General features: G+C 43.1%; 1 protein-coding gene across 3 annotated transcripts; it reads left to right on the top strand.

Moving 5' to 3' along the window:
• The first annotated feature begins 187,334 nt into the window (after window positions 1-187,334).
• On the top strand, window positions 187,335-539,183 carry LOC126158474 (uncharacterized). 3 transcript variants are annotated; one of them, XM_049916457.1, is made up of 5 exons: window positions 187,335-187,453; window positions 514,487-514,586; window positions 525,449-525,547; window positions 532,647-532,761; window positions 538,176-539,183. In XM_049916457.1, exons 1-5 carry the CDS (start codon window positions 187,360-187,362, stop codon window positions 538,320-538,322), a joined length of 555 nt encoding a protein of 184 aa, XP_049772414.1. In that variant the 5' UTR covers window positions 187,335-187,359; the 3' UTR covers window positions 538,323-539,183. The 3 variants fall into 3 exon arrangements, with proteins under 3 accessions (XP_049772414.1, XP_049772405.1, XP_049772422.1); XM_049916448.1 differs by lacking the exon at window positions 187,335-187,453 and adding an exon at window positions 338,603-338,786 and having other exon boundaries at window positions 538,176-539,181; XM_049916465.1 differs by lacking the exon at window positions 187,335-187,453 and adding an exon at window positions 479,219-479,264 and having other exon boundaries at window positions 538,176-539,179.
• The last annotated feature ends 37,533 nt before the right edge of the window (window positions 539,184-576,716 follow it).

The raw sequence follows: 576,716 nt of genomic DNA, 5'->3' as shown, positions 1-576,716 counted from the left end.
TCGACGGGATTGGTTCAGGGCATAGATGGACTCCTCGATGGACGCTACCAAAGGATGGCGAGGGTAGCACTGGTCGATGACTTGTAGGCTGCTCAAGGAGTCAGGTCACAGAAGAAACGATTCCCCGGGACGTGAACGGATATACTGAAGTGCACGAGATATGGCCACTAGCTCTGCAGTGAATACACTGCAGCCATCGGGCAAGGAATGCTGTTAAAAATGGCCTCTGTGGACGTTGGCGAAGCCAACATGACCATCAGCCATCGAGCCGTCGGTGTAAACCACTTCAGAGCCCCGAAACAAGTCAAGAATCGAGAGGAAGTGACAGCGAAGAGCGGCAGGAGTAACTGAGGCGTTAGGGTCATGCGAAAGGTCCAGATGAATCTGCGGCCTAGGTGTCCACCATGGAGGTGTATTCGGACAGACCTGGGTGGGAGGTGGTAAAGGGAAGGACTCTAATTTAGACAGAAGGGATCGCACGCGAGCCGCAATCGTTAGCCCTGACCTGGGCCGCCAATGCGGGAGGTGAACTGCCGCATGTGGAGAAAGGAGACGGCAATTCGGATGCTCAGGAGAACTACAAATGTGTGCAATGTAACTGGTGAGCAGTTGCGCACGTCGGACCTGCAATGGAGGGACTCAGCCTACATCAGGACACTGGTCACCCGACTCGTTCTAAAAGCTCGCGTCGCTAGGCGAACTCCACAGTGGTGCACTGAGTCGAGTACACGCAAGGCTGAGGGCGCCGCCAAACCGTAAACCAGACTCCCACAGACAAGGCGGGATTGAACAAGGGCTTTGTAGAGCTGCAGCAGCGTAGAGCGATCTGAAATCCAATTGATGTTGCTCAGGTAGTGGAGGGCATTGAGGTGCTGCCAGCACTTCCGCTTAAGTTGACGAAGGTGAGGTAGCCAAGTCAATCGGGAGTCGGAGTCCTAAGAATCGATATGTTTCCACTACAGTGATTGGATCGTAATTAAGGTAAATTTCTGGTTCCGGGTGAATGGTACGACGCCGACAGAAGTGCATGACACACGACTTGGTGGCCGAAAACTGGAAGCCGTAGGCGAGAGCCCTTGACTGGACCTTGTGGATGGCTCCCTGTAGGTGACGCTCAGCAACACCAATAATGGTTGAGCAGTACGAAATGCAGACGTCGTCTGCATATAGAGAGAGTGAGCCCTACAGCTGCTGCTAGACCGTTAATGGCCACTAAAAATAGCGATACACTCAATACAGAGCCCTGTGGGACCCTATTCTCCTGGATATGGAGGGAACTATGAGAGGCATCAAGTTCGACACGGAAATTATGGAGCGATAGGAAATTCTGGATAAAAAATCGGTAGCAGGCCTCTGAGACCACACCCGCATAATGTGGCAAGGTTATGATGTCACCAGGTCGTGTCATAAGTTTTGCGTGGATAAAAAAAACGGCAGCAAGGTGTTGGCGTCTGGAAAAGGCTGTTTGGATGGCAGACTCGAGGGACACAAGATTATCAGTGGTCGAGCGAACCTGGCGGAAGCCGCCCTGACATGGAGCTAGTAGGCCACGTAATTACAGGACCGAACCGCCGACACACCATACGTTCCAGCAGCGTACAAAGAAAGTTGGTGAGGCTGATGGACCGATAGCTATCCACAACAGGCGGGTTTTTACCGGATTTGAGCACCGGAACGATGGTGCTCTCCCGCCATTGCGATGGAAAGACGCCATCGCACCAGATCTGGTTGAAGATACCAAGAAGATGTCGGTTGTAGTCAGACGAGAGATGTTTAATGATCTGACCGTGGATCCAATCCACCCAGGAGCTGTGTCAGGGAGATGTGCAAGTGCACTGAGGAGCTCCCACTGCGTAAATGGGGCATAATATGGTTCAGTGTGGCGTGTAGTGAACGGGAGGACTTTCCTTTCCATCCACCGGTTGAGGGTACGAAAGGCTGGGGGGGGGGGGGGGGTAATTCGCCGATGCAGAGGCTCGAGCACAGTGCTCAGCAAAGTGCTCGGAAATCGCGTTTGCGTCGGTACATAGCACGCCATTGATGGTAACGCCAGGGACACCTGTTGAGGTTTGCTACCCAAATAGACATCTGATCTTCCTCCAGACTTGGGAAGGTAACGTATGGGACCCAATGGTCGATATGTACCTATCCCAACACTCCTGTTTCCGTCGTTTTATAAACTGGCGTACATGGGCACGGAGCCGATATTCTAGGGAAGAGTGCCACTTATGACGCTGTAGAGCTCGCCGAAGCTCTGTAATTGCCTCAGCGACTTCTGGCGACCACCAAGGGACTGTCTTTCGCCGGGGGCACCCTAAAGAGCGAGGGATAGCATTTTCTGCCGCAGAAACGATTGTGGTTGTCCAGTGCAACCATCACGTCGATTTTACGATGTGGGGGAGAGTCAACGGTGACATCGGGAGTGAAAGTTTCCCAGTCCGCCTTTTTTAAAGCCCATCTGTGCAGGCGTCCGTGGGCCTGACGCCGGGGCAGTGACAGGAAGATGGGGAAATGGTCACTACTACGCAGGTCGTCATGTGCTCTCCAGTGGATTGATGGGAGAAGTCCCGGGCTGTAAATTGATAAATCAATTGCCAAGTAACGACCTTGAGCCACAATGAAATGTGTGGTGGCCCCAGTATTTAAGAGGCAGAGGTCGAAATGTGACAGTAAAGATTCGACATCTCTGCCTCAGCCCACAAGGGATTATGGGCGTTAAAATCTCCCAAAAGTAGGAAAGGTTTAAGGAGTTGATCAGTCAGTGCAGCTAATACATTCAGGGGTACTGCACCATCTATACATTGCAGACAGTTATTTCCTGCATCGTCCGTATTATGACAGCTAACGCTTCAAGATGGGTTTGAAGGGACATAGTTTCACTGCAGACTTATTTTAGGACATAAATGCATACCCCACCAGACACTCGATTACAGTCGCTACGATTCCTGTACTATCCCTTATTGCCGCAGAAGGCAGGGGTCCACATTGCCAAGATGAGATTTCCTGGAGGGCAATGCTGAAAGCTTAACAGTTGCTGTAGCTCAGCCAGTGAAAAAAACCGCCACAATTCCACTGGAGCATGACATCATCGCGAGACGGAGAAGGCATGGAACATTCTGTGAGGCAGTTTACAGATCACGGTCACCTGCTGCCACCAACTTTTTGCCTGAGCAGTCCATATCCATTGTGTCTGAGGATCTGGCGAGATTCAGGTCCTCAGTGGACGCCAGAATCTCAACCCCATCCTCAGATAGCTGTGGTGTGGGTGCCACCGCATGTTCCTTGTTCTTGGGGGTCTTCTTTTTCGATTTCTCGCGCTGTTCCTTGGGTTTCCCTGGCTGGGATGACTTCACTGTATCAGTCTCCGGGACTAAGGATGAGGGTGAAGCCCTACGACCAGCTGTGTCTGGGCTCTTCAGCCACTGGCGGGTGTAATCTTTCCCACTAACAGAAACCTGGGAAGGGAGTGACCCAAGGGACCCCTTATTAGCGAGAGGAGCCGAAGAAAACTTATGCTTCTCTGGCTCAGAAGTGGGGACTGAAATCCCCAATGGTTGGAGGGGGGGGGGGGGGGGTGTTGCTCCCGAAGTAGGTGGTGCGGGAGCAACAGGGAGGAAAGTGTGTGTCCCCCACAATCAAGGGGGCAGGTGTAGTCTCTCGTTTCTGAGAGGCGACAGGAATTCGAGGGACTGATGGGGCGACAACTGTTTAAGTTGCGGCAGTATATGAGGAGGTCATAGCCACAGGATGTAGATGCTCAAATTTCCTCTTAGTCTCAGTGTAGGTCAGTCGGTCCATGATTTTCGTCTCTTTCTGGAAAATCCTGCAGTCTGGCGAGCAAGTTGAACGATGTTCTCCACAGTTGACACAGATGGGGGTGGGGCACATGGAGTATTGGGATGCGATGGACGTCCACAATCTCAACAGGTGTGGCTGGAAGTACAGCAGGAAGACATATGGCCGAACCTCCAGCAACGCGTCAGGGGATGGATATATGGCTTCACATCACAGCAGTAGACCATCACCTTGACCTTCTCGGGTAATGTGTGACTCTCGAAGGCCAAGATGAAGGCACAGGTAGTCTCCTGGTTATCCCTCAGACCCCGACGGAAGAGCTGGATGAAATGAACACCTTGCCGCTCTAAATTGGCTCGCAGCTCGTCGTCAGACTGCAAAAGTAGATCCCTGTGGAATATAATACCCTGGACTATATATAAGCTCTTATGGGGTCTGATGCTAACAGAAACATCCCCCAACTTGCCACAAGCGAGTAATGCCTGTGACTGGGCAGAGGATGCTGTCTTTTTCCGACAAGCCCTCCACCTCCTCGAACTTGTCCTCCAAATGCTCCACAAAAAACTGAGGATTCATGAACATGAAAGATTCCCCATAAACTCTCGTACATACAAGGTACTGGGGTGAATAAGCTTCGCTGTCATCCTTAGCCTGGCGTTCCTCCCATGGTGTGGCGAGGGAGGGGAACGATTTGGGGTCATATTTCTTAACACTGAAGTTAGACTTTGCCCACTTAGAGACTGATGGCAGCGGACCACCATCAAGAGATGACGTACGACGTTTCATGGCGTGTCATCCGCCCTAATGCCACCCATTCCGACCAGGTTCTCTCCCCACGGGCGCCACCTAGCTGCAGCAAAGGCCTCCTGGCAGGATGGCCATTGCCGGGAGTCCCAGTGCCCCAGGGTGACAGGCATCTACTCCTTGCCATACATGGGGAGTTAACGGCGCAGGCATCAGAAGAGTGATCCCTGTTTTGTGAGGGGGCTACAACCAACAGGGTACATGGCGGCCCCACCACAATGGACTGGCTACCGTGCTGGATATAAGGTGCAAAGAAGTCCATGGTCATCGTCGTCACAGAAAGTGGCACTGCGTAGTGCATGGAGGAAAACGCACCCAATAAGGTGGCCTCGCCCAAGAGATGGAGAATGAGTCGGATTGCAATGTGACGACAAGGAAGTGGGCTAAAGATCTCAATGCATGATGGACACGATGCACCATGTAAGGTGCTGTTCTGCAATTGGTTCACTCTTCGGGAAAATTTTTAAAAATGTAGGTCAAACCCTATAGGCGACCCTCACATAAATGCCGAAACATGTGAGACTCCTTTTAGTCGCCTCTTATGACAGGCATATTAGAACCCCTGGACCTGCAAGGGGATGTAGTCTTGGCAATTGTCATACATTGGGTATAGAATATGAGTTATGTGGTAAGGACATATCACTGACACAAGTAAATGTGATGAATAGTGAGAGCAGGCGAGATGCTGCATATATCTCTCACAGAAATGAAAAAAAATAAATAAACTGGTGTGAATTATGTAACAACAAAGGAATTCAAGAGTGAAAACTTCCAAAAAGGAACTCAAGAGTCATAACATGTGGTACTTGTGGAGAGCTAATAGGAGGTACATACGTCTGGAGGTCCCCTCCATTCACCTCATTCAAATGGACACGACATTGACACAAATCTGAATACAGCGAACAGACACGTCAGTGACCAAGCGGACTGTTCATAACTTTGTGAAAAAAAATGCAGGGTACCCAGGAGATTTGAGCACTGATTTCCACCTTTGCAGTCCAACACCGTCGCCATATAACCACGATGCAATAGCTTCTCAGATTCGCTCAACGTTGCGTATCTTAGCTTGGATCATTCACTATTTCTATTTTGCTTCTTTTTTTCATAGTTCAGTGCATCTTCTTACTGTTTTCATGCTTTGAACTGTGTTCAGTTTTTAAGGGGCTATCCACAGGGCCATCTGATCACTAAATCTCAGGAGGGTGTGATGGGGAGTTTCCCTTGTCACGCTAGTATCTGGGTGCAAACGTCTTGATCAACATAAACAACAGTTTGGAGAGGTGTCTCGATATAGCTGTCAGGAATGTGAAGAACTGTGTGTTTACCATCGGCTGTACAACAATGGCGCTACACAGGAAATGTAATAAAATGCTTAGTACACAGTGGTCAGTATCAGAATATTTTCCTGAAAATAAATTACTCACTCCTTGATTAGCAGCATATTTTCTGATTTATAAATTACTACGCCCTGAAAGATAGAAGCTTTCGTGTCATCAAAGCAAAGGAAATCAATATTTAGGTTGGTGCGTAAATTCGTAGAGTTTTTGTTTTGCATGTCCGTAATTCGGTTGATATGGGTTTATTTATCGACTGTCATTTTTAATTTGTAGTTCACTGTTACTATTTGAGTTTACATACTGTGGACGCTAGAAAATGGAGTGCCAAGAGAAAAAAATTAAAGCATTTCCGACATATTGCAAGGGACTTAATGAAAAAGAAACGACTAATATTAATGAATAAATGCAATAATTTTACTAGCTGTGTGACCGGTTACAAAGTCTCGTAACCGGTTGGCCCTGACTAGTATTAGCACGCAATCTGACTGCATAAAATAAAAATAAAGAAAGACAAGGAATTTCCATTAACACAATTGATTAATTAAGTCCCCTGCAACTATAAAAGCTACGAAACAACAAAGCACAAGTGTAACTGTCCTGTGTGTCGTAGTGTGACTCAACGTACATGTATCTGGCTCGGTTCTTTCTCAATACGACAAAATATTTTAAACACCATTTACAATGAACTAATTGAAAAACCAGAAATACTATATTTGCACATAGAAACCAGAATTACAAGTCTAATAAATGAACACGAGCCAGATGCTTTGTTGACTGTACCTGTAAGCAAGAGGGATTGTTATTAAAGAAAACTGTAATACCTTTTTACCTCATTATATATTGACGAAAATATTCCGTTACACCAGCATCATAAATCAAGAGCCCATCTCCTTTCTCAAATATATTCTGACAATTGCATTCCATCTATACATTACACCAACCGAACAGTACAACATTTCAGTCAACACTCAGATCGTCTACTCTCTCGCCCAACAGAACAACGACTGCTCTCGGCATCCTCTGAACTACTACTGCGCCCAGTGGAGGCGGCGGAATAATAATCTTTGGCGCAATCTCTGGCGCTGTAACTCAGTGTAGCCACCTTTCAATATTCTTGCGTTTGAGTTCAGTACAGGGTTGACAGCAGCGGAGGCAGTCAGAAACATTTGCACCGTGTACACTGATAATGCCATTGGACATGGCATGGAAAGTAAATAATTTTCTCGTTTTATGGAGGATCCTTTTGACGTTAGTGACTCTCCGAGTTCAAGAAGACCTTCAGGGATTGATGAAGACGTTTAAACGACTTGGCTCACTAAGATCCACGTCAGTGTACTCGATAACAGGCAAATTTGATGAACTATGATCATTCCATCACCGTGCGACATGTGTGTCAATGGGTACGGTTCACTGAAAACAGCGGGTGGTCATATGTGCATCTCTGCTTTGTCGTCATCAATCGGTTCATAACAGCATCTATCATATCTGTCATGATTCGTTACTGGAGACAATAAATGGTGTCTTTACGCTAACATAAGGAAAATTAATGAATGGTTAAGCCCGAACAAAGTAGCAACTCCCGTAAAAAGATCTGTGGGCATCCACAAAAGATAATGTTATGCGTCTGGTGGAATGGCAACGGTCTGGTATACTACGAATTGCTTCATCGATGTGTAACCAACACTGCTGACATTTACTCTCAACGACTGAGACGTCTTGCAAATGCAATCAAAGAACAACGACCAAGAAGACTGCGTAAAGTGACACTAATCCACAATAACGTCCGTCCGCATTCTCCTAAGACTGACAAAAAAAAACTGTACAGGAGTTGGGATATCATTCCGCTCCTACGTTATTCACGTGATCTTGTGCCCTCAGACTTTCATCTTTTCCGCTTTCTATCGAACAACGTTCAAGGGTCTTCCTTTCCGGATGAAAATGTACCCCGAATATGGCTCGATAAGTTCTTCCCCTCAAAAGCAGTGGAAGTCCTATACAGAAATATTCAGCCACGTTGTGTCTATAGCCATCCATAATTGCGGAAGTGATGCCGAAACAGGAGTTTTGTGTACGAACTGACCTCTCGGTTATGTCCGATAAATATTCGATGGTATTCACGTCGGGCGATCTGGGTGGCTAAATCATTCTCCCGAGTTGTCCACAATGTTCTTCAGACCAATCGCGAGCAAATGTGGTTTGGCGACATGGCGCATTGTCATCCATGAAAATTCCGTCGCTGTTTGGGAATATGAAGTCCATGAATGGCTGCAAATGCTAGCCAAACATAACCATTTGCAGTCAGTGATCGGTTCAATTGGGCCAGACGACCAAGTCCATTCCACGTAAACACAGCCCAGACCATTATGGAGCCACCACCAGCTTGCACAGTCCCTTGTTAACATCTTGAGTCCATGGCTTCGTGGGGCCTCTAATACTACTATCAGCTCTTACCAATTGAAATCAGGATTCATCTGACCAGGATACAGTTTTCCAGTAGTGTGTGGCCCAACCGACATGGTCACGACCGAGGAGAGGCGCTGCAGGCCATGTCGTGCTGTTCCCATGGCCCTTTAACGCCAGATGCCCTGACTGATACTTTTTTCGGTCGTCTCACAATGATTCCTGCGATATTTGACACAGTGTTGCTTGTCTGTTGACATTAATCACTCAACCGAAACGCCGCTGCTGCCGGTTGTTAAGTGATATCCGTCGGATATTGCATTGTCCGTGGTGAGAGGCAATGCCTAACATTTGGTATCTTGACACTGTGAATCACGGAATATTGAATTCTCTAACTATTTCAGAAACGGAATGTCCCATGACTCTAAGTGCAGCTACCATTCCGCGTTCAAGGTTTGTTAATTCCGCCGCGCGGCGTTAATTATGTCGGAAACGTTTTCACATGAATCATCTCACTGCAAACGACAGCCCCGCCAATGTACTGCTCTTTTATGCCTTGTGTGCGCGATACTACTGACATCTGCATGTGGGCAAATCGCTGCCCCATGACATTGACATCTTAGTGTATGTTTACAGATGTCAGACGCGTTGCTTAAACAATGTGGCACGCGGGTTACGAGCACTCGTTAAGTTCTTTGATGCATAAATCCGCAAATACGGGCTGCAGCGTAGAGATAGAGCAAAAGAGTGTAGCTCTCTTTGAATTTTAAGCAGCCTGGACAAGCCATTGAAACACGATCGCAGCAGTTCATCGTTGCGGCCCCACCTAACACAATGTTCATACTGAATGTCGAAGACAAATTTACTTCCATTTTGCTTTTTCACTCCGTTACCTCGAGCGCTTTCAGCCGCATTTCAATTACGGCGGCAAACGAGTGTTGTCAGACCAAACATTGAGGTAATATATCCGCAAAACTTGGGTCACGGCCCCCACCCCCCTACCCTTGGACGTACGATTACGTAATTCGAAAAATAGCTGTAAAATACAACAGCGCTGATTTGATAATAAATAATGGCTCAACTTCATCGGAGCGAACTCCACTTCGATCGATTTTCAAAAATCTGGTCGTTTATTTACAACAAGTTGTTTGTCTTCCTCACGAAATTGTACACAGACGCCAATGATACACAGCAGCAAAATGTCCTACTGTGGTGAGTCACAGTCTGTCGCATAATCCTTTTCTTATTCTGTGTCAGCTGAAACACTGTGTCTGTAACTCTAAGTATTCTTATAACGGAGCACAATTTATTATGCCAAAAATAATCCGCAACAAATCGGCACCGTTTCTGTTTTCAGAACTTTCACGGCTAATTTAAGCCTCTTGTGCGATGAACTGCTATCTGATGATGAAAATCAGACCGGCGCCGTAACTGTAGGCAGCCAAAGCTACTTTAGAACTGTTAGTTCCGCAGCGCAGTGGAACGAAAATGGAAAACAAGCTGAAATTCCCAATCGTAAAAAGAGAATACTGCACGTGACATCTACACAGCGAAAGCTCACTTTTTTGTCAAATTGTGCGAATTAACCAGCCTTACTTGAAGTACGTGTCGTAAGCTCTCGGTCTAGTTTTAAAAATAGATTAGGGATAAAAATAGTTGTAAAATCCGCCCTGAACTGAACTTTCATCTCTTGTACCAAGTTTAGGTCAATGAATTTACACGGTCAAGTTACATTAACGTAAGCACCTGTCCAAAGCCTGAATAACCACCTTTTGCAGCGCGGACGTCTAGGAAGAGGGTCAACTAGGTTCTGGAAGGTACCGAAAGAGGTGTGGAGGCATGCTGACTCCAGTTTCGTGGCCAGCTGCACTAGGTTTCTCTGGTGAGGACCCATGGTGCGAACAGGGCGATGCAGATGGTCTCACAGATTCTCGATTGGGTTTAACTCTGTAGAGTTTGGTGGCCACGTAACTGCCACGCACGTACACTGCATGCTATGTGACACTTTGCATTATCCTACTGGTAGATCACACCCTTTTAAGGAAAAAAAACAAACTGCATGTAGGGGTGGACATGGTCTCGTAGGATGGATGCATACTTGTGTTGATCCACTGAGCCTTCCGAAATGACGAGATCATCCAGGGAAAGCCACGAAGACATTCCCCAGACCATAACGTTCCCTCCTCCGGCCTGAACCCTTAAGATGATTGTTGCAGGGGCATACACGCCAACGACCATCCGTCCAAAGGGGCATACAATGTGATTCATCCCAAAAGGCCACCTGCCGTCAGTCAGTGTATGTCCAGTTGCGATACTGGAGTGCAAATTCCAGCCTTCGTCGCCGACGACCAGCAGTCTGCATGGGTGCATGAGCAAGGCACGTGTTATGGAAGCCCAAACGAAACAACTTTGGTTGAACGGTCTTTGAGGAGACAATTGGTGGCCCCTTGGTTCATATGGGAGGTCAATTGCCCAACGGTTGCACATCTGTTCGCCTGTACACATCCCCGCAGCCGTTGCTCACCCCTGTCATCTACAGCCCGTGGTGCACAAAACTTGTCTCGGTGCTGGTTTGGGTAGTGCCATTTTGCCCTGCACGGCATACTTTAACCACAACAGCACGCGAAGGTTTACATACTTAGCCGTCTAGGAAATTGCTCCACTCTTGGTCCAAAAGTCAGTCATCATGCCCCTCCGGACGTCTGGTAAATCTCTCCGTTTCCACATTACGACAACGACTACACTATTTTCCGCATCCTCCCGGTATGCTTCATATACCCTCCATACGCTCATTCTGAGTGGTTATTGCATATTGACGTCGAAAACAAGCGGTGGTCACGTTAATGTGACTGGACCGTGTAGGTAGTAATGTGATCTGACCAAAATGCTTAGACAATATGACCTAGAACAGGACAGACTTACTTACAACGTATTTATCATGCGCTTGACATGTACTTAATTGATCTGCGTGTACCTAATTCTGATTATTCGTAGCAGTCACCTGCTTTAATAAGAAAAACATGTAAAACACGGTCTTATATCCCTGCTGAGTGGGATCGCCGTGGTGAACTCTGCAATTCTGGCGTAACTCAGCAATGCGTGACGTGTAAGAGGCGGGCCCAAGGCTGTTTAGACTACCCTATGTAAGTTTCGCTAGAACTCCTACACATCCTCCACATAGTCTGGGTACGATCATGGTTTCGTAGACAACAGCATGCCTTTTTCCATGAAGGTATTAATCGCCTTGTCTCACAGTTAGGGTAACTACATTTGCAGTAATGAACACTTTGCTTACTTTTTTCGATTTGTCTCGTCTCCATTTAAGTGCCCCTTATCCTAATAATCATACTTTATCAGAAATGATGGACTGTTCCGTCCCTTATCATCTGCACTGAAAAACAGTACATATATGCATCATGTTCCTTATAGGGCTTACAGAAACAACTGGAGAGAGAAGAAATTATCTTTGCTAATGGCAAGGTCCAATATATGTCGAGTATTAATTGTGCTAACTGTAAGGTGCAATTCCGCAGACATTCGTCTGAATAGGAAAGTAATGACGAGGAAATTCAATTGATTTACAAAATATTGGAAATAGGAGAGCATATCATTACTTCCAAAAGTATTTCTAGCAGTCTGGTACATACAACAATCTCCATAATTCTGTAGTAACTCCCTCTTCGCCAGGTACTATGTTCTCTTTCAGTCATTTGATTGTTTTCGCTGTTTCTTCGTTGACGGTGTAAGCTAATCAGGATCTGGTGCTGGGTTTGCAAATCGGAGTTGATCAGTTGACTCTTCGCGGATGAGGAGTGAGTGTACTGAATTATTTGGCTAGAATTTCACAGTTTTTTTGAGTAATTTCCAGAGGTCCATCAGGAGCTTGGACCCAGCAAAATTCTCTCTGAAGGCCTTGTAAAAACCCCGGTCGTTTTTCTTGGTAAAATCGTCTTCTAATGCATACATGGTGCCCCAGAAATGTTGCGATAAACTTAGAGGAGTTTTAGAGGGTGTTTTGAGGAATATATCGGGGATAGGAACTCGTGTCAGGAAAGGTCATCCAACAACGCTACACAGTTTTGAAATTATGGGCCGGCAACTACTTCTAGGCCACACACCACCGGCAGCAACCATGACTTTCTACGCTGTCGGATAGTAGGTTGAACGTTTCGCAATATTGTTCGTTATTCATTTATCGCGACTGATTGCCACGACCGCCAGTGGAGAAGATGTACTTAGCTGCTGCGTAGTCAGGCGTTCGTAAACCGCGCGGGAGAATTTCATGTTCTCTCACTCGCTGCGCGCAAACTACACTCCTGGAAATTGAAATAAGAACACCGTGAATTCATTGTCCCAGGAAGGGGAAACTTTATTGACACATTCCTGGGGTCAGATACATCACATGATCACACTGACAGAACCACAGGCACATAGACACAGGCAACAGAGCATGCACAATGTCGGCACTAGTACAGTGTATATCCACCTTTCGCAGCAATGCAGGCTGCTATTCTCCCATGGAGACGATCGTAGAGATGCTGGATGTAGTCCTGTGGAACGGCTTGCCATGCCATTTCCACCTGGCGCCTCAGTTGGACCAGCGTTCGTGCTGGACGTGCAGACCGCGTGAGACGACGCTTCATCCAGTCCCAAACATGCTCAATGGGGGACAGATCCGGAGATCTTGCTGGCCAGGGTAGTTGACTTACACCTTCTAGAGCACGTTGGGTGGCACGGGATACATGCGGACGTGCATTGTCCTGTTGGAACAGCAAGTTCCCTTGCCGGTCTATGAATGGTAGAACGATGGGTTCGATGACGGTTTGGATGTACCGTGCACTATTCAGTGTCCCCTCGACGATCACCAGTGGTGTACGGCCAGTGTAGGAGATCGCTCCCCACACCATGATGCCGGGTGTTGGCCCTGTGTGCCACGGTCGTACGCAGTCCTGATTGTGGCGCTCACCTGCACGGCGCCAAACACGCATACGACCATCATTGGCACCAAGGCAGAAGCGACTCTCATCGCTGAAGACGACACGTCTCCATTCGTCCCTCCATTCACGCCTGTCGCGACACCACAGGAGACGGGCTGCACGATGTTGGGGCGTGAGCGGAAGACGGCCTAACGGTGTGCGGGACCGTAGCCCAGCTTCATGGAGACGGTTGCGAATGGTCCTCGCCGATACCCCAGGAGCAACAGTGTCCCTAATTTGCTGGGAAGTGGCGGTGCGGTCCCCTACGGCTCTGTGTAGGATCCTACGGTCTTGGCGTGCATCCGTGCGTCGCTGCGGTCCGGTCCCAGGTCGACGGGCACGTGCACCTTCCGCCGACCACTGGCGACAACATCGATGTACTGTGGAGACCTCACGCCCCACGTGTTGAGCAATTCGGCGGTACGTCCACCCGGCCTCCCGCATGCCCACTATACGCCCTCGCTCAAAGTCCGTCAACTGCACATACGGTTCACGTCCACGCTGTCGCGGCATGCTACCAGTGTTAAAGACTGCGATGGAGCTCCGTATGCCACGGCAAACTGGCTGACACTGACGGCGGCGGTGCACAAATGCTGCGCAGCTAGCGCCATTCGACGGCCAACACCGCGGTTCCTGGTGTGTCCGCTGTGCCGTGCGTGTGATCATTGCTTGTACAGCCCTCTCGCAGTGTCCGGAGCAAGTATGGTGGGTCTGACACAACGGTGTCAATGTGTTCTTTTTTCCATTTCCAGGAGTGTATTAGTCCTACAGAAAAAATTAAGAGGACCTTTTTATAGAAAATTTAATGCAGTTAAATTTTGTACTTGGATGTGTTTTCACTGGACGCCATGGTTTTCGAGTTATTCAAGAAAAACGTACAAAAGTGACCTCCAAACGCACTCCATTCCTCGCCAGTCGGGTTTCCTAGTATGTTGTTCGTGGCACTCCTTCTTACCACCGTATCACTGTACCGACAACACGATCCATTCCCAATACCCGATCTGTTTGTGGTCTCTATCAATTGGGCTATTATGCCACCAGCATAGTCGACTATATCGTTAACATTATTAACTGAGACGTCACCATGAGGCAATGAAAGAGAAACGACTTTTGCAAACGTTTCATTAAAACATATTACGTTGATAATTCGAGCCAAACTTACCCTTAAAAGAACAGTAGTTTGGTAGTGAGAAGGCCTGACAAATACAATGGCGTAGTTGTTTATTTTATGCTGTTACAATTCACATCCATTCCCGATATTCGATCTTGTTTGGTCTTTATTAATTGGGCTATGCCAACAGCATAGTCGGCTATATCGTTAACATTATTAATTAAGAAGTGGCCATGAGGCAATGAAAGAGAATCGACTTTTGTAAACGTTTCACTAAAACTTATTACGTTGATAATTCAAGCCGAACTTAACCCTTAAAAGGACACTAGTTTGGCAGTGAGAAGACCTGACAAATACAATGATGTAACTGTTTATTTTAATGTTGTTACAGTTCATAAAATTGTTCCATAAAATTTACAAAAGAATACCAGTTTTTCAATTTTAAAACTAATCCGTTGGCGTAATACTAATGAAGATCTGATGTGAGAAATAATTCGTGCAGTCGCAAATTTTTGTACAGTTGTAGGAGGGAGTACAATGAACAACACACAAGAAATCCTGAGCTGTGGGGACTGAATGTGGGAATGGGCGGGTGCGTTTGGAGGTCACCTTTGTCGGTTTTTCATGAATAATTCGGAAACTACGGCTTCTAGCGAAAAGGTATCCCAATACAAAATCGAACTACATTCAACTTTCTCAAAATGGTGCTGTTCATTTTTTCTGTAGGAACTAACATTTTGCACTTAGCGAGTGCGAGAATATGAAACTCTCGCACATGGATTCGAAGGCCACAAACAGAATTTCGGGTTGCATAAAACGATATCGATAGTGGCAGCTAAATCACCCTGTATACAGGGTGTTCCATTGATCGTGACCGGGCCAAATATCTCACGAAATAAGCGACAAAAGGCAAAACTACAAAGAACTAAACTTGTCTAGCTTAAAGGGAGAAACCAGATAGCGCTATTGTTGGCTCGCTGGACGGCGCTGCCATAGGTCAAACGGATATCAACTGAGTTTTTTAAAAATAGGAACCCCCATTTTTATTACATGTTCATGTAGTACGTAAAGAAATATGAATGTTTTAGTTGGACCACTTTTTTCGCTTTGTGATAGATGGCGCTGTAACATTTTATTTCGGTTATTCCAATGTGATACATGTACTTTTGTGAACTTATCATTTCTGAGAACGCATGCTGTTACAGCATGATTACCTGTCAATACCACATTAATGCAATAAATGCTCAAAATGATGTCCGTCAAACTTAATGCATTTGGCAATACGTGTAACGACATTCCTCTCAACAGAGAGTAGTTCGCCTTCCGTAATGTTCGCACATGCATTGACAATGCGATAACGCATGTTGTCAGGTGTTGTCGGTGGATCACTATAGCAAATATCCTTCATCTTTCCCCACAGAAAGAAATCCGGGGATGTCAGATCCGATGAAGGTGCGGGCCATGGTATGGTGCTTCGACGACCAATCCACCTGTCATGAAATATGCTATTCAATATCGCTTCAACCGCACGCGAGCTATGTGCCGGACATTCATCGTGTTGGAAGTACATCGCCATTCTGTCAAGCAGTGAAACATCTTGTAGTAACATCGGTAGAACATTCAATAGGAAATCAGCATACATTGCACCATTTAGATCGATAAAATGGGGGTCAATTACCCTTCCTCCCATAATGCCGCACCATACATTAACCCGCCAAGGTCGCTGATGTTCCACTTGTCGCAACCATCGTGGATTTTCCGTTGCCCAATAGTGCATATTATGCCGGTTTACGTTACCGCTGTTGGTGAATGACGCTTCGTCGCTAAATACAACGCGTGCAAAAAATTTGCCATCGTCCCGTAATTTCTCTTGTGCCCAGTGGCAGAACTGTGCCAAATGCATTGAGGTTGACGGACATCATTTTGACCATTTATTGCATTAATGTGGTATTGACAGGTAAACTGAGCATGCGTTCTCAGAAATGATAAGTTCACAAAGGTACGTGTATCACATTGGAACAACCGAAATAAAATGTTCAAACGTACCTAAGTTCTGCATTTTAATTTAAAAAACCTACCTGTTACCAACTGTTCGTCTAAAATTGTGAACCATATTTTTGTGACTATTACAGCGCCATGCCATCTGTCACAAAGCGAAAAAAGTGGTCCAACTAAAACATTCATATTCCTTTACGTACTACACGAATATGTAATAAAAATGGGGGTTCCTATTTAAAAAGACGCAGTTGATATCTGTTTGACCTATGGCTGCGCCATCTAGCGGACCAACCATAGCACCATCTGGTTTCCCCCTTCAAGCTAGACGAGTTTCGTTCTTTGTAGTTTTTTCGTTTGATGCTTATTTCGTGAGATATTTGGCCCGGTCACTGTCAATGGACCACACTGTATATATACAAGCTGCAGTGCACCACATTAAAAAAAATCTGAGAGTCGTCACAAATCGGTACCATGGTAAATTATTCTTCTAAAAATGGGTCACAACCGTCAACATAGTTATTTAACAAGCTGTGATCACAATTCTCTTTTGGTGTCAATCATTCAATGTAATTTCCTCGATAGTAGCTCGGAACCCAAAGACGAACAAGTTTTACATTTTGTATGTCTATAATATTGAATTATGAGTAATAGCCGGTGTAGTAGAGGGTAAGATAGGAGGCATTTGAAACATCTTTGGAAAAAAATTTCCAAAATATTTTCTGAATTTATCAATTACGGACTGAAGATAAATATGAGTTATAACAAAAAAACAGTTTTATCAATGAAAGAATTATAACTCTACGTCTTGAAGTTGATGGAGGATACGTCTCCATATTATCTTTGTATGTGCTGGAAGAAGGAGGAACTCAAATACTAATAAATTTTATAACCAGAAACAGAACGCTATAGCAAAAATAAATAAAAATGATTATATGCTTCAGATGGGAGACAAACGCTCGAATGGGTGAGACCTATTAAGGATACTTTAGGATATGAGGATTAAAATCCACTGAATAGCAATGGAAATAACCTAAAATACTTTCCCCCACATAATTAATTAAGGATAAACAATACCTATTTTAAACATCGTGACATACATAAAACACATGGACAGCTCGAGATACAAATTCAATAATAAACTGTACTTTTGCAAATAAAAAGACATTGGTAAGAATAAAAGACACAAGAAGCTTGGATGTCTTATCAAATCACTAGTAAGAAGAGATATAAGTTTTTTTTTAATATAGAAGAAACAACCACAAACACCCAGACGGATGTAAGGTCTTCTAAGGCGCATCTTCTCCACTGATATACACTCCTGGAAATGGAAAAAAGAACACATTGACACCGGTGTGTCAGACCCACCATACTTGCTCCGGACACTGCGAGAGGGCTGTACAAGCAATGATCACACGCACGGCACAGCGGACACACCAGGAACCGCGGTGTTGGCCGTCGAATGGCGCTAGCTGCGCAGCATTTGTGCACCGCCGCCGTCAGTGTCAGCCAGTTTGCCGTGGCATACGGAGCTCCATCGCAGTCTTTAACACTGGTAGCATGCCGCGACAGCGTGGACGTGAACCGTATGTGCAGTTGACGGATTTTGAGCGAGGGCGTATAGTGGGCATGCGGGAGGCCGGGTGGACGTACCGCCGAATTGCTCAACACGTGGGGCGTGAGGTCTCCACAGTACATCGATGTTGTCGCCAGTGGTCGGCGGAAGATGCACGTGCCCGTCGACCTGGGACCGGACCGCAGCGACGCACGGATGCTCGCCAAGACCGTAGGATCCTACGCAGTGCCGTAGGGGACCGCACCGCCACTTCCCAGCAAATTAGGGACACTGTTGCTCCTGGGGTATCGGCGAGGACCATTCGCAACCGTCTCCATGAAGCTGGGCTACGGTCCCGCACACCGTTAGGCCGTCTTCCGCTCACGCCCCAACATCGTGCAGCCCGCCTCCAGTGGTGTCGCGACAGGCGTGAATGGAGGGACGAATGGAGACGTGTCGTCTTCAGCGATGAGAGTCGCTTCTGCCTTGGTGCCAATGATGGTCGTATGCGTGTTTGGCGCCGTGCAGGTGAGCACCACAATCAGGACTGCATACGACCGAGGCACACAGGGCCAACACCCGGCATCATGGTGTGGGGAGCGATCTCCTACACTGGCCGTACACCACTGGTGATCGTCGAGGGGACACTGAATAGTGCACGGTACATCCAAACCGTCATCGAACCCATCGTTCTACCATTCCTAGACCGGCAAGGGAACTTGCTGTTCCAACAGGACAATGCACGTCCGCATGTATCCCGTGCCACCCAACGTGCTCCAGAAGGTGTAAGTCAACTACCCTGGCCAGCAAGATCTCCGGATCTGTCCCCCATTGAGCATGTTTGGGACTGGATGAAGCGTCGTCTCACGCGGTCTGCACGTCCTGCACGAACGCTGAGGCGCCAGGTGGAAATGGCATGGCAAGCCGTTCCACAGGACTACATCCAGCATCTCTACGATCGTCTCCATGGGAGAATAGCAGCCTGCATTGCTGCGAAAGGTGGATATACACTGTACTAGTGCCGACATTGTGCATGCTCTGTTGCTTGTGTCTATGTGCCTGTGGTTCTGTCAGTGTGATCATGTGATGTATCTGACCCCAGGAATGTGTCAATAAAGTTTCCCCTTCCTGGGACAATGAATTCACGGTGTTCTTATTTCAATTTCCAGGAGTGTACTATCAGATTAATATAACGAACGAGATTACATAAAAAATTTCGAATGAAACCGGTAACAACAAAATATAATATGGAGTACTGTTAAGTAAATAACACGAGAACCGGTGAAACATTAAGAACGAGCAAGAAATATTATTCTACGGGAGCATCAACGAGTTTGAACGACCATATTATTAAACTAATAAAAGACAAAAGGAGTCTTATCTAAAAACTTGGTCGTTACTTAATAATATGAATTACAGAGTGTATAAAAGTAAACCTACTTTAGTAAAGAAAGAAAAAAGGTAAATTAAACTGGAAAGTTGAGATCGAAACGGTAGTGAAACCGAAATTGACATGCATGGAACACAAGGCAAAGCATATTAAATTATTATGCTCTTGAATATGGAAGAAGGGGTTACATTACAACTCCACATAATTTCCAAAAAGAGACATCTAAAGTAATTTAAATGTTTATAGACTGATAATGAAGAAGAACTAGAAATGGACACCAATACTAGTGACTCTGTAGGTCTGATAACAATGGAAGAACTTCAAAAATGATCCAAGGAAACATAGTAGGCACTGATAATACAAACATGCAGCTTATAAAATATGCATCTAGTCAACCAACGCATATACTTTTAAATTTAATGACTGTTTGCTGACTGAGCGGTCATGTGCTAGATGAATGGAGTGAAGCTTTAGTGTATTATTTAGAAGAGCGGCGATAAATCTTAATGTGCATATTACCGAAGAATAAATCTGCTAAATTCCTATTACAAGCTGAATACTAAAAATATATGCAAGAGATTAATACCTATAGTAGAAGCACGTTGACCAATGAGACAAAACATTACGACCACCTACTTAGTACCTCGTTTGTCCGTCTTTGAAACGAAATACATCACTTATTTTGTGTACCTCCACAAACCCACCAGTTTGTTGGTAGGTTTGTGGAGGTATGCTGTATTAGATATTTACGCAAAGGTCATGTAATTCAAGTTAACAACGGGACGATGATGCGAGTATGCGTACGCGGTGAGGGTGTCCGATAGCGACCCAGATGAGTTCCATAGGGTTTGCATCAGACGAATTTGGTCGCCGAGATATCACGTGAGTTCTCTATAAAGCTCCCCAAATCACTGTAGCACTATTCTGGCTCCGAGACACGGACAGTTATACTCCTGAAAAATTACACCGCCATCGGGGCAACTGGTTCGCAGCTGTCAGCGGATCTTCGATTACTACCACAGATCCCAGAAGAATGTCTCTCATACTATAATACTGCTCCCACCAGCATGCGTCCGAGGCGCGCTGCACTTTCGAGCCGCCATTTACTTCGATGGCAGCGTTTGTGGAGACGACCATCGGCGTAGTGTAGCAAAAATGTGATTCACCCGAAAAGCCGACAAGTTTCTATTGATCGACGGTCGAATCCCGATAGTCCCGGGCCCAGTGCAGTGGTAACTGATGGTGTCGTTGGGTCAACAAGTGAGCACGTAAGGGTGGTCTGCTGCGAAGCTCCACGTTCAACAATTTAAGATGAACGGACTGCTCCGAAACACTTGTGTGCACCAGGGTTGTGCTTTTTTCGGCAAACATGCCACAGATCATCTATCCTACTTTACATAGCAGACGACCCTTCGAACCCCACGTTCTGTGAAGAGTCGTGGACATCCAATCATTCAGCGCCTAGTGTTAATTTCACTATCCTTCTACCTTTTTCCGTACATGCTCACGACAGTATCAGGCGAACATCTGACCAACTTCGCCATTTTCGAAGTAGTCGTTCACATGCTCTGCTTAATAATAATCTGCCCTTGGTCAAAGTCGCTTATTTCAATCGATTTCCCCATTTTCAGCCCATATCTACGCTATTGTGATCCCCTGTCGGTGTCTGCTGCGCTTGCATACTTTCGTTACCGCGTCACGTGGCCGAAACACCACCAGGCGGGATCCAACGTTGCGGTGGGCAGTGGTCATAATGTTTTGGCTGATCGGTATATGTTAGAGGTACAACATGGTCATAAAAGATACTCTAACGGCCCTTTCACTTTGGCATAAGTAACAGAAAAAACAAGAGATTTTAGATTACCAAGTTATTATGTTTTTTATAGGCTGCGATCGGAATTACTAAAGGAAATGGAAATTGTAGCAGAACTGATTACGGCGATTCAATAATTACACAAAAAATATAATAAGGCTCCCTACTGTAAGTAATGGATCATAATCTGCCGATATCAATGAAGGAGTTAGACAAAACAGTCCACAGTCTCACACGCTTTTCAATGTTTATATTGACGATACCATTAATGAATGGTTGATTATGTTAAGCGACAAAGAGGTGACAATTCTAATTTCATGATGCTGTTATTTGCTGATTATCAGTTGATAACAGTGGAATTTGAAGAAAATCTTCAAATTGCAATGCGTTAAGTTGAGCGAAATAACTGCATTGTAAGGATTGGAAGCCATACGAGCCAAATTTTTACAGAGGGGAAATAACGGAACAAGTATAAAGAGTTTAAATATCGAAGCTGAAATTTCAAACTTCCTATGTCAGATGCTGTACAGCTAAAACTGGCCAGATTCAGATATTTCTGTGAAATCATACAATGGACACTAAAACATAATGTACGGAAATAATTCATTAAAATTTACAAAATAACAGCTTCACCTTTGCAACAGGGTGGTAGTGAATATTGGGCCCTAACGTCTACTCAAATGAGTAGCGAAGTTGCTTTGTTTCGAAGCGGAAAATTCATTACTGAACCATCGATATTAGACAAGAACTGAATGTTGAACCCATTAAAGCTGTAATTGAAAAATACTGGCCGAACTGGAAATACACTGAAGTAACAAAGCCATGGGTTAACAAAATGCACGTATACAGTGAAACATACCCTTTGAAAATTAAGAATGACAGTGCTAGAAATGCTCTTACCTTATTTGATACTGAAACAGCCGAGTAAAACTGAACGTACTGAGACTGTTTTCTCTTTACTTATTGTGATCGTTTCTGAACTGACATACAATATTTTAGCGCAACGCAATCTGACTTTCAATAATCCCTACAAAAGAATAGCCCTGACTAACAGTAACTTATACCTTCCATGAATCACTTACCCCACAAAAATCTTTGTCACTGGAACTACTGCAATACAGCGAGCGCCAATACTGCCAGATAAATAAAATATTCTAACTATTGAAGGCATTAACTACTGGTAGACATAGCTAGCAAACGAAAGATTTTGATAGAGAACAAACAATGCATTTACCTTAATAGTGTTCAGAATTCATAATATATATTTACTTTTGTGACATCCAGTTAAACAAATTTCCTTTTTCTGACGGACACACGTCCAGATCGTCCGCTCATAGTAACCTCTCAAGACTCTGGCATCTCCCTCCTCACATCCACCACTGCTGGCGGCTCAACTCCAACTGCCCAACGCTACGCGCTGTTCACATCCAACTGCCCAACACTACACTAGTGAACATTCCAACAATGAGTCCAACCAGCCACAGACTGCACGCAGCGGTTTTCATACAGAGCACTACGTGGCGTAACCAACATAAAAACCTAAACTGCCCACTTACAACAGATGCCGGTGGTATCTCTCACACGAGGTGTAAAAGGTCAGTGCGTTGGCGGTGGTGTCATTTGCACTCAAGTGATTCATGCGAAAACGTTACCGACGTGACCACGGCCGCACGATGGGAATTAACAGACTTTCAACGCGGAATGGTAGTTGGAGCTAGCCGCACGGAACATGCGATTTCGGAAAACGTTAGAGAATTAAATATTCCGAGATCCACAGTGTAAGATCATGCCGAGAATATCACATAACAGACATTACCTCTCGCCATGGACAACGCAGTGGCCGACGGTGTTCATTTTACGACCGAGAGCAGCAGCGTTTGCGTAGAGCTGTCAGCACTAACACACCAGTAACACTGCATGAAATAACCGCAAAAATCAATGTGGGACATACGACGAACATATCCGTTAGGACAGTGGTGCGAAATTTGGCTATGACAGCAGACGATCGACGCGAGTGCCTCTACTAACAGTTCGACATCGCCTGTAGCGCGTTTCCTGGGTTGGTGACCATATCGGTTGGACTCTATACGACTGGAAAAACATCATCCCGTCAGATGAGTCTCGATTTCAGTTAGTAAGAGCTGATGGTAGGGTTCTGTGGCGCAGACCCCACCAAGCCGTGGACCCAATTTGCCAAAAAAGCACTGTGCATGTTGGTACTGGCTCCATAACGGTACGAGTAGTGTTTACATAAAATGGACTGGATCCAACTGAAGCGATCAGTAAGTGGAAATGGTTATGATTGGCTACTTGGATACTACTTTCAGCCATCCGTGGACTTCATGTTCCCAAACAATAATCGAATTCAGTGGATGACAATGCGCCACATCGTCGGGCCACAATTATTTGGTTTGAAGAACATTTCGAGCGAATGATTCGGTCACCCAGGCAGCCCCACGTGAATCCCACAGAACATTCACGAGTCTTAATTGCGATATCTGACTGTCCACAAAATCCTGAATCGGCAACACTTCCACAATTATGGACAACGATACAACGATAGAGGCTGCATGACTCAAAATTTTTGCAGGGGACTTCTAACGACTTAGATCCACGCGACGTCGCGTTGGTGCACTACACGGGACAACACGAGGTCGGAAACAATAGTAGCAGTGGTCTCCTTCCCCCCACCCCCCCCCAAAAAAAAAATAGTAGCAGATATGCCGTGAGTTTTGTCACCTCAGGGCGTTTCTACTAAGATAATTAAATCTGATATACTGTATAACCTAATAGGTGCCCGCATCTCGTGGTCGTGCGGTAGCGTTCTCGCTTCCCACGCCCGGGTTCCCGGGTTCGATTCCCGGCGAGGTCAGGGATTTTCTCTGCCTCGTGATGGCTGGGTGTTGTGTCTGTCCTTAGGTTAGTTAGGTTTAAGTAGTTCTAAGTTCTAGGGGACTTATGACCACAGCAGTTGAGTCCCATAGTGCTCAGAGCCATTTGAACCTAATAGGAGGTAGAAACGTTGGACGTCCCATAAAGCAATGACATGAGCAATATGAGGCGTAACAGGCCATAGGACGTAATCTTTGAAGGCTATGATATTGACGTTTAAGACACTTACCAGACGAAGGAGCGTGTACTATGAATGGGCATTCTTAACGTAATTCTGGAACACCATTGAAACGTTATGTATTCCGATCGTTGTGTAAACGATTTTTTTTAATGAGGTATGGTATCACAAGAGTTAAAAAGGAAAAAAAATATTCATCTCTCACACGCATGTTAGGTGTAACTCATCTAGAGTTTGCTTGACTCTGGTGGGGAGGGTAATTTTGCATAACGCAGTCTCACCTGTATTGCTCGTTTCTCAGCCCTGTTCTTTTATCATTTATTTATTAATACTTTAAAGTCGTTGAATTGTAATAACAAACTTAAAACTCCTAGAAAAGTACGTTTGGTTAAGTAACTAGCATATATTGTTGGTGTCTTTTCATTTTTCATATTTTCATCTTTCCAATGTATGCGAAGAACCAGACATGAAAAGTGTCTTTAAATTGTACCAGCTTTCGAAAACGTGTGGCAGCTTGTGATACTTTCGTTTATGCTAGAGTTATCGTACCTAGAGCGGCGCATGTAAATTGCGTCTCCTGAAACAGAAATGAACACAAAATAACTAATAACGTGTTGGAACAATAAACTTTCACCCAGGTACATCCATTATTGAGAAGCTGTAGCACATATGCACGGTGCTGCTCACGTTACTAGGCAAGTCTGTGTGCTTGTGCACCTGACGGTAAACTGAAAAACAAAATTCAATATCTTTGCGAGAGTGAAAACTCGTAAACTGCATCTAGAAATTCGGGCAATGGAATCATAAAACAGTGCAGTAAGATAACATTAATAACCTCTAACATGCAAAACCAGGTTCCTCATGTGGAACGCAGACACTGCACAGTTTAAAGAAGAATTATCTTTCATTTTTACGGTTCCACACCTCAGTAGGTAAATACGGAATCCTTATAAGATCACTTTGTTCTCCGTCCGTCTGTCTGTCGGTCCCACTTTTAAAAATTCTTTTTCTCAGGAAAGGGTAGACGTATAAAGTTGAAATTTCTATCACGTGCTAAGGCCTACCGTCCCTTGGCGGAGTAAAAAATTTAAGCGTCTAAGTCAATGTAAATCAACAGATACGGCCATTCATGTCACACGTTTTGATACTCGCAAACTCATTCATCAGCACCTGTATGGCGCTCATGGAGTTTGGTAAGAAGCAATATTTCACAGTAGAAGCAAAGGAAAATACACGAAAATTCTTAATATTTAATTACATCATACGAATAATATTTCTTTTATCATTTGTTATTATAGATAATAATGTCAGATATCAGGCAAGGCGTAACTTCCTTGCTCATATGAAGCGTTTCGAAATTTATCCATCATCAGATATCCAGGAGCGATTCGTGCACATAGAAATGGCGTTTCAAGTTGTATGTGAAACAAACTGTCGCAGACTAGTATGCGAATGTTTGTTTCACATACAACTTGAAACGCCACATCTACGTGCAGCATCATAGTTTATCCGTCAGATACCCAGAAGCAATTGCTGGACATAGCAATGAACAATATAGGCATTCCTTGCCTGATGTTTGACTTTTGCCTTTGCGACCCCGGAGCTACTGATTGTTATACCTGCTGCATGATTATGTCACATTTATATTATTGAAATTAAAAAATTCTCGAAAATCTTGGAAGCCCAGAGACCGTTATCATGCCAGTAACAATATCGATAACAGGCAAAAATTTTCGAGATTCTTCACTCCTGAAATGGATGAGCTGTCTATATATATAATTATATTTGTACGGAATGCTCAGCACGCGACCTCTGCTCGCACCTCTCCAATTTTCAGAATAGTGGTGACTAGTATAGGCAACTAACTAAATATTAAGATTTTGTGTAACGGCTTTGATATTAGCTAATGTTTTAAACAGCTGCTTCGTCAAATGTGCTAAGTAATCAAAGGTCCAGAGACAGCACTGGAAGTGCCATCGGTCGTCGGTTACTGAATGCTATGAATTTGTTTCCATGCATTTCCTGTAGATATGGACTGCTGTGGCTCCCTGTTTCAATCGATGGTGATTTAACTCATATTAGTAGACCTTCGTCATCGGCTGATTGACAACCGGAGAACCAGGGTTCGATTCCCGAAATTGCCGGTATTTTTCCTTGATGGGAGGCCGGGACGGTGTCCACTCAGCCTCGTGAGACCTATCGAGAGCTGCTTGACCGAGTAGTAGCAGCTCTAGGTCTGCCATCTCGACACAGATCGAGATTACGGTGTGCTGATCCCCTTCCTTCACTATCGCATGCACATGACGCCGTTGGCTGACGGATGATACGGCGGTCGTTCGGGCACGATCGTACTTTCTGTGCCAAGAACTGCATTTCTAATACAGAGAGATCCAGAACTCCACCGGCACAGCCTGTTCAGGGACACATTAGGAATATTTTGGTATAAGGGACCGACATTCTCCGACTATTTCGTTGACTATTAATTTAAACTTCACCCGGAAGGAGAAACAAAGAAAAAACTTGTAAATGTTACACAAAAATTAAATACATTTACAATTTTAAGTAAACGTAACCTTTACGAGCACAACAGTTTCATGGTAAGGAGGTAAGAGATACAAAATTATTTTATTCTCAATTTTATCGTGTTGAAGTTCACAAAATTGTGAAGTAAAATTTACACAAACGTCAATTTTACAATTTGTAAGTGTAAGACCAAGCCGGTGGCATAATTAGCCCAATCAGTAAAGAACAAAAAAATGTCGAATAAGGGCTGGCTTGTGTGGCCGAATGGTTCTAGGCGCTACAGTCTGGAACCGCGCGACCGCTACGGTCCCAGGTTCGAATCCCGCCTCGGGCATGGATGTGTGTGATGTTCTTAGGTTAGTTAGGTTTAAGTAGTTCTAAGTTCTATGGGACTGATGACCTCAGATGTCAAGTCCCATAGTGCTCAGAGCCATTTGAACCATTTTTGGAGAATAAGGGAAATAATTTGTGCAGTCGTAAATTTTTGTGCAGTGATAACACGGAATGCCATTAACAGCTACAAATGCTGACTGGTGTGGTTGAGTGTGGAGTGTGGATGCGTTTAGAAGCCACTTTTGTACGTATTTCTTGGATTAGTCTAAAACTGCAGCCTTCACGGGAAACTTATGCCACTGCAAAATTGAGCTACACTAAATTTCCTGCATAAAAAGTCGTATTCATTTTTCTCTAGGACTAATAGTTCGCGTGAAGTGAGCAAGAGAATACTGAAAACCTCGCGCGAAACGAATGACATTTAGTTTAGGTGGATTTTGTAGACCAGTTTGGCGTAGATGCCTGGCATGATATGCTAGACCAGGGCCGGCCACGGCATGCAAAACTGCACACGAGCCGGACGTGTGGGCCACTCGTGGGTCTAGGTTCGGCCTGTGTCGACTTTGCTCGGTCCTTCCCAGAAATACTCGGTACAATGCGACATTTCATTTAGTACTATTTAAAATTGGATGTCTATGATTCTGCTGTGTGCACACACAAACACTGAGATATTATTAACGCTAGTAAAGCCTGGTCCACACGCAACGATCCGTCTGCGCAGACATTGGCGCAGATGTCTGTACATGCAAAAGATCGCTGCAAATGTGGTGTGTTCACACGACACAAACCCCAATCTACTACTCGCCCGCCATCTGTCGGTGTAGAAAAGAAATATCAGTGGCAAGCGACTACGCTCCCCGTAAACGTCAAAAACTTAATTCAGTTATTTTGAAATATAGAAATGGAGGAAGTTCTGTTGTGGTCTGTGTTCGCAGCTTGTGTTGCAAAAAACATTCAGACCAACCGCAGGAAACAGAGAAGGCGGTCAAAATGGTGAAGACAGTGGCTGCTAAAGCGAAAGCAGTTTTCTCACGTACATTTACTGCGAGAGTTGCAGGACGAACCTGTTTTGTTTTACATTACCTCGTGTTCCATTTCCTCGCACATTGACACTCCAATTTCATCTTCAGTTGTACTCCTGCTTGGTCTTGGCGTTTCTTGATCACTAAGAAAGTCAACCAGATCAAAATACCATAAACGTTGGCTGGTATACTTGATCTACTCTTACACCAGATCTAGATTTCTGAACTTTGGATAACTCTTTTCGGTAAACAGTTCGCTGACAGACTTAATTTACTTGACTTGCCTTCATGAACTCATCCTTCAGGACAGCGTAAATAGCTTCACATGTGTTGGGTATTATTTTACTCAACGCTTGTTTCGATATTGAAGTTGAAAATTCCAAATCCTTGTAGCTCCTTCCTGTTGCTAGGAATCTAGATGTTACGCCAGCCGTTTATGAGGAGAAATTGCCCTTCTCATACAAGTATTTTTTTCTCATAATATGAGGGGTTACAAGCTTTAAGAGATAATTATAAGTTTCGACATCCATCTGCAAATAAATTCGCCAGTTCGCAACGAATTTTTTTTAATTACCGTTTCTCTGTTTGCCGAGGCGTCAACTGCTCGCAATTTTTCAATTAGAGCATTGTATGCTGCTGTCTTTTTGTCTTGGGCACTATATTCTTTACTTTTAATCTTCCACAAACGTCCGCAGCTCGTGGTCGTGCGGTAGCGTTCTCGCTTCCCACGCCCGGGTTCCCGGGTTCGATTCCCGGCGGGGTCAGGGATTTTCTCTGCCTCGTGATGACTGGGTGTTGTGTGCTGTCCTTAGGTTAGTTAGGTTTAAGTAGTTCTAAGTTCTAGGGGACTGATGACCATGGATGTTAAGTCCCATAGTGCTCACAGCCATTTGAGCAATTTTTTTTCTTCCACAAACATGGGTAGTTTCTATATATTTCAATGAATTCACTTACAAACTCTTTAGAACACTGACGAGTATCAGTTATTTTAGTGCCCTATGCGCACAAATACAAACACTAGACTGAGCAAACAGCTGTTTCGTGCCAGATTTGCGGCGATCTCCTGTCCACACTCTCCAACTTGTCTGCGCAGATGTGGTTTGAACCCACAGATTTGAGAGGTTTCGCTCAAACCTCCAACTCCAACTTCCAAGTCTGCACACACCTCAGGTTGGTGCAAATCTTCTGTCCACACGCAACGAACTGTCTGCGCAGATGTGATGTGCGCAGACATTTGCGCAGACAGATCGTTGCGTGTGGACGAGCCTTAATAGCGAGGGAGCAGTTGTCGAGGGGAGTCGGAAGTTGTCGGATGCTGAGTGCAGTGGAGAGAAGCCGCGCGACATGAGAGGTCGCAGCCTGCTGTGATCGCGCCAGTAGCGCCGCAGGACACTTTGGTATTATTTGAGGATTTTTTGGTAATTTGCGTTTTTGTTGCACGAAGTTGTTGGTTGCTTGTGCCCTGGAGGGAGTTCGTCAGATTTGTGTATTCATACATTGAGAGTAATATTCGTATTTGTTGTGGCCGAAAACGTGTTTATTGAGTATAAAAAAATGGTTCAAATCGCTCTGAGCACTATGGGACTTAACTGCTGAGGTCATCAGTCCGCTAGTACTTAGAACTACTTAAACCTAACTAACCTAAGGACATCACACACATCCATGCCCGAGGCAGGATTCGAACCTGCGACCGTAGCGGTCGCGAGGTTCCAGACTGTAGCGCCTCGAACCGCTCGGCCACCCCGGCCGGCTTATTGAATATAGACATTCTGGTGTAATTAAAAGCCTGTTTAAAGTTTGTCAGTGTTTAAATAATATTTTGCAAATAGACCATAGACTTCATTGGTTCCTTTTATTTTTCTTTGCGCCGGTTAAGGTTAGTTGACCAAACCTCTCCTGACCATTCAGTATCTATGTGTAAAAATATGGCAGTAATTGTTCCAATTAGTCCATGCATTGCACTCTGCCTGTGTCGCAGTATTGCTTTTGAAATATTTTAGCATGTTGCTGATCACACAGTTACAGCGGCAAGAGGAGATAAATTGTCTGTTACGCAGAGGAGCTTTGCCGAACAGTTGTTACAAGCCGTTAGGGATTATTTTAAATTCACAGTCAGATAGTTAAGAATTTATTTCTTTATAATTCATAAGAGGCGTCATTAATTTTCTGTTACTACTTCTGCTTCTTTTTGTTCTCGATTAGAATTGATTTATTGTCAGAGACGAACCGTCTCTCACAAATGCGTACGTCTTTTGAAATAATACCGAAACAGTTTCATTATGGTGTGGCACTTTTCGCTTGGCACAACGCTCTTCAGGTAAATAGAATCTTAGTGGCCGCTTTGTTTAACCTTCGCTTTTTATCTGTGGTATCGCGGACGTTGACAGAGCCAGTGGCTCTTTGCACAAAAAGTAACACTCCAGCGATCTATCGTCACAAGCCTTTAAAACTGAATGGGACTGAAAGAAGAGATGCATAAGAATTCTGAATGTCGATTATACAGCTGCATAATCAATGGTTACTGAAGATTTACTGTAAACGAGTTTGAAGACTTAGATGACAATGAAAGAGCAAAATATTGCAACGACCGACAGGCGGGATTAATTTTTTTGTCTATCATGAACCACTTTGTGCTAAACATGTAGGCACGGAGCAAATCAAGAAATTGATGGTCTGAATAACAAAATATCTGATATCGCACCGTCAGTTGCAACAATTTCCGAAGGGAATGAACGAAGAGTATGAAGACCTTCTACGTATATCACTGCAAAGGATGTTGATTAACTAAGGGGTATTCCTGGACCGATTTCTCAATTTAAAATCCGCTCTTATTGAATTTATGAAGAAAAATGGAGTCCCGCAAGGAAAATTAGAACATCCCAAACGCATTGAAAACCTCGCATATTAAGTAGACTTGATTGCTCAGTTCCCAACAGTAAGGCTTGCAAGGTGAGCAACAACTTTCTTCTGATTTGATGGGCATATACACTCCTGGAAATTGAAATAAGAACACCGTGAATTCATTGTCCCAGGAAGGGGAAACTTTATTGACACATTCCTGGGGTCAGATACATCACATGATCACACTGACAGAACCACAGGCACATAGACACAGGCAACAGAGCATGCACAATGTCGGCACTAGTACAGTGTATATCCACCTTTCGCAGCAATGCAGGCTGCTATTCTCCCATGGAGACGATCGTAGAGATGCTGGATGTAGTCCTGTGGAACGGCTTGCCATGCCATTTCCACCTGGCGCCTCAGTTGGACCAGCGTTCGTGCTGGACGTGCAGACCGCGTGAGACGACGCTTCATCCAGTCCCAAACATGCTCAATGGGGGACAGATCCGGAGATCTTGCTGGCCAGGGTAGTTGACTTACACCTTCTAGAGCACGTTGGGTGGCACGGGATACATGCGGACGTGCATTGTCCTGTTGGAACAGCAAGTTCCCTTGCCGGTCTAGGAATGGTAGAACGATGGGTTCGATGACGGTTTGGATGTACCGTGCACTATTCAGTGTCCCCTCGACGATCACCAGTGGTGTACGGCCAGTGTAGGAGATCGCTCCCCACACCATGATGCCGGGTGTTGGCCCTGTGTGCCTCGGTCGTATGCAGTCCTGATTGTGGCGCTCACCTGCACGGCGCCAAACACGCATACGACCATCACTGGCACCAAGGCAGAAGCGACTCTCATCGCTGAAGACGACACGTCTCCATTCATCCCTCCATTCACGCCTGTCGCGACACCATTGGAGGCGGGCTGCACGATGTTGGGGCGTGAGCGGAAGACGGCCTAACGGTGTGCGGGACCGTAGCCCAGCTTCATGGAGACGGTTGCGAATGGTCCTCGCCGATACCCCAGGAGCAACAGTGTCCCTAATTTGCTGGGAAGTGGCGGTGCGGTCCCCTACGGCACTGCGTAGGATCCTACGGTCTTGGCGTGCATCCGTGCGTCGCTGCGGTCCGGTCCCAGGTCGACGGGCACGTGCACCTTCCGCCGACCACTGGCGACAACATCGATGTACTGTGGAGACCTCACGCCCCACGTGTTGAGCAATTCGGCGGTACGTCCACCCGGCCTCCCGCATGCCCACTATACGCCCTCGCTCAAAGTCCGTCAACTGCACATACGGTTCACGTCCACGCTGTCGCGGCATGCTACCAGTGTTAAAGACTGCGATGGAGCTCCGTATGCCACGGCAAACTGGCTGACACTGACGGCGGCGGTGCACAAATGCTGCGCAGCTAGCGCCATTCGACGGCCAACACCGCGGTTCCTGGTGTGTCCGCTGTGCCGTGCGTGTGATCATTGCTTGTACAGCCCTCTCGCAGTGTCCGGAGCAAGTATGGTGGGTCTGACACACCGGTGTCAATGTGTTCTTTTTTCCATTTCCAGGAGTGTATTTAAAAGAAAATCGCACTGTGGAAAGGATAAACTCTGACAAATCCGGTCCAGTTACCTGAGCTCATTGACGTTAAGGAAAGCTCGACGTTTGAAGAATTCTTTGTGGTCTTGAAAGAATTACACGGATATTTTTTCCAAAAAATTTGAGGACACTGCCAATCTTACTTCTGTTTTAGAGCTGTTTTCGAGATTTTTTTCCGTTTCACTTAAAATCGCCCCTGTGCAGGTGCACATGTAATTGACTGATCTGCAAAATAATTACCCGTGTTAAAGACGAATCCTTTTACGTTAAAACTGTCCATAAACTCTAGATTCTTTTCTTCAGGTAGAGTTTCCTCATCTCCATAATGAGGTAGTGAAAGTGTTAAATATTTCGATCAACATCTGTATGTGAAAGACCTTCTTTCGATTATGAAACTGAATAAGTCACTACTACCTGGCAGCATAAGAGCAAAAATCGTCTGTTTCTGTTAGCAACCCGACAGTTTGTACCAGATAAAAATTACATTGTCTTCAGCATGCCAAAAATAATTACATAATACAAAAAATTTGTTTAGTTTGTGATCTATCTTGTTGAGAAATGTGAATTATGAAACAAAGTTGTATGTCGTGTGGCTGCACTGCCATCTAAATACGGCACATTCACAGTTTCATCCTCTTCCCCTCCTATTGCTCAGAAGCGTGGCGTGGTGGTGGGGGAAACGTAAAGCCAAGCTGAGTGCTGCGGCGTGTAAACCCGGGACATGGCTCAGGATACGAATTCTTGGCCGCCCTGGTCTCGACTTCCTCTGCACCACTGTGGTAATTTGTAAGCAGTAGACCATCGATCACCGATATAGTTCTATGAAGGCGACATGAATCTGTTCGTCACACACCTGTGCTCATCCTATGCGGCGATTTAAGTGTGTGCAAACATCCTCTCTGCTACACTGAACATCCACCCTAGACACTGACAATCTCGGAAAACCACTGTATTATGTACCACATGTATGAATATGGAGCTCAGATGGACACGTTCTAAGCAACGAAAGTAGAAAGGTGGAAGGAGTATATAGAGAGTCTATACAAGGGCAACGTACTTGAGGACAATATTATGGAAATGGAAGAGGACGTAGATGAAGATGAAATGAGAGATATGATACTGCGTGAAGAGTTTGACAGAGCACTGGAGGATCTAAGTCGAAACAAGGACCCGGGAGTAGACAACATTGCATTAGAAATACTGATAGCCTTGGGAGAGCCGTCCCCGACAAAACTCTACCATCTGGTGAGCAAGATGTATCAGACAGGCGAAACACCCTCAGACTTCAAGAAGAATATAATAATTCCAATCCCAAAGAAAGCAGGTGTTGACAGATGTGAAAATTACCGAATTAATAAGTCACGGCTGCAAAATACTAACACGAAAACTTTACAGACGAATGGAAAAACTGGTAGAAGCCGACCTCGGGAAATATCAGTTTGGAATCAGTAGAAATGTTGGAACACGTGTGGCAATACTGATCCTACGACAAACCTCAGCAGTTTGGTTCCATAAGACTTTACTACAAATTTCCAAATTTAGAACATAGATTAAGGAAAGGCAAACCTACGTTTTTAGCATTTGTAGATTTAGAGGAAGCTTTTGATAATGTTGACTGGAATTGTCTCTTTCAAATTCTGAAGGTGGCAAGGGTCAAATACAGGGAGCGAAAAGCTATTTACAATTTGTACAGAAACCACATGGCAGTTATAAGAGTTAAGGTGCATCAAAGGGTAGCAGTGGTTGGGAAGGGAGTGAGACAGGGTTGTAGCTTATCCTCGATGTTATTCAATCTGTATATTAAGCAAGCAGTAAAGGAAACAAAGGAATAATTTGGAGTAGGAATTAAAATCCATGGAGAAGAAATAAAAACTCTGAGGTTCGCCGATGACGCAATTCCGTCAGAGACAGCAAAGGATCTGGAAGAACAGTTGAACGTAATGGACAGTGTCTTGAACGGAGGATATAAGATGAACATCAACAAAAGCAAAACGAGGATAATGGAATGTAGTCGATTTAAGTCAGGTGATGCTGAGGGAACTAGATTAGGAAATGAGACACTTAAAGTAGTAAAGGAGTTTTGCTATTTGGGGAACAAAATAGCTTATGATGGTCGAAGTAGAGAGGATATAATATGTAGACTGGCCATGACAAGGAGAGCGTTTCTGCAGAAGAGAAATTTGTTAACATCGAGTATAGATTTAAGTGTCAGGAAGTCGTTTCTGAAAGTATTTGTATAGAGTGTAGCCATGTATGGAAGTGAAACATGGACGATAAATAGTTTGGATAAGAAGACAATAGAAGCTTTTGCAATGTGGTGCTACAGAAGAATGCTGAAGATTAGATGGGTAGATCACATAACTATTGAGGAGATATTGAATAGAATTGGGGAGAAGAGAAGTTTGTGGCACAACTTGACTAGAAGAAGGGATCGGTTGGTAGGACATGTTCTAAGGCATCAAGGGATCATCAATTTAGTATTGGAGGGCAGCGTGGAGGATAAAAATCGTAGAGGGAGACCAAGAGATGAATACACTAAGCAGACTGAAAAGGATGTAGGTTGCAGTAGGTACTGGGAGATGAAGAAGGTTGCACAGGATACAGTAGCATGGAGAGCTGCATCAAACCAGCTTCTGAAGATCACAGCAACAACAATATATACTATCCAATATACTATGACCCACGTACCTTGCAGCGCTTATCATCCCACGTTCAAAGCTGGTTAACTAGCAAAATTCTGGCGTGTTCACTACACTTGTGGGTAATAGACTGTTTAGGTACTGTGTCTATACTAGCGTCTAGTCTCAGCATTTGGTCATCGAACACGGCATATCTTCAGGTAGAACAAACCTTCCTGCGATCTTTCTCCACTTGACATAATATCTTATATTCCCGCACCTCACTATGATTCTATGTAAGTAGATCACTTATACAAATAGATCACTTATACAAACTGCTTTAGCCCACACGGGATTTTGCTGAAGCTGCAATACGCGCAGCCAGTTCCAGAAAAGATGGTACTTTCTGCCTCACCAGTTTGAACGTCATTAACAGAGCACGATCGTATTGCGCATTTCTTGCAGTGTGCGAAGACCGGAAAATTTGTGCACGTCTGCTGCTGTAATGTCTTGCAGAGGCACTCACAATTTTCATGTGTCGCATCCGTGCTACTACTGCTGTCGTGTTCTGGGACGTCAAACAATAGAATTAAAAGCAGAGCTGCAACACTCGTGTATGCTGTTCTCGGTGTACTACTCGCGTTAGTGTCGCTGAAGATCAGAGTGTTGGAAAATAGCCGTCATCATCTTCTTAGTCAGGAAAGCAACTGATTCTCGAAGAAGTAACAGAATCACACGGACGTAAGCATAGAGAAGGAATGTCTGTGACGTGAAATAGTGTACTGCACGTGCCGCGAACATAAATCTGGGATTGTCACGTCACTTCCATACGACTCCGTTTGTTCACCTTTTGTGCTAATTCCGATTCTGTTGTGCGACACATACTTGAGCTGTTTTTATACCCTTTTTTATTAGTAATAACAGTAGTGAATAATTGTATGTGCTAGAAACGCAAATCAAAATACCTCAAAACAAGAAAAGTAGTAAATACCAAATAGGTGTAATTACAGATATCACACTGTTAAGATACGTTCTACGTATCGACAAAAATCGAAAAATGTTGTAGGGTTAATTCTTGTGAGTATATGGCCACATGTCTACGGGACAAGAGCTAGATGAATTCGGTAGTGTGGAAATGTGCTTCCTGCCAATCTGTTGAGTATATACATATTTCTAGCAATATTCAGTTGTAAATAAGATATATATGACAGTCTGTATCATTTCCTACGGATTACAGAAAACTAAAAGTCATTTGATTACTTTAAAGTAGCCACAAAAAAAGAAAGTGTATTAATAGTAACTGCGGTGGGGCTGCTAGAAGTCACAACCTTTAAAAGGAAAAGTTGGTCTCTTGTGTCTAACGACAGAACACCTTCACACAACAACGCCTGTTCCTCCTGTCTGGAGGTTGACTGATGGATTTCGAGCCAGTCACCCGCAAAAAATCCATAAAATGCAGTACAGAAAATAAAAAATAGCGGTCGCTGTCCCCAAAAAGGCTTAGCGACATTTAATTGAGTGTGATTAATCGCAAATTTGCTGCACGTAGTAGCTCCAATTCGAAGTTTTTTGGGGCAGTTTCACTTTACCGAATTAGGAAGTCTCCTTCAACGCCATTGTAGAGTAACTTATAAAAATTGAAACTCATGAATATGATAACGTGCAAAATATACGAGTATATGCGGTTTTTTTAAGGCGGTAGTCGACTCCCGCTTCTCAGCTTCAAAAATGGTTCAAACGGCTCTCAGCACTATTCGACTTAACATCTCAGGTCATCAGTCCCCCAGAACTTAGAACCACTTAAACCTAACTAACCTAAGGACATCACACACATCCATGCCCGAGGCAGGATTCGAGCCTGCGACCGGAGCGGTCGCTCGGTTCCAGACTGCAGCGCCTAGAACCGCACGGCCACTCCGGCCGGCTTCTCAGCTTCCAGAGACTCTTCTTTTCAGTCTTTTCCCTGAAGGCCCCTTGAATTCATCGTTCATCAACATCACGCATTCATCTTCTAGGTGGTCTCCAACATTTTCTTCGGTCAGCTGGTGTACATTCATAGATTTATTTGTGCCCTCGGTTATCATTCATTCGATGGAGGTAGCCATACCAAGTTAATATTTGCCTGGTGCTGCGGTGGAACTCGCAGAAATCACAACCTCTAAAAGGGAATTTTGGTCTATTGTGTCTAACGGAAGAACACCTCCACAAAATACTATCTGGTCCTCCTGTCTGGAGGTTGAGGTGATGGATTTGGAGTCCGTCACCCGCAAAAAATCCGCAAAATGCAGTACAGAACATAAAAAACAGTGGTGACTATCTCCAAAACAAAGAAATACCGACATCTAAACCTTGTCATTTGTTGCAAAACAAACCTCATCCCCCTACTTTTACCTCTTCAAAGATTTAAACCAAGATCATCCCACATATCGCTCGCGAATTGATGGCGTGTCTATGAATCGCTAGTACAAGGTAAATGATATTTTTGGAACAAGATCTGTCTTACTAGTAATGTAATGACATTCAAAACCTGCAACGCGCTTACGAGCAGACCTTACGCAATATCGGAGGTAATGTGTATTGGCGACAAAAAAGTTTTTTTGAGGGTTTAAATGCTCAGTCCATAGATATTCCTGCTCTATGGATGTAAGAGATGTAGAAGTGCCTAGGTGCCCACTATGTTCAGAGTTTACATTGGCGCCAACGATGAAAGGTTACCTACGGCGTCTCGGTTCCCATACCATTCTTACTAGAGTACTTGCCAGCTGAAAGCTGCAGGAACACTTATTCCTTTTTTAAATGTGTTACTCCCATACAGCGTGTGAAAGTGTGTGTAAAAAAATTTTATTTCGCTGGTTTAAGCAGTACTAGATGCTGTTCACTTTAATTTTTAAGCCTTTATCTTACCGACATGATAAGCAATCGTCAAGTCACTTGAGCCGTGTGTGGCTCGTGTTCCCGCCACCACCCTGTTTTTAACGTACTTCCACCTCACTAGGTTAATTTAAATTACTACTATCACTGAGTTGCTGCTTTCCTTGATCGTGAGCGGCGCTAGCAGCGCGTATCGATACATCCCCTCTCGTAGTATCTTTGCTCGATTGCTATTGCTTCCCGGTCGTTGTCTGTCGTAGGCAGTTCCCGTCGGGAGTCTGGGTCTGCCACTCAGTTTGAACGTGTCTGGAACGCAGTCCGCACCTGCCAGTTGGGGAGTTGCAAAGCGGCACTAGTGCAGTCGGGTTGGAGCAGCAGGGAGGTCTGCGTCGACATGGCTCGCCACGCCACACATCACTTGAGCCGGGCCACGGTCTTGGTGGATCGTCGGTCGGTCGTACTACCGGACGACGCGTTTTGGCTCGCCGATCGTTCATGAGTCGGCTGTGTGTGTGTGCGTCGACGCCCGATCTGTCTTCGTGCGTGCTTAGTGACTGTTGGGTATCGTCCAGGTCTGCGTGCAAGTGTTTGTCAGGTTGTGTGTGAAGTTGGCGTTACTTCCACTGACGACTATTTTAGTTGTTGTCGGCATTCTAAGAGGAGTCGGTCGGTTGTTGCGGACGAGGGAAGTTATCTCCGCGACGTGCAGTCGGATGGGTTCACTGGCAGCCCCTGCGCAGTGTCGGAGCATGTGTGGATCTGTCCGATCGCTACGAGCTCCGTGGTTCACCGACCCATGACTTCAAAGTTGAGTAGTGGTTTCAACTACCCAAGCCACGTCTATTAATGTTGTGGTGTTTTGTTTCGGTGGTTTGCTGTTGGGGAGGTTTTCCTGTGAGCAACACCATGTGTTTCTACTGCTGAAATTTAGCAGCCATGCGGTGCAATTAACTACAATGGTTGACTACAATTCGAGTGCAGCAGTGGAATTTTCTGCCTTGTGGTCGTTAGTGTTCTGATTACCTGCCCCGGCCACTAACGTAGTTTCAGGCAGCGTCCTTTCCTCACCTGTTGACGCTGTCCAACATGGTGTGTAATATCGACAGCTAATACATACCCCATTGTGGATTATCACGTTTGTAACCATTTTGTGTTTGAATTCTCATGTACCGATTGGTGGCAAGCAAGTCGTTTGTCGGTCAGTGCGTGGCTGTCCCCTGGTTGGGTTCCGACGGATCAAGTGTAGTTGGGTTCACCACCTGTCTAAGTGAACGAGGGCAGACCGACCTCCCTGGAGGCTTGTGAGTGCCGCCAGTGTTTAATTATCTGTTTTCAGCTACCTAAAAATTAAGGTTTATGGTTATTTTTCTTTTTTCTTAAAAATTTTGCAAAATTTATTCTTAAACTTATCTTTCAAGCTTAAACATTGCGGCCTTCTTCCTTTAAAAGATTATGGTAATGTATTTTAAAATTTTGAAACTTAGTTGTGGCCTTCAACCATTGGTATTGTACCTTGCATATGTTGTTCTATCTGCTTTGCCTTGAGGCTTTCCACTCAGCCGTGATATGTTTTTTTATTTATTTTATTTGCCTTATAATTGCATTTTTATCTTGTTGATTTTTAAGATTTCTTGTTTTTAAACACTGTGGCCTTCTGCCTTTGAAAGTCTATGGTAATATATTTTTAAAATTTTAAAACTTAATTGTGGCCTTCAGCCTTTGGTATTGCTCCTTGCATATGTTTGTTCTATCTACTTTGCTGTGATGTTTTTCTTTTTTTAATTATTTTATTGCTATCTTAATTGGATTTTTATCTTGTTGATTTGTTAAGCTTTCTTGTTTGGAGGCCTTCAGCCGTGAAAGAGTTGGATTCGGTAAAGATCCGGCTATGTGCTGCTTTGGTTGTAAAAGTGTTATTAAATTACAATTAGAAAATGAAACTGACCCCAACCAACTTGGCCCTTTCCACAATCCTAATTACCTGTTCTGCCCAGAGGGTTTAGCGGGCGTATCATCACTATCTCTCACAGCTGACTTTTACTAGTTCTAGCCGCGTAGCATGGGTAGGCCGCTGTTTACAAAAGTAAACAGTTGAATGTCGACCCATGTTTGTGTCTGTTCCCAACAAGAAAAGTGTGAAGCTGGAGATGTTGCTATGCAGTAACATGTCAAGCCTGTCAGATCGCGGCGGCGAGTGCCGCTTGGATTCGATTCCAGGTCGATCGAAGGCGTTTCTGCTGGTAATCCTCGATAATTTTTCCCAGTAGTTTCCACCACTCATCTAGGCACTGGTGGGCTGCACAAAGGTTTCTGTGCTTTACACGAGCATGAAGAAAAATAAGATACACGTCTACGTTAGACCACTAAAACAAAGATAACATTTAACACCAGTGAGCTTATTCGTTTATTAATCCGAGCGGAAACGCATCTGTAAATGAAATTCGCGAAAGCAGAAAGAAATTTTCGGGATTCTACATCTTTATGTATTACGTTTCTCAGCGCTGTCGTAAGGAATTAGCCCCTCCTAATACACTCCTGGAAATTGAAATAAGAACACTGTGAATTCATTGTCCCAGGAAGGGGAAACTTTATTGACACATTCCTGGGGTCAAATACATCACATGATCACACTGACAGAACCACAGGCAGATAGACACAGGCAACAGAGCATGCACAATGTCGGCACTAGTACAGTGTATATCCACCTTTCGCAGCAATGCAGGCTGCTATTCTCCCATGGAGACGATCGTAGAGATGCTGGATGTAGTCCTGTGGAACGGCTTGCCATGCCATTTCCACCTGGCGCCTCAGTTGGACCAGCGTTCGTGCTGGACGTGCAGACCGCGTGAGACGACGCTTCATCCAGTCCCAAACATGCTCAATGGGGGACAGATCCGGAGATCTTGCTGGCCAGGGTAGTTGACTTACACCTTCTAGAGCACGTTGGGTGGCACGGGATACATGCGGACGTGCATTGTCCTGTTGGAACAGCAAGTTCCCTTGCCGGTCTAGGAATGGTAGAACGATGGGTTCGATGACGGTTTGGATGTACCGTGCACTATTCAATGTCCCCTCGACGATCACCAGTGGTGTACGGCCAGTGTATGAGATCGCTCCCCACACCATGATGCCGGGTGTTGGCCCTGTGTGCCTCGGTCGTATGCAGTCCTGATTGTGGCGCTCACCTGCACGGCGCCAAACACGCATACGACCATCATTGGCACCAAGGCAGAAGCGACTCTCATCGCTGAAGACGACACGTCTCCATTCGTCCCTCCATTCACGCCTGTCGCGACACCACTGGAGGCGGGCTGCACGATGTTGGGGCGTGAGCGGAAGACGGCCTAACGGTGTGCGGGACCGTAGCCCAGCTTCATGGAGACGGTTGCGAATGGTCCTCGCCGATACCCCAGGAGCAACAGTGTCCCTAATTTGCTGGGAAGTGGCGGTGCGGTCCCCTACGGCACTGCGTAGGATCCTACGGTCTTGGCGTGCATCCGTGCGTCACTGCGGTCCGGTCCCAGGTCGACGGGCACGTGTACCTTCCGCCGACCACTGGCGACAACATCGATGTACTGTGGAGACCTCACGCCCCACGTGTTGAGCAATTCGGCGGTACGTCCACCCGGCCTCCCGCATGCCCACTATACGCCCTCGCTCAAAGTCCGTCAACTGCACATACTGTTCACGTCCACGCTGTCGCGGCATGCTACCAGTGTTAAAGACTGCGATGGAGCTCCGTATGCCACGGCAAACTGGCTGACACTGACGGCGGCGGTGCACAAATGCTGCGCAGCTAGCGCCATTCGGCGGCCAACACCGCGGTTCCTGGTGTGTCCGCTGTGCCGTGCGTGTGATCATTGCTTGTACAGCCCTCTCGCAGTGTCCGGAGCAAGTATGGTGGGTCTGACACACCGGTGTCAATGTGTTCTTTTTTCCATTTCCAGGAGTGTATAACTAGGCTGAGCGCCTGCAACGCCGGCCATCCGCGGAAAACACGAGTAAAGCGGGCCCCGGACCATGTAGGGGTATGCTTGCCTGTCCTTCTGTACACGCACACCTCATTGGCGGCCATCAGAAAGCCTCATTTACGCCTGAAAAGGTCGCGGTGTAGAGGAACCTAATTTCTCCCACGCAATACGTGACTTCTATGTTAGACTACTAAAACAAAGATAAAATTTAACACCAGGGAGCTTAATCGTTTATTCATCCGCGCAGAAATGCTGCTGTAAGTGCAATTCGCGAAAGCAGAAAAAAAATTTTCGGGATTCTACATCTTACGTTTCTCAGTGCTGTCGTTAGGAATTAGCTTCTCCTAACATAACTACATCTTACGTTTCTCAGCGCTGTCGTAAGGAATTAGCCCCTCCTAATATAACTAGGCCGAGCGCCTGCGACGCCGGCCATCCGCAGAAAAGACGTGTAAAGCGGGCCCCGGACCATGTAGGCGTCAGATTGCCGGTCTTTCTGTACATGCACACTTCATGGGTAGTCACCAGGAGGCCTCATTTGCGCCTGAAGAGGTCACGGTGTACACGAACCTAATTTCTTCCACGCAACATGTGACTGAAAATAGTCCGATGTATCGTGGAGCGGGCATCCTTTAATCCTTTCAGATCTGAATTTTTTTTAGAGGAAGACAAGTTTTTCTTTGTTCTCTAATCCTCTTACGCGACTTTTTAAAAATGTTTTTTGAGGCAATATTTATACACATGCACTGATCAGCCAGAACATTATGACCACCTTCCTAAAAGCCGACATGTCCATCTTTGGCACGAATAACATCGGCAATGGAAGCAATGAGGTATTGGTAAGTCGCTGGTGGGAGTTGGCACCATATCCGCACGCATATGTCACCCAATTCTCGTATGTTCCGAGGAAGAGGCTGAGGAGCTCTGACGCCACGTTCAGTCGCATCTTAGATGTGTGACGACGCGCGCATGTGCCAATGTTAACATCACGACATAGGCAACTACAACTGAAATGGGCACCTGATCATCGGCGTTGGACGTTGGAGCAGTGGCAGAGCTATGCATGGTCTGATTCCGATACCCTCTTCATCATGCCAATGGGAGAGCTCGAATCCGTCGTCTTCCAGGGGAACAGATGTGTTCTATCGGGTTCAGATCTGGCGAGTTTGTGGGTCGCACATCAATTGGAACCCACCACTGAGTTCTTCGAACCACTCCATCATGTTCAAATGGGTCAAATGGCTCTGAGCACTATGGGACTTATCATCTGTGGTCATCAGTCCTCCAGAATTTAGAACTACTTAAACCTAACTAACCTAAGGACATCACACACATCCATGCCCGAGGCAGGATTCGAACCCGCGACCGGAGCGGTCACGCGGTTCCAGACTGAACCGCCTAGACCGCACGGCCACACCGGCCGGCCTCCATCATGTTCCTTGCCTTGCTACATAGCTCATCATCTTGTCGAAAAATGTCATTGCCGTCGGGAAACATGATCGTGATGGAGGATCGTATGTGGTCTGCAACCAGTGTACTACTTTCACTGGCCGCCACGGTGCCTTGCATTAGCTCCACTGGACCCGTCGATGCCTACATGAATGTTCCCCAGAGTATAATGGAGCCGCCAACTTGTATCCGTCCCACATTACAGGTATCAAAGATCTGTAGATCTGTTCCCCTGGAAGACGACGGATTCGAGCTCTCCCATTGGCATGATGAAGAGGGTATCGGAATCAGACCATGCATAGCTCTGCCACTGCTCCAACGTCCAACGCCGATGATCAGGTTCCCATTTCAGTTGTAGTTGCCTATGTCGTGATGTTAACATTGGCACATGCGCGCGTCGTCGGCTGCAGAGGCCTTTTGTTAGGAATTTTTCGGCGCACCTTGTGTTCACACACTTGTACTCCGCCCAGTATTAAAGTCTTTGGTTAGTCCTGTTTTACCAGTCTGCCCAGCCTACGGCTTCCGAGTTCTGTCATGAGAGGTAGCCGCTCAACGCTACGACGTCTGGACGTAGTTTCCACCTTGGTTTCGTCACGTGTCGAAGACACTCACCACAGCACTCCTCGAACAGCCGACAAGTCGCAAAATTACCAAAATGCACGTGCCGAGTCTCCGGACCATCTCAATCTGCTCTCGGTCAAATTAAGACAGATAGCGCGCTTTCTCCATTCTGCACACGGATAGCACGCTCACTTATATTACGTGCACAGTGCGTGTGCCTGACTAGCAGTTAATTTATTAATTTTGAAATATTCTTTGTTGTAATAAATAAACTGATAATTCATTAATTTCCATGCAAAATAACAATAATAACATTCAGTTATGCAGCGGATTGTAACTAACCAACCACTTCCACGTATTCTGCTGGCCACAAGCTGCTACGTACTGCTACATTCACTTGTTGATATTTTTATACTTATGCCCAACAGATGGCACCACTTGTGCATGGTGAAAAGGTTGAACATTCACAAATGTCCTTGAGGAAAAATAATTCTGTTGCAATTAATACACAGTAGACGTTAATGTAAACAATCGCCGAGGCTCGGAAGGCGTTCGCACCGAGTGAGCCACCTGGGCCAGGAGGCGAGCGATTCCGCTTACCCTCTTCATCAGTCAGATGCCCATTCCGGTGCCATCGTAGCAGCCCTGGCGCTGTCCACCATCAACGTACCTCTGAGACTTCGACCGACCCAGGAACTCTTCAAGTCCTCGGCCATCCATTAGGGTCACGTGATCCCCGACGCCGCTCATCAATAAGCACCAGAGTAACTGTTTTGTTGTTTAACTCTTCCGGCATCGCTCAACTTCCGTCTGTGTCTGGAGTTACTATTTTCTTGTACCATTAGAACACTAGTCATGTTTTTTCCTTCTTGTCGACCTCAGAATCAGGCAGTAGATCGTTTTATGCCAGAAGAGACATTGTGTTGGCAATGCAGACTTAATAAAATCCTTAGAAGTGATTGGGACTTTTTCTGTCTCTAGTCCGCGGACATAGCACCTCCCGCATGCTACGAGTAGTACGTATTCTGCCACCGATCCACTTAATCCAGTCCCAAAACTGAAGGTCAAAATTTAAAGCCTCTTTGCGGGACAAGCCTCCTCTTCGAGGGAACAGCCTTTTCTTTCCTCTTTTCCTAATTCAATTCAGCCTGCACTTTTTCCTTTCATTTTTGCTGTGAATAAAATATTGTGTATGAAAGTCTCCTGCTTTTGCAGTTCACTCTCTTTCCCTCATTATAGTTGTTAGTTTATCCCAAACCACTACATAAAATGTCATTCCCTGATTTTTAAACACGTGAATAAACCTTTTCCTTTCTCTGTAAAGCTCTCACCTAAGTTTTACAAGTCCTATTCCATATCTTGCGGCTGTAATCACACGAAGACCAAACAGGTCCTCAGCCAAATCCTCTCCATTACCTTTTACAGACTTTCATTCCCGAAACCTTAACATACGCTTGGCTTCATGTAAATTTAAGATAATTGTCCTGGTTGATGGCGTCTCTTTATTCTCTGTTTCTTTGGTTCTGGAATCATTACCAGCGTCAAAACTTCTCTGGCCATTGTACACTGCCGTATGTTATGCTGGATGGTCTCGATATTAATGATGAAATCTTGTGGGTGGTTAGGCTGCGTCATAACAGCCATCAACCAGTAGAATTCTGAAGAAGATTTCAGGAAAGAGATCGAAACATCAAGTACTGAAGAGGTCTGAAGAGGAATATGACGCAGCCTAATGACTCAGAAGACGTTATCATTAATGCAAATGGCCACGACTGCTTCCTCGTATTTCATTGCAACTATTGTGTTCTTTACTTCTGTCATTATGGTTGTTGATCCTTTTTCTCAAAACCTGAAGACAGTGCAACAAAAAGGTGACGTCCTTCTCTGTTTCATTAAAAAGGCTCACCAGCACAATGGCCTCTTTGACGGAGTGTAACCGTCGCATTAAGATAATTCGGATCAGTTATCAGATGGCATCGTTCTGTTGTGTAGATGTGTCTATGTGTGTATGTGTGTGTGTGTGTGTGTGTGTGTGTGTGTGTGTGTGTTTTGGAGTGGAAAGGGGAGAAGGGTTGGGTCGCCCGCTCTCCGTCAATGGTTGGTTCCACAGGCACTTGAGTCGTTTACCGGGACGCAGCCAACAGCCCCGTCGGGAGCTCTCTGCAGAAGTTCCCGCCAGCCAGACAGTTCAGTGAGCATAGCCCCAGCACAGACGCACCACCCACGACGCTAACAACTGAAACGGACTCTCCTAAGACGTCTCAATGCCGCACTTTAGCCACTATGTTACTGTGATCAAAGATCGAGGGTCATAACTGACCTAAAGAGCTCAGTGTTCTATATGGCCCGCTGGACGCCAGAGGTAAAAGGAAGACAAAAAGAAATATGGTGCACGTGATGAAGCAGTACCTAAAGGACTACTGTGGGTCCACGGAGGTGTGACGAAGAAACATTCTAGATAACGTCTTCAACGAGCAATACTGTATTATAAAACATACGAAATACCTGTAAGCAGGTACCTAGTTCTCTGTAAGCATGCTACGCGAACCTTTTTGGAAAACAATGCCTCCGAATTCTTTATTCTGTTCTCAGATTCGGTTGAGGTATTACGTGCCATACACAGAGGGGTACAGAAAAATGTAGACAGCCTTTTATAGTCAATATTAGTGGAATAAAATGACATGCCGCTACAACTGTTGCACGGAAGAAAGGATATTTTATGTGTTCAAAATGACCACCACGAGCAGCCAAACAACGTCAATGCCGTTGAACTGTTGAGCAAACTACGGCTGTCAGTGTTGCCGGTGTGATAACCGTACATGACGCCTGATGGTTTCTCGTAGCTTGTTCCGTGTAGCTGACGTCTGTTGATCAACTTCATTTTTCAAGGTCACCCCATAGTTAAAAGGTGTCAAGTCGGGAGACCGTGGTGTGTACTCAACAGCTCCTCTTCGATCTATCGATCGTCGAGATAGATTTTCATCCAAGTACGCATCTCTGTGGTGGTGAGGCGGAGCGCCATCTTGTTGTAGGTAAAATCTTTTACTTCCAAACGTCTCTTGTACGGCAGGTAAAATCGATGTTTTGCAGCATATAAAGATACACCTCACCAGTTACGGTACCTCCAAAGAAGGATTAGCCAATCAAACCCTGCGATGAATGACCACTCCACACATTAACAACCGGTAGATTAACATGTTTATCCACGTGAACGTGAGGATTTTCAGGAACCCAGTACACGCAGTTGTGGTGGTTTACGTCACCGTTCAGTTCGAATTGCGCGTCGTCAGACCAGGTGACCATCCCTGCAAACCGTTCATCCTCGCGAAGCATGCCTTCAAACCCCTCGCAGTACTCGATCCTTTGACCTAGATCATCCTCGTTCACAGCGTGCAACGATCTTGGAATGTATGCTTTCCACTTTGCAGCTTTCGAAATTCACCGTACACTTGATCCGCTTACCCCTCATTCACGTGCACCCTGCTTCAAGATACTTGAGGAGACCGAGTAAAATGTTGCAACACAGCAGCGCTAGTAGCTGGACTTGTTGATATTTTTGGTCGGCAGACCTTACCTTATCCACATCCTGAACAGTACCGGCAGCTTCAGTTTTATCCCGAATACGATAAATTATTGTACGTGTTCCTGGCTGATTTTTTTCCACATTCCGTCTTTGCCGTTGTACCTCCATCATGTTTTTGCACTTCCAGTACCACTTCAACACAGCCTTGCGTTGCTCAAACGACAATCTTACTTCATTCATTGCTACACTGTCATCTGCTGGAAACACGTGCCAAGACCTGATGAGAAAGCAGTGGACTACGCTGCCGCGCAAAATTGCAATGATATGTCATTTTGTTCCAGAGAGTGTCTACGTTTTTCTGAACACCTCTCTACATTATTCGATCGACTTTCTCGCTTCACTTACAAAAGTTACAATGCTCTGCTACTAGAGGGCTCCGAATTGTAGCGTGTAGCATAGTGATGTGTAACGCAACTATATCAGTGCGTGAGAAACAACGTGCTGTAATCGAGTTTCCAACTTGAACAGCCTTCGTCTACCGTGGAGCAGCCTTCTATGTTTGATGAAATATATATATATATATATATATATATATATATATATATATATATATATATATATTATGTAAAAAATATTAAAATTGTTAATGGATTTAAATACACTCCTGGAAATTGAAATAAGAACACCGTGAATTCATTGTCCCAGGAAGGGGAAACTTTATTGACACATTCCTGGGGTCAGATACATCACATGATCACACTGACAGAACCACAGGCACATAGACACAGGCAACAGAGCATGCACAATGTCGGCACTAGTACAGTATATATCCACCTTTCGCAGCAATGCAGGCTGCTATTCTCCCATGGAGACGATCGTAGAGATGCTGGATGTAGTCCTGTGGAACGGCTTGCCATGCCATTTCCACCTGGCGCCCCAGTTGGACCAGCGTTCGTGCTGGACGTGCAGACCGCGTGAGACGACGCTTCATCCAGTCCCGCCCTGTGTGCCTCGGTCGTATGCAGTCCTGATTGTGGCGCTCACCTGCACGGCGCCAAACACGCATACGACCATCATTGGCACCAAGGCAGAAGCGACTCTCATCGCTGAAGACGACACGTCTCCATTCGTCCCTCCATTCACGCCTGTCGCGACACCACTGGAGGCGGGCTGCACGATGTTGGGGCGTGAGCGGAAGACGGCCTAACGGTGTGCGGGACCGTAGCCCAGCTTCATGGAGACGGTTGCGAATGGTCCTCGCCGATACCCCAGGAGCAACAGTGTCCCTAATTTGCTGGGAAGTGGCGGTGCGGTCCCCTACGGCACTTCGTAGGATCCTACGGTCTTGGCGTGCATCCGTGCGTCGCTGCGGTCCGGTCCCAGGTCGACGGGCACGTGCACCTTCCGCCGACCACTGGCGACAACATCGATGTACTGTGGAGACCTCACGCCCCACGTGTTGAGCAATTCGGCGGTACGTCCACCCGGCCTCCCGCATGCCCACTATACGCCCTCGCTCAAAGTCCGTCAACTGCACATACGGTTCACGTCCACGCTGTCGCGGCATGCTACCAGTGTTAAAGACTGCGATGGAGCTCCGTATGCCACGGCAAACTGGCTGACACTGACGGCGGCGGTGCACAAATGCTGCGCAGCTAGCGCCATTCGACGGCCAACACCGCGGTTCCTGGTGTGTCCGCTGTGCCGTGCGTGTGATCATTGCTTGTACAGCCCTCTCGCAGTGTCCGGAGCAAGTATGGTGGGTCTGACACACCGGTGTCAATGTGTTCCTTTTTCCATTTCCAGGAGTGTATTTTTGTTATTTACTCTTTCAGTACGAGTACGAACTTTGTTGTAGAACCCCTTATTTACGTGTGGTAATAAAAATTCATTTAGACAGATTCAAGCACATTTAAAATTAAGTGAACCTTAGCAACCCTCTCATGCTGATAAATTCATACTTACTGATTAAGAACATTTAGTTGAAAATTGTATAACTTAAATTTTTTTACGTATTTCGGCCTTGGCACACATTTTCTAAATGCAGTGTTTTTTTTTTAAATATTTACTGAATTCTTTCCCGGCGTTAGCTATGGAACACAAGACTGTCTCTGTTAGCATAAAATGGTTCAATATTTCCAAGCCGACCTGAACGTTTAATTATCATTGACAAAACACACTTCACTATACGTTTAAGTTATTTGCTTTAGAAATTGAAAGAACCAACAGATTAACAACTTCAACGTTAATTATCCGCCTATGAATGCACAAATGTAAAACCAGTAATAAATTCCGTCAGCCTCAGGATCGCTGTAAAAGAAAAATATTTCATAATTCACTGCTAATTTTATCTGCTCCCGATTTACGGGTTTGGTTAATTTTTTAGCGGAACAATTTTTTTAAATGTGCCGCCGCTGCAAATCATTCGGTCGCGGCACAGCCCAGCAACACCAACGATAATCGTTAAAAATGCTGAAAATTCTTTAAAGAAATATTGTAGATGACATGGGCAAGCTAATTTACATTAGTAATACACAATTTTGATAAATTATAATGTATTTAGACGATAACAATAATTAAACTTACATTATTTTGTAATTCCTCCTCTAATGGCGGCTAAAGATAGATATAGACAAAAGAAGTCTACTGATTCATAAAATGCTACGTCACAGGTTCCTCTCTCTCTCAGCTCTCGAGGAAGACGACGAAGAATACACACTACGTGGTGCTTTTTATACTACTGCTGACCATTAACATCTCTTTGTAATCCTACAACATTATTCTCCTCTGTGGCTATATTTTACATTTTTTTTTCATCGCAGATATTAACATATTTCGTAATTACATTATGAGTATAAAAATATTACAATCATAAATACATGGAGAATATTATTACAGAAAATATTACAATAATAACGAATGTCCTTTATACAAAATTAAATAATATTTTTTTTGTTAAACAATTACAGTACATACGAATTGCTTCATAGCGGCGTACATAGTACAATTAAATGTCATTTCATTTTATTAATAGTGTGTGTGCTGCCAGGGAACGTTACACATGACAATGACAGACAGCATATAAGGGCTGGTACATCTGCAACTATCGGACGTCCTGGGTTCACTGTAGTCGTTCATTCTCCGTAGAGCCCCGACTTGGCCCCACCCGATTTTCGTCTGTTTTCAGAACTTAAATACACCTTTGAGGACTTCACTTTAATAGTCAGAAACGGTGTCAGCAGAGGTGAGGTTGTGGCTCCGTCAACAAAGTCAAACATAGTACATTGACGATATCAAGTGACGTTATCAACAAACTAGTCTCTCCATAGAAGAAATGAGTTCGTCGCCAATTTGGCTATGTTGAAAAGTACACTGAGCTGACAACAATCGTTGGATACCTCCTAATATCGTGTCGGAGTTCGTTCTGCCAGGCGTGGTGCAACTACTCGACATGGCATGGACTTAACAAGTCGTTGGCAGTCCCCTGCAGAAATACTGAGCCACGCCGCTTCTATACCCATCCATAATTGCGATCGTCTTGCCGGTGCGGGATTTTGTTCGCGATCTGGCCTCTCGATTATGTCCCATAAATGTTCGATAGATGGCCAGATCATTCGCTCGAATTGTCCAGAATGTTCTTCAAACCATTCGCGAACAGTTGTCGCATTGTGATGCATAAGAGTTCGGTAGTTCTTTGGGAACACGAAGTCCACGAGTGGCTGAAAATGGTCTCTAAGAATCCGAAAGTAACCGTTTCCAGTCAATGATCGGTTCAGCTGAACCAGAGGACCCAGTCCATTCCTTGAAAACACAGCACACACCATTACAGAGCCACCACCACGACCTTGTACAGTGCCTTGTTGACAATTTGGGTTCATGGCTTCGTGGGATCTGCGCCAAACTCGAACCTTACCATCAGCTCTTACCAACTGAAATCGGGACTCATCTGACCAGGCCACAGTTTTCCAGTCGTCTAGGGTCCAACCGATATTGTCACGAGCTCAAGAGAGGCGCAGCAGGCGATGTAGCGTTGTTAGCAAAGACACTCGCATCAGTCCTCTGCTGCCACAGCCCATTAACGCCAAATTTAGCCGCACTGTCCTAACGGATACTTTCGTCGTACTTCCCACATCAATTTGCGCGGTTATTTAACGCACTGCTACTTGTCTGTTAGCATTGAAAAAGTTACAAAAGTTGACCGGGTCACCATTTCAGACACTGTTTTTCGACGTTAGGTGAGCAATTGGCTTTTGCAGTCTGTGAGTTATGCAGAGTTTGATAACGAAATACTCTTTTTTATGGTGGAGCATTGCTGCAGTTCTTGGAGGATGTGTACGAGAACGTGAACAATCGACGATGTTCTTTTGAAACTCAAAGAGCCTCTGTATGTTGTGAGAGCATGAGTGTGATTTGCAACTAGTGCAACACGAAATATTAAACCCATCTTTCTCTACCATAGCAATTTAATATCCACAAAGAGATGCTGAAATAAATTTTCATTTCAATTATTTTCAGGTGGTGGTGCCCCATTGCTCTTATATATTGGAAAAATGATATATCAGCGCCTTGAGCTGCTGGTGGAACACTTAATTTCCACAACCAGTTGCAGTCGTCTGTCCGTCATCACGCTCCCATATACCAAATAAAATGCAATGTCACGTACTCATGTAAAAGTATTCACAGCATCATACTAAACGAAATGTGAAATCGTTATCGTCAGGTGGTGTTATCTTACTTTATACACTGAATATAAAAGTATGCCATAAGATAGTGATGTGACTCATTACGAAAGCCCACATGGTTCACATCTGCACAGGGTTACCTGTTATCATATCGTAACATAAATTACATCTTCGGTCTATGGAAACTGTGGTAGGTAGTGTACTCATTCATGTTAACTCTGTAATCGGCGTTAACACTGTGAACAGATTCATACCACGTAGAGGCGTCTGAAGATCTGACCACTGTTTATTGATAGAGCCATAGATGGTCTAGAGGTCTATTACATCCGTCAATATCACTTAGCGGGCCGGTATCCGATGGAATCGAAGCCCAAAGAGAATTGCTGGTTAGAGACGAATGAAGAATGATTCACGATAATTTCTTGCACGCAATAGGCGCAAGACGCATTAAAATGATCGTCAAATAATCTCAGAACTGTGACATTCTGTGAGGAGTAATAAATTAATAACTGAACGCAATACGCGTTCCGCCGATATTCTATGAAGAGTAATTAATTAATAATTGAACGCAATACGCGTTCCGCCGTTACATCACTACAAAATGATCTGCTGACTTCCCTATTTCAGCCAACACGATCTGAAACACTGTGTAATTTGTAAACACTAGGAGAACTTACAATTATAAAAATGATAATACTTTTATTTTCACAAGTCCATCTTGATCACATAGATTTCTTTGCACTTTATCACCGGTTTCAGCTTATCGCCATCTTCAGATCGTTAAAATATTCTGATATAAAGTATCGTCAAGTCAAACATATGCTTATCGTCATCTTCAGATCGTTAAAATATTCTGATATAAATCATCGTCAACATATGTTTAACTTGACGATGATTTATATCAGAATATTTTAACGATCTGAAGATGGCGATAAACCGAAACCGGTCATAAAGTGCAAAGAAATATATGGGTTCAAGGCGGACTTGTGAAAATAAAAGTGCTAAAAATAAAATGATCGCTTACTCATATACAGACGTTATGTCTTCAATTGATAAAATGATAATCAATTATGTTTTAGATTTGTTTCATATTTAATTCTAAGAACAAGACCAGCAAACATCTAAACATTTATAATAAGCACCTACTCAATAAGGCAGGCTGAGGAAGAAGACATACGAAAAATATGCAGAGCTACGCTCTTACCACCAATAGAAGAGAAAAACCAATTCTTTACTTCTCTTAGAAGAGAAAAACAAACCTTTCAGCCACAGGCTGATTTTATGTCGGTGGTTTTCTCTTTTGATTAGTTTTATATTAAATGGTTCTTGATAACAAAGATTTACGTCAACCTTTCATGTGTTCAAAGAAAATAAACCGCACAGAAGCTCGGGAAACAGGTTCCTATTGAATATTAAATAAAAGTAAAGCGTTTGCATGTTGTACCTAGAAGGCGAAATAAGCTTACAATTTTTGACGAATTTCTAATTGATCAAATAATAAATATTTTAAGATGGATTATTTGTTCCTCATTCATTCCTCAATACACCTTTAAACCTGTTGTTTGCTATTGATACTCCTTTCTCCTCATTCCTAAAAGAAATGAGTGTTCACAAGCTGCTGGCTACTCACTAACATCTTCTTGGCTGTTCTCCCTGCAGTACAAAACAGCAGAACCTCTGGTAAGAGGGAGCAGCGCCTGACGCAGTGATACCGTGCAGTAATCTGACGATAATTGGTACAGAAAGGCCGGCAGACTGCCTAGTCTCCTTTTTTGGAGAATGGCGGCGCGGCTGCCGCCTCATTAGCAGAAAAGCTCGTCCGTGCAGCAGGCACCACGTGGGCGGCAGCGGGCGCGCTGTCGGCCAGATGCGACGCCTCGCCCGTCCAGGTCGCGTAACCACGCCGGCAGACGCCGGCAAAGTGATTTAGGGGCGGCAATCAGCGCAATGGGCCACCGGCTCCCTCTCCCCGCCCGCCAACTGTCGCTGCGGCGCCTCGTACATTCAGCTGGAGGCAGCGCTAATCGTAAATGGCCTTCGGAACGAATGTTCGTAAAGTGTACCGTACAGACGCCGTGAAAGTCAACTTTTATTGGTGCGGAAAACTTTGAAATGTATAACGGCAACAGTGCTCTCTCATGTGAGATTAGCACATACGAACATACCACCCCTTCCACAGAATTTTCTCTCACAGTACGGTTTTTCGTGCTTGCAAAAAGGTCTGTTGTTCTCGTGACAAAATTGTGTTGTCAGAATGGACTAAGGCTATTTTCAGGATTTCGTGCCTCAATCTGTAAACATGAAATCCTTGTAGGATCACTATGTCGTCCGTCAGTCAGTCAGTCAGTCTGTCTGCCTGTCTGACTATTTGGACCCCTTGCTATCCGGAAGGTTAAACGTATTAAGTTCAAATTTATGTCACATATTAAGGTCTACGGACTCTTGAATACGCAAAAATTTTAAGCTTTCAACTCGTCTGAAATTAAACCGTGGTTGAGGAGTAGCGTCTTTGATTAATAAACAAAACGTCCTCGGTCCCGGCTTCCAAACACGTCACCGCTTATATTTTGATTAATTTGGGTTCGGTTGTTTGAGGGAAGAGAACAAACAGCGAGGTCATCGGTCTCATCGGATTAGGGAAGGACGGGGAAGGAAGTCGACCGTGCCCTTTCAGAGGAACCATCCCGGCATTTGCCTGGAGCGCTTTAGAAAAATCACGGAAAACCTAAATCAGGATGGCCGGACGCGGGATTGAACCGTCATCATTGACGGCCGAAGATTTTCGGCATAAGAAGTGATCCTCATTCCACCAATAGCATTTCCAAAGAGGGCGAAGGAGGAGACAGAGGTTCAGGACACTCTCTTGTCCTTCGGGTGGGTACCTGCCCCAAAACGCGGAAGAATTAGTAACGACCAACAGAATGAGAATGCAATGGAAACCACTGCATAATATTAAGTACGCACATACAGTGTATCCACAGGACAAGTGGCCTGTAATTGCAAAAGTGTCATGACGATCTCTCCATTGGCGAAAGATTCCGGAATAGGCGCCCATTCGGATCACCGGGGGGGGGGGGGGGGGGCCATCAGTCGCCTAGAACTTAGAATTAATTAAACCTAACAAACCTAAGGACATCACACACATCCATGCCCGAGGCAGGATTCGAACCTGCGACCGTAGCGGCGCTCGGTTCCAGACTGCAGCGCCTAGGACCGTATTGTTAACAGTTGAGTGTTGGGGTAGTTCTTATCAGAATCGACAGCATACCAACACCGACAACGAAAGTTCAAGTATACATCCCGACGTCGCAAGCTGAGGATGAAGAGATAAAGTATATGAGGATATGCAATGGGTAATAGAGTACGTAAATAGGGATGAAAATCCAATAGTCATGGGGGACTGGAATGCAGTTATACGGGCAGATGTGGAAGATAGGAAAATATGGGCTTCGGACAAGGAATGAGAGAGCAGAAAGAATAATTGACTTTTGTAATAAATTTCAGCTAGTATTAGCGGATACTCAGTTCAAGAATCACAAGAGGAGGAGGTATACTTAGAAAAGGCCGGATGATACAGGAAGCTTTCAGTTGGATTACATCGTGGTCAGGCAGATTCCGAAATCAGATACTGGATTGTGAGGAGTACTCAGATCGCAATATAGTAGTGATGAACAGTAGGCTGAAGTTTGAGATTAGTAGGAACAGTCATGCGCAAAGAAGTGGGATACGGATGTACTAAGGAATGACGAGACATGCTTGAAGTTCTCTAAGACTGTAGATACACGAATGAAGAATAGACCAGTAGGCAGTGGAGACTTGAAAAGGAACGGACATCTCTAAAAAGAGATATCACAGAAGCTGGTAAAAAACATAGATACAAAGAAGGTAACTACGAATAAGCCATTGTTAACAGAAGAAATACTTCAGTTGATCTATGAAAGAAGAAAATACAAAAATGTTCAGGGAAATTCAGAGATATAGAAATACACGTCGCTGAGGAATGAAATAAATAGAAAGTGCAGAGATGCTAAGATGGGATGGCTGCATGAAAAATCTAAAGAAATCGATAAAGAAATGGTTGTCGGTAGGACTGACTCAGCATATAGGAAAGTCAAAACATCCTTCAGTTAAATTAAAAACGAGGGTGGTAACATTAAGAGTGCAACGGGAATTAAACTGTTAAATGCAGAAGAGAGAGCCGATAGGTGGAAAGAGCACACTGAAAGCCTCTATGAGGGGGAATATTTGTCTGATGTGATAGAAGAAGGAACAGGAGTCGATATTGATGAGGTAGGGGATCCAGTATCACAATCAGCTTTTGAGAGAGCTTTGGAGGACTTCAGATCAAATAAGCCAGAAGGGATAGATAACATTATCAGAATGTCTAAAATCATTGGAGGAAATGGCAACAAGATGACTATTTACGTTGGCATGAAGAATATATGAGACTGGCGACACACCACGTGACTTTCGGAAAAATATCACCACACAATTCCGAAGGCTGCAAGAGCCGACAAGTGCGAGAATTATTGCATAATCAGCTTCTAAGTTGCTTACAAGAAAAATGTACAGAAGAATGGAAAAGAAATTGGAAGATGTGTTAAATGATGCTCAGTTTGGCTTTAGGGAAGGTAAAGGCACCAGAGAAGCAATTCTGACGTTGCGGTTGATAATACACACATCAAGAAAAGTTTTGCATCACCTCGGTTCCCAGAACTCCTGAAGATAGACGTTGACTGTGGATATTGTGTCACAGACACCTTCCCTTTGACTGTTCAGAGATGTCACCGAACCCGCCCAAAGATGTAAACAACGATGCATGAGCAGTGCCTATTAGACGGAAGGGGTCCGACAGCCGATCAGTTCTAGTCATTCCACCAGGAAGGAGGTACACAGTTCGTGTTGACTGTAGTTCAACCATGGCTAGACGGTCAATAACGCACTGCTACTTTGTGCCAGGAAGGGCTCTCAACAAGGAAGTGTCCAGGCGACTCGGAGTGAACTAAAGCGATGTTGTTCGAACATGAAGGAGATACAGAGAGACAGGAACTGTCGATGACATTCTCGCTGAGGCTGCCCAAGGGCTACTACTGCAGTGGATGACCGCTACCTACGAATTATCGTTCGGAGGAACCCTGACAGCAACGCCACCGTGTTGAATAATGCATTTCGTGCAGCCACAGGACATCGTGTTACGACTCAAACTGTGCGCAACAGGCTGCATGATGCGCAACTTCACTCCCGACGTCCATAACGAGATCCATCTTTGCAACCACGACACCATGTAGTGCGGTACACAAAGGCCCAACAACATGCCGAATAGACCGCTCAGAATTAGCATCACGTTCTCTTCACCGATGAGTGTCGCTTATGCCTTCAACCAGACAATCGTCGGAGACGTGTTTAGAGGCAACCCGGCCAGGCTGAACGCCTTAGACACACTGACCAGCGAGTGCAGAAAGGAGGAAGTTCCCTGCTGTTTTCGGGTGGCATTATGTGGGGCCGACGTACGCCGTTGGTGGCCATGGAAGGCACCGTAACGGCTGTATGATACGTGAATGCCGTCCTCCGACCGATAGTGCAACCATATCGGCAGCATATTGCGGAAGGCATTCGTCTTCATGGACGACAATTCGCGCCCACATCGTTCACATCTTGTGAATGACTTCCTTCAGGATAACGATGTCGCTCGAATAGTGTGGCCAGTATGTTCTCCAGACATGAACCCTATCGACATGTCTGGGAAAGATTGAAAAGGGCTGATTATGGACGACGTGACCCATCAACCACTCTGAGGGATCCACGCCAAATCGCCGTTGAGGAGTGGAGCAATCTAGACCAACAGTGCCTTAATAAACTTGTGGATAGTATGCCACGACGAATACAGGCATGCATCACTGCAAGAGGACATGCTACTAGGTATTAGAAGTACCGTTGTGTACAGCAATCTGTACCACCACCTCTGAAAGTCTCGCTGTATAGTGGTACAACATGCAATGTGTAGTTTTCATAAGCAATAAAATGGCCGGAAGTAACGTTTATGTTGATCTCTATTCCAATTTTCTGTACAGGTTCCGGAACTCTCAGAACCAAGGTGATACAAAACTTTTTTTGATTTGAGTAGAAAACAGACGAAAGAAAAATCAAGACACATTCATAGGATTTGACGACCTGGAGAAAGCGTTCGACAATATAAAATGGTGCAAGATATTCGACATTCTGAGAAGTATAGGGGTAAGCTATAGGGAGAGACGGGTAATATACAATACGTTCAAGAGCCAAGAGCGAATAATAAGAGTGGACGACCAAGAACGAAGTTCTCGGATTAAAAAGGATGTAAGACAGGGGTATAGTCTTTCGTTCCTACTGTTCAGTCTGTACACCGAAGAAGCAATGATACAAATATAAGAAAGGTTCAGGAGTGGAATTACGATTCAAGGTGAAAGGATATCATTGATACGATTCGCCGATGACATTGCTATCCTGAGTCATAATGAAGAAGAAATACGTGATCTTCTGAATGGAATGAACAGTCTAATAAGAGCATAATGTGGACTGAGAGTAAATCGAAGAAAGACGAGGGTAATGACAAGTAGCAAAAATGAGAACAACGAGAAACTTAACATCAGGATTGATGGTCACGCGGTAGATGATGTTAAAGAATCCTACTTTCTAGGCAGAAAAATAACTAGTAACGGACTGTGCAAGGACGACATCAAAAGCATACTAGCAATGGCAGAGAGAGCATTCCTGGCCAAGAGAAGTCTACTAGCACCAAAAATAGGCCTGAAATTGAAGAAGAAATTCCTGAGAATATAAATTGTGTGGTAGTGAAACATGGGCTGTTGAAAACCGGAAGAGAAGAGAATCTAAGCATTAGATATGTGGTGCTATAAGCGGTTGTTGAAAAGTAGGTGGATTGAAAAGGCGAGGAATGAGGAGGTTCTGCGCAGAATCGGAGAGGAAAGAAATATGCGGAAAACACTGACGTGAAGAAGGGACAGGATATAGCACATCTGCTGAGACATCAGGGAATGACTTCCATGGTACTAGAGGGAGCTGTAGATGGTAAAAACTGTAGAAGAAGGCAGAGATTGGAATACATACTGTAAATAAATGAGGACGTGGGTTGCAAGTGCTATTCTGAGATGTAGAGGTTGGCATAGGAAAGGAGTCAATAAAGTTATCAAGATGCAAGATTTCAAAATAGAAGTAAAGGGAAAAAAATCCGAAAATTGTTAATTTTTAATTATACAATACGAAAAAATGAATTTTTTATCCATCTGTCTGTTTGTCTGTCCGTCTATTAAGATATTTTTTCTCTGGAACAGTTTGGTGTACGGAGTTCAAATTACTAGGGTACATGGTCCCACGGCGCCGTAAAAATTGTAAGCTTCTAATTTTATGCAGTCAAAAGAAAGGGCCATTTGTGTCACATATTTTGTTACTCGTAAACACACTCGTCAAAACCTAAAGGGTGCTTCTCGTTGACTTACAATCATTATGTTTTGCAGGAAGCAAGGTTTCGCAGTACAAGTAAAAAGTCTGTAACTAGTTAAACTGTATTTATATCACACAAAAATATCTTCTGCCTTTTGAATATACATTGCATTCGTAATCCGTCAGAAGAACAGTAGACGAATATTACTGCATGGAAACGTAAAATTTAAGTTTTGGTCATGTTTTAGAAAATAAAAATAATGTTTTAATAAATCTTCTCTCGCTAGACGTATAAGCTAAAGTCCCTTGGTCCCTTCTTTTTGTATGCCCAGACTAGTCTGAGGAACTACTGCAGATGTTTTGATACGGTCTTGGAATTCCCGGGATCAATATCTTGCCACAATCGATATTGATTTGGGGGGGGGGGGGAAAGGGGGGGCATCCGTCTTCTGACTGGTTTGATGCGGCACGACACAAATTCCTCTCCTCATCTTCATCTCAGAGTAGCACTTGCAACCTACTTCCTCAATTGTTTGTTGGATGTATTCCGATCGCTGTCTTCCTTTACAGTTTTTGCAGTTTTTGCTCTCTACAGCTTCCTCTAGTACCATGGAAGTCATTCCCTCAGTTCTTAACAAATGTCCTATCATCCTGTCCCTTCTCCTTAACACTGTTTTCCACATGTACCTTTCCTCTCCGATTCTGCTCAGAACCTTCTCATTCCTTACCTTATCAATCCACCTAATTTTCAACATTCTTCTGTAGCACAACATCTCAAATGCTTCTATTCTCGTCAGTTCCGGTTTTCCCACAGTCCATGTTTCACTACCAAACATACATTCTCAGAAATTTGTTCCTCAAATTAAGGCCGATATTTGATATTAATAGGCTTGTCTGGGGCAGGAATGCCCTTTTTGCCATTGCTAGTTTGCTTTTGATGTCCTTTTCGGTCCGTCCGTCATTGGTTATTTTACTGCCTAGGTAGCAGAATTCCTTAACTTCGTGGCCATCAACCGTGATATTAAGTTTCTCGCTGTTCTCATTTCTGCTACTGCTCATTACTTTCGTCTTTCTTCGATTTATTCTCAATCCATATTCTGTACTCTTTACATTGTTTATTCCATTCAGCTGATCATGTAATTCTTCTTCCCTTTCACTCAGGATACCCATGTCATCAGCAAATCGTATCAATGATATTCGTTCACCTTGAATTTTAATTCCACTCCTGAAATTTTCTTTTATTTCCATCACTGCTTCCTCAGTGTAAAGATTTAACAGTAGGGGCAAAAGGCTACTTCCTTGTCTTACGCCCTTTTTAATACGAGCACTTCGTTCTTGGTCGTCCACTCTTGTTATTCCCTCTTGGCTGTTATACATATTGTACATTACCCGTCTCTCCCTACAGCTTACCCCTACTTTTCTCAGAATTTCGAGCATCTTGCAACATTTTAGATTGTCGAAGGCCTTTTCCAGGCCGACAGATCCTATGAACGTGTCTTGCTTCCATTATCAACCGCAACGTCAGAATTGCCTCTCTCGTGCCTTACCTTTTCTAAAGCCAAACTGATCGTCATCTAGCACATCCTGAATTTTCTTATCCATTCGTCTGTATAATATTGTTGTCATCAACTTGGATGCATGAGCTGTTAAGCTGATTGTTCGATAATTCTCGGACTCGACAGCTCTCGCAGTCTTCGTATTGTGTGAATGATATTTTTCCGAAATATCGATATCGATAGCAGGCAGAAATCGCTGATATTGTCGATTTCCTGGATGGTTGAACTACCTATGAACATAACTAAGTTTCTGCAGAACGCTCAGTGCGTGAGTCCTACTCTCGCTTAGCAAGTTTTTATTTTTCCATTCTTTCCACTAGTTTGATGCTGACGTCCATCTTTCCCTGTATTCTGCTAATATGTTACTACGACACCCAACATTCTGTAGAACTTGTTTTATACAGCGTGTTTTACGATGCCTGTTACCAATATCGAGGGGCTCTGGAGAATAATTTTAAATAAGGAACTTACGTTCGGAAATGTATAGTTTTGATGTAAAGTAAGTCTAAAGATCGAATCACTTTCAAATATCCCACTTTACGGTATGCACACAGTGGAGAGAATGCGTTCTGACCTGTCTTCTCTACAGGAGCCCAATGACATAGGCAATGTTTGAAGTACTTGTTCTCGGGTTCTCTTCTACGTGACGAAGAGCGTCCTCTTCAAAGTTTAGAGGACGGAGCGTCCATGGAGCGCTACCCGTGAACCCTCCAAGTTACTAATGAATGAGGTTCTTGCAGCCTTTGTTGCAGTCAGACGAAAATTGTATACGATGTCATAGCTCTAAGAGAGACTGACAACGGTATCCTCTTCCCAGTTTGTGTGCTTAGTGTGGAAGATTTGAAACTGAGCTGATCTTTAAACTTATTTTATCTCCAAACGGCATATTTCCGTATATGGCTTCCTTAACAAAACTTTCTGTCAACACGGTTTTTTTTTTCCGCGAGAACAGCAGACTTTTTTGCGAGCATGAATAACCGTACAGTGACAGAAGAAACGGTGGGTAGGGGCAGAAGGTTCATGTGTGCTAAATTCTCAAGTTAGATTATATTTGCTGTTATAAATCCATTTCAGAGTCTTCCAAACCAATAAATGTAGCCTTGCATGATATCTGTACGGCACACGTTACGGACACTCGTTCCGAAAGGTCATTTCCTACAGTATTAGTTCCATCAACAATAGCCAGAAGCTATTAATAGGATTTGTGAAACACGCTGTATATTCTGGACTTTGCTTCTAGCATTTTCTCTGACTACTGCTCCTTCCACGACCAAGCAAACTATTATACTGACCCACAATAAGAGCTATACCATAACCTATCTTTGCATCTTCTGCAGACGTCGATCATTATCTTTTTTCGGTACGTCTCCATTTCATAATTCTTAACATTATTCTGTAGCACACATTTCAAATGGTTCAAGTTTTCTTTTTCTAGAATTCCAATGGTTTCACTTCACTTCCATAAAGTACTGTGCTCCATGAGCACAAAATTATCACAGGCGTTGTCATCAGAAAAACTGCTGATATTCTTCAGCTGTAAAGATGCTTTGGTAAGCTTATTTCTGATTCCTGCCGCAACTGAGTCAGATGTTTCACTATCACTGCTATAAAATGAGAGAAATTTTATACATACACCTTGTTCACGAGCAAAATAACTCACTACCAGTGGAGACGTTTTTATGTGCCCTTCTTTGGATGCATCCGAAGAAACAGAATAATAAACAGAGTTGTCCAAGTACTCAACTGTTCACTCATCTGAATACGGACGCAGTACTACCGAAATCATCTTCGTTGTTTTTGTGCGTCCCCATGAATATTTCTCAAAATTTTTTTTCAAACAACTGTTGGAACAAACTGCTGTAGCAGTCCACAGAAACATAAGTGCGGCAAGATTTAAATGAATGAAATACAAAGGATGCTTCCGTGGCTATTACTTTCTCTTGTTCTGCACTTCCTTGAGAGGAAAAAAAAAAAAGAACTTACTTTCATCTGCGTTTTCGCGGACTATTTCCGAAAAGAAGTTTTTTTGTGTTGCAGTGTTTAGGTGTCTTTTGACGCTTTTCCACCTCCATGAGAAACACTCAAATATAAGAGGCATACCGTACAGTGAGTATTGTGATCGTCTTTATCTTTTCGAAGTCACGAGTAAACCTTACACCACTCACTCTTGAACTTATTTTTCAACTTTTTTTTTCTTTTTCGGTGCTGACACTTCTTTGGCTTCTCTGACGACGAATTCATATTTCTAAAAATGTTTCACGGAGGAAACTGTTCAGCACTACTTAGTTGTCTTGGAAGAGAAAGACTAAGCGCTGTTATGGTCGACTCCAAACTCGAAAACAACGGCTCTTGAGTCAGGTTTCCCAACTTCGTTCTCTGAGTAAAACTAAAAGTAAAATTTTAAATTTCAGTAAATTTTGCAAGATTTCTCCTCAGTTTTAAACCCAAAATGTACAATTTAAATTGGAGACCATAACAGTATATGAAATATTATTCATTTTTGTGTGATCAGGATTTTCACTTACGCCAAAAAGGTTCAATCGGGAATCGGGATTTCAACTGGAAGTTAGAAATATCAGTTAACAACGCTTTCAGGGATTCCACTACGTTCTTCCTTAATTCCATATCGATATAAAATACAGGTGTGGCTCTACTGAAGAAAATTTTATTTGCCTCTGCCATTTTACTCCAAACATCCTTCTCGCTTCAGCTATCCTGTGTATTCGTGCCTCATAGGTTGGAGAATTTTTATGTATTCACATATACAGAGGGCGATAGTACTGCGTACACAAGGTATAAAGAGGCAGTGATTTGTACTCAGGTGATTCGCGTGGAACGTTTCCGACGTGATCATGGCCGCACGATGGGAATTAATAGTCTCTGGAAGCGGAATGCTAGTTGAAACTAGACGGATCGGACAATCCATTTCAGAAATCGATAGAGAATTCAATATTCTGAAATCAGCAGTGTCAGGAGTGTGGCGAGAATACCAAATTTGGGCATTACGTCTCACCACCGACAACACGGTGGCCGATGGCCTTCGTGTAACGACCGAGAGCAACTGCGTTTGCGCAGAGTTGTCATCGCTAACAGGTAAACAACACTGCGTGAAATAAGCACATAAATCCGTGTGGAACGAACGACGAACGTATCCGCTACGACAGTGCGGCAAAATATGGCGTTAATGGATTATGGCAGCAGACGACCGACTCAAGAGTCTTTGTGACAACACAACTTCGCCTGCACCGCGTCTGCTCTGCTAGTGACCATATCAGTTGGACCCTAGGCGATTGGAAACCCGTGGCCTTCTCAGATGATCCCGATTTCAGTTGGTGAGAACTGGTAGTAGGGTTCGAGTGTGGAGCAGACCCCACGAAGCCTTGGATGGAGGCGTAAGGAGGTTACTGGTGCGGCCTGAGTGTTACCAATTTTTTTTAACATGGCAGACCCTGCCGGCTGCTGTGGCCGCGCGGTTCTAGGCGCTTCCGTCCGGAACCACGCGGCTGCTACGGTCGCAGGTTCGAATCCTGCCTCGGGCATGGATGTGTGTGATGTCCTTACGTTAGTTAGTTTTAAGTAGTTCTAAGTCTAGCGGACTGATGACCTCCGATGTTAAGTCCCATAGTGCTTAGAGCCATTTGAACCATTTGGCAGACCCTTCCCAGCTTCTCCTACCAGCCCCCATGGTGTAGATGTGACAACTTCTCCACTTACCCTCTCCGCCTTCCACCCCTCCCCAATCCCCCCCTCCATGCTTGGGAGTAGCCTCCTGCCAATCCACAAGTGAATAGGTGCTGGGAGGGACGTAAGGATGGATAATAATATTAGGACAACAACCTACCGTAACAGTGCTTTCTTTATTGTTGTTTCATCCTCCTTATGTCTTATAGATGTGTCAGAGGTACAATTCACCTCTCTTCAGTCAAGCGAATTAATTAAATTTATAGTGAGAAATATAAACAAAATTTGGGGCTGTTTTCTATTTTACTCCTCAAGTGGGCGCTCCTTTGTATAAAGTGCACCAACCGTAAATAGCATTGTCTTCTATCATTCAATTGTTGGTTTACAATCACGAGACCTTATCTATCCCACCATTATTGCTTTTGCTAATCCAGTGCTGAGTTGTACTGTCATTCATTCAAATGAGCAGCAGTGATATGCCGGCCGGGGTGGCCAAGCGGTTAAAGGCGCTACAGTCTGGAACCGCGCGACCGCTGCGGTTGCAGGTTCGAATCCTGCCTCGGGCATGGATGTGTGTGATGTCCTTTTGTTAGTTAGGTCTAAGTAGTTCTAAGTTCTAGTGGACTGATGACCATAGAAGTTAAGTCCCATAGTGCTCAGAGCCATTTGAGCCATTTTTGAGCAGTGATATAAAATGAACAGCGAGCTAAATGAAAAAAAATTACGATCTGTGCAATAATATGACCCAGATTCTAAGCTAGTAGCATAATAGCACAATGAGGCAGTTATGTACGAGATAATTAGTAACTGAATGTGGTTGGCTCTGACCTGATGCAGCTACGCTGTTTACTGCTTCAGGTTTGTCGTTACTGTGGAGAAACACGTGTATGTGGCATTAGGGCGATATAATAAAAGTTCATTTTATTACTGTTTAATTAAACACTGATTTAGCTCATATAATGAAAGTTTATATTAGTGTTGTTTAATTAAACTAACATTAAACAGTGGTATTGCTCATACTTGTTTATCTTAAAAACGTAAAGACAGGTATTCTTCAAGGGTGTGCAAAGTGCACCATGTGCCTGCTGATGCTAAAAATAAACAGCAAGCCCGCTCGAGGGTTGAATTAAAAATCAAAGGTAGACACTTAACAATGGAAATACATACATTTTAAAAACACATCATAAGAAGGTGAAATTCTCCGGTAAAAACACTGAAACGCTGCGCTTTCACTTAAAATTTGAAGGACCTGCACTAGGACGAGAAGTAGTGGTAGACGAGAGAATATGTTCCATAGGTTTGAGGGATGCGGATAGAAAGATAGGGGTCTGTTAGACAGGAAAACTATGGAGATGAGAGGCAAGAGTCGAAGTGGATAGTTGGAAATACAGTCGATGAGAAAGACAGAGAGTGAGGAGTAGAGTGTCATGTTGGAAGGACAGTAGCTGCTAGAGGAAAGTGGTGGAAATGGATAAAGAGTCCTGATGAATGAGATATGAGGGGAAGAGTTGGGATGGATCTCAGTATGTGGAATAGGGAGTTGGTTGAAGTTGCATTGGGATAGGATATGGAGTGTGTGTACGTGTAGAGACAGAGGGATGTGTTTGTGAATGCACACCAGCATACCAGGATTGGTGATCAGAGGGGAGACAAAGGGGTGATTAGAAACTGGTTTGTGGACAGTATAGGAGATGCAGAACTGATCGATGTAGCTCAGGAGGGCTGGGAATTTGACGAGATGGTAGAGGATCCTGGTTGGGGAAGGTAAATAGATGCATAAAGCGAGATGGGACACATGGCGTTCGATGATTTGAAGGGACTTAGAGAATTTTGGTGGGGTGGAGATCCTTACAGTATTTGCACTGCAGAGAATGGGTTGGATTAGAGTTTCGAAGATGTGGGGAATAGTGGGGGATGGGGTGGGTGGAATTCCCAAATTTGGCCTGTTAGTAGTATCAGTCGTTTTGGGCCTTCTGTAGATTGTTTAGTAGGTGAGGTATCCAAGTTAGTTGCCAGTCAAAGGTTAGTCCAAGATACTTTAGTGTCAATGGAATGTTGAAAATAATGGAATACTTTAGTGAGCGAGTTCGCTGGATGGGATGGTTGTAAATGATAGGGTAGAAATCATGGAGGCATAAGGTGCGGGTGGTCCATCTTACAATTGCTTTTGGAGGAGTTGATTCTGAGCCATTGGTTATACCAGTAGGTAAACTAACTGAGGTGGATTTGGAGGAATCGTTTAATTTATTGAGTGTAGGATAGAGGACGAGGAAAGCAGGGTCATCAGCATAGTGAATGAGGTGGTCTTGTGTGTGTGTTTGGCGGGGAGGGGAGAGAGGATTTCAGCATATCAGCAGTGTAGAGGAGATAAAGGAAGGAAGAGAGGACAGAGCCTGGGGTCATGTCTACACTGTTATAGAAGACATGGGAATTGGTATTGTTAATGACAAAGGATGTATGATTAGATAGGAAGGATGCAACAAGGCAGTTATAGTTATTTGGAAGTGCGTATGTCTACAGCTTGTAGAGGAGACCAGAATGCCATTCATAGTCATAGGGACAAAAACAGTGGAATTACAGGAGTTGGGTTGGTGGTATAAAAGATGAGACAATGTCATCTCCGATTATCATTCATGATCTCAAGGTAGACTTTTGTCTTCACTGTGGTGAGGGTGGAAGGATGGCAGGGAGGATGAGGTTGCTTGCTGAGGTTGCTGCACTACGCCGCGCATAAAGAGGCCCGACATGATATTTGCAGGTATCCCGTGACACTTGTCACCTCAGTGTATGCTCCACTAACAGGTCATACACTGTTTGCAATTATCTCCGGGAGCGCGGGGTAGCCGCGTGGTCTGGGGCGCCTTGTAACGGTCCTCGCGGCCTAAGACACTTTGTCAAGGTCCGCGCGGCTCCCCCCGTCGGAGGTTCGAGTCCTCCCTCGGGCATAGGTGTGTGTGTTGTCCTTGGCGTAAGTTACTTTCAGTTAGATTAAGTAGTGCGTAAGCTTAGGGACCGATGACCTCAGCAGATTGGTCCCATAAGACCTTACCACAAAATTCCATTTTTTTCCAGTTGTCTCCCAGCCACATCAGTTATTAATCTCTACAAGAGAACAAAAATACAGCTGAAATATAATGGAGAAAAGTCACACAAAAACACTTCACTCAGTTTTCCACGGGTACAAGTATGATTTATCAGTTAACTATGTTTAAAATCAGTCTTTAAAAAAAAAAAAACTAGTGTTGACACGTCTTAATGTTTATGGTGTCGTATCTCCTGAACTATATCTGATGCAGTGATGTAATTTTGCAGGCCCACTCAGTTATACATGTGGTTGCGAATAGAATCAGAGCTAAAAAAGTTTTAAATTAAAACATCATGCCTGATGCTGAAGTTTTACTGCATGAACAGCGAAAATGTACTATACGATAAGCTATCTCCTTGCGTTATTTTGCAGTTTCTAAAAGGTTAAAAATTATGTGTAAAGTTCGTTGTAGGTCGCTAAGCACTCTGATACTCAAATATTGGATGAATATGTTCTTGGTCATTTGCATGCTGTGAATTATGGAGTTTCAAGAGGTATATACTTTTTCTAACTTTGCTACTTAATTTATTGTGTTAATCCTTTAACGTGAGAGAGTATATGAGTACATTAAGGCAACATTTTAAATTTTTAAATTCGGTCACTAATAACAGGAAATTCCGGATATCAGTTTGTTGTAGGCTCCTTGAAGCCGTTAGGTAGACAACCTGAAACTGGTCTCTGATGGCCATTTTGGCCATTTAGTAATATAGATTGGGTTTAATTTATCCTGCTCAGGTCTGTCTGCTTTGTTCCACAACCTAATCTGCGTTTTCTACGTACATCAGCACTCGCATTAGAAGCCGGAAATGATGTCAACCAGAAATTCACTCCCACGCACGGGGAAGCACTTTCGGATTCTCTCGGATTTCCTTATTGTAACAAATAAATTGGTTGATCATGAAACATCAGGTGCTACCGGCTTCAGATATACGCTATGAACAAAACAGTTATGCTTCTTAGGGCACTCTAGGAGGGTTGCTGTCCGACTTCCCGACTTCGTGAAATCCAAACTGCTCCACGAAATTATTCAATTTAAGAACCTTCAACATCACAGCGCGTCAGCAATCGTTGGTTAATATATTAAAAAACTAGAAACCCGCCTCGATTGCGAAAAAGCACCTAGTGTTAACCCAGGCTTCGGCGTAGATAACTACACCTTCCTCAGAACAATAAAACCCACAAGTGCCTAAGAAGACCTTTGTCAATGATTAAAAGAACACCATAGCTATACATTTATAAACAAAAAAAGGGGAAACACAAACAGTACCTATGTACAAAGTCTAAACCGTTACTTAACTTAATGGTGTAACCTCCACCTCACACCGGCCTATGTTCGATGGGCCATGACCCGCCATAAACTGCAGCCACAAATGATTCCAACTTTCACTTTTTTTTTAATTTTCTTATTTTCTCCGTTTCTGCGATGGCCGTGTGATTTATATACAATACTCTACTCCAAAAACTTCATGTTACTCGAGTGGCAAACAACAAAATATGATGGTGAACTGCAAATTAATGCCTTGAACCTTTTATTCTCTTCTCAGTGTCGGGTGAGGTATTACATGCCACGCACATTACTCGATCGACTTTCCTATTTCGCTTTGCAACCCTCGTTCACTAGAGGGCTCCGAACTGTTGCTCGTAACAAGGCTTGTAACTACGAGTATGTCGGTGCGTGAGAAACGATTTGCAGTTTCTAAAGCCAGAAAACGTGCCTTCAACTGAAATCCGTACAAGAATGAAATATGTGTATGGTGATGACTGTACCGACATGAGAAACGTGCGACATTTGCAATAATCCGACACTTAGGATTCACTGTCATCGATCATCCTCCATGTAATCCCGACTTGGCCCCATCCGATTTTTATGTGCTTCCGAAACTTAAGAGAACAGTTTTGAGGACTTCACTCCGATAGTGATGAAGCAATGCAAGCAGAGATGAGGTTGTGGCTCCGTTAACAAATTCCAACATTCCAAAGTGACAAGCTGGTCTCTCGTTGGGAGAAATGTGTTCGTCGCCAGGGTGACTATGTTGAGAAATACAAATGTAGACATGAAGAATAAAGACCTACAGTTTTCACATCAAAAATTTGTGAGTCATTAACTTTCAGCATTCCCTCGTATTTACGTTGCTAAAGAAGGATATTTTTTATCCTTCTGGGTCTTTAAGCTACATTTTTTCATCATTATCTGATATTTTTAAAAAGTTGTTATGTATTTTGGTTTATTTTTCCCTGTTTCCAGCCAGAAGAATTGTTATTTTCTTTTGTTACAGAAATACTTTTGGTGAGAGCTTTATTCTGTTTTAAATTCTTCTCTCCCTACAGTTCGTTCATACAGATGATAAACTGTGTCGTATTTTCATATTATTTACTTAGTACTTACTTTCCTTGGCCTTATCCATTTTCTCGTCTGACATATGTAAATCTTACTCGTGTAAGAAGACTTACGACTGCCTCTATGGCCTTTTGTATGTTTAGGAACGTATTTCGTCACTTCTGCGATGTAATCCTATACAGCACGAATATTGAAAACCTTCGAGAAAATTAACCACAAATATTACAAGGTAACCTCACGATACCAAATCTCATAAATGTTTTTCAGTTATAGCCACGAGTCTGTAAAAAGTGATGTAGGTGATATACAGTATAACTGGTCATGTGACTGCTCTAGCTAAGACAACTGTTTCCTGGATTATCTTAATGAATCTGGTCATAGGATTTACACCTACCACTTTTCAGCAAATCTCTCGATGTTGTCCATCGAAACTTTTCTTGTTGGGCATTAGATTCTTCAGATGATGCAGTGATTATAAGTGGAGGTGCGGGTAGCTAACTGACTCTAAGTAAGTCTCGCGATGCCATTATGACATTTATTATTGAACACTGTAAACAGTTATAATTAAGTAGTCAGAAACGAATCATCTCAAAAAACTAACAAACTTCGAAAGCACGGTTAAACCGACTATCACATCAGATCAGGCTCAGGGTACAGAGAAATTGGTGCTAACATGAAGTCTCAAACTTCTTAGCCATTCGTAGTACATTGTTGTTGTTGTTGTGGTCTTCAGTCCTGAGACTGGTTTGATGCAGCTCTCCATGCTACTCTATCCTGTGCAAGCTTCTTCATCTCCCAGTACCTACTGCAACCTACATCCTTCTGAATCTGCTTAGTGTATTCATCTCTTGGGCCCCCCCAACGATTTTTGCCCTCCACGCTGCCCTCCAATACTAAATTGGTGATCCCTTGATGCCTCAGAACCTGTCCTACCAACCGATCCCTTCTTCTAGTCAAGTTGTGCCACAAACTTCTCTTCTCCCCAATACTATTCAATACTTCCCTATTAGTTATGTGATCTACCCATCCAATCTTCAGCATTCTTCTGTAGCACCACATTTCGAAAGCTTCTATTCTCTTCTTGTCCAAACTATTTATCGTCCATGTTTCACTTCCATACATGGCTACACTCCATACAAATACTTTCAGAAATGACTTCCTGACACTTAAATCTATACTCGATGTTAACAAATTTCTCTTCTTCAGAAACGCTTTCCTTGCCATTGCCAGTCTACATTTTATATCCTCTCTACTTCGACCATCATCAGTTATTTTGCTCCCCAAATAGCAAAACTCCTTTACTACTTTAAGTGTCTCATTTCCTAATCTAGTATCCTCAACATCACCCGACTTAATTCGACTACATTCCATTAACCTCGTTTTGCTTTTGTTGATGTTCATCTTATATCCCCCCTTCAAGACACCATCCATTCCATTCAACTGCTCTTCCAAGTCCTTTGCTGTCTCTGACAGAATTACAATGTCATCAGCGAACCTCAAAGTTTTTATTTCTTCTCCATGGATTTTAATACCTACTCCGAATTTTTCTTTTTTTTCCTTTACTGCTTGCTCAATATACAGATTGAATAACATTGGGGAGAGGCTACAACCCTGTCTTACTCCCTTCCCAACCACTGCTTCCCTTTCATGTCCCTCGACTCTTATAACTGCCATCTGGTTTCTGTACAAATTGTAAATAGCCTTTCGCTCCCTGTATTTTACCCCTGCCACCTTTAGAATTTGGAAGAGAGTATTCCAGTCAACATTGTCATAAGCTTTCTCTAAGTCTACAAATGCTAGAAACGTAGGTTTGCCTTTCCTTAATCTTTCTTCTAAGATAAGTCGTAAGGTCAGTATTGCCTCACGTGTTCCAGTATTTCTACGGAATCCAAACTGACCTTCCCCGAGGTCGGCTTCTACTAGTTTTTCCATTCGTCTGCAAAGAATTCGTGTTAGTATTTTGCAGCTGTGGCTTATTAAACTGATTGTTAGGTAATTTTCACATCTGTCAACACCTGCTTTCTTTGAGATTGGAATTATTATATTCTTCTTGAAGTCTGAGGGTATTTCGCCTGTTTCATACATCTTGCTCACCAGATGGTAGAGTTTTGTCAGGACTGGCTCTCCCAAGGCCGTCAGTAGTTCCAATGGAATGTTGTCTACTCCGGGGGCCTTGTTTCGACTCAGGTCTTTCAGTGCTCTGTCAAACTCTTCACGCAGTATCGTATCTCCCGTAGTACATTAACTAAACTCATTTGTCTACTGCGTTAACTGGTTACTGCCTACTGGTAGAGTTGTATTAAAGCTCTGATAGCCGATGGGTCCTCCTCGTATTTGCTATGCCAAAACTCGACTTTGTCAACTAATGTTTAGCAAATAAAATTCTGAATTTCGGGCCATATGTCCTGCGGTTCTCTTAAGAATCGATCGCCAAGCTAGAATCGTTGTCCGGGCTGTCGTACTTCTCCCTAGTCCAATGATTCACTACCGCACCATGTGGTCGATTCATCACCACTATCTCCGTGGGAACCAGTTTCTTCCTCGGTGATAACGTATTCTGCTGCGCTTATTAAAGCACAGAATTCCTTCTACCATCTGCAGAGTCCTAATAACATGTAAAATGTACAAAATAAAATGCAGACCAAAACAGGAGGAACCTCACCATATTTGTGTGCGTCGCATTTGCGACATCCGTTCTTCGTTTGACCAGATAGACTAGGTGTGGTGCGACCACCACGTCTATTTTATCGGCTCTTCAGTGCGCATGCACCCACTGGATTGCATAGGAGATCTAGTACCTCTCACTTATGCTGTGTCCTAGCTGTACCCATTCGTAAAACAAAAACGTTCACTAGTTCCTTCACTGTTACTGTTCACTTTTGAAGCATTCCATCCTGCCTCTGCGCAAAATTCAGTGAGCACCCTGTGGCATTTAAGGAAAAGCTGAAGCACTTTCATTTGGTCAACATGATTACTTTTCCGTGAAGAAGTAACATACATGCACAAAACTCCATCAAACGTTCAAACAACTGCTTCCATCTTCGCCCAATTACGTTTCTGTTTCTTTTAGTTACTCCATCACATAACCTTCTTTGCCCCTCTCTTCATTACTTGCGATCTATCGCGTCGCTCTTCTCTTCCTTCTCTCATGTCCATTACCGCCAGAGTCCTCATTTTAAGTGTATAGGCATGTCAATTATTAGAAATGGATGCGATGTACGCCATGCATCATTATAGTCAAGAAGCTGCGATTCAAACGCAGACTGGATTTCTGCTTATCAGTAACTGAGCTGAAGGTGCAAATTCTTGAGAATAAGTTCGTATTATTAACAATAAATGACATCAAGGAAACCATATATTAAAAGGCCGTTGTCATAACTCACAGACTACTCAACAGAGCTCGACAAAAAAATGGCTCTGAGCACTACGGGACTTAACATCTGAGATCATCGGTCCCCTAGAACTTAGAAATACTTAAACCTAACTAACCTAAGGAGATCACACACATCCATGCCCGAGGCAGCATTCGAACCTGCGACCGTAGCTGTCGCGCGGTTCCAGACTGAAGCGCCTAGAACCGCTCGGCCACCCAGGCCGGCAGAGGTCGACAAGACGTACGAGAACTTACAGCACATATTACTCGAACTGTCCGTCCTGAGCCAAGAACACCCTTTGTGAATGGGTAGAGTTATCCCAGATTATAACGTCGTATGTCATAAGCATGCAGCTTTACTGTAAGGTTAAATGATGATGGCATCCTCTTGGGTAAAATATTCCGGAGGTAAAATAGTCCCCCATTCGGATCTCCGAGCGGGGACTACTCAAGAGGATGTCGTTATCAGGAGAAAGAAAACTGGCGTTCTACGGATCGGAGCGTGGAATGTCAGATCCCTTAATCGGGCAGGTAGGTTAGAAAATTTAAAAAGGGAAATGGATAGATTAAAGTTAGATATAGTGGGAATTAGTGAAGTTCGGTGGAAGGAGGAGCAAGACTTCTGGTCAGGTGACTACAGGGTTATAAACACAAAATCAAATAGGGGTAATGCAGGAGTAGGTTTAATAATGAATAAAAAATAGGCATGCGGGTAAGCTACTACAAACAGCATAGTGAACGCATTATTGCGGCCAAGATAGACACGAAGCCCACGCCTACTACAGTAGTGCAAGTTTATATGCCAACTAGCTCTGCATATGATGAAGAAATTGATGAAATGTATGATGAGATAAAAGAAATTATTCAGATAGTGAAGGGAGACGAAAATTTAATAGTCGTGGGTGACTGGAATTCGAGTGTAGGAAAAGGGAGAGAAGGAAACATAGTAGGTGATTATGGATTGGGGCTAAGAAATGAAAGAGGAAGCCGTCTGGTAGAATTTTGCACAGAGCGTAACTTAATCAGAGCTAACACTTGGTTCAAGAATCATATAAGAAAGTTGTATACATGGAAGAATCCCGGAGATACTAAAAGGTATCAGATAGATTATATAATGGTATGACATAGATTTAGGAACCAGGTTTTGAATTGTAAGACATTTCCAGGGGCAGATGCGGACTCTGACCACAATCTATTGGTTATGAACTGCAGATTAAAATTGAAGAAACTGCAAAAAGGTGGGAATTTAAGAAGATGGGACCTGGATAAACTGACTAAACAAGAGGTTGTACAGAGTTTCAGGGAGAGCATAAGGAAACAATTAGCAGCAGTGGGGGAAAGAAGTACAGTAGAAGAAGAATGGTTAGCTCTGAGGGATGAAGTAGTGAAGGCAGCAGAGGATCAAGTAGGTAAAAAGACAAGGGCTAATAGAAATCCTTGGGTAACAGAAGAAATATTGAATTTAATTGATGAAAGGAAAGAATATAAAAATGCAGTAAATGAAGCAGGCAAAAAGGAATACAAACGTCTCAAAGATGAGATCGACAGGAAGTGCAAAATGGCTAAGCAGGAATGGGTAGAGGACAAATGTAAGGATGTAGAGGCTTATCTCACTAGGGGTAAGATAGATACTGCCTACAGGAAAATTAAAGAGACCTTTGGAGAAAAGAGAACCACTTGTATGAATATCAAGAGCTCAGATGGAAACCCAGTTCTAACCAAAGAAGGGAAAGCAGAAAGATGGAAGGAGTATATAGAGGGTCTATACAAGGGCGATGTACTTGAGGACAATATTATAGAAATGGAAGAGAATGTAGATGAAGATGAAATGGGAGATACGATACTGCGTGAAGAGTTTGACAGAGCGCTGAAAGACCTGAGCCGAAACAAGGCCCCGGGAGTAGACAACATTCCATTAGAACTACTGACGGCCTTGGGAGAGCCAGTCCTGACAAAACTCTACCATCTGGTGAGCAAGATGTATGAGACAGGCAAAGTACCCTCAGACTTCAAGAAGAATATAATAATTCCAATCCCAAAGAAAGCAGGTGTTGACAGATGTGAAAATTACCTAACTATCAGTTTAATAAGTCAAGGCTGCAAAATACTAACACGAATTCTTTACAGACGAATGGAGAAACTGGTAGAAGCCGACATCGGGGAAGATCAGTCTGGATTCCGTAGAAATATTGGAACACGTGAGGCAATACTGACCTTTCGACTTATCATAGAAGAAAGATTAAGGAAAGGTAAACCTACGTTTCTAGCATCTGTAGACTTAGAGAAAGCTTTTGACAATGTTGACTGGAATACTCTCTTCCAAATTCTAAAGGTGGCAGGGGTAAAATACAGGGAGCGAAAGGCTATTTACAATTTGTACAGAAACCAGATGGCAGTTATAGGAGTCGCGGGACATGAAAGGGAAGCAGTGGTTGGGAAGGGAGTGAGACAGGGTTGTAGCCTCTCCCCAATGTTATTCAATCTGCATATTGAGCAAGCAGTAAAGGAAACAAAAGAAGAATTCGGAGTAGGTATTAAAATCCAGGGAGAAGAAATAAAAACTTTGAGGTTCGCCGATGACATTCTAATTCTGTCACAGACAGCAAAGGACTTGGAAGAGCAGTTGAACGGAATAGACATTGTCTTGAAAGGAGAATATAAGATGAACATCAACAAAAGCAAAACGAGGATAGTGGAATGTAGTCGAGTTAAGTCGGGTGATGTTGAGGGAATTAGATTAGGAAGTGAGACACTTAAAGTAGTAAAGGAGTTTTGCTATTTGGGGAGCAAAATAACTGATGATGGTCCGAGTAGAGAAGATATAAAATGTAGACTGGCAATGGGAAGGAAGAAGAGAAATTAGTATAGACTTAAGTGTCAGAAAGTCGTTTCTGAAAGTATTTGTGTGGAGTGTAGCCATGTATGGAAGTGAAACATGGACGATAAATAGTTTGACAATAAGAGAATAGAAGCTTTCGAAATTTGGTGCTACAGAAGAATGCTGTAGATTATATGGGTAGACCACATAACTAATGAAGAGGTATTGAATAGAATTGGGGAGAAGAGGAGTTTGTGGCACAACTTGACTAGAAGAAGGGACCGGTTAGTAGGACATGTTCTGAGGCATCAAGGGATCACAAATTTAGCACTGGAGTGCAGCGTGGAGGGTAAAAATCGTAGAAGAAGACCAAGAGATGAATACACTAAGCAGATTCAGAAGGATGTAGGTTGCAGTAAGTACTGGGAGATGAAGAAACTTGCACAGGATAGGGTAGCATGTAGAGCTGCATCAAACCAGTCTCAGGACTGAAGACCACAACAACAAAAACAACATGTCGTAAGCGAATGAAAATAAGAACAATGGATTAATTTTTGTGTTGGACTGTCACTTGTTTCAGATACTGTTCTAATGGTAAATGTAGCACATAGGAATTTGGATTCTTCAGACTGTGCAATCATATGCCTGTTCTGTGTGACCTAAATGTCAGTTTTACCAGAACTGATTATTTAAAACTCTTAAAAACTGAGTCTTATTGTGATATTACATCCATTTATTTGCTACAAGCCATCAACTTAAGTCTTGAACCGCACTATTTCATACATTGCCAGTTTTGCACTTAACATCCTTCATTACTACGCTAGTGTACCAACAAATAGAAATATTTTTGATTCATTTGTCATATTAGATATATATCATTTATACTGAAAGTGAGACAGTTCACTTTCATCTTTCTTATAATATTTTGCCTTGTAAACGTGTCACTGTGCTGCATAGGTGGTTTTCTGTGTGGTGTAATTCGCTGCGATGAGTATACGCGTGGTGCGACAATACTTATTTTGTGTAGTAACCAAAACCCTCTCCTCATCCACTCAGTATCTTAGAACAATTTCTGCAGGTATTCATCAATGGGTGTGGGTGTTAAAATCTGCCAGTGAGGGGAAGAGAGATTCTCTTGTGCTGTCTATTAGTGTAGGGCCAGCGTTACTAATCTCTAGAAGATCTAGCAAAGCGCTTACTTGCCAGCGTTCCCACCTGTTTCTCTCCGAACTGTCAATAACGAGATCCACTCCCGTCATCTTTAAAACAAATACTTCTGTTCGCGGCAACTGCCATTGGCAGGTCTGTTCGAAATTTGCTTCTTGCCAAATCAGAGAAATTGCTACTTTTCATTCGCCCCAAACCATTGGCTAACAACACTCAGCCCCTTAAAAAAAATGTCCTGGCACATCGACATCCACTGGCCGACCTTTTACACTTCACTCCTGGTTATCAGTGCGGTAAACATGGAAGTTCCTCGGAATATGCCTTAATATATTTTGTGTTTAGCCGGCCAGAGTGACCGTGCGGTTCTAGGCGCTACAGTCTGGAGCCGAGCGACTGCTACGGTCGCAGGTTCGAATCCTGCCTCGGGCATGGATGTGTGTGAAGTCCTTAGGTTAGTTAGGTTTAATTAGTTCTAAGTTCTAGGCGACTGATGACCTCAGACGTTAAGTCGCATAGTGCTCAGAGCCATTTGAACCATTAGAGCCATATTTTGTGTTTCGGTTAGCGAGAGTCAGATACTTGTCTTCTCTTAGGAAGCTGACTCATTAATTTCGTTTCATGTTGGGAGTTATTATCAATTAGAATCGTGGAGTGTTTTAATTAATTCTCACTACTGAAGTTGAAATTGAATTTTCCCTTTTTCATTATAATGTAGACCACATCCATAAGCACCGCTATTTGCTTACTTGAGAACCACTTGGGCTTTACAGTGATGAGCTGGCCCTTGGGACGCGTCGTGGCATGGAAGCCATGAGGCCTTGGTAGGTCTCTGGAGGAAGTTGATACATCTACACACACAAGTCACCAAATATCCGTAAATACCGGGGATGGTGCGATGAGCTCTGACTCCACGTTCAATCACATCCAAAATGTGTTCGATATGGTTCAGATCTGGGGAGTTGGGGGGCGAGCACATCAATTGGAACTCGCCATGTTCTTCTAACCATACCATCACAGTCCATCCCAGTGTCGTTGGGAAACATGATCGTCATCAAGGGGTGAACGTGGAATGCAGCCAGTGTACAAAACTCCTTGGCCATCATGGTGCCTTGCACGTTCTCCACAGGACCCATGGGTACCCACGTGAATGTTCCCGAGAACGTAATGGAGCCGCCGCCAGCTCGCCTCCACCCCACACTAGAGGGGTCTAGGAGATGTTCCCCTCGAAGACGACAGATTCGCGCCCTCCCATCGGCATGATGCAGAAGGTACAAGGATTCATCATTCCATGCAACGCTCTGCCACTGTATCAACGTCCAGTGCCGATGGCTACGTGCCCATTTCAGTCGTAGTTGCCGATGTCGTGGTGTTAGCGTTGGCACATGCGTGGCTCGTCGTCTGTGGAAGCCCATCGTTAGGAGTGTTCGTTGCACAGTGTGTTCAGACACACTTGTACTCTCTCCGGCACTAAAACCTTATGTTACTTCACCACAATTCGCTACCTGTCCTGTTTTACCAGCTTGCCCAGTCTGCGATGGCCAACGTCTGTAATGAAAGATGGACTCCCAATCCCGCGATGTGTGGACATGATTTAACTTTGGCTTCGTCACGTGTTGAAGACGGTTACCACAGCACTCCTCGAACACCCAACAAGACGTGCAGTTTCCGAAATGCTCTTGCTGAGCCTCTAGGCCATAACAACATGCCCCTTCCCTATTCTACACTCCTGGAAATTGAAATAAGAACACCGTGAATTCATTGTCCCAGGAAGGGGAAACTTTATTGACACATTCCTGGGGTCAGATACATCACATGATCACACTGACAGAACCACAGGCACATAGACACAGGCAACAGAGCATGCACAATGTCGGCACTAGTACAGTGTATATCCACCTTTCGCAGCAATGCAGGCTGCTATTCTCCCATGGAGACGATCGTAGAGATGCTGGATGTAGTCCTGTGGAACGGCTTGCCATGCCATTTCCACCTGGTGCCTCAGTTGGAACAGCGTTCGTGCTGGACGTGAAGACCGCGTGAGACGACGCTTCATCCAGTCCCAAACATGCTCAATGGGGGACAGATCCGGAGATCTTGCTGGCCAGGGTAGTTGACTTACACCTTCTAGAGCACGTTGGGTGGCACGGGATACATGCGGACGTGCATTGTCCTGTTGGAACAGCAAGTTCCCTTGCCGGTCTAGGAATGGTAGAACGATGGGTTCGATGACGGTTTGGATGTACCGTGCACTATTCAGTGTCCCCTCGACGATCACCAGTGGTGTACGGCCAGTGTAGGAGATCGCTCCCCACACCATGATGCCGGGTGTTGGCCCTGTGTGCCTCGGTCGTATGCAGTCCTGATTGTGGCGCTCACCTGCACGGCGCCAAACACGCATACGACCATCACTGGCACCAAGGCAGAAGCGACTCTCATCGCTGAAGACGACACGTCTCCATTCGTCCCTCCATTCACGCCTGTCGCGACACCACTGGAGGCGGGCTGCACGATGTTGGGGCGTGAGCGGAAGACGGCCTAACGGTGTGCGGGACCGTAGCCCAGCTTCATGGAGACGGTTGCGAATGGTCCTCGCCGATACCCCAGGAGCAACAGTGTGCTGGGAAGTGGCGGTGCGGTCCCCTACGGCACTGCGTAGGATCCTACGGTCTTGGCGTGCATCCGTGCGTCACTGCGGTCCGGTCCCAGGTCGACGGGCACGTGCACCTTCCGCCGACCACTGGCGACAACATCGATGTACTGTGGAGACCTCACGCCCCACGTGTTGAGCAATTCGGCGGTACGTCCACCCGGCCTCCCGCATGCCCACTATACGCCCTCGCTCACAGTCCGTCAACTGCACATACGGTTCACGTCCACGCTGTCGCGGCATGCTACAAGTGTTAAAGACTGCGATGGAGCTCCGTATGCCACGGCAAACTGGCTGACACTGACAGCGGCGGTGCACAAATGCTGCGCAGCTAGCGCCATTCGACGGCCAACACCGCGGTTCCTGGTGTGTCCGCTGTGCCGTGCGTGTGATCATTGCTTGTACAGCCCTCTCGCAGTGTCCGGAGCAAGTATGGTGGGTCTGACACACCGGTGTCAATGTGTTCTTTTTTCCATTTCCAGGAGTGCATGTAACGCAGCCAATGAGATTGCTGCTAGCGTAGAACCTTTTCTCCTCGCGGATCACACTCGCGCAGTGATACATGGACGCGCGAGGTATTATGACGAGTGTAGAGACCTCCGATTAGTCAGTCTGCATTTGTCTGTACCAGTCTATAGTCAAGTTTCAGTCTGCGCGTAATAAGATTACCATATTCCTGTACATAGCCATGAAGATAAATGTACAGAAACTTTTGTCAAGTATTAGGGATATATATGTGAGAATAAGATTAACGTACCAATACCAAAGGAACTTCAGATAGTCAATTGTAAATAGCATCCAAAACCAAATTAAGTAATTTTTATGCTTGTTATTATTTTAATAAAGGTGTGTGAAAATTAATCAAGTTCTGTTTAAAGTTGGTCACCGTCAATCTGCTACTCTTAGCGTGCAAGTGGTATTTCTATCGTCTGACCTAATGGCAAAATATAAACACGCCACAATAAGACCACGAGACACATTGTTGACACTCGCTTACTTCGTTAGAGCGACAAGTCAAATAATCTGATGGGGTGTGTACTGAAGGTCTTACAGTAATCACACCACAGTCGCGAACCCAGGAGAGGCAGTGCAGGTGATGTCGTGATGTTAGCAAAGGCATCGATCGCCTGCTGCCGTAGCCCATTAACGTCAAATTTCACTGCACTGACCGAAAGGATACGTTCATCGTACGTCCCACATTGATTTCTGCAGTTATGTCACAAAGTGTTTTTTGTCTATCGCTGAAAACTCAACGCAAACGCCGCTGCCTTCAGTCGTTAAGTGAGGGCCGTCACCCATTGCGTTGTCGGTGGTGGGAGGTAATGCCTGAAATTTGGTATTCTCGTCACACTCTTGACACTGTGTTATATCGGAATATCCGATTCCCCTTATGATTTCCGAAACAGAATGTCCCATGCGTCCAGCTCCAACTACCATTCCGCGTTCAGAGTCTATTAATTACCGTTGTGTGGCCATAATTACATCTGAAAGCTTTTCACATAAATCACCGTAGTGCAAATGACAGCTGCGCCAATGCATTGCCGCTTTATACTCTGTGTACGCTATACTACCACCATCTGTTTTACGTGCATGTCGATATGCATGACTTCTGTGACCTCAGGGTAATACTCGTCATTTACTTGTATGTTGCGAAACTAGTATAACAGTGCCGGTATTACACACTCTGGTCCTTGCATTGCAATAATGGCTTCAGAATCTGTAGTTCATATCCTGATGCTGGGTCTATTTTCTTATGAAACTGAAACTGTAAAACCTACGACGCGGAAAGTTAGTTTGGACAAATCTCGTTTGCGGCAACTTTTATTGATTTCTTGTTACTCGCTGTACGTTAATAACTGCTATTTTACGAGTTGGAAGTTGGAAAGTCCAGTCGAATATATGGAATCCAATTTGTAAACGGCATTGATGCTTTCGTGTAAAAATAGACGTGCTGCGGTCCAGGCGAAGTACTATGATGCCAAGAAAGTTGAGGACGCAGTGGTCCCAAAGGCTCGCAGCTAATGAAACGCTGACCTGCAAACCACCCCACACGTCACATCAACATATTGGGAAGACCGGTCAGGTCTCCTCAATGCTTCACTGCATCCATGGGTAGTGCATGCTTTCTCCGCCAGACACCCTAACACTCAGTCACTGGTGCGTTGTTTCTGTGTGCCAATCATGCTACCAGGAGTGTTCTAGCTGGCAGCCATAACCAGACAGCTGGATACCTCAGGATCTTCTGGACAGTTTTCACCATGTCCACTACTCATGCGCAAGAGTCAGCGAAGGGGCAAGTGAAGAGTTGTGTAACACAGAGCAGCGGACCTGAGTGTCACATCAGACAGCCTTCCCCAGCCACCCGCCAGCCAAGCTTCTCAGGGACCGAAATTCGAGACCGAGACCAGTGGATAGAAACCAATGAAGCTGTGGCTTGGCCACCACTGGTGGTGCCAATTACAGTTGATATGGCCTTCAAGAACGCTGCGCTAGTTTAGCTGTTTATAGCTTTCACTGCCACCCCCACTACTTATCATTGTGTAACACCCTGGTAGGTGACGGGCCCTCCTGGCCTGTCCACTATCGTTAGAAGGACCACCTCCTTTCCCATTCATTTTTTTTTATTTTTTCTCTTAACAACCACATGCAAATAGGTCATAATTTACATATTGTCGTTTTAAGGGATATGAGGCACGAATCGGTGATTGGGCTCACAGTATCTACTTGTCTGGGGAATGAATGAATTTCTTTTCTTAATACTAAGTTTCACCCACTCTAAGCGGCAGCTACATTCGGCCGAGGTAGGGTGGCCAGAGGTCCCGTGAATGTAACGATTGGAACCTTCCCGGAATGAAGCAAGGACAGATCCTGAAAACGGCCAAGGGCCTCACACTAATAGTCCGTCTTTCAAATTGCCGTCGAGTTGCCCAGGTCGGCTCTGGCCAAATCGCTTTACAGCTCGCTCTCTGTGTTACTGGAAGTCTTTCTTTGTAGCCATACGACACAGTACTGTACTACGGTGTCCGCACTGCTTGGTGTGTTGGAACTCGCAGGAATTATCCTCCGGCTTTGAGGGACGCCCGCCGGATAGACATCGCAAATTTACGTTCATATTTTCTCGTTGCGCCTCACGCTCGAGTTGTCACATGCATAGACTTGACGAGGCCTCTGACTGGTAGGCAGATTGTGACGTCTGCCCACGTTCAGAGTCGCCTTATAGTTTTGGCGGGACTGATTGGGACTATCGTATTTTTTTTTTCTTTATTGAATTTCGATTTCCCCCAGAGGGGGGCGGGCTGACAGCAGCTTAATATGCCGCTCTATAGAATACAGAAGAGTTAAAAAACATAATGAAAAGATGACAAACAATACAAAAAAGGTGATAAAACAGCGACCTTTTTAAAAACTGTAAAATTGCAGAAAGTTGTGGAAGTTAGAAAAACACTGGGTAGACAATGCTAATGAAGACACACAGGAAGTAGACAGGCACAATTTAAAAAACACGGCGACAGTATGGTTTCTGTTCGCAAGGGAATGCACAGCGTTGAACACTCACTTGAACACTGCACCATAGATTAGATACGAAGACAGCACACCACAGCCTAAGGCAGGTGGGGGGTAGGATCCGAACAGATGAAGGGAAAAAAGGGGGGAGAAAAAGCAAAAATGAGGGCAGCCGATGGAGGCAGAGGACACAGAAAAGGGGCGCAGAGTGGATGCGAGAAGGAGTGGGGAAGGCAGTGGAGGGGAAAGCAAAAGGACTCGGTAGACAGAAAGCAGTCAAAGAGAGGGTAGGCGGAGAATAAAACAGGATGGAAGGGGGAGGGAGCCCAGGAAATGAACAGAGGAAGGGAGGGGGAGGTGAGGCTCAGTTGATAGGAGGGATAAATGGAGGGGGAGAGGATTTCATCTGGGAGGGGGAGTTGACAGAAGCCACCTTGGGAAAGAAGATGAAGGGTGTAGAGGTGGAAAGTAGGGGAGACACAACGGTGAAGGAGTGGAAGTGGGTGGCGGTTGGAGTGGAGTGCATATCTGCTGATACAGGAGGTAGAGGAGAGGGGAGAGGACAAAGCTCTGGGGCACACCTGAGGAGGGGTTGAAGGTACAGGAATCGGCATTGTGGATGGTAATATAGGAGGGGCGGCAGGAAGGGAAGGAAGCAATCAGACAGACATAGTTGATAGCAACGGTGTATGTCTTGAGATTAAACAGAAGACTGGGATGCCATACGCGGTCTTTTGAAGGTCGAGGGAGACAAAAGCGGCAGAGCGATGGGAGTTAAGCTGGAGGGAGAGAAGATGGGTGAGGCATAGGAGTTGCTCGTCAGCAGAGAAGGAAGTTCAAAAGCCACGTTGGGTGTTGGGGAGGAGGTGGTGTCGGTGGAGGAGTTGATGGATGCGCTGGATAAGGATGGATTCCAAGAGCTTGCTGAACACTGAGGTGAGATATAGGGCGATAGGAAGAAGTATCTGATGGAAGCCTGTTGGGGTTTTGAGGAATATCGGGATATGGGACGTTTTTCCCAGATCGGGATAGAAGCCGGTCGCAAGGATTACGTTGTAGAGGGCGGCAAAGACTACAAGCAAGGAGGGAGGGCAATGTTTGAGATGACAGTAGGTAACATAATCGTGGCAGGAGGGGGGGGGGATGTTGCGTTTAGTGTGAAGGGTGAGGCTGGTCCTATGTAGAGATGGGAGTGTTAAGTTCTGATGGTAGTGTGTGGCCCAAGTACTGGAAGCTAGGAGCAAGCTGATGAGTGGAGGTACCTATAAATTCGATGATGTCGGGGAAGAGAGAATAATCAAAGTGGGGATCATTTTTTTTTTTTGGCCATCAGTCTACTGACTGGCTTGATGCGGCCCGCCACGAATTCCTTTCCTGTGCTAACCTCTTCATCTCAGAGTAGCACTTGCAACCTACGTCCTCAATTATTTGCTTGACGTATTCCAATCTCTGTCATCCTCTACAGTTTTTGCCCTCTACAGCTCCCTCTAGAACCATGGAAGTCATTCCCTCACGTCTTAGCAGATGTCCTATCATCCTGTCCCTTCTCCTTATCAGTGTTTTCCACATATTCCTTTCGTCTCCGATTCTGCATAGAACCTCCTCATTCTTTACCTTATCAGTCCACCTAATTTTCAATATTCGTCTATAGCACCACATCTCAAATGCTTCGATTCTCTTCTGTTCCGGTTTTCCCACAGTCCATGTTTCACTACCATACAATGCTGTACTCCAGACGTACATCCTCAGAAATTTATTCCTCAAATTAAGGCCGGTATTTGATATTAGTAGACTTCTCTTGGCCAGAAATGCCTTTTTTGCCATAGCGAGTCTGCTTTTGATGTCCTCCTTGCTCCGACCGTCATTGGTTATTTTACTCCCTAGGTAGCAGAATGCCTTAACTTCATTGACTTCGTGACCATCAATCCTGGTGTTAAGTTTCTCACTGTTCTCATTTCTATTACTTCTCATTACCTACGTCTTTCTCCGATTTACTCTCAAACCATACTGTGTACTCATTAGACTGTTCATTCCGTTCAGCAGATCATTTAATTCTTCTTCACTTTCACTCAGGATAGCAATGTCACCAGCGAATCGTATCATTGATATCCTTTCACCTTGTATTTTAATTCCACTCCTGAACCTTTCTTTTATTTCCATCATTGCTTCTTCGATGTACAGATTGAAGAGTAGGGGTGAAAGGCTACAGCCTTTTCTTACACCCTTCTTAATACGAGCACTTCGTTCTTGATCGTCCACTCTTATTATTCCCTCTTGGTTGTTGTACATATTATATACGACCCGTCTCTCCCTATAGCTTACCCCTACTTTTTTCAGAATCTCGAACAGCTTGAACCATTTTATATTGTCGAACGCTTTTTCCAGGACGACAAATCCTATGAAAGTGTCTTGATTTTTCTCTAGCCTTGTTTCCAATATTAGCCGTAACGTCAGAATTGCCTATCTCGGCCCTTTACTTTTCCTAAAGCCAAACTGATCGTCACCTAGCGCATTCTCAATTTTCTTTTCCATTCTTCTGTATATTATTCTTGTAAGCAGCTTCGATGCGTGAGCTGTTAAGCTGATTGTGCGATAATTCTCCCACTTGTCAGCTCTTGCCGTCTTCGGAATTGTGTGGATGATGCTTTTTCGAAAGTCAGATGGTATATCACCAGACTCATATATTCTACACACCAACGTGAATAGTCGTTTTGTTGCCACTTCCCCCAATGATTTTAGAAATTCTGATGGAATGTTATCTATCCCTTCTGCCTTATTTGACCGTAAGTCCTCCAAAGCTCTTTCAAATTCCGATTCTAAAACTGGATCCCCTATCTCTTCTAAATCTGTTTCTTCTTCTATCACATCAGACAAATCTTCACCCTCATAGAGGCTTTCAATGTATTCTTTCCACCTATCTGCTCTCTCCTCTGCATTTAACAGTAGAATTCCCGTTGCACTCTTAATGTTACCACCGTTGCTTTTAATGTCACCAAAGGTTGTTTTGACTTTCCTGTATGCTGAGTCTGTCCTTCCGACAATCATATCTTTTTCGATGTCTTCACATTTTTCCTGCAGCCATTTTGTCTTAGCTTCCCTGCACTTCCTATTTATTTCATTCCTCAGCGACTTGTATTTCTGTATTCCTGATTTTCCCGGAACATGTTTGTACTTCCTCCTTTCATCAATCAATTGAAGTATTTCTTCTGTTACCCATGGTTTCTTCGCAGCTATCTTCTTTGTACCTATGTTTTCCTTCCCAACTTCTGTGATGGTCCTTTTTAGAGATGTCCGTTCCTCTTCAACTGTACTGCCTACTGCGCTATTCCTTATTGCTGTATCTATAGCGTTAGAGAACTTCAAACGTATCTCGTCATTCCTTAGTACTTCCGTATCCCACTTCTTTGCGTATTGATTCTTCCTGACTAATGTCTTGAACTTCAGCCTACTCTTCATCACTACTATATTGTGATCTGAGTCTATATCTGCTCCTGGGTACGCCTTACAATCCAGTATCTGATTTCGGAATCTCTGTCTGACCATGATGTAATCTAATTGAAATCTTCCCGTATCTCCCAGCCTTTTCCAAGTATACCTCCTCCTCTTGTGATTCTTGAACAGGGTATTACTAGCTGAAACTTGTTACAGAACTCAATTAGTCTTTCTCCTCTTTCATTCCTTGTCCCAAGCCCATATTCTCCTGTAACCTTTTCTTCTACTCCTTTCCCTACAACTGCATTCCAGTCGCCCATGACTATAAGATTTTCGTCCCCCTTTACATACTGCATTACCCTTTCAATATCCTCATACACTTTCTCTATCTGTTCATCTTCAGCTTGCGACGTCGGCATGTATACCTGAACTATCGTTGTCGGTGTTGGTCTGCTGTCGATTCTGATTAGAACAACCCGGTCACTGAACTGTTCACAGTAACACACCCTCTGCCCTACCTTCCTATTCATAACGAATCCTACACCTGTTATACCATTTTCTGCTGCTGTTGATATTACCCGGTACTCGCCTGACCAGAAATCCTTGCCTTCCTTCCACTTCACTTCACTGACCCCTACTATATCTAGATTGAGCCTTTGCATTTCCCTTTTCAGATTTTCTAGTTTCCCTACCACGTTCAAGCTTCTGACATTCCACGCACCGACTCATAGAATGTTATCCTTTCGTAGATTATTCAATCTTTTTCTCATGGTAACCTCCCCCTTGGCAGTCCCCTCCCGGAGATCCGAATGGGGGATTATTCCGGAATCTTTTGCCAATGTGAGATCATCATGACACTTCTTCAATTACAGGCCACATGTCCTGTGGATACACGTTACGTGTCTTTAATGCACTGGTTTCCATTGCCTTCTGCATCCTCATGTCGTTGATCATTGCTAATTCTTCCGCCTTTAGGTGCAATTTCCCACCCCTAGGACTAGAGAGTGCCCTGAACCTCTATCCGCTCCTCCGCCCTCTTTGACAAGGCCGTTGGCAGAATGTGGCTGACTTCTTATGCTGGAAGTCTTCGGCCGCCAATGCTGATTATTTATCAAAATTTAGGCAGTGACGGGGATCGAACCCGGGACCGAAGACGTTTTGATTATGAATCAAAGACGCTACCCCTAGACCACGGGTACCCATCTGGAATGGAAAAGACATTAGACAGGTGGGCGGCAAAGTGGTTGGCCTTACTGACGTTGTCAGGAAAGGGACGGCCATCAAGGAGGAGAGGGTACTGTGGTGTAGGGCAGTTCCCAGTAAGGTGGTGGAAAGCAGACCAATACTTGCAAGAATTTATTGGGAGTGTGGCGTTGAGTTGTGTGCATGTCTGTCGCAAGGCATGACGTTTCTTCGCAGTAAGCGTGTTATGGATGTGTTGTCATAATTGCTGGTTGCGGATGAGTGTGTCCCAATCACGAGTGCAGAGGAAGGATTGGTAGAGGTGATGAGATTCACAAAGGAAAAGGATAGCCTGTGGGGACAGGGCTGGATGGTGAGGGTGGATGGCTTTGGTAGAGATATGGGTGGCTATGGCGTCAGACGAGGTCTAGTGGAGGAAGGCACTGGTTCAGGAGATGTCATTGGGAGAGTGGAGGGTAGGGTCGTGGCGTTCGACCTGGGTGTGTATGGAGACCCAGTAGGCATCCCAGTTGGTTCAGGAGTAATTATGGACACGTTTAGGAGGAATGTGAGGGCAAGGAATGGGGTGGGGATGGCTGTCATCAGAGATAGTGAGGAGGACAGGGGCATGGTGACTGCCAATTAGGTCAATGACTTCTGCAGTGATGTTCCCAAGGAGGCAGGGAGAGGCTGGGATCATATTGGGAGTGGTGTTGGATTCAGGTCAGGTGTGTTGGGGGGAGCAACCAGGTCTCCCTGGAGGGTGGTGATAAACTGATACCGCCATTAGAGTTTGGCAGGAGCACAGCTGTAGACATTGAGGTCTGCGGCAACCATGTAGGTGGAGATGTTGCGGTCAATGTGGGCCAGGAAAACGTATGGGATGGGGGTAAGAGACTGGATGTAGATGGTGGCACATGTGACATTAAGGGTGGGGAAGAAGAGGCTGAGAGTGATATTCTTGGTGGGATTGTTGAGGAGAGGTTGGTGCCAAACAGGGAAGTGCTTGAGGTGGCCAATAGCAACCCCACCACATACTATGGAGTATGGGTTATTGGTACAGTGGAGAACCTAAGGGGCTGTGCAGACAGAGATACGGTGTTGGAGGAAGATTTCATTTGGATGAGGGCATCCATGTGGTGTTAATTGAGGGTGTGGAGGAAGAGGAGTTTGTGGGTCTGCAGGGAGTGGATATTATGCTAAAGGATACTGTAATGTTGTCATGCCATGGGAGGGAAAATTTAGATGAGGGTGGTGAGGGGGGTGAATGTGAAGTGGGCCTGATTTTGGGATAGATGGCATAGGTGGTGAGGTGGAAGACAGAACAGGCAGTGAGGGTGATTTGGGAAAGGGTGTGCAGCCATTGGAAGGGGTAGATGTTTTGGAGGACAATGGTGACAAAGCAGATGATGTCCTTGATAGTAGGAGGAGGACAGAGCAAGTTGTTGGGGTGCATGGAGTCATCAACGGGGTGGACAGGGATGGTGAGCTCTGGAGTGATTAAAGGGGGTTTTGCTTTACATTTAGAGGAGTAAGTAGTATGGGGTTCATTACAGGTATTACAGGAGGTGGGAGAGGCAAGGTTGGGGCAGTTTTCAGGAAGTGGGACAGGTAGGTGGGAACTTGCAGGTGGCAGTGACATGGTCGTTGTACTTGGCGTTGATAGTGGTAGGATTGGAGGGGGGGACAGAAGAGGTCAACTTTGTGATGTCTATGGTAGATGAGGACTCCCCCTATAAGGAGGCGGTCTATGGAGGAGGAGGATTCTGTGAATAGGTGCATAAGGTAAGTCAGCCCACCATCAATAAAGATGCAATGGGCCAAGCGGATTTCATTGTTGGGATGGGAATTTAGATCCGCCAACACCTCAGCCTCCATGATCACGGGGCCAAGCTTTGTGATCATGGCAGTGAAGTTTGGTAGACATCTGAGAGGATGAGGCTGTCAGGGAGAGGATGGGGTGTGGTAGGGGGTAAGGAGGAGGAGGAGGATATTAGTGTTTAACGTCCTGTCGACAACGAGGTCATTAGAGATGGTAGGGGGTAAGGATGGCTTGTGGGCCAAGTTGGATAAGTGGGATTTTGGAAAGGAGATTGGAGTGGATGGAAGCATTGGGGGATTTAACCAGTACAGAGTCCTTTTGAGGAATGAGAAGCGAGGTGAGGGCATTGGGGAAATATTTATGGATGGCCAGGTTGAGGGTGCGGGTATCAAGGAATTGAGGGTTAGGCTTGGAGAGTGGAAATGTGGTTGGAAGGGGTTGTAGCAGTGGGGGTCAGGGACCAGTCCATGGGGGTGGGTGGGTTGCAGGGATCAGGGGTTTTCTTTGTGAAAAGGCTGGGGCAGAGTTAACATTAGAACATTTAGTAGGTTTCTTGAACAGGACAGGGTGGGAAGGATGCTGGGGGATGGGTTGCAGGGGGAGGTGGTAGGGGCAGGTCCTCCTTGAGGGGCAAGTGATGCAGGGGGTGGGGGCATTGGTATCACAGAGACTGTGGCAAGACAGGTGGAAATCCATGCTGGATGGGAGCCTGTAATAGGTGGTACAGTTGAAAGGGTACAGTACCGCCCGACATTGAAAATAGGTACAACATACTTCATTATTTTTGTCAGAACAACACATTTTTTTGTAAAACAACTCAATTTCAATTAATACAGCGAAGCCGGATACCAGTGTGGGAAAGAATGACAATTTATTTATTTAATTGATCACATGTGCACGCCCACAAAATAAATCCCTACATCCAATTTGGTGAGATCTGTGAAATGAATGAATGTATGGACGTCTGCTAACCGCAGATAGTGAATGTGAATATATGATCATCTTTGAGACGATCCTTTGGCCACCTTTGGTGGTACCAAAGAGATGAAATTTACCTGAACTTTCAAATGGCTCTGAGCACTATGGGACTTAACATCTGTGGTCATCAGTCCCCTAGAACTTAGAACTACTTAAACCTAACTAACCTAAGGACATCACACACATCCATGCCCGAGGCAGGATTCGAACCTGCAACCATAGCAGTCGCACGGTTCCGGACTGACCGCCTAGAACCGCGAGACCACCACAGCCGGCTACACCTGAGCTTTGAGCGCCTGAAATGTGGCTGACCAATATGGTAGCAAGGTGCTCCCCCACTTCGGCAGAGGTGCGAGAGGACCTGAAGAACGACCATGTTTCAGCACTCTGCCGCCGGATCTTGTGCTGTTAAGACGTGTCTTAGTTGTGCTCCGTAATGACTAAAGAGTGGAGACATGGTATGCATGTGGAATATTTAAGAGTAGTTTGAAATAATAATTTCTCTATTTCAGCAACTTTTGTGGGGAGAATTAAATGTCAGGCAGGTAATATTAATGGGATTGTAGTAATCTTCGGAAGTGACCAACGGTCACAATGAAACCACGTGTAGCAATAAGTTGAAATACTTCCGTGTGCTTAAGTTAAGCTGAATTACTAGCGTGTGTACTATAAGTTGAAATATTTAAGAAATAGCGTGTGCAGGACTTGAAATTAGAGGCGAGTACTTCCACGTGGTGAGTACTGTGTGAGTCTCAATCTGTGTATGAGACAAAGGATAAAGAGAAGTACTCGTCCATTGTATCAGTTGAGGACTCGTGTGTGTGATGAATGTGTTCTTAATATTACTTTGCTAGATATGTTTCCGTGTGACGCTTGATTCGAACTACAACACTCTGAGAGAAAAACAAGGTGAGTCAGCCTTCTATCCAGCAGCGCCACATGGCTTGCATTGCACAGGAAGACGTGCATATATCTCCAGAAACTGGGATAAATATTAATTGAAGTGGGAAAGCTGAAAGTGATAATGTTGTGACTATTCCCTGTGTAGTATTTCATGTTGTAGTGTGGTGTATGTCATGTAATTTAAGTATGTGTGGTTTGCATGGGAGAGTAGCAAGGTAGTTTCAGAGGTAGTGGGTTATGCGTGTTCCTTTCGTACTGCTCGGTCTGGAGGGAAGTTTCATGATTATGATTGTGAGAGTCGAAGTGTGAGAAATAATAAAAGATCCACCATCCTATCCAGAAAGTGCACTGTAGCGTTGAATAATTACGAGACCATAAGATAGAGAATCACCAATGTAAAGCCATGCCCACTGGGCGGAATTTCTCATGTGTTATTGTTGTAGTATATAGAATTTGTGTGTTTAGGTTGTAGAATTTATCGGAATAAATAAGATAGTGAAAAGAAAAAGATTGGAAGAAAAAGATTGGTGGCCTTTTCCTTCGAATTGTATGTTTTCATGATATCCAGAATTTATAATGTGTGCGCCACTCATATTCAGTGCGATGGCCACATGCTGATAAAAGCCGTTAAATAAAAAAAGAAAATGTTGTATTGCCAGTGCGTAGTGAACAGTCAGAGTTCTGTAAATTGCTGATAGTCAGATGAGCGTTTCCGTTGCGCATTATTCATACAGGAGGATAATTTGTATCTTTATTGTGAGTACTAGAGTTCATGTTACTTGATAAATAAAAAATGAATCCACTCGCTTGGCAGACCACTCATCTTGCAGGCCTGAGTGCTTGATGCCACAGTATGAGCAAGGCATGTGGGTGCCTCTCACAGTGAGTGGTGGGAAATCTGAAGATGGCAATGGGGTGACAGCTAAGGGTGAGGGAGAGTTGGGTGAAGTGACAGCTGAAAATAGCGCAGGAGTGGGGCAGACAGGGAGGGGATGCAGGTGGGGATGGGGTCTGCAGATGAGCTTCATGTGATGGCGGTTGGAGCAGCTGACGGTGAGGTGAAAATGATGGAGATGGTGGGGTGGGACATGGTGGTGATGTGCAAGTTGGGGGTGATTGGCGACGGCGACGGCGGCAGGGACGAGCAACGGCGGCAGCAGCGAGGACAGTGGCTATGACGGCAGCAGCAGCGGCGTTGGCGACGAGGGAGCCCTCAGCGAGAGGGGGCCAGCGGCGACTCGACCAGCCCCTCCGGCAGTCAGTGAAGGTGATTCGGCGAATCACTCCAGGCAGCAGCTGGACGACGACAGCAAAAGGGGATGGCCCAGTATCCTCGGCTGGCGGCGGCGGCTGACGGACGAGCTGACGGGCCGACGGACGGAAGGACGGCTGGACGGATGGCTGGTGGCGGTGGCGGGCACACGGCGACAGCAGCATGGGCAGGGGTCTCTTCCAAATGCGTTGATTCCCCCCTGATTGTAGTGCAGGCAGTGTAGTCTTCTCACTTGGAATCGAGGGGCTCCAACCTTCGAGGATGTGGGACTAGCATAGTACGAACAGAGAGAGCCTGTTTTGGGTTGTGTTGACTTGAAGGAAAAGACCAAACAGCGAGGTCATTGGTCTCACCGGATTAGGTAAGGACGGGGAAGGAAGTCGGCGTTGTCCTTTAAAAGGAATCATCCCGGCATTTGCCTAAAGTGATTTAGAGAAATCACGGGAAACCTAGATCAGGGTGGCCGGACGCCGGATTGAACCGTCGTACTCCCGAATGCAACTCCAGTGTGCTAACCACTGCACCACCTCGCTCGGTCCTGTTTTGGGCACATGATTGGCGCTGGTATTGTTGCTGTGCCATAATTGGCAATTTTCGAGAGCAACAGGATGGACGTCCACGTTTAATGCGAAAGACAGGAAATCGGGAACTCGCTTCTGGACAGTCCTACAGTAAATCATTTTTCTCTTCCGTATCAATGGAACGATTCGTGCAGAGTTGTGCTCGTCTGGGCACCCGACCGAAAAATAAAATTTTTCACAGAGTGGCGAATTAATCGTGCTCCGATCCAGAATATGGCAGATGGGACGCTGGGCAGCTGACGACTCTTGTAGCTTCGACATTGTCGCCATACACCGGTCGGCTACACTTAATACGTCTTAGTCTTGATAATGTGTTAAGTATCGGCAGACAGGGAATTCTGAGTGTCGATTGGTGACTCCATGGAGTGCTGTGTGCACAACGACCATATCACTATGTGATTGAAGATCGATTTTGCTATCAATAAATCATCAATATTACGGCCTACGCTGACCTTCCTTTTAATTTTAATTCTGAGTGTCATTACCGTCACTTGCTACCTTGTTGTTATTGCAATAGCCGCAGCCAGCACCCCTCCATTTGCATGCTAACCCACGTCTTTTCTATGTGTGATCAGTCACCGTTTTGAGTTACACATATTCTACGTTAGTATTGACGGCCCTCCACTCACAGTAGAGTCAACAGCACATTTGCCGTAGTAAAACTAGGAATACAGGCGTGTATTTCTGGCAAACCAGGAGCAGCTCCTGCTCATGTTCGTGGTGTTTGTACGACCTGCCACTCTAATATTCTATGCCAAGATCCAATTTTTAATTTTTTGCTTGCGCAAATAAATACATTTGTTATAGCTTAGCTCATTGTCTTCTTGGTTCGTTGTCAGAACGTCCTTTCCCAGCTCACATATTTTGCAGGGATCGTCACATAATTTCTGCAGCAACTGTGTTTAAGAGAATTTAGCCACCTTATTAGTATATGTATGAGGGCCAAAGTAAATCGCTGTTCGGTAATCCATAGTATGAACGTGCATCCTTTTGAGAATGGTGGACATTAAAATACTTCGCTTTTTGATACTGACGAATGTAAATCAGTCAGCCCTTAACAGGACCCCACTATAGGCTAATTGTCAGCCTCGTCCTCCGTAAGTGACCCGACGGGAATGTGAATCGTTGTGAGGACTGCGCGAATATTCGAGCAATCCAATGTGAAGCTGTTAAATATATGTGCTCTGTCCTACACGTGCTGCGCTGCTTTATTGTCAGTGAAGTACTTGACTGAACATGCCAGACGCAATCAAACACTTATCTAATTTCAAGAAAACTATTCAGTGAAAAGTTAGAGCCTTTCACGTGTGATAGTCTAACATCTAGACTCTATGAAGAAATTCATTTTTTTTTTCGTTATTTGTCACAGTTACTGTGCAGCATCAAATTCAGCAAATCACTACACGAAATTTTAAGACTTGCTGAGGTAAAAGCACACTGCATAGAACTTGCATATGGTTCACTTTGGTCGTACATTGCTGCTTATTAGACATATCTAACATATCAAAACTACATTTAATGTTGAGAGCAGAACAGTGCTGATCTCTTTCTTCTTGAGATATAGGTTCGTACGTGAACCCACTTCTGTCCATGCACAGCGTGAATCATGTGGTCGTAAAACCTGTCATATTTCTTAAACGGTTCAAGATACCGCAACGAAATTTTCTGCAGGTGGTAACACGCAAATCCGTGTATTTCGCCTTATTATTTTTTCTTCTATCGACGTATGGATATAAGTATAGTGATTTTCGATAAAACAACGTACTTTTTTTAAAAAAAATTAATAACACCTCAAGACCTCTACTTTGGCATTTCGCATGTTAATGTTTACGGTATTCTATCTGGACTACTTAGCTTTAATCATAATCTGATGTTATGTCGCAAGGAGCACTCGCTTTGTAACTACATGTTTTAATTATTTCGGTTTGCATCAAGACCTTTTGTTTATTTACAGCTTTTAGGATACTTTACAGCTGTTGTGTCCTGCGGTCAGCAGTAAAAGGAATTAGCATTCAATCTGAACACACTTTATTACAATTAAAGAAAAAACGCCTTCTTAGCATACACTAAGTTTTAAACGTAAGAACAACAAAAACCCACAACTCTTGTGATGACAAACCTAATAAGGAAACAAGGCGATGGAAGACAAATCTTGACCCAAGTCTACTCTACTCAATACAAAATACGTCGTGCTACTACAATGCTACATCGAGTGAATACAATGCTGGGGCCGGTGTAAGTACTGAGGGTAAGTACTGGGCGGAGCTGTTCCTAGCGGTTGGTAAACACTGCCGGTCTGACGGTCTAGGCGTGCCAGGTCGGCGGAGTGCTACATGAGTCATATGAGTTCTGATCGGTGGAACACTGTCACATGTTGTCTGGCGAAGTAGTTCCGCGTTTATTTAGAAAGTCTGTTATTGTTTCTGTCCGCTGGCGATGTTTCTATCCGCGCTCCTGAAAAGGGATCGGCAACCCCTCTTGCGTGTCGGTTGTGCGGGCCATCTAACACCAAGGGGCCGCTACGACAACAGCTATACGTAATGGTATCGGCTTGCAAGTAGTCTCTCTAGCAGTGCTGCTGAAATGATCCTTATATGCAGGCGCTTGATCCATTACTTCAGTTTCTTTTACCCTGTGATGCCAAGTACTAGATATCACCTCTTCAGAATTCACGTGACCTGTAGAACAATAGAGCATTACTGTAGGCCATCCCTACGATTAAAGATTGATTAGTGTTTACGTAGGGCTGCAAATAGCTTTAATAGCTTTAATGTATTCGCTTGAACACTAATGATAACCACGCTAGATTCAACGCTTGACTGCCAAAATACCAAATAAGCTTGTGATTTGAAACTTCCTGGCAGATTAAAACTGTGTGCCGGACCGAGACTCGCGAAAGCCAAAGGTCACGAGTTCGAGTCTCGGTCCAGCACACAGTTTTAATCTGCCAGGAAGTTTCATATGAGCGCACACTCCGCTGCAGAGTGAAAATCTCATTCTGGAAGCTTGTGATTTACTTTCATGCCCAACACAGATAATAAGTAAAGATAGTTTCATACGAAATTAGTGTCGCCTTAGTTCGGCCTATATATTATAGTGTAATATTCGGAATCTGCAGAAAAAGCTCCTCTGCACAGAATACGAGAGTGGAATGGCGAAAACCCCTAATAACAAGTTCAATGTGACATACACTGATGGGCCAAAACACTATGACATTATGCTTCATAGGTTGTCTGTCTGTCTTTGAAACGAAATATATCACTGATTCTGCGTATCAGGGATCCAACAGTATATTGGTAGGTTTGTGGAGATATGTGGCATTAGCTGTCTACGCACAGGTCCTGTAATCCGCGTAAATAACGGGTCGCTGATTTGCATACGCGGTAATGGCGCCAGATAGCGACCCAGATAGGTTCCATAGGATTTACATCAGGTGAATTTGGTCGTCGAGACACCAACGCGAGTTCACTGTAAAGCTCCTCAAACCATAGTAGCACGGTTCTGGCTTCGAGACATAGACAATTATACTGCTAAAAGAGGACATCGCCACCGGGGAAAACATCAAGCATGAAGAGATGCAGGTGGTTCGCAGCTGTCAGTGTGTCTTCGATTACTACCGCAGCTCCCAAGCAAACGCAGGATAATGTCTCCCACAGCATAATACTGCTTCCAGGAGCCTGCGTCATGGCGTGCTGCATGTTTCGAGTCACCGTTCACTTCGATGACGGCGTTTGTGCACAAGACCAACGACCTACTGCAGAAAAATGTGATTCACCCGAATAGGCAACAAGTTTCCATTGATGGAGGGTCGAATATCTTTGGTCCCGTGCCCACTGCAAATCCCGTAGGGGTGATCTGCTGCGGAGATCCAACAACGTACGATGTACGACGAACGGTGTGCTCTGAACCATTTGTTCGTGCACGCTTATTGTGCTCTTTGGACATAGATGCCACAGATCTCCATATATCCTATTTTAAGGAGCCGCCGAACCCCAATTTCTGTGAAGAATCGTGGACGTCCAACAAATCATCGTCTAGTTGTAGTTTCACTGTCTTTCTACCACTTCGAGTAGATGCTCAGGACAGTAGCACGCGAACATTGTACCAGCTTCGCCGTTTTGGAGATACCTGTTCACAAGCTCTGCGTAGTAATAATCTGCCCTTTGTCAAAGTCGCTTCTCTCAATGAATTTCCACATTTGCAGCCCATATATTAGCTAGGGTGATCCCCCGTCCGTGTCTGCTACGCTTACATACTTTTGTTACCGCGTCACGTGACCGCCTCGCCACCACGTGGCATCCAACATCGCTGTGGGTAGTGGTCATAATGTTTTGGCTGATGAGTGTACTCGCATACTAACATATGGTTGCATGATATTTAGAGTTCAACAAAAAATGCTTCTCTGCGCGAAATACGTGAATGGAACGGGAAAAAGCACTACTAATTGGTTCCACATGACATGTGCTGTGTTCAAATGTTACCAATTACCTCAAACAAAACGATTTATTGACTGACAGCCAACACGTGTTTATAAAAACTGCTGTCGTGGAGCGCAACTAGCTCTTTATTCTCACGAAGTAATGAGTGCTATCGACAGCGGATGTCAAATTGATTCCATATTTTTAAATTTCCAAAAAACTTTCGTCCCTGACAAGCGACTTATCATGAAATTGATTGCTTACGAAGTATCACCGAAGTTGCACGATTGGATTCGTGATTTCCTGTCAGAAAGGTTCAAGTTCATAGTAACTGAATGAAAGTCTTCGAGTAAAACAGAAGTAACGGCTGGCGTTCCCCAAGAAAGTGTTATAGCCCCTCTGGTGTTCCTAACCAACATATTTAAACGATTTAGGACACAATCCGAACAGCTTTCTTAGATTGTTTGCAGATGATGCTGTTGTTTATATTCTTGTGAAGGCATCAAGTGATCAAAACCAATTGCAAATGATTTAGACAAGATATCTGCATGGTGCGAAAAGTGGCAATTGACTCTGAATAATGAAAAGTGTGAAGTTATCCACTACAAGGACTCTACTAAATTTCGGTTACACAAATAATCACACAAATCTAAAGTCTGTGAATTCAACTAAATACTTAGGGATTACAATTACAAATAACTTAAACTGGAACAATCACATAGGTAATAGTGTGGGGAAGACGAACCAGGACTGATATTTATTGGGAGAACACTTAGAAAATGCAACAGATGTACAGTGTAAACTGCCTACACTACGCACGTCCATCACCATCTGGAGTGTTTGCTAAGCGATATGGGATCCGCATCAAATAGGATTGACGGAGGACTTCGAAAAAGTTCAAAGTAGGACAGCTTGTTTTGTATTATTGCTAAAAAAGGAATGATAGTGCCACAGATATGATAAGCGAATTGCGGAGGCAGTCATTAAAAGAAACTCGCTTTTTGCTGCGGTAGGGTCTTCGAAGGAAATTTTAATCACCAACTTTCTCCTCCAGACGCTAAAGTGTTTTAGATTTCCAGCAATGTATGGCATAGAAAAACTTGGCTTTGGTATATTATGTACAGCCTTAACATGATTTGCATGCTATGACGGAATATACATTGTCTGCTTCTGTGATTTGGAAACAGGTTCAGGTAACACGAAATCATCAATTAAATAAAAAAACTGAATCTTGCGACTTAGGCTGTTCTGTATATCAAACTAGAAAATATTTCGTTGGCGCCTACCTACATAGGAAAAAATGATCATCACAATAAAAAAAGAGAAATCTGAGCTCGTACGGAGAGATGTAAGTGCTCGTTTTCAACGCGCGCTGTTGGAGATTGGAACGGTTGAGAAATTCAATGAACCCTCCTCCAGGCACGCAATTGTGAACTGCAGAGTAATGATGTAGATGTAGATGTAGATGCAGATGCGTATACATGCTACTAGGGCAGCTCAGTGACGGCTATACGGTAGTATAACAGAAATGTTCTGGGGACTTCGGTGGAAATTTTTGGAATAAGTGAGACAGTGCTTTCACGAAACGTTGCCGGGTAAATTTAGTCAACAGGTATCTGAGGAAGAAAGTTCAACATTTCTACTGCCTCCACTACCATGAATCTCCCTTAGATTTCGTCTGAGAATTAATATAAGGACAGTTAGGGCACAGAGCGTGAAATCAGGGCATCCCCATGCACGAAAGGGATAGGGCAGTAAATCGTTAATGCTGGCGAAAAGTACCCTGTGCCATGGACAGTATATTTGAAGATATAAAATTCGACTCGACTGCAGCGAATTCAGCATGCGCTAAAGAATACAGAGTTATTTGGAAATGAGTGTTGTATTTTTGACTTCAGAAATTGTTAAAACGTAGGAGAAATTTTCTAGATTCGACAGTTCATAAAACTTAATGTTTAAACATCATCTTTCCTTTCGACAGTACAAAAGACGCAACGGGATAAAGGATGATGCAGGAATGTGCGGGGGCTGGTTTTTCCTGAGCGTCTGAAATGCGGCAATCTATCTTGCTGTTTAATTTTCACTTGTATATAAGATCAGAAGAGAAGGGTTAGAAAAATGAAACAGTTTATGAGACAAAGATGGAAGTGAGTATTGTCCCAGGGTTTCAGCATTTTAAAAATAACAGCTTAATAAAACCCAATCCAGTTATGTTTAACAAATTGTTAGTAATTATTTCCTCGGCTCAAGGAGGTTTGCTACGTGAAAGAAGCCCAACAGCCATTTTTTTCTTTCATCGCATCTCCAGCTCCATAACTCTTCTCATGAACGTGTTATATGGAACGAGATTTTCAGAAACCTCTCGCTGCCTTACGCAATCAACGTTAGCTTTAATAATTCAAGCTTTCCCGTGAAGGTAATGAAAGAAAATAAAGGCTTTTCTAAACGTTACGCAAGAACTATTTCATTTGATCTAAACTTAACCGTTACAAGGGCGTTCTCTTCGTAGTAAGAAGGCAAAACAAAACGATTTAATTGTTAATTTAATGCTGTTAAAATTCACAATATTTTGAAATAAACTTTACACGAACATCAATTTTACATTCTGCAAGTGCAAATATCCAAGGACGATTTTATCCAAAATCTAGCCCTACCGCATTTTGGAACACTCGCCATAAGAGACTAAAATATTTTGGACTTCATTGTCAACTGTAAATCACATTCTGAAAGATTCTCCACACTCACTTCCTAATTTTTTAATAGAATATACATACATGTGAATACATGCATATGGATGCACATGATCCCGTAAATTAACACAATAATAAGAACAGAGAAAAGGAGGTTGTGCAAAAAATTCAAAAACACATAACGCAATACTTACCTGGGACTTCAATGCTCAGTCTGAGAACGATAAGAAATACAAAAACGCTTTCAACTAAAAGGTATCCAGTAGATAACAGAACTAACCAAAATGACATCAGACTGATAGAACTATGCGAAGCACACAACATGATCCTGTAATCCACAGCGTTTAAAAAGCAGTCTAGAAATCATAAATCATTAATATCCCCTAACCCATACCTATGTGAGTTCCAGCTCAATCACCTGGTATCGAGTGGGAGTTTCATAAAGGAATACAAAATGTCAAAGTTCTCAGAGGAGCCAAATTACCTTCTGATCACTAGTTTTCTAAAATAAAACTCAAAATGGTCCCCAAAAGGAAAAACCCCACCAACAACCACAGACCCAGAAGTTATGATCCAGAATGAATAAATTCATATGGGATTCCTCTGGCTACTGAAAACATGCAGAACGGAAACTGGGATTTCCCTCTAGTACCAAGGAATTTGTTTACTGAAGTCTTAACAGATATCCTATCATCCTGTTCCTTCTCTCTGTCAGTGTTTTCCAGATATTCCTCTCCTCGCCGATTCTGCGGGGGACCTCTTCATTCCTTAACTTATCAGTCCACGTAATTTTCAATATTCTTCTGTAGCACCACCTCTCGAAAACTTCCATTCTTTTTTGTTCCGATTTCTCTACAGTCCACGGTTCACTACCATATAATGCTGTGCTCCAAGAGTACATCTCAAAGATTTCTTCCTCAAAGTAAGATAGATGTTTAATTTTAGTAGATTCACTTGGCCAGGAATGCCGTTTTTGCCACTCCTAGTCTGCTTTTTGTGTCTTCCTTGCTACGTTAATTTTGTTGCGTCGGTAGCAAATTTCCTTAACATCGTCTGGTTCCTGATCCTCATTTCTGATGTGAAGATTCTCGCTGCTCTCATTTCTTCTACTTCTCATTACTTTCGTCTTCCTTAGATTTACTCTCACTCCATATTGTGAACTCATTAGACTGTTCATTCCGTTCAACAGATTCCGTCACTGAAGACAGCAATGTCATCAGCGAATCTTATCACCGATAAGACTGAATAGTACGTGCGAAAGACTATATCCCCGTCTTACACACTTTTTAATTTGAGCAATAGGTTCTTGTTCTTCCAGCCTTATTGTTGCATAACCGAAAACAAAAGAAAAAGCCTGGCAGATGACAATCCTCGAGTCCTCGAACTAAGAAGAAAAACGTGGCAACAGCGGGAATCACCGATAAACGAACATAACAGATAAGACTTCTTAAGTGTAAAAAAAATTAGTGAGCAAAAATCTCAAAAGAGTAAAAAAAGACCAAGAACGCCGTCTATTCTCTCAGATCAACGAACACTTCGTCAAAAACAACTCAAGGAACATCAAAAAACTTTCAATAATAAAATAACCAAATATAGCGCACCAAACCTTCAACTCAAACACAAAAATGAAAATATTGCAAAAAAAGCGATAATTGTGAAATATTGGAAGGATATTACAGAAGCTTCCTCAACTGTGAAAAAAAATCATGGAAAACAATTTACTTTAGCACCTCAACAGCAACCAATTGTTATTCGAAATCTCCCGACATTGAGCAACTACAAACAATCGCATTGAAAATCAATAACTATAAGGCCTCAGAAGAAAACCATGTCACAGTTGACTTTGAAAAAATTGCAACAGGAGCGCCATAGAGTATATCTTTGAAGAAATTTTGATAAACGATAAAATCCCAGATGCATGGAAAATGGCTGTCAGGAGCTTACAGAAAGGTAGACCCTTGACCAGAACAAATCCTAAATCTCAAAAATCTCATGACCTACTAAAAATCATGAGCAGTTATATTATCATTTACATTGTCTTTCAAAGATTATACGGCTCAATAGACAGGGAATCCCTCATCTCTATACTAAAAGAATTAAATCTAGACAACAAAACCACTAACCTAATCAAAGAAACCCTTACCAACACTCACCCCAAGTTAAATTCATGGGAGAACGACAAGGAGATGGGCTCTTCCCACTGCTATTAAAATGTGCCCTAGGAAAAGAAATCAGAGTGAAACACGAAGATCCATAGCGGAATCCGACTAGGAACGAAAAAGAAAGGCATCAAGGTCAATGGTCAATCGCCCAAGCCTCTGCAAATGATATCGTGTTATTAGGCGAGACTTGGGAAGAAGCCAAAGAAAAGACAGAATTACAAAAAACAGGAGTAAAAAATTGGTCTCATAATCTCCTTCGGAAAGACCAGAATGATTATAAACATTCAAACACACTGAATCATCTTAAAGTGGAAGAACAAAAAACTAGATATCGTTAAAGAATTCAAATATCTTGGAGAATGAAACACATGGAAAGCCCTCGAGAAAAAAGACTATTTAATCTCGGAGAAATAAACTTGAACTTGCCTTACAGCTCACCAAAAACACGTATAACAAAAAGTCTCTCATAGAATGCGAAAATAAGACACTGTAATACGTTAACCAAGCCGGAAGAACCACGCGCAGCCGGAACTCTGTCCATCATCAGCCATGGCTCATTTGAAAGGCTGGACATGAATGAAAGAAAGATATTTAGAAACATTCTAGTACCCAAATCATCATCATCATCATCATTTAAGACTGATTATGCCTTTCAGCGTTCAGTCTGGAGCATAGCCCCCCCTTATACAGTTCCTCCATGATCCCCTATTCAGTGCTAACATTGGTGCCTCTTCTGATGTTAAACCTATTACTTCAAAATCATTCTTAACCGAATCCAGGTACCTTCTCCTCGGTCTGCCCCGACTCCTCCTACCCTCTACTGCTGCATCCATGAGTCTCTTGGGTAACCTTGCTTCTCCCATGCGTGTAACATGACCCCACCATCTAAGCCTGTTCGCCCTGACTGCTACATCTATAGAGTTCATTCCCAGTTTTTCTTTGATTTCCTCATTGTGGACACCCTCCTGCCATTGTTCCCATCTACTAGTACCTGCAATCATCCTAGCCACTTTCATATCCGTAACCTCAACCTTGTTGATAAGGTGACCTGAATCCACCCAGCTTTCGCTCCCATACAACAAAGTTGGTCGAAAGATTGAACGGTGCACAGATAACTTAGTCTTGGTACTGACTTCCTTCTTGCAGAAGAGAGTAGATCGTAGCTGAGCGCTCACTACATTAGCTTTGCTACACCTCGCTTCCAGTTCTTTCACTATGTTGCCATCCTGTGAGAATATGCATCCTAAGTACTTGAAACCGTCCACCTGTTCTAACTTTGTTCCTCCTATTTGGCACTCAATCCGTTCATATTTCTTTCCCACTGACATTACTTTCGTTTTGGAGATGCTAATCTTCATACCATAGTCCTTACATTTCTGATCTAGCTCTGAAATATTACTTTGCAAACTTTCAATCGAATCTGCCATCACAACTAAGTCATCCGCATATGCAAGACTGCTTATTTTGTGTTCACATATCTTAATCTCTCCCAGCCAGTCTATTGTTTTCAACATATGATCCATAAATAATATGAACAACAGTGGAGACAGGTTGCAGCCTTTTCTTACCCCTGAAACTACAAATTTCATAATGAAAAATCCACGTCAGAAACGAAACCCTTCGCCAAGCGAAAAGTGTAATAGAGGTAAATGATGTTTTAAAAATAGTCTGGAAGCTGGTACTAAGAGGAGAGAACAGCAGTTCATTTCTTTTAATGTTAAATCTATCCTTAAAAGAGTAGAAGTATCAGAAGCAGCGGAAAGGAGTTTTAGAGAAGAAGTTAACAAGTTTTATGACACTTGTGTAGAATATCTCAGCGAATGGCGCGCCTCATATTTACCCTCATCGCCGGTGCTTGATTGGATGTTACTGAAGAGAGTGCCAAAATGGGAAAGTGTTGAAGAGACAGTTTCTTATTTGAAGAGCAAAGAGATTGAAATCGATGATTCCATTCTCTTTGATCAGTTCGGCATACTGACAAATTTTGTTGAAGAAAGTCTTCGATGGGTAATGATGGAAAAAAAAAAACACAATTGGAATGTCATGAGAAGTGGGTGAGTTTTTTTTTTTAAAGTTGTGACTGTCTTCAGCATTACTGTGAGTTGGTAATAACTGCAAGGTATTTATTTGCAGTCTCAGCCCATAATGCCAATGTGGAAAGAATATTTTCGTTCATGAATATCCAGTGGACTGATGAAAGAAACAGAATGGAGGTGGACTCTCTTGAAGCAATCCTGCAATTCCTGTACAACTACAAAATGGATTGTGCCGAGTTTTATCACTGTGTCTCAAAGAACAAAGACATGATCAAGAAGGCTGGAGGCAGTGAAAAATACCCTTTTCTCCAAGGACAGTCAAATCCATCTGCAAGTGTTCAGTAATATTAAAGCTTATGATAATATTAATTGATTAAAGGTTGAATGGCTGTAAAATTTTGTAAAATCGTAATACATTTCTTTATTACTGTATACGTTTATTAAATATCATTAATTACACAGATAATCTAGATTATATCAATCTATTGTATCCTCTTATTAGTTATAATAATCGGGTTAACAAAATGTATCAACAAAACATTAATATTTAAAATTAAGAAACCTGGATACATGTGGAATGAGGTGTCCATTGGCACCTGGGTGAATGTATCCCGGTTTTCACCGAAAATAATTTGGTCACCCTACCCTTAGCTAAAGTTCGCGTCATGTAGGAAGGGGGCCCAATTTTCAGCCGTTCTGAGCATTCCCCTCCACTAGGTACTGCCAGCCAATAATATTCATTCTCTTTCCGAGCGGACAGCAGAAAGATACAGCGAGAATCTCGCTCCTACATGCTGCCCTTGTTGCACTGTTGCCGTACTTCGCGACAACCGAATTATTCATTCAACTGTCAATTTTCTTTTTGTATCCTTTTTTTTCTTGCAGTGCTATAGCTGTGAATGTGTATCTGTAAATGTTTAAGTGTGGTTTAAAGAAAAGTCAGGTGACGGCAATAAATGTGAAGTGCTTCACAAGCAGCCGAGTGGGATTATTTACCGCATTTCAAACCTGAATCTGAAAACAGATCTCCTACTGTTGACATCTGAAAACACAGGAACGGACTCCTGAATGTGGTGTCAGAAAGAGAACTGTAAAGAGAATTGTAAAAGAAAGTGTCAGAGCTGTAGGAATCGTATAAAAAGTTTGTTTCGTGTCGCCTGGAAAGCGTATAAATCGAAAGGAACCTGAAACACAAATGGATGGTTTTAACAACGATGTTTTAAAGTGCTCCATGTGGACGATGATTGCCCAACATTACAAAAACGTGTTACAGCTATTCAGGAGAAAATTAGCTTCAATGGTAAGTGCTTTGTCAATGTAAAGAATTTTAAAAGATGTTGGCTTCTGATACGTTAAGAAGAGAGTTTTTAGTTCAAAAAGAGACACACGTGCAGCACGAACTACATCCCATATAAAGATTCATGATACAAGAGAAGAGGCAGTTTAACAGTGTACTACCTTGATGAATCGCGGGCCAATTAGAACGACTGCAGGAAAATCTGCTGGAAAATAAGTGATGGTGCTGCTGGTTTTGAAGTTCTCATAGGAATTGGTTCTCGGATAATTATTGTACTTGCTGACTCTTCTTCTGGTTTTGTTTGTGAGAGTAAATCTGTATTTACGTGTAAGGAATACAGCAGTGACTACTATTCGGAAATCAACGTTGTCAGTTTCGTGACGTGATTCATAATTCTTGTCATACCTTTCTTCGAAGTCGATCATTGCCAGTTATAATTCAACTGTTACAGAGAAAACACCAAGTACAAACATCAGAGAAGCGTATACTTATCCCTACATTAAAAATATTAATCACAGTATAAATAAGACTCTTGAAGACCTCCTGCAGCTCGTTAATTTATACAAGTCACATGACAGAATGTACAAACTTGATTTCCTTGCACGTGAATAGGGTCACAAAGTTTTGCGTTTACCCACGTGTCACTCTCAGTGTAGCCCCTTGGAATTAATTTGGGAAAAGTGTTAAGGCTATGTAGGATAAAAAATAAAGCATTCAAGATAACATGCAGTGAATCACTTGTGCTACTTGAGGCAATAGACAACATCGCACCTGTAGCGGGGGCAAAATCTGTGCAGCATGCTGAAGTGCTTCAGAAAGAAGAATCTGACAGCGAATTGATGATGGATATAAACCTTGAACCTATCTTCGTAAATTTACAATCAGATTGTTCGGAAATAGACTCAAATAGAATTGATGACATTACGATGTAGACTTTTGAAAAAAAAATTCTTAGTTTTAAAGAGTCGTGGTTTAAAAAATGTGTTTGTCAACATATCAGTTGCATAGGTAATAATGAGAATTTCCTAGCCTTTTTGATTATGACTTCCTATCTTTTTAATTATGCAGACTATAATGTTCAACGTATTGCCCAAGGAAAAGTTAAGCTTCTCCCACCATCATCATGTTTTATGCTCTAATAACACTCGTGAATGCAGCGGGATAAATTCGCCAGAAGTCCGCTATTTCCAAATGTAAACCTCTGTCATTTTCAAAGCACAAACTGGATGAGTCCCTGAAATGACAGTGACAGTGACTGTTACTTATTCGCAGATGATGGCTAATTGTTTGCTTGTTCAGTGGATTATAAGTGCGGTTTCTCACTGTAATGTCGAATGAGTTACTGACCATTTTTATGATAGTCTTTTACATCAGTCTTCTACCACAAATTCTTTTTTACACGCAGTGATTACACTCAAGTGTAGTCAAACACATCCGCACACACACTTTACACCTTTTTAAAAAATCTGTTGAGTAGAAGCAGGTGCGAAGCAATTACAATTATTTCTTTTTGTGCTTGAAGTAGGGGAGAGCGGGGCAATGCCGTACAGCGGGGTAATACCGTGCACCGCTTTATCCAGTTTCCCAGAGAGCGCAAAGAGCGCTGCATGGTGCTGCCACATAGCGGAAGTAACTATAATCAGATACAGAGGGTCAGGGGTCTATATCGTTCAACGGCACAGACGTCTTCGACAATCGGTTTCAACTGATTTCGACTGTTTTCTTATAAAATCTGAAGATAATAAGTCTAGAGGTGAGCGAAATATGTTAATAGCAACAATATTTAAAGTAGCTCTATTTCATTACACATTTCTTGATCTTCTTTTGAACATAAAATGTTAGACGTTTAATTTCGTGATTGTTGGGTTAGAATTTACAATGGCAAGTCATGTTGTCTCGGGGCAATACCGTGCCCGATGCATGGTATTTCCCCGTGGTGAACGGTATTGCTCCATCTGGTAATTTCTTTTGGTATTTTCGTGAACTATATATTTGGAAGTGTGTGAGTATGTGTGTCATCTTACAAGTTTTCTTTCTTTTTTTTATAGTGAGAAACAGAGCCAGAGTGTAGTACATGTGACACAGCTGAAAACTATATTTGCGAACACTGCCATTAAAACTGGGGATAAATGTGTTCAGAGACAAGTTGACACCATATTTTCTGTCTTTAGAAACTTTAATAAGTTGTAAAATTTATGTTTTTCAATTCTCAATAAAATCTGAATTTCGAATTTCTTAATTTGATTTATTTTTACAGAGTTTTTATCATTTTATGTGCTATGCTGGATCATAAGATATATTGCGCGATATTACCCCACCCCTTGGGGTAATACCGTGGAATCTAACACTTTTGTAAAACAGCTGTAGAAACGTAAATCGATTTAATATACCAAATATGAAGCCATAAACGTGTGTGGCATTGATTTCTTGCCGAAAAAAAGGTGTTCAGTGTTTCAATTGAGTTCAAAAAATACGAAATATTTGAAAAATGGCTTACGTGCACGGTATTTCCCCGCTCTCTCCTAAATTTTGTTGTGTATTAAATTTTTACTTATAACGCAGTTCAAATCGCAATAAATAATAATTATTTCAATGACCCTATCGTTAGTCAATTGTCATTTCGAGAAAAATTGTTCTTCAAGTCTTTGCGAAACTGTGTCAGCTGTTCTCGCCTCCGCCGGCCTAGGTGGCCGAGCTGTTCTAGGCGCTACAGTCTGGAACCGCGCGACAGCTATGGTCGCAGGTTCGAATCCTGCCTCGGGCATGGATGTGTGTGGTGTCCTTTGGTTAGTTATGTTTAAGTAGTTCTAAGTTCTAGGGGACTGATGACCTCAGCAGTTAAGTCCCATTGTGCTCAGAGCCATTTTTTTGTTCTCTCCTGCCGATGTCATGCAGAGTAAATCTGTGAAGCAGTGGACGCAAAGTCGTCAAGACATGAATTAATATTTCTTTCAAGACGATTGATAGAAATTGGTTTTAATATTTATTATTCCCCTCACAGATTTGAATACAATATACCAAAGCCAAACGAGCCTCACTGTCGTCCGCAGCAACGCAGTTCGGCAACGTGAACTTTGTTTGCCCGCTCTCTGCTGCCGCGCATGCGCAGTTCTCATGACACCCCCCCCCCCCCCCCACACACACACACACACGCTTCCTACCTCCTTCACCTCTACAGGTGGAAGCGCCATCCTAAGTGATGTGGGCTATCGTTTTCACTTTGTTTAATTTTTCTTTGTCTGTGGGGTTATGGTTATGCTTAAATTTGCAGTGTAGCTCTCTGTGTGCCTTCTTAGCTGCAGTCTAATTTGGCTGCCAAACCACCGCAGGTCTTTTCCGTCCCTCACAATTTGGCTCGGCACATACCTGTCTAAAGCGAAATTCAGACTGCTCTTGAACTTTGTCCATTGCTGCCTAGCTTTGTTAGTTCTGGAGGTGAAGTTTTCGTGCTGTCCGCTCAGGTAGAATCTGAAGTCTGTTCTCGCGCTCTTGCTAAACAGAAATATCTCCCTGCCTTTCTTCGTATTCCTATTTACAGCTATATTCAGTGACGCTGTAACTGCTGTATGATCCCTGATTCCCTTTTATATGCTGAGTCGAAAATTTCTGGTCTGTTTTTCACCAGCAGACCTAACACTCTTGAGTCGGTTCTCTGGTTCAAATGGCTCTGAGCACTATGCGACTTAACTTCTGAGGTCATCAGTCTCCTAGAACTTAGAACTAATTAAACTGAACTAACCTAAGAACATCACACACATCCATGCCCGAGGCAGGATTCGAACCTGCGACCGTAGCGGTGGCTCGGTTCCAGACTGTACCGCCTAGAACAGCACGGCCACTCCAGCCGGCTCGGTTCTCTGATTAACTGCTCAAGATAATTAATATTTCAAATGATTTCCTGTTGCTACTATCCTCCCTAATCACATAAGTCTCCCAGTCTACAGCTGGAAAGTTGAAGTATCTAACTAATATGGCAGCATGACCAGGAAATTTGGCGGAATGTTTTGCAAGTTTTCCCTCGAACGTTCAGCCACAGTTGCTTCTGAGGCAGGAATTCTATAAAAGTATCCAACGAGCACGTCTGTTCCACTTTATCGCTTGTCTTCACCCAAATTATTTCGCTTTCGGAATCTGTACCAATCTCAGTAGACACTATTGTTTTTTTATGGCTTTAAACACGCCACCAGCAACGTTCAACCTATCTTTGCGATATGTATTCCTTTCAGATTGTTATTGACAAGCCGAGCGGTCTAAGGCGCTGCAGTCATGGACTGTGCGGCTGGTCCCGACGGAGGTTCGAGTCCTCCCTTGGGCATAGGTGTGTGTGTTTGTCCTTAGGATAATTTAGGTTAAGTAGTGTGTAAGCTTAGGGACTGATGACCTTAGCAGTTAAGTCCCATAAGATTTCACACACATTTGACATTTTGTTATTAACATATGTTTTCAGTCAGGTTTCAAATCCTCTGAGCACTATGGGACATCTGTGGTCATCAGTCATCAGTTCCCTAGATTCAGAACTACTTAAATCTAACTAACCTAAGGATATCACACACATCCATGCCTGAGGCAGGATTCGAACCTGCGACCGTAGCAGCAGCGCGGTTCCAAACTGAAGATGCCTAGAACCGCTCGGCCAGAGCGGCCGGCTTGCTGTTAAGAAATACTATATTAACATTCTCTTTTTCCGAACTGCTATGACGAATTCTATCCTTTCTAAAGTCAAAACACGTCTTTTCGGGCCCGGGGGGGTATTTCCCTAACCTAACTGCCTACACGTGCACGCTATATGTACTCCACTATCCCCAGTGGCCGCTTTCTGAGTAGTGCGCACCTGACGTACTAAGGAGAAGCCTGCAATTCTGCCCACCCGCTGGCGGAGGTCGAAACGTTTGCATTCGATACCATCACATAATCATCTGAGCATCTCCTCCACACCAGAGGACCACCATCGATTCTGGGAACGATGCTGCGAAATGATAGTTCTGCTTCCAACCCCCGGACATAGCTAGCTGTCTTCACCAAATCGTCCAACCGCTTGATCCCCCCCCCCCCCCCGCCTCCTCCTGGCAGGGAAATCACTCGACTACCAGGGGAGCTCCCAGCGACAAGCAGTACCGCCCTCTGTGCTTGTCCGGATCTCACAAGAAGGTTGGCCACAGTCGCAATGGGCGAGTCCCGTGCTCTGTCACATGCACTTTCAGCAACAGGTAGTGCCACCAACTCGCATTTAATAACCAATGGGACAACTGTGCAACTGATACCCACTTTCGGTTTCCGCCCAGAGATTCGCGACCCCCTCCCCCCTCTTCCCAAGCCCCTGTTCGCCAATCATCGTCAGTATATTGAAAGACGCAGCGGCTCTAGGGAGATCAGGGGTCACTAGAGGCTCCAGAGGTGCGAAACCATCCGTCTCAGATGCCCCAATGCTACCATTGTCGGTGCCGAAAACAGCTTCCTGCTGCTTACACACAATGACCAATTACTCCTTACGCAACTGGCGCAGTCTCTGTCCATCTTCTTTAACTAATCATTCACTACACCAGCAAAGTAATACTGATGCAAGATACTAATCAAATGAAATTACATAGTTCGGGAGACTTTTTCAGGTCCAAAATAACTGTAATGTATATATGCAACCTGAAGCGACGAATGAAAACTTGTACCAAGGCCAGGATCCGAACCTCCCGCTTTATAGGCAGATGCGCTAACTATTACTCCACCCTGTAACATGGGCTTTACACAACTGCATGGGCTGTCCTAGCACACCTACCTCCTCAGTCCTGATTCCTGTTCACGCTTCAGCCCACTTGGTATTGCGAACAGTACTGCAGAGACTCCGCGCTGGAATAGCACCTCAGCATCGAACGAATGGGGGATTCACCTGAAACTCAGGCATAGGTACTTTAATCAAATGAAACTATTGTTCCAAAGGCCTTTTCAGGTCTCAGACATGTGTGAAGTATACAGGACATTCATTTTAGCTTAAGACTCTGAAATATCTCGAAAACTGTACATCGCATCAAAAACAAGATGCTATACTCAGTGATAAAACAAAGCAGTAGACTTTTACCAGAAATATTGAACCTCAGACAATGTGTCTAATAGTGTATTTTAAATACGACAGTATGCCATCTTAGGCACTGTATAACATTAAAACACTTGATAATGGCACTTTAAAGCCGAAATATAACACTGCAAATAAAAAAGAGTCTAATGGCGGTACTGACTTTAAAGAAATATATTATGACTGTGGCCCCACATTATGAAAAAAATTATTAATTGTAATTCCAATTTGTATTTCTCGGTGGGCGACATACAATGATACCACACTCGACCTGCCACCCGACCCTGTGCATGGGTTTCGGGTAGCAACTTTGAAATCTGCAATGGGAACCCCGTTTTTTATTGCAGATTACTATTTTGCGCCAAAACCTACATACGTCTTGTCTGAAGTATTTCCTTCGTTTCGCCACAGACGGCGCTGTAATGGGAGGAATAGAAATGGGTACATGATCGTAATGTAAGACGTACTACTCAGTGGCCCTTGAATATCCAGTGGCACCTGGGACCCCACCTCCATTCTGCGAGTATAGGGCAGGCCAGCATTTCTTAACTGAAAATACGAAACCCCATTTGCAACGTTGCTTTCCTCCGAGATATCGAACAGAGGACTACTCGACGCGCCACTGTGGCGGTTAGAGAAAGTATTCAAACATAGTACCGCCAGCTACACTACACTTAGTAATCCCTTTTTAAAATGACCACATACAGGACAGAAACATATCTGCGCAAATGTCAGCACAGGCGTTACTGATGCGTTCAACCATGTCTTCATCGCCTTTTGGCACTAGGCGGTACACGTTATCTTTTAAATATCCCCACAGAAAGAAATCCAGCGACCTAGCGGGCCAATTAATAAGGTCCCTTCCGCTGGTACACCAACCAGTATAAACGCGGTCTAATACTGCCTGTGCTTCGATTGCGTAATGCGCTGGGCAAGTGTCATGCGGAAACAACATACGTTGTCGAACGTCCAGGGCCATACCCGGTAGAAGCACCGGTAATTCCTGAACCGTGGCGGCGTGCGCTCGCGATCCTACTGGCGCCACTTGTGCACGTTGCATTGATTCTGCCCTCACCGTATCATCTTTGCTTGGTTGTGTGTTCCCTCTGGGGTTCTGTGGTAGTCATTGGTGCGTGGGACACGGAGCTGGACGGGTGTGCAGGAGTACTCGGAGTCCAGCGATTGCGGCGAGTTGAAACCGTTGACCGTTGAGCTACTGGGGTCCGCGTTTCCCTGCAGCGTTGACCGTTGCTACCGGGGAATTTAGCGGGTAAGGAGCGGCTCTTGTCGTGTGCAACATGGTTGCGAAGTGCATCAGTCAACTGCACCGTGCTAAATACACCGAGATGTACTGAACAACTTGTTAGCAGCTATGAGTAGGAGGGTATTATTATCCCGTGTCTACTTCGGGTCGTGAAGCTATTGATCTCCTTGGGATTTATTTGAGATTTGTATGAAGACTGTTCAGCAAGCGCTGTACTTAAACACTGTTAATTCTGCCCTGGTGTGAGCTGACCAGGAATCCGATTCCTTTATGCCTTTCAGTGATCCCTTTTGGGGCTGCGTTTGTCAATATGCAAGGTTCTGTAAGCGCCAAGCTAGTATTTGGCAATGTTAATCTGATATTTGGGATCGTTGTTTGTTATGGTTGAGTATTTAATACTACTGATTGTAATTTCTGTTTGTTCTAGACCTCATGGCCCTTCCTGGGACTAGTTACTGGATTTGGCCTGTAACTAAAGTTGTGTGCGCTCAGCCTAAAGATAAGCACGTATGAGTCACATGTGTATGCTTGCTTGTCTTTGCACACTCTCTTACTCCGTGTTGAGGAGCCATTCGGTTTCAGGTGTAGTTTTGAAGCGACCATTTGCAGTTTGGTCCTTATCCAAATTACAATGTCTGTTAGTCCCTAAGAGGCTCAAGTAAAGATATATCTTGACTTATTTATATGATTATTCATTTAAATAACTTTGTACCTTGTTTCTGGTTATTGCAAAGAAGGTTAAATTGCAACGCTTATGAGCGGGCCTCTTCCTTAAGATTTAATAGTTGGTTTCCTTGAAAATTAATTTTAATTGCCCGTTTAAGTATTGCTATGTATGTTAATTTCTGTCAAACTTGTTTGCTGTTTGAAACTTCTGGCAGATTAAAACTGTGTGCCGGACCGAGACTCGAACTCGGGAACTTTGCCTTTCGCAGGCAAGTGCTCTACCACCTGAGCTACCCAAGCACGACCCACGCCCCGTCCTCATAGCTTCATTTCTGCCCGTACCTCGTCTCCTACCTTCCAAACTTTGCAGAAGCTCTCCTGCGAACCTTGCAGAAAGGCAAAGGTCCCGAGTTCGAGTCTCGGTCCGGCACACAGTTTTAATATGCCAGTAAGTTTCATATCAGCACACACTCCGCTGCAGAGCAAAACTCTCACTCTTGTTTGCTTGGCCGGCCGATGTGGCCGAGCGGTTCTAGGCGCTTCAGTCTGTAACCGCGCGACCGCTACGGTAGCAGGTTGGAATCCTGCCTCGGGCATGGATGTGTGTGATGTCCTTAGGTTAGTTAGGTTTAAGAAGTTCTAAGTTCTAGGGGACTGATGACCTCAGATGTTAAGTCCCATAGTGCTCAGAGCCATTTGAACCATTTTTTATTGTTTGCTGTTTCTTGACAGCCTTGTATCGGCAGTGGATGATGCGTTGCTGTTCTGCTGGTCCGGGGCAGGGACGTGTTTTCCTTCTGCTTCGGCGACTTTCCCGTCACCGCACGAGGCCTAGGTGTTGACGGGTCACACACGCTTCTGCGGATCTCCTGTTACAGCCTCAAGTTGCGTAGTTTCTTGTCATTATTTTGGTATCGTGCCATGTCGGGGTTGTCGCCGGATCAGGAATTGGCTTTAGTTATTTTGCGGAAGTAATTTACTCAGTGCTTTTATTATTGTAACGTCGTTTTAGGCGTAAGTCAAAAGCCTTTGAGCAAACTGACATTGAGTTTCTTAGTTTTTTTTAAAAAAGCGGGTTTAATTGTCATTATCATTTTAATAGTGTTTTAGGGGCCCAGTAGTTAATTTAAGTACATAACCTGCTTTATGTGTAACAGCCATGTGGCTAATCAGTGAAGTATTATTGTTTGCTTCGGTTCTTACACGTGGGCAGCGTTTTGCCAGCTTGTCCGTATCTTGTCTATGTGGGAGCAGAATAACATTTTTTTCTGACACCAGAGTCTCGTCATTACCCTTTACGCTCCCTAGTGTTAGTAAAAGCTAAATTTTGCGTGACTGTCTACCTCCTGGTGTTGAGGTGGCTAATGGACTTTGGATACCAAAATACAGTTTTTGACTTCTACAGCCCCCACTAGCACCATGGAAGTCATTCCCTCACGTCTTAACAGATGTCCTACCATCCCTGTCCCTTCTCCTTATCAGTGTTTTCCATATGTTCCTTTCCTCTCCGATTTTGTGCAGAGCCTCCTCATTGCTTGTCTTATCAGTCCACCTAATTTTCAACAATCATCTATAGCACCTCAAATGCTTAGATTCTCCTCTGTTCCGGTTTTCCCACAGTCCATGTTTCACGACCATACAATGCTGCACTCCAAAAGTACGTTCTCAGAAATTTATTTCTCAAATTAAGGGGGATATTTGATATTAGTAGACTTCCCTTGGCCAGGAATGCCCTTTTTGCCATTGCTAGTCTCCTGTCCTCCTTGCACCGCCCGTCATTGGTTATTTTACTGCCTAGGTTGCAGAATCCCTTATCTTCATCTACCTTGTACCTACCGAGCGAGGTGGCGCAGTGGTTAGCACACTGGACTCGCATTCGGGAGGACGACGGTTCAATCCCGTCTCCGGCCATCCTGATTTAGGTTTTCTGTGATTTCCCTAAATCGCTACAGGCAAATGCCGGGATGGTTCCTTTGAAAGAGCACGGCCGATTTCCTTCCCCATCCTTCTCTCATCCGAGCTTGCGCTCCGTCTCTAATGGCCTCGTTGTCGACTGGACGTTAAACACTAATCTCCTCCTCTTCTATCTTGTACCCAACTATCCTGATGTTAAGTTTCTCGCTGTTCTCATTTCTGCTACTTCTCATTACCTTTGTGTTTCTTCGATTTAGTCTCAGTCCATACTCTGTACTCATTACGTTGTTCATTCCATTCAGTTGATCATGTAATTCTTCTTCACTTTCACTCAGGATAGCAATGTCATCAGCGAATAGTATCATTGATAACCTTTCACCTTGAGTTTTAATACCGCTCCTGAACCTTTCTTTTATTTCCATCATTGTTTCCTCGATGTACAAGTTGAACAGTAGGGGCGAAAGGCTACATCCTTGTCTTACACCCTTCTTAATACGAGCACTTCGTTCTTGGTCGTCCACTCTTATTATTCCGTCTTGGCTGTTGTACATGTTATATATGACCCGTCTCTCCCTATAGCTTATCCGTAATTTTTTCAGAATTTAGAACATCTTGCACCATTTTACACTGTCGAACGCTTTTTCCAGGTCGACAAATTCTATGAACGTGTCTTGATTTTTCTTTAGTCTTGCTTCCATTATTAATCGCAACGTCACAATTGCCTCTCTCGTGCCTTTTACCTTTCCTAAAGCCAAACTGTTCGTCATCTAGCGCATCCTCAATTTTCTTTTCCATTCTTCTGTATATTATTCTTGTAAGAAACTTGGATGCATGAGCTGTTAAGCTGATTGTGCGATAATTCTCGCACTTGTCAGCGCTTGGTGTTTTCGGAATTGTGTAACAGCCACGAATTAAGAGCCCGATGTACAAGCCACTAAGAGAGAGGCAGTCCAAAATAGCTAGTTTTCTTTCTTGTCTAAGGTGCAAGGATGATTCGAAAAGCTACTGGTCGTTTCGATCGTGTTAGGCAATCCCTATTTACAGACATCACGGTTATGCAGAGTCAGTTTCTGCTTTCGTAAAACACTATGTAACGCATCACAAGATACACTAATGGAAATTGAAAAAAGAACACATTGACACCGGTGTGTCAGACCCACCATACTTGCTCCGGACACTGCGAGAGGGCTGTACAAGCAATGATCACACGCACGGCACAGCGGACACACCAGGAACCGCGGTGTTGGCCATCGAATGGCGCTAGCTGCGCAGCATTTGTACACCGCCGCCGTCAGTGTCAGCCAGTTTGCCGTGGCATACGGAGCTCCATCGCAGTCTTTAACACTGGTACCATGCCGCGACAGCGTGGACGTGAACCGTATGTGCAGTTGACGGACTTTGAGCGAGGGCGTATAGTGGGCATGCGAGAGGCCGGGTGGACGTACCGCCGAATTGCTCAACACGTGGGGCGTGGGGTCTCCACAGTACATCGATGTTGTCGCCAGTGGTCGGCGGAAGGTGCACGTGCCCGTCGACCTGGGACCGGACCGCAGCGACGCACGGATGCACGCCAAGACCGTAGGATCCTACGCAGTGCCGTAGGGGACCGCACCGCCACTTCCCAGCAAATTAGGGACACTGTTGCTCCTGGGGTATCGGCGAGGACCATTCGCAACCGTCTCCATGAAGCTGGGCTACGGTCCCGCACACCGTTAGGCCGTCTTCCGCTCACGCCCCAACATCGTGCAGCCCGCCTCCAGTGGTGTCGCGACAGGCGTGAATGGAGGGACGAATGGAGACGTGTCGTCTTCAGCGATGAGAGTCGCTTCTGACTTGGTGCCAATGATGGTCGTATGCGTGTTTGGCGCCGTGCAGGTGAGCGCCACAATCAGGACTGCATACGACCGAGGCACACAGGGCCAACACCCGGCATCATGGTGTGGGGAGCGATCTCCTACACTGGCCGTACACCACTGGTGATCGTCGAGGGGACACTGAATAGTGCACGGTACATCCAAACCGTCATCGAACCCATCGTTCTACCATTCCTAGACCGGCAAGGGAACGTGCTGTTCCAACAGGACAATGCACGTCCGCATGTATCCCGTGCCACCCAACGTGCTCTAGAAGGTGTAAGTCAACTACCCTGGCCAGCAAGATCTCCGGATCTGTCCCCCATTGAGCATGTTTGGGACTGGATGAAGCGTCGTCTCACGCGGTCTGCACGTCCAGCACGAACGCTGGTCCAACTGAGGCGCTAGGTGGAAATGGCATGGCAAGCCGTTCCACAGGACTACATCTAGCATCTCTACGATCGTCTCCATGGGAGAATAGCAGCCTGCATTGCTGCGAAAGGTGGATATACACTGTACTAGTGCCGACATTGTGCATGCTCTGTTGCCTGTGTCTATGTGCCTGTGGTTCTGTCAGTGTGATCATGTGATGTATCTGACCCCAGGAATGTGTCAATAAAGTTTCCCCTTCCTGGGACAATGAATTCACGGTGTTCTTATTTCAATTTCCAGGAGTGTAGTTTGAACATATTCTAAGACGATTACTTACCAAGCCTTAGTATGGTACCCGTCTTATATTAGGGCTTGTGCTTGTAAATTAATTTGACACCTCGTACATCTTCGACAGTAACAATATCATTAATTTTATACAGACAGCGAATTTGTTATTAACTTCATAAATATTCCTGCTTCCATGCTCTCTTCGTCTCTGCATATCAGAGAATTTTTACATGTCTTTTTGTCTTTCTTTCAGTTTGCAGAAGCTGGCAAGCTATATTTTTTGGAGATGTTTTCCCCCAAGTGTTCTGTGGTGTTGGTTTATTACGTAGCCGACAATTTCGATGCTTTAGCAGGTTAATTGCTGTAGTGTACGTTTCGCTCGCTCCTCTTTATTTGCAGCTGTGTATGGTAATGACCGAAAGAATAATGGGTTCCGGTTCCGCTCCCACATTAGTAATAAACCAATAATGCGTTGCTACACAGTTGGTAATTTTCTCACAGATTCGCCGTTGTTTGCGGATAACGGGACACAATAGAATACAAAAAGGGTGAGTGCTTCAGGTTTCGTTTTTATTGGCTACTTAGAGCGTAATGACTGTTACATGGCGTGATATGGGAAAATTTAGGCACAGGAAGAATCTCTAATCAATTTCGCACAAGCTCACTGCGTCTTCAATTAGAAAGCCACGTGACAGGAAAGAAAACATAGTTCGTTCGGGATGACCTGTAGTGCTGTTACCAGAAGGTGTTCAAGGCGTAAATGTTGAACATTTTCGCATTAATTACAATGTGACATTAGTGATTACAAGATCTTGCATGATGTCTTTCCCAGCAGTGATAGCATCTAACAACAGGATAACTGTCAGCAGTGGTGGCCGATTGTCACGTGCTAATGTTCTACAGCATGCTGTCAATATCACACTAAAATTGTGGCATTTCTCTTCGAATGCGGGCCAGAAATCACACTAAAATTACACCATTTTTGAACGTGTGCTGGAATGCAAATACGCAATGGTAGCATTCTCTCTGTGATAATTAGAAGCCAATGTCGAATGCTGAAATCATGCTCAGACATGCTACATGCTAACTCAGAGAATGGACGTAGCTGTCTTTTTTCGACTGCACATGCTCAGATGTGTTATCATCGCTTCCGGCGCTATGAGTGCTACGTTTCTCACAGCACCACGTCAGTCTCCCCTTCCTTTGAAGGTGCATGTAATGTATTGTTCAAGTACAGGCTATGAGGAATCATTGAGAAGCACTTGGTGTGACGGCGCCGTGACTGAGTGAGCGTCAGTCTGCCCTCGGCAGTGGTGAGGCAGGGATGCCTTGTGTGTACCTCGGCTGTTGTGCTGCTTGCGAGCGAGCGCGCGTTTGTTTACTTCCGTGGGGCGGCTTGTCTCCACGAGCATCATGGCGTTTCCTGTTGCCAAGCCACCATTACATTAACTCTTCCATTAAATCATGAACGAACAAAAGCTCATGAAGTGAAGCAGCTCATATGAGACGAAATTCGTCTCCTGGCACAAGATGTTCTCCAAATTCATTTTCCGATCCTTAGTACCAATGTATACATAAAGCTCCCGAATGAAGAGTTGTGCGCCGACGTTGTGCGCTGCCGTGATACCGATCTTAAGTTCTGGTACTCTGCCGACCATTTAGGAGCTGTCGCAGTTTTGGTCTCCAAACATTGTGGGTTTCCTAACTCACGTTTGAGGTACCACAGGATGCTGTGGTGGCCACTTTTAAACCTTACAGCAACGTCGTCAGTCATGTTGCTGAAATGTAGAAGACATTGGAAACCTACCGTGTCCTGAATGGTGTCTGTCAGATAAAAACTGAAATTAGGATATACATGCCTTCTTACTTGGTTACTGCCAGCTCTGTCTTACACGTCCACAGAGGGTGCTGCCTGCTGCGCCCCCCTGAATCAGACGGCACTGGCGTCAGCGCCTCTGGATGATGTTTTTCCACAGGAAGTACCAATGGATGATGGCCGTTAGCAGACACAAGCCATCTGTCCCAACCCCATGGTTGTTGATAAGAGAGCTGTAGCGACCTCCAATTTCCTGCTGCCTGGCAGAAATAAGAAACAGCCATCTGCCATCCGACACAGAACAACACGTTATGAAGTAATGGTCGCTGAAGAAATGGAAGAGACAGCGAAATACATTCTGAAGATTGCCTGCATCAGATGTGTGCACAAGACGATGAACCTCCTTCCTACTGATAATACACTGTCCTCTGATGCCCTGGCACTGGACGAAGTGACGTCTCTCCCTTCAACTGTGGACACTGACCTCCCTCCACATGCAAATGATGCACTCGCCCCCTTTCTGCATCTGGGCACACCTCTGATAGTGTTCCACAGAAACAACCCAGTGAGACGTCTGCCTCCTGGGCGGACGACCTCGATTCCGAGGATGGACATTCTGTAGGCGTACAGAGTGATGAACCTCTGTGGTGAGGTCGGCTCGCTCCCAGTCGCAGTGATGAGCCCTTCCACAGGGACCTGATGGTGGGATTCCTGCGCTTCCTACGTGTTTGCATCACCTGCCCTCATGGCAATGGCAGATTTTCAAACTTACTGCATAGCAACGGTGAATGAATACCATTCATGCATGCCATAAACTGTCATTACTCCATGAAACGCTGCATGCTGCAGATGTCGATGTTGCCCTCCTTCATGAGTGCATGTTACAAGCTTTTGTGCTCACCATGGCGTTAGGCAACACGTCTTCTATACTTCCCCTTGTGGTTAAGGGGTGACGATCCTCTTACATGGTATCCTCACTGATATGGTTGTCTGTCTCCCTGATGCCCTCACGATGAGTGATATCAGGATCATAAATGTCTAGGCGCCTTCTGGTTTAGGTCAGTGCCGTGAACATTCTATGTTCTTCTCTGAGGCCGTCTTGCCTCCCTTCATAGATCAGCGGGATATCTGGGGCATGGGAAGCGACTTCAACTCCACCCAGGCAACCAGAGACCAACTGCTGCAACACTCTATCTGCACAGCACTAGTGGCAGTTGCCCAGCACCTCAGCTTTGTGGACAATTGGGAGCATGTTCATGGTGATCGTCATGGGATACACATTTCACTAGCCACTCTTCCAGGAGTTTCGATGGCGTTTGTGTATATTGGTGAAACCTGATCCGCTGCATTCTCTGATCATGACGCATGTATCTGTGCCGTCAATCCCTTCCGCCGAAGGCTACGGCACATCTGGGGACCATGGAAACTATACATGATCCATCATAATTCACCCAACTGCCGGCAGCTCACCGAGACCACGTGCACAGTTTGTCGTCGACGCCGGAATCCACATCAGTCTGCCCTGTCATGATGGGTTCTCCCTTCCATCCACAATGCGTCGATTAGTTACAGAAGGGAGGTCGCAGCATGCTGGCGACAAACCAAGGAGCTCTACTTCATTCTTTGCGATTCTGCTATGATGGCCGGCCGGTGTGACCGTGCGGTCTAGGCGCTTCAGTCTGGAACCGCGTGACCACTCCGGTCGCAGGTTCGAATCCTGCCTCGGGCATGGATGTGTGTGATGTCCTTAGGTTAGTTAGGTTTAAGTATTTCTAAGTTCTAGGGGACTGATGACCACAGATGTTAAGTCCCATAGTGCTCAGAGCCATTTGAACATTTTTGCTATGATGCCGTATTCGCCAGAGCATCAGGTGATAGTGAATCATGCCCAAGCACTACTCCCTACCCTCTCTCGACGTCATCTTGAATGAGCTATGGTCAGGGAATGCACACACATTTGGTTAGTGCAAGAATGTCCATCTATGTATCACGTGATAACAGTATGGCACTACTATTGCAGGACTTTAATTAATGTTCTTACGATTCGTGACATAGGCACAATGTGATAAAGGGTCTGCCCTACATGCACGTTATGTTATGCTATACCCTGTACAACATCACCACCACCCCAGCAATATGACTCTCCTTTGGCTCAGCGTCTGGGGAGGCAATGATGGAACTGCTTTCCAGAGTCACGGAGGACTAAGTCCATAATCCTATACAGGTGGGATCTATGAACAAGTCGCTCCACTCTGACGGTTTCCCGCTAGAATTACTACTGGCGCTCGTGTGGGTGATAACTGGTTTAAGGGACGCTCAACAGCGCGGTCACCAGCTTCCATACAAAGTCCCAATTTTTACACAGTCCAGTGGTTTTACACAGTACAGTCTAGCCACTTTCACGAATGATGATGATGAAATGATAACAGAAACACCCAGTCTCCAGACAGAGAAAATCTCCAACCCAAACGGGAATCGACCCCAGGACGCCGTGATCAATTATAGCAACGTTAGCCACCAGACCACGAGCTGCAGACGCTGGTGTGGATGGAAATTCGTCGGGTCCTTATGTCGCCTGTTGTTCTGATCCCAGACAGTTTCCTCGATGGTTTCGTCACTCTAATCCATAACCCTCAGGGTACATCACAGATATGCAGTTACAGGCCCTTGACAAAGCTCAACAGCAACACGAAGCTCTTTACCTGGCTGCTGGCTGTGCGACTTAAATGGACTCCCCAATATTTGGTTTCCGCTGATCAAATCTCTTTGCGAAATGCCAATAACATTTGCAGTGGCCTCTGTCGCTGTCGAGACATAATCGCTCTTGCTAACACTCATCATGTGCCTGGTCTTTTGGTCGCTCTTAACTTCAGCCAGGTGTTCGATCGGGCTGATCACGACTATCTGGAAGGGGTGCCCCGCAATATGGAATACCCTGACCCTACCATCGACATCATAAAGTGTCACCTTCATGGAGCTACATCCCATTTCTTCTCATTCCTCCCACTTTCATCTGTCATTTAGTGTGTCCCGGCCATCTGCTTCCTTCATTGTTGTAAGCTTTCAGGATGGTACTGTTGCTTTGTGGCCTCCATCAACGCCTGTCTGGAATGTTTCTCGGTTGCCACATATTCAGCTGCACCGCTTATGCAGATGATCTCATCCTCGTTCTTCATAGCACAGCTGAGATCAGGGAATCATTGGCATGGGTTACCACCTATTGTGAAGCTTCTGCCAACTGCCTTAATGTCCCGAATTCAAGCGCTGTTCCTATTTATGTGGGGCTTCCAATGCAGTTCCGCTGCTAAGCAAGTGGTATGTGCTGCACGATTGCCTTCAACCGCTGGCGCCTACTGTCCTAACTACAAGCTGGGCTCCTAGATCATCGTTTATGAGCCCTCAATCTTCTGTAGCAGGCACAATAGATAAATGAATATTTGGCATCACGTATCCCCCACATGGCACAGACCCTCCCTTTCCACAGTCCACGGCCCACTACATGCTAGCAGCAATGTGTTCATATGTTTGCTGTTCAAGGAGGAGGAGGAGATTGTTTGACGTCGCATCAACAACAAGAACATTAGAGATGGAGCACAAGCTCGGATTAAAGAAGGTTGAGGAAGGAAATCGACTGTGACCTTTCAAAGGAACCATCCTGGCATTTGCACGTAGCGATTGAAGTAAATCGCAGAAAACCTAAATCTGGATGGCTGGAAACGGGTTTGAACAGTCATCCTCCCGAATGGGAGTCCAGTGTGATAGCCATAGCATCAACTCGCTTGGTAGGTTTTTCAAGATATGGTATGAGGCTCTCACCCTCCCATGTTGCAGGGGCGGTTTAGACCTGTATCATGTCTCTGACAGAGCAATAGCATTTTTTGTGAGCTCTCAAATGGTTTTACTTCCACCATTTTTCTTCCATCTGAGCTTCTATGCCCAGGGACTGGGTGTTTGTGTTGTCATCATCACTTCATCATCATCGTCATAATTCGTGATAATGGCTACATTGGATTGTGTAAAGATTGGCGTGCGTAAAATCTGGGACTTTGTACAGGCGCTGATGACCACTCAGTTTAGTGCGCCACAAACCAGACATCATCGTCATCATCCATTTGAGATATGCCTGTACTGCGATACTATCAATGCGCTTGATGTCCATGAAGATTAACTATGGCTTTCTTGAGCAGAAGTCACTGAATGTGCTTGAGGGGAAGCATCCTCAAACCGACTGGCGTGCCACCTAGTGATTGGCGTGTGGTACTGATCTTGCTACTGACGTCCATTCTGCATGGCACCTTACAGTCAATGTGAAGCAAGTATGCTGGTCACATCTTCGTGGGACTCACCTTGTAGACACCCCAATGTGTGTCCCCTGTGATGTTCTGGACACAGACAAGCATTGCCTGGTGTGCGGATCAACGATAGGTGTCTAGTTCTTGGTGCAACAGATGCTGTCTTTAATTAGCTGTACAACTCCTCATAAGATACCTCCTCACCTGTTCCACTTACAGACTCGAGATGATTTCCGCAAACAAAGAAGACCTCAGTGAAGTGGATTTGTGGACACGCAATTCACTACTTGTTTGCTGATGGCGAGAGAAATGTCCTTGGTTATTGGCACCTCCTTAATGAACGACATTGTGCAGTTGTCCGCAGTCCGAAATACAGACTTTTTTTTTCTCCAATTTCCTCCAACTGTCCTTCTTAACCCACCCCAGAGTTGGGGTGTTGCTGCAATGAGAAGTTGATCCACGCGTTTTCCATTCTTTTCACTGGAACGTTCTTCTCCAAAACCCATCCATCGATAGTGCCCCACACTCGATCAGGCTAATAAACTGTAGTTTATTGGAGAAAATAAGAATATATATATCACATCAATAATTTTTAAAATTGTTTTATATTACAAAAAGTAAAATAAATAAAACAATTTTAAAAATTATTGATGTGCTTTGCACCTCTACTCCATGTTCTCTACACTTTCCTTGGTTCCTGTAGACCAGACCTCGGGTTGTGACCATGTGGGCCGCGGGTAAAATTATTTATGATGATTTTATAGTACGCCGTCTTTTTCTCACACAAACCTGGCAAGTAATTTTGAGGTCAGCCAGAGAGCGATGGAGAACATACTGACCTTAGTTTCCAGTGTGCACAGCCACATTTTGGTCCAGCCCACTGAAAGAAATGTTTCTATACTCTTCCTATTTAGCAGGATCAGGACCATGATTATAAATGAACATATAAAGTTTTAGTTCAAACGTATAATGATCAAAGTATCTCACACACAACAATTCGAAAGTCACTATGTTCAATTGACAGTAAATCTTTTTATCTTGAACAGCACCATTATCAGTTCAGAGACAACCAACTTGTCTTTCCCCCTGACTACCAATACTCAAATAAATGTTAAAAACAAATGCTCACAACAAAATTGGAAATAATATTCACCACTTGCCATGCGGATTTGTAATTATCACGGACGGCACACTAACAGTTACTTTAGCGAATTCTAAGCGATCCAGGATGGTGTACAGTCCTCGCGAGTCCACTATCAGTTTATACTACAAATACGCTTTTTGTCACAGTCCGTCTCTGACGTCATCCGAGGCAGAGCGCGATCCGACGTTAAACAGGCGTGGATCTTACAGTGGCTGAGTGCGAAATGAATCTCTTTCCGGTTTTTTTTTCCTTTATTGAGTTTCGACTCCCTCTAAAGGGGAGCGGGCTGGCAGCAGCTTATTACGCCGCTCTTCAGCCTACCGAATTTGTTTTAAAAAGAGGAAGATAATAAAAAAAATAACAGTTGGCGATAAAATCGGTGACTTAAAGGTAAAAATGGCAGAAAATTCTGGAGCGTAAAACATAAAACACAGGGTCGATGAATCTAATAAAACACATAGGAAGCAGAAAAATAATAGAGAGACCATTAAAAAAACACGGCGACAGTCTGGGTTCTGTTCACAAGAGATATAAAAAGCACACCCAGCGACAGCATGATTTCTGTTCGCAACACTGTGGAAGGACGCACAACACTGAACACTCACTTAAACACTGCGCTAAAAGTTGGCACAAATACGACATACCACACCCGAGAGCAGGTGGGGGGAAACTGGTCAGATGACGGGAAAACGGGGGGGGGGGAAGGAGAGGAAAAGTTAAGGGGGAGGGGGGGGGAAAGGAGCCAATGGAAGAGGAGGATCCAAAAGAGGGGTGGGGGGTGCTGAGCAGACGTGCCAGGGATTGGGGAAGGCAGAGGAGGGGAGTACAAAAGGACTCGGGGGGGGGGGGGGGAGAAAGGATCTTTTTCCTGCTTCTCAGGCTGTATTTATATACGTGCCGCAGCGGACGGCCAAGAGAACATCTGTTGTTATCTGCCAATGCACACGGCAGCAGCCTCAGAACGACCACTTTCTCGGACACATAATGTTTAATAACAAAGTTATGAATTAATTTAGAATCTTCTTAATTTTACATGTATTTAGGTAAGTTGTTTGAAAGCACAGAAAACGTTTCAGCTTTGCCTTCTAGAATTTTTATAGTGAAACTAACGGTAGATCGTTACCTCTGAACTATACCGTTACTAGAACTTATATTGGATGTTATTACTATTACGGCTTTAAAATTTGATACAGCTCTATTATTTTGTACGTTTTATCGTGTGCTGTAGCCAAAATTTTCTGTCATTAAAATTACTACAAATGGGTATATTTTAGTTACAAATTTGGTTTTCGTTAACCTACTCAGAACTATAAGAGGTAGCTTAACGTGGTCTCTTAGTTATTATTTTTAGGGTGAACTGGAGCATTAAACACATTTTTACGTTTTTAAGTTCAATTTTTATCGCCTTCCATTTTTATTAAAAACGTGGATTCCGGTTGCAATTTTCATTCTTGTACTTTAAAACCTGCACCATTTATTTCTGACCTCCATAGGCACATTCTGACCAAATTATGGCTTTCTAGCTTTATTATTTAGGACCACTTATGTTTTATTTAAAAATGCATTTTTACGGAAACTATTTGTTTAGTTACGTGAAGACTTGATATTTAATGCGTTATTACAATAAAATATATGTTGATAAAGTCTTAAACGGAAATTTTTACTTTTAATTTTGTACTTAACTACGGTGCAATACTTGTGCGCTACGGTGTCGTGGCGCTACTAGCAGTGAACTGGGGTAAGTCCCGGCACGCTCGCTCGCCTCTGTATCTCACACATGATATAGGGCCTGTTTCGCTTCAACCACTGACAACTTTTTTTTTCATTTCATTCTATCTTATTCCTTCCAATATTAACTGATTAATTATAAAATTTAAACATATTTCAACAACTGAATTTGTATGCATAATATTAGTACATTCAATTTGGTTACGATTATTACCCTTTTAAGGCAGAGGACCGTAGGCCACTACATTGTACTACGTTGGAAGAATTTTGCACACAGAACCACTAAGTGTGTGTCGCGAGACGGCAATCATGCTACAGTGAATTGAAAAGCATTGTACTGAGCTCAAAATGATGTCTTGACCAAATACGCCCGATCTGAAACTGATGGAGCAATCGGGGACGTTGTCCATCAGCAGCTAAGCCCAAATGCCACCAGCACGGAATTTACGGGGCTATCATTACCTGTGCACAAACAATTGATATCATGTACCTGCAGAAACCAACTGAAGACTTTCCGAATTAGTACCATCCAGAATCCCTGCTTTAATGTGTTAACCAACAGTCTACTGGTTCACTATTAAGTTTCAGCTATAATGTTTTGGTTAATCAGTTCGTGTAAGTAGAGCAACAAAGGCAAATTATAGTTAGGTAGACTTGAACTGCAGGCATAGGCCGCAATAGACGTGAGAGAATGGGTGAGGGAAGGGGAGAAAAAGGAATGTGATAGATGGGAGGGGGGGGGGGAAGAAGGGGATAAAGTAGCATTACTTATTGAGAAACGAAGGAAAACTATTTATGGCTGACAGAATATGGGAGCATTCGATTTACTTATTGACAGAGAGGAATATACCACATGCAGTGCGTTAACGTATGTGTACAATAATTGTGATAATTTTTACCCTAACATCTACCTTCTTCGGTTGTTATTTGTTTTTTGACTGTGTCTAACAGTCTTTCCACAAACGTATCACATAATTAACTAACTGATGTTTTCTGTACAACCGTAATTCCGCCGTGAAGTGGACATGCCTCTCACTACAGGCTATCGTTTTGCACCTATGTGCCCACGCTTTAATACCTGAACTGCTGTGCAGGCTAAATAAATATCATTGGCTTACTTGTAAACGTGCTTCGAGGTACTACCCAACCTAGAAATATATTACTCGTAATTATTAGTCTGCAAATGAAGTAAATATTGACCTGCCAGGGTACCCGAGCGCGCTAACGCGCTGCTTCGTGGACTCGGGTAGGCGTGCCGACCCTGGATCGAATCCGCCCGGCGGATTAACGACGTAGGGCCGGTGTGCCGGCCAGCCTGGATGTGGTTTTTAGGTGGTTTTCCACATCCCCCTAGGTGAATACTGGGCTGGTCCCCACGTTCCGCCTCAGTTACACGACTCGCAGACATTTACAACACATTCGCACTCTTCCATGGCTTACATTAGACACAGACAGCTAGGGTACACTACTTCCTTCCCGGCGGGTATGGGGTGGCGGCAGGAAGGGCATTCACCTCCAATTGACCATGGCCGACCCTGCGTAACTGCGGGACAAGGCTCAGACACATTAAGAAAGAAATGAAGTTAATATTGATTCACAGAAATATCTACACTTCCACCACAAACACCCATATGTTGATACAGAAAAGGTTACGATGTTGATGGACCTTCTGGTTTTTTGTTAAATGCAACACAGTACTGAATAATGGTCAGTGCAGCTTGTTCCATAGGCAGTCAAAACCAATAGAATGGCGGATGTTCTTGTTTTATTGATGGGCACATCTATGATAAGATGACAAGTACTTCGTCTCTGATGGGAGGTGCTGGGAAGCCTATGTCGTAAGTACGTTATGGTCGCAGTCTGACTGCAACCATTATTACGGCGAAAAATCTCTCAGTACCATCACCGTTTACCACAAACGTTGCGACAGAAGTTGTGGCAAGATTAAGCATGAGACAGACGAAACACATTTAGTAAATTAATTGCCACCCGCTGAGAGTGCAGTTGTGCAGAAAATAGGCACGAGAATCCTTAATGGCATGTGTCGACTCTGTCCTTTTTTTGCCCACGCGCGCTCGCGAGGTGGCAGGCAGGTATCTCGATGCCTGAGTCGAAATTCAATTACGCTGCCCCCTAGCAGTGTGGGGTGAGTGAATTACTGGGTCACACTGATCACACCGAAGTGAGGACGCCTGGCGCAATTCCGTGCACTTTATTCTATTTTCCCATCATTCCAGAGTTCTAAGGTAATAGCCTATGACTTATTTCCGTCACAGTTAAAACAAGGACTAGAAGTGTTTTGCTCATGAAAACTTCTCCTCACTGTGAAAAAATCAAAATAAATCCTTACAGAATCTGTTCCCACAACTGACTATGAGAGTTTAAGCGCCATATGATGTAAGAAGAAATTAAAGAAATTTTGTCGTCATGGGTTAGGTTAGTGTTGTTTTAACGTCCCGTCGACAACGAGGTCATTAGAGACGGAGCGCAAGCTCGGGTTAGGGAAGGATGGGCAAGGAAATCGGCCGTGCCCTTTCAAAGGAACCATCCCGGCATTTGCCTGAAACGATTTAGGGAAATCACGGAAAACCTAAATCAGGATGGCTGGAGACGGGATTGAACCGTCGTCCTCCCGAATGCTAGTCCAGTGTGCTAACCACTGCGCCACCTCGCTCGGTTTGTCGACATGCGTCCAAATTAGAAGCAAAGTAGATGAAAGTTCTCTACCAGTCTTACAGCCTACATAATCTGCCTCATGTATGGATTATATAAGATAGGAGAGACTGTCTTGTGGTGCGATAACTATTTTACGGGTCAGAGTTGTTTTGCATACCATCTAGTCCACCAAAATATAGCCATCGGAATGATGGCATTCACATCTGTAGATTGTGATTGCTGCTAACAATGACATTACGTACATTGACCAATCACGTTGTTTAAGATCATTAATCTTATGACATTAGTTTATTAGTGACGTGTTGCTAGCCACTAGTGCTCATCATCTTGTATCAAGGCACAGAAATCACTTAAGTATTATTTATACTAAGAGTACTCTTAGCTAAATTATATATATTACAGCTTGTCTTTTGTCAAGAATTACGCCACACGTATTTTCTATTTCTGTATAGGGAGGCATGTGCTCAAGACCTAATGTGGTCTCTGGCAACTCAAAAAATTCGTGATAATCTAGTTAATAGCATCACTAGTGGAAATGAGCTTTATGTGACTTGTGTGCTTCACACCTCATAATGAGCACTAATAGCTAAAAGTGGGTTAATAATAAATTAGTGTTATAAGATCAGTATTCTGAAGCATTTTGAGTGTGTATGGTACATACATACATTGTCTACTGTAACACAACCACAATAATCTAATAACATGGCTAATCATCAACAAAAAATGGTTCAAATGGCTCTGAGCACTATGGGACTCAACATCTTAGTTCATAAGTCCCCTAGAACTTAGAATTACATAAACCTAACTAACCTAAGGACATCACACACACCCATGCCCGAGGCAGGATTCGAACCTGCGACCATAGCAATCATCAACAAAGATTGTGTGCTTTTACAAATACAATCATGATTAGATTCCTTGATACGATTTACTGTTAATGAGAGAAACTATTTTACGGGTTTATTTTGAAGACATTTACATATTTTTGTCAATCGAAGTTTAGTTATCTCAGTTCTGTCTGTGTGAGGGGAACAGTACAAGAGAGAGTTTATTAGTCCTTTCGAAATTGATAAACTTGAGTTCGGCATGCACCTCAGGTCACTTAGGTTGCAAAACTTGAAAAGTTAATTTAAAATGGATTAAAAACAGTCTTGATCACATTAATTTACAATGGTTACCAGTTTCGGTCAAAATGTGACCACCTTCAGATAATTTATACCATGATGGTAGGCAGTGACGGTGAACGGAACAGGTGTTATGACTCCACGAACGTCAGTCTGCTCCGTTTACCGCTATCGCCTGCCATCATGGTATAATGGTCTGAAGATGGTTACTTCTTACCGAAACCGATAACCACTGTAAATAAATATTTTAGTGCTGCCCGTCCATTTTAAAGTATTTTTAGCCAGACCGCTTCTCCACGAGAAATCGTCTCAAAAATTACTTTATAGTTAATGTCATAAGTTTGTGCAACAAACAATGTATGGACAACGTAGGCGTGCACCGTCGAGGATAATTTCAGTTAAATCCTGCGAATCTGAAGCTGTCACCAATAATTAGTGTTGATTAGTGTTACCTCAATTCTTGATACAACGACGTTATTGGCGATATAAAATTTCACCGAAAATTAATCATTGTGAAAATACTAGTGACTTTATTACACGTCTGTCATGCTACCTTAACCCACCACTCAGTGACATGGAAATTAGCAGAAACGAAACGTTAAACTGTAGATCTCCTTTCCCCTGTTGGATAAGTGGGGTATGTTAGGGACACGCATGTTGCCAAAGTGTTATCCGATTGACCCACGTGAGATTATTATTATTATATAATTTCACTGATTGCTGTGGTGTGTGGCGGGGATGTTGATTATTTATTCGCCTGTTTCGATACAACTGCCGCAGTAAACCGTCTGCAGCCGAGGGCTGACCTCTGTAGGTCGCCCCAGTGGCGAAGAGGGATGTTAGAAGGGCCTACGCACAGCATAGAGGGACGACGTTTGCGATTTTCAGGAGTGAGCTGAGTGTGTGCCGAGAAGCTCTGCTGGACTGCTGTAGTGTACTTAGCTAATGAGTGATGGCGGCGTGGAGGCTTTTTCTTTCAGTTTATTGCTTTTCGGGCCGTACCCATACAGTCTTCTCAATAGTAACATCAGTTATGACAATTGGGAAATAAAGACAACAAAACACCCAGTCCTCGTGTAGAGAACACCTCTACCTTACCGGAAATCGAGCCCTGCCCTCTTCGCTTAGCAATCCGCTGTGCTGATAGCACAGCTACCGAGGCGGATCGGCAAGGAGTTGAGGCACGTGTAGTCCCGTTAGTATTCACAGAACGTCTGGCACCTTTAGCTACTTACTGCGGCACTTGTGGAACTGCAACGCTTACGACAAGCTCGCTTTTTGGAAATACGTAGTTATCGAGCCTGTGGGATTCGCTCACCTTCCATTCACTACCAGTGTCGCGGTAGGGAAGACTGCCTAATTTTAAGTGCGTCTGGTAGTGTAGCTGTTAATGTACCTTGTGATTTATGTTGCTTGAGAGTGTGTTGTCAGGTATTGTGAGACAAACGATTTACGTGCAAGCAGTTGGTTGGTTGGTTGGGTTGGGGAAGGAGACCAGACAGCGTGGTCATCGGTCTCATCGGATTAGGGAAGGATTGGGAAGGAAGTCGGCCGTGCCCTTTCAGAGGAACCATCCCGGCATTTGCCTGGAGTGATTTAGGGAAATCACGGAAAACCTAAATCAGGATGGCCGGACGCGGGATTGAACCGTCGTCCTCCCGAATGCGAGTCCAGTGTCTAACGTGCAAGCAGTGTTCATTATCCTAGATGACTGCTGTAGCTCGAGTATAGCACTAGTCATATCCACTATGTAAATTAGTTTCAATTTAATTTTGGCTGTGGCATCATTTCTTGATAATTTTTTGGTGTTAACCGGGATAGGATGTCAAACGAGCCAACTTGGAGCAGGAGAGGCACCACAGGACATTTTAATTTTCACTGTTACACTTTTACAAACAAATTCATAAAACTTTGACAGCATGACCAGGAAGGATTCAGGGGTCACACTAATAGCAGTGGAAGCTTAAAAACATAACAAAATAAATTTTTTTACATGTGAAATTTCATCATTTTTTTCACTTACTACCGGCTGCATTTGTTGCTGTAGGTACACTTCTCTTCATAAGTAAGAGAGATTTTTCGATGAATTTTGCACAGCATACAAACCATACTTACAGGTGTATGAAACTCTAGAATTTATTTAATTTATGAAAAAAATGAGTGAGCTGTTAGATTTTAAACTTCGTATTCAGAAAAAACTCAAATTTTATAGCTAATTATCTCAATTTTTACCACAGTTTTTAATAGATTTGGAAAATTCTTGAGTTTCATACACCTGTAAATATGGTTTGCATGCTGTGCAAAATTCATCGAAGACTCTCTCTTACTTATGAAGAAATGTGTCCCTATAACAACAAATGCAGCCAATAGTAAGCGAAAAAATGATGAAATTTCACATGTAGAAAAAAATTATTTTGTTATTTTTTTGACCTTCTACTGTTATGAGTGTAAATCCTCAATCCTTCTTGGTCATTCTGACAAAGTTTTATGATTTATTTGTAAAAGTGTAGACAGCGGAAATTAAAATCTCCTGTGGTGCCTCTCGTGCTCCAAGTCGATCCGTTTAACGTCCTAGCCCTCTTAATATATTTTGTGACTGTGTCTAGCTGTCCTGATAACTTCCAGGTGACGTTTACATAATTTTCTCTGAAAGCTTACGAGTCACTGATCCACACAATATTTACGTACATGTCTTTTGCGGGAAATCTATTAATGTTCAAACGCAATTGCAGTGACTATAAATTCGCCTAGTACCCTGTCTACTGACGACAATTCTTCGTTGTTAAGATGATTGTATTACGCTCTTTATATTTTCCTTAAGTACGGCAATTTTCTGAGTACTCAATTTTATGTGAGAACGCACATTTGTAAGCCAATGGGAGTCAGTTGAGGCCAGGGTACGGTTGGTCGTTGGCTCAGTTGAAATTTGTGTACCGCCTTCGCAATTCTGCCTTGTATAGCGGCGTGTTGTCTCGTCGCTGGTATTAATAACTATAATTAAGGTGCTTGCGTACAGGCTTGTTGAGCATATGGTCGGTGAGTAATTTAGTTCCTTTTAATAGCATTAGCTTGGGGTTTTAATACTGTATGTTAACGCTAACTAATATCATCTCAGCAGTAGACGTTGTTAGAACCGCAGTTTTAAACTTACGCCTTAATCAAAATCTGTTGTCTTTTATTTGATTACACCCCTAAACTAATTGGTAAGGCTCCAGTGTAGACTGGTGATTATTGCAAAATTGTGACAGACTGCTTTTCTTGGTGCTATTCTTCGTGCGACTTGGAGTCGCGTGTTTCATAACTGACCTTATCTGTTAAAAATTTCTTATTCCATCCTACTGAGATACGGTCAGTGTTACATGATTTTCCACCATCGACACGGATATAAATAGTTTAAGAACCTTTAAGTTTGTAGCACCTCACGTCCAACTTGTGTATAATTTGAGACTGTATTAATTAAACGTGTTTTGTTTTCTAAATCCTGTGGTGACGTATATCTCGTCTCAGCTATATTATTTCTCTGTGTTCTGTTAAGTAAACTTCTATTTTCTGTAAATGACGTACGTCACGCCTAAGCTTTATTATATCTCTTGATTGTGTTTAAGGACAGTTCTGATTTCTTAAAAAGGGCATACGTCACATCTAAGCCATGTCTCTCTGGATTCAGTCTAAGTAAATTCATGTTTAATTAAAGGTGGCGAACGTCACGTTTACCTACACTTCTGGAAATTGAAATAAGAACACCGTGAATTCATTGTCCCAGGAAGGGAAAACTTTATTGACACATTCCTGGGGTCAGATACATCACATGATCACACTGACAGAACCACAGGCACATAGACACAGACAACAGAGCATGCACAATGTCGGCACTAGTACAGTGTATATCCACCTTTCGCAGCAATGCAGGCTGCTATTCTCCCATGGAGACGATCTTAGAGATGCTGCCATGCCATTTCCACCTGGTGCCTCAGTTGGACCAGCGTTCGTGCTGGACGTGCAGACCGCGTGAGACGACGCTTCATCCAGTCCCAAACATGCTCAATGGGGGACAGATCCGGAGATCTTGCTGGCCAGGGTAGTTGACTTACACCTTCTAGAGCACGTTGGGTGGCACGGGATACATGCGGACGTGCATTGTCCTGTTGGAACAGCAAGTTCCCTTGCCGGTCTAGGAATGGTAGAACGATGGGTTCGATGACGGTTTGGATGTACCGCGCACTATTCAGTGTCTCCTCGACGATCACCAGTGGTGTACGGCCAGTGTAGGAGATCGCTCCCCACACCATGATGCCGGGTGTTGGCCCTGTGTGCCTCGGTCGTATGCAGTCCTGATTGTGGCGCTCACCTGCACGGCGCCAAACACGCATACGACCATCATTGGCACCAAGGCAGAAGCGACTCTCATCGCTGAAGACGACACGTCTCCATTCGTCTCTCCATTCACGCCTGTCGCGACACCACTGGAGGCGGGCTGCACGATGTTGGGGCGTGAGCGGAAGACGGCCTAACGGTGTGCGGGACCGTAGCCCAGCTTCATGGAGACGGTTGCGAATGGTCCTCGCCGATACCCCAGGAGCAACAGTGTCCCTAATTTGCTGGGAAGTGGCGGTGCGGTCCCCTACGGCACTGCGTAGGATCCTACGGTCTTGGCGTGCATCCGTGCGTCGCTGCGGTCCGGTTCCAGGTCGACGGGCACGTGCACCTTCCGCCGACCACTGGCGACAACATCGATGTACTGTGGAGACCTCACGCCCCACGTGTTGAGCAATTCTGCGGTACGTCCACCCGGCATCCCGCATGCCCACTATACGCCCTCGCTCAAAGTCCGTCAACTACACATACGGCTCACGTCCACGCTGTCGCGGCATGCTACCAGTGTTAAAGACTGCGATGGAGCTCCGTATGCCACGGCAAACTGGCTGACACTGACGGCGGCGGTGCACAAATGCTGCGCAGTTACGGCCAACACCGCGGTTCCTGGTGTGTCCGCTGTGCCGTGCGTGTGATCATTGCTTGTACAGCCCTCTCGCAGTGTCCGGAGCAAGTATGGTGGGTCTGACACACCGGTGTCAATGTGTTCTTTTTTCCATTTCCGGGAGTGTATATTACACCTTTTATTCAGTCTAAGTAAAGTCCTGTCTTTCTCCAAGGCGGCATACCTCACACACGCGGACCACGTGAATTCTGGCACACCGTCGCCGACCCTGCTGTAGTCGTTCCCGTTGGCCATCGTCAAAGAGTTACAACCGTGCTGAGGCCCGGTACAGCACCTCACGACGAGAGTGGTCGCCCCGTCCTCCAAATACACGGGTCCAGTATCTCAGGTTGCCAGCAGCAACCTGTCCAGACGCCACCAATCGTCTCCCAGCTGCCTTAGGCAGCCACGCCAGGGCACAGACAAGATCGGCTGGTGAGCCAATCGTGGCCCGATGCAACATTCGAGCTCTTGTCCCGGTGCTGCCCACGGTACCCGCTCTGAAGTGATACTTCTTTCCTGTTACGCCAGAAGCTTCTATCCGGTCACTACATGCTGCTCCTAACTTCGGTGCGGTGCTGCATTCGGCAGTTCTTCAGTCACCAGAGTGCTCTCTCATAATGAGAACCAGAGGTGGCACCAAGCGCCAGTTTCAGCAGGAATTTACTAGTGCCATGAATCACTAATCCATTATTAGCAGAGTTTGCAGTGAGTTGTGTTTTTAAATGTATCTTCATTTATACCTAGAGTGGTAGCTGTGTACACGGAAACAGTTTACAGGTGAACACATTCACCCAGAATACAGTGAACGGCATTAGGCCATCTCAATTTTATGTATTCTCTGCAACTAATTCTGGACTGGTGTGATAAAGATGAAACTGTTAATGTAGCTGTATTTGCTGAATCTTAATTTCTGCTGTACCACATGTTCACATCAGTATTGATTTTGTATATGACGGTGCAAGAAAAAGGATGTTGGTAGATCTCCTGAATTCATATATCAGATACAGACACTGTTTTTTTTCAACTAGGATGCAGGAGAACAGTAGCACAGCCATAGAAAATATTTTTATTCATTCTTCATTACTAGATGGGCATTCTGTTAGTAAAAGCGTGAATGGCCTTCCAGACCATGATGCACAAATTTTAGCACTAAAAGGCTTTTGTGTTCAAACAAATGTTACATAAACTACAAACGAAGTAGGAAAGTTAATTCAACAGCAACAGAGAGTTTTTTAAACCTCGTCAAGGAACAAGAGTGGCAGGATGTTTATGGTGCCGATAACATAGATGACAAATGCATTTCTCATGCTCTTTAGGAGTTGCTTTCCATTACAACGTTCTAAACGGGTTACTAGCAGTAAAAGGCAGCCTGGGTGGTTGACTAGTGGCATAAGGATGTCATGTAGAACAAAGTGGGAATTATATCAAAATGTCAGAAGTAGTCATAATCAAGCTACAGTAGTCCATTACAAACAGTACTGTGAGGTGCTTAAAAATGTTATTGCGAAGGCAAAGACTATATGGTAAGCAAATAGAATAGCTAATTCACAGGATAAAGTTAAAACCATATAGTCAGTTGTGAAGGAAGTGTCTGGTCAGCAGCACAAGGTTGACGATATAAAGTCAATTCTTAGTCAAAACATTTCTGTTCCTGATCAATCAGATATATGTACAGTATTTAACAGTCATTTTCTTAGCATTGCTGTTGAATTAAATAAAAATTAGTTTCTACAGGGAATCATATACCTCTCCTGGCAAATGCCTTTCCGAGATTGATGTCTGAAATACTTCTCTGTGACACATACAAGGGGGAAATTGAGTCAATAATTAAATCACTGAAGTCTAAGGACTCTCGTGGATATGATGGAGTGCCTAGCCGAATATTAAGGTATTGTGCTGCACATATTAGCCCTGTATTTAGCCATATTTGTACTTTTTCCTTTAGAAATGATCAGTTTCCTGAACGATTAAAATACTCAGTAGTAAAGCCGCTGTATAAAAAGGGAGAAAGCGATAATGTAGACAATTTTAGACCTATTTCTGTGCAATCAGTGCTTGCTAAAGTTATTGAAAAGGTCGTGTATCTAAGGATAACTTATCATTTTATATCACACGATTTGCTATCAAATGTACAATTCGCCTTTAGAAGTCGTTTGGCAACTGAAAATGCTATATTCTCTTTTCTCTGTGAGATGCTGGATGGGTTAAAAAAACGTTTCTAACGCTAGGCATATTTTTTTTATTTAACCAAAGCGTTTGATTGTGTTGATCACAAAATATTGCTCCAGAAGTTGAACCATTACGGAACACGGGAATAGCTCACGATTAGTTCACTTCTTATTTCAACAACAGACAGCAAAAGGTCATTATTCGTAGTGTTGAGAATGGCTACGATGTGGGGTCTGAGTGTGGTACGGTCAAATGGAGGGGGGGGGGGGTGACGGCGTGGTGCCTCAGGGATCAGTGTTGGGGCCACTCCTGTTCCTTATTTATATAAATGATATGCCCTCTAGTATTATAGGTAACTCTAAAATATTTCTGTTTGCTGATGACACTAGCTTAGTAGTGAAGGATGTTATTTGCAACATCGGTTCTGTTTCAAATAGTGCAGTTCATGACATAAATTCATGGCTTGTAGAAAATAAACTAACGCTAAATCATAGTAAGACTCAGTTTTTACGATTTCTAACACACAATTCAACAAAACTCCATGTTCCAATTTCACAGAATGGGCATGTAATTAATGTAACTGAACAGTTCAGATTTCTTGGTGTTCAGATAGATAGTAAACTGTCGCGGAAAGCCCGCGTTCAGGACCTTGTTCAAAGACTTAAAGCTGTTTTACTATTCGAACGGTTTCAGAAGTGAGTGATCGTTCGACACGAAAATTAGTCTACTTTGCTTATTTTCATTCGCTTATGTCGTGTGGTATTATATTTGTGGGTAACTCTTCCCATTCTAAAAGGATATTTTTGGCTCAGAAAGGGCGGGTCAGGAAATAAGTGGTGTAAGTCCACGATTCTCTTGTCGACCTCTGTTCACTAGTCTGGGTATTTTGACATTGGCCTCTCAATGTATATATTCCTTACTGTTATTTCTTGTTAAAGATATTAGCTTATTCCCAAGAACAAGCAGTTTTCACTCAGTTAATACTGGGCAGAAATCGAACCTGTATTTGGATCGGACTTCCTTAACTCTTGTGTAAAGATGTGTGCACTATACTGCTGCATCCACTTTCAATAAGCTACGGCTCGAATTCAAAAATCTTAGTAGTAATCCACGTGCTTTCAAATCTAAACTGAAAAATTAAGCTGATTCTTGTTTTATCGTTGATTGTGTTTACTTAAACTTATGGCTTGATTTTTTTCGGGTTAATAAACAATTTTTTATGTGTTATTACTTTTACGTTCTAATTTCATGTTCTGACACGTTCTACGACCTTGGAGATTTGGCCCTACGGAACATGACGTGTAAATAAATAAGTTAAAATCCCATTACTTTCTCTAATAATAAGAATCCAGTCGTGATATATCCTCGGCACCAAGTATCAAAGCGAAAACTTAAGATGTGTCAGGTACGAGTTCATTTTCACTGCGACTGAGATTGCTGTTTTCACTGCCTGTTGCTCCCAAATTACAAGTTGTTCATTATACTGTAGGCAAAAGCTTAACTGGTATTTGCTCGAATGGAAGATATAACTTTCGCTACTTGAGATAGCCCCCAGAAAAACTAATGCTCATAGAGCAATAATACATTATGGAAAGATTAAGAACATGCGGAAGAGAAATAACAAATAAACCATTGAATGAAACATATTTTAATTTCCATGTAAGGGTAAAATTTCGTTATTTCGTACCATATTTACGTTCCATGTTACGAACGTTGTTCAGTGCGACGATCATCTGCATTCACAATAACCTGGAACCACACTAGAGATTGCTCTTCTGCTGCCCGAAACACATCAGGTAGGATATTGGCTACTTTCCTCGTTATACTCATCTTCAACCACCTGTATGTGTTCTTGTGCCACTGATAATCCCTGTCCTTCTGGTAACTCCACTGGCAGAAATCACACAGGTTCAAATATGGTGATTTGGTGGGCCAAGCAGTCTGGAGCAATCGGTCAATGATTCAGTTTTCTCCAAAGGTGTTACGGAGTAAACGAGTGGTCTCATGAGCAACGTGAGGTGGTTTTCCATCACGCACCAAAACAGTTGAGTGCAAAGCACCTCTCCCGTAGAGCAGGGATCGCATTCTGGCGAAGCAGGTCACAGTGACGTATACTGTTCATACCGCGTGCCCTTGATCCTTGGGTTGTGGAAGAAAAATTAACTGTGCTTTGAAGTCACACCACATCATGACACGTTCACTACGCAGTGAAACTTCATGAGCGATTGTCGGCCGTGACAGTTTCCAAATGCGACAGTTGTGAGTGCTCGCTGGCCCCTGTCTTCATCACTTCACAAAATGTACCAACTTCAACTCTTGCAAAACACGTAAGAGCAAAGTCTACTCGAATGTCTGCTTCCTGTGGCAAAAGTTGATGGGTGATGTGAAGTTTATATGGATACCATTTCACAGTTGCTCGACCTTTTCAAATGGTGTACAATGGAATGTTCAGTTGTCGTACACAGCTCGTGCACTGCTTGGACATCACACTTTGCATCCAACATTACCAGCCATGACAGCAGCAACTTCATCAATAATTTGTGGAGCAACTGGCCGTCAGCGTCTCCCGAGAGCAATTCCCAAATCTCCAATTAATTCCAGCTTGCGAATTATGTTCTTCAAACCCGGCGCGGAAAGAGGACCTTTCCATATTCCTTTAATGCATCAATATCAGGAAAGAGCAGACTTGCTGTTGTTTTGATAAAACAGTTTTACGAGTAAAGCCCTGCTCACCTTGTCCAGACCCATGCTGACTGTCTGCAACTGTAATGCACGCTGTTGCTTGTGTTTCCATCTTACATCGCCATACCAGCACCGGTGCCTAAAGCAAGTCGTAACACTAACATTACTACATAAATCCTGCAGTGCAAAGTCTGAACATCATTCCTATAAAGTTGAGTACCCATACGGCAAATAGTTTTGCATCTGCACTGGCTCAAGTAGCGAAAGTTTAATTATAATCATGCTCTATGTTTCCATAATTACAGTACTCGATGAACTGACAGGGTTATTCATAAGTACCATCAAGGTTCCAGAAAAGACATAGAAAAAATAGACACATTATCTAAGATTTTAACTTACGTTGCAGCTGCTCAATATGGTACCGTTTGTGACGTGGCAAAAGTCAATACGATAGCCAAACTCTTTCCATACACGTCACAATAAGCCTTGATGGATACCAGTGACCACATTAATTATACTTCCGTGCAACTCTTCCAAATTATGTGACACTGGAGGCAAGAACACAAGGTCTTTGACTTGAATCCATAAAAAGAAATCAACTGGAGTTAATCCAGATCACAACTGGGGCCACTGTTGTTGTTGTTGTGGTCTTCAGTCCTGAGATTGGTTTCATGCAGCTCTCCATGCTACTCTATCCTGTGCAAGCTTCTTCATCTCCCAGTACCTACTGCAGCCTACATCCTTCTGAATCTGCGTAGTGTACTCTTCTCTTGGTCTCCCTCTACGATTTTTGCCCTCCACGCTGCCCTCCAGTACTAAATTGGTGATCCCTTGGTGCCTCAGAACATATCCTACCAACCGATCCCTTCTTCTAGTCAAGTTGTGCCACAAACTCCTCTTCTCCCCAATTCTATTCAATACCTCCTCATTAGTTATGTGATCTACCCATCTAATCTTCGGCATTCTTCTGTAGCACCACATTTCGGAAGCTTCTATTCTCTTCTTGTCCAAACTATTTATCGTCCACGTTTCACTTCCATACATGGCTACACTCCATACAAATACTTTCAGAAACGACTTCCTAACACTTAAATCAATGCTCGATGTTAACAAATTTCTCTTCTTCAGAAACGCTTTCCTTGCCATTGCCAGTCTACATTTTATATCCTCTCTACTTCTACCATCATCAGTTATTTTGCTCCCCAAATAGCTTCTACTAGTTTTTCCATTCGTCTGTAAAGAATTCGCGTTAGTATTTTGCAGCTGTGACTTAATAAAGTGATAGTTCGGTGATTTTCACATATGTCAACACCTGCTTTCTTTGGGATTGGATTTATTACATTTTTTTTTAAGTCTGAGGGTATTTCGCCTGTCTCATACATCTTGCTCACCAGATGGTAGAGTTTTGTCAGGATTGGTTCTCCCAAGGCTGTCAGTAGTTCTAATGGAATGTTGTCTACTCCCGGGGCCTTGTTTCGACTCAGGTCTTCCAGTGCTCTGTCAAACTCTTCACGAAGTATCATATCTCCCATTTCATCTTCATCTACATCCTCTTCCATTTCCATAATATTGTCCTCAAGCACATCGCCCTCTATATACTCCTTTCTGCTTTCCCTTCTTTGCCACTAACAGTCTTGAAAAATGAAGTCTCCAATGGCTGTAATTTCACCGTAAGTCACTGCTGCGGTATGTCCTGGTACACGAAACCAGTCGCAGATTTCTCTACGAAGAGAAATAAGCTGTAAAGTTTTGAAGAGGACATGGCACAAAAGATATTAACTTTAGGTGAATCATGAATGTGTTCCACAGTCTCATGTGGATCTTCTGTGCTCCAGACACGCATGTCACAATGATTCATCTTTCCAGACGTATGAAGTGTGGCAGTATTGCTGAAAACCAGTGAAAAACCATCTTCCTCCGGTAGCCGCTGCAAGTCATTTCAAGGGTCAGAACGAAGCTCATCGACCCATGTAGTCGGCGCATGTAACAACCGCTGTTTTTATACGCTGATGTTTGTGTAGAATGCACCAGACAGTTGACTGTGGTATGTGCACCTCTGTGCTAGCACGTGTCGTCGATTTCTTCACGTGCCTGTCAAATGATTCTCGCACACACTCTACCTTCTCTGCTGACGGTCACACTGTTCTCTCCGCACAACATAAGCAGCCAGTTTCGCAGAATGCGCTGCACCACTCGTAGACTGATTTGTCTGTTGGAGCTTTTACTACTTATTTGATACCAAACCATCCCTGAAAATGTCACAACTGACCCACTTTTAGCGAACTCAAGTACACAAAACGCACTCATCGCTCCATTATGTCACATCCTGTCACACCTGCCATCTAGTTTTGCGTTCTGCAACTTCGACGAGTATCGAGACTTGGAGACATGCGCTATCCACTGATATGTATCATTTTTCTGTATGTCTTGTAGTTTTCATGCATTCCTGGAGGTACTTATGAATAAGTGGAGGTACTTATGAATAAGTGTTCCACACTGAATCACACAATGAGCCAAACAGTCTCAGTGTTTCACAGTGTTTCCAAATAGTGTCTGGACCCCATGAACCAACTCCGTGTGACGTAGGTTTTCCATTTTAAGGTACGTAATCAACATCAGCTGAATTTGAAATACCTGCTTTGTTGGAGACATAACAGTACTGTCCCCTTGACTAATGGCCGGCCGGAGTGGCCGTGCGCTTCTAGGCGCTACAGTCTGGAACCGAGCGACCGCTACGGTCGCAGGTTCGAATCCTGGATGTGTGTGATGTCCTTAGGTTAGTTAGGTTTAATTAGTTCTAAATTCTAGGTGACTGATGACCTCAGAAGTTAAGCCGCATAGTGCTCAGAGCCATTTGAACCAAGCCTTGACTAATAAGACGTTTCGGCGCATCACGTAACTGACATATCATCAGAATTTATGCTGGTTAAGGCGGGACTATAGATGGAAGAACGGGAAAGTCAAGAGATATCTGCGCTTTTGCTCGTGGACAGACAGTCGTTTTTTGCTATTGACGACATTACGTCACGAAGGTCGTGCAGGGCCTTTGAACGTGCCACATTGTCAAGAGCATACCATCAGCACCCGAGTTCACGGAAAAACCTCGCCGTTTCAGTCGAATTCCATGGCAACAAGCAGGACAACATGTCGCTTTCCGCTGCCGTAGATTGTACGGCATGCAGCTACCGTAAAAACCATACAAGCCGATCCATCCCTTTTGGTACCACACTATGAGGCAGATGACAGACGTAATCGCGTGAAACAACACTTATATAGAATGAGATGGGCTACTGAGAAGTAGTTTTGTTTCTTTACTAGTTCAGCACCTGCTGTCGTACTGGTATGTACTAGTTTTTATTCCAATCTACTATTAGTACAGTCCTCTTTCCCTCTCTCTCTGTCCATCTCCTCCCCTCTGTCTCTGTCCATCTCCTCTCCCCCCCTCTCTCTCTCTCTGTCCACCTATTCCTTTTCCTCTGGCTATCTCCTCCCTCCTCGAAGTTAATTTTCTCCTCCCCCTCTCTCTACCCTCTCTATCTGCCCCTCTCTTTGTCCATCTCCTCCTCTCTCTTTGTTCATCTCCTCCTCCCCCTTCTCCTCCTCCTGTCTTCACCCAATTCCTCCTCTTTCCTTTCTCTGTCCACCTGCTCCTCCTCTGGAATCGCTTCCCAGATATGTGAGTGACTCAAAGACTTCTTAAGTAATAGGACGCAGTACGTTGTCCTCGACGGCGAACTTTCATCACAGTTTTCATCAGAGATAAGAGAACCGTCAGGAGTGCCTCAGGGCAGTGTGATAGGACTGCTCTTGTTCTCTACGAACAAAAATGATCTGACAGACAGAAGATCGGCAATCTGCAACTATTTGCTTGTGGCGTGGCAAAGTGTCTGAGTGGCTGCAGAAGGATACAGGATGACTTACACAGAATCTCTGCCGGCCGCTGTGACCGAGCTGTTCTAGGTACTTCAGTCCGGAATCGCCCTGCTGATACTGTCGCAGGTCCGTATTCTGCCTCGGGCATGGATGTGTGTGATGTTCTCAGGTTAGTTAGGTTTAAGTAGTTCTTATTCTAGGGGACTGATGACCTCAGTTGTTAAGTCCCATAGTGCCTAGAGCCATTTTTGAACAGAACCTCTCATTGATGTGGTGAATATCGCAATTGCCTTGACGCATTGGTGACACCGCTTTCCGTCAGATCAGCGAAGTGAAGCGCTGTCGGGACTGTCTGGCACTTGGATTGGAGAGCGTCCGGGTCTACAAAGCTCTGCCCTTGTGACGCCAATTGAGGAGCTACTTGACACAGTTAGCGGTTCCGGTCACGAAAACTGACAACGGCGAGGAGAGCGATGTGTTGACCACATGCCCCTCCATATTCACATCCAGTGATGCCTGTCGGCTGAGGATGACACGGGGGACGGTCGGTACCGTTGGGTCTTCAGAGGTCTGTTCGGACGGAGTTTAGTTTATTTTAGTAGAAATATGTTAGTTAATGCGAATGAGTAAGAAAAACAACCCTGTCATGTTGGAATACAGTACTGCTAATGTGTTGCTTGACATAGTCACGTCTATGTTAAAAAATATATCAGCTCAACCACTTGTTTATAGTGTAAACACTAAGACTGACGCGTTTCGGAAGTCAAGCTTCCATCATCAGAATAATAAAAAGTAAAAGAACCTGTTAAAACTCGCTAAAATGGAGCATGCACCAGGCACAATACAATTGATAATCAAATTAAAACATCGTGACTACTTCCCTTGTTGCAGCCGTATCTTCCAAGGTGCATCTCCACATAGTCGTCAAAATATAAAAAACTCTAAAATGGTGTCTCCTATGGTGTTAATTTTATTATCAATTTTATTGTGCCTGGTGCATGCTCCATTTTAGCGAGTTTTAACAGGTTCTTTTACTTTTTATTATTCTGATGATGGAAGCTTGACTTCGAAACGCGTCAATCTTAGTGTTTTACACTATAAACAAGTGGTTGAGCTGATATATTTTTTAACATTGACATTCACAACCACTTCCTCTCATCCAGTATGGATAAAATCACAGTCGCGTCTATTAAATATGTAGGTGTAATTGGGCAAAGCACTGTAGAATGGAATTAGCAGGTGACGTCGCCAATAGGGAAGGCGAATGGTTGATTTCAGTTTGCTGGGAGAATTCTGAAAAACTGTAGCTTTTCTATAATAGAGGCCTCATATAGAATACTAGTGTGACCCCGGAGTGGCCGAGCGGTTCTAGGCGCTACGGTCTGGAACCGCGCGACTGATATGGTCGCAGGTTCGAATCCTGCCTCGGGCATGGATGTGTGTGATGTACTTAGGTTAATTAGGTTTAAGTAGTTCTAAGTTCTAGGGGACTGATGACCTCAGAAGTTAAGTCCCATAGTGCTCAGAGCCATTTGAGCCACCACATGGTGCAAGGTGGATGCTACCTTCTGCTATTAAAAGTCGCTCCCTTTCCTGTTCCATTCGCAAATGGAGCAAGGGAAAACGACTGTCTACTCACCACCGTACGAGCCATAATTTTCCTTGTCTTGTCTCAGCTGTCCTTACACGAAATGTACGTTTAGTATAGTCATTTGGTGCTCAAGAAGGGGGCTACCTGGTAGATTTCCGAGAGTTTTGAAAATAGATGTTTTTATGGATTTCGACGTCCTCTTTTTGAATTTTCACTTTGCCACCTCGTATCTTTGCCGCTCGTGTCGTCGCATTGGAAAAATTGCACCGTGTGGTGACTTGTGCGGTATGTACGTACGTTGATGTCGATAAAATTGAAAGTTTGTTATCAGAAGAGAGTATATTTTTTAAAAAACATCGGAATAATTTTACGCTTTCCTGTCCGGAGCGACCAGATGCTGTACACGTGTGAGCCGACAGAGGCTCTTGCGGCACAGAACGAGTAAGTCGCTGCTCCCTCGTCCTACAGCAGTGACACGCGACACAGCGTTCCATTAATTAGAAGCTCCGCCCGCCGCTGGCGTAATCACGGATCGGCGTGTCGGCATTACAGTAAGACGGGCGCGACGCCCCGCTTTGCGGCGGTGGGGGGTCAGAGCGGTGCCCGATTGACGTCCGCGTGACAAATGGGCTGTCGCCGGGCGACAAATATTTGACCTGCCACTCGGCGCCGCGGAATTCCGGGCAGATGCTGGTAGCAGCTACTGTGCAAGCACTGCCAGCCGAAGGGCCGGCGCGCTGTCAACACTGGCTGGGGGAGAGCCCGCTGCACGCCCTGACGCGCCCGCGGCCCTGCTGCAATGGCTTTAGTTCTCTCAGGCACGCGTAGCGTGCTAAATAAACGTGTCATAGTCGCCCGCTTCGCCCACTAAACCGGCCTTTCAGCCTGCAGCGAACTTAATACTTGATTAATTAATGCTGGTGTATTCAATGACTCTTGCGGCCATGACGTCAATCACTGTCACATGTTGAGTTGTAAAACTACCGTAGGCTCCCCAGGGGAGCACGTACCCGCGGACTAAGGGGCTGCGGCCCCCATCCCCTAAGGGAAAGGAAGAAATGTACAGTAGTGTAGTCAGGCGTTTTTCTTTCAAGACAATGATTTCAAAGCCGATATTACGCAGGTCGGAAGTGGAACTACTTCATGTCTACGTGCAGGTCACCATTCGACTTCCAAAATACTAAAAATACTCGATACCCCCACCCCTAGCCCCTCCCCCTACAAGACATCGTATTGGCGCCCTCAAGGCTACTGTAGACTATCGTATGTAAGTGTGGATTACAATAGTTTTCCTAGCAGCCTTGGCCAGATCAAATCGTCGTCCGTTTCTGTAGCTGCGCAGTCTGCATTGAAGATGCTAAGAGGCCCAGGCTCGATTCCCGGTCGGGTCAGAGATTTTCTCCTCTCAGGGATTGGGTGTTCTGCTGTCCTTACATCGTCGTAACTGACAGCTGTGTGGGCATATCCCGAAATCCGAACATAAAAAAGTTAAGATTGTAGCCGCGTTATTTGTACGTTAGGTTTGTTACATACCTATCGGGCGTTACCTCATTACGATCGCTTTGTTTGCGGGTGTGATAGCTCTCTTACTAGAAAATTTGTAATAAGTTTCTATGGGACCAAACTGCTGATGTCATCGTTCCCTAGCCTTGTATTGTATTGTATTGTATGTTAACTGGGGACCTAGAAACGACGGAGAGGCTCCGTCCCCGCCGCAGCCGCAGTGATCCACAATCCCACGACTACTACCGCAGTCCACTACACCCCTCCGCCGCCCCACACCGAACCCAGGGTTATTGTGCGGTTCGGCCCCGGTGTACCCCCAGGGAACGTCTCACACCAGATGAGTGTAACCTCTATGTTTGCGTGGTAGAGTAATGGTAATGTACGTGTACGTGCAGAACTTGTTTGAGCAGCAATCGCCGACATAGTGTAACTGAGGCGGAACATGGGGGACCAGCCCGCATTCGCCGAGGCAGATGGTAAACCGCCTAAAAACCATCCACACACTGGCCGGTTCACCGGACCTCGACACAAATCCGCCCTGCGGATTCGTGCCGGGGACCAGGCGCTCCTTCCCAGTCCGGAAAGCCGTGCGTTAGACAGCACGGACAACCGGGCGGGCCTCCCTAGGCTTACACACTACTTAATCTAACTTAAACTAACTTACGCTAAGGGCAACACACACATCCATGCCTGAGGGGGGACTCGAACCTCGGACGGGGGGAGCCGCGTGAATCGTGGCAAGGTGCCCTATAGCGCGCGGAGTCCCTTGCTATCATAGATTTCCCTATTAACTGGAAGCAGTGAAATGCTTAGAAAATGAGTGAAGCTATTTAAACGGCCTTGTAACCTACGGAACATGTTTTTCCTACTTAGTTATCCTCCTGACTGTTACTTAAAGGTAAACAGTATTTATAGTAAAATTGAAATTGTCTATGTTTAATTTAGGTTTTATTCGAAAATTGTTGATTTGTGACGCGAAGAGGAAGGATATTGTAGTGAGAATAAAAACTAATATGTGTCTGTTACTCATAAAGAACCTTGACACTTATCGACATTAAACAGGAATTTCAGCATATCGCGGGTACTACCAACAATTATAGCTTTTTTTATCTGAGAGGTAGATGGGCCGCAATTATGTGGCGAGTTTGAGAATTATGACTGTGAAAGCATGAGACTGTGGTCGTGATAAACTCCGTGTGTGAGGGGAAGAAAAAAAGGACAAAGATAAATTTTGGGAGGATGACGATTGGACTTCGAGGAAAGTAGACATACTAGGAAAGAGATTAAATGTTATAGTGACACTGTTGTGCCGCTAATGGTGAAATCTTGTAGGGGAAGTCCCCATTTTGGGGACGTTCCTCAGTTTTGGGAGGTCACGTATTTCTGCTAAGCAGATGGTACCCTCATGCGATGTACATTGGAACTAGAGGACAGATATGTGACTGACCATAGAAGCCCATGTTTTCAGTAGAGCGCCATTGTATTGTTGCTACAAGCAGGAATGGATAGTCCACGTTCCTGGATGTTTTGTTCGTTATTAGAAATCTGGAAATTTATTATAAAAGGTGAGTACATGATTAAATAATTATATATACATTAACTCTATACCGCTTTAGGATATCAATGATATAAATAGTTTCGTTGTTCACGAACTGCGAAGTGCATAAATGGATCATGTTTAGCTAGCACGTGCAGGTGCCTCTATTTTAGGAAGTTTGGGATCCCCAAACTTGGATCCCAGATTATTCGTTGTAACTTTTAAGTTTGTCTATATGCAAGTTTAATCACATTTGCTTTCTATAAAATTAGTTTCAGATAAGTCGTACTTACGTATCTGTAAACATGTTTTCATTTTGTGCGCTGAATGGCATACCAAAGAAGGTATTTTAGTAGAAACAAGGTCCGTAACAATAGTCTACATTTCTTTTGTAGATGGAATCTAGGAAACGCTAGGACCCCAGACAAGTGAAGGCTGCCATTTTAGCTATGAGCAGTAAAGAAATGGGGAGCTACAAAGCACCTCGCATCTTTGGTGTTCCTCAAACAACATTGGAACGCTATGTTTCAGACAAATCCCAAAATGAATCTATGGCACCAAAATTGGAAGGAAGCCTATTTTTCCTCGAAAACTGAAAGAGGATGAAGAATTACTGCAAACAAATGGAATAGCAATTCTGTAGTCTTTCTAGAAAAGATGTCCTATGAATTGCCTATAGCTTGCTCTAAAAAGTAGCATTGAAAACCAATTTTCGAAAGAAAAACTGCAAGCTGGTAAAATCGGTTACGCAGCTTCCTAAAAAGTAATCCCGAACTCCCTAGTAGGTCTCCCCAAGGATTTTCATTCGCCAGAGGAAAGATTTTCATAGTGAAAGTTGTCAGCAAGTTTTTTGACATTTATGAGCCAGCCTTAGCTTCAGTCAAGAGCAACCCATCTATATTGTTTAACTGTGACGAAACAGATGTTTTATTGATGTCGTCCTTCGAGATGAATTCAAAAAGACATTTTTACTCAATGGTTTCGCCACTTCTTGCTCCATGTGAAACCAACGAAAGATCATCCTACGGTTCACGTCGTGGGTGGACAATTCACCCATGTCAGAAATATTGACGTGATTAATTTGGCCAAACATAACCAGATCTCCATTGTGTCTCTGCGGCCTCATAGCACTCACACTGCAGCCATTGGACGTTTCGTTCATGGGACCATGGACGACATTTTATACTCAGGAAACTGAAGGCTAGATCGAGTGCCATGTTGGTCGTGTTTTAAGTGTGTGTGGCGGTTATCATCATATACAGAAGTTAATGGTAAGGTCTGATCTCCTGCATTAGATCTTAGTTGGGGCAAAATCAATTTATTCCGTTGAAATTCAATGTTGATAGTGCTTACGGTAGTACGGCTGCCTCAGCGTTTAAGTGTTTCTCTGTCTAAGATTTCCTAAAAGGCGTGCAAGTGGTAACTTGTGGGTGTCATGGATGTTTCTAGTAACGGCAACTGTTACTACACATACTACATTAGACTGATTTGGTGCTTAATCCTTTGAACTGGCGGTCGGTTTATTTAATAAACTCATTTGCGTTGTTAAATGGTAAGAGGGAAACGGAGCAGAGCTGGTATCTTAGATTATATTTATTTATTTAAGATGATATTTTATTTATGTTGACACAGTTGTTTTTCTGTTTTAGAGGTCTAAAACCTAATTGTATTCTACACATGGTTGGACAGCCTCTAGCCGGCCGGTGTGACCGAGCGGTTCTAGGCGCTCCAGTCCGGAACCGCACTGCTGCTACGGTCGCAGGTTCGAATCCTGCCTCGGGCGTGGCTATGTGTGATGTCCTTAGGTTAGTTAGGTTTAAGTAGTTTTAAGTCTAGGGGACTGATGATCTCAGATGTTAAGTCCCATAGTGCTTAGAGCCATTTCACAGCCTCTGGCTGCCGATGCCAATTGTAAATATCGACTTTTGATCAAGTTTTCAGGCCGAGACCTTGGCGTTAGTCGGTAAACCCTGCGTTGCAGGTTAAGCTATTTTTCGTTACTGTTGTCTTTAAAATGATTTTGGAAAGTGTCTAACTGGTTTTGGGCGCATATGAATAATTCTTTGATGTTGTCCCTTACTGGTACCTACGAAATATTTTGCATTACTGGTATTTTTAAAGTAATTTGTGGTAAGTGATCAGGGTTGCTTTTGGGAGCATTTAAGTAATTCCTTCATTTGTTCCTTATTGTTGCTTTAGTAATATTCTGATTTTGTGAGCATTACAGTGCAGTAATTAAAGTAATATAAGAGGCTCAGGTTACCAACGTGTACGTTTTATGGTACCTGAGGAAAAAAAGTATTCTGCTTAGTCTGGACATATTAGTTTATCACTCCTAGAGCCACGAATCCTTAATATTTTCATGTATGTAAATATTTCTTCTAAGGGACGGCATTATGAAGGCTGCGTCTGTTTTATTTGCATTTCATATATGTCTCACAACATGAACATAATGGAAATTAGAGGTAGTACGTAGGTTTATCGACAATCACTCTTCAATTTCGATACCGAGGATTTTTTTAAATCTGTGGGATGGTTATAATTAATGTGCATTTGTTTTGACATAGTGATAAATTATGTGGAAATCGACTCATCAGCCAACTTACGGGAGTCGGATATTTGTTCTGTTGTTGAAGGAATTAAGTCAGGATAAGATGATGATGTTTGGAAACTTGTTTATTATTTGCAGTTATGCATTAGCAACTATGCCAGGCAAAAAGCTCCACCTTCACAGAGGTTTATGCTTACTGGTACTGAAAATCGTCATCAAGAAAGAAATATTTGCTGGTGGTAGATATTCTGACAGTATTGCTATGTTGACAGCACTACAACCTTGAGACGATAAATAGACAAATGGTGGAAGGAAGATAGTATTACTCTTTGATTTGTGCATACAGTGTTCAACACAGAGAAGTGACAAATACAAATACTAAGACTAACAGATGCAGAACTGAAAACCAGCACTTTCTTATCCATAACCGAGAAGAAAATAAACGTTTTCTAATGAAACCATTTACCAATGAAAGGACGTAAAGGATTTCATGATTCTCATTGTATGATAGAAAAACACATAGGGAGATTAAATTTCAAGAAGTTTAAGGACAGGATGGAGACTGTATTGCACAGGTATGAAAAACGCACACACAAAATCAAAGAAACGTTTCAATTATAAACGAAATGTTAAGAACATGTAAAAATCTAGGTAAAGGCTTTCTCTCAATGACAATAATTCTGAGAATGCAAAGATCTGCTACACATCTCTAAACATGAAGATATTAATGTTGGTTGGTTGGATTGGGGGATGTGACGAAATAGCGAGGTCATCGATCCCATCGGATTAGGGAAAGAAGTCGGCCGTGCGCTTTCAAAGGAACCATCCCGACATTTGTCTGAAGCGTTTTAGGGAAATAACGGAAAACCTAAATCAGGATGGCCGGGTTTGAACCGTCGTCCTCCCGAATGCGAGTCCAGGTGCTAGCCACTGCGTCACCTGGCTCGGTGATGTTAACGGATATGGGTGTCAAAGCATTTCCGCCTCCATACTCGCTGAGCGTACTAAAGTAAAGACTGCTTGGGAGTGCCACGGTATAAAAAATGGGTTACAGACTGGTGACTGGAATGATATCTCGCTCCTTATAAACGCAATGTTGTACTATTATTCCATCACGTTATCAGCTCAGGTTATGACTTCTAAAATTGGAGCACATATTGACAATACTGGCAAAATTGTATCACGTGATTGGTAGGTTCCCCATGATATTTTCGATGTGTGTTGGGGGCCCACGTCCTACTGTTCTAACACTGCAAACAGACAGCAGTGTACTGGAAATATATTACAGTTTCACTGAGCTACGCTAATGCCAGCATGCTGTCGTAAGAATATCTACGGTTACCCGTCGTGATCGATCTAATCTGTGGTTAGACTGATAAGCCAAAACATTATGAAACCTATTTAAAAGCGTTTTGGTCCATCTCAGGAACGCAATTCCGGTGTGATTCTGCGGTTTCGACAAGTACATGTTGGGTTTCCAGAGGTTTGTGGCACCTACGCATTACATTTCCCGTAATTTACAGGCAGCTGGTTTATGGACGCTGAATTGGCGCCCACTAGCGTCCCAGTTGGGTTTCATCGGATTCAAATAAGCCGAATTTGATAGCCAAGACATCAACGTGACTTCACTACCAAGCTTCTCAAACCATTGTACTCGTAGCACGATCCTGACGTTGTGACAAGAACAGTTATCTTGCTTCGAAGGGAGAACATTGTGCTCATGTGGAAGCGATCTAGATGCTTGTAAAACAAATTTGAGGAAGTTTAAGGAGAGAATGGAGACTGCATTGCACAGCTATGAAAAACGCACACACTAAATCAAAGAAACGTTTCTATTACGAACGAAATGTGAAGAACGTGGAAAAATCTAGGTAAAGGCACTCTCTCAATGATTGCGCTTGTATGTGATGGAAACACTTAACATTTATAATGTCATCTCTCTTGGACGCCCATGTGCTACTTATGACAATTTTGTAGGGCCTGCGTGTTATAGGCAGCTATTAATATCACCATTGTTTGCCTTGATGTTGTAACCTGTATGTGTCCTAAGATCCTATGATGGCGGCTTTAGTTTCTCCGAAACCGGTAATCATGGAATAAAAAAGAATTCCTGCGATCTTGTCTACCAGTTTATTGTTTAACAGTTATCCTGCTGCAAGATGCCTTCGTTGTTGAGGAAGACCTCAGCCGTAAGGGGCACAAGTGCTCCCTAACAGCCCACAGCTGTCACGGTGCCTTCGATTACGACCACTGGTTTCATGGAAGCACAGGTGAATGTCCCCCATAACATAATACTACTCCCACTAGCTTGCGTCCGTGGCGCGCTGCATGTTTCGAACAGCGGTTCACATGGATGGCAGGGTATCAGGACACGCCCATACACCTGGTTTAAGAATAAAAAGTATTCATCCGATCAGGGGATACGATTCTATCGATCGCTGTCCACTCTCGATGATCCGTGCCCACCTGTAATCGTAATTGACGATGTTGTTGGGTATATATGGGAACACCATGTTCAACACTGTGCGTTGAACGGTGTGCTCCAAAACACTCCTTGTGTTGCAACTACATTTACTCTGCCGTCAGGGCTGCCACAGATCGCCACGTATCCTGCTTTAGAGTGGGCAAGCCTCCGATCCCTATGTTGAGATATGGAGGTCCAACGTCTCGTCGCCTGCTCGTGGTTTCAGCATTCTTCAACCACTTCCCACAGATGCCCACGACAGTAGCACGCGAACAACCGACCAGCTTTGCCGTTTGCGAGGTGCTCCCTCCCAGGCGCTGGGCCACAACAATCTGGCTCTTGTCAAAGTCGCTTAAGTCGGCGGATTTCCACATTTGCGCCACTCTTCGTTTCAGCTCATCGGTGTATCTATAACTAGCAAAAGACATTTCCGGATATGATTCGCGGTTTCAAGTGCATTTTTGTGGTGTGTTAGGTTAAAGTACATCAGATTACGGTAATTGTTAGCCAGTCTGAGACTTTTACCAGTTTGCACTAGTAGATGTGAGATACATGGCACAACAATCCGAAAATGTATCTCATCTAAGAATTACCCAGCAGAGTTTCACGTGAATTATAAGTCATTGTCACCATGACAGTAAAATACGAGAATGCTGAGAACAACTATACATCTCTGCTAAGAAAGAGAGACTTCCGATGCTCAATGTAAGTGCTCTCAAAATAAGTCGTCGTTGGTTTTTGAATTAAGACAGTTTGGTCATTATTACAAATTACTTGTCTCATACATAACTGCATTTGTTTCAACCCCCTTGCACTACGACATTGGTGATATTCATACGAGTATGGTATAATTTTTATAATGTCAGACGCATCTAACGCATTCTTATATTGACATTGCAAGCTTCCTACTTTCAATTGTAATCAAGACTTTAATAAAAATGGGAAAGGTAAAGTAAATCAAAACACTGAGAGGAGCTGTGATCTAAATATCAATAGATTTATTCATTCTTAACATCATAAGACAAAAAATGGATAAAGAAACATCACACAAACATTTTTATATGACAATCGCTTTCGTTATTATACGGTCTATGGTAGACAAAGTGATCAGCTGGGGATCGACACACGACACTAATCAGAACACTAATCCTTCATCTGACTTCATACATGTCAATCCGTCGTATGGCCCAAAAACTACGCTACTATTCCATTAAGAAAAATATGGTTTCAAAAAACAGGGTGCTGAGAAGCATACATTGGAGCCCTACAAAGTAGCAACGAATACTTTACCCTCCTGATGGTCAGGGCGGCACACCACGATGCGTTCGGTGACTGGAGTCATGGACGGCAACAATCTATTATTAAGGGCGCGCGCCCGCAAAAATTGCAAGTACGCGGCCTCGCGTGCGGCTAATTCGGAACGCAGGTAATTCACTATGAGCCTCTGAAACCCCGGTGGATTCAAGTGAGCAGGTGGATCCATTTGCTGGTCTCCCAAAGCAATTTGACTATGCGTGATGGACTATGTCAAATGTTTAGACGACCAACTCAAAACAAATAAGTACACCCAAGTATCACTAATTGTGTGTGTGATGCTAGATGCAGTAGCTCTGATGGTTCAGATGATGACTGGCACAGGCTCTAAGTGGCACACTAGCAAAGGACACAAGTCTCACTGTTTAGGTAAAGACCTCCAGTTCTTTACCAGCAAAGTGCCAGTGAAAGAGTGTCCTCTCCTCTTCCTCTCAGCTTTCCTCGCCAGCTCAGTAGCAGAGCACATTTACATCTTCGGCCATTCCCATTTTATCACAAGCCAATCACGAGCTGGAGCATGGCATTCGAAGGTGGGAGAGCTCTGCATACACAAATTTGACCAATCAGCGACTTTAAAAATTAATTGGCAGAAAAGGAAAAGAAGATTCAGCTTTGAAGCCTCTTTCCCACGCTTTTACACCATGTCTATGCTAAAGAATGATCTGGATTGAACCACAGCTCTCCATAAAAGGATCGTTATCTCCCCTGTCGCGTCCATTTCGTGCTTTCCAGAGAATGGCCATAAGCTCGCTAAAAGCCTCGTGCCTTCACAAATATGTTTTGTAGCAGAGTCTGGGCGTCTGGGCGCCACTGATCTGTCCCACGGAAATTCGCAGAAACTCACAGTCATCTCACCGGCATATATATATATCAGTTCATGATATGCAATATTACAAATTGGCTCTTTCTGATGGACACACGTCCAGATCGTCCGCTCTCAAATTTCTGCCATTTCTCTCCCCACATCCACCTCTGTTGGCGGCTGACCTCCAACTACGCAACACTACGTGCTGTTCACATCCAACTGCCCAACACTACAATAGCATATTCCAACAATGCAAACCAGCCACAGACTTCACACAGCACAGTCAGTGATTTTCATATAGAGCGCTACGTGGCGTTATCAACATAAAAACCTAAACAGCCCACTTACATAGCCCCATGCTCCCCACAAAAAAATTTTACAAATTGTTTTGGGCAGTGCCCAATAATGATTTGATAAAATTTTTCATATTTACAATAACAAAGGTATCAAATGCACACACTTATTGATACATTGTTGGTCAAAAGCAAAAATTGTTCTCATGAAGACAGTCCTGATCATTCATCACAATAGTAATTACAGTTTTCCTTTTTTTTCTCAAAGTCTAAGCAGTAAAAGAAAATGCACACGGAAGTAATGGATTTCCATGCAGTCGTGAAGAAGTAGAGTTGTCCTTCCAACAGAAAGACAGTGCTGGCTCTTGACATGCAGACAGGTAATGGGCCACAACAGAGCAAACCCATAGCAGAGTCAGTCGAAGGTTTGAAGAATATTGGTAGGTAGGTCATCACAGAGCAGACCCACTGTAGTCCTGGTAGAGATTATGGTATTGGTGGGCCATCAAAGGTGCAGGCCCACTGCAGTCCTGGTAGAGAGTATGGTATTGGTGGGCCATCAAAGGTGTGGACCCACTGTAGTCCTTGTAGAAATAATGGTATTGGTGGGTCATCAAAGGTGTAGACCCACTGTAGTCCTTGTAGAGATGGCCAGGAGCCATCTGCTGCGACTGTGCAGGTACACAATCACCATCGAAGAGTCTTGCAGACAATATAGCAAGTTCATTAACCACCACTTGTGCACTCACAAAGTTTTTGGAATTCTCCTTAGAACCAGCAATGCTGTCAACCAGTCCCTTGCTGAATTATCAACACACGTGCAGACACTAACAGTCCCAACTTCTCACATATTGTGGATATACTATGACCAAGAGAAATGTGTGCACTGAAATGAATGCTTACAAGCTACTTAATTTGATGAACAGGTGTCAATTACAGTTTTATAACATGAGAATACAATTACAAAGGTACAGAAAACATCATTAAAAACATAATAATACAGATAACAGTTGTATAATACAGGCTTTACAAAAGAATAGAAATAAAAATATTCATCAGTGTTACAGGAACTATGACATAAGTAAATAAATGAAATAATGGGAATAGTTTTCGAAACATTAATTTCAAACATGAGCATTGAAACAGAACAGAATTAATAACGTCTAAACATCTTTAAACAGTAAATAACATAGTATTAGAAAAATTCTACAACATAACTCTTATCAGATAAGCATATAAAGGCAGGAAGAACACAAATACACAAGGGTACACAAACACATAGAGAATAACACAAAAGGAAAGGATAGGGTTTTTTTCAGTGAGATGTCTGCTACTGCAATCCAACCCAAAACTTCATTCCATAGATCTTTCCTCTTATTTGAACATTTGCTCCTACAAAAAAAAAAAAAAATCCTATCTAACTCTGTTGTCCCTAACGCCTACTGTTTTGTTCATATCCTCTTTCGAAATAATTATTTCTCATTGTACAGTACTCATTTTGGTCCAAATCTTTTTCATATAACTTCTCCATGCACTCTTTTCCTATTTTTCATAACTTATTCTCTTATATAGCCTATCCCCTCTTAAGTTAACTTAAATCTGCTGAGCTTAGATATATATATAATAAGGGACGATGCAATGCAGCAGCAAAAAAATTAACACAAACAGCAATGACAAAAAAAATGCAAATTGGCAAAGCAAGCTGCAGTATATTTAAATTAGCAAAGCAAATACAGTATTACAATTAATATAAGGCAATGTGCAGCAAAAAAGAAAAATAAATGAGTAGTAAAATTGGCTTAACAGAGTAATACAAAGTGAAATTCAGTAGCACTATGCCTGGCAAACAGCAGCAGCAAATGCAATAACTTATACCTAAATATGACATAGCTCAAGCAGAAAAAATAGTACACTATAGACAACAATGCAGATAAGGGAAATGTCTATTCACATCTTAATGTCTATGTCATTAAAATGGTTCCCCACAACGACTTATTCTACAAAAAAAGTTACCAAGTACTTGAAAAGAAAATTATGTATACAGTTACTGTTATTAGTCCCTTCGTATTGTTCTTTCCTTTCCAAGTGCTCCGTTTTTCGAAGAATGTGAATCATAAAATTACTATTTAATAGATCTGTTGACAGAAAGTGTTCACATTAGCAAATGCATTTAATTTTATTTTATGAAACCATTGCTGCAACACAGCTGGAAACCAGATATCAAATGAAATAAGCAACTATGTACAAAGCAAAGCATGAAAATATCATTCAATAGCCATGTGGCATTTCATAAGTCAGTAGAAATTCTTTCAACTCTCGTAGAAAGACACTTGCCATAATCAGGTGTGCAGATGTAAGAATATTTCCCATCAATTCATAAGCATTTCAGTGAGCAGCACAAAGTACGAGTTCCAAAGTGTAATCATATGTTTCCAAGTAATGAGTGTGTCGTATTTGCGATGCTTTCTACAAAGGAATGCCAATAGCGAGGTTAATGGCCTCTTTTTTCTCCACCTAATGGCTTTTTCTCCAGGCGACTGGTGCAGCTGGGCTCCCAAAATGCATTACCTCAAGGTCACTTAGCTTTCTTTCCGAAATATTTATGACAGCAGTTTGAGCTACAGTGACAGTCTCATATAAAAAAATTTCTCAGGTCGAGAATTTGCGTTACAAATGTGTAGAAACAAAATCCTAGAAATATAACAGTGTCCAAAAAATTTCGCCGCCATTGTGATACATTCACACATGTACACACATTTCATAACTCTTAAAGTACGATTCTTTGTTTCCAACATCCTTTTTCACAAGTCAGAGTCCCTAACCACTACTCATTATTCCTTACTTTATTACAAATATACATATTCGTCGACACTTCTTTAATATTTCATCATAATAATAGAGAAATATGGTACCGGTGTGTAAAGTTGTATAAGCAAATACCATATTAGCTAGGGCTCCTAGTGCTTGCCACATGCTTAGCACACAATGTAGGTGTGTACCCCCTGAGGATCAATGTAATTATACCCTCAGGTGTTAAAGATTACAGCAATGGAATGAAATGTATCACAGAAAATCTTTGTATCTTTGTAATTCAAAAATTTTTAAAAATAAATGTTTTAAGTACAAAATTAATCACTCAGATACATGTACTGTAGCGCTAAACTGCGTGTCTTGTTGTAAGATAATCTCTATCATTACTTAAGGGTAAAAAATGTGCCAAGTGTCGTAATTATCGTCGTCTGTAAGCGAAGTTCTGTAGAAGTCAATGTACTTACCTTGTAATAAACAAAAGTGAAATGCTATGCGTATAGATATCGTTGTTATTATGTACATTACCGAGATGAAGAAAGTACTATACTGTAACGTATTGTTGTGCTACAGAAAAGGCTGTCTCATTGTAGCTATACCACAAAAGTTACTACTAAAAAATGTTTTACTTACCAGAAGAATTCAGAAAAACTGTGCAGATATAAAACAGATACACCGCAAAACCAATAATACAAATTGTGTCGCTCATTAGTAGCATCATGATATAATCATGTAGCGGTCAAATAAACCAAATACTAAGTCATCTTTAATCTCACAGAAAGTCCTTCAAATCCAGAATGTATTTTCAAGTAAACCAAAGTGTTGCATTAAAATCTCATTAGCAGTACCAGTATATGTTCAAAGTATGTAAGCCTTATAGTCGTTACGTAATCGTGCAACTAACAAGCAAGAGTGTACACACACAATAACACTGTGTCGTCTGTTCACTATAACAATGCATTCATAATTGCTGTCTAAATATGTTCCCTAGGTTCTAGACTGGATAGTTAACTTCAAAACATTGTTGCATGTTAACAGTTTCTAAGTGTGAAATAGCGTACCAGTAACATGAAGAGAAAAATTTTATGGCAAAGACTAAGTTAAGAAGCAGATTATCTCTAAATAAACGGTTTTACATGTGAAATGTGGTGCAATCTTTTACCCTTTCTAGTGCACAGGGTTTCAACTGCAAAGCAATTATCATGTTGTATACGTCGGTTGGGAATGCTAAAATTTTTCTCAAGGTTAGCGTCTATGTTATTTTTCTCTGAGCCAGCCAGCGCACGTGACTGCCTGTGGTGCGAGTCATTGTCTGTCTCTTTGTTGGCGCACGTCGTTATTAGGATTAGGAGACCTAACTTCTACAAATTCACCTCATCGAGAGGGCCCTGCCGTGTTTGAATCTCGCCATTTCTGATGAAATTCAGGCCTGTTGTTACAATTATATCGTCTGTCGTCATGTCGGTAGATTCCATAGTTTCTTTCTTGTCAGTCACGTGGTGGAGAATTTCTCCCTGAATAGTAGCTGCGCACTGAACTGTTGCGTCTGAAGTTATTCTGTCTCCCTTGATAATAATTGTTTTGGTTCCCATATTGTCTGTTTCTATGGTTATCTCTGTCATATTCATTACTACGGAAATGCGATCTTTCTCTGTAACTATTATTCTGCTAACGGTTGTCATACGGAATAGCCTTGTCATGTCCAGTTATTATTTCTTTCATCGCAGAATTGTGACGGATGTGATCTGTAGTTGTTGTGCCCCTGATTTCGCGTCCTGCGATTGTCAGTGTCAATTTCCAATACTTGTAACAGTCCCTGAAAAGCTTCAGTGTCGTCTTTGTAACGTCCTGCCAAAATAATATGTCGTAAATGTTCAGGCAATTTGATTAAGCAAATACGGATGAGTTCTGAGGGGCTGTATGGGTTTGACAGATACTGATTCTTATGCAACATGTCTTCAAAATATTTAACGAGATTGGAAAATTCAGATTATTCGAAATGTTTAATCATTATGATGCTACGTTTTACTCAGTCTTGAGTAGCTTGAGACCAATATTCTGAGAGAAAGGCAGGATAAAATTCTCCTTCACTGTGACAATCGTGAATGACCGATCGCATTCTTACAGCTGGTTCATTCTCTAAGTAGCCACACATAAATTCTAATCTGTGCCCAATGACCAGTTGGGAGGAAAACAATGAGAGAATTGATGAAGCCATGCTTGTGGGTGAATGTCGTTGCCAGAATTCTTAAATGTTTTGAATTTACGTGTAGTAATGAACAGCTTATACTCAAAATAATCATGTCGGCGAGTCGCATATCGGTCATTGTTACTTCTTTTCGGCGGTTCCATCTCAAAATTCTGTGTCTTGCCAATTTCTTTAATAATTTCCGAAATGCCTTGTGTTATTATTTTGTGGCTTTTCCGTATTTCTATGTCCCTCTTCCCGTATTGGAGCACGAATGTCCTCTGAAATATGTAATTCTTGTATTATTTGTGCCAACTTATCTTGTACCTCTCGGATTTCTCTTTTGTGTTGCGTATTAATTTGATTTTGATTTTGTTTAAATTTCTTAATTTGTTCATACTCTTCTGTGTCAGTGAAGGCTACGGGTCTTGTGTCATTCAGATCATCATCTACCTTTGTAGATAAGTTAGTGAACTGATCATAAAATTCGGCTACTTTCTCCGATAGTGAACTGATTTCCTCAGTGTGTTTTTCTGAACCAAGTTTCAGAGTGTCGATTTGTATTGAAATTGTATCTACTGTGTCCTTTCAGTCTCTTTCTCTGCTTCGTGATGGCTGGGTGTTGTGTGCTGTCCTTAGGTTAGTTCGGTTTAAGTAGTTCTAAGTTCTAGGGGACTGATGACCATAGATGTTAAGTCCCATAGTGCTCAGAGCCATTTGAACCATTTTTCAGTCTTCCTGAGGTTTTGCAAGTTGCGTAACCGAATCGTTAGATGCAACTGAGTCAATTTTAGCTTGTAAGGTGTCGTGATTTTCATGAACAATAGTTTGCAGTTCTTTTATGGCTGCTTCGTGATTCTGTAATGCATTTTCATGACGCGAAAAAAATAGGTTGAAAATGCTCAAAAATTTGTGTTTTTACGTCATTACAGACTTTTTGACATTTATATTCGATTTTAAGGAACTCTGCAGTTAAATCTACACGTTTTTGTTCAAGCGTTTGTTCCACTGGGTCTAACTTTTGAAGCTGTGCTTTGTCTGTCTCTGATTTTGTTCCATTGTGTCTAACTGTTGCTGTGTTTGTCTCTGATTTTGTTTCATTTGTTGCATTAACTGCAATAATAATGTATTAGTGTCTGGAATCTGTTCCTCTATGCTTTTCGGCAATGCGTTTTCACCGGTAACATTCACATTTTGACAAGCAGAAAATGAGTCTTGACTTATTTGAGAAAACGGTGAGGACCCAAAACCTGAATCTACAGTATTTGCAAGATTGTGTCCTGTCATTTCGGACTCCTGAGGCGAGCTGTTGCCGACCGATCGATCGATAATGCTTCCCTGTTCACTAACTGTTTAACTGTCTACACCGTTATTTGCCGCCCGCTCCATTTCCCTATGCACAAGTCCCAAATTACTACATTGAATGTCTGTTAATTCATTACACCGTGGTGCTGATAAGCTACAAGCGTCGTCACTATCATTTCTCGATTTACTTTGGAGCCTAGTCTTACGTCTTTCACACGCCATAATTATCACGTATTTCACACGATAACAAGAAAAGTACAATTTGAAGAGCAAAAACAAGAAAACACATTAGCATAGCACTGAAAATAATATCTCGTTAACTGCAAGCGCAGCTGCGAAATACTTGGTGCAAATCTACATGCATGCCACAACTGTTTTACTGTACAACAATGAAAATCTACAAAGGAAATTCTCTCTGTAATTACGCAATAGCAATAAACAATAGTTACACTATTACACAAACTACAAGAAAAGATCAGAAGATTCCAGTGAGGTATCCTCGGCTAAGGGTCGACATATGAAACGTCCCCTTAGAAAAATTTATGAATTACTGTGCTGATAAACCTCTTACGTTTTTTGATTTTCAAACAGCTGAGCAAAGCTGAACGTACTCAGATATTTCTCTCTTTACATATTCTGATCAGTACTAAACTGACAAGAATATTTTTTTTAGCGCAACGCAATCTGACTTTCAATAAGCCTTACAAAAGAATGGCCCTGACTGACAATAACCTACACCTTTCATGAATCACTTACCTCACAAAAATCTTCGTTACTCGAACTACTGCGATACAGCGAGCGCCAATACTGCCAGCTAAATAAAAGATTCTAACTAGTGAAAGCACTAACTACTGATAGGCATACTTAGCAAATGAAAGATTTTGATAGAGAACAAACAATGTATTTAACTTAATAATGTCCAAAAGTCATCATATATATATATATGATATGCAATATTACAAATTGACTCTTTCTGATGGACATACGTCCAGATCGTCCGCTCTCAAAATTCTGCCATTTCTCTCCCCATATCCACCACTGCTGGCGGCTCACCTCCAACTGCGCAACGCTACATGCTGTTCACATCCAACTACCCAACACTACAATAGCATATTCCAACAATGAAAACCAGCCACAGACTCCACACAGCACAGTTTGTGATTTTCATATAGAGCGCTACGTGGCGTTACCAACATAAAAACCTAGACAGCCTACTTACAAACTGTGGTGGACAGGTCGTTGTGCAGACCTTACTGCTTTATTGATACAAAAAAAAAGATAAGTGAGAAACAGAATACGAGTGTTTAAGGTTAATCTTGATTAAACCATATAATAATGCACTGTGAATATTGTGTAACGCAGTACAGCGCATTTGGTTAAAATAATGAGCTGTTGTATTTGTTGAACACCGTATTTACATACATTTTCGAGAGGAAACAAATGATGAAGATAATAATCAGGAGACACCATGCCCGATAGCAGTAAAAGACTGTATGAGCATTCATATCTATAGTGGTTTTTTGTTACGTGCAGATATCGAAGCTGTATAACTAAGCAATAGAACAGTGATGAACTATAGCTAGCTTGTGATGTAATAATTTTAATAACAACTTATTACTGGAAATATTTTCGATATTGACATAGAGGTGTAATAAAAAGAATCATAGAGTGCTTGCACACGTGACTGCTCACTTGTTCTTGATGCACAGACACCGCTATAATCTCTGTTACTTAGGTGCTGCTGCCGGGTGTGTGTCTTTTAAGAAGTGGTGAGAGTGTCACCTGGAGGAAGCAGGCAAGCATGCTTTCTGCGCGTACATTGCATAATTTACTAAACATACAAGCTTCTCGTATTTCCAAACGTGTTCTCGAATACACACTACGACTCACACAGACACATTAACAATGTAGGTATGGAGCAAGAGTTTATTTGTTTAAATATCGTGCTGCGGTAGGTTAATTGTACTTACATGTCTTCTTGCTCTTTTTATTCTACCTAGGAACTCTGGCTAATCGGAGCTGTTGCTGGTGCTTCATGGTTATCCTCTCTATGATGAACAAAATATGAATGACACCGCCCACACATTTGCTCTAGTAGTAAAAGCCGTTGGGTCGGGTGGCGAGCTTGATTCTTGTTGGTCCATAAAGAAAGCTTGGTAGGGGAGGTTTCTCGTGGAAGACAAGGACCTGGTAGAGTGTTTCAGATCCTGGCAGTCTCTCATCATCCATCCATATTAGCAGTGAACACTAATGGAGGGATGTGATCATTCATCAGTGTGCCTTCAGAAGCCATAAGCAGGGATGTACAGTACTTGTCTTTAAATGAAAAATGCTTTGTGGAAAAAATTTAACATGTGGATAATGGGGTATTTACTTAAAATAATGAACCGAAATTATTGTTTAACATCGTATATACTTACATATTTTTGAATGGAGACATGGGTATTTGGGAGAAAATACGTTTATAAATGTAAATAGCGATAGCAGGTGGATTGTTTATGTCTTTGTTTTCAACAAGCTATGAGGTGGTTGCATTGTCATAGCAGACATCGAGCCAGAGGTGCTATAGTAAGTTCTGCTATTTGTGTACACGGATTGTGCTCCACAACTCTACAACATGATGTTGTGTCGGCTGCTGTGGGAGTCAGCTCTGACACAAACTAGGAAGGAGAGATGTTGTGATGGCTGGTGGCAGGAATCAATAATGCTCTGTAGGTAACACATGCTGATTAATAGAACATTTTATTTCTAAAAGGAAGAGAAACATAACTTGAATGAGATTTTCACTCTGCAGTGGAGTGTGCACTGATATGAAACTTCCTGGCAATTTAAAACTGTGTACCGTACCGAGACTCGAACTCGGGACCTTTGCCTTTAGCGCGCAAGTGCTCTATCGTGTGAGTTACCCAAGCACGACTCACGCCCCCTCCCCAGAGCTTCAGTTCTGCCAGTAACTCGTCTCCTACCTTCCAAACTTTGCAGAAGCTCTCCTGCGAACCATGCAGAACTAGCACACCTGAAAGAAAGGATATTGCGGAGACATAGCTTAGCCACAGCCTGGGGGATGTTTCAAGAATGAGATTTTCACTCTGCAGCGGAGTGTGCGCTGATACGAAATTTCCTGGCAGATTAAAACTGTGTACCGGACCGAGACTCGAACTAGGGAACTTTGCCTTTCGCGGGCAAGGTAGAGCACTTGCCCACGAAAGGCAAAGGTCTTGAGTTCGAGACTCGGCCCGGCACTCAGTTTTAATCTGCCAGAAAGTTTCGTAACTTCTCGTTATGAGGTGGCTTCATATGCATGATGTGCTTCCTGTGCCTCCTACATGCAATTGCCTTACCTACTATTACTGCTCGCAGAACGTAGGGTAAATATCGTCTTCGTAGTACTCGGTACTGAAGCTCTCGAAGTCTGCGACCGAACTGGGGCAGACCAGCGATAGGCGCCTGGTTAAGACAGCGTTGACAGGGAGTGCTGAATGCCTTTCTGGAGGTGTGGCGCTGCCTGCTCTTTCCATTGGCGCGTGGGCCAGCACCTTTTCGATGCCGTTTAGCGGCGCTGCGCTGGTCGGTGTGCAGTCGATCCTTTAGGACTACACACATAACGCCACAGCTGTTGGTGGTCACAGATGGATGTTGTGTTCCTGAACTGAAGGTGCAGTGCGAACTGCAGCTGGTCCTAGATAGTCCATGCAATGACAAGTGTCAAGTGCATACATCACATTGCGCCTTTCTAGCCCACATTTGAAGAAAATGCCGGGTGTTTTCTCCACGCTAACCTTATCATGGTGATGGACACACATTTATGTGAAAGATTATATTTTTTCCTGTAGGCCAGTCTGAAGGTACCTTGTATAAAGTGAAACGCTTCACTGGAGGATAAATAAAATGAAAAATCCAGTTTTGCAACCAAGGCTGTTTGTCTTTCTCATGATAAGACATCAATCGATCGCCAGTTTAATACTGGAGGAAAGTCTGGGAGGTAAAAATTGTAAGGGATATCGAGAGATGCATACAGTAAGCTGGTTCAAAATGAAATAGTTTGCAGTAGTCAATTAGAGATGCAGAGGCTTGCACAGAATAGAGGAGCATGACAGCTGCGTCAGACCAGTCTCCGGACTGAAGACCACAGTGCAACTACTACCAGGATCAAAGCAAGTACACCTAACTATTAATTAAACTTAAATGTCAGAAAACGTGGTAGCTAACGAATCATTGGATTACCATGGTTTGCACACAGCTATATTGTCACTTTATTGAACGAGTTGCGGGCAGAGATGTACCTTCTTCAGCTATCACATACCACAAAAAGGTGAAAAACTGGACACAGTGAGATATTACAAAAACAATCATAATATACTATCACCATACATGACCTGTTGTGCGCTTACATGGTGACATCATTTAACAGATGCATGGCAAATTGTAACTGTTAACAAGCATCATGCCGTAAACCAACCGTTACGCCGCAGAATAATTTCGTTATACCACATTATTTTTTTTTTAATTCTACTCAGTGAGTTCAGAGTCAAGGATTTGAACTCATGACTGGTGTGCCAATCAGAATGTCAACAAGGCATACCGCCCATGCAGTGGAAGGCAAGGTAACTGAGCCGAGCGTTTCTAGGCGCTTCAGTGTGGAACCGTGCGACCGCTACGGTCGCAGGTTCGAGCGGTAGCAGGTTCGAATCCTGCCTCGGGCATGGATGTGTGTGATGTCCTTAGGTTAGTTAGGTTTAAGTAGTTCTAAGTTGTAGGGGACTGATGACCTCAGATGTTAAGCCCCATAGTGCTCAGAGCCATTTGAAGCATTTTTCAACTGATGACTAATGTCATACGACCATTATGCAAGGAAAGCACAAGTGCAAACACAGCAGCACTGCATAACAGTGTAGTATGGAGCAACACTCTGTAACTTTAGTATCGGGTCACCGCTGCAATAGTTCCAAGCTCATGAAACCACAATAATTACTGAATTACAACAGGAAGACAAGGAATGTTTACAAGACCACTAAAGGAAGGCAAATGCAATCATGCACCTAGAGCTACCACATCAAAGGCACAGGCTTTCAGAGCTCAAAGACACATCCGTAATGCCGCCATTTTTTGTGTCACTAGAACAAGAGAAAATGAGAGTCTATCGAGTTACAGTAAAACCACAACAAGCTGGTTGATGACGGCCTGCCCGCTACTCACTTTTTGACTTCAACACTTAGATGCTCCCAACGCAATGCAAACCACAGCCGTGGTCTACGATTGCTGCCAACTGAGACATCATGGATGAGGAAGATACAGCTGTGCAGCTAGCCCACTTCCAGTGATGGTCAATTGTGGATTATCTGCAAGCCGTCATCTCCATACCATCCAGGCGTGCTGTGTTCAGGCAGTCTTCTGGCCGACTCATGTACGTACGCTGCAGTCTTGGTGCACTCATCGTGGATAACCAAGGCCTAGTCTTCAAGATAGTCCACATTCTGGACTACAGAGTCAGCTGTCCTCACCTGAGCAAGCGTCGGGCTGTCTAAGAGAGCGCTGAGGTGTACGCCATACTGTACTGCAGAATTCTGGTACAACACATGGCAACAGCTCACTAACCTGTGGTTCCAACATCACAACTCACTGATGGAGTTTGTCAGTACTTCCTTGTAGCTTATACTTACACCCGGCCACCGTCCGACGCACTGAAACACTTCATAATTCTGTAAGCTCATCCTGGAAAGAAATATTACGGATACCTCTGTGGCACTAACGCCTCCAGGGTGAACTCTACCCCTCTCCCACATTGTTCCCAACCTCCTACGTGTAATGTGGCCTCAGTGTTCTCTGTATCGCAACACAAAGTGTTAGACCCAACAGTCCTGGAATACACACGGAACACAGAAGTCAATGTGGCGAAGATATGGCAGTATTGGTGTGTCATGTAATCTTCAGCCATCGGCAAAGATGGTAAAACCCGTAACCAAGACACTCTGTAGGACAAACAAAGACTCTTATAAATCATATCCCAGGTACCAACTTACCATTTGGTAACGCTCCAATGATTGACTCAATCACAAAATTAATGAGACTGAGTGAAACAGTGAACATCTATTAACAGAAGGACTGAAGGCACCATTGTGCCGAACCAAACTAAGTTTTTATGTAACTTCTGACCATATTACATTGTATTATCGTATAAAATTAAATCATATAATGTAGGCTTTTATGGGCGTGTTTGTGACAGTGTTGACATTAAATTTATGGGCATAAGGTAGAGAATTTTGCCTTGGACAATGGTCTTTATACCAATATATATAATACCAGCAAAACAAAATAAAACGTTCACGAAGATTAAACATATCATTCTGTCAAACCACACAAACTTTCACCCGCAATTTACACTACATTACTTTTTTTATTTTATATTGTATGAGATGCCTGATGGTGCGAGAACTGAGGACATTCTTTATTCGTATGTGGGGTAATAGCATAATAACAATTATGAACACTGTAAATTGTCTGAAAGTTAGAAGCTGTAAACCGAATACGTACCTTGATGTATTAACCCCATTACAGTGTTAAGGAGTGTACCTACAATAATTCACTTTCTTATGTTATAATAACATTCATCATCCCAAATCCATTAAGTTTAAAGATTAAAATAATGTAATACAGTTGTAAGTTGCTTATAAAAATTTGGATCGTTTGACAGGATATACGTTTAATCTTTCTGAACATTTTCTTTTATAAAATGATGCAATGTAACATGGTCAGAAGTTATGAACAGATTTTGTTTGGTTTGACAGAATGACATGTTGAGTCTTTCTGTTAGTACAATAATGTCTCTCTTGTTTAACTTGTTGTTGCTGTTGTGGTCTTCAGTCCTGAGACTGGTTTGATGCAGCTCTCCATGCTACTCTATCCTGTGCAAGCTTCTTCATCTCCCAGTACCTACTGCAGCCTACATCCATCTGTATCTGTTTAGTGAATTCATCTCTTGGTCTTCCTCTACGATTTTTACCCTCCACGCTGCCCTCCAATGCTAAATTTGTGATCCCTTGATGCCTCAGGACATGTCCTATCAACCGATCCCTTCTTCTAGTCAAGTTGTGCCACAAACTCCTCTTCCCCCCAATTCTATTCAATACCTCCTCATTAGTTATGTGATCTACCCATCTAATCGTCAGCATTCTTCTGTAGCGCCACATTACCTACTGTCTTCCGTATGTACTCCAGCATTGTAATTGGAGTTAACATGTCTGTTTCTAGCATACTGCTTGTTAACAGTTGTAATCTGTCATGCATCTGATTAATAATTTGACTTTGTATACAACAGATCTGAATGGTAATTAGTATATTGTGATTGGTTTTATAATTACTCACTGTACATGCTGTCTTGTCTTTCTCGTGGTGTGTAGACACCTGATCGAAACTGATCGTTAAATGAATTGACAATACAGCTGTGTGCGAACCACAAATTTCCAAAAAGTTATAGAAGCTGACGCTGACTGCCTCCTCAAAATAATGTAAAGAACTATTATTTTGAACAGAACAACTGCAGAATTCAAACTGCAGGCTATACGGGCGAAGATAAAAATGCATTATGCCAACTGGAGATGGGTAAAGCTCTGAAACACGTCTTGCCATAAATACAGGTCGTACAACGAGTGTGTGGTCGCTGTATTTGTTCAAGTAATTCAATGAACAGCCACGGAGCTCAGCCACCATTATCGCGGATATATTAACCCCGATGTTAGTTTGAATCTGACAGAGCTTTATCAGGCATGGTTCTGCGGGAAATGTTATGCCCTTCACTTGTTCAAATCGTCCGGATTATTCATTAAAGTACAGAGAAACTTAAGGTTTAGTATGGAATCTGGATCAACGTGGAAAGTGGACTTTATCACATGTATATGTATACACAGACCACTATTACACCTTTACATCGAGTTGACGGTCAGAGAAAAACCGAGAATTAAAATGGGATTCAACACTGAAGCCACACATTTCTCCCATAGTAATATCATTTCACCAATCAAATAATAATTTCCATCGCATGTAAGTCTGCACTGAATCTGTGTTTTACGGTAGAATCCAGCAATGTTCTGGAAATGTTAGTTTGTTTGTAGCTAACTTATTTTTGTGGGTGATTGGTGACGGATGTTGATTTTAGTAACAGATGAAAGTGGGCAACCGAAAAAAATTTAGCTGCAACTCTGCTGTATGTTAAGGTGAGTCAAAATACAAATCATTTTTTAGTGAAATATTTCTACGTGAATCCGATATGTGGCTAAACACACGTTCATAATGTGTTACATCGCACTAAACAGAAACGTCGAAAATGATGGTAAACAGCAGTACTAATTAATCCAACTGATATGGCTACGCCAACGATATTTTTGCTTAACACCAATCCTGTGATGGTCACGCGTCAATTATGGGCAAAATGCGACGTAATTGAATGCTGTTTTGTTTTACAAAAGTGTTTATCGAAAAACTGGGTTCTAAATTCCTGATGTCAAACGTCTGTTTCACGGGGCTATTATTAATCACCCCAGTGCTCCCCAAACAAGCATGACAGCTAACGTCTATCAATGGCATCGCATGTTTTCTGCCGTTTCTGTGATATCACGAACACTATACACAAAGAATGAAATAACCGCTATTAAGCATTATTACAGCAAGGCAGAATGTGTAGTTCAGGAGCAAATTCCACACTTCAGTTTCAGTAGTTCCTAGAAATTTCTGAGCCCAAAACGGAAGGACAGATGAAATAGGCTGTCAATGATGATCTACTTTTTCTCCCATACCAAATAAAACCTTGGGGAACATTAAACATTTCTGCGCCAGAAATACAAAATTCAATCAGTAATGACTCGTGTCTCAGATACACATCTTTAATTTGTCAGGATGTGTGGACACTCTTTCAATTCTTAAATTATTATATTAATATTTATAAACATTTACAGGTTTCATTGTAATTATATTGTTAGCTCGTTTTAAAACTGACCAAGTACTAAAAGTGCGCCGCGCGGGATTAGCCGAGCGGTCTTGGGCGCTGCATTCATGGTCTGTGCGGCTGGTCCCGGCGGAGGTTCGACTCCTCCCTCGGGCATGGGTGTGTGTGTTTGTCCTTAGGATAATTTAGGTTAAGCAGTGTGTAAGCTTAGGGACTGATGACCTTAGCAGTTAAGTCCCATAAGATTTCACACACATTTGAACATTTTTGAACTAAAAGTGCACTGCAAAGACTAATAGGAGAAAATGATGATCAGATAACAATTTCAAAATCACATGCGCCGGGAAAATGTTTTGCCCCTACTGACACGAATCACCGCGGGCACGCCTAGTTTCATGTCAAGACATTCTGCCAGAATCTGCTCCTTCCGCCGTCCAAGGAAGTCTTCGCTGTAGCTACTACACCGCTTTTCACGAAAATTTGTCATAATGATTACCTGTTATCGGAATACGGAAGACAGATTTATAGCCGGAAATGTGCCATCCCCTCGTCCGCTGCATTCAATCTCGGCTGTAGGCACAACTTGTCAGACCGTTAATGCTACCATTCTTCAGTATCGCTTACAGCAACTGCTCGATAGTAAGTGCTCTTCCTAACGCACGCTACTACAAACGTACCTCCAACCTCCAAATGTCCGTGAACTGCGTAATAAGTTAGTATTAGCTCTTCATAAGCCTTGAAACGACACTTTGTGGGAGTACGGCGTTGTTACTTTAATACCCTTTCGATTAATATCGCTTGAGTTGCTCAACAGTGCCGTGGGGCTGTTCACAGATTTTATAGGATGCCGCAAGAGAGTTTAGCGGGCGTAGTCAAGATCTACGGATATGGCTATTCGTGTAAGCACGTGTTGGTGTATATTACGGAGAGTCACGTTGTTGCGGAAAGCGTACTAGCGACGCAAGAAGAGACATCCGTGTTATTAGCCGTACAATGTATTTACATGATTTGCGTGACTAATAACTAATTCAGTGACGTGCACAATCATAGATGTCCTCCTCGCTCCGTCCATCATTGATTATTTTTCTGCTTAGGTAGCAGAATTCCTTAACTCTATCTACTTCGTGAACATCGATCCTGATGTTAAGTTTCTCGCTGTTCTCATTTCTACTACTTCTCATTACTTTCGTTTTTCTTCGATTTACTCTCAGTCCATATTCTGTACTCAATTATATTGTTCATTCCATTCAGCAGATCATGTTCTCTTCTCCACTTTCACTTAAGATAGCTTTGTCATCAGCGAATCGTATCATGATATACTTTACCGTTGAATTTTAATTCCACTCCTGAACCTTCCTTTTATTTCCATCATTGCTTCTTCGATGTACAGGTTGAACAGTAGGGGCGAAAGGGTTGTAATGGTACTTGAATTACGTAACTATTACGGCAGCTCACCTGAACCTCTCGATACCACCAATATTCTACTGTGTTTCCGTAAAGTACTTAACATATTTATGAGACAACATTCAGATTTGATTTCATTTGTGATACAGCGATATGTTTATATCGCAATGATATTATTCTTATGTGTATTCTTTCTTTTGTCACTATGACCTTTGACGTACTTGTAACTCTGATTTTTGGGCGCGAAAGCAGTTGTTAGAGAGTCGGACTTTGAAAAAGTCAAGTCTTGGACGTCATGTTGGAAAGACTCATATTGTAGCCAGTTTATAAAATGTGACTTTAACAGTGAGGAAGATATTTTCAAGTATGTTTTATAATGTGGTGTTTTGTGTGTTATGTGCCATTGCAACAAAAGCAATAAAAAAGAAGTGTAACTTGAATTCGGAGTGCTGATTACTTTTTTACATCACCATTGTCCTGCAGAAGTGTAATATTCAAGAATGGTTTGTGAAGCGCATCTACAAAACTTCTGAATATAGCAGAATAAAACCTGGGCCTCTTTGCATCCGAGCTTGGAATCATCACCACCTACATTTTCGACGATTGAGCCATGATTTTACAACGAGACCAGCGTGGGAAACACGAAAAGATGAGTGCCTAGTTTATTCATTAATACATGAAATGACTATTAACTGTGCTCTAATGACATCTGCCACATAATAACTTTGTCGTTGCCCGAAAATGCAGTATTTAGCAGCGTGAGCAACACCACAATCATTATTAAATGCTAACCTTTGTTGTGGTAGGGTTGTTAGAGGGTGCATTCCTGTTTTACACTTTTTTTAATCCGAGCACGTTGTTCTTGGTCTTTCACTCGTATTATTACCTCTTGTCTCTTGAAAACGTGGTGTATTACCCGTCTCTCCCTATAGCTGACCCCTATTCTCCTCAGAATTAAGAACATCTTACACCATTGCACATTGTAGAACGCTTTTTACAAGTAGACAAATTCTACGCTTCTTTATGTCGTTGAATTCCCTTAGTCATTACCTTCCGTGACCTGAAGAAATACCCAGTATTAAACCACAGCATGATGGCAGGAGTAACTAACATTGCTGAACCTCTCCAAATCATTGTAACAATGGGATGTCTCACCAGGGCACCGCTATAATCATCGACGACTGTGTCATCTAGTGCAGAATCGCTTTAAAATGCTTTTGCGAGATGCGGTCCCATCTTAATAATAACATACACAGGATGTCTCAAGAGCAATGTTCAGTATTCAGGGATACGACAGGAAAAATCATTCAAGCAAAAAAAAACTAATAATCACTGGCTCTAAAATGCATACCTTAAGAGCAACGATCATTTCTTCATCTTCAATACTGTGTAACAAATCTCTTCTACTTCAAGCTCTTGCTTAGTTTGGGAGCAGATAGTATGGACAAAAATGAGAAAAAATCTAGTAAACATAGGCTCTAAAATGCATACCCTAATAGCTACAACCACTTGTTCAATAGAAGAGGTGTGTCTCACTCAGCAAAGATGAAGAAATGTTCATAGTTCTGAAGTTACGCATTTTAGAATTCATGTTTACTGGAAGCTATTTTTATCTTTTTTTGGCCCATACTACCATCTCGCAGAATGTGAAAAGCAAAGAGCTTCCACTAGAAAATATTTTTTCCACAGTATCGAAGATGAAGAAGTGCTCATATCTCTTACAATGGAACCTCCCCATCGCACCCCCCTCAGATTTAGTTATACGTTGGCACAGTGGATAGACCTTGAAAAACTGAACACAGATCAATTTAGAAAACAGGAAGAAGTTGTGTGGAGCTATGAAAAAAATAAGCAAAATATACAAACTGAGTAGTCCATGCGAAAGATAGGCAACAACAAGATTAGTGTGAGGAGCTGCGGAACGAGAGGTCCTTGGCTCACGTCTTCCCTCCAGTTTACTTTCTTTATTTTCGCAAAGTTATGATATGTCCGTTCGTTTATTGACGTCTCTGTTCACGGAAAAATTTGAAAACGTTAAAAACATATGTTTTGACAGACCACAGGGAAAACTGTGCGACTGTGAAACTGTTGCATTCATTTGTTGCAGTTTATGTGACAAACTCCTATGTTTTCATCACTTTTTTGGGAGTGATTATCACATCCACAAGAAAACCTAAATCGGGCAAGGTAGAAGACTCTTTTTACCCATTCGCCAAGTGTACAAGTTAGGTGGGTCGACAACATATTCCTGTCACGTGACGCACAGGCCGTCACCAGTGTCGTATAGAATATATCAGACGTGTTTTCCTGTGGAGGAATCGGTTGACCTATGACCTTGCGAGCAAATGTTTTCGGTTTCCATTGGAGAGGCACGTCCTTTCGTCTACTAATCGCACGGTTTTGCTGTGCGGTCGCAAAACACAGATACTAGACTTATTACAGTGAACAGAAACGTCAATGAACGAACGGACAGATCATAACTTTGCGAAAATAAAGAAAGTAATCTTTTCACTCGAGGGAAGACTTGAACCAAGGACCTCTCGTTGCGCAGCTGGTAACGCTAACCACTCCTGAGCGCACATTATCCTTGTTGTTGCCCATCTTGCCCATGGACTACTCAGTTTTTATTTTTGCTTATTTTTTTCATAGTTCCACACAACTTCTTCCTGTTTTCTCGATTGATCTGTGTTCAGTTTTTCAAGGCCTATCCACTGTGCCAACTTATAACTACATCTGAGGGCGGTGCTTAGAGCCCATATTTATTGGACTTTTTTTGTTTCGAATGATCATTCCTGTCAGCTCCCTGAATACTTTGACATCCATACAGGAGCCTAAAAAAGCTTGCTCCTGTTAGAGAACTATGGGAGAACAACCGTTTTTTGGACTGTGAGAGTTGATCCAGTAAACACTCCTGTTCCGTCGTAAGGTGACTATATCTTCAGAAACCTTCGATGTCACCTCACATTTTTATCAACTGACAAATAATTAAAATTCTGATGTAGGTAAACGAATATTTAAATTCACCCTCACCTCAACCCCATTTTTATTCAGCAGTTTGATGATAAGAAGCGCCGGTAAGTAAAGGAAGTTTTTTCGAAGGTAATCACGGGAAACTACGTAGCGCAATCTGTGGAAAGCATAGGGTGTGGCGCAGCGCCGCTAAGCTACCGGAGGAGACAGAGAAGCGTCACAACCCATCCCAACGAAGAGAGTAGAGAGTACCAGAGATGAGAGTGAGCGACAGCGAATGAGAATATTGTAGAAATATTGAGATAACTAACTATTTTTAAAAGAATATTCAGGGCACAAGATGCGCGTGGCTATTAAGACAATTACCGAACAAGTTTTATTTTATTAGATTTGTGTAATCAATGTTAATATTGTATGTTAGCAGATGGTGTCGTAAAACAGAGTGGAAAAACTAAGACAGAACTTAAAGGAATAATTGTAGGTCTCTTGCCTCGTGATGACTGGGTGTTATGTGCTGTCCTTAGGTTAGTTAGGTTTAAGTAGTTCTAAGTTCTAGGGGACTGATGACCATAGATGTTAAGTCCCATAGTGCTCAGAGCCATTTGAACCATTTTTTTTGTAGGTCTCTTACTTCACTTAACCAGGTACCTCCCAATCAAGATCAATAAATGATTGATCCACTCAAATGGAGCTCATCATCCTTTTGAAGTTAATGTGTTATACGCACATTGAGCAGAATAATTATTCGTAGTAAAAGATACATCAAAACACTGGTTCAAGTTAAAGACTCTGGAATGTAAACGATCAAGATTAAAGTTTGCTTGTCGCAGATTCGCCTACTAACATTTCAATGCATTCAGATTATATCGTGTGAACAGACATAAAAATCAGCTGCACAAATAAACAACAAAAGAACATTTTGCTGTTTTTCAGAAGTATTCAATTTATTATGTCTAGCTTGCCTAACTGGTCAATTTCGGTCTTACAGGCTATTTTCAAGCGCAGTAGGTGTCGATGTGTTGCACAGTTATCCTGTTAATAATAGCCCATAAAGTGCACGCGTCAGAATTAAAAAACAGAAAGCAGTAATAATCTTTACAACTAATGCCACGTTATAGAACATTGAGCTCGCTTTTATTGTTGGTGTTCAACGGTTGGCCAGTCGTCCAAGATATAATAAACTGAGTACTTGCGGAGATGGAAAACTTCAAAAACTCATTTAATGAATATACGGCTGTGACGCCCCACATGAAGAAAATAAACATTAACGAATTAAGACTTAAAACCACAGAAACAGTGAAAATTCGGTATACGCCACATTATACAGCAATAGGTTGTACATAGAAATGTTAGTTAGTGAGTAGTTTAAACGTAAATAAATAAGCAATCGCTGATGCAGTCCTGTTCCATGAATTTCGGCAGTTTACAGACCACCTGAGCTTCAGTTTCTACGCTATTGCTCTGCACTTCGAAAATTATACCGCGAAGTGTAACGATATAAAGGTGATCAAATTTTGTTCTGGGTGTTGTACTGTGTTTTTGTATAAAATACTATAATTATAATCTTAAAACCTACGTTGTTGTTGTTGTGGTCTTCAATCCTGAGACTGGTTTGATGCAGCTCTCCATGCTACTCTATCCTGTGCAAGCTTCTTCATTTCCCAGTACTTACTCCAGCCTAATCCTTCTGAATCTGCTTAGTGTATTCATCTCTTGGTCTCCCTCTACGATTTTTACCCTCCACGCTGCCCTCCAATGCTAAATTTGTGATCCCTTGATGCCTCAGAACATGTCCTACCAACCGGTCCCTTCTTCTTGTCAAGTTGTGCCACAGACACCTCTTCTCCCCAATTCTATTCAATACCTCCTCATTAGTTATGTCATCTACCCATCTAATCTTCAGCATTCTTCTGTAGCACCACATTTCGAAAGCTTCTGTTCTCTTCCTGTCCAAACTATTTATCGTCCATGTTTCACTTCCATACATGGCTACACTCCATACAAATACTTTCAGAAACGACTTCCTGACACTTAAATCTATACTCGATGTTAACAAATTTCTCTTCTTCAGAAACGCTTTCCTTTCCATTGCCAGTCTACATTTTATATCCTCTCTACTTCGACCATCATCACTTATCTTGCTTCCCAAGTAGCAGAACTCCTTTACTACTTCAAGTGTCTCATTTCCTAATCTAATTCCCTCAGCATCACCCGACTTAATTTGACTACATTCCATTATCCTCGTTTTGCTTTTGTTGATGTTCATCTTATATCCTCCTTTCAAGACACTGTCCATTCCTTTCAACTGTTCTTCCAAGTCCTTTGCTGTCTCTGACAAAATTACAATGTCACCGGCGAACCTCAAAGTTTTTATTTCTTCTCCCTGGATTTTAATACCTACTCCAAATTTTTCTTTTGTTTCCTTTACTGCTTGCTCAATATACAGATTGAATAACATCGGGGAGAGGCTACAACCCTATCTCACTTCCTTCCCAATCACTGCTTCCCTTTCATGTCCCTCGACTCTTATAACTGCCATCTGATTTCTGTACAAATTGTAAATAGCCTTTCGCTCCCTGTATTTTACCCCTGCCACCTTTAGAATTTGAAAGAGAATATTCCAGTCAACATTGTCAAAAGCTTTTTCTAAGTCTACAAATGCTAGAAACGGAGGTTTGCCTTTCCTTAATCTTTCTTCTAACATAAGTCCTGAGGTCAGTATCGCCTCACGTGTTCCAACATTTTTACGGAATCCAAACTGATCTTCCCCGAGATCGGCTTCTACCAGTTTTTCCATTCGTCTGTAAAGAATTCGTGTTAGTATTTTGCAGCTGTGACTTGTTAAACTGATAATTCGGTAATTTTTCACATCTGTCAACACCTGCTTTCTTTGGGATTGGAATTATTATATTCTTCTTGAAGTCTGAGGGTATTTCGCCTGTCTCGTACATCTTGCTCACCAGATGGTAGAGTTTTGTCAGGACTGGCTCTCCCAAGGCCGTCAGTAGTTCTAATGGAATGTTGTCTACTCCCGGGGCCTTGTTTCGTCTCAGGTCTTTCAGTGCTCTGTCAAACTCTTCACGCAGTATCGTATCACCCATTTCATCTTCAGCTACATCCTCTTTCATTTCCATAATATTGTCCTCAATTACATCGCCCTTGTATAGACCCTCTATATACTCCTTCCACCTTTCTGCTTTCCATTCTTTGCTTAGAACTGGGTTTCCATCTGAGCCCTTGATATTCATACAAGTGGCTCTCTTTTCTCCAAAGGTCTCTTTAATTTTCCTGTAGGCTGTATCTATCTTACCCCTAGTGAGATAAGCCTCTACATCCTTACATTTGTCCTCTAGCCATGCCTGCTTAGCCATTTTGCACTTCCTGTCGATCTCATTTTTGAGACGTTTGTATTCCTTTTCGCCTGCTTCATTTACTGCATTTTTATATTTTTTCCTTTCATCAATCAAATTAAATATTTCTTCTGTTACCCAAGGATTTCTACTAGCCCTCGTCTTTTTACCTACTTGATGATCTGCTGCCTTCACTACTTCATCCCTCAGAGCTACCCATTCGTCTTCTACTGTATTTCTTTCCCCCCATTCCTGTCAATTGTTGCCTTATGCTGTCCCTGAAACTCTGTACAACCTCTGGTTTAGTCAGTTTATTCAGGTCCCATCTACTTAAATTCCCACCTTTTTGCAATTTCTTCAGTTTTAATCTACAGTTCATAGCCAATAGATTGTGGTCAGAGTCCACATCTGCCCCTGGAAATGTCCTACAATTTAAAACTTGGTTCCTAAATCTTTGTCTTACCATTATATAATCTATCAGATACCTTTTAGTATCTCCAGGATTCTTCCATGTATACAACCTTCATTTATGATTCTTGAACCAAGTGTTAGCTATGATTAATTTGTGCTCTGTGCAAAATTCTACCAGACGGCTTCCTCTTTCATTTAATAGCCCCAATCCATATTCACCTACTATGTTTCCTTCTCTCCCTTTTCCTACTGTCGAATTCCAGTCACCCATGACTTTTAAATTTTCGTCTCCCTTCACTACCTGAATAATTTCTTTTATCTCATCATACATTTCTTCAATTTCTTCGTCATCTGCAGAGCTACTTGGCATATAAACTTGTACTACTGTAGTAGGCATGGGCTTTGTGTCTATCTTGGCCACAATAATACGTTCACTATGCTGTTTGTAGTAGCTTACCCGCGCTCCTATTTTTTTACTCATTATTAAATCTACTCCTGCATTACCCCTATTTGATTTTGTATTTATAACCCTGTATTCACCTGACCAGAAGTCTTGTTCCTCCTGCCACCAAACTTCACTAATTACCGCTATATCTAACTTTAACCTATCCATTTCCGTTTTTAAATTTTCTAACCTACCTGCCCGATTAAGGGATCTGACATTCCACGCTCCGATCCGTAGAATGTCAGTTTTCTTTCTCTTGATAACGGCGTCCTCTTGAGTAGTCCCCGCCCGGAGATCCGAATGGAGAACTATTTTACCTCCGGAATACCTTACCCAAGAGGTCGCCATCATCATTTAACCATACAGTAAAGCTGCATGCCCTCGGGAAAAATTACGGCTGTAGTTTCCCCTTGCTTTCAGCCGTTCGCAGTATCACAACAGCAAGGCCGTTTCGGTTAGTGTTACAAGGCCAGATCAGTCAATCACCCAGACTGTTGCCCCTGCAACTACTGAAAAGGCTGCTGCCCCTCTTCAGGAACCACACGTTTGTCTGGCCTCTCAACAGATACCCCTCCGTTGTGGTTCCACCTACGGTACGGCTATTTGTATCGTTGAGGCACGCAAGCCTCCCCACCAACGGCAAGGTCCATGGTTCATGGGGGGAGGAAAACAAACGTATCGACCATATTACTATGGCTTTCTTCAGGGCAAGGGCCTTGCCTGAAGAATGTAATACGATTAAAACGCTTGTTTTGAGTTTATAATAAAGGTACTTTATGCAATACCCCCATGAACCATGAACCTTCCCGTTGGTAGGGAGGCTTGAGTGCTTCGGCGATACAGCTAGCCGTACCGCAGGTGCAACCACAACCGAGGGGAATCTGTTGAGAGGCTGGACAAACGTGTGGCAGCAGCCTTTTCAGTAGTCTAGATATTCAGTAGTGTAGACATTTGACTGAGATGGCCTTGTAACATCAACCAAATCAGCGTTGCTTTGCTGGTACTGCGAACGGTTCAAACCAAGAAGAAACCACAGCCGTAATTTTTCCCCAGGGCATACAGCTTCACTCTATGGTTAAATGATGATGACGTCCTCTTGCGTAAAACATTCCAGAGGTAAAATAGTTCCCCATTCGGATGTCCGGGCGGGGACTACTCAGGAGGACGTCGTTATCGGCAGAAACAAAAGTGGCGTTCTATGGATCGGAGCGTGGAGTGTCAGATCCATTAATCGGGCAGGCAGATTTTAAAAATCTAAAAAATCAATTGGATAGGTTAAATTTAGTTATAATGGGAATTAGTGAAGTTCGATGGCAGGAGGAACAAGACCTCTGGTCAGGTGAATACAGGGTTATAAACACAGAACCAGATAGGGGTAACTCACGAAAGAAATTATTCAGATAATTACGAGAAACGAAAATTTAGTAGTCATGGGGCACTGGAATTCGACAGTATGAAATGGAAGAGAAGGGAAAGTAGTAGATGAATATGGACTTGGGGGAAATGGAGGGGGGGGGGGGTGGGAAGAAATGATAGACGGAGCCACCTGGTTGAATTTTGTACAGAGAATAACTTAATCATAGCTAACACTTGGTTTAAGAATCATGAAACAAGGTTGTATACGTCGAAGAGACCTGGGGACACCGGAAGGTTGCAGATTGACTATATAATGGTAAGAGAGATTTAGGAACCAGGTTTTAATCGTAAGACATTTCCAGGAGCAGATGTGGACTCTGACCAAATTTTATTGGTTAAGAACTCGAGATTAAAACAGTAAAAAGGCAGGAATTTAAGGAGATGTGACCTGGATAAACTGAAAGAACCAGAGGTTGTAGAGAGTTTCAGAGGGAGCATAAGGGAAAGATTGACAAGAACAGAAGAAAGGTATACAGTAGAAGAAGAATGGATAGCTTTGTGTGATGAAATAGTGAAAGCAGCAGAAGATGAAGTGGGTAAAAAGACGAGAGCTAGTAGAAATGCTTGGGTAACGCAAGATATATTGAATGTAATTGATGATAGTAAAATATAAAAATGCAGTAAGTGAAGCAGACGAAAAGGAATACAGACGTCTCAAAAATGGGATCGACAGTAAGTGCAAAGTGGCTAAACAGGAATGGCTCGATGACAAATTAAGGATGTAGAAGCCTGTATCACTAGATATAAGATAGATGACGCTTACAGGAGCCGGCCGCGGTGGTCTAGCGGTTTTAGGCGCTCAGTCCGGAACAGCGCGACTGCTATGGTCGCAGGTTCGAATTCTGCCTCGGGCATGGATGTTTGTGATGTCCTTAGGCTAGTTAGGTTTGAGTAGTTCTAAGTTCTAGGGGACTGATGACCACAGATGTTATGTCCCATAGTGCTCAGAGCCATTTGACGCCTACAGGAAAATTAAAGAGGCCTTTGGAGGAAAGAGAACATCCTGTATGATTATCCTGAGCTCAGATCGAAAACCGGTCCTAAGCAAAGTAGGGAAAGCAGAAAAGTGGAAGGAGTATATAGAGGGTCTGTACAAGGGCGTTGCATTTGTGGGTAATATTATGGAAATGGAAGAGGACATGAATGAAGATGAGATGGAAGATGTAATACTGCGTGAGAAGTTCGACAGACCTAAGTCGAAACATTCCGTTAGAACTACTGATAGCCTTGAGAGAGCCAGCCATGATAAAACTCTTGCATCTGGTGAGCAAGATGTATGAGACAGGAAAAATACCCTTTGGACCTCAAGAATAGTACAATCATTCCAATTCCAAAGAAAGCAGGTGCTGACAGGTGTGAAAATTACCGAACTATCAGTTTAATAAGTCACAGCTGCGAAATGCTAATACGAATTCTTTACAGACGAATGGAAAAACTGGTAGAAGCTGACCTCGGGGAAGATCAGTTTGGATTCCGTAGAAATGTAGCTACACGCGAGGCAATATTGACCCTACAATGTATCTTAGAAGATAGGTTAAGGAAAGACAAACTTACGTTTATAGTATTTGTAGATTCAGGGAAATCTTTTGACAATGTTGACTGGAATACACTCTTTCGAATTCTGAAAGTGGCAGGGATAAAATACAGGGAGCGAAAAGCTATTTACAATTTGTACAGAAACCGGATGGCAGTTAGAAGAGTCGAGCGGCACGAAAGGGAAGCAGTGGTTGGGAAGGGAGTGAGACAGGGTCATGGAATAAACCCAGTCTTATTCGATCTCTATATTGAAGAAGCAGTACACGAAACTAAAGAAAAGTTTGAAGCAGGAATTAAATTCCAGGGGAATAAATAAGAACCTTGAGGTTTGCTGATGACATTCTAATTCTGTCAGAGACAGCAAAGGACTTGGAAGAGCAATTGAACGGAATGGACAATGTCTTGAAAGGAAGATACAAGACGAACATCAACAAAAGCAAAACGAGGATAGTGGAATGTAATCGTATTAAATCAGGTGATGATGAGAGAGCCGGCCGGTGTGGCTGAGCGGTTCTAGGCGCTTCAGTCTGGAACCGCGCGACCGCTACGGTCGCAGGTTCGAATCCTGCCTCGGGCATGGATGTGTGTGATGTCCTTAGGTTAGTTAGGTTTAAGTAGTTCTAGGGGACTGACGACCTCAGAAGTTAAGTCCCATAGTGCTCAGAGCCATTTGAACCATTTTGATGATGAGAGAATTACCTTAGGAAATGAGACACTTAAAGTAGTAGATTAGTTTTGCTGTTTGGTCAGAAATATAACTTTTGATGGTCGAATTAGAGAGGATATAAAATATAGACTTGAGATTTCTGAGGAAGAGAAATTTGTTAACATCAAGTATACAGGGTGTTACAAAAAGCTACGGCCAATCTTTCAGGAAACACTCCTGACACACAAATAAAGAAAAGATGTTATGTGGACACGTGTCCGGAAACGCTTAATTTCCATGTTAGAGCTCATTTTAGTTTCGTCGGTATGTTGTATCACGTTGGAATGAAGCCTCATCCGTAAAGAGAACATTTGCACTGAAATGAGGATTGACACATTGTTGGATGAACCATTCGCAGAAGTGTACCCGTGGAGGCCAATCAGCTGCTGATAGTGCCTGCACACGCTGTACATAGTACGGAAACAACTGGTTCTCCCGTAGCACTCTCGATACAGTGACGTGTTCAACGTTACCTTGTACAGCAGCAACTTCTCTGACGCTGACATTAGGGTTATCGACAACTGCACGAAGAATTGCCTCGTCCATTGCAGGTGTCCTCGTCGTTCTAGGTATTCCCCAGTCGCGAATCTTAGGCTGGAATGGTCCGTGCTCCCTAAGACGCCGATCAATTGCTTCGAACGTCTTCCTGTCGGGACACCTTCGTTCTGGAAATCTGTCTCGATACAAACGTACCGCGCCACGGCTATTGCCGCGTGCTAATCCATACGTCAAATGGGCATCTGCCAACTCCGCATTTGTAAACATTGCACTGACTGCAAAACCACGTACGTGAAGAACACTAACCTGATGATGCTATGCCCGCATCTCGTGGTCGTGCGGTAGCGTTCTCGCTTCCCACACCCGGGTTCCCGGGTTCGATTCCCGGCGGTGTCAGGGATTTTCTCCGCCTCGTGATGGCTGGGTGTTGTATGCTGTCCTTAGGTTAGTTAGGTTTAAGTAGTTCTAAGTTCTAGGGGACTGATGACCATAGCTGTTAAGTCCCATAGTGCTCAGAGCCATTTGAACCATTTTTTGATGATGCTACGTACTGATGCGCTTGATGCTAGTACTGTAGAGCAATGAGCCGCATGTCAACACAAGCACTGAATTCAACATTACCTTCCTTCAATTGGGCCAACTGGCGGTGAATCGAGGAAGTACAGTACATACTGACGAAACTAAAATGAGCTCTAACATGGAAATTAAGCGTTTCCGGACACATGTCCACATAACATCTTTTCTTTATTTGTGTGTGAGGAATGTTTCCTGAAAGTTTGGCCGTACCTTTTCGTAACACCCTGTAGATATAAGAGTCAAGTATTTGTGTGGAGTGTAGCCATGTATGGAACTGAAGCATGTACGATAAACAGTTTAGACAACGAGAGTATAGTTGATTTTGAAATGTGGTGTTACAGAAGAATGCTGAAGATCAGATGGCTACTAGATCATGTAACTAATGGGCAGGTTCTGAATAGAATTAGGAAGACGATGAATTTGTGGCAGAGCTACAAGAAGGGATAGGTTGGTAGGACATGCTCTGATACATCAAGGTATCACGAATTTAGTATCGGAGGAAAGCGTGGAGAGTAAAAATCGTAGAAGGACGGCAGTAGATGTATACATTAAGTAGATTCATAAGGATGTAGGCTGCAATAGGTATTCGAAGATGAAGAGGCTTGCACAGGATAGAGTAGCAAGGAGATAGCATGAAACCAGTCTTTGAACTGAGGAGCACAACAACAACAATAACAGCAACATGCAATGACGCATTTCAACAAATTTAATCATCATGGCACCAGCCGCGGAAGCCTATGTAGTTAAGTAATGGTAAAGGTTCAATTATGCGGAGCGGTTAGTTGAGATACAGACTGGGTCGCTTACGCTAATGCCCGAAATGTTATTTTAGGAAGGTACTCCTCACAGAGCTTGTAACATCGGATTCCAGGGTGCGGCTGTAAATGCAGTCTTCGTTATTTCAGACTCGGCACGCAGCCGTGTCGCCATAAAACCGGCCAGTAACACGCGGATGCTGCTGGCGTGCAGAGACTGCTGCTGCCCGTAGTTTCCGTAACAAGTGGAGCGGATGTAGCGGAACTAAAAAAAAAAAAGAGCGTCGGTACAGTGGCCAGCTGGGCGGAGTCGGAGAGCAGCTAACGCGGGGAACGGAGCTTTTGTGGTGTGTGTAGACGCGGCGCAGCAGCAGGGGCTGTATAGCGCGTGCAGTCTCCCACGAGGCCGGCGTCGGAGTGTCGAGTGCGGGCACCTCAGGACGCGTCCACTGCGCAGGCGCGGGGAATCGATGCCCGGCGAGGGCGCCTGCGCGCCTCTGGTGCGGGCGTGCGGATGTGCCCACAGGTTCGCCGCGTCGCCGCGCTCCGAGCCCAGGTCGCAAGGTAAGTACACAGCCAGACACGTCACAGCGCGCACTGCGTCACACTACCCTATGCACGCGTCTCCTGCGTGGATTCCTTACACAACTTCTATTCTCGTTCTAAAAATGCAAGGCCGTATGCCATTGTTGGGAGGCTACGAAGGGGACGTTCAACAATCTAACTGCAAACGGTTATCCTTCATTCGTACACAATGGCACCTTTCGTTTACGAAGTGTGAGTGTTGGGTGTTTCAAGCGTATCCTATATGTGTTGGCTCTGAGCACTACGGGACTTGACTTCTGAGGTCATCAGTCCCCTAAAACTTAGAACTACTTAAACCTAACTAACCTAAGGACATCACACACATCCATGCCCGAGGCAGGATTCGAACCTGCGACCGTAGCGGTCACGCGGTTCCAGACTGCAGCGGCACCAATGATGTGTGTGGCTATGGATCGGAGGAAATCCTCTCTGGCTTCCGGCGGCTATCTGATTTGGTGGAGACTGCCAGTCTCGGTAGCGGGATGAAAGCAGAGCTCACCATCTGCAGCATCGTCGACAGGACTGACTGCGGACCTTTGGTACAGAGCCGACTGGAGGGTCTGAATCAGAGGCTGAGACGGTTCTGCGACCGTGTGGGCTGCAGATTCCTCGACTTGCGCCATAGAGTGGTGGGGTTTCGGGTTCCGCTAGATAGGTCAGGAGTCCACTACATGCAGCAAGCGGCTACACGGGTAGCAGGGGTTGTGTGGCGTGCACTGGGCGGTTTTTTAGGTTAGATGGATTCGGGCAAGTACAGAAAGGGCAACAGCCTCAAAGGGTGCGGGGCAAAGTCAGGACATGCGGGGACCAAGCAGCAATCGGTATTGTAATTGTAAACTGTCGAAGCTGCATTGATAAAGTACCGGAACTTCAAGCGCTGATAGAAAGCACCGAAGCTGAAATCGTTATAGGTACAGAAAGCTGGCTGAAGTCAGAGATAAATTCTGCCGAAATTTTTACAAAGGCACAGACGGTGTTTAGAAAGGATAGATTGCATGCAACCGGTGGTGGCGTGTTTGTCGCTGTTATTAGTAGCTTATCCTGTAGTGAAGTAGAAGTGGATAGTTCCTGTGAATTATTATGGGTGGAGGTTACACTCAACAACCGAGCTAAGATAATAATTGGCTCCTTTTACCAACCTCCCGACTCAGCAGCATTAGTGGCAGAACAACTGAGAGAAAATTTGGAATACATTTCACATAAATTTTCTCAGCATGTTATAGCCTTAGGTGGAGATTTCAATTTACCAGATATAGACTGGGACACTCAGATGTTTAGGACGGGTGGTAGGGACAGAGCATCGAGTGACATTATACTGAGTGCACTATCCGAAAATTACCTCGAGCAATTAAACAGAGAACCGACTCGTGGAAATAACATGTTGGACCTACTGATAACAAACACACCCGAACTTTTCGACTCTGTAAGTGCAGAACAGGGAATCAGTGATCATAAGGCCGTTGCAGCACCCTTGAATATGGAAGTTAATAGGAATATAAAAAAAGGGAGGAAGGTTTATCTGTTTAGCAAGAGTAATAGAAGGCAGATTTCAGACTACCTAACAGATCAAAACGAAAATTTCTGTTCCGACACTGACAATGTTGAGTGTTTATGGAAAAAGTTCAAGGCAATCGTAAAATGCGTTTTAGACAGGTACGTGCCGAGTAAAACTGTGAGGTACGGGAAAAACCCACCGTGGTTCAACAACAAAGTTAGGAAACTACTGCGAAAGCAAAGAGAGCTTCACTGCAAGTTTAAACGCAGCCAAAACCTCTCAGACAAACAGAAGCTAAACGATGTCAAAGTTAGCGTAAGGAGGGCTATACGTGAAGCGTTCATTGAATTCGAAAGTAAAATTCTATGTACCGACTTGACAGAAAATCCTAGGAAGCTCTGGTCTAACGTTAAATCAGTAAGTGGCTCGAAACAGCATATCCAGACACTCCGGGATGATGATGGCATTGAAACAGAGGATGACACGCGTAAAGCTGAAATATTAAACACCTTTTTCCAAAGCTGTTTCGCAGAGGAAGACCGCACTGCAGTTCCTTCTCTAAATCCTCGCACAAACGAAAAAATGGCTGACATCGAAATAAGTGTCCAAGGAATAGAAAAGCAACTGGGATCACTCAACAGAGGAAAGTCCACTGGACGTGACGGAATACCAATTCGATTCTACGCAGAGTACGCGAAAGAACTTGCCCCCATTCTAACAGCCGTGTACCACAAGTCTCTAGAGGAACGGAAGGTTCTAAATGATTGGAAAAGAGCACAGGTAGTCCCAGTCTTCAAGAAGGGTCGTCGAGCAGATGCGCAAAACTATAGACCTATATCTCTGACGTCGATCTGTTGTAGAATTTTAGAACATGTTTTTTGCTCGAGTATCATGTCGTTTCTGGAAACCCAGAATCTACTCTGTAGGAATCAACATGGATTCCGGAAACAGCGATCGTGTGAGGCCCAACTCGCTTTATTTGTTCATGAGCCCCAGAAAATATTAGATACAGGCTCCCAGGTAGATGCTATTTTCCTTGACTTCCGGAAGGCGTTCGATACAGTTCCGCACTGTCGCCTAATAAACAAAGTAAGAGCCTACGGAAAATCAGACCAGCTGTGTGGCTGGATTGAAGAGTTTTTAGCAAACAGAACACAGCATGTTGTTATCAATGGAGAGACGTCTACAGACGTTAAAGTAACCTCTGGCGTGCCACAGGCGAGTGTTATGGGACCATTGCTTTTCACAATATATATAAATGACCTAGTAGATAGTGTCGGAAGTTCCATGCGGCTTTTCGCGGATGATGCTGTAGTATACAGAGAAGTTGCAGCATTAGAAAATTGTAGCGAAATGCAGGAAGATCTGCAGCGGATAGGCACTTGGTGCAGGGAGTGGCAACTGACCCTTAACATAGGCAAATGTAATGTATTGCGAATACATAGAAAGAAGGATCCTATGATTATATGATAGCGGAACAAACACTGGTAGCAGTTACTTCTGTAAAATATCTGGGAGTATGCGTGCGGAACGATTTGGTGTGGAATGATCATATAAAATTAATTGTTGGTAAGGCGGGTACCAGGTTGAGATTCATTGGGAGAGTCCTTAGAAAATGTAGTCCATCAACAAAGGAGGTGGCTTACAAAACATTCGTTCGACCTATACTTGAGTATTGCTCATCAGTGTGGGATCCGTACCAGATCGGGTTGACGGAGGAGATAGAGAAGATACAAAGAAGAGCGGCGCGTTTCGTCACTGGTATATTTGGTAAGCGTGATAGCGTTACGGAGATGTTTAGCAAACTCAAGTGGCAGACTCTGCAAGAGAGGCGCTCTGCATCGCGGTGTTGCTTGCTCGCCAGGTTTCGAGAGGGTGCGTTTCTGGATGAGATATCGAATATATTGCTTCCCCCTACTTATACCTCCCGAGGAGATCACGAATGTAAAATTAGAGAGATTCGAGCTCGCACGGAGGCTTTCAGACAGTCGTTCTTCTCGCGAACCATACGCGACTGGAACAGAAAAGGGAGGTAATGACAGTGGCACGTAAAGTGCCCTCCGCCACACACCGTTGGGTGGCTTGCGGAGTATAAATGTAGATGTAGATGTGTAGGCGACTGTAATTGGTATATGTAGTATGGAGGTAACATTATTGCATGATGATGATAAGAGAAGGAAGAGGGTGAAACTCAATGCAGGCACATAGTCTACTAATCCCGAATAGCACCAACGGGATCGCCGAGCTTAACGTTCTCATCCGACGGACGGATTTCCATCAGCAGTGTCATATGTCAAATGTTTTTTATTCCAGTCTTTGATCACAATATAAATTCCTTTCACAATGATCGGTTTCAGTCAGTAATGACCATCTTCAGATCTAAAATATAAAAATTGTATACACCTAGGGGGCAGTCTATCCTTCAACTCAATACAGTATTTCATATCATAGTATATTACCATACAAACTGGGAAAAATAAGGTAAAACGTACTGTTATACAACACGTCCCAACGCGACAGAGCCGGCATCGTCAAAACATATAAATACACTCAACATAAAAAAACATTTGACAGTATTGGACCACTGTTCATATTCGCGATTATGTCGCAGCTGGTGAGTGTCACATGTCTTCACTCCATGGTTTGTAATTTCATACAGTACACTGGCGCAAAGACTAGTGGTTCAGGGACTTTAAGTCACCACCCGCGCTCCGTTTAGCCGCAAAATCAAAAGGAAAGCAGCCAAAAAGACTTCGAGTACCCAGGCACTTACAGAACCAATTACTGGTCACGGCCGACGTTTCTTTACTTCCGTGATATGACAAGGGCCGGTGTATTCGGCGAGGCAAAGCGTTCGGTGCTCCCGTCGTGATATATCAACATCTACATCCACATATATACTCCGCAAGACACAGTACGGTCCATGGCGGAGGGTATCCCTTTCCTTTTCCACCCGGAAAAATGACGTCTGTGTGCCACCGTTCGAGCCCTAATTTCTCTTATCTTCGCAATCCTTACGCGAAATGTACGCCAGAGGCATTAGAACCGGCAAGCTTCAAATGCCGGTTCTCTAAATTTTCTCAATGGTGTGCCTTGAAAAGAATCATGTCCATTATAATTATCCGGGCTGTTACGCCGTGGTCGGTTGATGAATTCTGTGTCGATTCCCGACGTTTCGTCTCCGACTGCGGGAGACATCTTCAAGGGGGTCCGTAGCTCGATGGAAGGTCCAACACACCCACTGGCTCGCTACTGTTGGACCTTCCATCGAACTACGGACCCCCTTGAAGATGTCTCCCGCAGTTGGAGACGAAACGTTGAGAATCGACACAGAATTCATCAACCGACCACGGCATAACAGCCCGGATAATTATAATGGACAAGATATTTCCGGCCGTGAAAGTCTACATTTTAGTATCTTGAAAATAATGTGACATTCCCTCGAGGGAAGCGTCTCCACAATAGAGGCCGTCAACTGTCGCCGTATTCCCGCTCGTTCTCGTAAGCGAGACTGAGCAACGAGAATGCTGCCTGCGAGATTATCGTGTTCCGAGAGCGCGGTCTCGATAACGAGGCGACCCGACACTCTCGGCTGGCCACCTGCAGCGCCGCCGATCGCATGGGGCCGTTCCGAACGCGTATCGTACTGTGTACGGCTATCCGAGTTACAAGTACACTAATAAGGAACATGCACGTGTGACATGTCACAGTTGTGCTGGAATGTAAGAATGCATTTTGGGAGATTTAAGACACATTTCGGCCGAACGAATCAAAACTGAAACATTCGAACAAATGCAGTCCACGTAATTATAAAAGTAAAGCTGCCAAAGTTTCCTGTAAAAGCGCTATCAGTGGTGGCATTCAGGTTACTCAGAAACTGTCATGTAACGGCGACAAGGAAAATGGTGAAACCTTATGATAAAGCAAGAGATAACGACTGTAAACTATTTTCCACATGAAGATGCGCTTATCGTGGAGTCTAAGCTAAGCATTAACACGAAGTCATTTCTTGCAGTAGCTAGGAAAACTAGCCACCCACTTTCCTGCCTAGCATAGATATTAATATTGAATTTTGTGTGTGTGCGTTTTATACTTACGGTTGTTTTTAAAGTGACGTCTCATTTTACAAATGTTTCCTATTTCGTGTGTAACTGCGCACACGCAAGATTTCCTTTCGCGGAATTAGTTTGAAGTTTATTGCCTTTATGCTTGTGTTTATTTCTTCCTCTTTATTTAGCTATTATCCCACTGTTTTTCACTCTTCGACGACTTAATACGGTTCATTGTACGTATTACGAACTCCGTCAGCATTAAAGATTGCCGTCAACTAGGGCAAGGTTGTTGAAATATCTGTTTCAGAGTTAATTTTGTAACGTTTACTATCAAAGCTAATTGTGTAACTTTTGTGTTTCATTTTTATTTTGTTGCAGGCCCTAGTTCTATAAAAGATATTTCACTTTTGCAACAACGCTGTACAGTTAGAATGTTCGAGAAGGCAGTTGCTTTGGACTTATGACAGTCTTTCGCAGGCTCTGTAGCTACATACTTGGAACGCTTGAAGGAAACGACCACCTTCTGAGGTGCTCCACTTTTCAGGTCATAGGTGCTTAATGTATTAATCACTGTACGTAGTTACCGTTTGTTATCGTTTGATACCCTTCTTTTAACCATCACTGCCTTGCAATTTTATTTTTATATGCTGTGTTTTCTGACTGAAAATATACAAATCACAGCAACAGACATAAGAAAAACTACAAAAAGCCGTATCCACCTGTTGCTAAAGCTGAAAGAACCTTAAAATTACGATGCTTGAACTCAACAAAGATAAATGCGTTATGGAATTATGTACTGAGGTAACTCATCACTTAGAAAAAAAATACTAATTGCGCAATAGAGAGCAGTAAAAATAATATGCGATGTTCACTCACGGAAATCATGTAGGCACAATAATCTTCAAGGAAGTTGGCATTTTAACTGCGCCGTCAAACTACATATATTTGCTAATGACATTCGTTATAAACTGCCCATCGCAGTTTCAGAAGAACAGTGTTGTCCATAGGGAGAACCCTAGAGGGAAAAAAGATCTTACCCATTGTTAAAGCTGTCAGTGGCTCAGATAGGAGTTCAATATGCAGCAACAAATATCTCTGATTACTTTCCCAATAACAAAAATGTCTGGCAGGTAGCAAAGTAAGTTCAAATCGAAAAGTAAGTTCAAATCGAACTTAAAAATTAAAATGTCTGGCAGGTAGCAAAGTGAGTTTTAAATCGAACTTAAAAATCACTTCTCCTGGACAGCTCCTTCTGTTCCATTGAATAATGTCTATTGAGAAGGTGGTAGCCAGAGAAAAAAAGACGCTCTTTCCACATCATTTCCATAAAACAATCATTCAAATGATCTATCGAACATTTAACTAACTGAACAACCAAAGACTATTGTACCGGCAGTCGTACAATAGCATCCAAAAAAATACGATTTAAAGCAGCAGCTGAGGATGTGATCCACCTGCTAAACAGTACGTTGGAATAAATCTGTTATTTAGTGAAGAAGTATCGTCTTATACACAACCAATTTTCTTCTACTCAAGCGATGTAAACGACCGTAGTACACAATAATAAATTCATTTTATTAAAAGAAAGTGTACATATTCAAAACGAATGTTGTAGAATATAGTTTCGCAAATTAATCTGAAACCTTAATTCAGCAGTCCCATTTCTGAGGATCTTGCACTGCAGTTGAGTCTGTTCTCCTGTTAGTACCATAGTCATACAACAATTTACATTACTTAGTATGAAGTATGTAATATTCACTGCATAATTGTGCAGTCATTACTTATCACTTTTCAATATTATATTTAATTACGTACACACCCCAGAAAACCAGTTGTCAGTTGCCTTTGCGTCTGTGATTCAAATTTAGCTTATTTGGTTCCCTTATTGCTATGGATGATGAGAATATCATTAACGCGATCGGAATCTAGACAACTTCTTTTCTGAGTCAGTACCAACCCTGCCTTACTAAAATTTCTTTCACTCGAGGCAATACTGGCAGGTATACAGAAAACCTCTTTGCTGAGTTTGCTGAGTTTCGACAGGGCACACGAATTTGTTTTCCACCATGAAAAAAGGTCTGTGAACTCGTCGTTTGGACTCTCCATGTTCATATATTTCTCAACCTCATCTTTCGATTTTGAGGTGGTTGTTCGCCAATTTTGAAATTTTTTGTGGGAGAAGGCATGACATCTTTGGTTACGTTCGTATCAACAACGTTATTTAACATTTTTCGCACATCTTGATGAATTTTTTCTCTTCTTTCTTCGGGAAAAACTAATAGTTCCTTGAAACAGGGATGCAAGAGCGTTCCCACGTAATGAATGTCATGTAGTTCATTTAGAACTTTCTGTTTTATAAACAGTTCTGCCCTTTTCTTTAGCTTACACATTGTCACATCGTCGGTTCCAGTTTCGCAGACACCTATCAGTTTCAAAATCCACGGCACTACAAATGGTAGTGATGGCTCATTGTCTCCTTCCAAATCGTCCGTGGCCTCTTTGAAAACCTTCAGAAATTGAATAACGCTTTTCACAGTCACATTCTGATACGACGTCATCATCTCGTGTTTGTTTGACTCACGCAAAACGGTCTCTATTTGGGCTCTCTGTGAATGGAATGAGTCTAACATCATGTATACACTGTTTCTACATCATGGTGTAAGGTTTTATCTATCTCGCGAATAAGCCAGATCGCTTCATAAAGCCTACTAGTTTACGTACAGTCAGGATGGAGTCATACACTGCAGGAATCTCATCCATTAAGAAACGTTCATTGAATGTGTGCCTCAGTGCTGTATTAATACAGTGCATCACACATGGGAGTCGTTTGTGTGTTTCTAGTGCTTTCTTGATGTTAGCTTCCTGATCTGTAACGAAAGTAGCCTGTCTTAGTTCCGAGGACGTTATCTGCAACTCTGCCATTTGTTCATATATTTCCGTATTGATATGTTCACCAGTCTTGGCAACATCAGGAAACCTCATAGTTAAGAGTACACTGCTTTTAGTTTCCATTTGTCCGTCGACTCATCAATATAGCTGGATTTGACAGTCAGGTAATGGGTCTTACGATTACTGTCCGTCCACAGATCGCACGTCATTGAACACAGGTTTTTACCAATTGCTTCTTTCACTACTGGAATAAGTTCACTCCTGACTTGATCAGCCAATTCCTTAATATGTCGTGCTACAGTCCTTGGGAAAGGTAGCACCTCTTGGGCGGTGATTTGTCCATATTTTGCTCCTGTATTTATCAGTTCTTGAGCTAAGCTTATGAATCCTTCACCACTTACCATATTAAATGGTCGGAGGTCTGTTGCACACATTAAAACACATTTGTCCCTAATAGATATTTTATCAGCACTGGCAGCTGCAACGCTTGACAAGTGACGATTATCCTTACATTTATGCAGGGCCGGCCAGAAATTGCACATGTGCAACTTCCGGGTCACAGCGTGCACGCCGCAGCCGTCAGCGTTCATGTAGTGCATGTTTCTACGCACAGATGTCGCTTTATCCACTTGCTGAGATACTCTGTACCGGCGCATTCTAGTGCTCTTTCCACAGCTTGCAAGCCAACCATGGGAAGGTATTTCGCTTATTAAACATTTAAAATACTGTCACAGTCTACTGCTTGAGACGTCTACTTTTATGTTAACAGTTTAACCCAGTAAGACAAGTAATACAGTTAACAACCGTGGGTTTTGACTGACGGCACGTAAATACGCGTAGTGTTTTTGATCTAGTATTGAAGAAAGAGAGCACTTAGTGACTTCCAACGAACCTTAGTCATGATTTCAAATAACATTAAACTAATGCAAGGTTTCCTATAACTAATTCTCGGTGCCCTGAGCTATACCCACATAATTTCTGTCTCACTGACCTCTGAACAGAATGACAACCGCAGACCTCTCGATGATGACCTGTACCATTATTGCTATATCTTTCATCAGTTCCGTCTGAAATCTGCACAATAACCGACAATTAGATGAATGTTATGTTTTATCAACTTCAGCTGAGCGTAGCCCTTCACACTTTTTTTTAAACAAAAAAAAAAAGAACCTAAATGTAAGTATACAACAATCGGTTTAATGACCAATTTTCCTTATAATAATGTAACATGGAGCAGAATGAGGCAACAGTGCACAGTTAGTTAGTAAACAATAATTTTTAATTATGAAAGGAATAAATCCAAACACGTTTATCACTGGTCATGAGACATGATATAGCTAATATCGGGCACAAAAGCACGGCTCACTGACAAACGCAAGCAGTTGCGGGAGATTTTCATCACTGACGCTTGATCAAAACGACTGAGAACATAGATCTTCCGTTCTTTGCTTTTTCACAGTACCTGCCATTTCTCAGTACTTCTCTGTTAAAATTACGGTCACCTGGGGTAAACGAGACTGGGTATGTTGCGCTCTTGCTTGTACCACATAAACAGGGAAGAGGAGCCGCCGCCGTCCATTTAGGACACATGCCTAATAACAGATGTCGCTGTCGCTCGCTGTCGCACACGTGCGCACATGTGCAGCACTTCCGCACGTCTGCACACTGTGCAGCGTTTTGCCGGCCCTGCATTTATGTCTGTTCATTCCAGTTGTGCTTCCTTTGAAAGCAAGCAATGCTCCACAATTTCCATTTTGGCACTGAACGAAACCAACTGGAAGATGTGTATCTTTTTCAACAACCACCTGAAACAGTCGTAATAAACACTTTGATGTATGTTTCACGAAGACAATTTTTCTTTTCGTTTACGGACACAACAACAAACGTATCAATTCATTAAAAAATGCTAGACAAACGAAGCGATTCGATTAATCAAATACTATCACGTATAGAATTCGGAAGCTCTATTCTGTAATTATTTAGTAATAATTGAAGGGCTTACCTTAAATTTTTCCCATCTGGAACTGCCACTTCTTACTCCCACTTTATTTATCAGAATGTACGTCCCATCAGCAAGTTTCTTCAACACAACATCTTTTGTGATAGTAGTCATTGCATTGGTCCCGGTTCCGGAACCACTAATGCTGAGTTTAGTCCCGTGACAGTTTACTGCCTACCGCTACGTTACGATAAGTTACGATAATGCGAGTCTCTCGGCCAGCTCGCGCTCTCGCAGTCTCGTGTCCTATTCGACAATCCTCGTCTCAGCTCAGTTTCGTAGCGTGACGTCAGTCATCCCCACCTGACGCGCCTGTGCCAGCGATAATGAGCCGCGTACTCTTCGAGAAGCGAGTGAGACTGAGCAGCGTTTTGACGTGCTCTACTCCACAATACTTGTGTGTTGTTCGAACCCGCCGGTAGCAGATATAGCAGCCCGCCTCCGAAATGCTTCGATGTCTTCAATTAGTCTGCCCTGCTGCGGACCCCAAACGCTTGAGCAGGACTTAAGAATGGGTAGCTCTAATGTTAATATTTTATGTTAACAGTTGGTGCCGAAAACCAAGTGGAAACAGTAAATTATAACTGAAAAGAATAAGTGTAGGTCTCTTAATTCATGTAATCAGCTGTCTACGAATTAACCCCAGTAAAAGATTGACCCACCCAAACGGAGCTCACCATCTCCTTGAAGGTAATACAGCACATATTATACGCACGAGTAGCAGTCTACTATTTCAATAGAGGAGGTACATAAGAACACTGTTTCACTCTGAGTTGTAAATGGTAAAGATTAAAGTTTTCTTGTTGTAGATCCTCTCACTAACATACGTTCCTAAAGTTCTCCCAATAAACCGAAGTCGGCCATTCGCCTTCGCTACTACAATCTTGGCATGCTGGTTCCATTTCATAGCGCTTTGCAACGTTACACCCAGATATTTAAATGACATGACGTGCCAAGAAGCGGCACACACCTATTGCTGTATTCGAACATTACGAGTTTTATCCACTCATCTGCACACTTGCGCATTTACATCTTAACTGCGCACGCCGCCATATGATGTGGGGTACTGGATACTTTGCGTAGCACTGCCACTTCCCGACCCCCCCGCCTCGTCCCACCCGTTCTTCCGCACAGAAACACACACACAGAAGAACGATTGCTGGCGAGACTCCGGGTGCTCTCGAAACCTCGAATTTCTCTAATCTTGCGTTCATGGTCTTTTCGCGAAATGTACGCAGGAGGAAGCGATATATTGCTTGTGTCTTCGAGGCACTTACTCTCTCGAAATGTTAACAGCAAACCTAATTGTGTGACACAACTTCTGTCTTGAAGTATCTGCAACTGGCGTTGGGCTTGCAGCCCCATGACGATTCAAATCTTACTGAACGAACCTGTAAAGAAGCGTTCTGCTCTTTCGATGTTCTCTATTTCATCTAACAATATCTCTCTGGTGAATGATGGAAGAAATCATAGAAGTAGCCATACGCATAACTGGTATTTTTGGTACTCAAAAATCATAGTTTATCGGATGCATCTTGATAATAGATACAGAGTTTGGAAAACAGGAATATGGCCTTTCTAGATGAATATCTAAAGAATGCGCAGTTCATACACTGCTAGCCACTAAAATTGCTACACCGTGAAAGATAACGTGCTCCGGACGCGAAATTTAACCGACAGGAAGAAGATGCTGTGATATGCAAATGATTAGATTTTCAGAGCATTCACACAAGTTTAGCGCCGGTGGCGACACCTATAACGCGCTGATATGAGGAAAGCTTCCAACCGATTTCTCATACACAAACAGCAGTTGACCGGCGTTGCCTGGTGAAACGTTGTTGTGGTGCTTCGTGTAAGGAGGAGAAATGCGTACCATCACGTTTCCGACTTTGATAAAGGTCGGATTGTAGCATATCACGATTGCGGTTTATCGTATCGCGACACTGCTGCAGAATATGGAATCGGTGGGTTCAGGAGTATAATACGGAACGCCGTGCTGGATCCCAACGGCCTCGTACCACTAGCAGCCGAGATGACAGGCATCTTATCCGCATGGCTGTAACGGATCGTGCAGCCACGTCTCGATCCTTGAATCGTCAGATGGGGACGTTTGCAAGACAACAACCATCTGCACGAACAGTTCGACGACGTTTGCAGCAGCATGAACTATCGGTTCGGAGACCATGGCTGCGGTTACCCTTGACCCTGCATCACAGACAGGAGCGCCTGCGTGATGGTATGGGGTGCCATTGGTTACACGTCTCGGTCACCTCTTGTTCGCACTGACGGCACTTTGAACAGTGGACGTTACATTTCAGATGTGTAACGACCCGTGGCTCTACCCTTCATTCGATCCCTGCGAAACCCTACATTGCAACAGGATAATGCACGACCGCATGTTGCAGGTCCTGTACGGGCCTTTCTGGATACAGAAAATGTTCGACTGCTGCCCTGGCCAGCACATTCTCCAGATCTCTCACCAATTGAAAACGTCTGGTCAATGGTGGCCGAGCAACTGGCTCGTCACAATACGCCAATCACTACTCTTGAGGAACTGTGGTATCGTGTTAAAGCTGCATGGGCAGCTTTATCTGTACACGCCATCCAAGCTCTGTTTGACTCAATGCCCAGGCATGTCAAGGCCGTTATTACGGCCAGAGGTAGTTGTTCTGGGTACTGATTTCTCAGGATCTATGCACCGAAATTGCGTGAAAATGTAATCACATGTCAGTTCTAGTATAATATATTTGTCCAATAAATACCCGTTTATCATCTTCATTTCTTCTTGGTGTAGCAATTTTAATGGCCAGCAGTGTAGTATTTTTGGCACCCAAAAATCATAGTTTTTCGGATGCATCTTGATAATGGATACAGAGTTTTGAAAACACAAATATGGCGTTTCTAGATTAATATCTAAAGAATGTACAGGTCATATTTGAACCATATTTTATGGTTATTTATTTAGATTATTCGGCACACAGTGCAAAACAGCTAAAACCCGGTTTTTGCCGTTTTCTGCGTAACTGCTGTTACTTTGAAACTCTAAATCTCGGCACAGATAAAGATATTGGAATAAGTTTCGAAGTTACCAGAGAATATCATCTTCAGAACATACGGTAAAAGTTTTGACGGTCTGCTATGAATAGAAATTATAGAACTGGCCATCCCTACAATTGATACTTTTTGTGCCCAAAAATCATGGTTTTCCGGCGTTTACCCAGCAACCACCACCTCCAAAGGCCCACCCTAGGCCACACCGAATGCAAAAGAATCAAACCTATTTGCTGAATTTGCCTGGGCTGGAGGAAGTGTCTAATGTTTTAATTTTTACCCTGTACTGTAATATAGCTGCAGCATGACCATTCTTTCCACAAGGTGTACAAATGGGCTCTGGGGCAAAAGTTATCCGAAACAATTGACCCATAATCTCTGATCAACTGAAACCGAGATATGACCCATGCAAAATCTCGTTTTCGCTTGCGGATTTTTGGAACATACTGTTTCGATGTACTGTCGTACGCAGACTGATAATGGGTCTTTCTGTCTTTGTATGCGGAACACGATACGTCTGAGAGTCAGCTGTCAAATGTCTGCACCAAGCGTCAATCCTGTGCAGGTGTTCCTCTGTATCATCAAAATTTTCCAGCGTTGCCAGTTCTCCGAATATAGCAGCAAAATCTGCAAATAGTGTGGAGTTTCCGACGTTATCAACTCGAATTACACACATTGTCTGACCAAAAGGGAAACACCGCGAAGTAGAGGAGGAAACGAGTTGGAAGTTAATTGCCTGAGAGGCTAAGTGATGTTGCTTTCATCGATTATAACAAAGAGCTAAGCAGTACGAGCCCACTTATCACTTTGGCCTGGAAGTATGCACTGATTTGGGTCGAGAGAAAGTCGCAAAGCAGTTGCATCCTCTCTTGAGGCAGTCTGACGCACAGCTGCAGTAACTGGTCCTTGATATTCTAGATACTGATTATGGAACGAAGATGACAACCGAACAGGTTCCATTCATATTCCGTCAAGAACAGATCTGGCGGTCTTGAAGGCCAAGGGAGTACCTCAACATCACAAACACAGTTCAACGGATACTGGCACTGGGACGAAGATGACAGTCGAGCTGGTCACACACATGTTCCGTCGGGCACAGATCTGGTGGTCTTGATAGACACGGGACTACCTCAACATCACTTAGACAGTTCATAGAGACGCCTGTCGTGTGTGACTGAACATTGTCCCGTTGAAAAATTGCACCACAGTACTGTTTCATGAGAGGTAAAACGTGAGGATGCTGGATGTCACTGATGCACCACTGTGCCGAGTTCCCTCAATCGGTACTAGCTGTGACCTGAACACATACCCAATGGGTCCTTACACCTGACGCCAGCAGTAATACTGTTGCGCCACTCCAAAACATTGGAAGAATGGGACCTCTCTCTAGTTCGCCGCCGTACTCGTCAACGATGATCACCCAAGGTACTGCGAAACCGCAAATCATCAGTGAACACAATGTGGCGCAGTTCATTGGTCGTCCATGCTGCCCTGTTAAGGCATAACTTCCAACGCAGCCGTTTGTGTTGTGATGTTAACGGCATCCTACGCATGGGTCGGTAATTCGCTAGTCTGGCTGTTACTCTCCGACAAATGATGCGGGACGCCACAGAACACTGGATGGAGTCCATTAGATCTTCTTGGATGGCAGGCGCTGATGTGAAAGGGTTACAAGTGCTTGGTGGGTTATATGGTAATTATCGCTTGCGGTGGTCGGATGTGGTCGACCAGAACTTTTACGACGAGCATGTCTGCATCAATGGTCCCACGCAACCCAGTGTTGAGCCTCTGTCACATACGAATGGCAGCGCGGGGTAGCTGCGTGGTCTGGGGCGTCTTGTCACGGTTTTCGCGTCTCCCCCTGTCGGAGGTTCGAGGTTCCTCGGACATGGGTTTGTGTGTTGTCTTTAGCGTAAGTTGGTTTAAGATTAAGTAGCGTGTAAGCTTAGGGGCCGATGACCTCAGCAGTTTGGTCCCATGAGACCTTACCACATACGAATGCACCACTAATCTGGAAACAGCACAATTCGACCATCTATCCAAATGGAAACCAACTACGGAGCCCCTTTCAAACTCTGTCAGTTGTTGATTACGCTGTCTCAAACGAGTATGAATTTCACAGTGATCGCTCAACATATGACAGTGTTCATGCCCCATATATACTCTGCCAGGCCTAGTAACAGTACTAGACACGAACAACATTGACACATTCGGCTGGCCGTTCTACCAGTCACAAAGAGTTGCAACTCTAATCCTTTAATACTCGTCGATGGTGTGTACGTGTTCGAAGTTACATAGGCATTCGACCATGTCTTCTGGGTGCTTCACTTTTTTTGTCAGGTACTGCATATGGTGACTAATAAAAGTCCTGTAACACACTGTTGGAGTAGGCCGGATATTACTTTTTACGTTTGGAGATCTGTCTCCGTAAGAATGACATTCTGAGTTCTACTTATAAGGAAATCTTGAATTCAATCAGAGGATTGGTCTATGTTCCGTATATAAGTATTTTATGCGTTATGTGACAGTGTGGAACAGTGTCGAACGCCTCCCGGAAGAGAAGGAACACGTCATCGACCTGGGTTTTTTATGAGTCCAACAAGAGTGTGCTAGACATCTACATCTGCAGGATGTAACGAAACGACACCGACAAACTGGGTTGCAGTGAGTGTCTTGAGGAATGAACTGACAGCCACCAATGTCCAGAAACAGCATCCAACAACGACAGTACAGTGCTTGGAAGATACACGGTGGAACGCCTGCAGCTAGACCACGCCTTCAGTAAAATACGTGAGTTTGGTGTTTGGACACATTTTATTCGGATACTCTTCCCATACATTTCTTTGAGGTCCGTATTCAATTATATAAAGGTATTTAGCATTCACAGCGTCTGAAAAGAAGAAATATCAGATGCGATCAAAAAGTTTCCGTTCGAACGCCACACTAACCGTTGGTCTATATGTCGGTGCTTATATAGCCGCATCGGAGTCGCGCTGGGTTGCATACATGCTGCAACAACGTCGTCGAACGTAAACTTGCCGATCGTCCTCTGTATCCTCGTTTCTATGGGTATTTTTCTGGACGAACACTACCCTAAGATCCTCTTTCCACATACATTGATGTTATTCACCTTCATTTATGAAATCGTTGGGTGTTGAACTGTTACTGGATAATTCATTCAGTTATTTTATTGATAATGTTTAATCCAGATGATCTATTTCGAAATCATCCCTTCCATGTTCAGACATACCTATGGCAGTTCAATTCCACCGAAACAGCGATGAATAAAAAAGTAATCCAAAAAACAACCACATCTAAAATCAATAGTACTACTACAAGCGTCAAACGTGCCATTTGTTGTGTACATCAGAGTTTCGATTAAATTAGACTGCCGCAAGTACGGCTGAAGATGGAATGTATAACTTCGAAATCGATGATGCTAATTAAATATCATCAACAAAACAGCTGAACGGATTATCCAGTAGCAATATATTAATTATTGAGAATTAGATGCAGTACATATATCGTTAAAGAACTTTAATTGAAATTGTAAATTAAAACACCTGCAGTGGAAAGGAACAAAAAGGAGTTGGTGTATAATTTAAAACACACACTATTAATTTATCACGTACAATTTAAATATAACAAAGGAAACTTTTACTGAAGGCTGGAAGAAGATGAATTTAAATTTAATGCGATGAATGTGCCGGCTTATTCTGACATAACAGCTCGAATCGTGGTTAATATCGGTCACTGGCCTTCTCATGGCATTTTCGGTTTTCGGAAGACTTCAGTGAGATTTTGACTTACTGGTCACCACTGTTGAAAATGATGATTCATACAAATAGGTGGAAGTAAACTGTCGCTGCCTTTATATATCCTCACTAAATTTCCAGACAGTTCACCGCTTCCCGTTTTCGTGACTCTAGTTGAAACATCCCCTTAGAAAAATTATACATGACTGTGCTTAAACTGACACACAATATTTTTAGCGCAACGCAATCTGACTTTCAAAAATCCCTACAAAAGAATGGCCCTGATTAACATTAACCTATACGTTTCACAAATCACTTACCTCACGCATCCCCTTAGAAAAATTATACATGACTGTGCTTAAACTGACACACAATATTTTTAGCGCAACGCAATCTGACTTTCAAAAATCCCTACAAAAGAATGGCCCTGACTAACATTAACCTATACGTTTCACAAATCACTTACCTCACCAAAAATCTTCGTTACTCGAACTACTGCAATACAGCGAGCGCCACTACTGCCAGCTAAATAAAAGATTCAAACTACGGAAGGCACTAACTACTGATAGGCATAGTTAGCAAATGAAAGATTTTAATAGAGAACAAACAATGTATTTACCTCAATAGTGTTCAAAAGTCATAATGTATATAGCAGTTCATGATATCCAGTATTACAAATTTCAAAACTCCGCCATCTCTCTCCTCACATCCACCACTGCTGGCGGCTCACCTCCAACTGCGCAACGCTATGCGCTGTTAACATCCAGCTGCCCAACACTACAATGGCAGACAACAATGCAAACTAGCCACAGACTGCACACGGCACAGCCAGTGATTTTCATCAGAGCGCTATGTGGCGTTACCAATATAAAAAACCTAAACATCCTACTTACATAGTAAGACACTGACAGTATCGGAAGTTCTGCCTCAACACAAACCCAAGCACGGTTCAAGTTTCTTCTTGAAAACTCAAGTAGTGATTTGTCACAGGACATTGTCGAAAACAAAGCCCAAAATAAAAAATTACGAAAACTCGTTTTTTTTAGATAATCAAGCGACCGTCAAAAATGTTTACACAACTATCAGCCCTGCTTCACTTACTGCTGTGACAGGCTGGGATACATCATCTGTCATAACGAATGCAGTCTGGCCCATTGCCACGACTTACGATCTACGAGCGAATAAACTCGGATGATATTCAATAAACAACATGAAACTTCCTGGCAGATTAAAACTGTGTGCCCGACCGAGACTCGAACTCGGGACCTTTGCCTTTTGCGGGCAAGTGCTCTTCGGTAGCTCAGTCGGTAGAGCACTTGCCCGCGAAAGGCAAAGGTCCCGAGTTCGAGGCTCGGTCGGGCACACAGTTTTAATCTGCCAGGAAGTTTCATATCAGCGCACACTCCGCTGCAGAGTGAAAATCTCATTCTGGGAATATACAACATGTTTAAAAAGAAGTGTCACATATCCTATTAGAGGTAATATTGGAGAAAACTGGAAAAAAAGTTCTTATAATGAAACATGCATCAGCCTTTTACATCACCCCTTTATTTCAAAACTAGCTGAGCACCAGACAAATGTATTTATTCCAATCTTCTGTCAGTCCATCTCCTCCTTTTCCTTTTTTCTGTCCATCTCCTCCTTGCCCTCTATATCCAGTTCCTGCTTCCCTCCCCATCTGCTTCTCTCGGCCTCTGTCCATTTGCTCCTTCACCCTATTCCCATCTCCTTCACCCTCCGTTCTCTGTCCATCACTTCCTCCTGTGCTCTCTGTCCAATTGCTTCTCCCCCTCTGTCCATCAGCCCCTGCCCTTCTAAGTCCATCTCTTCCTCCTCCTCTTCCTCTACCACCTCCTCACCCCCTCTCTTTATTATCCTCCACTCCACTCCACCTCCCCTCTTTATCCATCTCCTCCTCCCCATCTATATCCATCTATTCCTCCAATCCCTCTTTCTGCATCTCATCCTCTCTCAACCTCATCTCTTTCTCCCACTCCTTCTGCTCCTCCCTTCTCTTTATCCATCTCTGTCCCCCCTCTCTGTTCATATCCTCCTTTTCCCTTTTCCTGTCCACTGTCTCCTTCTCCTGTCTCTGTCCACCTCTTCTTCACCCCTCTCTCTGCCCACCTCCTCCTCTTTCCTTTCTCTACCCATCTCCTCCTCTTCCCTCTGTCCATCTCCTCTTCCCATCCTATCTGTGTACATCTCTTCCTACCACTTCTCTCTCCACGTTATCAGTCCTACGTCAATGAGAGACTGCAGATTCTTAACGCCACGGTTTTACTCTCCAGTGTGTACCAAGTTCAATTGAAATCGATCCAGGGGCTTAAGAGAAGCTTTTTAACCACGGTTTTGCCAGCGTGCGCAGTTTTAACTTCCATTTCTTGTACACTTAACATATTTCACACATACTTGTGCACACATTTACCCAATACCTGTATAGGATACCGCCCTACAGTTTTGTTTTTACGCAGCTCAATATTTATGACGCCATATCTCCAGAACTATGTGTCGTACCACGATATAATTTTGTAGATAAACGGTGATAATTACTGAAGTATATGAAAAAAACGTAAATTAGTTACGAACTATGGAGTACATACACTGCTTTCAACATGTAAACGTCACTACAGATATTCAGATTTAGGTTATGACATGTCAGATATGCCTGCCATCATTGACGTCTATGTGGCGCAGACGAATAGAGAAATTCTGTATGACACGATGAAGTGTCGGAACACCGATGCTGTCGATAAGCTCCTGAATGGCCGTTTTTAGCTCAATAATGGTTTTGCGGTTATTGCTGTACACCTTGTCTTTAATACAGCCCCACAAAAAGGAGTTGCATGTGTTCAAATCCGAAGAATATGGCGCACAATCGAGGCCTATGCCAGTGGTCTATGGGTACCCCAGAACGAGAAAGCGGACCCCAAAGTGCTCCTCCAGGACATCAAACACTCTCATGCTTCGATGGGGTCGAGCTCCGTCCTGCATGAACCACATCTTGTCGAAATCAGGGTCACTTTGGATAATGTGGATGAAATCATTTTCCAAAACCTTCACGTACCGTTCGGCAATCACCGTGCCATCAAGGAATATCTCACCGATTACTCCGTGAGTGGGCATTGTACACCACACAGTCACCTGGCCCCTCGGTCGAGAAATGCGTATTCTCCGTCCCTCAAATACACCAATCTTACTTATTGACGAACTCATCCAAATGAAAGTGGGCTTCGTCGCTAAACAAAACCATACATTGCATACTAATTCCCATCATGCCCCGCCGCCAACCAAGCAGTGTCATTGTCCTAACGCAAGCCGTTCAGAAGTTATGACGATTTTATTTCATATACAACGTAGTTCAATAATTGCCACGCTGTACATTCAGCGGCATATGTCTACGAAATGTGTTCCGAACAGAGTTCGCAGGAAAGAAGTAATAACTTTCAAAGTGATGGAGCACAGGAAACGGTCGTCCTTTCCTTTCAGGATTTATTACAGCAAATCTAGATTTTGGCTTGTAACCAGCATTTCAGAGTTTTAATGCTTGCCCTAGTATGTCAGTTCCCTGTTGTTCGGACATCAGTCACAGTTCATACGAGGCTTCAATGAACTGTGGCAGAAGCCCGAACAACAGGGGATTAGAATACTAGGGCAAGCATTAAAACTCTGAAGTACTGCACTGATAATGGCTAGTTACTTGCCAGCCGGCCGGTGTGGCCGTGCGGTTCTAGGCGCTTCAGTCTGGAACCGCGTAACCGCTACGGTCGCAGGTTCTAATCCTGCCTCGGGCATGGATGTGTGTGATGTCCTTAGGTTAGTTAGGTTTAAGTAGTTCTAAGTTCTAGGGGACTGATGACCACAGATGTTAAGTTCCATAGTGCTCAGAGCCATTTTTGAGCTAGTTACTTGCCGAAATCTAGATTTGCTTTAATAAAGCCTGAAAGAAAAGAACGACTGGATGTTGTGTTCCATCATTTTGAAAGTCGTATCACAGTGGTTGAGTTAATTCACGTTCCTAATGGAGGATAACTCGATGAGGAAGTAATAATTTTAAACGTCATTTATAGTTTGGCAGTTTTTCAGGCATCCCACTCTTTAAATATTTGTGTCACGACGGAATCTCTGTTTCCCATGGAGGTTTCTCACAGCATTCCTGAGCAACGTCAATACGTGGTGGAACGTTCCCTTGCTCGGATACAGGCATGAACATGTCGTAGGGTACCATCGATGAGATCATCAATCCAAAGTGTCCCACTCTTCCATGATGATTCCGTGTAAGTAGTGCAGAGTACATATTCGTTGTCGACGTCCAAAAACAGCTCGTTTCCATCGATCCCACACCATGTTCGACTGGGCTTGAACAGCCCCCACCCCGTCCGTTTTGCCGGCCGCTGTGGCTGAGCAGTTCTAGGCGCGTCAGTCCGGAACCGCGCTGCTGCTACGGTGGCAGGTTCGAATCCTGCCTCGGGAATGGATGTGTGTGATGTCCTTCGGTTAGTTAGGTTTAAGTAGTTCTAAGTTCTAGGGGACTAATGACCTCAGAAGTTGAGTCCCATAGTGCTCAGAGCCATTTGAACCATTTTTGAACCTCGAAACTTATAATAAACAATTCTTGCAGTTATTATTAAAGAATGTTTTCATGGATAAAAAGGTGCCGTACAGTTCTTTAAAACTAACTTTGAATAAAAAATACGCAGCATGAGCTAATGACGCAACAATTATTATTAAGCAGTTGCTTTGCTTGTAGAATCAAGTAGCCGTCCAGTATCAAGACAATTCGCTAACGGTTACTGAATTAGGTTAATGGGCCAATGACTGCAAATTGCAGTAATTAACTAAGAGTCTCTTTCAATTAACTCAGAAGACAGCTTTCAAAACATTTTGAGATTGAAACCCCTGTCTTTCAAGTGCAGTCAGCACATCGGCTAATAAAGATAACGTACAGATTCACATAATAAATGGTTCAAATGGCTCTGAGCACTATGGGACTTAACATCTGTGGTCATCAGTCCCCTAGAACTTAGAACTACTTAAACCTAACTAACCTAAGGACATCACACACATCCATGCCCGAGGCAGGACTCGAACCTGCGAACGTAGCTGTCGCGTGGTACCAGACTGAAGCCCCCTAGAACCGCTCGGCCACATCGGCTGGCGCAATTCACATAATACTAATAGAAGTTGGAGACAGGGCGAAATTCAATAAAAAACAATTAAAACATGGGCAATGAACAAAGTTTTATAGTGAAGTTAAAATCTCTGGATTGTTCATATTTCCTCTAAAACAATCGACGTTTCGACCCCTCTGCTGGGATCTTCTTCATGACCTTCTGGTGTCCACTATTGACAGAACATTGTCAGAGACTAGTGTCGCATTCCCTTGTAAAGGGGGAGTTTTCCCGCGTTTCTGCTGAGGAAGTGGGAGTATCGGTTAAAATTCTTGTGGCTACCAGTGGTGGGCCATCGTCATAGGCTAATATTCCCGCACTGATGCAGAAGAAGTGGCGTTATTGCTTAAACTCTTGTGTATACTATTGGTGGCCCATCTTCATTGGATAGAAAAGCACTATTCCACACTTACGCTTGAGAAGGGTTATTGGTTGAAATTCCTCCTACTGCTATTGGTTGGCCGTCATCATTGGCTATATGCGAAACAGACAGAGCTGAAGAGCGGGAATCTTTATCCAAAATATTTTTGTCCGCCGAAGTGACTTGCAGCGCGTTGTTTATGTCGCTCTCACGCCGCGACCGCAAATTCACTTCCTTGATGGCGGGCAGCCACGATTCCGGAAGCCTATAGCCATCCTCTCTGTTGAAATTACATGCTTTCTTGGAAATTTCAACCGCTTATCTGACTTTTCTTTTATAAATGTTTGTTTCCTTGGCCACCACACGTACGTAATTAAAATCGATATCAGAGCCACAGTTCTCATGATGTTCCGTTACAGACGATTTTACACTTCGTTTTAGCATAGTGTGCCGTTCGTGTTTCTTAATGCGTTCTTTAATAGTTCTTCCCCTTTCGCCTATATACACTTTGCCGCAGCCACATGTCATTTGATAGACGCTGCTTGATGGTGGTTGCGGCTGATGCTCACTTAAATTGCTGAACAGGGTGGGAAACTCTGTCGAAACAGCAAAAAAAAAAAAAAAAAAAAAAAAAAAAAAAAAAAAAAAAAAAAAAAAGGGGGGGGGGGGTCAAATGGCTCTGAGCACAGGTCATCAGTCCCCTATAACTTAGAACTACTTAAACCTAACTAACCTAAGGACATCACACACATTCATGCCCGAGGCAGAATTCGAACCTGCGACCGGAGCGGTCGCGCGGTTCCAGACTGAAGCGCCTAGAACCGCTCGGCCACTCCGGCCGGCTTGAAACAGCAATCATCCTTTCTTCGACCATATGCCTAGTCTTCTGTGGTCTAGAAAGCAACCAGCTGAGGGCTTGACGTCCATCAAGCATACAAGCAAAATCACTTGTGTTCCAGGCAGAAACTGAACTTATCTAGCGCAAACAGCATGCTTTCGACCTCAGACAAACATCGTGACACCTACGTCAGAGGTATCCGTTCGCCATCCTTCCCTGAAGAAGGACCGCACAAATGCCTGAATGAGAGGCACCTATCTGGAAAATAAAGTCCTGATTAAAATGAAAAATCTCCAGTACCGGTACAATAGGGAAAAAAAAAAAAAAAAAAGTTCAAATGTGTGTGAAATCTTATGGGACTAAGCTTACACACTTCACACTAGTTAACCTAAATTATCCTAAGGACAAACGCACACACACCCATGCCCGAGGGAGGACTCGAACCTCCGCCAGGACCAGCCGCACATTGGTACAAGAGCAAGAGCCTTCTTCAATGTATTGAAGGCCTCCTGATGGGCCAGTGTCCAAAAGAAAACACACTTTCTGCTCGAGGAATTGATAAAGGGGGCAGATATTTGATCAAAATTGGAAACATATTTTTTTTCTTCTGGCTTTGATGCGGTCCACCACAAATCCCTCTTCATCTCAGAGTAACACTTGCAACCTAGGTCCTCAATTATTTGCTGATGTATTCCGATCTCTGTCTTCCTCTACAGTTTTTACCCTCCACAGCTCCTCTAGTTCCATGAAAGTTACTCCATGATGTCTTAAGAGGTGTCCTACCATTCTGTCCTTTCTTCTCGTTAGTGTTTCCCAATTTCAAGCATACCACCCAAGAACGATCATAAGACCAGCGAAGGACATATTTACTTTCAAACTCAGTAGTACTAGGTAGTACTAGGAACGTAAGCCAGACGTAACAAAATTTTAAATTCACAACACTATTACAAAAGATTTACAGTAATTAAACAGCTGCATATGAAAAACATTATTAATTATAAAACTGTTCAATCATCTGCAACAAAATGGACACAACACGCACCCAGGCCTCTAATCACGCCGACAGCGACGACCTACATTACCATGAACGGTCTGGTTACACGATGATATAGGTAACTCCTAAAACACAGAACGAACACACATATAACAACGTAATACAATTACTGTAAAACTTCACAACCCGCCTCGAGCTTGGGAACCGCAATAAACAATTAAAGCAGTTATTATTAAAGAATATTTTTGTCGTTAAAAAGAAGCTTTACTTTTCATTAAAACAAACTTTAAATAATAAATACACGTCGCAAGCTAAAGGCGCCGCACTAACTAGTCAGCAGTTAATCTGCTTGTAAGAACATTTTGTTATGCGTTATTCCACTCTCTCAAAGGCTCTATTCAATAAAAGATACCTGTTTCATTGTGGTGGACGGCTTTGCCTTTTAACAAGCTTTACAAATCCTTGTTTTCATATTGATGAAATGACATGCTTTTCGCATGAAAACACTTCTTCGGCTTAAAGTGAGCACAGCTTGGATGCGTCTATTATATGAGTTTTTTCACTAACCCAACGTCTTGTGACGAAATAGAAAGCGTCTTCTCAATAAGTAGCACTGTATGACTGCAGTTTTCTCTTGATCTCTCCTTTTATATTTCAGATCCAGGGTCTTTGTCCTGTTTTGTTGTAATTTATGACAGAGAAATAGATACATAATTTCCAGACACAATGTTCTTGAGGTAGTATAGGCTAAAATGGTTTCCCTCAAGGTCTTCTTCCAACCCCTCATCTAGACCAACAGGCGATCGTGACACACTATGATACTATTCGCGGCTCGTGGTCTTGCGGTATCGTTCTCGCTTCCCGCGAATGGGGTCCCGGGTTCGATTCCCGGTGGAGTCAGGGATTTTCTCTGCCTCGAGATGACTGGGTGTTGTGTGTCTTTCATCATCATTTCATCCTCATTCACTCGCAAGTCGCCCTAATGGCATTAAAGAACTTGTGGAACGGCGGCCGAAACGCCCCGCGAGGGGTCTGCCACCAATGCCATACGCTCATACATATTATGATACTGGTAGTGTGTCCAGCACATGCGTGATTGTGAAGTCACATTTTGAAGATAAAACACCACCTGGGTCCATGTGAGAGTTGTGTGATTAGCAAGAACTATAATGCCTTGTAGTCGGTGTAAACTATTGTTTTGCGTCCACATAAGAAGTACCGAAGCTCTTCGAAGCCCATTAAAATGGTGAGGGCTACCAACTTATTAACAGACTAGTTCTTCTCACATTTTGATGACACTCTGCTCCTGAAAGTGGCATTTTTCTTTATTATGGATTCATCTTCTTGGACTTCTTGAAACAAAATCACGCCGAGACTGGTTTCGGTGTTATCTATGATCACGCAAAACCCATGCTATAAATGTGGTTATCCTAAAACAGAAGCAGCGACGAATGTTTTCTTTAGCGACTGAACATCGCGTTCGACATCTGTATCCCACGCCCAGAGAGTCGTCTTTTTTGTCAGTTCACATGAATGTGGTGTTGAAAAGGTCTCCACATTGATGAAACGATTATAACAGTTCAGGCCTAAATGACCCTGTTTCGGGAGGCAGATATTGTTCAGTAGATTTAACTTTGGATGTGTTTGGTGAAATTCCTTCTGTTGTAACTATGTGACCCTATAACATGTTATGATTGGTACCAAAACAGGATTTTTCGATGTCTGCAACAACACCGCCATTCATAAGTCCACAGTGCAATGCACCTAGCACTTGGTTGTGCTCCTCCCAAAAATTTTCTGCTATTAGTAGGTCGTGCACCCAGTGCTCTACTGACTCATCAAGTAATTATCAAAACTACAATTAAATGTTGTGGAAGAAATGTTTAACCCAAAGGAGAGGCAGCTGAACTGGTAACACTGACCAAAAGCAAGCAAGGCAGTGCATGATCAGTATAAAGTGTCCACCACGATTTGCCAATAACAGGAACACTTGCACACCATGACAGTTCTGTGATAGCTCTTCTGGTTTCTCCAGTCGATCGGTTTCTGGCACGACGACAGTGTTAATCTAGCTTGAAACTGACACTAGGCGCATTGTACCATTTTTCTTGGACTCCAGTAGCAAAGGACTACTGAAAGATGAAATCGCCTGTTCGATCTTACCCTGATCAAGCACTGTCCACATTTTCTCAAACGCCTTTTGCTTATACGTCAGAGTGATCAGGTCGGGCTTAAAAGAACTTTGCATACCTCTTCCCCTTAAATTTATACCGAAAAATCTTTATGGTGCCTAGTTTCTGCGAGAAAACAAACCCACTATCCTGTATGATATCATAATACTTCTCCCTTTCATGTGAACTGATATTCTTAATTGCCTATACCTTTGCCTGAATTCTGGGTTTAATTTATTTCCCTACTAGGGATAGCTCAGATGGCAACCCAGTTATAAGCAAAGAAGGGAAGGCAGAAAGGTGGAAGGAGTATGTAGAGGGTTTATACAAGGGCGATGTACTTGAGGACAATATTATAGAAATGGAAGAGGATGTAAATGAAGATGAAATGGGAGATACGATACTGCGTGACGAGTTTGACAGAGCACTGAAAGATCTGAGTCGAAACAAGGCCCCGGGAGTAGACAACATTCCATTACAACTACTGACGGCCTTGGGAGAGCCAGTCCTGACAAAACTCTACCATCTGGTGAGCAAGATGTATGAGACAGGTGAAATACCCTCAGACTTCAAGAAGAATATAATAATTCCAATCCCAAAGAAAGCAGATGTTGACAGATGTGAAAATTACCGAACTATCAGTTTAATAAGTCACAGCTGCAAAATACTAACGTGAATTCTTTACAGACGAATGGAAAAACTGGTAGAAGCGGACCTCGGGGAAGATCAGTTTGGATTCCGTAGAAATGTTGGAACACGTGAGGCAATACTAACCTTACGACTTATCTTAGAAGAAAGATTAAGGAAAGGCAAACCTACGTTTCTAGCATTTGTAGACTTAGAGAAAGCTTTTGACAATGTTGACTGGAATACTCTCTTCCACATTCTAAAGGTGGCAAGGGTAAAATACAGGGAGCGAAAGGCTATTTACAATTTGTACAGAAACCAGATGGCAGTTATAAGAGTCGAGGGGTATGAAAGGGAAGCAGTGGTTGGGAAAGGAGTGAGACAGGGTTGTAGCCTATCCCCGATGTTATTCAATCTGTATATTGAGCAAGCAGTAAACGAAACAAAAGAAAAATTCGGAGTAGGTATTAAAATTCATGGAGAAGAAGTAAAAACTTTGAGGTTCGCCGATGACATTGTAATTCTGTCAGAGACAGCAAAGGACTTGGAAGAGCAGTTGAACGGAATGGATGGTGTCTTGAAGGAAGGATATAAGATGAACATCAACAAAAGTAAAACAAGGATAATGGAATGTAGTCGAATTAAGTCGGGTGATGCTGAGGGAATTAGATTAGGAAATGAGACACTTAAAGTAGTACAGGAGTTTTGCTATTTAGGGAGTAAAATAACTGATGATGGTCGAAGTAGAGAGGATATAAAATGTAGACTGGCAATGGCAAGGAAATCGTTTCGGAAGAAGAGAAATTTGTTAACATCGAGTATAGATTTAAGTGTCAGGAAGTCGTTTCTGAAAGTATTTGTATGGAGTGTAGCCATGTATGGAAGTGAAACATGGACGATAACTAGTATGGACAAGAAGAGAATAGAAGCTTTCGAAATGTGGTGCTACAGAAGAATGCTGAAGATAATGTGGGTAGATCACGTAACTAATGAGGAGGTATTGAATAGGATTGGGGAGAAGAGAAGTTTGTGGCACAACTTGACTAGAAGAAGGGATCGGTTGGTAGGACATGTTTTGAGGCATCAAGGGATCACAAATTTAGCATTGGAGGGCAGCGTGGAGGGTAAAAATCGTAGAGGGAGACCAAGAGATGAATACACTAAGCAGATTCAGAAGGATGTAGGCTGCAGTAGGTACTGGGAGATGAAGAAGCTTGCACAGGATAGAGTAGCATGGAGAGCTGCATCAAACCAGTCTCAGGACTGAAGACCACAACAACAACAACAACAACTAGAGATATTTATGTTGGCTAACAAAAAGGCTCTCTGGCCTCACATCTCCCCTCAAGACTCTAAGCATAGTTTAAATAAGTCGGTGGGGTCTGCTCCCGGATTATTTGTTCCGCAAGGCGATGAATACTGTCATGTTTACACAGTACTTTCTCTCCACACCTCAAATCCAGGATCACATGGTTTTCACTCAAAAAATCCACACCAAAGATTAGATTAATCGGGAGCCTTGATATCACCAAGCAATGCCATTCCAGCTTGTGACGTTGGCAAATGATCTCCAGTTCAACATTCTGGCTGATGTCAATACTTCTTCGCAACCCTTTAACCTTGGTCTTCCTTGAATTTAACACTAGCTTACCATTGTTCTCAGTGCATCTCTACAACCTTGGTCTTCCTTAAACCTAACGTTGGCTAACTATTGTTCTCTGTACATCCCTGAAAGTCCATATCTGAAATGGTGGAGATGTGATTTTGCTGCCAGAATTTCTTCCAGTTAATTAACCCTATCAAAATGGTAATTACTGGATGCACATTTCGTGTACTGGCGCTCCCTATATCTTCTAAAAGTTATTCTGTTAGGTGATTATATTCCATCATATGTACTTCACTGGCTCAGGGTCTTCCATGGGTTCCTCCATTTCCATGTGGACGAATTCTCCATATCGTGATTGCTTCATGGATCGGGAGACCAAATTTCAGCAGTATCTGCCTGAGATCCCTCTTGTCCGCTCGCCACCAGTCCAGCTGATGACTATTGTTGTGTCGTCAGTTGTTCCAGCTCCCTCTGTTTGCTGATATGGACGCAAGTGTCTCCCATCTTGTGATAGTAATCTGTCATTAAGATGTCCAGTTTGATAGTGTTGTGCCCCAACAAAGCTGTGCTGTGGTTGCCATTGCCTATTCGGCACATTGCCCTCATCCTGGGCAAATTCCAGCTCTTGGAACAAAACCTTTGAAAGCTTCAATATCCAGTTAACAATGAACCTGTTTGTAGGTGCCTTCATATAACATAACTGTATGAATGCAAAACTGAAACATGCATCATGGAACTGTTGTTTCTCAACATTGACTCATAACACATTACTGGCGTTCGGTAATTAGATCCTTCTGCATTCTTGATCATCATTATATCCCGTTTTACTCTGTCAAGCGCTACACCAGAGCTATAATTAGCTAAGAAAACTTTCTTCAATTCCTTATACAATATACAGTGTAATGTTACCGTTCGCGTTCTTGTTGCTCATTCGCCTTCATTGTAAACACGCGTGAATTTCAAATGATGTCGTAGTGGCCACACAGGGAGCAAAACTAGGTCGAATTATTCAATTCAAGGCTTTGGTTGTAACACATTTCCATTCTCCCTAAAGACTTGGAATTTCTGCTCCGAAAAGGCGTTCTTGCAGTCAAAAGATTCATTTCCTTGTGATCTCGTTTGGGTATTGGTTGCTGGACATTGCTCATGCTCATTTTCCATGAGGCAGGAGAATATTCCCGTCCATGCCAACAAATCGAATTCCACACGCATAGTTTTCTGTAATCTGCGTCTTGTGCTCCAGTGGAGTCATGTCGCCAGCTTAACACCTGTGCGACCTTCACCTTGAACTCTTCATAATCGTTAGCCCAAGTCTCGCTCCTGTGCCACTGTTGTTGACTTATTTATTTTTTATTCGTTGCGGAGGAAACTTCTCACGAAATTCCAATCACCAACATTCTCCGAATGCGAAAATATTTTTTTGATGCCGACGTGCATAGGGAGAAACGATCATCATGATAAAATAAGGGAAATCAGAGCTCGTACGGAAAGATATAGGTGTTCGTTCTTTCCGCGCGCTATAAGAGATTAGAATGAACCCTCTGCCAGGCACTTCAAATATGATTTGCAGGGTATCCTTGTAGATATAGATGTAGATATATATCTCTTATTGTCTCAGTTTAAACACTGGAAGAGACTGCACTTCTGCAGTTTCCGCTACTGGTACTGGAAATATAATGTCTGAACCTTCACCACTTTTTCTTTCCTGTTATCTCGAGGTTGCTGATCTTAAGTTGTTTCTTTTACCCATACAAATGACTTTCAATTTCTCCCGGTAACTAATAAGCTCCTCTACTTCATTTACTCGTTTTTCTATGCTCTCAACATTACTCCATTGCACCTCTTGCTGATGTTCTTCACAGATAATCTGCTATAATGTCTACCTAACATCCCTTTTCTATAACCACTCATTTTTTACGTCAATCTTAACCTTCTCTCCACAGGGGCCTGCTTATGAAATGCTGCCTTGGCCCAATAAATTGAGCAGCACTAGGTGTGGTAAAAGTTGACCTGGTGTTGTTTTCTACACTGGAAATTCCAGAACTCACGATCACTTTTACATTTTGCGGCATTGTCGCCTTCTCATTTGTGCTTTCACAGTTTCTGTTTGTAGTGATTCTCTCTTTATTCTCTGAGCTGTTATTAAGAATAACCTCTTCACATTTACATCTACACGTCCTGCAGTAAATGTTGTCTGCTCGTCTGCTACCACCGTTTCCTCCCCACTATGTGCTACCCCCATATGACCTTTCCTTTCTAACTATTTTTCTCCCTGCTCTGACTTCTCATCTGCATTCATTTACAGTTCCATACAAGAAAGAGATTTTGTCCCAATTATCCTAATCAACACACGACATATCTACACTTATCTCAAACATATCGTACACTACAACCCATTCAAAAGTTTCCACTGCTGACAAGCAACGCCATAGCAACAATAACATATGGGAAGCCAAGACATAATGCAAGGAAAAAAAACTGCAAGAAGAAGAAAACTCAGGTGCAGCTAAATGCAACAGCAACTTAAATTATGCTTTCCCCATTTTGTTTTATCAGTCAAAGACATGACCGTAAATTTTCCTTTCATTGCAAACCCTACTGTAGCTATACCAACGGCAGCGTATCCACCTTTATGCAAGATGTGTCCTACCATGTCAGATTTCGGATCGAAAGCTCTGACTGTCCATCAAACTGTCTCAAGCAAGCGAATTCTGTCCAGGGTCGCCATTTTGTGCAATACGCCGACTCTTCAGTCACTCTTTTTTTTTGTGATCTGTTCCGGGTGGAACGACCAAGAGATCGCTCTAAATCAATTTAGAAGTGTAATCGAATTACTTGTACAATGGATCGCGTAATGAGAATAGAAAGGCCCTCGTGAGTGAGTTCTGGGTGACGATTCTGCAAAATCACTAACGATTTATAACTTAGGTAGACTATCTATCTATTGAATTAACATTATTCGTCGAGATTAACCCCAATTCATCCATTCATCCATCCCAGTAATCGAGAATATCGATCCTTTTTACTTGTTGTCGACACTGATACTGACAAGATATCGGTCCCAGGAATTAGAAGATTTTCGAGAACGTTTTAATTTCAAGTTTAACGTCGAAAAACGAATAACAAAAAAATTTTTTGACTGATGTAATTATAAATTAATAGTTTTCGGATTTTTCACACCTTCACTACGCAAAAACCGAATAACAGAACGCTGTTCCCCCTGGTGCAAGTCGCAAGTGAGGCGGCCATCTTTATTTTGATACTGCGACGGTATGTGTGCATCTGCACTATGCTGCCACTTACAGGCCATTCTGCACGCTTTTTGTAGCACGCTTACCAACTTACAGGATAACGGTGCGAAATTTCCATTTGTTATTACAAATTTAAGGTTTTCATTTGACTCACCGTCGTACTTCTCCCCGTTTCTGAGAAAAAGGGTCTTAACATACGAATAGACAGAAACATAACAAATGAACAAATTTGTAATATTCGAATTTCTTATTTTGTTTGTATTGCGAAACATTGCTTCTCGCCAAATTCATCATTTTAGGCCAACGGTACGTATCCCACAGGTTTTGGTGAGTGAGTTTACGAGTATCAAAATATTTATTTATTTATTTACACGCCGAGAAAGTATCGATGTGCTGTTAAGAAGCAACTACCTATCAAAAACTGAGAGTGAAAAAGAACTGTAACACGACGCCTGACAACCCAGATTTTATTCATCCAGTACTTGAGAATGAGAGCACTTAGTGACTTGCAGCAAACGTTATACATAAATCTAAATCTTTGCACACTTCCCCTTGCTGAAAACACCCACAAAATGATGAAAGGAAAAACGTTTATCGCTTATTACATGTGCGCTGTTTATGTAGTCAAACTGTGGCTTCAGGCTTGACGTTTTGATTTATTACTTCTTTACTCCTAACTGTATTCGCGACATAATTTCTAGACTGTATTCACATGTAGCATAGAATTTACATGCAAAATTATACCGTTCTAGGATACATAGTTTAGGAGATATGACGTCATAGACATTGAGCTACGTGCAAACGTAACTATTTAGTGCGAAATTCGCTACAGATGTAGGTGAACTATATGTACAAATATGTGTGAAGTATTTAAATATATGTGATACATATATGACATGTGTGTATGCGGGCAAAGTCACGTGTAAAAAGCTTCTCCTCAAGATGGGATCAAATTCAACAAAAATTGAGACACATACTACTTATTATCTGGAAAGAACCACCAACGTACTATTGGAGTACCATAAGGGTGGTAAATGTAAATGTGGTGTGACTAGGGCCTCCCGTCGGGTAGGCCGTTCGCCAGGTGCAAGTCTTTCAATTTTACGGCACTTCAGCGACTTGCGCGTCGAGTAAGGGTGGCAACTTAGAGAGAAAAGGGGAGAGTAGGAAATGGACAGAGAGAGGGAAGAGGGAGATGGACAAAGATATATGGGAGGAGAAGATGGACAGAGAGCAGAGAGAGGAGGACAGGGAAAGGAAAGAAGAGACAGCGAGGGGGAAAAGATGAACAAAGAGAGGGGGAGGAATGAATGTCTAATAAGTGTGTGACTGTTTCTGATCTGTCTTCCTACCACAGCTTCACAAGGATCCTCTGTGACTGTTTTAGGAATTTGGTCTTGAACGGGTGGCCTGCAAGGTAGGAAGACACCATCTCACACATGCAGAGTTCAGAAGAGTGCAGCAGAATGATTCAAATGGCTCTAAGCACTATGAGACTTAACATCTGAGGTCATCAGTCCCCTAGACTTAGAATTACTTAAACCTAACTAACCTAAGGACATCACAGACATCCATGCCCGAGGCAGGATTCGGTCCTGCGACCGTAGCAGCAGTGAGGATCCGGACTGAAGCCCCTAGAACCGCTCGGCCACAGAGGCCGGCTGAGTGCAGCAGTACAGGCAGTGATGTAATCAGACAATGATCTCAATGTCGGTTCCAGTACACTCCCTGTAAAGGAAACGTTATCGCTAACAGAAACTAGTATACAGGTTCAGGCGTAACTATATTTTAGCAAAAAATTAAAACCTTAGATTTTCGTTATTAAGGTTTATTTTTACTCTAAATATGACTTCATGACATAGCTATATTAGAAAAATTATGTACAGGATGGTTAAATCTTGAGACTGGGTTTTCACGCTGTGAAGCGAAATTCCTAACTATTATAAGGTTCTTAAATGGTAAAATGGTTGATGGCCATGTCTGGGGGTCGCTAAAAATACAAACAAATTAAATACACATGGGGCCATAGATTTCAATTACGCTACAACACACAATGAAAACACCGAAAATTGAATGGGTGTCCGTACAGAACAATCAGAAAGAAGTGTACAATTTAAAAAAATCATAACTCTATAGTGGCTGACCATTCGTTTTCGTTAAATCGGACATCTCGCGTTTCTGCTTCAATTAGGCCCGATAATCGTGAATATGTTTAACTACAGGTCGTGGGTGAATGGAGAGAAATGTAGAGAAATGTAGAGAAAAAATAGGAGATAGGGAAACGACCGCAGTTCTGAGTATCAATTGAATATCGCTTGCTGGCGTGGCGCGTGCGCGCCCGTTTCCCTAGCGGGGATAGTGGCTGCTGTCGACGCGAGCTGTGGACCTGAGAATCTATTCTAAATCTCTCTCGACTGTTGAACACCAGTCGGATACATTTCCTACGTCTTCGGTGAAGCCGAGACTCCTAGTTATTCCCTAGCTAAGTTAATTGTCATGGTACACGCTATTTGGCTGGAATAGTGCGTAAGTCGTTGCCCTCAAATTGCTCGCAAGCGTTAACTGTCAGTGCTCAGTGCAATTCTCCTTACTAGGAGACTCTGCAGTTTAAATCTTTACGAGTTAGGGCGAGCCTGTCAACAAGTGTTCACATAATGACTCTCCCAATCGCCTCCGAGTGGCGCGAGTCGCCTTACTCAAACACTCGACGATTTCTGCAAGAGAAGAGCCAATTACTCTGTCCGCAATTTGCCTATATCAAAGCTGCTGGCCAAGTGTTTGTCTTTCTGGCTAAAAATGGTTCAAATGGCTCTGAGCACTATGGGACTTAACAGCTGTGGTCATCAGTCCCCTAGAACTTAGAACTACTTAAACCTAACTAACCTAAGGACATCACACACATCCATGCCCGAGGCAGGATTCGAACCTGCGTCCGTAGCACTTTCTGGCTAATCAAGACGTTCGTACTTGTTATAACTCTACCCACTAGAGCTTTTGTAGCCTATCATAGGCGCCGTTTCTTTCGTAGGTAATACTGAGATAAACAGCTTTTTCTTTCACGCGAGTTTTAACGCAGGTGGCTACCATGAGTCACCAATGTTTTGAGCTGCGTTACTCCAGACGTTTTATCTCCGGACGTTCTATCTGGCATCTCGCGCCGTGTTCCTGTAGAGAGGCTTTTCGAAGGGTCGTCGTTAACAGCAGGGACAAGCGGCGCTTTTGCCGGCAGCCTACGCAGTGGCGACGGGCGCCTCATTGTGTCCGCTAGATGCCCTGTGGGGAAAGGCGTTGGCCTACATGGGGACGGGCATTGCCGTCGTCAAATTCTCTTTCCCTCAGAACCGCATCTCGCAGCTCGGGTGAGGGAAATTACTTGCGTCCAATTACTAGTGTGAGTATTAGTGGTTTATATTCACGAAATGCTGGCTTGCCGGCCGGAGCGGCCGAGCGGTTTAAGGCGCTACAGTCTGGAACCGCGCGACCGCTACGGTCGCAGGTTCGATTCCTGCCTCGGACATGGATGTGTGTGTGATGTCCTTAGGTTAGTTAGGTTTAAGTAGTTCTAAGTTCTAGGAGACTGATGTCCTCAGAAGTTAAGTCCCATAGTGCTCAGAGCCATTTGAACAATTTGAAATGCTGGCTTATTTATTGCCTCAGCATATCAATAAAATTCGTTCAGTTTCACGTAACTATGTCGTGTGACATATTGAGTTAACCGGAATTGTTTCAGGAATTCAGTGTAAGGTGTTTTATTTGTTTGACACCTTACAAAATGGTTCAAATGGCTCTGAGCACTATGGGACTCAACTTCTGAGGTCATTAGTCCCCTAGAACTTAGAACTAGTTAAACCTAACTAACCTAAGGACATCACACACATCCATGCCCGAGGCAGGAATCGAACCTGCGACCGTAGCGGTCTCGCGGTTCCAGACTGCAGGGCCTAGAATCGCACAGCCACTTCGGCCGGCGACACCTTACAAATGGGCAGACGTGGACGACGAATAGACAAAGAGAAACAAGAGGAGGAGACCGGGAGAGGGGGAGGAGGAGATGCACAGAGAGAGAGGGGGGGGGAGGAGATACACAGAGGAGGATGGTAGGCTAATACAAGAATGGAATAAATACATACCCGGGCAACCTTGGGAAATCAGCTAGGATATAAATATTTCAGGTGACTGATGATACCTTTCGAATAATTAATGTGAAATGCGTATGCCACGAAAAATTCATTTCATTCAGTTGTAAGTAGACGGATCGAAAGTGATTCAGCATGACATTGCACGCAACTGAGAACGGTAAGACAATAAAAGTTAAAGATGTGAAGTTCTGTTTCATTTCTCCCCCCGCCCCTCTCCTTCTAGGTGTTTAAGTCTGTTTTTGTTTCCAAGTCTATTTTCGGTACTAATCAAAACAGGGAAAAAATGCTGTGTGCAGACCAAGGGCATTAGTGAGTGTCAATGCGGGGGCTACATGCACAGCAGTAGACTGAAGGATGCGCCTTCTTCAGAGGGCATTCGTCTTCTGCATGGCCTCCTTCCCACCAGTGTCCGACAAGTGTGGACTGCAATCCTGGATGAAGCATGATGTTAGGGATACTGTCGGTTACACAGGATGCAGTGACATGCACGGAAAGTGTATTATCCGGGCATGATGTCAAAGCAAATGGCTCGACAACGGTATCAGCAGACAGCCGTCATGAGAATGAAAATGTGGTAGACTTAACAGCGGCATGGACGCTGTACTCTCTGGACCACTGAGATCAACCTCCAATGTGTAATCATCACGACTCACTGATAGTTGTAAGACTACTGTTCGTAATGTTATCTTCATTTTCTCAACGAATGTTATCTTCATTTTCTCAACGATCGCCTCGAATATAACAAACTTCCTGAAAGAACTGCAACCGCCGTCGTAGATGACAGGTCAGTCTTCAGTGTCGAGCAAACTCCAGATCAGCCAACTTGTGAAAACAAAACTGAATACGTCTGAAAGACTGTCATTTGGCATGCGCGTTTGTTTGTCCTATTGGCGACGAGGTCATTAGAAACCCAGCGCAGGCTCGGATTGGGAAAAGATGGGGAAGAAAATTTGTCGATCCTTTGAAACGAACCATCACTGTTTTCATCTTACGCCGTTTGTAGAACATATGAAAAGCTTAGCTGGAAAGGTTCTGTTTCTTAGCACTGCACTACTTCGCTCTGTTTGGTTCTCTGAAATTCTACCAAGTTGCCATATATAACTCTAGTGCAGAAATTAGATACGTGTAACATCACAAAATTAATCACACAGCTTCATGTTTCAAAGACGCTCAAATGCCATGAGGCGAAAGGTTATCGAGTCAGGCAAAGGTCGATGATTTCAGATAGGCTGTAAGTCAGTGACATTCACTAGTGTACGTGTGTACCTTAGCGAAAAGGAACTGCAACCCAAAAAAGTGCAACTTCGAGAAAAACTTAATTTCCAAAAATCATGTTCAGCGGAAATGTCACAACGCAAATAGGCAGCATCAGATACCCAACTGTCATTCTCATGCTGCAGCCAGTGATAGATAATTTTAAACTATTTATTTTAAGAACTCGCAGTTGCATATGCAACAACTCGTCGTGTATACAACGTGGTCTTCGCAGCGCAAAAGTTAGCTATACCGCGTGAATCACAAGAACCACAAGTAGCTCTTTTTTCGTTTATTGTGTTTCAATGCACCAAGTGGGGCGGACTGACAGCATATGCGCTGCTCTGCAGCCGAAAGACAGTAATTATACAAAGGAGACATTTAAAATAGCAGAATGGAGAAAATATGGCGTACATAGATATAGAAAAATGGGTAACAGTATGGAAGAGAACAGAAAAAAAAGGGGGGACTGTAAAATGGGGATATAAACCGTAAAAAATTAGCGCACACAAAACAAAACCACACACTGGATCATAAAAGTATCGACGGTCGGCGTAGCACATAACAATCACTGACAATAACACAATGTACAAGTGCAGCACACAATTAACATCAAGCACTTGACGCACATACAAGTAGCTGTTATCTTCACACTGAAATAAAAGTTTATTTACAATCAACATCGTTCTTTAGGTCACTAGGTAATTCACTCACAGGTTGTTATAAAGTCTCTGCGGAGGAAAAAGGAAACAGAGGCAACACAAACAGCGTTTTTCAAGCATGCAAATATCGCTTTCTCGCGTTTCCTCCATAACTCTTTGTATCGATGCTTTCGCTTAGTTTTGTACTATCCCACTCGGATGTCTGCGCCTACCATGAACCGCGAGCGTAACAGTGTCTATTGCGCCATCTGCTAGCTTAGAACGGAACTGCTCAAGGATGCGTAATGCAAGTGATCTAATTCTAAAAGGAACCTCGCGAAAAGCCTCGTTCCAAATTTTCTATACACGAAAATGCAGACGATAAGCTCCGGGCTGTTTACATTTGTCGTTGAAACATCAGCAAAGGTTCTGTCTCCTCATCTGGACAGAAAACTATCTTTCGCTCCAGACGCTAACCATGTTGCAAACAAAACAGGAAAATCTCTGAATGTCTGACGTGCTGTAAGTCGGGTAACCAACCCGGACAACACGACTGTTTTATCTTGGGGATTAAGAAGCTGCTTAAGCTACACTTAATCTTTTTATTATCAGATCGCAACAGTTTTCGTGGAACTGGAAACCCACGTCCACAGGCGACATATAACCAAGTCATAAGAGCTAAGTAATGAACCTCTAAATTGCGGTACGTCAGTGAATCGAAATCAGTCGGAAGTAGAGATCCAAGTCGAGAATGGACGGTAAAGCCACAACTCAAAACCATGCGCATTCCCAGTAAATGTGACGCGACAGCGTACTGTTAAATACTGATTTATACAATGCGCTGAAACGCTCTATAGTGAAATACGAAAGTATTCTTTTCAGACGTCTCAGACGCTGCAGAAACTAAATAAAGTTAGGTTTTGGATTGTTAGCAGATGCCTAACAGCAATGATGTCGTCATCAACTAACACCCACTTACTAGAAGCTAAAAAAAAATCCCTCTTGCCATGCGTATACTACTAGCTAAAAAAAGGGTTCCTATCTCAAACAGCTGTACCAATTAATCACCCTGTCTTTGCCAGAGCTCAGCGCCTGGCAGAAGCAACATTATATGAAATGTATGCGCAATTGCGGAGATTGACAACAATTAACTACATAATGGAATGACGACAGTGAAAGTTTGTATCGGACCAGGACTCGAAACCAGACTTCATGCTCAACGCGAGCTGTCACCTTACCATTAGGCTATCGCACACTTCGCGGTCGGATTCAAAATTCCTTATGTCCCAACCGCGTGTCTAGAACCTGCACTTGTACACCCATAAGGTATATACCTGTACAGGGGAGACATTTTAATTGAAAAGTCGGTTGCCCGATGTCGGCGGAGAAATACAATATTGCAGTGCCGGTAGAAGTACCATGCAGTGTTACTCTGTACGAATGTGAGAAGGCATATTGCATCGTACTTCTGCATAACACAGGCATTGCATTATGGTATTTATCCGCCGACATAGAAGCAGGATTGTTAGTCTCAAATTCGTGTTTCCTTTGAAACAGAAGGACCAATAATTTCCTGTGTATATTAAAAATTGGATTGGATTGTTAGTATCAAATTCGTGTTTCCTTTGAAACAGAAGGACCAATAATTTCCTGTGTATATTAAAAATTACGAAAGAACAGTGTGTCAACATGATGCCTTTTATCTGCCAGTCAATATAGGCAATAATGGTGTAACTAATTACCTCAAAAGCCGATGGCCAGATTTCCTGCACTTGCAAACTGACGGATCCCAAACACATGATGGAGTCACATGCGCATTTTATTAGCCTGCGTTGCACGTTTCGAAAACAGCTTGATTACTACAATTAAGTAGTGCTCACACTTTAAAGTGATTACAAGTAAAGAAGCAGTTATAGATGGTGCTCAAAAATGGAGCAAAATATTAATTCGTGCCTAGTCTTGAAGTGACTTAGCGCGATTAAATCATCAGAAGTGCAAATTTGGTATAAGAACTATATTTATGAGTTGGTGGCATTAATAAGGCAAGCGAAGATAGAAAGTAAAAAATTAATCTAAGTTTGGCAGAACGATGTAGTCCATGAACCAGGCCGTTGTGGCCAAGCGGTTCTAGGCACTTCAGTCTGGAACCACGCTGCAGCTGCGGTCGCAGGTTCGAATCCTTCCCCTGGCATGGATGTGTGTAATGTCCTTAGGTTAGTTAGGCTTATGTAGTTCTATGTCTAGGGGACTGATGACCTCAGATGTTAAGTCCCACAGTGCTTAGAGCCATTTGAAACATTTTTTGATGTAGTCCATGACCTTGCAAAAGACGCAACAGAGATGGGAAGGCACTACTCGAAAGCTTCGACTCCCCACATTCCGAGTGAAGGGGCGTACCAACAACGGAAACAGCAGTGGCAGATACCGCCACAGGGAACAGCGTTTACGCCCTACGGATTCTTCGACCATGCGCAGCGTACAGATTGTCACGCAGTACATCCAGAAGCAACTTCTGGGAAGACATGCTCTATGAATTATTCGAATGTTTCCCTGCACACTCTTACTGGCTTGGGGTGATACTCTTCTGTATGCAATGAACATCCAGAAGACGATAGAGATTTAAATCGAGTCATGGTAGGATATGCTAAATATGCTCCACTCCGAATAAACTGTTGGAAAACACTGAAAAATATCGGTTCCCTTGCTAACAAATACTGGAAGGCTGATTAAAATATCTCGAAATCAACAGCTCAATAGTACGTTTTCTGCATCTAAGTCTCTAACGTAGCAAATACTGACGTTTCTGAATTTATCATATACATGTTCTAAACCAATTACTTCTCCGCACAATCATCCACTGTCATCTACTAACGGCTGTGATGGCGGATAGCACTTGGTCTCCTACAGAAAAGAAGGAAGTGTAATAGCGACGGCTGTTCTATTGTGGGAGTGATTGGTAAAAACCCTCGCCGTAGGATAATACTTCTCCTTCTCACTCACTTCTCTTAGGAGAAGACGAAGAATACTCCAAAATGTTCTGAGCGGCCGAATAGTCCAGTGTGTAGCGTAAGCCGGCCGTTGTGACCGAGCGGTTCTAGACGCTTCAGTCCGGAACCGCGCTGCTGCTACGTCCGCAGGTTCGAATCCTGCCTCGGGCATGGATGTGTGTGATGTCCTTAGGTTAGTTAGGTTTAAGTAGTTCTAAGTTCTATGGGACTGATGACCTTAGCAGTTAAGTCCCATAGTGCTCAGAGCCATTTGAACCATTTTTTGTGTACCGTAGACGAAGGACGTCGGAAATCCGAACTCTTGTGTAAACACCGAAATTCTGTGACGCAGCAGTCTCTCACCGATTATTATTCCACTTTGAAATTCGTGCCGTCATGTTCACCATATGCAACAGACTGCTCATATGTCGTGTCGTGTCTCGAGCTGCACATCTAAGGATTACCCTTCCCGTGACTTTAGACCACGTAGCTTATAAGGTGTAATTCGTTTACGTCACCAGAAACTGAAGTATTCATTACTTCGTTAGCTCCTTATCTCTGCTGTGTAGATCACGGTTTTGGCTCAAAACTACACTCCACGTTGCCGAGTGTTTTGATCGCTCGTGATTTGCAACTTTGCGTGTACGTAAGGGGGTAGACCAGAGTGACGCTTAGTTCTGGAACTAATATTCACGACATTTTCTGCAACAAAATGACAAACAAATTACAAAACTGTACGCACTTGATTGTATACACTTAAGATTGTGTTATGTACTTTAAGTAAAAAAAAAAAAAAAACTTGCACCCGGAGGACGCTACACGATATCGACGAAAGGTCTTCGTGGAGAGCTCATAGACGGCTTTGAAACCGGATATTTCAAAAAATGTTTTGTAACAAAATGGTGGCACTTCTGAAATAAAAGTGAATATTTTCGACACAAAAGTTGATATAAAAACGTGTACCAAAAATCATAATTAAAATATATCGCAAAAATTCTATGTACTCCAACAGAAGAAAAGCCAACTCATAAGTTTAAAAAAAAGGTATATTTCATGAGTTATCTCACCAACTCGAATAATGTTATTTTGTATAAATAAACGTTTGAATTTTCAACTTGTGTTTCGTAATATTGAAATTGATGAAACCTTTAATCGGCAATGCCAGTACAGTATATTTGGCATTTTTTTTCGCCGATGTCGAAATAATCTCATTTTGAGAAAATTATATCGATTAATTGGCTTCCGCTTATCAATCGAAGCGTTTTTCGCAGTACTGCGGTTACTTTTAGGAAAAAAATTGGAAATTTGTGGTAAGATCTTATGGGACCAAACTGCTGGTCCCTAAGCTTACGCACTACTTAATCTAACTTAACTTTACGCTAAGGACAACACACACACACCCATCCCCGAGGTAGAACTCGAACCTCCGACGGGGGGAAGCCGCGCGAACCGTGACAGGAAGCTTGAGACCGCGCGGCCATCAAGAGCGGCTTGCTTAGAATCATTTTTACCAGTATAAATACGTTCCTCACTTTCAAGCATTTGTGTTTTCCTTCGCATAAAAAACAGGCGAAATTACGAGTGAAGCACATCCGAGCCAAACACGTGCTCTTGTTACCAAGAGAAATTTTGTTGAGTATAGTACGAGGCGCATTCAAGTTCTATGGCCTCCGATTTTTTTTTCTAATTAACTACTCACTCGAAATCGATGAAACTGGCGTTACTCCTCGACGTAATCGCCCTGCAGACGTACACATTTTTCACAACGCTGACGCCATGATTCCATGGCAGCGGCGAAGGCTTCTTTAGGAGTCTGTTTTGACCACTGGAAAATCGCTGAGGCAATAGCAGCACGGCTGGTGAATGTGCGGCCACGGAGAGTGTCTTTCATTGTTGGAAAAAGCTAAAAGTCACTAGGAGCCAGGTCAGGTGAGTAGGGAGCGTGAGGAATCACTTCAAAGTTGTTATCACGAAGAAACTGTTGCGTAACGTTAGCTCGATGTGCGGGTGCGTTGTCTTGGTGAAACAGCACACGCGCAGCCCTTCCCGGACGTTTTTGTTGCAGGGCAGGAAGGAGTTTGTTCTTCAAAACATTTTCGTAGGATGCACCTGTTACCGTAGTGCCCTTTGGAACGCAATGGGTAAGGATTACACCCTCGCTGTCCCAGAACATGGACACCATCATTTTTTCAGCACTGGCGGTTACCCGAAATTTTTTTGGTGGCGGTGAATCTGTGTGCTTCCATTGAGCTGACTGGCGCTTTGTTTCTGGATTGAAAAATGGCATCCACATCTCATCCATTGTCACAACCGACGAAAAGAAAGTCCCATTCATGCTGTCATTGCGCGTCAACATTGCTTGGCAACATGCTACATGGGCAGCCATGTGGTCGTCCGTCAGCATTCGTGGCAACCACCTGGATGACGCTTTACGCATTTTCAGGTCAACATGCAGGATTGTGTGCACAGAACCCACAGAAATGGCAACTCTGGAGGCGACGTGTTCAACAGTCATTCGGCGATCCCCCAAAACAATTCTCTCCACTTTCTCGATCATGTCGTCAGACCGGCTTGTGCGAGCCCGAGGTTGTTTCGGTTTGTTGTCACATGATGTTCTGCCTTCATTAAACTGTCGCACCCACGAACGCACTTTTGACACATCCATAACTCCATCACCACATGTCTCATTCAACTGTCGATGAATTTCAATTTTTTTCACACCACGCAACTCAGAAAACGAATGATTGCACGCTGTTCAAGTAAGGAAAACGTCGCCATTTTAAGTATTCAAAACAGTTCTCATTCTCGCCGCTGGCGGTAAAATTCCATCTGCCATATGGTGCTGCCATCTCTGGGACGTATTAACAATGAACGCGGCCTCATTTTAAAACAATGCGCATGTTTCTATCTCTTTCCACTCCGGAGAAAAAAAATCGGAGGCCTTTGAACTTGAATGCACCTCGTATTTTAGTTGATATCAAATGCGCGCAGTGATACTGTCCGAAACCAACAGGACTCTATTCCGTCAGTAACTATTATATAGTGTGTACATTTTAAGTTGACAAACCAGAATAACTCGAAAAATAAGCTTCACACGAAAAAACGTGTAGAACCCAAAGTTGATTATTTTCGAGGGTAACATCTGCTGGTGCTAAAATTAGCCCGCCATGGGGGTGGGGCGAGAGACAACTTCAAAATTTCAAATGGGAAGCCCCATTTTTATTGCAGAATCAGATTCTACATAAAACTAGAGTTTTACAAATGTTGACCCAAATATTAATTTCTTTCCGCAGATTCTGATAAATTTTGATTGTTTCATGGTCAACATTTGTAAAACTATAATTCCTCACGCTGAAACCCCACCCTATGGGAAGAAAAATGGTTCAAATGGCTCCGAGCACTATGCGACTTAACTTCTCAGGTCATCAGTCGCCTAGAACTTAGAACTAATTAAACCTAACTAACCTAAGGACATCACACACATCCATGCCCGAGGCAGGATTCGAACCTGCGACCGTAGCAGTCCCGTGGTTCCGGACTGAGCGCCTAGAACCGCTAGACCACCACGGCCGACCCTGTGGGAAGAGAGGGAGAGTTTTAGTTTTAGCGAATCAAAATTTAAGAAGTAAATAAGTATTTTTTATTTAGCCGTAACCATTTTGCACGCAAAAATGAGAACATAGATTTTCTTAAATTACAGCGCCAACTACCAAGAATCAAAACAAATGTTTAAGAGAAAATGTACCTAGTGTTTTATGTTGAATCTGATTCTGCAATAAAAAATTGGGGTTCCCATTTGAAATTTTAAAGTTGGCTCACGCCCCAATCCCATGGGGCTGGGGTGGCGGGCTAGTTTTAGCATCAGCAGATGTCCCCCTCGAAAATAATCGACTTTGGATTCTACACATTTTTTCGTGTGAGCTTATTTTTCGAGTTATTCTAGTTTGTCAACTTAAAATTTACTCCTTGAATATCGGTTGCATTCAAATGCTTGGATGCGCCATATCACCATGCAGTAAATCTCAGTTTTAAATATTTTATCATTTATGGGACACTTTGTATGAATGAATCTTAAAAACAGATTTCCTAAGGAACATTTAAAACCAATAAAGAAATTAGAGTGAATAAAAAGTTTCTACCCTCTTAATTACGATTAGCAACAGGACACCCGCTGACCTAGCCGCAGGCTCAGTGTGTTTATATGGTGGATGCAGCAGTGGCGGCCAACGCCCGCGTCCGCCGTACCGCTGTGACCAGTGAACAGGAAGTGCCGCGCGCGGCCAAGTGGCACAGGAAACACCTACGCGCATGCGCAAAGACCGAGCCCGGCGACACGTCACACTGCTGTGTATCCGGTCGCGCTGTCACCACTACACGAGTACTCAAACAGGCTCATGCAACAGCCGTAAGCCACGACAGATCAGTCGTGGGCTGCAAGGCCGTGTTCACACACGAAACTCAACCGTTTTAATTGGTGGGGGCTTTCTGCATCTGCTGCGCGGTAGCGTGCGTGAGCACTTAGCTTTTGATGGCGTCACTAGTGGTGCCAGTTTTAATCGTGAACTACGTAGCCTTCTCCCAGCACCGAATAGCTAGACAGTCTACAAGGTGTGTCACTATTATTGGGGCGAGTAGGGGACCACGAAACCAGCAGAAAATCAATAAACATAGGTCTGGATACCATAGGTTTCCACTAATGCCCAAATATTTGGATGATATTCCTTGCGGTGAAGAGATGCATGTGTGGTGATGCATGATGGTGCACGGGCACACTTTCATGTGACTGTTCGGAAATACATAGCACGAATGTTTGACAACAAGTGTTTCGACCGTAGCTCACCAATATGATGACCTTTCAGGTGCCCGTCTTGAACCCTTTGGATTATTTCGTATGGAAATATGTAGAAGCTTTGGGGTATTCCAGTCATGTTGGCAGTGTCGGGAAACTCAGCGAACGCATTTTCGTCTGTGCATTCCGAAGATGCCTGACTGTACATGCATTGATGAGGAGTTGTGCTGAATTACAAGTATAGCTATCACACCCAACAGACAAAAATTAACTGGTGAAATTGTAAACGATTTCTTTCAGAAAATCATTAAGTGGGCTCTCATTAAACCTTGACAAAACACAGCATATACAGTTCCACACAGTAAATGGAATGACACCATTAATAAATATAGACTTCGATTATAAATCGGTAGCTAAGATAGAATATTCAAAATTTCTAGGTGTATGCATTGACGAGGGGTTGAACTGGAAAAAACACACTGAGGATCTGCTGAAACGTTTCAGTTCAGCTACTTATGCTATTTGGGTCATTGAAAATTTTGGCGATATACATCTTAGTAAATTAGCTTACCATGCCTATTTTCATTCTCTGCTTTCGTATGGCATCATATTCTGGGGTAACTCATCATTGAGTAAAACAGTGTTCATTGCACAAAAGCGTGTAATTAGAATAATTGCTGGAGCTCATCCAAGATCATCCTGCAGACACTTATTTAAAGAGCTAGAGATCTTCACTGTAGCCTCACAATATATATGTATAAATATATATATATATATATATATATATATATATATATATATATATATATATATATATATATATATATTCACTTATGAAATTTGTTATTAACAATCCAAATGAATTCAAAAGTAATAGCAGTGTGCATGGCTACAACACTAGGAGAAAGGATGATCTTCACTACTCAAGGTTAAATCTAACTTTGGCTCAGAAGGGGGTAAATTATGCTGCCACAAAAGTCTTTGGTCACTTACCTAATAGCATCAAAAGTCTGACAGATAGCCATATAGCATTTAAAAGGAAATTAAAAGAATTTCTTAATGGCAACTCCTTCTACTCATTAGATGAATTTTAGGATATAGTAAGTGGGTAATTTCCCCAACCCCCACAAAAAAATTAAAAATATTAAGTGTCATGTAATATTTTGTGTAATGTAATATCTTGTATAGAGACCTTTTATTAACCTGACACGTTCCACATCATTGCAAAGTGTCATATTCATGATCTATGGAACTAGTACTAATCTAATCTAATCTAATTTAATCCTGTCTGGAACACTTGATATAACGTGTTTGTCATCAAGTGCCTTTCTGTGACTAGGATCTTCAGTCACTGTTACAAGGTGTTTGTGTTCAGTCATAGTACACAGTCCAGTCACATTAACGTGACCACCTGCCAAAAGCCTGAATAAACACCTCTTGCTGAGTGGACGTGCAGGTAGTGAGACAATTAGATTCTGGAAACTACCGACAACGACCTGTAACCATGCCGACTCCTGTGGTATTATCAGCTGAACTGTGTTTCTCGTTACGGATTCAAGGCGAAAAAATCCTGATCCAGGTGGTCCAACACATTCTCGATTGGGTTCAAATCCAGAGAGTTTGGTGGCCACAGTAGTACGATAAACTCATCCCAATGTTCTTCGAACCACGCACATTCACTGCGAGCTGTGTGACACATAGCATTCTCCTTGCATCGTGCCATCGTGCTAACGAAAAAACAAACTGCGTGTGGAGTTGGACATGGTCCCCAAGGATAGACACATACTTACGTTGATCCACTGTACCTTCCAGAATAACACGGTCACACAGAGACTGCCATGAAGTCATTCGCCACATCACAACGATCCCTTCTCCTACCTGAACTCTTATGATGATTGAATGTATGTGGCATTTTTCTTCACTTAAGCTGTTATTTATTTGGTTTCACTACCATCTTCGGCTTATGAAGTCATTACTTAAATATCGTTACAGAAAGGCACACATATGTTACTGATACGAAATAAGAAGATAATGAAAAACCAAACCAACACCCTCAATCAGGTCTTGGAGGCCCAATGGTACTGACCGGCCGCCATGACATCCTCAGTTCATAGATGTCAATGGGTGAGGATACAGAAGTGCATGTGGTCAGTACACCGCTCTCAGGGCCATCATCAATTTTCGTGACCGGTGCCGCTACTTTTCAGTCAAGTAACTTCTCAATTGGCCTCAAAAGGGCTCAGTTCATCCCACTCAGCAGACCTGGATGGTGACCTATTCAATTGCTAGCCAAGACCGACAGCACTTAACTTCGGTGATCTGACGGAAACCGTTGTTACCACTGTGGCAAGGCCGTTGGTAATAAGAAGACAATGGTCTGAACGTAAATTAGCGGAAAAAAAGTTACGTTTTACAATTAACAAACGTCTAAATTGCCAGAATCTTCGCAATTTTTATCTCATATCGTATTTGTTTCCAATCTGTTCTAGGTGTTATGACAGTTCTTACATTTATGTGTGTTTGTTGTGTATTAGATGCGTGTCAAATGCACTTCAGTTATTTTCGTTCGATTCCACATGTTCTTTTAACCTAGTCCAAAAATTTTCACCTGCTTGGTCAATGTTTGTCATGCCGCAGTCGTCACACATAATTTTACATATTTCTGATTTATTTAATGGATCTGTTTTGTGGGTGGCACGCCTTATAATACTTTTAATATTCTTTTCTGCGTAAAACCTAATTTCGATTTCTGTATTTTTTCAAATTCTAGCTACTTTGTTTGAAATATTACCATAATATGAGAAAACCGCAAAATTACGAGGCCGCGTTCATTGTCAATACGTCCCAGAGATGGCAGCACCATATGGCAGATGGAATTTTACCGCCAGCGGCGAGAATGAGAACTGTTTTAAATACTTAAAATGGCGACGTTTTCCTTACTTGAACAGTGTGCAATCATTCGTTTTCCGAATTTGCGTGGTGTGAAACCAATTGAAATTCATCGACAGTTGAAGGAGACATGTGGTGATGGAGTTATGGATGTGTCGAAAGTGCGTTCGTGGGTGCGACAGTTTAATGAAGGCAGAACATCGTGTGACAACAAACCGAAACAACCTCGGGCTCGCACAAGCCGGTCTGACGACATGATCTAGAAAGCGGAGAGAATTGTTTTGGGGGATCACCGAATGACTGTTGAACAGATCGCCTCCAGAGTTGCCATTTCTGTGGGTTCTGTGCACACAATCCTGCATGACGACCTGAAAATGCGAAAAGTGTCATCCAGGTGGGTGCCACGAATGCTGACGGACGACCACATGGCTGCCCGTGTGGCATGTTGCCAAGCAATGTTGACGCGCAGCGACAGCATGAATGGGACTTTCTTTTCGTCGGTTGTGACAATGGATGAGACGTGGATGCCATTTTTCAATCCAGAAACAAAGCGCCAGTCAGCTCAATGGAAGCACACACATTCACCCCCACCAAAAAAACTTCGGGTAACCGCCAGTGCTGAAAAAATGGTGGAGTCCATGTTCTGGGACAGCGAGGGCGTAATACTTACCCATTGCGTTCCAAAGGGCACTACGGTAACAGGTGCATCCTACGAAAATGTTCCGAAGAACAAATTCCTTCCTGCACTGCAACAAAAACGTCCGGGAAGGGCTGCGCGTGTGCTGTTTCACTAAGACAACGCACCCACACATCGAGCTAACGTTACGCAACAGTTTCTTCGTGATAACAACTTTGAAGTGATTCCTCATGCTCCCTACTCACCTGACCTGGCTCCTAGTGACTTTTAGCTTTTTCCAACAATGAAAGACACTCTCCATGGCCGCACATTCACCAGCCGTGCTGCTATTGCCTCAGCGATTTTCCAGTGGTCAAAACAGACTCCTAAAGAAGCCTTCGCCGCTGCCATGGAATCATGGCGTCAGCGTTGTGAAAAATGTGTACGTCTGCAGGGCGATTACGTCGAGAAGTAACGCCAGTTTCATCGATTTTGGCTGAGTAGTTAATTAGAAAAAAAATCGGAGGCCTTAGAACTTGAATGCACCTCGTACTATTTAGTTTTGTCGTTTCTCTTTCCAGAGTAATGTCGTTGGTGGCTAACTTCTGTGCAGCTTTCAAGATTTGCTTGTACATTTCTTAAATCATTTTTTGATCAAAATCATTACCTTTGGCTAAGTTTTTAAGGGTTGTTGTTTCTTTGTCATTTTCGGCTTGATCCAGTTGATAATTTATCATTCTCCATAACACTGTATGGAAGTATGGTTTTAGTAGATTGCTGGTCGGATGATCTGTTAGTGATTAATGTGTCTGAAGTTGATGGGTTTCCAAAAATTCCACATTTGTACAGTAAATCGGTTTTCCTTCTTATTACATTTAAAAAGTTAATACAGTTTCTTACTTCTACCCCGCTCGTGAATTTTATCTTATCATGCATACTATTTAACCATGCATGTAAGTCGGCAACGTAGTCTTCTGTATCGTTCAACAGATAGCGTTTGCAGTAAACAAAACTTTCAGCTAACTGTTTAAATTTCTCCAAAAAACTTTACTTCAGTGTGGTGGATGAATATGCTGGGTAAGATGTTTGCCATGCAGTTCCCCACTGCCAAACCGTCTGGTTGTGATTATATGTCATTTTGAAAGCTAACATTGTAAACAGAGAGATTAAGTTGCAATAGTTGAATAAGCTCACAGATCTCACCTGAAAATAGTTTCTTGTGCTTCATTAACATACTTTCAATTATGTCCGTAGTGTCTTTAATTTGAAATTGTTCAAATGGTTCAAATGGCTCTGAGCAATATGGGACTTAACTTCTGAGGTCATCAGTCCCCTAGAACTTAGAACCACTTAAACCTATCTAACCTAGGGACATGACACACATCCATGCCCGAGGCAGGACTCGAACCTGCGACCGTAGCGGTCGCGCGGTTCCAGAATGAAGCGCCTAGAACCGCTTGGCCCCCCGGCCGGCTTTTGAAATTGTATAAAAGTTAGTAATGCCACGAGAAACAAGTTTACTCATTTTAGGAATATCAGTATTCTCGCTTTGCTCAGTCTGTTCGTGTTTATTTTTTATTGTGTGCTTCTTGTAATATATATAGAACTAATAAAGTAATTAATTAAGTTTTCATCTCACGTCGTAATATATCTACCAGACCTGGTAACATTAAACACTAACAATACTGATTGACTCTTGTAGTCATTCTATCTGTCGCAGATTACATACCCGCAAATGAAGTGTCTATGTACGAAGTTACATAGAAATTTGACTATGTCTTCTCGATATAAAACGGGATACTTTCGTGATGTCTGTTTTCTGTTCTGTCTGTTAATTTTTGGTTCATTTTTGTAAAGATTAATAAAAGATAACAAAAAATATACAAAAACAAAAATCGTTAAATTATTTATAAATTTATAAATCACAGAGCGCAGCAATCAGTAATCCTTTTTTTGCAGGTTTTATTTGGCAAAACCAGATTTCGGCTAGTGCCTAACCATTATCAATGCACTATTTTCTAGTCTCAATGCATGTGAGTTCCCTGTTGTTCGGGCTTCAGTCACAGTATTCAAAGAACTAACGGCCGAACAACTGGGAATTGATATGCATTGAGACTAGAAAGTAGTGCATTGATAATGGCAAGGTACTAGCTGAAATCTGGATTTGCCAAATACAGGCAACTTGCAAAAAAGGACACTGATTGCTGTGCTCTAAAACTTGTAAATAATATCACAGACACTGAGTGCACCCAGGTTCCTAATGGAAGGCAACCTGATGTCGTTAAAGTATCTTACTGCTGACGGTTTCCGTTTCATGTAAATATTTTTTTCTTTTTTGTACAAATTAAGATAACCCTAATGGCCGATACCACTTGTTAAATCTATTAAAATTGAATATATAACCTCTTTTCACTTTGTTTATAACGACATTTAGACAACATTACGCCTTGAAGGAAGTGGTGCCCAAACTGGTAATCGACCGTATTATATCGCAGTTGTGACTGCAACAATAATCGGTTTTAAATTTCCAACAACTGCTGTACACTCTATAGAGCTGTGTTTCGCTTGAAATGAATAAGTGCTGCGCGGAAAATTATTGATAACATGGTGCTTTTTTGACATTTTGACGATACTAATTATTTTTTAAATTTTATTATTGTCTGTGTTGTTAGTTATGATTTAAAATAATCGACTGTATTACATCACAGCTGTGACTGTAGTAATAATCAGTTTTAAATTTCCAACGACTGTTATCTCTCTATAGACCAGAGTATCACAAATTGGGATTTTTAACATTTTACTTTGATTTCTGTATTATTAATTATAATTTGAAGTTGAAGTAATAACTAAATAAAATATATTTTTCTCACTTTTTGAAATTTCATTAATCTTCAAAATAAATATAGTGGTCCATCAGAGTATCAGAATTTTCAGAGTGTTTCGTCAGAAGAGGAGTATGGGACCACTGCTATAGACGTTGTGTTTGCTGTTATAGAACAACGATCACTTTGTAATTCTTCATAGTAATTCTCAGAATAATAAAACGCATTTTCAATTAAATAGAATTAGTTGCAGTTGTACTAACTGTCCATTGAAAAGATCTTAACTGCAAACAAATTAGTCATATGACATAACACAGCGATTTTGCTGTCAAAAAACAAAAAAAAGGTAATAAAATGTTATCTTCAGAACACAACGTAATATGTAACACAAAAATGAAGCAGTGCGTGAATCGCAAAGGTTGCTACTGCTGATACCAATGCTGAGCTCTGTGCTCTACTGCACGTGTCTCTCGAGAAGAACATGGAATGAAGAACAAACCAGAATACTGCCTTCAGCAAAAGGAAATCTAAAAATGGATAAGGACGAAGCACTTAATCTCATTACAGAATCACCTCACCCGAACTCAAATGCAATTACGGATTAGTGCTGTTGCAGAACATAGCCGTTATCATGTATGTGCCGTCAGTATTCAGCTTCATGAACTGATTGTTAAACAAAACGTGTTATTTCTATAAGGGCGTCACTTGTTCTACAGACGCCAACCACAGTATCAATCAATGTCTGAAGCCTGCCTCATATTGTTTTGAATCCACTATCGCCGTCTGACTCATTGCCCTTATGGAGGAAGTGAATATGACGGCGACCGATCCCGGATTACTGTATTCAGTCAGCTTGAGGTGCTTAACTTTGGAATGTTACAAAAGCGTCTCAAGATGCGTAGCTAACTGGTGAGAACACATTAAGTCAAAATCCGTGATGCAAGTGAAAGACACAACAATGCTTACTGGATTAAGACATTCGCCAAAAGATGATACGTAAGAAACTTGTCGATAGGTCTATAAGAAACGAAAATATTACATAGCTGATATACGTAGAAGAATTTATCAGTCCCAGACATTTTCTGTGGGAATAAGAATGGGTGATTTAGAAGACCAGTCGAGATGCGCTTACATACCTGAGTTTTCGTCAAACCAAGAGTGTACGCGTGCGGCCCTATGGATACGGCTGTTGTCATCTTGGAGGACGTTTACAGCACATTCACCATGACTACGTGGTAGAAAGGTCAACACTTTGTGACCGAGAATGTTGAAATAAACGCCCTTGTTCATGTTCACGGCAACTTCAGTGAGTAAAACAACATTAGCACCTAACTAAACTTTAGAATGAAAGAGAATTTTTTTAACCGCTCGTATTTTTAAAATGATGGAAGATGAATTATATTCAGTACGAAAGCGTTTCATTAAACCCCGAACTAATAATTCAGTGAGAAAATTGGTACCGCTTGATTGTAACAACTTTTTATTTATATTTACAGAAAGATGAAGTAATTCTCAGTGCACTGCGAGTGTTATTTTCAACTCCTCGTCAGAAAATAAAGCTAATTATCCACATTGATGATAAGTGCTTGTTACAAAGCGTGCTTTCTCTGCGCGGTTCCTCTGCCTAGTGACACATGCTTCACTCGCACCCTGCAACCCCATTTTAAAATCAACCGAGTCAGAGGGTGCACACTATACCAACTGCTAGTGTACTACTAGATTCCTGGATTCCTTACCCCTGAAATGGTAGAAATTGGAAGAGTTTAGGCTGCCAATACTTTGGCCATTGCCACACGGCACCATAGTGGCCATTACATAATTACTGCTGTGTTGTGATCTCAATTAGATCGTTTATTGTAGCGAAGTGAATAATGAAGCAGTTTCTGGTTTATTGTGGGAACTACATAGAACTCGGAGAAGGCATTTTCATGACATATTTAAGCATATATGCATCAATTTTACTGTACAGATCGATGATAAAAAGCATATGTGAAGTAGGAGGACTATGTGAGGAACAAGGAAAATGTTGTTCATACATTCGTTTCACAAGCTGTAACCTCCACCACACTGTCCCGCGCGTTACTGCTAGTATTTTAAATAAATAAGTAATTATTGGTAAATTATGTCATCAGTATTACAGTTACACATAGTGATGATGATAATAGCGATTTCTTGAAAGTAGTTTAGTTTCAAGACCCAGACACTACTGCACCCTTTTTTTTCTACCCCTTAGAAAATTTCATTTTACCCCTTAGGGGGTAATTACACCTAGCACGGGAACCGCTGGTCTAGATTCTGTTGTCTGGCCGGATGAAGTCAGACAAGGTTGCCCGTTATCTACGATGTTATATGCAATAGCTTACATGCTCTCCTCGTTACCATATGTTGTGAGTATCAAGCAATTTCAGTAGGAGAGCCAGAATGAGATTTTCACTTAGCAGCGGTGTGTGCGCTGATATGAAACTTAATTTCAGTAGGAAGTGAACGCCTCATTTGCAGAGCTTACGCCGATGACTTGGGTGTACTCATGGAAAGTTCAAGAGATGTTGACATGTTATATGACGTCCTCCGGTGGTACGAAAAAGCTACGATGCAGTTGTTAATTCTAAAAAAACTCTGTTGTTGCCAGCTGGAACTATTACTTGGAATAGACAGCGGAATTGTTTTTCTGCCAAAGATCAATATCAAGTGTTAGCCGTCATGTCAAATAACGCACAAAAAATGAAGGATCTCAGGGCATGACACTACGTAAAATGAGAGCGATAGTAAAAATACACGCAGCGTAGAAATTTAGCTATTACAGTGGAAAAGCGTGGAACTTACCACAGTTCGTTCCGATGTCAAAAAAAAAAAACCAGGAAAGGCTATAACTTAACTTTGCGTTCTGCCTTACGGCAGGTCTTGTCATGGGGGAAGCCTCGTCAGAGGTCCGCCGCATGAGCGTCTAGGGAAGTGATTCCAGTGGTGGTGCCTTCCACTGACGATGATGAAATGATAATGAGGACAACACAACTTCCAGTCCCTGAGCGGAGAAAATCTCCAACCCAGCCGGGAATCGAACCCGGGTACTTAGCTTGACAATCGGCCGCGCTGACCAGTCAGCTACCGGGGCGGACAGGGATGGCTATAAAGCAAGTTATATGATGTGCCAACACCGAAAAAGGTGCGAATGTTATGTGCGAGTTGAATAACACCCGAAAGAAAAACTTTTCTGGCAGTATCACATGGTCGTAAGAGCCTTCTACTTATTGCACTCAAGAAGAAAACGCCTGAAGCATAACTTTTCTCTTCATTTTTACTAACCATCTTAAAGATTCACTATATTTTATTAATCCCGTTACTAAACTTTTTGGACTGACCAGGAATTCCCGTCACTAAAAACTACTCTGTGACCTCCACATGTGCATGGATGATAGAAAAGGAAAAATGTCTCAGTATGAGACCATGAACCGACCGACTATGCAGGATAACTCTGTCTGTTCAAATGTTTAAATGTGTGTGAAATCTTAAGGGACTTAACTGCTAAGGTCATTAGCCCTAAGCTTACACACTACTTAACCTAAATTATCCTAAGGACAAACACGCACACCCATGCCCAAAGGAGGACTCGAACCTCCGCCGGGACCAGCCGCACAGTCCATGACTGTAGCGCCATAGACCGCTCGGCTAATCCCGCGCTAACTCTGTCTATGTATAAAATTGTATGTGTCGTTGTGTAATTGTGTAATGAACTTGCTTGTCATGTACATAGTTGCTAATACTGCAGGCGTGGAGAAAGGAATCTCCACTAATACAATTCTTACGGCGTGATTTGTACAATTGCATGGTCAGTTCTGAAGTAACCATTTGTAAGAATGTATTCTCTCTTTACACATTGAAGTGTGCAGTCCATCAGACCTAATGAATTGGCATTGTACCCAAATTAGATGACATGATTTTTCGTGTACGGTAAATTAAATGGAAACTATACACGGTCCCGCAACAATAATGTGATCATCGTCTATGTTCGATATCAACTTCAATAACCACTGACAGATTGCAGGTGGCACAACTAGCAATGGAGGGTGTATAAAGCGTACCCAGGGGATCCAGGAAGCAGTGGAGTTATCGTAATGCTGAAACGGAGTGACTGATCTGATGTCCAAAAGGGTACGATCATTGGCTGTCGCCGGCCGGGGTGGCCGAGCGGTTCTAGGCGCTACAGTCTGGAACCCCGCGACCGCTACGGTCGCAGGTTCGAATCCTGCCGCGGGCATGGATGTGTGTGTTGTCCTTAGGTTAGTTAGGTTTAAGTAGTTCTAAGTTCTAGTGGACTGATGACCTCAGAAGTTAGGTCGCATAGTGCTCAGAGCCATTTGAACCATTTTGGACCATTGGCTGTCGGGCCAAGGGTGGAAGCATATCCGAAACGGCGAAGTCCGTAAACTGCTCACGTGCCGCCAAGACTAAATTATACCTTGCAGGAAAAATGGCGCTACCCGAAACCGGCGACGGGGCAACTGTGGTGCACCAAGCGCTATAGATGACAGGGGTGAACGATGGCTGCGAAGATGTGTCCCAGCAGATACCACGTGCACCTGTTGAGGTACTGACTGCACGTATGAACCACGAGGCTACCAGCAGTGTCTTGTCAACCACCATTCAGCTAAAGTTGCGATCGCAGCAGGTGTTTGGTTCATACACCCATAATGGCTGCAGTTCATCGGCGGGGAAGGCTGGTATTTGCTGGTCGGTACCGCAACTGCACGTCCACTGAGCACCACTCAGGTGGCCTTTTCAGATGAATCACGTTTTACGCTCCGTCGACGTGAAACGCCTGAAAGCAAGCACCTTGCAACTATCGGCACAAGGGTCCTGGCTGAAGTCGCAACGATATCGTCTGGGGAATGTTTTCGTGACATTCCCTGGGTGGCACAATTCCGGAAGGCACAATGGATCAAGTGAGCTGCGTGGCTCGATTAGCGATATTCCCGCCACCGGTATGGGTCATCTTTCCGGCGGTGTGCGCAGAGCTCGCGCTGGCGCCACCTACCAGGCCGATCGGGAGCGAGAGGAAAAGCTGAGGAAGAGGGAGTGATTTTTCTTTTGGACGCAAACGGCGTTTTGGGAACTGTGGCGGACAGCTAAGGTCCGGTGTCAGCCAGCAAGCCACCATCAACCGAATCCGTTTCAGGCTATTAAACACACAATAACAACTGGCCTCTCAATAATCGGTAATAATTTAGGAAACTACAGATTTCAAAATTATACATGTGTCTCTCAGACGCACTATTAGTTTAAACAGAAACGTAACAATAATGTTATTACAATTCACAGATAAATATATCCAGGGAAATATTTTATTTATCAACAGCGACTGGCCATCTTAACTCTGTGATGTGATACAAATACAATAACCAGGCGGTACTTAAACAAAGGCCAGCAAACTGCTTTCGATGGCTGTTAAACCTTGACAGTAGGGATCTACAACGGAATGTCTCAGCACTCCAGGCCCTCGTAAATGTTAACGATCACCTGCATCCATTTATGTCCATTGTGCATTCCGACGGACTTGGGCAATTCCAGAAGGGCAGTACGACACCCCACACGTCTAGGATTTCTACAGAGCGGCTCCAGGAACACTCTTCTGCGCTTAAACACTTCCGCTGGCTACCAAACTCTCCATACATGAACATTATTGATCATATCTGGGATGTCTTGATACGTGCTGTTCAGAAGAAATCTTCACTCCCTTACGGATTTATGGACAGTCCTGTAGGATTCATGGTGTCAGTTCCCTCCGGCACTTCTTCAGACATTAGTCGAGTCAATGCCACGTCGTGTTTCGGCAGTTCTGCCTGCTCACTGGGGCGCTAGACGATATTAGGCAGGTATACCAGTTTCTTTGGCTTTTCAGTGTGCGGGCTTTCAAAACAAAAGAATGTGATCCTCAACTATGTACCCTCAGACTCAGAGTTGAAATATTAAAAGTTTTGGCTGGTTTGGTTGTCTAGGGGCTGCGATACGTAGTTGCCGCTTTACATACTAAATACTGCTGAATCTACAGTATACAATATGAATACACACATGAATCGAATGGTCGAAAATTACTATCACTCGACAATTGCAAATTTCGAATGTAACACAGAAATTTATAAATGAAAGATTTCAATTAAATAAAATCTGCAGGTACTATTTTAACGACTTTAAATGATGAATACCATAGCAGAAGTACCTTTAAGAATGTCATTTATTACTGTAAAACACCTACTGGTGTCGATGGTCCAGCAATTAAATAAAATATAAGTTGATTAACAGGGAAACAATAGATATTCTTGAAGGAGACGTAATTAGTTAAGAGCAACAACAGAGCTCGCGAGATATTCACTTCTAAACGCATACTATGGCTTCACTGCCGAAGCCACAGAAATGTCACCAGTGCACAAGTCTTGACTACGAGATATATCTCCCGCAACCACGCACAAACTGCTCAACACTCTCCAAGTATTTCTTGCGATCGTCCAACGCGCCTTCCTGTCCAGCACTGCCCGTGTCCTGTGTGACCCGATGTTCCTCCCCCACTTCCATACAGTCTCTCCATTGACTTAGGTAGTCGCCTACCGTAGTAACGAGCGCTGTGATTGGCTAGAGCGCTCCCGTCATGTCTCCAATCAAAAATGGTTCAAATGGCTCTGAGCACTATGGGACTTAACATCTTAGGTCATCAGTCCCCTAGAACTTAGAACTACTTAAACCTAACAAACCTAAGGACATCACACACATCCATGCCCGAGGCAGGATTCGAACCTGCGACCGTAGCGGTCGCGCGGTTCCAGACTGTAGCGCCTAGAACCGCTCGGCCAACCCGGCCGGCTGTGAAGCGCATGCCAGAGAGAATTTCCCATCGTGCGGTTCCGGACTGCAGCGCCTAGAACCGCAAGACCATGTCTCCAAGCCAACGCACACTCACAAATATATTGAAACAGATACGAAATACTGGATTTACATTTAAATAACTTGAAATTAAATAAATTCTCCTATGGCTGCACCATAAACATGCTCTAAACACACATTATTAAATACACACACAAATCAAATAAACATACATGAAAGGAACAGAAACAAAAGTAGGCCAATAACCTAATGTCTCTGCGCTTTCTAAAACACAGTAATTATTTGATCAATTTCTTCATGAATAGTTTATATCGGATATAAACAAAGACATAGACGAACAAATATATTTATAAGCATGCTGTTACCGTTTTTTCGTGTAACTGTGGAGTACTTATGGCCTGACATGATCAATAATAATCAGCCACTTTGACCTCCAATAACTCATGTACTATTCAAGTTACATGTCTATAATTCATACCAATTCAGGTTTACACTAATAGCTTTCTAAAGACAGGTCGATCGACAAAATCGGATGAACCATTTAGATTTTGGAAATTCGTTGCTGGGTGTTACTTGTATAATTTACAGTCAGATACTAAACTTTAAACTAATAAAGATATTGAAAATCTGATAACGCCATCAGAATCGTTGTGCAAATAATGGTATTGTAAATGTTTCTTATTAAGGTATCATGATTCCTCTAGCTATTATTAATTTCTACATGAGCTGTGAAATGTCTGCCATTATGGTTTCTCAAAGTCCTTTCATCTTTGGCACTCCCAGCTTACAAATCGCCTTTATCGACACAAAGCACAGTCCTAGACACAGCGTCAACATGGAATTCCCAGCCACGCGGTCCACCTGGACCACGCGCTGGGGCTACCCCTCTTGCTCCGGCTAACATTCGTCACCACGCGGTTGCTGACGAACCCCGGCTTGCCGAGCAGCCCTTGCGGCTACGCCAACTCTGAACTTACAATATTCTCAGGGCGCCACAACTCGCCCATTGCCTCACAAGTGTAATATTACACAGTAAAATAATACACAACTCTGTTGCAGTAGTGCAGCGTCAGATGCTAACTCTAGTTTTTAATGCAGGAATATATACAGATAGAAAAGATTTATAAATCTGTCACTCTTCAATACAATGTCTATTCAGAAGTCGTCGAGCCTTGGCCGCTATGTAAGTCTGTAAATATTGTGAAACGGCAAACACACACAATGGGCTCTGTGCACCAGTGTTTGAACTTAAATATAACCGCCGCTGGAGCTCCGGACAGGAGATGCTTGCATCTCATTGGCAGCGTCGTAACCGTTCATGGCAGCGCCCTCGTTCCGCGGTGGCGGCTGTATGAATCACGGCGTCGTATCTCTTGGTGCACATGTCTGAAGTGCGGCTGTACGGATGGTGGCTGATACAGCACCGCAATAGATAACTAAGTAAGAAAACGTTTTTCGCGCATTTGGCAAGATCTCTTGTTATCTGAGCACTATATGTCCAGTAAGTTTTCTTGTTTCGTTGCAGTGGCAGAGCGCTGCGGTCTTCTAGAACATTGTTTACGGATATCTACAATACTTGCATTTACATAAACCCCGGTACTGATGTGTGCGACGATACGTCGCACTGACAGAATTTTAGTAAATTGTCTTCCAGGTGTCTTTATACTTCAAAATGTTCTCGTATTTCCAATAACAAATACAGCCAAATTCATTTCTTCAAAGCATAGTACTACTTCAGCAATTATATATCAGATACGCCAATGAGAAAAAAGAAAAATCATTTATTTGTACACAGTTAGTACATTTCCTGACTGAACTGTTGTAACACATCACCAAGCTTTAGGGGATATGGCTTCTTTGTTGTGGATTTTAAACTGGGAGTGGATTTTATGGAAATCTGTTGTGGTACGAGAGATCATCGCTACAAGAATGTGGGCGCTGCTATAAAAGTCTCCTATAGCTTGTCCGTGTAGTATAGAGGCAGGACAGACCTCTCTAAACCAAGTAAGAATTCAAGTAGTTCTACAGTGCGCCGAAAATGAGCCAACAAGAGCTTCCAGCTTAGAAAAATACTGTATTCCAGCTATTTGGTCGAAAACTAACATTTTTGGGACTGTGGCTGCGTAGAAAAAACGTTGATTCTCACAAAGTAGAAATTAGCAACCAGAAACTATTAATTACACAATAGTCTCAGACTGACAAAAATAATTCACCCTGTAAAGCTGTACATAAATCAGCAACATACGTTTTCCGTAACTTTTCAGCCGCCGTAAAAACTTTAGCTACTGACAAAGTTCAGTTTAAGAGGAGGCTAAACGATTTATTTGTTCAAAGTGCCATTAATACTGAGGCACTACGGTTAATTTGCGATAATAAGAGTACGGAAATACAGCTTTCTGTTTTTCCATGGTTTGGTTTGGCAACTGGGTCAAATCTATGGAAATACAACAAATTAATAGCACTGAAAACGCGTTTATGAACAAATTGCACTTAGAACGTTTCCCATTTCCACCCTTTACCTTCAATAAGTATTTTGACTGATTTTATGTTTGATGATGCTCGGCTAGAGAAGCCTATGCCCCTTAGTTTATTAAGTTCACTTCCTATAAGAAAATATTTTTACAGGTTTTCGACCTATTCTGCATCCATGAGAGTCATTTTACTTGGGAGTGGTGGAAGGAACATCAACTTTTGTCTTTTTTTGTAGATACGTATTATGTATTCTTGTTCTTCCTTCTTGAGTATCCCCATACTTTGGATGTATGGAACAAAATCTATAATGCACAGAACTTGATTAATTTTGACTGGTTTCTCTCGCCAGACGCAAGTATACTGAGATCAATGCAAATTGTGGTGTATAACAAAAAATGTAACTTACGTCGATAAGAGCTCATAATGTGTATTGATAAAGTATATCGTATATCCATATTTATAGTCAAGTATGAACGTGGCTCATGCGATGTAACACCTTCCACCTTTGTACATCGATATGGTTCCTACTTCGCCACACAGGTGTGATAGAGTTCGCAGTCGTGCTCCAGATCACTCATCTGGCTAATGAGCTTACAATAAACATTGCAGATCCAGCTGCCACCGCTTTATGCCAACGATAGTGTCGATCAGTGCTTTTAACTTGTAACATATGACCACTGCGGCAATGAATGCAAGTTACTCTGTTTTAACTTGGGGTTTGGTGGTTAATTTTATCTTAAATAGTTATGTATTTTCATTTACGCAGATTTAACTTTGCTGGAGTCTCAACCGCCCTACCGGTCAAAATAGATCAAATAATACAACCACCTTAATTTCTTTCATAGTAATCGATGTTTTCGGAAAGTCTGAAAATGCTTCATTCACTATTTAAATAATGAAAGACCGCACGAGTCACGTATTTTTTCATGCCTGACACGACGCGTTCCGAGAATTTATTCTCAATGTCAAGTGCATTTCATTACATGAGATTTTGTGTGATATTGGTATGTGTGCTTTTCTATCTCCCTTGCAACTGTAGTCGTATTTTTGAGGTACTGCAATCGGACTGTCGGAAAAATAAGTGTTGGGATGTTTTTTACATGCGAATGCTAGAAATAGTGTTTCTTCTGTCTATTGCTCCATTGCGCAGAATACCACACACACGCGCGCGCGCGAGCGAAAGCAAACCGTTACTCACAACGTCTGTTTTAGAAATAAAAATATGTTACCTTCACGAAGAGTTTGTATGCAGTCAGAGATATTACATTTTCTGTGGATTGCATTATTTTATTTTACCATTACTAACTGTTTTGACTCTTAAATTGTCGACTATGCTTTGTATTCTATTTTGTTAGAAATGTTGAGTAGAATAACGAAGAAATGAACATATTCATGGAATTTTATACAGTTATTATATAAACAAGAAACGTTTGAAAAAATTAACTGATTCTCTATCTAGTTTGTCTCTGAGAACTTTTTTCCCTCGCTTTTTGTGGTGTACAAAAATTTCCAACTCCTCCATTAAATCTATTGCAAGCGATTTCTGTAAGCAATGGAGTATCTCAAGATCTGATTCTATAGTTCCAAATGGGTTTCCAGTGTTATATATGTGTGCAGATTTGGTGATTTAGTAAATTGGTTATGTGTGTAACAGCTGATACGATCAGCGTGTCTAGTTCTACAACTCCATCCCATCTAATGGCCTGAGCAAATTTTACATGTGATTCTGTATAGTCCGGAGTCGGAGCATTTATCTTTTTTTTATTGTTCAAATTATCACTAATTTACGTTGTAGTTCGTTGTTTGCGAAGAAAATTACTTTTGCTTTATGTGACATATGTAGGTTTGCCATTTTTTAGAAATATCACCTGCATAACGTATGATGGCCATACATTTGATTGTATTGTTGATTTCATCTAAATAGCTAGCAATGTGTGTCTGTGTGTGGAGAAGTGACAATTGCTTCACAAAAATCGTAAATAACTCCATTGATTAAAAAAGCTTACAGTTGTTATTTTGGGTGCAAACTAGGTGATCATGATAACCCTGGGCTCCACATGTGATCTGCAACACTTGTGCCAACAACCTCAGGAATTGGATGCATGGGAAAGGATGTTCAAAGCTCTTTGGAGTGCCCATAATCTGGCGTGAGCCGACTAACCATGTCAGTGACTGCTGCTTTTGTATGGTTCCTCGTATCCAGAAGGGAATATCTAAGAAGAAGAAGCGGACAATGATCTATCCTAACATCCCATGTGCCATACGTCCAGTTCCACATGGGGAAGGATTGCCAATACCTGAACCATCAACAGAGTACGAAATTACTTCTGATGGGGATTCTGAATGTCCTGAACAATATACATCACAAGATCCAGAGTTTCTTCCAAACATATCATCAACTGATGATCTCAAAATATGTTAAGTAATCTCATTAGAGATTTGGAGCTCTCTAAAGCAAAGGCTGAGATTTTAGCATCAAGATTGCAGCAGCGCAATTTTCTGGAAAGCAATGTAAATGTTTCATTCTACCGCAGAAGAGAGCAACAGTACACTCCTTTTTTTTTAACATGCATGCCATGTGTAGACATAAATGGTCTAATGAAGGCTCTCAGAATTAATTACAACCCAGATGAGAGGAGACTCTTTATTGATTCGCCAAAGGTGAGCTTAAAAGCAGTGCTTTTACATATTGGTAATGAGCTTCCTTCTATTCCAGTTGGGCATAGTGTGTATATAAAAGAGTCATACCAAAACATGAAAATGTTACCAGAAGCCATCAAGTATACGTATAATGACTCTAAGTGGCAGATTTGTGGTGACTTGAAAGCCCGCATCTCGTGGTCGTGCGGTAGCGTTCTCGCTTCCCACGCCCGGGTTCCCGGGTTCGATTCCCGGCGGGGTCAGGGATTTTCTCTGCCTCGTGATGGCTGGGTGTTGTGTGCTGTCCTTAGGTTAGTTAGGTTTAAGTAGTTCTAAGTTCTAGGGGACTTATGACCACAGCAGTTGAGTCCCATAGTGCTCAGAGCCATTTGAGCCATTTTTTGACTTGAAAGTGGTTGCACTGCTATGAGGTAAGCAGTTAGGATATACTAAACATTGCTGCTTTCTCTGTGGATGGCTTAGCCGAGCTCATGCATCTCATTACAGTAAACAGTAAACCACATCTCAAAGGCTTCGATTTTCTTCTGTTCCATTTTTACCATAGTCGATGTCTCACTACCACACAATGATGTGATACAAACATATATTCTCAGAAGTTTGTTCCTCAGATTAAGACATGTCTGATACTAGTAGGATGCTCTTTGTCAGCTATTTATGTCCTCCTCGCTCCGCCCGTGGTGTGATATTTTCCTGCGTAGGTAACAGAATTTCTTAACTTCGTCTATTTTTTGATGCCAAATTCTGATGTTCAGTTTCTCGCTGTTCTCATTTCTGCTACTTATCATTACTTTGGTCTTTTTTCGATTTACTCTCAGTCCTTATTCTGAGTTCATTACACTGTTCATTCCATTCAACAGGTCCTGTAATTCATCTTCACTTTCACTAGGATAACAATGCGATCAGCGAATCTTGTCATTGATATACTTTCACCCTGAATTCTAAACCCATTCTTCTACCTTTCTTTAATTACTCTCGTTGCTTCTTCGATGTATGGATTGCACAATAGGGGCGAAAACCGTCATTTCTGCCTACTTCCCTTCTAATTTGCGTACTCCGTACTTGGTCTTCCATTCTTATTGTACTCTCTTGTTTCACTCTTATTGTACCCTCTTGGTTCTTGTACATATTGTATATTACACGTCTTTCCCTACAGCTTACTCCTATTATTCTGAATATCTCGTGACATTTTACATTGTTGGGTGCTTTTTCCAGATCGACAAATCTTATGAACATTTCATGAATTTTCTTCAGTCTTGCTTCTAGTATCAACTGCATTGTCAGAACTGCCTTTTTGGCGCCTTTAGCTTTCCTAACCCAAACAGATCCTCAATTTTCTTTTCCATTCTTCTGTTATTTTACTTGTCAACAATTTGGATGCATGAGCTGTTAAGCTGATTTCGCGATAATTCTTGGAATCGTTGGCTCTCGCAAACTTCGGAATTGTGTGGCTGACGTTTTTCCGGAAGTATGACAGTATGTTGCCAGTCACGTACATTTTACAAACCAACATGAATAGTTGTTTTGATGACATTTCCCCCAAAGATTTTAGAAATTTCAATGGAATGTTATCCATGCCTTCTGCCTGATTTGAACGTAAGTCGTCCAATGCTTTTTTAAATTCTAATACTGCATGCCCTGTTTCTTCCCCGTCGACTCCTCTTTCTCCTTCTATCACATCATCAGGCACGTCTTCACCCTCGTACGTGCCTTCAGTGTACTCTTTCCACCTATCCGCCCTCTCCTTTGCATTTTACAAAAAAATGGTTCAAATGGCTCTGAGCACTATGTGACTTAACATCTATGGTCATCAGTCCCCTAGAACTTAGAACTACTTAAACCTAACTAACCTAAGGACAACACACAACACCCAGTCATCACGAGGCAGAGAAAATCCCTGACCCCGCCGGGAATCGAACCCGGGAACCCGGGCGTGGGAAGCGAGAACGCTACCGCACGACCACGAGCTGCGGACGTTGCATTTTACAGAGGAATTTCCATTGGACTCTTATTGTTATCACCCTTGTTTTTAATTTCACCGACGGTTGTTTTGACTTTTCTATGCCCTGAGTCTATCCTTCCGACAACCATTTAATTTTTTGATTTCTTCACTTTTTCATGCAGTCATTTCACCTTACTTTCGCTGGGCTTCCTTTTTATTTCTCTCCTAAGTGACTTGCATTTCTGTATTTCTGAATTTCCCTGAACATTTTTGTACTTCCTTCTTTCATCGATCAACTGAGGTATTCTTCTGTCAGGCATGGCTTCATCGTATTTATCTTCTTTGTACATACGGTTTTCTTTCGAATTTCTGTGACTGTTCTGTTTAGAGATGTACATTCCTCTTCAAGTGAATTGCGTATTGACCTGTTCATTATCACAGTATCTATAAGCTCAGAGAGCTTCAAGCGTATTTCTTCATTGTTATTACCTCCATACCCCACAACTTTGAGCACTGATTGTTGCTGACTACTGTCTTAAACTGCAGCCTATGCTTCATCATTACTACTGAGGCTATATCTGCTCCTGGATAAGCCTTATAAGTTAATCCAAAGTCTGATTTCGGAATCACTGCTTGACCTTGATGTAATCTAATTGAAATCTTCCCGCATCTCCTGGCCTTTCCAAGTATACCTCCTCCACTTGTCATTCTTCGTCAGTATTCGCTATTACTAGCTGAAATTTATTGTAGAACTCAATTAGCCTTTCTCCTTTTTCATTCCTAATACCAAATCCATATTCTCCCGTAACACTTTTTTCTGCTCCTTACCCTATAACCGCATTCCAATCCCCCGCGACTATTAGATTTTCATCTCCCTTTACATACTGATTTACCCGTTCAGTATCCTCATACACTTTTTCTACTTCTTCATCCTCTGCTTGCGTCGTCGACATGTATACTTGTACTATCGTTCTCGGCGATGATTTGTTTGACAACAACTGGTGAGATCAAGCCTACCACTGAACTGTTAACAGTAGCGCACTCTCTGTCCTACCTTCCAATTCATAACGAATCCTACTCCATTAATTCACTGAGTTCAGCATGTGAGTACTTTCTGTGCATTTCCAAATTGTTCTTTATTACTGCAACGACTTCTTTAACGTGGATATTGGAATATGGCTTTTTATGTATAATGGTATTAATGGGCCCCATTTGGAATGTTTATTTCTCTTATTTGAGTGGCTGGGGTGGTACTGTTTTTTTATAATTTCATATCCGAAACACTTTTTTAGAAACTGCTTCCGTTTGTGAGGTAATTTGTATGAGAGGCTGTTCGTACAGTTAACTATAGGATTCACTAGAGATGCTGTCTTGTGCACTTTCGGTTTGGACTCAATCTGGGCATTTTAGGGTTTATACAGATAATGTATTTCTTTTCATATTCCGTCAGTACGAAATGTGTTTTCTTTAGATGTTTCTCGATTTTGTTGTGGAATTGCTTTATTGCGTCGTTATTCAATTGTACTAAGTTATTTTTTCTGTGTAGAATTTAAGAATTTTTGAAGTGTATATAGTATCTTTCATATTGACAGCTGTGTGACTTGTGGCCAAGCGGTTCTAGGCGCTTCAGTCTGGAACCACGCGACCGCTACGGTCACAGGTTCGAATCCTGCCTCGGGCATGGATGTGTGTGATGTCCTTAGGTTAGTTAGGTTTAAGTAGTTCTAATTTCTAGGGGGCTGATGACTTCAGCTGTTAAGTCCCATAGTGCTCAGAGCCATTTTTGAACTGTGTGACTTACCTGCTTTTGAGGTCATTGCTTGATTTTCTCTTAGTTTTTTGTTTGTACTGCTCGCTGCTTTTAAATAATTTTGTGTCTACGGTTATCTTCATATCCCATTACTTTGTTCTCTAGGTTGAGGCCTACAGCAAATTTTTCGTGGCTGTTTAGTTTTACACCGTCTATTGCGTTCGTTGTTGCCACTATGAGATGTTGTAGTGTGTTCTTTTCCATTAAATTTCGAACATTTGTTTGACAAGTTTAACTCTTTTTCATTGAATACAATTTCTCTGTTGTTCACTACCCTGCTGTAGGGTGTGGGTGTTTTTTTAAAAATCGTTCCCTTGTTTATTGTTATGATGTTCTTTGGACTTCAGATTGTTCAGTTTCTTACAGTGTGTGTGACAGGTCATAAAGTATTCCTTGTAAACTACGTCACGAATTTTATCACATAGAAGGTACCACACATTAGGGTGCATGGAGTTGGTTATTTGCAAAAGTATGTCCAAAACGTGCCTATTTCAAATGTCTTTCATATTATATAACATTTCTATTTTTGTATTTAAACACACTGCTCCTGCTTTTCGCTTCATAGCTGAGGTGTTTCCTTCTATATTATACAGTTCTAGACTCTCTCATTTAACTGATGTTGAGATAATACCTAATAAGAAAACTATAATTTGTTCATTAAAATGATAAAGACATTACTCGTTGAAAAACCAAAGAACTTTTCTAAACTGTGTAAATACATCGAAACTTGTGTATTTCTGAAAGTAAAGATATACGGTACGCCAGAGGAACAGAAGAGTTTTGGCGAGCAAGTTGGCAACACTGGTGTTAACCTTGAACCGTTAGCTTTCTCCTCGCGGTCGTTCGGCAGTTGAACGTTACTTCTGGTTGGAGTAGGTCGTGATTAAAATGGCTGCGCCGATTCAGAATCCCGCCAAATGCGAAGTGCGCTCCGTCACATGTTTCCTTCATGCAAAAGGTCAGCGACCAGCGGATATTCAAAAAAGAAATTGTTTTTGTTTATGGGAACATTATAAATCGACAAAATGTAACGAAATGGTGTCGTCATTTCTCTGAAGGTAGGACCGATGTTCATGACGAACAAAGAACAGGTCGGCCACCTGTGATCTTTGATGCCCTTCTTCGGAGAACGGAGGAAGCAATTCGTGCGAATAGACGTCTCACATTGAAAGAATTTCATCAGATCATACTGGACATGTCAATGACAACTCTTTATGACGTTGTGACTGTCATGTTAGGGCACAGGAAATTGTGTGCGCGCTGGGTTTCAAAACTGTTAATGGAAGATCACAAAAAGAAAAGGATGGGCACTCGACTTCCTCACACGCTATGCTGAAGCAGGTGATGAGTTCCTTGATCACATTGTGACAGGTAACGTGACGTGGGTTTATCACGATACACCTGAATCCAAGCAACAATCAATGCAATGGCGCCATTCGAATTCACTAAAAGCCAAGAAATGCAAAACGTCGATTTCAGCGAAGAAAATCATGGCTTCTGTTTTTTGGGACAGACAAGGCATTCTTCTGTTGGAATGTATGCCTCCTGGAACGACAATTAATGCTGCTGCATATTGCCAGACTTTGAAACGTCTTCGAAGGGCAATTCAAAACAAACGCAGGGGAATGCTGACAAGTGGAGTCCGCTTGCTTCATGACAACGCTCGGCCTCACACAGCACTCGAAACCAAAGCACTACTCAAACAATTCAAATGGGACATATTGGACCATCCGCCATACAGCCCGGACCTTGCGCCCACCGACTTCCATGTCTTCTGTTACCTGAAGTCACATCTTGGTGGAAAATCATTCCACGACGATTAAGAGATCAAAGATGAAGTGGAAATGTGGTTCTGACAACAGGCAGCAACCTTCTGTGACTATGGGCTACAAAAGCTTGTGCACCGACTTAACAAATGTTTGGATAATGAGGGTGATTATGTCGAATAATAATAAATAATCCAGTTAATAAGATGTAACTGACGTTTGCTAAATAAATGTTCTATTTAAGGACTGTGAGCCATTGTATCTTTACTTTTCGAAATGCCCTCGTAAATTCGCTGAAAAAGAAGTTAGAGGTCTGTTCATTTGTCATCTTCCTTCCATGTTATCTTTATTGGGATCTCGCGCTGAGCAGATGTACGTTAGGTAACCTTGTAAGATTTCTGGCTAAATAATATATATTTCGTTATAATTTGTCGAGTTCGTTTAATAAGAATAACTATCCTCTCTCCTTATAACATACATAATCTGGATTGCATTTTTAATCCTTTACAGCAGCCAGGTAGAAAGTGAACCGTGGATTTATTTTCAAAGAATATTCTTAAAAATTTATTTTATTTACTAGCGAGTCATCAAGAACATCAATACATTTAAATCACACTATGTGAACGTGAAAGTAGTTTCCAGGGAGTAACTGATGAAATCATAATTAAATTGCTTTTAACAAAAGGGAATTTTATTCCTAAAAGCCTTTTTTTTTTTTAAGAAACAGTTTTAAAATTCTAATGAGAAAGCACCCTCTAAATATCAAGTTACAATTTATTCAGAGGAAGAAAGAAACAAATTTTTGACTGTATGTGCTTTTGGGCTGAGAACCTTGCCATCCCCTTTTGACATGGCCGTAGTCACGACTGCTCACAGCAACCTCTGAAAAACTACACTGCTGCAAATCTGCAACACACCAAATTACCTTAAACTAAAAGTTTTAACAATTCACACAAGCACACAAACTATGCACCCCATAGGAGGGATGGAAATGGTACAAACACTAAAATTAAATATTAACTTGCCACCGAAGGTGTAGCTTGATTTTAACTTCTAAGAAAAGTCTTACGGTAAAAGGGTGGCAACTTTATATACTAAAATGATCATTTAAGTAAAAGCCTATAAAATGGAATCTTATATAAAATTCTACAAATTTGCCCAAGCAAATTGAGATGCTCTACAGTACACAGATACCGCCCCTCAAGATGATAGGCAAGATCAAAAGATATTTCAGGTTTTAGGCCGTTACATTCCAAGCAATAAATCCGTTGTAAGTAGGCTGTTTATGTTAGGCTGTTTATGTTTTCTTATTGGCAACGTTACGTAGCGCTCTGTACGAAAATCACTGGCTGTGCTGTGTGCAGTCTGTGGCTAGTTTGCATTGTTGTCTGCCATTGTAGTGTTGAGCAGCGGCAGCTGGATGTGAACAGCGCGTAGCGTTGCGCAGTTGGAGGTGAGCCGCCAGCAGTGGTGGATGTGGGGAGAGAAATGGCGGAGTTTTGAAATTTGTAAAAATGGATGTCATGAACTGCTGTATATATTATGACTTTTGATGAATATTAAGGTAAATACATTGTTTGTTCTCTATTAAAATCTTTCATTTGCTAACTATGCCTACTAGTAGTTAGTGCCTTCCGTAGTTTGAATCTGTTATTTAGCTGGCAGTAGTGGCGCTCGCTGTTTTGCTGTAGCTTGAGTAACGAAGATTTTTGTGAGGTAAGTGATTTGTGAAAGGTATAGGTTAATGTTAGTCAGGGCCATTCTTTTGTAGGGATTTCTGAAGGTCAGATTGCGTTGCGCTAAAAATATTGGGTGTCAGTTTAAGCACAGTCATGTATAATTGTTGAAAGGGGACGTTTCACCGTTAACACACAGAAATCGACAAACATGACAGAGGCAGCTACTAACGTACGGCAGATTGATAAGGAGATTACCGTGCAACCCGAACCGCAGGTTGGTCTAACCCGCCCCTACTCCACAAGGGAAAAACGGACTACCCAATTCATAAATAACCACCTTCCCGCGGGTGGGCAAACGGAGAAGAATGGTGGGACGACCCCAAAACAAAGCGGCTGGTGATCTCACCAAGAAAACAGGTACAATTTAACAAGTAAATGAAACAACATATCACCAATCACTTAATTTCTAATAAACTGTGATTTTTGGAGAAGACCTAGCGCAGCACCCCCAAATCGCTCTCCCGAACCGTCCGCTGCCAGCCGCTTCAACGGACGCCGGAAGGCACGCCGATCTCCGTCTCACGGCGTCGCAGCTCGCATTGGCCAGACCGAAGTCGTTTGTTGACTCCTGTTGCTCTCGTGTCGACCGCGAAGCCACTACTCCTCGCTATACGGCGCGGCCCACTGGACTCACGTGGCGACCTCACATGCGCCGACGCTCAAGACGGACAAGTCGTCTTGTGTCTCACTGCGCGACCGACCAACCGATCGATCCAACCGCCAATGACCATTGCCTGAGCAACTCGAGCAAACTAGCGGCCTAACGCGCAGACTCAGATGCACGAACTAAGCCCCGACCGGGCGACTACTTGCTGAGTTCTCTTATGCCTCACAAATTCGGACGAGAGACAGACTAACAACCTGGGGACGAGAGACTCACCCAGACTGACCTCCTGGCGAGTTTTTTTTTCTTTATTGTGATTTCATTCCCCTGCCCCATAAGGGCAGGGGAGGGCTGTCAGCGGCACAATCCGTTGCTCTTCAGCCAATTGACACGACAACTAAAACAAGAATAAAATGATACATACACAAGGAGATAAAAAAGGGGAACATAAAACAGAGTAAGGGGAGAAAATGGAGGTAAAAATACACTGACATGTAGACGTTCATGGGGGACAGTTAAAAAAGTCACCAGAAAGTTAAAAAACACAGTTGGCGATTCTTAAAACACAGAGAAGACACTGAATGCGCATGCACAGGTTAAAAGTTGGCCACAGTATTAAAAACACTCTGAAACAACAAACTTAAAACCCACTTGGAGCACACACGACGAAGAATAAAACTACCAGGTGGGACCTGCCGAGGCAAATGTCAGAGAGGATGGAAAAGGAGGGGAGAGCATGGGGCAGCTGGGGAAGCGGCGGGATGAAGAGAGGAGGGGCAACCGTGGGTTCACGAAGAGGCAGGAGACACGTGGGGTGGGAGAGGAAGAGGGAAGACAGGGCAGGAGGGAGCGCAGAGACACTGAAAGGAGGCACAAGAGATGGAGGGGGAGTAGGAGGGGAAAGCCGCCCGGAAGGAGGGAGGGGGAGGAGAGGGAGCCTTGAGGAGGAGGCAGGAAGAGGGGGTTAGAGTTGGTAGGAAGGGTAGATGTCAGGGCGAAGCTCATCATCCGGGAGGGGTAGACGGTGGAAGTTGTGACGGGAAAGGAGATGGAGGGTGTGGAGATGGAGAGAAGGAGGGACACAACGGTAAAGGCGAGGCAACTGGTTGGGGATGGAGAGGCTCCTGGCGAGCTCATAGCGCCCCTTAAATGCACGTGAACAGGCAACCTTTCCCCTTTCCCACCAGAGGGAGACACCAAAGCTGCGATTGCCACAGCGGTCCCACCGCCAGAAACGGAGGACGACTGCTTCACACTAAGCGCTGCGGCGCGCTCTTCAAAACAGCAATATTTACCACGGCTCAGGAAGGCCAGTGACTGAGCACTATCAGTTTTCATTCGTTAACTGCTTCACTTTCCGAAGAGGAAACCCAAGAGATATTAAGTCCTATCATTTCCCGTGTCAGACAACGTTCTACTATGAGAATTGTGTGGATCTCATCAGTCTACGGTTTCGAACAACAGCGCCTGTCAGCCTATTCAAAGGCCTGTTGCAAATCCTAAAGCGAAAGTGAGTAAATGATAATGGACTCTTACAGGTAATGTGTATATCATTTCAGTAGAAATTCAATAAAGTTCACCATATGACACTCTCATAAACCTAAATATACCTTCATCAACATGGGTTCCTTCCATACTATGGTAATTCGTTTATGTAAAGTAACTCATTTTATTATTTGTTACCCTATGCCGCCACCATCAGATAAAATCAGTTGAGCCGTCTTATTGACAGACTGGAAGGAAACGCCACATCCAACCTTGTAAAGCGACTCCTCTATCTTAGTTTAATACTGTTTGGAATCAGACTCTGCAAGAGAGGCGCTCTGCATCGCGGTGTAGCTTGCTGTTCAGGTTTCGAGAGGGTGCGTTTCTGGATGAGGTATCGAATATATTGCTTTCCCCTACTTATACCTCCCGAGGAGATCACGAATGTAATATCAGAGAGATTCGAGCGCGCACGGAGGCTTTCCGGCAGTCATTCTTCCCGCGAACCATACGCGACTGGAACAGGAAAGGGAGGTAATGACAGTGGCACGTAAAGTGCCCTCCGCCACACAAAGTTGGGTGGCTTGCGGAGTATAAATGTAGATGTAGATCTAACTGCCAACAGTCTCTGTGCAGACATCAAATAAAATAGTTATGTAGACATATGAGCTTGATGAAGATGATAAAATTTCAAACAGCGTCGTGCTAAGCAAGAAAAAATACGTAATTGACACAGTGTTTCATTATATAAATACACCACATGTGTTCTTCGCAGGAATAAAAACGGCAGCTTGCGTTTACAAAAAGAAGAAAGTATATCTAATTTACTCCAATCAATAGGGCTCAGCTTAGTGGCACAGAATCATAGTATCACAGTGTATTAGCACTGTGTTGCAACGCTGAGGTTTGAAATATTTATTGAAATAGATTTACAGTTGCAGTAATAACGTAATAAAGAGGGCGGATCAAGTCAGCCAAAAAAATTAAGTATGACGTAACAGTGACGCGTAGCGGAAACTGCGCATTGCAATAGAGCACTAACAGAGGAGGTGCTGTTCGATCGTGTAGGAAAAGATGTATCCATGAGCACGTGTCTCTTCGTACAGATACAACTGGATTGAACAGCATTTTTTTTAGTCATCTGTCATCTGACTGTTTTAATGCAGCCCGTCACAAACTCCTCTCCTGTGCAATGTTTCCATCTCCGAGTGACACTTACGACCTATGTCCTCAATTATTTGCTGGATGTATTCGAATCTCTATCTTCCTCTACAGTTTTCACTCTCTACAGCTCCCTCTAGTACCATGGAAGTTATTCCCTGATGTCTTAACCGATGACCTATCATCCTGCCCCTTCTTTTTGTCAGTGTCTCCCACATAATCCTTTCCTCGCTGATTCTGCGGATAACCTCCTCATGCCTTGCTTTATCTTTCCGCCCAGTTTTCTATATTCTTCTGTAGAACCACATCTCAAATGCTTCTATTCTCTTCTGTTTCAGTTTTCCCATAGTCCTTACATCACTGCCATCCAATGCTGTGCTCCAGAAGTGCATTCGCAGAAATTTCTCCCTCACATTAATACTTACGTTTGATGCTAGTAGACGTCTCTTGTCCAGGAAAGCCGTTTTTGCGAGTACTAGTCTTTTTCGTATCTCCTCCTTCATAAATCCTATGAAAATGTCTTGAATTTTCTTCAGTCTTGCTTTAATTATCAACTACACGGTCATAATTGCCCCTCTGATAGCTTTACCTTTCCTAAAGCCCAGGTGATTGTCATCCAACAGATATTCAATTTTCTTTTCCATTCTTCTGTACATTACTTTTACCAGCAACGTGGACTTGTGAGGTGTTAAGCTGATTGTGCGATGGTTATCGAAGTAGTCGGCTCTCGCAACCTTGGGAACTGTGTGGAAGTTTTTCCGAAAATCTGATGGTATATCGCCAGTCTCATACATCCTACACACCAATATGAATAGTCATTTTGTTGCCACTTTCCCCAGTTATTTTAGGAATTCCAATGGAATGTTATCAATTTCTTCTGCCTTCCAAATCCTGATTCTAGTACTGGAACTCCTGATCTTCCCTTTCGACTCCTCTTCCTTCTTCTGTCACATCATCAGGTAAGTCCTTCACATCATCGAGACCTTAAATGTACTCTTTACACCTACTCCTCTGTATTTAACAGTAGAATTCCCATTAAGTTTCCACCGTTCTTACAGTTTCATCCAAGGTTATTTTGATTTTTCTGTATGCTGAGTCAGTGGTTCAAAATGGTTCAAATGGCTCTGAGCACTATGAGACTTAACATCTGAGGTCATCAGTCCTCTAGTACTTAGAACTACTTAAACCTAACCAACCAAAGGACATCACACACATCCATGCCCGAGGCAGGATTCGAAACTGCGACCATAGCAGTCGCGCGGTTCCGGACTGAAGCGCCTTGAACCGCTCGGCCACCGCCGCCGGCTGAGTCAGTGGTCCTGACAGTTATTCCTTTTTCTGCGACAGTCTGGTTTCTGTTCGCAAAAGACATAAAATTCACACCTAGCGACAGCATGGTTTCTGTTCGCAACACGAGAAAGACGAACAACACTGAACAGTCACTGGAACACTGCACTAAAAAGTTGGCAAATGTGACATACCACAGCCGAGAGTAGGTGGGGGGAAACTGGACAGATGATGGGAAAATAAAAAAGGGGGGAAAGGAGAGTAAAAGTGAAGGGGGGGGGATTTAAGGAGAGGTGGGGAAATGTAAATAGGGACACAGGACGTGCATATTGTAATGAGAATAAAAGACTTTGATCCATAATTGTTTCTACATGCATGTAATTTGGGGCTGAGATTATTTCACTGTTCATTAATTATGTAAAGTAATTGAATTTACACTGATAATGTCTATCAGCTGATAGCAACATAACACTGATTTTAACTATGTAACGAAACCTATTGTGACGTTACACTCTCACACGATGTCTAATGACTACTGAGGTCGCTGAGATGGTGTACCTGGCAGTTGGTGGCAGCACAATGCACCTAAAATAAAAAACAGTGTGTTTTTGGAGGTGTCCGGATACTTTTGATCACATAGTGAATGCGACTTAAGATGGATTATATGAATTTCTAAAATCGAAGACACAAAATTCGTGTCTGCGCTACAAACTCAACTTTAATTTCAAAAAGGTGTCGTTTATTGTACGATAGAAAACCATACCCTAAGATCTTCCTGTTCCTGATAAGTGTCACATATCCTTCATCAAAAGCGTACTCTGACGTCTTGTAATAGCTCTGCTTTCACGAAAGACGCGGCGAATTGCGGCTGGCGCCACGTCCCGCCCGTTTGCCGTCCCACATGCTGGCGCCAGCGGCGTGAATGGGCTGACAGGGCGGGCCTGTGTTATCGCACGCCGCAGGTGTTTACCCGGGCCGCCACGCCGGGTCACGGGGTCACGGTTCGCCGGCCGAGGGTCAGCGGGTGAGCGCAGACACTTGTTGCTTCGCAGACAGCTGACACTGACGGCACGGCACAGCTGCTCGCGTTTCGCCAGCAGGGCCGGAGCTTAGCCGCGGATGGCACGGCCGCTGTCTTGTTGCGGGGATAAGTCTTATGACGGGAAATATCTGAAACTTTTCGCAGTTTATGAAACAAATCACCGAAAAGTTCTATTTTTTTCGCATCGTCTACATAAGCGCACTCTGCCAGCATGCAAGTCATATTTGTTTTGCTAGAAGCCCCAATTGTACTAAACCTCCAGAAATGTATCAGTTTAGCCAGTGAATCTGTAGAGGATGGTCTAACAGGCGTCAGTATGTGTTGAGTACATAGTTCCGCGTAGTCAGCGCGTACACAACTTTCCCCCTAGAGCGCGCCCCGCTAAGCACAACAGCACAGGCGCAGCGCTCGTCCGTCTCCGCACTACGAGATGGCGCTGCCATAGAGACGGACCAAATTCTGCTTCCGCCGAGCCGCGTATTAATATGTAATGCAGCCAATGAGATTGCTGCTAACATAGAACCTTTTCTCCTCGCGGATCACACTCGCGGAGTGATACATGAATGCACGAGGTATTATAACGAGTGTAAAGACCTCCGATTAGTCAGTCTGCGTTTGTCTTCACCAGTCTATACCAGTCTATAGTCAAGTTTCAGTCTGCGCCTAATAAGATTACAATATTCCTGTACATAGCCATGAAGATAAATGTATAGACACTTGTCAAGTATCAGAGATATATGTGAGAATAAGATTAACGTACCGATACCAAAGGAATTCAGATTGTCAATTGTAAATAGCACCCAGAACCAAATTAAGTAATTTTTATGCTTGTTATTATTTTAATAAATGTGTGTGAAAATTAATCAAGTTCTGTTTAAAGTTGGTCACCGTCAGTCTGCTACTCTAAGTGTGCAAATGGCATTTCTATCGTCTGACCTAACGGCAGAAGATAAACAGGCCACGATAAGACCACGAGACATATGGCTGCCACTCGCCTACATCGTTAGAGCGACAAGTCAATAAATCTGATGGTGTGTGTACTGAAGGTCTTACAGTACGCACACCACAATATGACTGCCATGCGTTTCCATCCGAATTTTGTGGAGATTCAGGCGTTTCGTCTGTGAACTATCTTGGTAAGTCGTCGTGTAGGATTCTTTCTATACGTTTTGTCGAGAAGTTCTCGAAATTTGTGCCCCTCGCAGAGCTATTATCAGCGCCGTCGAATTCTCTGTAAAGTGCAATTTCACTTCCTGTGATTCAAGTGATGAAGCAGCAAACCATATTATTCGGAATAATGGTCAAAAGGGATGCCATTATGATGTATTTATTTTCTAAACACCGTAAATTGATAATATCGGCACGCTTAATAATGATTAACTGAAAACTAACAATTTCCTATTAGCATGCTCTTAGGACAGAAATTGATCAGAAGGCATTATTATACGAGGTGTGACTGGAAAGTGATAAGAATGGGTCCGCTACTGCTTACTGGTTTGGCGGTCAGGTACACGGAGGGTGGGGAGTGAGTCATTGTCTTGTCCTTGAACGCCCACTGACAGGAAACTGCGTTTCCTTTATTCAGTTCGTTGTGGCAGCTGGTTGAGTGCCGGTCTGTTAGGGCTTGTTACTTGATTCTGTCTGCGTGAAAATGGACGTGAAAACGGACCAACGAGTTTGTGTGATATTTTTTTATAAAACCGGGAGATCAGCTTCTGAGACTTACGAATTATTAAAAACAGCTTTTGGAGATAATTGTATGACCCAGTCAAATGTTTTGTCTGGTTCAACAGATTCCAAATGACCGCGAATCATTTGAAGATGAACCACGGTCCGGCTGTCCTTCCACTCAAAAACGAATGAAAGTGTTGTGTAAGTTCGCGACTTAGTGCGGTCTGATCGTAAACTTACAATTAGGGAGATGGCTGATGAACTTAAGTTTCTATGTAGTTCAGACAATTTTAACTGAAGATCTGAACATGCGACGAGTGTCCACAAAATTCATTCCAAAAGTGTTGTCAAATGACCAGAGACAATACCGACTTGAAGTGTGTCAAGAACTGATTAATTGGACAAAAAATGACTCAGATTTGTTAAATAGGGTAGTTACAGGTGACGAATCGTGGGTATATGCATATGATCCTGAACCCAAAGTGCAGTCTTAGCAGTGGAAGACCTCAGGTTCACCACGACCGAAAAAATCACGGCAAAGTCGGTCGAAAGTGAAAACAATGTTGGTGATCTTTTTCGATTCTACCGGTATTGTGCATCATGAATTTACCCCTGCAGGACAGATAATTAACCAGGAATACTAAATGTGTCCTTGAGCATTTGTGCGAAAAGGTGCGGAAGAAAAGGCCTGCATTGCGGAAGGACATGAGTTAGGTGCTACACCATGACAATGCACTATGCTGTGGCTCATCGTGCCATCTCCATCACTGAATTTTTTACCAAATTCAAAATTCCTGTGCTTCCACAACTGCCATATTCCCCTGATTAGGCCCCTGCAGACATCTACCTGTTTCCTAAACTGAAATTTTCACTGAAAGGGAAGCGATTTCACTCGATTGAAGACATCCAGGCAAATACGGAGAGCGTCCTTAACACACTTTAGGAAAAAAATTTCCGGTATGTTTCCAAAAATGGAAACACCGTTGGAGTCAATGTGTTCAGTCAGAAGGGGACTATTTTGAAGGAGATGCATCACAATAGCATGATAAGTACCACCATTGTACAATTACAAGCCCATTCTTAAGACTTTCCAATCACACCTCAATCTGCGACTGCCCACATTGGCGGGTTACCTGTACCTCGTACTTAATTCATGATACTTCGTAGACACTCGTATATTTTGATTAACGTCAACATTATTCATTTATTTTTTAAGATCACCGATTTCTGGTGTTGTAATGTTGTCGTCAGAGAGTACCAATGCCCTTTGGGCTTCTCATAATATCTGCATTGGAAAAAGCGACTTTTATTAGCAAACATTTATAAAGCAAGAGTATTTGCTTCACGCCAGAATAACTGTGCTTTCCGTAAGTACCTCGCTACTGACGTAACGGACGTTCTTATGTCTAGCCACTGTGTCTCACAAACCTGTCCACTGCCAACGCCATAATTATGGTCCGTCTGCTCCTTCAACCAACGTGGGAACTGAAATCTCACACCCGGCTGTGGGCCTTCTGCAGTATCGCTTAACACACTGAATGCTACGTGATATCTGCAGACGCGAATCAAAATTATAAAACGGTAAAATTAGAAAAAAATGTCTTAAGTGACTCCTCCGTCTGTTCTTGGAATCTTGGTAGAACAATAGTTGTTGTTGTTGTTGTTGTTGTTGTGGTCCTCACTCCTGAGACTGGTTTGATGCAGCTCTCCATGCTACTCTATCCTGTGCAAGCTTCTTCATCTCCCAGTACCTACTGCAACTTACATCCTTCTGAATCTGCTTAGTGTATTCATCTCTTGGTCTCTCCCTACGATTTTTACCCTCCACGCTGCCCTCCAATACTAAATTGGTGATCCCTTGATGCCTCAGAACATGTCCTACCAACGGATCCCTTCTTCTGGTCAAGTTGTCCCACAAACCTCTCTTCTCCCCAATCCTATTCAATACTTCCTCATTGGTTATGTGATCTACCCATCTAATCTTCAGCATTCTTCTGTAGCACCACATTTCGAAAGCTTCTATTCTCTTCTTGTCCAAACTATTTACCGTCCATGTTTCACTTCCATACATGGCTACACTCCATACAAATACTTTCAGAAATGACTTCCTGAAGCTTAAATCTATACTCGATGTTAACAAATTTCTCTTCTTCAGAAACGCTTTACTTGCCATTGCCAGTCTACATTTTATATCCTCTCTACTTCGACCATCATCAGTTATTTTGCTCCCCAAATAGCAAAACTCCCTTACTACTTTAAGTGTCTCATTTCCTAATCTAATTCCCTCAGCATCACCCGACTTAATTCGACTACATTCCATTATCCTTGTTTTGCTTTTGTTGATGTTCATCTTATAACCTCCTTTCAAGACACTGTCCATTCCATTCAGCTGTTCTTCCAAGTCCTTTGCTGACTCTGACAGAATTACAATGTCATCGGCGAACCTCAAAGTTTTTATTTCTTCTCCATGGATTTTAATACCTACTCCGAATTTTTCTTTTGTTTCCTTTACTGCTTGCTCAATATACAGATTGAATAGCATCGGGGAGAGGCTACAGCCCTGTCTTACTCCCTTCCCAACCACTGCTTCCCTCGACTCTTATAACTGCCATCTGGTTTCTGTACAAACTGTAAATGGCCTTTCGCTCCCTGTATTTTACCCCTGCCACCTTTAGATTTTGAAAGAGAGTATTCCAGTCAACATCGTCAAAAGCTTTCTCTAAGTCTACAAATGCTAGAAACGTAGGTTTGCCTTTCCTTAATCTTTCTCCTAAGATAAGTCGTAAGGTCAGTATTGCCTCACGTGTTCCAGTATTTCTACGGAATCCAAACTGATCTTCCCCGAGGTCGGTTTCTACTAGCTTTTCTATTCGTCTGTAAAGAATTCGTGTTAGTATTCTGCAACTGTGGCTCATTAAACTGATTGTTCGGTAATTTTCACATCGGTCAACACCCGCTCTCTTTGGGATTGGAATTATTATATTCTTCCTGAAGTCTGAGGGTATTTCGCCTGTTTCATACATCTTGCTCACCAGATGGTAGAGTTTTGCCCGGACTGGCTCTCCCAACGCCGTCAGTAGTTCCAATGGAATGTTGTCTACTCCGGGGGCCTTGTTTCGACTCAGGTCTTTCAGTGCTCTGTCAAACTCTTCACGCACTATCGTATCTCCCATTTCATCTTCATCTACATCCTCTTCCATTTCCATAATATTGTCCTCAAGTACATCACCCTTGTATAGACCCTCTATATACTCCTTCCACCTTTCTGCTTTCCCTTCTTTGCTTACAACTGGGTTTCCATCTGAGCTCTTGATGTTCATACAAGTGGTTCTCTTATCTCCAAAAGTCTCTTTAATTTTCCTGTAGGCAGTATCTATCTTACCCCTAGTGAGATAAGCCTCTACATCCTTACATTTGTCCTCTAGCCATCCCCGCTTAGCCATTGTGCACTTCCTGTCGATCACATTTTTGAGACATTTATATTCCTTTTTGCCTGATTCATTTACTGCATTTTTATATTTTCTCCTTCTTGGGTAACAGAAGAAATATTGAATTTAATTAAATTCAATATTTCTTCTGTTACCCAAGAATTTCTGCTAGCACTCGTCTTTTTACCTACTTGGTCCTCTGCTGCCTTAACTTCTTCATCCCTCAAAGCTACCCATTCTTCTTCTACTGTATTTCTTTCCCCCATTCCTGTCAATTGTTCCCTTATGCTCTTCCTGAAACTCTGTACAACCTCTGGTTCTTTCATTTTATCCTGGTCCCATCTCCTTAAATTCCCACCTTTTTGCAGTTTCTTCAGTTTTAATCTACAGGTCATAACCAATAGATTGTGGTCAGAGTCCATATCTGCCCCTGGAAATGTCTTACAATTTAGAACCTGGTTCCTAAATCTCTGTCTTACCATTATATAATCTATCTGATACCTTTTAGTATCTCCAGGGTTCTTCCATGTATACAACCTTCTATCATGATTCTTAAACCAAGTGTTAGCTATGATTAATTTGTGCTCTGTGCAAAATTCTACCAGGCGGCTTCCTCTTTCATTTCTTAGCCCCAATCCATATTCACCTACTACGTTTCCTTCTCTCCCTTTTCCTACACTCGAATTCCAGTCACCCATGACTATTAAATTTTCGTCTCCCTTCACTATCTGAATAGTTTCTTTTATTTCACCATACATTTCGTCAATTTCTTCGTCATCTGCAGAGCTAGTTGGCATATAAACTTGTACTACTGTAGTAGGTGTGGGCTTCGTATCTATCTTGGCCACAATAATGCGTTCACTATGCTGTTTGTAGTAGCTTACCCGCATTCCTATTTTCCTATTCATTATTAAACCTACTCCTGCATTACCCCTATTTGACTTTGTGTTTATAACCCTGTAGTCACCTGACCAAAAGTCTTGTTCCTCCTGCCACCGAACTTCACTAATTCCCACTATATCTAACTTTAACCTATCCATTTCCCTTTTTAAATTTTCTAACCTACCTGCCCGATTAAGGGATCTGACATTCCACGCTCCGATCCATAGAATGCCAGTTTTCTTTCTCCTGATAACGACGTCCTCTTGAGTAGTCCCCGCCCGGAGATCCGAATGGGGGACTATTTTACCTCCGGAATATTTTACCCAAGAGGACGCCATCATCATTTAATCATACAGTAAAGCTGCATGCCCTCGGGAAAAATTACGGCCGTAGCTTCCCCTTGCTTTCAGCCGTTCGCAGTACCAGCAAAGCAAGGCCGTTTTGGTTAACGTTGCAAGGCCAGGTCAGTCAATCATCCAGACTGTTGCCCCTGCAACTACTGAAAAAGCTGCTGCCCCTCTTCAGGAACCACACGTTTGTCTGGCCTCTCAGCAGATACCCCTCCGTTGTGGTTGCACCTACGGTACGGCGATCTGTATCGCTGAGGCACGCAATCCTCCCCACCAACGGCAAGGTCCATGGTTCATGGGAGGGGGGGGGGGGGGGGAGAACAATAGTATATTCAATGAAAAGCGTTAGTTTGCTTTTGTTTTACAGCTTACGAGACCATCTTCAGACATTTACTGACTATTGTCGCCAAAGAAGTTACGATGTTTGTTAATGGCATTGGAAAGTAAGTTACACATTTAGATTGAAGCAGAAACATACAATAAACAATATATTTTGACAGTGTAGTGGTAATCCAATGTAAAAAGCAAAAAGTTGAACAGTAAATAAATATAAACGGGGTGAACAGGAAAAACTTTAATACAAAACTGGAACAGCAAGCCTACATACCAGTTTATATTAATAAACAGAAGCATTAAAATCAAATAAATTTAAAATGTTTCAACACAAAGGGTGCCTTACTGTTTGCACATGCAATGTAGACTTGGTGAGCACTGTTTCGAGTAGCGCGTGTCTCCGATACACATTGGTCACACCCTAGGCTTTATATGGTCTGAGGTGCGATAAGCTACAACTACCGTTCACTTGTTGTGTTTGTGTAGGGAACGCTGACCAGCTCTCGATGCCTGCAGAATGCTGTTCGACCAGTCCTTTTGCCGTTCTTGCAGCGGAAAGCCTATGCACTGCTCCGACCGATAATGCTCGCCCAAAAATTGCCCGTGGAGCTCAATGTGGTCTGCAAGGCGTGCAGCAGCTGCCCTGGTCAATACGATAGCCGGATTTGTCTGCAATCGAGAACTTGTAGGAAGTGATGGGATGACAAATGAGTCGTGAGATTCTTCCACCCACAACTCTCACAGCGCTACGAGAACAGATGAAGTGGGTGTGGAATTACGTATCCCAAGACAGTACACGTCACCATTATGATCGACTGCATGCCAGAGTCAACGCATCCTTTGCCACCCGTGGACGTTACACTGCCTAGTAAGTGTGTTCAGCATAGGTCCATACCTTGAACCTCAGAACCGCTATCATTCCATGTATCCCACACATATCGTTGCACTTCAGGATAATTTTGTTGTACGTGATCACATTTTTTAAAATCTTCTGCCAGATGAGCTCAGAACACAGAAGGTTGGCTCTGGGACGGTGTGCTAGTCTGAATGTCAACAAGCCGTACCGCCAATGCGACAGACCTCGGAGTGAGGCAGACAGAAATGGAACATAACAAGACATTGTGCGATAATGCTACTTAACATCACCTCCTGAGGATCACTACAAAATCAAACGTAGGCAGCAAGAACCAAGTTCGGCGACGAAGGATGATTACTGAATTAGCGAGGCAAAGAGCACTGATGGGACCGATGAACGAGGGGAAATGTGCTCATACACCCAGACCCACCACCCGCAACCCGTCATAGGCCATAAGGCGCTCACACATTCAGTCATTCTGCCAGTCTGTCCATGTCGCTAAAACTAGAGACAATGACAGTCTATCGAGTTTCAGTGAAACGACAGGTCAGCCTGCTGCCTATTTGCTGAATTCAGCACCTAGATGCAGCTCACCTGAACAGTACCACAGCCGTTGCCTCCCACTGCTGCCTGTTGGGTCACTGAGGAGACTGAGGTGCAGAAAAATGGTTCAAATGGCTCTGACCACTATGGGACTTAACATCTGAGGTCATCAGTCCCCTAGAACTACTTAAACCTAGCTAACCTAAAGACATCTCACACACCCATGCCCGCGTCAGGATTCGAACCTGCGACCGTAGCGGTCGTGTGCTTCCAGACTGAAGAGCCTAGAACCTCTTGGCCACACTGGCCGGCACTGAGGTGCAGCCAGTCCTCTTATACGACTGGGTCATCACAGACGACCCAGTACACCAATCAGCAGAGGCACATGCTCGCAGCCTCCCAGTCGGCGTGTGAGCATCTGCTGTCTTGGTGGGTGACCAGGGCCTAGCGTTCACGACAGCTGAATCCTGGACCACAGTCGGTAATCTCCATCCGATTGCGAGATGGGCTGTCTTCGAGAACACTGTGGTGGGACTCGCATTCAGGAGGATGACGGTTCAATTCTGCGTCCGGCCATCATGATTTAGGTTTTGCGTGATTTCCCTAAAACGCTCCAGGAAAATGCTGGGATGGTTCCTTTGAAAGGACATGGCCGACTTCCTTTCCCACCCTTCCCTAAACCAGTGAGACTGATGACCTCGTTGTTTGGTCTGTTGTTGCTTGCACTCAAACAACCCAGTCGGCCGTTGTGGCCGAGCGGTTCTAGGATCTTCAGTTTGGAACCGCGCGACGGTCGCAGGTTCTAATCCTGCCTCGGGCATGGATGTGTGTGATGTCCTTAGGTTAGTTAGGTTTAAGTAGTTCTAAGTTCTAGGGGACTGATGACCTCAGATGTTAAGTCCCATAGTGCTCAGAGCCATTTGAACCATCACACAACCCAGCCCAACTGAGATGGGCCGCACTGTGTCACAGATCGTCTGGGCAGGCGACACCGTTGCCGCCAGCATAGCACATGGTCATGGCACTGACCTGCAGAGTGACGACATATCTCGCTGACGAGGCATCAGCACTTCTTTGCGGCATCCACGTTTATACCTCGCCGACGACCACCGCTGTGAAGACATAACTCTCTATACTGTGTTGCAAATGTCATTGTACACTTGCATCTCTGGACCTGAACTGGACCACTCGTCCACATCCCATGCTCAGCCTCCTGTTCAAAACGCGTCCCCTTGTCGCAACAGTATCATTTCTACAATAAATCATGAGTGATTTGGAAAAGTCTCAATGGGTCTCCTAACTTTTTCCAACAATGTAATACCATGATGGTAAGTACGGACAGTGTTCGGACCTTTTATGGCACTACCTCCAGCTTAGAAAGTCACACGTGAAGGTATAAAGTGGATGCCTTGACCTAGCCCTGCTAGTGCGAGCGGAATTGGGTCGCTTTCTGAATTCAGCAGAAAGTGGTCTACTTCATACTACCCTAGCACCACTATTCCCAATTCAAACAATCCAAACTATCATCTTTGTGCCATGTTGCACAACGGACGCTAACAACACCCTGCATATAACAAGTGCACAACGGCAGCAGGAATTGCTAAAACGCAAAGGTCGCCACCTGATAACGACCTGGAATGTGTTGGATGTGTCATAGCTCACCAGTGAAGCACTCACTCAAACCTGCCATCGTCTCTCTGCATGTTTGCTCCTCCCCAGTAACTCTACAGGCGCTCCCAATCAGTGGTAGCGTTAGCCAATCAGGAAGTGTCACATCCCCAACTTTTTCAAGTCTTTATAATTAATTTTATATCATCTGGCGGTTGTACAAGAAAAAAATCTCAGCAGATGACATGCTAGAACAAAGCCTCTCGTTGCTTACTTGCCAATAAGTAATCTGTTACCTTTACAGAAAAGAGCGGTAGCCACGCGGGGTAGCTACGCGGTCTAAGGGCGCCTTGCCACGGTTCGCGCGGCTCCTCCCGTCGGGAGTTCGAATCCTCCCCCTCGGGCATGGGTGTGTTTTGTCCTTGATTAAGTGGCGTGTAAGCCTAGGGGCAGATGACTTAAGTAGTTTGGTCCCATAGGAACTTACCATACATTTCCATATATATATATATATATATATATATATATATATATATATAGGGTGAGTCACCTAACATTACCGCTCGATATATTTCGTAAACCACATCAAATACTGACGAATCGATTTCATAGACCGAACGTGAGGAGAGGGGCTAGTGTAATTGGTTAATACAAACCATACAAAAACGCACGGAGGTATGTTTTTTAACACAAACCTACGTTTTTTTTATTGGAACCCTGTTAGTTTTGTTAGCACATCTGAACATATAAACAAGTACGTAATCAGTGTCGTTTGTATATATATATATATATATATATATATATATATATATATATATAGAGAGAGAGAGAGAGAGAGAGAGAGAGAGAGAGAGATAGCTTTAGGTAAAGTTCCGCAATCTGTATCTAGACAGGCCAATAAGCCCTGACCAATCGCCAAGTCATCCTGCGCCGATGGCGTCATTGGAGGCGGTATAGATGGGCACACAGTCAACAGATAGCTTTCCCAGTCGTTGTCTGGTTTATGGACCTTGGAACCGCTACTGCACGGTCAAGTAGCTCCTCAGTTGGCCGCACGAACCTAAAAGCAATCCATTCCAATTTGACTGAGTACAGCGCGCAAGCAGTCGTTTAATTTGTCTTTATTCCCGCACCACATTCTAGAACGTAACAGTAAGAGATGGTACAATGTGAAATTATCTCTGGCATGCGCTTCACAGTGGTTTGCATGGTATAAAAAATAGTGTCGGTTTTGATGTAGTCTCGCAGTAGCGTTCTCGCTTCCCGAGCACGTGGTCCCGGGTTCGATTCCCGGCAGGGTCAGTCATTTTCACCTGTCCCGAGATGACTGGGTGTAATGTCTTCTTCATCATAATCATTCATCCCCAAAATGGTTCAAATGGCTCTGAGCACTATGGGACTTAACATCTATAGTCATCAGTCCCCTAGAACTTACAACTACTTAAACCTAACTAACCTAAGGACGTCACACAACACCCAGTCATCACGAGGCAGAGAAAATCCCTGACCCCGCCGGGAATCGAACCCGGGAACCCTGGCGCGGGAAGCGAGAACGCTACCGCACGACCACGAGCTGCGGACATTCATCCCCATAATGGTCGGAGGAAGATAACGGCAAACCACCTCCATCAGGACCTTGCCTAGTACAGTGGTTCGGGTCTCCCGCATCGTTCCCCGACGCGATGTCAAGAAGCATAGGACTTCATTTCCAATACAGAATTAAATTTCTGTCTTTCAATTATACTTCTGTCTCTTAAAGAGTGAGAAAAATAATACTGGCTCGGAAAATATTTCATTTTAAACACCTTAAGATTAGGTAAATCGGCTTACAACAACCACACCTGGGGAGGATGACATAAGTTGAGTTGCCTGTTTTAAGGTGCATCTACTCAAATGGCTCTGAGCACTATGGGACTTAACTTCTGAGGTCATCAGTCCCCTAGAACTTAGAACTACTTAAACCTAATTAACCTAAGGACATCACACACATCCATGCCCGAGGCAGGATTCGAACCTGCGACCGTAGCGCTCGTGGGGTTCCAGACTGTAGCGCCTAGACCCGCTCGGCCACTTCGGCCGGCGATGCATCTACTTCTACATATGCATGATTACTGCGCAATTCACAGTTAAGTGCTTGTCAAAGGGTTTATCGGACCACATTCACTCGATTTCTCCGCTGTTCCACTCTCGAACGGCGCACGGCAAAAATGAACTTTCAAATTTTTTGTTCTAGGTTCTGACTTATTTTGTTACTGCGATCATGCTTCCCTACGTTGGTGGACATCAACAAATTATTTTCGCATTGGGAGGGGAAAGATGGTGACTGGAATTCTGGGAAAAGATTTGGCAGCAACGAAAACGTGTTTGTTTTAATGATAGCCAACTCAGCTTGCTTCTCATTTCCGTGAGGCTCTCTTCCAATATTTCGCGATAATACAAAACGAGCTGTCCTTATTTGAACTGTTTCGATATCCTCAGTCAATCTCATCTGATAAGGAGCCCATATCACACAGCAATAACCTAGCAGATGACTGTCTATTTGGTAGACCAGTTGCATCTTCCAAGTGTTCTGCCAATGAAACGCAGTCTTTGGTTCGTCTCTCCCGTAATATTGTCTATGTGGTAGTTCCAATTTAAGTTATTCGTGATTGTTATAGCTAGGGTATTTAGTTGAACTGACAGCCTTTAGATTTGTGTAATTTATCGTTTAGCTGAATCTTAAAGGATTATTTTTAGTACTCATGTGAATGATCTCACACTTCTCATCATATAGGGTCAAGGGCCACTTTTTGCACCATGCAGATGTCTAAATCATTTTGGACCGGTTTTGATTTTTTGATGCCTTTGCCAAACAGTAAACCTGCACATCATCTGCAGGCACTTTAATAGGGTTGCTGAGGTAGTCTCCTAAATCATTTACATAGATTATGAACAGCGTTGGACATATAACAATTCCTTGGGAAACGTCAGATATCACTCCTGTTTCATTCGATGACTTTCCGTCAGAAACTATTAAATCTGACCTTTCTGAGTGGAAATCAGAAATTCAGTTGCACAATTGAGGCGATTCTCCCCAGACACGCAGTTTGATTAGAAGCCGCTTGTCATGAACGGTATCTGAAAATATGTAATCAGTTTAAGATCCCCTCTCGATAGCCCGCATTACTTCTTGAGAATAAAGAGCTAGTTGCGTTACACACGAGCGATGTTTTCTGAAGCCATGGTAATTATGTGTCAATATATCGTTTTCTTCGAGGTATTCATAATGATCCAACACATGATATCCGTTAAAAAATCTTACTGCGAATCGACGTCACTGATGTGGGACTGTAATTCATCGGATTACTCTAATTACCTTTCTTGCGGTTTGGTGTGACCTGTGCAACTTTCCTGTCTTTAGGTAGCGATCTTTCGTCGAGCGAGTGGTTGTATATGAGTGCAAAGTAAGTATTATATTAGAATAATATGAAGTGAATCTAATTGGTATGCAATCCGGGCTGGAAGACTTATCTCTGTTAACCCTTTGTTGCCTGACGGTACTTAAAAGCACCAGTAAGTTGAGCCTGTCGGTACGTAACAGTAACTCTGCTCTACTGTTTCATAGATGTTATTGTGCAATACATAGACCTCTCTGGCGATCACAGCTTGAAATTGTTTTTCGCGCGCTGCTGTGAAAACAGAAGATTGTATGTGCTTGTTTCCATGGTGTTGCCTGAATTTGTGTGCAATTTATTGAAACTTCCGTTGAGTTTTCTATTGTACGTACTTACCTTCTTTGTTTTTTTATAATAGTTTCAAGCATTACGTTACAAGTGAATGAGATAAAGTGGAAAATATAAGGCGGACTTATTAGTACCGTCAGGTTGTGCGAACACTTTATTGTAGCAACAATGCGTTACCTCTCACTAGTTGTTCTGTCCACTTTTTCTCACACAGAAATCCGTAAATACATTTGCCGTGGAACAATTAGAACAAACAGGAAAGGCTTGCCAGGGAATTTACCTACAGAAAAATGTCTAAAGCGTGGGGAACCAAATCACAGAGAGTCATCTTTAGACCTAACAGTATTTCAATGGAGGGGAAATAAAGTAGTGTATTTTGTGTCAAACTTCCATGGCACTGAACAGAGCGTAGTGACAAGAAAACAGAAAGATGGAACTAGTATGACTATACCATGACCAGTTATTGTATGTGATTACAATAAAAAACATGGGTGGTGTGGATCATGCAGACAGATTATGTTGAACTTATGGTCTTGACAGGCGATCAAAGAAATGGTGGCACCGTCTCTTCTGGGGAGTAATAGAAATTGCTTTTGTCAATGCTTACGTCATTTTCAGTGATCTACATGGGGCACTGCCACTGCTGGAATTCAGGAGTGCTGTGGCACTAGGGCTAATGAATGAACAGCAAGTGCCAAATCTCAAAAAGAGAAACTCTGGTAAAGATGAAATAACTCCCCCAAAGAGAAGGAAGGATAACTTTTCTGTTCCGAAGGATGTACGTCTTGGCAACCGAGGAAACCATTTTGTAGTGTTCAGTTATAAAAGAGGACGATGCGAAATGTGTGCGAAAAATAAAATTCAGTCGAGACCACATTCACAATGTAGTACATGTAAAGTGTATTTGTGCTGCAATGAGAAAAAGAACTGTTTCCTACAATTTCATGAGGTATCACTAAATGTGTGATATGTACATATTGGCAAAAATGTATAGCTAAGTTACTATGTATTGTGAAGTTGCTCTAGAATAAATTTATGCGAAATTAAAAAAAAATTCAAAAATATCATATTTCTGTTAATTAATTTTCTAATGTAAAATAATATTTATGTGGAATAAAGTACAAGTTATAAAAATCGGAGCGTTTTTCTGCACATATTGTGATTCTGTCCATGGAGTCTGACGGTACTTCTGAGTACCAGGAGAGAAAAAAGTTGTGAAAAATAAAATAAAATTTTACAAAAAATCCTACCGTCATTTGAGGCCACAATAGCATAAATTCTGCAGAGAAAATGTTAAAAAGCAAATTTTTTCTTATGTCAGGAAACAAAGGGTTAAGTGATGAGTTACTTTGCCACACCGAGGATATCTACTTCTAAGTTTCTCATGTTGACAGCAGCTGTTGATTCGAATCTGGAACATTTACTTCGTCTTCTTTGGTGAAGGAACTTCGGAAAACCGTATTTAGTAACATCGGTAACATTACCACCGCTATCGCGCAGTGAAGATACTGATTGTGTCCTGTCGCTGGTGTGTTTTAGGTTAGGTATACACTTGAAAATTTTTCACTCTCAGAAAAAGCTTTTGCGATTAATAAGTGCCTTGTAAGCATCGCCGAAAATCAGCTCGCTGGCAGTGTCTTAGAATGGGGCAAATCTAGATAGTAACGTTCTACCAGTTTAGACCTCTCGTGCAGATAGCAACCCCCATCTTATGAGAGCTGCTTGCCGTCTCTCAGACGAGAAAAACTGAACCGGCATTGCCTGTAGAACTGACAGTATTCGGAGAGTACTGAGCAGCCACATTGTGTCCCAGATCTGTGCCGTATTTCATTGTTTGAACGTTACCACATGTTGGTAATATATTTTGCCATAGTCATGTACATATTAATTAAAAGTGCCCACGAAACTGCGTATTTTCAGCGATAATAACCTACATGGTATTATAACTCTTAAAAAAATAATGTAACTATTTATTTAGAGGAAACACTCTCCTAGTAAATTTGTTTGTCCTTTGATTTATCGTGATCTGTTACTGATTTTTAGTGAAGTTAGTTTTTACGTTAAGCTTTCAAAAAAATACAAAAGAGATATAATAAGCAAAATAATGAATTTCGTAGGTTGCCAATTACGTATTATACCTGGTTTTATCGAGCGTCAGGCTCCCTAAAAATTACTGTAAATGCAATAGCGTGGTATTACTCAGCTCAAGTTGACTGATCTGAAATTATTACTATCACAGAAAATAGATAAGTTTTAATAAAATTATTTCACTGGATTCCTTCAATTAATCTCACTGAATATTTTTACATAATTTCTTCCGCTCCGGCTATCAGACATTGAGCTGTGAAAAAATATTTAAAATGTACCGCGTAATGGCGGCTAATTGTTAACAGTCAGAGATCACTGTTACTCGCTCCGCAGCAGCTGGAAACATGCTAAATAATTTTCACTAAATATTCTTTTCATAAGATAAATGTGGCGTAGGTTCTTGAAATAACACACGGAGATCACTTTATACTAATATATTCTTACTAGGACACAGTTTACACTTAAATATTTGCAATTACGTTACGACAGAAACAAACGCTAGCGCAGCACAATAGCTTGCGTACCTTATCCCAGCTAACACCAGAACAAACAGAACAAAACAGACTAGACAGAAGAATGAGCATTGCATTGTGTTTTATACTCTTACAAAGATAATAATACTTTTTTAATTACTTACACCTTATAATCTCATACAATAAAAATAATGTCTTTTCTGCATCTATCGATCTATATTGTATATTTTCACAGTTGGTGTTATTACCTTTCGAAGATAAATCGATGTTTGCAGTTCATTTTGAGTCACATACAGTCATTTTTATTTATGTTTTACCTCGAGAATGGTTAATATTGCAAAAGGGACACTACAGTGGCCGTGGCATGGGCGTGAGCGAAGAAATCGTCCGTTTTATCTCCTAAAGGACCAGCACTAGCCCTTAACCCATTTCGAAAATTCTAGACTTAAACGAATCTACGCCCCAAATGAAACATATAAACGTGATAGACATACAATACAGAATTAACAAAATAAAAAAAGTGTAACTGAAGAGACTCGAGCCCACTTTAATGCGAAACTGTGAATAAAATTCCAGCCCGCTACCCGCTGCTCCACATCAACACTGCAGCGAAGTTTTCTGTAAACGTGTACCGGCCTTATCGCACAATTGAGACAACTGTTGCGATGGATACTCACTGTGAGTGAATATTAGCGATGCGTCGGGAAAAAAAAGAAAGAAGAAAGCTGCTGGGAGGTGGACCTAGGCACTAAGTTCTGCATTTAAGTAGATTTTACATAGAAAGGCCAGCTTTATGGAATATACAGTTACTGGACTACAGGAGCCGAGATAAGAAGCAAAGTTTGTTGGCTGAGATGGCTACCACTTTAACACCCGCACAGAAGAAAGTTATCGGAATATCCACAACTCAAGGAATCAAGAAACGTAGTTTTATAACATGGATTAATTAACAGAGACACAAGTGAAGTTATGTTTAAAAGTAATGCTTTTGGAACTCGGAAAATTGCCATTTACCTTCAAGTAAAATACCTGTATCTATAATTTTATATGGGGAGGTATTTATTGATTGTATTATTATATTGGGTGTCGAAAAATGCCAATTTACTATTGGTTCCTTAAGTTAATGCAAGTAAAAACGCTCAAATAAACGTATGTCCGGAATGCTTCATACATCAGTTATCCGCCTTTTTTGGCTTTTGAACGTCTATAGGTATCAAGATGAAACTGGTGTAGTGTTATTTCATCGTAATTGTTACTTTACCAGATATTACAGAGAATAAAAGGACATGATACTAGAAATATTAGTGTCACCGAGCGAGGTGGCGCAGTGGTTAGTACACTGGACTCGCATTCGGGAGGACGACGGTTCAAACCCACGTCCGGCCATCCTGATTTAGGTTTTCTGCGATTTTCCTACATCGCTTCAGGCAAATGCCTGGGTGTATCCTTTGAAACCATGGCCGACTTCCCTAACACGATGGGACCGTTGACCTCGCTGTTTGGTCCCTTCCCCCAAATCACCAGCCAACCTATTTCTCGACTCAAAAAACTTTACCAACAGCCGTACATTTTGATATATAAAAAATCCAAAATATATGGCTGTTGGTAAAGTTTTTTGAATCGAGAAATATATACCACCCGACGTCCCCTGCCCATAATGGGCCGACAGAGACTGAAACCAACCTATTGAAGTCACCGGCAGTCTGCCTTTAACACTAATTATGTATAATAGTATCTAGACTGACAGTTTTGGATCTAATTATAAATAGTATTTCTTCTAGCCTCACCGCTGTCATTCTCGAAAATTTTCGATGCTGTTGTGGGTTTTCTATCACAAGGTCTACAAAAAGATTCTTGCATGCTACAAAATTATCCCGCCGCCTCATACACTCTCTCACCCAACATCAACATGGTGATCTACGTTTCTTCTTTGTCACTGGAAGTATTAAAAGTGTAGATGTAGCCCAACGCTCTTCTATCGGAACCCATTCCTTCGCGCACAAAACTACGACAGAAAAATCTCAAGGAGCGTGATCTCTCAGCTCTCACAGACACTCTCACCTTGCTGTGTGTAAACACATCCGATATCTGCTCTCGTAAGACTCAGACACATACATCAATTACTCGTAAGGAAACACCAGGCAGTAACTACCAGCGAAAGCTAGCCCCTAGTCTGAACAGTTCTGCGGGTACTCTCTGAGAGTACCAAACTGTCTGAAAGAAAAAATCTCACTCAAACCAAGAGGTAGCGGGATAACAATTGAAACGTCCCTTAGAAAAATTAATAAATAACTGTGCTGGTAAACCCCTTACGTTATTTGATTTTCAAACAGCTGAGCAAAACTGAACGTACTAAGACATTTTCTTTACTTATTCTGATCATCACTAAACTGACACACAATATTTTTAGCGCAACGTAATCTTTATATAATCCCTACAAAAGAATGGCCCTGACTAACAATAACCTATACCTTTCATGAATCACTTACCTCACAAATATCTTCGTTACTCTAACTACTGCGATACAGCGAGCGCCAATGCTGCAAGCTAAATAAAAGATTTTAACTACTGAAGGCACAAACTACTGATAGGCATAGTTAGCAAATGAAAGATTTTGATAGAGAACAAACAATGTATTTACCTTAGTAGTGTTCAAAAGTCATTACATATATATATCAGTGCATGACATCTAGTCTTACAAATTTACTCTCTCTGATGGACACACGTCCAGATCATCCGCTCTCAAAACTCCGCCATCTCTCTCCCCACATCCACCACTGCTGGCGGCTCACCTCCAACTGCGCAACGCTACTCGCTGGTCACATCCAACTGCCCAACACTACAATAGCAAATATTGCAACAACGCCGACCAGCCTCAGACTGCACACAGCACAGTCAGTGATTTTCATACAGAGCGCTACGTGGCGTTACCAACATAAAAACCTAAACAGCCAAACAGCCTACTTACACAATTCCTCGTCAGACCTCGCATTTTTCAACCTGCGTTTTAACCTAGCCTTAGAAAGGAGTCGCCGGAAACGACGTTCGGATTCCGTGTTAAACTGTGGGTCCCCTTTCCTCGATTGTGTAAGGGGAGTACGTTAGGGACGCGCAAGTCGCCGAAGGGGCGTCCCATTAAAAAACTTGTACTGGGACAGTGAGCCACACGAAATTGTTAATTATTGTACGTGTATCCCAGCTCTTAAGTACGACCGGAATTTCTCTCTATCTACTACCAAATTTCGGGACAGAGTTTCGTTGAGGAAATTATTCAAAGCATCTCGCACTTGAAGTCTGCGATAAATTTCGAGCTTCTGTAAAGCTTCGCCAGTCTTGGGGATTTTGTGTTAGTTTTAATCTAGTATGGTTTTTTCGTTCAGTCTGTGTTCTGAATAAAACATTTTCCGGGGCAGTTTTATTTTTTCGCCCTGTAGAAGGGATGCAGGGTATATAGAACAGGAATTTACCGGGTGGGTTATAAATAAAGTGCAGCTACTCACAGAGGACCAGTGTGGGCCGTAATTACACTACTGGCCACTAAAATTGCTACACCAAGAAGAAATGCAGATGATAAACGGGTATTCATTGGACAAACATATTATACTAGAACTGACATGTGATTACGTTTTCACGCAATGTGGGTGCATAGATCCTGAGAAATCACTACCCAGAACAACCACCTATGGCCCTAATAATGGCCTTCATACGCCTGCGCATTGAGTCAAACAGAGCTTGGATGGCGCGTACAGGTACAGCTCCCCATGCAGCTTCAACACAAAACGCAGTTCATCAAGAGTAGTGACTGGCGTATTGTGACGAGCCAGTTGCTCGCCCATCATTGACCAGACGTTTTCAGTTGGTGAGGGATCTGGAGAATGTGCCGGCCAGGGCAGCTGTCGAACATTTTCTGTATCCAGAAAGGCCCGTGCAGGACCTGCAACATGCGGTCGTGCATTATCCTGCTGAAATGTAGGGTTTCGAAGGAATCGGATGAAGGGTAGAGCCACGGGTCGTAACACATCTGAAATGTAGCGTCCACTGTTCAAAGTGCCGTCAATGCGAACAAGAGGTGACCGGGACGTGTAACAAATGGCACCCCATACCATCACGCCGGGTGATATGCCAGTATGGCGATGACGAATACACGCTTCCAATGTGCGTTCACCGCGATGTCGCCAAACACGGATGCGACCATCATGATGCTGTAAACAGAACCTTGATTCATCCGAAAAAATGACGTTTTGCCATTTGTGCACCCAGGTCCGTCGTTGAGTACACCATCGCAGGCGCTCCTGTCTGTGATGCAGTGTTAAGGGTAACCGCAGCCATGGTCTCCGAGCTGATAGTACATGCTGCTGCAAATGTCGTCGAACTGTTCGTGCAGATGGTTGTTGCCGCCCGGAGTGGCCGAGCGGTTAAAGGCGCTACAGTCTGGAACCGCACGACCGCTTCGGTCGCAGGTTCGAATCCTGCCTCGGGCATGGATGTGTGTGATGTCCTTAGGTTAGTTAGGTTTAAGTAGTTCTAAGTTCTAGGGGACTTATGACCACAGCAGTTGAGTCCCATAGTGCTCAGAGCCATTTGAACCATTTTAGCAGATGGTTGTTGTCTTGCAGACGTCCCCATCTGTTGACTCAGGGATCGAGACGTGGCTGCACGATTCGTTACAGCCATGCGGATAAGATGCCTGTCATCTCGAATGCTAGTGATACGAGGCCGTTGGGATCCAGCACGGCGTTCCGTATTACCCTCCTGAACCCACCGATTCCTTATTCTGCTAACATTTATTGGATCTCGACCAACGCGAGCAGCAATGTCGCGATACGATAAACCGAAATCGCGATAGGCTACAATCCGACGTTTATCAAAGTCGGAAACGTGATGGTACGCATTTCTCCTCCTTACACGAGGCATCACAACAATGTTTCACCAAGCAACGCCGGTCAACTGCTGTTTGTGTATGAGAAATCGATTGCAAACTTTCCTCATGTCAGCACGTTGTAGGTGTCGCCACAGGCGCCAACCTTGTGTGAATGCTCTGAAAAGCTAATCATTTGCATATCACAGCATCTTCTTCCTGTCAGTTAAATTTCGCGTCTGTAGCACGTCATGTTCGTGGTGTAGCAATTTTAATGACCAGTAGTGTACATATATTCTAATGCTTTAAGGCGGAATCGCTTTATGCTGAAAAAAATAGTTCCTATTTCGGCCACCAGGCGCAAATCTGGCGCTGTGAATGCAAGTAATATGTATAAAAATTTTTTCATGTCTAATGGATTAGGAACGGAATGTGGGCAGAAAAAGTCAGACAAGTGAAAAAAGCGCAATGTTGATATCATTAATATCGCCAGTTACTCTGTTTGTTCAATATGGGCACCGGAAACGTCGACGAGAAGCCGTATAGAGCCAGATTATCACATATTGGCCAAAGTTTGAACTAATTTTTTCCCAGCGTAAATCGGTTCTGCATTAACGTATTAGCATTTACCAAGTTTTGTTGCCGTATGATACTCACAGCCCACTCTGAACTTTCGTGAGTAGCTGCTCTTTAATTGTAACCACCCGGTACGTTGCACGCTGTGGCAGTATGGTTGCAAGGCCGTGGAGTTCAGTCGTTGACAGCTGATACTAGCGGTCCCAGACCTCCGCGGCGGTGAGCCAACCACTTGCCGCTGACACTTACCAGCCGTCCAGCCAGTAATTGGCCTCCAGACCCGCATCCCGGTCACTCGCTGTTCGCCCAACTAGAGGCCTGATTTGTGAGTGCCGTTCTTAATTGAATAATAACGCTTGCCTCCCTGAGGCTGCAGGCTTCATGAACATTCCTTGTCCTTTAACACGCTATAGATTTCCCTACTGTTTACGTCTCTCTGCTGACTAACTCGGTTGTTTTCGTTAGCGTTCCCTAACGTCGTTCCCCTCGCTTTATTATCGAGACAGCTTTTATACGTCGTGGTATGGGAAAACTGAACCAAAACGTAAGGTAAGCAGAGCTCAAGGGCTGCAGGGAGTGAAAGCGTAGACCCAAATGAGATTACAGTTTCAAACACAATTTAATTTTATTAAACATTAAAAAAACACTTGTTCACTCTGTTCAAAATCACAATAAAATTTTTTAAAATCCTGGCCTGAAGGGCCACTGAACTTTCACAACTGTGATGTCAGAATGACAACCTTAAGATTCAACATAAGGAGATAATCATGGTCTAAAGGACCCAACACTTTTGATTAAGTATTATTATTGACCAACACAAGTTACTCAAAGGAATGACTTTTATCATTCGGCCAGAAGGGCCAATCAAATATAATCACAAATGCTGTTTTTATAATGCTACAAGAATGCAAAACCAACAGTTACTTTACTTCGTCCAAAGGAGCAGTAAAGACCAAAAGACAAATTCATATACCAAAGGTTTTTTTTAATGAAACAAGCTAACAAGATAAAATTAATAACCAAAAAGGGTATTGACGTCGCTACTCGGCCTGAAGGGCCTGAATATCAGTAGTAATAAATATTTGAGAATGGATGAAGTTCGTGAATTAGCACTTAAAACCATCCCGTACTCCTCACCACAAAGAAAAAAATTTACAATCATCTGTGCTAGGACGGCCTGCTTTAGCAATATGGCACAGACCAGCAGAACAACTAGAAACTTCAACGTGGCGAATCGTCCACATAGGGCATCACACCAACTCTCTATAACACATAAAATAAAAATTACTAAACATTGAAACACATGGTTCAAAATATAACGCCTATCTAGGCAGGAACTGTTAATGACGCCCACTGGCCTTCGTAAATCTTCGACTTAGTAAATGTGACGGCCAGTACTAAATTATAATACCACTCAACAAATTGTAAAATACAAGATCGTTATTGCACTTGGGTCAGAATAAAATTTCAACCACAGATAATATTTTAGGTTCAGTTATTAAGGCACAGAGAGTTAACACTCTTTTCTAGTGATAGTTTCACTTGACAATATAACAGCAGATCATTGAATCGGGATTTCGGGCACGCCTGAGTCTACTAAAATTGCGAAACACCATGGCACACGACCTTAGAGCAAGAGACACTCGACGACACGGGCAGAAATTGAGTGAGACACATCGAGTCAAGAAATTCTCACCGTTAGTCCAGAAGGCAGACAAGCATTCGGCGACAGGTTGCAACTAGCACCAACTCGAGTTATGTCAATCGCCCCAGTTCCGCCATAGCAACGCGGACACGCCGCGTCAACAGCTGCCACGCCGAGCATCCTTATCACACAGCCCGTCCAGAACGACTGCCGCCGTCCCGAGTATACACGCTCGTAGCAATCACGTGCGTTCACAGAAAGTTATACCACCTTTTCCGCAACATTTCGCTGCCACACAAACGGAAACTAAACTCCCCGTCAGCAACACTCGATACTCTCGTCGTCAGCTGGTCTCCCAGAACGCAGCGCCCTCCGAAATTTAAAAGCAAACGGACCAATCGCCGCAGAGCAAAGCCAAGGCTCCGGAAGACGACACACCACACCTAGGCAAAGATGAAGATGATACGATTCAAGCTTATTGAACGACAAATGTACGCTATCTGATCAGAACTGTCCGGAGACCCTATAGAATGTAGAATTGACCACTACACAGGATGTGTCAGAAGGAAAGGTAAATTTTTTGAGATATGATAGTATTAGTGACCCTGAATAAAAGAAAATAAATCGTATGGACACATGCGCTATTCCGAATTGTTTCCGAGATATTGTTCTTGTGCTCTTCAGTCCACAGACTGTTTGGTGCAGCTCTGCATGCTACTCCATCCTCTGCAAGCCGAATAACGACTGCAACTTACATCCTTCTGAATCGGCTTACTGTATTCAGCTTTTGGTCTCCCTCTACAATTTCTACTCTCCCCCTCTACCCCCACCCCCTACTTTCCTCCAACATTAAATTGGTGATTCTTTGAAGTCCCAAAATGTGTCCTATCAACAGATACCTCCTTTTAGTCAAGTTGTGCCACAAATTTCTTGTCTCCCAAATTCTGTTCAATATCTCTTCATTAGTTTCGTGATTTACCCGTCTAATCTTCAGCATCCTCTGTAGCACCACATTTCAAAAGCTTCTATTCTCTTCTTGTCTAAAATGTATATCGTCCATGTTTCACTTTCATACGTGGCTACACTCCATACAAACACCTTCAGAAAAGACTTTCTAAGACTTAAATCTATAATCTATATTAACAAATTTCTCTTCTCCATACACACTTTCCTTGTCGTTCTAGGTCTACATTTTATTTTCGTCTCTATTTCGGCCATCAAAAGTTATTTTGCTACCCAAATAGCGAAACATATCTACTGCTTTAAGTGTCTCGTTTCCGAATGTAATTACCTCAACATCACCTGATTCATTTCGACTACATTCCATAACATTGTCTTGCTGTTGTTGCTGTTCATCACATATCCTTCTTTCAAGACACTGTCAATTTCGTTCAATTGCTCTCCCAGGTCTTTTGCTGTCTCCCACAGATCACAATGTCATCGGCAAACCTAAAATTTATTTTTCTTGTTACAACCTTGTCTCACTCCTTTGTCAAACACTTCTTCCCTTCCGTGCCGCTCGACTCTTCTAACTGCCATCTGCTATCTGTACAAGTTGTAAATAGATTTTCGTTGCTGTTGTTGTTGTTGTGGTCTTCAGTCCTGAGACTGGTTTGATGCAGCTCTCCATGCTACCCGATCCTGTGCAAGCTTCTTCATCTCCCAGTACTTACTGCAACCCACATCCTTCTGAATCTGCTTAGTGTATTCATCTCTTGGTCTCCCTCTACGGTTTTTGCCCTCCACGCTGCCCTCCAATGCTAAATTTGTGATCCCTTGATGCCTCAGAACATGTCCTACTAACCGGCCCCTTCTTTTTGTCAAGTTGTGCCACATACTCCTGTTCTCCCCAATTCTATTCAATACTTCATCATTAGTTATGTGATCTACCCATCTAATCTTCAGCATTCTTCTGTAGCACCACATTTAGAAAGCTTCTATTCTCTTCTTGTCCACACTATTTATCGTCCACGTTTCACTTCCATACATGGCTACAGTCCGTACAAATACTTTCAGAAACGACTTCCTGACATTTAAATCTATACTCGATGTTAACAAATTTCTCTTCTTCAGAAACGCTTTCCTTGCCATTGCCAGTCTACATTTTATATCTTCTCTACTTCGACCATCATCAGTTATTTTGCTCCCCAAATAGCAAAACTCCTTTACTACTTTAAGTGTCTCATTTCCTAATCTAATTCCCTTGGAATCATCCGACTTAATTCGACTACATTCCATTATCCTCGTTTTGCTTTTGTTGATGTTCATCTTATATCCTCCTTTCAAGACACTGTCCATTCCGTTCAACTGCTCTTCCAAGACCTTTGCTGTCTCTGATACGATTACAATGTCATCGGCGAACCTCAAAGTTTTTATTTCTTCTCCATGGATTTTAATACCTACTCCGAAATTTTCCTCTGTTTCCTTTACTGCTTGCGTCAATATACAGATTGAATAACATCGGGGAGAGGCTACAACCCTGTCTCACTCCCTTCCCAACCACAGCTTCCCTTTCATGCCCCTCGACTCTTATAACTGCCATCTGGTTTCTGTACAAATTGTAAATAGCCTTTCGCTCCCTGTATTATACCCCTGCCACCTTTAGAATTTGAAAGAGAGTATTCCAGTCAACATTGTCAAAAGCTTTCTCTAAGTCTACAAATGCTAGAAACGTAGGTATGCCTTTGCTTAATCTTTCTTCTAAGACAAGTCGTAAGGTCAGTATTGCCTCACGTGTTCCAATATTTCTACGGAATCCAAACTGATCTTCCCCGAGGTCGGCTTCTACCAGTTTTTCCATTCGTCTGTAAAGAATTCGCGTTAGTATTTTGCAGCTATGACTTATTAAACTGATAGTTCGGTAATTTTCACATCTGTCAACACCAGCTTTCTTTGGGATTGGAATTATTATATTCTTCTTGAAGTCTGAGGGTATTTCGCCTGTCTCATACATCTTGCTCACCAGATGGTAGAGTTTTGTCAGGACTGGCTCTCCCAAGGCTGTCAGAAGTTCTAATGGAATGTTGTCTACTCCGGGGCCTTGTTTCGACTCAGGTCTTTCAGTGATCTGTCAAACTCTTCACACAGTATCATATATCCCATTTCATCTTCATCTACATCCTCTTCCATTTCCATAATATTGTCCTCAAGTACATCGCTCTTGTATAGACCCTCTATATACTCCTTCCACCTTTCTGCTTTCCCTTCTTTGCTTAGAACTGGGTTTCCATCTGAGCTCTTGATGTTCATACAAGTGGTCCTCTTTTCTCCAAAGGTCTCTTTAATTTTCCTGTAGGCAGTATCTATCTTACCCCTAGTGAGATACGCCTCTACATCCTTACATTTGTCCTCTAGCCATCCCTGCTTAGCCATTTTGCACTTCCTGTCGATCTCATTTTTGAGGCGTCTGTATTCCTTTTTGCCTGCTTCATTTACTGCATTTTTATATTTTCTCCTTTCATCAATTAAGTTCAATATTTCTTCTGTTACCCAACGAGTTCTACTATCCCTCGTCTTTTTACCTACTTGATCCTCTGCTACCTTCACTACTTCATCCCTCAGAGCTGCCCATTCTTCTTCTACTGTACTTCTTTCCCCCATTCCTGTCAATTGTTCCCTTAGGCTCTCCCTGAAACTCTGTACAACCTCTAGTTCTTTCAGTTTATCCAGGTCCCATCTCCTTAAATTCCCATATTTGTGCAGTTTCTTCAGTTTTAATATACAGTTCATAACCAATAGATTGTGATCAGAGTCCACATCTGCCCCTGGAAATGTCTTACAATTTAAACCTGGTTCCTAAATCTCTGTCTTACAATTATATAATCTATCTGCTACCTTCTAGTATCTCCAGGATTCTTCCATGTATACAACCTTCTTTTATGATTCTTGAAGCAAGTGTTAGCTATGATTATGTTATGCTCTGTGCAAAACTCTACCAGGCGGCTTCCTCTTTCATTTCTTAGCCCCAATCTATATTCACCTACTATGTTTCCTTCTCTCCATTTTCCTACTCTCGAATTCCAGTCACCCATGACTATTAAATTTTCGTCTCCCTTCACTACCTGAATAATTTCTTTTATCTCATCATACATTTCTTCAATTCCTTCATCATCTGCAGAGCCAGTTGGCATATAAACTTATACTACTGTAATAGGCGTGGGCTTCGTGTCTATCTTGGTCACAATAATGCGTTCACTATGCTGTTTGTAGTAGCTTACCCGCACTTCTATTTTTTTAATTCATTATTAAACCTACACCTGCATTACCCCTATTTGATTTTGTGTTTATAACCCTGTATTCTCCTGACCAAAAGTCTTGTTCCTCCTGCCACCGAACTTCACTAATTCCCACTATATCTAACTTTAACCTATCCATTTCCTTTTTTTAAATTTTGTAATCTACCTGCCCGGTTAAGGGATCTGACATTCCACGCTCCGATCCGTAGAACGCCAGTTTTCTTTTTCCTGATAACGACGTCCTCTTGAGTAGTCCCCGCCCAAAGATCCGAATGGGGGACTATTTTACCTCCGGAATATTTTACCCAAGAGGACGCCATCATCATTTATCCACACAGTAAAGCTGCATGCCCTCGGGAAAAATTACGGCCATAGTTTCCCCTTGCTTTCAGCCGTTCGTCGTACCTGCACAGCAAGGCCGTTTTGGTTAATGTTGCAAGGCGAGTTCAGTCAATCATCCAGACTGTTGCCCCTGCAACTACTGAAAAGGCTGATGCCCCTCTTCAGGAACCACACGTTTGTCTGGCCTCTCAACAGATACCCCTCCGTTGTGGTTGCACCTACGGTACGGTGAGCTGTATCGCTGAGGCACGCAAGCCTCCCCACCAACGGCAAGGTCCATGGTTCATGGGGAAGTAGAAAATAGATTTTCACTCCCTATATTTTACCCCTGCTTTCTTCAGAATTTCAAAAAGAGTATTCCAGTCAAATTTGACAAAAGCTTTCTCCAAGTCTACAAATGCTAAAAACATAGGCTTGCCTTTCCTTAATCTATCTTTTAAGATAAACAGTAGGGTCAGTATCGCTTCGCATGTCTATCGATTCTCTAGAGAATCGATAGAAATTAAAATGGCTGACGATCTTATGAACCGTGACACAGGGTACCAGCTAAGAGGAGCCTGGGATCCGGCTCTGGAATTGTTAAAGGAGCAACGGGGCCAGCTGCAACACTACACAAACAGAAGTACCAGAGACATGGAGATGGAAAACGAGCCCCTGACGGACTGCCAGGCGCACCAGACCGAAGATGGAACACCCAGAAGTGGGACTGGTGGGCGCGGACCGCAGAGGAAACATCCAGAGCCACAGCGGACGAAAAACGGAGCGGCCCTGTCACTGTCACTGTCACTTGTCCATACGGGTCTGCCCTGACCCGTGTTGGGAGCAGGCTAAGCATACACTGCTGTTCCTGCATAATCCTGTATCTGTGGAGTGGCTTCCTCACGGTACGAATTGGCGTGAGGTGTTTACTGGGGTGGAGTTGTCCTCTCTCTGCCACGAGATATTAAGCTGGTAACAGGTCAGGGCAATTCGTGGTTGGCCTGTGGTGAATAGGATGGCCCAAGTCCCTAATGAGCCAATTGTCGGACTGTACAGTCCACTCATAGAAGAGCCGCGCCGATTGTTTAAATCGGTCGCGGAGGAAGGGGATGCCGGTTTGGTGGTGTAGCCGAGCGGTCGAATAGAGCCGCGGTAGGCGCAGAGCGAGCTCGAGCGCCCTGTTCTGCACCCTCTGCAGCTTGTTGATGTGTGTGTCGGCTGCGTTGCCCCACGGCCGCATATTCCAGTACTGGACGAACCAGCGCCAGGTACAGCGTGATGCCGTGGTGGGGAGGCAAGGCAGACGACGGGTTGAGCAGAGGGTACAGAACGCGTAGGCGCCCTATTGCTCTGCCCCTGACGTCCTCGATGTGGGCTTTCCACGTTAGCTTCTGGTCGAGAATGACTCCCAGGTAGCGGCCAGTCCTGCTCCATGGGACAGGGCTTCCCATGACGGTGACTGGCGGAAGATCTGGTGGCAGTGGTCTTCGTGTGAACACCACTGCCTGGCTCTTCGCCACATTCTGTTTCAGGCGCCACTTCGTCGACCACGCACCAAGGGCCTCACATCCACGCTGGAGCAGGCGGCGCATCTCTACTGCCTTCATACTCCGCACGAATAGCGCCGTGTCGTCGGCGTAGAGTGCCAACTTCACTGGCGCCACGCACGGAGCGTCGGCCGTGAATAAGGAGTAGAGCAGAGGGCCGAGAACGGACCCCTGCGGCACTCCAGCACGGACCCCGTGCGACGTCAGGACCCCGTGCACAAAAACTTTGTACACGAGGCCGTCGTGCCACACGGAGTCGAATGCCCTGGAGACGTTGAGGAACACCGCCCCAAGGTATTCCCGCGTCTCCAGGGCGCGCATGGCCTCTTCCACCAGCCGCATCAGCTGATGGACCGTGGAGTGACCCCTCCGGAAGCCGAACTGCTCATCCGGTATCACTCCTTCTGCTGTCACGTGGCGAAGCAGGCGCCTGGCGTAGAGGCGCTCGAGCACTTTGGAGAGGGCCGGTAGCAGACTGATGGGTCTGTAATTGGCAGCATCACGTGGGTCCTTGTTCGCTTTCGGGATGGCCACCACCTCTGCATGTTTCCACACAGAGGGGTAGACACCCGAGCGAAGGACCTGGTTGAAGATACCCGCCAGCAGCGGATGGGCCCCTGGTGGAAGGTTCCTCAGCAGGTGGTTGGTGACCCCATCAGCACCTCCGACCTTTCTAGTATTAAGCGCCTTCAGCTGTGCGGCCACCTCCGCCTCGGAGATGGCTTCGATGACGTCCCCATCGTCCCTTGCCTCCAGGAACACTGGGAGTTGCTCGGCTACCCACTGGATGTGGTCTTCATCCAGATTGTCGTCCACCGGGGTGAATGACGATTGGAATTGGTCCGCCAGGACACCTGCTTTGCCGTCTGGGCTGCAGACGACGTCTTGCCCAACCAGTATTGGTGGTATGCGCTGTCGTCGGCGCAGGAACGACTTCACCATGCGCCAGATGCTGCCGTCTTCTGGGTTGAGGGAGGCGACGAAGGCCGACCACACGCTGTTCCTGTGGACCTCAGCCGCTGCTTTGATGTCTCTCCGCATGCGGTTGAGGCGTCGCTTCGTCATGGGTTGGCGGCTGAGCTGCCACTCCCGGAACAGCCTGTTCTTCTCCCTGATTGCTTCCTGTATCGGAGTCGGTAGGTTGCGGGAGAAGTCCCTGGGCGCCTGTGGCTGGGGGGGGTGGGGGGGGGGGGGGGTGGCTGCGTCGGCTGCGTGCAGTAGCTGGCGGGAGAGGACACGCAGAGCGGCGTCCGCGCCCACTGCGTCGGGATCGAGTGTGTCCGCGATCGATTCCAGGACTATCTCCTGGAAGCACTCGCAGTCCATGCGCCGGTACGTCTGTCGGCGTGGTGGCAGCGTGGCTCCGGCGACATTTATATCGAAGACCACCGGCAGGTGGTCTGACGACAGTGCACACCGTGTTGAGGCAGTCGTGTGGTGCCCGATGCCTTTTATGACTGCGACATCGAGCACGTCCAGCCGTTCCCTGGCTGGGTAGATTGTGGGCTCCTGTGGGCCCAGGATCAGGGCGCCGTTCCTCGCGGCAGCGCGGGAAAGTCGGCGGCCACTGACATTCGTGAGGCGGGAGTTCCATTCCGGGTGTTTCGCATTGAAGTCACCCGCAATGAACACCCTCCCCCCAACTGTCAGCAGCGCGTCGACATCCGCCTCCTGGAGGTGTCCGCGTGGTGGCCTGTATACTGCCACGAACGTGATCTGCCCGGCTGTCGTGGTGACCGTCACCCCAGTGGCATCCAGGGTTGCCAGGTCCGGAAGTTGCACCGGGTGGTGCCTGAGTGATGCACGTACATAGATGGCGGTGCCACCGCCGGCTGTTGGCCTGTCATTGCGGTAGCAAACATAGTTTGCTACACGCACGTGGACCCCAGGTTTAAGGTGAGTTTCGCCGACCAGGCAGAGGTCAATGGCCTCGTCCTGCATGAACTGGCGAAACTCACCTTGTTGGGGGAACAGGGTGTTTGCGTTGAAGCCGCAAACGGTCAGTCCATGGATGAGTGGATTATCCATGGTGCGGCTTCATGGTGACGGTAGCAGCCTGGAGGGCCTCCGTGACTGCCGTGACTAGCACGGGCAGTTGTTGGAGCAGGGCAGAGAGAGAGCCCAGAAGGGCTCCCAGGTCTGCGGCTCCTGGTGCTGTTGACGGTGCAGGTACAGCCGCAGCGGCGGGCGCGGGGACGGCGGGGCGCGGCGTCGCCGTCGCGTCCGTTCGCTGGAACGCGCGACCAGCAGCCTGCGGCGCGGGAGTGTTGAGTGGACAGGCAGTGCGTCGTCCACCCTGGTGGTGGTCGGCCTGGGAGGCAGCCTGTGGGGCTGACGAGCCAGGCGCGGTGGATGGTGCGGTCTCGTTCGAGTCCTGTGGCGGAAGTGGCGGCAAGGCCGCTTGTCGTCTCGTGGTGGCGTCAGCGGACTCCCCCTTGGTGGCGGAGGCGTAGCTGGTGCCAGGTTACACCTTCCTGGCAGGTGCTGATCGTCCGTTCTGCCGTGAGCGGCTGCGGAATGCAGCGCAGCCTCTGTAGCTCGCCACATGTGGCTCGCTACAGTTGCAGCACTTTGGCGCCTCCTCTCTCTTCTTCGTACAGTCCCGACTCTGGTTGGAGTCGACGCACTTGACACAGCGGGCCGGCATGGAGCAGTAGCGAGCCACGTGGTCAAGGCCCTGGCAGGAGAAACACTGGGCGCGCCTCCCCTTGGCGTTGAGCGGCTCCACTTCCACCCCAATTCGGGCCACCATCTGCAGCTGGAAGATTTCTCGGTTTTCGAAGTTGTCTGGGAGGACAACTAGGAAAAGAGGCATGTCTCGCCTTTGAGTTCTTCTTTGAGGTGCGAGGGCTCCATTTTCAGCGGGAGGCGGCGGAAAACTACCTTCAGCTGCTTCACGGGCTCCGCATTATGTGTAAAGCAGTGTAGCTTGTCGGTCTCAATGATCTTCATGGCTGCGCGGTAGTCATCCATGGTGGCGGTCGAAACCCGGAATAGGTCTCGCCCGACACATTGGACCTTGGCAGCGGACGCAACTGTCTCAAATTTATCAAGGAAGGACTTGTAAGTGCCCGTCCATGAGACAGTTATCGGCGGTGGGGCGGGTGCCCGCCTCTTGGGTGGCTCAGTGGCCTCCATGGCCTCTGGCTCGTCGACATCGATGAATGAGTTCGTCGTCGGGAGCGGCTGCACTGTTTGGAGCCGTTTGGCCCGAGCAGTGTGCCGCCGCTTCGGGGCGGTGAACCCGTCGTCTGGTGTCTGGTCTGCCTCAGTGGGGGCAGGGTCGTCTGCCATCTTCTGCTTCTGGATTCTCGTGCAAGCAGACTGAGAGAATGTGGAGGAGTCGTCCTCCTCTATTGCTGCCAGCCTCTTCCTGGAGGGCTGCGGTGTTGCCATGGCTTCCGCCTCGGGCAGGTCGCCAAGGTTGGCCTCTACGATAGTGTCGTCACGTGGCAGGACGGTGACGTCTTCTCTCGTCACGCCTGGCGGTACAGTTTCGGGTATATCTGTGGCCTCTTCACTGGAAGAGACCGGAGTGGCAGCCAGCAGTGCACCAGTTTCTTCTGGAACTGGGACTGGTGGCGCAACACTCATCGGGGCCGCCGCTGACAGAACAGTGTCGTCTGTATTCAACACGCCTGTCAGGGCTCCCGACGGTACTCGTTCCTCTTCATTGACCACGCAACCGAGTGACTTGAGGTACTGGTGGAACAAGTGGAGAGCTCGTTCGTCGGCTGCTCGTTCCCGGTAATCAGTATCCCGTGACATTCGGTGCAGGATGACGTACAATTGCGCCGCTATAAGCGGGCCTGTTTCCCTAGAATATGCCGTCTCGTGGTCCATTGTCGTTTGCTGCGTCGTCGTACGTGGGGGGCCGGATGGGGCCGCAGACGGGGCGGACTCAGTCGCCCGAGCGCGTCCCACCTGGCGGCGATCCGCCACACCCTTCGCTTCAGTAGCATGGTCCTGCTTGCACTGCATCGCTTACTCGAGTGAACGGAGCGGCAACGCTCCAGCAGGTCGTGGTGAGCGGGCGCGGACCGCAGGGGGAACGCTTGGTACCCCAGACCGTAGATGAAACCCCCAGGAGCGGGTTTGGTGGGCGCGGACCGCAGAGGGAACACCTAGAACCGCAGCGGACGGAAAACGGAGCAGCAACGCTCCAGCAGGTCGCAGGGAATGGGCGCGGACCACAGAGGAAGCGCCTGCAGCCGTTTGTGGAGGAGGTAGGCCATAGGCATAAATGCTGGACCAGGTCCACTCGAGGAGCGGTGTCAGGTCGCACCTGACGAAGGTCACGAGCTACGTGACCGAAATATCGTGCAAGTACGACGCTGATATCCGGCAGAACACCCGACAACCCAAGATGTTACATAAAATGTGTTCTATTTCGGAAACCATTCGGAACAGGGCGTATGTCCATATGAAGTTTTTCGTTCAGAATCGCTAATACAATTACCCCTCAAAGCATGTACCTTTCCTCCTGAGCCAGCCTGTATGTCACGAGAGGTGGACGCACCAGTATAAAAATAAAAGGAGGCGGAGAGTGTTGTGTTTTCAATAGAGTTGCAGTAGCAGCACAATGGGTTGGTCAGAGGCGTTCAGAATCATCGAACGTGGAGTAGACATTGGATGTCAAAAATCGATCAAGGACATTTCAACATCTCTAATGCCACCCAGATCTGCTGCTGCTGATGCAACTGTGAAGTGGAAACGTGAAGGAAAAACCACAGGTAAACCAAGACCAGACAGTAATCGTGTACTGACGGACGGGAAACGCCGACCACTGTGGAAGGTGGTAGTAAAAAATCGCATGAAATCAGTGGAAGGAATCACTCGTGATTTCCGAAGTACTACAAGAAGCCCAGCTAGAAGCACAATGAACGTGCGTAGAGAGTCAAAAAAATGAGATATGAGGATTATTCGGAAAGTAAGGAACGATCGGTCGCGAAATGGAAAATACAGTGAAAATCTGATGAAGCTTTGCACAGACGCATTGGGCACTGTCTAGTACGCCCATCGATCGCATCATGTCGCTCTTTTCAGTTCTGAGCTCACAGTGAGAACGTAAAGATGGCTAGAAATTAGCGTCTTCCGTGAAGTATAAGGGCCTGGCGAAAGATTTCGCCCGAATCTATGCAATCCACATAATATAACTGTCATGCGGTTCGCTCTACACGACACTTCTCGGCCGCGCTCTACAGGGGCAATGATAATGCTCCTGCAGTGTTTTCGATGGAAAGTGTTCGATCGCTCACAATACAGCTCATAATTGTGGTTCATATCGGCTCAAATGAACTGCTGGCTATGAAGACAATATTTTGACACAGACAGCGAGCTGCGGTGCAGAGTAGAAAATTGTCGAAAAACACTGGCGGCTAACGAGGGATTTGAAAAGTTGATACAACACTACGACAGATATCTAAGTCTGAGCGGTGAATGTGTAGAGAAGTAGCTAATCGTTTCAAATAAAAGAGTTTTGACTTTTACTGTGGTTTCCATTTCGCAACCTATCGTTCCTTACTTTCCGAATAGCCCTCGTACAATGGTAGAGCAACTGTTCACACACCTGTAGTCAGTGCTAAGCGTCGCTTAGATGTATCGTAAAAAGTGACATGACTAGACAATAGCTGGAAATGACTGATGCAGACTGATGAATCAAGCTGTACTCTGTGGCAATGCTCTGAAAGGGTTTGGATTTGGCGAGTTCCTAGACAATTGTAACTGCCGTCATGTGTGTTTAAGAAAACGCTAAATGTGAAAGGACATGAAAACATATTGAGCTGTGGCCGGCTTGCGTTGATGCTATTTGTTCTTTGGCATTTTGTCGCAATCAAATGGCGTCTTATTTCTCCATGAGTTACTACCATAACGAGCTGCTGACTTGCCTCCATCAGTGGCAGCAGCAGCGCTTGTCGATACTAGTACTGCTGTACCATCTTTGGTGTGACAACTATATTTCCGTGTGGTGGTGTGTGTGGCAGTCGGTCGGTTGGGACAGAGCAGCAAGGAAGTCTCCACAGTGTGGGGTCAGGCCTGGACCGCTGGCAGCATGCACACGCGGTCGGATTGTGAGGCGCTAGCTACGAGAAATTCAAATGGCTCAGAGCACTATGGGACTTAACTTCTGAGGTCATCAGTCCCCTAGAACTTAGAACTACTTAAACCAAACTAACCTAAGGACATCACACACATCCATGCCCGAGGCAGGATTCGAACCTGTAACCGTAGCGGTCACGCGGTTCCAGACTGAAGCGCCTAGAACCGCACGGGCACACCGGCCGGCGCTAGCTGCGAGAACTACGAAGTTCATTGCCCACCGAACCTGGACACTGAAGTTGAGTGATCAGTTAATCTGTTACGAAACCTCAACTGCTGCGACATCTCTTCGTTCATTGCCGGTTATTGCTTCCTGAGCCGTTTCGGCTAACAGTAATGTATGGTGTGTTGGAGTCGGCGAAATTTTGCAGCCGTCTTCCTGTATGGTCTTTAATTATTAAATTGGTTGTTACTTATCAGTGAAGTGCACCAGCGGTATTTTCTGCTTTATGGCCGTTAACGCCCGAGTTACCTGCCCTCGTTTTTTGGCGTAGTTTTCCGGATGTGTGTTTTCTTAAGATTGGTTATTGCGCCTTGGCTGTTTTTAGACGCCAATTCTGAAGACATAGTGCTGCTGGTATCTTAGTCCTCGGCTGATATTTTCCGTTTTTATACCAGTGGTCGGGTGGAAGGGAACTGATTAGGTTGTTGGTCGTTCTTTCAGCCATCCCTGGGTCGGGTTGCCATCCGATTACTTAACCTTACTCTTGGCTGCCTGTCTCACCTCACCTTACGTTAGAGCTACCTCCTCAGGCCGACCCTTGGAACACTTCTGAGCACCAACGCTCTGTTGGCTTTAGATTGTGATTTTCATTTTAGTCTGATGTATTGTGCAAGGCCTTCAGCCGTCTATTAATTTAGTTTGTTTTAATTTTAAAATAAGGCCTTCAGCCAACTTAAATTAAAATTTGAAGATTAATTTGTTTAAAAAGTAAATTTTGAAAGTTGGCTCTATCTGAAATTCTCTCTCTCCAGGCCCTAAGCCTTGAGTTGTTCAATGTCCAGTGTGTGGCCTTCAGCCGTGCTATTACGTGAAATATTTTTAAGATAAGGATTTCAACCGACTTAAATTAAAATTTTGAAAATTGATTTGTTTGAAACTATTTTTTTTTTAAATTTGCTCTATCTGAAATTCTTGTTATCCAGGCCCTAAGCCCTGAATTGTTCAATGCCTTGTATGTGGCCTTCAGCAGAGTATTTACGTGAAATGTTTTTTTAAAAAAATAAAGCCTTCAGCCACGTGTATTCTTCAAAGCAATTTTTGTAACTTGTGCTCGGGCCTTCACCCGTTCTCGTTTTTGGTGTGGTTTTGGGCCTTCAGCCCAGGAGGTATCACAAGTTTTCTTAACTAGGCCTTCAGCCATGATGTTTTAATTTGATCCTTTTACGGCAATGTGTAATTAAGTGGTTCTTAGGAAAATAAAAGTTTGTGTGTTTTGTGCAACTAACAGTAACTGATTATGGCCCCCTCCTCAACCATAGCCCGATCCGCTCTATCCTGCAAAACGAGAATTCACATACACTGCATTGCATACTGCGTACAGCAGAGGAACAGTTCAGATACAATGCCTGCTTGTATCGGTGTGACACTGCAGCCTATTATAAAGCTGCATCTTTGCGGCAATGGTTTCTGGATAGTAACATATCTGAAATAGGCTGTCGTGCCCAATGTAACGAGCTGAATCCAATCAAACACTTTTGGGGTGATCGCTTCAGATCCCAGTATCCAACATACGTACCAGTCCTCCACATATATTTTGACATCTCACCGAAAGTGCGCCAGCAGATTTCAGGCCGTCAAAAACGCGGTGGTTGAATACGCCCCGTGTGAATGACTAATAGGTGTCCTGATACTTTCGACCAGAGAGTGTATTCAGGGAACAGAGAATATAATATACAGGGTGTATCAATAAAACACTGGCAACAGTATGCGGTGAGGAACAGTAAACTGGTCATGTGTGAAGAGGGGAAACGCCTGTCCGCAAAGGCATAATCGCGACTCTGTGGGCCATCTAGGCTAGAAAACGTTCCTCAGAATGTGTTTAGTAGCCTAATTATCTGTGCAGTACACAATCCATCAGTGGAAGAGCCTAACTGCATTCCTAACGCATGCGCTGCATCTCTCTGTTCTCGTCATAATTGGGTTGTTGTGTTGTGTGCCAGTACAGTAACGTTGTTGCCATCATCAGAGTACGTAAGTAACGAAATAACCGGTATGCTTCATGGATACGTTGAAGTTGACGGCAACGGCGGAGTTGCTGCGCGGTTGTACGCAGAAATATTTCTCAACAGAAACACTCTGAAGAACAATGTAGGATTTGGCGACCGAAGTCCATGTCAATAAAATTATTCTAAATCTACATGGATACTCTGTAAGCCAGGCAGAGGGTTCATCGAACCACCTCCACAATTCTCTATTATTCCAATCTCATGTAGCGCGCACAAAGAACGAACACCTATATCTTTCCGTACGAGCTCTAATTTCCCTTATTTTATCGAGCCGATCGTTTCTCCCTATGTAGGTCGGTGTCAACAAATTGTTTTCGCATTCGGAGGAGAAAGTTGGTGATTGGAATTTCGTGAGAAGATTCCGTCGCAAAGAAAAACGCCTTTCTTTTAATGATGTCCAGCCCAAATCCTGTATCATTTCTGCAACACTCTCTCCCATATTTCGCGATAATACAAAACGTGCTGCCTTTCTTTGAACTTTTTCGATATACTCCGCCAGTCCTATCTGGTAGGGATCCCACACCGCGCAGCAGTATTCTAAAAGAGGACGGACAAGCGTAGTATAGGCAGTCTCCTTAGTAGATCTGTTACATTTTCTAAGTGTCCTGCCAACATTTTCTATCTGTTCCGTTCAATTTACGTTCCTCGTAACTAATTCCTAGGCATTTCGTTCAATTTACGGCCTTTAGATTTGACTGATTTATAGTGTAACCGAAGTTTAACGGATTCCTTTTAGCACTCGTGTGGATGACCTCATACTTTTCGTTATTTAGGATCAACTGCCAATTTTCGCACCATAAAGATGTCTATTCTAAATCGTTGTGGCCGAGTGGCTCTAGGCGCTACAGTCTGGAACCGCGCGACCGCTACAGTCGCAGTTTCGAATTCTGCCTCGGGCATGGATGTGTGTGATGCCCTTAGATTAGTTAGGTTTACGTAGTTGTAAGTTCTAGGGGACTGATGACCTCAGAAGTTAAGTCCCATAGTGCTCAGAGCCATTTTTTTTCTGAATCGTTTTGCAGTTTATTTTGACCTTCTGATGACTTTACTAGTCGATAAACGACAGCGTCATCTGCAAACAACCTAAGACGGCCACTGAGATTGTCTCCCAAATCGTTTATACAGGGTGTTTCAAAAGTAATGATCAATATTCAGGGATGACAGGAATGATAATTCGAAACAAAAAACTCAGGTAAACATGAGATCTAAAATGCCTACCTTAAGAGCTATCAGCAATTCTTTAACTACGATATTGTGAATTAATCTCTTCTGCTGCAACCTCCTTGCTTTCCATATTTTGGGAAGTTGTAGTATGGACCAAAATAAGAAAAAAATGTCCAGTAAACATGAGTTCTAAAACATGTACCTTAAGAGCTATGAGCACTCATTCATCTTCACTACTTTTAAATACAACTCTTCTAATAATCATGTGCTCACTAATTTTAAGTTATGCATTTTAGAGCAGATGTTTACTGGACATTTTTTTTCTTATTTTGGTCCGTACTACCACTTCCCAAAATATGGAATGCAAAGAGCTTACAGCAGAAAAGATTTGTTACACAGTATCGAAGATCAAGAATTGCTCAAGGCTATCATGAGCCTCAATATTGACCATCACTTATGAAACACGCTGTGTAGATACGGAACTGCAAAGGGCCTGTAACACCACCTCGGGGAAAACCAGAAATCACTTCTGTTTTACTCGATGACTTTCCGTTAGTTACTAGGAACTGTGACCTCTCTGACAGGAAATCACGAATCCAGTCACATAACTGAGACGATATTCCATCAGCAAGTAATTTCATTACAAGCCACTTGTGTGGTGCAGTGTCAAAAGCCTTCCGGAAATCCAGAAATACGGAATCAATTTGGAATCCCTTATCAATATCACTCATTACTTCATGAGTATAAAGAGATAGTTGAGTTTCACAAAAAATGGTTCAAATGGCTCTGAGCACTATGGGACTTAACATCTATGGTCATCAGTCCCCTAGAACTTAGAACTACTTAAACCTAACTACCCTAAGGACATCACACACATCCATGCCCGAGGCAGGATTCGAACCTGCGACCGTAGCAGTCCCGTGGTTCCGGACTGAAGCGCCTAGAACCGCACGGCCACCGCGGCCGGTAATAGACCGTTTTCTTCGACATAATTCACAATGTTCCGAAATCCTGCTGCATATCGACGTTAATGACATGAGCCTTTAACTTAGTGGATTACTCCTACTACTTTTCTTCAATATTGGTGTGACCTGTGCAACTTTCCAGTCTTTGGGTACCTATCTTTCGTCGAGCGAACGGTTGTAAACGATTGTTAAGTACGGAGCTATTGCATCACCATACGCTGAAAGGAACCTAACTAGTACACAATCTGGACGGGAAGATTTGCTTTCGTTAAGTGATTTAAGTCGCATCACTACTCCGAGAATATCTACTCTTACGTTACCCACGTTGGTAGCTGTTCTTGGTCCGAACGCTGGAATATTTACTGAGTCTTCTTTGGTGAAGGAATTTCGGAAGGCTGTGTTTGGTAACTATGCTTTGACAGCACTGTCTTCGATAGAATCTCCATTGCTATCGAGCACAGAAGACATTGATTTTTGTCTTGCCGTTAGCATATATCACACACGATCAGAATCTCTTTGGACTTTCTGCCAGGTTTTGAGACAAAATTTCGTTGTGGAAACTATTATCAGCATCTTGCATTTAATTCTGCGCTAAATTTCGAGCTTCTGTAAAAGATCGCCAATCTTGGAGATTTTGCATCGGTTTAAATTTTGCATGTTTGTTTCGTTGTTTCTGCAACAGTGTCTTGACCCGTTTTGGGTACCAAGAAGGTTTAGCTCCGTCGTTTGTTAATTTATTCGGCATAAATGTCTCAGTTGCTGCCGATACTAGTTCTTTGATTTCAAGCCACACCTGGTCTACACGTACATTGTTAATTTGGAAGGAGAGGAAGGCGTCAAGGGAATTTTTATCTGCTTTTTCGAATAGGTATATTTTCTGTTCTTTTTGGAGGATTTGGAGTTTACAATACTCAATCTCGCTCCGACAACTCTGTGTTCCCTAATTCCTGTATCCATTTTGATGCTCGTTATTAGCTCAGGATTATTTGTTGCTAAGAGGTCAAGTGTATGTTCACAACTGTTTACCATTCGCGTGGCCTCATGAACTAACTGCTGGAAATAATTTTCGGAGTATACGTATAGCACTACTTCGGATGATGTTTTGTGCGTACCTCCGGAATTAAACATGTATTTTCGCCTACATATCGAGGGTAAATTAAAGTCCCCACCAACTATAACTGTATGAGTTGGGTACGTATTTGAAATCAAACTCAAGTTTTCTTCGAAACTTTCCGCAATTGTATCATCTGAATTGGGAGGTCGGTAAAAGGATGCTATTATTATTTTATTCCGGTTGCCAAGAATGACCTGTGCCCATACTAACTCACAAGAAGTATCTACTTCAATTTCGCGACGAGATAAACTACTTCTGACAGCAAGAAACACACCACTGCTTACTTTGTTTAGCCTATGCTTTCGAAACACCGTTAGGTTCTACGCAAAAGTTTCGGCTGAACTTATTTCCGGCATTCTGGATGTGTTACCGTGTCATTTTTGATAAAACTACCGACTTTATTGCTCTACATAAATCGTTATAAATAACCAGCACACCCTGCTGTAGCGGGTACGATCGAAGAAATGCTTATGTCGGAGTACAGAAAAGGCGAATATCTTCCTCTTTAAAAGAATATAACAGAAAAGTGGGGAACCAGCTGCCTCAATCTTCATTCCGATCTCCACACCAAAACTTTTGCTATGCGAACAAATTCGCGCTTTTTTGCGCTGAAAGACAGTAGCAGAGAGGCATTGACGCTGAAAGACAAAAGGGAAGGTAGTTCCAGTAGGAGAGAAAGAGACAGGAACAGTGACGGTTGGAGAGAGAAAGTGGCAGTGAAAGGGAAAGAGAGATGGATGAAGACAATAACAGCGAGAGACGAAAGGAGAGTAGATGTTGATCGTCAGTGAGAGATAGTGGCAGTAAAAGAGAAAGAGAGGTGGTTGGAGATAGAAGCGGCGTTAGTAGAGGTGAGAGGAGATCGTTGACGTGAAAAATACAGGTGAGTGGAGACCATACTTAGACATGGAAGATGTGGACCCTCCCAGACAGGCGAACTTTAACAAGTATCGTGATGACATTTCTCAATGGAACAATGCTCTTCGACACATGACACGCGACTCTGCGAACTGCCTGCATGACGCTGGCCACCAAGGTTCCCAGATCGGGCTTTCAGGACCGAAATTTTAAACACATGGGTATAGGGGTAAAATTAGTTGGACCCCCAGAATTTCTGAACTGCCGACGTATGGCGGTGACAGTGGCAGTGGGATATATGGTAAATCAATGAGAGGAAAAGCAGACAGTGCCAGGAAGACATACATAGTGGCAGTGAGACGGGGTTGCTGAGTGCGAAGGCTGAGAGACTTTATAAAAGAATTTAGAATTTTCTGTGATAAAAGAACGTGTACATGTTCGTATGCCAACATTTTTGTTGAGAAGATCGGAATAAGGATTCATGTAGCTGGTTCCCATTTTTCTGTCAGAGTCTTTTAAAGAGGATCATACTCGCCTTTCTTGTGCTCCAACACGAACACATTTCAGCTGATCTACCCTAACGGACCTTGCCGTTGGTGGGGAGGCTTACGTGCCTCAGCGATACAGATGGCCGTACCGTAGGTGCAAACACAACGGAGGGGTATCTGTTGAGAGGCCAGACAAACGTGTGGTTCCTGAAGAGGGGCAGCAGCCTTTTCAGTAGTTGCAGGGGCAACAGTCTGGATGATTGACTGATCTGGCCTTGCAACACTAACCAAAACGGCCTTGTGAATTCTTTACAGACGAATGGAAAAACTGGTAGAAGCCGACCTCGGCGAAGATCAGTTTGGATTCCGCAGAAATGTTGGAACACGTGAGGCAATACTGACCCTACGACTTATCTTAGAAAATAGATTAAGGAAAGGCAAACCTACGTTTCTAGCATTTGTAGACTTAGAGAAAGCTTTTGACAATGTTGACTGCAATACTCTCTTTCAAATTCTAAAGGTGGCAGGGGTAAAATACAGGGAGCGAAAGGCTATTTACAATTTGTACAGAAACCAGACGGCAGTTATAAGAGTCAAGGGGCATGAAAGGGAAGCAGTGGTTGGGAAGGGAGTGAGACAGGGTTGTAGCCTGTCCCCGATGTTATTCAATCTGTATATTGAGCAAGCAGTAAAGGAAACAAAAGAAAAATTCGAAGTGGGTAGTAAAATCCATGGAGAAGAAATAAAAACTTTGAGGTTCGCCGATGACATTGTAATTCTGTCAGGGACAGCAAAGGACTTGGAAGAGCAGTTGAACGGAATGGACAGTGTCTTGAAAGAAGGATATAAGATGAACATCAACAAAAGCAAAACGAGGATAATGGAATGTAGTCGAATTAAGTCGGGTGATGCTGAGGGAATTAGATTAGACAATTAAAGCAGTAAAGGAGTTTTGCTATTTGGGGAGCAAAGTAATTGATGATGGTCGAAGTAGAGAGGATATAAAATGTAGACTGGCAATGGCAAGGAAAGCGTTTCTGAAGAAGAGAATTTTGTTAACATCGAGTATAGATTTAAGTGTCAGGAAGTCGTTTCTGAAAGTATTTGTATGGAGTGTAGCCATGTGTGGAAGTGAAACATGGACGATAAATAGTTTAGACAAGAAGAGAATAGAAGCTTTCGAAATGTGGTGCTACAGAAGAATGCTGAAGATTAGATGGGTAGATCACATAACTAATGAGGAGGTATTGAATAGAATTGGGGAGAAGAGGAGTTTGTGGCACAACTTGACAAGAAGAAGGGACCGGTTGGTAGGACATGTTCTGAGGCATCAAGGGATCACAAATTTAGCATTGGAGGGCAGCGTGGAGGGTAAAAACCGTAGAGGGAGACCAAGAGATGAATTCACTAGGCAGATTCAGAAGGATGTAGGTTGCATAAGTACTGGGAGATGAAGAAGCTTGCACAGGATAGAGTAGTATGGAGAGCTGCATCAAACCAGTCTCAGGACTGAAGACAACAACAACCACCTTAATCATGGCTTGTGAAACGTAGTTCAGTTTTCACATTACATGTTTCATTGTTATTGTTATCATCATTATTATTAGTGCTATTTCATCCAGGAATTTAATTGTTACATGTTTTGTTTTCTTTCAGTAACTGCGTGGCTTTACGACGTACACCATTAGCGATTGAAACTGACACAGAATTTCGGATGAATAGAACTGTAAAGAACAATTCTTAGCTCCAAGTACGATACTGTCAGTCAGAATGTTTGATGTTCACATTCCTTAAGTCATTCCAATACAAATTCTCACTTAACATTTGTCGGGTATTGCATTCTCTACAGGTTAGGGTGTCTGTCAGATGGTTCAAAAATGGTTCAAACGGCTCTGAGCACTATGGGACTTAACATCTGAGGTCATCAGTCCCCTAGAACTTAGAACTGCTTAAACCTAACTAACCTAAGGACACCAGACACATCCATGCCCGAGGCAGGATTCGAACCTGCGACCGTACCAGTCGAGCGGTTCCGGATTGAAGCGCCTAGAACCGCTAGGCCACAGCGGCCGGCAGTCTGTCAGACACGTCAGAATTCCCGCAATAAGCGGACATATATTTTGGAATTGTGCCACCCTTTCACGAACCACCGACCGCCTGAAACTTTCATCGACTAAAAACTTAAACTTCAGAGAAGTATCCTTATCGCTTAACCGCGAAAGAAGGTGCTCGCATACTCTGGTACACTAACCCCCCCCCCCCCCCCCAACTCTGGTACATTTTAATGAGATTCATTTCGCCACACTGTTCTAATGTCACACCCATATGATATCCCTTACTATTGGACAATTGTTCCGTATACTATAAAGATATATCTCTAACTCAAGCACTGATCTTGAATCAGAAAAGATAACTCTAATGAAGAGGTTTTTCGGAGATCGCAACCAGGTACAAAAGGTTTGTTAACTTTCTTAAATTATTTGATATTATGATGTAACCACATCCAGATGCTTATCGGCGTATAGAACTGCCCGTTGTACAATCATAAGCTTACATGTCATAATCCTTATTTCATAAGCCACGTGAATTTCTAACATGTTCTAACCTGTTCGACAGCTGTTATCCAGATAAGCGCAACCACATACTTTTTCTTGTTTAGAAGCGCCATTGTAAACGCCCTTGCGTTTCTGTGGTCGGAGAGGCAATTCATTCAGGACACAATCATTTGGATATTCGTAAAACAATTTTGGTTCTATTACGACTTGTGGTTGTAACGTACTGATCAGGTAATCTGAATCATAGGGCAGTAGTCTATGTACGGATAAAACTTCTTTTGATGTGTAGACTGTTTTCTATACATAGACGTGGAATATTTTTGTTGAGCCAGTATCTGGACTTGGAGCACGTACACGTTAATGTATAAATGTTTTGCAGTAATGAAATGAAATGATCGTATAGCATTTATTGGTCGGGATATCCCCTTAGGGGTTCGGTCGCCGTATTGCAAATCTTTTTAGTTGACACTGCTTCGGCGACTTGCGTGTCAATGATGATGGAGGACACACAACACCCAGTCCCCTACCGGGAATCGAACCCTTGCGTGGTAGTCGATAACGCTACCGCTGACTGTAGCTGAAATTGTACGAACTGCGACCGTTTTATTAAAAATCTGGCACTTAAGTATTTGCGAGCTACGCAAGTGGCTCATTCGTCTCTACTAAGAGAGCCTTAATAAGAGAAAATTTCATTTCCGCAGGTAGCCACACACACACACACTAGGTACTTTATACTGGTATTTATATAGTAGTCTTAAGCTTAGGGTCCTTAACTAACCCAGGATAATCCGTATATGGCCTTATTAAGGCACAGTATGTACTTCAATATCCACCTCCGCTCTCCAGGTCGTACTCATGCTAGCACGTATTATTAAGTCTCACTTCTGGAAACCACAATTTCAATGTGTATTGAATGATATGAGAATCGCCCGGAAAGTAATGCACCACATATTTTTTTCTCAGGCAACAACAGTGGTACGAATGCGATACTTCAGGTGTGCGTTATTTGAAGTTTGCACAGTGCGTTTCTTCCGACAGATGGCGTAGCTGCAGCATTGTCTCAAAGTGGCGTCTGTACGTGATGTACGCTACAACCAGCGTGCCGTCATTGAATTTCTCACTGCGGAGAAAAAAACTGGGGAACATTCGCAAACATTTGTGTGCAGTTTATGGGCAGTATGCAGTCGAAAGAAGTACGGTTAGTCGCTGGGCAAAGAGGGCGACGCCATTACGAGAAGGCTGTTCGGCAGAGCTCCAAGATTTTCAGCGTTCGAGAGGGCTGTCACACCTGGGAAAATGCAGCATGCTGATTCGCGAGGGACGCGTGGGATTAGCCGAGCGGTCTAGGGCCCTGCAGTCATGGACTGTGCGGCTGGTCCCGGCGGAGGTTCGAGTCCTCCCTCGGGCATGGGTGTGTGTGTTTGTCCTTAGGATAATTTAGGTTAAGTAGTGTGTAAGCTTAGGGACTGATGACCTTAGCAGTTAAGTCCCATAAGATTTCACACACATTTGAACACTTTTGATTCGCGAGAATCGACGCATTTCTGCCGAGAATTCTTCCGGGTTGTATGGCGGTGGTCCGTGGAACTCTTCTATCTCTTACGTTTCATCCAAAGCTACGTTGGACATCTTCGGATGTGGTCGTGGTTGTGCTGAGTCACATCCGGTCGTGAAAACCTTCATTGTATGATCGATTCATAAATACTCGGCAGTTAGCGCTGAAGCTGTCGATCAACAAACGAAGCGTGCATGCCATAGCAACACAGGTGATTGATCCAACCTGGTAAGGTTCGGCCTCACACAAGTTTGAGGAATTCGGAACACACCACGAAACAGGATAGAGCAGTGTTACCCCAGCCACCCTTCAGCACTGATCTATCTCCCGCAGATTTCCACTTCTTTCGGCTATTAAAGGATGCCATTAATGGAGGACATTTTGAGGATCACGAATAGGTGATTCGCACAGTGAAGAAGTGGCTTCGTGACCAGAACAAGGAGAAGAGCCGCCGTTGTGTCTCGCTGGAGAAAGGCTATAGAACGGGAAAGAGATGACGTGGGAAAACAGGGAGCGTGGAAGAGACATTCTCCTTGTTTATACGTTTCATTGCCTTTAATAAATAACTGTTTAAGAAAAATATTTGGTGCACTACTCTCTGTGCGACCCTCGTACGTCCCGGAAATGAAAAACGAGACAAACTAGCCAAGGTAGCATTTCACGATGGAGTGAGACAACAAACTGCATAATAATACTAGCTGCATATCTTTCAGACGATCTCAAACTAGTAATCAAAGAGAAACGGAACGCACAATCCCAAGAGTCACCCAAGTACAACGGAATAGTTTATGTTTAAATTAAGATTTTTTTCCATCACTATCCTGACTGTTTGATGCGGCCCGCCGAAACTTCCTCTCCTGTGCTAACTTCTTCATTTGAACAGAGCAGCCCTTAGATCAAACGTCCTCCATCAGTTTTTGGGTATATTCAAATCCCTGTCTTCCGTCACAGTTTTTGCCTGGAGTATACTCCCCGCAGTCTTAATACATGTCCTATCTTCGTGTCCCTTCTTCTAGTCAGTGATTTCCACATATCCCTCTCTTCGTCAATCCTACGGAGAACCTCATCTCTTTCTTAACTTACGAGTCCACCTATTTTCAGCATCCTCCTGTAAACAACATCCCAAATGCTTCCATTATCTTCTTCTCCGATTTTCCCATAGTCCTTGATTCACTGGCACACATTGCCATGTTCCAGATTGATTCAAAATGGTTCTGAGCACTATGGGACTTAAAATATGAGGTCATCATTCCCCTAGAAATTAGAACTACTTAAACCTAAACTAACCTACGACATCACACACACCCATGCCCGAAGTAGGATTCGAACCTGCGACCGTAGCGGTCGCGTGGTTCCTCTAGATTGGTCACTGGTGACTAAATCCTGGCATGAGAAACATTAGTGGTGCTGATGATTCAAGAACACTATAACATGCCTCCAGTGAAACACAGCTGTTGTAGAAAATATGTACTTCGCCTTGCCTTGGTGAAATTCAAATATCCCGAGAGCTGCCGAGTGCTGCCGATCAGAGCTATGGAGACCGTGCTCCTAGTTCTCACTTAGTAACGTGTTTGTGAAAAATGAGTGCAGATAAATACAGGAGAACGTAGCACTTCCACGGTGAGTGGGAAGAACAGTTTTTGTTACAAATCATGACGACGGGTGTATATCTTTCATATGCAATGCTATTTTAGTCCTACCTGTACATAAAAAAGGAAGTAATGAACACCATTTTGGAACAGTTCAAAAGACACTTCGATTCAGAAGCAGCTCATGGCAGTGGGTTGAGAAGGAAGAAACTTTCTAATCCTAAAAGTAAATTACAATCATAGCTGTTTTTTTAAGCCTATACAAAAAAAGTCTTTCATCAAATGTATCATCACGTCGTGAATCAGAAGTACTGATGAAAGATGCAAAATCATGTAAAGATGGAACAGTTTATTGGCAGCTAATGAGTCCTTGTTTTTCAGATTTAGAAACAAGACAGAGATGATATCAACCATGAAACGCATACCACTCTCAAGATCTGCTATAGCAAGAAAATGGTGGAATATATAAATGGTCAATTAATAATAGATTTGCAATCCTGCTTGTGTTTCTCATTGCTTTTAGATGATTCAGTAGATGGAGTCGTTTCACATCAGGTAATTATTTATGTAAAATGGATATTTTGGATTGTAGTGTGCAAGAAGACTTCCCTACAATTAATACCTTGAAAGACACCACACAAGGAGAAGATTTTCACATTGCGTTCAGATTATTCATTTCTGGATATGATTTGCCAATTCAAAAACTTGCGTCTATTACTACTGATGGAGCGCCTTGCATGACAAGCAAACACAAAAGAGTTGTTACTTTGTGTCCAAATTATGAATCTTTCCCGCCTTTCTTTAAGTATCATTGTATCGTGCATCACCAAGTGCTTTGTGGACATATTTTGAGAATGGCACATGTCATGAGTATTGTCACTGAAACTCTGAATTTATTTCGCTCACAATCACTACAGAGAAGAGAGTTTAGAGTGATATTAAAAGAATTGAATAGGCATCATGGAGAGCTACTATCGCACTAAAGATCGATGGGTGATTAGAGGTATAATTCTAAACAGATTCAGAGAGCTTCTGCCAGCGATAAAATCTTTTGTGTCTGAAAGAAAGGAAGATGTCTCACATCTGTATCATTTGAGCTGGTTGTTGGATCTGGCATCTGTAACTGATATTACAGTCAAACTAAATGAGTTGGCATTGGTATAATTAAACAAAGATCTTCAAAGAAAAAACCAAACCGTCATACCTCTTACGTCTTCTATAATGTGTTTCATACAAAAACGTAACATTAGGATAGCACAGCTACAGAAATGAAATGGGAAATGGTTTCCTCCAACACAGCCAGATCAAAAGCTGCAAAGAAATTTGCAAAAAGTGGATGTGGAAAATATTTCAAATAAGATGAGTAATCTTTTCTCTTGTAGTGAGACCGAACTTGAAGAGAAAATTAATTGATTTCAAAATGACATTTGCTTGAAGTTAGAATACAATGAAGATAACTTTTGGGAATTAGTGAGTGTAAAAATCTACCATAAACCACACACACACACACACATAACGTTGCACAAGTGGTGTAGTATTTTTCATAGTTTTTTGGATCAATTTATCTTTTTGAGACAGCGTTATCAGCGATGAACCTAGTGAAATCTAAGTGTAGAAATTAATTGACTGTTCCTCTTCTTTCAAACAGTGTAAGACTGGGTCTGACAAATTGTCCACAAGATTATAATAAATGCTCCAATGGTATGCAAAGCCAAGTACCTCACACGCTTTTTTCGTCTTTCATGATGGTGTATATTTTAATTTTTTTCACATGTGTAACCTATTGAAAAATTGAGTAGCAGGCCTACAACTTTTGATGGAGAGAAAAGAACAGCAAAAAGTGATTACTATCAAAAACAGTCTTGATCACAATTTATTTAACAAGGTGACCGGTTTCGACCACTACTGTGGTCATCTTCAGACCATTGAGTAGGAACCCCTTTCTGTTGTGATTCTCCAACAGAAAGGGGTTCCTACTCAATGGTCTGAAGATGACCACAGTAGTGGTCGAAACCGGTCACCTTGTTAAATAAATCGTGATCAAGACTGTTTTTAATAGTAATTATTTACAAGACATTGATCACTGCTGTTCCCGTAATGCATTCAAAAGTAAAGCAAAAAGTGAAATAATGAATACAAAACTTAAAGAACCTAAAAAACTCAAAAATTGTACGTGCTAGAGCATTTTGAAAAGTATATTCGGATTCTACACACCAAAATACGTACTAGTTGATGTATCACATCCCAGATGCAAAATGGCTGTTGACTAGTGTTATTTGTGCTGTAGCGTAGGATTTGGGTGGATTGGGGGTTCGGGCTAGGTGTTGTGCAGGCGTGCACTTTGACTAACAGCGTTTATTAGATCAAAACTAAATTAGTGCACTATTAAGGAAATAGCAGTTTTATAAAATAGAAAATTTATAGTTGCTGGAGCATTGGGATTAGAACAACACAGTAAATGAAACTAAATTTCGTCAGCAGAATGATACAAATTTTAAAATCGCTCCAGTAACATTAAAATTGGAGGCAACAACAAGCCCGCAAACAGTTCGCGATGTTCACCCTCTTGGAGGACAAATGCGATAAGCAAAATAATGAAAATAGCTTCCAAACAGAACCACTGAATACAAACAATAAACGAATAAACCATCCCTTAGATATAATTGAGCTTTGACAGAGTACTAGATCTATTAACCATTCCCGCTACTAGCTGATCACTATTAACAACATTAAACCAAACAGTTAAAAATACTCCCGACACAAAGTAGCAGTTACAGTTCTTTGCAAACTGCAAATCCAATTCTTGTTATTCTCAGAGCTTAATAATAATTGACGTGACTTGAACAGATCTCGTTTCGAGAAAACAAACCCACGCCCACGCTCACTTACATAAGCATCCTGTCCTATCACCTGTATCATCTCATGTTCATTGTGCATTCCGATGGACTTGGACAATTCCAGCAGGACAATGCGACACCCCATACGTCCAGAATTACTAAGTGCGGGTTCAGGAACACTCTTCCGAGTTTAAGCACTTCCGCTGGTCACCAAACTTCTCAGACACGAGCATTATTGAGCATGTCTGGGGTGCCTTGCAACGTGCTGTTCAGAAGAGACCTCCACCCCCTAGTCCTATTACGGACGGACATCCCTGCAGGATTCATGGTGTCAATTCGCTGCAGCGGTACTTCAGACGTTAGTCGAGTCTATGCGACGTCGTGTTGCAGCACTTCTACGTTCTCGCGGGGGCCCTACACGATATTAGGAAGGTGTATCAGTTTCTTTATCTCTTCATTGTAGTTTAAACATGTGTATGTTGACGGTTATGTTAGTCGCTAATCTGATTCCAAATAAAACGTCGCAATGGTATTGCTGTCGGTAACCGGTGCTTTGAGGGACTGGATTGCGTGTGTTGATTTAGTCGTCAGCACCCGGGACAAGTTGGCTAATGACGTGGCGCTCTACGAGTTTTGTGACGTCACTTCCTGCCGTTTCTCGTTGTGGAGTCATTTTGTCAAGTGAAACACAAAATAAGTTCTGCGACATTTCGCCAAGATGCCACCTTAAGTAGGACCAATAGGAAGCAAAAAAGCTTGTCACAAGCAGAAAGCAAGACGCCATACTGTATTTGTCGTGTTCAGCAGAAGCCCATATTTGGTGGGTTTTATATTATACGTTACGAAAAAAATGGCTCTGAGAACTATGGGACTTAACATCTTAGGTCATCAGTCCCCTAGAACTTAGAACTACTTAAACCTAACTAACCTAAGGACATCACACACATCCACGCCCCGGGCAGGATTCGAACCTGCGACCGTAGCAGTCCCGAGGTTCCGGACTGAAGCGCCTAGAACCGCACGGCCACCGTGGCCGGATTATACGTGACGCCCTATGTTTCTAATCACTAGCGCATTGACTGTCTCGAGAACTAATCGTTATTGATATGATTTGTTGTAGTAAAATGACGGGAAACGCCATGCTGGTGATTAAAGAATTTAGATATTTAGTTATTTTCGCTTTATAACTCCCTTTTTATTAGAGTAATCTATTTTAAGGTGACGAATCATTGATCATGCATGAAAATGTGTCGTTCTTGTACGGTTTGTTGCAATAACATGTCAGTAAGATTTCGGCTGCTGAAGCCTTTAGAACACTAAGACAAAATACGAGGGACTTCCATACTGAATTTCAGGATAGCGTAGTTGATTTCGCCGTCACGTTTTGGAACCGAGGCTAGATTGATAGAAGGTTTGCTTCCTGAAATGTACTGAATTTTTTCAGCTTCACGTTTTCTAAAATGTTGCGGGAGTTGTAACAACACTAACGTTATCCTACTGTATATGTAATACATTTTTTCTTCTGAATTTCAATAAGTTAGTATAATCGATGTTCTGATTTCATTTTTTTTTTGTTTCATGCCATTATGTTGAAGAAGCTATAAACAATTTTCGATGTAAATTTTAATATTTATGTCAAATTTCAAGCAATGTTGTAATCGAAGGGAAGTGTACCTAATGTTGAAACTATTGTAAGATGTGAAAGTTGTATTTGTACGCCTGGTCCATACGTAGGCAATGTATTAGATTATGTGGAATGTAAAACCTTTGGTGAATACCCTGTCTGTAGGGGAGCGGTAAAAGGTGGAGGCAGGCGAGCGCGGGGAAATGCACACGGGCGCTGCACGGCATAACGGGCTCAGCAGAGTTAGTCGGAGTTGGCCGTCGATCTGAGAAACACGTGCTGGATCGAGGGGGCTCTCCTGGAAAACGTGGTTTCGTTGAGCCTCGGATGCGCTGTTTCCGACGCCTATACAGCATGGCAATATTCCATAGGCACTAAATGGAAAAGCATTGCGACGCCATGAAGAAGTAAAGTGCCGATATTTCATGAGCCATTGCTGTAATTGCACGCGTGCTTTGTGCCTCGCCATCTCGCCGCCTGCCGACCGCCTCATCGATACGAACGGGTTGAAACTTTCAGTACTGTATTCGTGTGGACCAGTGTCACTTTTGCTACATACTGTTCAATAATAACTTAAATTTTACCAGAACTGTCCTATCAATTAATTATCCTCACAACTAACCTAGACAGGGTCCTTTCCACATGTTGTGCAATCCGAGTATCCTAAGATGAAGATGTAAAGTTTATGTTAATAATAATTACCTGCAGACCTATCACTGTTAAAAGGATATTTAATGAACTTTGTTGTTAATGAATACTGGACGAATAATATAGGTATGACAAAGTTGGAAGATAATGTTGAAATTGGTTTAGTAATGAAGTTTATTTAAATTTAGACAAAAATAACGGTAGTTAAATGAGCAGGAAATAAGACAAAAAGAGTGATAAATCATATTTTGGAAATCTTGAATGCTTAATTCTTTCAATAATTAAAATTCCAATGCAGTGATCATAACAGTTTCAGGGTCTCCCCCCCCCCTTTCTTTCTTTTCTATTTATTTAAATCCTGAAGTGTACTGAACTGCTTTGACCAGCAAAGTTAAAGTCAATATAAAACCTAAATTTATCAGTGTTTTACCCTTCTTAAAATTGACATTGTATGTGTGTTTCAAAAGTGCTGTTTCTAGGGTAACCTATGCCTGATTTCAGTCGGATCAATAGACAAAACGCAGTTTGTAGTAATCATTATAGTGTAATGTTGTGTATTTATAGCTTGTCCAAATTAGTACAGAAAGTGAAAATATTAGTTCAGTAGATTTTTCTGGTTCAAAATTTACCATATAATGCAGTATTACTACGTGTTGTTATGCTTGCACGTACATCCACTTGTACAGGGAAAGAACTCAGTTAATGCCTAATTAGGCTGGCGACGGTATTATTAATAATTGGTAGCATCTGCTGTGTATGTTTCTTGTCCGTCCAAACGTGTAATTGCACTTTAGACTTGATTGGCGTATCATTGTTGTTACTGAGTGGGTGTAAGTCTGATTTTGCCTCCATTCAGGTACACGCGGTCAACATATTTACCAAAATCCTTTCTTATAAGGTGAAGCCCGTCAACTTACCATAGTACAGGCTTTAAAGAGTTAACGTACGCGAGAGCGGAGACGTTACAGAGTTTGTTATGAAATTTATTGAAATATATCCTGCGATAGTCGATGTTACGTATGCTCTCTGTCAGAAGTGAATTTGTTCGATTTGGTGAATTTTTATAAGCTGATGTCGTTACTGAGTGGACAAGTGTCGTTAATTTTTGTCTCATTACACGTTCACGGATACTGAAGTTTTTATCTAAGTGTACCACGTACAGAAGAAAATGACCAGCATATGGTCAAAAAAGGCAACGCGTTTTAGGAAAGCTGACGAATGAATTCTACGCGCGTCCATTTTCGTGAACAAACTGTATGGTTTACGAGCCAAATAAAGCCGACAGCTGCCGCTGGGAGCGCAAAATCACGTTAAACAGGCCGCGGCGTGTGCCGACGGCGCAGAATCTGGTGACGTCAGATATGCCCTCTGCGTGCACGTCAACTTTAGCTGCTCTGTCCCCCGTGCCGCGGCCGGCTCCGCCTTTGGGCAGCGTGAGCTGGGCTGCCGTCAGCAGGCGGCTAGTGTGTCGCTCGCTGACGCGTCAGCCCGCTGACAGATACAACTGCCGTGGAACTCGCGCAGCGGATGTTTACCTGCCGCGGCCGTCACAGACGAAAACAACTCCTTTGTGAAAGGGCTGACGATTGCGTGGTCGCATTGGACTACATAGCTGATAGCGCCTACAAGCTCTGTTTACTGTAATCCATCAGAACAGAACACTCGTAAGGCAACGACCTTTTTACGCAGTCTCCCCGCTGCGTAACTTGGGAAATTCCCGTCTTGCACAAAGCACCTTGCACGCCACTTGTTTACGTTGTTGACGTCGTATGTCCACTCACACACTTAATTACAAGGCTAGAGCAAGCAGTCAGCGATCACCGTGAACTGGTCCGTACTTGGTACAGTGAACGATCCGCCACAATGATCACCCTCTGTGTCTATGTACTGAAGGCAATCAAATTGTGGACCACCTATCACCGAAATGAAGTAACTGAGACAGGTAGAAAAAGATACAGCTGAAAAGTGTAAAAAGGAAAAGTGGAAACTGACTATCCACTAAAACTGAACTTGTAGGACTGTTCTTGAAACAGGTCTTTTAATTCTGTAGATCAGTGTTGGTTGGTTGTTTTGGGGAAGGAGACCAGACAGCGACGTCATCGGTCTCATCGCATTAGGGAAGGACGGGGAAGGAAGTCGGCCGTGCCCTTTGAAAGGAACCATCCAGGCATTTGCCTGGAGCGATTTAGGGAAATCACGGAAAACCTAAATCAGGATGGCCGAACGCGGGATTGAACCGTCGTCCTCCCGAATGATAGATCAGTGTTATTTCTAAATTTATGAAATTCATTTATCATTTCTTAAAGAAACTGTACTAATTTTCAGACAGCAATCGCTGTCAGAGAAACGATGCAATATTTAAAATATCTGTTTTGTATCTGCAACAACAATCGTAATTCAGTGGTCCAACACGTACATGTAAAAGAACGCGTTAATCAGATAAAAAAAAATTAACTTTTATCCTTCGTTTGTGCGACCTCAGTCAGACCACTGCGCAATCTTTTACCTGACCTGGAGCTAGCACTCAGTAAATTGAGTAGTTCTGATCAACTTAGACATGAATACGTTATTCACGGTAAATGACGACACCCAAAACAGTTGCAGGATAAAGATTTATTAAAAATCTTGACAAAGGTTTCTGTATATATAAATATACCTTCATCAGAAGTGAAATATCTAAAATTACATACTGCAATGGAGATTAGGCGAAGTACTGATGCTAAACTGTGTTCGCATTGGCCCTGTGTCCATAATCATGTTGTATAAATGGAGATGACGTCGTAACTACTGACGACGCCTTTGGCACCATTGTTTTATTAATCTCCATTGCAGGATGTAATTTTAGATATTTCACTCCTGATGAAGGTATATTTATATATACTGAAACCTTGGTCAAGAATTTTAATAAATCTTTATCCTGCAACTGTTTTGGCTGTCATCATTTACCATGAAGAATTTCAACAGTTGCTGTTTCAGCCATGTTTAAAATCTTGAGATGAATACGTTAGAATCTTGTTGCTTCTGTAGCGCAGGCAGCAGGGGACCCCAGCAACAAAATATTTTATTATGCACGACAAACGAAATTTTGCATAGTAGATGAGTCGTTACAGAATAGCCCTTTTTATCCGTTAAAAGAAAGGAAAGAAATCAGTATCACAGCGGCGCTTGTAGCGTTTAACAGTGTCCTGTTCTTGGAAGCAGGGGAAATGTCTCACTACAATCGTCGCCGGTCCGTGGCGGAAAAATTTATTCTGTGCGGAATTCAAACTCTGGAGCTCTCAGCTAGTGAGACACTAGCCTCGCTACAATAGCTTCTTCGGAGAAACTGTCATTTCTTTACGAAAACATAAAGTACCTGCCTCTCCGTGCACCACTTGTTCGTAAAGATATGTACGGCTATGAGTAGCTTACGAACTAGTGGTCCACGGGGAGACAAATGCTGTGACAGACGTTTACCGCCTTACGGAACCAACGATTTGGAGAGCGTGCGGTAACATGGATAAGAGGAGCAGAGTATCATGTTCCGTCTTTTTTAAAGTAAGACGAGGACTTAATGTCCGAAGAATTTTGTTTGCTTTTATACTTTGACACTGACTGCTTTTGAAGTTCAGATGATGGAAGCTTGACTCCCGACATGCGTTGATGTGCGTTATGTTCCTAATATTAGCGGTTGTACGCTAAATCTAATAACTATAAACAAGGATTTCTAATCGTGACCGTAATTTCACAGCCAACATGGGTTGTTAGAAGGTCTTCATCGGCTCCTGCTAAATCACGAGCCCCAAAATCGGACGCCCGGACATCCAAAAAAGAGCCTACTCGCGAAGATTTTTTACATACCCAGACCTCACAACTATCGACTCCTCTCTCAACGTCCTGCTTCCAAGAAGGCTCATAAGAAACGGAGTTACTCTCCTTCTCCGCCACGGCGTGTCTCTTCTACAGCGTCACCAAGCGGTAGCCACCCTCGGCCGTCTTCCGTGTGGCCGAGACGCACCGCTGGAGGCCGATCAACCAGCTTATCACTGGCGGCAGGAGCTGCCCCCTAAGAATCCATGGATCGGGATCTTCTGCCTTTGGCCGTTCCATGCTGCCTGTCGCTGACTCTCAGCGGTCGTTGAGCTGACGGCAACAGTGGTGAGATTTTTCCCTTTTCTGTCAACCCTATCTCAGTTATCCATTGGAATATCCGCGGAACTCGCTCCAATCCGGATGAATCGTCGATCCTCTTACGATCCTACTCCCTAGTCGTTTTCTGTCTTCAGGAAACAAAGCTACATCCCCATGATCGCTTTGTATTACCTCACTTCCAATCAGTCCGGTTTGATCCCCCTTCTGTTGATGGCACCCCAGCACATGGGGAACATAATTCTTCTCCATGATACTATCCATCATCACCCAATCCCCTTAAACAGTTCCTTCCAAGCTGTCGCTGTACGTCTTTCCCATTCTGAATACATCTTCTCTCTTTGTACCATATACCTTCTATCGTCCATACCAATGGCAACAGCCGATCTCCTTCATCTCCTTGGTCAGCTCCCACCCACCGCTTTGGGGATCTCCGCATTCTTGTCCCTATTGATGGACCTCTTCCACTAAGCGGACCTTGTTTGCCTCAACACTGGGGAATCTACATTTTTGTCTGCTCCACGTTAACCTTCTCTCATTTGGACCTTTCGGGCAGTACTGTTCAGCTCGCTCAGGGCGTTGAATGGACCACTCTTACTGATACACATTCGAGAGACCATTTTCCATGTGTCCTTCGAATACAGTCACAACTGCCATGCACTCAAGACGCTGGAAGTTTTCCCAAGCTGATTGGACACATTTCTCCTCCCTATCAACCTTTGACGACCGTCAATTTCCTAGCATCGACGATCAGGTCACTCACGTAACGGAAGTTATTCTTACAGCCGCGGAACGTTCAATACCTCGTACCTCCGCTTTGCCCGGCGGCCCCAGTTCCTTGGTGGAACGAGGCGTGCCGTGACACAATACGCGAGCGGAGACGTGCTCTTCGCGTTTTCTGCCACCGTCCTACATTGCCCAACGGTATCCACTGTAAGCAGTTATTTGCGAGATGCCGTCGCATCACCCAGAAGGCAAACAGGGACTTCTTTATCAGCTCCTTTAACGCCTTCAATCCTTCATCTGTAGTTTGGAGTCGAATTGGATGGTTGTCCGGCCCGTTTAGTTTCTTCCAAATCTTTGGGCTAACTGTCGCGCAAGATACCTTAGTGGACCATGTCGCCATTTCTACCTCATTGAGTCAACACTTCGCTGAGATTTCGAGCTCTTCAAATTTCCCGCCAGTCTTTCTCCCGAAGAAACGACCTCTTGTTTTCTTCTCTCAAACTCACGAAAGCTATAATACTGATTTTTCTAGACGGGAACTCCAACAAGCACTCTCTTCCTCTCGCACTTCCGCCCCAGGACCGGAAGGTATCCACGTCCAAATGTTGCTGCATTTATCATACCGTAGTCTGCGTTACCTCCTTTGCCTTTATAATCGAATTTGGACCGACAGTATCTTTCCCAGACGACGACGGGAAGCTATCGTCATTCCTGTCCCGAAACCTGGAAAGGATAAACATTTCCCCTCCAGTTATCACCCAATCTCTCTCACGAGTAGCGTATGTAAGGTTTCGGAGCGCATGATAAATTGCTGTTTAGGCTGGTGGCTAGAGTCCCAAATCCTTTTAACACCTGCCCAATGACGTTTCCGAAAGCCCACTTATATCATGAACAATTTTCTCAGGAAACGCCAAACGGTAGCTATATTTTTTTGTCTGTAGGGGGCATACGATACCTGTTGGAAGACAGCCATCCTCTGCACACTGTTCCCTTGGGGCTTTCGAGGCCGGCTACCCCTTTTTCATTCGTGAATTTATGACAGAGCGCACATTTAAGGTGCGGTTGAATACTACTCTCTCCCGTACTTTCTCCCAAGAAAACGGGGTGTCCCAGGGTTCCATGCTAAGTGTTGCTGTTTCCCGTCGCCATAAATCCAATTATGGATTGTCTCCTTCCCGATGTCTCGGGCTCCCTCTTTGTCGACGATTTTACAATCTACTACAACTCTCAACGGACCAGCCTACGTGAACGACGTCTTCAAGGATGTCTCGATCACCTCCACTCGCGGAGCATCGAAACCGGCTTCCGATTTTCTCCCAGCAAGGCCGTCTGTGGAAATTTTTGACGTCGTTCAGTTTTATTCGCCTTCCCTACATCTATGTCCTGTCAACCTTCCGTTCGCAGACATCACCAAATTCATGGGACTTATATTTGACAGAAAACTGTGCTGGTCTCCCCACGTTTCATGTCTTTCAGCTCGATATCTGCGATCCCTCAACACCCTCTGTGTTCTAAATGGTACCTCCTGGGTAGCGGACCGAGTGGTCCTACTCCGCCTCTATCGCGCCGTAGTGCGCTCGGAATTGGACTATGGAAGCATAGTTTATTCCTCTGCACGGCCGTCTATTCTTAGGCGTCTAGACTCTGTCCACCACCTTGGATTGCGTTTAGCATGTGGAGCTTTTTACAACAGCCCAGCTTGGACCTCTTCCTCCCGGCCTTGTCGTCGGGAGGAGGTAATTTTAACTAGACTCCGGATAGGGCACTGTCCTTTTAGTGGCGATCCTCCCCCACTTTGTCCACACTGCTCTCAACCGTGGACGGTGAGACACCTTTTACTTCAGTGCTCCTATTTTAATCCACTACGCGCCTGTTTACAGCTGTCGCCTGATCTCTTTTTCCCTTTTAGCAGATGACACGCGCTCAGCCGATCGCGTCCATGAGTTTATCAGTGTCAGTGAGATGACATTGGTCATTTTGGGGGAAAACAACCCCCCTTCAATAGTAGTTCTCTCGTATTTCCTTTCGTTTTTAGTTTCCCTGCTTCGGGAGTTTCGATCCCATTATTGGCGATTTGAAATTCGGTTTTTTACCCTTCATTAAGCCACAGAATGGCCGCTTACGACCGTAGCAGTTTTGCATCCTAAAACAATAATTTTTAAAAAATGGAATACGTCAGCTGTTAGTGAGTGACGAAGTTGGCGCTCTCTATAAGGACAATATTTGCTGAATTAGCGCTTTACCCGGATTTGCGGTAATTCTAAACACCTACGGCAGACAAATGTAGGCGATGCGATTACCTCCAAACGTTCATTTACTTTTTGATTAGTTAGAAACAGCGTCACCTGAACCTTGGTGTCGATGCTGTTCGTTTACTCGGTAAGGCTCTCCCAGCTACTATCTAGCGATTATTGTTTTCGATCGTATATCTTGCTTGCAAACATCGCGCTACAGAAGCTCAAACACGAAGAGTCGCTATGTCAGCTGTCAAACACACACAGCTGTACCATATGTCACCGCGTGCGATGCTCTTTTTTACTTTCCTTCTGTCTGTGATTTACTGCCTGTCGAACGCCGTCCTTGTGACACTGATAACGACTTCTTTGACTGCCGCGGCATTAATGCGATCGTCGCCTCGCTCTTTGACCCCAAACTGCATCAGATTATACAGTGCCATCTGGGGGTGACTGTTAGTGCGAAGGGACTAGCTCTTAGTGTCACAACGAAAACACAGTATTATCTCGGTAAATGGAGATAGGTTGCTGCTGACATCCTTCGCTATAACGGATAACAGACCTACAAGCAAACATCGCAAACTCGACCTTATATTTTAAGGGAAAAAAATCACACTTGCAAGATATCGACCACAGCAATCAATTCCGCGCAAAAATTTGGGCCGCATTTATGACACTTCGCAGACGAAGAACGAAATGTCTGGATTCAAAAGAGTGTAAAACAGGGATGTAGTCTGTCGCCCCTACTATTCAATCTATACTACTGGCCATTAAAATTGCTACATCATGAAGGTGACGTGCTACAGACGCGAAATTTAACCGACAGGAAGAAGATGCTGTGATACGCAAATGATTAGCTTTACAGAGCATTCACACAAGGTTGGCGCCGGTGGCGACACCTACACCGTGCTGACAAGAGGAAAGTTTCCAACTGATTTCTCATACACAAACAGCAGTTGACCGGCGTTGCCTGGTGAAACGTTGTTGTGATGCCTCGTGTGAGGAGGAGAAATGCCTACCATCACGTTTCTGACTTTGATAAAGGTCAGATTGTAGCCTATCGCGATTGCGGTTTTTCGTATCGCGACATTGTTGCTCGCGTTGGTCGAGATCCTATGACTGTTAGCAGAATATGGAATCGGTGGGTTCAGGAGGGTAAAACGGAACGCCGTGCTGGATCCCAACGGCCTCGTATCACTAGCAGCCGAGATGACAGGCATCTTATCCGCATGGCTGTAGCGGATCGTGCAGCCACGTCTCGATCCCTGAGTCAACAGATGGGGACGTTTGCAAGACAACAACGATCCGCACGAACAGTTCGACGACGTTTGCAGCAGCATGGACTATCAGCTCGTAGACTATGGTTGCGGTTACCCTTGACGTTGCATCACAGACAGGACGGCACTTCGAACAGTGGAAGTTACATTTCAAATGTGTTACGACCCGTGGCTCTACCCTTCATCCGATCCCTGCGAAACCCTACATTTCAGCAGGATAATGCACAACCGCATGTTGCAGGTCCTGTAAGGGCCTTTCGGGATACAGAAAACGTTCGACTTCTGCCCTGACCAACACATTCTCCAGTTCTCTCACCAATTGAAAACGTCTGGTCAATGGTGGCCGAGCAACTGGCCCGTCACAATACGCCAGTCACCACTCTTGATGAACTATGGTATCGTGTTGAAGCTGCATGGGCAACTGTACCTGTACACGGCATCCAAGCTCTGTTTGACTCAATGCCCAGGCGTATACAGGCCGTTATTACGGCCAGAGGTGGTTGTTCTGGGTACTGATTTCTCAGGATCTACGCACCCAAATTGCGTGAAAATGTAATCACACGTCAGTTCTAGTATAATATATTTAACCAATGAATACCCGTTTATCATCTCCATTTCTTCTTGGTGCAGCAGTTTTAATGGCCAGTAGTGTATATATCAAAGACGCAATCTAAGGCGCTGCAGTCGTGGACTCTGCGGCTGCTTCCGGCGGAGGCTCGAGCCCTCCCTCGGGCATGGGTGTGTGTGTTTGTCCTTAGGATAATTTAGATTAAGTGGTGTGTAAGCTTAGGGACTGATGACGCGTAGCAGTTAAGTCAAGAAAGATTTCACACACATTGGACATTTGAAGACGCAATGACGGAAATAAACAAAAGTTCACGAGCGGAATTAAAAAGCAAAGCGAAAGGATATCAGATTCCTATTCTCAGTCAATGTGAAGAAGAATCACAGGATTTGCTGAATGGAATGAACAGTATAATGAGAACAGAATGTGGACTAAATCAAAGAAAGGCGAAAGCAATAAGAAACAGGAGAAATGAGGACAGCGAGAAACTTAACATCAGGATTGGTCATTGCCAATGGATGAAGTTAAGGAATTCTGCTATCTACACAGCAAAATAACCCCTGACGGGCGGAACATGGATGGCGTGCTAGCAGACTAGCACAGGCAAAAAGGGCATTCCTGGCAAGAGAAGTTTACTAATATCAGACACAGGCCTTAATTTGAGAAAGAAATTTCTGAGGATGTATGTTTGGAGTACATTATCATATGGCAGTGAGACATGGACAGTGGGGAAACTGGAACAAAAGAAAAAATATGAAATTTGTGGTAAGGTCTTATGGGACCAAACTGCTGAGGTTGTCGGTCCATAACATCTTTTTTTTTGTTTTTTTTTTGTTTTGTTTTTGGTCATCAGTCTACTGACTGGTTTGATGCGGCCCGACACGAATTCCTTTCCTGTGCTAACCTCTTCATCTCAGAGTAGCACTTGCAACCTACGTCCTCAATTATTTGCTTGACGTATTCCAATCTCTGTCTTCCTCTACAGTTTTTGCCCTTTACAGCTCCCTCTAGTACCATGGAAGTCATTCCCTCGTGTCTTAGCAGATGTCCTGTCATCCTGTCCCTTCTCCTTATCAGTGTTTTCCACATATTCCGTTCCTCTCCGATTCTGCGTAGAACCTCCTCATTCCTTACCTTATCAGTCCATCTAATTTTCAACATTTGTCTATAGCACCACATCTCAAATGCTTCGATTCTCTTCTGTTCCGGTTTTCCCACAGTCCATGTTTCACTACCATACAATTCTGTACTCCAGACGTACATCCTCAGAAATTTCTTCCTCAAATTAAGGCCGGCATTTGATATTAGTAGACTTCTCTTGGCCAGAAATGCCTTTTTGGCCATAGCGAGTCTGCTCTTGATGTCCTCCTTGCTCCGTCCGTCATTGGTTATTTTACTACCTAGGTAGCAGAATTCCTTAACTTCATTCGTGACCATCAATCCTGATGTTAAGTTTCTCGCTGTTCTCATTTCTACTACTTCTCATTACCTTCGTCTTTCTCCGATTTACTCTCAAACCATACTGTGTACTCATTAGACTGTTCATTCCGTTCAGCAGATCATTTAATTCTTCTTCACTTTCACTCAGGATAGCAATGTCATCAGCGAATCGTATCATTGATATCCTTTCACCTTGTATTTTAATTCCACTCCTGAACCTTTCTTTTATTTCCATCATTGCTTCCTCGATGTACAGATTGAAGAGTAGGGGCGAAAGGCTACAGCCTTGTCTTACACCCTTCTTAATACGAGCATTTCGTTCTTGATCGTCCACTGTTATTATTCCCTCTTGGTTGTTGTACATATTGTATATGACCCGTCTCTCCCTATAGCTTACCCCTACTTTTTTCAGAATCTCGAACAGCTTACACCATTTTATATTGTCGAACGCTTTTTCCAGGTCGACAAATCCTATGAAAGTGTCTTAATTTTTCTTTAGCCTTGCTTCCATTATTAGCCGTAACGTCAGAATTGCCTCTCTCGTCCCTTTACTTTTCCTAAAGCCAAACTGATCGTCACTTAGCGCATTCTCAATTTTCTTTTCCATTCTTCTGTATATTATTCTTGTAAGCAGCTTCGATGCATGAGCTATTAAGCTGATCGTGCGATAATTCTCGCACTTGTCAGCTCTTGCCGTCTTCGGAATTGTGTGGATGATGCTTTTCCGAATGTCAGATGCTATATCGCCAGACTCATATATTCTACACACCAACGTGAATAGTCGTTTTGTTGCCACTTCCCCCAATGATTTTAGAAATTCTGATGGAATGTTATCTATCCCTTCTGCCTTATTTGACCGTAAGTCCTCCAAAGCTCTTTTAAATTCCGATTCTAATACTGGACCCCCTATCGCTTCTAAATCGACCCCTGTTTCTTCTTCTATCACATCAGACAAATCTTCACCCTCATAGAGGCTTTCAATGTATTCTTTCCACCTATCTGCTCTCTCCTCCGCATTTAACAGTGGAATTCCCGTTGCACTCTTAATGTTACCACCGTTGCTTTTAATGTCACCAAAGGTTGTTTTGACTTTCCTGTATGCTGAGTCTGTCCTTCCGACAATCATATCTTTTTCGATGTCTTCACATTTTTCCTGCAGCCATTTCGTCTTAGCTTCCCTGCACTTCCTATTTATTTCATTCCTCAGCGACTTGTATTTATGTATTCCTGATTTTCCCAGAACATGCTTGTACTTCCTCCTTTCATCAATCAACTGAAGTATTTCTTCTGTTACCTATGGTTTCTTCGCAGCTACCTTCTTTGTACCTATGCTTTCCTTCCCAACTTCTGTGATGGCCCTTTTTAGAGATGCCCATTCCTCTTCAACTGTACTGCCTACTGCGCTATTCCTTATTGCTGTATCTATAGCGTTAGAGAACTTCAAACGTATCTCGTCATTCCTTAGTACTTCCGTATCCCACGTCTTTGCGTATTGATTCTTCCTGACTAATGTCTTGAACTTCAGCCTACTCTTCATCACTATTATATTGTGATCTGAGTCTATATCTGCTCCTGGGTACGCCTTACAATCCAGTATCTGATTTCGGAATCTCTGTCTGAGCATGATGTAATCTAATTGAAATCTTCCCGTATCTCCCGGCCTTTTCCAAGTATACCTCCTCCTCTTGTGATTCTTGAATAGGGTATTCGCTATTACTAGCTGAAACTTGTTACAGAACTCAATTAGTGTTTTTCCTCTTTCATTCCTTGTCCCAAGCCCATATTCTCCAGTAACCTTTTCTTCTACTCCTTCCCCTAGAACTGCATTCCAGTCGCCCATGACTATTAGATTTTCGTCGCCCTTTACATACTGCATTACCCTTTCAATATCCTCATACACTTTCTCTATCTGTTCATCTTCAGCTTGCGACGTCGTCATGTATATCTGAACTATCGTTGTCGCTGTTGGTCTGCTGTCGATTCTGATTAGAACAACCCGGTCACTGAAGTGTTCACAGTAACACACCCTCTGCCCTACCTTCCTATTCATAACGAATCCTACACCTGTTATACCATTTTCTGCTGCTGTTGATATTACCCGATACTCATCTGACCAGAAATCCTTGTCTTCCTTCCACTTCACTTCACTGACCCCTACTATATCTAGATTGAGCCTTTGCATTTCCCTTTTCAGATTTTCTAGTTTCCCTACCACATTCAAGCTTCTGACATTCCACGCCCCGACTCGTAGAACGTTATCCTTTCGTTGATTATTCAGTCTTTTTCTCATGGTAACCTCCCCCTTGGCAGTCCCCTCCCGGAGATCCGAATGGGGACTATTCCGGAATCTTTTGTCAATGGAGAGATCATCATGACACTTCTTCAATTACAGGCCACATGTCCTGTGGATACACATTACGTGTCTTTAATGCAATGGTTTCCATTGCCTTCTGCATCCTCATGTCGTTGATCATTGCTGATTCTTCCGCCTTTAGGAGCAATTTCCCACCTCTAGGACAAGAGAGTGCCCTGAACCTCTCTCTATCCGCTCCTCCGCCCTCTTTGACAAGGCCGTTGGCAGAACGAGGCTGACTTCTTATGCCGGAAGTCTTCGACCGCCAATGCTGATTATTTATCAAAAGTTAGCCAGTGGCGCGAAATTAACCCGGGACCGAAGACGTTTTGATTTTTTTTTATTAAGGGGCCTTTTTTTAATCTCATTTTGTTCGTTGTCGTTCGTTGTATCTGCTCGTGGCGGATGTTGCTAGACATCCGTTTCAGGTCGTCGTTGATCCATTAACTCAGTTTTTTATTACAGAGGGCAGCTAACCCTCTGACCGAACACGCTGAGCTCCCGTGCCGGCTGCCCTAGACCACGGGTACGCCTGTGCTTAACCTTATGCACTATTTAATCTAACTTAAACTAACTTAAGCTATGGACAAAACACACACCCGTGCCCGAAGGAGACGAACCTCCGACGGGGGGGTGGAATAGAAGAGCATAGAAGCAGTTGAGATGTGGTGTTAGAGAAGAATGTTGATAATTATATGGTCTAATCAGATGGACTGCTAAGGTCAGGAACGTGGAGGATCTCCGGAGAGACGGCGAGGAAAGGAATGTGTGGAAAACACTGCCTAGAAGAAGAGACAGAGTGGCAGAACATCTGGTAAGACATCAGGGAATAGCTTCCATGGTACTAGGGGAGCTGTAAAAGGTAAAAACTGTAGAGGAAGGCAGAGATTGGGATATAATCAGCAAATAATTAAGGATGTAGGTTGCAAATGCTACTCTGAGACGAAGACGTTAGCGCAGGAGAGGAATCCGCGGCGGGCGTCATCAGACCAGTCACAAGACTGATGATTCAGATGATGACGCAGCTACGAACATTTCAAAGCACAGTTTCTAAACTTTCGGGCGCAGCGTTTGTTTGTCACTCGCACAGCTCCACTGAAACCGCATAATGTCTGAGTGTGACGTACTGAACATTGGAGTGAATAAGAGATGTTCGAATTACTGTTTTGACTTTATTAACATGCTTTATTCAGTGTATGAAAGTGCGCGGTTTTTAACCTGTAGCTGGTGCCAGAGATCTCTTTGTTTTGAACATTTTTACGTTGCGACTCAAAAACGCGGTGTAAATTAATGGAACGAATTAGTATGTCGTGAAGGAAGTAGCATAGCGCTATTATTAACGTAGCTGTCGTGCGTTGTTTTCTTTGGATTTTAAAGCTGGTACAGCTAAACGGAAGTACATTACAGCAAATGCGTTATTCATAAACGTGACTGAGCGGTTTTCGTTAATAACTTTCGACTCGTTCGTATCTGGTTCAGGGACTCTAATTTCAAATTGACCGAGCGAGGTGGCGCAGTGGTTAGCACACTGGACTCGCATTCGCGAGAACGACAGTTCAGTCCCGAGTCCGGCCATCCTGATTTAGGTTTTCCATGATTTCCCTAAATCGCTCCAAGCAAATGCCGGGATGGTTCCTTTGAAAGGGCACGGCCGACTTCCTTCCCCGTCCTTCCATAAGCCGATGAGACCGATGACCTCGCTGTCAGGTCTCCTCCCACAAAAACAAAACGACATAAACTTGACTGGCATGAAATCGAAAACCATTGACTTTATTTCATAGTGATTATTCAGTTGCTTTCGTTAATTTTGAGAGGTATACACAGCTTCAGACGAGAATACTGTTAAAAAATACGTGTGAGGTCGACATATTATGTACGCATGCAACTTACTATTTTTCGCGTAACATAATGTGTTCTCGAACAAGACTTTAAACTAGTTTGGGCAGCTGTGTCCACCTCTCCTCACCTTCAATTTCCCGCGAATAAAAGAGCTCTGATTGTCACTGCGCTGTACAGTACTTCGTACTCGGGAATTTGGCGACTTCAGCAGTGCGGAGCGGGTGACCAACAGCCACTGCTCGCTACAGTTTAAAAGCTGTACTTTCCGAAGGTCATAACTGCGTCCTATCAGAATTATGGCCCAAATTCTCGCACGTGATCGACTGCTGAGGCCGATATCTTTCAAGTATGCTTTTTTCTCCATAAAATGTGAGGTCAAATCGGTAACGTGTCCTTCTCAGTGAATGAAGTGCCTCAAAGGGAATGGTAAATATTTCAAGCTACCAATAGTCAAATATTAGATAGTTCCTATCACACATATCCAATTGTAGCGATGCAAGGGGTACCATATTTGTTATAAAAGTCAGTAAATTACTCAACGGACAGTATTTTTCAGTACAGGTATTTCGTTCATTCCAACCAAGAGTCGATTCGTGACATCATCGTCCAGACACGAGTTGACTGTAATCTGAATCCGGTTTAGCAAACTAACAATTTCTCTCAGGCGATAAAATTTTATTGCTTATCAAATACAAGTTCTTGAAGTTTATTCAGAATCGAAAATGTTTAGTTAGTGATTACATGCCCTGATTTATTTGTTTAATATAATTTGTTTAATATGTTTTGAATTTTGTATGCATTAAAAAAACTGAGAATTTATGTGCGGCTTTTACTCGGAGACGAGTTATTACTTAAGAGTGCTGGAAGTGCGCGCGTGCAGTTCGCTGACCTATATGGTGAATTTTATTGTGTGATCTTGACCCTAAGGGAGAGTAAATCCAGTTCTATTTAAACTTCACGTGAGATAGACACATCATCTTATTACAAAAGAGTCGTTTAGCCCATTACGGAAAACTGAAACCTGCGCGCTCGATTTGAAATACGTTACACGCCAGTGCGTGATCGAGCTGTCCAGTAAATCGCGTACAGCTGTTTCAAATGCGTTTGGATTTAATGCACGAAGTTGGAAATTACGTTTGAGACAAGTTCTGATTTTGACAAAAAATGAACCGAAAGTTTATTCAAAATATCAAGGTCCAGTTTTAATTGAGACACGTATCATCTTGTTGATTACGTTGCCTAGCAGCACTGTAAAGCAGCTTAATTAATTCATTAGAACGATTTGCGACGTAGTAAGTCCCATTACACACACAAAATATTGCACGACGTTTGCTGACCGCATTAGAGTATGACAGTGTTTTTCTTTCCATAAATGCCAATAAACCGGCAGTTTCAAAAGCTAAATTATTAACTGTTGTGTAACTTCATTGATTGTCCTACACCACTATGGAACTTGTTGTATCGTGTCTTTTCGCAAGAGATCTCAAGAAGCCGGGATAAACAAGAAGAAAAAGACTACAGAAGAGGCATCGGTATATAATCTTGTTGTTGGGAGAGATACAGCTAGTTGAACGTTTGAGGTCGACACGTGCTTGACATAAGGGAATAAATCGTCAAAACTTTCCACAATGCAATTGAAATGGCAGCACTCACAGATACCGCCAACAAAACGTAACGTCAAGGTCAAGGTTTCTAGGGAGGGAAGTTTTGACGTTGACATCGATGATGATGGTGGTAGTGGTTACGGTAGTGGCGACACATTTTGAGGACAGTATCCGCACATACCACTGAATGTATCTGTTGTTTTGCCTGGCACTATCACAGCACAGGCCTACATTGATGTTTTAAGCACCTTCTTGCTTCCCACTGTTGAAGAGCAATTCGGGGATTGCGATTACATCTTTCAACACGGTCGAGCACCTGTTCATAATGCACGGCCTGTGGCGGAGTGGTTACACGACAATAACATCCCTGTAATGGACTGGCCTGCACAGAGTCCTGACCTGAATCCTATAGAACACCTTTGGAATGTTTTGAACGCCGACTTCGTGCCAGGCCTCACCGACCGACATTGATACCTCTCCTCAGCGCAGCACTCTGTGAAGAATGGGCTGCCATTCCCCAAGAAAAATTCCAGCACCTGACTGAACGTATGCCTACGAGAATGGAAGCTGTCATCAAGGCTAAGGGTGGGCCAACACCATATAGAATTCCAGCATTACCGATGGAGGGCGCCACGAACTTGTAAGTCATTTTCAGCCAGGTGTCCGGATACTTTTGATCACCTAGTGTATCTATGTATTTGAATACGCATGTCTATACAAGTTTCTTTGGCGCTTCAGTGTATAAGTAAACAATAATTATTTTTTTCTCAATTAGTATTATTAACGCGGTGGAGGCTAAAGGTTCCTCACATAGTCCACCCACTACACACACATGTTATGCTTTGTCCCGTACATAGCTGATGATAAAAGCGAGACGTATACATCACAAATGCTAAATATGTAAAGAAAATGAATTCTCCGAGTTGTAGACAGTAGTCCTTTTTCGCTTCGGAACAGATAGACGAATTAACTGACAGCACGATACAGCAGTAATGACATAAGGGCTGCTACAGTGCTGTACACAGTATATTATTATTATTATTATTATTATTATTTTCGATTATTCCTATTTAAAGAGAGCGTTTGAACTTGAATTCATTTATGATGATTGTTTATGTTTTTTCTGAGCCCAAGTTTTCTTCATGTGTTCGCTCCGCTGTCCATTTGCATCCAGGTCTCTTCTGTGTTGTGGTATCAAATTTATGTTTTTTGATGATGTTCCTGAATTCAGTTCTATTTTCTGCATCGTTTACTGCTATGTGTGCTTGTCTGAGGTCCTCTTCAACTTCTTTTATCCATTTTGTTTTTCCCCTGCCTGAGTTGATTACTTTAAGAAATCGCTTTGAAATTCTGTTTTCATTCATCCTGTGGATATGTCCGTAGAACTGCATTCTTCTTTTCCTTATTGTATCCGTAATCTTGTCTGTGTATTTATATAATTCTGATGTTGGTCTCTTCTTCCAGATTCCTTGCTCTTGTATCGGGCCAAAGATTTTCCTGAGAATTTTCCTTTCTTGTTTCTCTATTTCTTTGATTTTAGTTTGCCCACCTATTTGTGTTGTTTCAGATGCATACAGTGCCTCCGGAAGTACGACAGTGTTGTAGTGCCTCTATTTTGCGTTAATGGATATGGACTTTTTGTTATAATAGTTCCACGTGAGTGTACACAGTATATTATTATTATTACTACTATATTAGCAGCTGTGGACGGACACAAATCATTAACAGCCCGAAGTTTTCAAAGTTCTGCCAGTTCAGAAGTAAGGAGTGCAGCAGTCAAATGATTTACGGACAGTAAGTATAGCGCATACAATTAACTTGGTGGATTTTAAACGGAGTTGCAGTATCCAAGTCTAGCAAGTGCCACCATGGAGAGGATTAATGCAGGGATTTCGTAACAAGTGTCTACCCTCACTGGAGATAGTTAGCTTTCTTATCTGAGAAGGAATTGTTGGTAGCGCTTGCGATGCACCACGAATTCCTTCGTCGTTCATTCTAAAACACACACACACACACACACACACACACACACACACACACACACACACACACGTCCTTACTGTGGATAGTTAGCTTTCTTATTTGAGAAGGAGTTGTTGGTAGACTTGCGATACGCCACGAAGTCCTTCCTCATTCATTCTAGCACACACACACACACACACACACACACACACACACACACACACATACACACATGCAAACAAAATATCATTCATTGTTTTAAAAATAAAAGTGTTCCAAGAAAAGTCTTTCATTTTACAGTTCAGTTGTAAGACGTGTATATTTCTATTGTCTATTGTCAACTCACAATTTATGAAAGATGTTTATATTTTATTAATAGGATTAAGTAGGAATAATTAATATTTGACATGCTGGAAATAATGGTGGTAGCAGGGAATGTCTGCACCAAAGTATTGTTGACAAGAGAGACTGACAATTGATATAATTTTAAAAAGGGCGGGAGAGACCGCGTATGGATACATTTTAAGAAAAGAGCGGGAAAGACCACGCATTGATACATTTTGTGATGGTAGCAGGTATTGTCTGCACCAGAAAGCATTGTTAGCAGGAGAGACCGCACTTTAGCGTTCGTAGGAAGTCAGTAGTAAGCGAGATGTGAAGCGAGTTGGTAGCAGGTCTGAAGCCAGAGGTTGAGAGGAGTAGTGTACCTGCCAGCCACCAGCTATGATTTACAAGAGATTATAAACGGATGTACAGAGACATCAACTAACTATTATCATCAGAGGAGCTAATATTATTGAATTATTTTCTTTGAGAAACTCAAGAATACTGAAGGTGTGTTTGCGCGGTGCTAGTTGTAAGATTATTGTAAAAAGTAAGTCCCATTTGACCGTTGGTAAAATCATTTCATTACCAACAGTAAATATTTGAAGCGTTTTCAGAATATAATTAATTTTTGCCAGCAATGTTACATTACTGATTATAATCCATCCCAAAAACCATCAACATAAAACTTTGTAAAAATTTTATTGTTGTCAAGAAAAAGTGTAACTATGAATTACGTAACTTCAGTCAAAATTAATTAAAGAATAAAGTCAGCTTTGCTATTAAAGAATAACGTCAGCTTTGGTAACAAATACAGCCACTTATTATGACAGCCCATCAGCAGTTAATAGAGTATAGTAAACCAGAGTAAGTATATTCATGTCGCAGTTCGATGTAACAGTCAGATGGCGATCCAGTAACAGTAAAAAAAGGCAAGGAACAGTTTTGGGTTATTGCAGATAACGACTGAGGGCCACGACGACGACACATTCTATGTTTCGTCGAAATAATCAGAAAATCACTTTTAATAAGCAGCAATTAAATTTGTATGCGAAGATTGAGAAAGAGAATAAATTTCAAAGGAAAGATTTCATTTGTTATTATTAAGCAAGGGATAGAGATCCTAAGGGAAGGTTACAGAACGCAGCATGTCATTCTCAATGGAGAGAAGTCTTCCGAAGTAAGAGTGATTTCAGGTGTGCCGCAGGGGAGTGTCATAGGACCGTTGCTATTCACAATATACATAAATGACCTTGTGGATGACATCGGAAGTTCACTGAGGCTTTTTGCAGATGATACTGTGGTGTATCGAGAGGTTGTAACAATGGAAAATTGTACTGAAATGCAGGAGGATCTGCAGCGAATTGACGCATGGTGCAGGGAATGGCAATTAAATCTCAATGTAGACAAGTGTAATGTGCTGCGAATACATAGAAAGATAGATCCCTTATCATTTAGCTACAAAATAGCAGGTCAGCAACTGGAAGCTGTTAATTCCATAAATTATCTGGGAGTACGCATTAGGAGTGATTTAAAATGGAATGATCATATAAAGTTGATCGTCGGTAAGGCGGATGCCAGACTGAGATTCATTGGAAGAATCCTAAGGAAATGCAATCCGAAAACAAAGGAAGTAGGTTACAGTACGCTTGTTCGCCCACTGCTTGAATACTGCTCAGCGGTGTGGGACCCGTACCAGATAGGGTTGATAGAAGAGATAGAGAAGATCCAACGGAGAGCAGTGCGCTTCGTTACAGGATCATTTAGTAATCGCGAAAGCGTTACGGAGATGATAGATAATCTCCAGTGGAAGACTCTGCAGGAGAGACGCTCAGTAGCTCGGTACAGGCTTTTGTCAAAGTTTCGAGAACATAACTTCACCGAAGAGTCAAGCAGTATATTGCTCCCTCTTACGTTTATCTCGCGAAGAGACCATGAGGATAAAATAAGATAGGTTGGAGCCCACACAGAAGCATACCGACAATCCTTCTTTCCACTAACAATACGAGACTGGAATAGAAGGGAGAACCGACAGAGGTACTCAGGATACCCTCCGCCACACACCGTCAGGTGGCTTGCGGAGTATGGATGTAGATGTACATAGGTTATTGTAAAAGGGAAGGTTGTCATTAATAAAAGAGATATAGAGGAGACGGTTATTGCGTAATAACAAAAGAGGTATAGAGGAGACGGGTAGGTTTCACAGTTAGGTGCTAAAGTTGGTGATAATGTGGGAGAAGGGGGAGCAGCAGACGGGGGGGGGGGGGGGATAGCTAATGTCTAACGGCACTCAGGGGTGACGATTTAGGAAAGGTTAGGAACCCCTGATGTAGGAGACGTAGCAAGCGCTTGCATTGGAGACAGAGCACGGAGACCGCACCGTTGTTCGGAATGCGAGACAAAGCGGAGATCTCAGGGCAGCGGTCAGGCGCCGCTGGCTTGTATGGGCAGTAATCCGGAGATAAGTGACACTGCCTGCGGTGCGGGAGGGATTGGGCGGGGGGGGGGGAGGAGGAGTGGGGGCGGAGAAGTAGGAAGCGCTGACCGAGCAAGTGGCTGTGTGTGGCTGGTGGCGCGTCGGTGCGTGAGCGTCGCCCGCTGCGAGCGTGACACCGCTAAGTGGAGGGAGTGGCCGGCCAGTCGTCCGCCAGCTGTCAGCCATGCCGGTCGCCTCCGCCAGGGACTTCTGGAGGCGCTTCGACCAGCGGCCCGCCGCCCCCGGAGACCCTCCGTCGCCCGTCTGGTCCTCGATATACTGCACCAGTGAGTACCGACACCGCCCAGCTTCGCTCTCTGCACGGTGATTATTCGACAACAATGACAGCAACATTGGATGCGCCACTAGGAAGCGTAGTACCATTCATCATCATCAGTGTTCTGCCTAGAGGCAGGTTTCCATATGGTAGTTCTCCAGGCTGTCCGGTCTTCTGCCATCCTCTTCAGGTCTGCATAATTTCCTCTTCCCTTTATGTCGTCTATCATCTTGTATCTCGTTCTTCCTCTCAGTCTTCTTCCACAAACCAATCCTTCCAAAGCATCTACAAGCAAGCACTCCCTTCTCAATGTATGTCCTTGTGGTGTCACCGCCAGACACCACACTTGCTAGGTGGTAGCCTTTAAATCGGCCGCGGTCCGTTAGTATACGTCGGACCCGCGTTCGCCACTGTCAGTGATTGCAGACCGAGCGCCGCCACACGGCAGGTCTAGAGAGACTTCCTAGCACTCGCCCCAGTTGTACAGCCGACTTTGCTAGCGATGGTTCACTGCCTACTTACGTTCTCATTTGCCGAGACGATAGTTTAGCATAGCCTTCAGCTACGTCATTTGCTACGACCTAGCAAGGCGCCATTATCAGTTACTATTGATATTGTGAATCATGTACCGTCAAGAGCGACGTTCATCATTAATGGATTAAAGTTAAGTATTCCACCAGCTACGTCCGTTTTTGTAAATTCTAATTTCCTTGTCATGTTCCAGACCTCACGCCAGCCTGCGTGAGCTAAAACGCGTGCATTTCGGCCTCCTTTAGTAAAACGGTGTTGGCTCTCTTGCCAACCACAACAGTCCTAACCAGTTCTTTTTCCTTTCTCTTACAACTTTCAGTAGACATCTTCTCTCACAAACCCTTTCCAATACTCTTTCATTACTCACTCTTTCCATCCAGCCTATTCTCTCCATTCTCCCCCATATCCACATCTCAAACGCTTCTAACCTTTTTTCATCCTCTCGTCTCAGTGTCCATGTTTCTGCCCCATATAGTGCCACACTCCAGACAAAACATTTGCCAAGCCTTTTCCTTCGTCCTTTATCTAATTTGCCACATAAGAGTCTCCTCTTTCTGTTGAATGCCTCCTTCGCTATGGCAATTCGAGTTTTCACCTCCTGGTGACATCTCAAGTCTTCAGTTATTGTGCTTCCGAGATATTTAAATTCACTTACTTGGCTAATGGTAGATTGTCCTTTTTTAATATTGGACAGTCTGCGTCTTGTACTGATGACCATACTCTTTGTTTTTGCTGTGTTTATTTGCATCCCATATTCCACACAAGCTTCATTCAGATCTTTGAGCATGTTATTCACTGTCCGCTCACTTTCTGCCACTAATACCATGTCATCAGCAAATCTTATACATTCTATTCTCTTTCCACCAATACATATTCCTCTTTTCCCATCTAAGCTTTTCGCAACAATCCCTTCAAGGTATACGTTAAACAACAGTGGGGAAGGCAACAACCTTGTCTAACACCTCGTCCAATGCTGCTTCCTTCTGACATTTCATTTCCAATCCTTATCCTTACCTTCTGGTGTAAATATAGATTCTGTATCAGTCGTCTCTCTTTCCAATCTACTCCTTTCCTCTTCAAGATATCCATCAGCTTGTTCCACTAAACTCTGTCAAAAGCCTTTTCTACATCTATAAAAACAGCAAAGATTTCTCTACCCTTTTCCATGTATCTTTCCCCTCTTCCAAATCCGAACTGCTCCTCTGCAATCCCTCTATCCAGCTTGCCATAAAACCTTCTATTCAACACTCTCAGCAAAACTTTAGCTGCGTGAGAAATTAGACTGATGGTCCGGTGCTCTTCACATTTTCACCATTCATAACGTACATTAAACTCAGTCGCTCAGTGACCACACTGCCGCCGAACGAAAGATAGTACACAGGTCCAAGACCGTACCCAGTAACGGACTAAAGTCGTCAGCACATGGACCGTGCACCCGAAAGACAATGTTGAGGGTGCCGAGTTTCTGACGTCACACCGTTGGAAAAGGACGTCGTGGAACCTTTCCGAGCGTGCAGAGCAATACGATGCACGACAGAGGTTCTGTACGTCAGATTTGGACGTAGACCTACGGGAGGGAAAAATACACGCCTTCTCCTTTCAGTACACAGACTGGAGACGTTCAGCCCATTTTTGGTGGGTTTTGTATTATAACTTACGTCCGATGAATACAGGGTGTTCGGAAATTCTGTTACAAATTTCTGTGACTTGTAGAGGGGAATGAGTACGTAATATACTGAATAGTAATCAGTGTCCGGAAACGTCATCCAACGACGCTACATAGCTTTAAAGTTATAGGTGTCGCCGGCCGTTGTGGCCGAGCGGTTCTAGGCGCTACAGTCTGGAACCGCGAGACCGCTACGGTCGCAGGTTCGAATCCTGCCTCGGGCATGGTTGTGTGTAATGTGCTTAGGTTAGTTAGGTTTAAATAGTTCTAAGTTCTAGGGGACTGATGACCTCAGAATTTAAGTCCCATAGTGCTCAGAGCCATTTGAACAATTTTATAGGTATCGGCACTTGTAAATGTATGTACATACGGAGTAATTCTGTGATGGTGTTACAAAATTTCAAGGGTGATGGAGAAGGGTAAACGAACCAATTTGAAATAAGATTATTGGGTTGAGTGGATTTGGGGGAGGAGACCAAACTGCGAGGTCATCGGTCTCATCGGATCGGGGAAGGATGAGGAAGGAAGTCGGTCGTGCCCTTTCAAAGGAACCATCCCGGCATGTGCCTGAAGCGATACAGGGAAATCACGGAAAACCTAAATCAGGATGACCGGACGCGGGGTTGAACGGTCGTCCTCACGAATCCGAGTCCAGTGTGATAACCACTGCGCCACCTCGCTCGGTCAATTTGAAATTAGAGTCCCTGAACCAGATACGAACGAGTCGAAAGTTATTAACGAAAACCTTTCTAATACCTCTGACTGTGGATTACATGTACCGGTACTGTTGTTACTAGAACTGTAGGGTATGCAGCTTCCAGAGGTAGTAGTACGGAACAAAATAAGAAATAAGTGTCTAGTAAATGCAGTCTCTGAAGTCCGTACTTCAAGAGCTATGCGCATTTGTTCAATAGAGGAGAGGTATGCCACACTAGCGAGGATGAACAAGTGCTCATAGTTCCTCAGATATGCATTTTAGAGTGCATGTTTACGAGAAATGTTTTTCTTACCACTCTGAAAGTTGCGTACCCTACAATATTAGCATCAACAGTGTCGGTACATGTATTGCGGTTTCAGAGGTACCAGAATGATTTCGCTTGTGGCTTTCCACTCGTTCATTTCCGGACCAGTGACCCTTACCTGAAATTGACAGGTTTATTCCTCTCCATAATCGTTGAAATTTTGACACCATCACCGAATCAACCGACGCCTGTAACTTTTAAGGTCTGTAGCGTCTTTGGATGACGTTTCCGGGCACGGGTTCCTATTCAATATAGTACGTATTTACTCCCTCTACGAGCCCTAGATGTTTGGAACGGGAATTTCCGAACACACTGTAAATGCCGTTTCAAAGCAGCAGCAAAATGACCTCTGGAAAACCTGTTGTGTATAGGTAGCATTTGTTGTGAAAAAGACGGGAAACGTCATATTGATGCTTAAATAATTTTCGAATTTTGACTCGTGTGTTATGAAAGTATGTCGCACAAAGGCACATTGAAGATCCAGCAAAGACACTTTTTTTTCTTGGTATGATTTGTTATAATTACACGTCAGTTAATGAAAGACCAACCAATGAAGCCTGCAGAAGATAGTAACATACAAGACAACGTCAGCTTTTACAGACGTGTGCGCTCTCTCTCCCAGGAGTGTGTGTTGGACTGGCTTATCTACAAGTGAGCTTACACTATCTGCAATAATATATTTTGTACTCTCGTGTTTAGCGTTTGCATTTTTCAAGTTTTCTTAAGATTCTGCTACTGAGCAGTACAGTTATCGAAAAAAGGCAGCACTAGGGTTTTATGAGAAAGTGAGAAAGATGAAATACTTTTTATCTTATGTGGAAGACTATTGTAAATTTGTGTCGCCCTATTTGTAATGCAATTTTGCGTGCTGCTGTCTTTATTGACTATGCACGGACTTTCGTTTTTGCGCATTCATAGATACTGAAATTTTTATTTGTGTATACTACAGACAGAACAGCACGACTCGCATATGGAGAAGGAAGAAAATGTGTGTTTTAATAGTGCCGTCCATTTCGTAAACAAACAGTGCGATTTGTAAGTCGGATACAGCTGACAAGTGCCGCTGGGGCGCGCTGTCGATCCCGTGTACCACGTTGAGAGAGGCGTACCGTATGCACAAGTTGCTTCGTTTCCGAGCGATTAGCGTGCACGTTGAACTCGGCACACTCAACGTTGACGTTCGAATGCATCGTCCGCGTGCCGACGGCTTAAGGGTGGGAAGGGGGTGGAAAATGGGGACACTTTGCGGTGAATGGCGAATAAGATTTCAAGAGACTCATCATCAGAGAGTATCCAAACCGATACTGAATTGTCTGGTGCTGTAGAATGAGAGGTTGGTTTGCAAGATTTCTTCGTGGGGATAGGGGTGAGAGAGGGGGGGAGAGGATTTAGCTGCTCCCCCTGCCCCTCATTGTGTATGCTCTTATCAGGTCCGAAAGACTGCTATCAGACTTCGAATATTGTTTCATTGTGTCACATCGTGATAAGGTTCCTCCTTTCAATCTACGCAAGGCAGACACTGAGACTAACGATCACATAAAATAAGAGTCTACTACAACCACTCAATAGACGAAAGATATTTCGGTCTGATGATGTACTTGCACGACAGTACAGAGGTTATGTGTAAGATCTAAGCAGCAGTTTATCGTAGGACGCTAAGGAAACGGAAGGTGCCAAGCAGTGATACAAACGGTACAAGTCATTTCGTTATCAAAAAGAGTCATCGAGAACATGCACATAATTATAGGCCTATATCCCTTCCTTTAATATGTTATAGTACTATTAAGTATCCTCGAATACAGGGTGGTTATAATTAAACTTTCGCTACTTGTGCGACATAAAACTATTTGCGTGTCGGTACCTAACTTAATAAGATGTGCAAATTGTGCGCTACAGGATTTGCGTGGGATTTGCGCTAGTGTCATGACTTGCCCTTGTGCACCAGTACTGGTATGGCGACATAGGGAGGGACTCGTACCCCAGAACCAACAATATGCAGCGTGAACGGCACACGTTACAGTGATCTACTTCTCTGCGGGAGAGAGATGCTTAGGACGCAATGTGTTGATGCACGATGGACCACCACTTCACATTTATCGCGAGTTCACCGTGTTACTCCGTAACACATTTGGAGGATAGCGAATCATTGACCGATCGGCTCAAACTGTTTGGCCACCGAGAACACCAGATTAAAACCTGTGTGATTTATGGCTGTGGGGTTGCCTGAAGGACAGTTTTATCAACGGGACACTAAAACACGCTGGAGGTTGGAGGTAAGCATAGTGGGGGAGGTAGCCAACATCCCACCCGAGGTGTTTCGCGCAGCAGTAGAGCAATCTCTAGTACGGTTCAAGGCTATCTTGGATGCAATCGATATTGAGCAACGTTTGTAACCTGGAACGTAAACATGGCACGAAATTTACAAATGCTACCCTCTCACGTGGAAAATAAAATGTGTTTCTTTCAATGGTTCATTCGTTACTTGTCTTCTGCACGTTCTTAAAAAATTTTCCACGTTCAATTGTCCTTTCGTTTTTCCTGGGGATCCTGTTAACCGAAAATCTTCTCTTTAGGAATCATCAAAAATACCACAAACAGGTCTCTTTTGAAACAGCTCTGTGTTCCTCCATAAGATTGGGAGGGCCACAAATAAAATCGTTTAGGTTAATGCAGTGTTCCTTCAGTTTTATAAGGCATTTGATACAGTTTCGCACAGTCACTGTGTGAAGAAGAACACGTAAATTAGTATAATGTTTGTAACTCGATTTACGACCTAGCAGACAGATCCCAACGCGTCATTCTTAAAGGGGTGAAATCGTCAGAAGAAAAACTGGAGAGTTCCACATGGCTGTTATATAGCACCGTTACTGTTGACAGCTTATATAAATGGTCTGGCGGATAACGTCAAAAGCCCCCTGAGGCTGTTCGCAGATGACTCCGACGTATACGGAGAAGTTGCAAGGCCGAGAAGTTGCAAGGCCAAGAACCTGTAGCATCATGCAGGGAGCCTTACACCGAATCAACTCTGTCTCAGAGGCTGCCAATTTAGCCTCGTGGTAAATAAATATGACCTATTATGTATAAATAGGCGGAAAGACTCACTAAAAATCGATTACAGAGATGTTTACGTTCAAATGGCTCTGAGCATTATGCGACTTAACAGCTATGGTCATCAGTCCCCTAGAACTTAGAACTACTTAAACCTAACTAACCTAAGGTCATCATACAACACCCAGTCAACACGAGGCAGAGAAAATCCCTGACCCCGCCCGGAATCGAACACGGGAACCCGGGGGCGGGAAGCGAGAACGCTACCCCACGACCACGAGCTGAGGACACAGATGTTTAGGAAGTTTGTGGTAAGTTCCTATGGGACCAAACTGCTGAGGTCATCAGACCCCAGGCTTATATACTACTTAATGTAACTTAAACTAAGCCGGCCGGTGTAGCCGTGCGGTTCTAAGCGCTTCAGTTTGGAACCGCGTGTCCGCTACGGTCGCAGGTTCGAATCCTGCCTCGGGCATGGATGTGTGTGATGTCCTTAGGTTAGTTAGGTTGAAGTAGTTCTAAGTTCTAGGGGACTGATGACCTCAGCAGTTAAGTCCCATAGTGCTCAGAGCCATTTTAACCATTAACTTAAACTAACTTACGTTAAGGACAACACACACACCCATGCCCGAGGGAAGACTCGAACGTCCGACGTGGGAAGCCGCGTGAATCGTGGCAAGGCGCCTAGACCGCGCGGCTACACAGTTGTTGTTATTGTTGTTATCTTCCGTCCGAAAACTACTCTCATACAAAGTATTCTGTAGTCGGGGCAAGAGCAGCTGCAGCAGTACATTTTACAGCAAGAACACCACAGATAGCCGTATCTTGAACCAATTTTATTAAGATACCATTAATTTCGTGGTTTATAACTATATCATCAGGTGCATATCTGAGCAACAAGAAATAAGTAATGACAGAGGTTGAACACTTATACCTAAATTAATACCAGAGCCATAAGCGCCTAATTATGAGAATAGATGTTGTTGTTGTTGTGGTCTTCAGTCCTGAGATTGGTATGATGCAGCTCTCCACGCTACTCCATCCTGTGCAAGTTTCTTCATCTCCCAGTACCTACTGCAACCTACATCCTTCTGAATCTGCTTAGTGTATTCATCTCTTGGTCTCCCTCTACGACGATTTTTATCCTCCAATCTGCCCTCCAATGCTAAATTTGTGATCCCTTGATGCCTCAGAACATGTCCTACCAACCGGTCCCTTCTTCTTGTCAAGTTGTGCCACAAACTCCTCTTCTCCCCAATTCTATCCAATACCTCCTCATTAGTTATGTCATCTACCCATCTAATCTTCAGCATTCTTCTGTAGCACCACATTTCGAAAGCTTCTGTTCTCTTCCTGTCTAAACTATTTATCGTCCATGTTTCACTTCCATACATGGCTACACTCCATACAAATACTTTCGGAAACGACTTCCTGACACTTAAATCTATACTCGATGTTAACAAATTTCTCTTCTTCAGAAACGTTTTCGTTGCCATTGCCACTCTACATCTTATATCTTCTCTACTTTGACCATCATCAGTTATTTTGCTCCCCAAATAGCAAAACTCCTTTACTACTTTAAGTGTCTCATTTCCTAATCTAATTCCCTCATCATCACCAGACTTAATTCGACTACATTCCATTATCCTCGTTTTGCTTTTGTTAGTGTTCATCTTATATCCTCCTTTCAAGACACTGTCCATTCCGTTCAACTTCTCTTCCAAGTCCTTTGTTGTCTCTGACAGGATTACAATGTCATCGGCGAATCTCAAAGTTTTTATTTCTTCTCCATTGATTTTAATACCTACTCCGAATTTTTCTTTTGTTTCGTTTACTGCTTGCTCAATATACTGATTGAATAACATTGGGGAGAGGCTACAACCCTGTCTTACTCCCTTCCCAACCACTGCTTCCCGTTCATGTCCCTCGACTCTTATAACTGCCATCTTGTTTCTGTACAAATTGTAAATAGCCTTTCGCTCCCTGTATTTTACCCCTGCCACCTTTAGAATTTGAAAGAGAGTATTCCAGACAACATTGTCAAAAGCTTTCCCTAAGTCTACAAATGCTAGAAACGTAGGTTTTGCATTTCCTTAATCATTCTTCTAAGATAAGTCGTAAGGTCAGTATTGCCTCACGTGTTCCAGTATTTCTACGGAATCCAAACTGATCCTCCCCAAGGTCGGCTTCTACTAGTTTTTCCATTCGTCTGTAAGGAATTCGCGTTAGTATTTTGCAGCTGTGGCTTCTTAAACTGAGAATAGATAGAAACAAATATACTTACAAAAATGAAAATTTGGTAAACAATATGGCGGAGAGTATGGAAGACCTGGCCTTTATAGTTAAAACCTTAATTTCTATAGGGCGGAAATTCAGTGAATAAAAAAGGTGGGCGACGGAAAATATCTCCTGCCATGTAACAAGGACGCGCCTATAACCGAAGAACGAAAGTCAGACTTTGGACCAAAAGCAACATATCGTCGAGGCAAGAAGAATCAGGCTGTGTTGCGTGGACTCTCTAATAAGGAATCTGCTTCTTACCTCGATGATACAATGCTTTTGGTCCAACGTCTCACTGTCGCTCTTTGAATATAGCCGCGTCCTTGTTATGTGAGCCGGCCTTGGTGACCCAGCGGTTGTAGGCGCTTCACTCCGGAACCGCGCGACTGTTACGGTCGCAGGTTCGAATCCTGCCTCGGGCATGGATGTGGGCTATGTCCTTAGGTTAGTTAGGTTTAAGTAGTTCTAAGTTCTAGGGGACTGATGACCTCGGATGTTAAGTCCCATTGTGCTCAGAGCCATTTTAACCACTTTTTTCTTGTTACGTGGCATGGGATACTTTCCGTCGCCCAAAGTTTTATTCGACTATCCACCCTAAGGATATTATGATTTAACTATGAAGTCTGGGTCTCCTATATTTTCCGCCACGTTCTTTACCATGTTTTAATTTTTGTAAATACACTCCTGGAAATGGAAAAAAGAACACATTGACACCGGTGTGTCAGACCCACCATACTTGCTCCGGACACTGCGAGAGGGCTGTACAAGCAATGATCACACGCACGGCACAGCGGACACACCAGGAACCGCGGTGTTGGCCGTCGAATGGCGCTAGCTGCGCAGCATTTGTGCACCGCCGCCGTCAGTGTCAGCCAGTTTGCCGTGGCATACGGAGCTCCATCGCAGTCTTTAACACTGGTAGCATGCCGCGACAGCGTGGACGTGAACCGTATGTGCAGTTGACGGACTTTGAGCGAGGGCGTATAGTGGGCATGCGGGAGGCCGGGTGGACGTACCGCCGAATTGCTCAACACGTGGGGCGTGAGGTCTCCACAGTACATCGATGTTGTCGCCAGTGGTCGGCGGAAGGTGCACGTGCCCGTCGACCTGGGACCGGACCGCAGCGACGCACGGATGCACGCCAAGACCGTAGGATCCTACGCAGTGCCGTAGGGAACCGCACCGCCACTTCCCAGCAAATTAGGGACACTGTTGCTCCTGGGGTATCGGCGAGGACCATTCGCAACCGTCTCCATGAAGCTGGGCTACGGTCCCGCACACCGTTAGGCCGTCTTCCGCTCACGCCCCAACATCGTGCAGCCCGCCTCCAGTGGTGTCGCGACAGGCGTCAATGGAGGGACGAATGGAGACGTGTCGTCTTCAGCGATGAGAGTCGCTTCTGCCTTGGTGCCAATGATGGTCGTATGCGTGTTTGGCGCCGTGCAGGTGAGCGCCACAATCAGGACTGCATACGACCGAGGCACACAGGGCTAACACCCGGCATCATGGTGTGGGGAGCGATCTCCTACACTGGCCGTACACCACTGGTGATCGTCGAGGGGACTCTGAATAGTGCACGGTACATCCAAACCGTCATCGAACCCATCGTTCTACCATTCCTAGACCGGCAAGGGAACTTGCTGTTCCAACAGGACAATGCACGTCCGCATGTATCCCGAGCCACCCAACGTGCTCTAGAAGGTGTAAGTCAACTACCCTGGTCAGCAAGATCTCCGGATCTGTCCCCCATTGAGCATATTTGGGACTGGATGGAACGTCGTCTCACGCGGTCTGCACGTCCAGCACGAACGCTGGTCCAACTGAGGCGCCAGGTGGAAATGGCATGGCAAGCCGTTCCACAGGACTACATCCAGCATCTCTATGATCGTCTCCATGGAAGAATAGCAGCCTGCATTGCTGCGAAAGGTGGATATACACTGTACTAGTGCCGACATTGTGCATGCTCTGTTGCCTGTGTCTATGTGCCTGTGGTTCTGTCAGCGTGATCATGTGATGTATCTGACCCCAGGAATGTGTCAATAAAGTTTCCCCTTCCTGGGACAATGAATTCACGGTGTTCTTATTTCAATTTCCAGGAGTGTACATTTGTTTTTAGCTATTTTCGTAATTAGGTGCTTTTGGCTCTGGTATTACTTTGATGCACAGTGGTTTCTGTCTCTATCACTGTTTATTTTTTGTTGTTTAGATATGTACCTGATGAAGTGGCTATAAGCCACGAAAGCGGCAGCGCTTTAATGACATTGGTGCAATATACAGCTGTTTGCGGAGTTCTTGGTATAAAATGTAATCTGATACAATTCTCGATAGGTAGACGCGCATGTACCCGGCAAATGTAATGACTGCAGTTCCCCCTTCCTTTCTGCTGTTCGCAGTACGAATTTAGACCTAACAAAGCCCAGACTGGCTAACGTAGTAAGGCCAGATCAGGAAATCATCCAGACTATTGACCCTGCAACTACTGAAAAGCCCTGCTAACGCTCATCAAAAGCTATGTTTGTGTTGCTTCTCAGCAGATGTGATTGAGCCTGCGGCACAACAGTGTGTAGCGTTGAGGCACGCAAGACACCCTGCCGCGGCAAAATACACCACTGGCCATTAAAATTGCTACACCAAGAAGAAATGCAGATGATAAACGGGTATTCATTGGACAAATATATTATATCAGAACTGACATGTGATTACATTTTCACGTAATTTGGGAGCATAGATCCTGAGAAATCAGTATCCAGAACAACCACCTCTGGCCGTAATAACTGCCTTGATACAACTGGGCATTGAGTCAAACAGAGCTTGGATGGTGTGTACAGGTACAACTGCCCATGCAGCTTCAACACGATACCACAGTTCATCAAGAGTAGTGACTGGCGTATTGCGACGAGCCAGTTGCTCGGCCACCATTGACCAGACGTTTTCAATTGGTGAGAGATCTGGAGAATGTGCTGGCCAGGCCAGCACCAGAACCGCTAGACCACAATAACAGATGGTGTACACAAATTCCGTCTCAGGGGTGGCGACAAGGCCACTCCCCTACCACTAACACTGACAAATACAATAATTACTCCGTGTAGATATGGGATACAGGCCAGGACGAAAAAGAAGAAAGAATAATCTCAGCTCAGCATCTTCACCTGGCTTTGTTAGGTCTCTCCTAATGGATTCTGCTGACTGTTACTCTTTCCTGAGATTAATCGCCAAGAGTGCATCCCCGCTTCCCCACGAAACATGTACACTACTGGTCATTAAAATTGCTACACCACGAAGATGACGTGCTACGAACGCGAAATTTAACCGACATGAAGAAGATGCTGTGATATGAAAATGATTAGCTTTTCAGAGCATTCACACAACACAACGTGCTGACATGAGGAAAGTTTCCAACCAATTTCTCATACACAAACAGCAGTTGACCGGCGTTTCCTGGTGAAACGTTGTCGTGATGCCTCGTGGAAGGAGGAGAAATGCGTACCATCACGTTTCCGATCTTGATAAAGATCGGATTGTAGCCTATCGCGATTGCGATTTATCGTATCGCGACATTGCTGCTCGCGTTGGTGGAGATCCAATGACTGTTAGCAGAATATGGAATCGGTGGTTTCAGGAGGGTAATACGGAACGCCGTGCTGGATTCCAACAGCCTCGTAGCACTAGCAGTCGAGATGACAGGCATCTTATCTTCATGGCTGTAACGGATCGTGCAGCCACGTCTCGATCCCTAAGTCATCAGATGGGGACATTTGCGGCATCTTATTCTCATGGCTGTAACGGATCGTGCAGCCACGTCTCGATGGGGACATTTGCAAGACAACAACCATCTGCACGAACAGCTCGACGACGATGCAGCAGCATGGACTATCAGCTCGGAGACCATGGCTACTGTTACCCTTGACGCTGCATCACAGAATGGAGCACCTGCGATGGTGTACTCAACGACGAACCTGGGTGCACGAATGGAAAAACGTCATTTTTTTCGGATGAGTCCAGGTTCTGATAACAGTATCATGATGGTCGCATCCATGTTTGGCGACATCGCGGTGAACGCACATTGGAAGCGTGTATTCGTCATCGCCATACTGGGGTATCACCCGTCTCGGTCACCTCTTGTTCGCATTGGCGACACTTTGAACAATGGACGTTACATTTCAGATGTTTAATGACCCGTGGCTCTACCCTTCATTCGATCCCTAAGAAACCATACATTTCAGTAGGATACTGCACGACCGCATGTTGCAGGTCCTGTACGGGCAGTCCGGAACCGCGGAACTGCTAGGTCGCAGGTTCGAATCCTGCCTCGGGCATGGGTGTGTGTGATGTCCTTAGGTTAGTTAGGTTTAAGTAGTTCTAAGTTCTAGGGGACTTATGACCTAAGATGTTGAGTCCCATAGTGCTCAGAGCCATCTGTTATTGTCTGGGGTTATTCCATAAGAACGATTGCGGACATTTTTCAGAATTTTTGCGTATCGTATAACTGAGGTAGAACGTGAACGGTATTGCCCTAGTGGAACGTGGGAAACCGCCATAACAACGTCTAGGAAGCCCGATAAATTGGCCCTCGACTTCAATTCGTCGGGAGGATTCATCCGTAACCGGCGCGCTCCCCCAATCCAGGAAGCAGCCTGCTAACTTAATGCTAGCTGTCCTGGTGCGTCTGATGCTAAACTGGGATTCACTAGAAGAATCCCAAGGCAATTCCCAGTCACGAAAGAAGTTACATACATAACACTCATTCGACAGGTTGTTAATTGTTTCCCGTCAGTATGGAACCCTTACCAAGTAGCATTAGCCTCTTGCCGTACCATTTGGTCCGACAAAATACGTGTCCAAGCGACTGGCGAGGACGCTTGCGAAACGGGTCTGCGTGATGCAATACAAGCCAACGTGCAGGTACCTCTTATGCAGCTACATGGTTATTTATCTCATGTGTTGCTGCTCTTGTGTATGTTAACACATTTAAGTCTGCTGGCTTTCGTGGCTACTGTCATTGAAGTTGGACATTGTATTGAACACTCAATCAACAGTGGACACCATCAGATCCTGAAGATAATCCCAGCGGATGGGTCGAAACGTCGATAGTTTAGAAGAAATGTGATACGGCCTAACAACCCAGATGATTTTAACTTCACTAATTCAATTCCTGTTCTTTTAATACAATATTTCAAACAAGTAAATAATACCTTAATATAAGTTATTGTCTTCGTTTCAGTTCACGTGTTGCTTCTTCAGAAGGGACGTATTAACACGACTCCTAAACGTGGACATTGTCAACCGAAAACGTAATTACAAGAAGAAATGCTCAATTACAAGAAGAAATACTCCTTGAACGAATTTCTAATAGGAAAACACTTGCAATTCTAAAAATTAATGGTTCTACATGTCATAGTAGTTTTGAAAGCATTGTGGCAGATATTGTATAACGCCACTTTACACTCCGTGCATTCCACGTCCTTCGCTTCGTACTTCATGTTTCATGGAAACTTTGCTCATCCTTGTTTCTTTTCCACCTAGTGATGATCTTCCATGCTTTTCGTAGTCCGGCACTTGGTCACTTTTTCAACATTATCTCTTCTACATTTAAAAAAAATGTTCAAATGTGTGTGAAATCTTATGGGACTTAACTGCTAAGGTAATCAGTCCCTAAGCTTACACACTACTTAGCCTAAATTATCCTAAGGACAAACACACGCATCCATGCCCGAGGGAGGACTCGAACCTCCACCGGGACCTGCCGCACAGTCCATGTTTGCAGCGCCCCTGACCGCTCGGCTAATCCCGTGCGGCCCTTCTACATTTATTCGGTAACAAATATATGTTGCCTTTCTCTGAGCGCGTACTGTTTTTTTGGATGACTTACGTATTGAATAGAGCCCTATCTGATATATAAAAGGAAATGTTTGGCCTGACTTCCGTTCCCACGAGTATGAATAGCGATGTTTACGTTTGGTCCGCGTTTGTTCCCACGAGTCGAACTCGTCAAAGTACGACAAGGGGATAATAGAGAAGACAGAGAAGATCCGATAAGAGAAACTCTTTTCATCAGTGGTCATGATGATGATAATGATTGGTTTATGGGGCGCTCAACTGAGTGGTTATCAGCGCCCATACAAATTCCCAACCTTTGCTCAGTCCAATCTCGCCACTTTCGGGAATGATGAGGACAACACAAACACCCAGTCATCTCGAGGCAGGTGAAAAATCCCTGACTCCGCCGGGAATCGAACCCGGGACCCCGTGCTTGTGAAGCGACAACGCGACCGCGAGACCACGAGCCGCGGGCTTTCATCAATGTTCCTTGACTATTCGCGAATCGTTAACGAGACATTCATGAAAGCGCAGTAGTAAATGCAACAGGAAACCGTAGCTGTCGATCGAGAAGAAAATACTTTAAGAATTGCACGAACAGTTAAGCAACATGTTATTTCCTCCCATGCACAAATGATCACGTCTGGGAAGTCGGAACAGTTGGAGCTCGTACGGTGCCTTACCAAGAGTTGTTCTTCCCATTCGCGAAGGGAACAGATGATGATGACGATGATGATGATGATGTTTGGTTTGTGGGGCGCTCAACTGCGCGGTTATCAGCGCCCGTACAATTCCCCAACCTTTTGCTCAGTCCAATTTCGCCACTTTCCTGGATGATGATGAAATGATGAGGACAACACAAACACCCAGTCATCTCGAGGCAGGAGAAAATCCCTAACCCCGCCGGGAATCGAACCCGGGACCCCGTGCTCGGGAAGCGAGAACGATACCGCGAGACCACGAGCGGCGGACGGGAACAGATGAGCGTGGAAATAACAGCGGCGTACGAAGTGTTGTCTGCGCAAAACCTGGTTGACGCTGGGCGTGGTGACTGTTGGGAGCGACCGTGAATGAGAAATGCCTTTACGATCGCTTCCATCAGCCACCACACCCAGAGTCAACCTGGTTTGCGTGGATAATGCTCTGCGCTTGCGTAGTATAGATGTAAACTCTGAGGGGTACCACGAGTTGTTGACCAAGCGCCGCCTCAGCCACCTACCTATGTCGTCATTTGGACGTCAGCACGGACAGGCGTGTGATAAGCACACCGACCTCTCGACCGTTACGCCTGGCTTGGCTCCAAGTAGTTCCTCGGATGTCGTTACGAGCCTGAGTGTACACCGACCCTTCTCTCTCACCACGGCAACATCCTTGACAGAACAGGGAGTGGAATTCCAAGTCACTTACGTGTAACTCAAGACGCTAGTGGCCATGCCCAGATCTACGATATTTCCAAACCAGTGCCAAAACTTGACAGTGACAACCCCCCTTCCTCCCCCTGGAACTTTTGAGATAGGATGTAAAAAATTTTTAAAAAATCGATTTTTCAAAAATATGTTCATTTTGTAGCGCACATCTTTCTGAAGAGTTTGCTATATAAAACATATATGTTCGAGGGAATGTAAGACTTGTTATTTGGTCTTAAGTGTGCCAAAGTGGAGTGTCGCGCCTCTTCACGCAGTATTCTTCTTTTGGACGTCACTGTATTTCGGTCTGTAGAATTAAGACTTGTATATTTTGTAATAGAAGCCATCAGACCTGTGCCTCTCCTGCTCCCAGTCGGTTGGTTTGACATCCTACCCCTCTTTTTTGTTAAAAAAAAAAGAAAAAACTCGCAACTAATACCAGGTGAAATTATTTGTGACCGGGAGAATAAGAACTCTTCAGAAAATTTTCACTCTTTATTACCTATTAGATAATAACTTTCTCTTTTGTGTGACATAAAATTAAATATAGAAACATATTACCACTAAAGACAAGAGTCAAGCAAGACAGTACACATTTCTTCAATCCTTAGGTACCAATCTTGCTACGGCTTAACACGGCGTGCTTTCCTTTCTGCGAAAGAATCTATTACCTCATCAAAGTTCGTCAAGCGTTTTGCTACATGAAAAATCAAGATGTCGTGGCAAATGGTTCAAATGGCTCTGAGCACTATGGGACTCAACTGCTGAAGTCATAAGTCCCCTAGAACTTAGAACTACTTAAACCTAACTAACCTAAGGACAACACACACATCCATGCCCGAGGCAGGATTCGAACCTGCGACCGTAGCGGTCGCGCGGTTCCAGACTGTAGCGCCTAGAAACGCCCGGCCACCAGCGGCCGGCATGTCGTGTCTTATACTGAATAAGCTGTTGATACAAATAATACACAAGACTGGTGTAGTTTCTCGATTTGATTACGTCTATTTTGTCGCCGTCTGCTAGATTCTAAAAAAAATGGTTCAAATGGCTCTGAGCACTATGGGACTTAACATCTGTGGTCATCAGTCCCCTAGAACTTAGAACTACTTAAACCGAACTAACCTAAGGACAGCACACACATCCATGCCCGACGCAGGATTCGAACCTGCGACCGTAGCAGTCGCGCGTTTCCCGACTGCGCGCCTAGAACCGCTAGAACACCGCGGCCGGCGCTAGATTCTAATATTTTAGCAATTGTAAGACATGTCAAAGAGGCGAGACTGTTTTGGCGCAAATGGCAATTTTTATGTAAATCATTTACATAAATAACACGACAGAATATAATTCATCGAGTACCAATATCTAAACTATTAGGGCAATTTATTGGCCCTACTACAAGCAGAAAGTTTTATGTTAGGAAATAGTTTTACATTCATATGCTCTAGTTTCTCAAGCTTGAGATCGAGAAGTAGTAGTATTACGAAATTTTTATATAAATTTGGAGTCGCCGTATTTTTCCATATAATTTGTGCGATGCCCCCGTTTTTTCTCCTTCCTCATTATAACAAACAATCTTGTCATCACTAATTCTGTTACTATTAATGCTATTTCAAAACTTATTCTCCGGTTAACTTCACTAACCCTGCCAAAACCAATGGTTTACTTAACCCCCTTTTATTCTCCGGTTATGCGCTAATACGTGTTCGTACAACGCTTTTTCCGCACTATTACTAGAATAGAATTAAGAGGCTGCTAACTGGAGACTCTACAACTGGCCCTTAACCGCGTAGCGATCTTGCAAAAGTTTTCTGTAAGAGTTTCATTTTCTTGGATCCAACGAGAAGATAGTATGTAATCTTTCTTACCTGTTATTCCTGTTGTTTGTTTTCACCCTGGTAGTCTGAAACTACGGATTTCGCTAATCATCAACCGCACGGAGTAGCTGCGCGGTCTTTGGTGTCTTGCCACGGTTGCCCCCCCCCCCCCCAACGCCCCCTCCCGGCGGAAGTTCGAGTCCTCCCTCGGGCATGGGTGTGTGTGTTTGTCCTTAGGATAATTTAGGTTAAGTAGTGTGTAAGCTTAGGGACTGATGACCTTAGCAGTTAAGTCCCATAAGATTTCACACACATTTGAACATTTTGAACACATACTATTCGCACCAGAGGTGTAGGCCAGCAGTTGCAGGAAGTGCTGGGGAGTGAGTACCAGGTCACCAGCATTGTGAAGCCTAATGCAGGGTTGGCTCAGGTGACTGTTAACATAGGGGGGTTATGTAGGGATTTTACTAAAGAGGATCAGGTAGTGATTGTGGGTGGGACTGGTAATATTATTGATAGGGATGGGGAGTATAACATAGATGGTGACCTGGAAAAGATAGCCACTCAGACTGGCAACACGAATGTGCATTTCGTGGAACTGTTTCAGCGTCATGATCGGCCTCATCTTAATACAGCCGTCAGGCGTAATAACATGAGACTTGGGGGTGCGCTGATGACAGAAAGCATGGGTCACATTTCAGTGGTGTCGGTGGAGTCTATCAGCAGGACGGGTTTCACTAGACACGGCCTGCATCTCAACAGGTATGGGAAGGGGAGGTTGGCAAAGCTTATAGGTGACAGCATAGGTGGGGTTGGTGGGATCACTCATGGGAAAATTCCTGCAGTAGTGGGTGTTAGAGCTGCACCTTTTTTAGATTGAAGTCAGCTGATAGGTATTCCTGCTTAAGGGAAGTCTCTCTAACAAGGGAATCACTTTTGACAAAGCTTAGGTATCCGAGTAATGAGGGAATTAGTATATTTCATCAAAATATACAAGGTATTAGAGATAAAGTTAGTGAACTGCTTATAGATGTTGACTCTGAAATTATTGGTATATCTGAACACTTCTTAAATAAGGAGATGATTCAGAGGCTTCCTTTACCAGGATACAGGTTGGCTGGCTGCTTTTCGAGGAGCTCTTTGCGGTGTGGGGGAGTAGCCATGTATGTGAAAAACGGCATCGCATTTGAGTCAATTGATGTTTCAAAGTACTGCACTGAAAAGGTGTTTGAATGTTGTGCAGGTGTGGTTAAATTTAACGGAGCTAAACTTGTAACTGTTGTTATTTATAGATCCCCAGACTCCGATTTCACAGCATTTTTGCTAAAGCTAGAGGAGGTTCTTGGTTCACTTTATAGGAAATACAAAAAGTTAGTTATATGTGGTGACTTCAATATTAATTGTATAAGTGATTGTGCAAGGAAGAGGATGCTGGTAGACCTCTTTAATTCATATAATCTTATGCAAACCGTATTCTTTCCAACGAGAGTGCAAGGGAACAGTAGAACAACCATAGACAACATTTTTGTTCATTCCTCATTACTAGAAGGGCTTTCTGTTAGCAAAAAGGTGAATGGCCTTTCAGTTCATGATGCGCAAATTTTAACTTTAAAAGATTTTTATGCTGCAACACGTGTTAAATATAGTCATCAGCTGTTCAGGAAAGCTGATCCGGTTGCTGTAGAGACCTTTGTAAACCTTATAAAGGAACAAGAGTGGCAAGATGTTTATAGCGCTGAGACAGTAGACGATAAATACAATGCTTTTCTCAAGACTTTTCTGATGATCTTTGAAAGTTGCTTTCCGTTACAACGTTTAAAACAGGGTACTAGCACAAACAGGCAGCCTGGGTGGCTGACTAGAGGGATAAGAATATCTTGTAGAACAAAGTGTCAATTATATCAAAACCTTAGAAACAGTCAAAATCTAAATGCAGCAGCCCATTACAAACAGTATTGTAAGGTGCTTAAAAATGTTATTAGGAAGGCAAAAAGTATGTGGTATGCAGATAGAATAGCTAAGTCTCAGGATAAAATTAAAACCGTATGGTCAGTCGTAAAGGAAGTTGCTGGTCTGCAGAGACAGGTCGAGGATATAGAATCAGTGCGTAGTGGGAATGTCAGTGTTACTGATAAGTCGCATATATGTACAGTATTTAATAATCACTTTCTGAATATAGCAGGTGAACTAAATAGAAACCTAGTCCCAACAGGAAATCATATAGCGCTCTTAGAAAAAAGTGTTCCGAGACTGTTACCTGAAATGCTCCTCCATGATACTGACAAGAGGGAGATTGAGTTAATAATTAAATCATTAAAGACCAAGAACTCTCGTGGATATGACGGGGTATCTAGCAGAATACTGAAGTATTGTTCTATGTATGTTAGCCCAGTACTTCGCCATAAATGTAACTTTTCCTTTAGGAGTGGTCGGTTTCCTGACCGATTAAAGTACTCGGTAGTGAAGCCACTTTATAAAAAGGGAGACATTGATAATGTTGACAATTTTAGACCTATTTCTATGCCATCGGTGTTTGCTAAAGTTATCGAGAAGGTTGTATATACAAGGTTACTGGAGCATTTAAATTCACATAATTTGCTGTCAAATGTTCAGTTTGGTTTTAGAAATGGTTTAACAACTGAAAATGCTATATTCTCTTTTCTTTGTGAGGTTTTGGACGGATTAAATAAAAGGTTGCGAACGCTAGGTGTTTTCTTTGATTTAACGAAGGCTTTTGACTGTGTTGACCACAAAATATTACTGCAGAAGTTGGACCATTATGGAGTAAGGGGAGTAGCTTACAATTGGTTCGCCTCTTACTTTAAGAACAGAAAGCAGAGGGTAATTCTCCGCAATATTGAGAGTGGTAGTGATGTTCAGTCCCAATGGGGCACTGTTAAGTGGGGCGTTCCCCAAGGGCCGGTGCTGGGGCCACTGCTGTTTCTTATTTATTTAAATGATATGCCTTCTAGTATTACAGGTGATTCAAAAATAATTCTGTTTGCTGATGACACCAGCTTGATAGTGAAGGATCTTGTGTGTAATATTGAAACAGTAACAAATAATGTAGTTCATGAAATAAGTTCGTGGCTTGTGGAAAATAATTTGATGCTAAATCACAGTAAGACTCAGTTTTTACAGTTTCTAACTCACAATTCAACAAGAACCGATGTTTTGATCAGACAGAATGGGCATATTATAAGCGAGACGGAACATTTCAAATTCCTAGGCGTTCGGATAGATAGTAAGCTATTGTGGAAAGCCCATGTCCAGGATCTTGTTCAGAAGCTAAATGCTGCTTTATTTACCATTAGAACAGTATCTGAAATAAGTGACACTTCAACACGAAAAGTAGTCTACTTCGCATATTTTCATACGCTTATGTCGTAGGGTATTATTTTTTGGAGTAATTCTTCTGATTCAAAAAGGGTTTTTTTGGCTCAAAAACGGGCTGTTCGAGCTATATGTGGTGTAAGTTCGAGAACCTCTTGTCGACCCCTATTCAAAAATCTGGGAATTCTGACATTGCCCTCACAGTATATATTTTCTTTAATGTCGTTTGTTGTTAGCAATATTAGCCTATTCCCAAGAGTTAGCAGCTTTCACTCAGTTAATACTAGGCAGAAATCAAATCTGCATGTAGAATGCACTTCCTTGACTCTTGTGCAGAAAGGAGTGCAGTATTCTGCTGCATCCATTTTCAATAAGCTACCACAAGAACTCAAAAATCTTAGCAGTAGCCCAAACTCTTTTAAGTCTAAACTGAAGAGTTTCTTCATGGCTCACTCGTTCTATTCTGTCGAGGAGCTCCTGGAAGAGCTAAAAAATTAAGCAAATTCCAGTGTTACATTGTTGATTGTCTTCATTTAAACTTACGACTTGTCACCTGAATATGTTTTTTTTATATTTCATTTTATCTGTTTCTAATATCGTGTTATAATTTCATGTATTGACTCGTTCCATGACCATGGAGACTTATCCTTAATTTGGTCCCACGGAACAATAAATAAATAAATAAATAAAATAAATAAAATAAAAACCATCCAAGAGGACATCCCAGGCAATGGTTGATAGGAGTAGCAGAATCGACAAAAGTCGCAAGACGGTACTGCTGTCACTATTCTGTGTTGTCTTCACTGTGCTGAGTTTTCTTTTACCGAGCGAGGTGGCGCAGTGGTTAGCACAGTGGACTCGCATTCGGGAGGACGACGATTCAATCCCGCGTCCGGCCATCCTGATTTAGGTTTCCCGTGATTTCGCTAAATCGCTCCAGGTAAATGCCGAGATGGTTTCTTTGATAGGGCACGGCCGATTTATCTATCTACATCCATACTCCGCAAGCCACCTGACGGTGTGTGGCGGAGGGTACCTTGAGTACCTCTATCAGTTCTCCCTTCTATTCCAGTCTCGTATTGTTCGTAGAAAAAAGATTGTCAGTATGCCTCTGTGTGGGCTCTAATCTCTCTGATTTTATCCTCATGGTCTCTTCGCGTGATATACGTAGGAGGGAGCAGCATACTGCTTGACTCCTCGGTGAAAGTAAGTTCTCGAAACTTCAACAAAAGCCCGTACCGTGCTACGGAGCGTCTCTCTTGCAGAGTCTTCCCTGGAGTTTATCTATCATCTCCGTAACGCTGTCGCGCTGCTCTCCGTTGGATCTTCTCTATCTCTTCCATCAACCCTATCTGGTGCGGATCGCACACTGCTGAGTGGTATTCAAGCAGTGGTTGAACAAGTGTACTCTAACCTACTTCCTTTGTTTTCGGACTGCATTTCCTTAGGATCCTTCCAATGAATCTCAGTCTGGCATGTGCTTTACCGACGATTAATTTTATATGGTCATTCCATTTTAAATCACTCCTAATGCCTACTCCCAGATAATTTATGGAATTAACTGCTTCCAGTTGCTAAATGATAAAGGATCTTTCTTTCTCTGTATTCGCATCACATTACAATTGTCTACATTGAGATTCAATTGCCATTCCCTGCACCATGCGTCAATTCGTTGCCGATCCTCCTGCATTTCAGTACAATTTTCCATTGTTACAACCTCTCGATATACTACAGCATCATCCGCAAAAAGCGTCAGTGAACTTCCGATGTTATCCACAAGGTCATTTATATATATTGTGAATAGCAACGGTCCTACGACACTCCCCTGCGGCACACCTGAAATCACTCTTACTTCGGAAGACTTCTCTCCATTGAGAATGACAAGCTGCGTTCTGTTATCTAAGAACACAATTGGTCTGATAGTCCATGTGCTCTTACTTTGTTCATTAAATGACTGTGGGGAACTGTATCACACACCTTACGGAAGTCAAGAAACACGGCATCTACCTGGGAACCCGTGTCTATGGCCCTCTGACTCTCGTGGATTTCCTTCCCCGTCCATCCCCAAACCGATGAGACCGATAACCTCGCTGTTTGGTCTCCTGCCCCAAACTACCCTCTGTTTTTTTCTTTCGTGTGTCGACAATCCAACACCTCACGCCCGCTTTCGTACACAAAAGCAGACAATTTTCCGAACTCGACGCAGTCTGTTAAGCCAGTTACGGTAGGTTGACAGTGGGGCATAGCTATCAGTACCGTTCGAATACCTTCTATTTGTAAACACAGTGCTAACACCCATAGCCCACCGCGACGAATGACGTCTTGGAGCACGCGAATAGTATACAGCGTGCTCTCTTCAGGCCCAAAATCTAACAAACTCTGGGAGCACGTGAAGAAACAAATTCCGTCTTCAGAGATTTGCAAAAGTAGTATGTGTAGTGCATTGCCGGATGAAACCATGATATCGGCATAAACCGCATCTTCACAAATATCTGAATAACTGGAAGAACTAACAGAATTCTGTGCGATGTTCTGGATTGTGAATGTTCAGTTGCAACTAAAGTGACATCCGATGTGTGCTCCAAGGAAGAGTAACAGGGCCGTTACTGTTGTCTATATGCATAAATAGTTTGTCAGCTAGAGTCCACAGTGCTGTCAGATGGACCGCTGACAGCGTTGTTGTTTACAGAACACTATCGTCGCTGTGTGATTGTAAGGAGATACAAAACGTCTTATATCCTACAACACTTTCACTTGCTGTGTTGAATAGCAGCGCTCTTTAAATGTGGATAAATGAAAGATAATGCCCGTGACATAGAGAACCATAAAGTATCGTTATAGGGAGTTACGGGGAGCGTCATGACAGATACAGGGATTAGTGACCACAAGATAGTTGTAGCTAGACGGAATACCGTAACACCCAAAACCACCAAAAATAAACGCAAAATACACCTATTTAAAGGATCAAATACAAATTCGCTTGACACCTTCCTGAGAGACAGTCACCACTTCATCCTACGTGACTACATAAGCGTAGGCTGGATGTGGTTTAAATTCAAACAAATAGTATCGACAGCAAGTGAGAGACATATACCAAACAAATTAATAAGAGATGATGCTGATCCCCCACGGTACACAAAACGGATCAGAACACAATTACAAAAGAAACGAAAAAAGCATGCCAAATTTAAAAGAAGCCGGCCGGAATGGCGGAGCGGTTCTAGCCGCTACAGTCTGAAACCACGCGACCGCTACGGTCGCAGGTTCGAATCCTGCCTCGGGCATGGATGTGTTTGATGTCCTTAGGTTAGTTAGGTTTAAGTAGTTCTAAGTTCTAGGGGACAGATGACCACGGCAGTTAAGCCCCATAGTGCTCAGAGCCATTTGAACCATTTTTTTTTAAAAGAACACAAAATCTCCACGATTTGTGAAGTTTTACAGGAGCTCGAAATTTAGCATGAGCTTTAATGCGGGATGCTTCCACAACGAAACTCTGTCTCGAAACCTGTCAGAAAATCCGAAGAGATTCTGGTCGTTTGTAAAGTACACCAATTGCAAGATGCAGTCAGTACCTTCACTGCACGATGGCAATGGTGATGTTATTGATGTCAGTGCAACTACAACAGAGTTACTAAACACGGTCTTCCGAAAACCGTGCACAAAACAAGACGACGTAAGTATTCCAGAATTCGAATCAAGAACAACTGCCAACATGAGCAACTTAATGTAGATACCCACGATGTAGCGAAGCAGCTTGAAATACTTAAGAAATGTAAGGCTTTCGAATGTTCAAATGCGTGCCGTGCGGTTCTAGGCGCTACAGTCTGGAGCCGAGCGACCGCTACGGTCGCAGGTTCGAATCCTGCCTCGGGCATGGATGTGTGTGATGTCCTTAGGTTAGTTAGATTTAATTAGTTCTGGGCGACTGATGACCTCAGAAGTTAAGTCGCATAGTGCTCAGAGCCATTTGAACCATTTGAACTTAACTGCTAAGGTCATCAGTCCCTAAGCTTACACACTACTTAACCTAAATTATCCTAAGGACAAACACACACAACCATGCCCGAGGGAGGACTCGAACCTCCGCCAGGATCAGCAAGGCTTTCGGTCTGGGTCGTAAAGCAGACAGGTTCCTTTCAGAGTACTTTAATACAATAGCTCCATACTTAGAATGGATATGATACACAAACTGGGGTGGCAGTCATTAAAACAAAGGCGCTTTTCGCTACCGCAGAACCTTCTCATGAAATTTCAATCACCAACTTTCTCCTCAGAATGTGAAAATAGGGTGAATTGATCATCACAACAAAATAAGAAAAATAAGAGCTCGCACGGAAAGATTTAAGTGTTCGTTTTTCCTGCGCGTTATTCGAAAGTGGAACGGTAGAGAAGTAACTTGAATATGTTTCTGTGAACCCATGGTCTAGCAATTAGTTGTGAATTACAGAGTAATCACGTAGATGTAAATATATATGTAGATGGAAATTGTGAATGTTCAGCTGCAACGAAGGTGACATCGGATGTGTGCCCCAAGGAAGCATAACAGGACCGTCAGTGTTGTCAATATGCATAAACAGATTCTCTGATGGAATCAACACTGCTCTCAGAAAGATCGCTGACAATGTTATTGTCTACAGGACATTATCAGCGCTGGGCAGTGACGGATACATATGGGCCTCACGCGGAGCGCCTCCCTCCCCCCCCCCCCCCCTCTGTTCTACGGGGCCGAACGTATTGCCACCGCGCCGCCCCCGCCAGTCAGCCAGCACGCTATTCGTTCGTTTCTTTCGTCAGTCGACTCGACTGAATCGAGAGATTCTTCAGTACAAGCAAACGAGCATAAACGCCCTCAATAATCATGATTCTGCTATGCAAGCGCTGTCTGTCCTAGATGTGGAGGAGGAGGTATTCAGACAGTTATACTGTGCGTATATGCAATAGATTTGACCAACTGTCAGAGTGGAGAGGAGCCTCTTGTAGCTGTAGATGTAGGGAACATGCAGCAGTCCTCAACAGTTAGGAGGCCTAGTTCAGTCGCAAAGTCTAACAGAAAGAAGAGGGTTCTGCTGTTAGGCAGTTCGCACGGTAGAGGTGTGGGTCAGCAGTTGCAGGAAGTGTTGGAGGGTGAGTACCAGGTCACCAGCATTGTGAAGCCTAGTGCAGGGTTGGCTCAGGTGACTGACAGCATAGTGGAGTTATGTAGGACTTTTATGGACGAGGATCAGGTACTGATAGTGGGTGGAGCAGGGAACAGTCTTGTTAGGGACGGGGAATATGATATAGGTGGTGAACTGGTGAAGATAGCTGCTCAAATTGGTGGCACTAGTGAGCATTTCGTGCAACCATATCATAAGATGGCATTGTCATGTACATGGGTCTAATTAGTTTAAACAAAACTTTCTTAAACTTTGCATGTGACTAGATTATCTTTTATTACAGTAAAAGTAAAGGTAGCCCAAGACATCATTAGCGCCCCCTCCTTGAGGTTTTTCTTTATCCGCCACTGGCACTGGATGACTGTAAGAAAGTACAAAATGTCTTATACAACACCTTCACTTTGAGTGCTGGTAACAGCTCTCATTAAAAGTGGATAAATGAAAGACAGGGGATCAATATGATTATTTATTCCCAGTTTCCACCCTTGAGGAGGATACAGGGAACGCAATCATGTGGTTAACTAAGAAAAATCGAATTGCCTCGGACAACAACGAAACGATCTTCATTTTCTTATTCCACGATCGACTTCGATATTTCTATTGAAACGACGTGCGGTATGTTTACCTATGATCCTAGCGACGTCAACAGTCCTTCAATAACGTGGAGCACGAAACCAGGGACACACAGCAACACCCCACGCAGTTGGTTGCAGAATAATGAAGACCACTTAATTGCTGTCTGAGGTAGTTTCTTTTTTCTAGACAGCATCACATTATAAAATAATTTTTATAAACGCGTGAAGCCTGTTACGTCATCTAAATGTTAAGCAGTAACAATAGGAAGCGATAGAGAATGTAACAACACAGGTAATTATGTATTACAAGAGAAGGGCAATGGAAGGTAAGATCAGCTGAGTGAGTGATAGGGATTTGCAGAGCTTCTTCAATGTTGTTGCTCTCGCTACACATGCTGCAAGTAATAAAACATACGATGTATGATGATGTGATATGTTAATTGAAAGTGCCGCATTTAAGTGAAAGTGTAAATGTGCATCATGTTACTGAACATACCTGAATAAATTAAAGCGAAACGTTTCTCTGCATAGGAAATTGCACTTATTCACTTGCAGACTATCTCTTAAGGGAATAGCATACAAGATTTTTGCCATCATTCTTATAACAAGTAAACATGACAGGAGAAATCTTCTAGTTTCGTAATAATTAGGTATGGTTCAAACCAAAGATTCATAGAAATGCTCAGGGAAATTAAACCGGTAATGTGGTCAAGAAGTGAAGCTGTGTAGACAGCTATTAATAGAGAATCTGCCAGAAAATTGATGTGACGAAAATGCTATGAGATTTTACCTGCTGGCATTAAAGTCGCAGCAGAATGGAGGACTTGGTTCCTACTAAAAGTCTTCGCCAGTCATTTTTGGTACACTGCTGTATAAAATCATCTCCCAGATCTCTCTGCATGGTGTAACATTCATACTGTTCGCACTCACGTGTGCCCTGAACTCTTCCAGACATCAGTTCGTAGAGAGTAGCAGTGATCATAACAAGCAATTCAGTATTTCGAATAGGGCATATACGTGTACTGAGAATAAGAATTATGTTGCCTACTGTGTTGTGAATAACACACCACAGATTATCATCAATTATTTTTCATTCACTGCCGTTTACTGCTACCTGCCTTACATAATTAAAACTTGTAAAAAAAATTATAAAAGTCTTCTAACTGCCTTCGATAATACAAAAAAAATTAAAAGTTTTAGAAATACCTAACCTTCCTAACCCTCATCACCTCACAATGTCAGGTCTTACTTCCTCATATGATAAGTTGTTCGTGTCCCGGCAGCATTTGGCTTCTTTCCGTTCTCTTATGTACATATTCCATTAAGCTCAGTCTTTCATCCACATCCGGCGCGTCTAGTTAGATGCTATGCCAACTTTCATTTCAATTTCGCGACAGTCACTGTGACATCTCCAGATCCTGTGTCCTCTTTGTCATTTTTTTTGTTGCGAGTCCCAAATTATATATCGTGAAGTGCCAAAGAAACTGGTATAGGCATGCGTATTCAAATACGGAGATATGTAAACAGGCAAAACACGGCGCTGCGGTCGGCAACGCCTATATAAGACAACAAGTGTCTAGCGTAGTTGTTAGATCGGTTACTGCCGCTAGATTGGCAGGTTATCAAAATTTAAGTGAGTTTGATCATGATGTTATAGTTGGCGCTCGAGCCATGGGACACTACAACTCCGAGGAAGTGGGGATTTTCTGGTACGACCATTTCATGAGTGTACCGTGAATATCAGGAATCCGGTAAAACATCAAATCTCCGACAAGTCCGCAGCCGGAAAAAGATCCTGCCAGAACGGGACCAGCGACGACTGAAGAGAATCGTTCAACGTGACAGAAGTGCAACCCTTCCGCAAATTCATGCATATTTCGATTCTGGGCCATCAACAAGTGTCAGGGTGCAATCCATATTTTTTTCTTTCTTTTTTTTTTATTCTTAAGGGACCAACTGCTGAGGTCATCGGTCCCTAGACTTACACACTACTTAATCTAACTTAAAGTAACTTATGCTAAGAACAACACACACACCCAAGCGGGAGGGAGGACTCGAACCTCCGGCGGGAGGGGCCGCGCAGTCCGTGACATGGCCACTCCGCCCGACTGCGATCCATCCAGGGAAACATCATAGATACGGGCTTTTGGAGCCGAAGGCCCACTCATGTACCCTTGATCACTGCACGACATAAGGCTTTACACCTCGCCTCGTCTTGTCAACACCGACACTGGACTGTTGATGATGGAAACATGTTGCCCGGTAGGACGAATCTCGTTTCAAATTGTATCGAACGGCTGGACGTCTACGGGTACGGGGATAACCTCATGAATCCATGGACCTGCAGGTCAGTAGGGGACAAGTTGGGAGAGGCTCTGTAATGGTGTGGGGCGTTTGCAGTTGGAATGATAGGGACCCCTGATACGGCTAGATACGGCTCTGCTAGGTGACACGTACGTAAGCATCCTGTCTGATAACCTGCATTCAATCATGTCCATTGTGCATACCAACGGACTTGGTCAGTTCCAGCAGGACAATGCGACACCACACACGTTCATAATTGCTACAGAGTGGCTCCTGGAACACTCTTCTGATTTTAAACACTTCCGCTGGCCACCACACTCTCCAGACGTGAACATTATTGATCATATCTGGGATGCCTTGCAACGTGCTGTTCAGATGAGATCTCCACCCCCTTACGGATTTACAGACAGCCCTGCAGGATTCATGTTGACATTTCTCTCCAGCACTACTTTAGACATTAATCGAGTCCATGCCACGTCGTGTTGCGGCACTTCTGCGTGCTCGCGGGGCCCTACACGATCTTAGACAGGTATACCAGTTTCTTTGGTCATCAGTGTAGTTAAGAAGATGTATTATGAAAACAACTTCACAACAGATAAAATTAAAGTGGAAGAGGAACAATGTGGAGGAAACATTGTGTAAATGAACGAATGGCTGGTTGGCATTGTGTGCTGACCACAACTTCGTAACGAAACTCATCTTCGGTATTTTATACGCACGCACACACATAGACGCACACGCACCCCCTCGCCCCACGCCTCTGCCCATCGCATCACGTTTGTCATCCATTGTCACGGACACTAGTGCCTGCGCAGCAGAAAACTGCGTTGCGATACTATCACACGTGTACCACTTTAAGTCTCCGGTTCTAAATTTTCCCAGTGAGTTAAAAAAAATAAACTCCTGGGAAATCCGAAACACCGTTGCGGTGAGTTCCGGGCGAAATTAAGCCCTGCGTACCGTTGTTTATCTGAGTTTATCGAATGTGTGACTCATCAATTGAAATAACGGTCCCCATACGCACAGCACTGTACTGTTGGATTTATGTGTTAATGGCCCGACAGACAGTCTGTCGGTGAAGTGCAAACGGGGAGTTCCAGTGCAGTGATTAAATCGTAACGGAATGGAGCAGTATGCACACTTGACAATGGCAACGTGCTGCATCATTTCGGCGCATTGGCACTGCAGTAAGTCCAACATCAAAAGCTACAGTGACTGCGTTAAACAGGCTTCTGTGACGATCTGTTCCATTCCTCCGTGTTTTAATAATTTCATTCAAATAACACATTTGCACTTCGATATCGAATAACGGAAGCAGCACAAGTACATGTACTGTTGGAATTGTGACTCTGCAAGTACTGTGTGTGTATTAACACATATTGGTTCGACCAAATGCTTAACTTCTTTCCAAATAATACTCATGTATGAGCCTTGTGAATATGGTGCTCATAAGGGGCAGTTAACCGGTTATATTTCTTTAGAGACCTACCCTTTTGTAGCCTTAGTATCCGTCAACATTCAAATAGGGATTATACACTAAAACAGAGTTTAACTCATGAACGATCTTTATGACTATTCGAACAGACTCACCTTCGTGTTTACAAACAAATTTTCATCCTACATGCGTGTCTAAAGAACAGAGGATGATGACAAGCCACAACTGTACGAAATACTTCGAAAGTAATTCGCTATCAATTCCTTAATTTCGGCTGCACTGTGTATAGACACTTTCATGGAATTTCTCGACCTGGAAAAAGCGTTAAACTGGAACAAGATGTTAGAAATTCTGAGAAAAATAGGGATAAACTGTAGGGAGGGACGGGTAATATAAAATATGTACAAGAGCCAAGATGGAATATTAAGAGTGAACTACCAAGAACAAAGATTAAAAAGGGTGTAAGACAAGGATGTGTTCTTTCACCCATACTGTACATCGAGGATGGAAGTAAAAGGAAGATTCAGGGGTGGAATTAAAATTCAAGGTTAACGGATATCAATGATACGATTCGCTGATGACATTGCAATCCTGAGTGAAAGTGAAGAAGAATTGCATGATCTGCTGAAAGGCATGAACAGTCTAATGAGAACAGAATACGGATTTAGAGTAAATCGAAGAAAGACGAAAGTAATGAGAAGTAGCAGAAATGAGAACAGCGAGAAACTGAACAGCAGGATTCATGGTCACGAAGTAGATGCAAAGGAATTTTACTACCTAGGCAGCAAAATAACCAATGGCGGATGGAGCTAGGAGGACATCAACAGCACACCAGCACTGGGAAAGAGGGGATTCCTGGTCAAGAGAAGTCTACTGGTATCAAACATAAGCCTTAAAAGTCTACTAGTATCAAACATAGACCCTAATTTGAGGAAGAAAGTTCTGAGAATGTACGTTTGGAGCACAGCATTGTATGGTAGTGAAACATGGACTGTGGGAAAACCGCAACAGAGGAGAATCGAAGTATTTGAGATGTGATGCTACAGACCAATGTTGAAAATTAGGTGGACTGATAAGGTAAGGAATGAGGAGGTTCTACGCAGAATCAGAGAGGAAAGGAATATGTGGAAAATACTGACAAGGAGAAGGAACAGGACGATAGGACATCTGTTAAGAGATCAGGGACTAGTGGGATCTGTAGAGGGCAAAAAAACTGTAGAGGAAGACGGAGTTTGGAATACATTCAGCAAATAATTGAGGACACAGGTTTCAAGTGCTACTCTGAGATTAAGGGATTGGCACAGGAGAGGAATTCGTGGCGGACAGCATCAAACCAGTCAGAAGATAGATGTCTCAAAATAAAATAAATAAAAGAGTATAAATCTACTATCTTATAGCGATATATGTACATTTGGGACAAACCGGGACTGCTTATCGCAGGCGGTCGCCTTAACCACTTTCTGCCTTAACCACTTCCCTTATTAGTGGTGTAGTACAGTTCATTAACGGATCTTACACAAAGTGAATATTTTACGTATGTATGTCGTATGTTAACCGAGGACCTAGACACGACGGAGCCGCAGTGGTCCACAACCCCACGACGACTACCGCAGTCCACTTCACCCCTCCGCCGCCCCACACCGAACCCAGGGTTATTGTGCGGTTCGGCCCCCGGTGGATCCCCCAGGGAACGTCTCACACCAGACGAGTGTAACCCCTATGTTTGCGTGGTAGAGTAATGGAGGTGTACGCGTACGTGGAGAACTTGTTTGCGCAGCAATCGCCGACAAAGTGTAACTGAGGCGGAATAAGGGGAACTAGCCCGCGTTCGCCGAGGCAGATAGAAAACCGCCTAAAAACCATCCACAGACTGGCCGGTTCACCGGACCTCGACACAAATCTGCCGGGCGGATTCGTGCCGGGGACCAGGCGCTCCTTCCCGCCCGGAAAGCCGTGCGTTAGACCGCACGGCCAACCAGGCGGGCAAGTGAATATTACTTCCACAATATTTAAGGAATTATTAGCTCAGTTACTAGCTACAAGCGACTGGTACAGCTGAATTTAATTACAATTCCATAGGGCGAGTCACATAAGACGTAACACCCGTTTTATTTCTTGAACGGATACACGTATCGATACACAGTTTTCGACAAATGTTAGAGCTTAGAGAGGCACGAATGATTTTTTTGGTTAATGCTTCTAGCGCTGGTATCATTTGAGATATTGAAGCAACTACGTATTTCTTAAATGGAACCGCAAAATTTTTATGACTGCATAGTTCTACCCAATGACAGTGATACAGCGTTTCTTAACGTTGACGTTGAAACCTGTCGTAAAAAAATTCAAGAACTGTTCCAGAATTTGAGAGCGCAGTGGTCGGAAACGGCATCTGTGGTGCATACACTGCCAAGCCGGCTTCTCGGACCGGGCTGCATAGTTGTATACCATAAGGTAGGCCTGCGCTACGAGAACAAAACACGACATAGCCTAGAATCTAGCGTAATAGAAAAAAAGGCTTGGGAAAACTTTTTCGCTATTGTGTATTCGCCCAGGTTTATGTGAGCAGAAACAGGGAAATCAACTGCTCATTCTTCAAAAATAAAGAGGTCCTATACACAGCAAAAAATATGTAAAGAGGTCCTATACATAGCAAAAAATATGTAAATGTTAGAAGAAACATTAGAACTATTTTTCCTGCACGTGCTGTGTGCTTCTAAGAGGTAAAATACATGCTGTCGGACAACTGTCTCTGCCAACACTGCTCTAAATTTTATCATATGGGATACATTCGTTGAACTAAACGTTTTATTAAAAATACTTTGGTGACCACCTGTACACCGCAAAATATTTTTTACTGAATGTGAGCGCGTAATGACAGTGTTACCAGCCACGTGCAATACACACTGTTGGCTTATTTGACATTGCAATACAATTTCGTACACACGTAAATGAAGTAAACAAAAAAAAGAAACTTTATTCTTTACTTAATCATGTGTCCAAACTGTTGACCATGAACTGGAAGGCACATTTGAAATCGCCGTTCGAAGCAACGAACAGATGTAATTACAGTGTATGATATGGCAGAGCATGCACTGACGATTCGACGGCACGTATCGTCTGGCGTAGTTGGGGCTTCGTCGTAGACTACATCTTTGAGTGATCCCCAAAGAAAGAAACTGAGAGGAATCGAATCGGGGGACCTCGCAGGCCATTTTAAAACAGAATTTCATCACATCCAACGTCCAGGAAAGTTCTAATTCAGTATTTGAGTTCCAACACGAGACGTGTGACCTGGACAACCGTCGTGTTGCAGCCACATCCTTGTCCAACATCCAGTGGTTCCTCTTCTAGAAGAACCAGCAGAATGTTCTTCAGAAGGAGTGCGTACGAATGCCCATTTACAATGCCTGAAATGAAGTAAGGTCCCACAATCTAATTTCCTGTGATACCGCACCATACGTTTACGCCCCATGGCCGTTGTGTTGTTCCTGACGAAGGCAATGTGGCATTTCGGCTGCCCAGTAGTGCATATTAAGCAAATTTACGTTAGCGTGGTTAGTAAACTATGTTTCATCGGTGAAGACCACACTTTGGTAAAACGTAGGGTCCTCTCTCAGTTGCTGAAGGGCAAACCGACAAAATTCTGTACGACATTCGAAATCGCGATGGTCAAATGCCTGATACAGTGACAAATATTAGGGATGGAAATTCTGTCGATGCAGGATGCGAATGACATTCGTCTTGCTGATTCCACATTCCTTAGCAATATGTCTCGGTCGACTTTGAGGATTCATTAGCGTCGTAGCCGGAACAGCTTCTTCGTGTTGTCTGTCAATTCCAGTCTTTTTTTCTTGTCCTCTTTTTGTAGTTCAAGCAGCCTGCCCGCACTAGCGTCTTGATAATTCGTGCAATTGCTTAACACGTCGGCCGTTGGCGATCCGGATAGATATCCATATACTGCTGTGCTGTTTTCACGACATTTGTTTTACATTCACCTGCAGCCCAGACAAGTAGACAGGCAAATGTGTTGGCATTCTGACACAACGTAACACGAGAGCTCTGTTTGGCGGTGTTTGCACCGCCAATGCCGATTCCGGCCACCATGCTCTCGAATTCTAGGGCATTTCTCGATTTTTTATACGATAGGTTTCAACGTCAACATTAAAAAACGCTATATCACTGTAACTGTCTTCTTAAGAGCTATCGAATACACATATAAAAATATACGGTTTCATTTAAAGAAACGTACTTGCTTCAATATCTCCGTTGATACCAGCGCTAAAAACGTTAACCAAACAAACGTACTCCTCGACGCTCTATTTGCCGAAAAACGCATTTCGATATGTGTAACTGTTCACAAAATAAAAGGGTTGTTACGTCTTAAGTGAATTTATATAGGTTTTGAAGTGTGGACACGTGGCTACAAAATGGCTAATCTATAAGGCAGGCTTAGTCCATTTAGTGGTTCAGTTACGACCATGCAGAAAACATCAGGTGGTAAATTATGTGATGTGTTTATGGGAAGACTGTTTGACACAGAGAAAAAACACCAAACACATTGTTGTGTGTAGATATTAAATATGCAGTTTCACTCCCTACGTCCTGTATATCAGGGTATCAACATAAAGCTGCTTCATCAAGATCTGGGAACATTATTAAAATAACAAACAACAAAAATTAACCTCCTGGCGAAACAAAACAGAACGGCAATCGTATAAGACGGAGAGATGAATAGGTTCACATTGACTTCCAAGTACCAGCAGGTGTGAGTTGGGCACGACTTCTCGAAAAATATTCCATAGTCTTGTCACATGGGTCAAGTTCCAGAGCAAACACCAAATAAGTATTCACCTTCTCATATCCGGAACACCCCACCTGGGGAGGAGTCACGTTAACACTACCAAAACATTTCGCACGATATTGACGATATCACGAATGGCGCATGAAAGAGGTATGGCGATCTTAGAGAAACGCCCAAATATCAAGGAAGTTCTTGCTGCCATCCTGAAACAAATAATGAACTGAGAGTCTTTTGATCCAGTTCACCGCGTTTGTCTTCGTGCATGGGGAAACTCTGTCATCCAGGAACAGAGGCGAATGCGGCACAACAGCATGTGGAGCAGCACGAAGAAGAAAAAAATGGTTCAAATGGCTTTGAGCACTATGGGACTCAACATCTTAGGTCATAAGTCCCCTAGAACTTACAACTACTTAAACCTAACTAACCTAAGGACATCACACACACCCATGCCCGAGGCAGGATTCGAACCTGCGACCGTAGCAGTCCCGCGGTTCCGGACTGCAGCGCCAGAACCGCACGGCCACCGCGGCCGGCACGAAGAAGAAAACCATGTATTTTCCGTATCAACAGCCACTCCCCTGCAGAAGGTCTACACACCAGGTGATGTTCATCCGTGTCAAGAGCGTGAAACCGTGGGTAAATCGGAGAATCTGCAATATTAGTGGCGTCATGTGTTTCTCATTGACAAGCTGATACCAAGCCACACCAGCCTCTGTGGCGAGGAGGAGAGGGCAAACAGAACGCCACACCATGGGCCATGGGATCTCAAGATGTCGGCTCTCCACCATGTTACAGTGTGACCCTCATCATTAGACGACAAACGTCGCACGCCGTAGGAGTCCTAGTACGAGGAAAGTCTGCATAGACATAACTGTATTCGATAAAAAAAAGTTCTTCACGTGCCAGAGGGAAGTAGAAATATGCACTACTGAAAAGGGCGGCACTTGGGAAATAGCTTAGTAAGCTCGAAATTCGGATTCGAGTCTGGCACAAATTTTCATATTTCACTACTGTGTAGATCTATACCTAATGTAGGTGATGACAAAGAATTCGCAGGCAGAGAATTAATTTCGTTCCCCGTAGCGTGCACGGGTAGCCGAAGTGGTTAAGGCGGCCGCTCACGATAAGCGAGAAATCTCCATTCGAGTCCCGGTCTGGTACAAATTTTCTTATGTCACTATTGGGTAGTGGATCTATACCTGATATAGCTGATGTCATGGAATTCGCAGTTAGCGAAATTTTATCCGTTTTAGCTAATTCCCTTGTGGGGAGTCTGAGAAGTAAAAGAGAGGTAACGGCATAACTGAAGAAGTGAAGGCGAATCGTGAGTCTGCTAACACCGCGTGGCGTCGCCTCTAGCCTTGAGACTGATCGCATTTGGGCGATGAAGAGTGTCCATACGTTTCTTCACGTGTTACGTAATCCAGCCGAAGTCACTCACTGACTACCAGGTACAGTTGGGCGAGCGACTTTATTTCTGCGTTTCTCGCGCAGTTCCGAAGAGTCCTTGACAGTTTCTGTGGTTAGTTAGGTTTAAGTAGTTCTACGTTCTAGGGGATTGATGACCTCAGATGTTGTCCCATAGTGTTCAGAGCCATTTGAACTGTTCAGAGATGTCACTAAACCCTCCCAAAGATGTAAACAACCAAGCATGAGCAGCGCCTATTGGACGTTGTGGGTCCGACAGCCGATCATTTCCAGTCATTCCACCAGGAAGGAGATACACGCGACATGGAGGAGATACAGACAGACAGAAATTGTCGATGACATGTCTCGCTCAGGCCACCCAATGGCTTCTACTGCATTGGATGACCGCTACCTACGGATTATGGCTCGGAGGAACCCTGACAGCAACGCCACCATGTTGAATAATGCTTTTCGTGCAGCCACAGGACGCCGTGTTACAACTCAAACTGTGCACAATAGGCTACATGATGCGCAACTTCACTCCCGACGTCCATGGCGAGGTCCATTTTTGCAACCACGACACCATGCAGCGCGATACAGATGGGCCCAACAACATGCCGAATTGACCTCTTAGGATTGGCATCACGTTCTCTTCACCAATGAGTGTCGCATATTCCTTGAACTAGACAATCGTCGGAGGCGTGTTTGGAGGCAACCCAGTCACGATGAACGCCTTAGACACACTGTCCAGCGAGTGCACCAAGGTGGAGGTTCCCTGCTGTTTTGGGTGTCATTATGTGGGGCCAACGTACGCCGCTGGTGGTCATGGAAGGCGCCGTAACGGCTGTACAATACGTGAATGTCATCCTCCGACCTATAGTGCAACCATATCGGCAGCATATTGGCGAGGCATTCTTGTGGATAGTATGCCACGACGAATACAGGCACGCATTAATGCGAGAGGACCTGCTACTGGGTATTAGAGGTACCGGTGTGTACAACCATCTGGACCACCACTCTGTAGGTCTCGCTGTATGGTGGTACAACACGCAACGTGTGGTTTTCATCAGCAGTAAAAAGGGAATGGAGTTTATGTTGATCTCTATTCCAGTTCTCTGTACAGGTTCTAGAACTCAAGGAACCGAGGTGATGCAAAACTTTTTTTGATGAATATATATGCGCCTTGATGGCAATTAAAGATCGTTCGGTGCGGATGCATTCTTCGTCCGACCTCTTGCGGGAATCGCATGAGGCAATAAGCAACGAGAGTAATGAACGGGGAAGCTACGTATATGGTGAGCGACAAGTTGGGAATTTGGGATGGACGTGAAGCGTGCTCGGATAGCCGAACGATTAAGCCGATAGTCCACTACAGCGGGAAATCCGGCTTCGAGTCGTGGACCGGTAAAAATTTTCACTTGCCACTATTGAATTTACTTCAATGCCACATTGAGTTTAATGTCGGAATTTCAATTTCCCATGCATATACGTAGCTAAGGGATCAAAAACAGATGGTGTCTATCTTTTCGGACATGTGCGAAAGAACAACACGTATAAATATTAAGGTCTTGTTGAATCGCTGTTGTAGTGCGTTTCAAAGGTGAACCAACACTCTGTTATGCAGGTCATAATGTTTTGGCTTGTCAATTTACGACTATGTAATGGAGTTGGGGTACACAGTAACAATGCAAAGGGATAGTAGAACGGTCAAAGTAGTTTCTGGTCAAGAGATAAGAAAATACTGACAAGAGTATCTGAGGGAAGATGGATAGAAAACAGGAAGAACGAGCAAATATCCGCATCGCTGAATTCTGCAATGCATGCAGAGATGTGGAGGACGTAATCCAGCTCTCGGTATGAAATTGCTAATACTCGTAATCTAATACAGTCTAACGAAGTAGTGATAGCAGAGGCTACATTCAAAAAACAATTCAAATTCGTGACTACACAATGATTGAAAAATTTTTGTTTTTCTCGCTTACGAAATATTTTACTCCCTCCTCCGCTTTCAAGCTATCCCCCTCTCCCCACTCCCCTCGCCCCTCCGTCCGCAGGGAGTGATTACCCGCAAGTTTTATCGCATTTACATAGTGGTTAGCACAAGAGCCTTAAAAATGGCTGGCTGCTGCTCTTAGATTAAGTGAGAATCAATCATAATTATATGAGTGCAATTCGTATTCTTCCTTTTTTTTTTGCAAATCTAATTTGCTTGTTCCGCAATTAAATTTTTTCATATTATTACCAAGACGTGCTGAAAAATAACGCTTCCGAATTTTTCATGTGAAAATTCTTAAGGCTTTTTAAATAAAACGTACATCATCAAGATTCTACATCTTTAGTCTGTGCATAGTTGCGGCCCTCAGCCTTCAGCCGCTAGAGGGCCCCGAATTGTACCGTGTAACACGGCGGTGTTCACGTAACTCGTCGGTGTTTGAGAACCAGAGAGCTGACATCGAATTTAGAGTTCAGAGACTTCGTCCGCACATGGACCATTTCACCCCTTAGCACGACAATGCTAGATCACACATGAGCGCTGCGAAATCTGCAAAAATCCGACGTCTTGTGTAAACTGTCGTCGATTGACCTCTGAACAATCTCGACCCCAAACTTGAGGAACTTCTTCGAGGGCTTCACTTTGATAGTGATAAAGTAGAGCAAGCAAAGATGAGGTTGTGGCTCCGTCAACAAAGTCTGACATTCTACTGTGGCAGTATCCACAAACTGGTCTCTTGTTGGAAGAAATGTGTACGTCATCACGGTGACTATGTAAGGAAATAAATACGTAGACAGGAAGAATAAAGATGTAGAATGTTAATAACACTTATCATCGTAATCATTGGCGCCACTGCCCTTTGTGAGCCTTTGGCGTACTGTAGAAGAGTACTCCGTGTTTAGTGCCGAACTCCAATTCTGAATTCCAATTTTCCTTATGCTCTCTCTGATATCTTCCTCCCAACTTAGCTTTCGTCTTCCAACTCTCCTGGTTCCTTCAGGCACTGCACTGCATATCTTCTTAATCATTCTGTCGTTTTCTCTCTGTTAATGTCCTGTCCATTCCCACCTTTTGCCTTTACGTAGTCAAAATTCAGAATATGTTACCAAATGCTATGATCGCAAATATGGAGTAAGACAGGGAGATCATTATCCTGCCTTCTCTTTCATATAGCGTTGGAAAAGGTTGTAGGAGATGCGAGCATCAATACAAGGGAGACTATCCTGTACAAATCAGTTCAGGTGCTGGCATATGCAGATGATACTGACATAACTGCTTTAACACCAAGAGCAATGAAAGACGCCTTTAAAGTGTGGAAAGAACTGTCAGAAAGATGAACCTACAGCAAATGAAGGGCAAATTAAGTATATGCCACTTACAAACAAATATCATCCAAATGGGCCTCCACTAGTAGAAATTGGTTCACGTAAATTTGATGTCGTGTGTAATTTCCCTTACCTTGGATCAGAGATAAACCGGAAGAAAAATGTCAGCTATGAAATCCAAAAACGAACATTGTTTACTGACAAGTGCTGCCGTGGCCTCAGAAAATATCTGAAATCCAAGTTGCTGTTCAGGAAAAATAAAGCTATGATCTATAAAGTTTTAGTAAGGCTGGTGAAAACGCACGGTGCTGAAACATGGATACCAAGAAAACTTGACCAAAGCAACTGGGCATATTTGAAAGAAAGATCTTGAAAGAAATTCTTGGACCAGTGGAAGGAAATGGTGTCTGGACAAGGAGATTCAACTATGAATTATACAACCATCAGGTGTTGAAGTATGAGCACGTGACCACAAAACAGTTAGTCTATATTGTAGGCTTAATCTACTTGGTGGTGCAGTTACGACCATGCAGAAAACATCAGGTAGTAAATTATGTGATGTGTTTCTCAACCACGTTAATAGCGTTTAGTTTATTTAAAAAGCTTTAAGAGTTTTGACATAAAAAATTCGGAAGCATTACTTTTCAGCACGCCCACGTATTTCTCCTCTTTTAGCGATTTCACTGTGGTTATTAAGGACAATTGTCGAGGAAACGTAGAAAGCATGCACACACATGCACACACACACACACACACACACACACACACGTCACAGTCAAGAAGATATAAATCCCACAATCATTGAAAATGGAAGCAATTTTTTGAAACGAATTTCGTTTCCCATAATAATTCTATTAATGCAGTAATTTAGTTCTTTTGAATTTAAATTTAAACAGATAAAGAGTTTCAATATCATTTATCATCCACCTCCCTTAACGACTCCGTCAAGGGATCTGCGGAGGGCGAGCTACGAGTGAATGAGAGAGCACATGAGATATGGACAAGCAACTTTCGGTGCCGGAAACTTTCTCCCTTCTCAGCAATATCTGAGTAGACGACAACCAGCTTGGGTACTGGAATCTGCTGCTTTCACTACATGGTCGCTACGCAAGCAGGCGGCTTCCCCTCTCAGCAGTTAAGCAGTTAGGCAACAAAAGACGAAACTAATCCAAGCACTCTCCCTGGCTGACATTCTTCACGAACGAGTGCGAGGGACAAAAGTCACACACGGTTAAAACAACCAAGCAAATAAACTGTAGTCAAGCCCTGCCTTGAATGTAATCACGGAACGAAATACGATTAGGCTAGTGTCGTGGTGCAAACAACTAGTTCCTGGGACAGGTTCTGAGAGGCTAAGAAATAAAGATGTCGGGAAACTCAATAAAAAGGGACGGCGAGGTCCCAATTTTAGCAGAGCTTTGGATACAGAGCAGAGTTTTTTAAGATCTCGGAGCCTATCTCATCCACCAAATGCGGACAATGCTAAGATAATGTGCGTTTCACGGAATAATAGTGGGAATTCTGAAAAACAAATGAGCACGAAAAGGCGTAACGGGCTCCAAGAATCGAACTCGTCCGTAAACACCGACGCGATCGGTACGCTTGCGACTACTTAATGTGGTCCAAAACGGAACGTAAATAAAAACAGGGATTCTTCCGAGGCTCATATTTCGGGTTCTGTTAGTGACAGAAAGGTAGACCAAGTGTTCTGGATAACCTTTAGCCTAGGGACCATTTTCATACCTAACAGAAAGACAGTCTTAACGTCACTACCAAATAGCAAAGAGGCAAAGTATGAATATTACACACTTTCTCCTGCTTAGGCAAATGGTGCCAATCGGTTGTTTCCTTATTTCCTATCCATTTGATGTTGTCTACGGTGGTCCTTAAGGGGTTCATAGAGGTTCCATTAATTTATCGGCGGTCCCTTTCAAAACCTCCAAAAAAGTGTTTCTTTAATATTTTTTTCTTATCAAAACAGAGCCGCGGATACCAAGACGGCTAATCAGACCAAACGTCTGAAAAGTGTACTAGATACTGATAAGATCCCGACCTCCAACAACCTTGAAATGTTTCTTACTATCTTTACCCCTTTCCGAGATACAGAGGTTAAAAATCACCCTGCTTCTACACTAAAATACGTACATAAAATCCGGTTAAGACAAAATCTGAATAATAACCACTGCAAATCACTCAAATTTTAACAGTATAATCTTTGGGTATTTGTCTAGAAGTATGATCTTCCCGTTTTCAAATACATTTGTAAGATCACGTGTGGTTACGATAAAAACGTTTTATTACCATTTTTCGTACCAAAACCGAGACGTAGATTCCAAAACGGCTATGGCTGAAATTTTTATGATATACTCCTAAAACGAAGCTCGCAAAGAACCTGGATAATTTTCTTGATATATTTATCCGTTTCCGACATACAGACATTAAAATTTACCTGACCTGTACACGTAAAATACGCTCGCAAAATCCGATGTGAGGCAATAACGCAGTTTATAAAGTGACGTAGCATGGACATATATGCCGTAAAGAGTCTCCGTTGTTATCATAAAGGTACCTGGAACCCCATGTTATAGCACTGAAGCATATGAAAAATTTTTAAGCACGTGAAATCCGGTCTGAGGTGTAAAATTAGCTTTGCGTTATTTCAATTTTACCTTAAGTAAACTATCAAAATTTTTCTGACCCATAAGGTCTTTTCATATGAATGACACACTATGGTGTAGCTAGGAAAGAAGGGAACCTGAGGGGAAACCTTTCTTCTGTACAAAAAAAGGTGAAAATACTCCCGTCTAAAAGACTCTTGAGTGAAAACTGGGATACCAGCTGCCTCATTCTACCTTCCTCACCACCTTCAAAAAAATTTTCCAATAATTCTGGCATGCGAACATGTTTGCCCTTTTTTATGTTGAGAGAGGAGACAGTGACAGTGGGAAAGATACAGAAAAGTAATAATTACTAGAGGATAGTTGGCAGTGGTTATGGTATAGAAACAGCGAAGGAGACAATGGCAGTGTGAAACAAAGAGAGGAATACAGTCGCAGTGGAACGTAGTTGACAGTTACAGAACAGTACCAGTGGAAGAGGAATAAAGAGACGGAGATAGTGAAAGGGGGTGAGAGCCACCGATAATGGGAGACACCGTCTATGACAATAACAACGAGGAAGAGAGAGAGATAGTGACAGTGAAAAGAGGCAGCAGCAGCAGAAAGGAATGAATGAAATAGTACAATGCTGGCCATTAAAATTGCTACACCACGAAGATGGCGTGTTACAGACGCGAAATTTAACCGACAGGAAGAAGATGATGTGAAATGCAAATTATTAGGTTTTCAGGGCATTCACACGAGTTTGGCGCCGGTGGCGACACCTACAACGTGCTGACATGAGGAAAGTTTCCAACAGATTTCTCATACTCTAACAGCACTTGACCGGCGTTGCCTGGTGAAACGTTGTTGTGATGCCTCGTGTAAGGAGGAGATATGCCTACCATCACGTTTCCTACTTCGATAAAGGTCGGATTGCTGCTCGCGTTGGTCGAGATCCAATGACTGTTAGCATAATATGGAATCGGTGGGTTCAGGAGGGGAATACGGAACGCCGTGCTCGATCCCAACGGCCTCGTATCACTAGCAGTCAAGATGACAGGCATCTTATCCGGATGGCTGTAACGGATCGTGCAGCCACGTCTCTATCCCTGAGTCGACAGATGGGGACGTTTGCAAGACAACAACCATCTGCACGAACAGTTGGACGACATTTGCAGCAGCAAGGACTATCAGCTCGGAGACCATGGCTGCGGTTACCCTTGACACTGCATCACAGACAGGAGCGCCTGCGATGGTGTACTCAACAACGAACCTGGGTGCACGAATGGCAAAACGTCATTTTTTCGGATGAATCCAGGTTCTGTTTACAGCATCATGATGGTCGCATCCGTGTTTGGCGACTTCGCTGTGAACACACATTGGAAGCGTGTATTCATCGGCATACAGGCGTATCGCCCGGCGTGATGGTATCGGGTGCCATTGGTTACACGTCTCAGTCACCTCATGTTCGCACTGAATGCACTTTGAACAGTGGACGTTACATTTCAGATGTGTTACGACCCGTGGCTCTACCCTTCTATTCGATCCCTGCGAAATCCTACATTTCAGCAGGATAATGCACGACCGCATGTTGCAGGTCCTGTACGGGCCTTTCTGGATACAGAAAATGTTCGACTGCTGCCCTGGCCAGCACATTCTCCAGATCTCTCACCAATTGAAAACGTCTGGTCAATGGTGGCCGAGCAACTGGCTCGTCACAATACGCCAGTTACTACTCTTGATGAACTGTGGTATCGTGTTGAAGCTGCATGGGCTGCTGTACCTGTATACGCCATCCAAGCTCTGTTTGACTCAATGCCCAGGCGTATCAAGGCCGTTATTACGGCCAGAGGTGGTTGTTATGGGTACTGATTTCTCAGGATCTATGCACCCAAATTGCGTGAAAAATGTAATCACATGTCAGTTCTAGTATAATATATTTGTCCAATTAATACCCGTTTATCATCTGCATTTCTTCTTGGTGTAGCAATTTTAATAGCCAGTAGTGTAGCAGTAAGAGAGAGCAAGAGGGAGAGAGTGACAGTGAGAGAAGACAGTAGTAGTAGGACGGAAAGGAGGCGACTGGCTGTCAGATAGAAGACAGCGGCAGTTAGGGAGACGCAAAGAGATAATGGCAATGAGATGGGCTGAATGAGTGAGTGAGAATGAGCAAGTGGTAGTGGATGGTATGAGCGACCTACAGCGATGGGCTAAAGGGTGTGAGAGAGTTACAATTAGGGGAGCTTGTGGGAGTGAGAGGAGATATGCGTGATAAAAACAGAGCGATTACGTTCGGACGCTAAATTTTTTGGGAAGATTTTTAAAGGTACTGGGGAAGGTAGAACGATGGAGTTGGTAACCCAGTTTTGAGTCAGAATCTTTTAAACAGGAGCATATTCGTCTTTTTTTGAGCTCAGAAAGAAGCATTTTGTCGCCGGTACTACCAATGCTGCACAGTACGGTTGGGGTCTAGTAACGGGGAAGCATAGCAACGCAATGGGCAGCACATGAATAAGTCGACATGGTTTGGTCAAGAAAACATGACGTAGTAAATGATGGTGGTGATGATGATGATGGTGATGATGTCGGATTCAGGGCGGTCAACACGATGACCAACAGCACCTTTACTGAATGCCAACTCGCGGACTGATCAATGTCTGGCCTCACAAGTGAAAATCGTGCGACGGTTCCGCACATTACCAGATTTCTTCAGTACGTCTATCTGCGTCGACACACATATGTGGTATGTGTGTATTAAAATCCTCCAGTTGTTTGGAAAAAACTTCTTAATGACGCATTACCTGTTATATGGAAAGCTACATATTCAAACCAAAAACGGGGGCCGAGCCATCGGCTCAGAGCTCATTGCAGTCTACTGCCACCCTTCAGGGTGGAACTACAAAACATTTTAAATCCACATTACTAAGATGCTGAATTGGTCTCCAGCCAAGCTGAGGGTTTCCCTTATGTTAGCATATGAAATGATGTTGGGTCTATTTTACTAACAGAAGTGATGTTGCTCTGTGCTGCTCTCTTACACGTCATACCTTCGATCCATATCGACTTGCGATGTTGTTTTATACAGTTAGCACAAAATACCCTACCCATCTTCCAGGAATCTGACATTTTACGTCCTCTGTTTAGGGATAGAAAACATCGGTTAGTACCGTATTACATTCTTGGACCCAATGGCCACGTTCTTTCCAGGAGACGCAAAATGAACTGTAGTTTTCATTGCGATAGGTTAATATTTGTGTCTGATTACTGCGGACGTAAAGGGAAACAGCTGAGGGAGTGTAAGTCAACGTTTTACTGTCACAGCGGAGCCTCTGCGAAGCAAGCATCGTGGCTATTTCCGTTCCTATAAATCCCATCAACTTAAGTATGTCCCCATCTGAAAGACCAGCTTTCTTAATATGGATAAGCCAAAAGCCAACGTCGACAGAAATCATCAAGAAAAGTTTTGTGAATATTTGGTGCTAGCACGCAATCATTAGGATTTGCGCCTTCACCGAGCGGGCACGAATCTTGGATGCGGCCGTTGCACTCGATAAATGTAGAATTAAGGGATTCTAGATTCGGAAATTGAATGGATTAGTAGATACTAAATAATCCAGGTGAGCTTGTGTAATTCTGTTTTTATCGCCATAATGTGCTGTGAGGGTTCTCTTGGTTTCTTCATATGTGTCAGAGACACAGCAATACCATTAACTAAATACTTTGGTTCCCCTTCTAAGCAGCCACGCAGAAAAATCTGTTTAGGAATGGTGGCTATCGCGAGATCTTGATCAGTCGATTGCTGAAATTCTTCCCAAAAACGAGCCCAGTTCTCAAGATTTCCAGAAAATGTCTCAAGTTTCGTAGTGCGCAATCTGATATTAGGTGGTGGAACAACTGAAGTGACGGTCGGAGCAGATTATTTCTCATACAATAGAGCGCTTGGTAGCATCTATGAATTCGTCACATTTGAGCACATCAGCAGCGTAATCAGCGTTATCGAGAAGATCGTGTATTTTGTTATCAAGATCTGTTAGTGTACCGTAGACAATAATTTCTGCAATCGATCTTCGGAATATTCATAATCTTCAATGATAGTAGTGTCATTAAAGTTCTGTACTTCGTTCAAAATAGTGTAATATTAGCTCTTACTCTCACCCGCACTGATGGTTGCTATCAGCGTTTTCCGTGTCAGACATCGTGAAGTGATTGCAATCGTGTAAGCGGATCAAAATAGCACGTAGTTCGTAAACAATTAACAGATGGCAGCACCAGTGATAAACAATCTACAAGCGTAGCGTAAGATTTGACAATTCGTTAAAGCTCCAATCGAATAGCTACAATAGCAGTATAGAGGGGCAATAATGTAATCAGTTGCCTTTACAAATGACACTATAAAATATGTGGCGTGATAACTCAGTTGAACTTAACTGTGTGTACAGGCGGTTGCCGCCGGAGAGTTTGTTGCATGGCGTGACAAGTCACTGCAGTCGGCTCCTTGAGGTATTGACGCGCGAAGTACGAGTTGTCACAGCAGCAGTCGTGGAAATCTCCCTGGTTGCGGCACCAATTCTTATGTCGTGAATCACAGTAGCAAGCAGAAATTTGCAATCTAGAACGACGCTTTATTTAACAGTCACACAATATACGTATAACACAAGAGTTTGCAACACGTTATGTCTTACAAAGAGTATTATTAATCAGAGTTATAAATGTCCCAAGGACTTCTATTCCCAACATACACATAGTTAAAATATGTTGCGCATAAAATGCTATTTCAAAAGCCAAAGGAATGTGTTAATTAACAGTGTCCTATTCTTAACCTCGTGACGTCGTTCCCATCGTGCACCTGATATGAGACTCTCCGTGCCTGGGTGGTCGATTTGACTAACTGCAGTATATCACCTCCAGCCACTCATCTTCCCGCCGACCTATTATCGTTTTGTCCGACAATGAGTGTTCAAGTAGATGGCACACGAATCACAGTACCTCCTCTACCCAATTCATTGGCTACTTTGTCGGCTTCATCATTTCCCCAAAACCAAACGTGACTCAGCACCCAGCAGAATACCACCTCTTGGTCTTGTTTGTGGACAATTTGAATCATTTTTCTTCTATGTGATAAATTTGTTGCACAAATTCCCAAGGAACCAAAAAAGTTAGAGCACATAAGAAACTTTCTATTGCGACGGCGCTACATCTGCACCATTGTCTTCAGAACTTCGGATACACAGCCATCATAGTTTGTTAGTCGTTCTGGGAGCCGAACTCTGAAGATCTTATCAGGGAAGAAAGCTGGACAAACGCCTGTATTTTCCTGCTCAGATCCACCAGCATATAGGATGATTCCGTCGTGATGTTACAAACTTTCAGGAATGATGGAGCAACACATCAAATAGAGGTAAAGAACCCTGGTCCGGAAACTATCGAGTCGAAAGTTATAAGCGAAAGCGGTTCTGATACCTCTGACAGTGGAATACATGTGCCGGTACTGCTGATACTAAGATCCTCGGGTAGGGAACTTTCAGAGGTGGTAGTGTGGACAAAAACAAGAAACAAATGTCAAGTAAACATAAGCTCTAAAATGCTCATTCTTGAGAACTATTAGCACTTGTTTGTCTTCGATCCTGTGAAACACATTTCTTCCTCTGCAGGTTCTTTGGTTTCCATATTTTTGAAGGAGATAGTATGACCCAAAACAAGAGAAATGTCTAGTAAATATGGGTTCTAAAATGCATACCTTAAGGGCTATGAACATTCCTTCAGTACATCATCCTACACCATTCTACATCATGCCTGAAAGTTTGTTAGTATCGTCATGGAATCAACTTGCATATGAAAATATAATCTTGATGCAGTCTTAAGACTGAAGACCACAAACATTAAAAAATGCTCTGGAGTACAAGATTTCTTTCGCTGAGGGAAGCTTAAAATCACTTTGAGTCTGTGGAACGCCAAGAAGGCAGTCTGTTCCATCCCTCTCTCCTTAACCTGAGTTGTCACACGTCCAGATCCATGGGACCTTATTTAGAGCGTATCGCTAATGGCTTGGTCGCAAGTGGCCGTTTCCTCAACATCCGCTCCAAGTTCACACGGACCCCCACACCAAACACGAATGGCTGAAGCAATGTTAATATTTTCAGAGCCTGTCCAACCATGTTCTTAGTGACAGTTCACCAGCCTCTGGACACAAACTTGATAGCCGCCTGTTGGTAGCGTGATACCCTCATGGTGGATAGTCCCATGTCGAGCTACGAGGTTCGGGCTGCTCCACAAATAACGCTACCAAAATCTATTAGATATTATATAAATGTTCTGTAAAATTGCAGGAGACTGTACCTTTTGTACCCTGTGCCTTCGCGCTGAGACATTTGAAAATGTTCAATGAGTTTATAACATTTAAAAATGAGTCAATAACTCTGCTAAATACACGAAAGAACGTCACCAATTAGTCACATCTGGTTGACGTGACAGCTCACCGATTATGTGTGTCGATATCTTCGTTGACGGCATCAGGCACAACAGAAAAGAGCAAACTGATATAAAATCAAGCACATAATTTCGTTCTGCCATCAGGATCCGTCTTTCAGTAGACGATGCAAGCGTTACACTCTGAATTCGTGAATTTATTTTTCATAACACCGTCATAGTAAATTACAGATTGACTGGTTCAACAGATGGACTTCGGACTAGCAAATTTTTTGTAGGTATTGATTCTCAGATGAAATCGCCAGTGGATGACTGCGGAATAATCACTAAAAACATTGTACTTTTAAATTTTCTGCAACAATCTTCTCGCGGTGATTTATTATATTGATTATCGGCCCAAGTGGTGCATATTTATCACGCCTGCAATATTTCTGTTTAAAAAGGCTTCATGACAAAACTTCCAGTCAAACGTCCTGCGACATCATTCATTGCACTATACATGCAAAAAAACTGATATTTATCATGTTGTCTGTTCTGAAGTTACCTGTTCATTCCAAATGAATCTTCGTAAATACGATTATACTGTTTCTTTCCCCTGTTTTCCGGTGGGTCTGTTCAAACTCCGTTCACCCACTGAATCAAAACATCGGTGCAATTACAAACCAATACTTCAGTACTTCTGGAAGTTGTTAAATATACGTTTCATCTTCCCGTCGCGCAGTGTGAAGGTTGCTCTCCGTTTTAACAAAAGCTAGTTTTTCAAGCATCTGAATGTTTATGACGTCACATCTGCTGATCTTCGAATAGTTCAGTGATATAATTTCGTGGGCACATTCAGTGGTATATGTGTGATACTGCCGGAAAATGTGTTGCGAACGATATTAGTAAGACTAGAGAAGTAATAAATTAAAACACCCTGCAGAATGCTGAAGTTTACTGCATAAACAGCGCAAATGTAAGGGATAAACCTTTTTCCTTTCATCATTTTATGGTGATGTCAGCGAAAGAAAAACTTTCTAAGGGTTTGATATTTTGTGTAAAGTTTCTTACAAGTCTCAAAGTGCTCTCATTCTTCAAGAGTTCAATGAATAAAGTCTGGGTTATTTGCGGGCAAGACGAGGATAATGGAATGTAGTCGAATTAAGTCCGGTGATGCTGAGGGAGTTAGATTAGGAAATGAGACACTTAAAGTAGTAAAGGAGTTTTGCTACTTGGGGAGCAAAATAACTGATGATGGTCGAAGTAGAGAGGATATAAAATGTAGACTGGCAAAGGCAAGGAAAGCGTTCCTGAAGAAGAGAAATTGGTTTACATCGAGTATAGATTTAAGTGTCAGGAAGTCGTTTCTGAAAGTCTTTGTATGGAGTGTAGCCATGTATGGAAGTGAAACATGGACGATAAATAGTTTGGACAAGAAGAGAACAGAAGCTTTCGAAATGTGGTGCCACAGAAGAATGCTGAAGATTAGATGGGTAAATGACATAACTAATGAGGAGGCATTGAATAGAATTGGGGAGAAGAGGAGTCTGTGGCACAACTTGACAAGAAGAAGGGACAGGTCGGTAGGACATGTTCTGAGGCATCAAGAGATCACAAATTTAGCATTGGAGGGCAGCGTGGAGGGTAAAAATCGTAGAGGGAGACCAAGAGATTAATACACTAAGCAGATTCAGAAGGATTAGGCTGGAGTAAGTACTGGGAGATGAAGAAGCTTGCACAGGATAGAGTAGCATGGAGAGCTGCATCAAACCAGTCTCAAGACTGAAGACCACAACAACAACAATTTGCGGGCATTGAGTTACGCTGCCTCGAGACATATATACAGTTTCTAACTGTAATACATGACTTATTGTGTTAAACTTTCGGCGTAAGATCATATCTCTTTAAGAGTAGGTTGTAACATCATTCTAAACTTTTAAATTCGCTCGATAACTATATGAAACAATGAAATTAAAATTTTTGTTGTTCCTGGAAGCCTTGCGATGGTTAACCTGCAAGTGGGACTGTGTGGAACTTGCCCCAGGTTAACCTTTTATAATATAGATGCCTGTTACCCATCAGTCAGAGTCAACATAAACCGTTATAAAATTTTTGATATTAGCAACCGCTAAGTGACAACTGTCCCTAACACCATAGAACATTTCTCACAATAGTAAAATATGCTGCAGTTTTTGTATCCCAGTGTACTTCATTGGAACATTGTGTCAGAGACATTATCTCAATATGAGACCATCTCCTTGGCGACAAGTAGTGATCATACTTCTGATATGGGTTTTGGATTACTAGCTGAGTTGTTGCCAAACCGAGATACATAGGCATTGTGTAGTTTCGGTTACTGGTTTCCTTGTAACAAATGGTACAATAAACAGGACGTTTGTTCCTAGAATGAAATTTTCACTCTATAGCGGAGTGTGCGCTGATATGAAACTTGGCCGGCCGCGGTGGTCTAGCGGTTCTAGACGCGCAGTCCGGAACCGCGCGATTGCTACGGTTGCAGTCGCAGGTTCGAATCCTCCCTCGGGCATGGATGTGTGTGATGTCCTTAGGTTAGTTATGTTTAAGTAGTTCTAAGTTCTAGGGGACTGATGACCTCAGATGTTAATTTCCATAGTGCTCAGAGCCATTTGAACCATTTTTGATATGAAACTTCCTGGCAGATTAAAACTGTGTGCCGGACCGAGACTCGAACTCGGGACCTTTGCCTTTCGCGGGCAAGTGCTCTACCAGAGCACTTGCTTGGTAGAGCACTTGCCCGCGAAAGGCAAAGGTCCCGAGTTCGAGTCTCGGTCCGGCACACAGTTTTAATCTGCCAGGAAGTTTCATATCAGCGCACACTCCGCTGTAGAGTGAAAATTTCATTCTAGAAACATCCCCCAGCCTGTGGCTAAGCCATGTCTCCGCAGTATCCTTTCTTTGAGGAGTGCTAGTTCTGCAAGGTTCGCAGGAGAGCTTCTGTAAAGTTTGGAAGGTAGGAGACGAGGTACTGGCAGAAGTAAAGCTGTGAGGACGGGGCGTGAATCGTGCTTGGGTGGCTCAGCTGGTAGAGCACTTGCCCGCGAAAGGCAAAGGTCCCGAATTCGAGTCTCGGTCCGGCACACAGTTTTAATCTGCCAGAAGTTTCAGGACGTTTGTTATCTATTACTGAGTATTCTTACAGTATTTACTGCCTACGTCATAATCTAATAGTAAAACTTCTGCAGTGCTATTCAAATTAAGATAGTCATTTGCAGCGAAATAGAGACTTATAACTCACGGTTTGGGAAAGGATAAGACAGGATTGGAATAGGAGAAGAGAAAAGAATTAATGTGACATAGACACTTTTATATAAGTGTTATACTCTTTCCTGCAGTTCAAACCTCCAAGAAGCTCTCTGTGCTGAACTAGCACACCTGGATGCCTCAATCGGCAAGAGAACTTCCCACAAAAGGCAAGGTCACGAGTTCGAGTCCCGCTCTGACACAAGTTTCTTAAGCTAGCCATCTTCCGCCCTTTTCAGATACACTTAGCGCCTGAACACTAAAGGGGGAGAAATGCGGTGTGGCCGTGCGGTTAAAGGCGCTTCAGTCTGGAACCGCGTGACCGCTACGGTCGCAGATTCGAATCCTGCCTCGGGCATGGATGTGTGTGATGTCCTTAGGTTAGTTAAGTTTAATTAGTTCTAAGTTCTAGGCGACTGATGACCTCAGAAGTTGAGTCGCATAGTGCTCAGAGCCAGCCATTTGGGGAGAAATGTTACATTGTCAATAAACCATAGCAAATTTTACTACTCATTTTATTCAAAGTAAGTCATAATCTATAGTTTTTGCATTAGTTAATTGCGGTTATACACTCCTGGAAATGGAAAAAAGAACACATTGACACCGGTGTGTCAGACCCACCATACTTGCTCCGGACACTGCGAGAGGGCTGTACAAGCAATGATCACACGCACGGCACAGCGGACACACCAGGAACCGCGGTGTTGGCCGTCGAATGGCGCTAGCTGCGCAGCATTTGTGCACCGAGGCCGTCAGTGTCAGCCAGTTTGCCGTGGCATACGGAGCTCCATCGCAGTCTTTAACACTGGTAGCATGCCGCGACAGCGTGGACGTGAACCGTATGTGCAGTTGACGGACTTTGAGCGAGGGCGTATAGTGGACATGCGGGAGGCCGGGTGGACGTACCGGCGAATTGCTCAACACGTGGGGCGTGAGGTCTCCACAGTACATCGATGTTGTCGCCAGTGGTCGGCGGAAGGTGCACGTGCCCGTCGACCTGGGACCGGACCGCAGCGACGCACGGATGCACGCCAAGACCGTAGGATCCTACGCAGTGCCGTAGGGGACCGCACCGCCACTTCCCAGCAAATTAGGGACACTGTTGCTCCTGGGGTATCGGCGAGGACCATTCGCAACCGTCTCCATGAAGCTGGGCTACGGTCCCGCACACCGTTAGGCCGTCTTCCGCTCACGCCCCAACATCGTGCAGCCCGCCTACAGTGGTGTCGCGACAGGCGTGAATGGAGGGACGAATGGAGACGTGTCGTCTTCAGCGATGAGAGTCGCTTCTGCCTTGGTGCCAATGATGGTCGTATGCGTGTTTGGCGCCGTGCAGGTGAGCGCCACAATCAGGACTGCATATGACCGAGGCACACAGGGCCAACACCCGGCATCATGGTGTGGGGAGCGATCTCCTACACTGGCCGTACACCACTGGTGATCGTCGAGGGGACACTGAATAGTGCACAGTACATCCAAACCGTCATCGAACCCATCGTTCTACCATTCCTAGACCGGCAAGGGAATTTGCTGTTCCAACAGGACAATGCACGTCCGCATGTATCCCGTGCCACCCAACGTGCTCTAGAAGGTGTAAGTCAACTACCCTGGCCAGCAAGATCTCCGGATCTGTCCCCCATTGAGCATGTTTGGGACTGGATGAAGCGTCGTCTCACGCGGTCTGCACGTCCAGCACGAACGCTGGTCCAACTGAGGCGCCAGGTGGAAATGGCATGGCGAGTCGTTCCACAGGACTACATCCAGCATCTCCACGATCGTCTCCATGGGAGAATAGCAGCCTGCATTGCTGCGAAAGGTGGATATACACTGTACTAGTGCCGACATTGTGCATGCTCTGTTGCCTGTGTCTATGTGCCTGTGGTTCTGTCAGTGTGATCATGTGATGTATCTGACCCCAGGAATGTGTCAATAAAGTTTCCCCTTCCTGGGACAATGAATTCACGGTGTTCTTATTTCAATTTCCAGGAGTGTATGACCTCCAGTGGTTTGTCACATACAACATAAGTTTTACATCGTACACTGGCGATACCAGATTGGTGGGAATCACGAATTGGTACCAACTGCAACCGTAAATTATACAAAGGTTTAGTACATATTGTCTTATTTGTTTTGGTTCAAAAATGGTTCAAATGGCTCTGAGCACTATGGGACGTAACATCTGAGATCATCAGTCCCCTAGGACTTAGAGCTACTTAAACCTGACTAACCTAAGGACATCACACACATCCATGCCCGAGGCAGGATTCGAACCTGCGACCGTAGCTATCGCGCTGTTCCGGACTGAAGCGCCTAGAACCGCTCGGCCACTGCGGCCGGCTCTTATTTGTTTTCCGGCTTCTTTATTCCGCAGCTGCAGGTATACAAGTTGTATAGGTTAATTATTTGCAACTCTAATGACAGTTGACGCGTTTCGGTCAGGTTTTTTTTTTTTTTGTTTAATTCATGCTTCTTGTTCTTCCACATGTGTGTCTTGAGTTTTCAGCACACAGCACGAAATACATTCACGTGTTTTTGTGTTGAGAGGAAGCACTCTCGTCTCGGCATTTCGTGTGTTTTGTTTTTTCAAGCAACAAAAAGACCTCACCACTGAAGATGCTTTCAAATAAATCGAAACGCTTCTGGTCTTAATAAGACCTTCATTACAGTTGCAAAATGCGGCAAGTAATTTATACAACCTGCAGGATTAATGTGTTTATGCCAGGTAATCCTGGCACTGTGACTTGAAACGCGAGTATGAACGATGGGATGCGTGACTGGCTCTCTGCTTCGTACTCGTGCTGTATCGCCTCGCTGCCTTCATCCTGCGTCTCGGGTTGGGCGTTGCTTTCTGTGACTCACCACGGCTCGTCTGCTGACACACGAGGCCCGCCATGGCTTCGCACCCACCGCTGCCGCCGGCTGCGGTTATGTAAATGCTGCGGTCGCAGGTGGACGTCCGCTCCCATTCCGATGGCTCGCCTTCGCGCTTTGTGGGACACCCACGTCTCTTTCAGCCTTCTCGCTTAGAATCTGCTTTCATCTGATCTTTGCGAAGTTTTCATTCTAGCCCCACTATCCTCCACAGCTACGTACTCTTGACACGACTCGTCTTCCCGTCCCCAACGACGTCTGTACATCTACTCCCGTAAAATGCTATACCTTGTTCTAAATTCCAGAATGTCACACACCTTATGTCGGTTTTCACTTCCACTCACAATACTGAAAACGAATTGCTTACCAAGCTGCTAGATTTCTCTCTCTTCTCAGCCGCAATGAACAGCAGATATCATATATAGATATCTGGTCGCAGTATATAGAGTTATATCAACTCATCCAAAATCCAAGCAGTACTAGTGAGACATTCTAGGCTCATAAGCCCGAAATATCAGGAATTCCTATCCTTCTTTAACCCTGAATGGGACAAATATCATCCTCTCTCTCTCAGCAAGAGGCTAAGACTAAGTGTAATAAAAGACACTGAGCACATTACTGCAGTGTGCAAGAAGGCATCAGTATCTCTCCATGTCCTACAAAAATACAGAAAGCTCTTCCCTATTGGCTAGAAAAAGAAACTTGTACAAACACTTACACTTCAATCTTAAACATACGAAATCTCCACACACTCTTCCTACAAAACTTTTCTCTCCCTCCATGCAATAAGCTAAGTAAAACAAAAGTTTATGGTAAGTCTTTCAGGAGACACTCATCACTCATACAAGCAGAAAATATGTTCTATAGACAGAAGTCCGAAAACGCTTTTTTTCATAGTGGAATTAATTTTCTACAAATTTCCACAGAACATTACTCGTGGGAAACATACATAAACACTACCTATCAACATACTAAATTAATATCTTTCTTGCATGTGGTGTTTTGAATACTTGTATCTTTCCGCCGTCACCTTAAACTCCAGATGCGCTAATTGATTCTTGGAGTACTTTGTATGTTTTCCCGACCTTCCACATTTCGGACAAGAAGTCTCTCTGCATTCCATATTGGAATTTGTCACACAAGGGCTCTCAAATATCCTCACAAATAATCGTGCAGTTGGTTTACTTCCGGGGAACACTGAGGCCACGGAACTGGCCCGCCTCTTCCTATCCGTCACGGAATATATTATTTAAAACCCCGCTGGCATTAACGTCGGCATGAGGAGGTGCTCCATAGTACGTGAATTTCATTTTTCGTCGCATTGATAAAGACAGATCAGCGTACGAATGTCTGAGAATGCATTGGAAGGAGGCCCTAACATTCATTCAATAATGACAGCCTAAATTCTAACAGCTAAATTTCGTTGGGAAATGCATCGTAAGTTGAATGTGGATTTACATCAGCGCATACCTGCTGATTGTGAAAATTCACGGTGCCTGTTGAGATGCAGCCTCATCCGCCAACATTACGGTAGCAGTAAAATACGGGCTGAACCACTGATGAATCAGCCAGTCGTAAAAAATACTCAAACATAATCAACTGCCGCCAGAGCTTTTATATGATGTACTCGTAAATGGTGTGGATAGAGACACAAACTCACTTTTTAATTACCACGAATAGACTTGGAAATTATCTCCGAGCTTAAACACAAAAGTTTGATAATCAGAAAAATTTACGGTTTTAACAAATTAAGATAATGAAAATCTCGCTCCAATAACGACGTAATTAAAATTTGAAACCAAAATGGTGGCCGATGTTGAGTAGCAGATGTCGTTTTATCGACACTAAGAACGCCTAAGTTTTCTTTACAGCTTCTTTCTATTGCTTCGAGACTCAACGGGAAGAAATCAAACTAGCGCACGGAATGAAAGGAAGGTTATGATTTAACATCTCGTCGACGAAGACTCGTCATTTGGTATGTTGAACCTGGTAACGGACAACTGCACTGTAAAATGTATTATTGTGAGATGAGTACGTACTTTATGTGCTACTGAAACTCGAGAATGATATATTAACGTTAAATTTAGGAATCTGCGAATATGCAGTATTAAATTTTGAGAGAAAGCAAGAACTGCTCTGAAGCTTCGACAGATATGTCCTAAGACGAACACGAAATACAGCTCGATCAGTATCTTCAAGTGACTTTGTCCAGATCCTGAATAGAGGTGACCGTATATAAGCTATTAGCAAAGCAAAATGCTGTCTCAGGGGCCAGTAATGTACGAACATGAAACTTCATGTACCTTGTCGCTAATCAGTAACGTTCGTAGCAGAACCGATGTCAGAAGATGTCAATTAATCGTTATCTAATTGCTCTTGTAAGTATTATGCCCCCCCCCCCCCCCCCATGAACCATGGACCTTGCCGTTGGTGGGGAGGCTTGCGTGCCTCAGCGATACAGATGGCCGTACCGTAGGTGTAACCACAACGGAGGGGTATCTGTTGAGAGGCCAGACAAACATGTGGTTCCTGAAGAGGGGCAGCAGCCTTTTCAGTAGTTGCAGGGGCAACAGTCTGGATGATTGACTGATCTGGCCTTGCAACATTAACCAAAACGGCCTTGCTGTGCTGGTACTGCGAACGGCTGAAAGCAAGGGGAAACTACAGCCGTAATTTTTCCCGAGGACATGCAGCTCTACTGTATGATTAAATGATGATGGCGTCCTCTTGGGTAAAATATTCCAGAGGTAAAATAGTCCCCCATTCGGATCTCCGGGCGGGGACTACTCAGGAGGACGTCGGTATCAGGAGAAAGAAAACTGGCGTTCTACGGATCGGAGCGTGGAATGTCAGATCCCTTAATCGGGCAGGTAGGTTAGAAAATTTAAAAAGGGAAATCGATAGGTTAAAGTTAGATATAGTGGGAATTAGTGAAGTTCGGTGGCAGGAGGAACAAGACTTTTGGTCAGGTGATTACAGGGTTATAAATACAAAATCAAATAGGGGTAATGCAGGAGTAGGTTTAATAATGAATAAAAAATAGGAGTGCGGGTTAGCTACTACAAACAGCATAGTGAACGCATTATTGTGGCCAAGATAGACACAAAGCCCATGCCTACTACAGTAGTACAAGTTTATATGCCAACTACCTCTGCAGATGATGAAGAAATAGATGAAATGTATGACGAGATAAAAGAAATTATTCAGGTAGTGAAGGGAGGCGAAAATTTAATAGTCATGGGTGACTGGAATTCGTCAGTAGGAAAAGGGAGAGAAGGAAACATAGTAGGTGAATATGGATTGGGGGGAAGGAATGAAAGAGGAAGCCGCCTTGTAGAATTTTGCACAGAGCATAACTTAATCATAGCCAACACTTGGTTCAAGAATCATAAAAGAAGGTTGTATACCTGGAAGAATCCTGGAGATACTAAAAGGTATCAGATAGATTATATAATGGTAAGACAGAGATTTAGGAACCAGGTTTTAAATTGTAAGACATTTCCTGGGGCAGATGTGGATTCTGACCACAATCTATTGGTTATGAACTGCAGATTGAAACTAAAGAAACTGCAAAAAGGTGGGAATTTAAGGAGATGGGACCTGGATAAACTGAAAGAACCAGAGGTTGTAGAGAGTTTCAGGGAGAGCATAAGGGAACAATTGACAGGAATGGGGGAAAGAAATACAGTAGAAGAAGAATGGGTAGCTCTGAGGGATGAAGTAGTGAAGGCAGCAGAGGATCAAGTAGGTAAAAACACGAGGGATAATAGAAATCCTTGGTTAACAGAAGAAATATTGAATTTAATTGATGAAAGGAGAAAATATAAAAATGCAGTAAATGAAGCAGGCAAAAAGGAATACAAACGTCTCAAAAATGATATCGACAGGAAGTGCAAAATGGCTAAGCAGGGATGGCTAGAGGACAAATGTAAGGATGTAGAGGCTTGTCTCACTAGGGGTAAGATAGATACTGCCTACAGGAAAATTAAAGAGACCTTTGGAGAGAAGAGAACCACTTGTATGAATATCAAGAGCTCAGATGGCAACCCAGTTCTAAGCAAAGAAGGGAAGGCAGAAAGGTGGAAGGAGTATATAGAGGGTTTATACAAGGGCGATGTACTTGAGGACAATATTATGGAAATGGAAGAGGATGTAGATGAAGACGAAATGGGAGATAAGATACTGCGTGAAGAGTTTGACAGAGCACTGAAAGACCTGAGTCGAAACAAGGCCCCGGGAGTAGACAACATTCCATTTGAACTACTGATGGCCTCGGGAGAGCCAGTCATGACAAAACTCTACCATCTGATGAGCACGATGTATGAGACAGGCGAAATACCCTCAGACTTCAAGAAGAATATAATAATTCCAATCCCAAATAAAGCAGGTGTTGACAGATGTGAAAATTACCGAACTATCAGTTTAATAAGTCACAGCTGCAAAATACTAACGCGAATTCTTTACAGACGAATGGAAAAACTGGTAGAAGCCGACCTCGGGGAAGATCAGTTTTGATTCCGTAGAAATGTTGGAACACGTGAGGCAATACTGACCTTACGACTTATCTTAGAAGAAAGATTAAGAAAAGGCAAACCTACATTTCTAGCATTTGTAGACTTAGAGAAAGCTTTTGACAATGTTGACTGGAATACTCTCTTTCAAATTCTGAAGGTGGCAGGGGTAAAATACAGGGAGCGAAAGGCTATTTACAATTTGTACAGAAACCAGATGGCAGTTATAAGAGTCGAGGGGCATGAAAGGGAAGCAGTGGTTGGGAAGGGAGTAAGACAGGGTTGTAGCCTCTCCCCGATGTTATTCAATCTGTATATTGAGCAAGCAGTAAAAGAAACAAAAGAAAAATTCGGAGTAGGTATTAAAATTCATGGAGAAGAAGTAAAAACTTTGAGGTTCGCCGATGACATTGTAATTCTGTCAGAGACAGCAAAGGACTTGGAAGAGCAGTTGAACGGAATGGACAGTGTCTTGAAAGGATATAAGATGAACATCAACAAAAGCAAAACGAGGATAATGGAATGTAGTCAAATTAAGTCGGGTGATGCTGAGGGAATTAGATTAGGAAATGAGACACTTAAAGTAGTAAAGGAGTTTTGCTATTTAGGGAGTAAAATAACCGATGATGGTCGAAGTAGAGAGGATATAAAATGTAGACTGGCAATGGCAAGGAAAGCGTTTCTCAAGAAGAGGAATTTGTTAACATCGAGTATAGATTTAAGTGTCAGGAAGTCGTTTCTGAAAATATTTGTATGGAGTGTAGCCATGTATGGAAGTGAAACATGGACGATAACTAGTTTGGACAAGAAGAGAATAGAAGCTTTCGAAATGTGGTGCTACAGAAGAATGCTGAAGATAAGGTGGGTAGATCACGTAACTAATGAGGAGGTATTGAATAGGATTGGGGAGAAGAGAAGTTTGTGGCACAACTTAACTAGAAGAGGGGATCGGTTGGTAGGACATGTTTTGAGGCATCAAGGGATCACAAATTTAGCATTGGAGGGCAGTGTGGAGGGTAAAAATCGTAGAGGGAGACCAAGAGGTGAATACACTAAGCAGATTCAGAAGGATGTAGGTTGCAGTAGATACTGGGAGATGAAGAAGCTTGCACAGGATAGAGTAGCATGGAGAGCTGCATCAAACCAGTCTCAGGACTGAAGACCACAACAACAACAAGTATTATGCAGTAACATCTTAGGCATAACAGAAAAAGATCCGTCTTTCAAAAGAATTCTGTAAACTATGGGACATATTTCATCGTGTCAGCAATATGAACGATGATAGAAGAAATGACGATCTGGAAAAGCATGTAGTTAAATTGACATGGAATAATACCTGATACCTCACAAAAACAGGCCACAGAGTCGTAAAATATATGCCTGTGATCGCTGCTACGCTGCGTTTTGCTGCTGGTGAGATCATGCACCTCCTGAGCAGGACGCTCAACATGGCTGGCTTGAAGCAGACTATCAGATCTTTTCTTCCTCGATATAACAGCGTGCCCTTTTAGAGCGTGTTCGTTCCAGCGCTCGGCGAAAGGTGGCATCCTATTTATTTGCATCTGAAAGCCTTCCTTCCAAGTGAGTTATAGCTAGCTCGCTGGGTGCCTAAGAACCTGACAGACAAAAAGAGTCAGAGAATGACGACGAACTTGGATTACTCGGTTAATGAATAGTGCTCGAAACCAAGAAGGTCTCTGTGGAGTAAAAACATGCTTGTTTCCCAGTACGAAAATAATTCAAAGTGGCTAGAAAAGTGCTTGTGACAGTGTTCTGGGCTATACACGGCGTGTTATTTGTGGACTCCGCTTAACACGGGACCACTATGAATGATGCAGCCTGCATTAAAAGTTTGGTTAAGCTGCGCCGTGCCCTTCTTGACAGACCCAGCAACGTTAATGCTGACGGTGTCAAATTTCTTCATGACAATGCTCGCCCCAGTGGTACTGCTCCTTTTCGTGAGAAAATCGCCGAATCAACCATACAGTCCGGACATAGCATCGTCGGACTTTCTTCTGTTTCATCTCATGAAGAAATTCTTTGTGAGAAATGTGGAAGCGAAATCACTAGCCCGCAGATGGCTGTACTCCAGCCAAACGGACTTCTACGAACCGGGCACATTGAAACTGGTACCACTATGGGAGAGAACGTTGGTCACAATGTAGGAAAGTAGCTAAAGGATGCAGTTTTATCCGTGATTTTTTTTGTTACCTATTAATAATTTTGATAATTGTTATGCGTCACTTTCCGATCTCGCCTGATATATGTGGCAACAGAACATAGGTGCCACAAATGCGAGGATTATGAAGCAATTTTGATTGAAACATTTCAAGTTATTCTTTTCATCTGCTGTAAGCACAGAAATTCGTCGATCTTCAGGCTTTGTTTCAAACTTGCTAAAATACGCTCATCCGTTCGTTGTTGAAATGTATCTTCTTTACAGGCAAGACACACAGTGTCACCCTCAATACTCTGGCTGTTCTGGCGTCCTTTCTAAGTAATATATATGTTCCTTTTTTACATACTATTTGATGTCTCGTCTGATTCTTTGGTTGTTCTGTCCTGTGTAGACTAATACAATGATCACCTACTGAAAACAAATACTCAGATAATAAAGATGATGCAATCGCTACAAACACAGTATCGAAGCCACGCAGACGATTCTAAGAGCAGCCGGTTGTTCGTATAGCAGTGCAGTGACCTTCCCCTGCATTCCAGCGTTGGCTCGCTGCCTAATTGAAATAGCTTCCGCTGTCGTTCTGCGACCGAGATATCGCGTAAGAGCCCTGTGCTGTAATACCAACTGCCATTTATATAACAAAAGTATGTAACGCGGGAGGGACAAGCAATGAAGCAGAGTGATGCAAATGAGTTACAACGTGTGTCATGGTTTCCTTGTGTTGAAAACAAAATCTACACCACCAAGTGACTGTGGTATTACCTGGCCACTGTATTATCATGTATTTCTTAATGTAAATGAAACATCAACTTTTATACGCGTAAACAATCCTGCCTCGGGCATGGAAGTGTGTGGTGTCCTTAAGTTAGTTAGGTTTAAGTAGTTATAAGTTCTAGGGGACTGATGACCTCAGATGTTAAGTTCCATGGTGCTCAGAGCCATTTGAACCATATACGCGTAAGCTATTCAAAAACTGAAGGTTACTCTGTGAGCATTGGAGAGGCGGATGTTGGGAAGTATGAGGAGAGACAGGGAAATAAACAGACTGGAAGTAAACGGACTAGAGTGAAAGACATGTTTACGACGGTATTAAAAATAAAGTAGAGGTTGTTGGGACATGTAGCCAGCTGATGAACCAACGAAATTTTTTCGCTAGATTTCAAGAGATTAAAAAAGACCAAGACACGACACATAATAAAACATTCAGGAGAGACATGAAGGCGTACAGCCGTTATACTATAAACCTTGAAAAACGCTAGAGCAGACTTTTATCAAGAAGAGGATGCTAAATAACTGAAATTAGTTATGAGGATAATGTTGAGAAATTCTAGTTTTTTATACGTACCAGTTTCATATTGGACTTTCGGCAAAAAGGTCTGGTTGACTATTTTACTGAACGTACCGACACCTCTGCCTTTACCATTTTCGCTGTAGCTCCATCATGATGACAGCGTCAAAGATAGCAGGTCTGTTCATTACCAAAAATTCTGGTTGCTTCATAGGTGAGGGAAACACTTAGAACAGTTTTGGATGAAGTAGTATCTCGCCATCTACTTGACAATCAATCGCGTCCAGTCGACTTTACATTCGAACGCAATTTCTACTTTAAACTCTTTTGGTTTTTTGTCTGATACAATACAGACGCTTATTCCATATCATTTATCATATCCTTTCGATCTCTAACTCAATGCTATCCCTGCTGTCATTGGTCAACTTTTGATTTTATTTATTATGCAAGCCCCGCTATTATTCAACCAGGCGTATCATACATGCTTCAAACAGTAACACTGTTTTCTAAATGCTTGTGTAACTCATTAATAATTCTCATTTACATTTGCGTACCTTTAGGTTTGAGTCCATCGAAGAGTCGGTTAATCTCAATCAGAAGCGTTTGTTCCACATGTACTAAGCTACAGTGGGTAGCGCGTAATGCATCCGTCGTCTACCAGAGACCTCAGTGGAGCTCTCATCTCGATTATTCATGTCTAAGATGTCACAAATTGCGTTGTCCCAGAATCAATGACGTGCACGGTTCATTCCTTCCAGTCGACTCGGAATCGTATGACGATAGACTTAGGGGGAGGGTGGGGGGCGATGGAAGGCGGGGGCAGGGAGGCACTCGACATCTAGGTCGTCAGGGCCCAGACAACGGAGAAACCACGACGATGTCCAGGAACAATATCGCAGATTGTAAGCTTCGCCAAAATATGTTCGCCCCGGGTTGTTCTCACTCGAAATGGAATTTGTAACTCAGGGCTCACTGGTTGCTGCGGTGGTCTCTGTTGGTACAATACTTGGGAGTCCCCAAGCATACACGCTGAATTCGCAGTGTGGCCTCTCTCATTCATTGGCTCCACTTTTTACTAACAGGTAACTGTCCACGTGTAATGGACCATACCTTTCCTCACCTAGGCTTTCCTGGAACAGTTTGTTGTGGATTCCCTGGGTAGACTTTCCTTCTTCGTTTGAGGATTATTGTCACTTACAATTAGCACTTCATACATCTCGTGAAGGGGAAGTTTTCTGCTGGCACAATAATGAATGACTACAGCAAATTACTTCCTTCTCTATTGAAGTCTGATCTGTTTTTTAAGTGGAGCTGTAATGTCAAGCTGTAAACAACTTTATTTACTTGTTCCCCGGCTTCCTTTCTTCACCATCAATAACTGTCGTATAGTTACTTCATGTCTGTTTCCTCTCCATTATCCCTATCGAATGTGTAAGAATCAGATGAAAACGAAAGAACTGTATTTCATGATAAAGCATTTCTAGCTGACTTAAATAGAAAAGAATACAGTAACTGAAGAAACAATATAATTATTAAAATACTTTGATCTTAAAGAAACTACCTCGGTCCACTCTATAAATAGAAACGGTCTGTTAATAGCGTAATGTCTTGTAATACGCTCTACACACAAATATCTGTAACCACTCACTTTTATTTGCCTTTGCCTGCCGGTGTGGCCGTGCGGTTCTAGGCGCTTCAGTCTGGAACCGCGTGACCGCTACGGTCGCAGGTTCGAATCCTGCCTCGGGTATGGATGTGTGTGATGTCCTTAGGTTAGTTAGGTTTAAGTAGTTCTAAGTTCTAGGGGACTGATGACCACAGAAGTTAAGTCCCATAGTGCTCAGAGCCATTTGAACCATTTTTTATTTACCTTTCCACTAGCATTCCAGAATATTATATCTCTAACTTGAAGTGAACTTACTTAAATTATCGTTGACGACTTCTAAGACGTTTTTCTGAGCAACCTGTGCCACAGTCTAGTAGCAAACGACGTAATACATAACTGTTTTAACTATTCGCCTACTGCTACCACGTAGTCTCACAGCTTATCCAGAAGTTCACATGTGCAAACCATCTATGTTACGTTAATTTGAAGAAATTCATCTGAAGACAGAAGTGTAATGTACCGAAGGGTGCAGTGGCTAGATAACTGAAAGAAACTGGTTACAAATCTTGGGTAGACCTAACGTAAAATGTTTGCTTTCAAAGAACTGTTGTCATTATACAATAACTTGCCACAGAAGCGTCTCTGATGAGTTCATTTTATCATGTCATGTTACCGATCATTAAAACACAACTATTATTTACGGAAGAGAAAAAAATGTTCAAATGTGTGTGAAATCTTTTGGGACTTAACTGCTAAGGTCATCAGTCCCTCAGCTTACACACTACTTAACCTAAATTATCCTAAGGACAAACACACACCCATGTCCGAGGGAGGACTCGAACCTCCGCCGGGACCAGCCGCCCAGTCCACGACTGCAGCGCCTTAGACCGCTCGGCTAATCCCGCACGGCTACGGAAGAGAATAGTGGCTATTCTCGAAAGGCAGTATGAAAAGACTGTATAGTTTCTGCTCTACACAAAAATTATGTTTAAGTATCAATAAATTGCCGGCCGCTGTGGCCGAGCGGTTCTAGGCGCTTCAGTCTGGAACCGCGCAACCGCTACGGTCGCAGGTTCGAATCCTGCCTCGAGTATGGAAGTGTGTGATGTCCTTAGGCTAGTTAGGTTTAAGTAGCTCTAAGTTCTAGGGGACTGATGACCTCAGATGTTAAGTCCCATAGTGCTCAGAGCCATTTGAATCATTTTAACAATAAATTATTTGTTTAAAAATACACGTATGCTTTCTCTAGGTACTTTTAGGAACCAGTGTAGAACGCCGAGCGTGGGAGATAGCACAGAGAGGCTTCTTTGAACTAAACCGCACTGTGCCCTCTCGGTGTCAGGACCGCGGATTTGCAGGATTAGACGTTTATCAAAAGCATTCTGGATGACATGGATGTGTGCATAATTTTCGCAACACACAAGCGGTGATAATCTCAGCTCCTCTGGATTCACATTCCAGCCGTGGCACGCAGAATTTAGCGGAACAGACTCTTGTACATATAAATGCGTCTGTCATCGCTCCTTTTACTTCCTCGTCAAAAGCCAGATTCATTAGAAACCGTGGTCAAGTTAGTTTTCGCAATAAACGGGACGAATTGCCCGTGGTTTTCTACGTTTACATTCTTCGATCATTATAACACATTTTTTCTCGTTCCATTCCACGAGTAAAGAATGGGAATATAATTGTTCCTAAGTCTACACGCGTTGTTATTCCAATTTTTTTCATCACGATCTCTGCGTGATCTACATAAAAGTGATTAAGGAATTAACTACCGTGAATAATAGTCGTACTCTCATGGTCGACGTCACAAAGTGGTAAAACGAAGTCTTCCGAGGCGTATGTGGAGAGCTAATGTGTAATTCTTTGAAAGTAAACATTTTGGATTGGCCGTAGTCGTGTCCCATGAATATCAACTGAAACACCTTTACTTATCTAACCATTGCTCGTTTCGGAGGATTATATTTCCATCTTCAGGTCAGTTACTCAAATGACAGCCTTGGCGCTATCTGACACGAGTGACTAAAAATGGGATGTGCGTCTTGCACTCGGCTGAAGTCGGAAAGCGGTCACGTGACGTCCCTCGCTCGCTTGTTGCGATCTTTGTGTTGCCCGACAGATTAACGAAACCGTTGTTAAGGATTCGATCGCAACTAAATATTGTAACAACCAAGACTATAAATATGATTGCCCCTCGTTTTTCTCGTAGCTGTTCAAGCTGTACTTTTATGTTTCTGTGCGTGAAGTCACAAAATCGGAGGAACCCATTACTGAGTGAGCATGTTCTTATACATGAATAATATCGAATATTGCAGAACACGCTTCTGTTACATGAATAAGGAAGTTGCAGAATATATTACAAACGCGAAGATGCAAAAAACATACTAGCGTGTGCCTAGCTTCGAACCTACTTCCTTCTTCTCAACAACAAGACGTCTCGAATCGCTTAACCTCAGAGAATACACATTGAATAGAGCTTTAAAACTGTTTATAGAAATTTTTTAGGGTTTTTACAGAAAATATGTCATTAACTATCATTAATCGGAACTCGAGGGGGGGGGGGGGAGAGAGGGAGAGAGATACTCAAAGATAGTGAGCGAGGGACGTCACGTGATCGCTCTCCGACTTCAGCTGAGCGCCAGGCGTACTTCTGATTTTTTGGCACTCGTCTGCCTGACAGCATATAAGGCGACCATTTTGTTGCGAGTGCCTTTCAAGAATCGCTTGAGTCACTTGCCAACTCAGGGACGGGTTGTTACCAGCCGACTCCGTCCGATGAAGCGGCGTATCTTTGCAAACAGGAAAAGTTAGTTATCTCTTGTGGAAAAGCTAGAGTTTTGACCGATGCCGGATAATCAGATTGATAGGCGCGTATTTTCCGTTTCGATGCCTCACGCAATTTTAAGCGCAAATCAGTCTTTTGTTTCTTGTCGTGCGCATCATACAAAGCAGAAATGTTTCATACTCGTGTATCTGGTACGGTCGCATTCGACCAGCATCCTTCAGCTTAATCGTAAGACTGCAGAAAGCTGTAATCATTTCTGGTTGTATTCCCGTGATCGGAAATCGTGCGAGTGTTACAATTACGTAAAATCGTGTCCTTTTGTGGTTCATTTTCCATTCAGACTTTCCCTGGAAAAGGTTAAGAATTTGTTCTCGCTTTTTATCTCATCAAGACACATTGTGATCCGTATCTGTTTCTGAGTTAACCATCTGTAAATTCAAATTACTTACAGACAGGTTTGGTCATTCTTAAGATTATTTTCCAAACGTTTGAGACTTTATGTATTTGTGCTATGATGTTCGGTCTGGATATTAAATGTCTTAACGCAGAATTCGTCTTGGTTTACTTTGTATATTTGGTTTATTTAAACGTTATTACATTCATTCATCAAACATTTGGTCCTCAGAAAATTTACTATCTTACACTTTTCAAATGTGTGTGAAATCGTATGGGACTTAACTCCTAAGGTCATCAGTCCCTAAGCTTACACACTGATTAACCTACATTATCCTAAGGACAAACACACACACCCATGCCCGAGGGGGGAGTCGAACCTCCGCCGGGACCAGCCGCACAGTCCATGACTGCAGCGCGTCAGACCGCTCGGCTAATCCCGCGCGGCTCTTACACTTTTCCCTTGTTCAAAAATTCAGCGACGTGTACATTACTTCCATGTGTGAATGTTTCAGACTGGCTTCATACAAAACGTGAGCAATTCATTCATATTGGAATTTATTCAGCGCCTACGCTACATACTTTAAGAGCGCTTGTATTCATCTCCTGCAAGAACTTTTCAGCAGTTCAGGTAAGGTGCTGTAAATGCAGCAGTTATTGGAGTTATATGGCTTCAGTGACGGCTTGTCCGCCCCGATAGCTGAGTCGTGGCGGCACGGTAGCTGAGCGTGTTCGGTCAGAGGGTTAGCTACCCTCTGTAACAAGTGAATGAATCAACGAAGACCCTAAGTGGGTGTCATCGAATGTCCGCCCAGAACAAATTCGACGAACAACATATGGGCCCGGGTTCGATTCCCGGCTGGGTCGGAGATTTTCGCCGCTCAGGGACTGGATGTTGTGTTGTCTTCATCATCATTTCATCCCCATACGGCGCGCAGGTCACCCAATGTGGTGTCGAATGTAATAAGACCTGCACCAAGACGGCCGGACCTGATCCGCAAGGGGCCTCCCGGCCAATGACGCCAAACGCTCACTTCCAGTAACGGCTTCATCGTAAATTATTGCTTCCGCATACAAATGCTCCATTTTGAGGCTATTACGTAGCGTAAGCAACAGATGTCAGACACATTTTGTTCTCCACAAACTGGCGCTATGCGGCCCATTTAAAGGCCCTTCGAGGCAGTACAGTATGAGATTTGCAATGGTCTAGTTCAAAACGCAGTTGTTATACTTCCGAGTAACACACTCTTTCATTGCACGTTTCACGATCACCACTTTCTCCGAAACGTTAACTCTGCAGTCCTATTGCATTTTTAATGGGTCATATTCAGGATTTGGGGGTATATTTTAGGACAGAAACCAGGATCATAATACAGGGTTATTACAAATGATTGAAGCGATTTCACAGCTCTACAATAACTTTATTATTTGAGATATTTTCACAATGCTTTGCACACACATACAAAAACTCAAAAAGTTTTTTTAGGCATTCACAAATGTTCGATATGTGCCCCTTTAGTGATTCGGCAGACATCAAGCCGATAATCAAGTTCCTCCCACACTCGGCGCAGCATGTCCCCATCAATGAGTTCGAAAGCATCGTTGATGCGAGCTCGCAGTTCTGGCACGTTTCTTGGTAGAGGAGGTTTAAACACTGAATCTTTTGCATAACCCCACAGAAAGAAATCGCATGGGGTTAAGTCGGGAGAGCGTGGAGGCCATGACATGAATTGCTGATCATGATCTCCACCACCACCGATCCATCGGTTTTCCAATCTCCTGTTTAATAAATGCCGAACATCATGATGGAAGTGCGGTGGGGCACCATCCTGTTGAAAGATGAAGTCGGCGCTGTCGGTCTCCAGTTGTGGCATGAGCCAATTTTCCGCGGGCTACGCGTGAAACTTGCCCGAACGCGTTCAACCGTTTCTTCGCTCACTGCAGGCCGACCCGTTGATTTCCCCTTACAGAGGCATCCAGAAGCTTTAAACTGCGCATACCATCGCCGAATGGAGTTAGCAGTTGGTGGATCTTTGTTGAACTTCGTCCTGAACTGTCGTTGCACTGTTATGACTGACTGATGTGAGTGCAATTCAAGCACGACATAGGCTTTCTCGGCTCCTGTCGTTATTTTGTCTCACTGCGCTCTCGAGCGCTCTGGCGGCAGAAACCTGAAGTGCGGCTTCAGCCGAACAAAACTTTATGAGTTTTTCTACGTATCTGTAGTGTGTCGTGACCATATGTCAATGAATGGAGCTACAGTGAATTTATGAAATCGCTTCAATCATTTGTAATAGCCCTGTACTACATGAACACTCAGGTACTGTTTCAAAAGGAGTGGCTCGCGTATAAGCAGAATATGAATAACGGTACATGTAAGATTGAAGGGGATCACCACCGTCAGCTGCAAAGGAAAATTATGCTGAATCAGCGGCGACGAGTGGATCTCAGTGTAGCGAACATGGAGTCAATGGACTGAGACTGCAGATAGGTGGCGTTCGGTGGGAATGTGGATCGTTTGTGAGACAGTCTACGCAGCTGCGATAACCCTGTGTCTCGGAAGGCGCAGTGGTTAACGCACCTGCCTACTAAGCAGGAGACTCCGGGTTTGAATCCCGGTCCGATACGCATTGTCACTCGTCGCCGCTGATTCCGCGTAACGTCTCGCTTCATGTGACAGCATTGAGCTCCTTTAATTTTACACGTAATGTTTCACAGTTGCGGATTCTGCGTCATATCTGTTCTTTCGGACATGTTCGAAAGAAGAGACATCACAATTCATATACTGAATAACTGTACCAGTCATGAAATTCCTTGGTAGATTAAAACTATGTGCCGGTGAGGCACTTGACACATTTTTTTAATCTATCAATAAGTTTAAAAACAGCAATCACTTCGCTTTTGAACGAGACGTTCATTCTACCTAAACAATTACATTTTGTGCCTTTTGCTGCTAGACAGTACCACAAGTTGCCTACAAAATCGTACGTAAAACTCATCTGTCTCACATTAACTTAAATAAATCTACCTGAAGCTTGAGGTACAGTCCTCGAGGTACAGTTCTTGAGGAAGAATGGTCTCCCATTCCTCCACAGACATTCAGACTCCTTATTGAAAGAGTCCCCCTCAGAGACCGAGTCGTCACAAAGGCAAAGGATGGTCACGCTCCATATTAATGTCCACTGATATGTGTCCAGATCCTTTAGATCAAGTAATGTGTTCCAATAAGAACTCATAGAAGGTTCTAGAGAGATATACTGCATCTTTCTTCGAATGTCTGTCACTCAAACTTTTTCAGCGTTTCCATTACACTCCATCAGTCAGGCAAGCTGTTCTTCGTAGTTTACACTGGACGTCCACTGTTAGTCCATCCTGGCATGGAATACACACGATTCAACAGTGCTCACATTCGAACCCTACAGGTCTTCTGTGAAGTACCTAGCAGAGCTTACTCCTGCAGTTATTTAGCGAACAAGTAAAAAAATAAAAAAAATTAATCAAACTACCAATATGTCGAAAACTGTCAGTCATTCACCTTGTATTAGGGAGGAGGTGGAGTCGTCATTAGCCAGCCATCGAGTTCAAAAAAATGGCTCTGAGCACTATGGGACTTAACTTCTAAGGTCATCAGTCCCCTAGAACTTAGAACTACTTAAACCTAACTAACCTAAGGATATCACACAACACGCACTCACTACGAGGCAGGATTCGAACCTGCGACCGTAGCGGTCGCGCGGTTCCAGACTGTAGCGCCTAGAACCGCTCGGGCACTATGGCCGACCATCGAGTTCAGATCTTCCATTTTTTCTCTACATCAATGCCAGAATGGTTTCTTTAAAAAGAACTTTGACAACTTTCTTCACCAACATTTCATTACTAGAGCTTGTACTCCGTCTCCGGTAACCTTTCTCAGTCTCCTTGTTTGCATGAGCAAGAAGACACAATGGCTCTTTTTTTTTTGCTGTCAGTTTCCTCATAAATTTTTCAATTTTTAGCTTTTTTTTGAAATCATTGCAATTTTCTCATAAGAGGTATATTTGCATAAATGTCGATCGTTGATTGCGAACACTACGTATCCTGCGTGTATGTGTGTGTGTGTTTGTGTGTGTGGTGTGTGTGTGTGTGTGTGTGTGTGTGTGTGTGTGTGAATAGGACAACAGCTTTAGAATTTCCCATAATAATTTATCCACAGTGGTCCCGGGGTATTTATTTAATTGCACATATGATCCGTCCGTTGCGTGGGAACACATCAATCTCGATCCATCCATTTGCGCAGTGATCCACAATAGAATGGCTTATTTCGCTTCCCTGAGCTTAATGTATTAGCTTTTCCTACGATTAATCTCTTCGCTGTGCGCTGATTGTGTGTCCATTTGCGTAAATACCGCTCTCTACTGCAATTAGGAGAAGGGATGGCTTCGGACCCATCGGAATTACGGTGGAATTGCGTCAAAGGAATTACAGCACAGTACATCTCGCAACTGCGAACTACTTTTGAAGAAAACAATAGTTATAAAACGAGACGTCTGTTAACAGTCGATATGTTACCATGAAATACCAGTCAGATTTTACTCGTGATTGTTCGGTCGACGGCAACACTTTCATGTTCAGAACACCTTTTCAGCTTTTAGTCAAATACGTTTCTCCCCCTTCCCCCTCCCTAACATGTACAGATCTCTCCTAGTTGCATTTCAATCAAAAATCAATTGCTTATCAGGTCAAATGCTGTATGTTGATAATTTATATCAACTGGTAAATTCTCAGTGGAGTATACACAAAGATCACGTGGTATAGGATCTCTTATGGATCGTATTTATAGCCTACACTGGAAGTACTCAAAGAATGCATCTCTACCGAATCGCATTTATGGGGTACATTGGGAGTGTTCAAAGAATCGTAGCACAAACGACCACAGGCTTACTTGTTTCGCAGGAGAGTGTAACAGAAAAGCTGAAAACTCTCATGAGGACAGACTCCACAAAGGTTCCAATATCTTGTAATTCTGTTCAGCAAACAGTCAGAACCAAATGTTCCGGCGATACCTGCAAATATGTAATGGAAAGAGGAGAAGCGACAATAAACCTGGAAAGGCAGCTAAGAAACGTTAAACCCAAATACAAAGCTGATTCAGAGAGTAATAAAAGTAATAACCGTTTGTGCACCTCTTCCGCGCATCTGGCCGTATAATCGTCGCGCGTGCGTGGTTACATCCCTCAGCTCAAGAGCAAAGTAGCCTAGCCATATTGTTTCATTTCGTTAACGTCTGAAGTCACTGTTTGTATATTATCATGCTTAAAACAATACATCAGCTCTGAAATAAGAGCTGTTACAAAGTTGAATATGAGAAATGTTACACCTTGTGAAATTTATCATCAGATAAATGAAACGAAGAGAAAGTATGGTGCTGCATGCACCGTGCATGTGTCTGACTAGCACTCTTCATTGCCAGGTGACGCCACTATCGCCGGGACGGGTTTATGCCGACATTAGATAAAATTAAAACTAAACTCCACCCGAACAGGCCATCAAGGCTCAACGGTATCGACCAGCCGCCGTGTCATCCTCAGACCACAGGCATCACTGGATGCGGATATGGAGGGGCATGTGGTCAGCACACCGCTCTCCCGGCTGTATGTCAGTTTACGAGACCGGAGCCGATACTTCTCATTCACGTAGCTTCTCGGTTTGCCTCACAAGGGCCGAGTGCATCCCACTTACTAACAGCGCTCGACAGACCCATCCAAGTGCAAGCCGAGCCCAACAGCGCTTAACTTCTGTTTTCTCATCTCAAGAAATTTCTTGCCGGCCAGCAGCTTGCAAGTGACGGTGATATCAAGGTAAACCTCCAAAAACAGGTTTACACCGCAGGCGGCCGAGTTTTCCAAAGCGGGTATGTTGCAATTAGTGCCAAGATTTGACACACGCCTTAATCCGCATAGTGAATACGTCGAAGGGTGGTTTAGAATATGTACATCTTTCTACAATAAAATACACTCCTGGAAATGGAAAAAAGAACACATTGACACCGGTGTGTCAGACCCACCATACTTGCTCCGGACACTGCGAGAGGGCTGTACAAGCAATGATCACACGCACGGCACAGCGGGAGGCCGGGTGGACGTACCGCCGAATTGCTCAACACGTGGGGCGTGAGGTCTCCACAGTACATCGATGTTGTCGCCAGTGGTCGGCGGAAGGTGCACGTGCCCGTCGACCTGAGACCGGACCGCAGCGACGCACGGATGCACGCCAAGACCGTAGGATCCTACGCAGTGCCGCAGGGGACCGCACCGCCACTTCCCAGCAAATTAGGGACACTGTTGCTCCTGGGGTATCGGCGAGGACCATTCGCAACCGTCTCCATGAAGCTGGGCTACGGTCCCGCACACCGTTAGGCCGTCTTCCGCTCACGCCCCAACATCGTGCAGCCCGCCTCCAGTGGTGTCGCGACAGGCGTGAATGGAGGGACGAATGGAGACGTGTCGTCTTCAGCGATGAGAGTCGCTTCTGCCTTGGTGCCAATGATGGTCGTATGCGTGTTTGGCGCCGTGCAGGTGAGCGCCACAATCAGGACTGCATACGACCGAGGCACACAGGGCCAACACCCGGCATCATGGTGTGGGGAGCGATCTCCTACACTGGCCGTACACCACTGGTGATCGTCGAGGGGACACTGAATAGTGCACGGTACATCCAAACCGTCATCGAACCCATCGTTCTACCATTCCTAGACCGGCAAGGGAACTTGCTGTTCCAACAGGACAATGCACGTCCGCATGTATCCCGTGCCACCCAACGTGCTCTAGAAGGTGTAAGTCAACTACCCTGGCCAGCAAGATCTCCGGATCTGTCCCCCATTGAGCATGTTTGGGACTGGATGAAGCGTCGTCTCACGCGGTCTGCACGTCCAGCACGAACGCTGGTCCAACTGAGGCGCCAGGTGGAAATGGCATGGCAAGCCGTTCCACAGGACTACATCCAGCATCTCTACGATCGTCTCCATGGGAGAATAGCAGCCTGCATTGCTGCGAAAGGTGGATATACACTGTACTAGTGCCGACATTGTGCATGCTCTGTTGCCTGTGTCTATGTGTCTGTGGTTCTGTCAGTGTGATCATGTGATGTATCTGACCCCAGGAATGTGTCAATAAAGTTTCCCCTTCCTGGGACAATGAATTCACGGTGTTCTTATTTCAATTTCCAGGAGTGTACACATAAAAACAAATTAATTACCGATTTAATACCCAAATTGTACTTTCTTATTCAGCTTTATATATCAAGAACTGGTAAACTTATCGTACAATTTTCGCTACATTATCGCGGACATTGACGTGAATTTTCTGTAACTCAGAAGTAATTTTTACCGTTTCTACCTGACTAATTATAGCAACGACTTTTTTTTTAATCGAACTACTTCAGCGACATATCGTATGTGGAACTTGTTCCAATATAAACTAGACAACAACGCTACTAACCGCCGACCCACATTCAGGAGAAGAGAGCCCACAAAAGATGGCCCCGTTGTTCCACTTGTAAGCAAACTCGTGACCAAGTACGGTTTGATTCCTTATTATTTTGACTGTCGCGTCACATCTCAAAATATTAACTATGCTATAAAGCGATTCTAGATAGACAATGCAGCACGTTGGATTTAATCTGGACATATCACACCACACGACCGTGTTATACGACATTTCTTGTCTTTGGAAGTAGCTGGTGTTACTTCGCGGACCTTCAAATCTGTGAACTCCTATCTACAATACTTAATTTTAGTAGATTACAGATCTCGCCTTCTTTGCATGTTTTTGCGCAATATTTTCTGCTGCTGAGGACAAATACGAGCACAGGTTGAATCATTCATGAAACGGAGCTTATTATAAAAATTAATTTAGTACTTTTTATTACTTATCTTACTGGCTTCATTCCATGTATTTCGTCGTCTTTGTTGTTGTTCAGTATGTAAAGACATTCTACTGCTTGCAGGAGAAGATTCAGGAATTTCTCTTCAAAATATGAACGCTTAATTATTTGTCGCAGGAACATAGAACATTTAATTCTCTTCATTCTGACACAGCACAGTTTCAACACACGAAAACGACTGGATCTGAATACGACTTCATACACACGATACAGCAATTTCCCGCTAACATACGACTTCAGCTTCAAACCAAGGAGAACGAAAATTGTGTATACATCGAAGACAGTCGTTTATGTAACAAATTAATTATGTACTATCATGTCTTTGAAGTTGTCAAAACTTAATAATTAACGATTTTTTAATGTTGATGACTTCAAATGGAAATAACATTATACATATAAAAATATTTCGAAATGAATCCAATATGTGAAAAACAATCAAGTTATATGAAAAACAATAAAACCCATATTATTCATATCATTAAAACTATACATGATACTAAATAATAATAACAATAACGTTGAATTCGTTTGTATCGTATAATACGTATATAAAGTGTGTCGCGTAATCCTTTTCTGAACAGTATCGACCAGTACTATATGCAGCGAACGTTAAGCTAGTGATGAATTCCATTACAATTTCTTGATTTAGCTTTCCCCGCAGAAAAAGGCAACAGTTGTTAAATCTGGTGAGCCGTACAACCATTTTGTGTTTAACAAACGACTGATTCAGCGATCTCCAAGTCTGTCGTTATCCTTATGGAATGGGTGGGATATTTGTTACGCTGGAGTCCGCAGCTCGTGGTCTAGAGGTTAGCGTTGCTGTATTTGGATCACGGGGTCCCAGGTTCGATTCCAGGCCAGCTTGGAGATTTTCTCTGCCCGGAGCTGAGTGTTTGTACTGTCTTCATCATTTCATCATCATTCGAGAATTTGTGAGGGCGCTGATAACGGCGTCGTTGAGCGCACCACAAACCAAACCGTTATCATCGCCATCGTCACTTTGGTACCACATGAACTGCTCATGTCCAGTGAGATATATGCCATTAACTGCAGCAGCTCACTGTTGACATGTGCGGCCGTTTAGAGCCTCATCAATAAAACAGAGACCAGTTATAGTATTCTTGACTACACCACAAGTCGACAGACCAAAGTCGTCGTTTGTCCACTTCTTTCAGCCAGGGTGCGAAGATTGATTTCACCATTGTTTGTAAACGATGCTTCATCCGTAACTTGCACAGACACACCGAAGCAAATTTGCTGTTTTCCCAGATGTCATTCGAAGTTGAGAATGGACGTGAGACACACAGTGGTTACGGTTAGTACAAGCCACACCACAAGTTGGGAAACGGGGCCAAATTTCTAGTAGTTTACTGTCGAGTTGAGATTTTCACAAATGTTTTATTCGTATCTTACAGAAACTAGCAGTACGGCAATAAACGCCCTTTTAAACACGCCGCTAACGGCAATCAAGTAATTTATAGCAATACATCAATTTAAAAAAAAACTTAAAAAGCACAGAAGCTAGCAGTACGGCAATAAACAACCTTTTAAAACACGCCGCTAACGCCAATCAAAGTAATTTATAGGAATACAACAATTTAAAAAAAATTAAAAAACATTAGTAAACAGGCTACTAAAGTAAATACAGAACTTTGTTAATAAAGTACGGTGAGGTATTGAAGCTACCAACACCGCCATTAAAAAAAATTAATCAGGTCTCAGCAAACACACGGTTAATGGCAATAAAAGGAATTTACAAACTTGAAGGAATTTTAAAAAATTTTAAACAATAGTGTCCTGGATTATCATTAGAACATAACAGATATGACGGACCCGTGTAAGGCGGCCACAAATCACCCACTCAGGGATGCTCAGGCTAGGCAGAATACTGACCAATTTAAATACGCCCGTAAACACAATTGCCACTCTCAGGCTGGTCACTGCACCGACTTTTAGCCAGCGAAAACTTGTTATAAGATGGCTTAACTTGCTGACAGAATTAGAGCTAACCTCGTGCAAGGAAACATTACACCACACAGTCCTGAATGAGCGACCACATGATCAACCAACAAGAAGCATGAATTTACTCATAACCCACGACAGAATAGCGAAACAATTAAACTGCCAAAACTACACCTCCCATCGGACAGTAACGAGAGGAGGAGGAAAGATCACTGTCTTCAATTACACCGGTGCCAGGGACAGAAAACCCGGTCGCCGGCGGCCACAAGGCAGAAGAGACGCTGGTTACACAAAATTATTACTTAATGATTAAACCTTCCACGAACGTAACTTTCAATTATGCTCGAACAGGCAGTACACGGCCTCCGATGGCAAGGATCCACACATCCGACCGCGCACGCGTTGCCAGCGTACCCAACACGCCACGGTCACGCGACAACACGCTCTGTCACCGGAGTTCACGTCTTCCCTGCAACGTTGACGGATAGTGCCCGCTCCTTCATGTTAGGTGTCTCCTTTTAAACTCCAGTGTTGAAACGGAGGATTTAAAGAAGCTTGTTAACGTCCCACCAAGGCGAAATGAACAGCAACTACTCGTGGGGCGATTCTGTATACAACCAACACGCGGGGAGCTCTTCCGTCAACTCCACCCGCTCGTTACACACAACCGACGTACACCACGTGGCGACTCGGTACAACCGACCACGCCTGCTTCGCGCTGGCGAGCCACACTGCCCTCCCGTGTCCACCACACTCTCTCTGCGCCCAACCCCCTTCTTCCGTGCCACCACACGAATTTACCACCGGTCAAAGATCTCACTTCCTCCATAGCAGTTTCCCGGAAGCAAAAACGCAGATATCGATAGCAGAGGTAAAAGGCAACCAAGCAGCCACTTAATGACAGACAACATACCAAACAAACATGTCAGGGGAAGAAAAGGAATACCAATGCAATCTAAACACATTGTGTAGCACGAGTCGATACACGGCTCAGGACGTTAGTTTTCGGGCACAGCTCATTCTCAAACGCATCTATAAAACATAACACACCATTATGAGAAATGAGACCTACAACATAGCAAATAAACCGGAGAAGTTGGAGTATGAATCGCCCTCTAAGGGTTGTGTACAAAAGTAATTATGTATGAGACAACAATAATCTTAGTGTATGTGGTCTACAGGTAGAGTCTTGGTGACTAAACGAAAAAGACACTGTCCCGGATTCGGTTTTGAATAAAAATCATCACCAATGGCGGCCCAACACTTCCAGCATAAGAAGTCACCATCATTCAGCCTATGGATTTTCAAAGAGGGTGGAGGAGAGAAGTGAAGTTCAGGGCACCTTCTTGCCCGTGGGATGGGGAACAGCCCCTAAAGGTGGAAGAACAAGAACGACCAATGGCACGAGGATGCAGAAGGCAGTGGAAACCACTGCATTAAATATACACAGTGTTTATCCACACAACATGTGTCATGTAATTAAAAAACTGTTATGATGATCTCTCCATTGGCAAAAGATTCCTGATTAGTCGCCCATTCGTATCTCTAGCAGGGGACTCCCAAGGGGGAGGTGACCGTGAAATGGCTGAACGACAAACGAAAGGATAACGTTCTGCGAATCGAGGCATGAAATGTCAGAAATTTGAACGTGGTAGGGAAGCTACAAAATCTGAAAAGGGAAATTATAAGGCTCAATCTAGATATAGTTGGGGTTAGTGAAGTGAAATGGAAAGAAGACAAAGATCCCCGATCAGATGAGTACAGGATAATATCGACAACAGCAGAAAATGGTATAACGGGAATAGGTTTCGTTATGAATAGGAAGGTAGGACGGAGAGTGAGTTACTTTGAACAGTGATAGGGCTGTTCTCATTAGAACTGACAGCAAACCAACACCGACAACAACGGTTCAGGTATACATACCGACGTGACAAGCCGAAGATGAAGAGACAGAGAAAGTATATGAGAATATTGAACGGGTAATTCAGTACGTAAAGGGAGATGAAAATCTAATAGTCACGGGGACTGGAATGCTGTTTTAGGGGAAGGAGTAGAAGAAAGGATTACGGGAGAATATGGTCTTGATACTCGGAACAGCAGAGGAGAAAGACTAACTGAGTTCTCATAAATTTCAGCTAGTAATAGCTAATACTCCGTTCAAGACGAGGAGATGTACTTGGAAAAGGCAGGGAGATACGGAAAGATTTCATTTATATTATATCATGTTCAGACAGAGATTCCGAAATCAGATGTTGGATTGCAAGGCGTAATCAAGAGCAGATGTAGACTTAGATCACAATTTAGTAGTAATGAAGTGGGATATGGGATATGGAAGTACTAAGGAATGAGGCTAAAGACACTGCAATAGGGAATATCTCAGCCAGCAGTTCAGTTGAAGATGAATGAACATCTCTAAAAACGGCAGTCACAGAAGATGGGAAGAAAACATAAGTACAAAGAAGATAACTTTGAGGAAATCACGGGTAACACAAGAAACACTCCAACTGGTCCATGAAAGACGCAAGTAGAAAAATGTTCAGGGAAATTCAGGAATACAGACGTACAAGTCACTAAAGAATAAAATAAATAGGAAGTGCAGGGAAGCAAAGGCTAAATGGCTGTATGAGAAATGTGAAGAAATAGAAGCAGAAATTACTGTTGCAAGTACTAACTCAGCGTGTAGAAAAGTCGAAACAACATTCGGTGAAATCAGAGACAAGGGTGGTAACATTAAGAGTGCAATGGAACTTCCACTGTTAAATGCCGCAGGGAGAGCGGATAGATGGAAGGAGTACGTTGAAGTCCTCTGCGAGGGGGAGGACTTACCTGATGACGTGATAGAAGAAGAAACAGGAGTCAATATAGAAGATGTAGGGGATCCATTATTATAAACAGAATTTAGATGAATTTTGGAAGGCTTAATATCAAGTAAGGCAGGTGGGAGAGATAATATTCTATTGAAATTTCTAAAATCATTGAGGGTAGTGGCAACAAAACAATTATTGTCGTTTTTGTATGGGATTTATAGGACTAGCGATGTACCATTAGACATTCGGAAAAACATCATCCACATGATTCCGATGACTGCAAGAGCCAACAAGGTAAGAATCGTCACACAATCAGTTTAACAGCTCATGCATCCAAGTTGCTCACAAGAGCTGTATACAGGATAATGGAAAATGAAATTGAAGATCTGTTGGATGACGATCAGTTCGGCTTTACGAAAGGTAAAGGCACCAGAGAGGCGCTTCTGACGTTGCAATTGATAATGGAAGCAAGACTGAATAAAAATCACACACTTTCATAGGATTTGTCGACCTGGAATAAGCGCTCAACAATGTAAAACGGTGAAAGATGTTCAAAATTCTGAGAAAAATAGGGTTAAGCTACGGGGAAAGGCAGGTAATACACAAGAACCACTTGGGAACAATAAGAATTGGAGACGAAGAATGAAGTGGTCGAATTAAAAAGGGTGTAAGACGGGGATTTAATCTATCGCCCTATGGTTAGACCTAAATAAAGAAAATTTCAGGAGTAGAATTAAAATTCAAGTTGAAAGGATACCAATGGTAAGATTCGCTGATGACATTGCTATTCTCAGTGAAACTGAAGGAGGATTACAGAACGTGCTGATTGGAATGAACAGTGTAATGAGTAAAGGATATGGGTTGTGAGTAAATAGAAGAAAAACGAAAGTAATGAGAAGTAGTAGAAATGAGAACAGCGAGGAACTTAAAATCAAGATTGAGCACGAAGTAGTTGAAGTTAAGAATTTCTGCTACCTAGGTAGTAAACCAACCTATGACGGTCGGAGCAAGGAAGGCATAAAAAGAATATTAGCACTGGCAAAAAGGACATTCTTGTCCAAGACAAGTATACTGGTTTCAAACACATGCCTTAATTTGTAGAAGAAATTTATGAGAATGTGCTTTTGGAGCACAGCACTGTATGGTATTGAAACACAGATTGTGGGAAAACCAGAAAAGAAGATAATCGAAGCATGTGGTGTTACAGAAGAACGTTGAAAATTAGGTGGACTGATAAGGTAAGGAATGAGGAGGTTCTCCGGAGAATCAGCGAGGAAAGGAATATGTGGAAAACACTGACAAGAAGAAGAGTCGGCTATAGGACATCTGTTAAGAAAATACGGAATAACTTCCACGGTACTAGAGGGAGCTTCAGAGGGTACAAACTGTAGAGGAAGACAGAGATTGGAATAGATCCAGCAAGGAATTGAGAAGATACGTCGCAAGTGCTACTCTGAGATGAAGAGGTTGGCACAGAAGAGGAATTCGAAGCGGGACGATTCATATCAGTCAGAAGTTTGATGACTCAAAACAAGACAATAATAATAATAATAATAATTTGACGAGGTTGACTGGCCTGGTGCAAGTCTTCCTACACGACACCACTTGGGCGACTAGCGTGTTCCTAACGTACCCCACTTACCCAACCGCGGAAAGGGAACCTACAGTTTAACTTGAAATCAGAACCACGTGTTTTTTCAGGCCACTCCAAACATCGTTGAGAGGTAAAGGCTAGATTAAAACGAAGAAAAATTCGTGGTCCAGCAGACATCCGATCTAGCGACCAGTCGGTTTCCAGCTATGCGCTTTACCGTTAAACCACCAGGCCCGACAAGTATTTAATTGGTTCATCAACACTCCATAGGTTTTGATCAGCGAGTTTGCGAGTATCAAGATACGTGACATATATAACCGTATCTTTTGATTGCACTGGCTTATAAATAAATTTTTTACACTGCCAATGGACCACAAACCTTAGTATTTAACATTAATTTTTACGGGGTAATTCAACCAGTTCCTGAAAAAAGGGTATCTTGACAGACGCAGAGACAGACAAACGAAGAACAAATCGTAAAAAATATTTTTTATGTTGTATAATTAGAAATCCTTGGGAAACACAAGAGATATTAAATTTAATTGATGAATGGAGAAAATATAAAAATGCAGTAAATGAAGTAGGCAAAAAGGAACACAAATGTCTAAAAATGAGATCGACAGGAAGTGCAAAATCACTGAGCAGGGATAGCTAGAGAACAAATGTAAGGATGTAGAGTCATATATCACTAGGGGTAAGATAGATACTGCTTTCACGAAATTAAAAAGACCTTTGGAGAAAAGAGACCCACTTGTATGAATATCAAGAGTTCAGATGGAAAACCAGTTCTAAGCAAAGAAGGGAAAACAGAGATGTGGAAGGAGTATATAGAACATCTATATAAGGCCGATGTATTTGAGGGCAATATTATGGAAATGGAAGAAGACGTAGAGGAAGATGAGATGGGAGATATAATATTGAGCGAAGAATTTGACAGAGCACTGAAAGATCTAAGTCGAAAGAAAGTCGCGGGAATTGACAACATTCCGTTAGAACTACCGACAGCCTTGGGAGAGATATCCATAACAAAAATCTACCATCCGGTGAGCAAGATGTATGAGACAGGCGAAATACCCTCAGACTTCAAGAACAACATAATAATTCCAACCCAAGGAAAGCAGGTGTCTACAGGTGTGAAAATTACCGAACTATCAGTTTAACAAGTCACGGCTGTAAAATACTAACACGGATTCTTTACAGACGAATGGAAAAACTGGTGGAAGCTGAGCTCGGGGAAGATCAGTTCGGATTTCGTAGAATTGTTGGTACACGTGAGGCAATGCTGACCCTACGACAAATCATAGAAGATTGATTAAGGGAGGGCAAATCTAGGTCTCTAGCATTTGTAGATAAAAAAGCTTTTCACAATGTTGACGGGAATACTCTTTTCCAAATTCTAAAGGTGGCAGGGGTAAAATACAGGGAGCGAAAGGCGACATACAATTTGTACAAATGGCAGTTATACGAGTCGAGGGGCATGAAACGGAAGCAGTGGTTGGGAAGAGGGTGAGACAAGGTTGTAGCCTATCCCCGATGTTATTCAATCTGTATATTGAGCAAGTAGTAAAGGAAACAAAATAAAAATTTGGAATAGGAATTAAAATCCATGGAGAAGAAATAAAAAATTTGAAGTTTGCGATGACATTGTAATTCTGTCAGAGACAGCGAAGGACGTGAAAGAGCAGTTGAACGGAATGGACAGTGTCTTGAAAGGAAGATATAAGATGAACATCAACAAAAGTAAAACGAGGATACTGGAATGTAGTCGAATTAAATCAGGTGATGCTGAGGGAATTAGATTAGGAAATGAGACACTTAAAGTAGTAGATGAGTTTCGCTGTCTGGGGAGCAAAATAACTGATGATGGTCGAAGTAGAGAGGATAGTAAGGACCCTGTCGCGAAAGACTTCGTAGACACACTAAGTGAATGACTCGACCAGTTTCTTCATCAATGACAATTCCACCAAGGCTTCCCTCTGTCTCGTTCGTCTCCAGCTGGTGCTCCTTATATCAGACCTCAACATGCCTACTGCACCAGAGGTGGCCGCCGATATGAACTCATACTCCAACAGCTTAACCACCCTCAACCGAGTTCCACGCTGCCACTCCACAGGGCCTGCGGTCACTTGTGAGATTTAAAACAGGTGCACGTAACACGACCCGATATTCGGGAACTATGTTGCCAACCACGCGATGAAAAATCTTTCGATATCGAGTTTCTAACCGGCTAAACATCTTGGGGCTGTGTGGGAGGAGTTAGCGGAGTTAGCGGCGTTACAACAGCTCTTTACCTCTGGTACAAAATCTGTGCGATATCGTTGTTACGATCTTCGAAGATCTGTCAAGCATATCTTCAGGGGTTCTGCGACAGTTCCAACGGAAGAAGAAATTGTAGTGATATGTAGAAGGAGCTCGTTTTCTAATTTAATGGTAATTTGTTGACAGATCGGTAGTATAATCTCAAGAAAACGTTTAGTTACATTGCGTGTATAATGAAGGTTATATTTCATTGTGGCCGCGCGAGGTAGCCGCGCGGTCTAGGGCGTCCAGTCACGGTCCGCGCGGCTTTCCCCGTCGGAAGTTCGAGTCCTCCCTCAGGCATGGGTGTGTGTGTGTGTCGTCCTTTGTATAAGTTAGTTTAAGTTAGATTACGTAGTGAGTAAGCTTAGGGACCGCTGACCTCAGCAGTTTGGTCCCACAAGACCTTGCCACAAATTTCCAAAAAATTTCATTGTGTTATTGAAATACGAGGGGTGTTCTCTGAAAGTAGATTTGTTTATTCAGGATTCCAATATACCACGTTATTCCCAATTCTTACGGCTACAGAACCCTACTTTTCAACATAATCTCCGTCCAATGCCACGGCCTTACGCCACCTTACTGGAATGGCCTCTATGTCCACATGGTATTACTCTACTCGTCTTCGTCGGAGAGAATGTCTTGCTGCATCAATAACATCCCCAACATCCACGCACTGATTCTCTCGGAGAGGATTCTTCATTGGGCCATACAAAAAAATTTTCTTACCAGTTTTTCTGATACATGCTAACTATATTGTGTACATTAAAAAAGTGTGAATGTACAGCAGTTTACTGCACAGTTTTCCATACTTAGACTAACATTTTTCATGTTCGGATTAAACGAACGTTCGGATTAACCGAACGTTTGGATTAACCGAACGTTCGGATTAACCGAACGTTCGGATTATCGAGGTTCGGATTAGCGGGACTCTGCTGTTACTGACAACGGCCTTAACAGAGAGAACGGCCTGCAAATACGAGGGGTGTTCTCTAAAAGTAGGTTTGTTTATTCAGGATTCCAATATACCACGTTATTCCCAATTCTTACGGCTACAGAACCCTACTTTTCAACATAATCTCCGTCTAATGCCACGACCTTACGCCACCTTACTGGAATGGCCTCTATGTCCACATGGTATTACTCTACTCGTTTTCGTCGGAGCGAATGTCTTGCTGCATCAATAACATCCCCAACATCCACGCACTGATTCTCTCGGAGAGGATTCTTCATTGGGCCATACCAAAAAAAAATGGTTCAAATGGCTCTGAGCACTATGGGACTCAACATCTGAGGTCATCAGTCCCCTAGAACTTAGAACTACTTAAACCTAACTAACCTAAGGACATCACACACATCCATGCCCGAGGCAGGATTCGAACCTGCGACCGTAGCGGTCACGCGGTTCCAAACTGAAGCGCCTAGAACCGCACGGCCACACCGGCCGGCTTGGGCCATACAGGTGGAAGTGGGAAGGCGAGAGATCTGGGCTGTAGGATAGATCAAGAAGAAAAGTCTAATGAAGACTTGGGAGCTGCTCTCGGGTGCGCAGACTTGTGTGAGGCCTTGCATTGTCATGGAGAAGGAGAATTTCGTTTGCGTCACCTCGAACGAGACTATCTTCACGTTGCACCACTGCAGGGGTCGCAGTTGTGTGCGGACATCTGGCGTGAGGGAGTTCGCACAGGTTTGCGCGACCTGTTGCTATGATGAGAGACGCCTCACCAGATGTCTCACCATGCTTTTGTTCGCTGCTAAATCTCCGTAGACAATCAGCAAGCACCTATGAATACCTACGACGCTCTCGTTATTCGTCAAAAGCAAAGGAATAACAGCTCTCTGCTTGGAACGCACCTACGTCACAGACGCCAATTTGTAGATTACGTATAGCTCCGCTTCCTATCGGAACTCCTTGAAACTATATGGGCTGAAGCAGGAATATTCACCGTTGTCCCACAACAAATCCCACTTTTTTTTTCAACCGAAACTGGCAGAGAAAAAAAATGTGTTGCGTTACTAATTGAACAGCCCTCACAAGCACTTTGAGAGCGTCGCCTAAGTAGGCGCCATTTCCGTGATGGCACCATGACGTAACCCACGAAATCAGATCCCATCGCTTGGGGATAAAAGTGGAAGCCTCGCCAGTTCCAAGTCCGACGTAGCCCCTGAAAATGATGGTGAAGGTAGTCATTGAAAGCTTTGGATTTTAACAGAATGTGACGCGCCAAGTTTACCAAGAATCTTTTATCAAGGACGCCGTGGCGAAAGAGTTCGTAGACACTCTAAGTGATTGACTGGCCCATTACTTCACCAGTGATAATTCGGTCGAACTCTTCTCCCTGTGTCGCTCGTCCCCAGCGCGTGCGCCTCTCGCCAGAACTTCGGGGTACCTGCTGGACCGGAAGTGGCCGCCGGTATGAACTCGCTGCTGCCACTCCGTAGGGCCTGCGGGCGAGTGTGAGATTTAACAGGTGGGCGAAATACGACCCTGTATTTAGAAACTATCTTGCCAGTCGCCTTGCGAAAAACCTCTCTTCGATATCGAGTTTCGAACCGGATAAGCATTGCAGGGCTATGTAGGAGCAGTTAGCGATTCAGAAACGTATAACAGCGGCTCACCTCTAGTACTGAATCTTCAGGACGTTGTTGTTACAATCTTCAGTTCGAAACCTGATGTGATGTAGCTCATCATGAGTTCTGAAATACACTCCTGGAAATGGAAAAAAGAACACATTGACACCGGTGTGTCAGACCCACCATACTTGCTCCGGACACTGCGAGAGGGCTGTACAAGCAATGATCACACGCACGGCACAGCGGACACACCAGGAACCGCGGTGTTGGCCGTCGAATGGCGCTAGCTGCGCAGCATTTGTGCACCGCCGCCGTCAGTGTCAGCCAGTTTGCCGTGGCATACGGAGCTCTATCGCAGTCTTTAACACTGGTAGCATGCCGCGACAGCGTGGACGTGAACCGTATGTGCAGTTGACGGACTTTGAGCGAGGGCGTATAGTGGGCATGCGGGAGGCCGGGTGGACGTACCGCCGAATTGCTCAACACGTGGGGCGTGAGGTCTCCACAGTACATCGATGTTGTCGCCAGTGGTCGGCGGAAGGTGCACGTGCCCGTCGACCTGGGACCGGACCGCAGCGGCGCACGGATGCACGCCAAGACCGTAGGATCCTACGCAGTGCCGTAGGGGACCGCACCGCCACTTCCCAGCAAATTAGGGACACTGTTGCTCCTGGGGTATCGGCGAGGACCATTCGCAACCGTCTCCATGAAGCTGGGCTACGGTCCCGCACACCGTTAGGCCGTCTTCCGCTCACGCCCCAACATCGTGCAGCCCGCCTCCAGTGGTGTCGCGACAGGCGTGAATGGAGGGACGAATGGAGACGTGTCGTCTTCAGCGATGAGAGTCGCTTCTGCCATGGTGCCAATGATGGTCGTATGCGTGTTTGGCGCCGTGCAGGTGAGCGCCACAATCAGGACTGCATACGACCGAGGCACACAGGGCCAACACCCGGCACCATGGTGTGGGGAGCGATCTCCTACACTGGCCGTACACCACTGGTGATCGTCGAGGGGACACTGAATAGTGCACGGTACATCCAAACCGTCATCGAACCCATCGTTCTACCATTCCTAGACCGGCAAGGGAACTTGCTGTTCCAACAGGACAATGCACGTCCGCATGTAGCCCGTGCCACCCAACGTGCTCTAGAAGGTGTAAGTCAACTACCCTGGCCAGCAAGATCTCCGGATCTGTCCCCCATTGAGCATGTTTGGGACTGGATGAAGCGTCGTCTCACGCGGTCTGCACGTCCAGCACGAACGCTGGTCCAACTGAGGCGCCAGGTGGAAATGGCATGGCAAGCCGTTCCACAGGACTAAATCCAGTATCTCTACGATCGTCTCCATGGGCGAATAGCAGCCTGCATTGCTGCGAAAGGTGGATATACACTGTACTAGTGCCGACATTGTGCATGCTCTGTTGCCTGTGTCTATGTGCCTGTGGTTCTGTCAGTGTGATCATGTGATGTATCTGACCTCAGGAATGTGTCAATAAAGTTTCCCCTTCCTGGGACAATGAATTCACGGTGTTCTTATTTCAATTTCCAGGAGTGTAGTTGTAACGGAAGAATCTGTAACTGCCTGTAGAAGAAACTTGTTTTCAAATATAATGGTAATTTGTTGACAGATCGATGGTTTAATTTCATAAAAGTGTTTAGATAATCGACGTGTGTGATGACAGTTACAGTTTATTGTCTTCTTGGCATACAAGTTGTAAGAGTTAGCGTCACCAGGACTGTGGGCCTAAGATAGTTGAGAAGGTGTTAGGCTGGCCTCAGACTGCAGCTAGTGGGAGAATATTAGCATTATCATATCGGAATTATAAACCTGATCCAGTAAGACTATAGAGTCGGTACCATTCCGCCACCTCTTTCTGTATCTACACACAAATATATCTTCATAAACACTCTGCATGTGAGAATAAAAGGCGTTTTATAGAGCTCACAGGGTATCTACGGTATAGCATATAAGATAAGGCCCCTGAGAAAGGTCACCGCTGATACGTACAGTGTGTCCCTGGAGGAACGGTCAGTATTCAGTATTCATGGATATGGTAGGCATGATCATTAGAAGTAAACAAGTCTCGTAAACATGGGCGCTGAAATGTATACCTTAAGAGCTATGAGCACTTCTTCATCTTAGATACGGTGAAACATATCTCTTCCGCCGGACGCTCTTTGCTTTCCATATTTCGGGAGAAAGTAGTATGAACCAAAACAAAATTGTCTAACAAACACAGGCTTTGCAATGCACTCCTTAAGAGCTATGCGCATTTGTTCAGTAGAAGAGATGTGTTTCACAATAACGAAGATGAATAAGTGCTCATAGCTCGCGAGGCATCTACATCAGAGTCCATGTTTACTACACTTTTTTTCTTGTTTTGGTCCATACTACCACATCTCAAAATATGGAAAACAAAGAGCTTGCAGTGGAAGAGATGTAGAAGATGAAGAAGTGCTCGTAGCTTTTAAGGTATGTGTTTTAGAGCCCATGTTTACTAGACTTATTTTTGTTTCGAATGATCTTTCCTGTCCTGAATGTTAGCTACTCTTCCTGGGAGACCCTGTGAGTGAATGGAGACGTGGTTTTCGCGAAGCTATAGCGAACGATGTGGCAAATTTTCTGACGTATATGAGTGATTTTTAGGTTCCATAGGTGTTTATTAATGGCAGTGACTTCCGTTTATATGGAACATAGGAGAATCGCTGCGCAGAGAACTACGGACTGTGGGTGTAGGTAACATTGGAAGCTCAAACAAAGTTCGCAGAACGCAACTTGGAACAACAGTTTTTTCACAGACACGCCATAGTTTTTTAATTCGTTCTACTGTTGCGTAACATTTAACCGTATGGCTCAGTTGATGAAAGCTCTTGAATGCAAAGTGTAGCGTTTAAATGTTTGGTTTGTTTTTAAATTACGGTGCTTTCAATTGAGAAACGTGTTTTCTTGTTGAACGTGTGTTTAGACAAGGCAATAAATACATAGATTTAGTACACGTGGCATTTGCTGAAAAAATTCCCGGAAACAGGTGTACCTCATTGCCGAGAAACTTCGAGAGACAGGCTCAGTGTTAGATGCTGAACGAAATAGAAGATCATCTAAACTAAAGGAAAGGAAGATGTTGATATTTCTGACTCTATGCACTAGAGCCCAGCAAAATTATTGCGCAAGCTGGCGCATGAAAAACACACCGAACATGCAGCCCCGTATGAAGCGGTTAGGCAAACACTGAAATTGTTCCCATATGAAGTGACACCAGTGCAAGAATTGAAAAGCGAATCAGTTAGTGGTTTACATGTTTTATTAAGAGGAATACCACTGCTATCAACCGAGCGAGGTGGCGCAGTGGTTAGACACTGGACTCGCATTCGGGAGGACGACGGTTCAATCCCGCGTCCGGCCATCCTGATTTAGGTTTTCCGTGATTTCCCTAAATCACTCCAGGCAAATGCCGGGATGGTTCCTCTGAAAGGGCACGGCCGACTTCCTTCCCCATCCTTCCCTAATTCGATGAGACCGATGACCACGCTGTCTGGTCTCCTTCCCCAAACAACCAATCAACCACTGCTATCCTCGCTGTCACTTTCTCCACAAGAGGAGCACTTTCTCCTTCAGCATGAAAATGCCAGACCACACACGAGCACTGCAATACCTCAACAATCTGACGTCGAAGGCGACTTGCCACGGTTCGCGGAAGTTCGAGTCCTCCCTCGGGCATGGGTGTGTGTGTATTGTCCTTAGCGGAAGTTAGTTAGATTAAGTAGTGTGTAAGCCTAGGGACCAATGACCTCAGCAGTTTAATCCCATAGGAATTTACCACAAATTTCTAAAAACTTTCCGACATCATGGGTTCACTGTCATCGATAATCCTCCTTACAATTCTGAGTTGGCCCCATCCGATTTTCGGCTGTTTCCAGAAATTAAACAACACTTTCGAGGACTTCACTTTGATGGTGATGAAGTGGTGCTGTCAGAGGTGAGGTTCTGGTTCCGTCAACAAAGTAAAACACTCTACAGTGACGCTACCAACAAATTAGTGCCGCGTTGCGATGATGATGATGGTGTTGGTTTGTGGGGCGCTCAACTGCGTGGTCATCAACGCCCGTACGAATTCCCAATTTTTACACAGTCCAATTTTTTACACAATCCATTCTAGCCACTGTCAAAAATGATGATGATGATGAAATAAGGAGGGTAACACAAACACCTAGTCCCTGGGCAGAGAAAATTCCCAACCCGGCCGGGAATCGAGCCCGGGACCCCGTGATGCAGAGGCAGCAACGCTAGCCACTAGACCACGAGCTGCGGACATACCGCGTTTCGAGAGATGTGCTCGTCGCCAGGGCGACTATGCAGAATAATAAATATGTAGATATGAAGAATAAAGAAGTAGAATGTCAATAACGTTTGTTTTACTTAAAAAGCCTTAAGAGTTGTCACATGAAAAATTTACAGGCGTTACTTTTCAGAATATCCTCCTAGCAGTCATGGAGGCAAAGGGTGTGGGTAGTTCATCTCATAATTATTGACTGGTGTTGCCTGGATTTTGGAGGGGGGACATATGTTTTATTTTACCCATACCTAAATTTTATGTACCAAGATATTAGTTCTGCGACCCAGTCCTACATGTGTCCCTTACTAAAACTATAACGAATATATATTTTATAAATTTTAATGTTCTGTTCATTAATTATTTATTAAGAGTTGTATCAAAACGTTTTCTGTGCCGGTGGTTATGAGTGACAACGTAGATATTAATATGATAAGTCCCCAACTCTTCCACATAACTGTAAGTATAAGACGAAGATGTGCTCTGAAATGGTATCGATAGTACTGTAAGATCTTTCGTACTTTTAGTATCTGACTTACACTTACTATTTTCCCGCGCACATGTGTGTCAGTTCGACGCAGAAGTGTGTTTTATAGATATGCATTACAGTGTTTGTCTTCTTGTTTCTTCTAATGTACCCCTAATCACTACCATGTCACGCTCCTTATATTTTAGAAGACGGGTGTTGGCGACCATGCATGCGATTTGTTTACGGGACGAAGGCGATGTATCCACATCTGTTGCCAGTATATGTGTTTGTGCAAACCTACTTCCAGAGTAGTAGCATGGTTTATAGGATCACATTGTTGCCCGTCCGTCTGTCAGTCTGCCTGTCCGACTGTTAAGAACCTTTTTCTCAGGAGGGGGTATGGATGTCAAGGTGACATATGTCACACAGGAAGGGCTACGGTCCCTTGGCAGTGCCGAATGATTAATAATCTAAGTCAATGCAATCGAAAGATGTGGTCATTTATGTGATATATTTTCACAATCAAAAACCCATTCATCAAAATCTATAGGGTAGATCCCGTTGACGTAGAATCATAAAATTCGACAAGACGCAGAATTTCACAGTACAAGTAGAAGAAAAATCTGAAAATTGTTGAGAATAGTTCCCGTTGACCCAGATTCATGAAATTCTAGAACATGTAGAATTTCATAGTACAAGTAGAGGAAAAATCAGAAAATTTGTTAATTTCTAATTGTGTTGTTGTAGTTTTCACTCCACAGACTGATTTGATGCAGCTCTCCGTGCTACTCTACCCTGTACAAGTTTCTTCATCTCCAAATAACAACAGCAACCTTTATCCTTCTCAATTCGCTTAATATATTCATCTCTTGGTCTCCCTCTACAATTTTTACCCTCCACACTGTCCTCCAGTACTAAATTGGTGATCGCTTGATGCCTCAGAACATGTCCTACTAACCGATCCCTTCTTCTAGTCAAGTAGTGCGACAAATTCCTCTTCTCCCCAATTCGACTGAGTACCTCCTCATTAGTTACGTGATCTACCCATCTAATCTTCAGCATTCTTCTGTAGCACCACATTTCGAAAGCTTCTGTTCTCTTCTTGTCTAAACTATTTATCGCCCATGTTTCACTTCCGTTCATGGCTACACTCCACATAAATACTTTCAGAAAAGACTTCCTGACCCTCGAATCTATACTCGATGTCAAGAAATTTCTCTTCTTCAGAAACGCTTTCCTTGCCATTGGCAGTATTCATTTTATATCCTCTCTACTTCGACCATTATCAGTTATTTTGCTCCCCAAATAGCAAAACTCATCTACTACTTTAAGTGTCTCATTTCCTAATCTAATTCCCTCAGCATCACCCAACTTAAGCCGGCCGGAGTGGCAGAGCTGTTCTAGGCGCTACAGTCTGGAAACGCGCGACCGCTTCGGTCGCATGTTTGAATCCTGCCTCGGGCATGGATGTGTGTGATGTCCTTAGGTTAGTTAGGTTTAAGTAGTTTTAAGATCTATGGGACTGATGACCAGTAAAGTCCCATAGTGCTCAGAGCCATTTGAACCATTTGAACCCGACTTAATTTGACTACATTCCATTATCCTCGTTTTGCTTTTGTTGATGTTCATCTTATATCCTCCTTTCAAGACACTGTCCATTCCGTTCAACTGCTCTTCCAGGTCCTTTGCTGTCTCTGATAGAATTACAAAGTCATCGGCGAACCTCAAACTTTTTATTTCTTCTCCATGGATTTTAATTCCTACTCCGAATTTTTCTTTTATTTCCTTTACTGCTTGTTCAGTATACAGATTGAACAACTCTTCTCCTATGGAATGCAAACTGATGATCTTATTCAAGCTGCGTCACACTCTGCCATACTTTAAAAGAAAATTGAGACGAGAGCAATGTGTATTAAGAGATGAAATACGTTGTGGACAGTTAAATTGCAACACTTTGACGACAGCATGCAACAAACAGCAAAATGACATAGAGTGAACTACATGCTTCGGTATGGTAATGATCAGAATTTCACCACAGCCACAGAAAGAAGATAGTAGCACCTCTGCATTGTGCATAAGGAAATATTATTATGTAGCAAGTTTCTCATTTAGAAATAGCATTGGAATATTGTTTGTTTGTGAAAAGCGTGATATCATAGATCGTACTACCTCTCTGGCATCCCACAGTTGGTAACAGTTACGCAAGTTTCCGCCGGACGTCTATAGTGGTCGTGCGGGATCCAGTGGACCCAATGGAGCACGCCCACTGAGCCACGCCTCCAGTGGTTCTGTACAACGAGCGCTCTCTGCTGCAACGATGCAGGATGATCGGTAGAAGCCACATGACCCACTCACAACGAGGCGTGGGCCCAGTGGGAACTGAGTCGTCATCGATATGCAGCCCAATTGCGGCCCTCACTGTCGCTTGTGCATTAGTTACGAGGGCTTCACCATATGTGCTCTTGTTGGTATCGTACTAGCCGAACGTTCTTGCTGCCTGTTCATTTGTAAGAGTATTCGTAAGCTTGGAGGAGGCTACAAGCTAAGTATGTCTTCTCTTTGCCGTATTTACTTCTTTGCTGCTGTCCAGCTTTCCTCCTCCGACAGCTGCTGCACCACTGTGTAGTCACCTCTCCTGACCGTTGTGTACAAAGTAGCACACAACAGAAAGGTAGTGTTATGCCTCGTATAAGAAGGGTAAATAGCACACGCCGGAACTCGACAGCAGCAGGATTGCGGCCCAATAAGACTGTACGTTCCGCAATATTGCTGCTCCCATGGTTTAGATCCCCCAATGGAATCTATGTTCTCAAGAGGGCCATACTCAACACGATGCAAGATTACAGTGGCTCAGCCCGCCAGACCAGTGCCTTAGAGGACAGTCATACTGTTCCCTTGGTCGTACGGGATCGTACAGTGACGTCAAGTGTTTTGCGTCAGGAAATGGGAAATCTGCGGCAAGACTGTTATCCACAACGACAATGTGACGCCGTCTCGAGCACCACGGACAGTCTGCACAGTGACCACTGTTAAGCCGTCGGCACACGGACCGTGCTGTCGAACGTTAACGTTGAGCGTGCCGGGTTCAACGTGCTGCTGAACGCTCAGGAACGATGCCGCTCGTGCATACGGTGCGTGGGCCCCAACGTGATACACGCGATCGCACCGTACTCCAGCGGCAGTTGAGCGACGTTCCTAGTTCGTAAATCACACAGTTTACTCCACAGCCGCGCTTAAAATTCCCACGTTAGCTCTATTAAAACGCACATTTCCTCCATCGTCCACGAAAAGGAAAGTACCATGTCCAATCAATAAGGACACAGGCTTATAAAAGTTCCATAACAAACAGTGCGGTACAAATTTGGAATACTTCTCCGCATAAGATAAACATTATTTCATCATTCCCACATTTTTAGTAAAACCCCAAGGTCAGTCTTACTTGATCACTGTTCCTACGCAGTAGCAGTATATTTGCAACATGTGAATTGCGAAGCGTAAAAGAAAAAGCAGCAAAATATCTTTATACAAGTAGCGCAAGCTGTCCTGTAGATTAAGCCAACCGAACAAAGTCACCCCTCAAAAAAAGGTGAACTTATATTTACATAACATCAAATATTATAGCATATACTTACATTAAACTAATAATAAAGTACCAGAACCTAATAAAAACGCGAATGTTATGAAAAAATTTTGAAGTTTTAAGACCCGAAACACTGCCTCAACAAAAACTAATTGGTGGACAGAGACGCTACTCATTACGCTAAACCGAGAACATAACACTTGTTGTTAATCATATTATCTTACCACTTACTGAAAACGTTAATCGTAGATAATGATTTTAGTAATTGAAATTAAATTACAACAAACTGTACCCAGAACAATGCGTTTTGGGTGGATCTTCAGTGTGTCGCTGCCTTCAAATAGCCTACTCGCATAATACGCAAGTTACAGTAATTCTTTTGCCACGCATATGATGTTTTTCATTATTTTATTGGAACGAATCACACAACTAACAACGGTTTTTCCAGTGATTCTCAATTTGCTGGTGCTCAGAAACGGCATATATACATATAGGCTTGAAATGCATGCCAATATGGCGCCTCACAACTCTGTGCTGAAGGGAGACGTGTGACGTAGGTGGTGTTGTGCCATCTCATTGGTCAACGCTCAGACGCACGCTCAGGATATCTGACATGCCAGATACTGCTCTGCGCGTTCGGAAAGACTCCCGAGCGTGCTATTCCACGCTATGACGTCAGAAACTCGGCACGCTCAACGCTCAACGTTCGGATGCACGGCCCGTGTGCCGACGGCTTTACAGCTTCCTTCGACGCAGTCACAAGAGAGGCGTGCCAACAGTGATGCGGCCACTTACGTCTATGTCATACTTCACAAGTCACCTAACGGTGTGTGGCGGAGAGCACTTATGGAGTCACTAACTGATCCCCCCCTTCCCTGTTCCAGTCGCAAATGGAGCGTGGGAAGGACGACTGTCCATAAGCCTCTATATTAGCTCTACTTTCTCCAATTTTCTCGTAGTGGTTATCTCGCGAAATGTATGAAGAGGAAGCAATATGTTGTCCGAGTTCCCGGAAAGTGCCCTTTAGAAATTTTAACAGTAAGTCTCTCCGTGATGCACATTGCATCTATCTTTTTACGTCTACATTCGGAGTTTGTTGGGCACCTCTGTGACGCTCTCGCGCCGACTGAACGACGCAGCGACTAAATGCGCCGCTTTCTGTGAGTCCTACGCCAACACAGGAAACAAGAGTGGCACCACGTCATTTTTTCAGTAGATTCCTGGTTGTGTATACACCACGGGCGTCCACGTGTACAGGTTCCAAGGAGATCGAATGTTGCCAAATTGCATTCGTTGTCGTACAGGTCCAGATGGTATGGGGTGCCACTAGGTACGCGATACAATCACCTCTGATTCGTATAGCTGGTAATTTGGACAGCACCTGTAAAATTTCTGATACACTCCTGGAAATTGAAATAAGAACACCGTGAATTCATTGTCCCAGGAAGGGGAAACTTTATTGACACATTCCTGGGGTCAGATACATCACATGATCACACTGACAGAACCACAGGCACATAGACACAGGCAACAGAGCATGCACAATGTCGGCACTAGTACAGTGTATATCCACCTTTCGCAGCAATGCAGGCTGCTATTCTCCCATGGAGACGATCGTAGAGATGCTGGATGTAGTCCTGTGGAACGGCTTGCCATGCCATTTCCACCTGGCGCCTCAGTTGGACCAGCGTTCGTGCTGGACGTGCAGACCGCGTGAGACGACGCTTCATCCAGTCCCAAACATGCTCAATGGGGGACAGATCCGGAGATCTTGCTGGCCAGGGTAGTTGACTTACACCTTCTAGAGCACGTTGGGTGGCACGGGATACATGCGGTCGTGCATTGTCCTGTTGGAACAGCAAGTTCCCTTGCCGATCTAGGAATGGTAGAACGATGGGTTCAATGACGGTTTGGATGTACCGTGCACTATTCAGTGTCCCCTCGACGATCACCAGTGGTGTACGGCCAGTGTAGGAGATCGCTCCCCACACCATGATGCCGGGTGTTGGCCCTGTGTGCCTCGGTCGTATGCAGTCCTGATTGTGGCGCTCACCTGCACGGCGCCAAACACGCATACGACCATCATTGGCACCAAGGCAGAAGCGACTCTCATCGCTGAAGACGACACATCTCCATTCGTCCCTCCATTCACGCCTGTCCCGACACCACTGGAGGCGGGCTGCACGATGTTGGGGCGTGAGCGGAAGACGGCCTAACGGTGTGCGGGACCGTAGCCCAGCTTCATGGAGACGGTTGCGAATGGTCCTCGCCGATACCCCAGGAGCAACAGTGTCCCTAATTTGCTGGGAAGTGGCGGTGCGGTCCCCTACGGCACTGCGTAGGATCCTACGGGGTTGGCGTGCATCCGTGCGTCGCTGCGGTCCGGTCCCAGGTCGACGGGCACGTGCACCTTCCACCGACCACTGGCGACAACATCGATGTACTGTGGAGACCTCACGCCCCACGTGTTGAGCAATTCGGCGGTACGTCCACCCGGCCTCCCGCATGCCCACTATACGCCCTCGCTCAAAGTCCGTCAACTGCACATACGGTTCACGTCCACGCTGTCGCGGCATGCTACCAGTGTTAAAGACTGCGATGGAGCTCCGTATGCCACGGCAAACTGGCTGACACTGACGGCGGCGGTGCACAAATGCAGCGCAGCTAGCGCCATTCGACGGCCAACACCGCGGTTCCTGGTGTGTCCGCTGTGCCGTGCGTGTGATCATTGCTTGTACAGCCCTCTCGCAGTGTCCGGAGCAAGTATGGTGGGTCTGACACACCGGTGTCAATGTGTTCTTTTTTCCATTTCCAGGAGTGTATTTTAAGGCCGATGGCTGTCCCTGTCTTAACTTTCAGCGAGCTACCGTAAGACTACTTGTTCTGTAAGACCAATCGTTCTGACGTGACCTATTTTGGCACAGATGAAGTTAGACTGTTACGCTTGCCCGTACGTTATCCAAATATTTCTCCCACTGAAAATATCTTGTCACTGGCTGCCGAAACACTGCAACTCCACCACTCTCCAGGCAGTAAACTGACGAAGTCTGGTATTAAATTGAAGCACCATGAAATGATGTACTCGAATCTCGATCTTTTGAAGCCGTTGTAGCTGTCAGAAACTACAGCTCTGTGTACGAAATTTCTCACTCTGTACACTGCAAAATCAATAAATTTATCCATCCATTCTGCGTACTGTACTGTACACGTACAAAAATTAAAGTTCATTATATGCTATGCCTTCTGGTGCTGTAATGCCAATGGCCAGAGGTGTATTTTTACAGCCGGTCGGAGTGGCCGAGCGGTTCTAGGCGCTACAGTCTGGAACCGCGCGACCGCTACGGTCGCTGGTTCGAATCCTGCCTCGGGCATGGATGTGTGTGATGTCCTTAGGTTAGTTAGGTTTAATTAGTTCTAAGTTCTAGGGGACTGATGACCAAAGTCCCATAGTGCTCAGAGCCATTTGAACCATTTGTATTTTTTCACTGTGGTGTGGAAGACTTATCAGTTGCAACAAGGAGGTAAGGATAGGGTTGTTTTTGGGGGAGGAGACCAGACAGCGAGGTCATCGGTCTGATCGCATCAGGTAAGGATGGGTAAGGAAGTCGGCCGTGCCCTTTGAAAGGAACCATCCCGGCATTTTCCTGGTGCGATTTAGGGAAATCACGGAAAACCTAAATCAGGATGGCCGGACGCGGGATTGAACCGTCGTCCTCCCGATTACAAGTCCAGTGTGCTAAGCACTACGCCAAAGGAGGTAAGGGTTGTGCCAATGTAGACAGTATAATAAATGGCACAGTCCAAGAAGAAAAGAAGATATTTGCCATTAAAGTCACACAGGTTGTTTGTCTATCGTAGGTACAAACTAAAGGGGAAAGTAGAGCACAATGAAACAATCAAATTATCTTGAAAACCATAGTTCCAGAAGCCAATGGTTCCTCCGATATAACTAATTACGACTGAGTACATGAAGAGTTTAAAACACTGTCCCCGAGGATCCAAACTGCAGATATATGCACTTGAGGACTAACACATTGCAACAAGAGCTCCACATGATGAATGTTCATGTAAAAGAAGGCTTCAGTAAATGTACTCATCGATACCCGTTCATGCTTAAAAACCCAGGCGTATTCTGAACAGACTGACAACCATTCGCAAAGCGTTCCCGGAGTTCATCGTCACTATCAGCTGGGCTGGAATACACTAAAACATTTAAATTCGTTGCACAAAAAATCCAAGGGTTTAAGTCAGGGGACCTGGAAGGACGTGGTACTGGCGATCGACTAAAGAAACACTATTTACCAGTGTTTAGGTAACCGGAATGATGATCAAATCAAACGATGACAGTTAATTACTTCGTAATTTACGTCTCACTTGCGGTGTTTCGAAATAGTGGTAGCCTTCGACATTAACAGTGTTGTAAAATTGGCAAGAGTGCTCTTGTGTATACGTCGCTTAGGGGAAACCATTGCTTTCCGGACCTATGCTTATTAAGATTATTTGCTTGTTTCATTGTCGTCTACTCGTCCCTTTCGTTTGTACATGTAACAGTCAGACACCCCGTATGAAAATACCGAATTCATATTTGAGATTTGTTGAGTTCCAGATAGTGTCTTGATTTACATTTTCTGTGTTTCCCTAAACTAGTCTAAGTGAATGGATAACAAGTTCTTGGTAAATTTGCCGCGTCAAATTCGGATAAAATCCCGAGCTTTTCATGTCTAGTTCCATAATTGTCGTTGGAGCTATTCTGACTGTTGTGAAACTGGCGACTGCATCTGATCGGCTGAATTACGCCACGGCGGAAATGACGCGTACTTGGGCGGCGCTCTCAAAATGCGTATATAATTTTTACGCACTCCATCCAGCGGCGCTAGCAGATCCTTTACTAGCATCAGGCGATAAGCTACGTGAAGTATTGCTCTTTCCTCTTTCTTTATCGAGGGCACGCTTCCATTCATTGCATTGTGCATAACCAGTGCCCCTATCGAAGTTCTTATCGAAGAGTCTAATTGCCACTGTTTCCGTTTATGCACGTAGCAATGTATGGATAATTCCCCGCTCTTATGGCTACAAAACCATATTTTTCAACATAATCTTCGTTCAATGCGATGGCTTTACGCCATCTTATTGCGAGGGCCCTTATATCCGCATGGTACTCTTCTACCTACATCTACATTTATACTCCGGGCAAGCCACCCAACGGTGTGTGGCGGAGGGAACTTCACCTGCCACTGTCGTACTTTCCTGTTCCAGTCGCGTATGGTTCGCGGGAAGAACGACTGCCGGAAAGCCTCCGTGCGCGCTCCAATTTCTTTGATTTTACATTCGTGATCTCCTCGGGAGATACAAGTAGGGGGAAGCAATATATTCGATACCTCATCCAGAAACGCACCCTCTTGAAACCTGGACAGCAAGCTACACAGAGATGCAGAGCGCCTCTCTTGCAGAGTCTGCCACTTGAGTTTGCTAATCATTTCCGTAACGCTATCACGCTTACCAAATAGCCCTGTGACGAAACGCGTCGCTCTTCTTTGGATCTTCTCTATCTCCTCTGTCAACGCGACCTGGTACGGATCCCACACTGATGAGCGATACTCAAGTATAGGTCGAACGAGTGTTTTGTAACCACCTCCTTTGTTCAAAAATGGTTCAAATGGCTCTGAGCATTATGCGACTTAACTTCTGAGGTCATCAGTTGCCTAGAACTTAGAACTAATTAAACCTAACTAAGCTAAGGACATCACACACATCCATGCCCGAGGCAGGATTCGAACCTGCGACCGTAGCGGTCGCTCGGTTCCAGACTGTAGCGCCTAGAACCGCAAGGCCACTCCGGCCGGCCCACCTCCTTTGTTAATGGACTACATTTTCTAAGGACTCTCCCAATGAATCTCAACCTCGTACCCGCCTTACCAACAATTAATTTTATATGATCATTCCACTTCAAATCGTTCCGCACGCATACTCCCAGATATTTTACAGAAGTAACTGGTACCAGTGTTTGTTCCGCTATCATATAATCATACAATAAAGGATCCTTCTTTCTTTGTATTCGCAATACATTACATTACAGTTGCCACTCCCTGCACCAAGTGCCTTTCCGCTGCAGATCTTCCTGCATTTCGCTGCAATTTTCTAATGCTGCAACTTCTCTGTATACTACAGCATCATCCGCGAAAAGCCGCATGGAACTTCCGACACTATCTACTAGGTCATTTATATATATTGTGAAAAGCAATGGTGCCATAACACTCCCATGTAGCACGCCAGAGGTCACTTTAACGTCTGTAGACGTCTCTCCATTGAGAACAACATGCCTTGTTCTGTTTGCTAAAAACTCTTCAATCCAGCCACACAGCTGGTCTGATATTCCGTAGGCTGTAACTTTGTTTATCAGGCGACAGTGCGGAACTCTGTCGAACGCCTTCCGGAAGTCAAGGAAAATGGCATCTACCTGCGAGCCTATATCTAATATTTTCTGGGCCTCATGAACAAATAAAGCGATTTGGGTCTCACACGATCACAGTTTCCGGAATCCATGTTGATTCCTACAGAGTAGATTCTGGGTTTCCAGAAATGACATGATACGCGACCAAAAAACATGTTCTAAAATTCTACAACAGATCGATGTCAGAGATATAGGCCTATAGTTCTGTGCATCTGCTCGACGACCCTTCTTGAAAACTGGAACTACCTGTGTTCTTTTCCAATCATTTGGAACCTTCCGTTCCTCTAGAGACTTGCCGGTACACGGCTGTTAGAAGGGAGGCAAGTTCTTTCGCGTACTCTGTGTAGAATCGAATTGGTATCCCGTCAGGTACAGTGGACTTTCCTCTGTTGAGTGATTTCAGTTGCTTTTCTATTGGTCGATGTCGGAGCCAAGGTCTTACTGCATCAATAACCTGCCCATCATCCACGCGCTCCTCGCAGCGCAGTGCATCCTTCATTGGTCCAAACAGATGGAAATCGGAAGGTGCGAGGTACGGGCTGTAAAGTGGATGAGGAAGAACAGTCCGATGAACTTTGTAAGCTCCTCTCGGCTGCTAGGACTTGTGTTAGGCCTTGCAGTGTCATGAAGAAGGAGAAGTTCGTTTGCATCACCTCGTATGAGAGTGTGCGCACATTCCAACATCGCAGGACTCACACGTGTATGCGGCCGGCCGGAGATGTTTGCGCGACCTTGTTGCGATGATGACAAACGCGTCGCGCAACGACTCACCGTGCTTTTGTTCACTGCCAGGTTTCCGTAGACAAGACTGGAAGCGCCTATGAATATCTGCGATGCTCTTGTTATCCGCCAAAAGAAAATGACAGCTCTCTGCTTATAACGCACATCCGTTACAGACGACATTTTTAAGGCTACGTACAGCCACCTGTTGGAACTTCATGAAACTATAGGGGCTGAAGAGGGAACATTCCACGAGTGGCACAACAAATTCTACATTTTTTTTTCAACCTATAATGGCCGAGAAGAAAAGGCTTGCATTATTTATTGAACGCCTCTCGTATGTTGCTTAAGTACGCGCCATTTCCGTAACATCACCATGACGTAACCAACCAAACGAGATGCCACCACTTGGGCGTAAAAGTGGAGGCGTCGCCAATTTCAAGTCAGACGTAGCCTCTGACTACGATGGTGGAGGTAGCCAACGAAGAGAATAGAACCTTTCGAAATGTGGTGCTACAGAAGAATGCTGAAGATTAAATGGGTAGATCACATTACTAATGAGGAGGTATTGAATAGAATTGGAGAGAAGAGAAATTTGTGGCACAACTTGACTAGAAGAAGGGATCGGTTGGTGGGGCATATTCTGAGGCATCAAGGAATCACCAATTTAGTACTGGAGGGCAGCGCGGAGGGTAAAAATCGTAGATGGAGACCAAGAGATGAATACACTAAGCAGATTCAGAAGGATGTAGGTAATGGGAGATGAAGAAACTTGCACAGGATAGAGTAGCATGGAGAGCTGCCTAACCCAGCGTCTGGACTGAAGACAACAAGAACAAGGAGAAGAGTTTATATCAAACCGTTTCATTTCTGGGCCCAATCGTTGTTTTGTTTTTTAGATTAACTGGTTGGGTTGATTTGGTGGAAGAGACCGAACAGCGAGGTCGTCGGTCTCATTGGATTAGGGAAGGACGGGGAAGGACGTCGGCCGTGCCCTTTCAAAGGAACCATCCCGGCATTTGCCTGAAGTGATTTAGGGTAATCACGGAAAACCTAAATCAGGATGGCCGGGCGCGGGATTGAACCGTCGTCCTCCCGAATGCGAGTCCAGTGTGCTAACGATTAACTGGTTCAACTGATTCAAACGTTAATAACCAGGTCGGTATTCTGCACAGGGAGGGGACATGTCTTGTTACTTCTGCGGAGCACAGGGATCTGAGGACCACAATTTGTGACGATCGAAAACATTGTAAAAAACGTAGTTGCAGATGGAAAACTCCAAAACAGATTTGATACATGTCTGATGTATGACAGTTCTTCGCCGTCATGTTTTAAGAACAACACCGGTCATAACAAAGTGTTCAATCATATAGCTGAGTGACAAGATTTTTTTTTCTAAGTACTTAACAGCTCTTGAGAGTCGCCTAATTGAAATGCTGCCATTTTGTCTGAAAACGAACATATCACACGCGGTCGTCTCAAAACGACGGATGTTGTGACTGTGCCCTCTTGTAATGTTTTGTGGTTCCTGGCTGGATGAGGAGAGGATAGTAAGGTAGGTGGGTGGCCGGTTTCCTCCCACTACAAAACAAAATGCACATGTGGTTAAAATACGCTTTATTACAGGAACCAATCGAGTACTTAAATTCAGTGATGTTCAGTCCGAAGTTCTGTGGCTAACAGCAATCAAATAACATGTACTAATTCTTGAACCTTGTCCGTGTCCATACCACAACTATGTACAATTACTAACGGTCCCTCACAGATAGCTAAGATTCAAGGCGACGACTATTCCTGTGAAAGACTAGAGCACAGTGCGTCATATTGAGGTGCAATGCGAATTGGGATCAGATGCGACATACTGAGGTACTGGGATTCAGAGATTAAGACAGTTCTGTCGGCGGTGGCGATCTATATGTACGCACCCCAGCGGGGCGTTGTCGGCGCGTAGCCTGTAGGCGTGTCTTGGTCTTCTCTCGTCATAGGCGTGCATAGTTCAGCGCCTGCTATGCAATGCTTCCCAGTGCCGACCGATGTTCTGGCAAGGGCGTATGCCAGTGCAATAGAAATGTCGTACTTCATTCTAAAAAGTTCACACCTCCACCTGTGCTGTCTCCTCCACAGCCCCGAAAATACGGAAGAAAGAGCGCCGATCTGCCTAGTACGCAGGTGCAGCTGAGTTAGTGCTAGCTTCCGGCAGAGTATGCACAAGGCAAGACCTATTTATGTTTCCATCTTATGTTACACAACTAGTCCCATGTGGGTATCTCTGCACCGTACACAAATGTAAGCCAGCACCCGGATCCACACGTGCGGTTCCTAGGCGCTGCAGTCTGGAACGGAGCGACCGCTACGGTCGCAGGTTCGAATCCTGCCTCGGGTTTGGATGTGTGTGATGTCCTTAGGTTAGTTAGGTTTAATTAGTTCTAAGTTCTAGGCGACTGATGACCTCAGAAGTTAAGTCCCATAGTGCTCAGAGCCATTTGAACCATTTTTGAACCGGATCCACACGGACAACACCATCACAGTATCAACAGTGCCCCAAGACTTCATCTACAATCACTGCTGAAAAAAGCCCAACTGGTCAATGTACAAGTGATCGTAGTTTTCGTTCACTGAATTCAGGACTAGACCAAAGTTAAAGACAGACCAGTGCAAGTGAACACTGAACTACTGCCAAGCACCATCTTCATACTAAAATTAAGTATTTGTAAAATTTTAGTAAAGTATTGGGAATAGTTGTTAATCTGTGCTGCTGAGAGCAAGCAAGCCACCTTATAACAGCAACTACTCTCGATGTTAAAGGGTTCTCTCCCTGCCGTATTTGTACAGGACGAATCAGCTGCCCCTACTTTCAGGTTTTATGCAAGCCACAACACCTTCAAATATTACATGCAGGATATTCACAATAATCACTCGCTACGCACAAACTATTAGTCGTACAGAAAAAATGAACAGGGCCTTTTTATCGTAAATTTAATGTAGTTAAATTTTGTACTCGGATATGTTTTCGCGAGAGGCGGTAACTTCCGAATTATTCGAGAACAACGTCCGAAAGTGACATTCAAACGAGTTTTTCTTGAATAACTCGAAACCGGTGGTCTCTAGCGAAAACGAATCCCAGTAGGAAATTTAACTGCATTAAATTTCCTACAAAAAGACCCTCTTCATTTCTTCTATAGGACTAATAGTTTGCACGTAGACAGCGAGAGTAAATGGCAATCTCATGCGTGGTTTTTGAAGGCATAGTGGATTACATAACACTTATCGGTAGGGGCAATTAAATCAACCTGTATGTTTGACGCTAAGTATATTTGGTGAATACAACAGCTCGTCTATCCCGATTTAGATTTTCGCCACTTCTTTTAACTGTCGGAGAGTTTTCTCCTTTCCCCAGACGAATAACGTTTTGGGTTAAAAATGAAATCTGACTCTGTTAATCACTCGACCAGTCGCATTTTGCACCACTGCCTCCCCAAATCCAACTCTCTCCCACCCCCCTTAGATTTGGTTTCCGCGCATCCATTTTCCATCTCGCCGTAAACTAGCCGCTACGAGCGGACTAAACGGCTAGCGTTCGGGCGGCTCTGCCAACCTCAGCAACAGGTGGTTATAAATGGGCTTCATTAAGCGCTCGAGCTGACGTAATGTAATACGTCCACTGTGATGGCCCGCAATATGGACAAATAATGCGCCGGCCACTGGCTGCTGTCCCAATTAGGCAAACAGATGATAATGCGCCCGCTAATGCAACACGCCTGCGAGCCGTCCAGCTGCAGTTTATTCTGATAGGGCTGCGCCGAAAGCGGTTTGGGAGGACTTGTCACCAAACACATGGCGTTGCAGCTTCTTCGTACGAGTATTTTCTGCGTGAACCTTATTAATTTCGAGAAACATAAACGATACGTGAGTCTCATTTGAAAACGTTATGATAATAGCTCTTCATTGTCCTAAATATACAGCCAAGATGCAGTGCAATGTTTTCACTGTGGTGATCCCCAGGGACAAGTTGCTCGTTACTATTGCGAAGGTAATTAAACCACGGAAACCTGTGTTTCGCTGACGGCGCTCTTGTCGACTGAACTAAAAAGTTGTGTCTCATAGCTTTACTGCCCCTAGTACGTCCCAACTACTTTTATAGATTCTGTGTTCGAAACTCGGTATGGCACACAGTTTTCATCTGCTATGAAGTTTCTTCAACTAACGCTCACTCAGTTGCAGAATAAAAAGAATCATTCCATCAAAAGACATTCGTCCGATGAGCCGCTGTATTCCTCTACGAAGCTGCTTTGGCAGTAGAGTCAGCGTAAGGAGTATGAACCTTGGTACGCTTACCATCGTTTGTGCTCAAATGAAAGGTATTAGGATGATGACGGATTTTTCTTCATCATTTCAACATTTTATATTATTACTATCTGTGTCATTGTCTGTCTATAAATATATCCCAGTCTTTTATTAGTCCATCTCCCCTACCCCCTCTCTGTCCATCTCCTCCTTATCCCCCTCCTCCTCCCCTTGTTTTCATCTGTCCTTCCCCTCTCTCTGTCTGTCATCTTCTCCCCCTTCTCTCCTTCTGCTCCTTCTCCTCCGTTCTTCTCCCTCTTCGTCCTCCTCTGTCTCCTTGTCACCCCCTCTCGAGTTCCAAGTCCTCATCTCCATCTCTCTACCTCCTCCTCTCCTCTTTCTGTCCTACTCGCTCTCTCCCTGTCTATCTCCTCTTCCCTCCTTTGTTCATCTCCTCTTTCCTTTCTTGACCAGTCTCGTCTCTCTCCGTCCATTTCTTCCTCTCCCACTCTCTGTGTTTATCTCCTTGTCTCCCCTCTTCCTCCCCCTGTCTCTGTCCATCTCTTCTTCTTTCCTATCTCTGTCCATATGCTCCTTCCACACTATCCATCTGCTCCTTCCCACTCTATCCACCTCCTCCCACCTATAAATCATCTCCTCCTCTCCCTGCATCTCGTCCTCATCTGTTAAGTCAATCTCCTTCTGCGTCTCTTCTCTCTCTCCACGTTATTAACCCCACTACAATAGGAGGTTGCTGGTTCTTACCCTCATAGTATTTCTTTCCAGATAGTAAGCAAAGGGTGTATCAGATTGGGTTGAAATCGATCCAGGGGTTTAGGAGGCGCTTTTTCACGTGCCTTTGCTCGTGTCCCACATGTCACATACGAGGGTTAGAAATTAAATAATGGCAACTATTTATTCACAACCGACGCAAAAGAGTTACATTTTTTCACCTGTTACTATCCTTCAAAGTAGTCACCAGCGCTGTGTAGAAACCGTTTCCAGCGATGTGGAAGGCGTAGTATACCGTTAGCAGAGCCTGTTCTGTTGATGATGCGAATGGAGCGGTCTAAAGTTATGGTGATTCTCGTGTACGACTGTGATGGTGTTATCCTAACGCATTACGTTCCTCCACGGCAGACCGTCAATGCACTGTATTATTGTTCGTTTTTGGAGCATCACCTGCGACCAGCTTTGCTAAAGAAGCGGCGACACTTTCTGCGCAACCTACCCATCATTTTGCACGCCACTGCGCGGATGCATACAGCGCAAGCTGTGGCTGCTCTGTTCGGTCGATGGGACTGGGAAGTACTGTACCATCCACCATACCCCCTGGACTTAAGTCCTTGTAATTTGATTCCGAAGATGAAGGAACCACTTCGTGGCAGTCGCTTCAGAACTGTTCCAAAGATTCGACAGGCAGTAGACCGCTTCATTCGCACCATCAACAGAACAGGCTTTGCTAACTGTATACTAGGCATTCCACATTGCTGGCAACGGGTTCTAAGCAACGCTGGTGACTGCTTTGAAGGACAGTAACAGGTGCAAACATATAACTCTTTGCTCACGGTCGTGAACAAATATTTGCCAATATTTAAGTTCCATCCCTCGTGTATTTAACATATTCCACACGTATTTTTACACATATTTTTCTCCAGTATCTCTAGCGAATTCCTCCCTGCAGTTTCATTTTCACGCTACTCAATGTTTATGACGTCATATCTCCTGAACTTTATTTCGTACAACAATACAATTTTGCAGGTGCATTCAGTAGTATATGTGGATACTGTTGCCAATAGAGTCAGTAGTAAAGATGTAATAAATTAAAACGTTACGCATTGTGCGGCAGCTTTTCACGCATTTCAGTGTTTATGATGTCATATCTCCTGAACTATGTGTCGTACAATGATATATTTTTGTACGCACATTCACTGACATCTGTGGATACTGTCTGCGGAATGTGGTGCGAGTACAGTTAGTAGTAACGAAGGAATACATTAAGACGTCATGCATGATACGGCAGTTTTACTGCTTGAACAGCGGACATCTTGTAAGAGTAAAACATTTTACCTTTCATCACTGTGGGGGTTGACAGCGATAAAATGTTTCGTAAAGGTTTGAAATTATTTATGCAAAATTTGTTGAAAGTCACGAAGTTCTCTCATTCTCAAACAATGGTTGAATAAAATCTTTGTATTCGCGCGTCGTTGGTTACACTTCTTTTTCACCCCCACCCCTATCTCTTCGATAGGTAGGTGGTTCTTACTTCCACAGCGATTCTTTTCAGGCAGTAAGTGATATGTGGACAAAGTCTGATTGAAATCGGTCCAGTGATTTAGGAGGAGATTTGGAACATACTTTTGATAATATGTACGGATTATTTTTTGGCTCGTACATTTTTAATTGGTCCTGATATAATAACACACAGTCATGTAGTGCAAAGCGGAGCTCACTAGCTTGTGAGACGTAAGTGAACCATACCAGGATCCAATCTGCGCGGCAGATTAACGACTGAGGCTGGTGCATCGGCCTGCCTGGGTGTGTTTTTTAGGCGGTTTCTCAGGCTCAGTTTACCAAATGGTGGGCTGATATTCCGTTTACCTCTCAGGAAATTCGATACACATAGATTTAACATACAATCGCACACAAAAGAAATTTTACACAGTTCATAGACAGACAGCGTGCACCACTTCCCTCCATTAAGTAACTGAGTTCTGCGAGTACAGGAAGGGGATTCAGCAGCAAAATTGAAATGCAATAAATCGGCCTGTACTAGACGGGATTCAGGACAACGAAAAGATCTGATACAGTCCTAACGGTTTAAGTAGCTAGTGTCGCTATGTTAACTAAGTCTCCGAGAACCTGCAGTCCCTCAGGTGTCCAGTGCAACTGCCTTCAGCTGTTTCCAACAAAGCGAAGGATTCTGTTTTCGGTCCAATAGGTTCTTCACGGTCCGTTTCGAGACAGTCCGATGTTTATTATTATTATTATTATTATTATTATTATTATTGCGTGTTAATACAATATACAAGGTAGAGTACAACTTTAATATCACCCAAAATCCTTTGGTAGGTTGGTTTTTCCTATTCATCATCCACAACCTCATTACCATTTCCTCTTCTTTCTCTTCCAGTCCTCTTCTGAGATTTTCTCTTGTATCCCCTATTTGAGACTCTCTTTCCTTGTTGTAAGCGTTCTTGCCCATTGATTCGCGACTTCATTTCTCCAGTTCTCCGTCCGTTACCTTTTGATCCGCACTTCAGTGACCCCCTTCGTTAATTCCACAGTCCTCTTCCGGGAGTGATGTCGCGTCCGAACTTCTGGTTTGTTGACATATTCCTTTCACGACGGACCTCTTTGAGCTTTTCACGGACTCTCCTAATTTTCCAGTTTCTCCTTCTTCCCGTAACAACTTCTGTTTCTTTCTATAGTATGTTTTCGTAGACACTTAAATTCACGCCTCCTTTAGAGCATTAAATTATGAATCGCACCAATCCAGAGGGCTATGCGCTGCATCTGTTTGTTACAGGTGATTCTTAGTCTTTCTATCCAAGCAGTCATGCTTAGAATGTCGAAATAGTTTCTTCGCATATTCACCCATCTCGCTTACTATCGTGTCGTCTTTTGCTACTGCCCTTCTCCCTTGCCCTCCACATGCGTGTGTCGTTTGTCACTCGCCATTTGACAACTCGTTTCTTCGCCCAGCACGCAATTGAACAGCAAGTGAGAATGCACAGCGATAAGATAATCAGTCCGAATTAGGGAAGACAAGGGTTCAAATCGCAGTTCGGCAGTTCAGTTGGCTTCCTGGGTTTCCCTCCATAACATGGAGTTCCTTCGATTAAGACACGGACGATATTATTCCCTCTCCCTTAACAAGACAATTTCGTGCTCCGCCTTTGTTGACTCATTGTTGACGAGGCGTTAGATCCAAACAACCTTTCCCTCCTTCCCTAAATAGACAAAAATTGATGACATTTCACTCCTGCTTTATTCTCAAGCTATTCCTCCTGCGTCTCTCAGTACCTTGGTTAGCTGTTCTAAGCAGTGCTTCGAATCGTAATTTGTTCAAAATCCAACACTGTGCGTGATTGTCAGTGGAGATGTGCGCCTTCTTAAATTTCACAGAAGTTAGTACCCTCTTCGTGAAAGTTCTATTTTTTTATCAGTCATTCCGAGGTAATGATATATTCCTTGCTTATTTATAAAGCCTGTTCTGTAACCTCTTCTGTTCTTTTTCTAGCTGTTCTCGTACAAGCGACGTCAGCGCTGTAACTAGGGTGGCAGCTTGAACGAACCTTAAGTAGCGGGCTTGTTGTCGTTATGCGTCGACGTTTCTGTGTCGCAAATCTCAATGGAGCAACATTTCTAAATCAGGTCTTCAAGTTGAAATGGTTCAAATGACTCTGAGCACTATGAGACTTTTATAAGACTTAAACCTAACTAACCTAAGGACATCACACACATCCATGCCCGTGGCAGAGTTCGAACCTGCGACCGTAGCGGTCACGCGGTTCCGGACTGAAGCGCCTAGAACCGCTCGGCCACAAGGGCCGGCGGTCTTCAAGTCATTCTCCAGATTGTTCTGAAGAAGACGAAATGTATGTAAAGTTTGTACCGCACATTTAGACTCCCAAACAAAAACCAACGATATGTGGACTGAAATTCAAATAGCGGACATTTATTTTCTAGAAAATATCACCACGGGCTACAACTCTTGGCGTTATCAATACTAACCTATCACAAAAAGAAATTTGCACGAAGCGTCAACGTTTCGTCAACGTAATTGACACTCAAGCCATTGTGAGACGAAGTTGAACAACACCCCTTTCTGCCAGTTGCTCATGGTTGTACGAACGACCTGTGTGTTGTACTAAAGTGAGGGTAATCTATGTAGAACACTTGAAACACTGAAACCACCATCTTAACCTTTGTCTGTTAAAACGATGAAATCATGTTAACACCGTAGGCTGTATGTTTTATGTCTTTAAGGTACACTATGTGATTAAAAGTATCCGGGCATCCCCAGAAACATACGTTTTTCATATCAGGTACATTGAGATGCCACCTACTGCCAGGTACTCCATACCAGCGACGTCAGTAGCCATTAGACATCGTGAGAGAGCAGAATGGGGCGCTCCGTGGAACTCACGGACTTCGAACGTGGTCAGGTGATTAGAGGTCATTTGTGTCATACGTCTGTAAGCGAGATTTCCACACTCCTAAACATATCTGGGTCCACTGTTTCCGATGTGATAGTCAAGTGGAAACGTAAAGGGACACGTACAGCACAAAACCATACAGGCCGACCTCCTCCGCTGACTGACAAGAGACCGCCGACAGTTGAAGAGGGTCGTAATGTGTAGTAGGCAGACATCTATCCATACCATCACACAGGAATTCCAAACTGCATCAGGATCCATTGCAAGTAATATGACAGTTAGGCGGGAGGTAAGAAAACTTGGATTTCATGGTCGAGCGGCTGCTTATAAGCCACACATCACGCCGGTAAATGCCAAACGACGCCTCGCTTGGTGTAAAGAGCGCAAAAATTGGACGATTGAACAGTGGAAAAATGTTGTGTGGAGTGACGAATCACGGTACACAATGTGGTGATCCGATGGCAAGGTGTGGGTATGGCGAATGCTCGGTGAACGTCATCTGCCAGCTTGTGTAGTGCCATCAGTAAAATTCGGAGGCGGTGGTGTTATTATGTGGTCGTGTTTTTTTATGGAGGGGGCTTGCAGCCCTTGCTGATTTGCGTGGCATTATCACAGCACAGGCCTACATTGAAGAACAATTCGGGGATGGCGATTGCATCTTTCAACACGATCGAGCACCTGTTCGTAAAGCACAGCATGTGGCGGAGTGGTTACACAATAATAACATCCCGGTAATGGAGTGGCCTGCGCAGAGTCCTGACCTGAATGCTATAGAACACCTTTCTGATGTTTCGGAATGCCGATTTCGTGCTAGGCCTCACCGACCTACATCGATACCTCTCCTCAGTGCAGCACTGCGTGAAGAATGGGCTACCATTCCCCAAGAAACCTTCCAGCACCCGACAGAACGTATGCCTGAGAGAGTGGAAGCTGTCATCAAGGGTAAGGGTGGGCCAGCACCATATTGAAATCCGGCATTACCGATGGAGGGCGCCACGAACTTGTAAGTCATTTTCAGCCAGGTGTCCGGATACTTTTGATCACGTAGTATATTACTGGCCATTTTCCGAAGTATGGTGCTGGCGATGTGTGTTAACACATGGTTCCATCATTTATGTATTGACAGGGTATTGCTCAAGAGCAGCTTCGACAATGGCTTGCAGTCAACTTCTGGTGTCGATATCCCCCTGTAGTTCCGAAGTTATTAGCGCCCTTCTCGTCCTCTTTGCATATTACTCCATGTCTCTGAAACATACGTCGTTCTGCTGACGTGCCATGTGCATCTAATTCTTCATCACTCGAAATAGTAGTACGTAGCAAAAAACTGCGCGCCGTTCTGCTTCAGAATTCTGCCGGAATGGTACGAAGAAAACTGTACAGGCATCATGGCACTTTGGTGGACCGCGAAGTTTCCATATCCTATTTACATTGAGTGCAGTCTCGATGATATCTAGAGGGATGTAAACAGCGTATTCCAGTCCAAATGGCTCTGAGCACTATGAGACTTAACATCTGAGGTCATCAGTCCCCTAGAACTTAGAACTACTTAAACCTAACTAACCTAAGGACATCACACACATCCATGCCCGAGGCAGGACTCGAACCTGCGACCGTAACGGTCTCGCGGTTCCAGACTGAAGCGCCTAGAACCGCTCGGCCACACCGGCCGGCCAGAAAACCTTTCTCTGTGAGCTCTTTAATATACTGAATTAAGAACAAAGAAGACGAATGTTGAGATCGGATGTTCTGCCGGTGGTCCGTGGCTTCCCCTCACGATATTTCGACTCCACATTTCGACGCCTTCATCAGGTGCCCCTGAGATTGGCTGCCTGGCTGACCCTTTCCATATGTTTGCCTTGGCGGGGCCTGCAGTTCCGTCTGATGTCCGCTCCGGATCGACTGTTCCCTCTTCGATCCGCAGGACACCTGACCTCATAGAGATCACAACGAATCGCCTGGAAAGGCTAAGAGATGACGAAAGTTCTAAACAGAAACAAAACTTAGACTAAAATGGGGTAATGACCTGCTTTTCAACACGAAATAGTGAAGAAACAGCAGTATACTAGTATCGAAGAATAGAGTATAAAACATGATAAGATATTCAACAGATGTTAGCATGTAAGTGAACCCTCTAGATATAAGCGTTCAGCTGTGGAAAAAACACTTTTATAGATGTGACAACACAAGAAACTTATTTCCCAACACTGAACCAGTGAGTATGGTATATTGTTAGCTCTAGATGTCACACATACTAGGTAGCAATTTGCCAAGCTCTTTACGAAGTGGTCATGGGTTCTAATACCAGTTGATTGCTCCCTTGAAAAAGTGTTATGTTAAAGACCCTCTGTTAAGTTTTAATTCGGATCCGCCTTTTTATTGGTTAGATGAGGTCTGGTACGATTTCATCTCTTGTGCCAAACGCTTCATCCCAAATTAGCATTCGCACCCACTCTCCGTCTTGCACCACAATTTTCGCTGCATGTCGGCCTCTAGTTCCATGGCTAGATGTCCTATCATCCTGTCCCTTCTTCTCGTCAGTGTTTTCTATACAGGGTGGTCCATTGATCGTGACCGGGCCAAATATCTCACGAAATAAGCGTCAAACGAAAAAAACTACAAAGGACGAAACTTGTCTAGCTTGAAGGGGTAAACCAGATGGCGCTGTCATAGGTCAAACGGATATCAACTGCGTTTTTTAAATAGGAAACCCCATTTTTATTACATATTTGTGTAGTACGTAAAAAATATGGATGTTTTAGTTGGACCACTTTTTTCGCTTTGTGATAGATGGCGCTGTAATAGTCACAAACATATGGCTCATAATTTTAGACGAACGGTTGGTAACAGGTAGATTTTTTAAATTAAAATACAGAACGTAGGTACGTTTGAACATTTTATTTCGGTTGTTCCATTGTGATACATGTACCTTTGTGAACTTATCGTTTCTGAGAACGCATGCTGTTACAGCGTGATTACCTATAAATACCACATTAATGCAATAAATGCTCAAAATGATGCCCCTCAACCTCAATGCATTTGGCAGTACGTATAAAGACATTCCTCTCAACAGCGAGTAGTTCGCCTTCCGTAATGTTCGCACAAGCATTGACAATGCGCTGACGCATGTTTTGAGGCGTTGTCGGTGGATCACTATAGCAAATATCCTTCAACTTTCCCCACAGAAAGAAATCCGGGGACGACAGATCCGGTAAACGCGCGGGCTTTGACAACCAATCCACCTGTCATGAAATATGCTATTCAATACCGCACGCGAGTTATGTGCCGGACTTCCATCATGTTGGAAGTACATCGCCATTCTGTCATGCAGTGAAACATCTTGTAGTACCATTGGTAGAACATTACGTAGGAAATCAGCATACATTGTACCATTTAGATTGCCATCGATAAAATGGAGGCTAATTGTCTTTCCTCCCATAATGCCGCACCATACATTAACCCGCCAAGGTCGCTGATGTTCCACTTGTCGCACCCATCGTGGATTTTCCGTTGCCCAATAACGCATATTATGCCGGTTTACGTTACCGCTGTTGGTGAATGACGCTTCGTCGCTAAATAGAACGCGTGCAAAAAATCTGTCATCGTCCCGTAATTTCTCTTACACCCAGTGGGAGAACTGCACACGACATTCAAAGTCGTCGCCATGCAATTCCTGGTGCATAGAAATATGGTACGGGTGCAATAGATGTAAATTTAGCATTATCAACACCGATGTTTTTGAGATTCCCGATTCTCGAGCTATTTGTCTGCTACTGATGTGCGGATTTGCCGCGACAGCAACTAAAACACCTATTTGGGCATCATCATTTGTTGCAGGCCGTGGTTGTCGTATGACTTGTGGCTGAACTCTTCCTGTTTCCTTCAATAACGTAACTATCCGGCGAACGGTCCGGACACTTGGATGATGTCGTCCAGGATACCGAGCAGCATACATAGCACACGCCCGTTGGGCATTTTGATCACAATAGCCATACATCAACACGATATCGACCTTTTCCGCAATTGGTAAACGGTCTGTTTTAACACGGGTAATGTATCACGAAGAAAATACCGTCCGCACTGGCGGAATGTTACGTGATACCACGTCCTTATACGTTTGTGGCTATTACAGCGCCATCTATCACAGAGCGAAAAAAGTGGTCCAACTAAAACATTCATACTTCTTCACATACTACACGAATATATAATAGAAAATGGGGGTTCCTATTTTAAAAAACGCAGTTGATATCCGTTTGACCTATGGCAGCGCCATCTAGCGGGCCAACCATGGCGCCATCTGGTTTCCCCTTCAAGCTACACAAGTTTCGTTCTTTGTAGTTTTTTTCGTTTGATGCTTATTTTGTGAGATATTTGGCCTAGTCACTATCAATGGACCACCCTTATATTCCTTTCCTCGCCGATTCTGCGGAGAACTTCCTCATTCCTTACCTTATCATTTCACTGTATCCACTGTCGGTCCACAACATAATGTTCTTGTAACATCTGTATCCGATGATGAGCCTGAAGTGGCTCGAAAACTGTTCATGATTGAATAAATCGTAGAAAATTTATTGGTTGCATATTTATTACCAGGTAAATCGACGACTTACCTTATCAGTCCACCTAATTTCCAACAGTCTACCGTAGCACCGCATCTCAAATGTTTCTATTCTTTTCTATTATGGTTTTCCCACAGGCCACGTCTCACTGCCATAAATGTGCTCCAAAAGTACATTCTCAGGAATTAATTGCTCAAATGTCTGGTACTAGCAGACTTTTCCTGAGCAAGAATGACGTTTTTCCCAGTCTTAGTCTACCTTTTATGTCGTCCTTCCTCCGTCTGTCATGGGTTATTTTGCTACCTAGGCAGCAGAATTCATTAACTTCATCTACTTCGTAATCACCTGTCCTGATGTTAAGTTTGTCGCTGTTCTCATTTCTGCTACTTCTCTCTTATTGTCTTATTGTTCTCTCTTGGTTGTTGTACACCCGTCTTTCCCTATACCTGTAGCTTACACCTAGTTTCCTCAGGATTTCGAACATCTTGCACCATTTTGCATTATCGAATACTTTTTCCAGGTCGACTAATCCTGCGGACGTGTGTTAACTTTTCTTCGGTCTTGTTTCCGTTAGCAATTGCAACGTCGGAATTGCCTCTCTCGAGCCTTTATAATCCTAAAGCCAAACTGATGGTCATCTAACAGATCATCAGTTTTCATTTCCATTCTCATGCATATTATTATGGGTTTCTTAGACTTTTCATTTCACTCAACAAGTCCTGAAATGCTTCCTCACTCCCACTGATGATAGGATGTCATCATCGAATATGTTCATTGATATCCTTTCATCCCGTATTTTAATCCCACCCCTCATCATTTTTTTTAAATTTCCTCCATTCTCCGATATGGAAGGTGAACAGTAGAGATGAAACACTGAAAGCCTGCCTTCCGCGGGTTTTTTTATCTATTTTTTTTAGTCTGATGACTGCTGAATTGATCTTCCAATCTTATTGCCCCGTCTTGGTTGTTGTACACGGTTCCAGTAAACATCGAAAATTATCCGGCCCTCCCGATACCGTACACTCAATATTTCAGGAAGATTTAAAACATGTGGCACCATTTTACGCCGCCAAACACTTTTTCTCTATCGACAAATCCTATAAATAATTCGGTGACGATCAATGGTCAGGCACAAGTCTTTCAATTGGACATCATTTCGTCGACTTGCATCTTCCCAATCTATCCCAGTTATCCAACCGCGAAAAGAGAAAGTTTAGCATTAAATCCGAATCACGTGTCGTTCCTGGTGGCTCCTCATACCGTTGAGGGGTGAAGACTAGATCAAAGGCAAACTCAAACCTTCCATAGTCCGGGTGGGATTCTATCCCACGAACTATCGGGAGAACGACTAATCCTATGAGGCTGTCTCGATTTTTGTTCAGTGTTGCTTCCGTTATCAAGCCGCCCTTAACAACTGCCTCTGCAGTGCCCTTATCTTTCCTAAGGCAATGCTAATTGCCATGTAATGTATGAATACTTCTTCCACAAGGGTCGGCATTATGAGGGCTTCGACTGTTGATAAATACAAATAAAATAGCCTCTGCGTCTGTCGCTTGTTTGTTTTAAAACTACGCTTTCCGATGGTTCACACCACCATCTTCAGGTGGAGACTTGTTTATTTAGATAGATTGTGTTGATGAAGCACACCAAGGACAGTGTAGGCTATGTGGCGTCTTTCGCTAATGATAAAAAATGCTTATTTGGAAAAGGCACATCTGGGGCTAAAATACACAGTCAGAAATTCATCTTTTTCTCAAAAGTGCTTTCTGTAAATAAATAATTTTCATAATTAGCAATAGACGCAATATAACCTACAGTACCCTTGGTCTGTATTCGTCACGGACACCAGCTTCGTAAATGAACAAGTCTCCACCTGAAGATGATGGTATGAACCATCGAAACTCGTAGTGGCAAAATAAACAAGTGACTGGTGCAGAAACTGTTTTATTTGTATCTAGCGGATCCTCAAGTTCCTTTTCTATTGTTTTTATATCATTCTTGTCAAAAACTTCTGGCATTTATTTGTCCTTGCTATATTCGAGATTGTGTGGATGATATTTTTCCAAACGTCGGACGGTACGTCTTCACGTTCATTGATTTTTACACACTAACTTCAATAGCTGCCACTTCCGTCAGTCATTTTAGAAATTCTGAAAGAACGTTATCTATCGCTTTTTCCTTCTTTCGTTGCAGAACTGCGTTAACTACAACTAGTATTTTGCAACATTGTGTGAGAGATCTGCGAGCTGTAATTTATATGTGTGGTGTTACAGGCACACTCGTGCCGATTCTTTGAGAAAAGTGATTAGTGATATTTTACGAACCCTCCTAGACCAAAGCGGACGTGGGACGCTTAGAAACATTCCGCGCCCGTACGCCACAAGCGGCAGTTCGGTACATACGTTAGATTTGAGTGCTGGCGCGCCAACGGCGAACCACGTCGCCTCGCCGGCAGGTGGGACCTTGCCGGGAGCGTGGGAGGGCCTATGATGTCATGCAGAGCGTCACATGAGACGCGTGACGCTGCGAATCTGTAAAACGGCTTCCGTCGGTCAGGCCGCGCTTGAAACTGCTTGAGCACTGACCGTTGGCCTTGCTCCTACGGGAGGCATACCGCATTGAGCCAGCGCACTCTCTTCGTAGAACACAAATCCTTAGCACCTCTATTTTGGGCTATGTTTAAGCTACCAACGGAAGTCAGCATCTTTACTAGCAAAGTCTTTGCAATTAAGGAAGCACTTCAATATGATGCAAATGAGTTCGACGAAATCCTTATTATCACGGATTCGAGGAGTGCACTGGAAAACCTGGAAAAGCAGCAATGGAGCTCCAACACTAACCGTCCTGTTATAATTAAGTTACTCTACCGGTGTGAAAGTCAACATAAACGTGTCTAGTTATTATGGATCAAGGGTCACTACGATATCTCATGTAACGAGATGGCGGTACACCTGACGAAGCAAAGTGTGACTGATAGCCAACTACAGCTGCCTTCTACATACAGTTTTTGTTGCTGGTGTAAGGAAAAAGATCATCAAGAATGGTCACATACGTGGGAGATCTCACAACAGTCCAGAGGAAGTTATTATACCGCAATACAACAAGGTATTCCGCGGAAAAACTAGCTGTCTCAAAACAAGCTACCTAGAAGTCATACCACAACTACAACGCGCATGTGGGTGGGTCTCGGCTGTTACCCCTCACTTCTTTATAGGATGAAAGTTCAGCCATCTTCATACTGCGGAGACCACCCAACTGAAATTGCAGACTTCAACCATGTGATACTAATATGTTCACGCTATTGCAGACAACTCCGCAAATTTCTTAAGGCTTTGATCATTGCAGGAACTCCCCAACACACATTAATGACGGACCTGTTTCGACAGCTGACCACAACGGACTATGACAGTGTTGCTCAGTTTCTTCAAGAAAAGACAGATATGGAAGCTCCAACGTAAGAAGTTGTGATATATGTACTGTGTTGAGTGCATGAATATACAGACTGTACCATGAAGGTTACCTTTAATTAATGTAATTTCTAATGTATGTTGGTATATGTGATACTGTATACCACTTCTCTGCCTAAATGGTTAATGCCAAAGGCCAAAAAATAGTGTACATTTATTTATTTATATTTTTATATTTAAAAAATCCGTAACGCATGCCGAGTGAGATTACGCGACGGATGACAGACAGAAGGCAGAAAAACTGAAATATTTCCGATTTTTACTCACTGCGGAAAACCCCAATGTGGTTTTTCCTTTCAAACACTCCACGATGGCAGAAATGGTAGATATACAGAAATATACAGATATACAGAAAATTAACTAAAATCCCTGAACAAAAGAAAGGTGATACGGTCTAGTGAGATGCCTGTTTGATTCTATATACAGAATTATAGGTACAAACGAAATAGTTGCTAGAGCTGGGTTTGCCAAACCTTTTCTCTAGCGGGATACTTTGAGAGTCCTGGTACTTTGATGGAATATCTTGTTTATTTTGAAGGTTAATAAAAGTTTAAATAATGAGAAAAACTTGTTTTATTGACTGATAATCGCAGTTTTATATCATAACTAATAATATAGAAATCATTATAAGATTTAAAAAGATAATTACTGTCGACAAAATGTTGAGAAAGAGAAACGCCATGTTATTAACAGTTTTTCGCGGAGCACTTACCCACTTTCGGCGAAAGACCAGCCGTCCGCGGAACACATTTTGGAAAACCCTGGCTAGAGGACAATGAAACGAGCAAATATTTCTAGTAAACATAGGTCCCGAAACCAATGGTTTCTCCGATACGACGTATGAACAAGTGCAGTCAGCACAAATGCTACAATATTGTTAATGTCGAAGGCTACGTTTAATTTCGAAACATCGCAACCGAGCCGTAAATTACAAAGTGATAAACGCCAATCGTTTGATTTTATCTTCAATCCGGATAACTAAGTACTGGTAAAGGGCGTTTCTACACCAAGTGCATCATTCATGGCTCGCCAATATACTACGGCCCGTCCAGGTTCTTCGGCATGAAGCCTTTCTTTATTTTTATTTTTTTTGTGAGATATTTAAAAGCCTTGACGTATTCTTGCCCTCTTGATAGAGCAGATGAACCCAGGGAGCACTTTGTGGGTGGTTGGCAATGTATTCAGAGCACGCCTAAGATTTTTGAATGCGTACGGGCACCTGATGAAGCCTTGCCTTCGTACGAAATGTGGCCATATGGAACACTTGATGTAATGTCAGGATGGATTAAGTGACGTAATGAGTTCGTCCTAGAGTGCGCATCTGCAGTCTGGGTCGTCAGAGACAGTCACAAGGCCGTCATGTATTTAGTCGTATTACGTAGTATCAGGATAACATCAGACTCTGGACCTTTACAGGGTTTCGCAGAAGCTCAACATTCATGGATATGACAGTAACGATCATTCGAAGGGAAGTCTGGTAAACATGGGTTCTAAAACGCACACCTTAAGAGCTATTAACTCTTCTTCACCTTCTATACAGTGAAACAAATCTCTTCTACTGCAAGCTCTTTGCTGTCCATATTTTGACTGCTGATAGTGTGGAGCAAAACAAGAAAGATGTCCAGTAAAGATTGGCTCTGAAGTGCATACCTTAAGAGTTATGAGTACTTGTTCACCATCTGTTCTACTGAACTCACAGCTCTTAGGGTTTGCGTTTTAGAGCCCACGTTTACTAGGCAATTTTTTCGTGTTTTGATCCATACTATCCCGAAACATGAAAATCAAAGAGCTTGCAGTAGAAGAAATTTGTTTCACAGTATCGAAGACGAAGTAGTTGACATAGCTCTTGAGATATGCATTTTAGAAGCAATGTATACTAGACTTTTTCGCTTCAAATGATAGTTCATGCCATATCCCTGAATGCTGACGATTCCTCATGGGACACTCTGTGTTTAGCAGAATTATTTGCTTGTTTCATTGCCCTCTACTCGCACCTTTCGTTTGTACCTATTATAGTCAAACACTCTGCAGATCAGTGAAAGAACTTGCACTATTTCCCAGGAGCAGTTTATTGTCGATCGTTGGAACAACCAAGCTTTGCAGTCGGCAGGGAAATTGAGCAAGGGCTTCATGTTTTCATAAAAATGTCAGCCCACATCCTTTCCGTTTACCTTTTTGAGAATTATGGGACAAGTTTTATACTCGCGAATTATAAATCTCCTTTGCAGGGATCAATACGAACTTCGCAAATAACTATCTTGGGAATGGTACCTCGTTCTGTTCGTGCATAGATCCACAAGGTTGTAGATATGGGTTCACATACTGATGCTATGTTTTTGAATGTCGAGTAGCACACGATACTATTGTCTTATGCTGAAAATACGAAATTAAGGAATATCTGACCAGCTTTGTGACTGGATTTAGGGTAAACTTGCAGACGGAACTCAGATGTAAAATAAATTCAGAGGTGCGGTAAAGAAGCGTTATAGGGCTGTTACTGTTCCTAAAAATTATAAATCACCTGATGGATAACTTCGGGCGCCTCGTGTCGCGTTGTGCATCTTGGAGATGCTCACTATTGAGATTCCGAGAGTGTAACCTCGAAGAAGAGTTCCTGAAGTATATCTTGCAAAATGACCATGACGGGAATATCCGAAGAATTACTGCAGAAGTTGGAACATTATAGAATAAGAGGGTTGGCTAACAATTGGATGGTCTGAGACTTTAAGAACAGACAGAAAAATGTCATTCTCCACAATAACGAGAACGGCTATGTTATACAGTCTGATTGGGGGATGGAGGAGCGTTGGGGGGGGGGGGGGGGAGTTGCTCATTAGTCAGTTCAGGGATAACTATTCTTAGGATACACCGGTTCCCGTCAGATCTCCGAAGTTAAGCGTTGTCGGGCGTGGTCGGTACTTGGATGGGTGACCATCCAGGCCGCCAAGCGCTGTAGCCATTTTTCGGGGTGAACTTAGCCTCGTGATTCCAGTTGAGGAGCTACTGGACCGAACAGTAGCGGCTCCGGTCAAAGAAAACCGCCGTGACGACTGGGGGAGCGTTGTGCTGACCACACGCCCCTCCTATCCGCATCCTCAGTGAGGATGACACGGCGGTCGGATGGTCCCGATGGGCCACTTGTGGCCTGAAGACGGAGTGCTACTTTTTCTTTTGTATACACATGGTATGCCTTCTAATACGTCTGGTGACTCTACAATAGTTCTGTTTGCTGATGACATCAGCTCGGTAATGAAGGATGCTGAGTGCAACATAGACAATGTACCCATTAGTGCAGTTCAAGACATAAGTTCATGGCTTGTAGAAAATAAATTGATACCAAATCACAGTAAGACTCAGGTTTTGCAGTTTACAACATATAATTAAACTAAAACTGACATTTTGATTAAACAGAATGCGCATATGATTAGTGAGGCAGATATATAGTAAGTTCTCATGGAAAGCCCATGTTTAATATTTTGTTCAAAAAGTGAATGTTGATAGATTTACCATTAGAATAGGATGTGTAATAAGTGAAAGACCAATATGAAAGTTAGTCTGATTTGCTTATTTTTCATTCGCTTTATATTCTCGGGTCACTCTTCCCATTCACAAAGGATATTTTTGGCTCAGAAATGGGGAGTTCGAGCTATGTGTGGTGTAAGTTCATGAACATCTTGTCGACACCTGTTCAGGATTCTGGGAATTCTCAAATTGACCTTGTTTGTTGTTAACAGTATGAACTTATTCCCAAGAATTACCAGCTTTCACTCAGTTAATATTAGGCAAAGATACAGTCTGTATTTGGATCGAACCTCATTGACTCTTGTGCAGACAGGCGTGCAGTGTTCTGTTGCAGTGTTCTGCTCATTTTCAATGAGCTACCACAGCAACTAACAAATATTACCAGTGGTCCACGCACTTTCAAATCGAAACTGAGCAATTTCCTGATAGCTCACGCCTTGTATTCTGTTGGACAGATCCTATTGAAAAACTAAGCAAACTCTGGTGTTGCATTGTTTATTATGCTGGTATATACTCAGCAGCTTTTCGCCTGCACAGAATTCATGTAAGTTTCATTTTATGTATTACTAACTTTTCTGGTGTCAACTTCTCTTACTGACACGTTGCATGACCGTGGAGATTTGCTTCTCAATTTGGCGCTACGGAACTAGATGTAAAAAAAAAAAAAAATTGAAGTAAAGTCAGTGGCACTTTACTTCATAGGGGAACTTAACGTCAGCCGTTCTCCCATCACACCATTCGCGAAAGGGAAGTGACGGTCGTATCCAAAGTACTCTCAGTCACTCTCCCTGAGGTAGGTTGCGGATAATAAATGTGGCTACAGATGTTAGACGGTGCAGTCGTCTTTCAGTTGAAATGGGTATAACACCGCTTCTGAAATGCTTGTTGATAGTAACCATTATTTTCATAAATTAGATTAACCACTGGTCCGATTCTTTTAACTGTTCTGAAGCCGTTTCCGTTGCCTGAGTTGGTACATCTTCCGCGAAAATGGTTCAAATGGCTCTGAGCACTATGGGACTTAACATCTGAGGTCATCAGTCCCCAAGACTTAGAACTACTTAAACCTAACTAACCTAAGGACAACACACGCATCCATGCCCGAGGCAGGATTCGAACCTGCGACCGCAGCGGTCGCGCGGTTTCCGCGAAAATGAATTAGAGTTTCAACCACAACGAAAAATGGAAGGAGGATATTTTTACGCGGGAAACGAGTCACGTGCATCTCATAAGACAAGACACAGGGTTTACCATGTCTGCATGGGTCACTGAAAAGGTTTTTCAGAGGCAATAATTCAAAGCGCTTTGCCGAGGCCGGAATATGAATCTCGTAATCGGCATTAAAGTGTTCAGCCCATTATAACTGCATGTCCGCCCCCGATAGCTGAGTGGTCAGCGCGACAGAATGTCAATCCTAATGGCCCGGGTTTGATTCCCGGTTGGGTCGGAGATTTTCTCCGCTCAGGGACTGCATGTTGTGTTGTCCTAATCATCATCATTTCATCCCCATCGAGGCGCAAGTGGCCGAAGTGGCATCAAATCGAAAGACTTGCACCCGGCGAACGGTCTACCCGACGGGAGGCCCTAGTCACACGACATTTACATTTATAACTGCATTTGACTCAGTAACAGACCATCGCTTGTTAACGAAGCTTCTATCACATCGGGTACCAAAGCAACTGGATTGAAGTGTTCTTGGTATGGAGGGCGAAGCATGTTATCTTGGATGGCGAGTCATTCGCAGATGCAGAAGTAACTTCAGGCATGCCGCAGAAGAGTGGTTGGGACCCTTGTTGTTCATGTTGCATGTTAACGGCGTGGTTAACAGCATTAACAGTAATTTTTTTGTAGAAGAGACAGTTATCTATAATGAAATACTAACCGAAAAAATATGAACAAGTATCCAGTCACAGCTTGAGAAGATTACAAGTGGTGCAAAGATTGGCGACTTGCTTTCAGTGTTCAGAAATGTAAAACTGTGCATTTCACAAAACGCAGAACCGTAGTATTGTATTGTATTGTATTGTATTGTATGACTACAATATCAGTGAACCATAATGAAAATCAGTCAAATACCTGGGTTTAACAGTTTGGGGAACACGAAATAACAACCTAGGTTCAATAGTAGGTAACGCAGGTGGCATTCTTTGGTTCATGGCCATGATACTGGGAAAATGCACTCTTCAAAGGAGATAGCTTACAAAATACTGCTGCGACCTATCCTAGAATACTGTTTAAATGTGTGAGACTCGCACCAAATTGGACTATCAAGGGATATTGGACGTATTCAATGCAGGACAACACGAATAAACACGTTTGTTTCACTCGCGGGAGCGCGTCGTGGAAATGCCGAAGAGCCTGAAATAGCAGCCCCTTGAAAACAGATTTCAAGTATCCCGTAAAATTCTACTTTGAAAGTACGGAACCAGTGTAAAGGGGGGTCTAGGAATATATTACAGCCTCTAAGTCTATTCTGAAGATTCAGCAAATTCTGTGACCGTGTACTGAATATTAACAGATGACTGTCGCTACTAAAGAAGTGAATGAAAACCATCGCGAACGCCACCTCATTTAACCTAAAGCGAAAACAACAGAATCCTTCTTTCTGCTGAGATTTATCAAAAACGACGAGTTTCATCCAGCCTCTGTTGCTTGCTATAGAACTGTTTTTATCGTTTTAATAAAGCGTGACACGTCACCATTCACTCATACGGTCGTCCAGGCATTCATAGCAGTTTAATATTCCAGAAAAATATGATATAATTGGTAAAGGAAATTTCCGATTCATTCCTTACAAAAATTAGGGATTCACTTCTGCTTTGAAGCAGAAATGAGATCACTTGGATCACTTGGATCACAGATATCATTCAGTTGCAAAAACCAGAACTTTCTCCTCAAAATGTTTCATTTTATAATTGCTCGTACTGTCATGCAGGAAAATTCGCAACAGCAAATAATATAGTCTTTCCATGTGACTGTATGTGTATTGTTCTGTTTTTTTAAAAAGACTCTCCAGACATTCGCGATTGTGTAGTATTTCGACATAATAGGACACAAAGCACGATGGGACAAAAATTTCCGTTTCATTTCCTTTCCTCTGGTAGATTCGACCGATATGCTCGTGCGTTCTCATATCCTGCGACCTAACTGTTTTTTAAATAAAGAGGCACAGAAAACTAGTCCCATTGCTCGTAAGAGTCATTCGGTCGCAAAAAAATCAAATAGTCTCCTCAAAAGCCTGTACTTAATACATTTTCAAGCAGGACAAGAGAAGCGATCCTTTATAAATCACTGCTGTAAGCAGTTCTCGTGTTTTACTCTTTCATAAACCTTCCTTGGCTAGAACAATGGCGAAGGTATTCTCTCCAACTCTCTAACATTTCAGTGGAAAGTCCAGCTAGGTTTCTCCTGCCATAAACTCTGCAATTAAGGGACAGCTCCATGTAAGCTGTTATGACTCACCGGCATTTTCTGAAAGCCTTCCGCTTTCCAGGAAGCTTTAAAGCACCAACTCATCCAACAGCTGAGCAAAACAAGGACATCATGCATCCTGACATAGTTGTTATTCCCATAACGTAATTTTTTTACATATAATTGAATTATATTGAATAAAAACAGAAAGCGTTCTGCAATACAGTTAATTCTGCAGACACTGTTTCACTATTTAAAAAACTGTATTTTCTTTTATCATTTCGTGACGTGGGAACTGCCTATAACATGCTCTATAGCACAAGACCATCAGCTGTTTTCGAGCTACGTAAACAATAACATTTATTCGTAATAAGAGGAACTTTCTGTAGCTACAGCGTAGATTATATGCGAACTTTGTACCTAGAGTGTACTTCATATTTAGGTTTCACTGCTGTTGATGTTAAATTTAAACTCCACTTGCGATTTTTGCATTTTCGATGCAGGTATATCTTACCTAATCATGGGTAGTTGCTGGTTGAAACCCATCGTAACAATTAATTAGTTTGCAACTATTAAGCCCCCCCCCTTTCCGACTAAAAATTCTTTAAAGAATGGAACTAATATGCATAAAACTTCTTCAAACTAGTGGTTACTTTAGAAAGGAGTTAACTTGTTAGACGCTTCAGTCTGGAACCGCGCGACCGCTACGGTCGCAGGTTCGAATCCTACCTCGGGCATGTATGTATGTGATGTCATTAGGTTAGTTAGGTTTAAGTAGTTCTAAGTTCTAGGGGACTGATGACCTCAGACGTGAAGTCCCATAGTGCTCAGTGCCATTTGAATTTAACATGTTAAATATTGACGTTAAACACGTAGAAATCTTTGCATTTATGACGTCACATATCCTAAACTACGTGTCGTACAGTGATACAGTTTTGTAGGCCATCATTTAGTAGTATATGTGGATGCTGTCTGCAAAATGTGTTGCGAGTAGTTGGTAGTTAGGAAGTAATGACTGAAGATGTCATGCCTGATGCTGAAGATTTACTGTATGACCAGCGGAAATGTAGCAACCGATAAATCTTTTTCCTTTCATTATTTTTGGGGGATGTCAGCGAGAAAAAGTTCCTGAAAGATATGAAATTATGTATAAGTGTACTCACTGTCAAACACTGCGTAAATATAGTGTGGGTAATTTTCAAGGTATGAGTTACGCTGCCTCGAGACATGCAAGCAGTTTCTTACCGTAATACTTGGTTTATTGTGTTAAATCTTAACGTGAAATTGTGCCGGTTAATGAGTAGATTATCACTAGGGCACGAATTTTGATGACAAGTCATATTTTTCCTGAACTTTAGGATGAATTTTGCGATAATTTATGAACGAATCTACGTACTGTAGTGTAGAAAAACGTCATATTTACTTGTCTTTCGGCCAACTTTTGCCGAAAATGCAAATAGTTGTCGTACTTTTAAGGACACAAAAGTAAAAACATGAAAATGTTGCCCATATGACATTGTTTCAGGTGATATTGCCACAAATGAACACAACAATTATCACAAAGCTTTATTTATCAGGACTGTAGACAACCAGCGTTAACACTCCAGGCGGTTCGTCGACGTAAGATATTGTTGCGCGGCTCGACAAAACGCTTTCGAAGCTAAAAAAGACGGCTTCCGAAGTAATAAATATCGCACAGGGTTCGAATACAAATGCTTTCTGGTACAACATGCCGAAAGGAAAGAGCTCAAACAGCTTGAAGTTGCGAGAGTTTGCTCGTGATTTTGGAGAGAAGTTCTTCAGCACTGACGGAGACATACTATTTTGTAATTCATGTGAATTTAAAATTAGTACAGAAAAATGCTTTAATATGCAACAATACTGTAACCGTGGAACACAGCAACTGTGTGAAGAGAAATACTGAAAATTACAGCAGACAAACGATTTATATGCGACGGCAGGCCTATCTTTAATCGCGCAATCATTCTTCAAGGACACGTGTGAGATGTGGTGTCTTTTAACATCCCACTGGAGAAGCTTTAGAATCCAAGCTTCAGTTCTCGGAGAAGTACACAGCTCATTCAGTTCCAGACGAATCTACGTTGAGGAAGAACTATTTATCCGTGTGCCACGAGGAGGTGCACAACTAAATACACTGAAGAGCCAAAGAAACTGGTACAACTGTCTAACACCGTGTGGGGCCCCCGCGAGCACGCAGAAGTGTCGCAACACGACGTAGCATGGACCCAACTAACGTCTGAAGTAGTGCTGGAGGGAACTGACATCATGAATCCTGCAGGGATCTCCACAAATCCGTAAGAGGACAAGGGGATGAAGATCTCTTCTGAACAGCACGTTGCAAGGCATCCCGGATATGCTCAATAATGATCATGCCTGGGAAGTTTGGTGGCCGCGGAAGTGTTTAAACCTAGAAGAGCATTCCTGGAGCCACTCCGTGGTATTTCTGGACGTGTGGGATGTCACATTGTCCTTCTGGAATTGCTCAAGTCTGTCGGAATGCACAATGGACATGAATGGATGCAGGCGATCAGACAGGATGCTTACGTACGTGTCACCTGTGAAATGCGTGTCTAGACATATCAGGGGTCCCACATAGCTCCAACTGCACACGCCCCACGCCATTACAGAGCCTCCACCAGCTTGAACAGTCCCCTGTTGACATGCAGGGTCCATGGATTCATGAGGTTGTCTCCATACCCGTACACGCACATCCGCTCGATACAATTTGAAACGAGACTCGTCCGACCGGGCAACATGTTTCCAGTCATCAGTAGTCCAATGTCGATGTTCACAGGCCCAGGCGACGCATAAAGCTTTGTGTCGTGCAGTCATCAAGGTTTCACGAGTGGGCCTACGGCTCCAAAAGCCCATATCGATGATGTTTTGTTGAATGGTCCGCACGCTGACACTTGTTGATGACCCAGCACTGAAATCTGCAGCAATCTGCGGAAGTGTTGCACTTCCGTCAGGTTTCACGATTCTCTTCAGTCGTCGTTGGTCCCGTTGCTGTAGGATCTTTTTCCGGCCGCAACGATGTCGGAGATATGATGTTGTACCGGATCCCTGATGTTTACAGTACACTCATGAAATGATCGTACGGGAAAATCCCCACTTCATCGCTAACTCGGAGGTGCTGTGCCCATCGCTCGTGCGCCGACCGTAACACCACCTTCAAACTCACTTAAATATTGATAACCTGCCACTGTAGCAGTAGTAACCGATCTAACAGCTGCGTCAGACACGTGTTGCCCTGTATAGGCACTGCCGACCGCAACGCCGTATTCTGCCTGTTTAGATATTTCTGTATTTGAACAGGCATGCCTATACCAATTTCTTTGGCGCTTTGTGTACGAATCAGTGTTGCTGACCAAAACGTCTAAGCGTCTATGGATGAAACCACCTATGTGGGTGGGCGTTATCTGTCAAATATTGTTGTTGGTTTTCTAAAGGTTGACGGTCCTGGAGAAATGTACCTCCTAACGTGTGAAGCTCTCGCGAGAGTAAACAACTGCCATTTTGTTTGACAACTCTGTGAAGCTACTGTGGCCGGACGGTGTGAACAGAGGCAACGTTTTGTTGCTAGTAGCAGACGGTGCTTCATATATGGCTAAAGGAGTCATGGGGATTCAGATTATCTACCCCAGTATGGTGTACGTCGCTTGCCTTGCACAAGCGTTACGCAGAGTTGCAGAATAGGTGCGATCAAATTACCCTGAGATGGATGAATGAAATTTCTGTGGTAAGGAAATCTACGTGAAAGCTCAGATACGAATTCAGAAATTCAAGGACCAAGCCCCTTCAATACCCCTCTTCCTTCGGCAAGTTCTTACACGATATTGTTCTTGGCTTAATGTTGCTGATTACTACTGTACCAACTACACCAAAATAAAGACAATCTTTTGTGATGATTATAAAGAATCCGCCTCGATTGCAAATAGAAACCGGACGTTGACCTAGGTTTCGGCGCGGATAACCACGCCTTCTTCGGAACACACTAAAACTACAAATTGCCTAAAGAGGCATGGTCCAACATTAATACAGAACGTCCAAATGTTGGACCATGCTTCTTTAGGTAATTTGTAGTTTTAGTGTGTTCCGAAGAAGGCGTGGTTATCCGCGCCGAAACCTAGGTCAACGTCCGGTTTCTATTTGCAGTGGAGGCGGATTCTTTATAATCATTAAATTATTCACGATTGCTGACGCGCTGCAATATTAAAAGTTCTCAATCTTTTGTGAGCTTGATATCGACGAATCAAGTGCTCTCAAAACTCTGGAACAGGTCTTCACTGATACCTTGTCTGAAAACTTGGCATACATCAACGCCAACTTTTCAATGGTATCAAAAGCTATCAGACGACTGAAAGCTGCTCGTTTGTGCAACATGTGCAGAGTGAGTTACGCTGAGCTCGTGGTCATGTAACTGACAAAGTGAACAATGAATTGCAAAGTGTTCTTCACCGAAACCCTGGCTATTGTTCACTACACAAAATTAGTGTCAGTTTGAATTAACTGTTTCATTATGAAAGTACTGAAGGGTGATCTGTTTTAATTGTTAAAAACCATTCAAGAGACAAGATCGCCGAAATATTTTTTATTCAAGAGAACCGGTTTGAACAGTCTTTGGTGTAATGTTCAGGTCTTAAACATCTTTTTGTAGTAAAACATGTTCATTTTACGCTGAACCTCATGTACAAGATGTCAAGTGTTTTATCCACGTATTACCACAAAAATATGTTTAAGACCTGAAGATTACAGCAAAGACTGTTGAAACCGTTTGTCCTGAACAAAAAATACTTTGTACGATCTTGGCTTCTGAATGGCTTTTAACGTCAGTCTTTCTGGGAATGCCACAACAATGAACCAAAGCTGGCGTGCAGTGACCTTGGAACCTTCGAAAACGTTCCTGTTACGTCCTTTAAGTGTAAAGGAGCTTTTCCAGGTGCAAGACTATCTTCAGCAACAACCACAGCTCTTTGAAAATAGAAAACGCGAAAATGAACCTTGTGACGCAGAGCAACTCTGCAGAAACTGGAGATAGAGAGAACGTGTCAACTACTTTGGATTACTGTAAACAAGGAGGATGTAATAGTAAAAACATAATGCTATTGTTTGGATAGGTGTTGTTGTTTTCAAAGTACTTCCTGTTTTTTCAGACACATGCAAACATTTAAAAAATAAGTGCTAGTTAGTTTTAAACACTGCAAAAAGTAAGTGCTATACTCACAATTTGTTCAGAAGGGTATTTGGTATTACATGGTACATAAAAAGATCAGTAAGAATATTTTTAAATAAACTTACGTAATGTCATATTTTATTTTTTAAGGTCATATTTGTATAAGTTTTTGGTCGTAAGCGCCTGCATATTACGCTGTTTTCTTAGGTCCTGAAATCCAGGCCCTAGTTATTACAGCCAATGACGGTCGTTTATCACGTGGTAATGTACCACAGCACACTATAAATATTGCTCTAAAATTATGCCATTTCTCTTCGAATGTGATCCGGCACTCGCACTAAAATTACGCAGCTTCTCATCGAATGTGTGCTGGTATGGAATTAAAATGGACAAACACGTTTCGTAGCGCTGTCTCCGCATGCTGAAATGACGGTCAGCCTTACTGCGATCAAGTCAGAGAATGACGTCGTCCCTTTCAGCACTACGCGTGCTACGTTGCTCACAGCAGGTGGTCAGTAATTTTTCTTTGAAATTGCATATAGCGTAATGTGCAAGTGTAGAGTATGAGAGGTTTTTGAGACGTCTGAAGGCTCTGAGGCCGACTGGTGTAGCGCACTGACTGGCAAGTTGTCGACTCAGCTCAGTGTTGTCACCAACATGTTTTTTTCCTTTCTTCCTTGCAATGTTAAACTATTAATTATAAAGATTAAATGTATTTAAACGTTTCAGTTTATATACTTAAAATTTATATATTCAATTTAGCTACAACTACTACCCTTGTAAGTGAAAAGGCTATAGGCCATCACGTTGTAGCACACTGGTAAAATTGACATGAACCAAAACTTATAACAGCATTTCAGAAATAAATTAGGTCAATGGTTATATGAAATACTCAGTATCAAATTTTTGTTGACCCTGCAGGTCATTAAATAGGCAACCTGCAACTGGAAATGACTAACTACATTAGCTGTTCAGTAATACAGATTGCATCTACTTCTATTGATCGAGATGGCGCAACGTTAATGGCATTGAACTAGGTTCAAATCACAGTCTGGTCCTCCAGATTTATGTTTTCTGTGATTTCCCTAAAGCGATTAAGATAAATGCTAGGATGGTTTCTTTGGAAGGGACACTGCTGGCTTCCTACTTCATCCACACTGAACCCGACCCCGTCTCTGTCTCTAATGACCTCGTAGTCGACGGGACGTTAAAACTTTTTTATCTTCGTATTAATCAATTAGCAATACGTAAAAAATTGAATCTGTCTTCTTTCTGTGTTGTTTTCTATTCTTCCAGTAATCTTTCACCTTTTCCCTATACTGACTTTCCCTTTCTCCTGATCCTGTTGTTCGTGAGTTGCTATTTGTTCTGTGTTGAAAGCGTTCTAAATTTACTATTTTATTCTTTAAATAATTTCTTTCCATTATTTCCGATTCTTTGATATGTTTCCTGTCTAGTTTTTTCTTATATCTGAAATCCATGCTATTGTTAATTTATTTTTCCAGAAATAAGAGAATATTTGTTTCGTTAAACAGTCCTTATTATTTGGGTACAAATGTGCAAAGAAGAGTAACCGTCGCTTTTCCATTAAATCTGATATTGTTAAATCTGATTTTTTCTGTGTATTTAGGCAGATCTCTTAACTTCTATTCATTTTACAACAAAATATTGTTTGTATTGCACCCTTTATTTTTCTAATATCCTGTCTTTCAAATATCTCTAGTCTGTTCAGCTATCAACTCATGATTTAGCATTCACTTTTATAGAAACATTCTGGTTTTACCACTATGATAGATTGAATTTTTTCTCCAAGATACTTAATTTATTCGTTTTCTCTGCTTGAAGCTCAATACTATGCTTTTGTTACCGATTCCCCAGTTGCCGAACACCCTTATGTCTTATAATAATCATAGCTAACGCAATTTTTTCTATTTCTGTGTATGCCGTATATAGATTTGTTGCGGGGTTTTTTTGTGAAGATCCAGGAAGGAGGCAAGTATTGCTATCAAGAATTTAAAAAAAACTCTAGAAAGAAGAAACGAGGAAGGAAGGTTGAGGCTTTATCGTCCCTTCGACGACAAAATCACAGACTCAGTCTGGGGGACGTTGAGGAAAGATATAGGCCGTACCGTTTTCAGATTAATTATCGCAACATTTGCCTTTAGCAATTAAGGGAGAATACCTGAGCCGTTAGATGGGGATTTGAACCTCTGTCCTCCGAAAGTGTGCCTTATGCATTAACCACAGTTCCACTTCGCTCGACTTTATTAGGGAAAGAGATGAAGACAAATCAACAAATTATATTGCTGATGCAATAATTGGGGCCGGCCGGGGTGGCCGAGCGGTTCTAGGCGCTACAGTTTGGAACCGCGCGACCGCTACGATCGCAGTTTCGAATCCTGCCTCGGGCATGGATGTTTGTGATGTCCTTAGGTTAGTTAGGTTTAAGTAGTTCTAAGTTCTAGGGGACTGATGACCTCAGGAGTTAAGTCCCATAGTGCTCAGAGCCATTTGAACCATTTGAGCAATAATTGGTGACGAAGCAAAGATTTTGAAACATGTAATCTGTTACTTGTGGGCTTTCTCTGCTTTCTTCCACTAATTACCTTTCATACGCAAACAGATGAGCTTGCGAGATATGATTATGAAGCAAACTAGACTGAATCAAAAACTATTGGTTTGGTGCACTTCAACACAGTCTCCCACGAATGTCTTATTGCATTCAGCAATCCACCTTCCTCCCCCCTACGCCCGTTGTCATTCTCCGACCTCTGAACTGACTTCCTCAGCCATTTCAAGGAGAATCTACAGTTTAACGTGTGCGCTGCAACTGGCATTTTACACACGAACGAATCACTACCAGAACTTGGTGTAGTGATACGTGACAGAGAAAAATATACTACGAATGGCCAGGGGTCGAACCCCATACACTTAGGTGTGTACTCCTGCATCTGTTTTTATCCGTTTGTTAAAACATAACAGATGCTTAAATGAGTTCTCCACTTCTTCCGTGAAAATAATGCTTTCAGAGATTAAAAAAGGATTAAAAAACGAACAAATACTTGCTGAAATCTGAAATTTAAGCCAGTCTTATTCGTTTCTTTCCTAAATATGGTGCTAGAGACGAATGTTGAAAATTAGGTAAGGAATGAGGAGGTTCTGCGCAGAATCGGAGGGAAAAGGAGTACGTGAAAAACACAGGACCATTCTGCCTGACCTATTACTAGCTGAAAATTTTTACATGACTCAATTAGTCTCTCACCACTCTCATTCCATGTCCCAATCCTATATTCTCCTGTAACCTTTTCTTCTACTCCTTCCTCTACCACTGCATTGCAGTCCCTCATGAATATTAGATTTTCATCTCGGTTTATGTTCTGTAATACCCTTTCAGTATCCTCTTATACTTTCTCTATCTCTTCCTCTTCACATTGTGATGTCGGCATGTACACACGTAAGTGTTGGTTTGCTGTCGATTCTGATAAAAACAACACTATCACTGAACTGTTCAAAATAACATACACTCTACCCTATCTTTCTATTCATAACGAATCCTGCTCCCGTTATACCATTTTCTGCTGCTGTTGATATTACCCTATACTCGTCTCACCAGAAATGCTTGTCTTCTTTCCTTTTCACCTCACTGACCCCTACGACATGTATATCTAGAGTGAGCCTTTGCATTTTCTTTTTCAGGGTTTCCAGCTTCCCTCCGACGTCCAAGTTTTTGCCCTTCGACTCCCCGACCAGTAGAACTTTATCCTTTCGTTGGTTATTTAATCTTTTTCTCATGGTCACCTCCCCCTTGGCAGTCCCGCAGTCCCCTCCTGGATATCCGAATGGGGGACTAATCCAGAATCTTTTGCCAGTGGAGAGATTATCATGCCACTTTCTCAGTTACAGGCCACGTGCCCTGTGGATACACGTGATGTGTCTTTAATGTAGTGGTTTCCATTGCCTTCTGCATCCTCAAGCCGTTAATCATTGCTAATTCTACCGCCTTTAGGGGCAGTTTCCGACTCCAGGACAAGTGTCCTGAACCTCTGTCCGCTCCTTCGTCCTCTATGACAAAGCCGTTGGCAGAATGAGGATGACTTCTTATGAGGGAAGCCTTCGGCTGCCAATGCCGATTATTAATCAAAATTTAAGCAGTGGCGGGTTTCAAACCCAAGACCGAGGACGTTTTGATTACTAATCAAGGAGCTACTCGTAGTCTCTTCCAAGCTCTTATAAATTCTGATTCTAATAGTGGAACCACTGTCTCTTCTATATCGATTCCTGTTTCTCCTATCACATCAAACAAGTCTTTACCCTCATAAAGGAACTCAATGTACTCTTTCCAACTATCTTCTCTCCCCTCCCATTTAACAGTGAAACTTCCATTGCACTCTTCACGTGACCGCCCTTGCTTTTAATTTCACCGATGGCTGTTTTGACTTTTCTGTATGCTAAATCAGTCCTTCCCACAGTCAATTCTTTTCGATTTCTGCACGTTTTTATGCATCCAATTTCAGCTTAGCTTCCCTGCACGTCCTACTTATTTCGTTCCTAAGTAATTTATATTTCTGTATACCTGAATCCCCCTGAATTTTTTTAAGTCCTTTTTTCAGCGATTAATTGAAGTATTTCTTCTGTTACCCATGGTTTCTTCGCATTTACCTTCTTTGTACCTATGTTTTTCTTCCTAATTCCTATGACTTCCCTTTCTAGAGATGTCCATTCCTCTTCAACTGAACTGCCTACTGAGGTATTCCTTTCACAGTATCTATAGACTCAGAGAACTTCATGCGTGTGTCTTCAATCCTTAGTACATCCGTATCCCGCTTCGTTGTGCAATGATTCTTGCTGACTAATCCCTTAAACGTCAGCCTACAATTCAACATTACTAAATTGTGATCTGAGTCTATACCTGGGTACGCCTTACAATCCAGTATCTGATTTCGGAATCTCTGTTCTACCATGATGTAATCTAATTGAAATCTTCCAGTACCTCCCGGCCTTTTCCAAGTGTACCTTCTCCTCTTGTGATTCTTGAACAGAGTATTATTTATTACCATCTGAAATTTATTGCAGAATTGAATTAGTCTTTCTCCTCTTTATTCCTAGTACTAAGCTCGTATTCTCCCGTAACCCTTTCTTCTATCCTTCCTCTACAAATGCACTGCAGTCCCCCATGAGAATTAGATTTTCATCTCCGTTTACATGCAGAATTACCCGCTCAGTATCTTTAGATACTTTCTCGATCTGTTCATCTTCGGCTTGCGAAGTCGGCATGTATACCTGACCTGTCGTTGTTGGAGTTTCTTTGCTTTCGATTCTGACTAAAACAACCATATCACCTGACTGCTCACAGTAACTCACTATCTGTCCTACCTTCCTATTCATAATGAATCCTGCTCCCGTTATACAATTTTTTGCTGCTGTTGATGTTACTCTATACTCGCCTGACCAGAAATCCTTTTCTTCTTTCCATTTCACTTCCCTGACCCCCACTACACTTACCTCAAAATATTTGAACACATTACACTCACCTGTCAATGTCATTATAAGACTGAACTCCTTCCCCTCTTGCACCTTTTCAGGGGTGCTTCCGGTTTTTACTTTATCTTTATGAGAGACAACGCGCGACCGCATAGAACAACGCAGGTAGAGAAACTCTTGAACGAGAGGATTGTCAGCGAATGGAGCGGCCTGCCCTTTACTCCGACGCAAATCACATCGAATATGTGTGGGATGCTTTGGAGAGGCGTGTTGCAGCACATCCACATGCACGAGCGACCACCCAGCAGGCGGTGGAGGAATGGAAATCCCTCCCACAAGAACTATTTGCCAACCTTTGTGGCCAGCACGGGAATGCGTTTCAGAGCGTACACTGCCGCCTGTGGTGATCACACATCATTTTTAAAATTATCGAGCTATACTTGACAGTTACACATCAAGTGGAAGTTATTTTCGTCCTTAAGTTTTGCATACCATTGTATCATTAATCAGCCGCAGTAGGCTTATTCTCTAACTTTTTTATTTACACGGCTGATCGCACCAGTTGAAACTTGGGAACAGCAAAAGTACTGGCTGGAGATGTAAATGAATTACATTTCAATGTCAATGTCAATAAAATACGATTAATGAAACGTGTAATACAGCCTGTGGCCTGTGACATAAGGCTATTCGGTAAAAACTCTTATGTAGTTTGTTGGAGGGCAAGGGGTGTGATCGCGGCTATAGGACTTTTATTTACTCGGTTATTACATCATGAATCTCTAACATAATAATGGTATATCAGCCATTACAGCTACCACGAACGTAAGCTACGAGAATAGTCAGATCTTTCGCACATTTTTCATTTTACTCATCATAATAGATACATATACGTACTGGTTTACTTGCAAGGAAATTTATTGTGCTACCCTTTCTTAATGAAATGTGTTTAGTCACTCCATAATCCGCTAATGAAACTATCGTCTATCTCGCGTACGCAATTGGACCTTTGAGCGCTTCAGCAATTTTCTACCAATTCAGTCTCTTTTTCCGTCCATGTCTTGGATCTCACAAGCATGAATTATTTCTATATTAATTAACAAACCTGGCATTTCCCGGACACCCACATTTCCCAGTTTTCTATTAGAAACGAAAACGAAAAATAAGCTGTTTTCTAGTACAATATCAAAAAAATGTCATTTCCATGTACTCGTGAAAACACATTTGAAATTATGAACAATCGTACAAAGAAATGCGCATAATTTACACATGTGTAAGTGGAGAATCCAAATTAAGAAACATAATATGTAAAATAAAAATTCTTTCTTACATCTATTTAACTCTGAACTTGATTGTAAAACCAATATGTCTAGATACTTGCCTAGGAGCTATTTTGTAAACGCCCCTATGGCAACGCGTCTTCATAGTTCTATAGACGGCTACTGTTTTCGGCTATAGCAGTTTGCGCTTCGCAGTTGAATGTTCTCAAAAACGCTGCCAAGTGTCAAGGATTTCGTGAAGTTGACTCACCTGTAGGAGTGTATTAGTAGTAAGGAATAAACATATTAAAACTTCATGCACGATGTGGCGCTTTTCCGCGCGTCTCAGTGTTTATGCCGTCATATCTCCTAAATTATATGTCATAGAATGACATATTTGTGAATGTGCATTCAGTGACATATGTGGATACTGTCTGCGAAATATGTTGTGAAGAGAGTTAGTAGCAAAGAAGTAATAATGCGGCAGGTTTTCACGTATCCCCTTATTTAAGACGTCATGTCGCCTGAACTATGATACGTAGGTTGTTCTTACGCCCAGAGCCTGACAGTAAGGGATATGTCCACTAAGTTCGGCTTAGACAGCCGCCAGAGCTTTTCGGCAATTTTCTACTCTGGACGGCAGCTCATTGTCTGTGTCGAAATATTGTCTTCATAGCCAGCGGTTCATTTGAGCAGAGATCAATCTCAAGGCTAGCCAGTTACGGGCTGTATTGTGGGTGATCAAACCCTTCTCATCAGGAATACTGCAGGAGCATCCTCATTGCCCCTGCTGAGAGCGGCCGAGAATTGTGTAGAACGAACCGCATGACAGTTATGTTATGTGGATTGCATAGATTCAGGCGAAATCTTTCGCCAGGCCCTCATACTTGGCGGGAGACGCTAATTTCTAGCCATTTTTACGTTCTCACTGTGAGCTCAGAACTGAAAAGAGCGACATGATGCGATCGATGGGCGTACTATACACAGTGCCCAACGCATCTGTGCAAAGCTTCATCAGATTTTCACCGTATTTTCCATTTCGCGACCGATCGCTGCTTACTTTCCGAATAACCCTCGTAGTTCGCAAACAAGACACCAGACGAATGTTGCCTGCTGCTACATATCGCAAAGCGGAGGGGACGGTAGCTTTGTTTGATAGTTGGCTAAAAAACCGACAACCGGCGGAACCGGTGATGCGAACCGAACACGACAAAATGCAATTCACTTACGCGAACCTGCCATTTATACCAGAGAGAATTCTCTTTTGGTGGCGTTGGTTTTCTCGTGTTGGCTCCGATGAATACGGCTCTTAGTATCAGGTAAGAGTTACGTAGCAACTCTCCTCCGCGTCTCCAAGTGCTCCTGCCAAAGCGCCGGTAGCTAAGTATTTCTGAGTATGGAGTCGTAAACATGACGCTACCTCGCGCGAGCCACCCGGTTTTGACACGCGGCAGCCGGTACGGCGTCACGCCTCCAGCTGCAACGGGCGCGAGGGTCGGCGTTTTGGCGGCAAGCAACGGCCGTGGCATGACGTAGCGCGCTGTGCCGCCGTGCGTCCGGCGCAGTCTTCGGCGTGTCTCTGACCAGGCAGCATGGGGGTGGAGCAGCAAGCCACCGGTGAGTGCGCACGCAGCAGCACTAAGCGAGAAGCGTAACACGACAAGCGTGGTGCGTGCTTTATACCAGGGTAATCGAAACGCCGCGATTCCTTGCATGCCAACACTACAAAATGTCTCTTTCAAAATTCCGTACCGCGCGTATTTTGTACAGAAAATAGACGTCAAACTAAGGCACTATGGCACCACTGCTGCAGCGGGTACATCAGTTAATGCAGAGGATAAAGCTATCCTTCAGAGTACTCGAGTTCCTGCGTTCGATTCTGGGTTTAGGTGTAATTATTTCTAGTTTCCAAATTTTAGACTGCATGTTATGATAGCTGGCTGCCTAACCGTTATACAGCGATTACAGCAGGTGCAACGAATTGACGCGTGGTGCAGGGAATGGAGATTGAATCTCAATGTAGACAAGTGTAATGTGCTGCGAATACATAGAAAGAAATATCCTTTATCATTTAACTACAATATAGCAGGTCAGTAACTGGGAGCAGTTAATTCCATAAATTGTGTGGGAGTAGGCATTAGGAGTGATTTGAAATGGAATAATCATATAAATTTGATCGTCGGTAAAGCAGATGCCAGACTGAGATTCATTGGAAGAATACTAAGGAAATGCAATCCGAAAACAAAGGAGGTAGGTTACACTACACATGTTCGCCCACTGCTTGAATATTGCTCAGCAGTGTGGGACCCGTGCCAGATAGGGTTGACAGAAGAGATAGAGAATGTCCAACGGAGAGCGGCGCGCTTCGTTACAGGATCATTTAGTAATCGCGAAAGCGTTACGGAGATGATAGATAAACTCCAGTGGAAGACTCTGCAAGAGAGACGCTCAGTAGCTCGGTACGGGCTTCTGTTGAAGTTTCGAGAACATACCTTCACCGAGGAGTCAAGCAGTATATTGCTCCCTCCTACGTATATCTCGCGAAGAGACCATGAGGATAAAATCAGAGAGATTAGAGCCCACACGGAGGCATCCCGACAATCTTTCTTTCCACGAAGAATACGAGACTGGAATAGAAGGGAGAACTGATAGAGGTACTCAAAGTACCCTCCGCCACACACCGTCAAGTGGCTTGCGGAGTGTGGATGAAGATGTAGATGTCTTATACAAAAGACGGGCAATTATTTACTACTAATACAGACATGGGAGTGCAACCATTTTCATTATTCCACTTTTCTCTACATCTACATTGTGCTCCGAAAGCCACCTAACGGCGTATGGCGCAGGATACTAACTTGATCCCTCCTTCCCTATTTGGCTATTGGAAAGAATGACAGCCGGTAAGCCTCTGTATTAGCTCTAATGTCGATTTTTCTCGTCTTGGTCATTTCGCGAGACTTATATGGGAGGCAGTAATACGTCGTCCGACTCTTCCCACAAAGTGCTCTCTCGAAATTTCAAAAGGAAACCGCTGTGGCAGCGTCTGCCATTGAAGTTTGTTGAGGATCTCTGTAACGCTCTCGTGGCGTCTATACGACCTCGTGACGAAACGCGCCGCTCTTCGTTGAATCTTCTCTACCTCTTCTATGAGTCCTACAATACAAGGATCCCAGATTCATGAACAGTACTCAAGAATTGGTCGAACAAGCGCCTGGTAACCCTCTTCCTTCGTGGATGAGGAACACTTTCTTAAGATTTTTCCTATGAATCTCAGTTTGGCTTCTACTTTTCCTGCTATCTGCTTCAAATGGCTCTAAGCACTATGGGACTTAACAGCTGAGGTCATCAGTCCCCTAGACTTAGAACTACGTAAACCTAACTAACCCATCACACACATCCATGCCCGAGGCAAGATTCGAACCTGCGGCCGTAGCAGCAGCGAGGTTCCGGACTGAAGCGCCTACAACCGCTCAGTCACAACGGCCGGCCTATCTGCTTCCACTTAAGGCCGCTGTTGGTAGCTACTGTAGACAGTTTACCGTACCCGCTGTTTCCAGCAATTTGTCATCAACAGTGTAGTTGTACAATACTGGATTTCTTTTCCTATGCGGGCGCAGTATGTTACATTTATTTACGTTCAGGGTGAATTGCTAGAGACCGCACTATTCATCAGTCCTCTGCAAATCGATTCTGTCTTCTGCAGCTGGTACGTTCTTATTGACAACTGCATCATCTGCGAACTGTCTTATAGAACTTCCGACGGTTTCTACTAAACCATTTATATACGAGTACATTGTAAATAGTAGAAGCGCTATCGCATTTCCTTGGTGTCCTCCGTAAATTACCTTTACAGCTGTCGATTTGTTAAGAGCGATAAGTTCAGGGAAGAGTGATCCATTGAGTTAGGGAGGTCGATTTGAGCACCTGCTCTGCAGACTATGTTTTGTGCTAATCTCGCTGTCTCTAACAATGTACTTAAAATATTATATATATAACTGGTCGCTCTTACTGAATGTAGTAACTACACTGACGGGAAAAAATCGCATTGCCGAGAAAGGGTTGTGTGACACAAACGAAAGTTGGTAGGCGTGTTTCTACACGTGAAAGATGATGTCCATTCAAATTTAGACGATGTCCATTCAAATTTCGCGCTAGTCGCGTAAGAGTGGCGCTAAATCAGTACAGGAAAACAACAGGCAAATTCCTTCATGAAGACCACACTCGACCAGCTGTCTTGGCCTCATAAAAGCATATTTATATATTCTGTGTTATATATTTCGACCTATTTATCTTCCTTATACACTGGTATGCAAAACTTATAAATGATAGTAACTTTCCCATGATGTGTCATTGTCAAATAACACAGCTCGTTGAAACTTGGACCATGTAGAAAGAACAGTACAGAAACTCATTGACAGAAACACGCAATGCGACGAACGGAAATGACACTTTTATTCAAAGACACCAGACGTGGTCGACTGTAACTTGGACGACGAGTATGGCTTCCGTCTCGTTACATCGCACACCAGCATTGGGCCATTACCACATCTCATTGCCCCGAAAATATGTATATTGCACGATTCGACCAGCCAGCCAAATATCGACCCACAGTGGACCCTCTCGCAAACTCTGTGAGGTGCTGATAACGCTGTCTTCACTGTGACTACTCAACATCTGACGCTTTTCACACCCATTGTACACGCTATCAGGCCTGGTAACAACACTAATCGGGAACAACACCAGTGTACTCTGGTGATCGCTCTATTTGTCACAGAGAACAGAAAGCATTTACACTTTTTTTTTCCTTGTGAAAGCCAAGATAGCTTGATTTCTAGACCTTTATTCCAAATACTAGTTTCGGCAGAATAGTGCTGTCATCTTCAGATTGGCATTACACTATATGAAAAGAAAATAGGCAATATGCACAAGATACAACCATTTTTTGAGATGACCAAAATCTTACAAAAACTTTTTCATAGCTTTGCGTGTATGTTCACATACATGTTTCGTCGACATTTTGAGAACAAAGTACAAATACATTAAAAAAAACTCCGCACGGTTTATCATTTATAGAACAGGATGCTTGCAGATGAGTTGTCAAATGACTAAAAGGTAAAAGTGCAGCATCCATAGCAACAGTAAAGTTGAAACTACACGCCGTGCCGACGACCTCATGTGGACTACACTGAGGCGCTGCAGAACCCTTGTAACTTGCTGTGCAGGCGTCAAGTGGCGCCATGGTATTAACCGGCTATATACTGAAATATTTCGATATTAGTCTCATGAAAATTTTTGCGCAATTTAAGAAGCATATTATGTACTATAGGAATAGTTCAAATGACTCTAAGCACTATGGGACTTAACATCTTAGGTCATCAGTCCCCTAGACCTAACTAACCTAAGGACATCACACACATCCATGCCCGAGGCAGGATTCGAACGTGCGACCGTAGCAGCAGCGCGGTTCCGGAATGAAGTGCCTAGAGCTGCTCGTCCATAGGAGCCGCCTACTATAGGAATCACGAAGGTAAATCTTAACACCTGATTCATAAACAAAGATACTGCACATTTCACCAATATAAATTACATGTATGGAAAAACGTAATGGTAACAAACATTTGTAATCCTCGTAGACTGTCACTATGTGCTATCCCACTGTACTCGACGATCTTTTTATTTATACCCTATACATACTATTCACTAATCCGTCCGAGTCAAGTGGTACAAAAAATTATTGTACACACCATAGAACAACAAATCCAAAAACCATAGGGAGAGGATAGGGCGAGGGGGGAGGGCGGGCCGTGGGGGGAGGAGAGAATAGGAGAGGGCGAAGGGAGGTGATGAGGGAAGGGGGGACGGGAATGGGAGGGAATCCTAGAGGGTTACGGAAATGTGTAGGGAAAGGGATCGGAAAGGGGGGAGGGGAAGAAAGAATGGGGAGGTGGGGAGGCAATTATTTACGAACCGCCACATGGTATGTATGAAGTGACACTTATATCCGACCGTTTCTTCTGGCTGATTCGCTTTCTTTTGTGAGGCGTTCGGGTGGTTAACCCTGTGCTCTTCGTCTTTCAATGGGACTCCACTCTAGTACCTCCTTTGTCCATCATTCGTCATTCCTTCGTGCGATATTTCCTGCCGATTCAATATTATAGCCTTTGCCTTTCCCGCAACATCCTGATCTCATGTTATTGTTCGTATTTCACTTCTTTTCAGATCTTTCTTAATTAGAAATCTATCTGAGCTGTCCGAAGGTTTCTTTTGAAACATTTAAAACCCCAAAAAAATGCCTCTGAGCACCATGGGACTTAACTTCTGAGGTCATCAGTCCCCTAGAACTTAGAACTACTTAAACCTAACTAACCTAAGGACATCACACACATCCATGCCCGAGGCAGGATTCCAACCTGCGACCGTAGCGGTCGCGCGGTTCCAGACAGTAGCGCCTAGAACCGCTCGGCTACCACGGCCGTATTTAAAACCCAGATTTCAATTATTGTTTAAATAATTTCATGACTACAAGATCACACTGTTCTCCTCTTCCAATGAAAAATTCATGCTGACAGAAGCCATCGAGACATCATAGCTGTTAGATAATAACTTGATGTACCTTCTCGCCAGGCCTTGTTCGTCAATGCCTGTACAACTGCAGTGTATCTGGTAGAATCAAATGTCTTTACAAAATTTATGAAAGCTGTGCATAGTGGCATTTCATATTCCTTGGCTTGGCTACCTTCTTCCCGCAGGATATGTATATGGTCAATTGTGCTGTAGTCACTGCAGAATCCATTTTGTTTTATGGAATGTGCATTTTCTCCAACAGCGCTGATGCGATTTGTCAAGAGGGGGCGGGTGACGGGCCCATTATTCAGTTGCTTACAGCCTAGTCCCAATAAAAAACGAAACTGGGAATCGTATGCTAAATAACCCACAGTTCTCTCATAGTCAAATTTTGCTTCCCCTCTTTCCGTCTTCTCTCTCTCTCTGTCTCTCTCTCACACACTCACACTCTCACTCTCTCTCTCTGCCTCTGTCTCTCTCTCTCTCTCTCAATCCTTTCCACATACATACACATTCACCAGAAAATATCAGCTTGACGTAACTATAACAATTAAAAATGTTATGCGGCGACTGGCAGCTTTATTACTTGTCTATGTTCTTTACCCTTCTTAGCTCCTAACACACCATCTTTTCATTACTTCATTTTATAAAGAGTGTATGTGATGCACATACGACTGGGAAAGCTGCCTGTGACCAATGAAAGGTATTTACTTTACTATTACAGTTCACCTATGTAGTCTTATCTTCCACATAACTTTTTCTTCTTCTGTCAGAATGTGACTGAAGTTATCCAACACTTGGACACACAATAAAGCTATACTTTATTAACTGACATAAATCCATCTGAAGGAAGTATGATCCTCCCACACCCATAATGGGAAGTATAATAAATAAGCTTATCCGACAAAAAAATTGTCACCAGAGTGCGCACGCGCAGATGAATCTTTAAGCCTTTACAGATGGCGCAGCGATCGAGTTACCTGCTCAATCGCATGAGCACTGCCTCTACGCGAGCATAAGGCAGTAGCAATCGATAGAGACACGTTTCAAGTGCACATTGTGCGCAGATGTGGGTAAATGTTAGGAGGTGACAGAGTGACAGAAAGGGACAATCGTATTTGGTCGTGCCCATAGCCATAAGGTGTGTGACTTTGTTGGATTTGTTGGTAAACTTGCAGCGGACTCTTCAACTTGTCTACAAGCAGTCGTGTGACACACGTGGCCACGAAATACGTGATAATTGCGATCGTAAAAAGATCCCCACTAAGAAGGCCCGGAGACGCTTCCACGGCTTATGAATAAAAGTCGCTTCCCGACCCGACAGGAATTGCTGCAAGCAAAGAATGAAGGTCCATCCCAACCTGTTAGAAAGAGAGTTGTGATGGGAACAGCATACTATGAACATTTCGAGTCGGTCACGTAGCAAGAGGTCACTGCTCACGCAGGCACATAAAGACAACAGCAGCAAAGTTCATCGGGCTGGGGAAATACGTGAATGGTTTCTGGACGCTCTCCCACCGTTTTACATTTCGACTGGCCTGCAAAATCACCTGTGTTGAGCCCCACAGAAAATGTGTGGGACGTCTGGAAGCAGCGGGTAATGCGCCGACATCAGAATCCCCGCAGTTTGGTGGCAATGCGCCATTAAATCCTCAGCAAGTGGCTTAACCTGGATGAGACGCACGTGGACGAACTTGTGGACTCCCTTCCTAACCGAATCCAGACGGTTTTCAAGTACCGGGGCGGTATTACACGGTATTAAATGATGCGTGTAATGTTTTCTCCTTGGGTGACTAATTTTTTGTCCCGTGAGCTTATTTCTGGTTACATTAATTTTTAGTTTCAGTTGAAGCATAAAAACCATTCAGACAATCTCCTTTGTTCATTTCTTTACAAGTATGCCGTACATCTCCATTCACGGGGAACCTTGTTTGCGGAATTACTATACTCTACAAGTAGCAGCTTAACACTGCGAGAGAATAGTTCGTAAAGTCTGGAAATGCGTTCAGCAACTAACACCACATGCACGACGCTGAATATGTTAGAGCATCAGAGAAACTCATTCATTAGTGAGGAAAACAGAAATACCCGATTGTAATTCGCCAAAACAAATATAAATAAATGTGTTGAATCCTGGAAAAATGTGCTCCTCGCAAGAAAGCAAATTCAGTAATTTTCTTCTAACGTGCACCGACTATTGATTAGAAAGCCAAAAATGTCAACAGGAAATCAAGCCGCAAATCAGCTGATTGGGAGTTCCGAAATGAACTGAAACCTACAAAAGCGGACCGTTCGCGAAGCACTTCACAGAAAAGGGTCGCTTGTTTCTTTACGATGGATATGTCGCAGCCATTACTAGCTTAGACCGCTGTCCGGGGCGTCTCCAGACACCCCTTCGTGGGTCATTGGGGCTCAGTTTGAAGCGAGACTCATCGCTGAAGACAGTTCTACTCCAGTCAATAAGATTCCAGGCTGAAGACGTTTATGGAAACTCCCTGACATAGCAACCTGATTGTCGCCAGCGATACTGCCCGACAACCAGGAATAATGGTTTCACAGCAAAATCCCTTTCATTTTCATCCGCAGCATACCTACAAGCACAGCAGTGCGTCGGCAATATTCTACGCCCCTTTTTGTTGCCCTTCATGGCAAGCCATTCTGGGCTTACATTTCAGCAAGATAATGCCCGCCCGCACACGGCGAGAGTTTCTACTGCTTTAGAACTTACGAACCATTATGGGCAGGACCCTCCATCCATCTCAGGATTTTGACGATCTAACGCTCCAATTGGACAGGATTTGGCACGACATCTCTCAGGAGGACATCCAACAACTCCAACAATGATGCCAAGCGAATAACTTGAAACGTCCCCTTAGAACAATTTCTGAATTACTGTGCTGATAAACCTCTTACATTATTTGCTTTTCAAACAGCTGAGCAAAACTGAACGTACTCAAACATTCATTAAAGTGACACACAATATTTTTAGCGAAACGCAATCTGACTTTCAAAAATCCCTGCAAAAGAAGGACCCTGACTAACATTAACCTATACCTTTCACAAATCACTTACCTCACAAAAATCTTCGTTACTCAAGCTACAGCAATACAGCGAGCGCCACTACTGCCAGCTAAATAAAAGATTCAAACTACGGAAGGCACCAACTACTAATAGGCATAGTTAGCAAATGAAAGATTTTGATAGAGAACAAACAATGTATTTACCTTACTAGTGTTCAAAAGTCATAATACATATAGCAGTTCATGACATCCAGTCTTACAAATTTCAAAACTCCGCCATTTCTCTCCCCACATCCACCACTGCTGGCGGCTCACCTCCAACTGCGCAACGCTACACGCTATTAACATCCAGCTGCCCAACACTACAATGGCAGACAACAATGCAAACTAGCCACAGACTGCACACAGTACAGTCAGTGATTTTCATCAGAGCGCTACGTGGCGTTACCAATATAAAAAACCTAAACAGCCTACTTACAAACTGCTTGCATATGGCCCAGAGGTGGACCAACGCGATATTTACTTGCTCAATTTGTGAAGCTCTTTCTCTTGAGTATATCATCCAATTTTTCTGAAATTATAATCATTTGTTTGTCTGTATATGCACATAACATCTACTGATTTCCATCCCATTCGGTCAATTCTTTCGTGGTGCTTTGTTTTTTTGTCTCAGGATGTATACATTAAATATCACCCTCCTCTGTTAAGTGCTTCCGCCCTATTCTCTCGTTGCCTGTGTTAATAAAAATTTCGTTATTTGACTATAAATTTTTACCACTTGTATTAAATGTTTAGGATAACCTCGTCTTTCCGTTGTATTCTACATACCTATTCACTCTATTCAAGGCTTTTTCATAATCTATAAATGCAATATAACTGCCGGCCATTGCGGCCGACCGGTTCTAGGCGCTTCAGTCCGGAACCACGCGGCTGCTAGGTCGCAGGTTCGAATCCTGCCTCGGGCATGGATGTGTGTGATGTCCTTAGGTTAGGTTTAAGTAGTTCTAAGTTCTGGGGAACTGATGACGACAGATGTTAAGTCCCATAGTGCTCAGAGCCATTTTTTTTTTTTGCATTAATTTGTAGCCAGAGTTCAACAGGCTTAGAAAACAGATCTTCCTCTAAAACCATGCGTGACATCACGACATTTTTATGTCCTCGTCAGATATGAAGACAAAGTGGTAGAGACTATGCACTCTTATTATTCCCTCTTGACTGTTGTACATGTTGTATATGACCAATCTCTCCCTATAGCTTAGGCCTACTTTTTTTCAGAATTTCGAGCATCTTGAATCATTTTACATTGTCGAACGCTTTTTCTAGGTTGACGAATCCTATGAATGTGTCTTGATTTTTCTTTAGTCCATTCAATTATTAACCGCAACGTCAGAATTGCCTCTCTCGTGCCTTTACTTTTCCTAAAGCCAAACTGATGTCATCTAGCGCATCCTCAATTTTCTTTTGTATTCTTCTGTAAGGAACTTGCATGCATGAGCTGTTGAGCTGATTGTGCGATAATTATCGCACTTGTCAGCTCTTGCCGTCTTCGGAACTGTGTGGATGATGCTTTTCCGAAAGTCAGATGGTATATCGCCAGACTCATATATTCTACACTCCAACATGAATAGTTGTTGTGTTGCCACTTCCCCCAAATGTTTTAGAAATTTCTGATGGAATTTTATCTATCCCTTCTACCTTATGTGACCTTAAGTCCTTAAAAGCTCTTCTAAACTGGATCCCCTATCTCTTCTAAATCGATTCCTGTTTCTTCTTCTATCACATCAGATCAATCTTCCCCCTTCTAGAGGCTTTCAATGTGTTATTTCCACCTATCCCCGCTCTCTTCTGCATTTATCAGTGGAATTCCCGTTGCACTCTTAATGTTACCATCCTTGCTTTTAATGTCACAGAAGGTTCTTTTGACTTTCCTGTATGCTGAGTCTGTCCTTCCGACAATCATTTCTTTTTCGATGTCTTCACATTTTTCCGGCAGCCATTTCGTCTTAGATTCCCTGCACTTCCTATATATTTCATTCCTCAGCGACTTGTATTTCTGTATTTCTGAGTTTCCCGGAACATTTTTGTACTTCCTCCTTTCATCAGTCAACCGAAGTATTTCTTCGTTTACCCATGGTTTCTTCGCAGCTACGTTCTTTGTACCTATGTTTTCCTTCCCAACTTCTATGATGGCCCCTTTTTACAGATGTCCATTCCTCTTCAACTGTACTGCCTACTGAGCTATTCCTTGTAGCTGCATCTATAGCCTTAGAGAACTTCAACCGTATCTCGTCCTTCTTTAATACTTCTGTATCCCACTTCTTTGCGTATTGCTTCTTCCTGACTAATGTCTTAAACTTCAGCCTACTCTTCATCACTACTATATTGTGATCTGAGTCTATATCTGATCCTGGGTACGCCTTACAATCCAGTAACTGATTTCGGAATCTCTGTCTGACCATGATGTAATCAGCAATATGTGTCCAAAATGGGTTCGCCTTACAATCCAGTAACTGATTTCGGAATCTCTGTCTGACCATGATGTAATCAGCAATATGTGTCCAAAATGGGTTCGCCTTACAATCCAGTAACTGATTTCGGAATCTCTGTCTGACCATGATGTAATCAGCAATATGTGTCCAAAATTTTTTCAGATACCGTAACGCCGTTATCAGGCGGCACTACGAAACACTGAATTTTATGTTATTTACGTTTCCCGATTTTAAACATAGGGAACTGAATCCGACAAGACAGTGCGCTAATCGCCGCTATGATGACGCGAGCTTAGCTCAAGCGGGCTACAGCCGTGGATCTGAGAGACTCACCGCGCCGTGTATTTAAGTAGATGACTTTCGCAGAGGCAAATATTTGTGCATACAGGCTGGAGCCTGCAGACAGCTTGCTCAAGTCCTGCACGCTTGTTTTTTGCTCTTCGTTGCTGCTTCAGTTCTTCAAAGAGGACACACTAGGAATGGTAGCATAATTCTGCAAGGCAAGGTTTCTAACTTTTTAAGAACTTTAGAGAGATAATTTAACTAGTGTTTTAGAAATTTCTGATGGAATTTTATCTATCCCTTCTACCTTAGTGTCTAAAAGTTAGAGGAGAAAATGGAAAGAGAAAAGCTCAGTAGTAACCTGTAAATGACCATCAAGTTATCCCCCACAAACTGGAATTCTGCTATCTGCACTGGAAATGAGCATTTCTTGCTTCAAATATGAAAATATTTCAAAGATAAGAGAAAGATTGCATTACAGCCATAGCGTCTCAGTCGCGTTTGCATTTTCGTTGTGGGTTGAGTATACTCTCTCACAAAGAACCCCTTGAGTGTGAAATCGAAAAAGGCCAATGATGTTTACGGCGTTCGACGCCGCACATATTGTCCACCATGCAACCACAATATTGGCTGCTAATGGCAACTGGGAGGGGGGGGGGGGGGGGGGGGAGGAGGAAGGGACGAATGGAGAGATATCCAGTGACGACCACAGCATGAGGCTACGGGACGTAGTTGAACTGCTTAGTTGACGAGTAACTCACAATGTTGCTAGCGGTGGATACAAAGCAGAGCAATGCCAACGATGTAAAGCAGTGCGTTATACCTACAACAACAACTGCGAAAGTGGGCATTATGTAAGAAAGGAACCTAGGGAATTTCGCAGAGTGAGAAAGAAGTGACAGATGAAATATTAGCGTTTGTGCAAGACGAATCAGTGGAATGTGTGGTGTCGTATGCTCTCGACTGTGCGACCAATGTACATGAAGCCTACAGTGATGACGATCCGTGCTGTGCAAACAGTAAATTATGAAAAGGGCCATGTAGTTCATTATCCTTGTCCGACAGAGAGCCACAAATCCTGACTTCAGTAAAACTTAGTACATGACAGTTGTTCAAGGAGCGGGTACTAAACATAATTATGTGCATGGAAAATCATCCGCAGCATAGCAAAAGAAAAACAATTATGAATAGGTTTCGAATAACTCCGCAACAATATGTCCGGGAACTGGATAAGAAAAACTACGGATATTCAAGGGAGGACAAGGCGCACTTGTTACAAAAACTGGCGCGTTTCAGGGACGCTCGATACAATTTAGAGGATGTACGTGGTAGCGACCTACTACGTTATGCACATCAAATTTCGCGCGACATGAAGCAGTGGATGGTTAAAAAACTAAACTCCGCCCGAATAGGCCATGAAGGCCCAATGGTACCGACCGGCCGCCGTGTCATCTTCAGGCCACTGGTGTGACTGAATGCGGATACGGAGGGGCCTGTGGTCAGCACACCGCTCTCTCGGCCGTTTGTCAGTTTACGAGACCGAGTGGGTGGTTGCCTAACTTCAAACAGTGCTACAGAATCGGAAGCCGTAAGTAACGAAATTTCAAACTAAGCGTCAACTTGATAATGCGTAATAAACTGCGTTATCGGCCAGAAAATTTTTTAATGAGATAAACAAACTTGACGCATCTTTCAGTAAGGAATTTGTTTTCAACTCCGACCAGTCGGGATTAGACGGAAATGCCCATGAAAGGAACCCTGAAAGTTAGAGATACCAAGAGAGTTATATTAAGATCAGCTAACATCAATGCTTTTACGCAATCGTATCCTATTATGCAGACTATTAATCTGGATGGTAAATTGGCTGAAAAGGGTAATAGGGAATATTTATGTCATAACAAACAAAATTGGGAAAATGGGCATAAGAGACTTACAATTATGGTGTGAGCACTGGTTTTGGCAAATAGCTGGTCAAACTTACTCCCTTTTGCTTAATTCCTGGTGTGGGTGTAAAAATCATACTCCTATAGAGCGAAGTATCCCTCCTGAAAAGTGTGTGACATTGCAGTTTATACCACCTGGAACAAGTGGGCAAAATCAGCCTCTGGGTGTTTGTTTTTTCCGTGCCTATAAAACATACTGGCGCAGCTACGCCTTAAAGGATAGCCCGTTTCACGATAAGATCCACGGTTATCTGTTTCGCATTTTGTTGCATGCCATCACATTCCATCAGTTCTCATCACCCCGTAACACCAATATTATTGTATATACTTTCTTTAAGAGTAGATACCTAGCTGAACGCCCTGAACTGTTTGTAAATCCCAATGTGTTCACCTTTGAAGTTGATGGTGCGAAACTTTGTGATCACTGTGACGCACCATTTTTCATTCGATGTTCATGGTGCAAGTTAATGGTTTGGTTTGATCATTTCTTGAATATCGACGATGTCTATTTTGTGAAGTGTAACACATGCATCCCATAGAAGGTTCATCTCTGCACCTCCCAGACACTCTTTTTCTGCCGCCCTCCTTATGTGCATGGTGAGTCATTAGTAGCTAGTATTTGTCCTGTTATAATTACAACTCTTTCAAATGAGCCTTGCTAAAGACTGAACTTGCGGCCTCACACTCAAGCGTGTTCTTGTCACTAAAATTTCATTGAATGTAGTGACTGCTGCGCCAGACATTTGTTTGTTGCCCTGTTTGATTTAATACTAATGATTTCGTGTGCTTGAGTGGTCGGGTACTAGTCTTACAACAGGACATCAATTCAGTGACTCGCGTGTCCCTGACCGGTCCAGTTACCCAATCTGGAAATGAGATCCACAGTTTAACGTGGAATCCGGACCACGTCTGGTCCTGGCTATTCTTCTTATAATTGAGAGGTGAAGACAAGATTAAAGGTAGACTTTTCTTGGTCCGGCCGGGATACGACTCCACGACACCTCGGTTTCCAGGGACGCGCTAGACCGCTAATCAAATATATTAATTGGGTCATCGATCCTAAGGCTGATATGACGCAGCTTGTAACTCGTATTAAGGATTGGCCACTAAGTCTGTAGCTCGTATGGCGGATAATAAATTAAGAGCAAGTACGATCGACTCAGTACAATCAACTAAACATTATATTAAAATTAAGGTGAAATCCCGTCGGTGGATATCAATCTCGGTGACAATAGGACGTACCGTTCTAACCATTACTACTTTCCTCTACCTTCAGATAAGTATTTATTTATCTGGAAAAATCTCCCTGTCTCCTTCAACGTGGCAGCATCCGAGATCGAAACCAGGTGAATTGAAAACTTCGGCCGTAACTAACTGTAAGCGACATTTTGGATGTTTTAAGAAATCGCGCAGTGAGGTACATTCCAATCAATTACACATTGCATGTGCATCCAATGTGTTGTTTTTTTTTTTTTTTAATCCAGATACCTTATTGTTTTTACGTACAAGGTGCTTCAATATTACACTTCTAGAGGTTCTAGAGGGGATTTAGTAAATCATGTTCTACATAGGAACCCACATCCGGAAACGTCATCCAACAACGCTACAGAGCGTCAAAGCTATAGGTGCCGACGGCTATAAATGTATGTATATAGAGGATGATTTTCTAATGATGTTCAAAGCTTTGTAGGATGATGAAGAAGGATAAATGTATCAATTTGAGGTAATGGTCTCTGTACCTGAAACAAACAAGTCAAAAGTTATAAGCGAAAACTGTTCTGATACCTCTGACAGTGGAATACATGTACCGGTACTGTTGTTGCTAAGAGTGTAGGGTATACAACGTTCATAGGTGGTAATATGCACCAAAACAATAAAAAAACTCTAATAAACATGGTCTCTAAGATGCATACCGGAGGAGCTATGAGCACGTGGTCTTCTTTGCTAGTAATAATAATAATGGCGTGTGACGAGGGCCTCCCGTCGCGTAGACCACTCGCCTGGTGCAAGTCTTTCGATTTGACGCCACTTCGGCGACTTGCGCGTCGATGGAGATGAAATGATGATGATTAGGACAACACAACACCCAGTCCCTGAGCGGGGAAAATCTCCGACCCAGCCGGGAATCGAACCCGGACCCTTAGGATTGACAGTCTGTCGCTGACCACTCAGCTACCGGGGGCGGACTCTTTGCTACTGTGAAATACATCTCCTCTACTGAACAAGTGCTCATAGCTCTTAAGATATGCATTTTACAGCCCCTGTTTACTAGAGACTTTTTTCTTGTTTCCGTCCATACTACCATTCTGAAAGTTGATTACGTTACAATTGTAGCAGCCGGCCGCAGTGGCCGTGCGGTTAAAGGCGCTGCAGTCTGGAACCGCAAGACCGCTCCGGTCGCAGGTGCGAATCCTGCCTCGGGCATGGATGTTTGTGATGTCCTTAGGTTAGTTAGGTTTAACTAGTTCTAAGTTCTAGGGGACTAATGACCTCAGCAGTTGAGTCCCATAGTGCTCAGAGCCATTTGAACCATTTGAACCAATTGTAGCAACAACAGTACCAGTACATGTATTCCACTAACAGAGGTATCAGAACAGGTACAGGGACCATTACCTCAAAATTGATAAAATTATCCTTCTTCATCATTCAAGAAAGTTTGTAACATCATCACAGAATCACATTCACAGGCGCCGGCATCTATTACTTTGAAGCTCTGTAGCGACGTTGGATGACGTTTCCGAATATGGTTTCCTATGTAGAACTTGATTTACTAAATCCCCTTTGCAATCTCTAGAAGCGTGTAACATGAATTATGAAACACCCTATACATCTACCGTAACAACCCTTTTAAAATGATAAATTCTACCAACAATTGTTTGCTTGCAAACCGATCGCACTTGATATCAATTACTTCTGACTTACCACTGTTTACTTGCCTTTTTAACGAAATATTAATGCAAAAACCGCTCAAAAACACAAATTTAAAGGGTCCTTTGACGGACACTTTTTGATCGTAGACAACCAAGCAGGTAAGCGGTGTGTAGGTTATAGAAATTCAGCTGCCAGACGTTCCTGAATATGCTTTGCTTGTCTTCTCCAGTTATACACTCGAAACAGTTTTTAGAGCATTCACATGAAAGGTCTATGTGTTTCACACAACAACGCGCTCCCCCCGACCCCCCCCCCCCCCTGACCCCCCCTTGTACTGTATTCGCCTTTCCTTCGTTACTTTTTTTTTCATTTGTTCCTGGATACGTCCAAGTATAACCCTGTTCCGATTTCTCTGATGGTTCCGCTGAACATTTGCATCACCTGTAACTGCTTACAGAATTTCAGAACCTGGTGCATCTTAGGAACGATGCATTTCTGTGATGTTCCCCTGAACCTATAAAAATTCAGAGCTAGGAGGTTAACATCCTCCACATAGGTACATCAGAATAATTTTACTGACAAAAGTAAAATGCATCTATCGATACTTTGCGACAGGTAGTCGTTAACAGCCTCATACATACACCAAATATAAACATACACCGAGCTGACAAAAGACATGGGACATACAGGTGGTGGTAGTATAGCGTTCACACATTTTAAAAGGACGGTGCGTTGGCGGTGTATTTATACACAGATTATTCGTATGAAAAGGTTTCCAGTGTGATTATGGCCGCCCGACGGTAATTAACAGACTTTGAACGCGTAATGACAGTTAGAGCTAGGCGCATGAGCCATTCCATTTTGGAAATCGTTAGGGAATTTAATATTTCTTAATCCACTGTGTCAAGAGTATGCCGAGAATACTAAATTTCAGGGATTACCTCTCACCAGGCACAACGCAGTGACCGATGGCCTTCACTTAACAACTGAGAGCAGCAGCGTTTACGTACAGTACTAATGATCAAGTAACACTGCATGAAATGACTGTAGAAATCAGTGTGGGACGAACGAGGAACGATTCGTTAGGACAGTGCGGCGAAATTTGGCGTTAATGGTACATGATTGCTGATCGTGGTGCCGGGTGTGCCTTCGTCCTTGACAGCGATGTTTTTTCAGTATCTGCTTCTGGAACACTGCTCAGTATTTACAGCAGAGCTCTTCGCTCTGTATCAGGCCATGCAGTACATCCGGCGACACAGGCTTTTCAGTTGTCATCTGCTCAGACACTCTTAGGGCCCTTCAGAGCCTCTACGTCCCTAGTGCAACAGGTCCAGGAAAGCTTTCACTTGCTCACTCTTGATGAAGTCGCTGTGATGTTTATGTGGGTTCCTGGTCACGTTGGTCTGACAGGAAACAACGCCGCTGACACTGCTGCCAAAGCTGCAGTCCTCGTACTTCAGCCCACTAGTTCTTACATTCCCTCCGACGATCTCTGTGTTGCCGCCTGTCAGCAGGTGGCGCCACTTTGGCATCTTCTATCCATGGCGACAAGGTCCGGGGAGTTAAGCCTCTCCCAGCGGCTTGGCCGACCTCCTGTCGGCCCTTTCGGCGCGAGCAGGTCATTTTAGCTAGCTTGCGTATTGGGCACTGTCTTTTTAGCCATCGCCATTTGTTAAGTGCTGATCACGCACCATTGTCCTCAGCTTTTGGCGGTTCGCCATTTCCTGACGTTCTAATTTATGTTTACGTCTGAGTTATCGGCCGTTTTAGCGAACGACGCACGGGCTGTCGACCGCGTTTCACTTTTTATCCGTCGTTGCAGTGTGGCGAATGACATTTCATCTTTCGGACGGGATGTCAAATTAAACACCTCTCAGCTACTTCCAGACTTATTGTATTTGGCTCCCAGTTTCGGCGACTTACTAAGCCTTCTTCAGGCTCCTGTTCGAAGTGTAGGAAGATTCTAACCTCAAAACAGAGGCCAGCATCCAAAAACTGGAATCAGTGGATTTTTGCTTGCTATAGCGATCACTTCAACCATAATCTGCTGATTTAATCTTTAGTTCAGGACCTTCGTTGTCTTTATAGCGTACTTTACGGCCCTTTTTCCTAGGGAAAGTTCCAGTTTTCAGCTGTATTTCCTTCCGTCGATTGGGCTTAAGGGATAGTCGCTTTTAACTCCTTTTCCGTGTTCGTGTTCTACGGTTCTGACATGGATGCGTATGTCTTTAGTTATTTTTACGCCCTAAAACGAAACAAAACGAAAAACAAACAAACAGTCCGTGTCTCACTAACATACAATACTGTGGTCCTAACGTACATTCTCAGAAATTTCTTCGTCAAACTAGGATCTATGTTTGATACTAGCAGACTTCTCTTGACCAGGAAAGCTCTTTTTGCTCTGTCCGTCATGGGTTATTTTGCTGCCTAGGTAGCAGACTTCCTTAACTTCGTCCACTTCGTGAACTTCGGCTACTTCGTGATCCCCAATCCAGATGTTAAGTTTCTTCCTGTTCTCATTTCTGCTACTTCTAATCACTTTCTTCTTTCTTCGATTTACTCTCAATCCGTATTCTGAAAGGTGCATTCAGTTCAACACGACATTCTTCTTCACTTTCGCTGAGAATAGCAGTGCCATCTGCGAATCTGATCATTGATATCCTTTCACCTTAAATTTTTATTCCACTCTAGAAACTTTCTTTTATTTCTGCCGTTGCTTCTTCGATGTATAGATTCAACAGCAGGGAGGAAAAACTACATCCCTATCTTAGATTCTTTTTTCCCTCTTGACTCTTGTAGATATCGTATATTACGTGTCTATTTACATTGTCGAACGCTTTTTCTAGCTCGACAATTCCTATGAAAGTGTCTTGATTATTTTTAGTCTTGCTTCCATTATCGACCACAACGTGAGAATTGCCTCTCTGGTGCCTTTACCTTTCCTAAAGTCAAACTGATCGTCATCGAGCACATCTTCAATTTTGATTTCATTTCTTTTTGCAAGCAACTTAGATGCTTGACCTTGGGAATTGCGTCGATGCTTTTTTCCGAAAGTCATATGATATACCACCAGACTCAAGCATTCTACACATCAACGTGAAAAGTCGTTTTGTTGACACAGATTTTAGAAATTCTGGTGGACTGTTAACTATCCCTTCTGCCTTATTCGATCTTCCAAAAGCACTCCGTCTTCAGGCCACAGGTGGCGCATCGGGACCATCCGACCGCCGTGTCATCCTCAGGTGAGAATACGGATAGGAGGGGCGTGTGGTCAGCACACCGCTCTTAGGAGTTCGAAAGCTCTCTTAAATTCTGATTCTAATAATGGGTTCCCTATATCCACTCCTGTTTCTTCTTCGATCACGCCATCATACAAGTCTTCCTCCTGATAGAGATCTTCAATATACTCTTACCACCCACCCCCTCTCTCTTCTGCAGTTGACAGTGGAATTCCTGTTGCACTCTCCCCTGACGAAGATGACGGAGGTAGTCATCGAAAGCTTGGGATTTTATCCAAATTTGAAGCATCAAGTAAACCGAGAACTTTTTATGCATCATTTTTGGTAAACATTTTTGGAAAGCAGTGATCAATTAATTGTTATATTTTGACTAAAGTTCAGTCTTGATCACTCATGTATGTTTTAATGATATATGTAACCGGTTTCAGTTCTTTCTACAATACCATCATCAGACCCATGGCTCCCTTAGGATGGTAGGCGGAGCTCTCCTCGCTGCTACGCAGTCGTTGCTTTTAATTTCGCGGAAGGCTGTTTTGACTGCTCTATATGCTGAGTGTAATACTGAAGAACTGAATAGATTTTGGGAGAAAAGAAATTTGTGGCGGAACCTGACTAGAAGAAGGGATCGATTGCTAAGGACTAATTCTGAGACAGTAAAGGATCACCAATTTTCTATTGTAGGGAAGTGTGGGAGGCTCGTAGAAGGAGACCAAGAGATGAATACAGTTAGTACATTCGGAAGGATGTAAGTCGTTGCTATTCGGACATGGAGGGGCTTGCACAGGATAGAGGAGGAGAGCTGCATCAAACCAGACTTCGGAGTGAAGAACAAATCAGCAACAGTCTTTTTGAGGCTGACAGAAAAAAATTGCAGCACCAAGAAATAATTAAGGTAGAGTAGTGATGAAATTTCAGGATTACATTTGTCTAGGTAGCACATTTAAGTAATTAACATTGCATCTAACATTCTGCGTGGTGTCTGTTTGTTCTAAGTCGTGTCTCCCTATCACTTTCGCGCAACGACGCTCTGAGCGTGTTTTTCAGGGAATTGACTAGCTTGAACTTGGGACCTGTTGCTGGTAAGGAGACGCCAGACCACACATGACATGTAGAGTTCAGAAGAGTTCAGTGAGACTAGCGATGATATAACCAAATACTTAAAGATTTCAGCGTCAGCTCCACTGCACTCCCTGTAAAAGAATCTCAATACTAACTAAATTTAGTGCAAGGGGTTCAAGGATTTCCTATTTTTAGTTATCTGGTAAAATAACGTCGAAAAAGCAGTTAAGATTACCATTGGAAATTTTATTCTACTCACAAAACATTGTTTATAAATTGCGCTATTGATAAAAGGAAATGTTTTAATACAGGATGATAAAAACCAACTGCGTTCAACAAAAATGTGAACGAATATTCCCTGAATGGGTTTCCAAGTTCTACAATGGATCGAAGGATGACCTATGCCATATCACATCTATAATCTAGGTTTAAATTAAGTTTCGCAAAAGAGAAAACTATCAAAATGGTCTACAGTGACCCTCAATTATCTTTAATTGCTTATCTAACTTGTCGTAAATTACAGTGACTGATGTGGCTTCTCAATAATTATTTAACAGAAAAATCATCGCGTTTCAGATTTTTACTTCAAGTAGCAAATGTGAACACCATGAGATTTAGTTGACGATCGACACTAGTATTATATAAAAAGGGGGTGTAACAGATGAGACTTCTGCAGTTCCGAGTGAAGCTTTATGCGCTGTTATGCGGCATCGTGTGCGTTCATTACCTTGTTGTTGGTTAGGCAGCGTCAGGGGACGGCGGGCGGCGCAGCTCCACACAGCTCGCCGTCTCTGAAGCAACTCTCTCCTAACTTCTCCTTACTACAATTTACCAAAGTTGGTTTAAAGAAAAACTATCTGGCTGTGTTTTCATCTGACCAGTCAGGGTCTCAATGTTAACCTTAAGCTCTGCCTACAAAAATTCTGTCTATCCAATGAGAAACGTTATACTTTTCGTGGTGGGGCAATGTTTTTAACGTTTGCAACGTAACAGAGACGCTAAAAGTCTCACGCTAAAACTTGCAGCTGGTGTGGCCCTTTTAGTGTTATTGTAAGACCCATACTGTTCTTCTGGAGGGCTAGATCTTTTAACATGGACTGGGAGGTGGTCCTGGCGGTTGGTTGGCGACGTGGGTGTCCGTCCCTTATCGTAGGGCCTTCTAGCTTAACACGGTTCTGCTCTCGGCTTCTGTTCTCGTTTCTCCCCTCGGAACTGCGTCTGTTTCACGGTGGGAAGGTATGACATGCATTTAGGCATTCTTGTGTTAGTCTGTGGTATTCCATTTGCTCACTCGTTAATCGTATTACTTTGGTTAATTTAATGTCACGATTTATTCGGAGCTATGTGACATACTGCTGGATTTGCTGATCATGTCAGGGTTTTCACGGAAGGTGTGGGATTTGCCTGACACCTTATATACAAGATCATAGATTAATGTAAGCACGAGATTAAGCCATTGCTAATGTGAAATGCTGGTACATTAATAATCGGTGTAACGGCCAGAATGTTGAATGAAAGCATGCAAACCGATGATGTGCCATATGTGCTCGATTGGAGACAGATCCGGTGATCGGACAGGACAAGACAACATGACGACACTCTGTAGAGCATATTAAATTACTACAGCAGTTGTGGGCAAGCATTATCCTGTTGAAAACCGCCCCTTGGAATGTTGTCTATGAATGGGAGTTCAGCAGGTCAAATCGCCAGACTGAAGTACAGATTTGTAGTTATAGTGTGTGGGATAACCACAAGAGTGCTCCTGCTGTCATACGAAATCACACCCCAGACCATAACTCCAGGTGTCGATTCAATCTGTGGAGCACGCAACAGGTTGGTTGCAGGCCCTCAACTGGTCTCTTCTTAACCAACACTCGGCCATCAGTGGTACAACTCCTTCTCAGTGCTGCGATTTTTTTTTCCATCGGTGTATTATGCACCGTACGCACATTACATACATACACTCCTGGAAATGGAAAAAAGAACACATTGACACCGGTGTGTCAGACCCACCATACTTGCTCCGGACACTGCGAGAGGGCTGTACAAGCAATGATCACACGCACGGCACAGCGGACACACCAGGAACCGCGGTGTTGGCCGTCGAATGGCGCTAGCTGCGCAGCATTTGTGCACCGCCGCCGTCAGTGTCAGCCAGTTTGCCGTGGCATACGGAGCTCCATCGCAGTCTTTAACACTGGTAGCATGCCGCGACAGCGTGGACGTGAACCGTATGTGCAGTTGACGGACTTTGAGCGAGGACGTATAGTGGGCATGCGGGAGGCCGGGTGGACGTACCGCCGAATTGCTCAACACGTGGGGCGTGAGGTCTCCACAGTACATCGATGTTGTCGCCAGTGGTCGGCGGAAGGTGCACGTGCCCGTCGACCTGGGACCGGACCACAGCGACGCACGGATGCACGCCAAGACCGTAGGATCCTACGCAGTGCCGTAGGGGACCGCACCGCCACTTCCCAGCAAATTAGGGACACTGTTGCTCCTGGGGTATCGGCGAGGACCATTCGCAACCGTCTCCATGAAGCTGGGCTACGGTCACGCACACCGTTAGGCCGTCTTCCGCTCACGCCCCAACATCGTGCAGCCCGCCTCCAGTGGTGTCGCGACAGGCGTGAATGGAGGGACGAATGGAGACGTGTCGTCTTCAGCGATGAGAGTCGCTTCTGCCTTGGTGCCAATGATGGTCGTATGCGTGTTTGGCGCCGTGCAGGTGAGCGCCACAATCAGGACTGCATACGACCGAGGCACACAGGGCCAACACCCGGCATCATGGTGTGGGGAGCGATCTCCTACACTGGCCGTACACCACCGGTGATCGTCGAGGGGACACTGAATAGTGCACGGTACATCCAAACCGTCATCGAACCCATCGTTCTACCATTCCTAGACCGGCAAGGGAACTTGCTATTCCAACAGGACAATGCACGTCCGCATGTATCCCGTGCCACCCAACGTGCTCTAGAAGGTGTAAGTCAACTACTCTGGCCAGTTAGATCTCCGGATCTGTCCCCCATTGAGCATGTTTGGCACTGGATGAAGCGTCGTCTCACGCGGTCTGCACGTCCAGCACGAACGCTGGTCCAACTGAGGCGCCAGGTGGAAATGGCGTGGCAAGCCGTTCCACAGGACTACATCCAGCATCTCTACGATCGTCTCCATGGGAGAATAGCAGCCTGCATTGCTGCGAAAGGTGGATATACACTGTACTAGTGCCGACATTGTGCATGCTCTGTTGCCTGTGTCTATGTGCCTGTGGTTCTGTCAGTGTGATCATGTGATGTATCTGGCCCCAGGAATGTGTCAATAAAGTTTCCCCTTCCTGGGACAATGAATTCACGGTGTTCTTATTTCAATTTCCAGGAGTGTATTTTTCGCATAGGATACATGGGTCCTCGAACAAGATTTCATAACACGTTTGACAGATGTGCCCATCTCTCCCCTCCTCTTCCCTCGCCTTCAGCATCCCTCAAATAGGATGCCTCTGGTTGTCACGCCGCTGTGCAGTACTTGGCGCTCGGGCATTGGGCGGCTACAGTGGGACGGAGCGAGTGACGAACAACAGGTGCGCGCCAATTTTAAATGTCGTACATTCATAAGGCCATAACTTCGTACTATCAGAATTACGGCCCAAATTTTCGGTGGGGCTGATATCTTGCAAGTGTACGTATTTTCTTCTTAAAATATTAGATTGAGTTGTCGATGCTTCCTTGTAAGCGGATATGCAGTAGGTCAATATGTATTCCACAACGAGTTGTTCAGAGGAAACCTTCACTAACACCTGGAGTTAAGCTGCAGAAGCTCGCATGCGGCAGAGATGAGATTAAGATGAGAGATTTTCTGTTCATGTCATGAAGACTACTTCCACGCATCGTTGCAGTCAGCATGCTTTTGTAGCCCTACGCAGCAGGTTCTACTAAAGACCCTTAAATAAATAATGTGACACGTGTCCATTTAGCATACCGTGAACTTTGTTCAAAATGGTTCAAATGGCTCTGAGCACTATGGGACTTAACTTCTGAGGTCATCAGTCCCCTAGAACTTAGAATTACTTAAACCTAACTAACCTAAGGACATCACACACATCCATGCCCGAGGCAGGATTCGAACCTGCGACCGTAGCGGTCGCGCGGTTCCGGGCTGTAGCGCCTAGAACCGCTCGGCCACTCCAGCCGACGTTTTCATCTCCATACGAACGAGAAGCAAACTGACGCTGTCATCGAGACTAATAAATAAAATAAAGTAAACCGGACAGTAATGACCGAATGCCCAACTACGAGATGTTTCGAAAACTCAGATCAATGCACAGTGATCTCCTTGCACAAAGGGAAAATAGTGTGCTTTTTCAAAATTGTCTGGGGCCTAATAAAAGGCTTTTTCAAGCATGTGAACTTTACTGGTGGAAGACAACCAGAAAGTGCGGTTTCTTAATATCTTTCCGATCCTAACGAGGAGGAAAACCAATTTGAATAGAAAACAATTAATGTGTTTTCCGCCATCTTAGTAAAGCTAAGCTTTTCATGAACTAGTCATGCTATCGACGTTCAAATTTTTGTAATTGATTTCCAGCACCTCAGGATTCTAACTGTATATATGACGTCTCGGTCGAGGAAACGTTACCTAAAATTCACATATTAATACACTACCCAAAAGAATTAGGGGAACATGGCATTGGGCGGCTGCCATATATCATTGAATAGTAACTGAGGACCGGCTATCTTACCAAAGTATACCTTTATTTTTCTCAAATTTACACATCCAAATACCATTACATTCCCGCTCATTAACAAGAAATGAAATGACCAACAGGTGTCGAAAACAAAGTGGGCACACTCATTCATTCTGTCATCATAGTGCATTTCATTGGACTTTGAGAGTTTCAGTAACGTGTATGCTTCCCGTGAGCGTTTATCACCACCGCAGTGAGAACCCTTGAGAGTTCTAGGAGATTTTGTGCTGGTACAGGACGACCACTAAGACTTCTTTCAACTATGTTCCACATATGATCGATGGGGTTCAGGTCGGAACGTACCGCTGGCCATTCCAGTACTTCGATGTTCAGGCTTCGCAAGACACGCCTGGTGACACCCGCCACATGGGCACTTTTATAATCACGCATGTGAAGGAATTCAGGGTCAGCACCGTAAGCGGCAGTCACCACATGATCTAGCGGTACGGCAACGGTGGACAACGGCAAGATCCGTAAGACTGTCAACAATGATGCCTCTCCACGCCACCAAAGGACCTCGACCGAATGGGTCGGATTCCTGGACAACATATGCCAGGTATCACTCATCACAGCGTCTCCACACACGAACACGGCCATCACCCTGCGTCAGAGGAAAGCTGAAGTCGTCTGTCAATAACACGTTTCGCCAGTGACGAAGAACAGAAGGCGAGCTGCGAAACGTTGTCGTGTCCGTGGGGTACTTGAACAGTACGTCTGGGTCATAAAGTCCTTTCTCGTAACCTGTTCCCTACAATCTGATCGCACACAGCGGCTCCAGTGGCTTTCTAAAATCGTCTTGCAATCCTGTGGCAGTAGTCATGCGACGCCGCAACACGTGGATGGTCACATATCGATCTTCACGTGGGACTGTCCAACTCGCCTTGTCTACAGACCTGTCTCCCTGTAGCGCGTCCACAACCTACGGATGACAGACGGAGATACATTGTCACCTGGAGCGACACGACTGAGAATCCATCCCTCTCGGATCGAACAGACTGCCCTTAAAACTTGCACTGCATTAAGATGCCGTACTGCATGTGCTTGATTGAATACGACGTCCATAAACGACAAGTGCCATCTATGTACCTCAATGGAAAACACTGAGACGCCAGTACTCACTTCGTTCTGAGGGCCATCTGATACTGTAAAGCACAACACAGCCGATAGATAGCGAATTGCTTCAGCTGTTGCATACATTGAAACCGAAGATCTCAAGCTATGCACTAATACCACAGGTATCGGCTGTTTCCATAATTATCTTGAGCAGTGCACTTTATATTTGAGTAATAATATTGTAATCTATAACATGCCATTGTCCATAAAAAAAATTTAGTAGTATAAAGGGCAGTCAAATGATAACGACACAGATAAAACAAACAGTAGTGTTCATTACTTCAAACGTAATCGCCATATTTATTAATACATTTATCCCACTGTGAGACAAGATGGTCAGTGACTTTATGCAAAATGTTTGAGGTTGCCTACTGAACAACGATTGCGCGCAGGAGAGCACCTCTTCGTCCGAAGCAAGTCGACGGCTACGAATGTCTTTCTTCAGGGCTCCGAACGACTAAAAATATGGAAATCGCATGGGCAGAGATCGGGACTGTACGGAAGAAGAGTAGGGCTTCCCAGCAGCGTAGTCGAAACAACCTTGGCAACATGTGGGCCCACGAGGACGAGAGGCTGACAGAACCTGTAACAAAATTTAAATGTTTTTTAATCCAATGACTGACAGCATTTACTCACGGCTAAGTATCAGAGAGTATGAATTATGTTATAAACGCATACGTAGCAATGTAAACTGTTTTCGTACCTACCGCCTGTGACAAAGATCTTAAGAACTAAGCAGTTAAGTCTTTCAGTGATATTTCTCTTCTGTTCCCAGCACAGCTACTGTCGGTAATAACTTCATTTACATCATCCTGATGAATCTTAACAGAACCCACGGGTGTTGCAAAAACTGTGTATTTCTTTTCCAAGCTAAAAATAATTTTTTTAAATACTTACATTCTGCAATGGGTCAAAAACGGTCTTCTGTTCCCAGCATAGCTGCTGTGAGTAATAACTTTATTTATATTATCCTGATGAATCTTAACAGAACTCACGGCTGTTGCAAAAACTGTGTATTTCTTTTCCAAGCTAAAAAAATTTTTTTTAATACTTACATTCTGCAATGGGTCAGAAACGGTTACCGGTTTCGAAGTACTGTCAACGGAAGGAAGGTGGTGCGAGTGGCCACAGGCTTGTTTGACTGGTGAGAGAGTGTAACAGAACTGCAGGAAAATTTTTAACTGGCAGATTTCGAAGCAATACGTCTTTCATCTCTCATGAAAGTGCTCGGAAAGCTCCAAGACTCGTATTTCAGCATAGAGACCACTAATGTTCTTCAGCTCCCTTCCTATCCATCCCGTAGAGATCGTGCAGATAAAATTATGAATGTAATAGCTCGCACAGAGGTGCAGGGTTGCACCCCTCTACCATTCTCCACACTTACAAATCCTTAATCCGTCCCATCCTCTGTTATGCCAGTCCCACCTGGATATCCGCCCCCCCCCCCCAAATTCTATAAGTCCCTCCAGATCCTCGAGCACCATGCACTCCGCCTTGCTTTCCATATACGCCTCCCGTCCCTCACGCGGATCCTCTATGACCTCATTCCTGTCCTCCATCTGCACCTATTCCTCGAACATATCCGCATACTCTACACCTCCTGCCGCCTTGATCCCCCTCACCCCATGGTTGCTCCTCTCCTCTTCGACTCCAGCCCTCTGCCACGCCTTCACTATTGTGTGCCCCCTACCCTCCATCTCTACACCCTTCATCTCCTTTCCCAAGGTGGCTTCCGTCAACTCCCCCTCCCGGATGATGCCCTCTCTCCCTCCATTTATCCCTCCTATCAACTCTGATCCTCACCCCCCCTCCTTTCCTCTGTCCTTTCCCCGGGCTCCCTCTTCCTCCCTTTCCATCCTATTTTCTCTCCGCCTATCCTCTCTCTGCCTCCCTTCTGCCCCCCTCCCCCATGAATCCTTTTGTATTCCCCTCCTCTGCCTTTTCCCACTCCCTGTCCCGTCTTCCCAGCCCCCCTCTTATGGGTCCTCATCCTCCATTGGCTCCTTTCCCCCCTCCCCCCACCTCGTTTTTCCTGTCCTTCCTCCCCCCCCCCCCTTTTCTTTCCCATCATCTGTTCAGGTTACACCCGTCTGCTCTCGGCTGTGGTATGTCATATTTGTGCCAACTTTTTAGTGTAATGTTCAAGTGACTGTTCAGTGTTGTTCGTCTTTCCAAAGTGTTGTGAACAGAAATCATGCTGTCGCTGGGTGTAAATTTTGTATCTCTTGCGAACAGAAATCAGACTGTCGCCGTGTTTTTTAATTGTCTGTCTATTATTTTACCTGTCTGCTTCATATGTATTTTATTAGCATCATCAGCCCTATGTTTCATGTTTTAAGTTCCACGATTTTCCGTCATTTTACCATTTAAGTCGCCGATTTTATCGCCTGCTTTTATTATTTATTATCTTCATCTTTTTCAAACAAATTCTGTAGGCTGCAGAGCGGCATACTAAGCTGCTGCCAACCCAACATCGAAACTCAATAAAGAAAAAAAAAACAGAGGCACAGAAGCATTCATTTTTTCCCACACTCCACCCGCGAATGGAAGACTTTAACATATGGTGCGGTAAAACATATCCTCTATCGTGCAATTTACAGCGAGTTGCAGGCTGTAAACGAGGAAGTGGATGTATAGTTTACGTAGGTAGTTCCTGTGAGTTAGTATGGGTAGAGGCAATTCTTGGCAACCGGAATAAAATATTAATTGGATCCTGTTACCGACCTCCCAACTCAGATGACACAATCGTTGATACGTTCAAAGAAAACTTGAGTCTAATTTCAAACACGCACCTGGCTCAAACAATTATAGTTGGTGGTGACGTCAACTTACCCTCGATATTTTGGCGAAAATACATGTTTAAATCCGGAGGTACGTATGAAACATCATCTGAAATTGTGCTAAACGCATTCTCTGAAAATTATTTCGAGCAGTTAGTTCACGAGCCCAGACGAATACTAAACGGCTGCGAAAACAAACTTGATCTCTTACCAACAAATAATCCTGAGCTAATAACGAGCATAAAATGGATACAGGGATTAGTGAATACGGGGTTATCGTAGCGAGACTGAATATTGTAACTCCCAAATCCTCCAAAAATAAACGAAAAATATATCTATTCATAAAAGCAGATAGAAATTCGCTTGACGCCTACCTGAGAGACAATCTCCACTCCTTCCACATTAATAATGTACCGTTAAGTGTTGGCCAGATGTGGCTTACAATCAAAGAAATAGTATCGACAGCCATTGATATATTTACACCAAATAAATTAACAAACGACGGAATTGAGCCGCCTTGGTACGCAAAACGGGTCAGGACACTGTAGCAGAAAGAGTGAAAAAAGCATGCCAATTTCAAACGAATGCAAAATCTCCAAGATTGGAGATCTCTTACAAAAGCTCGAAATTTAGCGCGGGCTTCAGTGCGACGTGCTTATAACAGTTTCCACAACGAAACTTTGTCTCGAAAAAAAATGGCTCTGCACACTATTGGACTTAACATCTGAGGTCATCAGTCCCCTAGAACTTAGAACTACTTAAACCTAACTAATCTAAGGACATCACACACATCCATGCCCGAGGTAGGATTCGAACCCGCGACCTTAGCGGTCGCGCGGTTCCAGACTGAAGCGCCTAGAACCGCTCGGCCACACCGGCCGGCCTATGTCTCGAAACCTGGCAGAAAATCAAAAGACATTCTGGTCGTATGCAAAGTATGCTAGCGGCAAGACAATGTCAGTGCCTTCTCTGTGCGATAGCAATGGAAATACTGTCGACGACAGTGCTGCTAAAGCACAGTTACTAAACACAGCCTTCCCGTACTCCTTCAAAGACGACGAAGTAAATATTCCAAAATTAGAATCAAGGACAGTTACCAACCTAAAAATAGATATCCTTGGAGTAATGAAGCAGCTTGAATGACTTAATAAAAGCAAGGCCTCCCGCCCAGACTGTATGCCAATTACGTTCCTTTCAGAGTATACTGATGCAATAGCTCCATACTTCACAAACTTGTAGAACTACTCGATCGATGAAAGATCCGTACCTAAAGACTGGAAAGTTACACAGGTCACAGTAATATCCAAGAAAGGCAGTAGGAGTAATCCACAAAATTACCGGCCCATATCATTTACGTCGATATGCAGCAGGATTTCGGAACATATGTTGTGTTCGAACATTGTAAGTTACCTCGAAGATAACAGTCTACTGACACACAGTCAACATGAATTTAGAAAACACCGTTTCTGTGAAACACAACTAACTCTTTACTCGCTTGAAGTACTAAGTGCTATCGGCAAGGGATTTCAAATTGAGCCCGTATATCTAGATTTCCAGGACGTTTTTGACACTGTAACTCACAAGCGGCTTGTAGTCAAATTGTGTGCTTACGGAATATCGTCTCAGTTATGTGACAGGATTCGTGATTTCCTGTTAGAAAATTCGCAGTTCGTAGTAACTGATGCAGAATCATTGTGTAAAACAAAAGTGATCTCTGGCGTTCCCCAAGGTAGTATTATAGGCCCTCTTCTATTCCTTATCTATATAAACGATTTAGGAGACAGTCTGAACAGCCGTCCTAGGTTGTTTGCAGATGATGCTGTCGTTTATCATCTTGCAAAGTCATCAGAAGATCAAAACAAATTGCAAAACGATTTAGAGAAGACGTCGGTATGGTGCGAAAATTGGCAATTGACCCTAATTAATGAAATATATGAGTTCATTCACATGAATGCTAAAAAGAATCCGTTGAACTTCGGTTACACGAAAAATCAGTCAAATCTAAAGGACTTGAATTCAGCTAAACACCTAGGAATTACGATTACCATCAACTTAAATTGGAAAGAATATACAGAAAATGTTGTGGAGAAAGTGAACCAAAGACTGCGTTTTATTCGCGGAACACTTACAAGATGTAACAGATCTACTAAAGAGAATGCTCCTACATGCATTCCTCTTTCGGGGTGCTGCTGCGCTGTGGATCATTACCAGATCGTATTAACAGAGTAAATCGAGAAAATTCAAAGAAGAGTATTGTACTATCGAAAAATAAGGGAGAGGGAGTGTCATTGACACGATACAGGATTTGAGGTGGACATTAAAACAAAGGCGTTTCTCATTGCGGCGGAATCTTATCGCGAGATTTCAGTTACCAACTTTCTCCTCCGAATGCGAAAATATTTTGTTGACGCCGACCTACATATGGAGAAACGATCATCATAAAGATAAGGGAAACCAGAGTTTTCTCCTCGCGCTGTTCGAGAGTGAAGTAATAGGGAATTATTGTTAACGTGGTTCGATGAACACTCTGCCAGGCACTTACGTATGAGCTGCGGAGTATCCTTGTAGATGTAGATGTAGAAAATAAAACAGCACGAAATACTTACTTTTCAAAACGATGGATCATTTTGGACATGCGAGAAAAAGCTCCTTTTATTAAGTAATTTTGGGTCACGAAGCAAATGCATTCCATTAACAATTTACATTTTCGTATGAATACTTTCCTTACGTACTTCTTTGAAATTATCTATTCATTCTTGCTTTGTCTTGGAGTACACTGTTAGATACTATTTCACTTTTTGTGATATTATTCAGAGTCTAATTATTTTTTTCCGTTTTTATTCTGGAAGTAAGAAGTCATATAAACATTCTCATATGAAACAGTTTTGGTTTGCGCTTAATTAAAATACACCTTCTGTAATGTTCAGTATTTGTCATGTGCAATGATGTAGGGACGAATAGCTGTTTCCTGTATGATTAAATTGGAGAATCTTGTTAAGATTGTACTTTACTTCATCAACATATTTAAAATGATATAGACTATTTTATTTACTTATTTCCCTTTCTGACTCAAGCGGGAAGAGAGTGGTGTGATACAATGCGTGTAATATAATGGAGTAATATAGTGTGTGTGTGTGTGTGTGTGTGTGTGTGTGTGAGGTGGGATGGGGGCGACTGCCTGTGAAGGACGACATGTGGGTGACGCTTTGTTGAGTTGACAATGAGGAGAGAAAACGGGTCCTACTCTATTTACTTTTCTCGGGGCCACCATGACTGTACTTACGCCCCCGCAGCACTGCCGCAACATATAGTAAATTGCTTCCTATTCAAAGGTGTCACCTCACGTCTTTGTGTCGAAAGTCAGTTCTTCTGAATTAAGGCACAAGTAAATACTGTAAATTTCCTGTAACATTCCTTGGAACTCGATCACATAAACTGTTAAAAGCCAGGATAAAAGACCAGCGGGTTTTAAAAAGGCTAGTAGTAGTCTGACTCCCTAGTCTCAGATGGAAAGGGAGTAGGGAATACGCAAGTCTTCGAGGTAAGTACACAAATGTTTGAAACTGTGAGGCTTTAATCGTGCTAACAAATGGCAAATTAAGTTAATAACTCTGAAGGAACATGATAAATGTCGTTATTAAGACGAAATAGCCAATAATCAAAATAATACTTCATATTATTTCTTACGATCTTGTTGAGTTTAAATTTACTCCTTTATTCATTTATTTATTTTACTAAACTTAACAACTAGAGAAGCATAAGACCATTTGGGTTTAACAGACATTAAATAGCAAACAGAGAATTACGAGGTATTTTGATGGTAGCTCATATTTATGGAAGTTGTTTGTACCCCTGCTTTTCTAGTCGCCTTGTGAGATTAGAAAAATCTCGTAGATCTTAAATTTGGTTGATCAGGGTGGAGGGAGGGGGGGGGGGGGGTATTTGAACTCCCTTCCTCCCAAATGCGAGACCAACATCGTCACCTGTGTTATGTTTTTGTCACCATATCACCTCGCAAAGATTAGGTATCTGCAACTCCGTCCTCATAAGGCTTGGGACCTGCGCTTTTGTTATGATAATAATTCGTCACCGCTCAACATTCAAAGGCAAAGTGTACTAGAACACTTATACAGGTCGTGTAAAACATGTCATTCAGGTTCACCCAATAATTTGTTCTTAGACAATATCTTAAAAATGGGTTAAGTGTCGGAATACTTTCTGTCGCCGACCGAAGTGGCCGAGCGGTTCTAGGCTCTACAGTCTGAAACCGCGCGACCGCTACGGTCGCAGGTTCGAATCCTGTCTCTGGCATGGATGTGTGTGATGTCCTTAGGTTAGTTAGGTTTAATAGTTCTAAGTTCTAGGGGACTGATGACCTCAGAAGTTAAGTCCCATAGTGCTCAGAGCCATTTGAACCAACTTTCTGTTACTCTGTCAATGTTTTTTACACTCGCTGTGCTCCTTACCCATGTCGAGTGACCTTATCTCCGTGAACGAAGTCGCAACCGACACAGAAGCAGCCCGTTTAATACGAGTGAATACTTGAACGAGACACCATCCTCCATGTACCGCGCAAAAGCTTGCGGGCTATGAAAGTAGATGTGATATCCTAGTGGATATGAAATGACAATATGCAAATTGTTATTACTTTTGTTTCATGAAATTACTTTGAAACTCTATAACAGGCGTGGTAATAGTAAGAGATATCGTTCCTTGGAATTATGTTCTGAATTTCTAGAACTGCCTTTGTTATATTTTTCGTGTGTGTATTATTGCTCGTGTTACTTAGCAAGCACGCTGTTGCATCAGTAATTTCAACCCAGAGTGGCAGTTGCACAAACAACCGCCGACAGCGCACGTCTCGTCCTCACTGTACAGTCGCTGTATCAGACAGCAAGTAAACTCCCTTGCGTCATTAGCTGTGAGTTCTTCGGCGCGTTTGGCTGGCGACATTTTCCTCTACCGCACTTGACAGTCGGAGCGAAATGCTACAGTAACAGTCTCGTAGCCACATTATGGAAAAGTGTTGTGTTTCTAGACGGCCTCTAAATTTTGAAAAAGATTTCTCGGATTACGTAGGAGTTCTCTCTGTCGTACTAAGGAGAAGTTCTCCAGAAATGTATGATGGGTAGTGAATTAGAAACGTTCCCGATCTTCGATTTTTTGAAGAGTAAATCCTGGCATAGACATCGCAATGACAGTCCTGACTTTGGAAGACGCCAACTGGAAGCATTCAGACGACGACTTAGCTCTGGGGCTCTGACGAAAATTGACTACTGCGTGTGTCCACATGGCGGGCTATACATTCCTACACTTCTCGAGCTGCACAAGCAAGGTGGGTCCGACTTCGTTAATATATAGATAATTTCAAACATAAAATCGCGCGTCCAGACTCCTAACAAAGTCTTAATTGCAAGTCTTACATGAAACATGAGAAGGGAGCAAAAGCAAAGTTCCGTGCATGTCCCCCCCCCCCCCCCTCCTTTTGACTATGTACGATACCGTTGTTAAACTCCTGAGGCTTGTTTTCTATTTCACTGAGAACTTTCTTTGCTAATTTTTGCACGTTTAGTATTTTAGCTCTAGAGCAACGTGTTAGGTGATGGGAATGATATGCCTTTCTCGTAGACATCTTTATTGCTAGTCACAATATTTACTAACGTATCTTTTATTGATTGGTGTACTCCCTATGGAGTCAGGACGTTGTTACACAAGACCATTAAAATAAATTATTATAAAAACATGAATACGTAGTGGCAGTTCGTAACAAGGTATCGGGGAAAAGTACGTATTGTTTTAGCTGGGGTTGGGGTAGTTAAGTATACCGGTAGTGTAAATACGATCAGTTTGTCCTAAAGTGATCTTGCGATAATGCTCTAGTTGTTTGGTGTCCTCCAGAAAAAGATTAACTATTAGATATTTGTGGACTGACAGACATCGCAGTGAGAGAATACGTTCCTCAGGCTTTTAATTTTCAGCTTTCTACATTTGTTTTCATATTTTTTACTGGATGGTTCTTTCTAGGTGGCAGCTGACTATTCCTTCCTTAGGCCAATACAGCCTGATTTAGTACCGATACTGAATTCGGCGTTGAATCCAAAAACATTGGATTCATTCCTCTGTGAAAGTGTAGTTAACCTGTTGTAACTGTATGGGTTCCGCTGGCTGCGTCAGCTTCATAAAGTCATTCACTGTGTGTATAGTCGTTTTGGCTACGTTCTGGTAGCCCTCCCCAGCGAGTATACGCCCTGAGGAAGGCCGCACAGAATGGTCAAAACGTTATTTTTTATAATGAAGTGCCATTACGTACAAAATTATACTGATGAAATGAACATAACTTTCTCAAATAACACCACTGTGACACAGGTCTACAGGAATGTAATTTATATATTTGTTTCCAAGCTCTTATTTCTAATTTAATATCTTCAGCTCAAGGTTTTTCGTCTTTATATACATATGCAAGTGTAATCACTTTTTGTACTCGTGACAGCAATGGCTATAGTGTTTCTACAAATGGTTTAGTAACTGGATAGTCCACGCATAGCACATTTAAGGACATTGTCTGTTCGTAATAGCCTACTTCCCCACACTGAATTCAGTAGTACGAAATCTAGCGCCAAATAACCTGTCAATAAAACGGCGAAGCCAGATGCCGAACATACTGATAGCGTTGGGCGTAGCTTTGTGTGTATCGTAAATAAGATAAGCAGATGTTGATAAACGTATGTTTTGCAGTTCGAGAGCGCCGACGGAGCCGTTCAAATTCCACTACAGGAAGGAGCAGGACGCCTTCCAGCGTATCCAGTGGTCGTACCACCCCATCCCCAGGTCCCAGGTTGGTTGAAACCAAAGTTGGAAATTATTACAGTTGTACTGAACTAAGTGTGCACGTCTCTACTGTAGCAAAAATGATCATTATACATGTCCATAACTATCCTAATGGTTCTGTCCCATTAATGCAAAATGCTGTTAGGTCTAGACCAACAAAGATTCTTCAAAATTTTGACACTGCCAGTGGGTTTTTATGTCTAAAGATATCTAAAACTACAAATTACTTGCTCAGCAACAAAAACTTTTAAAACACTTACTAAACGCACAAACGTAAGTTATCATTTATCCAGAGCCAGATCAAGAATGTTTTTCCACTCAGACAACTTATTAACATTAATTATAAACAGACTGTGTACACATATTGCACTTGGGGGCCCCTGGCACCAATTTCAACATGGCGCCACAATAAGCCTTCACTAAGTGTAGTATGTCTTGTACAAACATCACATAGTTGTGTAACCTCTGGTACCTCTTCAAGCTCGACACCCCAACAGTGGCTTGTCACCTGGCCGTGCATTTGTCAGCCACCTGATATCCAATGCTGGATGAAGGCTGTCTCCCAACTTCTCTCATGATAATCAGCCTTATACATTCAAGTTGCTCCTTCATATTTTCTGATGTAATCTACTCATCTTGCATTCGGTTGTCACCATGGTCTTCTTGTATCTCATGAAATACAGCAAAGAATAGCTATGTCCATGTAATCTTATTTATAATGAGTCCCACTCCCCTTCATTTTATTTTTGATAGTCATAATCAAATCTTCTGCAGCAGTCTTTATCCTCAGTCATTTGTTCTCCTTTCTCCCTTGGTAATTTCCATTGTGCATTTCATCATTTGTCACTTATCTACCCCTAGTTTTTGAATGGATTTCACATTCAAAGTGCATTTCCCACTGTCATAAACTGTCGTAATGGTGATACTCCCCCCCCCCCCTCTCTCTCTCTCTCTCTCTCTCTCTCTCTCTCTCTCTCTCTGACAATTGGGAGCATCATTCTGAAAACTGTTATATTTGACAGAAAAGTTCAAGGACATTCTGTTTACACTTCTGTTTGTTTCTTTTGCAGGGCATTCAGGCATTGCCTTAAACTGTCCCAAATACAAAATCCTGCCTGGTTGTATGGTGTCATTGTTGCAGTTTTGTAGTTTGTACTTGGTGTGTTAATTGTCCATTATAACAATATTATGGCAGTTTTTAGATCTATTTGCAGACATTCAGTAATCATTTCTTCCTTTCATTGCATAAGTTCATCCACACAAGGGTCAAGAGCACTAAATTATTGGGAGGGGGGTGGGGGGAGAGGAGGGGCAGACAACTCAGTAGATACGGTATACATCATAAACTGGCCTACAATATAGATTCTGTATTTACTCATTGTTGTCAATGGAAGCAATGGCTCAGCTTCTCACATATTGTTAATGACAATGTAAATCATTGAATTAGCTATTACAATGAAATTGTGGAATATTTTGAAATGCTAATAGTATTAAGTTCTTTCCAGATATAAAACCTTCATTCATGCCAAATTTTGGCTCAGCCATTTGAGTAAAACAGTAACAAAGATCTCTAAATATTTATCACCAATTTAAGAAATTGAAAATGATCTGCCAGACAACACAATGTATTTACTAGTTTTAAGTACAGACCTAGGCTTTTAAAACATGGAAAATATTGGAAACTTATTACTTTGCCAGAATACCCTCCAAAACTTCACACTACACTGCATAATTCTCTTTTACTGAGTAATGCAGGCAAATCCCCAATGTATCAACTGCTAGTTTATTATAAACCTTTTTGTGCTGAAGAACCGAGGAGGAACATGTATAGAACGTAATAGGCTATATGCTATATTTAGATCAGTTTAAAAAATCAATTGATAAATTCCTATAAACCAAGTGTTCTACTACATTGTAGTGAAATTGAATACATGGTATAATAAATATTTACTTACCATCATTCCTTTGCCTTTTAAAAAGACAATATTCAAGAACTGGCTTGAACTCTCTTCACAGCAATTTCTCTTGGCATATGCACTGACTATAACTTTATTACTATACTGACACAGGACACGGCATTAGATTGTTAGACATCCAAGCAGATTTGTGCTTATCTACCCCTCTCCATCAACCATAGTTGCCAACATAATTATTAAAACTTGGACTATTTTCTTTAGTTACTAATCTAAAGGGATTTGATTTACTACGGCATTAGTAAATCCTGCAAACCCTTACTTCTTACTTCATAAGAGCTTTTAGTATGTGTAAGCTTAACCATAAGCTTGGATATATTCATTCAACGGTATCTTTTTCAACAAATACTCAAAAGGTTGAAAGTGCTTCACACATGCTGCCCCCTTTGCAGTGATGCCCATGGTCTATATTACAGGTGAAAAAGACATTGACACTAGGGAACCAAAGACAGTTCAAATATGTTGCAGGAACAAGTATTCTTTCTTCATTTTTCAGGTTAAATCTACAACAGCTAGCAATAGTTTTTGTGATATAAGATCTCCTTGCCCTACACTTAAAGTTCTGACTTTCCCAATGTCTTGATCAAGACTAATGACAGCTGTAAAATTGGTATATTAATGTAAGTTGAATCGAAGCCTTATTTCTCAAGTGCTGTTACCAAACGTTTTGTTGAAATAGTCAACTGCTTTTAGAATAAAAATCTCTCAGTGTACATGTCACGTCAATTCAGGATAAAACTCCAAGCTTTCGACTACTACCTCCATGGTCGTCGTAAGTTTTAGCCCTGATGACGACCATGGAGGTAGTGATTGAAAGCTTGGAGTTTTATCCTGAATTGACGCAGCATTTACACCAAGAGATTTTTATACTAGTCAACTGCTTCACCAAAATCTATTAATTTCAGAGTAATTGTTATTTTAAACTCAATGATTTCCTCTAAAATTGCATTCACACCTGCTTCTGTGTGTGAAATTGCACCAATAGTCTTCCACAATAAATAAATGTAGCAAAACTAGATGAACTGTTTTATAGATACATAAAAAAGGTTATTGCTGTGACAGTTCTGTTAAAGGACTACTTTTTCAACAATCTCTGTAAACTAAAGTACTTCCATAGGATGAAACAGTTCATTTATGTAACTATAATGAAGTACTGTAGTGTACAGAGCTACTACAGTTTAATATTAAAAAACATTGACATTACTTACTGGTATGCGTGAGGTGGAGGAGAGCGGGGCAGATTAGTGTCAGATGGTTCAATCCTTGGTTGTTCGTATGATTGTAGTTTTGCCTTGTTCAGGAATGTGTCATAAAATTGGAACACATGGCACTAAAAAAGCTACCAACTCTGTCACCCGCCATGGCTTCACCATACTGACATATTGCATACCAGTGTCACATGGTCTGAACATGATGTAAGAGAGAAATAAGAAGGAAATGACTATGAGAACAGAAACCAGATAATTTTGATTACTATTAAGATCTATATGCTGAAATGTCAGACATCACAGCACCAAACATTTGTACTAAAATATACTGATTTCATTAAAACTTGACTTTGATTGCTGATTTGATATTTACCAACCCATATTTTACTTATTTTCCCCAAAAACTTCTAGAAAATTTGTAATCTGAGGTCAGTATAATAATAAACAAAGGCTCAACTGTGACGCATACAAGGTACATTCAAGTTCTAAGGCCTCCGATTTTTTTCTCCGGACTGGAAAGAGATAGAAACATGTGCATTGTTTTAAAATGAGGCCACGTTCATTGTCAATACGTCCCAGAGATGGCAGCACCGTACGACAGATGGAATTTTACTGCCAGTGGCGAGAATGAGAACTGTTTTAAATACTTAAAATTGCGACGTTTTACTTACTTGAACAGCGTGCAATCATTAGTTTTCTGAATTTGCGTGGTGTGAAACCAATTGAAATTCATCGACAGTTGATGGAGACATGTGGTGATGGAGTTATGGATGTGTCGAAAGTGCGTTCGTGGGTGCGACAGTTTAATGAAGGCAGAACATCGTGCGACAACAAACCGAAACAACCTCGGGCTCGCACAAGCCAGTCTGAAGACATGATCGAGAAAGTGAAGAGAATTGTTTTGGGGGATCGCCGAATGACTGTTGAACAGATCGCCTCCAGAGTTGGCATTTCTGTGGGTTCTGTGCACACAATCCTGTATGACGACCTGAAAACGCGAAAAGTGTCATCTAGGTGGGTGCCACGAATGCTGACAGACGACCACATGGCTGCCCGTGTGGCATGTTGCCAAGCAATGTTGACGCGCAATGATAGCATGAATGGGACTTTCTTTTTGTCGGTTGTGACAATGGATGAGACGTGGATGCCATTTTTCAATCCATTTTGTTTATAGGCCTAATTCTCGTAACGTTTTTGGAGAATCAAAGTTAAAGTGTCTCATTTAATTGTCCTTTTTTTCATTCCATCGAGTGAAATATAAAATAAATAGCGTATACCTTCATTTTTTTAATACAGATATCAGAAAAAACAGCGGAATTTTAAATCAGAAACTTGCTTATATACATTTGTGAATAGGCTTAATTCTAGTAACGTCTTTTTTGATTTTCGGTAATTTAATTGATTTATTCTAGCTAAAGTATTATTTTTGCCATAAGTGAGAAGTGCCTGACTTGCCGTAGAATTGTTAATTCCGGTTTTTGGTTGGTTGGTTGGTTGGTTGGTTGGTTGGTTGGGGAAGGAGACCAGACAGCGTGGTCATCGGTCTCATCGGATTAGGGAAGGATGACGAAGGAAGTCGGCCGTGCCCTTTTAGAGGAACCATCCCAGCATTTGCCTGGAGTGATTTAGGGAAATCACGGAAAACCTAAATCAGGATGGCCGGACCCGGGATTGAACCGTCGTCCTCCCGAATGCGAGTCCAGTGTCTACCCACTGCGCCACTTCACTCGGTCTGTTAATTCCGGGATTTGGTGTGATGGATGCAGTAGTTTTTTTCACTGGGGGGACTGCAGTGGCGTGGGAGTCGGAAAAGTGGATCAGGCTCATCAGTGGTTATGTAGGATTTGCAGCAGAGATAGGAAAATAGTGGAACAGGAGGGAAAAATTGCTGCCCTTCAGGCTGAGCTAGATCAGGCTAGGGAAGATCTGGACAGGTTAAGGAGGGAGAAGGGCAAAGAGAGGTGGGAAGTGGCAACAGGTAGCAGAAGGAACAGGCCTAGAACTAAGTCTGACAGTTTTGTGGTGAATGTCAAAAATAAGTTTGACCTGTTGCTTCAGTTAGAAGCTGATGAGCCTCAAGCAGAGGTAGGTGTAGACAGAACACAACAAACTTTCAATAGGAAATTGAAAAAGAATGTAGGAAAGCCATCGAAAAGGAAGAAAGTTTTGTTGTTAGGCAGTTCTCATGCCAGAGGTGTAGGCCAACTTCTGCAGGAGGAATTAGGACCAGAATACCAGGTCACAAATTTTTTCAAACCAAGTGCTAGTCTGGATCAGGTGGCAGAGGATTTAGGTTCACTCTGTAAAGGATTTACCAGGGAAGACACCATGGTTATTGTGGGGGGGCCAGGGAACAGCATCGACAGAGATCCTGGGTACAGTATAGTGTGTGATCTGGTAAAGATTGCGTCAGCATCGAGTCACACCAATGTTGAATTTGTATCTGTCCTGAGACGCCATGACCGGCCTCATTTGAACTCTTCTGTTGGGAGAGTTAATTTGGAGTTGGAACGGCTGCTTGGGTCGGGTGCGGGGGCTCATATTGGTGTGGTTCCTGTTGATTCTCTCAGTAGGTGGGACTATACCAGGCACGGCCTACATCTCAACAGGAAAGGGAAGGGGGAAACTGTCTGGGGTAATAGCAGGAAATTTAAAAGGGGGAGGCACTGCCATGAATGGTAAAATACCAGTGGTTACAGGTGTTGGAGCAGCACCTTTTTTAGGATAGGTAAGACACAAAGATGTCAAGTTCTACGAGAGGTCAGGATTGAAACAAATCTTAATTTCAGGAAAGAAATTAAACAGCACAATTCTAGCACATTGGATCACCAATCACAGCTGTCAATTATAAATTTTCACCAATCACCAGAAATTGTATCTCCACCAAGTTGTATCTCAGTCCTAGGTAATTGCATTGATGAATTAGTCACCCAACCTAGTTGACATAATCTGCCTCTATGAACACCATGTGACCACTGGTATAGCAACTAGGCCTAAGCACAATGAGAAACTCAGACAGGAAAGTACTGCAAATGTTAGAATAAGGAAAGGTTCTCATAAAAGTATAATTAAAAATAATGTAAGTATATTTCATCAAAATATTGGGAGTTTAAAGAATAAAATAGATGAGCTTCTGGTTTGTTTAGAAGATTTACAAGCTGAGGATGAAATAGATATACTATGCCTGTCTGAGCAGCACATTGTTACTGATATGGATAAGGTAAATGTAAGTGGATATAAGCTCTCTGCACATGTAATGAGAGAAAATATGGAGAAAGGAGGAGTTGCCATATATGTCAAGTTATCATTGTGCAAAAAGTATAGAAACAAAAAAGTTTTGTGTAGAGAAACATGTAGAAGCATGTGCCTGTGAGCTTAAATTAAATAAAGGCACATTTATAATTGTAACTGTATATAGGTCCCCATCAGGAAATTTTCTTCTATTTCTGAAAAATTTGGACTCCTTGTTGTGCTATCTGTCAGACAGGGGAAGCAAATTATTACTTGTGGGGACTTCAATGTAGATTCTCTGAAAGAGGATAATAGGAAAAATGACCTTGAAGTATTACTCGGTTCTTTCAATTTGACACCCATTATTGATTTTCCTACTCGGGTGGTAAAGGATAGCAGCTCACTGATAGATAACTTCTTTATAGACCAAGATAAGTTTAACCAGATAAATGCTCAGCCTGTTGAGAATGGTCTTTCTGATCATGGTGCACAGCTATTTACAATATATGACATAGCTCCATTCAGCAATACTAAACAGTCCTCCAAAGTAGTACATTCAGTCAAGGATTTAACAATTGCAAATTTCAGGGAAAGCCTACAGCAGTTAGACTGGGATGAGGTGTACCGTGAACCTGATGCCAATTTAAAATATAATTTATTTCCTGACATTTTTGTAAATGCATTTGAAAACTGCTTCCCCAAGAAAATAGTTACATATACTCGTAACAAACCATGTCTTACTAAGGGTATAAAAATATCTTGTAACCAGAAAAGGGAAATGTATCTGACAGCAAGAAAGAGTAGTGACCCAAAACTATCAAACATTATAAAAACTACTGTGTTAATAAGAAAAGTTATTAAAAAATCCAGAAGTATGTGTATCATGTCTGAAATCAGCAACTCTGATAATAAAATTAAAACAATTTGGAATATTATTAAAAGAGAAACAGGTCAACCAAGAGCACAGGAAGACAGTATTACCATCAAATTGAATGAAAACTTTACGAACAAAAAGTCAGAAGTTGAAAATATTTTTAATAATCATTTTCTAAATGCTGTGGATATAGTAGGATCCAGGTGTTCATTAGAAGATGCTAGGCTGTTAATGGAAGAGGCCATACCTATGCAATTTGATACAATTGAAATCTCGCCCACTTCTCCCTCTGAAATTACGAAAATAATAAACTTGCTTAAAAGCAAAATCTCAAATGGAATTGATGGCATTTCCAGCAAAATACTAAAAGCTTGTTCTCAACAGATAAGTAAGATTCTCAGCCACCTGTGTAATAGCTCTCTGGAACAGGGCATTTTCCCTGATAGCCTGAAATATGCTATTGTTATACCTTTGCATAAAAAGGGGGATAGAGCTGATGTCAACAATTACCGTCCAATCTCCCTTCTAACAGCTTTATCCAAAAATTTTGAGAAAGTAATGTATTCAAGAGTAGCTTCACATATCTGTAACAATGAAGTACTAACAAAATGTCAGTTTGGTTTCCAGAAAGGCATTTTCAACAGAAAATGCCATATATGCTTTCACCAATCAAATTTTGAATGATCTGAATAACTGAACACCACCCATTGGGATTTTTTGTGATCTCTCAAAGGCTTTTGATTGTGTAAATCATGAAATTCTGCTATACAAGCTAGCATGAGTGGGACAGTGCACAAATGGTTTAATTCGTACCTAACTGGAAGAGTGCAGAAAGTTGAAATAAGTAGTTCTCATAATATGCAAAGATTAGCACATACCTCAAACTGGGGAACTATCAAGAATGGGGTTCCACAAGGGTCAGTCTTGGGTCCTTTGTTGTTCTTAATATATATTAATGACTTGCCATTCTATATTCATGAAGAGGCAAAGTTAGTTCTCTTTGCTGATGATAAAAGTATAGTAATCACACCTGACAAACAAGAATTAACTGATGAAATTGTCAATACTGTCTTTCAGAAAATTACTAAGTGGTTTCTTGTAAACGGACTCACTGAATTTTGATAAGACACAGTACATACAGTTCCGTACAGTGAATGGTATGACGCCATTAATAAATATAGACCTTAATCAGAAGCATATAGCTAAGGTAGAATATTCCAAATTTTTAGGTGTGTCCATTGATGAGAGATTAAATTGGAAGAAACACATTGATCTGCTGAAACATTTGAGTTCAGCTACTTATGCAATAAGGGTCATTGCAAATTTTGGTGATGAACATCTTAGTAAATTAGCTTACTATGCCTATTTTCACTCGTTGCTTTCATATGGCATCATATTTTGGGGTAATTCATCACTGAGGAATAAAGTATTTATTGCACAAAAGCGTATAATCAGAATAATAGCTGGAGTCCACCCAAGATCATCCTGCAGACATTTATTTAAGGATCTAGGGATATTCACAGTAGCTTCTCAGTATATATACTCTCTTATGAAATTTGTTATTAACAACCAAACCCAATTCAAAAGTAATAGCAGTGTGCATAACTACAATACTAGGAGAAAAGATGATCTTCACTATTCAAGATTAAATCTGACTTTGGCACAGAAAGGGGTGAATTATACTGGCACTAAAGTCTTTGGTCACTTACCAAATAGTATCAAAAGTCTGACAGATAACCAACAAGTATTTAAGAAGAAATTCAAAGAATTTCTGAATGACAACTCCTTCTACTCCATAGAGGAATTTTTAGATGTAAATAAAAAAAAATTTGAAAAAAATAAGAAAATAAAAATAAAAAACACAAAAAAATGAAAAAGTTGTTATATTAACTTAAGTATGTTGTTAAATTAACTTAATTATGTCATGTATTGGAAAATTTGACTCGTTCCACATCATTACGAAATATCGTATTCATGATCCATGGAACTAGTATTAATCTAATCTAATCTAACCAGAAACAAAGCGCCAGTCAGCTCAATGGAAGCACACAGATTCACCGCCACCAAAAAAGTTTCGGGTAACCGCCAGTGCTGAAAAAATGATGGTGTCCATGTTCTGGGACAGCGAGGGCGTAATCCTTACCCCATTGCACTCCAAAGGGCACCACGGTAACAGGTGCATCCTATGAGAATGTTTTGAAGAACAAATTCCTTCCTGCACTGCAACAAAAATGTCCGGGAAGGGCTGCGCGTGTGCTGTTTCACAAGACAACGCACCCACACATCGAGCTAACATTACACAACAGTTTCTTCGTGATAACAAATTTGAAGTGATCCTCATGCTCCCTACTCACCTGACCGGGCTCCTAGTGACTTTTGGCTTTTTCCAACAATGAAAGACACTCTCCGTGGCCGCACATTCCCCAGCCGTGCTGCTATTGCCTCAGCGATTTTACAGTGGTCAAAACAGACTCCTAAAGAAGCCTTCGCAGGGTGATTACGTCGAGAAGTAACGCCAGTTTCATCAATTTCGGGTGAGTAGTTAGAAAAAAAAATCGGAGGCCTGAGAACTTGAATGCACCTCGTATTTTGTTTCCTGTAGCTTGACTTTTTGTTTTGGAAAATATCAGAAAAGACAATAGTGACAAATGAATAAATGTAAGAAAAATAGAATTTGGTGTATTGTATCATGATTGCCAAGACACATTATGGCATTGTCATTAATCAGAGATTAGAGTGAATGATAGGGCCTAGTCAGAGTGCAGTTATAGCTTAGTATTACAGAGGAGAAAATTTCTACAGTAGACAAATGTCCCAAAAGTAGTACTGAAGGCTAAATGTAATATTGGACTTGTCATTAGGATGTGACTGAAGAATGAAGTGACAGATATTAAGAAAGCCTGTCACTGTGCAGGGCATGAAGAAAGGAAAACTGTTATTGATAGTAGAAACACTTTGTTTTTGTAACAGTAAATATGGCACTACTTGAAGCTGTTTAATGAATGAATAGTCAAGCCTCCGTAAAAAAAAGCAAAGTGATAGATCATTGTTGGCAGAACTACTCCAGTATCCAGTTTCCCATCATTCTGATCAATGATTATATGGAAGATTGTTGAGGCAGGTAATCACTTACATTTAAGTTGTTAGCACCTCACATGAGTGAGAAATATTGCAGTGAAAAGGAAAGAGGGCCGATAGACTTGATGAATGTGGTAAGAGATGAAATGAAGCCATAGTAAGAAAAATCGGAAAAAACCATCTATGTAAGACAGGTCTAAATTTAACATTCAGATCAATGTTTTAGTAACTAATAAATGCAACAACTCACCAAACAGTATAGTTTTTGAGATGTCAAAAAACATATAACAAGACAGAAAACTTTGCTAGCTTGTAAGTGATTCCTACATCTTTAACAATCGCTGTACTAAGAGTTCAGTTATCTTGGGATGAAAAGATCTGGTTTTGTGAGGAACCACTTAATAAAGATACAGCTAAAAATTTACTAATTCCATGAAAACATTGCACTTTAAATATAGTACAAACTTAGAAAGTATTTCCTCTAAATTTTGACACTTTCTTTCAGCTTGCTCTCACCACTTAATGGAAGAACCATGTCTGATGATTCCCTTTCCCAGACTAGGATCAACAGTCCACCAAGATTGATGAGTCGGGTCCCACGAAAGTAAGTATTAATTTCTTATCTGTTACGAATATTTAACCTGAGCTGTTTAAAATAGTGGGCGGTTTGTACTGAAACTGTGACCTAGTAGCTAGCTTCTGAGCTGATGCAGGCCCATTGTCAGGTTGTGATTGTTTTATTGGCACTTTACACTATGTACCAAGTTGCTGGGATCTTAAAGCTAGTGAAAATATTTTGGAATTCTACAGAAAAATCAATTATTTCCATCAGTCCCAAGATACCAACAACTAGCTGCATTTGATACAAACTACAAAGTGCTAATAAAGACCAACCATGGCTCAGAGGTATTACCAAGCAAAATGTCCTGGGTCTTAGATTCATTCCAATCACTGCCTAGATTCTGAATAAAAATATTATAATGGTAGACAAAAAATGAGATGTCTTCATTACACAAATGGCTTTGTCAAACAGGATAGGGGAGTGGACAGAGGTTGGGGGGTAATAATGTTTATAGATCCTCCAACAATGAATTTCACAGCAAGAAGTGCAGTTGATGAGGAATGGAGATATCTAAAAGGGTACTCGCATAAATTGGATAGAGAAAGATAGGTACAAGAAGGGTAACTAAAAAGAAAACCCCATACAGCAGAGGAAATACTTTGATAGACAAGATATTTAGAAAAATTCTGGGAAAGAAAGGAATGTCTTTTAGGACTGAACTTAATAGTAAGTGCAAGATAGTTAAATTGAATTGGTTGATGGAAAATTGTAGAGAAACTGAAAGAGAAGTGCCTGTCAGAAATACAGACTCAGCATAATGGGAAGAGATTGTCAGTGAAAACAAAAGCAAGGGAATCAATGTTAGAGTGCAAATGAAATGTAGTCAAATACAGAGGAGAGCATGGAGAGGCAGGAGTAGCACACTAAGGGCCTCTAGCAGGGTGAGGAACTGTCTTATTGATGTGACAGAAAGTGAAGTGTGTGTCAATTTGGAAGATGTAGTATGGGATCTGGTATTAGTCAGTTTCATAGAACTTTGGATCACTTGCTTTCAAACAAGTGAGAAGAAAAACAAAATATTCCTGCAGCACCCAAATGACTACTTTCATTCATAGAATCTGAGATTAAATTAGACTTAGTTTTCATTCCACAGATGCAAAAATGAGATGATTCTTGAGGTTGTGGAACAAGTCAGAAAGTATAACATAAAAAACATAAAACATTTGGATATAATACTCACTTCCCTGATTGTTTTTGGGAGATTGTCAAAATATGTGAGTACATTACATTAAACTGGAACTCCTAATATTTACTAGATACATAAGATACATACCATTGAACTTCCAGACGACTATCTTCTGTCTAATCCAGAAGATAACAAATGCAGATAAGATAGAACATTCTGCAACCAGCTTAAGAGATTACACATCAGACATGCAGATACAAATGATATGCAGCAAAATGGAAAAGAAGATACATGATGTGCTCGGTTACAATAAGTTTGATTGTAGGAAAGGTAAATGTACTAGAGACAGTTTTGACATTGCACTTGATAACGGAAGCAAGACTTACGAGAAATCTGGACACTTCCATAAAATCTGCTAACCTTGATAAAGTGTTTGGCAATGTACAGTGGTGCAATGTTTTTGAAATCCAAAAGTATAGACAGATATGGGCAGTATACAATATGTGAAAGAACAGGAGCGGCAGAAATGAGGTTAGCACCAGGCTTACCACTAAAACTGGAGGCCATGTTGTAGTTAAAATGAATTAATTCTGCTACCTTGGCTGCAAAATAACATGGCAGATGAAGCAAGAATGATACAAGCAGCACACCAGCACAGAGAAATAAGGCATTTCTTGCTAAAAGAAGTCCTTAATTTGAGGAACAAACATTTTGAAAATGTACATCTGGAGCACAGTACTGTGTAAAAATGGGCTGTAGACTTTGGGGAAAATTGGAAATGATGTGCTGCACAAATGATGTGGTACACAGCTCCTGTGCCCCGTGGGGTGAACCAAGTGGCCTTCTCTTCCATAGAGCTGCTGTTACTGATTCGAATGTAGTGACATCATGACACACCATCTTTGCCCATGTTAAGCTCAGTGTGTCCATGTTAATTCAAAGCATTGTAATCCTCCTTCATGACATTTTTGGATTCTTCATCTCTCTCTCTCTCTCCTGCTCAATGGACAAGTTGGTGGTCTTGCCCCCAACTGTCATGTTCGAAAAGACTGCAAGCACAGAGGATGTGTATGGGATCTGCCACAAGATAGGACTTTTGCAACAGTTTGTGGTGGTCAGCAAGCCATGGACTGGTCATTTGGAGGGCCCAGTGGTTTTCCCTGGACTTAGAGGCTGTACCAGCTGCCCAACAAGTGTTACCCCAACATATTCTGCTGTCGTCAGTAGTGGATGGGTGACCAGTTGAGTTTCACATTCACAGGGGAGTGGCACCCAGCCTAATCAACTTAGATACATACTGGCCCCTGGGCTTCACTGAATTGCAATGGCCACTCCGTCAAGTTGTCTTACAGTAAACAGTGTATTCCTTTGGTGGAGCAGTTCTCCATCTCTGCACATTACAAGGATGCGCAATGGCAGTTACATTGTTAGTGATAAATTCTCCATTGGCTCACAATATTTTTAGGTTAGATGCTTTCCCTGTTTGTGGCATCTATATAGCTCATAAAGTACATTCAGTGTCTGTCTGGTCCCCTTCCAAGATTTGGACTCTTTTACTATGGCTGTAAAACCATACAGGCTTTGGTCAGGCAGGCAGTTTTGAGGCACCCATCTCCATTAAGCTGTCTGCAATACCTAAATTTTGCTGTCCCTCATCCCATTCCCTTCATCTTGTGTGATAAGGTAGAGCTGCGGCATTGACAAGACCGCAGAACTTTTCACTTATTTCTGTCAGTGCCCCCCTCCCACCCGTTTAGTGGTCATCCAGAAGTCACAGCACTGTGCACCTTTACAGCAATTTTAAACAGATGGTCAGTGTGCAGTGTGTTGCAGACAGGTATCCCATTCAGTGACCAGTCTTGTTGAAGTGTCACAGCACTGTGCACCTTTACAGCAATTTTAAACAGATGGTCAGTGTGCAGTGTGTTGCAGACAGGTATCCCATTCAGTGACCAGTCTTGTTGAAGTTGTAAGGGGTCCAGTATTTCTCATGCAGTCACTTCTCGGTGTTTTAGTGCTTAATCACCTCCCTTTCGGGATCTTGTCCCTGCCTGGAATTTATCAACAATATTAACAGCATTTGATTGAGGACATTCTTCACTGCATGAACTGCCTCCTTGACATCTGGGTCATAGGCTCCATGTGAGAGTAGTATTTGCAGAATCAGCAGGCAGTTTTCCAGTGCCTGCTGGAGAAAGGCTTTCATCACAAATCAGAAAAGCGTAAATTCCCCGCTCCTAGCACCCCTCCCCTTAGTGTGCACTTTCTGCCCATAGGGATGAGCATATAGAAGCCATTGTCATCCTGATGGCATCCAGGAATGTGAACGAGCTAGAGTCCATATCAGACATTTCGTATTAAGGTAAGTTCATTCCCCCAGCTACATGCATCTGCCATCCTCTTAACTGGATTTGGCAAAAGTGAATCAAATTTGCCTGGTCTCCAGACTGTTGATGGGGCTTTTCAGTCCTTAACCAGTATTTGTGCTCTGCTCCCTGTCTGGCTTCTTTCATGCTGGGGGAATGTTTAACCTTAGCCAGCAACATGTTCCAATACGGCAGTGTTTCAGTCCTGTCACATCATAACCTGGATGGCACCAAGCAGCCCACCACTTACACATCAAAAACACTTTCAACAGTGCAAAGAATTATTCACGGTGGAAAAGGAGGCACATGCTGTCATTTTGGGAATTAAAAATTACATTTTCTTGTACTGTGCAAAGTTCATGCTGATCAGACAACAAGCCACTGGTTTCTTTATTCATCCCTTATTCCAAACTGCCAGGTAGGACTGCCCACCAACTACAGAGATGGGCATGTGCATCACACTGGGGTATGACACATATGAAGGCTATGGTCAATCATGATATTGAAAACTGTATTCAGACGTAGGGGCTCAGCATAAAACCAGACTGTGCTACCATGTCAGTTTTCCCCTCGACCAATCCCAAACACCCTTAGGACAGTGTTCACATAGACTTTATGGGCCTCTTTTTGGGAAACATGGTTGTCGCTGGTTGCTGAATGGTCAAATTCCCAGTATGTGGCAAACAGTCCTCTCCTGCATTGGTGGCAACTGTTTGTGTGCTGTCAGTCAGTCTGGCAATTGAGGGCTCCCATTGGACCCTTGAATCTAATAACAGTCACCAATTTGTTTCACAGAACCTTGAAGACTTTTGCATCCACAATGGTATCCAGCATCTGACTACTGCTCCATTTCACTCAGCATCTAACTAGGAGACTCAAATGGCGTAGTCGATGCATGCCTCATCCTGCAATGATGCCATATCAAGTTTTCTGGCTATGTACTAGGCAGTGCCAGTTAATGGTTGCAGTCCAGTGGACGATTGCATGGGTACCAACTGCAAAGTCTTCTGGATTGTTGCACCCTGAGTCACATGCCTCAAACCACAATGGTCAGCCACATTTTTCTCACAGGGCTGCCATTGGGCCCTGATCTGTCAGCTAACAGCAGGGTTGGCTGTCAGGTGAAGTGGCAGGGAACAAAGGTACAGTTGTTTGTGGTGGATATGTCAATAACTGCTGAGCCTTCATTCTAATCAGCTGCACACATAACCTGTTCAGTCTTCGATGCTGTTATCTCCATCCTAGTAGGTGGACAGTGTTGATCATGGTGGTGTTCTGATGAGAGCCTCACAACTGTGGCAATGTGCTCACCTGCTGCTGCCCTCCACTTTTCTCTCCACTGCCTTACCTTTGACTGGAGTATGGCACCCACAGGACTAGCTCTTGTGCCTCCCATTGTGAAACACATTTAATTTGAATTGGTGCCTTCTTTCCTTGCTTACCGGTGGTGGAGTCCTTGCCCTGCCCATGTCAGCAGATCAACTACTACATGAGCCTCCACAATCTGCCACCCTCCCAGTGGAGTAACATGCACTGATATCTACTTCACAGTAGATCCACTGCCAGGGAATCTCTCACCATCTCAAGTTTTGTTATGATGGTCACGGCATAAACTGGGCAACATTCAGCCCTATGTGGCCTTTTCAGTTTGGAGAAATCTAGTATTGCTGCCAGTGGACATAAAGATGGATGCAGGGGACTTGTGTGGAATAGTTGAGAATGCTGCCACAACCAGTGACCCAGGTGTTTACCTGCTGCTGCTGCTAATAGAACTAGCCAGGCAGTTCTAATGTTGATTTCAGTGCCTATGGATGAAGTCTTAGCCTTGTGCAGTAGGCTGATCAGTGTGTTGTGTTGTGAATTGCTTGCAGTGGTCATCTGTTGTTTTCCTTCATACTTGTTCTCTGTGTAGTGCTTGTACTATCTACTCCCCCTGTAGATTTACTCACTTGTCAAGATTCATTCCTTCTTCCAGAGTTCAGTTTCCCACTTTGTAGTTGAGTCACCATTGGCTAGCATAGTAAACGTATTAAGTGACAATTCCACGGTGTTGCCATTCCTGGGATGATACTAAATACTTCAGTTAATAATTTTCACAGGTATTAACTCCACATGTAGTTCCTCTATACCAGGTGCGGACATTTGGTGACCTGTGGTCATGTCTGACATACATACTTAAGCTCACGTGCTGCTTCATTATGTGACTCTTAGTGCATGAAGTCAAACTTCAATGTTTGTGATGTTAAAGTTTATAAGGTAACATAAACTGCACCCCTTTCTTGACACAACACAACAACAATTTATGTCTAAAAACATATGTTTTTGAGAGTAAATTCATTTTATGTTCTTATCTTCAGAAGTTTACTTTTATTTATGCATCATGAACATCATTTCTTCACTTATGGTGTTTCCCAATAGTTGCCTTAAAAACTTCTGTTACAAAATTCTGCAGTGCCTCACTCTCTCTTCCACAGTTTCTTCCATGGGCTGGATTGAACATAATCGTGGGTAAGATCCAGCCTGCAAACTGACAATTGCCCGCCAGTGCTCTGTGCCATGGAGGGTTGAGCTTTGAATTTCTTCTTAAAAAGAATGTTCTTCTTGTTCTGTTCTATAGCATTTGCCCTGAAATAACATTTGCATGTTTTAAAAGATGAATTAAGTCACAAATGTGTTCTCGTCCTTTTAATGGGCTTTTTATACACACATACATTCATAGTTGCACAGACTGACTGTAATGAATAACATAATGTAAAAGCATAGCTTATTTTTGTAGATTGTCATTTTGAGGTATCAGGCCTTGTGCCATAAACTGCAGTACAAAGCTCCTTAATTGTCAAAATACAGGTGAACATGCCATGGACTCGCTTCTGTAATTTCAAAACTAGAAGAGCTAGAAGATATATAAGTTTAATGCAGGAAGTAAGTGTAAATTTGTGTAAATGTCAGATAATAAAATTTCATTTCGTGCCAAAATTCAGTCAATGAAAACAGTAAAATTACTGGAACACAAGATGAAAGTGAGAGGATTCACAGATTTTTACCTACATAAGATCTGTCAATATTTTTAGCAATAACTGTGCAACTTGATTAATGCATTTAAAACTGAAACTTTGTGAAAACTTCCAAAATATTATGGGACTTAAATTTAAATGAGTATTGGCCTTAAGACAACATATGATAAAAGGCTGAATGAAATGGAGGCAGAGTAAGTTGTAAAATGTCTAGTGAGCACAAATTTTCATATGCAGTATGAGCCTCTTCTTGTACCACTGATTAAAATTAATCTTTAACATGTGCGAGGTTCTTGTTAGTTAAACTACACAGAATACTAAAGAGTACTATATTATCTTATGCTGTAAAATCATTTTTGTAAGTTTTTAAGAAGATAATATTGTATATTACACACTGTAGTTAAGCTCTCCTCAACCACTGCTTGTATCTCACTTTCCTTGACAAGGAGTTTCATTACACATAATGTTCTAAATTTTATCCCTGCTGCAAAAAATTCAAAAATTTAAATATGTATACTGATTTTGTGGTGTACTGGTATGTAAAAACAGATTTTCAACATTATACCTGTTTTTAGGTACACTACAGTCTGCTGGCTTGAGCCTTGCAATGTTCCTGTCCATTATTCCAGTACAGTTTTAATAACCCTGGGTTCAACCAGGAAAAGGTACACTGAAGACGTCAGATTTCAGGTATGTTGTAAATTGGTCTTTTAGGCTTATTGATGCTGTTCCTTGTGGATGCAGCTACAATTAAAGTACAGCCTGAAACTCCCTAGGTATTCAATTTTAAGAAATTTAGATATTACATAATAGGATCAAAAACTAGATTTTACTACTAATTAGCAGTCATACTTTGGAAAAAAAGCTTCATGAGTAATAAATAATGCCTCCTGACTCTGGTCTGTGGACAGTTAATATTTCACATTTATTTTTCATGTGGTTTTTGAACATGTAAATAATACTATCAGCTATAAATGAAAACCATACAAATTTATATTTGGCATTGGTTTTTATTTTGTTGTACAAAAAGTCAGAAACATTCCAGCTGTTAGCATAACTAAATCTCAAAAGTCAAGTCACCTGACACTGTTAACTTTAAAAACAGTATTTTTGAATGCAATGAAGTACAAAGTGTTGCCAGTTCCTGAAAAAGCATACATGTTCAGACTGCAACTGCTGTTGCACTTAAATTCTGAACTGCTCCCTCTTGAAATACTGTTTGGACAAACCGTGTAATTATTCTTGCTGTGAACTACTTCACCTTTGCAACTCTAACAAAAAATAGAAAGTTCTTCTGTTCAGTAACATTATATTGTCTTGAGTTAAAATACTGTAAAGCAGATAACACTTCCAGAATGAGATTTTCACTCTGCAGCGGAGTGTGTGCTGATATGAAACTTCCTGGCAGATTAAAACTGTGTGCCCGACCGAGACTCGAACTCGGGACCTTTGCCTTTCGTGGGCAATCTCATTCTGGAAACATCCCCCAGGCTGAGGCTAAGCCATGTCTCCGCAGTATCCTTTCTTTCAGGAGTGCTAGTTCTGCAAGGTTCGCAGGAGACCTTCTGTAAAGTTTGGAAGGTAGGAGATGAGATACTGGCAGAAGTAAAGCTGTGAGGACTGGGCGCGAGTCGTGCTTCGGTAGCTCAGATGGTAGAGCACTTGCCCCTGAAAGGCAAAGGTCCCGAGTTCGAGTCTCGGTCGGGCACACAGTTTTAATCTGCCAGGAAGTTTCAGGTAACACTTCATTTACAGTTCAATAACATACATCGATCTCACATTGACCTTACATAATTTTCTGAACCATCTGACTGCTAAGCTTAGTCTCCCCTCTTTGTCACTTCTGTTGTCATGGCAGTTGCTTTTTCATTAATCAACTAGCTTTTCCCAGCTTGGTTGTAGCTGCACGAAGTAACTGCCATCTTAGTCCCACCTTGGACACACATGCTGTATGTCCAGACCAGTTTACATGCTCAAACAATAAAACTTCCAAACAGTTCACAATTCTAAACAAATTAACTAATAAGTACTTTATCTGTGCCAGTCATTTGTTAGCCAAGTAGATGTTGGGTAACATGTCACTTTACCAAAAGTGATATGTTACAGCATGAAATACACAAAAACAAATTGGCATAATTATCTGAATTTGAGTTTAACTGCAATTTTTAGAAATGAAGAGGTGAGAAAAATGGTTCTGCATTAAATGAAAAACCTTTGGACAAAATAGTTTGTACTTAGACAGAAGATTTTCAATTCTCATATGAAAACATTTGAAATAAATAACATGTCATACAAAGCAACATACCAATACTTTATTGCAATGAAACAAAATATTATGTGAGAATTATAAAAAAATCTGCAGCGTCACTGTCCATCTGTGAACTGGACTGCTAGAACAGATCTTCATAAATCCTGTGGTATTGTAATCAAGGTTTAACATACCCTAACAGTTTATTCAGCAGGACAGCCCCAGAAGAATAAGGGATTGTACTGGGAAACCTGATGTTTTGATGCTGCTATGTTCTTTAAGGTTGAATGTGTTGATAGATTATCCATCAATAAACATGGCAGTTAAATCTCTAGGGTTGTAAATCATACTAAAATTCCATCTATTTTCTAGGTGAAAATTTAACTTTCTTGGACAGCAGAGGTATTTTCAGTGGTTCAATGGCCAACCAACTTTTTGGGTCTTCCTGGCAGATTAAAACTGTGTTTTGGACTGAGACTTGAACTTGGGACCTTTGCCTTTCGCGAGCAAGTGCTCTACCAACTGAGCTACCAAAGCATGACTCACACCCCATCCTCACAACTTTAATTCCACCAGTACCTCGTCTCCTACCTTCCAAACTTCACAGAAGCTCTCCTGCGAACCTTGCAGAACTGTACACTCTCATACCATAGCTTTGTGATGGCATCTACTGCATGATGGAGAGAAATCAGTCAGTAACTTGTTTAGTTTCTGCATTCATCACGGCTCTCTATTCATCTTTGATATAATTCATGGCTTACAGAGCTCTGGTGAACCTTTGTTACTTGCAAGACTTGAGTTGCATCAGTCACTAGCCGGAATAAATGCAGTGTTATGCTGCTTTCAGCTTTCTCCTCTGATCTCACCATTTGCCAGCAGAAGACAGTAGTGTGTCACATCCAATACTTAAATGAATGGAAATAACAAATTTGAGAAGCTCAGTCCAGTGTGTTATGCTCTTTGTAGCATCTCTCATTGTACTGGAGTACATAAGATAAGGGAATAGCAACTACTCACCTATAGCAGATTGATGTGTAGAGCAGAGAAACACATAACCAAAAACATTTTTCACACAGCTTTTGAGCAGTAGCTCTTTTTCTGATAATGGTACACAACATTCACACACACGACCACCCACACCAAAGGCACACTTCCATGGCCAGGTAAGGGCTAATTACTGATACTTGATAACTGAAAGCAGTTGTGAGCTGTTGGTAAGGAGGGGCTAGCAGGAAAGAGGAAGGTCTTTGGACAAATGACTCTGTGGCCACACAAGAAGATGAAAAGGGTATAGACAGTACAAAAAGAGATGTAGGAAAAGTTGGTGGGGAATGAGGGGGGAGGGGGGAGAGATGGGATGGGGAAAATGGGGGGGGAGAGAGAGAGGGGGGGGGTTGATAAAAGGGGATAGGGAGAATACCTGCATGGGGAGAGGGGAGGAAGAGTGGTGGGAAAAGGCAGTGCATGATCTGGATGGAAGAGTGGTGTGGACAAAAAAGAGAATAGGCAAAGTGAGGCAGTGGGAACATGTTAGTGGGATTTAGGTGAAGGGGACTGCAAAAGCACAGGATGGAGTGAAGACACTTCATATCCAAAGAGCCTGTGTAATGAATCAGCTGTTGAAGTCAATTGTCATGGTGTACAGCATGTTCAGCAACTAAATGATCAAGTTTGGCATTTGCCACAGTTTGGTGGTGGCCATTCATGTGAGTAGCAGTTGGTTTGTCATGCCTAGATAGAACTGTGGCCCAGCTGATACATTACATCACAGCTTTCACATGTGGCCCTGCTTTTTATTGGATAGGAAGAGCATGTGAGTAGACTGTGGTAGGTGGTAGTGGGTAGTCATATGGGACAGGTCTCCAACTGGGCTGACCACAAAGGAATAACCCATGGGGTGCAGGATTGGGAATATGATTAGAACAGGGATGATCAAGAATATTCTGTAGGTTGGATGGGCAGCAGAACACTATTTTGGGGATGTAGGTAGAATCTGGGGTAGGATACCCCTCATCTCAGGACAAGACAAGTAGTAGTCAAAGCCCAGGTGGAGAATGTGGCTGAGTTTTTCAAGGCCAGGTTTATACTGGGAATGCTGTTCATTGGGTGGTTAATAGGTTTATTGGTGTCAAGAGAAGCACATGGCATAGGATCCTTGTTTATGTATGAGCTGGATTGGATATTGTCAGTCAGTAAATGCTCTGGTAAGCTTACCAGTGTATTTTGACAACTATTGCTTTCAGCTGCAGATGCAGTGTCCATGGATGGCAAGGAAGGGTCTTTCTGACATGAAATGGATGACAGCTGTGAAAATGGAGGTACTGTTGGTGGTTGGTGTGCTTGATATAGACATATGTATTTATGGAGCTGTCTGAGAGGTGGAAATCAACATCTAGGAAGGTGGCTCAATGAGAAGGGAAGGACAAGATGATGTGAATTTGGGAATTGGTGCTGAGGTTATGGAGGAAAGAACAAAGGCTGTCCTTAGTGTGAGTCCAGATTGTGAAAACGTCCTCAATGAATATGAACCAAACAATAGGTTTTAGGTGTTAAAATGAAATGAGCATATGGCATTGTTGGCCGGGAGGCCCCTTCTGGGGAAGTTCGGCTGCCAAGTGCAAGTCTTATTTCAGTCAACGCCACACTGGGTGACTTGTGCACTGGTGATGAGGATGAAATGATAATGAGGACAACAAAACACCCACTCCCCGAGCAGAGAAAATCTCCAACCCGGCCAAGAATCAAACCTGGACCCACCTGCATGGGAGGCGAGCACGTTACCACCCAGCTAAGCAGGTGGACTTTTAGGTGTTGACCGCCCATAAATAAGTGGGAATAGGATGGCACCATGCAAGTACCATTGATTTGTTTAGATTTGGCCTCCAAAAGTTAAATGATTGTTGATCAGGATGTGGTTGGTCAGGAGGATTAGGAAAGAGGTGATGGGTTTGGCATCTGGAGAATGTTGGTGTACTGGGACATTGCATCTGCAGTGACCAACTCATCAACAATGAGTCTAGAAATAACGAGAGAGGAACTGTGGAGAGCCGGCAAAGGAAGTGAGCTGTCTCTCGAGTAGAGGATGGGAGTTTATACAATAGTTTGGAGATGTTGGTCAACAAAGGTTTTGGTTTGTTCTATGGGAGCATTGTATCCAGCCACAATGAGGCTACCAGTAGGGAGACTTGTTTGTTTGTTTGTGGAGTTTGGGGAGTAGGCAAAAGGTAGGAGTCTGGTTAGTTGCTGGTGTGAGGAGGGAAATGGATTCAGTTGTCAGGTTCTGAGATGGATCTAAAGCCTTGAGAAGCTGCTTGAAGTCATTGGAATTCTGGGATGCAATCATAGCTGAAAGGTTCATATGCACAGGTGTCGGAAAGTTGACACACACTCAGCCAAACGGTCACTATGATTCATGACCACTGCAGTGGAGCATTTCACTGCAGGAAGGACAATAAAATCCGGATTTCCTTTCAGGTTACAGATAGTAGTATGTTCAATAGGAGTGATGCTGGACTCATCAGGGAAGGATTTAGGAAAGAAAAGTCAGGCCAGTTTAAAAGTGAGGAATTCCTGAAAGATTGCCGGTGGCTGACTGGGTGGAAGGGGAGGGTGGAACTACCGTAAACAACAAAACCACATATAGTACCTTTCCTGATTTTTTTTTTTTGTCATCTGTAATTAAGACTTAGTGAATATTTAGCTGGTAAATTAATTACTGAATTTTGTTATGTACTAGAATAATGAATACTGCCCATCTGTACCTCATAAAATCCATGTTTTAAAAAGTGAACTTCAAATATTGTGAACACATTTAAAAACTGTATAGCGCTAAAATTATTTTTTTATGTTACCACAGACACGCCTGGCCCCAAGAAGATTCAGTGAATCGGTGGAAACTCCAGTCTCTCGGTATTACATATCTACAATAGAAATACCCTGCAATCCATATAATCATCTGTTTGATGGGGAGCTGTTACAAGTCCCTTCTGACTCTGAAGCTTAATTTATATAATTTTTAGTACTTTAGCTTCTGAATTTTTAATCTATTTAAATGAATATTATTTACATCTAAAACATGTAAATGATAAATTCCAAATGAGCTTCAATATATAACAGAAGCATGTTGTATGTGCTACTCACCAAGCTTTATACATGAAAACTGTCCTATTTTCTAGAATGTTTTAGCTTCATCCAACTTTGAAGATTGTGTGTTCAACTGTAATGCAGTGCATGTGTACAGTGTTGCCAATGCTAGCAATTTGTTTGTGAACAGTGAAAAAATAATGGAAAAAGTGTGGTGGTGATTTCTAAAATAAGGGAACAAGATCAGCTGCTCGTCCAAAATGTCTGGTGTTAAGAAATAAAACAGAATGTAATGTGAAAGTATGTCAGGCAGTAAATGTCTTATAGGTGAAACTAAAAGTTACAGCTCTAAATAAAGTATGAATTTTGAATATTGAACAAATAATGAGCCTTCTACCTTAGCAAGTAGTGAAAGTTATTTCAATATATAAATTATAACAGTCAACACGCAAAGAAAATCATTCAAATTTGTTTTTTCAATTTTAACATTAAGAAAGCATTCCAGAGAATCTGTTGTGGGACATAGTTTCCATAAGGTTATTTTGTAAAACATTCATAGACTATGAACTTTATAAGTCACAATTCATGCATTTGGTTTGATACATAAAAATATTTTTAGGTATTCTCGCCAAGATGCATAATCACAAATTTGTATTATAGATCACCCTCACATGCATTTGAATGTATTTTCATCTTTGGCAATATTCAGTTTGATAGTGTTTAACAGTACTATTTCACACACTACAGGGTTGTTTTGATAGTTAACTACTGACATGTAAGTCTTGTATGCTACTGATATTTGAGTAAAATTTAAAAAGGACGTTGTTCAAGAAAATGCTCAGAATCATCTTGAAATGAGTAATTTCTGTACAGAACTTAAGTTTTCACTTAACTAGCTCAAATTGCTTACCTTCTTACAAGCTATTACTGCAGTAATTTTTAAGAACCTTCATTTACAGTTTCAAACTAAATTTCTTTTGTTTTAAAACTTATGACTGCCATAAAGGAATAGTTATCAGTGTAATAGATTTCATGTTTGTGCATGTTATATCAATGTGCACTCCAGTGACTGACTGTTGTGGTATGTGAAAAAGAAAATCTGAGTTTTGTACCTGGTAAGTTAAATGCAACCAATACCTGTTGGATAGGCTGTTGGTAGTACATGTTTATTGCTAAGTAAGGTTAGTAAACAATTTATACTTACAGACCTAACCTTCCCTTTAATGGGGGGGGGGGGGGGGGGAGGGCGGAGTGGCAACACTAAGTGATTAGGTAATTATTATACAGAAATATACTTAAATCCTGCAGTACTTTTTCTGTATTTGCTGTCATCTGCAAAAATCTGTCACACTAAACCACTATTGCTTGTTCTTGTAAATTTATTTTCCTTTTTTCCTCATGAGTGGAATATTCCATCCCCTGTCATTGATTCTCAGGTATCTTTAAGTTGTCTTCATATTATGGGTTACTGAGTGATTTGGCTCACTCATTTGATATACTTTCATGGGTCACTGCATATGCCAAGTCAAACCTTGTTTTACATGCTAAATACAACAAACTGCCTCTTTCTTCACAGTATGAGAAGTCTGACTTTGCTACATTGATTTCTTCAACTTCTCCTTGTTGTGAAATTAGAGTGGTTACTGTTTTGGATTTTTCCATTCTGCACCTCCTCATAAGTACTTCAGTAAATCTCTTTTGATAAATTTAGATACCCTTTGCTCTTTTGGTTTTGAGTCAAGGATAAATTGTTGGTTCATCAATTATATCCAATTTTTTTCTTCAGTTTTTGCAGAAGATTTTTCATTTGACAGATGTCTTCTCCAAATAGAATCAACCACTAACATGTACAGTGACAGAGATGTTCCTTTCAGTATCTGATTTTTAATATTGGTCAGATTTCAGTTGGGTGAGCTTTTCTTTCTTAGCAAACTTGTTCAGTTTGCTATTCCATTGTGAAGGAGCTTGTTTCAATCCATACAGTGCCTTTTTATAAGGTAAACTTTCCTAGGTGCTTTGCATCCCTCTGGAGCTTCCATGAAAACTTCTTTCATTTCACTATTGAGAGGATGTTTTGACATCAGCTGTCATAATTATCAAATATTCTTGTGCAGCAAGTGCAAAAAGAAATATCTGGTAAATATTTTGTATAACAGAAATTAAAAAAACTTTAAAAACCAGTTTTCCTTCATTCTGTTGTCAACTTCTTGCAATGAGTCTAGATTTATACTTTCCTTTGTTCTTTCTCTTTAAAAATAATTTTCCTTTAATTATTTCTTTTCTGTGAGCAATTTCTTCCTTCAGCAAAGGCCATTTTTCAATTTCATTTAATTATTCTTTTCATTTAAGCCTTCAAGTTTTCCTTCTCTTCACCTTTACTGTGTTTCTTGTATGTGAGCACAACATGACCATGTCTCTTTGGCAAGCCTAAAGTCTTTGTTTCTGATACATTTTTATCTTCTTTCCTCCTCCTCCTTTTCTCGCTACTTTCTCGCTACTTTCTCGCTACTTTCTCGCTACTTTCTCGCTACTTTCTCGCTACTTTCTCGCTACTTTCTCGCTACTTTCTCGCTACTTTCTCGCTACTTTCTCGCTACTTTCTCGCTACTTTCTCGCTACTTTCTCGCTACTTTCTCGCTACTTTCTCGCTACTTTCTCGCTACTTTCTCGCTACTTTCTCGCTACTTCAAAATTCCAGTTGTGTACAGATTTATTCCTCCTCCTTTGGCATCTCCTTTTTTATCTTCATATTGAAGAGTAAACTCCTCTTGCTTCAGAAAACTATCCAGTCTGGCACATCTCATTTTTTTTTGTCGGTCTTCAAACTGAAATGAACTTCACTGTGACTTAAAAATTCCTTGATGTGGTCTTCTGTTTCACCTTTTGTGTGCCAAAAATACATTTTCAAGAAAAGTGTGTAATCACAAAGACATACTGAAAACATTCTTCATTGAGACAAAGGTGGTGAGCTTACCTTCGCACATACATAAGTGTGAATAATCTCAAGAGGTGTGATTCCTCTGTTACACAGGGTTGAATGGATTTCTTACTTGCTTTGTCATGATACATGTTTCGCACCATCATACATTACTGGCATTTTCTTCAGACATCCTAGTTTTTTGTGCCATTGGTGCTTACTTTTCAAAGTCAGTTTTGATGTTGGTGACGTCAGCCCATTTTCTGATTTATTGCCTTCTAAAATCACATTTCCACCTTTCACTACCTTCACCTTTCTCTTGTCAAATACTGCCACTCCTCATTTCTCAGGAATATTTATTGGCAAAAAATCTCTCGACAAGTCAAAAACGCCTGTTGTGATTCAGCTTGACCAGCAAAATTAGAATATGTGAATTTCCATCAGCAATCTCAATTTTTAAACCTTCATAGTCTTTCATATTTGACATAATTTTCCTTCCAGGTGAAGTGCTCAGTACTACCACTGCCTAAAACAAACTTGGCATCTACTTTATCATTCTTCTTATCTTGTTTTTTCTGTCAAAAGTACTTATGAAAAGAAAAACTGTCTTGCTGCTTTCTTCAGCTTCTCATGGGTGCTATACTACTAGAAAAAGAGCAAGACTAGTGCAAATATTGTTTTGTGTTGTGTATTTGAGTTCCATGTATTGGTCTGCTATAGGTAGTGGTTGCCTTTCCCTAATTTTATGTATTTTTCCATCTGAGAAGTTATTGTTAAACACTGTTAAACCCAGATATTTGCACGAGTCAGCGGATTGCATCTGTGACTTGTAGACATTTTGGTCACACAAACCTACTTTCCTGCATTTACTGAAGAATGAAATCTTAGACTTCTGAGGATTCAAAACATGTCCTCAATTTTTCCCGATTGTACACACCTATCAAGATATGATGAATACTTAAATTTTTTCATATAGTAATTTATTATAAATGTCATCTGCAAAAAGTCAGAGGTTACTGTTAATTTTGTCTGACACATCATTACTAGACAATAAGAAAAACAAGGCTCCTAACAAATTTTTTGGGGCACATCTGAAGTTAGTTCTTATGTCACTGACTCTCATTCCAAGATAATATGCTCTCTTCCCCCCTCCCCCATGCATCCTCAGTCTAGTCAAAATTTTGTTTGATACAAACTGTACTTTTGTTAATATCTGTTGCTGTGATACCAAGTCAAATGCTTTTCAGAAGTTTTGCATCCACCTGATTGCATTAAACTAATTGGAGAGAAAGCAACAATTCTGTACAACAAAGGAGTCATGCCAACAATTGATGTAGCACATGAGCAGAAGACAATAAATACAGTAGAATGTACCATGACATCCCAGCCTTGGCAGCATAGTTTCCCTTCCTGTGCTGCATGTCTGTCCTCTTGCTATTCCTTTTCCCTCCTTTGGGCAACATGACTGGGATTTTTTTGGAAATGTGTTCTGAGTTTTCAGTGGCCAATAAGGGAACAGTCTCACCATGTCTCCTCCTCCTCCTCCTCCTCCTCCTCCTCCTCCTCCTCCTCCCCCCTGTGTGCCCCTGAAGGCCAGCGCATGCACCAGATATGTAATAGGTGACTGAGTAACATGTAATTCCAAGCCCTGAGTTGACAGGTAGGGTTTGCATGTACCCCCTGGTACAGGCCAGGCACAGGGAGAGGTGATTGCCTTAGCTGTTACCTTCCCAAATTGCTGAATGGCCCCTGTCAGGTGTTTGTGAGGTGTGAACAATCACCTAAGGTGGGTGCGCCCCCTTCTGAAGGGGGCTCCCAGATGGAAGCAGCGCACCCTCGGAGACGCTAGCAATTGTGGGGATTTTCTCACAATGAGCCAATCATCACAGTCAACGTCTACAAAACATAAATGGAATGATGCTAATAATTCAAAGACTCTTCCAGCTGCACCATGGTTCCTCAAGATTTCATATACTGAAGATGGTCAGTTCTTCAATATGGTAAATACATTTATTATTCAGAAAGGTGTTTATGCAATTGTTAGCCCTGTGAAACCCTGCTTTAATTTATGCAGTGGCACTTTGCTTTTGGAGACTACTTCTGAGCCTCAAGCACAACTACTGCTTGCAGCTATGCTCCTCCATGGCTATCCTGTTCACGTTGAGGCCCATCAAACACTGAATTCTTCCTGTGGTGTCACACTAGGCTGCTCAGTGGTCTGACCAAGGCATGAATCCAAACATACATCTCTGATCATGGTGTGATTGCAGTCCATTGGGTGATGAAAAAAGTAGATGGATCTTTTGTGCCCACACGCACACTTTTTCTCACTTTTGATAGTGGTTCTCCTGTCAAAGATAAATGCTTCTTATGATGTTATCACAGTCAGACCGTATATGCACTGCTACCAGATAATCTTTACAATCACACTCAAGTGTCCTGATGATACTCAGTCAAATTTGTAACCTGTGGTAGGGATGCTAATGAGGGTGATCATTCGCCACCTTCTCCCAGTTGCATCAACTGCAATGGTGACCATGCCACCGCCTCCTGCAATTGTCCCATGTATCTCGATGAGCAGGCTGTCCAGGAGATGCGGGTGAAGTAAAAAGTGCCTTACCTGGTCGCTTGCAAGTTGTTGGCTAGACAGAAACCTTGTGTTCTCTCGTCTTGCACCTACAGTACTGTTCTTGCTACATCTTGCTACATGGAGGACATGGCCACACAGACGTGTGACCTCAAATGTAGCACCATTGTTGTGAAATCACCCAGCATCATGGTAGCATCCCCATCTCCTCCTCCAGCTGTGCAACAAGCCACGAACTTCCACCTCACAGGGTGAAGTCTTCTGCTACACAACTGGCAGGCCGGAAAGGACAGAAGGAATACTCCCATAAAGACTTCCTACATCCCTCCCAAGAAACATCCAAGTCTTCCTGCGCCAGCCGGAAAGGCTCCAAGAGTCAAACAAAGGCCAAAGGCACAGAGTCTTTTCTTCCACCAACATGAAGATACTCTGAGGGTGTTGCCACATGATATCCTCAACTGGCCAACCTCCAAGTCACCAGTGTGCACAACCATTTTCCTGCCTGGAGTCCACAGGCTAACAGGAGGAGACTGCTGATACCACTGTAGATCTCATGGGGCAGGTACTTTTCCCTCCTCACCTTTCCTTGTTATGACTATCCTTCAATCAAACAGTTTACAGTTGCTTTTAGAATCGCAGCGTCCACTTGTTCTCTGCCTCCAGGAAAAAATTGCATCTTCAGACAGCTTTGAGCCCTTGCATTTCTTCCCAGACCCTTTTGACTCCACAACCACCGAGGAGGTCATTCCTTTTCACAGGGGAGTTATGCTGCTCATGTGTGATGTTCATAGTCAACCCATTTCCCTGATTACCCACCTTCAAACTGTTGCAGTTTGCCTTTTCCTTCCTTCCTTCCTTCCTTCCTTACTTGACCTTTTCTCTTTGTACCATTTATATCTCTTCATCCTTTGATATCACCAGGGCAGACTTCCACAAGCTTATTGGGCAGCTACCTCACTCCTTTCTGCTGCTCAGTGACTTTAGTCTGCACCATCCCCTTTGCTGTTCTCCCAGAAAAAGCCCAAAAGGTGCCCTCTTGGCTGACCTTCTCAATTGACTTAACCTCCTCTGCCTCAATACAGGAGCACCCACATTCCTTTGACTCCAAGCACAAGTTCCCGTTCGGACCTACCTTCTGCACTGTCCAGCTTGCCCATTATCTTGAGTGGTCTGTTCTCTTTGACAGATACTCGAGTGACCATTTCTTGTGTGCTATTGGCCTGCTGACTCCTACCCACCTATGTGTATGTCCAAATGGCAGCTTTCTAAGGCTGACCGGAGGCTTTACTCCTCCCTGGGGGCCTTCGACAAACAACACTTCCCCAGTTCTGATGATCAGGTAGAATATCTTACAAACATTATACTTACCACCTCAGTATGTTCTATTCCTCACACTACTTCTTTACGATGCCATGTCCTGGTCTCTTGGTAGACTGAGGCATGCCCCAACACAATTTTTGCATGGAGAAGTGCTCTCCACATTCGTAACCGTCATCCTATGATGGAAAACTGTATTCATTACAAACAGTTGCGTGCACATTGTCGTTGTGTTCTTTGGGATAGCAAAGAAGCTAGCTGGATTTCATTCACTAGTTCTTTTAACAGTTCCACTCCTCTTCCATTATGTGGGCTATTCTCAGATGGCTCTGTGGGATAAAGATCCAGTCCCCAATTTCCGGCCTGACAGTAGCAGACGATATCGTTATGCACCCTATTGCTATCTCCAATGCCTTGGCCTGCCATTTTGCAGAGATTTTGAGATCCTTCCACTATCACCCTGCCTTTCTCCATCGGAAACAAGTGGAGGAGGCTCCGGCGATACCATTTTCTTCTCAGAATTGAGTGTGCTACAATGCCACTTTTACTATGAGAGAGCTAGATCACGATCTCACTTCATCCTGATCCGCAACCCCAGGGCCATATGATGATCTCATTCAGATGTTGCAGCGTTTCTCTTGCAGGCAAGCACTTTCAGTGTAATACATGCAGCGGCATCTGGGCAGAAGGCATGTTTCCCAGACACTGGTGTGAAGCTACTGTGATACCCATATCTAAGCCTGGTAAGGACAAACACCTTCCTTCTAGGTACTGCCCCATTTCTCTCACCAGTTGTGTTTGCAAGGTGATGGAACTTAAGATTCATGCCCAGTTGGTATGTGGCTAGAGACTCACAATTTACTTACCACTGCACAGAGTGGATTCCAAGCATGCTGTTCCACCATTGGTCATGAATGATTTTCTGCAGAAATCCGACTATGGCCAAGTTTTTCGATTTGGAGAAAGCCTACGACACCTGCTGGAGTTATGGTATTCCCCGCACACTCTACCGGGGTTCCTGTGGCCGCATGCTGTTTCCTCAGGTATTTTTAAAAGACAGAGTTTTCAAGGTATGTGTGGGTTCTGCCTTGTCAGACACGTTTATCCAGGAAAACAATATGCTTCAGGGTTTGATCCTGAGCATCATCCTCTTTGCCATCACCATTAACCCTAAAATGGCCTATCTCCCAACAGGCATCTCGGTTTCCTTTGACGACTATTTTTCCATCTATTGCACTTTTCTGTTGACCTATCTCATTAAGCGGCATCTTCAATGTTGTCTCAATCATCTTTACTCATGTATCAACAACAATGGCTTTCATTTTTCCACTGACAAAATCATTTGTATGAATTTCTGGCAGCACAATTGGTTTCTTCCACTGTCTTTACATCTTGGACCTGTTGCTCTTCCATTCGTTGAAACTATGGAATTCCTGGAGCTCATGCTTGACATGAAACTTTCTTCGTCCCTGCAAGTGTATTAACTGGTAGCCCACTGTATGCAGTCCCTCAATGTCCTACGTCTCCTCGGTGGTACTTCATGAGGAGCAGATCGAACCACCATTTGTAGTGGCCCCATGTCTGTTTGAAACTAGATTATGGATGTTTCATTTATGCATCTGCACATCCATCCTTCTTATGCCATCTGAATACTATCCACCATCAGGGCATCTTTTTGGCCAATGTCACCTTTCACACTAGCCCAGTTGAGTCATAAGCAGAAGCTGCCAGCTACCACTGTCCTACTGCCATGACTTTCTCCTCAGCAGATATGCATACTGTTTGTTTGCCATGCCTGGCCACCCATCCTATGCCTTCTTCGATGACTCCTTTGACCGTCAGTGTAGGGTGCATCCCTCCTCTGTTACCTCCTGGCTTTCGCTCTCAGCTCTTGTTCCAGCAGCTTAACGTCACTCTACTTGCAACTTACCCAGTGGGTGTAAACCCTTCAGCACCTTGACTTCGTGCAGTGGCCCGCGTTCACTTTGGCCATCATTCACTTCCTAAGGACACTAATCCAGTCTCACTGTGTCGCCTTCAGTTTCATGACCTTTGCAAGGAACTTTTTGATAGTACCTTGGTGTGCACAGGTGGCTCATAGGCTGCTCATGGTGTTAGGTGTGCCTTCGTCATTGGCACCGATGTTTTTTCAGTATCTGCTTCTGGAACACTGCTCAGCATTTACAGCAGAGCTCTTCACTGTGTATCAGGCCATGCAGTACATCTGGCAACACAGGCTTTTCAGTTGTCATTTGCTTTGACACTCTTAGCGCCCTTCAGAGCCTTTGCGTGTTGTACACTGTCCATCCCTTAGTGCAACAGGTCCAGGAAAGCTTTCACTTTCTCACTCTTGAAGAAGCTGCTGCGATGTTTATGTGGGTTCCTGGTCACATTGGTCTGACAGCAGACAAGGCCGCTGGCACTGCTGCCAAAGCTGCAGTCATCATACCTCAGCTCATTAGTTCTCACATTGCCTCGGATCTCTGTGTTGCCATCAGTCAGCATGTGGTGTCACTTTGGCATCACCACTGGTCCTCCCTTCATGGGAACAAGCTCTAGATTATTAAGCCTCTCTGTGGTTTGGATGACCTCGTCTGTCATCTCGCTGTGAGGTCATTATAGCTAGGTTGCGTATCGGGCACTGTCTTCTTAGCCGTCGCCATTTGTTTAGTGGTGCTCCCCCACTACTTTGTACTCATTGCACTCAGCCTTTGATGGTCTGCCATTTCCTGACAGATTGCACTTTTTTTTAAACACTTACATTCTCGTTTGTGTTTGCCGTCTGAATTACTCGCCATTTTAAAGAACGATGTGCAGGCTGTCGACAGTTTTATTTTTTGTCTGTCATACCAATATGGTGAAGGCCATTTAATTTTTAGTTCAGGACCTCTGTTTCTCTATGGTGTATTTTGTATACCTTCTCCTTGTCCCTGTTTTTAGCTATCTTCTCTGCTGTCGATTAGCATGTAGTCATTTTTAGCTCCTTTCTTTGTCGTGTTACCAAGTTCTGACTTGGGTGGATATGACTGTAGTTGTTTTTGGGCCCCACAACAAAACTAAACAGTAGAACGCTCCAAATTTTTGAATGAACATATGGAAGAAGCTTAGTACTCAGCTTCTCAAACAATAAAGTACAGCTACCTTTACTCTTCATGTAATTGCTAATCTTGGAAACAATCAAATCAACCCCTTGTCTGTTCTGCTTATTTCCACTCAATAGTGTCTTAAGGTATAATTTTCTGGGGAACTCATCATTTGGAAAGTATTTATTGCACAAAAGAAAGAAGTAAGAACAATATATGGTGTTCACCCAGGGATGTCATGTAGGTACCTCTTCAAAGAATTGGCATTTTAACTGTGCAGTCACAATACACTAATGACATTTGTCATAAATCATCCATCACAATTTGATAGAACAGTGATGTCCATACCTACAACACTAGAGGGCAAAATTACCTTTATTACTCATTATTAGAACTGTCACTCACTCATAAAGGAATTCAATATGCATCAAAAAAAATTTTTGATTGTTTGACCAACAACATAAAATGTCTGACAGATAGCAAAGCAACTTTTAAATCTAACTTAATCATTTCTCCTGGACAACTCCCATACTGCTAGCAAATTTCTACTTAAAAACTGGTAGCCAATAATAAAATAAAAACATTTTAAGTATAGTTGCTTGATCAGGACTAAAAAGATATGTTCATTAATGTTAACACTAATCATGTATGCATATCCTGTAAACTTAATTATTCCACGGTTTTGAAAAAATAAATTGTGTAACTCCATTTACTTCATGGTGTCTCATGAGAAAAGTGCAAATTGGGTTTCACATGATGGATGTTTCCAAAATCCATGGTGGTTAGCATGGAGGTGGTCACTCTGTTTGACAGGTTTTTGGGCTCATAATGTTCTAGAATTTTCGAATAGATGAACATCAGTGAGATAGGACTGTAGTTTTATAGATGTGCTGTCTTTCAGTCAGTGGGCACAGTCCCCCCCCCCCCCCCCCCAACGAATTGTTGGTATATTGTGTTAAAAATAGAGCCAACTTGGCTGCAAATTCTGTGTAGAATCGGACAGAGTCCATTGGGCCCCTGAAGCCTTGTATAATTTTATCATTGTAGCTATAATGACCTTATCAATAAGATGTTAAAACCTAATCTTCATTCCTTTGTTTTTATTTTTTCCATGCCTCAATTGTTATATTTTGTGCTCATTGTGTCTAAATGTTACAATTTATCTACATGCTGTACTTTAATTATATCAGTTTTGAAGTAAGTTGTTCTTATTATCTTTGCTTTGCTTCAGCTGTGTGGTTTCCAAATATATTCTGCATATGTTTCTCACTAAAAAGTGTCAACTGGAAAGATTACACTGTGAATGGGGATTTTGTTTACCATATTTCTTGTTGATGCTCCATTGCTACCTCACTATAAAAGCTAAAAAACTACGGTAATGTGAAAGAACCTGCTGTTAATTTATACCTAATTTTAAATCTTCATTTTTACCCATTATTTCGATCTTTTCAATTTAATTTTTAAAGATATATAATATTTGCTTCAATTTTACCATTCACGTTGCATTAATTTCAAGATCCCAAATAATTTTGCACAATTAACGCATTCAAATGCCTTTGCTAAACCGATAAATGGTGTTACATATCCTCATTATGTTATTTCTAGCAAAATCATTTTGTGAAAAAATGACTGACTGTTACATTGGAGACACGAAAACTTGCATTGTAGGAGGTAATTGCTTGTAATTCAGTCGTATCTGAAAAAACTGGTATGAAACACAATATGATCATGGCAGCACTAAACATATTCACACAAAACTGCAAAACGAGATACCAAGCACCTAAACACCAGAATACCTGGAATATGAATGTGGTGGTACTGCTGCTACTGTGCCAGAATGCAGAAAATTGCTGTACAAAATACAATTCCCAACATCATCTTGCATTGCTGTGAAGTGTGTGAATGAGCAAGTGAAACTACTGAGCAAAAAGTTTGTCAGGATTGCCCACCATATCACCAAGAGAAACCTCAAGCTAATCATAAAGATAGAAGCAAGACACTTCTATACAGGGTGTACATAAAGTCCTGGGAAACTTTCAATTATCAATGCACAAGAACTAAACATTGTCCAGATATCATACATATTGCATTTTGAAGAGAAACTCTGAAAGTTTTTTTTTTACAAATGTTTGTTATGCAAACCATGAGTGACCTGGCAGACATCAATACAGTAATCGAATTCGTCATCCGTCCCAGCATGGCATCGTCAGCCATGGCAGTTGCTCCCCATATTCTCTCCCACAACTCTGCTACATCACGTGGTAGAGGCAGTACTGGATCTTTAACGTGCCCCCACAGAAAAGTGTCACACACAGTGAGATTTGGTGATCGGGGAGGCAATTTCATGAAACAGTGTCCCCTTCTGTAGCATGGCCAATCCACCAATGCGGCAGCGTCATTGAGCTTCTGCACTAGCTCCAATTTGAATGGTTTCATAGACGGCTTCTGTTGCAGGACTTTCCACACTGTCATTGGAGCCATTTGAGTTTAAGGGATGCACGAGAGAGTCTTCTTTGGACTCCTTATGAATGTCTCTAATACATGCTCCATATTCACTTCACCCACACTGGGACAGCCACCTCTCTTGGCCAGGCACGAGCAATTCATCGTAACGAATTTGTTGTGCCAGCGGCAAATGGCCTTCCTTGTTGGTGTCGTCTTACCACACATGGTTCTAAACATCTGTTCAACAGCTGTAGCACACTAGTTTTTGTCAGACTCCAACACACAGAAAGCTCACTCTGCACCTGAACTCGCCATGTTTGCGACTAGCGCTGACTATCTGCAAATTACCAAACTACGCTGGGGCGGTATAAGTGTGAAAAAAACTTTCAGGGTTTCTCTTCAAAATGACAAATGTATATCTGTACAATGAATGGTACTTGAGTAATAAATAATTGAAAGTGTTCCTGGACTTATGTAAACCCTTTATTAACAGTAAAGATCATTAAAGCATGAGCAAAATCAGAATCTTCTGTAATGTACAACATGGTGCAAACTTTTTAATGTTTTTCCCCCCTACTACATTCTTATTAAATAAGAATACAGAAAAACAAAAAACAGTGAAGGTTGTAAAACGTAACAGGTGCTAAATGATAGAGAATCCTTTAAATGTCCACAACTCAGTTTCATGCTGGCTCATTTTCTATAAAAGCCCAAGTAGCATGTGGAGAAAGCAGACTGCATATGACAAAGACAAATATTACCACTTGAGAATAAAAAGTTCTTAGGTTTCCAGCTCATCAAGTGATTAAAATGACATGATCTTTCAGCCAAGGACTCTTCGGTCATTTTCAAGTTGCATGATCACCAGTGGACTGCTTGTTTACCCCTTGCATACACTAACTGCTAGCTGTGATGTCACTGCTCCTCACAGCTTTGCCATGTGTAGGCATATGTTAACTTGGTGTTCAAAGTGCCTGCTTCAGGATGCGATTGCTGGATCCCATGCTGAGCTGCAGCCTACTGTCTGTACTTAGGGTGGTGGTGTTGGCTTTCATTTCGATGGCTTCTTTAATTACAGAGTCCCAGAAGCCATTAATCTGAGCCAAGATGGGTGTTTCGTAACACCTTACTCAGTGACTGTTTTCTACAGCATGGTCAGCTAAAGCAGGCTTCACTGGATAGTGTAGGTAATAAAGCCTGTCTCCCCCCTCCTGCATTGTCCCACAGTGCATATTGTTTGTACAATGTATGACTGACTACATTCACAAGGCATATTGTAGACCTCACATCTCCCGAGGCCTGCTGCATCTTTAACTGATCTCACTAATTTACAGATATTTTGGTGGAGGCTCAAAGTTCAACTTGATCTTGTCTTTCAAGCAGCAGCTTATCTTGCCCAACATGGAGCCACAGAATGGTTGCAAAAAGTAAGTTTCTTTGTGTGCTCGTCAGTGGTCTTATTGTGATACTTCCTTGAAATAACTTCATTCATTTGATAAATGTTACAGCCATTGCTACTGAAGGCCTTGCATAGGTGGCTCAGCTCATGGGGAGGGTTATCAGCAGCTATCATTCTTGCATGGTACACCATTGTCTGTAACTCAGTGTGCTTCTACGCCAGGCGATGATGGCTCATGGTGTGCAGGTACAGATCGGTGTGGGTGGGTTTTCTATGGATGCTGAGGCCAAGGCATCTATTTTGTTTGTGGCGGATGAGGACATCAAAGAGGGGCAATGCACTCTTTTTCTGCCTCTATGCTGAACTGGATGTTACTGTTAACACTGTTGAAGTGTTCCATGAATTCAAGTTTCTCATGTCTGAGGGGCCAAATAATGACTGTCTTCAAAGAATCAAAACAAACAACTTTAATGGCTCAGTGTCTAAGGTGATATCCTTAAGTATCCACAAAGAGGTTTGCAAGAGCTGGAGCTAATGGGTTTACTCATTGCAACGCTGTCGGTCTGATCATAATACTGGCCATTGAACAGAAAATGACTCAATATTTTAAATTTCACCACAAGACCTGCCTGCATCGTTTTGTTATATTTTATATCAACTTAAAAACTGAGTTTACAATAGGTGTGAGCTGGCACCCTCTGATGAAAACATAGTCAAACATTGAGACCAGCCACATCTCTAGGCAACTCAATTAATCTGAGAGTAACAAGTATACATATTTTCGTGCCATAGCACGTGGGGCTCGAGCCAAACTATTCAAACTTCAATGTGTAGTGACCCGTACCATTGTACTAGTCATGGAATATGTATGTCATGAAGCATCACTTGAGCAAACACTACTGCAGCATTTCAACTTTGGGAAACCAATATCAATGTTCATAAATGCCCTGGCAAGCTGTATGCTGTATATTGCCCCATCTATTTGCTGTGAGTCTGAATTATCATATACCATCCTCTGTAATTAAAACACTGTTGACAATGAGCTGGGTGTCAATAACAGTGGTTTTATTCAAGCAGTTAGTGAAATTTGCTGAATATTCTTGTTCTGCCCATACTGTGCACAAAAGGTAGTAAATAAATGATCTGATGGCACAAGTCATGTGGTACTTTTCATGTGAAGCTGTAGTAAATTCCAAAAAAAGATACATCCAATTTCCCAAAACAATATTGTCTACATTAGTGGTTGTCAAATTGCAGCCCATCGGCCACATGTTTCCATAATCAAGTGTTTGTGTGGCTTACAGTTCTCAGCCATATGTCATTACAGCATGCCGCTGAACTGAGCCCCACATAAACACTTGATACTACAACAGAATGTGGCAACAAAAAGTATTTTGCATTTTCTGTCTTGGCATCTACAGTCAAATTAAAACTGTCTAGCACGGTTATTGTTGCAAGTACACCATTGCAGTTCCTACAGTGTAAGTGGCATATAGATCTTGCAGTGCACCTTTGCCCTTAAAGATCACCTGATCACACAATGTGCTTTTGTTTGTGTATCAAAAGCTTTATGTGCATCCCCTTTCAACAACTGTACATGAACTGCAGCACAAAGAACTTTGAAATCCTATGCATAAATAAGATGTACTCCAAGTTTAGTCATGTAAAAGATAGCCCTGTGAAATCAGATGAATCTCTCTGAAACATCCTGTATTCCATTCGCAGATTCATAGTATGTTTATCTAGAGTAGGTATTGAAACACTGTTACATGTCATAGTGAAACAATGGATCAGGTAGCAATAACAATTTTCTAAAATGAAAACATCCACAGACCCACAATTCATAGAATATGTCAGGAATTACAAGAGGGTATGTAGAAAAGTAATGCTGAAGCAAAATTCATGAGTAATGATAGCTTTATAAGACAGTCTGAAAACAAATCAAAAGCCATATGGGGTATTGTGAAGATTGAAATGGGGAAGAGTTGTGAAAACCAGGACATTAGCTTCAAAAATTTTAAAAATGCCAATATTAATAAACAAGATTTGCCAACTTATATTAACAATTATTTCATAAATGCAACAATTTCATTAAGCTTAAAATTTACAAATGAAGAATAACCTGAATATCCAAAACAGCTTGTAGGATGAGGGTAGAGCCAACAAATGAGGGTGAAGTGTTGAAAGTGATACAAAGCTTGAAACCCAAAATGTCAGCTGGCATAGATGAGGTGCCTGTGTCAATCATAACAAGGACAGCACCACAAATCACGAAGCCCTTTGCACACACAGCCAATTTACCATTCAGTGAAGGAGCTTTTCCAGAAAGACTGAAAATTTCAAAAGTGAAGCCATTATTTAAAAAAGGTGACAAGTATAAGGTAAAATACTATCAGCCAATATCTCTCCTCCCAACATTTTCAAAAATATTATAAAAACTGATGAAGCACCAAATCAACAAATATCTAAATGACCATAATTTACTAAATAGAAATCAGCATGGCTTCCAAGCACGTAAAAATACCGAAACAGCAGTAATGTGCTACACTGAACAAATAATCAAAAATCTAGAAAAAGATTATAGTGTAGTAGGAGTAAATTTAGACCTCTCCAAAGCTTTTGACACTGTGAACCAGGACATTCTTTTAGAAAAATTGGAAGTGTTGGGTATATGTGGGATAGGAAAAAAATGGTTTGAATCATACCTAAAAAAACAGAACACAGGTTGTAGAACTGACATCAACTTACTCCAACCACAAAATAAATTTAGTATCAGAGGCAAAAAAATATGTAGAAATAGGAGTACCACAAGGCAGCATCCTAGGGCCCATATTGTTTCTTATCTATATAAATGATTTTCACACCTCAGATGATGCAGCCAAAGCAATAATATTTGCAGATGATACTAGTGTGATAATAAGTGCACCAAAGCAATTGCTACCAACAACTGCTGGTAAAGTACTAAATTATATCCACTCCTGGTTCAATGCAAACAGGTTGATATTGAATGTAAATAAAACAAATTATATGCAGTTTGGGAAAAGATGTCAAAATGTAAATCTCGATCTAGTGTGGGGTGACAAAGCCTTAGACAGAGTGACATCCACAAAATTGCTGGGGATTCATGTGGATGAAAACTTAAATTTTAATGACCACATAATAAAACTTGCACAGAAACTTAATTCAGCCTGTTTTGCTCTCAGAATTATTGCAAATGTTTGTACCTCAGAGGGTGCCAGAATGGCATATTTCGGCTATTTTCAATCTCTTGCCACATACGGAATAATATTTTGGGGTTCCACAACAGGGCACCTAAAACATATTTTTTTGTTGCAGAAGAGGGCCATCCGAATAACAACTCAGTCATCCACAGAGACACTGCAAACCCACATTCAAAAAGCTTAGAATACTTATTATACCATCATTATACACATACAAATGTGTATTGTATGTCAGGACCCACATTGCAGATTTTCAGACAAATGCCGACTTTCATAACTACAATACCCGTAATAGCGCAGCACTCTATACTCAACGAACAAAAAGAACGAATACATAAAGGCATGTGAGCCATATCGGTGCAAAACTGTACAACGCACTGCCAGTCAACACCAGGCAGTTAGAAGATGATGATAAATTTAAAACAGAATTTAAAAAATTTCTAGTAGAACAATGTTTTTATTCTGTAAATGACTATGTAGGTCAATAAATTTTTTCTGATGATATTTATAAAGGCAAATGGAAAATACTCTATCTGTACCTAATCATTCATTACATTTACATACTTAAAGGACAGCTGTTGTGTGATATATTTATATACTTAAGCAATGTTGTGTATATAAGGACTTGCCGTTTAGGGAGGACAAAACTAAAGCCTTATGAAAAACAGACTATGCATTTAAAATAACAAGTAGGGATGTATATTGGCTATATTAATTTCATTGTATTATTATTACCTTCATTGTATTATTTTGTTTTGTACTTTTTTACGTATATATTGTTTGTGTCCCATTTCTTTGAAATGGCTTACATGTACCCTTCACAACATCCATACAATATTTATTGTCAACGGATGGATAAATAAAATAAATAAATAAATAAATGACAGATGGCCACTTATCATAAAGATTACACATTAAGTTGCAGACAGGCACAATTAAGACACTTACACATAAGCTTTTGACCACAGCCCTTGTCAGAAAAAGAGAAACATACACCATTTATTCACAAAAGCAAGCACACCTCACTTGCATGACTGACAGTTCAGGCCAGAATCCGGCCCGAACTGCCGGATCAGGCAGTCATGTGTACATGAGGTGTGCTTGCTTTTGCGACTGAATGGTGTGGCCAAAAGTGTGTGTGTAAGTGCCTTAATTGTGCCTGTATGCAACTTAATGTGTAAACTTTATGATAAGTGACAATCTGGCTTTTCCTACATTGTTTGCATGTCAGGTAGTGTCGTATTGTGTATGGTGTGGTAACAGTGTGGTAATGGTAATGTAATGTGTAGAATGATCTTGCGGAGGAATAATTCTATCAAAAAGAATTCACTGCAAACAAAATCTTGGAGAACATCCTTCACGGAAGAATGGATTTGACCAAAAGAGGCAGTCTTAGAGATAGGCAATAAAATAGTGTGGGCATTAAAAATTTCATAACAAGGATGCCAACAAATGATCCATCATCAGCAGAAATACATGAATTAAAAGCGAGGTAAGTAAAGAGTGTATAAATGATTGCTCTGTAAAACAGAGCCCTGTGTCCTTCTTTGAGAGCATGCTGTGTAGTGTGTGTGTGAATAGCAACTGGCCCTGGACCCTCTCCCCTCACAAATCATTACTACATAGCAATCGCATTGCCTTTCTTTTCCAGGTGCATTAAGCAAATATGTATCAATGTGCACTTAGTTTTTTTTGTTTTAGCACTGCCACAGCAATGTAAGGGTGATTATAATTAAAGTTAAACTTTCAAACTGCTGTAGAAATAACACCGCTGGTCAGAATAACGTCAAATTGCAATGGAATATTATCAGAGAAGGGAGGTGGGAAAATTATGGCAGAAGAAAAATAAATAGTTACAAAAGTAGCAATAGATGGCGTTGTAAGCATCATAATTTAATAGTGGTAGACTACAAATAACAAATGAATCCTACAACAATGCCTAAGGTGCATGTTTGATGTTAAACAAACTGTACTACTCAGTGTACATGGGTGTACAGATGTGATACTGTTAGTTACATAAGCCCATCCACAATGGCAAGGTCATATCATATCAGACGGGACAAATCAGTTTTTAATTGTACTGAGGCCAAAAACTGCTTAAAAAGCATCAATCAAAATCAAATTGGGATATTAATTTCTGTGTGACTGGCACAAAACATGTTCAATATGCTGTCCACCGCTTTCTGCAACAAGTTGAAATCTAGAAACAGGATGTTCCAAAACTGATCGAAGTGTTTCCAGAATCATGTTCAGAATGTCTGGCGCACTGCATGCCTTCAATGCAGCTAAGTTTACATTCAGAACTCTGAACACATGTTTCAGAAAGCCCCACAGCCAGAAGTCACACGGATTAAGATCAGGTGATTAGGACAGCCAGGCTGCGCCACACAGTGACCTTATCAGGATGAAGTGGTACTGGTTGATATGCATGTGGATTTTCCATTGCCCATATTTGACATTTCTGTGTACTGACAGATCCTGTCAGATAGAAATCTTCCACAGCCAATCATTGTCCACTTCCATCCGAGTAAGAAATTCTAAAGCAAAGATCTCTCTTGCTGGTAGGTCATCAGGAAGCAACTTGTGCACATGGGTAATTTTGAATGGATAGCAAAGAAGGATGTTTCATAGGATTTTACACGCCATGCTCACAGGTATGTCCAATGTTCGGGCAATTCCCCTTGCACTACACGTTTGCACAGCACCACTCATTTCCTCCTGCATTGCTGTGGCCACTGCTTCCACTGACGTCAAATCATTCATTTCCACCCTCCGCCAGATTGCACACTAAAAGAACCCATCTTTTCGAATTTCCAAAACATTTTCTCCAGACCCACAGCAGTCATCGGACCAATGTCTTTTTTTCAAATCCTTCAGTGTCTGGAACTTCCGCAGAGCGACGTGTGCAGTGCACAGCCATCATTTTTGTAATACAGCTTTACAAGCAGAGCGCGATCCTGCATTGAGACAGTCATGGCAAACGTTGCAGATGTAAAAGGAGGAAAAGCTGTGTACCTGGCATGTTCATATCAACTTCAATGGGTCGCCCGCATGACAGGTGTTTTCATTTATGTATTCTGACACATACAGTGCCATCTATTGATCAGTTTTCACACTATTTTTTTCTCTTCTACCATATGTTTTCCTCCTCCTCCGATAATCTTCTGTTGCAATTTGATGTCATTCTGACCAGTGGTGTCATTTCTACAGCGTTTTGAAAGTTTAACTTTAATTACAATCACCCTGTATATAGGAGAAGTGCGGATAGATTACACACTATTTGATCACAAGTTTCACGACATTAATACAGCGTATCTCCCCCCCACCCCCCCCCCCACCCCTGGATAGCAAAGAAGGATGTTTCATAGGATTTTACACGCCATGCTCACAGGTATGTCCAATGTTCGGGCAATTCCCTGTGCACTACACGTTTGCACAACACCACTCATCTCCTCCTGCATTGCTGTGGCCACTAACAGCCATGTACTGCAAGTCTCTAGAGGAACGAAAGGTTCCAAATGATTGTAAAAGAGCACAAGTAGTCCCAGTCTTCAAGAAGGGTTGTCGAGCAGATGCGCAAAACTATAGACCTATATCTCTGATGTCGATCCGTTGTAGAATTCTAGAACATGTTTTTTGCTCGAGTATCATTTCGTTTTTTGAAACCCAGAATCCACTCTGTAGGAATCAACATGGATTCCGGAAACAGCAATCGTGTGAGACCCAACTCACTTTATTTGTTCATGAGACCCACAAAATATTAGATACAGGCTCCCAGGTAGATGCTATTTTCCTTGAATTCCGAAAGGCATTCGATACAGTTCCGCACTGTCGCCTGATGAACAAAGTAAGAACCTATGGAATATCAGACCAGCTGTGTGGCTGGATTGAAGAGTTTTTAGCAAACAGAACACAGCATGTTGTTATCAATGGAGAGACGTCTACAGACATTAAAGTAACCTCTGGCGTGCCACAGGGGAGTGTTGTGGGACCATTGCTTTTCACAATATATATAAATGACCTAGTAGATAGTGTCGGAAGTTCCATGCAGCTTTTTGCGGATGATGCTGTAGTATACAGAGAAGTTTCAGCATTAGAAAATTGTAGCAAAATGCAGGAAGATCTGCAGCAGATAAGCACTTGGTACACGGAGTGGCAACTGGCCCTTAACATAGACAAATGTAATGCATTGCGAATACATAGAAAGAAGGATCCTTTATTGTATGATTATATGATAGCGGAACAAACACTTGTAGCAGTTACTTCTGTAAAATATCTGGGAGTATGTGTGCGGAACGATTTGAAGTGGAATGATCATATAAAATTAATTGTTGGTAAGGTGGGTACCAGGTTGAGATTCATTGGGAGAGTCCTTAGAAAATGTAGTCCATCAACAAAGGAGGTGGCTTACAAAACACTCGTTTGACCTATACTTGAGTATTGCTCATCAGTGTGGGATCCGTACCAGATCGGGTTGATGGAGGAGATAGAAAAGATCCAAAGAAGAGCGGCGCGTTTCATCACAGGGTTATTTGGTAACCGTGATGGCGTTATGGAGATGTTTAGCAAACTCAAGTAGCAGACTCTGCAAGAGAGGCACTCTGCATCGCGGTGTAGCTTGCTCACCAGGTTTCGAGATGGTGCGTTTCTGGATGAGGTATCGAATATATTGCTTACCCCTACTTATACCTCCGAGGAGATCACGAATGTAAAATTAGAGAGATTCGAGTGCGCACGGAGGCTTTCAGACAGTCGTTCTTCCCGCGAACCATACGCGACTGGAACAGAAAAGGGAGGTAATGACAGTGGCACGTAAAGTGCCCTCCGCCACACACCGTTGGGTGGCTTGCGGAGTATAAATGTAGATGTAGATGTAGATGTCTTTGGTAGGTTGAACACTGCTGGTGGTACTTTCAATGAGATGTCTGTGGAGGAATGACAGCCCATTCTTTCTCAAGAGCTGAAAGCAGAGAAGGTAGTGATGTTGAAGGATGTCTGGGGCAAAGTCGACATTCAAACTCATTCCAAAGTTGTTCCATTGGCCTCAGGTTGGCATTCTGGGCAGGTTATTTCATTTTGGGTCTGTTATTGTCCACAAACCATGGCAACACGGATACAGATTTATGACAAAATGCATTGTTATGTTGATACAATCAATCATTGTCTCAGAACTTTCCTCCACTGTATGCAGTAAGAAATATTGCTAAATGGGTACATATCCTTCCTCATGTAGTATTTTAAGTGCAATATGGGGATAACATCCTAAAAAAGTCCTCCATACTGTTACACCACCACCTCTGTACTTCGCTGTTGGCACTGTGTATGTCAGGTAATATTCCCCGGGCATTGACCTTTTACTACCAACCTCTGCAATGCTGTCCTTCAGTACATGAGGTTTGCCTGGTGTTACTTTAACTGTGATCGTTCCTTTGTGTTTCCACTTCACAATCACACCACCAACAGTAAACTTATGCTATCTTAGAAGTGTTGAAATGCCCCAGATGGATTTGTTATTCACATGACATCCAGTTACTAGTCCATGTTTGAAGCGACTGAGCTCTCCTGGCTGAGCCATTTTGCTGTTTCTTCTTTTCTACTGACAACACAACCCCTCAAGACATCTTACAGTCAGTTCTGCATTACATAAGATTGTCTGGATACTTTTGATCAGATAATGCACATTTGTGTTAAGTGCAGAATGTCATGAGAGCCAACTGGCCATTATCAACTCCGAGTCTCGGTGATTATAGCTACAGTAATTTTTGAAAGAGCAGTCAAGTAGTGCAGTGGTTTAAAGCTGCATTTATCTAAGTCCCACATAATAAAAACAACAAATATGCTATATTGTACCAATTTAAGCTTATGTTTTCAATTGTGAGTACTTCTTCACACTAAGTGCATGCAGATGTGTTCCATGGTGTCATTTAAGCTTGTAAAGAAGCAATATCACTCTTGTGACATTGTTGTTTGTGATGGCTTTCTTGCTCTGGTGTGAAGAACATGCAGGAAAAATTGTCACTGTGTTAACAGTAAAAAGATAATAAAGAAGTTGTGACAAATTATGTCAAAGTAAAACGTCATCATCCCTTTCCTGCCCTGTCTAATTCTAAATATGCTATGCTAGGATGTATAGAAGGTATCCCTGTATTGACAACAGAAAAGATGGCTGAAATGTAATGACAGTCAGTGGAGCTTCAGAGCAGAACTGCAGCTCAATGTAAGTGCTCACATGTTAATGTTATTGCTGGCAGTCCTCTCCATTGTTATACTCCAGTAGCAGATTTTTCCTTAGAAAGTGCACCTCTCTTTCACTTCTGCATTAGCACAAGTGGCCACGGCCTTCGCAGTGTATCAGGTGTAACTGCTGCACTAGCTGATGTGATATGAATGTAGTGCATCTCTCTCACTCCTAAGTTGTTAGCTTTGTGTAGTGAGAATGTTTGTTCCCCTTGAACAGTATGAGTCAAGGAATGAGCAAAAGTATTGTAACATCTCATTTCCTGGCCATGCCTTTGTGCTGTTCTTGTGTCTATCGTAATGGATAGCAAGCATTAATGGAACAATTTCACAATGTAAGACATGCAGGGAAAGGAATCACAGGTAATGGAGGAATCATGCATCGTGCTCAAGCTTACCTCTTTTTTTATGTAAGGGGCAGAGAAGAGCAAAACAAACATATCAGCACAATTTCAGTGGTGTGGAGCTATTGAGAGCAACCAATCATACTTGCAGTTACGAACATCTACACAACTTGCTCAATTTTTGGCATGACTATAGCATAGGCTACATAAGGAGCACAAATAATGGCAGAAAGGAATCACAAAACACACACAAACCCGGAGAAGACAGAATTTCTGTCAGTCCACACACCAATTCTGCTGTTCAAATGTAAACTGAATATGCAGGAAATGCCAGAGCAGTGACTTTGTATTAACATATGCTCCATAGATCAGGATATGAAACGCTGATAGAAGTTTGTAGTTTGTGAATCAAGTTCTAAATAATTTTCATTTCAGTTGCTTTTCTGCACATGTTTACATATGTTACTTTATTTACAGCTCTGTGTTTATAATACTCAGATATGCAGTACGAAAATATTTAGTCTCTCATTAAGGTATTGGAATATTGTTCAGTGCTGCCATTTTACACTTGTTTTCACTTTAGATGGGTAGATTTTTAGAATTTGCTCATTTTCATTAGCTCAGCAGTAATGTTTTTGACAACTGAAGCAATAATACAGAAGAGGTCAGTTATACTAGTTTGGTTTGGGTTTAATTTTCTTTTGCTTCAAGATATGAGAATTTGTATGAATCATTGTAAACCACATTTTTAAAGTGTCATACCAATTTTTAACTTGTGGTTTTTCTGAAATTATTTGATGAGATTATTATATTTGTATTGATGAATTATGTAATTTAGATCTGAATGCCAACTTTGTTGTAGAACAGTAATTTTAAAGAAGTGCTTAAGTGACCTCAGCCAATGGCCCTGCTGCAATGGTAATGCTGGTTCCTATTAGATCACTGAAGTTAATTGCTGTTGGGCTTAGCTAGCACTTGGATGGCTGCCCGTTGTAATCTCCTCCTCCCAAAATTTGTTGTTGTTGTTGTCGTCACTACTATTTTCGATGGTGAAGTCTCTTATTTTCAAAAATACAAGAGGAATAAGATTTACAATGAACATTTTACTTATTTTATTTTCTCATAGTTGTCTCCAGTTCTTCGTGTCTAGGTGCTGATACTTGAAACTGAATTTTTGTCATTTTAGTTTCTCATGGCTCCTACCAACTTAAATAATTTGAAGTAAGCCTGTGCAGATATTTTGTTCTCACAGTAATTCATTCTCTCACATTTTTCTATATCACACTGTCTTACACATTTTCACATTAACAAAGCTGAAATTACATTGTTCAAAATACAAAAACACATCTGATCACATCAGAGGCACACCCACCACTACTTCACTCTGCGGTAAGAACAATATTCCATAGGGTTCACAAACTTTCTTGGCAAATGAATATCTATTAATTTATATTATTATTTTATAAATGAATCCAAAAGTAAACATAATGAATAGTACCAGATTGCATAATCAATAACAGAAATTTTAGGTGTGACAAATATTTCTTAATTTCAAATATTTCTAAAAAACATAATTTCAACCGTACATTCAGAGCTAGTACATATCGATTGTAACAACACAGTAATTTCTTTCTATAGATTTTAGCTCGAAATATAGCACACTGTGTACAAAATCATATGGAAATTTTTAGAAAACAGCTGAGACAATACTGACCAATTCAAAAATTAGTTCTAGTATCCACTACTTCTGTTGAGGAAAAGTAATATTAGAGTTGGGTGTCCCTTTACACCGTTCAGGTCTACCAAGTGCTGCTGGCAAGCAGGATGCACTCAGCTCTTGAGGTCAACTGAGGAACTACTTGACTGAGAAGTAGTGGGTCCAGCCAAGAAAACTGACAACAGCCAGGACTGCAGTGTGCTGACCACTTGCACCGCCCCATCCAGTGACACCTATTAGCTGAGAATGACACAGTGGTCAGTCAGTACGGGCCTCCCAAGGCCTATTTGGACAGAGTTTAGTTTTGTATATATGACTTCAGTGAACACCAGCCAGTTAGCCATTTCTCCCAAGTTACTTGAATTTTCTGGATCCAATATTTTTATTTTACTGGTTTGAAATATTTACACCCATCAATAAAAGTGGGAAGCTGTGTAACATCTCATTCCTGACAATTTCTTCATGTTCTTCCTCTGGTTAATATCTATGACAGGGTCCAGTTCTGGGAGGAGGTGGCTTTCTTCAGCCTGGAGCTGATGAGGCAGTCTTTCCATAATCCTTCTATATGGGATGTGGAAAGGGTCTACACGGCTGGCTTACAAGCAGATTAATGTCTCCATGACAGCCAGTGATAAATGCCTGGGGTAGCATGTCTTCTTTAAAGTGGTTGTCATTACATAAGTCTGGAGTTAGTGATCATTTGTGATCTGCGAGGCTACTTTTCTGATATGGAAAGCCTAAAAGGCATTGAAAAGTGCTTTCCCATGTGGGGGTTGAATTCTGCTTAGGAACTTCCCTCTTTTTCTCAATAAGTGTTGCTGATTAATGAGCACAGACGTATTTGGTTCAAAGAGTCCTCAGAGCATAGCGGAGAGTCATTAGGTAGCAGGAGGTAGTGTTGGATAAAATTTATTGACTGGGCTAGGGTTAATTCAAGACAATAAATTTTAGTTCTTGTGGTGCAGTTTGAGTGTGGAGTTCTTGTGAGACCTTTTTCTTTGTTGTGATTAAACTGTATTGCTGCTTGGTGTTAAGGAGATTATCAGTGGGTGTAGTTAGGGACTGGATGGAGATGGTATATTAACTGCTAGTAGTAAACATATTCCAGTTCAGTAGTCAGATTTTGGAATCTTTATGGAAGTTATTGGATTACAGTAGGGCATATGAATATTGAAATTGCAGTAATGAAATGTTTAACCATGTCTCAAAGGTCAAAGTGTGGCTGGTGACCCTTACCCTGAGTGTATGATACTGTAGCAAAGCAGAGAATTAATCCAGGTCCACAAATAAAGATGTCTTAATACATCTGCAGAGCAGTACCTTGCACAATTCGCTTCCACACTAGTCAGTGCAACTGTGAATTTTCTAATTGCTGAAATTATGCCATTGTGTTGCCAGTCATAAAAATTAAGTCCAACTTCTATCTTCACTGTTTGCTGACCACTGACTCCTATGATCATCTCTCAAGCAAGAGCTGCCAGCAGAAGTCTGCCCCATGGAATCCTATGTGTGTCGAATTATTATTGTAAAGTTACATATTTGCTGTATTTTGACAGAAAAATCATGATCCATCCTGCAACAAGTTCTGGGAATGGGCTGCTTGAGTTTCAGCAGTGTGGTCGTGTGATTTCTCATTGGGCATATCAGCACATCAAATGTATCATTTTTTGATAACACATGTCAGCATGTGAATTACATTAGGAATACAAGACATCAATTGAAAACCTTATTACTAAGCTGGCTAACACAATACTTAATACCAGATAATGTTTCTGAGATACTTTTTAACAAAAGTTTCTCTCATTATTTAGAAGCAAACTGATTTCACACTCTTTATATCAAATAACATGAAATACTTATGTAGAATCAAATACAATTGTGTTATTTTATTTTTGATTACTACAATTACACAGAATCAAATACATCAAAGAATGAGATACCTTTTTCAATGCATATGCACTGAACATTCCTTTTTACAGACTTTCTCTCTCTTTCTCTTTCTCCTAGGACTCAATCTGTCATGTTTATGGATGCTACATGTGCCTCATCCCTTAGAACATCTTTAAATCATGCACCTTTCCGATTTCCTCCACTATTAAACTCTAAACATCTGTCCTTACATTTTACAATTGCATGATAGTGCACTAAAAAATCTGCGCCTAAAATTTTATCCTTTACCAGTCCTGGAAAAATGAAACAACCTACTTTAAATTCATGTTCATCCCATTTAAACCTTAATAATGCTTCCTGTTTTACAGGCTTGCCAATCCCATCTGTTTCCATCTTTATTTTTACCGCAGTCACCAGAAAAATAACACAGTTCTGATATCTTAGCCTTTGCGTAAATTAATCTTTCACCACTAACACAGGCATTCAAGAATCTAAAATTATCCCTTCCTTTACCCCATTTGTATTAATTTCAATGATTTGTAACAATATTATGAAAAGGAAAGAGATGCTGAATTGCAGATAGGCTGTCACAAATGTCATAAATAGACAACCAACACACACACACACACACACACACACACATGACTGCAGTCTCACACAACTATAGCCGCACCAGTGCATGATGGGAGTGGCGACTGGGTGGAGGCACCCGCATGGCACCATCCCATGCCAACCTATTCATGGGCCATCTAGAGGAATCCTTCCTATACACCCAGAATCCTAAACCCCTGACCTGGTTCAGATTCATTGATGACATCTTTGTAATCTGGATTAAGGATGAGAACACTCTATACACATCCCTCCAGAACCACAACAACTTCTCCCCCATTTGCTTAGCCTGGACCTACTCAACCCAACAAGACACCTTCCTAGTTGTTGACCTTTCACCTCAGAGATGGCTACATCAATACCTCCATTCATAGCAAACCTACTAACCACCAGCAACACCTTCACCTCGACAGCTGCCACCTGTTCCACACCAAGAAGTCTCATTCTTATAGCCTAGCCACTGGTGGTTGCCGCACCTTCTGTGAAGAGTGGTCCCTCTCAAAATATACCAAGGGTCTTTCTGAAGCCTCCACAGACCATAATCATCCTCCCAACCTCATACAAAAACAAATCTTCCGTGCCTTATCTTTCAAGTCTCCCACCAACTCCCGAAGTTCCACCATCCAGCCACAGAGAATCAGTCCCCTCGTAACTTCCACCCAGGACTGGAGCAACTGAATTACATTCTCCGCCAGGGTTTGACTACCTATCGTCATGCCCTGAAATTAATATTGTTTGCCCACTATCCTTCCTACCCCTCCCACGGTGGTTTTCTGCTGTCCACCGAACCTACACAATACACTCGTCCATCCCTACACAACCCCTGCTCCCAACCCCTTACCTCATGGCTCATACTCCTGTAATAGACCTAGATGTAAGACTTGTCCCATACATCCTCCCACCACCACCTACTCCATTCCAATCACAAGTATAACCTAGTCCATATAAGGCAGGGCTACCTGTGAAACCAGTCACGTGATCTACAAGCTAAGCTGCAACCTCTCTGCTGCATTCTATGTGGGAATGACAACCAACAAGCTGTCTGTCTGCATGGATGGCCATCGTCAAACTGTGGCCAAGAAAGAAGTGGAACCTCCCCCCTGCCCCCCAGTTGCTGAGCAGGCTGCAAAATATGTCATTCTTCATTTCATTGACTGCTTCATAGCATGTGCCATATGGATCCTTCCCACCAACACCAGCTTTTCTGAACTGCACAGGTGGGAACTTTCCAGCAATATATCCTATATTCCAGTAGTCCTCCTGGCCTCAATCTTTGCTAGTCATTGTCCTCACCCATACAGGCCCCCTGTTCTCATTCCAGCATTATACAGCCCTCATTCCACCATCACACCCAGTCTTTTTACTTCTCTCCTTTTCCGCTACCCACTCTCCCCTCTGTCTAACCTCCCAACTGTACATATCTGCCCTACCCTCACCGCCTCGTCCCTGCGCACTCCCCAGCAGCACTGCACTGTCTGCCACTCCTACCCTACTATCCTTCCCCCTCCTCCTTACCCCACCCAGTCACCACTTGCATCATGCACTGGTGCTGCTGCTCACAGTGTGGGTACATCTCTGCTATACGTTGTGTAGTAACTTACCTTTTTCATAATATTGTTACATTCCACCCTGGATTTTCCATTGTTTAATTGCAATGATTTGTTGTATGTTTTCCATTACACCACTTTCTAAATACTTCCCATCTTCTTTTCAATCTCCCATATACCACCTTCTGCATCCATAATATGTACTTCTTCCCACAATAGGGTATCAGTTCCTTCCTGATCACAAAACAATAATTCATTAAATATTATTTCATCCTATGTAACATTTGCATAACTCCAGTACACTCACTAAACATAATTTATTCTGAACTCACCAACCTGAGCTAACAAACTTTTCATCACCATACATAACCTCTAGTCATTTACACAAAAATCAATTTCATCCTCACACAGCCAGCTACAATTTAATTTACTGTCCAAAAATAATATGCTCACCGCACTCTACAGACACAAATGTGTGGATACTTCCTCCTGAATTGACTGCAGTAATTAATAATTCTCTATTTACCCAGTGTACACTATTGAGGTGTACTGCGCCTTGTAGTAACCCTTCATTAAACACCATCTCCTCTCACATTACCTGCTAGCTTTGAAGCTTAATGGTTGATGTGCTTGTTGCAACACCACTGCTTGAAACCCTTATCTTTTAACCTGGCCTCCAGCGCATGTGCTCTCAGCTACATCATTTTGCACAGCACAAACAATTAACTCACCAACATTATACTTCTCATTGTCACTACTACATACCATATGTTTCATTTTATCAACATACCTAATCTTTGCATCAGAATGATTTACCCTTCCTTCCAACTTTTTAAGAGATCAGTCTTCCGACTGGTTTGATGTAGCCCACCACGAATTTCTCTCTTGTGCCAAACTATTCATCTCAGAGTAGCACTTGCAAACTACATCCTCAATTATCTGCTGCATGTATTCCAATCTCTGTCTTCCTCTGCAGTTTTTGTCCTCTACAGCTCCCTCTAGTACCATGGAAGTCAGTCCCTGATGTCTTAACATATGTCCATCATCCTGCCCGTCTCATTGACAACATTTGCCACATTTTCCTTTCCTTTCTGATTCTGCGCAGAACCCCCTAATTCCTTACATTATCAGGCCACCTAATTTTCAAGATTCATCTGTAGCACCACATCTCAAATGCTTTGATTCTCTTCTGCTTCAGTTTTCCCACAGTCCATGTTTCACTACCATACAATGCTGTGCTCCAAACGTACACTCTCATAAATGTATTCCTCAAATTAAGGCCTATGTTTGATACTAGTAGACTTCACTTGGCCAGGAATGCCCTTTTTGCCAGTGCTACTCTGCTTTTGATGTCCTCCTCACTCTGTCCATTGTTGGTTATTTTGCTGCCTAGGTAGCAGAATTCCTTAATTTCATTTACTTCATGACCATCAATTCTGATGTTAAGTTTCTCGTTGTCCTCATTTCTCTTACTTCTCATTACTTTTGTTTTTCTTTTATTTACTGTCAGTCCATATTCTGTACTCATTATACTGTCCAGTCCATTCAGCAGATCATGTAATTTGCCTTCACTTTCAGTCTGGATGGCAATGTCATCAGCAAATCGTATCACTGATACCCTTTCATCTTGAATTTTAATTCTGCTCCTGAACCTTTCCTTTATTTCCATCATTGCTTCTTCAATGTACAGATTGAACAGTGCGGGTGAAAGGCTACATCCCTGTTTTACATCATTTTCAATCCGAGCATTTCATTCTTGGTCATGCACTTTTATTACTCCCTCTTGGTCCTTGCACATACTGTATATTACCAATCTCTCCCTATAGCTTAACCATACTTTTCTCAGAATTTCGAATATCTTGCACCATTTTACATTGTTGAATGCTTTTCCTAGGTCACAAATCCTGTCACTATGTCTTGATTTTTCTTTAGTCTGGTGTTCATCATCAATCTCAATGTCAGAATTGCCTCTCTGGTGCCTTTACCTTTCCTAAAGCCCAACTGATAGTCATTTAACACATCCTGAATTTTCTTTTCCATTCTTCTGCATATTATTCTTGTCAGCAACTTGGATGCATGAGCTGTTAAGCTGATTGTGTGATAATTCTTGCACTTGTCAGCTCTTGCAGTCTTCAGAATTGTGTGGATGATATTTTTCCAAAGTCAGATGGTATATTGCCATACTCATACATTCTTCACACCAACATGATTAGTCATTTTGTTGCCACTTCCCCTAATGATTTTAGAAATTCTGATGGGATGTTACAGATCCCTTCTGCCTTATTTGATCTAAAGTCCTCCAAAGCCCTCTTAAATTCTCATTCTAATACTGGATCCCCTATCTCTTCTAAATCGACTCTTGTTTCTTCTTCTATTACATCAGTCAAATCTTCCCTATCATAGAGGTCTTCAGTGTACTCTTTCCACCTATCCGCTCTCTCCTCTGCATTTGACAATTTAATCCGGTTGCACTCTTAATAATACCACCAAAGCCTTTTAATTTCACTGAAGGTTGTTTTGACTTTCCTATATGCTGAGTCAGTCATTCCGACTATCATTTCTTTTTCGATTTCTTCACATTTTTCATACAGCTGTTTTGCCTTAGCTTCCCTACACTTCCTAATTATTTCATTCCTCAGTGACTTGTATCTATGTATTCCTGAATACTTTTGTACTTGATACTTCCTGGCAGATTAAAACTGTGTGCCGGACTGAGACTCGAACTCAGGACCTTTGCCTTTCATGGGCAAGTGCTCTACAGATTGAGCTACCCAAGCACGACTTACGCCCCATCCTCACAGCTTCAATTCCGCCAGTACCTCGTCTCCTACCTTCCAAACTTCACAGAAGCTCTCCTGTGAACCATGCAGAACTAGCACTCCTGGAAGAAAGAATATTATGGAGACATGGCTTAGCCACAGCCTGGGGGATGTTTCTAGAATGAGATTTTCACTCTACAGCAGTTGACCATCGCTGATTCTTCCACCTTTAGGGGCAGTTTCCCACCCCAAAGATAAGAGAGTGACCTGAACTTCTGTCAGCTCCTCCACCCTCTTTGACAAGTCACTGGCACAATCAGGGTGACTTCTTATGCAGGAAGTCTTCGGCTGCCAATGCTGATTATTAATCAAAATTTAAGCAGTGGCAGGTTTCTAACCCAGGACCGAGGACTTCGATTATGAATCAAAGTTGCTATCCCTAGACCATGGGTGCTCCCTAGCTCAGTCACATAAGATTCATTAATTACTTCTTCCACGCAATTGTCCCTTACAATATCTGAAACATCGAACAACCAATAAATCTGAAAAACATCTTTAAAAGCATTCTACCTTTCCATAGATACCACAATTCCATGGCTTCTCCAGGATTGCTCATCACCCAGAACTTTGTCAATAGCATACTCTTGCTCCTGTTGACCTTTCTACTTTACCTAACTTTTTTATTCTTCCTGTTTATAGTTCCTTTCCTCACAATTTATTCAATACATCTCAGAACAAAAAATGTGCCACACGTTCATTTTCCATAAGTTGTTGCCTGTTATTACCATTATTCTGTCCATTATTTTTCTTGTTGCCACTATACTGCTTACTGGAATTCTCTCTCCACTGAAAATCTGTAGATTGTTATGCCCATTCTGTGATGCAGCTGACTGATTACACTAGCCAAAAAAATTTTACTTTATTCTGTAACAGGCATGAAAAGATGTAATCTTTACATTTTCAGCTTTACTGAACCAACAACCTCCTTCCTAGTCTCCATGACCAACTATATCCTCACTCACAATTACTTCTCCTTTCAAGGCATTACTTACAAACAAATTGGCGGTACAGCTATGGGCACACGTGTGGCACCATCCTATGCTAACCTATTCATGGGACATCTAGAGGAATCCAGAATCCTACACCCCTCACCTAGTTCAGATTCATTGATGACATCTTTGCTATCTGGATTGAAGGTGAGGGCAACTTATTCACATTCCTCCAGAACCTCAACAACTTCTGCCCCATTTGCTTCAGCTGGTCCTACTCAACCCAACAAGCCACTTTCCTAGATGTTGACCTCCACCTCAGAGATGGCTACATCAGTACCTCCGTCCATATCAAACCTACTAACCACCAGCAACACCCCCACTTCAACAGCTGCAACCCGTTTCACACCAAGAAGTCCCTTCCCTACAGCATAGCCACCCGTGGTCGTTGCATCTCCAGTGACGAGCAGTCCCTCTCTAACTGTACCGAGGGTCTCACTGAAGCCTTCACTGACCGTAATTATCCTCCCATCCTTGTACAAAAACAAATCTCCCGTGCCTTATTTTTCCAGTCTCCCATCACCTCCCAAAGTCTCACAGTCCAGCTACAGAGGAGCATTCCCCTCGTAACTCAGTACCATCCGCGACTGGAGCAACTGAATTACATTCTCCACCAGGCTTTCGATTACCCTCGTTGTGCCCTGAAATGAGAAATGTCCTACCCACTATCCTTCCCACCCCTCCTACTGTGGTATTCTGCCATCCACCGAACCTACACAATATACTCGTCCATCCTTACATAACCCCTGTTCCCAATCCCTTACCTCATGACTCCTACCCCTGTAATAGACCTAGATGCAAGACCTGTCCCACTCATCATCCTACCACCACCTACTCCAGTCTGGTCACTAATATCACCTATCCCAGGGGCGGGCAGGAATCCTGCACGTGTGCGGTGCACTTGCACGCGTGCAGTGAACAGTCGTTCTGCGTGCACACAGGGGCAAGCTGGCCACCCGCTTATCTCCCCTCCCAACCATATCTTCTGTCCGCTCCTTCCCATGCAGTGCGTTTTGTTTCCTAGCTTGCTTTATTGAATGAAGGAATAAGATTAGTAGGAGTGCTTGAAAGATATCGTGGTTTGAAAGAGTACCTATTACCTACGATACGTTTTATTTAATTATCACAGGTGGAGTGGAAAAAAATTTCTACATACAGACAAACTCAAACAGTTACTTAAATTTTCATCACTGATGTTTCCTCTTACCCGACACTTACTAATTCAGCAAGTGGTTTTCCGGCTCTCGCTATATTAAGCGTTATCTTATAACTTGCACCTACCACTGGGCTATTATTGTTGTCGTCCTGAAAAATTGGAAACAGTGCTCCATAAAATGTTAAATCAGTTAGATGAGAGACATGACGAAAGGATGTCGCAGATCACTCGTGACCACAGCAACTACGACAGATTCATCTAGTATCGTCAGATCGCTCTTCTTAAGCTCAGTCAATTTCCCCATCCGCTCAGAATCCATCAATAAATTGTACTCGTCCTTGTGAAATTTGTTATAATGGCCTTCAATACTAAACTTCCGCTGACCAGCGAGAATACTGCCACATATTAAACATTTCGAATTTTCACGTTTTTGCACAAAGAAAAAATCATTCTCCCATTACTTTTTAAAAGATAGCAAATCTCCGCTTCTCCGTTTCCTTGTTTCACTCTGCATTTTCCGGTTCTTGAAATACAACGTTCACTACGTAGTGGTCGCTACGCATCGACGTCCGCAGCTTAGCCTGGTACTACACTGCCGCAACCTGCCGGCTGTCGCCACTGGCCCATTTGACGATTGCACGCGAGCAGCACACGTGCAGCGCTGTGCGCTCATGAGCCGCGTGCAACGTTTGCCCGCCCCTGACCTATCCCATGAAAGGCAGGGCTACCTGTGAAACCAGTCATGTGATTTACAAACTAAGCTGCATCCACTGCGCTGCTTTCTATGTAGGCATGACAACCAACTAGCTGTCTGTCCGCATGAACGGCCACTGACAAACTGTGGCCAAAAACCAAGTGGACCACCCTGTAGCTGAACACACTGCCAAACATGATACCCCTCATCTCAATGACTGCTTCACAGCCTGTGCCATATGGCTCCTTCCCACCAACACCAGCTTTTCTGAATTGCGCAGGTGGTAACTTTCCCTGCAATACATCCTACGTTCACATAACCCTCCTGGCGTCAACCTTCGTTAGTCACTGTCCTCACCCATCCAGCCCCCTCCATGTTCCCATTCCAGCACTACATAGTCGTCATTTCACCACCACACCCAGTCTTTTAATTTATTTTTATTTTTATTTCTCTCCTTTCTACTACTTATCCCCTCTCCCCTCTGAATCTTCTATCCTGCCCTCCATCTAAACTGCAACACTTCACTGTCCGCCACTCCCACCATACTATCCCTCCCCCTCCGTGCCCTATCCTCCTCCTTACCCTCACCCAGTCGCCACTCCCATCATGCACTGGTGCTGCTGTTCAGCTCTCTGAGACTGCAGGTGTGTGTGTGTGTGTGTGTGTGTGTGTGTGTGTGTGTGTGTGAGAGAGAGAGAGAGAGAGAGAGAGAGAGAGAGAGAGAGAGAGAGAGATCTGTGGTGAATCTTTTTATTGTACCTATCACGACTCAGCATCTCCGCTATATGGTGAGTAGCAACTTTTCTTCTCTCATATTGTTACATTCCATCCTGGATTTTCCATTGTTTGAAAACCTAAATCAAGATGGCAAGACGGCAGGTTTGAACGGTCGTCCTCCCGAATGTTAATCCAGTGTGCTAACCACTGTGCCACCTCGCTCGGTGCTTAGATAAGCTTATGCATTTATTTACCTTGGTGTTATCTCTTGAAGGAAGATCATTGAGGGCACAAGCATTCTGTCTGGCGTTTGTAATTTTTTGCTGGTGATTCCCTGATTAATGTCCAGCATTAATGAGCTAATACTGGTGCACTCCAATTTCCCTGGTATCTCATTTCCATGTCAGAAATTTGCAGTGGAAGTGTTCTCTGTGCTCACTGGTTAAATCACCACAGTTGTCAGGAAAGAAGTCCAAGTGGGAATAGAGGAAATGTAAAAACCAATGGTTTGTCGCCAGGGGACACTTTAACTTTCCAAGGTTACCAATATCTTGAGAACGAAGAGAGATCGGGAAAAATTTTCCATGAAAATCTTGTGTTGTTTCTGAATTTTGTACATTGGTGAAATTTTCGTGAACTTGAAATGGCTTTGAAATTCTTCAGTCGTGATTTACCTGGAAGCAAACACCGTCGGCATTAGCAGTACCCAGTGTGCACCATGTGGAGATTGCCCAGTGGACTTCACACATCATTAGCCCTGAAAAGGGCTGATTAACATTGTTCTCACTGGAAATTTAGGATCTCAGATGCTTGATCAAATGCCCCTTTTGCCTAATGCACAATTGCACTCTCCGTCGGAAACTGGTCTCAACATCGTCCAATGTCTGATGGGTGACTGCCTGGAAAGCCACCACAATCCTTTGTCTCATAGCTTCTGGCATCATCAGGTGAGTGGAGTACACTTCCTGCTTCACAGGTCCCCATAATAAGAAGTCCAACGGTGTTAAGTCTGGCAATCTTGGCAGGAATTCACGAATTGCACTATCGATACCAATCCATTGGTTTGCCTTAGTTGCATTAAGGTACCTTCTGACAGGTAAGGCCTGATGTGCAGGGGCACTGTCATGTTGAAACAACACACATGCTCATATGTCTTGGGGGATATTTTCTAGTTAAGGGAGCACTAGATTCTGGAGAATATGAAGATAGCACAAGCTGTTCAACGTTTTGCCATAAAAAACAGGACCTATCAGTTAATCTCCAACAATGTCTGCCCAGACATACATTGACCACCGTCTCTGTGTTCGGTGATCTCGTTGCCAGTGAGGATTTTCTTCTGCCAAGTAGTGTGAGCTATGAAGATTGACTCTTCCCATGTTGTCTAAGTTTGGCGCATCTGTAAAAAGAGTGTGTGCAAAGAAAAAGCGATCACAATGTATTTGCATATCGGCCCCATCGACAAAATGCCAGGCATCTCTCAGGATCCCCAGGCTCCATTGGTTGGGTAATATGTAAGCGATATGGGCGGAATTTAAAGTATCTTAAAACACAAGATACCATTGATCGATGCACGTCATGCATTTGTTGAATCTGATGAGTTGAAAGGTGTGGATCCTTATAGCACGAACTACCAGCGCAGTTGCCTCTCTCAGGCCCGTCTTTCGTCTCTGCCTTTTCAAGGTCCCTCGTTCAGCTTGTCTTACAAGAGACCTAACTGGAACCTATGTGGATGATGGGCATCGAGATACGTTTTCCTTTTAGCATACAATCTTTGCACGGCTGCACAATTATTATGACACTCGCCAACAATTTTTACATTCTCACTATTTCTAATGGCATGTAATCAGCCATTTTGGACAGATTATACTCAAAAAATAAATTGTACTTATCACTTTTACTATTATTGGTTTTCTTTCAATGAAGTTTGCAGGACAACTGACTTGTTACAGCATATGCAACCCTTTTGTTCACACATGCTTGCTGTTGTTTACACCACAAACATGAAGCCAAATGTACAGTATTTGAGTGCACTCTTTCAGAAAATTACTTAGGTGTCTAATGGATGTGTATCTTTCAAGAGGGCTTCTTTTGCATATCTCAACATTGGCATATATAATAAAATGATGAAGTACCCCACAGTAATCCATCCTATTCAAATATGGAGAGAAGGCAGAAATGAAAGACTGGCCCGAGAAAGTCACTTGCGAGACAAGGCGGCTCAAACAAAATTTTCTCTTATAGACTCCAAACATTCATGTTGAGAATAATTTTGCTTTTACAGATTTGGAAAAATTTCACTTTGAAGGAATTCATTAGAGTATCAGGAAACTAGATTGTTCTGAGTCCCATGAGGTGAAATTCATCAGAGTTCGACAAGGTGGAATTTTTCTTTATCCCTTAACACACATTTTTTCTAAGTCCATAAGAGAAAAATTTATGAGAGACACCAGTCAAGAATCATTCTAAGTGAAAATAGCTGGAAAATTTTCAGAGTCTCCTAAGATAAAATTTCTCTGAACCTCCAGTCATGATTTCAAATTCCCCAACAATGACACTTATTAGTTAGCCTCAAAGCTCCACCCTTCTCTTCTCCGATTATGCCGGCACAAGCGCAGTGCTGGTTTCT

The sequence above is a fragment of the Schistocerca cancellata genome, chromosome 1 (genome assembly GCF_023864275.1).
Source record: "Schistocerca cancellata isolate TAMUIC-IGC-003103 chromosome 1, iqSchCanc2.1, whole genome shotgun sequence".
In the NCBI taxonomy this organism is placed as follows: Eukaryota; Metazoa; Arthropoda; class Insecta; order Orthoptera; family Acrididae; genus Schistocerca; species Schistocerca cancellata.
Note: the sequence above shows the minus strand (reverse complement) of the source record. Positions and strands in the feature narration are given on the sequence as shown.

Coding starts and splice junctions, on each gene's coding strand:
- LOC126158474 (XM_049916448.1), top strand. CDS start 338,684: ATGCCGGTCGCCTCCGCCAGGGACTTCTGGAGGCGCTTCGACCAGCGG. Junction 338,787..514,486: donor GTCCTCGATATACTGCACCA/GTGAGTACCGAC, acceptor TATGTTTTGCAG/TTCGAGAGCGCCGACGGAGC. Junction 532,762..538,175: donor CTGAAGACGTCAGATTTCAG/GTATGTTGTAAA, acceptor ATGTTACCACAG/ACACGCCTGGCCCCAAGAAG.